This window comes from Podarcis melisellensis (genome assembly GCF_964234715.1).
Source record: "Podarcis melisellensis genome assembly, chromosome: 5".
NCBI lineage: Eukaryota > Metazoa > Chordata > Lepidosauria > Squamata > Lacertidae > Podarcis > Podarcis melisellensis.
In genome coordinates, this window is record NC_138537.1 from 80,595,668 (window position 1) to 81,172,383 (window position 576,716).

Here is a 576,716-nt window from a genome sequence, read left to right on the forward strand (position 1 = left end):
AAGCGGATAACATTCTCCTTTCCCTTCCTCCTCCACAACAAACACTCTGTGAGGTGAGTGGGGCTGAGAGACTTCAAAGAAGTGTGACTGGCCCAAGGTCACCCAGCAGCTGCATGTGGAGGAACGGGTCAGTCACCCCAATTAACAGCATAAAAAATGGCACCACACCCCCAGACTTTGTTGTTGAACTTCAACCAACTTCAGAGGCTGCCCACTGCAGAAGTGACCATAGATGCAAGTCTTTGCTAGGCTAATTTGCCTAATGTAGGACTAGATAGTTTTATACTAGATTACGAGTGGATGGCAGCAGGAAGAGATTATCATGGCAGGACACTTGTTGCCATTGGGCTACTTTACGGGGTTTGCACTGAAACAGCATGTTGCTGTTCATGGAAGGAATATAGCGCACAATTTATGTGAATATGCTGTAATATCGTTGCTGCAATACCACCGCAATCTCCGAGTGGTGTGAGATTTCAGGAGCTCACCTGGGGTTCTTGTTCCCTTTTGGGGATGAGGCACAGCAGAGTCTGTGGGGCCTTTGTGATATATGGTAAATTTATACATATATAGAACCTGGGTCTATGAGGGAGGGGTTTGCAGCATCAACACTCTAAGGGGGTCTTGCTCCTCCCATAGCTGCAGCCTTGGATTCAAACAGAGACCATGCAGTGCTCTGCCTCTCTAGCTTTTGAGCTAGCTGCCTTTCTTCTATTGTGACATCACTCCTAACTTCTCAACTCTAGCTTTATCTGTTGTGGGCAGGGGACCCTACCAATTTTCTGTCTCTCACAAGCCCCTTTGATCCTTTAATGGCCCATTTCCTCAATGGCAATCACTTCACAAGGAAGCTAGCATGGCTCAATTCACTTTTAACACTATCTAGATCCAGGGATTAACCCCTCAAGCCTTTATTAAATTCTAACGCTTGATGAACCTGGGAATTATAGGAGCCTGTGTTGTTGTTTAGTCGTGTCCGACTCTTCGTGACCCCATGGACCAGAGCACGCCAGGCACTCCTGTCTTCCATTGCCTCCCGCAGTTTGGTCAAGCTCATGCTGGTAGCTTCGAGAACACTGTCCAAGCACCTCGTCCTCTGTTGTCCCCTTCTCCTTGTGCCCTCCATCTTTCCCAACATCAGGGTCTTTTCCAGGGAGTCTTCTCTTCTCATGAGGTGGCCAAAATATTGGAGCCTCAGCTTCAGGATCTGTCCTTCCAGTGAGCACTCAGGGCTGATTTCCTTAAGAATGGATAGGTTTGATCTTCTTGCAGTCCACGGGACTCTCAAGAGTCTTCTCCAGCACCATAATTCAAAAGCATAATTCAATAGGAGCCTAGCATCCATAAACTTTTAACACTGTGCATGTGGTGGTGCAAAGTAGCAGCTCATATCTGCATTGTGGGGATGAGCAGAGGAAGCATGTCTTCCCTTGTGGATAATTGCCAAAATATATGCATAATTTTCTAAAGCTTACTTCAGGTCTAATGGGCAGGATCCACTGAACCAGTTTAAGCATGCCCAAGGTTGTCTTGAGTGTGCCTACGGGCACATTTCTTTCTTTCTAGGCATGTCCCATGTCATGCCATAAGCTAGTTTTGAAATTCCTCTGATTGAAAAATGTTTTTCTGTGTTATATGAAGGGCTGCTGTTCAAGAAGTACCAGCCCAAAGATTATTTGGGCACTCAAAACTTTTGCAACTTCTTTGGATCCTGGCCTTACATGATAAACCAAGAAGAACCTTACATTAGCTTAGGTTTACAAGATGCAGCTCAATTCTGGAATAAAAAATGATGTTTACTATTATGTAACTAGTTATATGCCTAATCCAAACTCGGGTGATGTTCAGCATTTTATAGCTTTTGTAAACAGAACAACACAGTATGCTGCATGGTGAAATGTTTTGAGACAATTTCTAAATTATTTTCTCCAAGGAAAACATTTATTTATCCGCTTAGGGCGCCGTGCCAACCCATGGCTGGCAGCAGATGGGACTGATGTAATGGTGCAGTGCATGCTGCATGCGCACAGCCCCAGAGCGTCTGCAGGATGGGATGGAAGGTGTCCCTTTGATGTGCCAGCTCCCAGGCTGTTGCAGCAAAGAGGCCTAGACTGGGCCCACTGCTGTAACGTGATGGCAGCAGAGTCCACACAGGATCCAGTAGAACCGGTGGTGGCTCAGTCCCAATTCTGAAATGCCCTGTTTGAATTGCTTCTGCTAGTGGTAGCTTCTGTCAACTATTGGGCAGGCAGAATGGGGCACTGGCAGTAGCTGGCAGAACCAGGTAGGCTTGGGAGGAGAGACATCTCCAATCCCACAGAAGATCGGGGTGGGGGGTTGGATTGTTCTGCCAAACTACACAAATGAGAAATCTAGCTGTTTCAAAGATAAAGATTTTTGGAATTGTGGCACTATCCCCCAAAGTTGGTGAAGAACTTTCAGCCGTATTCTTTCAAACCATTTTAATATTTATTTCTCTATATAGTGTACCTTGCTTTAAGAACTATTCGGTTTACAAACTCCGCAAAAATAGTGTCCTGGTTTGAGAACTTTACCTCAGTCTAAGAACGGAATCCAAACAGTGGAGGGCACTGGTGGCTGGAGGCTTCATTAGGGAAAGTGCACCTCAGTTTAAGAACGGACTTCCGGAATGGACTAAGTTCGTAAACCGAGGTACCACTGTATGTATAACCATTTAGAACATGCTCCCCACCATGCAGAAACTAAAACGGAGCTCTTGATTCTTTAAAACCAAGTATGCAGTTAAATTTGCTGAATTATTAAGTTAACAATATTAAGTTAACTCTGAAAGTTGCATTTCACATGAGATTAGTACACTTCTGTCTTGCCTCTCAGATGACAAGCCCTAAAATCCCGAAGCTTGGGTCAGCCTCTCTCTATTCAGGATGTTGCTTATTCTGTTCTAAAAAGGTATCGGATTGGCTTCAGCAAATCTCACAAGACACCTTGTATAGATACAGACCGTTCCTAATTTTATAAATTTCATTTCCCACCTTAATGATGTTTCTTGGGCCCAAAACACTTTGGAGTAAGAAACAACTTGTGGTAAAACTGCAGCTGTTCTGGTCTCTTCCAACATCAGCACCACACACAAACAGAGTTTCTGGTCAATTTGCATAACCAGTTATCAATGTGGGAAGAGGAAGTAGTTCCCTTCCTGTGTGAGGTAGGCTGTGAGTGAGTGTGTTTCTTTGAAGCTAGAAACTCTTGCAGCATTTTTGAAAGGGAGTATTGGGAACAATTAGGAATCATTCTTCCTCATCCCTCAGAATTTGATGAATGACTACGAACCTGCTATCTGTTACTGGAAAGTCACTAGAAAATCTAGTACTGCATCATTCCCAACATATTGCACATAAAAGAGCAATAAATTTGAGTGGCACCTATATCTCAGAAGGAACCTTGACTTACATAACTTTGGCTACAATCCTAACACCAATTACTTGAGAGCAAGCCTGATTGAATTCAATAGGACTTACTTCTGCATAGACATGATTAGGATTGTGTTGGAAATGTTGAAAGGCAAGTCCAATAATCTACTCTTCCTCAGCCCTCCAAATTTGGTTGAGGACTATGATCCTTCTACTTGTTACTAAAAAATCACGAGAAAATCTAGGACAGATAACTCCCAACACAAAAAAGTACAAGAAAATATAGTGGCACCTAGGACTGCTCAGAAAGCAGCAGACTTGCATAAGTAAATGTTGAAAGGCAATTCCAATTAGCCCCTCTACATAACAATGTCTGTGGAGAAAATTGCTACTAATTCTTATACTGATTGCACCAAATGCTATTTTTCCAATTGTAGAGGGAATCTTCTCTCACAATAATTTAGGTCCAAATTTAAGGCCTCAAGCTGAGTTTTCAAAAGAGCCATGCCAATATGGAACAAAATGTCCTGAGGAATTAATTCTCATAACAATCACCTGCCGAGTCATGTGGGAAAGCTGTCCTCTCCCATGTGGCTTTTGCACTTCTGTGATTTGTGTTTTGAGTTCAGTCACGTTGGATGTTCTCAGTGTTTTGGAATTCAGGATGCTAACAGCATTATATAATAATGTATGGAAACTCAGAGCTTTTGTGATTGCTGGATCTGGCTGGTTCTAAACTAGCCAAGAGAATTTAAGAAAAGTCCAGGGGCTTAATCATTCAATAGAACTGTGGTATAGAAATCTCTGCATAAATTAAATTAGTATCTACTTGCACATTCATTGGTGCATAAAGAAAGCTGGTATGACTTTTTTCAAGTGCCTTTAACACTTGTGTAACAGACAGAAATTCAACAGGCACGTATTTTCTCAGTATGGAAGACACAGCAATGTCATATCATTTTCTTGTTGAATTTCTATGTCTTATGCAACTATTAAAGACACAGGAAAAGAGAAGATTATAACTAAAATAATTCTTAAAAATATGATCCATAATAGTGATTGCTTTCTTTTTATCTGCTGCTATGCTAATCAATATCATTAACAACTTTCTGGGTTGTGTTTTGCTATCGGTTTGCTGTAATTTAATCTTCCCTTTTGCCGTAACAAAAGATGTTAATTAGATAATCAGTTTTAAGATAGGGCTTTACAGTAACATCTTGGGATCACCTGCTTTTCAGAGGTGAGATAGCCACTTCAGCCAATAGATTTTGAGTACCATGAAAAGTGCCAATTGGATCTGAGCCATGGGGCACAATCTACCAGGAAGAAATGAAGATCTATTCAAGATCTTGTTTCTTAGTGTGGTGGGATGTGCTAGTTCTCCTTTGTGGGTACCAGTCTGGCAAACTTTTATACTGCTTAACAAAGCAAGCCCTTCCTATAGGACATCTTTTGTAGTTGGAACTGTGTGAGAGAATAATTTAATTCGGAACTTGCTCAATCACACATGAAAAACATCAATTAAAAATAGGCCTCAGTTAGACATTTCTGGGGAAAGCAGCACCTAAAATTGTGTGCTTGTCTACTTTCTTCAAGGTAGTTCTGCTTGCATCTCAATGTGCAACCTCTGTTTAACAGAAATGACAATAGCAGAAACCAATGTATGTCTGCTTGCTAATGCCAGCTGTGACATACTCATATACCCTCCCCAACTGTCTCTCAGCAAGCTCCTTTGATCCTTTAATGGTTAAAAGAATAGTAAGCAGTGTATTTCAGATACACAGTAACACCACGACTGCACGTGCTGATTACCTGGTTACCTCATAACCTGTTCTCCAGGTACTGTCTGGTGTGTGTAGGTTAGCACTTGTAATTCAAGAGCGCTCACTGAACCAATTAGCAAGCTGCCTTAGGCATTCACAGGTTATACATCATCATTTCATATACCCAAGAATGAGGTTGCACAAAGGAAACTATAGACTAATAAATAAAAATAAATACTTTTGGAATCCTTTTGTTGGTCCTCTGGTTGTAGGCATAGGAACTTTTAGAACAAGCCAACTTGAAAATTTAAAATGTAGGCAGCACTGGCCTAAGGATGTTTACTTCAAATAAAGTCCCAGTGAGTTCATTGGCACTTCGTTCCTTAAGACTGCAGCCCAGTAATAAGCAGGTATGATGCACTAACTTAAAGTCCATTGAAATAATAGGGATGGTAGCCATAACTGCTTGTGTGAGTTCTAGGCAGTAAGTACTACCAGAATGAAACTAAAGTCGTTTGTGGGTTTCCAGTTTCTCATTGGGAACTCCCTCTAACCAGCTTTGGCTTCCTATTACCAAACTTACTGCCGACATCCTTGAGGTAAATCACAAAAGAGTCTCAAAAGATTCCAAAATGAAGTACCTAAACTGAAGTAAGCAACTTTTTAAATTTCTTTAAAAATGAATGTTCCTTAACACAGAGACGCACGAGACAACCATCACAACTGGGATAAAGGAACTCAAGGAAGGAATGGGAAAAGGGAACAATTCGTGGAGTGGGGCAAAGAAGGGGGTAGGGTAATAAGGCCAGGGCTAATTTATTGAGTGTGGCGTGGTTAGCATGCACTTACTGTGTCAACATTTGTTTAATTCCAGGCGCTGACAAAAATCTCATCGCACCTCTCTTTGCAAAATGTCTCTTCCTGCCTTGCTCAGGGTAAAAGGTAAGTGTCCTGCTTCATCTTTACTTTCTCTCAGAGTGAGAGGGCAAGCATGTTCTTAATCCAGCAATCTAGTTTAAGAGTAGGTACATTTCTTATGTTTAGTCCTTTTCATGGTCCTTTTTGTTTGTTTGTATCTCTAATGCTGCATAGTTTGATATTTTGATTATTTGCTGTAAGCAGCTTTGGGCACAACTCAAGTTGTGGAAAAGTGGCATATAAGTGAATCCATCTTCAGCCTTTCTTCTCCCTCACATGGCTATAAGCCTGGGGTCTCTTGCTCCTCACTCTGCTCGCTGTCATCTCTGTTGCCAGCTTCACCGCCTATCACATTTTCGGGAAGCAAACCTCTGCAGTAGGGTGCTTGCTGTCCTTGTGTAGACTCCCTACTTATTCAGAACCCAGATCTTACACAGGTAGAGGCAGCAGCTTCCTGCTGCACAAGTCCCTTTCCCATCATGTGGCAGTCAGTGAAATGGGTGGAACAGGTGGGGTTCTCCCCCTCATTGTCCTGTGAGGCTTGAATGCCAAGGAGGTCTTTTGCAGAAACCTATTTTAAATATCAACAGGGCAACTTCTCCAGAATTTGAATCCCAAACATACCCCGTATAATGGTGGTGAGGTTAATGAAGCTTCCAAAATCATATGTAATTAACCTCCTGCATACCTCTGTCCAGATTTTGTCCTGAAGAGAATTAGGTCACATGAATTAATATGCCCAGTTCAGAACCACATCTCCAGCAGATGCTAGCTGTTATGGGAAGGGCCGTGGCTCAGTGGGAGTGCACGTTTGCATGCAGAAGATCCTAGATTCAATCCAGGGCATCTCCAGGGAGCCCTGGGAAGGAGTCTTACCTGAAGCCCTGAAGAGCCACTGCCAGTGAAAACATCCAGAACTAGATGGGCCAATGATCTGACTTGATATAGGTCCACCTGGCATGGTATCATATATTAATAGCAGTCTGTTATCTGAGTTACCAGGGATGTGGGTGGCGCTGTGGTCTAAACCACTGAGCCTCTTGGGCTTGCCGATCACAAGGTCAGCGGTTCGAATCCCCGCAATGGGGTGAGCTCCCATTGCTTGGTCCCAGTTCCTGCCAACCTAGCAGTTTGAAAGCACGCCCTCCCAAAGTGCAAGTAGATAAATAGGTACCGCTCCAGCGGGAAGGTAAATGGTGTTTCCGTGCGCTGCTCTGGTGTTGGTGTTCTGTTGCTCCAGAAGCGGCTTAGTCATGCTGGCCACATGATCCGGAAAAACTATCTGCGGACAAACTCCAGCTCCCTCGGCCTGTAAAATGAGCTGAGTGCCACAACCCCAGAGACATCTGTGACTGGATTGTCAGGGGTCCTTTACCTTTTTATCTGAGTTACCAGTTCTTATTTAACCAAAATGGTACCACCCATGGAGAAGAGGGAGGGATCCGTATGCTTGAGAGAACTGAAAGGTTTGCAAGAACTACACAAACTCTTGGGGTTGGGGCAGTTAAGGGGGTACTTAGAAAAACAACAACTCCAAAATAGTATAATGAGGACTGAGCATGTTGAGTGGGCAAAGAATTGACAGTGCTGCTGCCGCAGGGAAGAGGATTGTCAGCAGCTGGATGTGGGGGCAAGAGAAGAGGATTGATAGTGGTGGGGTCCATTGGCCAGACCATGCTGAGGACCCCTTGAAATCTGGCATCAGCCCTGCTTCCTGTAGTGCAATGAATCTTTCCCATAGCCTCCTTTGGTATTCATCAAGTAAATATACAATTGTGTACATAATAGGCATAGAACATGATCTTCATTAGGACCAAGCAGTATTATATATACCAGATAATGAATTCCAATACCTTGCAATGCTTTTTTTTTTTTTTAAAAAAAGAGAAGTAGGAGGAAGTTCAGATTTACAAAACATTTGCCCACTAGTCCATCCATCATTTTCCAAATTTATTTAAGAAAAAAAATAACATGAGCAAAATGAGAGTACTTTCAGTGTTACAAGAAAGTATATAAATGTCTAGCAATAGTCAATCTGATTTTTTTAAATACAAAATAACCACATGAACACCTAATATACAGGTTTCATTTGAATACATATTTATTAGATAAATATTAGGTTGTCACATCATCTAACTACATACAGTTTTTCAAGACTAAAAATCACAATTATTTTTTTCTGACCAGTTTTAAAGTATGAAATGATTGCATTGTACTGTACATACAATGTACAAACAAAGACAATGGCCATTTTTGCATGTTAATTCCGATTGTACTTTTTAAAATTCTCCTCTGATCACAATATCAAAAAATTGTACAAAGTATGAATTTGGTTACAATCTTTTTTATTATTTAATCCCCTTATTTTCTTCATTATTTTTGTAGCACCCTAAAAATACACAGGTGATAAGACTAGTACATTTAAGCTAGTTATTACATGAAGGGAAAAACAAAAAAATGCAACAAAATTCTTTTCACAAAGGATCCAGAGTATATTACAAGAAGTGAAACAAATGTGGAGACTTCACAAACGCTAACAAACAGGATTCATTTTCCACATAAGATGGAGCTTCAAGCTTTATTTTTTTCCTGCGAAATAAAAACAATGCACATTCCAAGGAAAATGAATGCATTTCTGTTAACATGTCTCTATTTGCCATTTACATATGTACAGATGTCCCAGGAGTCTCCACTGCAGACATTAGTGTGTTTTCATAATCCTCTAATAATAATTAATAATAATAACAATAATAATGTCTTGGCAGTAGAAGTATAAATCTCTGTGGGTTCTTTTCCAGGTGGGTGTCTATAGGGAAACAATTTAAAAAAAACAAAACCCCAAAGCAAATGCCCCTGAAACAAGGATTAAAAAAAAACAAAAAAACCTTTGGTGATATAATTTTGCCCTTCAACACAAAAACAACTAATTCACAGAACAATCATATGTATGTCTACTCAGAAGTATTCATCAGGGTTTTTTCTCAGTTAAGTGTGCATAGGATTGTAGATGTCTTAAACAACACTATACCAACTTGGTGGGCCTTGTTTCTGAGAAGACATGCATGGGGTTGCTATTTATTTAACAGGTTTTCTCCACATTATAACATGATGGCAGTGAGCACATAAGAAAAAACCAGCAACCTTTTTTTGTTTTGACTATCCTTAAACAGTCCCAGTAATTTAATAAAGATGCTAATGTGGTTGTGTGAGAGAGAAAGTTGGGGGCATTCTGGGTTGACTTCACAAAGGCTGCCTCTTTGATAAATATGCCCTTTGATAAACTATTACGCAAGTACATGGCTAGATCTCAGCATCTGCTTCCATCCATTCACAAACACAGCTCAGGTAGCCCTTGTGCTTAGTCAGTCTGTCTCTTTCTACTGACCTAATCAGTGTACATGAAATCCACAGCTGCCAAAATGTGCATTTAACTGTTACTAGAGAGAAGATTTCATCAAATGATAGAAAGCCTTATTATACCAAATATGTTTGTCTCAGGTGAGTCTCACCTTATGCCTCCTCAACAGGAACCTTTTTATAACGATGCATTTTGATTGCCATCAGCAAAAGCTAAACAATTTTGACTTTAAAATGGTTCCGTTTCCAGTTACACAGAAACACCCCCCCCCCTCAATTTTCAAGTAACTAGTTTTGATAGATGCATATCTAACAGTGGAGGAGCAATGCTAAAAAATAAAATAAAATTCAGTGCTAGAAGCTGAACAGGCAAACGTACAGTATATGGCTTAACATAGGCCTACACAACTTGTGATCCATCAAACTGAATGCAACCCACCCACCACGTATTGTAGCCTACCAGTTGCTTGACTAAGAACATAACAACTCTGCTGGAGCAGGGCCAAGTCTAGTCTATTGGTCTTTCACTAGTGGGTCTCACCTGATCTGAGGTGTGTCACAACAGGAGCACTATCACATGAAAATATATGGCAAAAGATTAAGAAATGGATCCCCAAATGCATGTTTGAGGTCCTGGGTCTGAAAGGTTGAAGACTACTGATAGTCCATCATTCTGCTTTCACAGTGGCCAATCAGGTGCCTATAGGAAACGCACAAGCAGGACATGAGGACGGCAACACTCTCCTCACCTGTGATTTCCAGCAACTGGTATTCAGAGGTATTTTTACTTATCTATTTTTTTTGCTTTTTCAATAAACAGTAGAACCGGAAGCTTTATTGCACTACTGGTGGGCCACAATACATGGCTACGACAAGGGTGTGGCATTCGGTTTAGAGCTCATAGATTGTGTGTGAGAGGCTTTTTAAACAATTAAGAATAATGCGTCAAATTATTAGCCTTAGCTGCTCATACAAATGATTTCATTGATTATGTAAATGATGCAGCAAAATGGTGCAGGGGGAAAGCTACTAAAATGAAAAAAGAAAATGCATTTTTAATGGAAGGAAGCTCTAGACTTCAGTGTCACAGTGGTGTCCCATCTCAGTTGTGCCACCATATAATAGTTGTGGCATCAGGTGTCCAATAATAAAGATCCTTTGCTATGTATATACAGGATAAGAAACTATATTCTGTACTGCTTTCCCCTCTTCTACGCATAGGCCAGCATCCTTTTCAGAGGGACGTAAGTGAGAGCCTTAGAAATAGCTTCTTTGCCTACAAAGCAGAAGTCTAGGGTGATACAGGTTAGGACAGTCACACTTCCTAGCTCATAACAATTTCTTTGCTGGGCTGCTGAGGACACTGGCCAGATGTAGAATATTTGTTGAAGAAACTGATAGGGCTAATTTATCAGAAGGAAAAATCAATGCTCCCTTAGTCCAAGAACCCTTTACAAAAAGGAAAAGAAAAGAAAAAAGACCCGCTCCCCCTGACTATGTATTTTAAAAACACATGTATATCCAGATCGTGAAAATGTTGAATATAATAATCAAAGACAATACTAAAATATTCACAAAAGGTATTTACAACAGCAATTCTTAAAATAATTGATCTTGCATAATGAACAGCGCTTCTCTTGAAAAAAGGAACAAAATAAAAACCTCAATAATAAGGGTGGGGAGGGGAAAGGTAAATGTAGGAACATCTCTACATAAAATGTTTACAAATTCAACACTCCTAACTGGAAAATAATATAAGAACTAAAACTGCCATTTCCTGTAATATCTACAGCAAGGTGCTGTCGACTAGCATATATATATAACAAGATGCAAATACAGCAGTGGTGGTAGATGCTAAGAACAAATGCTCAAAGAATTTACAAGCATGACTTTGGTGAGGAGAGCAAATTCAGAATGGAATGCACAGGTCATGCCATTCGCAGAGGGCAAGGTGGGTGGAGTTTACACACTGAAACCAACACGCAAGAGTTCCATCTGGCACAAAATCGAAAGCCTACTGCTGAAATCAAAGATGGGACTATTGGATTGGATTCCGAACAGAGGACGAAGCAATCAAGGTGTATTATCCACAAAAAAGCAATATTCTGTACACAGTAGGCAGAAGATGAAATGTTGGCCCGCAAGGGCAAAGTTGGCACACATGCACGTCTTAACACACAGGTACTATACAAAATTTATAAAGAGAGAACGACGGAGAGGACGCAGAAATGGGCCCAGAAGTGACTGGAAGCTCGTGCAGGAGGGAAGCAACCACATGAGAAGCACAAACACCACGGAAGCATTGTGGCACGAGAGCCTGCTGTACGGTGGTACCAAAGGAACTTACTGTTCCCGTGCCCATTATCCTTGGAAATCTATTTTTTGAAAAGAAGAGGGAAAAGGTCCTGGCAGCTAAACGATACAATAAAACTGAAAAAGAGAAACAAAAAGGCAGAGCCACATAACACAATTTGGAAAATGCAAAGCAAACCATCGGAGGGTGGGGGGAGAGATAAGGTGACTCTTATTGCAAACGTCTTCTTCAATTCTAAACAACTGTGAACAGTTTTCCCCTCTATCTCTCTCCCTGCCCCCAAATATCTTGAAGTGAGAGCTCTTTTTCTCCACACTTTTGCCTCATTTTCCTGTTAGAAACTGAGCAGTGATCTAACTTCGCAGGTTACAAAAATCGAAAGCTCTTGGTGATGGATCAACGATTTACAGTTTTTCTCTTCTCCTACTTCATATGTGAATATGGTCTGCCCCTTTTTAATAGCTGGCTGCTTTATTGTCACAAAAGGCAGGAATCTGAAACCAAATACCTTAAGAAGAAGAAAAACAGGGAAAGAGAAGGACAGAAGAAAACAAGGTGTCCACGTATCTGTTTCAGAGCAAGGTAACTACCCTTCCTCTAAGAATAGTAAAATAAAAAAGATTGCTACGATTTAGAAAAGCACGCTTGCCATACCCTGGAGATTCACTGGACTCTTCCACAATGGAGAAACCACTGTCTTAAGAAACAGATGCCTCCCTTGGCTGCATTTTGTATTTTTATCCTACTTGTGACATCTTTATTGGGTTTTTTGTGCTTTTTGGTATTTGTTTTATGTTTCTGAGTTTGTTTGGCTAGTCTAAATGTGCTGCCAAATAAGTTTTGTCCTTATTGTGTCCGACAGAAGTGTACTGGGAGAGGGAGGGAAGGAACATAGTGGAACAGACAATACAGCATTAGGGCAGGAGGGAGAGAGAACTTAATGGAAGAACACAAGTTGGAAGGACTTTCTGAAACTGGTCGCTTAGCATAGTTCTGTTGCCTTTCTTCCCTTGCTGAGACTGGTTTCTACTGGGCTGCTTCTCTCTAGGCATATCCCAAAACTCTTTTATCTCTCTGCATAATTAACAAGTGAGGTTTTCCACAGCTGCACAATTGATCTGTGAAGTAGAGTGGCAGTCTGTGAGGTCACCACCTTATTGTCCTCTTGCTTTTCCCCACCGCAGTTGATGAAGCTTGACTCAAGCAGTTCTGAGATGAAGTTAAGTAGGGAGTGTGCACCATTTGCTTAAGTTGTGAGTTTGTCCTTGTGAAAAAAGGGTGGCTTGGGATTCCTCACCGTGAAGCTACAGACTTGTCAAACAAGTGTGAGGTGTTGGGGACAAAACACAGAAGGCTTCAGTTGTTCTCAAAAAGAGAAAGAAGGTCATCATTGCTATTGCTTGGTAAGTCAGGAGGATCCAAGTATGAAAGTAGCTCATCTGGATTCGTGAGTTCTGGAAGCAGCTGGAAAAGAAAGAGGAAATTTTGAAGGCAGCATCATCACAGGCGTGAAGTAGCCGGCAAATGGCATGTTTTTCGCTCCACATTTGCTGGCAGATAAAGCTCTCAAAATGTATCTGTAAATTTTCTTGATGGGTAGAGAAAAGAGTCCTTTATATATGATAGTCAGCCCAATTACAGGAAGAATTTCCACTCCAGTGCTACATGGCTGTTGGCACTGCGATCCTCTATGGAACTGAAGCATTATATGGGCTCCTGTGCCAAGAAACGCAGGAGTGGCCCCCTCCCTACCATATAAAAAATTCTCTACACCTACAAAAAAATTGCATGTGGTGCGGGGAATCTAGCTCAAATCTCTCTCCCTAGCATGTTGCTTTGTATGCACAGGGGAGCTTTTCATGTGGCAGAGCATTCAAATATTCACTCCCACCTGAAAAGGTGCAGTTCAGTAATACACAGGGCTTCTGCCCATTTGTTTTAGCTCTAGGGCACTCTGACATGCCTTGTAAGTTATTTTGTGCCAAGGTAGTACTCAAGTGTGTGGCAGAAAGCCAAGATGAGGTGGTACAGCAGCCTCACAATATTATGGGCAGTTTTCCACTGTGGTCAGCGTATCTTTGTCAGCCACTCTTGAGAGCCTTTACAGGTGAAAAGCGGGTTAAAAATACTGCAAATAAATAAATATGGCATACAGATAATGCAGCACATTCTGTAAATGGCATCTATGAGCTATCACCGTTTGAAAAGGTTAGCATGTCTATAAGATGGTCTGTAGGGCCTTCTTTAAAAGTCACACACAAATATTCTGCATTTTAGTTTCAGCTATGATACTTCCTAGGAGAAAGTGTAAATACCATGTACAGTTTAATATGCTATGATCTCACAAACAATCCTATTGTTGGAAATTCAGAAATAGTTTGTTTATCCTTTGGGTTCTATTTCTGAAAAGGTTAAATTCCACAATCACTCGCCAACTAGTTAATATAGTTAAAAGTGAATCAATGCTGCCTGGTGTGACTATGTCCAGTTTAGTTAAAATAATGTGTTCCCTTTGAATCATCTGTACTGTACCTTACAGCAGTCCTGAAATACAAGAACAGATGTAAGTCAGATACCTGTTGAATGAAAATATTTCAACTCTGGCTTGACAGTGATTCAAAAAGGCTTGCAATTATAATTCATAGTGTTCTCTTTGGCCAAGGCCACAGAGACTGTAATTGTATAGTTGTCATAGCCTTCACCAACAATCTCATTTGTTTTCAGGGCACCCAAGTGACCAATATCCTTGGACAAGTAGAATGTAAGTTGATATGAAACTGTGTGGGTTTTTGACTGTAATGAAACCTTTGTATGGATGAGAATTCCCCACCCCACCCTGGCACACATTCTGGAGCACTTTTCTACAAAGTCTTTTGCACACATGGCTGCTTTTCTTCTCTTTTCTAAGAAGTCCTTCTTTTTGCAAAACCTGTTCCTTTGTTGCCTATAGCTTATTTTGTCCTAAATAGCAATAGAATGTATGGTTTTCTTGTGGACCAAATGGCATCTCCTCCTCCTAGGAGGGAAATGCATGGTTTCTATTGCTAGGTGCCAAACTACAGCACAACCTGGTAGCAAGCCTTACGATCTTAAAACACTAGTCAAGAAGGGAGAATCATTCAGATGTTCCCTTTCAGAAACAAAACACATTTAAAAATGGAAACTTATACAAGTATGCTCCCAGACTCAGCCACAGATTTCAACATTCTATGTCTGTTGGAAGAAAAATCTCTCTAACACTCAGCCCTTCAGCTTTTTAACAGCTGGATGGCCCAATAAATTATAGAACTATTCCATTCTTTTTGAAAATCAAGCCTGATGACATTTAAGTCTAAATAAATAATTATTTATTAAAGTGTTTTAAATAAATAAAGTAAGTAAGTAAGTAGCTGATTGCTCAGGGTAGTATTCAACTTCTAAACCCCATCCCTTTTTAAAATGTATGTTAGTCAGATAAGTGCTATATAAACATCAATAATAACTAAAATGTTTTGTGGCCTATTTCTCACACAGAAAGCTTGTTTTCCCCAAACCCGGCCCCTGCCTACCCACCCTTGCCAAGGGAAAGACACCACTAGCGTGACATGGAGTCTGAGTTGTCAGCTGTAGTGAAGAAATGCAAGAGACAATGCATAAAATGAGGGCATGTGCTATGAAAGCTGTTCCTTTCTTTTTATTTTTTTATTAATTCCTGCAGAAACTCAAGGCACATTCTAAAGCAAGCAGATGACAGAATGACACAAACTTACATCCAGTGAAGGCTCCGGCATATCAGATGTCCCCTGCCCACCAGCCTGACCTTCTAAGGCTGAGGAGGGGTTAAAGGCCAGGTCATTGTGTGGATGGTTGCTAGGAGCGGCCTGTGGCGGCTGCCGGGACGGCTGGGTAGGAGGACCGCTGTGATGTAATGGCTGCCCTGACTGGCTGCTGGGATGAGGTACGTGCAAACCTTGCTGCATGGAACTATGGGACTGATCAGTGCTGCCGGGATGAGGGATCTGCGGAGGAGGAAAGAAGCAGGAAAGGAAAAGTGAGGCTACATGGTACAAGGCTCAGAAATGGCAGGGGGAGGAAATAAAATCTTTGTCACTCTAAATTACTTTATCATTAATACAAAATGCTAGGCTTGGACAGGCGTTTACCGCCAGGGGGAAAATAATGTGCAGGATCATGAGCCCTCAGAATTTAGGAGGTGTCAGTAAAAATAAATAAATGCATGGGATAAAAGGTAGCTTGGTAGGGGACCAAAATTCTCTATCCAGATCCTGCCCTGAAATTGTTAGGATGGTGGAAAAGATGGAAGTATACATTTACTTTCATAACACAAATCTTAATCATCTGGGAGGAGAATGGCTTTCTGCACATTTCTTTGGAGTGGGCAAACTTAATCAGTTCTGCTGTGGTTTTCATTTAGTCACATCTGGGCAAAAAGGCATCCCCATCAAAGAAACAGCTCTTGACAGATGTTTCCACAGCAAATTCACCTTAAGCCAATTAAGGTACAGAAACTGAAACATGGCATTTCATGTAGTTCTCATAAAAATACCCTCCAGATATTGCTACTGGGCCACACACAGAGATTAATGAGCATGCATGTCTGTATCTAGTGAAACGTGTGTTTGTTTCCTCCTCTTGTCCAGGCCACCTTTTAATGCCAGAGCATGCCTTGCAAACTGACTTTAGCACCATGGAGAAAAATAAGTGCATGAATACTTTTAAAGGATGTCCCCTACTTCAGCTGACATAAAGATGCAAAAAGATAGCATGAGCACAAAAACACAATGCAAATGAACAGAAAGTGCAAGAATTCTAGAACAATAGAATAACTTCTCTAGGAAGAAGTTATTCAGTTGTCTATCAAAGAGATATCACTGGTGGCATTTACTCATTTAAGGGACCCAACCACTTTCAAAGACTAGGCGCTAAGATGGACTACTTGCTTCTTCCAACAAATCAATAAATTGAAAAGTGTTGGAAGTACGATGCTAAAACTGAGATCTGCATCCTTAGAGCAGCACCCATGTGCTTTGATATACCATGCTTGGTGATAAAAAAAGTGATACTAGGAAACAAACTGAAGTAGCAGGGTGGAAGTAGGTTTATATAACGCTGAAACTCAGTGCTTCACCAAATTATTTATTTTTAACAAAAACATAACCATATGAGAGTATTAGCTGCATACAAATACAGGGGGAAGATACATACAAATACATTGGCCAGTTTAGCATCAGTTCTTTTCTTCCTTACAGGTGTATGCTGCAAAAGTGAAGACTTCCATGCTATCAGGTGTGAGAGAAGGCAACGTGTGCTTATGCTTCTCCTTATTCCAAGAAGCCAGCTCCTGGTGAGCCATTTTTTTGCTCTCTACTTTCCAAAGGGATTTAAAAGAGCACAGAGGCAAATAGCCTCATTGTACATGCAGACATCTCTAAGACAGCAACATTTAATTTGCCAGTTTCGTTTGGGGTATATAGAACCGTGGTCTGCAACTAATCCTGTCAAAGGGCCACAACTGCATGGGTGGGAAGATGCAGGGGATCATGCCTTCCCTACAAATGGCCTGCTGTTTTGTTTTTGTTTTAATCTCCCTCTTTCCCCTCAATATGTAAAACAGGAAGTTGAGGGGGAGAGGCTGTGAGAGATGGAAAAGTTAAGTTGTCAGTTTCCATGCTTCCTTCTGCCATCACCTTCCCTTTTGATTTCCTTATGTGGCTGTGCCAAAGGAGCAGGCTCGTAAATTGGCCCTCCCTCTATACTTGGAGGGGGAGTTCAACGGACCTATAGCTTTTCCTTCATGCCTCGCCCTGCCTCTCATACCTGAGGAAGTCAAAAGGGAAGGGTGATAGCAGTGGGACCTCACATCAGTACAGAGAGAGGGAAGAATACAAAAAGTATATGCTATCATTTGAGAAGGCACACATGGGCCAATACCCCATATTACAGTACACTCCAAAATGGCCTGCTACTTAGATCCTTTCCTTCCCAGCCAAGGCTGGAAACTGAGGAATCGGGCTTCTGCACTTGCAGAAGCAGGAAGATAAGACATTTCCTTTACTGGTGACTAATCCACCAGTACAGATGCTAATAGGCTGGGAAGTTTTTTAACTAACTAACACTGGGTAAAGAACATTTTTGGAAGGGCAGAGTAGTAGCACTTCATAGTTTTTTTCCTACTAGACCCCCAAGATATAACAATAAGAGCCAGGTGTAAAAGACATAGTCGGAATTAAGCAGGGTGCCTCTGAGCTCTTTCTGAATCTAAGGTTTTGTTTTCAGGAAATTAACAGAAAGGATAGCTTTCTTCATTTTATTAGCTTGATATAAGTAGAAGAAATGGGCTTGTTCTTGTTGAACGTTTGGGAGTGAGACATTCTTGCTGATCCAGTGCAGATTAGGCCTGGGTGATGTATCGCCCAGGACTGGTTTGAGGGCAGATCGCAATGGTGGCTGAAACTGCCACTGCTTCCGAGTCCCTCTCCCTTGGCGTGCTGGGTGCTGATAGCAGAGGGACGCAGGAGCGGTGGCGGTTTCCCAAAGATATACCACTGAGTGAAGCTGCTATCACAGTCTGCCCTACCGGCACAGAGGGAGAAGCAAGCTGCATCGGTGAGGCGTGATACAGCTTGGCTGAGGAGTGTGCCACTGCCCTTCCTTCAGCCAAGCAGTTTGACGGAGATCCTGACCACCACTGGCTTGCACAAGGGGTGGGGGCTCCATTAAAGTGCTCCTGCTCACCAACTGAGGGAGCCCCATCCTTTTCCTGCTCACAGATGAGCAGGAAAAAGATGGAGCGCCCTCAGCTGGGTAGCGGGTTGCTTCGTGTCCCCCAGCAGCCTAACGGAGCCTCCAGCTTGTGCAAGCTGGAGATGGGGGGGGGGGCTCCCTTAGACTTCTGTGCCAAGGCAGCAGGTCTCCCCTTGCCTCACCCGGGAGGGTGGGCTAGGTCTTTCCTTCTGGGGGAAGGCAGCCAGGCAGTGCAGAGGCTGCTGGGCCCAGCACTTGCTAGCCCTGCTCCACAAGGCGCAGATAGAGTGGCTTGCACCCTGTGCCTTGAGGAGTGGTGGTGATGCTGTGGGCCAGAGCCTGACAGGTGTGCACTTGGCTGCAGCCACCTGGCTGATTCCCTCCATCCCCAGTGCCAGGAGCAAGCTGTACTGGCCTCAGCTCCTGGCCAATGCAGCTTGTTTCTCCCTCCGTTCCAATATTGTGATGTTGAAAAGCTGACATCGCCCAGCCCTGGTGCAGATCACCAACAGATTTACCAGTAGGCAACTATCTACCCACTAGGGCTGGGCGATGTTGAAACAAGGTGCATCGGCCCCAGCTGACGAGGCGCTGGGAGAAACTGCCTCAGCTCTCACGGTGGGAACTGAGGAGCGTCTTGTGGGCTGGGGACAATGCAGCTGGCCCCAGCCTGCTGCTTAGCTGGGGGGCAGAAAGCCCTGGCTTCCCAGCTGAGGGACCCTGACCTGGAAACTGCGCTTCCCTTGACAGGGAAGTTTAGAGGAAGCTCACCTCCGCATCAGAGCCCTGCTCTGCCTGGCTGCCTTCAGGCAGTGCTCCTTTCCCTGTTGAGGGGAGCACAGCCGTGCATCCCTCAGTAGAAGAGTGTGGTGGAGCCTGCACCTCCCTAGCTGAGCAGCCCTGATCCAGCTCCTGTGCAAGCAGGAACTGGGTTGGAGATCTCTCAGCTGGGAAGCAGGAGCACTTTAATGGAGCCCGGCAGCTACAAGCCACCAGCAGGTTGGGGACTCTGTAAAACTGCTTGGCTGAGGCAAGGGCAGCAGCGCACACCTCAGCCAAGCAGTTTAAAGAAGTGGAGGGAGGAACAAGCTATATTGGCACCTCAGCCAGGCAGCTTGTTTCAATCTCTGCTGCTATGAGGGGCAGACCATGGTGATGGTTTCACTCAGCCGTACAGTGGTGCCCCGCAAGACGAATGCCTCGCTAAACGAAAAACCCGCAAGATGAAAGGGTTTTCCGATTTTTAGCAGCTTCGCAAGACGAATTTCCCTATGGGCTTGCTTCGCAAGACGAAAGCCCATAGGGAAATCTCCGGGGACAGCGTGAAGCGCAGCGCGCCTTCTCCTCTGTTCCCGGACCTGTCCTAAGGCTTTCGGTGGGAGGTCCGGGAACAGAGGACAAGGCGCGAAGGTCTTCTCCTCTGTTCCCGGGGCTTTCGGTGGGAGGAGGGTTTTTCCTCCCCACCGCCAACATTCAGAACAGCATTCTGAATGTTGGCGGTGGGGAGGAAAGCCCTCCTCCCACTGCAAGCCTTCAGGACAGGTCCGGGAACCGAGGGGAAGGTGCGCAGCACTTCTCCTCTGTTCCCGGACCTGTCTTGAAGACTTGCGGTGGGAGGAAGGTTTTCCTCCCCACCGCCAACATTCAGAAGGCTGTTCTGAATGTTGGCGGTGGGGAGGAAAAACCCTCCTCCCCCGCCAGCCTTCATTAGAGTTCCCGCCTAGGCTGCGGATAGCAGCCTGCTGCCCCGCGCGCTGTTAAGTAGAGCGCCCCTCGCGCGGGGCAGATATTCGCCGCTTGGGGAGGCCTGCAGGGGAAGTCCTGCAGGGCTCCCCAAACTGCGAATGTCTGCCCCGCGCGAGGGGCGCTCTGCTTAAGAGCGCCCCTCGCGCGGGGCAGCAAGCTGCTATCCGCAGCTTGGAGAGCCCTCTGGACCTCTTCTGAAGGCGGGCGGGGGGCAAAAGTCTTTGTCCCCCCTGCCTGCCTTCCCGGGGGCTTTTAAATCGCCCCGGGCAGCGGAGAAGTCTCCGCTGTCCCGGGAAGGCAGGCGGGGGGAAGCAAAGACTCCCCCCCCCCGCCGGCCTTCAGAAGAGGTCGGGGGACAGACTGTCCCCGGACCTGGTCTGAAGGCGGTTTCCATAGGAACGCATTGATTGATTTTCAATGCATTCCTATGGGAAACCGTGCTTCGCAAGACGAAAAACTCGCAAGCCGAAAAGACTTGCGGAACGAATTAATTTCGTCTTGCGAGGCACCACTGTATATCACTGAGGAAACCACTGCCACTTGAGTCTCTCTGCCTCCAGCACCGGCAGCTTGTTTCTCCCTCAGCTGGGTGCTGGAGGCAGAGGGACTCGGTGGCGGTTTCACCAGTGATATACAGCTGAGTGAAACCGTCATTGCGGTCTGCCCCTCATACCGGTCCTGGGCGATCTATCACCCAGGCCTACTGCCCACTCCTGTTCTAGGCAGTGTAGGGCTCCTTTGTGTGACTCACAATCCCAAAATTTAGGAAGGCCTGATATTTATGCAGAACAGATGCTTAAGCGAAAACAGCTTATTTTTATATTACCTTGTATCTTGACATTACAGTAAACATTTACAGTGCTTGTTACTGGCAGATGTAGTTAAAGTGCAGGTGATTCTCGAAACAAGGTTTCTTCAGAAATCCATGATTGGTTTAATTTATTACTGACTGATTTAACATTTCATGTTTTAAAATTATGCCATTGTTCTTTATGCTAGTGTAGTAGTTTTGCTTTTAATAGCTGTCAGCTACTTTGAAGAAGTAGCTGGGCATAATTTTTTAAAAATAATTCATTATTTCACAAAGAAGAAACTGAGAAATTCTATTACTTACAGGGTCCTGCATGGGGTGACTTAGAGGCTTGTCAAGAGCTGCCATGTTACTGGGCATGTCTGGAGGGTGTGACAACTGAGGAGGCCCATGCATGAAGTCATTCATAGAAGTTCCACCAGGATTCCCGTGTGGAAAATCAAAATTGCTGTGACCTTGGTAACTGTTACCTAGACAGCAGAAAGAGAGGGAGAGTTACTTTAAAAGAGTACTTCAAATCCACACCTTTACCCAAATACACAATGTGATCGTTGTACAAAAATAAGAGATAAGAGCTCTTTATATGGAAGTTAACATGATTGCCTCTTCATAGTCTAATATGTATTCTGACACACACATTATATAAGGAAAATATATAATAAATAAACCGTTGACTTGTAATGTGACTGCTCGCCTAACAAATGATTTCTTTGGAATACATTGTGTTCAAAAAGCGGAACCAGCATGTGTCAGTTAAAAAAAAAAAGTTTCAAAGGCTGCTTGCTCAGGCCATCTAATAAAAATGAAAATATAAGGAAAAATGGGATGGAGAAAGAGATGCAGACAAAAACATAAACCCCACATTTAACACACACTGAGATATATTCAGCAGTGTCTTTATCCCCTCTTCCCCTGTTACTACTCCTGACCTGGCCAACTGTCCCTCAAACCTATGCTAAAGGTCTGGGTCTTTTTTCTTTATTTCATTACTCCTTGAGCATCTCAGTTAAATCTCTTAACTGCAATGGCAGCCCTTGTGGTTTAAATGCTGTGAACTAGGAACAGAACTAAAACTGCTAAGTTATTTCACATAAGCCACTGAACAGGATCATGTTGAGCTTTGAAATAATAGGGCAGCTTTGCAGCTTGCCCAGAGGGGATACAGTTTTGTCAACTGAAGAGCAGCAGCTTTACAACAGACAAGCCAAAACAGAGTTTGATGGGACTTGAAGCATCTGCATCATTTGCTTTCCGGCACAAGCTCAATTTGAGGAGAAATTTAATCTCGGAGGAACAGAAGTCATTAGCTGTGTAAGACTATTTCTTGGGGAAGCGGAGGCTTTGATCTGTCATGTAAATACAGCAGAGCCTTGCTAATTCTCACTTTGCTAATCCGCAAACCGGCTAAGGCTGCCATCCCTTGCATGCTGACTCGGGGGTGCACCCCACTGAACGCAGTGGGGTTGGCTTCTAAGAAATATACATATGATCAGGTTGCATGTCTTGCAGAGCTTAGCAGCCCCCACCCCCTTCCTTTCGCAGCACTGATTTAAGAGCAGGAAGCTCTTGTTACATGTCTCTTATGTACACATCACAATTTTCTACAAGTTGTAACGCAGTATGCTGAAATGTGAAGGTTAATGATTAAGTCTAAATCACCCGTGTGAAACTTGTTGATTAAAACCTTGCTCCATGATGCTTCTCTGTGGGGACCAAAGATCAGCAGGTAGAAAGGAAGGATGGCAATTTTGCTTAAACCCTGTCACTAAGCTTTTTTGCAAAAAAAAAGTATTTGTATTGATTTTTATTAAATATGCAAGAAATCATTACTGGAATTGTAAAGGCACACATTTCCTTAAATCATCTGGAACAATCAGACAACATGAAAGGAAGAAAAATAAACAAAAACACGCTCCCATTTCATACCATCTATTTTGCTGCATATACCTCAACTCTCACCAACCTAGTGCCCTCCTGGCGTTTTGGGCTACAGCACCGATCAGCCCCAACCAGCATGACCAATGGTCAGGAATGACAAGCGCTGTAGTTTGAAACATCTGAAGGGCACCAGGTTAGTATGTATGTGCTTCATAAACCAGCAGATAAGCATCTTCTGCACTTCTCTGCATGCCTGCACCACTGTAGAATCCTTTAAAAAATTGCATCTGATGCTTACTTCTTTTGTGACACATGGAAGTTCTCAAATAGCTCTATCTCCCCTCTCCCCACAGCAACATCAAGCCATTTTTCTCTTCGCTGTGTAATCTCCCTTCCAAACCATAAACAGAACACCTGTGATCCCTGTCACTCAATTTAAGGACTGCCTACTGTTCTACCAATAGGATGCTTCACCAACCTGTTTCAGATCAACTGCCTGGAAGAGGAAGATATGCTCACAACTGCTTCTGAGGTGGGCAGTAGATGGTTAGTGGCAGATACTGTTTGATAGATGCAAACACACATACTCAAAACATTTAAACCCACCTTGGTTACTGTATTCATTGGAATTGTTGCTGCCGGGTGGAGGTGGGATTGAGGGGTAAGGTGATGGGCCTGGACCCAAAGCTGCAATCATCTCCATCACATTAGGCATGATCATCTGGCTGGGACTCATGGTTTTAAACCTCTTGGAAGGCATGCCGTCTGGATCATCTTTGATGTGAATGTCTGACTTGATTGGGACAGGCCTCCAGCTGCACGTTGGGTCAATTGTGACTTCCTCAAACTCTGAGCTATAAAATAAAAGAGGTGCTCCACACTACAGTGTCTCCTTGATAATGTACACACACCCACACACCCCAGTAGAAGTTGCGATTCTTAAATTAGGTCCACAAACCCATTATCTGAAAAGCTCTGCTTGGATGGTTCAGAACCAACAAGCATGTCTGTTTACCCAGACAAATCCACAGCAGCATAAGCTTCTTTGTATAGCCTTGCAAAACTAGCTACGCTTTTCTTGTACTTTCATCTGCAAGCCACTTCTCTCCTTGGCCACTTAATAGGACTGTCATTGATGGGGTGAGGTTGTTAACAGCAAGTTAAATACAAAGTCACTTTACTGGGCCAAGCAGGCAGCAGATGTGCCACAAGTATAACCCACAGTAGACCTGCTTTGGATTTGAAGTGGCCAATGCCTATTTATTATTTCAGTTTGTTGTCTGTCTCCTCCTAGCTCAAAGACCTAAAGCTTAATTGAGTTCTGCACTTAAAATCAGTGCCCAGAAAAAACCTCCAGAGTAGAACAGCATCAAAAGCAAAGGGATTGCACATTTTCCAATGGTAAAGTTGCACTTACTTTTGTATAGCGTTCAAAATGCCCCACATATACTGGTCAACCTCCAGGCCCTCCAGCAGAGCTGTTTTACTGGAAGAGAAGATGGCATATTTATTTACAAACATGGGCACACACATGTTCATGACGCTCTGTAGAACATATCTGAAAGTCCGTCCCCTGCCTTGAAGTACTTACAAGTAATATTTTTTTCTAATTCTCATAATCTGAATTTAGATTGTATTTACATGGAGTTCATTTTGGTGTGGACTGTGAAGGGATTTAATCAGTAATTCTCAAACAACATCACTTGAGGTCTGTAGAGTGTGCGCACTTGTGAAATTCTAAGGAGGGATTGGTGCCTGAGACAGGTGGGGTCTTTTCCCAATCAAAGCAGAAGGAGACTGAATTTTCCTGGTAGTGGACCTTACTAATTCATGTTGGATTTGGAGAAAACTATCAAATCACAGCTTCAGAATTTGCAGAAAGGGACAGTCTTAGGTTAAGACAGAGACTGAAAACATCTTCAGAGAACCTTTCCCATATCGGCATGCTGCTATGGAACCCTTGTACATCATAAAGGGTTCTGCAGAATATGTAATGGCACACAATTCACACAGGAACACTACTGTACATTTTACGTCCTCAATAATTTCGAGCCATTCCCCCCCCACAGGGATATCAAAGGAAAAGCCTTTATGCATTCCAAACCATTTGCTCTTCAAATGTCAAATGGGTCATCTCTCATAAAAAAGAAAACACACACCCTGAATTTTTAAAGTGGCATCTCCTATTTTTCTCTACGTTTTCATGCATCTTATTCAATCATCTCTTATTCTTCCTCCTCTTAAAACATATAATCTCAGTGGTTGCAAAAAAAAGTTTTTTAAAAAATTCTCACTGCAACTTATATTGAATAGCCACACTTACTTGCATACAGGACACCTCCACGTCCCTCGTTCACAGTTCAGCTGCAAGTAGGATTCCAGATCAAAGCACTGTAGAACAAGAAGTCAGTGATATTAGCTACACAACTCTACTTTCAAATTGATTACTACTAATAATAAATTTCAAGTTCCTTGGTAATTAATAACAAATGCACTAAGGGATGAACAAAGAGGACTCATTGGAATTTATGTTCATGCTAAATTTATACTATTCTGAGGATTACTTTGAATTTGTGATCGACCAGGAAAGAGAAGCCCACACCACCCATGTATGGTGCTCCATTAGGGGCTTGATGGTTCTCCAGATTTTGCTGGGGTTTGCTGCGTGCTGTCAAGTGCTTGGCAGGCCACAATGCACGTTCAGCTGTCACAAGATGTGCAGGCCTGCATCAACAGGACAGAAGAAGGCATTCACCTGTACATGTTTGCAGTCGTGGCCTCTTGCCGGAAGCTGGATCCGCCGGAATGTGATCGGACACTTCAGGGACACTTTGATAGCTGTCTGCTCCACTCCGTCCTCACCGTTAAGAGTTGCATTGCCAGAGGAGGCTGCCACGCTGCTAAAATTCCTCTTGACTGTTCAAGAAAGATGGCGTAAGGGGGTGAGAATACAATAAATACGGGGCACCATCTTAACATTGCTGCATGAATTCTGTGCCCCGTATAAAATTCCCGAGACGGAATTGAGTTTCAGCCCTACATTTAGCTCATTCTATGAACATAAGCAGAGAACATACCACTCTACTCACTTTTAGTGATACAGTGCTCGGCTGGAAGGAGGCGTTTCTTTAGTAAGCCCTGAAGTACAGAGCGCACTGATGGCCGGTGTACTAACTGCAATACGAACAAATGTGACTGTGGGGGGAAAGGAAAGAGTCAAAATTAATTCATCTGTGTGGGGTACATCTGCCATTAAACCAATCAGAGATCCTGGCTTTGGGTACTATATTGCATGGTGGAGAGGCAGCTACACAAAAAGACACAGCTCCTACCTTTAGGAATCCTTCCACCCGTTAAGATCATTAGGGAAAGCACAGTAGTTCAAATTCACCCCAAGAGATGCACTCCACTGTCTCTAGAGACAGATGGACGCCAATGCCACCTCCCACCAGCCCCAGTAAATGTGGCCATTGACCAGGGATGATGAGAGTGCAGTTTAGCAACATCTGAAGGGCCTTTCCTACTAGGGATCTGATGGAACACTGCATCATACTAAAAGCAATAGCACATTTCTTTTTATGCAGCCAAACCACAGAGTCAGCAGCCGCAGCAGGCCTGGTGTACTTACACAACAGCATGCTGTGACGGTAATTTGAATGGTGTTTCTTCCTGGCTGACAGACGTGCTTTAGATGCAGCGGTTTATGCGATGTCTTGTTGTCGCCACGTTCAATGGTAAGCGGAGTTGCGTTGACGCTGACCTGGACTGATGCTGGCCAGTTGGTGTTCATCTGTCTGTCTTCATGGTGATAGCACTTGAACTGTAACTCCAAGTCTGACCTGTTATGCAAGGCGTATGTTTCGGTTGGCATAGGCAACTTCTTTTCATACAACTGGGGCAAATGTCCATTTCCCCTTGTTTTTGAAAGCCATGGATACATTTTTCTGCCCCCTTAATTTGTTTTGTGCAACATGATACTGTTTTAAATTATTTGATAAATAAGCACATGATACACATCTTGTATGGGCTGGTTATTTACATAAGGAAGAGTGTGGTGTTACATATTTTGAGAGTAGTAATAATATCGATACTTTACAGTTCAATACGACTTTTCATATGGTTGACCTCAAAGTGCTTTACGCAAAGGTGGGCTTCTAAGCAGCAGAGAGGGGGAAAGGTGCGGTCAGGAAGGTCCTCAAGAATTGGGATTTAGAAATGAGAAAGTAAAATGTGTTACCATAATCAAAGAGTAAATAGACAGTCTCATCCTGCCTAAATCACATTCCCTTCTGTTCACCAGAAAGCAACACTAGAAAGGTGACCAGCAGAAAATAATAGACCCAAAAGTAAACACCATGCAGCAAGCACAAGCAGCAATCCTTTCCTGGTTGCCAGTTCAGTGTTTATTGCGAAGAAACACAGGCATTTAAACATGTGTGGTCCAATCACATTTGATAGTTCCACAGGTGTTTTTATCATTTAAACTTGGGCACATCTTCTGCCTGCTTAAAAAGCTACGTTGTGAATCAGCCCTGAAATGCCACTAAACATGAGTTTGCGTAAGGTACAAGTGCTCATGGCATTCTCTCACTCTGCTTTAGAAACAGGGAAGAAAAACATAGGAAGGTTAAAGATGAACTGAGATTTCATTTTCTCCTAATGTGCTGAAGCATCCAGAAAGAACCGGGATTACCTGTTGAAAGCTGAAAAGGAGAGCTGAAGAATTTGAAAGATGGCAGACCAAGACAGCAGAGTCTAGAGCTCTGCGATTCCCGAATTCTGGCACAGCCAGGAGGCCTTTGGAGGCTTTTGCTTTCTGCTGCTCTTAAATGCAGCTTGGTGCAACCAAACTGGGACTTGTGGTGCTGAAACAAGCCAGCTTAATAACCCGTGGCCTGAAGCTGGTATGAATGATGTTGACTCCAGCCAGGATTTAAAGCAGGAATCCTGGTTTGAACAAAATGATAAGCTGCACTTAAAGGAATCAGAAAGGAGAAGTTTCTGAAGTCCTCCTGGTTACACCTGATGGGATGAGGGAGATTGTGAGCCAAACACCTACTGTGACTTGTGCAGAAGCACAACCGATCAGTGTTGGTTTTGGATCCATGCTAGTGGCTATGAGCCACTATAAAGCCAGTTGCAGCTCTGGCCCATCTGTGCCTTCATCAAGGGTTGTCCTCCTCCCCACTTGGCTGCCACACAGTGGTGACAGTGTGTCCTGCACACATTGCCAGTGGGCCCCATCATACATTTGGCTCCCTAAAGAACATATGTTTGGCAGGCATAACAAATCCATAGTCCCCTGAAAGGGTGGGCTGAAGAGCAAAGGTGTATTGGGTTGGGGGTTTTCCACAAGAGCAAATTCCAATCAGATCTCAGCCATATGGTGCTTGTATAAACATAAGACAAGCAGCTTGAAGTAGAGAGCCAGGAAGTATTGGTTTTTTTATATGTTTATGGAAATACAATGGGTGGAATGTTCTTTAGTTAGCTGGCTAGAATGGGACCTTTGAGTGAAGGGCAGGCTATAAATAACTGAATTAAATATATGTTGTTATTTATTAAACGTTTTAAGAGTATTTGGCATACTTATAAATTATATCTACTAGACTGTTTTTGTCTTACCATTGTGAGCTGCTTTGAGTATTGCTGTGTATGGTAAAGTGACCAAATAAAGCACAACCAACAAAACAATAATAAACATAATAAAGACAGTCTCAGCTACGGTTTCATGTCACTGTATCTCTTGCCACTGACAGCTGGTGTGTAATTATGGAACAGCCTCTCCATGGAGGCTTACCAGGCAACACTTGTGCTGGAAGCTAAGACCACCTTATTTTCCCAGACTTTTTATTTTTGAGAGCCAAATTTTGATAAGACTGGTGTAACGGTGCTGTGCTATATTTTTAGGCTATTATGCCGGGATGGGGTTTTGTTTTTGTTTTTTGTTAAAAGGCTTTGAGGTGTCCCCCCTCCCCAAGGTATGCATGCCATTAATACTTCATGTGTATCCAAAGCAAATCTGGTTGCCACCAAGTGTGGAGCTACTCTAAGACACTCAAAATCCTAACGCTTGGGTTCCTGGTCTGCCAATCTTAGTTATTGTGCTGCTATTATGGTGGCTGTTAATATATGTGCAATATTAAGATTAAAGCAATAAAATTGTTTCCATGGTGTTCTGTGCTGCCTGGATAAGTTGTGCAAGCTAAGAAGATGGATGTGTGTGTGTGCTCTCTCTCTGAACAATAGATGAGTGAACCACCACCGTCAACTTAAATTCTTATTTTTTTATGTCCTCACAAGAGAATTAAACACAATGTTATATTGGCATAAATTATTTCCAAGAGAAAAGTTGCATGATGCATAATAAAATCCTGCTGCTATAGCAGAATCAGCTAGAAGCCAAATACTTCAATTTTAGGAAACATCTCCACCAATCTTCTTTCACCTGTTCTCAGCAAAGGGAGAGAGTCAGGACTTGTCTTAAAGGTTGTATTGTTGTCTGTTAGATTTCTGAAGGAAGTGTGTACATGCTTCCGAACCACTGATTTAATACAGTCTGGATGTCAGAATGTGACCCTACTTCCCAAGGCAAAATAGGTTACAGCCTCCCCACCCAGCCACCAAAGGAAGAGAGCATCTCGCCTGCTATTTTGTTCTCGAGCCTTCAAGGTCTGCCCCGCGCCACTTCACAAACCTACCTCCACATTAGCGTCTGATGCACCGTGGGCCGTAGGTGAAAGACATGGTTGCTGACCGCCAAATTGTGTTCCAGCCGGAAGGGCTCTAATACGACCCCGTCTCTCACAGGGAACGTCAAGCGCAGTTCATCGTTATGGTTGGCTGGGATCGAAGAGGGAGAGAAAGTGTGAACTTTCCCTTTAGCATCTGCAGTGCAATAACAACGCATATATTTATACTGGACAATATGACACGGCTCACTGATCTTTTGCTGGGCTGATCTTACGGCCTATTCTGGCATTACCCTTCCACGCACATGCATGCAGTGAGACTGGGCTCACCCGCACCAGCCTTGCCCCTCTTGACTCCTCTCACCTTGCCTATAATGCAATGCTCAAGTTGGGAGTTCTGTGTTTATTTGAGAATCTGCTATATCTGACTTTACCCATCCTTTGCTAATAACTGCAAACCTCCCCCCCCCCCCCCCGCTTTCATCTTCAGAATAACCCTGTTATATTCCCTCTCTCCACTGCCCAGAGCAACCCTGTGGGGAAGGTTAGACTGGGACACCATGACTGGCCAAAAGTCACCTAGTGAACACTGAGACTCACTGGTTTCCCCAGCCATAGGTCTAATCTGTTACACCATGCAGACTCTCAGTCACTTCCCTGCCTTGAGGTACAGAACTTGCTGTTGTATAGGGCAGCGAAAAAAGTTTACAGGTTTGAGCTCACTGTGCACAGGGATGGGGAAGAAAGAAGTAATGTCCTAGTGACCCTGAGGATGAACAGCCTGTTGCCCCTGGGCCTCAGAGAATTTTATCACAGTCCCACAGGTTTTGGCTTCTAACCCCAAGATCTTCTGCTTTCATGTTAAATGATAAATCTAGTTTTCCAGCCCATATGACTACAGAGGTACCTCTAGTTGCATTCCACTCGTGTTACGGAACAGCACCCCGAAATGGATTAAGTCCGCAACTAGAGGTACCACTGTATAGAGATTTGTAAATATGCAGCAACAGTCAAACTCCTAGGTAACAAATACCCCGAGAATACAAATGAAAACAGTGTTTTAAGAGGCTCTTTGGACGTTACATTCCTTCAGGATTGTCGCTTGGCAGAGTGACTTGCACCTTGCAGCCAAATAGCCAAGATCCTACAGTTACTTGAATACGGGATTCCCCAAGGTCAGGGGAGATCCTGCATTGGCACAACTGTGGGACTGCCTAGCATGGCTGTGTACGTCTTCCTATAGTGGCAGGGGTGAGAGCACCTGAGAACCTGGCCCAGTATCACCCAAGGAGACTTTAAATAAGGCAAATAAAGGAATATATAAGTTGGAGGGGGGAATCCACCCTCCATTTCCCATTGCTGTACACTGCAGATCTCTTCCTCCATTATGACAATTTCAGCCTGATTCTATCTACTTTTATCCAGAAATAAGTTCTACTGATTTTGATTAGGCTTGCTTCCAGACAAGTATGCCAAAAACTGAAGCATTTATGTTTTCTTCTATTTAGTAAACCTTTCGTAAGGCTGCCGGTCACCCCATGTATCAATGGGCAATCAACATTTCTGTCTAGAAGGCAGCAAGCGGGCTGGTATTTACCGAGCAAAGTTTCTGTGACATGCAGTTTGTGGAAAGGAGAAAACGGTTACGGGAAAAACTTTTGAGGAAGCTTCATTTGCTACTTACTTGGAGGTGGTGGTAAAGCATTGATATTTGGTTTAATGTCAGGTGGGAATGGCGGTTTGACATCTTGATTAGGGGACAGGTATGGAGGAATATTGCTCCCTGGAGTCATAGGTGGTGTGGGGTTTCCTGGAACAGGTGAGTGAGGGTAATTCGCCACAGGAACAGGCCTTGATGGCTGCAAAATGGTAATTGCAATTGAAAAGAGAAGAGAAGAAAATTATTGCAAGTGCCCCACAGCAGTGGAATGTGAACTAAAACACCAGGCGATGCGAACATAGAAGTATTAACACAACATGCAATGACACAGGGAAGGTCTGTACAACTCTTGATCCACCATGTCAAATGAAGCCCACCAGCCATATGTGGTAGCCAACCAGGGACTTAATCAACACCCTATTTTGCTGCCTGCCTGGGATACTATAGTGCCTACATTTAAAATAGGAAGAAGCAACAGCTTCTGGCTGGCCACAATACAAAGCTGATGAGCGCACTTTGCTTGGTAGATTAAGCCATGCAAGCCTAACACAGGGAGATCTATAATTTGAGAACATTAGGACTTCCTGGCAGCTCTTGTCAAGCTGAGAAAGCTATTGCTCGAAATGTCACTGTAATCACACAATTACATTTTCTATAAGTAACAACCGCAAAACAGTTAAGAAGCGGGCCTCCAAAACGGTGAAAAACAGGAACACACTGAGGGGAAATAGAAACAGAAGTCTGGTGAGTGGAATTATAACCACAAAGTCCTGATAAGCTGAGGCAAAGTCTTGCAACAAAGAAATGGAAACAGAAAAAAGTCGGCATTTTTAAAATGGAAGGAGATTCCCCTGTTCAAAGAGGGAAGGTGCTCACGAAGAAACTCGCAAGGAGGACTCCGAGGAAAGGATGGCACCACTCAAGGGAATAACACACAAATGAGAACATAGAAGGTGGCGGCTGTTAAAATGGCACACCCCCGCAGTCGAACAGAGGCAAAGGTAATAAACTCATTGTCTCAGAAAGTACGTCCATCAAACCCATCACAGAATCCAACGCAACAAAGCTAATACATTCCAAAGAAGCATACCAACTGGGGAAAATATCCTGAGGAGAGTGGGGAGCCAGCAGACAAAGAATTGCTTCCAAGTGGGCAGGAAAACAAGCTGGTGGATTCCAGGAGAGCCAGCCCTCAGTTAATCTTTCCTGCCTTTGACCACACGGTGGAGCCATACCCCTTGGTGATTACCTTCATTACCCAATGAGAAATTGCAGCCGCTGCCTCTCAAAGTTTAGTTACAAATTACTGAACACTTTGACCTTATTATGCTGTTTCCTCACTCCTGCCACCATCGTCCAGTGATGTGGGTGTGGAAACACATGTACTACACAAAACAAAGCTGGAAGGAAATAACTCAGTATGGAGTGAATGTTTTAGCAACTCCTTGGTCCTTATAACTTGTGGTTCTATGGTCAGTGGTCTCTCAGATTAGTTATTGTTACTTTTTACGCAGAAACTGGCTAAATGACTCATTGGCTCAGCATTGTAAAAAGCTCAACAACTTAAACCCTAAACAAAGTTCAACAACTTCAATCCTAAAAAAAGCTCTACAACTTTGGAGTAAAAATCATAAAAAAAAGCTCAAGAACTTCAATCCTAAAAAAGGTTAACAACTTTGGTTGGCCCTTCACTTCATCACATCTGGCCCTCTTTGATTAAAGTTTGGACAGCACTGGTGTATGCTGACACCAGACAAGTGGTGGAAGGAAAACCAGTCTCCCCTAAGCCACAGTTAGTTGGATGGAAGCAATGCCTCTCGGGAGTCATCCTGGTACTCTTTTGTATGTTTTACACCTCACAAAGGGGAATGCTTTCGGCCAGGGGGTGCTAACCTGAGGCCTTGCAGATGTTGCAAGACAACAATTTGCACCATCCCTGACTAGAGAGGGGGAGAAATTCACTTCAGTTCCCATTTAAAAGTGACATTTCCCAATTCACCCTTTCAGAAACAATGTCAGGACTGGAAGAGCAGCATCAAAATTTCAAAATTTGCATGCCTCTGAATTTTGAAATGCAGTTCTCCAGGCAAGTAACGTGTAGAAAAGTGCATATATCATGAGTGCAACATACATGAATGCATTATATTTGGGGAAATTGTTTTGGGAGTCCAGCAGCATCCAGAGAGAGGAAGGATGGTCAACTCTGCTTTACCCTCCAACATTCTGCATGAAAATAGGGACATTTGAACGGGGTGCTCCTATGTTCATGAGGAATGTTGATAGTAATTCCTGGTGGGGCAGAGACAACCAGTGGAGATGGAGGCCCTTTGGTAGCAAACCTTCTGCTCATAATGGTCAATGAAGCACCAGAAGGAACTTGGAAGAAAAGCATTGCATTGCCCAGGAATTATCTTTGATTCATCATGACTCCCAGACAGCTTTGATGCTCCATCATCCCATATGCAGAACCATGTCATCAAATCCATTCCACACTGTAGTACATGGCAGAGAGAAGTGGCGAAATGGTTCAACATCACTGGGCTGGTGCATTTTACACCAGGGCTACTGTTGTCCTTACTATTTTAGAAGTGTTCTAGGACATGGAAACTTGACAGATAATTGTATGGTATCACTCCATTTCTTAAACTCACAGATATACAAACAATGCTGGCAAATATACAGATAAGCAACAGTTGTTTTATGAAACTTGAGAAAAAGAGATACGAACTTAAGTCAACTGGAACTTACTACATTTCAGGGTGGCCCAGCTTTTCATACCAAGTAGGCCACAAGAGTACGTGGACAGGGAAACCACAGGCCACATGCATGAACGGGGGGGGGGGGGGGGCGCGAGGGCACGAGGCAAAAATATGACCCTCCCCTCCAGCCCTTGTGCTGACTTCCCAAAGCCAGGAAGGCAAGGCACCAGACTTTGGGAAGGAAGCAACAGGCTCTTGCAGGGTCCTAGAGCCTTCTACCTTATTCCCAAAACTGGGAAAGCACTAACTGGGCTTTGGGAAGGAGACGGGAGGACTCTAGGACCTTGTCAGAGCCTCATATCTCCTTCCTAAAACCCAGCACCTTCTTACAAGAAAGGCATCAAGGGCTGCCAAAAAGACATTGAGGGCCCATTTAAATTAATGGCCCTCAGTCGTGTTCATTAATTTCAGTGGGTCTAGTTTTAAGTAAAATCTAGTTGAATATAGCTCCAAATAGTCAACTATACTTATTTACAGAATTCAGAATGGAGCTTGTGAACTCCGATTAATTCCTAAGAGACGGAGATCAATGAAGGATCACTCTCACCTTGTAATACTGTCCCATGTTGACCGTTGGAGGAGGATATTGCCCTGTGTTCTGCTGGTTTGGCATCCTTTGTCCAGGGTAGTTGGGAGATGTCAGGGGTCTGGGAGGGTTGGGAGTTGGGTACTGACCAGGCTGGGATGGAAACTGGCTATTTGGTCCATACTGCTGGTTTCCATAGTTTGGCTATTTTGTAAAAAAGGGAAGGCAAATTAGAAAGTGCACCTCCAGCTGAATGCAACTGATCTCCCTATGTAGTGGAATCGACTTCAAACAAAAAGGATCACAAGCAAATGGTTTGACTTCATTATACCTTGGCTGACACTTTCAAATGTTAGTGTGGTAATTAAAAACCTAAATTGTTTCATTGCCAGGCTCTGCTGAATACTAGCAAGTCCCATCAGCCCAATCGGAGTGCTCAGGCCAAGAAAGTGATGTTTCTGGTGGTTTTAAGTGTAGGGCTTAAAAGAAACATTGATTTATAAAAATGGGATAAAATCCGGTCAAAGCGGAGCACTTTAAAGTAAAATTTATGCCCACAATAATGAAAAACTTCCTCAAATTTCTCTCACTGAATTCAATGGGACTTAAAAGTGCTTAACTCTGATGTGGACTGTTCCTATTATAAATGATGAGGCATAATTTACTCAACATCAATTATATATTTTACAGCACCACAAAAACACTGATTTTCAGGAAAGGCAGTATAAAGCACATATAAATCTTAATAGCAGTGCACAGTCTGGAGACCTAAAATATATAACCATATATATCGCTGTGGAGTTGTATGCCTCACAGAGTAAATGAAATTACCATCAACACACACCCAGCCATGTATTACATTTCAGTGACTGGTGCATAAACCATGTGTGAGTTTTTTTGCAAATTATCTATCATCCATATTATGAAATACTACTACTACTACTACTAATATCTGTACGCTGCCCATCTGACTGGGTGGCTTCCAACATATATATATAAACATAATAAAGCATGACATGTTAAAAGACCTCCCTATATAGGGCTGCCTTCAGATGTCTTCTAAAGGTTATGTGGTTACTCATCTCCTTGACCTCTGACGGGAGGGCGTTCCACAGGGTGGGTGCCACTACCGAGAAGGCCCTCTGCCTGGTTCCCTGTAGCTTCACTTCTCGCAGTGAGGGAACTGCCAGAAGGTCCTCAGTGCTGGATCTCAATGTCCAAGCTGAATGACGGAGGTTGGCCACACTCCTTCACAAACACATCATCTGTACAGCATGCATAAGAGCAGGAGAAGCCTCTGCTGCTACTCACCTCTCCTGGATACGGTCTCTTCATGGCCTGCATAGGCAAAGACTGGGGACGCGGGCCAGGGTAGGCTTGCTGTGGCATCCTTTGCCCGTGGTTGAAGGGATTCATTCCAGGCGGCCTGGGCTGGTTCATGCCCATAGGTGGCCCACTCATACTGGAAGGCGTCATGCCCGCTCCCATATTGGCAGGGTTCATGCTGCCTGGCATGGAAGCCGGGCCACGGGGGCCAGGCTGGTTCATGAACTGGCTGTTGTAAGCCTGAGTTGGACCCATCTGGAAAGAGGAACAAACCTTCAACAGAAGAAGAAAAAAGAATAAAATGCGACATGCATTTAAAATGGGAGGGGGAGCCAAGTTGAAGGGAGTCGGGGATATGTCGCATTTTAAAATCAGCAAATGGGGAGGGCGGTAGCATTCCTCCGCCTCTATTTCTGCTTGCGGCAGGTGTAACTGGAATTCTAAAAGTGACTAAAAAGTATGCAAAAGTTAGTAGGTTTCTCAGAGCCATGGGAACTCCATGTTGTGGCCTGCAATATATGTTATATACTTCTATTTTTTGTTCTGTGGTACTTCAAAATAAACTCATAATAAGTATATGTTGTACACTTACTATGAGTTTATTTTGAAGTACCACAGAACAAAAAGTAAAGGAATGGACCACTACCTACTATAGTTGGGTTTTTCAAAAGGGATAAAGGGATAAAAAGTCATGAGGTAAGTTTTGGGAGCAGAACCTGAGACATTCTGCATGCAAACCATGTTCTCTATCACTGACCTTCCCCCATTCTTGGAGAATTGCCTCCTCTTACTTTCCTCCATTTACTCCTATGCTCTGCATCCTGTGTCATCCCATAAGAGGACCCATACTCTTATTCCAACAATTGTGTTGCCCAAATCTGATTGATAGTCCTCCCTCAAGTCTCTTTCCATCTCCTTCAGAACCTCTTTATGCTTTTGCCTAATAGTCCTTCTGCACCGACAGGTTTTCACAGCTCTTCTGGATGTCATTGGCTTTGCTGCTCTGATGTCACAGAGCAACTCGCCAGCTGAGTGCTTTAAAGGCTACACAATCTAAATTTTGAGGTACATAATCAAAACTCTCTTAAACTGAATTGCTTCATCTAACCACTAACTTCCAAAGACTTCTTTGTCGGTGCGCAACACTTGAATGGTCTCCAAGAAAAGACATTGAACCCTTCTATTCATGTATGTGTTTAGAGATGAAAGGGAAGAAATGCTACTGCTTCTCTTATAGGTCAGGTGGTTGTATTTTAGAATAAAGGGCTCAGGAGCAAAGGTCTAAGACTGGCTTACAGGGTGAAATAGATCTCTAAGGTAAAGAAAACATAGCTCTGGTGCAAAACTTCAGGCCAGCCATCAAATGCATACAAGAGACGTTCTCTCTCTTGCTTAATCATAGAATTATAGAGTTGGAAGGGCCCCAGAGGATCATCTAGTTCAGCCCCCTGCAATGCTGGAATATGCAGGTGTCCCATACAGGGATCAAACCTGCAACCTTGGCATTTTCAGCACCATGCTCTAATCTAGGTATGAACTTTTTATTTCTCAGGCCTCTCTTCCAGGACCCTAAATGAGTCTAACACTTAAGATACAGGTGGTGATACTTTTTTTTCCACTAGAAAGGGGAGCTTCATAGGTTTCCAAGTAAGTAAGTTCCTGGTGGTGAGCTAGAAAGCTGCAAAAAACATTGGGTTCAAAGAGTTGCTGAGCAACCAGAAGCTGGGTGTGTTAGCAGCAAAGATAGGCCAACTATAATAACCAACATATATATTCAGGAACATTTCTGCCCCTTTAATTCTTTGAGATATCTAGAGAGGGCTTTGCTTCAGACTCCTTTCTTTTATGATGCAAAATCTTCAGAACACGGCTCTTTGGGGTAGCCTTATTTATAACTCTAGAACCAACATCCCAGAATGTTCCAATTGTGACTGACAGTATATTTAACTTGTCAACCTTTTTTCCAGAAAGGGTGATTAATGTACCGGTATTTAAGAATTAAAGAAAACGAAGGAGCATTTCCATCCAGCAATCACCTGCTTCTTGCATATGCAGTACATTCCAGAAAACGGGCCAAGTTTTTGTAACTTGAAGTTACCAATTATACCTAAAGCATAATAAAGGGGAAATGACTCTATGCATGATGGGAGTAGGCTGGTTCTCTTACCGGTCCATACTGATTCATTTCCTTGTTCTGTGTTTCCTGAAGGGCTGCAACCGTTGCTGTGGCAGTAGCTGTGGCTGTAGCTGCCGCTGCTGCAACTGCAGCGGCGGCGGCAGCAGCGGCTGGTTGAGTGAAGTCAGCAGGCGGCCTGGTGTGGGGTGGGATCCCCATTCCTGCAGGATTATTAGGGCCTCCTGGGTAGCTAAAGGAGGGAAATGCAATTAAAAGGCATCAGTGTTCGAGCTTACATTTGGGACTAGAACAGACACAATACGGGGGGGGGGGGAGAGAGATGTGCAGAATGAAAGTGAGATGCTACAGATATATACCAATATTTGATCATCCCTGTACAGAGTTTAGGGAATTCTGCAACTGCAGCATAACTCTGGATGCTTTCAAAGAGAATGGTGCCCCCCACAGAATTGAATCACTTTATACTTCTCTGCTGATTTCTTCTGCTACTTTAATTCTCACACCTCATTCTAGGTGGCAAATTCCACTCTTCTCCCCTCCCAAGAGTATCCACTGCAAACGTACTATTTACATTCATACTCAATTCCCAAACCCACCCCAGTCCCAGCTTCCTGATTGTTTTTGTTCCCTTTCATGAATTCTGTAACTCCCGTCCGCTGAGAACTTTTGCAGGGAATTGCTTTGATCCATTTGCATATTTTCTCAGAAATGTGGTGGCTCCAGAAAAATTCACCAGGCACCCCACCAGCCACATCTCCAGGCAACCTGGAGGAAAGGAAGGGCTTCTTCCCCTCCTCAGTGGAGGCAATGACAGCACGATGGGGCACTTGGTAGGTCTAGGTGTGCCAACATGGATTGATAACAACATCAGTCTGCATAAACATAAATCAACGAGGCGTGCCTGAATTGTTTCTGAACGATGCAGATAAATATAACCATCTCAGACCAATGTTTTGTCAGATGAATTTTCTGTGGTGACAATTCGAACACAAGCACAGTATTGTTGGGCCTCGGATTCAGTCACATTCAAAGATCATTCTCTTATGCAAAGCAGCAGTACTTGTATCCATCAATATCCTTCTCCTCCTAGCTTAGCAAAATGTTAATCATGGCTAAACTGTGGTTTGTGTCACAATTTCAGAGTTAATTAAAACTTTATTTTAGGTGTTTATTAGAGTTAATTGATTGACCTAAGTCATTTGCAAATCATTTCCTGCTACTGTGATTAATTTCCCTCTGAGTCTAGACAGCCTTTTTTTTTAAAGCAACTATGTAGCTTTACTAGGCATAGTTAACTGTAACCCCTTCAGACTTTTTGCGTAAGCGGAAAAAAAAAATTGACAGCATGATTATCAATTAACCGTATATTATACTGTTAAGGCTCCAGCTCCTATGTTTATGTCACCCTCTTCTATCACTGTTTATTCCCAAGAATGCCCTAAAGCTGAGACTGTGATTTTTGTCCCCTTATTGCAAAGGTGATGAACAATAAGAAAAGTGAAATTTCAGTAAGCTAACCATCTTATAACTATATATAGTTTAGGTTCAAAGACCCCCATAACTACATAACTTTCAGTAAGACAACCATTTTATAACCATATTAAAGAAGGACTATAATCTCTCTAGCATGTCAGATTTATGATAGTATGGGTCTCTTGGGGTCTGATCAGATTAGGAGACTGGAAGTGGCCCTCAGGTTTGCCTGTTCTTTTCCTCACCTTGGGATGATAAGTGAGCAACCAAACCAGAAATCACCAGACTTTTTATTTCCATATGCAGTCTCCATGTCCTTGTGAAACAGAATTTGATTGTTATTTCATAAGGCCAGGAAGATCCAATATTCAGATTAATGTGGTTGGTCCTCCCCACAGTGAGGAGTAGGCAAGAGAAACATGTGACTCCCAATCTCAACATAGGCACGAATCATCAGCTGAATAGGGTAACTGCCAAGAGTTTCCTCTGTATACATCTATATGAGTATGGCATTCACTACTAAATGTGGGCTTTAAACAGGGCTGGGGAAACCTGTGGCTCTCCATATTCCTGGACTACAACTCCCATCATCCCTGACAACTCTCCATGTCAGCTTGGGCTGATGGGAATCAGAGTCTCATAGTGTCTGGAGGGCCCTGGGTTCCCTATCCCTGACTTTAAGAATGGATCAGGCAAGTTCACAGAGAATCAATCCATTGGTGCCTATTAACTGTGAGAATTAAATGGGTCCTCCATCTACAAAGGCACTGTATCACCCAATTCTGGATGTTAGGGGAAGCAACAAGAAAAGCTCATTACCACCATGTCCTGTTTGTGCCCTTCCCAAAGGCATCCAGCTAACAATTGCTGCGAAAAGAATGCTGGGTTGGATCTAGCAGGTGAGTTTTTATTTGCATGTCTTATCGAGCAGAGCAAGCATGATATGCCTCTTAGACATGTGTATGTGGTCCATGTGTTGTATGACAAAGGACCTTGTCATTTAAGCTGCTCCTGCTTCAAATGCATCAATTCATTGCCTACTTACATGCCTGAGAAGTGCCAAGTTCTAGTCTACACAAACCAGCCTTACCTTCCCCCAAAGCCTCCACTCCCTGGGTAGTTGGGCCGCCCATACATGCCCGGTTGTATGTACGGCTGATTGGAGCCTGCCTTGGCCGAGAACTGCTGTTGTTGCCCAGCAAACTGAGGTGAATTCATGCCAGGATTGCTGGTAGTCATCCCAGAAGCCATGGGATTTCCTCCTGGGTTCATAGGATTGTTAGCATTTGCCATAGGATTTCCCAGCACCTGGTTGAAAGAAGAAGAAAAAATGGAAGTGGCATCTGAACAGTTCTGACAGCTCTGATAGCAGCACTCATTCCGTTACAGGAGGTGTAACTCTGTGTCAGGTTGTATGCTTTTGTGCAGACAGTTGCAACTTCAATCTCCGGCAGATCCAGAGAAAGGATCTTTGGAGGGACCAGGGGTGGGGGTGGGGAGCCTGATATCTTGAAACACTGCTGTGGCTAGATGGACCAATGGCCTGACTCTGTCTAAGGCACCTTCCCATATTGCTCACCCTTATTATCTCAGCTCCCTACCTATCCAGTGATCTTAGAGCATGGGCTATCTGGAGCCACGTAAGAGTCCCCAGAAGAGGGATGGCTAAATTCAGTCTTGGTGATTGCTTATTTTCTCCTCTAGAATCTCCATGGTCCACTAATGTGTTTTACATTTGCAAAGCAAGAATGCAAATTCAGGATCTCTCAAAGGTTAAATATATAATGAATTGGCATTAAGTGATCGCTGTTGCTTCAAACGTAAGGAATGTGTTACAGAATAAGATCAATCTGGCGAACCAGAGCAGCAAACGGAAACGCTGTTTACCTTCCCGCCGGAGCAGTACCTATTTATCCACTTGCACTCTGACGTGCTTTCAGTGCAGCTTTAGTTTATTTTTAAATCCCATCAACCAGCAATTACTAGGTTATCCACTTGAGATCCCCTGGTGGACAGTAGTCTACCCTCTGCCCACACCTGCACTGAAAGATCCTAAGGCTACAGGACTAGTTGCCTTTGAGAGCATGGGTATGCCTCATTTTGCTGCCTGGGGTGAAACGGGAAGGGGCCATCCTGCCCTGCTGCTGCCTCCCCTACTGGGGTCACACAAAGCGATGACGATGGTCATGATCTCACAGAGTACATGAGATCTCACAAGATTTTGGTGGGATACTGCTGGAAGCTGCCTCAGCTTCCCTTACGGGCAGGCAGGCCTTGTTTGAAAGCCAAATTTAGGCCCAGTAGAGATGGATGGATCTGTCAATTTCAGTTTCACACAGTGCCAGTCACTTTGCAGTTTCCCTTTTTCTAATATATGCATCTTTGCAAGCAATTTTCCCATATAATGCATTTTCATTATGTTAAAGATGCACATCTCTGTGTGCCCGTCCTACAACGAATTGGAGCAGTGTGTCACAAGATTTGGAGAAGCAAAAATTTCATAGGATAGCTATGTTTTGTTTGGGACACGTGAACTTGGTAGGTTTAGTGCAAGCCAAACAATCCCCCCCCCCAGCCTCCTAGGGCCCCAGGAATTATTTTTTCCAGCCTCCAGCAGTTCTGCCCTATCTGATCCAAAGAATGGTTACCGAGGAGAGAAGCCACAAAATGAAGCTTACCTGGCTCTGGGAGGTGTTAGTCACACCCCATACTGTAGTGACCACTGAAAGGGAGCCTGGTGGTTGGTTGGTGTTTTGCTGCCAAGGAACAGAATCATACGGGAAAGTCCCATCACTGCAAAAAAGAAAATGGGGAGGGGGGAGAAGAGATACACCTAGTATATAAAGTCATACTTTATAATTTAAAGGAGTGCTTGGGCTGGGTGGGAAGAGCAATCTTTTAATTTTCATTCCCCAGCCAATACACTAGCTTGGTGAACTGCCTGACAGTGATAACATTTACAAAGGTAATAGCTTCTGTTTGGTTGCAAGGAGAGCAATTGCTTTTGCATCAGCGAAGGGAAGAAATACGTTTGGCAGTGAAGCACAAATGCATATGACAATGATTATGGAGGTGAATGGCAATGAAATTAGTTGAAGCATGAAGAGTTTCACTTTTGAAACTATGCTACCTGCAGAAGAGGCAAATGGCAATAAATTTGCGAAAGTGGATTTTTAGCAACTGAAGCAACACATGAAGCAAAGTGGATGCTTGGATACATTTGCTTTGCCAATGTCATTTATTTTTAAGCTCTTGAGCCACCGTGGCTTTAGCTCCCTTGTCCCAGCTCAATCAGGTCTAGACTCCAGCTCTTTCTTCCTGCACTGGCTCACAGCAATCCTTTAAAGGAACGGCAATTGCTACACGAGCTAAAATTAGAATTCAGAGGGCATCCTCTCACACGTTGCATAAGCAGCACACCCAAAAACCCCTATTAAGTGTTCTATGAGAGCTACTGTGGTACACAGACTAAGAATCAGCTGTGAAACAGGAAATCTGCAATGAATTTAAAAAGTAAGGGTCTTCTCTCTTTTGGTCCATCATCCCAAATCATCAATCTGGGGATAACAACACTGACCTGCCTTACAGGGGTTGTTGTACATATGCTGAGATAAAATATATTCAAAGTACTTTGGACATTCGAAAAGCGCTGCATAAAAGCTTTTATTACTATAAAACCCTGATGTAATAAAATTACGTATTTTGTGACACAAGATAGCCAGGATTATCTGCCCACCCCCACAATAAAATAAACTCATGCATACAACTAAATAGATCTACCATCTTTTTCTGTGAGCTTAGGTTGATATAGACATAAAGAACATACTCTAAAAAAATCCCCATGACCTTGCTATGTAGGTGATCAAATATGGTAGAAAACTCTACAAATGTCACAATCCATTTGCACCACAAGCAGGACCTAGATGTATGGTTGATTCCAATGCAGCTCAACAGAGCTTTCTGGAGCACCAAATCTACAGGCATGTGCACAGTCAATCTGATGGGATAATAAGGAGAACAGGAGGCCTGCACATGTCTCTCACCTCCCTCCTCTTGTATCAGGCACAAAAGAGAGTTGGATGGTGGACATAAGAAGCCCAATATTCTCCTAACATCTCATCATGCTGCCTGTTCACACATAAATGGGAAAGGGAATCAGGGCTGTAGGATGCTATCTTGGGACCCTCCATGCACAAGTGCTGCACTTGCAGATGTGAACAGACCATGCCCGCAGGGACTAGATCCACTTGTAAATGTGGATTTATTTACTGTATTCTCATAACCTGCAACTTACAGCTTGGTCTTTGATGTGCGTCTGCTCTGCGTTAATTGGCACACATGCATATCATATTTTTAAACTTAAATAGGTGCAAGCCATTAACACAGGAATGTAAAGTATAAAATTTCAAGCTTTTCAATATGTATAAATTAAATAACCTTTGAAGACAGGTATGAATGTGATGAATAAATACAGGGGTTATGGTACTGGGCAAAGTCAAGCTATCTTTTTTGTTGAAGTACGATTCTGCTAACTTTGGTTGCTATGATTTCCAGTGCTGCAACACTTGAGGCTGTTTATTACAGATAATGGAAGCACTCCTACTCAAAATGTGTGTTACATAAAGCTTGGAAATGAGAGTGTGCGTGTAATAATTAAAAACCAGCAGTTAGGTTTTCTTTGTACACGGCATGGGGATTCAAACATGCCAACAGCTCACAATCAAAATTGACCTAGCAGGTCCTACCTGTTGAAAATGAGCAATGGACAAAAATAAAAGTAACAATACAAATGGAATAAACAAACTGGATCTGAAACATCTTCTTAACCATGATACATAATTAAGAATGCAAATGTTTATTTTGAGGGCATCCCTTTGAAATGGATATTGTGCATGACTGGAGGGGATGCAATGGGAACAGAAACACAATTTAAAGGATGTTCAGCTTCCTCCAAAACTTAAAAACAGGCTGACTTCTCAAGAGTAACAATGGGGGAAGTTTTAACATTAACTTTCATTTGGAGCACAATGCTATTGTGGATAATTTTCTAACCTAAATAAGCATTAATACACTGGCTTTCAACTTGTGTAACCTGAAGTGGATTGTACCAATGGCATCATCACAATCCTCTCTCTCTCTCTCTCTTTTTAAGAAAAAGGAAAGAAAGAGAAAACATAAATGTGGACTCCATGTTACAGATTGGGGCTTGAGATGAACAGAAAGGTTGAAGACAACCACTTTAATGCAACCTGAGACTTATAATAATAGGTGTTGCTATGATGAAGCTGTAACAGGAGACACCAAGGACTGAAAATAATCTGTTAGTCCGTCAACACTTTTATTTAGACCCTCGTTCTCAGACTAATTTTTACCTAGGGAATACTGCACACAACATGGAAATAGGTTGCACTGTGAATACTGAAACTTGCTACCTAGTAAAAGCTATCAAGTAAATGTGCCAAGAATCAGGATACTAGTTTTTGTACCACAGTGTGATTTTATGAAAACATTGTAGCAAAATCCTTCCATCAATAGCACAGTAAAGCACTAAAATCAAACAATTAAAGAAACTGCAAGATCAAGAACAAAGTATTTGCTTGCAGTCAGCTGGGACAATAGTTTTCCTCATCGTCTGGGACCATACGGTACAGCCAATTCACTTTTCAGCCTCCTAGCTGCTTCTCTACTGAAGGGGTGTCTTGGAAGAGGGAATCCTTTCCTTGCCAACTACTTCCCCACTGCAATTCTCCCTGCTATTTTTTTCTCAGCTGGAGTGTCAGCATCATGTTTCAGTCATGTGTCTAGAACAGTGGTTTCCAATTAGCTAAGTTCTGTGCCCCCCCCCCATTTTTCAGAAGCCAAGCCATGGAACCCCTACTTTTGCAAATTTTGATACCTCTGTAGTAGGTTTCGTCATGTGAATGGTGCCACGGACCCCCTGCAGTCTGCGGACCATCAATTGGGAACCACTGGTCTAGAACATTGGCAAGGGGAGAAACAATGGAGCGGGGTGCAAGGGCAATGGAAGAGGGTGTTTGGGGGCATGGAAGCCCCACTTCCACACACAACTTTTGTCTCCCAACTCTGCTTTTTGAAAAGAGGCACCTAGGCTTTGGAAATTTAATTTGGCAGCCTAATGTGTTCTATCAGTCTGAGTCTCTTAAGTGTCACTGCAACTGGTGTTTCCTTGATTCTTTTATAGAACACTCTAGTGTCTATATGCTTCACTGTAGGGTAATGCTTTCACATATTCTGCAGTCCCTCTTCACAATGCCCACATTTACTGTGGTTCTGTTCTTTAATACCCCACTCCTGCAATTACCTGCTAGGCGGTTTGCTGGAGTCTCATGCTAACAAGATGCACTGCAGGTAAGCACAGCTCCTTACACCTCCCAAAATTAGCTAAGAAAACTCCAGTGGTCATGGGCTGGAAGGTGGAATCAGGAGACCTGGGTTCAAATCCCTAGGCAACCCTAGACTCAGTGAATGGCCTTTCCCAGGTTTAGTTCTCTATGTGTATAGCATAAATAATGGTGACCCATCTCATCACAGAACTATTATGTGAAGATAAGTGAAGTAAAAATGTTGTTTCTCCCCCTGGGGCTTAGTGAGTGAGTCTCCATTATTAAACAACTACCCCACCCTATCTGAAATGTCCTTGGGACATTTCTGTCTGACTTTGTGTACAGTCACTGTAACTGTTCCCTATTCACACTGGCACATCTTGTCTATGAAAACACCTTTGATCCGAGAGCACCTTTTTGCTCTGGTGCTGTTTACCCACATGCCCCACTGGTAATGCCAGTGAAGGAGTAAAGGCAACTTTGGGTGAGTTTCCTTAGGGTTGAAACATGAAGCATGGATTTGGTGGTACAAAGGGAGCTATCAAAGGACAGAGCACTGCAGACAACTGTTCCTGCAGCACTAAATGCAGAGAAAGAACCTGGGGATGAATAGCTATGGGTAAATCTATCTAAGTATATGAACTATCCCTTTCTGTGGCTGATCCACAGAGAACAAGGGAGTCTTTTACAGCCTATTTCAGAGCCTGGCTCTTTAGCGCAAGCTGTAGAGACTCACGCTTTCAGCTCTGGAGGTCCCCGTTTCAATCTCTGGGGTCTGTCAAGATGGCAGCCGTCACATATGCACCTATGAATCAGAAGGGAAAGTGTAGGTCCAGAATAAAAATTGAAAGCCCTAACAAAGCACATTGATTACCCTGTTTTGCATGTGGTCCTCACAATGATGTCATCTATGACCTGGGGCTAAGTTATGCTTATAGCTACTCCAGACAATGGGCAGGCAAGCACACACACACACACTCACTCACTCTTGGCTTTCCTCACTTCATCCAACTTATTTTTGCTTTCAAACAGGAAAACTGCAGTATTATCTAATCAGCCTCTGTTACTTTACCACCAAAGAGGAAAAGGAGCACATTAGCAAATCACAAAGCTAGATAAATTGCTAATATTTTGTTACATACTCACTAACACAGAGAGAATAAGCTACAGTCTGATATGTATCTACACAATACAGGGGGCGTGGGGGTGCTGTTCTGAAAATACCATATTCACATTGAGTTTTCCCCTGCAACATATAATATTCCTTGTCCCATGTCATGGCATCATCATGTGCCCCTCCCTGCGTTTGACAGAAGCAGGGGCAGACTTTGGTAATATGGTGTCCTGAGCAAGGGCAAAATTTGATGCCTTCCCCCCCAATATTTATTATTTTCGCAGTAATTACTTTTGGTGCAGTTGCTTTTTAAATTGATCTTCTCAGTAGGTACTCATATAAATTGTTGTTGTCATTTTGCGTGCCCTGTGCAGGGGAACATCCCGCACAACCCTAAATCCTGCGCTGCCAGTAGCAGCAGCCAATAGCATGGACTGGGAGTGAAGACAGACATGGAATGCTGCAACCATGACACAAGGCCATCATTTCTACATGTTACAGGTATAAAGGGAGAATACTTGACATGGGGATACCTATCATCTTGCTCATAATAATACTTTTTTATTTATACCCTGGCCCATCTGGCTGGGTTTCCCCAGCCATTCTGGGCGGCTTCCAGAATATGTAGTTCTGCCCCAAGACACAAGGGAAACACTTTGAAAGAAATATTGAGGTTGCTGTTTTAAACTGCAGACTATGTGAATTGATGCGCGAGGAATCTGACATTCCCAAAGACATCTGTGAAAAACAGTATTAATCTCAGAGTCACAACACTGGACATTAACCACTTAGCAGCTCTGATGGGGAAACAAGTAATGCAGGTAGTAAAACAATTGGAGAGTAGAGTTAATCCGTAACTGTGAGGGCTGGTGCCAGAGGCTGGCTCAGACAGGCATGTGCTGGAGTGCAGAGCATTCTGAAAGGCCCAGTGAAGTGATTGTGCCATCGTTTTCACTCTGCCTGGTGGGCCAAGAAGACTGGAGGCTTTCTCAGAAGCAAAGTGAGAAACAGCACAGAGGACTAGAGTGTATGTGTATGACAGACCAGTTGAGCATATAAGCATGAAAATCTGCCTAATATGGAGCTCATCTTGCCCAGTGTTGACTACTCATTGACAGCAGCTCCCCAGGGTTTCAGTAATGGGTTCCCCACAGCCTTGATACCCGATATCTGTAATTGGAAATGCCAGGGACTGAACCATGTGCAAGGCATAGGCTGCCTCAGTGAGCTACAGCCGCTGTCTCCGAAGTGAGAGCTTGATAGGGGGAAAGCAGGATGGGAGGTTAGGGGAGAGAGACAGAACTAGGAAAGGAGGGCAGGGGAAAGGTGGAGGACAAAGTGAGCACTAGAGTGGGCCTGATCCCCATGCCAGGAGATACCAGGTATAGCTGAAGAAGACCCCAGCCACATCTCTCCCTTATGCGTCATATGCCACTGACTGAAACCAGTGTACTGTGACCAGACCAGATACACTAGACTAGAGTGTTCAACAGGAACTTGACATTAAAAAAAAAAATCATTCTAAAGAATTGAACTATAAGAAACCTGCCAATATAAGATAAAACTAACTAACTTTGAGGCGAGCCAGTGTGGTGTATTGCTTAGTGTGTTGAACTTTAACCCAAGAGACTTGGGTTCAAATCTATGATGAGCTGTGGGTGACTCACCTTTCCTTCGCCTAACTCCTCTCACAAGGTTGTTGTGAGCTTAAATACTGCCCTCATCCCTTTTGTGTCTAAATAAAATTTATATATTACTAGAAACGTCCCTTCCTCACCCTACTCAAATTCACTGAGCTCAGGTGAGGACCTTGGGGTGCTCTGTAATACATCCTGTTGCAAAGGGGTAAATGTAGAGTCCCTTCTGGAACTGGCTCCTTGCACTGCTCCTTTTATGCTGGGAATCCTAATCAATGAGGCAGCTCCTTCTTACAGCTCCCAGTAAGGGCAACATTGCTGTAGGAACTAGCTGAATCCCTGACTCCTCCCAGGTTGCCTTGGGCTCCAGGCATTATTAGGGCAGCATGAAAAGCAGCAGCTTCCTTGCTGCCAGGAGAATGCCAGAACGGGGGCTTAGATGACAAGATGCTACAGAAGACATTTCTCTTGTCTCTGTACCAGTTGTGCAGAAGAGGAAACTTTGGCGCATGCAGCTTGACATGTCATACTACCGCTGCAGGACTGAGAAAAAATTGTACTTGTCAAGATTCCATCTTTTAAAAACCACTGAAAGCTTCAAAAGCTTAGTTCTTTATTGCTGTGTTTTTCAAACTGTGTTCTGGGGACCTCTAGAGTTCTTCAATGAGAAAAATCATGAAATGTGGGCAAGCTGCCCAAGACAACATCTTTATCACAACCAAATCCATCCCTGCCATGCAGAGCCACATGAGATTTTTTGGTAGCATGCTTCATTCAATGGGCCTCCCTAACAAAAATGGGCCTGGCTAATGCCCAGTGTTTCCCATCCTTTTTCTGACTGTGGCCCCCTTTCAACCTTGTTTCCTTCCTGTGCCCCCCATGGGCATAGCCAAGGGGGGCAGGGTAGCTGTCCCCCAGTAAGTAAAAATTGATACAAATCTGATACAAAATTGACAAAAATCCTGGCTGCATCCATGCCCCTGCCCTACTGGTAGAAAAGTAGTGATTTAAATGTTTTGTTTGTAAATAGAACATTTTATATATTTTAAAAAATAATTTATAAAAAATACAATTACATAAAATGATAGGAACATAATGAAATATTGCTGAAGCAGAAAAACATAGAATCACAGCGCTGGAAGGAACCCCAAGGGTCCACTTTCTAGTGCAACCGCCTGCAATATAGGAAACTCAGCGAATGCATCCATGGCAGATGGCCATCCATCCTCTGCTTAGAAAGAAAGGAGAGTCCACAACCTCCCGAGGGAGATCCAACTTCCATGTATTATTAAAAGAAAAGGTATCCCTGACCGTTAGGTCCAGTCACGGACGAATCTGGGGTTGTGCGCTCATCTCGCTCTATAGGCTGAGGGAGCCTGCATTTGTCTGCAGACAGCTTCTGGGTCATGTGACCAGCATGACTAAGCCACTTCTGGTGAACCAGAGCAGCACACGGAAACACTGTTTACCTTCCCGCCAGAGTGGTACCTATTTATCTACTTGCACTTGACGTGCTTTCAAACTGCTAGGTTGGCAGGAGTTGGGAACAAACAACGGGAGCTCACCCTGTCACGGGGATTCGAACTGCTGACCTTTCGATCGGCAAGCCCTAGGCTCTGTGGTTATTTGACACAGAGGTGGAAATCTACAGATACAGTCCAAAAGGCACACAGGGAGTTTTGTATATATGAGAGAATTTTAAAAAACAAGCGCTCCTCACTGACCTGGTGCAAAAAGATATTGTCATCCAGAAGAGCCCTGGCTGCCTAGATAAAACACTATAGTCCTCTACACCCTGACATGGAATAAAGCCCACTCAACTCAGTGTGGCTTTCTTCTGAGTAGACAAAACAAAACAAAAAATTTCCCTTCCAGTAGCACCTTAAAGACCAACTAAGTTAGTTCTTGGTATGAGCTCATACCAAGAACTAACTTAGTTGGTCTTTAAGGTGCTACTGGAAGGGGAAATTTTTTTTTGTTTTGACTATGGCAGACCAACATGGCTACCTATCTGTTTCTGAGTAGACAGTTAGTTATTTACTAGATGCAAGTTAGCAGCACCAGACAACCCTGCTCGGCTAAGTGCTGGGGTCGATTTCACCCCGCACCTTGCAGAACCTGGCCGACGCTGTCAATGGGCCCTGTGCCCCTTGGCAACATCTGCCCAGCACTGGCGGCAGCAACAACCCACCACTTACCTGACTTGGGGGTTCTAGATCGCGGGCTCTACTGGTCAAAACAGGAGCCTCAGCTATCGCCCTCTTCTGCCAGAAACAAACCAGGACAGCTCCAAGAAAACTCACATGGCAAACAGGAGCGCTAGGCCCTGGTGGGCCGCCCCCTTACATGCTTGTGATTGGCCAAGTGGATAGCCAGCCAATCAGGATTTAAATGATCTCCCCCCCTTTCACTTCTCACTTTTGTCTGTGACGCCCTAGTCTTGTGCTCTGCCACCCCTTTACGCATTTTTCACCTGTGGCTCCCTTGGCATATCCTGCCCCCCCCCCTTGAGGGCCATATGGCCCTCGTTTGGGAAACACTGTTTTAAAATATCCTTCAGAACCTTTAGGAAAATGTAGTGGTTCCTTTGTAGACGTATGGGGCTCTTCCGCATTCAAATGGTTAGGCAAAGTGTTATGTAATGCAAGAAAGCCTGAAAACCACTCCTGCTGAATTGGACTGCCAATGGTAGAATTGGATACTCTTCTATCTTTTTTTAAAAAAGTCAGCAGACAAACCTCACAACCTGAGAGAAAAAGTAAGGTAACAGACTATGTTTGGAAGATGCTTTTTTATTATTTATTTGTTATATTACCCTTCAGTTGGAAGAGCCCAATCCTACTAGGAATAGCAATGAAGAAAAGTTTCTCAATATAGATTTAAGGGCACACTGACAGCAGCACTCAATAAACCACCCTCTCCCTTGTGTTCCTCTCACTATTTACATATCTGAAAACTTCAGATTTTAAATGCTGCAGCCTTCAAACATTCTCATCATTTACGGGTCATCTTGCACGTTTATAATAAAGCAACATATACTGACTCTTTTCTGAAAAGCTCTTCATATACACCTCAGAAATGAACTGCAGTGAACTACAACATACCAGAAGCAAGCTAATTTAAATTTTTCTGCACCATTTAACTGTTCCTGCTACTAGTACATCATACATTCATTTTAAGAAATTCCAACTGTGCTCAAAAGTTTCAGAGGAAGAGTAAGCTGACTTCAGGAAAGAAATTGTGGAATTATCTGTACACTGACAGCAACTAAGAAACCAAACCTCTTTAACTGTGATGTGTGGTAACCAGGTCAACAGATTTCTCATGATTGTGAGATTCGAATTGCACTTGACTTGCTCTCACTTACACATGCCTGAAACACGGACTTGACCCAATACGCTGGAAAAGTCACCGGACATTAACCTTCCTGTTCACTAAAGAGAAGCAGGTATATCTTAACCAAAACTGCCAGCATCTTAAGATAGTGTGTGATGAGAACTGTGACTAAGGGCTCGTCCACACTTGGCTTTGTTCTGCATTTCTAGCCACAGGTCTGGGCTTTGCAGGTCTGTGTCTGAGCACTTTTTATTTTTGTTTTGCCCTGGCGCATGGGTCTAGAGAGTGTAGGGTAAAATATATGTGTGGCTGTGGCCTTGTTGTGCCTTTGGGGCCCTGCCTGCTTTCTGAAGCGGAGAGTTCCAGGATGACAATTCCATGAGAATTCCACTGGTGAATTCCTTTTGACTAGAGTCAGACTCTTACACTTAGAGGAGGGCAGTGAAGAATTTTCCTTTAGGCAGTGACTGAGGTGAGGAAGTTGTCTTCTACTGCACTGCAGCACATGGCTTCGTTCATTTGAGCCAATGGTCCTGAGGTATTGGCCTTTTAAGTGCCATTCTGAAAGGCAATGGGACTGGATCTAGCCCACAGTGGGTTACCTGGGCATTTGCAGGGTCAATCCAGGACATTTTGGTGCCCACGCAGAGCATCTTGTGCAAGCCTTAACAAAACAAATGGAAAATGCTGAGGATAACTACTCTGTAGATCAGTGTTTTTCAACCTTTTTTGGGCAAAGGCACACTTGTTTCATGAAAAAAAATCACGAGGCACACCACCATCAGAAAATGTTAAAAGTTTTAACTCTGTGCCTATATTGACTATATATGAAGTAATTCTCTTGAATAGGAATCAAATAAACACAAAGAAAGTATTTTATAATTACTTTATTATGAAATAGTAAGTAAACAGAAATATGAAAAATTATAAAATACTTTATTCAGTGCGCAACCTGGGCCTGTTGACTGAACACAAAGCTGATATTCTGGCTGGAATTGAAGAAAGACACACACGTAGGTCTTCGTCAACAGCTCTCAGTCTCTGTATTTAGTTTTTATAGCAATCATGCTTGAAAAGCTCATCTCAAACAGATATGTAGTGGAAAATGGGAGCAATGTCAAAATAGCTTTGTTTGCCAGAAGGGGGAACTCCTTGGCAGTATCCAACCAAAAACTGTCCAAAGGTAGATAAGCAAATCTTAGCTTGATACCACAATTTTTTCTCAGTTCAGTTAGTTCCTCCTGCTCCTGTAAAGTCATGTCCTTTCCACCAACTGATGCTGAGCTATAAGGGTCCCTAACCCAGTCAAGGCATTCAGTGGAGACTGAAGAGAAATAACATGACAACTTCTCCAGTCCTCCCGGTGACTCGAGTCATGACATCTTCTTCTCTCCGCTGCTGCGCACACTGTGCTGGGGCGGGAAGGAAGTCGGAGGATGATGTCCTACTGTGATAGGTCCAGGCTGGAGTCTGGACCAATCACAGCCCGGACATCAGAAAAGTGGAGGGTGTCCCCCTGAGGAGCGCCAATCAGCGCCCCTGCTGGCCAAGGGTGGGGTCAAAAACCCCACCCCCCATACCCAGGACACAGTCCGGCGCCTGCCTAGTGGGCGAAAATTTGAATTTTTTTTTAATCTTTCAAATTTTTCAATTTTTCCCATGGCACACCAGGCAACATCTCGCAGCACACTAGTGTGCCGCGGAACAGTGGTTGAAAAACACTGCTGTAGATTATACCTTCTGTTGCTCCAAGTCTGGCCCTCAAAATGGTGGCTTCACCTTGCCTCATGGCAAGATTGTATCTTCTGACTGCATTAATATACGGCTCCAAAGAAAAGCAAAAACTTAACAACTCTGGAAGGACCAACCAAAAGTTACAAAGTAATGAGCTAGTAAGATGCTGTTGGTAAAGGGGATGCTAGAGGCACACCTGGCAATTCTTTGCAGATAAATGCAGTGAGTATGTTTAGAATATCTATCAATGAAATGAAAAGAGGAATTTCTTTTTTTTTTTACTATGTGCAGGTGGGAGATATGCAAATAAAACTGTTTCTGTAAAACTCATTCACATGTCTCTTACATGTACTTTGTTTAATCTTCATCTAATAGAGACTTCTGTGTCCCAATCTGAATTATTTATTTCTATAGAGTTCTTTTCCTAAAACTGTTTACAACCCTTATCTCTGTTATTCTCCCAACAACCTTCTGAGGTGAGACTAGGATGTAAGAGAGTGAGTTGTCAAAAGCCACACACTATTCTGATGGACAGCTGGTGTGGTGTCGTGGGTACAATAACAGAGTTAGGCCAGGGAGATCATCACTCAACCATAAATCTCACTAGATGATACCTCTGCCTCTACCTCTACCTGTGAAAATAAATATGTAATCATGTACATCACTCTGAGCTCCTTGGAGGGGGAAGTAGGATAAAAATGTAGTAAGATAATACTTCATGGTTGAGCAAGTATTTGATTCTTGGTTCACCATGTTCAATATTTTATCCACTGCATAAAATGCTCAGAATTTTACACCCCCTTAGCCTCAGATTTGGTGTATTTAGACCTACAAAGCCTAAGCATAGTATTTGATGAAATACTTGCATGTTTATGTGCTAAGGTATGCCACGTTAGCAAATTCTGCATTGCACATCAGACAGTCAAACTATGTGGTTGCTCTCAGTATACAGCCACATTACTCCTCCCTTGGTGTTTTTTTACTCCTACACTATGCTGAGTTGAGGTCTCATTCAAACCTGGGCTTATGCTTAAGCTCTCTCCTCACTAATCACAAGCTGTAGCCAAGAACAAACTCACTGTAACCAATGCAAACATTATGATCCTTAGGTGTAACCTGCAGAGCACCTAGTAGAAACTAAGGCTGCATTCCCATGACAATTTAATCCACCATGATGTTTCCCTAACTGTTAAGTTCTGCACTATATTTGAGATTTCAGTTCTAGAACTATTGTGGAATATAGAACTCCTTTCCATATTATGTGCGCAGTGTTTTATTCTGGAAGCAAATAACACAGAAATAAGCATGAAACTTCCACTATATTCCACTAGAGTTCCAAAAGTGGCTTTTACATCATGTGAAGGTTCAACGATAATGTGGAACTTAACAGTTAGGGGAAAGTCATGAAAACAAAATGAACTGGGTTGTGGATGTGGTCTAAGTCTGCCAACTCTTTCTATTAGATAATGTTTTCAATGATGAAGCAAAAATATGAGCACTGAAGCAAGAGTATACCATTCCATTGGAAATCGGGTTACTAAACATTGTCTAAACACTGTGACCACTGCAGCTTATTTCTCCCCAACCCCATCTGTCTTCCCTCTTTGCTTAACATCCAGCCTGACTTTATGGAGAACTCAAAAGGTTTCTCACCATTTTGTGATACTTTAGTTGACCCTAATAAAGACCTTGACCTAATGAGGTTGTTGGTATATCCATTTGGAGAATAAGATGCTATAAATCATACAAGCAGATGGCAGAACACGGTCCTCTTAGATTAGGGAAAGAGGTTGAAGTTTTATTTAGAAGCTCAGTTTGGATGATTCTGGATTTGGAAGCAAAGCAGTTGGGATCCAAAGAACAGCACAATTAGTTCTACGCACCAAAGGTCTTGTGTTTCTCAAACAGCAGTCTCCACTTTTGAAAGGGGCTTTCAAAAGCAGTTTGTGATATGGCACAGGTGTCTGCTGTTTAAAGCCAAAGAAGTCATCTGCCAGTGGCCATGCCCAAGTTCTTGAGTGTGCCCCAAAGAACTCTTTAGAGCCCAGCCAAGAGTGTATAGCTGAGGCCAACCCCATAAACGCTTGGTGCCCATGTAAACTCTACACAGAAAAACATACACAGCATGCTAGGAAAATGATCAAACTACGTTGGAAAGGAAGAGAGTTGTTACAGAAAATGCACCCCAGATATTGGATTTATTTATTACTATACTTTCAAATTATGGGATAGATCAACTCCCCCCCCCCTTCCAAAAAAAGATTCTAATGCTGCGCTCAATTCCGGCATTCAGGTAGACTATACACATACACACATTGCTACAGCCGCCCTACGACAAATCCCACCTGCAATTAACATCCCACCTGTTACCTGTGTTCCAAAGACACTAAAAATGCCTCACAATCATTTGCAGGTTGACATACACAATTTAATCTTTATTGCATTTCACAGCATCAGCCAGCCCTGTTTCATCCATGATTTATTCAACCCATGTGCCAGCATTCAAAGGAAATTTCTCCGTTTACCCCGTTAAGTAGCAAGGCATTAATTTTACTTGTACTTATCAAAATACCTTAGGATTCTATATCCAGTTGATCCTTCAATAATGAGGATAACAATAATTTTAAAAACCAAACCAAGACACCCACCCAGTATTCTACCATTGCCTGTTGCCTTGGTAATCCAAACGCCCAGGAACTCACTGATTATCGGTGAATGGGAATGGCATTGTTCACACCGCAGTGCCTCTGCTATGTTAATGTGAGATAATGGCAGCCAGAAGAATCCTTTTGTTCCCAGCTTTGCTGTTTATTCATAGTGCCTGGAGGTCAGCAATTGCTACAACAATCAGGAAAGGAGCTACTGAAACAGATTCCACTTCTGGGTTTTGTTTTGTTTTTCTTTTTGCCTCCAAAACCAGAGAGAGAGGAAGAAGAAAGAAGCTCTGCACAGAAACCAGGGAACTGAAGGATGATCTACAGGGAGAGTGAATCAGAGAAGGTATAGCAGGCAGCATGAATGAAGGGTTTGATGGACTTGCGTCTGTAAATCCAGCTAGTATGCTAGTATGCATGCCCAAAGAACAGCAAAAATAGCTTTTGAAAAGAAGAGACAAGACACTATTATTTAGCATTTTTGCCCCCCCTACATAAACCCAGCCATGCCATGCTGATTAATCTATTTTAGATTAATTTTAATAGCTTAATCATTTGCAGTAACTAACTTTTTATTGGAATCAGTTCTTTCCAACATTAATCTATTATCACATTTCTATTTGTATTTGTATTTATTTACATATTCACCAGCTTCATGTGCTGTCCTTTCAATGAGTTCAGTGTGACATATATGGGAGCTATCAATTTTTATCCTTAACAACAAGCCTGTGAGGTGGTATGGGCTCAAAGTGTGTGACTAGTCCAGGGTCACTCAGGAAATTTCCTGGCAGAGTAAGAATCTGATCTCCCAGATCCACATCCACTCAATGTGATGCTGCCCTTGAAAATGGCCTGGAGATCACAGCCAGAGCAAATTGCGACTGCCAGACTGATTTGACCACTCACAGCTACATCACATCAATTATAAAAGGTATGTGCTGGCTTCCTATATGCTACAAAGCTGAATTTAAAGTGTTGACATATGAAGTCCTGAGTGCTGGGAATCCATTATCTGAAGGGGCAATTATCTCTGCATTGCCCAGTCCATTATTTAAGATCTGCCAGGAAAGGCCTTCTTGCTATATGTGGAATCTGGGGACCTGGTACTTGGAACAGGGCCTTCCTGGTGGTGGCAAGCCAATTGTGGAATATTCATCCCTTAAAATCTGGATGATTAGTTTTATGCATCAGCAGAAAACATACTTCTTCCTACAGGCCTTCAGGAATGGTGAGTGTGTCCGTAGCCAAATGCATCCACCTGGTTTATCAGATGAATAAACTGCATTATGCCTGCTGGTTTAAAGATTTTTAATTAACTTTGTGGCGTATTTTATCATATCTTTTTATTGTCATGACCTGCTCTTTTGCTATAAGCACCCCGCACCCACACCCACACACCAGATTCAAACCTGAGTTAGAGTGTACAGCCAGGCGTGGCTCTTGACCCATCAGGTGCTATCCCTACCAGATTCTGGCAAGGTGAAGCCATTTGCCTTGGCAGGCAGATCCAACATCCTCCTTGCCGCTGTCAGCCCCGCGGACCTTCAACCATGCTGCCGCCACAGTGCTGCTGCCCTCACTGCTGTGTCCTTGTTGCTGTGTTGTGGTAGCAGCGCACACACAGCTTAAGGCAAGGGTGCAGTTGCGGTGGTGGGGCTAGAAGCAGGGAGGGGGCTGGCATAGTGGGGAGGGGGACATCTTGCCTACAGTGGCTAAACATCTCGGGCCAGTCCTGCTCTGCACCTTAGCTCCCAACTACATCCCTTTGAATCCCTGAGTTACGAGTCCTCAGGAAATGGGACACTCCCACCTGCACCTGCTTCCTAATCTGATCTGCATCTTAGACACAGGTAGATTCCTCATTCAAGCAAACATGGGTCTTCATGTGTTATATGAGGCGGAGACACAGGGCATGCACAACACATTATTACTCTTGTTGTGTTCCTGTCTGAAAAGGGCCTGGGCATCACTTCATGTGAAGGAAAACCACGAATAGATTCACGTAACCATTTTTCTTGACTGCAAATCACTTACTGTCCTCAAAACTGAATTGGGCCATAAGAGGAAACTATTTAACAATGTTATAACTCATTATTAGAATCCATATTTTAATATTTTCTTTCTCACCCTTTAAAAAAACAACAACAGATGAACAACAGCACCAAAGCAGCCTACCCCTTCGCCAAATAAGTATATTCTTAACATTTATTCACCCAACAAAATTAATCTTCTCAGTTAATGTTCTCTGTGCTTGATTAATCTAGACACTAGAGAATGCTTGATTATTATTTTTTGAGAGGGGGGGGGAGACAAGGATGTAGTGGGACCTTAATGAAAACCACCAAGTCCCACCCCCTGACTTCCCTTCAATTTTAACCAAATTGTGGCCACCCTTTTCTAGAAGCCTTCAAAAAGTAGTAGGTAACTTGGCAATCAAGCACTTGATTTCTGTAGGCTCAAATGTGTTGTGAATCAAGATCTATGCAGCCTCTCAGTTTCACTATCAGTTGAGGAAAAGGGAAGAGCGAAGCAGGTGCTTATCAAATGGTTTTACCAAAATAAATTATGGTTTACGTATTACAGGAATGCAGTAAGTCTAATTTTAGCTTATGAATTGTAAGCACTGATGTCAGCTGTGGATACAGTTCCACTTCCAGGTCATGGTTCTTTCTGTATTTTTTAAAAAGGTTATTATGTTCTAGATATGATTCAACAAACCACATAATCAAAGGGGTTCTTTCTATGATTGGTACAAAAATATTAAAGCAAAAGGGAGTGAAATGGCCAAAATCCATTCCTTGTCCTCAAGCTTGAAAAGAACACCTATATGATATTTCAGATGAACTTCATGGATGCCTAATAATGCTAATAAATAATAAAGCCCCTAACTGAATTAGTAGTTAATTTCATCTTCCATTTAATTTTATCAAACCTCTGGAATCAAATCACTTGTATTTTTTTTTTAATAAAAAAACCTTCATCTCTTTATTTTAATCAATTCTGATTTCTCTACGAAAGCATCCAAATACGATCACTGGTTGTAAGGAAATTGCCATTTAATTAATATTGAAGGCAAATTTGGGGATGATAGGAGATGAAAAAAGGAGCCAAAAAGACTTGCGATAACAGAAAATGCTGCAATGAGCAGCTGTGTGTTTGCAGACATTGTTACTGACACTGCAAAGCATTAACATGTGCTATACAAGCTGCAACAAGCACCTTACTAAGTGTACAAAGCACAACAGGGTAAGGAATGGCTCTGAATGACTACTAAGTAGATGCTCTTGTTGAAACCAGCACAGGGTTTGGTGTGCGCTTGCCTTCTTTAATTTACAATTGTTTTTAAAAGCTTGATTTCAGCAGAAAATTATGCTCTAATTACCTGCTGCCAATTGAGTTCACATTAAGCATGTCTAGGTCTTCACCTGACCATGCAAAGGGTTGAACTACGGGTGGGGCACACAAACCCTGCCCCCAAAGTCTCTGAACTTACAAGTCTTCTCTTCCCTGTCTTATCAGGGTTCCTGATCATGGACTGGTTCAACGGAATGCACTTAGAAATCCCCTTCAGACCTTCATGCTAAATGCACAAAGGTCTGCAGAGAAACCGTGTAGTAGCTGAAGCAGTTGGAGCTGGATATAACATTCACCCATACTCTCTTGCTTTAGACAAGCCTTCTCATGCTCCTCTGCAAACTGACCCGGCTGATGTGGGGCTAATTTAGATAATGCATGGGAATTGTTTTGAACATTTCAAATGTACAACATAAATACAAAATATACATGCTAGACCTTCCTTTTTATCTTTTCATTATTTTTAGGATCAAAAGGAATATACTGGGCACAATTCAGCAATTTTAAATTATTATTTTTTAAATTCTATATTGCCCTTAATTGCAAGTGATCCCAATGTAGTTTACACACAATCCAATGAAATCAATGCATAGCCAGGCCACAATTTGTTTTCAGTTCTGTACCCCTTCTACAGCTCACTCAGTACACATAACCCACAAGCTACTTGAACATTTATTCTGAGTTTAAGACTGCAAATCCTAAAAAACAACAATGCTCCCAGTTCTCTCTTAAGATAACTTACTAGATTTACAGAAAAGCTTTGTCTTCTAAGCAACTCTGCCTCCAGAATTTAAATCTACACTTCAGCTGGGGACCATAAAATACTTCAGATACTGTTTTCTCTGAACAGACTATTTTCTGTTTCAGTTAATCTGGGAATTATAGCAATAATAATTGGTATATTTAATATAAACATCAGCAGCTGTATAACTGAATGCTGTTACCTTAGACCTTAGAAATCACATGCTCATTACACAACGAAGTTTCTGGGGGGGAAATGGTACAAGTGCAAATGTGCTGAATGTTGACATTCTCACGTGAATGCTGATAATCTCAGATGATGTGTGTGAATGTCCAAATGCAGAAATGTCATTACTTTTCAGACATTCACCACTGCATGCTGACAGGTGACTGTCAACATTTGAAGATGTATTCTTGAGCTTTCAAATATTCACAGAATTTGCGTCTGACAATCAATCTGAATGTGTGAATGTCACCAAAAATTGGAAAGTTGCTGTAACATATTGATGGTTTCAGGGCACTAAAAAGTACCGTATTTTTTGCTCTATAAGACTCACTTTTCCCCTCCTAAAAAGTAAGGGGAAATGTGTGTGCGTCTTATGGAGTGAATGCAGGCTGCGCAGCTATCCCAGAAGCCAGAACAGCAAGAGGGATTGCTGCTTTCACTGCGCAGCGATCCCTCTTGCTGTTCTGGCTTCTGAGATTCAGAATATTTTTTTTCTTGTTTTCCTCCTCCAAAAAGTAGGTGCGTCTTGTGGTCTGGTGCGTCTTATAGAGTGAAAAATATGGCACATATTTTTTTCAGAATTGAAAGATCTATTTATAAGATCCTTAGAAAGAGGTACTGTGAACTCTTTAATATAACTGTCAGCTAGAACATGTGGATATCACTTCCTTGCGATCATGGCCCTCAATTCTTCTGCCAGGCACCCATCAACATTTGTGGCATATTTCATATATTTTATATTCATGCAACTGCCTGGCTGCCTGCTTCTAGCCAGTTTGCAAACTTTCTTTGTCCTAGAGCTACCACCACACATACAGGGAGAAAAGGATCACCAAGCTTCCATTCTGTGCAACTGGGTCTCTTTCCTGTAACTTTGGAATATTTAAGAAAACATGCAATAAATATTGCCCCTGGGAGCTTATGTCCTTGCTGATTTTTTTCACTCATCACTCAAATGTGCATGGGAAGGAAAGGGGCAAAAGAGAGGGGAGGGAATCCAGGTAACTTTGACTAGGCAGCAGGAAGAAAAAGGACAACACTCTGATCTTTTGAGTACAATTATAATGAGGGCAGATCACAGAATATCCTCAGTGAGAAGCTTGTAACAAAAGACCACAGAGAGAGGGAAATTTGATGGGTTTGGTTAAGTGACTCTCATGACAAAGTGGGGACCCTTCCTGCCTTGTGGTGTAACCTTGCCACCTTGTGCTGCTGATAGGGTTAAGTGTATGGAGGGATTGTGGATCAGCAAGTAAACAGGAGAGTCGTAGTCCTGCGGAATGCAGGATCCAAAGTGGATGGTGGGGCTAGAGCAGGAAATAAGGGGGAAGCAAGTGATACAAGAGAGAAAGGCAGAGAGAGGTGTGAGTGAGTTGAGTGGCCAAGGACTCTGAGCAGGGCCAAATGAGAGTGGAGGGTGCTGCAGACCCACTTCCTTGCTGACCTCACCTCTGCTTTTTGGGGTACATCACCCAAAAATGATTCAGAAAGTTTCAGGTAGAGCTTACTTTTCTAAATGCTCTCTCGACCTGCTTGTTTGCTCAAAGGATGGAGCAGAGAAAGGGGAAAGAGGGCACCATGTTGAAATAAGCAAGTTCTCCGAATGCCTTGAATTAACAGAAAGAAAACCTGAGATCTTTTTATTTAGGAGGGGAATATCTCAGGTTATTTTTCAAACCCAATCCAAGAGCTTAGGAAAATTATTTGCTCTGCCCACCCCATCCCTATACAAGCTAGTGGAGAAGTTTTCTTCCATTAGCTTAAACTGACAAGGATGGGGGAATCCTACAGGAACAAAACCAGAGGCTGAAAGAGGGGCTCCTTTCCTCCTGGTCCTCAGCATGTGGAGGGAGGCCCCTCTGCCTCCCACATCCTCATATTTCAGCCATGCAAGGTTTCCAAACTCCCCACACAAACAAATGGAACGAAGCCACTCCATTAGCTTGCATAACTTTGTCTGGGTGGGAGGAGGAGAACCACGCAGAGCAAAACTGCCAATTCTTCTCCAGCTTGGATTTCCATCTTAAGTGCCAAAGTGCAAGCATTTGGAGCCACTCACTCCTTTCCATAACCCCCTATACTGATTGGTCTCATTTGCATGCAACGCTGGCCAAAATCCATGGTTAGGGATATTGGCCGATGAATGCAGTTGAAGAAATCTCCACTTGGCTCTTCACTTCCTAGAGCAGGGAAACATAACCTGGGACAGCTGGTTTAGCATTACATATGAACCAGTACTCATGGTTTGTTGGAGAGAAACAAACCATAAGCTCTGGTTCACATGTTAACACTAAACCAGCTGCTCCTGGGCTTGTTTCCCCACTCCAGGAAGAGAGGAGAGGCTTGTGCGTTGGCTCATCTCCCCAAGTATAATTCCTGGCCACCAATACATCTGAACATGGCCATTCCACACAGATCAGAAATATAAGAAATAATTTACTAAATAAGAGGAATTCAGCTATGTGGAATCCAAAGAGGCTGAGGTTCAAGTTTGATCAGAACACATACTCATGCACTTCACATCAGTGCCTGGTGCAAACGTAGCAAAATTATAGCCAAGCTTCCGAAGATGCTTGGATTTCTATCGCTCTTCCCTGCGTATAAAATGCAGCTATTTCCCCTACTTAGCAGCAGGCATTCCAGTTACACCACCGACCACAGTAACTAATGCTGTGTGTGCTCTTGCAGGGCAAAAGCCTGCATGGGACTCACCTGTGTGAAAGGGAGGGTTTCATGGAGCTCATGGGCGGCTGCATGGGGAGTTTCCCAGGAGGGTCGTTTTGCCGACTTTTCTGGTGACGCAGCAGCAAGAGTCGTCCCAGCTCCTCACACCACGACGAGAGCAGCGCTGGAAACAAAATCACAAAAGCGATTGGAAGAATGAATTCTGCATCACCCACACAGATGGATAAGAATATTGTTTAGATATTTACCAATATAATGCTTACAATAAAAAAAAAAAACAAGCAACTCATCACCCCTGACCATTGGCCAGTGGCGTAGCTTGGGTTGTCAGCACCCGGGGCAAGGCAAGTAATTTGTGCCCCCTAACCCGTGGATTTTAGTAGGGGCAGAGAGCTGCACGCTACGCCACTGCCATTGGCTATAGTAGCAGGGGCTGATGGAAGCTGGAATTTAAGATCATCTGGAGTGCCACAGGTTCATCTCTGATATAAACTGTTTTATTAAACTTTATCCCGAAGTATTCTGCTGTAATTTCATTTGCCTTGGTGATTAAAACCGTCTTGGTCCACCAAAATTGTGTACCATAAGCCTTTTCTTCCTTCATTTCTTTCCTTTCTAGCCTTACCACTTTATTTGAAATCAGAATAGTCTCCAGTTAATATTTAAAGCAATTTTAGAAATGCAAGGCCTTATTTTAGTGTTTAGCACCCTGAAAAATGACTACATTTCATGGGCTACGCCAAGTTTTCGAAAGCAAAATATTTTCAGCATGAAAGGAAGGCTTTGGCAACTCCTCAGATACTCCTCCCCCACCCCCATTTTCCACTGTCATGTCTTTCAACATCATTTTCTTGCCAGCTACATGGTCCCAGACCCCCAGAGATCATGTAGTTAGCATGATGATGTCACAAACCCAGACAAACAGATTTGGATATGAGAAAATGCCACCATGCCCACTGATTAAGAAGTTAAGAAACTTTGATCTCAATAGTTGCTGGTCCCTAGTTTAAAAATGGGTAGGTATAACATCTGAAGGGGTTGCTCAGTGAGGAAGCTCACTGTTTTTTCTTTCTTTTAGAATTTCTATATCCCCTCTGCACTTTTAGTGATTAATCCCTTAAAGACAGCATGCACACTATGCTCTGGACTAATGCATTCTAAGCAGAGAGAACTACTGTGAGCTCCTTCTCTCTATTAGCCAAAGAATCTGTCAACAAGCATTTGATCAAATTGTGCTCACCCTTTATCCCTGGCACATTATTACTAATGTGCCAGCAACAAAGGGTACTCGCCCTCCCTCTTTCCCCTCTCTTTTATGTTGCCTGGAGATAACAATCACTATCTAACATTACACTGTGGCCACTTGAGTTCTGAGGGGGAAAGCAGGGGGAGAAATGAACAAAGTGTTCTGGAAAAACTGTAAATGCAGCCAGTGTTGGCATAAAAGCAAATGCAGAGCACCTCCACGCAAGCTGAACGCAATTACGGTGGTGTCGAATGGAAACCATCCATCTTAAGTGTAGCTTTGATGCAAGGGGTGAGTTGTTCCTCAAATGTGAGCATATAATGCTCTCGACAAATAAAGATAAAAGGAGGAAGCAGTCTAATGATTCTGTGACATGAATCTGCAAAGGAGTGCCAGTAAACCTGCTTTGCAGTGGGAGACAGACAAGGGGAGAAGCAGAAGGAGGAGTGGCAACAGCAGAATACCACCTGCTTAGCTGAAAGAAAGTTCCCCCTCACCCAGCGTAATCAAGGTGAGATCAATATCCATGAAAGTAAATATCTGATTCATATATGTTGCAGCTATGAAACATCACAGCATGGCCCTCCTTTAGGTAGATGCGTCATACATCTGTGTTTGTGGTAGGTGGCTGTTTGGGTTTTGTTAAAGGAAGAATTTCAAGGAAGAGAGAGATTGAAATTACTCATTGCCATCTTTTACTTCTGGGATTTCTGGACATTTGTATGAAGGCAGAAATATTATGACACCCATGGTGGGGGGAAATGGCCTCCATGTGTTAGCAAAGGCTCAATCCTGGAGTACAAGTACTTGGGGAAGTTCTCTTGCACAAGCATCACAGAAATCAACAGGAGCTCTGCATGATCTCCCACTCTGCTGTCCTTCAATGCAATATGAAGCACATGCCTCTCAACTTAACTGGTGTTATTTTATTTTTAATACTCATAAATTGCCTCTCCATGTTAGCTATGAGCCCATAGTTATGCCGAGGCATTAAAAGCAGACTGAAAACAGCTGAAACGAACAAATCAGAAGTGCATTTAAATGCAACAACTCCAAAAACTGAGTTTCTCAGTTACACTAATCCTCAGCAAAGACTGAAGGAGGTCAGCCTCTCCACAGAGGGCAACAACCAAGGCAACAGTATCCTGTGCTCTCATTGGCTAGTGTTTCTCGGTTTTTGGCAGGTGTACTAGTTAGAGACAGAAGGGAACCTTGGCCCCCCAGAATCCAACCCACATGTGATTATTCCTCCAAAGCACCTTTATTTCTTGCCTGCTCCCTGGTTATAATTACAATTTTGTTTATCAACAACAAAATGGTCCAAAGCCACAAGTCTCTTTTAAAATGTGTTTTTGTGTGTGTGTGTGTGTGTGTGTGTGTGGATTACACAGCAATAATGAGGGGACATAAAACAGTAAATGCAACAATGCTCTTAAAAAGTCCTGAACGTATCTAACAGTGGGACTGAAAACCCTGCAAAGAATCTTTTCCCCTACTGAAATGTGAAATGGTGTCATTATTGCTCTTTTCCACCTCCTCCAAAGTCTTTGTGACTGAACATTAAATGAGCATAGACCAGAAACAAAAGCATATCCTATCTTCTCCCACTGCCGCAGAAGAATGACAGGGAGGAAACGTAAGAGTTTCCAGACCACTCTCTGCTACAGAAGCCTGCCTCCACTGTACCAGGCTGCATGTGGCCCAGGAAAATTGAATACACACAGGCCACCCACAGACCCATCTGGTGCAGCTGGATTTTGGAGAACATGACCATGCTCTGCCCATTCCAGTAAGATGAAACAAACAGAAAATTAATTTGCAGATTACTCTATTCATCTTTAGCATGCTTTAGCTGCCGCTTTTTAGGCTCCAACTGTATTTAGGCACATCTCATCTCATTGAAACTCAAAGCACGAGAAACTCAGTATCACACTATAATGAACAGATAAAGCAGCAAGCACAAAGGACAGCCGCAGATGGTGCCAACAGTCAGTTTCTCCTTCTCACACAGAGCAGCCAAGCAGCTGCGTTTTCCCCCTCCCCCTCCTTTATAAAACAGGAGAACAGATTTTACAGATGGACCCTCTCAGCTCTACTTTCTGCTGCAGTTTAATGCCTGGATTTCAGCCCATTGCTACGCTGCATTGCTTTCGGCATTGCAGAACTGAACATTAAGAACCATCTCCCTCTTGACTTCCTTCCCTTAAATGAAGAAAGTTGTCCTTTTGGCTGAAGCACTCAAAGACAGCCTGATCTCCACCCCACCCCACTGGTCACCCCAATCCTTCAGCCACCAAGGCTTCCCCTGTACGTCGCAGGACAGGGAAAGGTTGACAGTTTTAAAACAGTCCTACAGTAAATAATCCGCAAGGCTGATGGGCACAAGAGGTGGCCAATTTTTCACTGGATAAAAACTCAAGACATGGTCAAACTTGGGATGCTAACTGATGGTTCTGGATAAGTGTTTCATTTTTGGGGAATTAAGAAAGAAAACAGAGCTTATTTGTGTACAAACATCTACTCTATGCAACATTAAATACTGACAGTTGAGACCTGCTTGTCAAACAGATGAAAAGGGGAGCAATCGGTGGAGAGATTTAATACCCTAATCTATTTTGTGCCTAAACAGGTACAATCTTCAGTCAAGCAAGAAAGAATCTAAAGGTTCATCACCCTGTCTAGAAAAGTGGAAGGATCGGACAGTACAGGTTTTAATGGATTGTGCCACGTATTGCATAATGCTCCTGCATACAGAAAACAAGAAGCCCACAGAGAAGACTAGGCCAGAACCCTCCTCTCTGATAGATGGCAAGAATTATAATTCAAATCTACAATTCCCCACCTCAAGACTGAAGTAGTATTGAACCACAAGAGCTCAGTGCTCGGAATGAACAAAAATTCTAAACTGCACCTGAAAATATTTCCCACAGGATAGTACAGTAGTCAGCTAAGTTTTACTCAGTGCAGATATATTGAAATTAGTGAGCCCAATTTAGTTGATTACCACCCATAATTTTGGGGTGAACTAAAGATGAATTAAATTCATTTTGGGACAAAACTTTGAATGATTTCTAGTTCATCTTCCAGTTCATCCCTCCCACCCTTTATAGTATTATACTTCCAATACTATGTTTATATTAGGGCTATTAACTAATCAAATAATGTTTATCTTATTATTCACCTATCTTTTAACCAAATTAAAATAGTTTAAAAATGTAAATAAATTTGCATATTACCCCAAACCTCAACATATGTGCCCTTTTCATATTAAAAGAAGTGTAAGACAATTGACAATTTAATACACAACTATAACCATTGTAATTTCCAATTACAGTAGGCAAAATAGTTTGGAAAAATAGAAACAAGGGCCTTCTTAAACTCCAATCCCACCAATGAAAACTTGCCCTTCTTGTTAAATTTTTCCTGAGCAATTAATCAAGCTTGACATGATTGATCTACTAACTAAAGCTTGAAACCTTCTTTTTTAGAGATCTTTAAACAAGGGTGTGGTTCCCCAGTGACCATTCCTTCCTTTCAAAATGAATACTTCAAAATGAAGAGCTTACATCTGTTTTCATGCTTATTTTATGAAACAAAACAATGGGGGCAGTTAATGCCTTCAAATCAGGAGATTTAATAATAGATAGGGCCAATAAATTCCCCCTTTTTGGGGGGGGGAGAGGCAGGACCCAGGATGAATGGCAAAGAGGCTCCGTGACCAGAAGTTACTGCTAAATTTGCTAATGTGCGCCAAGCTAACACAACACATGTGACTATTGATTCTGGAACCATCAGGCATAGCTGCTGCGCTGCAAAACGCTGTGGTAAGCATCTATGAGAGACTAAATGAACGAACGGACTCCCTGGAAAGTGAAATACAGAGGCTCATGGTGCTAATCTATTTACCCATTATGATACCCTAGTATTAGTTACAGTTTATCACCTCAGTAAATTACCGCCTCTTGTTAAGAAACGTGCTTCAAGGTGCGACAAACTGTTATTTATAGGCGTACACTATATTTACAGCTAGAAAGGCAGGTGAGGAAGGGGCAGGACAGCAGCTCAGTCATTTCAATGCCTTTTGCTTCCCAGGAGACAGCGGGGAAAGCACAATAGGATTACAGCTTCTTGCTGCGGTTAAGCTGCAGCAAGAGTTCAATAGGCAGCGCAGCACTATTTCCTTCTTGGCTGCTCCAGGAAATCTTTAAAGAAGATGCAAGGTTTGGTTGTGATAAATGCATCTCTGCATTGATTGCTTTTCATTCACAGCAAGTAGAGCCATCCAATTCTAATGGATGCACTGCTATAGGCAAAACAAACCAATAAATGCTTCCACCACCCCCTTTAATGGCACCTTTTACAGATGTGCAATCCTGCATACTGCACAGTGTACTTTATTCCACGGAAGATTGCTGAGCAGTTGCAGAAACGGTTCACACAGTTGCTGCATCACTGCGAAAACTTAAATCCTGTTTACAAAGAGAGAAAACAGAGCAGCTTGGGCAAAAGAGCGCTGTCTTGGTCCCAAAATAGTTGCAACGTTTTAAGTGCGATACTGGAAAATTCAAAAGACACTGTCCGCCAGGCACAAATTTCAAATAGCTATGCAACAAAGCATTATTTATTTAACATTCATCTTTATTATCTACCCCTTCCTCTGAGGATCACAGAGTTATAGGCTTATACCTGGATGTATGGCAGCCCTACAGAATGCCATTTATGAGTTTATATTATATAAACTGGATTGCCATTGTCCAGAGAAGCCAAAGTGGTGCCCTTCAGATACTGTCTGACTCCAACTCCCATCAGCCTCAGCCACTGTGCTCAGCTGTCGTGTAGCATGGGAGCTGTCGTCCAACAACAATGGGTGAGCACTGTGTTACCCCTGCCATACCCTACTGCCAAGAGGTCAGGAAACCTGGCAGACACCTCTGGACCCTAGCCCACTGCCCCACCCCACCCCACCCATCTACTAACACTACTGATGCTCAGCCTGAGTTCTCAGCCACATAGCCGTTTTCTGGCTGTCCCAGACAGAATTTAGAGTCTAATGTTAGACTCTAATCTATATCTAGACCCTTAAGTAAATCACTGTTGGATGTATTTTCAAAAGATACTGAACAGCCAGGACTCCTGCAGTGCTTGAAGTGAATGAAATGGCAGGTGCTCAGCACCTTTAAACTACAAGCCAATTTTCTGTAAGCACCAATGTGGATTTAAGAGCTTAACGGCACACACATGGATTTCAAAATTTGCTCTGTCTTCAGCAGATTACTTATATATATTACAATGGCAGAAGGGAAAGGGAGAAGGGAAAGTCTAATAATGGCCTTTGATATGAATTTTCCAGAGAAGTATTCCATAAACACAACAATTGTATATGGCAACAATTATTAATACACCTCTTCTTTGAAATGTGAAAATACAATGGGGGTGCATTAATTCCTATTAATTCAGAAGCATAAGAGTTCAAACGGGGAAGGGGACAAGTGTTCTATTGCCAAATTCATTTTCTGAAGCATCCAGGCCTCAGCCTCTCTGACCTGAGCAAACCTTTGCCTCAGACTCTCTCAAAAACATAAAATGTTTGCTCTCCCTGTCAATTCATGGACCAACAAGGACAGAATCAGGCAGCTTACTCCCATAGTCTCCAATTCCCATTTCAGTACACAGCTCCTATTTGACACCACCTGGATGGGATGGCCTCAACATGCTCCCACTCCTTCTCTGAAATGGGAGTTTGAGTCGAGGCAGAAAGTAGCCCATATTTGATGGGGAATTTCCCTTGATGCCATATGGCAGGCACAATTAACAGTTTTCTGGCCTGAGGGTAACATGCGCTCAGAGGGATGTATTTGAGCAGTGTGTATATCAAACCAATACACACTCTTTCACACACAAACTTGTCACATGCACATACATAATGGGCACACACACAGGAGCTGATCCATACATATCTTCAGAGGAGGAAGACAATTGCCCACTCAAATGATAAATCTGATGGCTGGGGAGGGGACTCAACCCACTCCTGCACTGTCTACCTTTCCCTTCCTTTTTACAACTGATGCCCAAATGGGGGGAGGGAACCATTCTTATTCCTAACATCTTTTCTTAGAGCACCCTTACCCAACCCAGTGCTCTCTAAATCATGGGCAGGCAAACTAAGGCCCGGATCCAGCCCAATCACCTTCTAAATTCGGCCTGCGGACGGTCTGGGAATCAGCGTGTTTTTACATGAGTAGAATGTGTCTTTTTATTTAAAATGCATCTCTGGGTTATTTGTGGGGCATAGGAATTCATTCATATTCCCCCCAAAAAATATAATCTGGTCCCCCACAAGGTCTGAGGGACAGTGGACCAGCCCCCTGCTGAAAAAGTTTGCTGACCCCTGCTCTAAATGTTCAGACTACAACCCCCATCAGCAGATTAGACAGCAGTGCTGGCTGGGGCTTCTGGAAGCTATACCTGATGGAGTGCACCAGGCTGAGAAAGGCTGCTTTTGAAGCTGCTGACTACAGCATTAACTGGGTATTGTGTAAAATCTCATCATGTGCTGCTTCATACACAGCCAGAACAGAAAAGAAGACAATTGATTTCTTGGGCAGCTCTGTTAACGCCCCCCCCCCACCTCTCTAATTGACATGGCATCTCAATCATTAGGGGAGAAGTGTGTACCTCTGAAAGATACAGATTCAGAGAAAGAGGTGAGATAGGAAGGCAGCATTGAAGAATGCAGAAAGGATTCCACATGCTTTAAACTGCAGGACCCAACATCTTCCTCCTCCTTTAGATTCTGAGGTAGGTGCCGGGTCAGCAAATACAGACATCAAGAGCTTTGAAATTACTTAACAAGGCCAATATTTCAATGGAAGGTGCTGGTGCCTTCTAATTCAGGGATGTGTGGGTAAGAGACTCAGATCCCATTATTAAGAAGGAAAATATGGAGGAGAAACATAATTTTTACCATTAATTGCTGCCACAGTGCTTGACCCAGATGTACTTTTAAAAATATCCCTGGCCTGTTTCAAACCATCAGTGACATCAACATAGTCAAAGCCCCTTCCCTCCGAACTGCACAAAGCAACCCAGTTTATTTTGGTTTTTTAAACATAGGCACACAAAATCTGAAGGAGCTTCTTCACAGCCAATGGTACTATGGGCCTTTGGTAACCTATGAATTTGAGATGTGAATCAGAAGAAGTTGGAACATACATAATCAGTAATTGATTTGTGCTTTTATACATTTATATTCCAACACCCAGTTTCACTTATATTTAGATTGTGAGGCTGCTCAGCGAGGTTCCTGGAATCATGGGAGAGAGGGCAATAAGGTATTAATTCAACCAGCTCAGTATTGTCAATTAGGACTGTTACCAGCTCCCCAATTCTCCAGACATGGGTCTTTTCCTGCCGCACCTGAAAGATGCCAGGAATTGAACATGGAACCTTTTTCACGCAAAGCATGTACTGTATTTTTTGCTCTATAAGACTCACTTTTTCCCTCCTAAAAAGTAAGGGGAAATGTGTGTGCATCTTATGGAGTGAATGAAGGCTGTGCAGCTATCCCAGAAGCCAGAACAGCTGCTTTCACTGCGCAGCAATCCCTCTTGCTGTTCTGGCTTCTGGGATTCCGAATATTTTTTTTCTTGTTTTCCTCCTCTAAAAACTAGGTGAGTCTTGAGGTCTGGTGCATCTTATAGAGCGAAAAATACGGTAATCTATTACTGAGCCGTCCCCCAAACATATAACCCACATGGCAAAGGCCAAGTGACAGAAGATGTACACCAATCATTGCTTTTTAAAAAAAAAAGGCCTGGTGGTAAACAGTGCCATTCTTGTAGGCAGTGTTGCATGGTAACTGGCATTAACAATCTGGCACTCAATAGCAGTTAACATGGCATATACAGTGTCCATATTAGCCAAGCTGAATAATTAGAACCAGACAGGCTGTTGGCAGCAAATGCAGGATGCTTGCCGAAGTTTCAAAGCATCCCTAATTAGGAGGCAGAGCAGATAATGAAAGACACAACTCAGCCAAGTACAGGATCTTAGATAATTATTATACCCAACAAAGGAGATAGCAAATGTAAGAAAGAGACCATATGCACACGTATGTGTTTCTACCAAAATATCACGGAAAGAAATAGTGTGGCAGATAAAACCTGCAAAGTATTACCAGTATGAACAGGGAGTAGACGTCTAGAAGACAAGCCATGCCATTAGGCAAGAAACATAGGATGGTTTGTTTACGTTTGGAGGGCTAGTCCCATACAAATTAGGTATCAATAGTTGAAACAATAAAATATGGGGTGAAACTGGGGCATAAATAATGTAAGTGACTGTCCTGATAGGTTAAAGAATTCATCAAGGGACTTGAACCTGGCATTACCTGGAAGCTGAACCTGTTGTGGGCATTCCAAACAAGGAATGCCTTAGTAGATCACCTAGTCAGCAGAGGAACTAAGATAAGACAGGTCACCTAACCAACAGAGGGTCTAGGAAAAGAAGAAAGCACAGCAGGAGATCCCATGCCCAAATAAATGCCTGCTCTCCTTGTGCCCTCCTGAGGGTGAGAGAGAGAGAGAGAGAGAGCAAGCCCAAAGCCCACACCAAATCTCACATGAGGGGAAAATTCCAGGAATAAAGGAATATCTAGAGACTCAGAAAGAGAATCCTAGGATGGAGTTACAAGTCTGGTGGCAAAGCTGGATTGCTAGTCCCATGTCTACTGGCAAGCAGGCAAAATGGGATCAGACAGGTAAGAGGGTGGTCATTTTCCTCTGCAACCCACCCCTCTCATCCACTGTCCCCCCCCCCCAATTTCCTGGGGTTCCAAATGTGTTTACTGGGCAAATGGGAGGGAACAGCTATGGGGGAGGTTGCAAGAGAAAAGTAGCAGACGAGAAAAGGAAATCCTATATTTGACAGCACGAATCTAGTTTGAACCTAAGGCTTCATTTACATATAACCTGGGATCCTTGGTTGCTCCCACAATGGGGAGAGTCTGTGTAAAAGCTTCCACCCACATGGTTCTGCTAATAAAGAGATTTTATCAAAATGCACACAAGTGACACCTGACCCTTTATACAACACCTGACCAGAGACTGAGCAATTACAGAAGAGGGAACTACAGTGGTACCTCGGGTTACATATGCTTCAGGTTACAGACTCTGCTAACCCAGAAATAGTACCTCGGGTTAAGAACTTTGCTTCAGGATGAGAACAGAAATCGTGCTCCAGCAGCGCGGCGGCAGCAGGAGGCCTCATTAGCTAAAGTGGTGCTTCAGGTTAAGAACAGTTTCAGGTTAAGAACAGACCTCCGGAACGAATTAAGTATTTAACCAGAGGTACCACTGTAGATGATTGGTGGTAACCATAGGATTCTTTTCCCCAGGCTGTTGCTTTTCTTTTGCAATCCAATCTCCACCCCCCCCACACACTCACTGCTTTACAAATATTTTTTTTTAAATCTCTACAGCTTAATTTGTCGAACAAAAAATTTGCTCCCCCTGGAATAAAAATTTTAATTTGAGAACATGGCCTACAAGAGCACAATAGCTTAAGGCACTTGCTGAGGAAAGATTCTTATTTGCTAACATTTAAATAGGCTTAGCTAAGCATGGTAGGAGGAGCTCATTACAAGCACTGCTACAACATTCAGTCTGACAGGATGCTATTGATTAGAATATGAGAGACATAGTAAAGCGATATAACCATTAGAGAAACAGCTCAGATATTTCAGAAGAACGATAGTGCTGCAGCTCTTGGATCTCTTGGTCAGAGACTAATGATTTCAATGACTGTGCTTTCTAAAACAGAATATCGTTAATTTGATCTAGGCAAACATTTAACCACTGCACATGCTTTTTTGGAAGTGTTTTCTTTTAAAATGTTAAATATGAGAAAATGAACATTTAAATGTGAAAATGATTATCTCCTTACCTAGAAATGAGAATTTGGCCACAAGCAAAATATACAAAAAAACTGGAGCTTCGTAAGACATATAACACAATATAATAGAATAGCAGGTGGGATACACTCTATTCCAACTTGTTCACAAAGGACTTTCTAGGGAGAAGCCCCAATCTGGTATAAATCTTGAGTATGTATGCACTCCTACCCCAACCTGACAAAAGCAAGCAGTGAAATGGGTTAACTGGGTTTATTTGAAGGTGGCATGTCCTGATACAAGGTTGATAGTGTCATACATGGCGTAGTGTGCAGACAAAGTAGATAGATGGATGTTACCCTCCTTTCCTCATTAAGACCAGAAAGTGATTGGTGGGAGATTTAGGACAGACAAAAGGAAGTACCTGTTCACACAGCACACAATGAATTAACAATGAATGGTGGCCGGTGCCTTTAAGCATTTGAGGGAATTCAAGGGGAACAATGACCTCTCTCTGCCTAACTGGTTCCTGCCTCTAGGGGGAGTAAAACCTAACCTCAAGACTTCAAAACCAGACCTTTAAATCCTGAACATCCAAAATAAATTTATACTCTACTGGGGAACAGAGTCAAACAAGATATACTGGTCCCTATAATAAATACTTATTCACCCACAAACATTAGCAAGTTATATAGTCCTAACCTTAAACACACGCACATACATGTACCTTAAACACACAACACGATAGGACATTAAGAATGATGCTGGTACATGCCGTCAAAAATATACACATTTAATAAGTTATACTTCTAGACTTCCTTGAGTGATTCAACAGAACATATTAGATGCCTCTCATGAGCATCCTTTATTTCATTTAAGGATGAGAGGGGAATTATAATTGCAGATCAGAAGTTGTAGAACAGTTAGAAAATTAAATAGAAAAGAAAATGACCAGTAATCTTCAAGACAGGCAAAATCACAAAGTGATCATTCTGGAACCTGAATTTTCATTTATCCATCTGCTTTATAAGCCTACCACATCTTAAAGATGGGTAACTACATACTTTACATTATTCTCCCACCTTCTCTTCTTTCTCTCAAATAAAATAGACAAGATACATATAAAAATCCACCCCAATACCACCCAAATATCAATCATGAAAACCCAGCCAAAGGTATTAATATTCTATAAACTATAGATAGGTGAAAGAATAGTCTGCTAGCATGTTCTGGAGACTTATAAAGGGGTTTGAACCGTCTCTTTTCCCCAAGCTGGTCCAGGACACAAATTTCCTTCTAAGTCAGAGCTTTCCAAACCTTTCATGTTGGTAACACACCTTTTCGACATGCATCATTTCCACGACACAGTAGTTCAGTTTTACTACCAAACCAGAGGTGAAACCAACCCCTTTCCAGCCCCGAAAGGAGCATGGGGAGCGTTCGCATAACACACCTACACACTGCAGCCGACATACAGTTTGGAAAGCTCTGTTCTTTTCATTTATTTCTTTTCATTTATTTCTTTATATTTTAACTTATCTTTCAATTACAATATTGGGACACGAAGGGTGCTTAGAAAATTTCCAGTTTATATACAATTTTAAACAAGGTTTAAACAACACAGACTAACTGTGCGAGCCTATACCAGTTTACTCAGAAGTAAGTCCCACCTAATTCAATGGGGCTTACTCCTAAGTAATCTTAACGTTTTAGCATCCTAATACCTCAGCATCCTAACATCATGTTCAAATCCTGGTATTTCTATCTCATTCTGATGCTTGCACCATGTGCTCATTAAACCCCTTTTCAGATTGGTTGTCCACTTCCCATAGCTTCTATATGCATTTCCCCTTTTCATTCATTTAATCTGTGCTAAGTAACAATGTAGAAGATTTATGCATTACTTGACTGAATGCCTGATTGCCCCTCTCCGTCACTTAATTTCCGCCATTGCTATCTTCCACCCCACCACAGACTCTATTTATTTGATTCGTTTGTAAGCTGGTGTAGGTATTACTTTAGGATCCGTATTCTGTTGGAGTAACTGGACATGAGGAGGAGTTAATTTCCTTCATGTACATAAATCACCCCAGGTGCAAGGTGAGCCAAGCCATTGCTTTGGTAACAGCTCAGTGCTCTGACTATATCTGTGGTTAATGCATGCCAGCTCAGCACTGTCTGTTGGTCTGCTGTTTGTCCGTCTCTGTGTTAGTCAGTTACTTTGTATTGTATGCATCTGTATCTGTAAACCCCACAAGCTGTATATATATATATATCTGTCCAGAACTGTTTTACTGAGCCTTATCTTCTGCAGCAGTAAACTATCTGAACTGGTCTTTGCTTCTGTCTGGTGACTGGTACTGGGAGCAACTTACACTGCCTGACTATCTTACTTGAGATTCCCAACACCGTATCCTGTTAAATTTCCACCTCCCACCATATATCATAAAGCAAAACTTGCTGTATATGTTGGACCCATCTGGCAAAGAATTTCCCTGCCAGCAGCAACCATTGATATAGATATGGATGGTAGTGGTTAACAAAATGACTGGATGGCAGAAGAAACCTTTTGGTTTTGGACAAATGTGGTTGTTGTTTTTACCAAATCCCTAGGCTAGAACCCAACACTTTAAAAAACACGCATGCATTAAAAAGTATTATCGAGGACTGCACAATGAACCATTTTAATGGCATTTAAGTATCATTTTTGTCCCAGATTATCTACTACAACCATAAATGCCACAATGAATTGTCAAGTGAAAACATAACTGACCAGTATTACAAGGGGAAGTAGGTAGGTAGGTAGATATTTAGTTTATCTGTTTTTCAAAGAAAGGAAGGTGTGTGTATGTGAGATAATTAGAGGCCTTCAAAGGGGAGAGAATGAAAAGAATGAGTCTATTTAATTCAATGACTGGAAGAATGAGACTATAATGAGGCATAAAATCATTTTATAAAAAGGTAAATTGGCCTTTCATGTTCAAGTAGTCACACAATAGAATGAACTGGCCATTGCTGTGGAAATTAAATAATGTAGCAGAACTAAACAGAGAAACCTAATACTTGAGCAAACAAAATGTTAATATTTCAGGAATGAGCAAACTGCTAATTTTTATGGGACTTTCAAGCACGTGTGAGTGTGTTGCATCTTTTGCAAATGTAGGAGTCTACAGAGCCCCCAAACTCCCTATTCCGTTGTTCTTATTTTCTCTTTTCAAAACATGAAATTAATATTTTTGGGGGGAAAGAGATATGAAAAATAAAAAAATTCACAATTATTAAATAATGAAATAGTTACAAACTTTTTTAAAAACTGGAAAGCCATGAAGGAAACACAAATGCACGAGGAAACTAAATTTGGATGCAACATGCACAGTGCATGTATGGCCTGGGCTCCCAGTGATTAACAAAAAACCTCTAGCAACTGAGAAAGACTTGAAAAGTGTCCTGGAAAACTATGAGAAACTATGAACTGAATTTTGACATGCACAGCAAAATAAACATATAAATAAAATAAATGCCAACCATTACACCAGAGTGGCCTGTAAATCATTTCATTTAGGTCCTTTGAAGTTTCGTGTTCTTTTTTTGGAATATTCACATATGATATATATATATATATAAAAGAAGACTTCACTACTGTAGAGGCCATTGGCTATTAGAACAGTACATTTGATATAGCAAGAGGAATCTGCTTCATCAGCATTTGCCCATAATACTCTGAAACTGCTGCTTTCAACAATACTAGAGAAGCTACTTACTGCCTATTCAGTTGCAGGTAGTTACAGTAGTTACATGTGGGTGCCACCCCTGAGAGCACAACAATCACTGACACAATCTCAGTACAGGGAAAATATCCAATTACATCAGGAGGTTACACAGATATGCAGTTTTTAGGGCCAAATTCAGTTATCCTAAAACAAACAAAGCCCAAAAATAAAAAGTCTATTGAGCCAGAATCCCTCTAGAATGATGATGCCCAGGTCAAGGATGACCTACTGAGCATTTATAAATCTTGCATCGTTATTGAAGATACATTGTGGAAAGAAACCCAGTGCTCCGTAAGTCCCTTTGGTAGGAATACAAGCAAAAATTGTCTGCAACTAAATGGAATAGATTCTTCCTAGGTTGTAAGTAAGGTACTAAACCAAATGTTTAGGAGATAATCAAACATGGTAGCCACAGGAGCAAGCGGTTCCATAGCCAGCTGCCATGTTAGTGATCAAACAATGCAAGGTAAGCACTCTAGGTCTTTGGCAACCGATGACTATGAAAAATCTGTTTGATTTCCTAAGTGAGGTGAAGTGCGAAAACACCCTTTTAAGTGCAGGTTTTCAAGTCACCTGCCCTAACTCTGCTAAGATTTTGACACATCTTGGATGAATTTGGCATGTAATTCCGCAGTAAATCGTAACAATTGTTCTGAGATTTATTGCTGTACTTTTCTTGTCTACATGATTATATCTTTGGCTGAAGCTTCCAGGCTGTAATTGTATGGTAACTCAATGTGTTTATGACTAGTGCTTATAATATCTTTGTTTCCTAAGGCATTCTTGTTTAACAAACAAGTATATAGTTCATTGGTAAAAGAATAAACATACTAACAACAGTGGGTATAATGTTAAGGTATAAGCTTAGGAAAATTAACTGGGCAAGGAGGAAATGCAAAATTCAGTGCTGCAATTTTATCTTGCCTTATGGACAGCATGGTCAGCCTGTCTCTGCTTCGTATGATGTACAAAAGAACACCCCATTTAAGCTCCACAGACTGTTAAACAAAATCAAAGTATAGAATTATTTTGCCTGCATGAATTTTAAATTAAAGCTTTTACTTTTACTTTTTTTTTTTTGGCTCAAGGGTCACACTGAGGGTTCATTGCCCCCCTGGCAACCACAGGCCAGCAAACATGTATGCACACACTCACATGTGTGCATGGAGTTGCACACATCCATTTACGGTACATATGCACACACACATACACAAAGCGAAGGGAGCATACACATACAGACAGGCAGACGTGCATGCACACATACACATTCATACATTCAGGTATGCAAACTAGCACACTCACTCACATATACACAAACAGAAATGAATTAATTGTCTTGGAATGGTTTCTTACAAGCACCAACAATGAATTCCAATTACAGCATAGTTAGAATAATGATCATGATTTTCCTCCCCCTACAAACATACTTTTAAAACGTTAGTTGACACAAATTTGCTTGTGGGCTTACTCACAGGTAAGTGTGGCCTTAGCTGCCTTGGAATGATTTACAACGGTATCCGTGTAAATCATGCTTCTAGGTAAAAGACAACAGGTGGAGTAGGTGCCTAGATCTCTCTTTAGAGTGGTGGGAGAGCAGAACCGGATGGGATGGTACCTTCCTGTTGTCTTTTCTACCTTCTTGTCTCTCTCCACCACCTTCTGTCTTTGCTGGGAGGGGCAATCTTCACCAATAACAACAAAGAGCAGTCAAAAGTTGCAAGCGTTGTGATGCCTTCTGCAACAATTGAAAGTGATTGTTGAGCTTTGGCTGCCAACAGCACCACAGGGTGCTCCTGATTAGTGCTATTAACAGTGCACCTGGAAGCTGCAACACTCAGTTTTGGCGGACACGTTTTGGGGTGCTCCTACAAGCCCCAGTTCACAGAAAATTAGCTCTCTGAGGGTAATCGGAGAAGCCCAATGAAACACCTGACACATTTGGGAGGGAGAGGAAACTCATCCTCCTCTGTGATGAGTTTTGATTCAAAACTGGACCATATCATGAGACCTGCTGTGGGCTGCTGCACCCAATGAGCCACTAACATTTTCTCTTTTTTCCCAATCAAGGATGTTGCTGACTGACGAACGTCTATGTGTACTGGTTTCAGGTGTTAATGTGTATATTTTTGTCATTTTATTTCTTACTCTGTGCTGCTATGAATGTTACTAACATAAGGTGATACGTTTTGTCAGTGAAGGGAGGAATGCAATTGTTTAAACAAACAAATAGATATTGATAATCTGATTCTGATTACAGACAAAGATTAGCAGGATATGTAATATGGACACTTGCCACTACTGAGATTTGGCTTCCCAAAGTCCCTGATGTTGACAGCTTTAGGACATTGAGTTATATGGACAATAAGGTTGCAGGGAGACATTTCACAAACTTCCTCTTTAAGAAAATCTTGTATTTAAAAAAAGAAAAAAGCCCCAACTATTGTAATGCTGTAGGCACAGGGCTATCTTTGAAGACCATTTGGAGGCTACAGTTGGGTCCATGAGATAGTCCATTTCCTAACAGATTCAAATGTTCAGAAAACATACAGCACAATCCTTGAGAGACTGTGACACTTCAGAACACAGGTAGAGGGAATCAAAAGCCTGGGTTTGTTTGTTTATTACAATTTACTATGAAAATGATGACTATTTATTACAAAAGAATGTGACGGAGTTCTCATCCAGATAAAAGCTATCTGTTCTTAAATTGGGCTCTATGCAATAAAGCCAAAACATTCAACAGCTACCCTTATTCAGCAGGATTAACATTTTATAGCTTCACTTTGCTTAATGTATCATCTGTAGGAAACCGTGGCTGGGATTAACGAAGTATTAAATCAGGCAAAACATGAAATTCCGGAAGAGATTATAAAACTCTAGAAGTAGTGAGTGATCAAGCTTAACTGGACTTTGAAAAGAGAGAAAGAGTTCTACTTGATGGATTTTTCATTAGATTAAAACCAGATATTTACTCACCATTAGAAGAGGGGGGAGGGGGGGAGAAACCCATGATTACAGAAGCCAAATAGAGGGACAAAGAGACAAAGAGACTTTAGAGACTTGTTCGTCTCTAAAGAGATATTCCAAATGCTTTTTGAAACATAGTTAAACAACCAGCTGGAGGAAAAGAAGAACTGAATACTGGCTTTATTAATTCATAGCAAAATCATAATGTAGGTTGATGCTTTAAGAAACAACCCCCTTTATATTTGTCAGTTTTCACATAACTGATTTTCCTTCTAGTGTAGGCCTCCACAATCTGCAGGCTGCCAAATGCTATCCACAGGCAACATTTTATAGCCTGCCAGTTGCTTAACAACCTCCCCCATTTTGCAGTTCTAGCTAAGCAACAAACCCTTAATGAGCAGCCACCCATAGCTGGTGGGCTGCATTGGAATAGTGGGCTCAAGAAGGCCTGCTCTAGAGGGGTTTTTTTTGGGGGGGGGCTAAAATAAGTTTATTTTATTTATTTTATTTTAATCTCTCCTGGAGGTTTTCTGATCCCTAAAAACTCGCTCATTAATACAGAACCGGAATTGATCAAATGAAAAGAAAGAAATCTTCACCTCTCAAGTTGGATCTAATGTATTCAAGCCAGTCTACATCTCATGCAGAATGAGGTGGTAGAATTCTAAATAGCATCACTTCAGATGCAACTTCATATAAGGATTGCTTACCCTTTAAAGATGCAATACAAAACATGCTTAATTCTGGGTGGGAAATCACAGGAAAAGGTGCAATATTTAATTCACAATAAAGGGTACCAAGTAAAGCCTGTTTTGAAATAAAAATACATGGGGCAACTAAATACAGACAGGTGCAATGATACCATTGTGTATAATACCTTTTAAGGCTCCCTGATTCTGCAGTAGAAAGGAAGCAAAAGTTCCAAGAATGGATAGCATAAGAGAGAATGGTGGCTCTTGTATTTATATCCTGCTTGTAAGCTCCTTGGGGCACGTTCCTGCCATGCTACACTGCAAATTGTCAAGGGGCTATAAGAATGAATAAATAGTAACACCACCATCACAATCTACACCACAGCCATAGGTCTTCTGTACCCTTCAACAACACTGCCAAAGGAACCTTTTTCTTTCCTCCCAGTAGTCCCCAACAAAACCTTTTAAAGCGGAGTTTGGCTCAGAGGCATTTTGGCGGGTTTTAAAATCAAGTGATCAAACCTATCCAATCTGCAGCTGCTCAAGTGTGCTTAGACCAATCCTTAGACAGCTGTATCAAGACGGCAGCTCCACAGGCAGGGGCGTCACCTTTTGCATGCAAAAATTCTTGCATCCCTGGCTGTGTGCCTCTATATATCTGCAGATTTTGTTTCTTCCTGAAGGCAGGAACTAGCTGGACTAGCTGGTTGTCGACTGAGAGATTAAGCACACTTCTCTTCCAATATTTATCTGGATTCTCTTTGTTTGTTTTGTTAACAATGCATTTTTACCAGGGTATGATACAATCTTGGAATTACTTTTAGAGTGATTTCCCTGGTACAAGTGGATGGTGAAGACAGGAGGAATTAATCTGAAATCTTGGCCCATATCTCTGTATCCACTTATTTTTTCCACTTCCTTTGCATTACAAATGATGCTTATCTCAGCAGCGCAAATCCAGAAGTTTGTACAGAACAGAACAGACAGCGTACCCTTGTAGTAAGTATGTCTGGAAGCTTTTAAACTTCCAAATCTTGTAAGTCTCCTGGAGACCAGGGCAATTAATTCCCTTTTCCCAGATAAGTTAGACTAACAGCAAATACTGTTACCAGGGAACTCGCATATATACAGTCATTCATATTCATTCTCATCTCTCTCTCTCTCCCCCCACCCACCTTTGGAAAAACCCCACCTCACAGAATCACAGAATCATAGAGTTGGAAGAGACCACAAGGGCCATCGAGTCCAACCCCCTGCCAAGCAGGAAAGATCATCAGAGCACTCCTGACATATGGTTGTCAAGCCTCTGCTTAAAGACCTCCAAAGAAGGAGACTCCACCACACTCCTTGGCAACAAATTCCACTGTCGAACAGCTCTTACTGTCAGGAAGTTCTTCCTAATGTTTAGGTGGAATCTTCTTTCTTGTAGTTTGGAACCATTGCTCCGTGTCCGCTTCTCCAGAGCAGCAGAAAACAACCTTTCTCCCTCCTCTATGTGACATCCTTTTATATATTTGAACATGGCTATCATATCACCCCTTAACCTCCTCTTCTCCAGGCTAAACATGCCCAGCGCCCTTAGCTGTTCCTCATAAGGCATCGTTTACAGGCCTTTGACCATTTTGGATGCCCTCCTCTGGACACGTTCCAGTTTGTCAGTGTCCTTCTTGAACTGTGGTGCCCAGAACTGGACACAGTACTCCAGGTGAGGTCTGAACAGAGCAGAATACAGTGGCACTATTACTTCCCTTGATCTAGATGCTATACTCCTATTGATGCAGCCCAGAATTGCATTGGCTTTTTTAGCTGCTGCGTCACACTGTTGTTAAACACCTGATGGTATTTAACAAATACCACCCTGTTGCAAATCTTCCCTTTAGGGACAAGCTACTTGAGAGGTTTGTGGCAATGCAGCTGCAGAGATTCATGGAGAAAACTGATTATCTAGACTCATTACAAAGTTGGGTCTGGGACTGACTCTGCTTTGGTCACCCTGATGGATGACCTCTATTGGGAGGGGACAGCAGAGAGTGTATCTCTTACTAGATTTTTCTCATTGGTTTTTTTTCATTGTATCCTCCTGGTATCAGAGGTATTGTTCTGCAGTGGTTCAAGTCTTATCTCCAGAAGGCAGCATTGGATGAATGCTTTTCAGACCCCTGACTTGAGCTATGGGATGCTGCAGGGCACTACATTGTCTCCAATGTTATCTGACATCCACATGAAGCTGTTTGGAATTGGGTTTTTTGAGCAACATCTGAATCAGGATTGGCTGAGAAGAACCTGGACTAGTGTCTAGATGCTGTGGTAGACTGCTAATAAACTGAGTCTGAATCCTGGCAAGATGGAGGCTCTGTGGGTAGGTGGTTTCTAGGTCTGGGAAGCTGGTAAATTATCTGCCCTGGAAGAGGTCACACTCTCCCTGAAGAAGCAAGTGCTCAGTGTGGGGGTCCTTCTGCATCCAGCTCTGCCACTAGAGGTGCAGGTGGCGAGGAATGCCTTTTACTAGCTTCTGTTGGTAGGACAGCTATGGGCATTCTTGGATCTGGATAGCTTGACCACCACAGTTGTCCATGAATTGCTCACAATTGGATTACTGCAATGTGCTTTAATTGGATGGGACTGGTCTCAAATGTGGCAGCTAGGTTGCTGGGGGGGGGGCAAACTACCACCAACAGGTAACATGTAACACCTTGAGGAATTTGCATTGGTTCCTAATCTGCTTCCGGGCCAGATTCAGCATGTTAGTAACATATAAGGCCCTCTACAGCTTAGAGTCAGGTTACTTGAGAGACCACCTTATCCCTTATTTAATCTCAGATTAATTTGGGGCAAAAAATTTAGTGTGGCTGCCTGTGGTTTTGTGGAGTAACGTTCTTGTTCAAGCAACTGAAGACATTTTTGTTCTGACAGGCTTTCCTAGCTGGCTAAATGGGTCTTTGACAAGAGCATCTATTTTGTATTGTTTTACTTTTGTTTTAAATGTATCAGTTTTGGGGCTTTTAAAAACTGTTCTGATTTTACTTTGCCTTGAATCAATTGTGTAGAAAGCGATTCATAAATACACTAATTAAACTAATTAAACAAAACTGCACCAGGGTTATTCATATTCCGCATCACAAAAAGAAAAATTCTACAACCTACACAAGTTTGTCGTATCAAATAAATGATAAATGAATGGATGAAGGGCAGCAGTCAGCTATGCCACACACTAAATCCCCGCCTTCTGACTGCTGGAATTTCAAAAAGAATTGTCTCAACACTTTAAAGCCTATCCTGACAGTATAAAGGTCTATAAACCTTTAACTTCTTGAAGAAAAAAACACAACATAGTGTGATATCCAGGATACTGACTTGCGTGACTAGCACCAGTTTTACATCCCTGTATTTACGCAGAATTACAAAATACTGTATATGTAGTTGCAGGTTTATATGTGTATAGGAGCTGGATGCATGAAATGCCTTCTTACAAAATGTTTTCTCATGAATGCAGATGTAGAAGCAGCTGGATCTGCAAATCCAAAATGAGAGGAGGCACAACTCTTCCATAGATATTCCTGCAAGCTTTTTGTAAGAGGTATCTGTAACAAGGTAGGTAATATATTCACACATGGGTATGAAATCACTAAATGAACTTATATAGAGATTATACGTTCCATTGACAGGTCTGATTATTTTAAAATTCTAATTCCATTGCTGCAACTGGCAGCCTGCAAGGGCATGCTGTACTAACTGCAGGTCGGGAGGCCATGATACATGTTGACAAAAAGCATTAAAGGTTAAATAGATGCAAGCCTGTAAAACATTTCAAGCTGCGCGATGCCAAGAGCAAGCATTAAACCAGCAAACACAAGGCTATTCAAGACAGGAGAAAGCAACATTCCGATTTATCGTCCTGCACTCTTGATTTCACTGGCATTTCCATCTGGATTTACAGCATATATTGGCACACTGCTAGAACCCTAGGCACCTTTTACATCTACACTAGAAGTTCCCAGTCTTGTAATACAAATAGCAGGGGGCAGGCAGTAGATGGGTTTGGAGGACGGGGAAAAAAATCTGGTAAGATAATAGTTTTGGCACAATCTTAAATGTAGCTGGAATGTACTACGTTGAAACGGTTCCAGTTAAATGTAGTTCTCAGTGGCTCTCCAAAATATTTTACAGACGCCAAAGAAAAATTAGCTTTTTTAAAAGAAAGGGGGGAAAATGATTAGTTGTCACAATTGCCAATAAAGAAATATAGGATACAGTTATATGATTTACTGAGTCAATAATAAAGCATACCAAGAGGAATAGGATGTGTGCACTATAATTACAAAGTGTTCCGTGGTCTAAATCAAAACAATTGCAAAATCTTGTTTCAGAAAAAGAAGATTAAAAAGTAACTTTGAATTGTACTAAAGCCAAACACTTACACAGACCTGTGATACCTGATGCTCCTGAGCCACTGGTGTTAGTGTATAATATAAAATTAGACTCAACGGCAAAGACGCAATCTCAAGCATTGACTCTGGACACTTTTGGCCTACTCCACGGCAGTGAAGGCAACAAACAAAGCATGCTTTGCTGCCTCCATTGCATCCTCACTGTACTGTCTGGCAAAGCTTTCCCCAGTAGTCTAGAGTGCTCCTGTTTAGGGTTCCAGCCAGCCATCCCTACAATCTTCCAATAATAATAATAATAATTTATTTGTACCCTGCCCATCTGGTTGGGTACAAATACATTAAAATGTTACACATTAAAAACTTCCCTAAACAGGACTGCCTTCAGATGTCTTCTAAATGTCAGGTAGTTGTTTATCTCTTTGACATCTGATGGGAGGGCGTTCCACAGGGCGGGCGCCGCCACCGAGCTGGCCCTCGAGCTGGTTCCCTGTAGCTTTGCTTCTCGCAGTGAGGAAACAGCCAGAAGGTCCTCGGTGCTGGACCTCAGTATCCAGGGAGAACGATCGGGGTGGAGACGCTCTTTCGGGTATACTGGACCAAGGCCGTTTAGGGCTTTAAAGGTCAAAACCAACACTTTGAATTGTGCTCGGAAACATACTGGGAGCCAATGTGGGTGTTTCAGGACCAGTGTTATATGGTCTCGGGGGCCGCTCCCAGTCACAGGTCTAGCTGCTGCATTTTGGATTGGTTGTAGTTTCCGGGTCACCTTCAAAGGTAGCCCCACATAGAGCGCATTGCAGTAGTCCAAGCGGGAGATAACTAGAGCATGCACCACTCTGGCGAGACAGTCCGCAGACAGAATCTCAGCCTGCGTACCAGATGGAGCTGGTAGACAGCTGCCCTGGATACAGAATTGACCTGCGCCTCCATGGACAGCTGTGAGTTCAGATTGACTCTCAGGCTGTGAACCTGGTCCTTCAGGGGCACAGTTACCCCATTCAGGTAACAGTTTGCATTATATTACCCCTTCCAACCAACCAACCACAACTGACATTAAAAGGCTGCAGAGCATGTTCATTGCTCATTGAGCCATATTTAGTGTTTTTTGGTTTTTTTGCCAGCTCCCCTCACCCCAAAAAGTTTTAGTACTTCTACATACCTTGGGATTCACCCAGCATGCTGTTCCTGTTCCTGACCATTGGGCATTTTGACTAGGGCATATGGGAGCTGTAACCCAAAAATTCCCTGGAGGTTGGGGAAGGCTACGCTTTATCAGATTGGCTCTATATAGTTCAGCACAACACAGTTGAAAGTAAATGAAGGGTGACCTGAAAACCATATTGATACAACAATTATTTCCCTCCAAAACTGAAATATGGCAGGGATTTTTTTTATGCCCCCCCCCTTTACTGATGAATGGCAATGTAATATTAATTTACCTCACTCAAAACAAATTAGTTTAAAAGACACACCAAATGAATATGCTTAATGGTGGCAGTGCACAAGCAAGTTTGTTAATTTGTCAGTCAGCCCAAGCCAAAAGAATGGGCATGCTATAGATTGTGTCAAAAGCTTGATGAACAGACTGCAAATAAATCACTTTGTTAGCTCTGCCTCACATATTAAATTACACGTCATTTAGCAAGGGGGAGCGGTTTCTCATTTGAAGTGCCATTTTCCAACTGAATGCGATAAGAGCACTTGGGGACAGTTTTTTTAAACAAATTGTACAATGATGAACTGCAGGTTAAAACATTTTAAACAAACTTAAAAAATAAAAATAAAAGCAAAATCAAAAGATCAGATACATTAGCAATGAAGTCATATTCTGTGCTCTGAAATGTCTGTGATTTGGTCGCAAGTTGACCTGTTTTTATGCCTGCCCATCATCATTATGCTTTGCCCCCCACTTTCTAGAGGTGGGGTAAAGAAAGAGCTGCAAAATCCACTTTTTGTTACAAAGGAGTAGAGGGGGTGGAGAATATTCTTTCACATTCTGTGGGCATCTGAGAGAGGATGCTGCACTGCTGATGTGCAAAGGAAAAAACCACCACCGTCTCTCTTCCTCCTGCTTGAAATGCAGTGAAAGAAGAGGACAGTGATCCAGATCCTTTTCATTTTGCAGTAAAAGGGGATGCAAGAAAGGAAACCATGCAGCCTTATCAGGTCCTCTGTCCACAAGCCCATTACAATATAATCATAATTGTTACCTTCCCTTAGTTATTAATTAAATTACTAGAAACTTTACTACTCTACTCTGAGGTCCTCTAATAAAGCAGGAGGTCCACTGTCACTCATAGGCTTGGCACGACCCCCCAAGGTTCAGACCTTGAGATTCAGGAACAGAGCTTGAAGCAAAAGAATGACTGCATTCTGAGATAGGAGTGGCTTTCAGAGGAAACAGATGGGGACAAAGGATCTCACCAGGCTTGTCTGGGGGTGGGGGGAGTTTGTTGGATGTGGGGATGGGGCTAAGCAAACTGCTAAATATTTCAAGCCAAGTAAGAAAAAAGGCTACCCTCCTGGTGCTGTCCCTATATATTTACACCTTCCCCTGGAGACCCAGAGAAATATATCAAAATTGTAGGTCAAAACCTAGGGCATTGCGATCATATGCACCAAAATCCCCTACTCACATGACTGCATAGATCTTTTTATCCTAGCCCTTACAAAAGGCCAGCGGGCACAATGGGAAGACTTGAAGAATACAGGAGGATTTGAGAGAATCCAAGGAGGGAAAGTAGATTTGGAGAGGACAAAACAAGGAGAGACATCCGCTGGAGCTGTTGAGCATGGGATTAAGTTTGGGGTTTGACATGACAAGGCGGCAGCAGCAGCAAGCTCAGAATCGTTGCTTTTTGCCAAAGTAGGCCTTGGGAATCAAAGTCGCAGGCATGCAGGCAAGGAGGAAGAGGAAGAGAATATGGGGGAAGAAGAGAAGAGGATATGAAAACAAAGTTATTGGGAAACCTATAAATACACAGAAAACCCCCCACAAACAAACGGGGCTGGGATAAATAGGAAGAAGGACAGTAACCTTTTTTGTGGAATGAATCCAGGTGGATTGTATTTTCTGGGACTCTCTTTCAAGGGGCTCCCTACAAAGTTGTCCCCTTTTCTGTCAATTCTCTTCTGCACTAGCCTCACAAATCCATGCAACCTCCTTCCCCCTGCTGGTCCTGATGTTCAGTGAGCAACTTCACAGAGCCCATAATAGACACCTTCTGCTGGAGTCTGAAAGTGGCTATTAGTATCTATAGGAGGCCTGCACAAAGCAACAATTGAAGAACAAGTTGCCCAAGCAATGCATTTCAGGAGGTTCCTAAAATACCACTCTTGGATGAACAGCCAGCCTGCTGAGCTGCTGTACTTGGAACTGATAGGCTGACTCCGCTGCAAGAATCCTTGCCTGGGATCAGATATAGACTTTTAAATTGGTCTTCATGAAAAAGAACAATTACTCCTGCCCATTTCCCCTAATGCACTTTCATTAGGACAAAGAGGGCAGAGTGCCTTGCTGTGACTACTTCCCCTTCCAACTAGTCCTCTCTTGTTTTATTAATTATCCACTGAATTGATCAAAAATTCTCACATCCTTTCCAAAAGGTGCTCAGGTTTTTGACATCTGCAAGCCCGTAGCTGGAAGCAGGACTGATGATGTTTTCACCGATAAAGTTGCAGGGAGTCAAGCGATACGAAGCTGCCACTCTTGTTTTCTTTGTTTCCTTGGTTCTATTTGGCATGTGTCGTGTGTTTATTCTGCCAATCAGAATGGAAAGCAGCTAATTCTGTTGTATTTAAAGTTCATTTTAAGGCAGTCTGTTAATAAAATGCAGTTAGATCACATCCTGACGGACACATCCTGGTGCCCAGCCTGCTATTAGCCCCTACTGCTAAGCAGTAGCAGTGGCCCATGTAAACTCCGCAGCTCAGCTGAATCCACTACCGTACTATACTGCGCAAGCAAACAACTCATTTGTTCCCTTCCAGTATTTTCTGTCTTTTGCATCACAAACTAGATGTCATTCGCCCTTAAACACTGATCTAATCTACTGCCTCATCTGGAGTGCATAACAACCATGTCTAAAAACAGATATAGCTTTGAATGGACAATGTGATCACCAAACCATTTGTAGGCAATAAGTCTGCAGATAGCAAGGAGAGTGGCAAAGAGTGCCAACGGACAGCTGCCAATAATCAGAAACACTGTGCTGCCCCAGGAAATTAAAAGTTACAAGCCATGACTGATATTGTGCTATCTTGCCACTAAACACGTGGGAATAAAAAGATTGCATTTTTAAAATTTAATATGATGTTATTATTATTATTATTATTAATAATAATAATAATAATAATAATAATAATAATAATAATATCCTGCAGTAGTTGCTACAGCTATTGTCTGCAATGCAGAGGTGTTATTGAGGGGTCATCCACACTTACGTGGGGCTCTGCGCTTTCTGAGTATTCCCCCCCCCGCTTTCCCCAGGAAAATCTGTGTTTTACTGCTGAATCAGAGCAAATGGCAATCTGCAGAAAACCTAATTGCTGTTTGCTCCGATTCAGAGCTTAAAAACCAGGTTTTCCAAGGGAAATCACAGGGGCAAAGAAACACAACAACCACCCCTGCTCGGAAACAGACCTGGACAGCCCAGACCTGTGCCCAGAAATGCAGAGCAAAGGTAAGAAGGGCAATGAGCCCTGACAGTGCATATTTGCTACAAGCTTTACATGACTGGGTATGATCCAGGGAAGTGCATTGGTGGCTTATGCATTTCCTATGAAGAAAATGTACATGGCAAAGGCTTTAGCACTTACTGAGTGGAGGGGACAGAGAAGAGAAGACAATTTAGCTTGAAATACAGTCAAAACTGGGCCTTTAAACCTTGCTGAAGAACCTTGAATCACTGAATTTTTAAAGTTGGGAGGGACCCTGAGGATCATCTAGTCCAACCCCCTGCAATGCAGGAATATGCAGCTGCCCCATACGGGGATCAAACCTGCAACCTTGGGGTTATCAGCACCATGCTCTGCGCCAACTAATCTATTATAGGCAAGTAACCTCTCCGACAGGGACGCAGGTGGCGCTGTGGGTTAAACCACAGAGCCTAGGACTTGCCGATCAGAAGGTCGGCGGTTTGAATCCCCGTGACGAGGTGAGCTCCCTTTGCTCAGTCCCTGCTCCTGCCAACCTAGCAGTTTCAAAGCACATCAAAGTGCAAGTAGATAAATAGGTACCGCTCCGGTGGGAAGGTAAACGGCGTTTCCGTGCGCTGCTCTGGTTCGCCAGAAGCAGCTTAGTCATGCTGGCCACATGACCCGGAAGCTGTCTGCGAACAAACACTGGCTCTCTCGGCCAATAAAGCGAGATGAGCACCGCAACTCCAGAGTCGTCTGTGACTGGACCTAATGGTCAGGGGTCCCTTTACTCTTTACCTTTAACCTCTCTGACAGAATCTGAAATGGCATCCCTAATCTTCAGTAATTTTATATGATAAAGCAGCATAATATACAGAAAGTAAACTTTCTTTCACTACCCAATCTTTATTCACCAAAGCAATTCCCTATTTTCACGTAATTTAAACCCGCAACACAATAGCCTGTAGACATTTTTATCAAGATTTTCAGATGGTGTAACCTTTTATCTTCATTTCAAGCTTTTAACATCTGTTACTAGAATATATGGGTTTCTTTGAATAGGGCGGTGGGGCAAGGCCACTGAAATACACTCAACAGAGAGTCACAAAGGATCCAGACAGCTGAGTGAATGTATTTATAATACATATGTCTGGACCCGGTTGTCTCAGTGATGCAGCCAATTTGTCCCTATAGGCTGTTCATCCTTACAATATATAAAATGCAATTTGCGAAGAAGCCCTCTACTTAAATATACACATTTCAGTCAAAGCTACTTGCTTCTCCTGATAACCCAAATAATTGTGTGGCATGGAGCAATTTACCCATGCTTTATTGCACTGCAGGTGACACATAGTGAGTCCTATTCTTCACCTTTCCGTATGAAAAATGTGTCACCGTGTTGACAATGGAAGTGATTAGATGGCCTGTGAATGCCCTCAACTGCGATCCAGGCAAAGGTAAAACTCATTCAGTCCCACTGATTCCTACAGGAGACAGTGCTTAACACTGGCTGCATTGTACCCTATGTTACCAGGCCAATCAGCAGACTATTAATTTTTCAAGAGTTCAGTCTGAACACAACTGAGCATCATCTAAAGAACAGATTAAAATAGAAACAGCAAATTTCCATACATGGTCAGACGCTTGACGGCATAGTTTGGACATTTCTCCAAAGATAACCTTTGGGTTTGTTTATTCCTGAAAGAGGATTTTTTTTGGGGGGGGGTGAAATGCAGAAAGAAGTTGTGTAAAGGAAAAGTCAGAAGTAGAGGCACCATTTCAAATTTCAGGGGAGATTTCAAAGTTTCAAAGGTTCCTTTTTGGATATACTCAAGACTAAACTGCAGTGTATTTAAGATAATTTTTATCCTTCAAAATTACTACAGCAATATTCTCAATGCTGATCAAAACAATCACTCCTCCTTTTCAAGCAAAGGGATTTGTGCCTTTGGCAGGCATGCCTATAATACACATCTACGTTATTCAAGACCAGATGTCTGAGCCCATAGCAGCAAGCTGGGCAAGTATATTTGCATGATTTGCTTGATAGGTGTGATCCTATTCTTACCCCAAAGTGGTGAAATGATCACAAAGATGTGGTAAATCACATATATATGTATGCATGCAATTGACTGGATTGCAAAAGAGGCTGTGTGCATGGTTCAAGGAATGCAATGTTCTCATACTTTGTCTCAGCTTCCACTATGCAAATGATATTGTTGCAGACCCAAACATCTGGACTGGGCCTCAGAGTTCAGAATGTGTTAGTTGACCAGAAATATATATGCTCTTAAAGAGTAATGAAACGTGGTCTGAAATACAGGAGAGGGCAGCCCTTCTCTGCCTTCTTTTCCTTGCTCCTGGCAATAAGGAATGAAGAGTCTCAAGCATTCCTGTTTTATTAGACTTCAGAATTGAAAGGCTGTCCAACACTTAAGAGCAAATATCTACTGATAAGAGCAAATTACCATCTTCCTACAGATGTGTGGGTCGGGATACATATGGAGTTTGTCATAAACCTCAGATTGTGGTTTGGATATTTCCTCTAGGGCTTCAAGTTATCTCTCCTGCCCGCCCACCCCTCAATCCTAGCATATCATCTTGTATAGTGAAAGGATCAGAGATAGAACTATTGACAGCAGCAAAATGAGGTAGCAGGAAAATATCAGAAGTGAACTCCATTAACAGGGCCTTGGAGACTGACAGGGTGCTCCAGGCAGTCAAATAGTGTTCCATGATCAATAGAATCAAATTCTGCTGACAGATCAAGCAATATCAAGACTCCATAAACCAGTGGAGTTTGCATGAATAAGTAAATCATTGCAGTCTCTTCCTGGAAGTCCTGGTGATATGCCCTGCTATGAAGACAGATTGAAATTTCTTAAGCTGCCAGATAACAGAAAGCACAACAGTACAGTATTACTAAAACACAACTTAAAAGAGAAGAACCCAAATTTCAACTGATGAATTAGGAAGCACCTGACGTCACTAAGGACATTAGCACCATTCCTGGTGTTAGGACTTGTTCCATATCACAAACTGCTTTTTATATTCTCCTCAGAGCCAAACATAATTTGCCATGCTGCATAGGTTTACACATATGATATTTTGTGTGTAAACCTAAAATACGTAAAGTCTAAATGTGATACTTTACTATTCTGGGTTACAGTTTCCATTTGAGTGTACTCTCAGTGGCAAATCCAGGTAATGACCCTTTGAAAGACATTTCTGGCAGCAGGAAAAATCTCAGAAGTACAGCAAATGGTCAATTATTCATTATAATTTTACCACCAGGAAAGGTGCCATCTCTGTTAAAGAGGTTTGCAGAAATATGGGCACCTGTCATATTTTTTTGGAAGGAGGCAAAGTAAGACACGGAAAAAGTAGAGAAGACTAATTTCTCACACACAAAAATAAGAACAGCCACTGTACCTTCTGTAACATATCTCAGGTTTTACGAATGCTAAAAGTTGGCTCTCTCTTTTTAAAGTGAAAGCTCAGTACCTGGGGACTGTGGGTAATGGGTGAGGGCAGGGTGGAATCCATGATCAGAGCCAAAATACGCGTGTCTGCCTCACAAAAAAGTGTCACACTGTACATGCATCTTTCTGTAGCAGATATATGCACATGATGTCCTCACATATGTCCAAAAAGTGCAAACTTGCCTTTAGTCTGGAAAGAGGCACCTCTCTGTCAACCTATTTAACAGGTGTAAGCTAAGGCAGTGGAAGGAAAGTGACGAGATAACTGGCCTCTAATCACATTTACTTTGAGCTTCAGCAGCAAGCTATGCCAAATGATATTATACATGTGGGATTTTCACTAATGCTCCATATTGCCCTATGATCTCATGGAGCCAATTTCTAAACCAAATGTACCACAATATTATGATGTCAACTATATGAAAGAGGCCTATTAACTTTAATTAGTGCTTCTCAAAGTTTTTTTTTAAAAAACCCTCTTCTGCTTTAAGCACCAACCATCTGTTCCACAGGTGGAGATCCTCGCATGCAGTTGAAGAGCTAAACCAACATTGGCAGTAGGAGAGTAAAAGTGCAAGACACCTTCCTATAATCATGCACAGGGAGACCTCATTAGAACAAAGCAGCTTCTTGCCCTGAGCTGACACTATAAAGTTCGATTCAGCCTTGAGCACCAGCTGTTGGGGAAGAACACGACCACCAGGCCCTGCTTACAAGATTCCAGCAGCATCTGCCTGGCTGCTGTTGGAAAGAGAATGTTGGGTTAGATGGGCTTTAGCCTGATTCAAAAAGGCAAACTTGCATCCTTAATTAAGACTATGAAAAGACAGAGTAGTGGATTTAGTCCTCAAAAGAGCCTAGGTGTGTGCCAGACCAGCTGGCTGCTTTCATATGGATGATGAATGATGTGCTCTCCTCGCCGCAACTTAACAGTAATCACTGTGTTATTTTATGGCACGTTTGTGTGCCTCTTATCATTGCAGAACGCTTTCGTTTCATGAGAGCCCAACCAACTCTTAAGGTTATGTGAATTTCCTGGCTCAGGGGCTTGTTCAGCTAATTCCAACACTTTTGATACCCGGCCAGCTTTCTTCAGACATTTATCTGTCTTGGCAGGTCTCTATTGGCTTGTTCAAGCCCTTTCCAGGGTGACCTATGGAACTATTATGTTTAGAGGTGAGGAAGAGAAACACAGTCCAAGGATCATGAGGCCAGGTGTCAGTGATCATCCTCCAGGCAGACACCCCCACTTTGGACCACATGGATAACAGGGATTTCACAGCCACCAAGCATTATTTAGGTGGTCCCTGGAATCCAAATAAATGGATTAATTTCTAATCTGTTTCTCTAAGAAATCAAATTTTCTACTGCAGCAAGAGATATTGGACAAATGACATCTCTAGTGGCCATTCTCCTAGCCACACAACATCTTATCCCCAACAGTGTTTTGCCTACATCATTGCTTTAGTCACCTTAACTGGGATTTTCTACACAATTGTGCACAAATAATCCTCTACGGTAACTTACTATGCAGCAACTGGAAACCAGCTGTGCTGCGTCGACTAAGGAAAGGAGGACACAGGGATCTCCTAGCAATGGATGGAGGAGGAAGGGGGAAAGGTGCTGGATATAAAAACTATCCATGGAGTTTGCTAAGGAAGAGGGAGAACTTCAGCTAAAGGCCCTGTAGACCATGGCTACAGGGTGGTCAGATGAAACAATCATTGTTCCTTTTCTCCTACACCCCTTTAGGAGGAAGGTGGTCTGTAAAGCAGATGGGGCTCAAAATCCACACACTTCTTCTTACTGGATGGTTTATTGTCAGAACTATCATTGAATCTGCCCCTCTCTCCATGGGATTCATATTTTCCCAAGGGGCACATTGCAACATATCCATGTTTACCACTGAGTGCACACCTGATAGGGAGCCATGGGCCATCTGAGCTCTCCGAGGTACGTAAAAGTCTGCAGACACACATTTGCTGCATTCATGCTCCACCTTCTTAGGCATTACACATTTAGGTGTACACCAAAAAACACTGTGATAGTTGAAATGTGTGGCTGTCCCTGACTTTCCTGGGAGGGGCACTGACCGTCAGGAATTTCCATTGTTTATTTTATAAGATCTAAAAATTGTGTATAAACTTTATATAGGAGGATAGTGCAATGCACCACTTTTCCCATGGAAGATGCGTCTCAGCTAGGTGGTTTTCACAGAGTTCTGTAAAATATGCATATTTACATGGATAAAGACACATGTAAGTATCTTAAGACACAAGTGTTACATTCTCAGTAGCCTCTGAAGGACTCTGAAAACTGACTGATGGATACCTTTTGTGTTTATAAGCTCTTTTGCAGGTCTCCTGTTGGAAGAGCTGGGAAAATCCTTAAATTGCTCTCTGTGGTTCTCTAAAGAACTGCTAAAGTGCAGGAGAAGTGCAAAGGTAAAATGCTTGCTGCTATAAATTTTTTGGGGGGAGGGGAATCAAATTTTAAAATTCCAGTGGGGTGAAAATGTTTCCAAGGATATGCTCCTATAGAATTTGGATCAACAGCATTATGTTGGACAGCCGTCCCAGTATGGGAAATATTCCTGCAGGAAGTCACAATCAAGGTAACAAGTCACAATCACAGGTAACTGTGACTGACAGTATCTCCCTGTCAAAGTGACAATACAGTAAGGGGGGAAATGAGTTTGCTATTGTGGAATGTGTGAAATAGCATTAGCCTTTGAGGTAAAAGGAAGCAAAAGAGAGATAGTTTTATGAAGGCTCAACATTTAACCGTGTGTGTGTGTGTGTGTGTGTGTGTGTGTGTGTGTGTAGAGATAAGATAACTTTTCAGTAAAAAAAAATCAAAATGGTGATGGTATTCTTGGCTTGACCTAGAGCGATTCATTCTAATGCAGTAATGCGAATTGCAATTCATGTCCCTGGCTGCAACATGTAAGGGCTGCCTGTAGGTGTCAGGGACTGGTTGGATGCAGAGGAATGGTGGGAGGAACAAGCTGGTGAATCCCCATGGAAAGAAGGCTCAGAGTCCAGGAAGTGGTGGTGGGACTATGGTGAGTAGTCGGAAGGGGAAGAAGACTAGAAGGACGAGGTGAAAAGGTAGCAGGGAGAGTCTGTGGCAGAGAGGCATTGAAGCAGCAGTGGAGGGAGGCTAAGAAGCAGAGAGGCTTGGGAAGAGGCACGGATGTCTCCCCCGTGATGAGAGAGTAGTCAAGACTCATGGTGTTCTTGTAATATCTATTTTACTTCAAATATAAAAGTAGAGCATGAGGGAGCAGGAAGGCATCCAAGCAACCACTGCTGGTCTAGGTCTTAGTTTGAAGAAGAGATAATAGATTTTTGCAGATGCCCAAATCTGCTGCTTGTCGGCTACCTGGAAAAACTTTTCCTTTCTCAGGCCATGCTCCTAGCTTCAGAACTGTTTGAGCATGGTGCTGACACAGTCAAGATTACAAGTTTGGTCCCCATATGCGACATCTGAATATTCCTGCATTGCAGGGAGTTGGACTAGATGATCCTCAGGATTCCTTCCAACACTACAATTCTAATAAAAAGTGCTTAAGAGAAGCTGAAATATCTGTCATTTTGATACATGAAGCACACCTCTGTCAAATGCCATTGTTTTCTAGGACATGATTATTACTGACCTTGCTATGTGGGAACATTTGGAGGGAGGGAGCTGCACCATGTGAAAGTGAATTAAGGTGAGCCTTTCATTGGTTTCTTACTGGGGGGGGGAGAGTAAATTCTATGATGGCTCCTGCTGCCCCCCCCCCCACTGCAGAAATAGCATAAAATCTAATCCAGACTGTACCACATTTATTTGATCACAGCTTCATCCCTTCCCCCAGTTCATCCCAGTAAAGAGTGAGGGAATGTTTTGGTCGTACCATCAAGAAAATGATATACTGAATGTACTACAGCCTGGATCAGATATTACTCTCTCCTCATGTTTAGTAAGGGGCATGCATGCACCTAGGACTCTTACCAAGGTTAAGATTTCTCCCTGGCAATCGATGTCTGAACAATTCTCCGAGCTGTCATACATTTTATTTCAAAAATGTATAAAGTAAAACAGCTCTGAGGAGCCTAAGATGAACTATAATATGATAAACTGAAATAATGATCAGATCTGAATGGGAAAATGAATATATGTAAATATAGTCATCATTTTTTAAAAAACGCAATAGAGCAAAAACATGTGGATGGCTAGCTCACACTTTCAGGAAGTTCCCAGGGTGAGGCTATGCATGAGGATTAACAATGGTTCTCAATAGCTGGGATCATCAGGGCAAGAGCAGGTGATCTTTAAAAAGGTAAAGGTAAAGGTACCCCTGCCCGTACGGGCCAGTCTTGACAGACTCTGGGGTTGTGCGCCCATCTCACTCAAGAGGCCAGGGGCCAGCGCTGTCCGGAGACACTTCCGGGTCACGTGGCCAGCGTGACAAAGCTGCATCTGGCGAGCCAGAGCCGCACACGGAAACGCCGTTTACCTTCCCGCTGGTAAGCGGTCCCTATTTATCTACTTGCACCCGGAGGTGCTTTCGAACTGCTAGGTTGGCAGGCGCTGGGACCGAGCAGTGGGAGCACACCCCGCCGCAGGGATTCGAACCGCTGACCTTTCGATCGGCAAGTCCTAGGTGCTGAGGCTTTAACCCACAGCGCCACCTGCATCCCACTAAATGAGCAATTGCCTAAGATTCATTTCTATGGGGAAAAGTAAATTAATGTACTTTTGGGAAGCACTTTTCTGGCAAGGGCAAATTTGGCCCTCCCCTTTGAAGGCTGGGTGGCTCAGCCTCTATGGTATACAGTGGTACCTCCGGATGCGAACGGGATCCGTTCCGGAGCCCCGTTCGCATCCTGAAGCGAATGTAAAACACGTGTCACATTTCACCGCTTCCGCGCATGCACGTGACATCATTTTGAGCGTCTGTGCATGCGCGAGCGGTGAAACCCAGAAGTAGCACACTCCATTACTTCCGGGTCGCCGTGGAGCGCAACCTGAAAATATTCATCCTGAAGCTACTTCAACCCGAGGTATGACTGTATGTGTGTGAGAGAGGTTCGATGTACTTTTGTAAGCAGAGTTCATACAGATGCACTGCACCTGAAAGCTTCCTGCCGTCACATACCCATGCCCCACCCATCATATCAATAGACCTTTTGCTGTGATGTACACAAAGTTTCAAAGCTTTGCCTCACAGGGCTCCCACAGACCTAAAGGATGTCCAGTCCAACCCTTTCCCCTTGCAGCAGAGCCTTCCACACAAATCCCTTTTACAACTTGCTCTGCCTCATCTGTGGCATAAACAAGGATGCCTCCTGAAGGAAGTGCTGACAAAATTTAAGGAACGCAGGTGCCTCCAGACAACAAGCCCAGTTCATGCTACAGAGGAAGGCTGAAATGGTAGCAATCAAAATAAAACAAAACCTTCTCGAATACAGTAATTGTATTATATTGCTGGCATGTGTATGTGTGTGTGTTGATACTTCATGACCCTGAATGTAGTAGTGAGACTGATATCAGAGCCTGAAGCCAAGGAGGTCTACTTGGCCCCTGTATCCTCAACCTGACTCTCGTTCCATCACAAAAAAGGGCATGTTTAGTGGGGAGAACCTCCCTCCTCCCAGGGGGTGGGGGAGACAACAAAGTTCTTAATAGTACCTTGATAACTGATTAAGAGCTTTTGAAAGACTGTTTCCCCCTCACACTATTTTGCAAAACATTTCTTGTACTCAGTAAACACCACATTTATATGATTCTTCGGCCTGACACCTGTTAAGACTATGATAGCTCCCCTTAATTTATTACATCGAAAGTTCAGTTAAAGCCACTCTGGGATGACAAGACTTTGCTAACGGCCATTAAAAGGCAAGAGTTTTTGGATCAGGCCCCAACTGGCCTTAGTTCAGCTACGCATCAGTTGCTGCTAATTGCATGACCTGCACGAGAACGCTGGAATGAATCCCACCCCTTCTAAGAATCAGGCCCCAAGCAATAGGAAAAAACAATGCTCTATCCTGCCACAGAAACCCGCCAATCAAGCTGTTTATTGCAAAGCACACCTACTTCACTCAGCAAATTGATGGAGGCTGCCAGTGCTGAAACTCCATCTCAGTTAAACGGTGACGTCACTCAGGTGCACAAACCAAAACATTGGCACAGCTTTCCTTAACATGCTGCAGCCCTTATTTTGCTGCTTGCTAAGCTAAAGCTGAAACTCTGCAGTGCTAGATTTCGGGTCCTATTAAGGACTGATTTCTCTAGCCAGTTGTGAGCAATCACACTTTCCCCCCCAATTCATTCAATACTCAAAACTAAAACAAAACATGTCCCTTGGAACAAGCATGTGGAATTCTAGTATCTCGGTTCTTCCAGTGACTGCAGATTTTAGGCTTGCTTAATAGCCTTTAAATATATTCATTAAATGTCAACAATACAAACTACACTCAACTTTTAGATACCTTCCCAGCTGAAACTAAGAAGCATCCTTGAAAGATTGTTCACGGAGGCATGTTTGCCAAAAGCCTGATACAAAGCAATTAATTTTCAAAATGATGGCAATGATCTTGAAAGAGTTAAAGCACAACGGTGCTGCCTAATATCCCAGCTGCTTGGGATTTAGTAATCTAGTAATTTTGGGCAGCATAGACATGCTGAGGTTGAAGAGAAAGGCCACTGTAGCCTTGCATGCACTCTGTTCACCATGGTTACTAGCTAAATAAATTAAAGTATCAACATCTTGTCAAATACCTGGCTGCACAGGGCAGGATTTCTCCCCTTAAAATAAAATCACCCTCAGACAAAAAACCACACTAATGGGGGGAGAAACCAACAACCGCAAACCACACACACATATCCCAACCGCACTCACACCCTAAAACCCAGATAGACCGTTTCACGAAAAATGGGAATGCAATCTGAACAGAAACTGTATTAGAAACATGCCCTAGTTTGCAAGTGGAGTCCTGTCTTTCATCCCCTTGTGCTGCCTTTGCCATCTGACAACACACTTCTACCCACAATGCTCTCTCTCTCACTCTCTCTCTCTCTGCCTCACGCACGCGCAAGCACGCACCCAGAGACATGCTCTCTCTCTCTTGCACACACACACCTCATCAGAGAAGCTGGAGTGAGCCCACACTCACACACAACACACATGCACACCCCCGCAGATGCCAACTTACCCACAAGTTCTATTTCAGTCAAAACTGGCGTCCTCCACTCCCCAACCTCGAGGGGGGTGGTATTTCTCCCTCTCTTCTGTTGCAAGGAGGGTGGGGTGGGGGGGAAGGCCACATCTATCTGAAAACACTTCTAGGCAGAAAGAAAAGCATGTAGTTGCAGAACAAAGAAAGCCAGGGCTACCTTAATCTCAGCAGCGCAAGGCAGCCAGTAGCTATTTTTCGAGTCTGCTCTCTCTCTCCCCCCTCTCCGAGGGCATCCTGCGCTCTCGTTCTTTTTCTTTGCCTGTCCAGCTCCTGCACAACACACATCAATTATTCATCGCTTGTCTCCCGGTTTCCAGGCAAAACCAATCACAGATGGAGCCTTGCTAATGGGCTCATGCCGTACTTGCCAACAGGCTATTTGTGCTGCCAGCGACAACCCTCCAGAGACAATAAAGGGAGAATCAGGTTCAGCTTTAGAACTTCACACATCTACGCGGACAGACCTGAAACAAGCGAGGGGGCACGCAGTGGCGTCCGCATGACATTGCTGGGAGAGGGTGGGCGGGCGGGTGTCTGTGTGCAGCGCTTGCAAATATGAAAGGAGGCTCCATTAACAAAAAAGAAAAACACCCTTCTCTCTCTCCCCCTCCCCAACGCTGCTTGAAAGGACTGGAAAGAGATGAGGAGGGGGAGAGAAATAAAGGAGAGGGGGGGGGAATCAAACACTAGGAAAATTCTCACCTCAACTGCATGTTACTGGTATTGATGGTTTCCTTTTGCTGTCTCTAGTGGTCCATCCCTTTGCTCTCCCATTATACCCATCTATCACCTACGTGCGCACGCACGCACACTCACACACTCACACAGAGATACACACAAGCAGACACAGCCACTTTGCCAGAAGGGAGAGAGAAAGAGAACGGGAGAGGGAGTGGGGTGGGGGGGGGGAATCCAGGCATCTCACATTTCAAACTTGCAAGGAGGGGTGGTGCTAGGAATATTAGGACAAAGGGCTGCTCTCTGGAACGCCGCCAAAAGGCTAAAATTACCCCCCTCGATCAATTAATCAGAAGCAACACTTGTTTGAGTGTGTCTAGCAAGCCATTAAGGGCGCCTGGTCAAAAAAGGGGCTTCTGTTTGGGAAAGAGCTGGTGTACAGGGTCTCCCCGCATCCCCTATTTAGAAATACTGTTGACTAAATCCATCAAACTAGTCAAGCTAATTAAGCGTCCAGAGGAGGAAGGTTCTGCTTTTTAGGAGACAGCAGCGACGTTGGTGGCTTCCTGCGTGAAGGCAATCAGCCCACAAAAAGGAAGGGGAGGAAGTGGACACACGCCACCTGTACCAGAATACGAAATTCATATTGGCGTAATTCTGGCATGAATCACTGTTTGAAAGGACAAAACAAAGAGGGTTGTTGCCATTTCGTCAGCTAGTACACCTGAAAAGAAGGTTGAGGTGGATGGATTTGGAGCCGAGCTTTCATTTGGCTGTCTTCCTCACATCCAGCAGGTTACTCCCTGGGGAACATCCAGTATTTATGCAAACCTTTATGTGCTCAAAGCTCAGCACAAACTACATGTGAGAAGCAACTGCAGTCTAATTATTTGGCCCTCGTTCACACACGTCTGGAAGCTTAACTCAGGAAAGGAGCAACACACACAATTAGAATGGGAAAAGGCACTTTTACTGCTCAGCCAAATTTACAGTAATTATGGCTTTCTTTGACCTAGTTGTCATCCATTCCACATTATTTGCCTCAACCCATTCCCCAGATCCAGAAGTGACTTGTGGGACCATTCTTGTGGCAGCAGATTATAAAATGGGAAGCAGTCAAAGGGCAGCAGAACGTTTAGGATACTTCAAGGAGAGTTGTGTGTATGCTATAATTCTGTAAGATCACAGGGCAAAGAACCCCAAAGGATGCAATGGGTCAATGGGTCTGTCTGCTAACCAGGGATGGCTGTGGGCAGGATTCCTGCATTTGCAGGGGTTGGGCTAGATGACCCATGGGGTCCCTTCCAACTCCACAATTCTGTGGTGCAGAATAGGGCACAGAATTTAGAATTAAAAAGCAATTTTCTAGCTCTTATGGCTCAAAAATATGCTTGATAATATGTAAACAAACTTTGAAGGAATCTCAGGAGACGTGACTGCGTAGAATTTCAAGTGGTTGAACCACAGCTCCTTGTCCCTTCCCATGACTATCAGAACTATCCAAATTTACTCAGTATATTTTATACAGGTCACAGAACTCAGATCTCTCCCCCCCCCCCCGCCCCAGAATGAAATATGGATTGCTTGGCAACAGTTCTAAATTTATTTATTTAATTTACTAAATCTGGGATATGTGGAGCTGTGACGTGTTGTTTAATCCTCCAAGCGGTAGATCAGGACCCAATATAAGGCATGTCAGTGCAATTACTACTACAGTATAAACAAATCTGATATCTAGGAAGGGATGCCTAAGATGAGAATCTGATGTTTCTTACAATGGCACATGATCCTGAGCTTGTAGATGTCTCACCCAGATACTCAGGATCATAGCAAAGGGAGAATAAAGAATCAGGGTTCTGATGTTCTGAACAAGTGAGGAAGGTGAAGAATCATAATGGAGGTAAAGGAGTCCCAAACCAATTTCACTGCCCCACAAAGGGGTAGTACTTAAGAGAATAATTTATGGGCTAGGAAATCCCAGTGCCAGATATATATACCCTGTGGAGCCCCCTAGGCAGCTGAAATCTTGGGGGGCCCCTCGTAAAACTATGAAAGCTTGATTATAAAAAGGTACAATCTGCCTACAGTGGTACCTCGGGTTACATATGCTTCAGGTTACAGACTCTGCTAACCCAGAAATAGTACCTCGGGTTAAGAACTTTGCTTCAGGATGAGAACAGAAATCGGGCTCCGGTGGCGCGGCAGCAGCGGGAGGCCCCATTAGCTAAAGTGGTGCTTCAGGTTAAGAACATTTTCAGGTTAAGAACAGACCTCCGGAACGAATTAAGTTCTTAACCTGAGTTACCACTGTATTTGTCAATCCAATCCCCAGTTCAGATTAAAGCTGAGCCAAATTTCCAGGAGTTTCAAGGTTTAGCACAAAGGTATTGGGGAGGGTCAACACTCCAGCTGAAAGGGAGGCCACTTCTGCCCCACTGCTGGTTGTTCTGGAACTTCTTCCCTTGACATATTACTTCCAAGATAATGTGACTTTCAACAGGAAAAAAAAAATCCCAGCCATAATTTACACTCTGAACAGCAGCCACATCCAGACTAACCCTCAACACCCAGATTACTAATATGAGGATAAAGTTGGCCTACAATGCAGGGCTGTAGCAAAGGTTACTGAGATCATTCATAAGAAACACTTTGAGCACTTTAGCAAGAGTACTATATTCCTCTTATAGCAGCTGCTTTCAGGATCAAGATAGGAATATACTGAATTTTTTTTGAGAGAACGAATTTTGGATATTTTAACATTGCTCCAACTGTACAAATTATTTACAACGCCACATACCATACCTTTTAACAAGACTTTCAATAATAGTTTTAATGAATTCCTTATACAAGGTTTAAATTTCAAAATGGGAATTGAATCCCCGACCTTTTAAAGAACAACTACTTGGCTTTCATTTCAAGAGATTTTCAAGTTAAAAGAAGTTTTCTGTATGGAGTGAATGATTGCAAAGTACATAAACAGGAAGACAATGAGAACTTTCCCCTTCTTGGAGGGAAAAGTGGCAGTTTAAGTTGTGGCCAACCAAGAACCAGTCTTTCCTTGACACAGCATCCTGTGGTAAAAAACCCACTTCCTATCCAAGCGCAACCTTCAAAAAATCTATCAAGCCTCACCACAGATGTGCTTGCCTGGGCTATCTTGCCGATTTCAATTAGAAGAACAGAAAATTGCCAAGAATGTGTTTTGCCTTTTTTCTCTCAGACTAAAAAAGCAAAGAAAGAATCTCGTAGCACCTTAAAGACTAACCAATTTTATTATGGTGTGAGTTATTGTGAACTGTAACCCACTTCATTTTGGTGAAGTGGGCTCTAGTCCATGAAAGATCATAGCATAATAAAATGTTTTAGTCTTTAAAGTGCCACAAGACCCTTTAGTTTTATTCCATGTTTCTCCAGCTAACGCACCTACTCATCTGGAAATTGTTACAATAGAAAGGACCAGCGTTCTTTTGCAAGCATCTGCTGTACATCACAGAAATTGTTGTTCTCAATTTAAAAAATAAAATAAAACCCACAGTATGACATTATAGCGGGGTATTTGGAATGTCACTCTTTTTTATTAAAACAGAACTCATGCTCTTTTAAAAACTATAATTATGTAGACAGCAGAGTTGCTCAAGAGTGTATGCGGGAGGAAGTGAGAAAATGGGTGTGTGGGGTGGCCCTCCAAGACTGAAGTCTAAAATTAGGAGTTGAGCCTTAGCCAGGTCTGTGGATAAGCATATGTTTCAGGAGCTTATATACAGAGCCCTACTGATTGTTAGATCTTTCTGCAGTTGATAAATGGAGTCATGACAGCACTAATCACACAGGTGTTTACAGGGCTGCTCCTACATGGTTCTACTCATTGTGACAGGTTTGGGTCCAACATACATTAGGATTGAATCTTAATGTATGTATGACTAAGCATTCCCCATCTAGGTGCTGGGTTTGGATAGTAAGCACGTGAGGGAGGTGCACTCACCAGAGTCTAAGCCACAGCATCGTTAGGAAGAATTGCGTAACTCTATGACCCTAATTCTGCGCTACCCATGGGCAACTACAACTGGGTGCAACAAGTAACAGTCCCAGATGCAGAAGAGCATCCCACAACCCCATCTGCCTCAAAGGACTCACGCAACTGGTCAGTGGAGCCGGGTAAGCATCATAATGCTGCTGGGTCTGCATGCGCAAGTGGCAGCTTTATCCACACATAGGTGCTTTTTCGGAAGAAGAGCTGGTGCTACCACTAGGCAGAGTGATAGAGCTGCATGAAGCAGCAGATGCTGTCCTGGAAGACACTATCCCATCAGTTTCCTCAATGTTAAGAGACTCAACTGTCAATCTGGTTGAGTTCTGTATCTGGAATTGGGGGTGAGAGGTTGCCATCTGGTCAGCCTCTAAGCACAGAGTGTCTTGAGTAAGCCTTGGTTAGCTTAGCCAGTGGATGACTCAGGAGTGTTATCTTAAAGGTAAAGGGTAAAGGGACCCCTGACCATTAGGCCTAGTCATGGACGACTCTGGGGTTGCGGTGCTTATCTCCCTTTACTGGCCGAGGGAGCCGGCGTACAGCTTCTGGGTCATGTGCCCAGCATGACTAAGCCGCTTCTGGCGAACCAGAGCAGCGCACGGAAACACCATTTACCTTCCCGCCGGAGTGGTACTTATTTATCTACTTGCACTGCATGCTTTCGAACTGCTAGGTTGGCAGGAGCTGAGACCGAACAACGGGAGCTCCCTAGGCTCTGTGGTTTATTTTACTTTACTCATTTTTAAATGGTACTTTCACTAAGCCTTTGAAATGACTCCAACTGCCTCATAGCGCTTCTCTCCCATATCAACATTTATTCAGGTGGCATTGTACAATCAAGATTTATCTATGCAATCCAGAAGGCACAAGACTGCAATTCGCTTAAGGCCTGGGCCTCACCCACGGAGCTATGCAACATAAATGGGTTGATGGAATAAAGAAGCATTTCCCTATATTTTTCATACCATGGGCAATGAGGACGTGTTTGGGAGTCCCCTGCACCTTTCAATTACAGCATAAAATGCCTCGTGCGATTCAGTACATCCTAACTCTCTCCCTTGCAATATCACCTCTACCAATTTCTCAGTCAATATTGAAATGAGACTCCTGTGCTCTGAAGGGCAGAGACCACTGGATGCATGGCGGCTAGAGTTTTTCAAGGCGTTGCTTCACCCCTTCATATAGCACACTACTTTGACTTAGCATACAGTTTGGGAATCCATTAATTCAGATGCAGAAACCACAGAGCTGAATACTCATTCCTGCCTCACACTTACCAGTCTCTTTTCAAAAACACACATACCCTTCCAAGATTGGACAATATCCTATGTCAAAAGTCAAACTGAGCTGAGACTTCTAAGGAGAAAAATTAAACGCATGATCCACCAGGACTTCTACTCAAGCCCCTGCTCTTGCATCCCATTCATTTCCACCAGCAAAGTATGTTTTTAATAAATTTATACCCAATACATACAATTTCCACTTTAGATTTTAAAATCTCTCTCTCCCCCCCCCCCAACTTCCTATGCAGTTATATCCATGGTCAAGTGCAAAAGTTCAGGGACGCTTCATTTTAAAAACTACTTTCCGGTCCCTCCCTCCCCAACTCTCCTTCTGTCTCTCTCTCTCTTTTAGTTGAAGCAGTTCACAGTAGACAAATCACTTATCTAGAAATTATGTACTTACTTTTCCTTTGACAAATCTTCAGCAGGTTTCTAATCCCACCATGCCACTTGAAATATCACTTTCTGTGATGACATTTGAGTCACAGTTGTCACAGGCACCAGGCACTGTAGTTAAATGGATTAAATCATACTTCATAGCACATTGCATTTTGGACAAGGAGTGGTTTATCATTGGTAGAAATTAATCATAACAGGTCTTCCCCCCTCCAGGGCAAATTCCCAATCATTTTCAAAGATTACTATGTTTAAGCTCCAATGACGACTGTGTGTCAAATTACATCATGGGAAATGTTGTCTCACAGGGATAACTATTTAAAAGCTCCCACTGAAGTTTTTTTATACCAGGGAGGAGTAAATGTCTGTATTGGGGCGGAATATTGCCATAGAGAAGAACCGGGCCAAGAGTGATGCTTAGCTCCAGAACCTACAAAACATGGCTTCTATTTTGTAATGGTAGATTTTGCCTAGTTTTTGCCTTTGGATAACATACACAAGTACACACACACACACATATATACCCTGAACAAATATTTCATATTATTTTAAAGCAGTCATATCCAAAATGTATACATGTAGGCTTGAGTTCAATAAAAAGGTTTATTGAACTATGCATGGCTGGCAGGCTGTGTTGGCTTGGTGGGTCACAAGCTGTATGCAGGTGCTGTGCAAATTCTTGCACAGTACTTCATGATGACAGCACTTGGCCCTTTTATCTGTATACTAAAAAGAGAAAGGAAAGAGCAACCACATACGAAGCAGCCGAACCAAATGAGTATGGTTTTGAGAGATGAGACACACATTCACTCCAGAAGTAGCATGAGAATGAGAGAAAAGCAGGTATATTAACTCTGTGGGGTAGCAATGAGAAACTAAGTTTGTTCAGCAGTGAGTAGAGCTCCAAGAAACAGTTCCAGGAAATAAGTGATATTTATGTTTCCCCACTGCTCTCTTAAATATAGACTGTTCTAGGGAAATAAAATACCCCTATAATCATAATTTAAAGGCCACATATAAAAATGTCTTGGCTTTTTCATGTCTAAGTATGTTTGTTTTGAAGTGTAGGATTGTAATGGTAAAAACTCCTATGGAAGGTGTCATAAGACACCTGGCACATTAAGCGAATGTGGTTAATGCACACTTTTCCCTGAAGTCGACTACAATATGGCATGTGAAGAAACTATATGCCTGCACTGAAGTCTGACTCATATCCTCTAAGCAGCCACTCTGATTTCTGGGATATCTCAGTCATTAAAGCTTGGAATCTCAGGGTTGTGGGTTCGAACCCCATGCTGGGCAAAAAATTCCAGCATGGGGGGTGGTGTGGACTAGATGATCCCTTCCAACTCTACAATTCTGTGAAGACTCTATGAAGACAAGCTATGTTGACCAAATGCCAACTTTTGAAGCAATTCTAGTAGGGATGACACACATGTGGAAATGATGTGAGAAATCTAAGAAGCTTAGAAGTGAAGCAAGATTTCCCCAAGGGTTTCCCCTCCCCCCCCAGGGGGGGCATATTGGTCCAACGTCATTCAAATCCCCACTCAGCCATTAGGTGACTTTAGCTAAGTGCCTGTGTGTCAAACTGTGCACAATGCTAAAACATCTTGGAACCCCATGACTGGGGTTTAAATTCTCCTCTATGACGAGAGAAACGATATAACCTGAGGTCTATCTGAGCTTACTTAACGGAAGGGTGGGATATACATGTCCTACAAAAATAAACAAAATTGATAGGACTTTCATGTACAGTGAAGGTATTATGTAAAATGATGATAGGAAAAATAAATAATAAATCACTGGGGAAAAGAAAACACTTACTGGAGCTTTTTTGAATGCTCCCCCCTGGAAAAAAAATTATCTAAGAATTTATGAGAACAAGATTAAAAACTGCAATTAACCCAGGCTTCTCTCTTTAGTAATTATTCATATACCTGTTTAGCCGATAATAACTCCTAGCTCCAGGCTGTCTGCCTGCAGTGCTAGGACACAGACAGGAACCTCTGCGAAATTGACTTCCCTGGCTACACTCGTGCTTGCAAGAGCTATTTTCAAGGGCAGATGTACAATGTTATATGGGTAAAGGGACAAGCAAATTAAAGATGGGTGTTCTGTCAGAAAAGTAATGAAGACCTTGCGTCAGCATTTACCTCCATTTATAAGACTTCAGGGCTTTAACTCTTTGCTTTCTATTAGGCAAGTTGCAACAAGCAAGTTACAAAAACAAAGACACAGTATCTACAATATTTTAAACAGAAACCAACAGGGTGTTTTTTTTAAATGTAGTGCTTTTATTGATTTTATTCTTTTCTGGTTCCATGAAGATGCTTCCATTTCAAATGCTAATTCAGCCTAGTCCCAAAGAACTAGCAGACCTGCTCATGCTCATCTTTGATGATGGTAAATGAAGAAATGGGTTTTCTTTTATTTATCTCCTTTTGGAAACATCTCCTTAGGACTCTTCCCCCACCTCCAGTTGTTCTGGTCTACATCACAAAGAGATGCCCACAAACCCACTCACCACCAGCTGGTCAAAAGGTTAATGCCCTCAACCCTCTGGCATCAAGATATCCAGTGCCACGCAAAACCCCCAGCCCTGAAGTCTCCAAGTAAATAAGGAATGGGAAGAGTCCTTTCCAGGCACTGGGAAAGATTCTTGCTCTTACACATTCTACATCAGAAGTTTCCAAACTTATTTGGCCTATCTCCCCCATTTCAGCAAAAAAAAACCATTACTCAGTGCCCCTCTGGAAATTGACCTTCTTTAAGCGAAGAAGCAGGGCTGTGTCACAGCCTGCTTGCCATTGGTCAAATAGGTGGGCAAGCTGTGATCCACTTCCTGAGCCTGAGTGAAGCTGAAATGGGTTCACCCAAGGTCAGGAAAACCTGTTGCCTTCAGCACAACTGCCGGATCTAGGGAAGGTTACCGACATGGTAGTAAGCGTCATTACACAATAAATGAAACATATATGAATGGGTTTGGTTCTTCTCCCATGCCCTTGTTTTTATTCAATGCGCCCCCCCCCCAACTGCACCCGAGGATACTTCTCCCCTGGATCATTCCAGCAGCCCCCACTGGGTGGTATCGCCCACTTTTGGAAACACTGTACAGTACTATATAAATGAAATAAGACCATGCACCAATCAATGAGCAATCACACCGGTGTAGAAATCAACCATGTCATTCAGCCAGTCCACTTCCTTCAAAGGCTATTGGATTGGCATGGGAAGCAAGCATACAGCAGGGTCTTTCAGGCTGTTTAGGTATGGTTCCCATCAGGCAAAAAGTGTCTTACAGAATTCTCCCACACATTTGCTGATGAGCCTCATATTGCATTGGTACAGCTGTTCACATTTAGTACTCCCTCGTACTTGTGAAAGAAATGATAGGATACGCTATTAATAGCTTTACTACATCTGCATTTGGATGTAAATACTGAAATACATTATATAGACATATTAGATATTACAAAAATTCTGTACAGTACAAGGGTCAAGGAGGTTTTCAAAGTTTTCAATATCAGCAGATGCTAAACAAACTTCCCCCCAAACAAAAGCTTGGAAATTCTGCTCCTAAAAAAGAGCCCCCTGGATCAGACCATAGGCCTATCCAGGCTAGCACCTTGTTTCTCAAAGTGGCCAACCAGATAGAAATCCACTAGCAGAACATTAGGGTAATGGCCTTCCGCAATTGGTTCCTCATCAATTGGCATTTACTGCCTTGGATATTGAAGATAACCTATAGCTATCATGACTAGTAGCCATTTATAGCCCTATCTTCCATAGATTTCTCTAACCACTTTTCAGCGCTGTCTAAATTGGCAGCCATTACCACATCTTGTTCAATTGTTTTTTGAAGTAACGTATAGTGGCTAAGGGTGTGAACTATGAGTCAAGATATCTAAACAGTGCAGATTACATGTTGAACACAAACTCATTATGTCACCGAAGGTACACCAATATTCTCATTCTCTCTCTCTCTCTCTCTCTCTCTCTCTCTCTCTCTCTCTCTCTCTCTCTCTCCCCCCCCCCACCCACCCACCCACATCTTACATCTGTGGTATGTTAATAATACTGACCTGCCTCACTGGGCTACAGTAAAAAAGAATATGGAATGGAGGTATGGGAAAAGTCATCAAATGCTCTAATGCTTTAGCATTATATTGATGCTAGAAATGATTACTATTGTTCCCTTTTGATTGATACAGCATCCACAATATGACAAGTTTTCCTGTGTGAACCAAACTAAAATGAGGAGGAGGAGTGTTAATTTCAAGTATGGGGCTTGTGCAGGAGACCTTCTTGGTTTGTGCCTGTGGTCTGCTAAAAACTATTGCTTTTGACACATACCGTTGCATAGCCATATCAAACCACTTCATGACATAGATTCCAGACAAATCATCTATTCCTTGACAAGTCTTGATGTTGTTATCTTATGGGTTTAAGAGAGGGAAAACGAGGAAGCTTCTTAAGAGCTAATCTACCAAAAACGTAGTGGCTATACAGAGAAATAAGCATCAAGCTTCCTGCATTTTGAAGCCCTGGCACTCGTGCATTAAATCATTAATGCCCGACATGAATACACGTTAATCGCCAAGTGATGGCAATATACATTGCTGTTTGATATAGGAACTGTCAGACAATTTTAAAAAAAAGGATTGTGTTTTTTTCCAATCACGTAGGAGAGATGGCACAGGAGCAAACTCAGATGGTCGGCAGCCACTAAAAAAAAGACTCCTGCCAATATTCTCTTGTCCAACTGGGGCAAGCAAGCCAAAAGTTCCTGCTCCAGGGTGCAACTGGAGTAAATAGTCAGGTTACTATCTTCCAGCTTTTGCTTTGAAAAAACAAATTCTTGCTATCCATTCTTTCCAAAAATATGAGCACAGTAATGCTGGGTGGGAATGAGGCAATACAAACCACAGATTTGGAGACCAAATACTTGGAAAGGGAACAGTGAATGAATTACAAATGCATCAGAACAGTGAAACTTTAATGAATGCCATCCTCTCACATAAGATGCTTTCTTCAGGCACTTTGACGGCCTTTCCACGTGTGCATCAATTGCAGAGGGAGGGATACGTTCCAATGGAATGTGTACAAATGCTCACATATTCAGCATTTTGTGAAAACTATTATTTCTATGATAAGCCATGATTACAGGCTTGAATGTCTCTTCACCTTTGTTAATTGCTGCTGCCGCCCCTACCTTTTATTAATTTTCTTATTGTTTTGCTTTATTGTTTGTTTTACTGCTTTGTTTTCACTTTAAATTGCAGTGGTGGTATTTGGCTTGTTCTGAATAGAATTCCCTCTATAAAATCTGTTTTGGCCTTATATTCAGAAACCCAAGTGGCATGAAGTAACTTCCACAACCTGGGGCTAGTGTGCAAGTTGCAAATCCCTCCCAGTCAGAAATATCCTGGCCACAGTTACACATGCTCTGGTAATGTTGCTTTTGGACTAATGCAATGCATTGCATGTGGGGATGTTCAGAAACTGCAGTTAGCTCAAAATAGAGCTGCTAGGTTGCTAACTAGAAATGGCTGCATTAAACATATCTTCTCAGTTTTAAAACAGCTGCAGTGGTTGCTGATCCATTTCCAAACACAATTCCAAGTGCTGGCTCTAAATGTTAAAATGTTTCATATTAAATGTACCTAAAATTAAGCAGTTCGTGAGCAGGCGGTTGTGGACCAGATCTAGGCTCTCTTGGAAGAAACTGATTTTCTAGATTCATTTCAGTTGGGATTTAGGCCCAGTTTTGATACAGAAACTGCTTTGGTCGCTGAGTACAATGACCTCTGTCAGGAGAGAGACAGGGGTAATGTGCCCCTGTTATTTCTCCTCTACCTCTCCATGGCCTTTTGATATCATTGACCGTTATATCCTTCTAGAGCGGCTGTCTGAGTTGCGGGTGGGTGGCAACACTTTTCAGTGGTCCCAGTGCTACTTGGAGGGTTGTTTCCAGAGGGTGATACTTGGAGAGTGATAGTCAGCACTGTGAAACCTTCAATGTGGAGTTCCTCAGGGCTCAATTTTATCCCCTTTGCTGTTTAACATCTATATCATGGGTAGTCAAACTAAGGTCCAGGGGGCCGGTTCTGGCCCAATCACCTTCTCAGTCCGGCCCACGGACGGTCCAGGAATCAGCATGTTTTTACATGAGTAGAATGTGTCCTTTTATTTAAAATGCATCTCTGGGTTATTTGTGGGGCATAGGAATTTGTCCGGCCCCCCACAAGGTCTGAGGGACAGTGGACCGGCCCCCTGCTGGAAAGGTTTGCTGACCCCTGATCTATATGAAACCACTAAGTGCAGTCATCTGGAGTTTTGGAGTACGCTGTCAGCAATCTGCTGATGACACACAGCTCTACTTCTCCTTTAAATCTACAGGTGTGGCAGTGGATGTGCTGGATTGTTGTCTTGCCTCAGTAATGGACTGAATGAGATCCAAAAAACTGAAGCTCTACCCAGATAACACTGAGGCGCTGTTAGTGGGTGGTTCCCTAGGCTTGATGGATGGGAGGTGGCCTGCTCTTAATGGGGTTACACTCCCTCGGAAGGAGGTGGTGCGTAAACTGGGGGTACTTCTGGATACTTTGCTGTCGCTTGAGGCTCAGGAGGCCTCAGGGGTGCAGAGTGCTTTCCATCAGTTTCATCTGGTAGCCCAGCTGCACCCCTCTGGACAGAGATAGCCTAACCTCTGTTGTCTATGCTCTGGTAACCTCTAGGTTAGAGTACTGCAGTGTGTTATAAGTAGGACTGCCTCTGAAGGAAGTTTGGGAACTTCAGCTGGTACAGAATTTGGTGGCCAGGTTGCTCACTCTGGCAAGACAGTTTGAGCATATTACATCAGGGGTCCCCAAACTAAGGTCCGCGGGCTGGATAAGACCCAAGGAACTCATTTATCTGGCCCCCAGCGACCTGTGTTCTTACCGGCACTGCGCTGCACGGCTGCCCACTTCTGGGTTAGAGGAGCACAGGAAACAGCTTGTGCGCATGAGCAAGCATTATTTCTGGTGCACATCCGGGTCAGAGGAGGCCTGTGCACATGCACACAAGCTATTTCCAGTGCACCTCCAAGCTGGAAGTGCGCAGGAAAAAGCGTGTGCGCACGCGTATGGGCATGCGCTCCCCCGCCCAATCGGTGCTGGAGACACCGGCCTGAGGCGCAGTAAGTTTGCTGACCCCTGTATTACACCAATCCTGGCCCAACAACAATGGCTGCCAATTAGCTTCCAGGTCCAATTCAAAGTGTTGGTTTTGACCTATAAAGCCTTAAACAGCTCAGAACCGCAATACCTCACGGACTGCCTCTTCCCAAGTGAACCAACCCAGACACTGAAAACGAGCAAGAAAGAATATTTTTAAATAGTCACTCCATATATTCTCCCCACACAGAGCCAAATAAATTGGAGCCACTTGTGCATTTAGTCACATGGCAGAGCTTCCATTTTAGCTGCTTCCATTTTTTCTTGAGAGAGTCCCTAAAGGAAAAAAGGCATGCACATATAATTGGTCCTTTAAACATACGCAACCCAACACTTGGACATTTTCCACCAGATGTTTAACTGGTAGGAAGCAATTTTGAACATCTGCCACCAACATACAAGGAAGTTGTTTGAAGACCACATGGAACTGAGAAAAATTAAAGCACTTCCAATTATGTCACATCGTACGCTGTGTGTTTAGGAGAAAAAGGAAAATAAAAACCAGAATATTAATGCTGAGTCACCCGCTTCGCCCCCCCCCCCATTTTTTAAAGCTAAAATAATAATAATAATCATCATCATGGTGATTTCAAATATGATTGAACTACAATTGAATATGAGGGCAGTATCCATTTTCAACTGGATTTAATAATGGAGAGTTATCCTGAGCAACCAAAGTTATCAAGCATAACACAGACTTTCAAACAGGGCTCAGATAGACAATGAAAATGTGAATATGAGTTCTAATAAGTATACATTAATAGAAACTCGAGGATTTTGGGGGCCTTCAAGTCATGTACCCACAGTAGACCTGAAAGAGGCACAGTTTGCAGAAAGGAAGTAATCCTTCAATTTTCATATATGCCGCCCCCTACACACACACACACACACACACACACACACACACACACACAATGACCCACATTTCCTATTTCATTTCTACTTCCTTAAGGAGTCTTAAATATTTAACTTGCAGGCTGTCAGGTAAAGATTAGAAGATGTGTGTAAATGATCAGAATGTTAAACACATTATTTTAACATAAAAGTGATGATTTATTTAGCTCTCTTACCTGCTTTCCCCTTTTGAATTAATTGCTGTTGATAACTTTATTAACTTCACTAGCAGCCCATCAATCCCTCTGGCATGAATTTTACAAAGTGGAAGAAATCTGATATTTTGCAGAGCTCCCTCTCTGGTTAATCCCTTGGCTAGTACATCAGGGCAAATTTACAATGTTATTTAAGCAGAGAACAATGCTTAAAAGCTTAACAATCAGCCCTAGCTAATTTAGGAGGCTTTACAGAAGGTCCCATGAGTAGACTGCTTGTGTAAGGAGAAGATCATAGTGTCCTTTGCATCTTCCCCTTGGGTAGGGGGAAAAAAACTAACTACCAGTTCGTTAATGAGATAAAGCTGGGGAGTGTGTTACTTATTTATTTATGTGGTATTAAAATCTGAATCACAAAAAGCCAAATTAATATAAATGCTTGTTTAAGATAGCCAGGCGTCTTTAAATCAATTCTCTCCTACATTTCCCCATTCTCTCTAGTTTTTTGTGAGGTTTATGGCTGCACAATGTAGCTTTCAAGGTACCAGCTAACCTCACAGGGGGCCCCATAGCTTACATACTTTCCTATAACGAGGTATCTATCTAGAATTGCGCCCAGACTGCCAGAAAAAGAGCACTGAAACCATTTAAACCACCGTGGAAACATGTGTGATGAAAATTTTACACACACAAATATCCTTTTCTTTACACAGCATTTACAAATGCTAAATACATTTCATGTACTGTACATGAGCTGCAAGTGCTCCCTATGCTGATTATTGCAATTATTATTTTTTGCTCGGATGAGCCAGTACATATTCATTATTAAACATGTATGAACAAACATTCCTGTTTTTCAAAATTTCTAGCTCCAACCCCCCCCCCCCGGATCTGCCAGTGTGGTGTAGTGGTTAAGAGCAGTAGTCTTGTAATCTGGGGAACTGGGTTCGAGTCTCCGCTCCTCCACATGCATCTGCTGGGTGACCTTGGGCCAGTCACTCTTCTTTGAAGTCTCTCAGCCCCACTCACCTCACAGAGTGTTTGTTGTGGGGGAGGAAGGGAAAGGAGAATGTTAGCCGCTTTGAGACTCCTTAAAGGGAGTGAAAGGCGGGATATCAAATCCAAACTCTTCTTCTTCTTCTTCTTCTTCATCTTTTCCTTCCTTGCCATGAAAGGATTATAACTAGTCAGTGTAAGCTCAGCATTTTGAGTCTAAAAGCATCACTTTGGTTATGTCCATTCTGGCTTATCCGCAACACTAACTTACATATTCTTTCTGATGTTTGAGCCCTAGCTAAATAAAATAGCACATTTCCAGACCCACCGCCACCCCAAAAACCCCTCATTCAGGACTTGATAATTTGAAAAGATTCCAAAACCATGTTGCTCTAGTCCTCGAGTGAGTGCACACTGGAAATGGGAGGTATGTCAGAAAAGTTAGGGATCTATCATAACAGGTTAGGATAATAAGTGAAAGACAACCATCCGTTTAACAAAGAAAAACTGGAAGTTCTTCCATAATCCAGTGCCCCCCCCCAATTTTTTTAGTGGTGCTCTCATTTTCCTACTCATATTGAAATACTGCCCCTCAGTGAGGCCAAACTTAGATTCACAACATGTTTAAGGGTATGTGTACCCCTGTGTCTCCCTCCCCCCCGCAAAGAAAAGCACTGCCATAATCTATCAGAGCTCCTTCTCTAGGTTCCCCTGACCAAGAGTGTGTGGTGGCAAGGAAGAGGGACTTTTTGGTGGTGACATCTGTTGTATAGAATGCCCTCCCCAAAATGGTGCCCATAATATGATCTTTTGGGTAGCATTTTTAAATCTTCTGGTTTAAAAATTATTTTATCCTTCTGCATTTTGGCTGGCTTTTAGAAACATTTATCCGCATTGTTTAAAAAGAACAAAAGTGGGGTTTTTTTAATATAAAAACAATTACACACAATATGTGCAGCAATAAAACTGCTAGAACATTTGCAAGCAAAGCAGGGTTTCACATTGGATGGGGGGGCTGTGTGTTGAGATTCCTGTATTGCAGGCGGTTGGACTAGATGACCCTCACAATCCCTTCCAACTCTTCGACTCTATTAATAGGTGGTATATAAATGTAATAAAAAAAATGTAAACAATGATGATAAAGTTATCAGGTCAGTGAAGGAGCCTCTGCTACTTCACAGTCACACAGGAGACCCTAGATCAGCCTTTCTCAACCTGTGGGTCCCCAGATGTTGTTGGACTACAACTCCCATCACCCCTAGCTAGCAAGGCCAGAGCTCAGGGATGATGGGAGTTGTAGTCCAACAACATCTGGGGACCCACAGGTTGAGAAGTGCTGCCCCAGATAGTAGATGGCTTTCAGCAATAGGGCAAGGCCCTATATAACTCCCACCAACTCAGCAAAAAACTGGATTTGACAGGATGATACATAGCAGTCGAGTTTTCATGAGTGCTTACTGTTTGGAGAAAGTTACATTTTGGATTGCAGTATTACAGAGAACACCCAGTTGTCTTTTTAAAATATCCTTTTCACATTGCGGTCTTGTATTTCAAGGCCATGAGGACGGTTCAATATTTTCCAGCGGGAGACAACGACCATTACAAATTCCTAACAATTTGCATCTACAGATCTCATTTTAGACCAGCAGCAAATCATTTTTTCACACTGGGATCCTAGAAGCTGCTATATTTTTTTGTCTTAATGAAATTGCTTCTGCAGTAAGCACATCAAATAATATGATTTGTTAGGGTTCCCCCTCCATGATGGGAAAGCCATGATGTTTGAAGCGAAGAAGACAAATTTGATTTAGGAGAGCTCATCATACAGGAAACCAACTGTCCCACTTTTTACTCAGATATTCAATATTCAGAATAACATCCCCAGGGAAGAACCTGGTATGCTGAAGCCTCTCCAAAATGAAGTCTGAAATGAATGAAAATGGGTTCTTATACATTTCCATTGCACAAGGACTGGTGTGGCTTGTGTTAGATCAATTGGTTCTTTTACAAAGGGTCTTAGATTAACTGATGGAAATTCATGAAGATGACTTGAAAATATGTTCTTTCCGACTTTGGAAAAAATTCCCCAAGAAACATGTCTTCCCTTATGTGAAATTATTATTCTTCCTTTCCTTTCATCACAGCTACCAGTAAAGAGACCAAGTGATTTTTGTGTGTGCAAAAACATTGGACTGGTATTTTGTATTTCTTTGTCCCATTTAAGAGATATAGTGGGCTTATTTGTCAGTGGTGTTGAGAAGTGCCTTCAAAGTTTTATTAAAATAGTTACCAGTTTTTTCCACGCTAGTATTGCTATTTTAACTTTTGGATGCATGTGCATTAACTCCATGACCTATTCAATCAATCTAGGCTCAATCTATTCCTCGTAATTTTTTTGTTGAAGTCAAAGTTCCTTCCACAGACCACCATTCTCTTCATCCTATTTCTCCTTCCTAGGCTTTCTAAGGAGAATTAGCACTCATTTTCACATCATGCATGAGAGAATATGGAAGATGCAGCTCATTATAACGGGACAGAGGGAGTTACACGGAATCTCCCTTCCACCAAATTCTTGCAGGCAAAGATTTAGCAGCTGATCATTTCAATCCACCTCCTTGACCTGTCCACGTTCTCTCTCCAATAAAGTGCCCTCACTCAGTCTTCCTTCTCGGAACCTTCCTCATTTCACATCTCCTCCTCTAGCCTTCTGCCTGCCCCAACCCTCACTAGCTTCTTAGCCTCACAGAGTCATTGCAGGGATTAACTGAGGAGGGGTATGGACAATCTACCACTCCTTGGAGAAAAAGGTGGGATCTCAATGCAATAAATAAGTTCTTCTGCTTACCTGCTTGAGAAAAGTAGAGGGGCAAACCAGATGGAAATGTCAGTCACCAACCTAGCATCCTGTGATCACCATGTGGGTCACAAAAAGCCTGGCAAATTTTGAACACTGCTCATAGATGTTATAACTCTGCTGATATGAATACCCTCACAATAATTAGAGCCATCAAATCTCTCTAGGCATAATTAGTGGCTGACCAGGGAAATATTACCAATTTACAGAAATGAAAGAAATCCCCTTACCCCTGCCCCAGTGGTGATTAGTCTCCATAATACCTCACACCTGGTTGTGTAAAAACAAACGATTGCTTGCATGAGGTAATTTCCTATAAGCAGAAAGTAAGAGGGGCAAGCAGGTTAAGTGACCTAGCCAAGGAGACACGTTGTAGGTTAAAAGGAAAAAAGAGGAAAGGAACTCGATACTTATTGGCTTATCATACATTAGGACTCTATGCTTCTGACCACAATCATTCTTCCAAAAGACATTTATCCTGTTTAAAGCCAATGACAAAACTGAAATTGACTCTTTTAGCTTGAAGTGATTCCACACACAGCACTGACCCAGGATTTCAAACATGGAAAATTTCAACAAAGAGGCAAGCTCATACTATGGAATTCAGATCTTGAATCAGACAAAGCCAGAGAACCTTAGTTTTAAATCAATCTGTGTCACATTTGGCATTTCTGTTAGGAAACTGTTGTTTCTTTCATCTCATCCTCTGTCTGAATCCCGCCTTCAGGGTGTATATACCCTCCCTTTTTACTGCCAGCATGTCATTCTCAGCATATTAAATTGAGACTTCTTAGAAAATTAACACACAAAACCAAAACAGAAAACCCACAGAGACTTAGTCCACCACAAACATAAGATTCATCTTTCTTTAAGCCACGTCCCCAGACACACTCAAAATAACTTAGGAAACAAACAGACTGAACAAACAGAGCAACCAAGTTGTGTTAGTTTTTTAAAAAGTTTACTTCCACTAAATATTACAGAAACCCTATTCAAAACTCTGAAGGGCAAGGAGCAATCTTGACAAATTACAGAACAATGGCCAAATTGAACACTGCCCCTTCCTGGATTCTCCCACTGAAGACTGCAGGTAGAGCTTCATACATTTGAACAAAACCAAAAACACTGCAGATGGAAAGTTAGCATACTGAAGAGGCAGCTAAAATTCTTTTTTCCTGACATGGTTGCAGCACGGTGAACCAGTCAAAGATGCAATACGTTCCACCTAAAGTGATACAGGCATGATATGACTCTTGTGACTGTACCACAAGACACATCCTTTGTAACACTACCTAATCATATACATTCAAAACTACTAAATAGTATCTTTTTTAAGAAAGCTGACAATCACAATGATGATTTAGCGGCACTCCCCTCTCACTATATTAAAAAATTAATAAAGTCACTGACTCTATCAAGGTTGAAATTTGGCTGACATCTGAAGTGAGCTGAAGGAAAGAACAGAACTGCTATTTCTGCTATCAAACATCTCACATTGAGCCTCCTATCCAGGTGGTCTAAGATTAATTTGCTTCAGTATCTGCAAAGGTACTTTCTCCTGCACATTCCTGCCCTGGAGCTGCTCCTCCCACCTCCCCTCTCCCTTTCATCTGCCTGCAGAGATATCAAACAGTGTCTCTCACTGACAAAGCTTTCGTGTGTGATCTCATCCTGCACTCAGTCCCCTTGCCTGGCCCCTGCTTGCCCTTCTGCCAAGAGCAAAGCAGCACCAGGAGGAATGAACAAACGGACCACAGCACACCATTCAATTATTCTGTAAAACATTTAAGTATAGCAGGTTTATTTCCTTCTTTTAGCCCCCACCCCATCCCAAATAAGTGCCAAAAGGAATATATCTATTTTTGCTGAGACAGATCCTTTGAAAGCAATGTATCACCTTCTGTTGTTTAAATATAGAGGAGGCGGACAATGCTCCTCTTGCTTCAACCTCTAGCAAAAGGGTGGCCAATACTGTGTACTCCAGATGTTTTAGACTACATTCCTGACCACTAGCTATGCTGTGGTCCACCTGATGAGAGCTGGAGTCCAATAACATCTGGAGGGTACCATGACTCTCCTCTAGCAATCTGAATAAGCATCTCTGGATGGAAAGAGTAACAAAGGAAACCTACTTTGGGGAGAATGCATGAACTTCATATTACAACCTTACACAGGAAATATAATACAATACAAAGGATATGCATGTGACTTTTGCTTTTATTGTCATTATCTCTGAATATGTACTCTCAGCACTGGGCTTTGGCACCTGAACATGCAGAGAGCTGAAGTGTAAGTACTAGAAGCCTTGATCTGGTAGCTACATGAAGAATGGGAATTTCCTGAAGGAAGAGCCAATTCAAAGGCATAGTCAATTGGAGGCCAAGGTCTGATGCAAGGAAACTGTTAAGAGGGAGGGCAGGAAGACTGATAAGGAAACTGACATCCTTCCAGCTTTCAAAGGAAGTTGGTATACTTGGATATACAGAGGGTCTAGCAGGCTGGCAGGCAGAAATCAAGGAGCAATAATGGATATTGCCTAGACAGAGATACATGTCTGACCTGGAGGAATTTGTAGCATTGTGCAAAGGCACCAATGAGCTATGGAGTGGTGGGGAATGGAGTCATGCCAGGACCCAGAAAGACAATACTGTTCCTACTTCTTCCATTATGCAGTCTCAATGTGGCTCAATGAAAGAGGGAGGCAGCGTAGAGTCAAACAGTGTAGAGGTCTGCAGTGTGGAAGCAAACAAGCTCATGACCTACCTGCTGTGCGGTAACAAGCCAATGCCACTCGCTAACAATTGTTTCAGGACCAAATGTCATGTGTATTTAGAAGAAGCTGTGTTTCATTTACCTTCAAGGTAGGAAATGTTGCATCTGACCTCCTGCCAAGAGAGAGGAGCAAGTCGAGTGCAGAACTTGCAGGGACTAAGAGGCCGGCATTGAAATGGGAAATCAACAAATGCATTAAGTGGCCTTTGGCACATAATAGTCTTTCAGTCTCACTTTGTTCCCCCATCTGCAATATGGAGGGTGATCATAATACAATTCCACCTTAAATGCACTATATGATGTGCTTCATAGGTGCTGAGTGTGTGGGGCTGTGGATGCTCCAGCCCCCACAACATTCCCCATGAAGGGGCAGGGCACCCACATTTTTTTGCATGCCACGGGATCGTTTGTGCCTGGCATCAGCACGGGCTCCTGCTGAGCATGCCCCTGAGGGAGCCCACTGCGCCCAGCCTGGCACACTGCCCAGCTTCGGAGAGGGGTGGCCAACTCCAGAGGACCCAACGGAAAGGCCCGGCAATGTGCTTTGAATACTCCAAAACACTAAGCACTATTCTTGTTAATAAAGGAGGAAATGCCAAGGCTACATTGACAAAGTAGCAGATCATAGGGCGTAACACAGGCACAACTTTATTATATCCTTCTTTCAGGATTGCACTCTAATTTTCGAATGCTTGTTCACACCACTTGACTCCTGCCCTTAGCGTTCTTAAAAACAATTCAAATTAACCACAGGGATAACTGGGGATTAGCTAGGCTAAACAAATAAGACTTAAAATCATCACTTCAAAATCCTGGTTAGCAACACAGATGACCCCAAAAGGAATTATTTCTTTACCAAAATAAGAAGAGCAAAGAGCTCTAAAATGTGAAGACCATTAAGCTAAAATGTGGCAGAATGTCCCCTTCTAAAAAAAGACCATAACTACACTAACATGTGTTTTCTCTTTGAAATCTGAGATAAAACACTTTTCAACATGGCACTCATAGGAGTTGATCATACAGGAACCGAAGTCTGTAAAGACTTGCAGATGAAAAGCAAACACTGCGATATTGATAACTATCTTGGGCAGAAGATAAGAGAGCACTGGTCAAAATATAGTACCTGGATGGGTTACTTTGGACGGGCACCTGGGAATGCCCCCAAACACAAAGATATTTGTCCCAGATGAAAAGGGCAGATTTTGATTAATAGCAAGTAACTTTAATCGTAAGAGTAGCTGACTTCCTAGGATCCCTTAAATGTCAGAAAAGATCCAAAGTAGTTCAGGAGAATCACTTCAGGTGTAGTGTAGTGGCTGAGACGTTGAGCAGAGAATTTGCCAGTTCAAATCTTACCTCTATCCTGAACTTGCTGGGTGGCTGTACCCATCCCATCATCTGCAATACAGGCATCATAATAATAACCTGCCTTACAGAGTTGCAAGGATCATGAACGCAAATTGTTCAAGGATTGCAAATGACTTCTTAAGAACACATTCTACGGTTAAAGCCTGACATGACTAAAATTAAAAACGGCAAGTTAAGCAACTACCAAGTCATTAACTTATAGAAAGTTGCAAAATGGAAATTGAATGAACAGGCACACTTCCCCACCAATTCTGTTGAATTAATTTCACTCCAATAAACATGGAGATTAATTCAAATCCAGCTCCATTATTGTACAAACACTTGGAAGCCATTTGTTGCCAATGGCAAATTAATTTTTGTCATGACTGTGACATTTTCCTCATGCCAGTTACATTTAAAACATTACTCTATTAGAAAAGCTGGATATGATCTATTAAGAAGATAAGGAAGTTGATCTCCCTTGTGCAATGATGTTCTCTGAAGGCCCATCATGCTAAATACAGAGCTATTTGTAACAGTTCACACAACAAGCTCCCTGTGGAGGAAATGTTTTCCGAACTGGCAGCATAGAAGTAGCACAAAATGTCAACTCTTAAAAGTGACTGGTTCAAATAACAAGATTTCAGCTCACAAAAACAAGCACACTGCTGCTGCTGTATCAGTGACAAAGTATAAATGTCTGAGGTCTTGTCTTCTTAGAAAGGCGGGTATTGGGAAGTGCAGCTGGAAGCTTGCTGTCAAAATTTATCCTGATTTTTCTCTATTTAGCCTTGACTGTATCCACGTGAAAGTATCTCTCTTTACAACCACAGAGCCATAAATCTAGCTAATGTATCTATATTTCTTTCTGGCGACCAAGATGCTAACTGAACTCACAACCATTTCATAAGCACCAGAAAAAAGGCAGAGAAAAGCCATACACCCTAGTTCATTTTCCCTTATTGGTCTGAGAAATAGTGGAAAAAAGACACGACGGGGCAGGGTCTTAAATACTAAAACATTAGTCTTTTAACTGATGGTTGGGCTCCACAAATGGGTCACAGCTATTTTTTAAAATGCAGTTCTTGTAACTTTCCTGTATGATCCACGGTGCAAAAACTTGATACCATCACTCCATAGAATAGCTCACTAGGAAATTTGTTAACAGCCAGATTTAAAGGAAATCCAATCATCTGTGAAGATTCTGTCCAGAGAGCTTAGTGCAGCCTTTCTCAACCTTGAGTCCTCGGATGTTCTACAACTCCCATCATCCCTGATCACTGCCACAGGATTAATAATAATAATAATAATAATAATAATAATAATAATAATTTATACCCCACCCATCTGGCTGGGTTTCACCAGCCACTCTGGGCAGCTTCCAACAACATATTAAAATACTGTAGTCCATCAAACATTAAAAGCTTACCTAAACAGGGCTGCCTTCAGATGTCTTCGAAAAGTCTGGTAGTTGTTGTTCTCTGACATCTGGTGGGAGGGCGTTCCACAGGGCAGGTGCCACTACTGAGAAGGCCTTGTGCCTGGTTCCCTGTAACTTGGCTTCTCACAGTGAGGGAACCGTCAGAAGGCCCTCGGCGCTGGACCTCAGTGTCAGGCAGAAGGATGGGGGTGGAGACGCTCTTTCAGGTATACTGGACCAAGGCCATTTAGAGCTTTAAAGGTCAGCACCAACACTTTGAATTGTGCTCGGAAACATTGTTGCAGTCCAACAACATTTAGGGACCCAAGCAGGCCTGTGCAGAGCTTGTCTGAGGCCCAGGGTAGGGGTCTTGTTCTTGGCATGACAGCGTAAATCCAGCAGGCCCCTGGCAGGGACCCCGGGCTATCTGAGCCCTTTGAGGCCCAGGAAAAGTGGACCTGGCTGCCCGCTCTCTCTACACAGGCCTGGACCCAAAGTTGAGAAAGGCTGGCTTAGTGACTAATGGAGAAGGATTAAGGCAGACATCTCTTTCTCCAATAACCCAAGCTTGTAAATAGTCATTTGTGTGATCTTAGTAAGAATCTCATATAGGTGATTATGCTGGGAAGTTTATAAAATCTTCACTACCACCCCTTTTAGACTTCTTCTCCTTCTCCTCCTCCTTTTCTAGGGCACCTTTCATTTGATGATCACATCAAGCCAGGGAAACAAGCCAGGGTGATTAACCACAATCTGAAGTTTCCTTGCTTCTCTAAACCATAGCTGTGTATCCACAGTTTATCTGGGTTTTACCTTTATTTATTCATAAACTTTAGGAAACACCTGGCATCCTGCAAATATTTTGGTCGACATCACGCATCAGCTCCAGCCAGCTGAAACATCCCCAAACACCTGGAGGACACCAGGTTGTCAAAGGCTGTTCTAAACAACAGCTAATACTAGCTGCCATTTTTCTGGGTCCAGAAATAATGCTAAATTTCAATCAGAAGTCTACTCTGCTCCCCGTGATCACGTTGGAAGGGGTGAGTGCATGAACCCAAGGCCCGTTCTTATAATGTTGAACTAAAATTTAGCACTGTGCCCAAACTCAGTCATTTCTTTACTATTAACCAGCAAACATGCATTTGGAAAACATGTTTGCCATCAAAACATGTAGCTCTGTCCAGAAATTAGAATCATAGAACTTTACAGTTGGAAGGGATCCAAGGACCATCTAGTCCAACCTCCCTGCAATGCAGATCACAGCTGATAAAGCATGTGACGTGTTTGTAAGTAAGCCATTTTTAACTCTCCAAATGCACAGCCTCTTTCTATGCTAAGGGAAGCGGGAGACTTTGGAAGTAACTTAGAAGGGGGTATTTTAAAGGTCCAACAGCCTATATTTCCATGCTTTGCTTTCCTGCCTGTTTGGGGATTGTAAATTTCTGCTGGGGTTCTCTCACCAAATAGAACTTGCCTCAAACCTGGATCTAGGCATCCAGGGAATTCTCCTTTTATTCTTTCACCCAATTTTACTAAGACGTCAACATCAGAGACTCCTCCTTTTAGAAGTGTAGAGTTGGAAGGGACCTCAAGGGTCATTAGCCCAAGCCCCTGCTAGATAGGAATCACAGGTATAGAAGAACAGAATGGAATGGGAGAGTTGGAAGGGAAATTATTATGTATAAAGTTGCTGTAAGAATCCTGTGCACAACCCTTAATATATCGAAGTTCTTAGAACCAAAACATATTAAGAAACAACACAAAGTCCAGAGATAACCACACGTACACCTCAAAGCTTAACTGACATTCCTCATCACCACAACAGCCACACACATTGCTGAAGTTTTTCCATTTTTATTTGTCTCTCCAGTCACAATGAAACCTGTTCCTTAACTGCCATAGATATTACCACTTTCCCACACATAAACATCATGTTTAAGACACTCATCTGCAAAAAATGATATGCAACGTTCACAACACATGCATGTTAACTGCAATAGGTTTAACAGTGCATCATGTTCCCCATTCCATTTGTATTGTTGTGCAATACAAAGTAGCATTGTTGCAAATCATCTCAGTGGTTGGCTTAACTGATAATCATATCATGTATCCACTTGTAGCAGCTTTTTTATGGATTGGATGATAATGTTTTTAAACTTTCAGTGGATACTTATTTGGAGCAGGAAATCATATTTGCAACATCCCTCCTCTGGAAATGTCAAAGAACTACAAAAAATGTCTGTCTGTCCAGTACACACATGCACACCCAGGCAGCACTTCTCTGCAGCTGGTGTGGCAAATAAATGATATAGCCTGAGGAATACAGAAAGGGAATGAATGTCAGGGATCCTGTTTCAGTACTTCATACTAGTAATGCTAAACTATATGGCAGAAGCCTATCCATTTCCTACAGCAGAGCAAAGTGTGTCAAGATTCTCTCTGTCAACAGGCAACTGCTAGAAAGAAAAATGGAATTTTCTTACCAGCTGATTTTGGCGTGAACTTGTCTCTGTTGGCTGCACAAACGGCCAGCAGCCTGTATCCAAGGTCCAGGTCAAAGCCCTGCTGTGCTGCCACTCTGCTAACAACCTGGGAAGAAGGAAGAAAGGGAATCATTCACTGAGAGTTACTGCACAGTTGTAGCAAGCTAGCCAACGTGTTTGCAGCATCACCCGCAATATAAAGAACAGTACCAAGGAGGTTTGTTGCTCTGTCTTTTTTAAAAGTCACTGTGGTTTTCATAGAGCTTTTGTGAAGCAAGATGTGCATTAATTTCTTTCTCATTTAGTCACATTGCAACAACCCTGTAAAATAGGCCACTACAATTCCTATTTACATTCTGCAGGATTGAAGTGGATTGTGTGAAAGCTGGCACAGCGTCATCCAGATTGCCCAGAAATGAACACGGACTTAAACCTGGCTCCAAGCCGATAACACATCTATCCACTGGAACACACCATCTCCCACAGCTTTACCAACAGAGCATACACGGAATCTGAGAGCCATCATTTTGACTTTTTGCCATGAGAGAAAGACTCTTTAAACATAAAAATAAACTACCAAGATTTAAATGTAAGCAAGTTCTTAAAGGGAATTTTAATGGAGACAGCTGTTTCATGTTTCACTGTATTTGAGACTTGGCTTGAGATCTTGACTACCAGACTGCACCTTAACTACCAGAATTGCCCTGCTTATACACACACATTTGTCTCATCATTATCAGGATGGGAAGGAAGCTGAGGGGAAGACGCAGCAGATTCAGGAAGATCTTAGGTACAGGTAAGCTTGGCAGTATGTCAGGTCACATGCTACTTTCTATCCAGGGAGAAGAATGGGCCTCTGATGCTGCACAGAGATATGCTTGTACAGGGTGAGAACTTTAAAAGCAGCCCCATAGATAGAGTACACATGTTCCACGGGGTCTCTTTTGAAGGACTCACCCTGTACAAGCAGGGACTATTATTCACATGGCATTGGACCCTATAAAAATGATCAAATGTGCTCTTCAGAAACTCAGTTATTGTATTTAGAACAAAACATGCCAATGCAGCACAATGAAAATAAGGGAAACACATTTGATTTATTTTAACCACTTATCAAAATAATGGCTTTACAATGAAGACTACAGCTTTTATGTGACCTTTGGCCATGTCCTCCAACTCACAGCTGTGATCAGATCAGCAGAACCTCCAGAATACAAAAGTAGCCTCAGTTCATACACACTATATCATATGTGTATTATTTCTGAGTTGCCCCAACATTCCTTTAAAACAGAAGTTAAAGACGATCAGCAAGACATTTAGTGGCATTATTTTTCTTTTCTTTTATACCAACCTTTATTTCCAGCTACACCCTATTCAAAAGAGCTTACAATTCAAGAAATAAATTGTTTTTGTCACCTCTGCTTCAATACGAAAGACCTTTGATGAATTAAAGAGGGCACTCATTAGTGTGCAATTATCTGTGTCCAACACTAGCTTGCCATAAAACAATGATAGAAAAGAGAATGGGAAACCAAGATATGTGATAACCTATAAATGGTAATGAAATTTTCCTATTCTACGTTAACTAGTCAGCACAATTGCATGACTCTTATTAATCTGAACTGCCCTCCAGTACCCACTTTTCCTAATTAACAATAAAGATTCACAACATGAATAACACTGAGATTGATGGATGGCTAGTTCATTGCTGTTGCAATTTGAAAACTAAAAGCTAAACATCTGCAGGGGAAGCTGACGTGTAGAAATAATTCCACTTTTGAATTAATACTCCCCCCCCCCCCACTTAGACTGCATCTACTGCTATAACATGCATACTTTCTGTGTCAGATTTGGTTTGCCAATATATAAGGTGCCACAAAACTCTTGGTTAAAAACATCTGATTTAGTTTTCATGTTCATATTATCTTAGTGGAAGCAGTGTTTTCTTCTTAGTTTCAACCTAACCTCTGTCTTCCTGGACAAAAACAGTTGAGAAAACATCACTTTTTCAAGTGCTGCATTCTTTATACCATCATTCTTAACTTACATGGCAAGCAGACTAGAGGAGAAAGAGTGTTAGTTGAATTTCAGTGTGAGTTGCGTAGCATTATAGAAGTGACATATTTAAGCTTGTCTATAAATCAGTTCTGCAAAGTACTCAACAAAAGTTACCAGCTCACAAGTCCTACTGTCCAGTCCGCTTATATATAATTCTTAGGTCACTTGGGGTCTAACAGAACCAACATTTGCAAAGCTTGCTATTTTGTCTGCTTAACAGAAGTCAATTCTTAATTCTTAATAGCAAGTGGCTATGTATAAGCCTGCTATAAATTCAGGTAACACAATGCAAAAGGTTTAACATCTTAATCTCTCCTATTTAATCAACAGATTAAACTTTATTTATGATAAGGAAATCACTCTGGATAACATTTCTGTGGTGGTCTCTTTGAGAAATCAGGACAAACGTATTTTCAGTTCTGTGCAGGATTGCCAACTTGACTAAAATACTGAGGGGGGGGGGAGGTAAGTCTGCCCAGCATAATCAATCACATGATATGGTGCATGCATGCCATCTGAATCGCAATGCCCATCAACTAGGAGGGGTAGCCCCCTCAAATATTTTATTGGGGAGGGGGCTAAGACCCCCTTGGCCCCTAGGTGTTGGCTCCTATGGTTTTGTGTGCTAGCCTTCAAATTGCTCTCTCTTCTTCAGTGATGAAGCAGTACAGTGGTACCTTGGTTTAAGAACAGTTTAGTTTATGAACAACTTGGATTAAGAACGCTGCAAACCTGGAGGTAGGTTTTTTGATTTGTAAACTTTGCCTTGGAATAAGAACATGTTTCGCTTCCTGCTGAGTGTGTTCCATTTGTAAATTGAGTCCCCCGCTGCTATGGGAAAAGCACGTCTTGGTTTAAGAATGCTTTGGTTTAAGAACGGACTTCCAGAACGGATTAAGTTCGTAAACCAAGGTACCACTGTAATGCTGAATTCAGCCTTCCTAGTTACATTCACAGAAACGTTTCTAGGAAGATTTTTCAAAGACATAGGGGGGAAAGGGAGAAGTTTAAGTCTCTCCACTCTTCCCCCAACTCCTTTCCGCAGCTCTGACATTCTAGAGGAATTAGCAATTCCTCGGCTGCTTCATTAAAAATAAAGCAGAGTTGAACACCAGGAGGTGAGCAGAAAAACATTCATGCCTGAGTTTTCTAAATCAAGAGAATCCTTAAACATCCTCACTAAAGCACAAACAAGGGTCTTTCCCCTGCCCCTATTCTAGCTTGCTGTTTTACAAGCTTGGGCTTCTTTTAGGGGTGCAGAAAACATTGTAGTATCACCATCAGTTTCATATATATATATATATATATATATATATATATATATATATATATAAATAAAATCTTTAGTTGTGCTTCTGGGATATGTTACAAAAAAGGATAAAATACAGAAATATAAATGAACTATGCTAAAACAACATTAAAAAGCCAGAGGAGGGGGTGCTTTGCCCAGCAACAAAAGGTAGAACAGGCAAACTTCTCTGGGCCACTCTGGAGACAGAGGTACATGGTGGAGAACCACCGAGGACAACTTCAATACGTAGGCAAGTTGATAGCGAAGCAAAGCTTCCTTCAGGCAAAAAGGTGGGGTATAAGTATAATGATGATGGTGGTGATGGTGCCAGACTATAAAAAGGCTTTAAAGGTAGACACTAGTGCTATAAATTGCACCCAGAAGCAGATTTGTAGCCAGTGAAGTTCTTTATTTAGTGGTGTAATAGGTTCAAAATGATCACTTGGAAGTGGAAAAATAGAAGCTGCTTTCTGAATTGAATGCAGCTTTCAAATAGTCTTCAAGGGCAGCCCCATGGGCAGCCCATTATAGTAGTCAATCTGAGATGTTTTAAGGGCATGGATAACTGTGGTCAGGTTGTCATGACGATCAACCCAACTCCTCTCCACACAAAGCACTATGATGTCACAATGTACATAATACATTGTGCCATAACATAATACATTCCAGCCATCATCCCTTCCCTTCTCTGTACATGCTTTCTCACCTTCTCCAACCAACAACGCTAGAAGCAGTGCTTACTCCCCTCTCCTACAGCCCTAGTAAGTATGTGTATTTATATGATTTTAAATTTTCAGATCGTGAAGCTGAGGCTCCAATACTTTGGCCACCTCATGAGAAGAGAAGACTCCCTGGAAAAGACCCTGATGTTAGGAAAGATGGAGGGCACAAGGAGAAAGGGACGACAGAGGATGAGATGGTTGGATAGTGTTCTCGAAGCTACCAGCATGAGTTTGACCAAACTGCGGGAGGCAGTGGAAGACAGAAGTGTCTGGCGTGCTCTGGTCCATGGGGTCACGAAGAGTCGTACACGACTAAACGACTAAACAACAACAAATTTCCCACTCAAAGGGAGACCCACTTTATGACTGTCTGCTCTTAGTACTCATCATTTTAAGTGACTCTGGAAACTTTTTTAGGCTGAGGAGTGGGGTAAAATGTTTCATTTTTGGTCAGTTTTATAGCATGCAGAATAAAAAAAATATTCATGCTTCAGAACAGCAGAGTTTGCTAAAATTCTTGAAGCACTGTGTTGTGTTCACAGGCTAGCAAAAATAAAAATAGCCTGGATTCTAATAAACCAAAGAGAAAAACAATTTCCTTCAAAGGGGGCAAGCAATAATAATAATAATAATAATAATAATTATTATTATTATTTATTATTTATATCCCGCCCTCCCCAGCTGAAGCCGGGCTCAGAGCGGCTAACAACAATAAAAGTAACACAGCATTCTAAAATCAATTCATTTTAAAATCAGTTCAGAATCAAATTAATGGCAACCTTTGGGCTAGAGTTCTGTGAGGATTACCAAAGGAGGGGGTCAGACTCTGCCTTGGCCAAAGGCCTGCTGGAACAGCTCTGTCTTGCAGGCCCTGCCTAAAGATGTCAAGTCCCGCAGGGCCCTGGTCTTTTGTGACAGAACGTTCCACCAGATCGGAGCCACAGCCGAAAAAGCCCTGGCTCTAGTTGAGGCCAGCCTCACCTCCCTGTGGCCTGGGACCTCCAAGATGTTTTTGTTTGAAGACCGTAAGGTCCTCCATGGGACATACCAGGAGAGGTGATCCCGTAGGTATAAGGGTCCTGGGCCTTATAGGGCTTTAAAGGTTAAAACCAGCACCTTAAACCTGATCCTGTACTTCACTGGGAGCCAGTGCAGCTGGTATAGCACCGGGTGAATGTGATCTCGCAGTGAAGACCCCATAGGGAGTCTCGCTGCAGCATTCTGCACCTGCTGGAGTTTCTGGGTCAGTCTCAAGGGCAGCCCCACGTAGAGCGAGTTACAATAATCCAGTCTGGAGGTGACCATCGTGTGGATCACAGTGGCTAGGTCAGGGCGAGAGAGGTAAGGAGCCAACTGCTTAGCTTGGCGGAGATGAAAAAATGCCACCTTTGTTATAGCTGCAATGTGCACCTCCATGGAAAGGGAGGTATCGAAGATTACACCCAAACTCTTAACGGATGGTGCTGGCACTAATTGCACCCCTGCAAGAGATGGGAGTCCCTTGAATGTAAGGAACAGCTGTGCTGGATCATAGTGAGAAGCAGGATGCTGGGGCAAGATGGATCAGTCAAAGATTAATCTTACCCAGCATCCTGCTTCTCCCTATGGCACCCAGTGAATACTGAAGCCCACAAGCAAGGTCTGAAGTCAATAGTGCTTTTCTGTCGTTTGCCTCCTTCAGAATATTCAGAGTTAGACTGCCTCTGAACCTGGAGAAGTAAAGATATCTGTCACTGGAGTGCTACATGGAATCTCCAGGCTCGGGGCAGTCTACCTCTTAATACGTTGAAGTTTGGGAGATTCACAAGAGAAAAGGGTTTAATAAATCCCCCCCTCTCTCCAAGCAGCCCTCAAGTTTCAACATAATTCTCTCGTCCCCTCCACACGTCACATTATCAACGCACGTATATACTGGCATAAGTGATATTCACTGACAGCCCTACTCAAAGTAGACCTAGCAAACTTAATTTCAATGGGTTTACTCTGAGTAGTTTAATGCAACCCAGAGAGTATAGGATTGCTAGCCTCCTTGGCCACAAATGATTTCCCATGTAGTTCAACAGAAGCCTCCAGAATTCTCTATCCTCTCCCAGCTCCCCTAACATGTATTTCTCTCCCACTGCCGACTGGGAAAAAGACAGGTTCTCAAGAGGCCCCTTTTTCTCACAATCCACCTTGGCAAAAGGAGAAAAGATGTGCTGTTGAGGCATTCTGCTCAAAGGAAACCTGTAGCTACTGTCAACTGCCTTGTGGTCAAAAAATGAAATAAAAATTAAAAGGACATGCAATGAAATTCAACCAAGGGGAAGCGAGGAAGTCACTTAACAAAGTTAATACCTGTAAATTTTAATAAGGCTATGATTTATGTTTGTTTTGTTTGTTTTGTGTGTTTGTTTGTTTATATTATTGTGAAAACAAATAATTTTTTGGGGGGTGGGGAATGAAATAAAAATGGCTCTCACACTCACAAACTTGCTGAGAAAAACAACAACAACCAGGACAAAAAGACATTTAAACACATGGGTTCCAGGTGACTGAATTATTGGTTAAAAAATATGGGGGGCACAGAAAATTAAATGGCAGCCCCCTCTAGCCTCTAACCGCCCCAGCTACAGGCCTAGCTGCATTATGGATTCTTCCCATGTGACCTAGAACCACTGATGTCACAAGACAAGTGCATGGAAGACAAGATATGGCAGAGCAGCAGCTGCCTCCTTCCCTTGGTCCACCTCTCTAAGTGTTGTCTATGCTAACTGGCAGTGGCTCTCCAGGGTGACAGACAGGTGCCTTTCCAGCCTAACCTGGAAAGAGGTTTGAACTCTATGCAAGGTATGTACTCTGCCAGTGAGCTACAGCCCTTCTGTCTTCTAAAGTTAATTAAATGCACCAGCTTTGCAACTATGGCGCTGCATTCTAACTCAATTAAACTAGTGGGAAAGTTGGCAGCAGTTGCCGAACGAATGCTCCATTTGCTGCTTTATGAGATCAGAACCCTTAAAGTGCACTTATAAAATAGTCTGCTCTCATTATTCTACACTTAGAAGAGAGGCGGCCTTACAAATTAAGGCTGGGAGAGACAACTGGCAGCTCAGGAGCCAAGTCTGGCCCCGAGCACGGTCCCTGAACCCCAAACCCTGTTCCTTATGCATCTTAGCCACTTCCTTCCAAGCCAAGGTAAAGGGCAAGGGGCTTTTTAATCTTCTCCACCAGTGTGGACAGCAGCAGATGTTCTGGCAAAGTTGTCTCTTTATTATCCATCCCACCTGCTGGCTCCGGTGCTGGATGATCCAAGGCATCAGGCAAATGAGAGCAGCTGCAGAGAGGGTTAATGGGCCCTTTGCCCTTAGCTTGGATGGGGGTAAGTCAGTGGCCAAAACCAATGCTGTTGGTCCTTGCTTGATCCAAATACGGAACCTGTTAAACATGAGTTGCCAACTAAGGCAGTGTTTCTCGGACTTGGATCTCTAGCTCGACTACAACTCCCATCATTCCTAGCTAGCACAATCAGTGGTCAGGGATGATGAGAGTTGTAGTCCAACAACAGCTGGAGACCCAAGTTTGAGAAACACAGAACTAAGATTAAAAACTCAACATATATATTTACTGTATTTTTCACAAGAGGGTGAAATCTAGTGAGAATCTAGTATGGACAAGCAGAACGTGAAAAAGAAAAGGGCAATGGGAGTAGCATGATAAGGGAAGCTGAAGAGAGGTTTTCAGGGCTGAAAAAAGAAGGGGGAAGGATGAGCAGACTCTGCAAGCTGAAATTCCAACTCCATTCCCAGAAAGTTCAGAATTCAATTTCTCCCTAGTGCTGATCCCATCATAATGAAAGAATAGCTTGCAAATGAAGATGCAAGAAGTGGGTCTGATGCAAGCTGACAACAGGAAACTACACAAAGCAAATCAGCCCACCATTTTTTCCTCATTTCTGCAGGAAAAAAGTGCTTTTCCACACTGCAGCCTGCAAGGGTTCCCTTTATATTTTCAAATAGAAAACTGATTACTTGGCTGCAGCTTTCTCTGGTTCCCTCATCACATCATCATATTGCTAGGAAAATGTCTCTTAACCTAACTCTCCTGCTAATCAAGAGTTTAATAACCGCTAATTACAAAACTCTCAGTGAATCTCATAACTGGTAGAAAGAGACAAGTGCATACCCCCCCTGCTGGTGTCAGAACGAATTTTTCCTCATTTAATTTTGCAAGCTTTTCAGTTACTGAAAAAAATGGCAACCAGCTGCTAACTCATATTGTTCTGTTTTAAGGCACTTGAGAGTGTGCTTGAAATTATCTGAATATTTATTGTCTTCTCACGTTTCTACAATATCTCAAAGCAACATGCAATCAAATTATACACATGTAAAAAGAACAAAAACACACGTAAAAAGGAAACAAAAAATACCAGTACTAAACCAGAATAAATGAAAGGTGGCAACAGAAATATCTGCAAATAAAGTTTGCAGGCTGGATGGTAATTTCAGTTTTACTTTTGGCAACAAATAAAAATTTAAATGTTGATTAAGAAATAAATCAGAAACTTTTACCTAATAATAATTTGAGGTAAAGGTAAAGGTACCCCTGCCCGTACGGGCCAGTCGTGTCCGACTCTAGGGTTGTGCGCCCATCTCACTTAAGAGGCCGGGGGCCAGCGCTGTCCAGAGACACTTCCGGGTCACGTGGCCAGCATGACGAAGCTGCTCTGGCGAGCCTGCACCAGCGCAGCACACGGAAATGCCGTTTACCTTCCCGCTATAAAGCGGTACCTATTTATCTACTTTCACTTAAGGGTGCTTTCGAACTGCTAGGTGGGCAGGAACTGGGACCGAAAGACGGGAGCTCACCCCGCTGCGGGGATTCGAACTGCTGACCATGCGATCGGCAAGCCCTAGGCACTGAGGTTTTACCCACAGCGCCACCCGCGTCCCCCTATAACTTGAGGTATAATCATTAAATAACCCAATGTATAAAAAACACTCTAGAGCATTGAACACATAACAAAGATTTAAGTAGATAAGAGAATTATGTTACATACATTCCATTTTGAATAAGGTTTCTAAAGAGAAGTCCTAGATATGGTTCCTTAGAGTCAGAGTTTTCTAACATATCCTTGCCCCACTATTCAGAGGCAAATGTGGCCATTCATTAAAAAAACCAACAAGACCTGGTAACGATGTGTCTTTAGCTATAAGACACATTGTTAAGGTTTTTTTGTTTTGTTTTTTTGTTTCCATATTTTGTTACAAAAAGAATGTGTTTCCAAAAAAACGCTTTTATGCCTATAAATGGTATTAGTAACACTCAAGAGGCAGGGATACTGTAAATGGAGGTGAGGCTTGAGAATCCAGGTTGCTTCTACACTAAAACTTTTTTCTTTGCACATTATGCCCTTTTTGTTTCTGCTTTGTTCTCAGAGCAGCTGGGGAATTAGTGATGAATTGTTCTTTAATTAGTCAGCTTTTGTTGGTGGGGGAGTGCCTTACTAGTTTCCATTTATATTTATTTTTCTTTGAAACCAAACTAGCATTAACAACAATAACACCAACAATATTATTTCGTTTATGAATCACTTCTCACGAGGCACCCCAAAATGATTTACAATATAATTTAAACATGCATAAAACTGTGTAAGACACACACACACATATAATAATGCAAGAATATCAGGAACTAAAGCCAACAGTCCTTCCTATACCTCCTGGAAGGAACGGAAGTTGATGAATTAAGGGGCAATTAAGGGGGAATCCCCAAGTTACAATGAACAGGAAGAAATAACAGAAGTGGAAGCTACAAGAAGAAAATGTTCAATTAAAGGCTCAGTAGGCCTTACTAGTACTCTGCCTCTTCCCACTAGACAGGCTAGTGCTTAAATAGTGATTTATATTATATTATATTATTTATTTTTTAAACAGATCTGAAAAACCATGGATAAACAACACATCAAACACTGAACTGCAGTGATTTGGCAACAGCAGCTTACAAGGCCAGAACAAATGTAGCTTCAGCAGTAAAGATGTGTAATGTACGCACCATTTCTGTGTGGAGATATTACAGTTGGGTTTGAGAGAATAGTGGCTTTCCTGTGGCCATTCAGTGAGTCTGTGGCTATAGTAGCTTTGAACCGGAGACTTCCTGGTTCACACCACACATTCTCAGTCACCTTACCGCAGCAGCTCACTTGTTGAATATGTTTGTGTGTACACTACTATGCAGTATGTAGTATTTAATATAATGGCACCGTCCCAAACACAGCTGGATTGGGTAGGAAAGGGGAGAGGGGAGACATAGGTGGAAGGCAGAACTAAGGCTAATATATGCATGGTCTAAGACAGGATTGTAAATAGCCACTCAACAAGTCCTCTGAGACAAGTCAGAAGCCCAAGCAATGAAGACCAGAAACTTCACAAAAGCAATTTCCTTTTATTTCGTTTAGGCCATATGAATAACATGGATATATATATATAAGCAATGGGCTTGTAAACTTTTTCATGGACTGGTAGTTTTTCTTGACTGATTTGCAAAGCCAGCCAAAATCCCCGAGTTTAGTCCTAAAGCCCTGAGGAGGAACAAATCCACCTCTCAAATCCAACATCTTCTAACCTTTAATGATCTCTTACCCCACAACTTACAGGATGAGAAAACTCAGGTGCTCTGTTAGAAAAGAGATGGAGAGGTAAAGGAAGAGGAATAAGAGGGTAATGAATCAGTGTATTTAGCTGCACAGCCTCCACCTCCTCCTCCCCAAACCAGCCGTCCTTAGGGATGCAGGCAGCAATTTAAAATGCCAGTGGAAAAATATTCTGCTGCACCAGAGTTGACATACCGTCAAACAGCCCATCAGGCTCTGTTCAAAGGGCCTCTGGAACGCTCTCGGATCGCCACACCAGTCCAGGAGTTCTGTAGCTGCATTGTGGAAGTTGGCAGGATTCTGTAAGTGCTGGGAGAGAAGGGAAATTAAATATAATTAGGTAAATAGATGCTCTCCAACTAAATGTGTTTTAGATTAGGTATTTTATAGGTACAGCTGGCACAGGTTATATACACAGTATCTAATTTTCTCTCTCACGGATATGTACCAAAATCCGTAACCAATCCTGGCACATAACGTCCAACTGTAGTTATTTGACCTGGCTGAATGCCACCATCTTTGCTTTGGCAACTGGACCCAACAGTGTTGCTAATAGACACATAGCCTCAAAGTTCTGAAATTCACAATATTTGTCTGCATATTCTCACTAGAATCCTGACAATCCTTTCACACCAAGTCTAAAATCAGAGACATAGGCTATGCTTACCAATTACTCCTTTGTCTATATATAAAGTAATAGAATGAGTTCACGTCCATCTGCTCTCTTTCCTCTTCCTTCTTGGTTACAACATTGATATGCAAAATATGCTAACAGTACAAAGCTGCGGCATACAAATTGGACTCTCTCGCTCATATGCCATATATCCATTGTGGTCTTTCACAGTACTGAGCACTTTTTAAAAACCATTTCTTAGCCAGTGAGATCTGGCTTTACTGGGTCTGCCTCAGTGTCCCAGGCTAACTAACCTACCCATGCCAGGTGCGAGCCCTCCTGAGCTACTCGAAGGAAGGGCAAGGTACAATAGTAATAAAGTGGGAAAAATAATAAATGGAGGGAAACTACTGCATCTAAGTATTTCAGTGACGACGACATAAGTGAACATATTGAAGATTACAGAAGAAAGATCACACTGCTTCTCCACCCTAGCAGAAAAAAGAATTTATCTCCTATTATGCCTAGGAGGAAGAAGTGAATTTGTGCCTGATGGACACCTGCTGAGTTAATGCATTCTTCACTATCTCATTCTCTGTGGGACTGACCAAATCACAGCCATGTTCTACGGAGTTCAGTTTCTGCCCTTTTACATCAAAGTACTCTAACCATGAAAATTATTAAGAAATTTAGAAGATGGAAAGGATTTTGCCCTTAAATCTCTACATAATTTGCTTTCAAACCCCTTGAGAAGAGACCACTGTGATGGATGTTTATATATTCCATCTCTTTCCTTATCTTAAGTAATTTCTACAAGGACTTGGTATTCACTTCAGTAACTAAAGTTCTATATATTCCTTTGGTGCTTATACAGTAAATGCAAACATAATATAATATGTACCACAACAGAGGACTAAACTGCATATATATCATACAATACATAAGGGCCTACCAACATAGTACCGTATTTTTCGCCCCATAGGACGCACCGGCCCATAGGACGCACCTAGTTGTTTTTTTTTTGGGGGGGGGGGGAATAAAGAAAAAAATATTTTTATCCCCCCCTCATGTGCGGGGCTGGGGCGGGGGAAGCGCCCCACGGCTAGCGGAGTGCTGCGCGAAGCCCGAAGCTTGGGGCGTGCTGAGCTCAGAGCGCCCCAAGCTTCTGGGTGCAGGCAAGCTCTTCATTAGTTGTGGGAGAGCTGCGTCTCCCATGGCTAGCGGATAGCTTCCTGAAGCCTGGAGAGCGAGAGGGGTCGGTGCACACCGACCCCCCTCTGGCTCTCCAGGCTTCAGCGAAAGCCTGCATTCGCCCCCTAGGATGCACACACATTTCCCCTTCATTTTTGGAGGGGGAAAAGTGCATCCTATAGGGCGAAAAATACAGTAACTTCAACTGGAAAGGTGGGAGCGGCAGTTCTGTGGGCTTCTTAACAGTCCGTTGTCAGTATGCTCACTTAACAATGATTCAGAACAATTTTGGGGGGTAAAGCCAATGCAGTTAAACTAGTGTAGCACTAAAATACATTTCTAGAATAGAAAAGCAGTAGCTAGCTATATAAAAGACACATTCTCACCCCTACCATCTACTGAGTTGTTCTCCTGAGAAAGGAAACACTGCTATAGTTAGTAGTAGTAAGAGAAACATCCACCTCTCCTTTTTGTTCAAATTCTGCATCAGGAAAATTATTATTCAGTAAAACTAAAATAAAGAACTATTCTTTTGCATCCTGGGGTGCAATTTGCATACTGTATCCTTACTCTTCCCTCATCATTTTGACAGAACCTGACTTTTTAGAAGGAACAAAGAGTGTGGACAGTAGGCATATATAAGGAGATATAACTCAGCTAACTTGAGTGGCATAATTGTCAAATCAGAGCTGCGATCAGGAAGTCCCTTGGTTAAATTTCACTTCGTGCCCTAAGTTGCTGTTCCCTCAGCCCACCATCTAAATAAAACATAATACTGTTAACTGATATGTCATAATGATTACCAAGGTAATGTAAGGTAAATGCTTTGAACATCTGCAATGCCTTACATAAATACTATTACTACAGAGGTGGGTTTAGGGCAGCATGACTGGTTCTGCCACACTGGGTGCTGAGCCTAGGGGGTGCGCAGGGCACCACAACTATGACATAGTGAAGGCAGGAGGCGGGCACTGAATGTTGGCCTCGCATAGGGCATCGCTGAAATTTGAAAGACCCAAGTCTGCCTCGATTATTATGCTTATTGATGTTATATTTTGGCAGGAGAATTTGCCTCTCTTCAAGGCAATGCAACTTGCCCAATGAATATAAACAGAGCCTGCAGGTGCCAGTACCCAAATATTTCAGTATAGATGTTGAAAAGGGATCTTTTGATTGAATCAGCTTAAACTCAGTGCTTTCCCACAGTAAATCCATACTGTAGACTCTCCTCAATTTCAACTTAGCTGCAATTTCTATGCTGAGCATGTGAAGCCCATTTGGTATTAAGGCTTGTCCGAACTATGTGGGGTTCTGTGTGTACAGAATACCTGGTGCTTGGTAGGTCTGATGAGCATTTCCCAGACAACATTACCCTAGCAAGAGCTTCTACTGTTTAGGAGTTTTGTGTTAGGAGTTAGTATTATGGTTCTGGGCATTCAAACCCCTATACTGAATTGCTGAAATTGCACTTTGCATTTCTTTGTGCACAGTTCAATATATGTGAAAGCGCTAGATGGGATAGGAGTAATTCTGCAGCAATCCTGGGGGAAGCTGGGAAATTGTCCATGGAATTCACCCCCACCTCCCATATTTTTCCATGTGAATTGTGAATGAACGCAAAATTGAACAAGTGGAATGACTACAATGGGCCTGTTCATATTTAACAAGCCATGGCTAAATGATTTACTGGGATTATGCCTGATTACTCTTACTTTGCTCCTTCCCAGGTGCAACTGGGAGCAGCCATAAGCCATGTTTTGTTGTTATATCTGAACTGTGATCATAGTTTCTCCCTAACAAATCATTATCATCATAAAGTCAGCAACAAATCATGGCTTCATGTTGAGTAGTGAGCATGGTTTGTTCAGGAGACATAAACCACAATCCTGGGTCTGAACATAACAACAAGCCAAGGCTTAATGGCTTGGTGCTCCTGTTTGCAGCAGCATAGGAACAAAGCACAAGTGATCCTGACAAGCCATTAACTGTGGTTTATCATTATGTGCAAACAAGGTCAATGTTAGCCAAAGTTCTAATTAACTTTTTTTCAGGTGACTACCCCAAGGAAGCACACAAATTTATGTGCACAGCTCTTGAGGCTTGCTAAAATAGTATGTTAACAATTCTCAGTTTCTTAATGTCTTTTTTTCAGAAATCTAAACGTAACAGTTGTCATGCCTTAAAACGCTTTACATGATTTTCCAAGTGGAAAACTGAACATTTAAACCACACTAACTATACTTTATTGATTCTTTTTTTCCTAATCAAGTATTTCTGTTCAAATACTTCTGGGAAATCCTTTCAGGTGTTTTTAGTTGCGCTTACTAAATGTAAATCGAATAAACATGCTAAATCAAATCTCCATCAATTTAGGGTAGGAGAATACTTTCTGGAAAACTTTCTGATTCATTTTTTTCTGCAAACCATACTTCGCTGAAAGTGAGGCTATTGCCTGCGACACCCCACAAGACTAGCAGCGCTACAGCTCCTTTAACCACCCTAATGCCATTTATTTGTATAGTACTTTAAAAAAAAAATCAGTCAAGGGGACGACTTCTCTCTTACTGCACTGTAGTTGGAAAACCTTCATTAATATCCCTACCCCAAGGTGGACTCCTTGGCAGCGCAAGCTTCAACACGCAGAGTCTTTAGCTGTTGTGCATAGTTGGGGCTGGGGGTAGGAAGCCAGCATGTAGATGACTTGGCTGGATCAGGAGAAAGGCAAAGGCAAAGAGCCAGGGAGCAGGCAAACAGACCAGACAGTATTCAGGGAGACATGGGGCTGAGCAACAAGACAAAGGAAAACAAATGACTCAGCAAGGCACAGACACGAAGCTTGAAGCAGGAGCCCAACAGGAGCTGCTGAGAGACTAGAGCCAAAGAAAGCAAAGAAATTACAGTGGCCTCATATGAGCTTACATTCCAAGGCAGAGCAGATCTGATGGCAAACGGGGCACAGAGAATGGGGGCACGCTGCAGGAGTGTGTTGAAATGTCTTAGAATCATAGAATTGTAGAGTTGGAAGGGACCCTGAGGATCATCTAGTCCAACCCCAGGAAAATGTAGCTGCCCAATGTGGGAATTGAACCTGCAACCTTGGTATTATCAGCACCATGCTGTAACCAACTGAGCTATCCAGGCTAACATCCAGACTGGAAAGGGCAGGGGAAGAGAAGAACGAACACAATGGCACAACACTTTCAACAGACCAAGGCCCTAAAACACTGAATTCCAATGTATGTATGCACTGAGTTTTAAGAAGCCAATAAAAATAGAACTTTTGCAGATTGAAACCTGATTGAAAGCTGAAGGGCATCACAGAGGTAGGTAGAGAACCTACCTATAGTGCAGAATGAAGTTTGAGATGTGTGACAAGAGACACTTCTTTAAGCAGAGAAGACAAAACAGATGGTATCACATGCCAATATGTTTTAGATTCTGCACAAGAGCAGTAATAGTTCAAATGAAGAGCACTCAGGGCTCAAGTTATCTTATCAAGGCACAAAAGAATGACAGCAACAATATGGAACAAAATAATCACACTGCAAGCACTCTGCTTAGCTTGATTTGCTGCTGAAGGAAATAAGTGCAGAATCTTAATATAGGATAATGCATATTTGGGGGCAGGGTATTTTTCTTTTCTTTGAAACATGTCAGACTCTGAAGACATGGAGCTAATTTGCCACATCTTAACTGCTCCTCAAAAGGAATGTCATGCAAATATGGCCTGTTTGAGTAGCAAACTACTTAACTATGCTAAACAAGTTACTGCATTTATTTATGGGATGCCGTGCCAAATTATGAAGGCTGACTCAAGCTGCCTGTTTGTTTTGCCCAGTTACATCTGCTCTGCTTCTTGCTTTAATTGAACTGCTAAACAGCAACACAACTAATGATGTGGGTGCTGAATGAGTGCGTTTGCATTTACGTCAATCAAGGGTCGCCTAGGGCCCCTTCATATATTGCTGCAGTGGCATGGAAGCTGCTTTCTGAGGGTTTTTTCCTCTGCTGCCACGGTACTACTTAGGAATCCCAAAACACATGGGTGGGGCCAATCATGTGGGCTGATGATCTGGTAGAAAGGACCTGTGAGGCTGGAGACACACGAATGCTTGCAATATTACTGAGGTGTTCATAAGAAGATGCCACAGGGAAGCAGCCCCAACACTGCCATGGAATGCCCTCCCATCAGATGTCAAGGAGATAAAGAACTACACAATTTTTAGAAGACATCTGAAGGCAGCCTTCTACCGGGAAATTGTTAATGTTTGATGTTTTGTTATGTTTTATATGTGTTGGAAGCCGCCCCCAGTGGTTGGGGCAACCCAGCTAAATGGGTGGGGTATAAATAAAATAAAATAAAATGAATAATAATTGTAATGTATGATGGAACAGGTCGAGTAATAAAATTACATACACAGTCAGCCATTAGGAAAGCAGTGGGTGCCAGGCTCTCCCCAAAACTACTTGAATAACACCTCAAATTCACCCATACAAACCACACAGATAGAAAAAAGCAATTGCTACCAATCAGCGTCAACCTTTTAAAAAATCCTGGCATTGAGTCTCGGTGTCTAAAAGTCACCCGCCCCCCAAACGGAGGGAAGTACCGGTAGTTTTTTTTCTTTCTTTCAAGCTGTATTTTTGCCATTGCCTGGCAGCAACACTAACAAAACTCTTCTGAGTGTCTGATGACTGGTGTCTGCCATTCCCATTCTCTATTACTTTACATCACAATGTAGCCTCTTTCCAAAGGATTTTTTTGGTTGTGGGGATTGATAAAAGTGTAACCGTGCTATGAATATGATCTGTCCCTCTAAGCTGCAATCCTATGCAAACTTCCTTGAGAGTAAGCAATGGAGCTTACTTCCAAATAATGCGCATCTAGGATTTGGCTGAAAATAATGTTAAAGCAGCTGCCATTCAAGCCACCATTGATAGTGAGCATCTGATCATGAATTTGGTGTGTGTGAGAGAGACGAAGTGTGGGTCTGAGAGTCAAATAAAATGTTAGATGTGAATATAATGCTTTTCTCTGGACCAAAATAAATCCATAAAGGGCTTGTAAATCACTCACTGTAATTCTTAATGTAGCTTTTTATTAGTCCAAAGCCGTAGACATTAAGAAGCTGCGTTAGCAATCAGACTACTGTGATCTCAACCCCCTTCCATTGTATGCACAGGAAATAGTTCATTCACAAAGTCTTTCCCTTCCTCACTCCCTGACATTAATTTCCCTGGCTACCACGGAACTAAAATGGGACAGCAGGCTGAGATACTGGAAAGCATTTTTGATATGGATGTACAGGACACAATTCTTTGTATTATGTTTGAACAACAGTTTGACCCCTAGACCCCTTTTAAAGGAAGAGAGGAAAGATGTAAGATACCGTACTTTTCGCACCATAACACGCAGTTTTTCCCCCTTAAAAAGTAAAGGGAAATGTGTGTGCGTGTTATGGAGCGAATGCAGGCAGGAGGAGCCATTCTTGCTGGCTGTTCGGCAGCCTCTTTTCCTCCGCTTGGCTCCCTGAGAAGCCGGCAACAGCTGAGCAACAGCTGAGTGTCGGGAGACAGCCTCTCTCCTGTCTGCCTGCTCTATGGCTTTTTAGCGAGGTGGGAGAAGGGAGGCAGCTTGGAAGCCGGCAAGAGCTGCCTGCAGCTGTAAAAGCCAAGGTGGGAGAAGGGAGACAGCCTCTCTCTCTCCTGTCTGCCTGCTCTATGGCTTTTTAGCGAGGTGGGAGAAGGGAGGCAGCTTGGAAGCCGGCAAGAGCTGCCTGCAGCTGTAAAAGCCAAGGTGGGAGAAGGGAGACAGCCTCTTTTTCTCAGTGTCTGCCTGCTCTATGGCTCTCCCTTACACACATGTAAGTGGTTCTTACTCTGCTTTCTTTACAATGAGCTGGAAGGAGGGACAAAGAGGGCATCCCCTTCCGTCCCTCCCCCAGCACCTCACCGGTAAATTCAAACAAAGCAGCTTACAAGGCTCGTGTCCCTGCATCTCCTCTTTTTGCTTCGGTTCGAGGCAAGGCAGCTGCACAAATGTGAGTTCCCCCTCTCTCTTCCTTCCCTCCCTCCCTCCCTCCCTCCCTCTTCCATCTTCAAAAATATTGGGGAGACAGCCAGGTAAGCCCCACTCACATACCACAATGGGGGATGACTCCCTCAAATATTTAATGGGGGGGTGGGGTGAAGGCACCTAGGCCCATAGGAGTTAGCTGCTTTGCCTAGGACAAATGTGAGCTCTCCATCTCTCTTCCCTCTCTCCCTCCCTCTTCCAATTTCAATAAAATATTGGGGGGGGCAGGTACAGGTAAGCCCCATCTCACAGACTGCAATGATGTCAAGACAAAGTGCATGCACACTGGTACCTTATATGAATGGCAATGCCCATCAGCATGGGGGGAGGATGACTCCCTCAAATATTTAATGGAGGGGGGGGGGTGAAGGCACCTAGGCCCATAGGAGCTAGCTGCTTTGCCTAGGACAAATGTGAGCTCTCAATCTCTCTTCCCTCCCTCCCTCCCTCCCTCTTCCAATTTCAATAAAATATTGGGGGGGCAGGTACAGGTAAGCCCCATCTCACAGACTGCAATGATCTCAAGACAAAGTGCATGCACACTGGTACCTTATATGAATGGCAATGCCCATCAGCATGGGGGGAGGATGGCTCCCTCAAATATTTAATGGAGGGGGTGAAGGCACCTAGGCCTATAGGAGTTGGCTGCTTTGCCTAGGACAAGTGCGAGCTCCCCCCCTCTTCCTTCATCACTGTATTGGAGATACCATACATTACTGACAGTTCCTTCATTCACGTGGTTACAAAGCACGGATCCACATGGATCCTCAGGATTTTTGCATTGGGCTACCCCAAACTCATCGTTAGATCACATGTCTGTGGCCACAGCATGAACCACAAAAATCATACATCCACTGTTTTGTTTAGAATATTTTTTTTCTTGTTTTCCTCCTCTAAAAACTATGTGCGTGTTATGGTTGGGAGCGTGTTATAGAGCGAAAAATACGGTACCCTGTAATGCAACTTATCTGTCTTAACTATTGAGATACCACCACAAAACATATTACACACATTAATGACACAATCCTCTATGAAGCTTGTTGCAAACAAAAGATCAAGCATGGCCTACAATGCGATACCTTAAGCAAGCCTTCTCAAAACATTGTATCTTGCTAGTTTATTTCAAGTTAAACCCATGCAGACCCTGAATATTTCCTCTATAAGTGTGAGAGTATGCGTGATCAAATCGAAGTTTATCTGGATCAAATAGAGGTTGGCAGAAGAATGGGTATGGGTTTTGAAAGGGGCATGATACCCAGCATTTGATACATTTAGCTCAATCCTATAAAAGGGAAGCACACTCAATTTAATGGGGCTTACGCCTAAGAAAAATAGTCCATAAGGGCTGCAGCCTATATACTCAAATCAGGCTGCCCAGGCATTGAATAAATGAATACCTTGGGCTCAGTCTTTCTACTTTTGCTCAGGAGATGGTAGAAGCTCTGCATGAATAGAGCCTTCCATTAAACATGGAAATGACAACACTATCCTGGGATGTGCAGTTGTAGAGAAATGTTGGATTTGTTCTAGGCTGCACTCTCAGTTTATGCAGTGCAACTGTGAAGCCCAGGAGAAACCATAATGAACAGTGCACCTAGAAGTTGGCTCTACACAGGAGCATGTGAAATGTGTAAGGTGGGGGTTGGCAGAGAAGACTGCTGGCCAGGTTCACACATCACTGGTATGGCACAGTGTAAATGTGCAGTGACCCAGTGAGAAGCTCACATTCACTTTGCTCCTTTGCAGGCTTTTTATCTCACTGTGGGACAGCAGCTAAGCCAAGATGTTTTGGCTTAGCATGCCATCCGAACCCAGAACACGTGGTTAAAGTTTCTCATCCTTAACCTCAATCTGTAGCACAAACCTTGGATACAGATCATGGTTAAAAAGTCCTGGGAGGAGCAAAGTGGATGCAATTTCCTCCTCAGGAGCCAGCACATTTGTGCCAAGACCCTTTGGCTTACCATGATGTGCAAATGCAACCAAAGAGGGGGATATTCAGTGAAGTTAAAAGTCTGAAAGCCTCTCCCACAGATGATACTGAGCTGAGCAAGAGCAAATTTAATTAGGTACTATGTGAGATCCCAAAAGTGTTGAAGAAGTCAAGCAGCTCCGCTGCCATAGTCTAGTTATGAAGTTGAAGCAAATTTAGATTCTGGAGACCTGTGACAGTTCCTCTTCAGCAGCAGAATGCACAGCTCCTTACAGAAAAAAGATGCATTGCAAGAAGGTTTCATCAGTCACAGAACATGTACAAGTCTGAGGACACAGTAAGAATAGCAAAAATTAGAGAGTGGTTACAATTCAATTCAATTCAATTACAGGAGGAGGGGAAACCAATCCTGAGCAGACAAAATGGTCACTACTGCATTACGACATTATTACAGTGAAGCAAGGAAGAATTATATGACAAACTGCCACCATGATTCTAACAACAGATATTTGGAAATATATGAATGAGGCTGAGAGTCACTTGTCACTACTCATCAACGTTTTTCTTCCGTACCACATACCAACCTGAACTGCCCAAGGTTGACAAATACCTTCTTTAGGCAAGTGGATTCTATATGGTTCAAAAAAGAAGCTGATACTAGAAACCCCGCCCCCAACTCCACATGTTAAAAAAAGACAGTGCTGCATCATGGCTGAGAACAGCAGCTGTGGCTCACAATAATCCTTGGTTCAAATCCCAATTTTCTCTCATTTCCCCCTCCCCAGCAATTTGAGAACAATACTTACAGACCACTGGTCTAGATTTGTGTGTCCTTCTACATTGGACTACAGTTTTAGCAGAGCTGGGTCCCTGGGATAGGGTATGATATAATCTGAACAAAGACACAACTAAATAAGGTCTCTACCACACAGACAGATTGAATCACATTGAAACCTAACATGTTAACAATCTAAGCACACACAAAGCTGAGAAAAATTGGTCTGAATGGTCCTTCTTTGGGGCAGTGGAAAACGGGCTCATTTACGGTCACTTTGGCTTGAACCATGAACTCTTTTTTGAGGGGAACCAGGGGAGTTATCAAACCAGGACATCTTGCTTGCTGTGAATGTGACCACCCTACACTTTAGTGTGCACACAGCCCCCTCCTCAGTTGATCTACACAGAGTCATTGAGGAGGAGGGATCATTACCCCTCTGAGTTCATCAAATGATCAATCAGAGAACTAGGGAGGGATGGTTTGCATTTCATCAGGGCTACCCCAGCACTACAGCTACTTTATATTTCTTTTTGCCACCACTGTCAAAATTTGGTGGGTTCTTGATGGGCTGGATAAAGGCTATCCGCTCCTGTTCTGTGTGCAGCTACTTCAAGATAGGGACGCGGGTGGCGCTGTGGGTTAAAGCCTCAGCGCCTAGGACTTGCCGATCGAAAGGTCGGCGGTTCGAATCCCCGCGGCGGGGTGCGCTCCCGTTGCTCGGTCCCAGCGCCTGCCAACCTAGCAGTTCGAAAGCACCCTCGGGTGCAAGTAGATAAATAGGGACCGCTTTCTAGCGGGAAGGTAAACGGCGTTTCCATGTGGAGCTCTGGCTCGCCAGAGCAGCGATGTCACGCTGGCCACATGACCTGGAAGTGTCTTCGGACAGCGCTGGCCCCTGGCCTCTTGAGTGAGATGGGCGCACAACCCCAGAGTCTGTCAAGACTGGCCCGTACGGGCAGGGGTACCTTTACCTTACTTCAAGATAATTTATTTGCATTAAAAAAGAAAAAGAAAAAGAAACTTAGAGAATTCAACAAGTGCAGAAATTGAAAGGAAGATCTAGAATGTAATGAAATAAGAATTCAGTTAGGGAAGCTATGGATGACATATACTCGTTTCCCTCCTTGCCTCTGGGGTCAACCCTCTGTGCTTGTTAGATAAAGGTACACAAGACATGTTAGAACACAAGACATTTTTACCCCTCCTGCAGAAAGCACTTCAAATTGCCTGTGACTATTTTTCAACTGAATATATTTTGTTATTGTTAAGCATAAACAGTATTCCAGCAAACACAGAGTACAACAGGAGGCATTTGAAATTTATTTAGTTCTATTGACTTAACTGTACACCACCTTGCTGCATTATGCATGCAATACAACTTAACCAGAGGTAAAACATCAAAAAATGTAACAGCAACCAAGACAAGATGAAGTATGGATAGTGTCATTATTTGGCTTAGTCACTAGATGGCACTGGGCTGGGTAGAGTCTGAAGTTTCATGTGATTGTTCTGTTCTTGACTGAGACAGCAAAATTCTCATCTAGCTTCCTATCATGTGCGTCTTTGAAAGCTTTCCTGACAAATGCCAAGTTAAAAGGCAGAGCCATAAAACAACCAAAATGTTTTATTGTCAGTGCCAATGCACATACAAAATCAAATAAAAGACTAGATGAAATTAAACACCAAAGACCAGCTGGAAAAGGACAGTTCTTGTAGTGAATCTTCTCTCCAACCAGTACCACTGGTGTCTTTGCCACTTTACTCTACCTCTCCTCCAAACCTGAAGTAACACACCCAGTTAAATCTTTTAAATCTCTAACAATATCTCCACATCACCGGTGAAGCTACCCACCAATTCCATTCTTCCACATAGGAAACCTGGATAATTACTGAATACAGACTCTTTCTAACATAGCTCCATATCCTCCTCTCTTCAGTCTAGATTTTTTAAAGAAAAACAAAAAACCACGCAGCACAGCCTACCTGCCCAAGGCTCTCCTCCAAAACGTAGATTGCATGCAGACTCTCCTGTTCCTCGTTGCCTGCTTGCGCTAGGGAGCCCATGGATAGATAGTCAGTTGCCAACAGAGGCCTGGTCCTGGGTGCATTTTCCACCTGCTCTCGCAGTTGGGGGAACAACTTTGGACTCGAAGGAACTTTCAAAGTTCCATATGGTTCATGATGCTGATAAGCCCTACCATCTCTCTTCTTGGGAGCCATACCTTTTCTTACTGACAGCTTGCAAATAAAAACAGAGATGGTCCGTTCAGAGGGAAAACCAAACTCAAATTTCCAGGAAAAGGAGCAAAAGGCCACAGCCAGCAACGTAATCAACCATCAAGTCAGAGAGGAGGGAGAAATATTGTTGACTAGCAGCAGAACCTCTCCTTTACGGTTTTTTTCTGTAAGTAGTTTATCCAAACAGGAAGTACCCAACCCCCTGCCTGCCCCTGTGAAATAGCGCTTGTTAATTCTTCGGGTTTCTGTGTATTTCAGTGGGGGGAGGGGGCCATGCCATATCAGCTTCTCTGTCAGTTAGAAACCAATATCCCAGAGCAGCAAGCATGAGGCAAGGTTTCTGGCAGCTAAGCTCTAACCTGCTCAAGAGGAAACGCTCTATTATGTCACACAGACTAAGTTTTTCCTATAAAGACCACCATGCATTGTTCAAAAACAACATGGGTGTTCCACCCACCAACTTGAAAAGGGCCTGATAGAAACAGCTTGAATTCTGTACCACAGTTAATAAAAACTCTTCTGACTTTTAATAATAGATTCTTTTTTTCTCTAGAATGCAATGCTAAAAATGCTTTTTGCATATTCTGATCACTAAAAAGAAAAGGAAGTAACTTAACAACTTAAAAGTTGCAGAGATATAATAAATGAGATACACCAACAAACAGGCTTATGAACCATTCTTAATCACTAAAAGGCTTCTTTCTTGTCTCCCTTTAAATTAGCAAACTTTGAACGTGTCAGAGGGCATCAAAGCATATTAAATACTTTTTTTGAGGACTGTTCAGGACAGGTTTGCATGACTTTAGACTAGCAATGTATTCTGGGCATCCAAGTGCTTGCCAACCCTGTGCCCGGTCACATTTTTGCAATTCAAGACAGGCAGGAAAAAGGAAAAGCGGGTACGGCGGGGGAGAGAGATATGAGCTGGCATATGCAATGGAGAGCTGAGTTTGGCTTAGATCAGGTATGGCTAAACTTGGCCCTCCAGCTGTTTTGGGACTACAATTCCCATAATCCCTGACCACTGGTCCTGTTAAGTTAGGGGTGATGGGAGTTGTAGTCCCAAGACAGCTGGAGGGCCAAGTTTGGCCTTGCCTGGCTTAGATGATTATGAATTGCAAAGGCCTAGAGTTAAGAAAGAAGCTTTTTAATAAAGAAATTTTCAGGCTTCCAGGTCAAAGAATGCTAGGGTGTCATGAACTGGCAAGAGAACTGGGAGGCGGAAGAGGAGCCTGGCAAGAGGTACAGCTGGGACTGGGACAAACCGGGGCAAGCTGAGAATGGAGAAGGAGAGGTTGGAGCGGGAAGTACTCACAGGGTGCACAGGAACCAGAGCAGCAGGACTCATCATCAGAGCCAGAGGGGCCCCTGGCTCCACGAACACGGCAGGCTCTGATGCATAGGAAGCAGCCGAAGGGACACTTTAGGAGGCTGAGGAAAACAAGGGCCCACAGCCAAGCTCACTAGCTGGACAGGTGGGGTTCATTAACTCTGGGAGGAGGTGTGTGACTCCTCAGTTGGAGTAGGCTTAGAACAGGTGAGAGTCACATGCCTCATCAAGCCCAGGTGCTGCAATCAGTGTGCAAAGTATAAAAGGGCAGCAGAGCTGAGGTGCTGTGCCTACTCAACTGCCCATGTTGAGGGCTTTTGGCCTTGATGCTCCTGGATCGCTATGGAACTGGGCTCCGGTTTGACTCTGGACTGTATCCTGACTGCTGGACTTTGGCCTTGACTACTTGGATTGACCCTGAACCTCGTTTCCTGACCTTTGGACTTCACTTGTGTGGACTGAACTTTGGACGTGGCACGCTGACTTGCTGCCAGGTAGGCCAGGGGTTCAGGACATAGGGTGAGCCAATGGCCATCAGCCTGCCTCAGAAGTCGTAGCTTACTGATGCTAAACCTCATAGTACTGAGCTTAGAAGCAGATTCAAATTAGCCAGAAACAAGACAAAACACAAAATATGGCACTAAGCTGTCATTTCCAAGGGCAGCTAAATCCTCAGTCATTGTTTGTTCTAACTCCCTGGTCTGTCTTCTCTCTTGCCTCTGAGCAAGATGGTTTTTTATTACCTGATATATGGTTTTTAAAAAAGTAATCTATACACTATCCAGAAGGCAGAAATATCACCTTAAATAAACAGCTCATATATGGGTGGGTGCATAGGCTGAGACTCAACATATTGTTCAGAAGACCACCCAACTCTATCTAGCAAATGTGAATACTAAAGAAGTTTTCTTCCTGACTTGAAGTCATTATCTTCACACTGCTCATCAACTTCTGGAGCCAAAGAGGGCAGCCTACCAGGATGGGAGATTCAACCATGGTTGGAATGTCAGTCGGATGCCTGCGATTTGCCCGAGAAGCCAAGAATGGCTGGCTGTTATCAGCACAGCTTTCCCCTGAACATACTCTTTCTGTTGGAGAAGCACATTCCAACAGTCAGCCAGACGGGGAAAGGAGACAAAGAATTTGTTAAAGAGGTCGCACAAAGCTAGACAGACGCTAGGATATTTTAGAAGCAACCGAAACAACGTATAAGACATCTGACTGCCTCAGCTTTAAAGCGTGGGTGGATATTGACACTGAGATTAGTGACACCACTCCATGCCTAAAAGCACCAGTGAAACGGAATCAGATTTGACTGCGTCTAAAGCTGACTGTACACTTCAGACTGAAACAATACACGTGAAACAGTCTGTCATTAAGGGCAGGGATAAGTGCCATGTTCCATAACATAGGCAGCATCTGTGGCAACACATATGCCAGAGGGCTGCAGCAACAGCCCTTAATTTAATTATGTACAATTTGCATGTTTTATATTACTCCTAGTTTTACATAGTGAACATGTAACAACAGTCTAACTCAAACATTTTTACAGTCGGATGTGGGGGGCGGGGGCAGAAATGGAAATGCTCAACAGTCATGGAAAAATATTGATATACAGACTACAAATTCAGGAAAGCAGGACATAATGAAATCTAGATCCTTGTTGCTTTCATTGTTTCTAAATATTTCACATTTTTCCAAACACATTTTTAAATGTAACTTTGCAACAAAAGAGATAAATTATGCATATGGTCTGGTCAAAGTGAAGCACATTTTAAAATCCCCTTGATCTAAATTTCCCACTGAAATCAACAGGACATAAATGTGTCTGTTTGAATGGACTGAGTCCCTATTTTTTTTCTTGATTAATACTGTGATTTGTGATATTTTAAGACAATCCTGTAGACTGCAGCCAAGTACAGGATGGAATGGGAGTGTGAAACTGCACAGGTTGTATATTGTTCAATTCAAGACTTGATATATGCTTGGTAAATTTAAAAGAGTGAAAGGTCAAACTACTTGCTAGAACTAGCAGAGTTTCATAATGTAAGGGAAACTGAACGAATCTTTAGGTTTGAGTGCTCCCACTCGCCCTTTCCATATGAACAAAGATCAGTTTCATTTTCAAAGATTCTTGGTTTGTTGTGACATGCAAACCAGGGATCCTGGTTTAAAACAAATTCTGCTTTGTTTTGTCTTTTTGCATTGTCAGTTACAAAGATCTTAAGTCAGAAATCAAGCTCTTTTCTTTCTAAGTTGGTATAATATATGCCTCCAAAAAGACCTCTGAGCCTCTCCTTACTGCCCATTTATATATGTGAAAAATGGAAACCAACTCTCCAGAAATATATCTTCTTTCCCCTGAGGCCTTGCCCATCGAACTTGATGTATCAATCCTTCAGGCAAAGCAACCTCCCAGATCTGTGTGAACCAAACTTTCAGAGTACAGCCTCCTGGCTGTTTCCAACATTAGTCATAGAACTGTATTGTTGTGCCACCTCCAAATGTGCTCCCAACAGCGAGTGCATAACTCCCTCTCTGTAGTACAACAGGCCCATGATTATAACCCCTGGTTTTTATGTAGCTTGTTTTGTACTTAAGCAGAATTTATGTTAAATCACAATTCCTAATTTTCTTGTAACAACAAGCCATGATTCACTGAAAGCAAAAGTGAATCATAGTTTATTCCTTCTCCCGGATTTGTGGAAGGAGGTAGGAGGACATGAGCCCAGCACTTTGCCTGGGCTCCTTTCTGCTTGCACATGTAACACTAAACTACGGTTTAAGGTTACGTGTGAACACATTCACTAAGTTGGATCAACTGAGTGACACAGTATGGATTGCTGAGATGTTGCCTAACACCTCCTAATATAACATGAAACAAGAGTCTAGGCTCTCACTCAGAAAAAGACTCCTGGTAACCGAGAACTTCTAGTTATTTCTTTCAGCTGAAGCCGCATGACCATGTCATGCAGCTTCAATATTCAGCAGGGAGGCAGCCAACTGTAATCATGCATCACACTGACATTTGAAATAGGGTAATATGTTGTTGTTATAAAGTGTGTGTATAATTTTAATAACAACATATCATCCTATTTCAAATGTCAACGCGATACACACACACACACACACTTTTCCTAAGTGTTGAACATGCTGCACTCAGTAATCCTTATACCTTCCTGTAAATTTTTATTATCATCAGAATTACTATTCTTGAATAAGAGATGAAGGGGTGGAGGCTGCGAGAGCATACAGTTGCCTAGTATGGCTGACATGAAATTTAAGCCAGAGGTTTGTTTGGCTTACATACCATTCTTGGAACCTCAAAACACCCTACAATGTCTAGAAATATGGGGAGAAGCAGCCTCAAAACACCCTAGAAAGCTTAGCATAAAGAAGAAACTCAAGTAGTACTTTCTCTCAGGTAGCAAGAGCAAAAATGCCACAGACTGAGTACAGGACAACCTTGTTTTCATAGAGCAGTCCCATGTGTCCCTACAGGCAGACAATGCAAGGTAACTGCCTCAGGTTTTCTATAAGATTTTTATAGGGGCAAATAATGTCATATTTCTAATTGTTGTGTTTTCTGTTCTGAACCTACCCTTATATTCTGTCTGAGTAATTGGGGTTCTTTCTCTCTTGAATTGAAAGGGAGAGAAGTTACACAGTTATAAAGGGAGTCTAAAAACATTACAGCAAATGTGCTGTCTGTGTGCGCCAGAACCTAGTCTGAGCTAAAAAGAAAGAAACCTGCCTTGACCCTCTGCTGTAACCTGACTCACTTCAAGCAGAACACAGAACATCATTTATACTGTTCTTGCAGGGTGGGGGTGAGGGGGGCATGGAGGGCTGTCTGCCTCCTTGGAGCAGTAACTGCTGCCAACAAGTCTACAAAATGTGTAGCAACTGGAAGCAAAAGCAAAATTTTCCTCTTCTTAGCTTCTACCCATGGAACTAAGCATATTTCATGGCAAAATTTCACACATCTTTTTAGGAAAATACTTTTAAACATGTTTAAGTAAAGGGGAGAAGTAGACTTGCGCACAGAGGACAATGAATACAAACTTTCAAGACGAAAGAGAGGAACATGAGAACGCAAGGCTCAATTTCACAGAATGACCCCATATCCTAGGATTAGGACACGGGGAGAAAACCTCTGTGTGTTCCATTTTTCTACACCAAGCATAGATTTAGGAACCTCTATCATGCTTCCAGGCACCTTCTTTCTAAATTAAACTCCCTCTAAACATTTTCCCTTAGGGAGTGCATCCTAACAATTTGGCCATTGAATCCCCCCTTTTCCAGATCAATATTGTCTTTTTGAAATGAGTAAATCAAAACTCTAAGATATTTCAAATGTGGCTGCAACATAGATAAAGGCATTCTGATAAGTTAGTTTTCCATTATATTTCCATTCCCTTTCTAACAATCCACATGGAACTCAGTTATTTTCAGTGAGCTATCCACCTCCAATCTTAAGATCTCTTTCCTGCTTAGTTATGCCACCAATTTACACCTCACCAGTACATATACGATATTAGAAATTTTTGCTCCAGAGCGCCTCACTTTAAACACATTTAAATTGAACCATATTTACCATTTTGATTCCCATTCCCCAGTCTGAAGGTATCTTAACAGCTGCTCTTAACCCCTTTTGGTTTTGACCACACTCAGGAACATGTGGTGCACATTTGTTGGGGCACCATGACTAGTTGCAGTAACACTGGTGCATGTCCATTGCTCATTTGGAAACATTTTTTATGCTTACAATAGTCCAACACTGGCATGGTGTGGTAGACAGATACAGCATCTGACACCACTGAAGCCAGAGTTCAAATCACCACTCAGCTCACTTAAAGTGACCTCACACCAGTCACCATTTCTTAGTTTACAGAGCTGTTGTGAGTGGTGGAGACACCCACCATGCCCCAAGGCCCTTGGAGGAATAGCAGAATGTGAAATGAATACTATTTATATATAAAAAAGCCTGTAATAAAATATAAAGAGGCCCGTTGTCTGTGTCAGCAAATGGCAAGACAATATATATTAACATTTCCATCCCCCACTTGAGAAATAACTTAAATGATTAGAAAATGTTCACAAGGGATGAGGTTGTGTTCAGCTTTAATGGAGTTCCAAGATCAAGAAGCAGTGCAGTAGTTAAATAAGGTCTGTTACAACACAAACGCCATGAAGAGCACAGGCTGACATGCAATGCTATGGGTGCTTTCAACCGTCAGGTTTGTCTAATGACATGTCTTTGGCTTACCTGTTTTATGCACTGCAGCCGATCGTTGGTCTGCTGTATGTGCCTGTCCATAGAATTCATTTTGATTGTCTCCACTTGGATTCTACCTGAAAGCCATTAAAATTCCTCAAGCTGCAAGATATAAAAAGAACAAGAAAGATCATTAAGATGACAAAAAGTAAAATACAGTCCTGCCAACACTAAAACGAACGAGATGCTGGATACTACACAGCAGATGTTTACCCTTTGTGGTAGTTTTTTCTGTTTAAAGGGAGGATGGATGCCCTCTTGAAAGCAATGCCTTTTCATTCCAATAAGTAACAATGAAATCCCAAAGTCACATAATTCAGGGGTGGCTAGCTACAAACCTAGAGACATTCTATACTAGATCTCTTCCACCAGTATTCCCATCATGTCAGTGTGCAAACTACCCCACCCACACACACAGAGGAATCTGCCATTGGCCTGTCAGTATTGCCACTACACTGACTGGCAACAGCTCCCAGGGGTTTCTCTTGAACTTGAACTTGAGAGGTTTTCTGTATGCAAAACAGATGCTCCACCACTTAGCCATGACCCTTCCCCACCCTCCACAAAATGCCAGGTTCCTATACCAAAGGTTGCCGAAGCAAAGTTTCAGCATAACACACTAGGAAAGAGATGTGTTAAATGGCTAGGAACCAAATGACATATTAGAGCTAGCACAAATATACCTGGGTGGGATACTTGTTGCGGCCTACAGGTAAACACAGTCTCTCGCAACAGACCTATAGATAAATAGTCCCAAATGTGGTGAATATGGACAATCCCGGATGAATTTCAGCAGTGCTAAAAATAGCAATTTCTCCTATTTGTGTATGTTTTGATTGCCAATGTTACCAGTGTATATTTTCAGACATTCTCAGAAACTGTCCATGACGTCCCCCAAATTTCAGACATTCATTGTAAAGCACAACTTGGCTTAAAGAATATTGAAGGACTGTTTGCTATTAGAAGTAGATTGAGCCAATGGATTTTCTCTTTATTCTGCATCTTCTAGTATTTAAAGGGCTATCACATGAAAGATGGAGCAGTTTTCTCTTACTGCTGAAGGTAGGGCACAAACCAATGGCTTAAAGTTACAAGAAAGAAGATTCCCACTAAATACTAGGAAGAACTTTGACAGTAAGAACTTTTCGACAGTGAAGCAGACTTCTTCAGGAGGTTGTGGACTCTCCGTCACTGGAGGTTTTTAAGCAGAGGCTGGATGGCCATCTGTCATGCTTTAGTTGAGATTCCTGCATTGAAGGCGGTGAACTGGATAACCCTCAGGATCCCTTCCAACTCAATTCTATTAGTCTATGGCCTACACGTGCTCCTATTCATTTGCAGAACCCTCAAAGCACCTCAAAAATTTAAGTATTTACTTACACGATAAATTAACCCAGACACAACACTATTTCAGCAATGATCCATTTTAAATACTACAATTTGTTCATAGGGGATAGGAGATATATAAATAAAAATAGAGCCCATGCTGTTAAAAACAACAACAACGTCCCCTAAAATATATATCATTTACAAATGGCATCAATTGGTTCATGTAGGAGTTTTTAAATTGTGTAACTGAAAGGGGAGCAGCATCAAAGGTCCCTCAAGCTCTGCCAAACACTGTAGCAGTGATTCTCTCATACTTCCAACCAATCCCTCCATCCAAAATGCAGTTGGAATCAAAGCTCAGTGAGTCTATTCCAGGGGTAGGCAACCTAAGGCCCGTGGGCCGGATGCAGCCCATTCGCCTTCTCAAGCTGGCCCATGGATGATGTGGGAATCAGCGTGTTTTTACATGAGTAGAATGTGCCCTTTTATTTAAAATGCATCTCTGGGTTACTTGTGGGGCATAGGAATTTGTTCATCCCCCCCCCAAAAAAAAAATATAGTCCGGCCCGCCACATGGTCTGAGGGGCGGTGGACTGGCCCACAGCTGAAAAAGGTTGCTGACCCCCTGGTCTATTCTGTCACTGTCAGATCTCAGCCCAACTAACATTATCTATACAGATCGTCCCACCTTAAAAAGCTTTTCTTTCCCTCCTAGTCTACTGCAGGAGTGAGAGTCAAAGAGGAGGTCTTGATCAGGCAATGGGACATTAGGGAGCAAAATGGCTTCAACCCTGATTTTGTGAGAAATGTCTCTGTCTCTCTCCACTTCCACCCAACTCTTCTTTCTGTGACTATTTGGTTTAACCATCTTGCTACATTATTCAGTGATTAGCTTAAAATTATTTAAAAGCTCTGGTCAAGACATAGAAATCACTTGGCGAAAGCCTTGTTTTCTCCAGCAGTGAGATATACCCCCCTTCCATGCTGTCAGCCAATATTATCAAGCAACTCCTGCTGGCAGATTAGGGGGCCCACAAAGCAGCAGGGAGATCTAGCATACGTGAGGAAAATGGCTTGCACTTAGTAGTAATAGGCAAATAGAAAGACTGGGAACAAAAATTACAGAGTGGTTTGATCTTGCTGGTATAGTGGGAAGCAATTTGGAGAGGGCAACACTTGAAACCCAATTCCATGGTTAGTAAGAGCAGCCACTGCAACAGCAGTGTGAATAAATAGCTAAACCTCAATGAAATGTCTGGTATAACAAATCATTACAGTAGTACCTTGGGTTAAGAACTTAATTCCTTCTAGAGGTCCGTTCTTAACCTGAAACTGTTCTTAACCAGAGGTACCACTTTAGCTAATGAGGCCTCCTGCTGCCGCTACGCCATCACCGCCCAATTTCTGTTCTTATCCTGAAGCAAAGTTCTTAACCCGAGGTATTATTTCTGGGTTAGCGGAGTCTGTAACCTGAAGCATATGTAACCTGAAGCGTCTGTAACCTGAGGTACCACTGTATTACTAAAGTTGGTTCTCTTCCACCCAGCCCCAAGGACTTGGGACAGGTAACAATTTAAATAAGTACGTAATATAATAATGAATGCAAAATAAAGCAGAGCTGGGGAGCCTGCAGCTCTCCAGAAGCTGCTGGACTCCAACTCCCATAATTCCTTGCCAGGCTGGCTGGGGCTGATGGGAGTTGGAGTCTAGCAACATCTGAGAGGGCTGCAGGTTCCCCACTCCTGACTTTAAGGTATTTTAAAAGTGCATTATGTAAATTGTCCTAGCACAAGCATAAACAAGCTGGTCTTCTAGCACTAGGAGAGAGGAATTCCTAGACTCTTATTTGGACAAGGCTCCAGGGAATTTTTTCTCAAACTTCTGACGGAGGATTACTTCTTTCTGAGATGGCGATGGGGGCATGTCTCATCCCAGTGCGATTCTTTCCAAATGTCTGCATTTGAAGTGTGCAGGAATAAGACCCGCCCATCCCATTTTCTTAATGTGTGAATGACTGATAGGAAGGAGTTAAGGGGGAAATTAAGCAACTTGCCAAGGTCTGCATCTTTCTTTCCAGAATACTCTGCAACAGAATACTCTTCAGTGGTTCTGTGGCAGCCGCAAAGATGCTGTTAAGTAGGCAGGTTGAGGTGGAAAGTCCTCCCTGAGAAATGCGAGCTCTGAAAAGCTGAGTCAGACACCTTTGTATGCAGGTCTAGAATTTGTTCTAAATGCCATGGCAGTCTGAAGAGTTATTACAGTGTATTCCCTACCAAAGAACCATACCATGTACATTACACCCAACAACATCCTCTAGATGATAAATGTTAACATGTAGCCTAGTTCTTTGCTGGTAAGGGCTACAATGAAAACTCATTTTTTTTAAAGGCAGATGTGCAGAAAGAAGAGGAGAATGGAAAGGTTCTCCCTGATTTAATGATGGATTAGGGGCTATATCTTAAATATTGTTAATATCTGTACAAATGCAATGCAACATCATGATCAGACTCAGTGGGTGTGAGAAAAGTGTACAAATCAGTGGCAAGCATTATATCTGAAGTAGCCCCAGGAAGGGTCACAAGGTAAAGAACTGAGAGCTGTTCTCCCCACCCACCCCACCCCCAGCGCACGTAGCTTTGCAATATCTGCTCCCTCTTCTTGCTACCTGGCAGTGAGTAAAAGGAAACAATAAACAGCACAAAAATCTATGCCTACAGACAGATGGTGAAGTTTCATCCGTCAGACAAAAATGAATAATTTGCTCTATTTCTCTATATGCTGAGAGGTATTCGCAAAGGCAGATGATTGCCATCTATTGAGTAGCTTTGATTAAGCACTGAGCTAGGCTACAAACAGGATGGGAGGGGACTACCTTAACTAATTGATCAGTTACATAATCAGATAAGAGCTGGTTCAAGTTAGGGGGTGGAGTTTACTACAGACATGTATATGAGTGGGTTAAGAACAACTAATACATTTGAAGTGCCATTCCTCCAAGGCCCGCAAGACTTGCATCTTATGTGTACGTAAGATACAGCAGGATTTTCACTACATTAAATATGTCTTTGCTTTTTAAATGTGCAGATTTGAACAACTGAATTTAAGTGGTGGGTTTGGGCAACAAGGTCTTTAATTAAAAAATTAATGGGGTGGAGTTAAATAACAAGCCCCACCAGTGGAAGCCTGCACAAGAACATCTGCTAATACAACAGGGCTGCCCCCCACCGTGTCCTCCAATTTGGCTCAAGGGGTCAGGATAACTCCTGGAACAGCATGCGAGGGGAGGAAAAGGCAGAAAGGTAGATATGCTGCCAGGGTGATCTGCCTAGTGCTATGTTGAATTCCTCCTTAAGTATTTCTCTTCCTCAGCACAATATAGAGCTCACGACAATACACAGTGTACTTTCTTGGAGCAGCTTGCTTTTAATAGCAAATAAATGTTACATTTCAATTACTTGTGTTTTTTGTTGAAACTTCAACCTTGCCACAACTTGTGCACCTAAGGTCAAAAAGTAAAGGCTTACTCATGAGCTTAATGCACAAATATCAAGTATGAAAATCTTAATTAAGAAAGTAAATTTTGAAAGGAAGTCATATGTTTCTTCCTGTGCGCATTCTATTCTGCTCCCAAGTTAATTTAATATTGTATAAATGAATACCTATCAGGGGCTTATAAAAATTCTACTCTGAGCAACCATGAATCATCCCCACTGATACACACATCACAGATGATTTGTTTTGATCGGCTTCCAAAAGCTTTAATTGGAAAGAAAATGCATGCATTATTTTGGTTTCATAGTGAAAGACACACACACACACACACACACACACTACATACAAATATGTGTGTGTGTGTGTGTGTGTAAATATAATACAGGTATATACCAATAGTATAATACAGGTATGTAGCATTTGTGAAAAGAGACATATTAATTTATATATAAAAAGTGCACGAAAAGCTTGTTGACATTTAGAGGGCTTTAGGGGTTTACACCTTTGCTTACCATGTCCCCTGGGCAGGAAAGAGTTTCTTTCCCAAGTAAGCCGGCAGAGGTCTCCCTTCTCTACTGAAGACGAGCGAGTTTCCATTCTCCTTTCACATAGCACTGCCTTGTGTTTCTTTTAAGCCTTTACAAGTCCCTACAAATCCTCTGCCTCTGCTTCCTAACAGGGAGCACTAAAACTGACACTGTCTGTCTGACCTTGTGGTTATTGATTAACTATCTCCCCATTCGCTGCCATCTTTCACACCTCTGGCGCTAGCAAATAGAGAGCTAAGGAGTAGCAGTCATACTCCATGACAGCTATGCTCAAAAAAGCCTGCCTTTGGAGATGTGGCAGGAAGTGCCGTTTGATCAAATGCTGTTCTAATGTCAAGACTAAATACCACGCAGATCCCAACAACTTGTACAGTTTAATATACATTTGCTGGGCCAATGCAGCACAAATAGCAACAAGGAGGGAGGTGGAATAATTCAGGGGTAACAGCAAATATTAAAATCTGGACCAAAAGCAAAAGACAGGGAAAGATGACAGGTTACGACTATTTAATGTCACTGATTTTAGCCATGATTGATATCACAGTATCTTTTAATATTGCGTTCAAACACTATCAATATACCTGTCTGCCCTAGAAACTGGGGGTTAAATCTGCTGCAATATTAAAACTGCTTTCCATAGGCACAAGCAATAACAGTGGAAGACAAAGAGTATGCAATTGAGTAAAATGTGGATCTAGGGAAGCAACTTATTTCCACGCAAGCACAAAACACAGAGGGCATTAAAAATTATTCATGCTTTGCATGTTAAATTTACAGTTTGGCTTGATTTTTCTTAACGGAAAAGGTTTTTAAAAGCTGTTGGGTAAAAAATGTCAAAAATATGTTTAGCCACTTGTACACAATAAAAAATATTTGTCATAATTGGACACCTGCCTGTACCTCTTAAGTACTTCGATCAAAAGGGTAGTGTGTTTTGGGCTTTCACAGGCCAACCCATACCAGGAGGGGCTTCAACTGTACCAAGTGCCTAGTAAGAAGAGGTTCCTAGGTGAGTTATCAGAGAAAAGCCAAGTAATGGAGGCAGATTTCCACAGCTGCAGTTCAGAGAAAATGAACTGGAGGACACGACCACCCTGCTTGGACTCAGGTGAAAAAATGGGAAGAGCTGCTGTATGTTAAGGGGTGGGAGGCTAAGTTCTTGTAGTGTGTGGTTTAGGATATAAAAAGTCATGGGAAAGGATCAAGCATGGGTAGGCAAACTAAGGCCCGGGGGCCAAATCCGGCCCAATTCTAAATCCAGCCCACGAACGGTCCAGGAGTCAGCGTGTTTTTACATGATTAGAATGTATCCTTTTATTTAAAATGAATCTCTGGGTTATTTGTGGGGTATAGGAATTCCTTCATTATTATAATTTTCTAAATATAGTCTGCCCCCCCCCAAGGTCTGAGGGACAGTGGACCGGCCACCTGCTGAAAAAGTTTGCTGACCCCTGGTTCAGACCAAAGTTACCACAACCCTTAAGAACTGCTAGGCTGTAACTCTCTGGGCATTCAGGTAAACCACCTGGAGCCAAGTGAGTTTTGTAAAGCCATTTTGTACCCCGCCTGGTCTGAGGAATGGGTAAGGATAAAATGTGTCATCTCTCTTCCGTAAACTCTGGGAGTACTTCCACACAATGTCTGCTCCCTAGTTCAGAAACTCTTCATGCCTATGAGAGGTTTACCTAAGCATCAAATTAAAGACAAAACAAATCTCTTTAAATCTGGACAAACATGAACTGGTTAAAAATAAACTGGGCTTCATTTTCACCTTTAAATTTACCAGTATGTATTACCGCTTTGTTTCAATTGTCTTGCTTTACAAAAACCATGTGCTATGATCTCAGGGTATATGGGAAGATCATAAGTAAAACATAAAACAGGCACACACACAAGTTGTTCCAAAACTGAACATCGCCACACCTATGTGTGCACTGTGCATGTCTGAGTGTGTCAAGAAGGTGATTGGATGACATGAATAGTTAATACATCAAAAAACACTTCTTTTAAGTTAAGATTCCCCCCCCCCCCGGATGCACTTGGAATACCATTTCACTTCAAAAGTTGAGGGGCTGCCAGAAATTTAAACATCCACCCACAACAACTGGTTTATTCCCTTAGTAGAAATGGTACTTCAGAAACAAAATAAGCAGCATGAAAATGTCAGGTGAAAGGTCATTTTAATCATTAAACACTTGAGGGGGAGAGGAAGTCGGTTTTAATAAAGCTTTATTTACCACAAGCAACTAAATAGCTACCGTGGCTGGCTTGGGGCTATTAAAAAGAGACCAGATGCAAGGCAAAGGAAGGACTTGTCATGCCAGGAGCCGGAGAATAGATATTTGTGCGATGCGGCTTTCCATTGTCACTCTACAAATGGGCAATAATCCCCAGAAGACTTTCTATCATCTTTGGTCTCCGAGAGCAAGCGAGCGGGTTTGTGTGTGTGTGTGTGTGTCTGTGTGTGTGTCTGCCCGCACGCAGTCTCAGCGAGGGGTGGGAATGGATTTATTTAATTTATGGTGGCTTGAGCTGTGAGTGAGGGCGGTCATGCTGGGCTGTGAAAAGCCTTTCTGCAGCCCTGTGCTTTCTAATTCTTTTCCTCCCCCATACATGTCTATTAGATACGAACTCTTCCCCCCCCCCCAGCCTCCGCCACAACGGTGGCACAACCCCATAAGCTTTGAAAAAAAGAAGAGATGACAGCTTGCATAAGCGAGCCTGCTGGACTCCGCTGGGAGCAGGAGCGGCGGTGCGCAGAAATTGTTCAATCATCAAGCACATCTGCAGTCTGATTACAAAAGCAAAAAGGTGGCGAGGTTGGCTGTGCGGAGCAGGCAGGCCTGTGATGTGACCTATGCTAGGAAGAAGGAATGAAAATATTACACACACACACACACACACACACACGGATTTTTCACAGGGCCAGAGCAATGCTGCATCTCCAACCAAGTGTATCGTGGCTTTCAGTCCTTGCATGCTGGTCATTTGCTGGTGCAATAAAGCTTTGACTCCTGTCTTATGCCAGTGTTTCTCACCTCTGCCCTGCCGAATTAAAATGGATGGCTTTCATATGTACTAAAAGCAAAAGATCCTCATTTCAAGAAATTGCCCTGCGTAGATGGATGGGTTTTTCGAGTTTACCTCTAACCTCTCAACATGCAAAAAAGAAAGGAAAAAATATAGGTCCATTTGTTATTGATAATGGAGAGCAGACAGGGTATCGGAACCCAGTATCTTGTAACAGCGAGAGAGACTGACATAAAATTAAAGGTGGAAGTGAGGTGTAAAAAATAAAAATAAACCCCAGCAACTTATGTGGGTACTGCCTGCAGGCTCACAGCTCAGATGTATGGACGGCCACCTCCCTGTGAGGCTTACCCAAGAACTGCCACAATGGCTGTTTTTCAAGCTTTCATTGGGGCTGCCAGGTATTAGAATTTGTAATATTGCAATTTGGGAGCAGGAGAAGTGAACATGGCTGATTTCTAACTCCCCTGAGTTTATATTCCACCTTTCTTGTGACAAATCCAGACAGCTTACAACGTAATGAACATCTGTAATACAATTTTTAAAAAACATTTCCCCAAAGCATGATAAAATGCATGTTTCAAGAGGAACAACCTTCTTTGATAGGGGCACTGCATAATTGTTGGGGCAACCACAGAAATGTCCAAGTCCACACGCACGTAGGTATAGTCAGAGTAAGTCTAACCATTCCCTCTTTTGTTGTTTTTGCCTGGCAACCTTATCTTTCCCTTAACCATGTTTTCCAATAACACAGCAGATGGGGAAGAGGGTGGGAGACTAAAAGCAGTGTCTCTCAATGAGCTCAGGTAGAAGACTTTCCCACTCTTGCTAACATGGGGTGGTATTCAACTAAGTTTTACTCAGGATAGACCCATTAAAATCAACAACTGCCACCACAGGGGCATCTGAGGAACCATTTTTTCCTGAGGAGAGGGAAGAAGCAGAAACAGGCTTTCAAAAAGGGGTCTCTTTCCCTTGCTTGCCTTTTTAAAAATTGTATAATTGTCATTGATACTCATTGTTTCAATAGTTTTTTTTTCATAAACTGAGGGCCACCTGAAAAGCAGTATATAAATAGATAAATGGCACGTTGATTTGAAGCTTCAACAGAAAATGAAGGGAAACCATTTCTCTGCTCTAAGCAGAAGAAAATAAGCAAATTAGTGCAGGAAGTGATTTGTGTCAGGTTTTGTAAGATGAGATTGTAACAGCTGAGAAAAATGCAAATATTTGACAGTACCTCATTTACACCCAGCCACACATTTTTCTGTTTACACATAAAACATTAAACTGAAATTGCCCAACATATTTTCCCCCAACAAATTATAAGAAGGGCATTGATACTGCAGATTAAATACCTGTAAACATACAATTTACCACATACATTCTACAGCTGCAACCCTGAAACTGTCCAATAGGTCAAAAATAAGTAAGCCATTTGGCCCCTTGGAATAGAAACCAAGAAGAGTTGTTATCCTTTCGTTCTTCTGAGGGCCATGTGTGTTCCTATTAGTGCCAAAGGTTCTGTGAAAGTACTATTTCTTTTACAAAGGAGGAGCCTCCATCACTCCTCTGTCCCAGCATGCTTTTGTGTAATCACAAGTTCTTTTTCACAAGGTACAGTTTTAGTCTGCAAGGAACTGTCTCCATCACCCGCTTAGAATAGGCCTACCACCATGCGCCTTAAAATACTCCCATCTACAAAATTTCCTCCTTTGCTTAATATCCTAAGGAAGAATTCAGTAAACTCTGAATACACAATACATGTAAATCATTCTAATAAAAGTAGTACTCGTTTTTGTTTTTTCCTGCTTGGGTTTTTCAACACATACATACTCTCTTCTTCACTATGGTTTAATCTGTTTTGAGATTGAATTTAAAACATTACTCAAGGATGCTTATCCAGACAACCTAGTTGAATTGTCCAGACTGAAACAGCCTGCTTTTCTATTCTCAGGGCCCCTCTATTCTCACTGCAGCGTATTTTCCCACACAAGCCAACTCCATCTAACGTGGCCAGGCTCTATAGTAAAGCTTATGCAACCAAGCAGTAAGAGCCTCACACCTATCAATCACATGAACATGAGCACATAGAAAATATTATACACAAAAAAGCTGCAAAAGAAATCATGGAATCAGAGTTGGAATCAGATGACTGAGGGTCATCTAGTCCAACCCCCTGCAATGCAGGAATATGCAGTTGGCCCATATGGAAATCAAACTAATGACCTTGGCATTATTCGCATCTCGCTCTAACCAACTGAGCTACCTGTGCAGCTCAAAGAAGTGTTCCCTGACCTGGAATCATACCCAGGCCTCGGCAGTGAGAGCGCTGAAACCTTACTGAATGGTTCAAATGTGAAATCTCCGTCTCTCACCATTTATGAAACTGTACAAGTGAAACTGTGACTTCAGATTTTATAAAGGTAAAGGTAAAGGGACCCCTGATCATTAGGTCCAGTCGTGGCCGACTCTGGGGTTGCGGCGCTCATCTTGCTCTACTGGCCGAGGGAGCCGGCGTACAGTTTCTGGGTCATGTGGCCAGCATGACTAAGCCGCTTCTGGCAAACCAGAGCAGCGCACAGAAACGCCATTTACCTTCCCGCCGGAGTGGTACCTATTTATCTACTTACACTTTGACGTGCTTTCAAACTGCTAGGTTGGCAAGACCAAGGACCAAGCAACGGGAGCTTACCCCGTTGCGGGGATTCGAGCCGCTGACCTTCTGATCGACAAGTCCTAGGCTCTGTGGTTTAACCCACAGCGCCACCTTGCCTTGCTGGCCTGTGTTCTGGTTGCCTGACATCACTGCTCCCCCTCCCCGAGTAAATGACCACGTAAGTATCATGCAGAACAGTAAACTTACTGGCATGGTCCAATTACACAAGCTGTTGCTATTCCTTCCTTCCTGTTCTGCAGCCCTTATATAGCATCATCCAGATATACTGCCTCAGCTCTTTCCTCACTATGCAGGAGAGCCCAGCCGTCCACTCCCAGCCAACTCATATTTCCCTTTTAGGGGTGTTTACCAACCACTTTATTCCTTCTCCTTGCCTCCCACCTTTCAGCCTATTTAGCTGCTTCTGGATTGGCTCGTGGCCACCCAGCAGGCCATGACATCATTTCCAGGTGCCAGCTGCTGCTCCTGAAGCAAGCAGTCCCTCATTAGATCAAAGCCAGGATGTGGGATTGTAGAATATCTGCTCATGGCCACATGATCAGTTTTGGTTAACCAGCTGCCATGCAGAATCTAAAACAATACAAATGCACAGGACGAGAGGCATGGTCATGCCTGGCTGTGTCAGTGCACAAAGCACATTCTGGTGACATCTCAAGTGGGTTAAGACTGGCATTGAGGTAAGCTAGTCCAAGTGAATCTGGATACAAAAGTTATATATCAAGAGCAGAAACTAGTGGTAGGAGAAACTATTAGCTTCATGATCTGATCTGCTATCGATTAAAGCTTGTGTCAATTAATTATAATTATATAGGCATTCATTCAACAAGCTGCTGTCTAAAACCTAAGCAAGGTTCAAAAGAGAAATCCAACACCCTTTTATTAATATTTTACCAAGCAACATAATAATAATAATAATAATAATAATAATAATAATAATAATAATAATAATAATTTTATTATTTGTACCCCGCCAATCTGGCTGTGTTTCCCCAGCCACTCTGGGCGGCTTCCATAGAAACCAAAAATACACTAAAATATCACAGATTAAAAACTTCCCTGAACAGGGCTGCCTTAAGATGTCTTCTGAATGTCAGGTAGTTATTTATCGCTTTAATATTTTACCAGCAACACCGACCTACTTTACAAGATTGTTGTAAGAATTACTCAGTTTATAATGTATGTGACACTCCTTGAACATTCCAAAAACTGCTTTATAAATTACTATTACTATAAAATGGCTAATACCACTTTTCTTGTTACTCTGCTCACAGCAAGCCACAGACCTACCTTTTCAGCAATACAAAGACACAAGAGATTCCAATGCTTAATCTTTGCTTCCTATTCACTTCAATATCATCAACTCCCCCCTCCCCCCCTCTCTCTCACACACCAAACCCTTCTATTACAAAAAAATCCTTAGGAAATAATCAGGAAAAGCTCCATACCATTAAGGTCTACCCACTAATACATTCTGCTCTTTCCACAGCATTCTCCTATTAGTAATGATTACTTTCCATGTTGTAAATCAGCAACAAACAGAACTGCAGATCTTTAACACAAATATTCCTTATCAGCTTGCTTGGGAAATGCAGCAATGCAATGAATTCCTAGGAACAGACAAGCCACCACCCTGCCTCACCTTCAATATTCTAACATTTGTGCTTCTTAATTCGCCATCAGGTTATTGGCTGCCATGTTTACGTTGTCCTTGTATGACGGCTGCTCTTAAGTAGCCTACAATTCATACCAAGGCAGCCCAAGATATATTGGCTGTTAGCTTTGCGCTAATTACTAACCACTGAGCAATCAAAGCCATTGTTTCTTTTACTTAATTATCCACCCCCTAGAAAAGCAATACCATTAACCAAACTTAGCAGAGTTCACTGAACACAAGAGGTTGATTCCTAACAGCCATTCCGTAGAATCACAGAATTGTACATGGCACAAAGGCCACATAGACCCAAAGCACACCCAAAGGGACATGGTTATCCACCCAAAATCAACCTTACAATTCATGCTATGCAATCCGGCATGCCACATTGTATCACAACTAGAGACAGCAGATACTTTGCTGAAAGTTTGTTTGTTTTCATCAAACTGCTTGAAATGACTTGCATATGCAAGGGAGGTCTGGGGCAGTTCATACATTTCTGCAAAGCCAATTTCTAAAATGTACAAAGCTAGCATTTCCAAGTCCGTCCCCCACACTACATGGGGGATATGTGAAACAAAGCAACACTTAAAATGGTACAGTACAGGATTAACATTACCACCGAATGCATACTATAAACTAAGCATCACAGACAGCACAGGTAGGTAAACCCCTCTCCTCTACCCTCAGTTATCACCACCAATTTGGTATGGGGTTAAAATTATTTCCTGGCCCTGAACAGAATGCAAACAATGAACATAAGCAAAATCCCACTCACAAAATATTAATAAGGGAAATCTAGCAAAGGGTACCTCCACACCATTCAAACTCCTGTCCTATCACTTTTAAAGTGGAAAGGCAAGATCTTAAAGTTGGTAAACATAAACCCCTGACCTCCCTGGGCATCTGAGGACAACTGAGGCATCAAAAAGCCCCGAGTAGCCTTCATAAATGCATTCAATGATTCTTGAATCCAATGATGAGCACTGCTCTCACAAAACAGAGGTTACTCCATAATTTTACATATTGGATACTTAGAGACCTTCTTCAGACTTCTAGTTTTCTGGTCAAGTTGTAAATATTGGATTTTAACAAACTTGAAAGTTTCAGTCTAGATGTGCTGTGCTCTCATCAGATGGCTATGATGGTAGAGCATGGGATTCTTTGGAAAGAAGTCTCAGTATCAACCAATCAGGAGTGACAGACTAAACTAATGGGTTATGCTGAAATAGCAAATTTTATGGGAGCAATAAGGAACCAAATTGGGGGGGGGGAGAGACTTTATCAAAGACTTGGAAAAAAATGTGGATTATTTGAATTGTTATTGTACACATATAAATTCATTAGCAGGATTAACTTAAACCAAACAGTTAAAATTAATGCTAGAGGAAAACTAGGGAGTAATTTGTAATTGAAATACTGAAGGAAATGCCGTATTACAAATTAAAAATATAAGGGGGTGTGTGTCAAAATGAACATATTTGTTGGAAAATATTGGATTGTATTTTTGTCAACATATTTTTGAAACTAAAAAATAAAATTTATATAAAATATACCATGAGATTCTAAATCCCAGGGTCCTGGGGTGGAGCCCCATTTTGGGAAAAGGGATTCCTGCATTGCAAGGTGTTGGACTAGATGGCTCTCATGGGCTTTTCCAAATCTACAATTTTATTATTCTAATTCTGGTTATACAAAAAAGGTCACTACCTCAGACAGCATTTTAAAGGGTTTATGCAAACTCATGGGGGGCAACTCTATAAACATCTACTAGTTATAACAGCTGAATTTCTATGCTCAAAGACAATATAGCAGGTGATAAGGCTATGAGGGCTGCGGCCTTCATGCTCTGCTCATGGTCTTCTCATAGACATTTGGCTAGATACTGCCAGAAACAGGATACGTACTGAGCTAGATGGGCTCATGATCTGATCCGGTAAAGCTCTTCTAACATAGGTATTAAGCAATTTGCTCTGAAAGTACCTTTCCGCAGGGGCTGTGACCATAAGAATCCCTGGGGTTTCATCTAGCCTCACACATTTGTGGCTACTGTCATGTTGTACAGCTGACATGCAGTGATGTGCCATTGATCATGCTGTCTTTGCAAGGCAAGGAGATGGATTAATGCACCTATTAGATGAAAGAGGGCGAGCCGATAAAGGAAGTCAGGACAGGTCACTGCATATAATGGGAAATTGTTTTTAGACAACGGGTTTTAATATCCCATTTAGTTTCCACATTTCAAAGCTCATTGTGGATTAAAAATGACAGGGAAATTGTTGTAGGCCCATCCACTGTTAGATCATAACATTATGTGAATCAGAGTAAAAAGCCATCAAAACTACATGGATAGCAAATTTGGTTAGAATTTTCTCATCCTCAACAGCAACTTTAAAGGCCTCTGGCTTGCCCCAAAATACAGATGAAGGTTATTGCCTGGGCATCACGTTTGTGATATATTAAGTATGCTATTAGAAGAATGATGTGTCTGGAAGCCTTTACATGGATCACAACTAGCATGGGAAAGTATGGAGGCAGCAGAGACCACACAGTTCAGAGAATGAAAATGGGAATCAGTCATTTTTAAATTTTGTTAATTCCCTCTTTCTGAAGTGTAATATGGTGAGCAGTGCTCATCTATGGGAAAATACTGACTTTTAGGTCCTGAATGAACAGTTTTCTGACAAAAATGCATAATACATAATGTCATAAGGATATAATGTATATATAATGCTACTGTGAATATAGGAAGTTGCCTTCTACTGAGACAGACTATTGGGACAGCAGAGCCCAATAATGTCTATTTTAACTGGCAACAGCTTTCCAAGATCTCACAGACAAAGGTCTTTGCCATACCTGTAACCTGAGAACCTCTAAGGGACATGCCACATTGACAGACATCCTTCTCTCTCCCATTTTCTTTCAGCTTCTACTACATCTATGCCTAAATGCTCTAGAAAATACACTACCCTTTTAAAGAAAATAAAAACATTCTAAGAATCAGGTGTTGTAGCTGCCCCCCTAATTGAGTGTTTTTCTCCTCACTTTTGCTCCTAATGAAGTATCACATCCTATATACTCACTTGGTTCTCTACTTAAGAGATGTATGTCTCCACCAGTTTGTCTTGGTAGCCACGACTGCAGCATTTCTCTCAATATTGCTATTATATTGCAATATTGCTATTAATTGAAATGTGGTTAAACATTAGATCGCTGTTTATGCCAGAAAGCAAAAACGGACCCGTGGCTGTCCACTAATTATTATCCCCACCCACCCACTTGCTCTCAGATACATGCAGGCTGTATCTGTATGAAATATGGTAGGCAAACTAATTAAAATCTGACAGATTCCATCTTTGAGACAAGCCTCCCAAGATAACAATTTGCCTATCATTATGGAGGAGCTTGATCTCCTCACAAAGGCACCTTGTCTCCAACTCCCCAACTGTCACAGTAAGTGGTTTATATTATCACACTGACTGATTTACCTAGGCTAGGCAGTACCAAGTGAAGAGCCTTGTGCTCACCCCATCCCCTCTTTTTTTTTAAAAAAACCACACACTCATAATAACTACCTAAAGTCAAAAGAATTGCTCAGATATGTTCCAGAGTGGGATGCAGGGGTCTGGTTTAGTTCTCTAGATAACCTCTTGTCAAGAGCGGGCACATTAGATAAGAGATGACACAGGCCTCAAGCATAATGTTTCTCTCTGTCTCTCTCCAGCTACTAATGACTGATATGCTGGCCTGCTTCTGAACCCTCCGGATCTCTTTGACCAATTGCTGGGCAAGTTAGAACTATTAGTGCATACACGCAACAGTAAGGAGCAATTACTGAATTCCATTATTCCCAGACTAGAAAATAAGCATTTACATTTTGATCACTACATAAAGCATGATTCACAAACCAAGAAGCATTCTACTTGTAGTATCCAAATCATGGAAGTAGATGTACATAGGAGGGTGAAGAAACTGCTTTAACGGTCAAGATGCTCTGCAACCTCTTGATGTCCATCCTTCTCTGACCTAGTTGCACAGGTTTGTCCTTTAAGGGTATGACCACAGAAACACCCCTGTGCCATCAAATCAAACAATGGGAAATGAGTCTAAGAAGTCCTCCTGCTTTCTACCACAGATATACACTGGTACCTCGGGTTAAGTACTTAATTCGTTCTGGAGGTCCGTACTTAACCTGGAACTGTTCTTAATCTGAAGCACCACTTTAGCTAGTGGGGCCTCCTGCTGCTGCCGTGCCGCAGGAGCACGATTTCTGTTCTCATCCTGAAGCAAAGTTCTTAACCTGAAGCATTATTTCTGGTTTAGCGGAGTCTGTACACTGAAGCGTATGTAACCTGAAGCATATGTAACCTGAGGTACCACTCACTGTACACAGCTTGCCAAATTTTGTTTTTAGGCATTCAGCTAACAATTATGTCATCGGGAATTCAGACAGATTATAGGTAGATGTGTATGTATATAGGAGAGGGGGTCATCCCAAACAGACTTGTCTAATTTCATAATTTTCTTTTAATTCATTCCCCACTTTCTGTGCAATCTTAATGTCAGGTGTGCTGTGACTACAGCAAATGAACTGGTAAAAAGGTCTCTGTGGGGTCTACTGTGTGCCCAGTTAATTTGTACACTGTGTGCCCAGTTAAAGTGGTTCTTTCTTACCAGAGCACATCACTTACCAACTCCAACAGCTGGTCCTAGGACTTGTAGCCAAAGTAAAGTCTGTTAATTAGCTCTTGTACATAAATGGTTGGGGGACCTGGGTATGTTTCACCTGGAGAAGAGAAGACTGAAAGGTGATATGATAGCCATATTCAAGTATCTGAAGGGCTGTCACATGGAAGATGAAGCAAGCTTGTTTTCTGCTGCTCCAGAGGGTAGGAACCAAACCAATGGATCCATTATTTTTTTTAAAAGGAGATTCCAACCAACCATTAGGAAGAACTTTATGACAGTAAGAGCTGCTTGACAGTGGAATGGACTACTTCAGAAAGTGATGGACTCTTCTCCTTTGGAAGTTTTTAAACAGAGGTTGGATGGCCATCTATCAGGGATGGAGGTAGATAAATGCTCCTTGTTACTAATTCTGGTCCAGAATGACTAATTCTAGAATGGAAGAGAGTGGCTTAGCTCAGAACATAACTCGGTTGAGGACACTCTTCTCATGTTAGTGAAACAGGTGTACCACACCCCTCCAGATAACATCAGTGTGATGTGGACACCACACAAATACCAAACTGCACAGGCCCTTGACTTCCACAATTATTCTTCTCAGAAAATGAATGGTGGTATACTAACTGGATATATGTGTGGAGTGTCCACATAATGAATTAGTTTATTTACATGATGCTCACCTCCCTCCATTCCTTTACAATGCAAAGCCTGGTGCCATCTCACAGTATTGTATCTGAACTGGGCTAATGATGTCAGCAACTGACATGCTTGTCGCTGAAAATCAGGTTGTCATATTTCATGGGGAGGCAGATGGAAAAATGGGTCTGGTGACTAGAATATTATTCTAAAGACTACCCCAAAATTCCAACTGCTGGAAACAATTAATTTGATATGCCCTTAACATATAAAAAGTGGGTACATAAAAAAATACACTACAATCTAGTAAATAAATCGAAGTGCTAATTTATTAGGATTTTCAGATTTCCAAACTTTACCACATACTGTTTACTACAGCTAAAAAGCTGGTATTTCTACCAGTCAAATTTGGGAGGGGGGATTAGGACATATTCTCCAGAATTAATCACAATCAAATGGAACAGAGGAGAAAATAGCTACAGTTAGAAAAGTAGGGCACTTCAGTGCCCCTGGCTTATCCCCTCTTCCTTCATAACACATTCTTTTGGGAGGAGGGAAGGGGAAGTGCTACTACAGAACGATTCTCCAGTTGGCATTAATAAGTGCCAGGCCAGCTAGTAATCATGCCTTCTTAAATTTAAAATGTTCACAATGTTTCATGATTGCTGAGGTTAGAAGGAAGTTCCAATGTAATTGCACATCCTCACAACTGCTTTCCAAGCTTGTGTAGACGAAGCCTTGTTGTCCATTTCAGCACTTTAAAAATGTTACACTTTAAAAAAAAAGGATTCCTAATGCTACACAACCAGGATGAAAACTTTCGAGATTATGATAATTTTCTGTTATTATTCCGCGGTCATGTCTGATACCTCCTTATCTGCCTCTCTCTTGCTAAAAGACATTTGCTGATCTTAAACCTGGCTTGAATGAATAGCAATTGTTCCCATTTGGTTTTCAAGGTACTTTTTTTTTGTTTGTCTACCCCATTCACTGGCCTGAAATCAGCAAGGCCTCAGATGGCTGTTGCTATGGCAACCCTGTTCATTCAACACTGGAGTATAATGAAGACAATGTGTTTTCCATTTAGATGAGTTTTGGAGCAAAAAAAGAGAGAAGACTTCTGCTTAACAGCTCCACAGAATGCAGGGTAATATAATCAGGTTTTCTGTAGTACCAGTTACATCATGGTGTGATCCTAAGAGAGAGAATGTTGCACCCACATTTAACCATAATTATAGCAGTGGTCAGTGTGAGATTGTATTTCCTATGTTTTAAAGACTTTGCCAAAGAAAACAGAAGGGAAATATATTCACACCATATTTTATGTAAAAACGGCAAATAGTCCGTTAATACTTGTTTCTATTGTTGATACTTTTTTGCCTTTGTGGACTTGATAACAGACACTTCAGATATTCCTTTTAATGTGCCTCTTTTCTCAATTCTTAAGCAGGAGTGGCATTTAAACAAAAATAAATGAGTGGTTCAGAACAAATGTATGTGAATAATTATTGATTTTAAATGGGCAGGAAACACTTTCCCCTCATTCTAGCATTCATTTGTTTTTCTTTGAACTAGTTAAATCCATATAGCTGCTAAGCAGAATAATATGTGATGGCAGAAAATACCAAGAAACCCAAAAACAATTCTGCATCACTGAAATTTGTGTAAAATCATTTACAAAAATTGTTTCCTAAAGAGCTTCAGAAGTGGGTTCACTCCTGTCACTTCCACTTTAAGGTCACTCTTGTCTAGTTTCCTTACATTTTATAGCTACTCAGAGCCTTTCAGGTGGCACAAAATAATATAAATATAAATAGTTCAGTTTTATCTCCAACTTTTAGAAGCTACTTCTATTTATCTATTTACATTTCTTTCACAATGCCATCCCAAGGACTTTGGACAGCCAACACCATCTGATTAAAACCAATGGAGCATTCATTGACAGTCTTTCTATACATGCCTTTGTTGACACACATATCTGAGTTTCATACAGATGCAAATCATGCTTGAGATAGAAACTTCATTAAACTGTTAAAACAGCTGGACCATGTCTTTATTTAATGTAACAATAAAAACCCAAATCCAGATGTTTCGAGGATACCTGTGCACATGCAAAAGTTCCAAGAAAGTGTCCATATCTGGATGCAAGTGAGTATCACCTGCAGTTAGCAGGTCTCAAAGTTCCCTTTCATACATTACCATAGTGGTTAGGTTGCGCCTTCCCTATGGCTTGATCCTACATTGATCTAGTAATGTTTGAAAGGTAGAACCTCACAACAAAACATAAGGTACTACCTACAGCAGAATCAGTGGCTCAGATGGAGATGATAGTGTCATATGCCACATCCTATCCCCCAAAAGCTGGCCACAGAAGAAATGCAACCAGCGCATAACATGTTAACTGCCTCAAAGTCAACATCACCCAGGGTTTATTGATTTGATTTAGTTTTGAGGATATCTAGTATCTGAAGGAAATGGGCAGAGGCTAGGACTAGAGGAGGCAATATTCTTCAGAGGGCCCTGCCTAGACCCTCCAGTGGGATGAGTCATCAAGTTAACCAAATGCCCTCCAGTCCACTCTTGAAAACATATTATTATTAATTACTACTACTATTTATCTGCACTTCACCCTAATCCAAAGATAAATTACAAAAAATACACTGGGTCCTGAACATATACATCTCAGGTGTTAAAGGCCAGGGTAAAGAGATGCATAATAAAGTTGCCTGATACACCTCCGTGGGAAGAGAGTTCCACAATTTAGGGGCTGCCACAAAGAATGTCCTCTCTATGATTTTATTATTCCTGGGCCAACACCCTGAGTTTCTGAGGGTGCTGGAACTATCAAGAAGAGCCACCTCAGCTGATATTAACACTCTAGGGAAGTCTCTAGGGATGGATACAGTCTTTCAGATATTTGGGCCCTGAGTGGCTGAGGGCTTTAAACACTTGAACTGGGCCCAGAAACAAACTGCCAACCCATGCAGCTGTTTCAAAACAGGGGTTGTTTGTGAACTAAATGGAACACGTGATCTTGCCACTGCATTTTGGATCAATTGTGGTTTCCAAGTCATCTTCAAGAGCAGCCCTATGTACAACATAATGCAATAATTCAATCTAGAGGCTACCAAAGCATGGGATACAGTGGCCAAGTTATTGCTGTCTAAAAAGGCTATAGACAGTGAGCCAACTGTAACTGAAAAGGGGCACTCCTAGCCACAGAGGCCACCTGAGCCTCAAGTGACAGTGCTGAATATAGGACCATTGGGAAAGAACAACTTGAAAGAGGTATCACTTTTTTGCATTGTTTTTGCAAAACAAGAGGCAGCCAACTGTTACCTGCTGAAAGTAGGGGCTGGTTCACATGTGGCATGTTTGCACAAGAGGTCCATTTAGTGCAGCATCCTGATCTCAAAGCAGCCAACCAGATGCCTATGGGAAGCCCACAAGCAGCGCATAAGCACAACAGCTTATGCTCCCTGCAACTGGTATCCAGAGGCATACTGCCCTCTGATACTGGAACTGATGGTGCTAGAACAATTCCCCTATGAGGAAAGGGCTCCTGTTACATTCTTATGATGAATACAACTTCCAATGGTGACACACGTTTGAATAAGACATCTGTCACCTTCCTTCCCACACAAAATTTTCTAGCGCAGTCAAGTTCACACATTCAGTTGCCATTGATATACAGTTTTTAGAAAAAAGGAACAATCATGCTTTCTCTTTATAGTTCACATATTCAATTAAGTGCAGCTACAGTTATTACATTTCATAGACACACTCATTAATGTAAGAAGGGCTGATTTTTATTTCCCTTGGAAAATGTATTCAGGCCATTTAGTGTTCCAAATAAAATGGGTACTGAACAGAAAAAAATGTGTAAAGCACAATTTCTCCCATTCAAAGAGCAATCAAGCCATATTTTTTTGTACAAATGATCAGCTTCAAGTTACCAACCTTTTTAAGCCAGAGGACAACTGCAGAAGTAGGCTGTGTTTTATTGATGGTATAGAAGCTAAGAAGTTTTTCATACGGCTACCTTTTTCCAGTATGGAATATTATTGCAAACAGTTGGGGAGGGGAACACAAAAATCTGTTTGGAGTGAATTTGTAAGGCATGTAACACAGCAGCAATCCTAGGTTTGCTACCAAGCTCAATAGGAAACCACAGCCAATCCTGGCTCTCGAATGAGAATACCTGTATGATTTCAATTACCTTATTTTCACCTTCACCTTTCACATATTTTTAGGTGTACACTTGTGAAATCTTACATGACATACTGTGTGAGGAGGCCCTTAACTTCACTATAGCTGACTGTTACCTTAGAGTATGTTTGCTAGAAATAGCAGAACACCACAAATCGTTTCTTTACCTTGGAACACATGTGGAGAATTGTCCCCACACTAAAATTTCAGCAATTTTAACACTGACTCACGTTATAGGATTGTAGTAGAGCCGAAAATTACAGTAAATTTGAAAGCTGACACATTTTCTGCACCATAGTTTGACTCTGAATATATGTAAATGGCTGGGAATCCCATAAGACTTACTACTCAAGCATAAAACTTGTGCATCTCACTGTGATCACCAAAAGGCTTATTCACAACAAAATGCTTGCAAAACTTGATATTATGCAAGTCAGGTTTGACACACCATGAGAGATTTGGTATTCAATGTCATCCATATGTTTGCTTTTTCATCTCATTCTAAGGAAATCATGGAAATTCCGGTGCCTGAAACCAGTAATGGAGTTATGGGAGAGATATTATTGGTTTGTTGTTGTTGTTATTTTTATTATGTATTCTGTAGTTTTTATGTTGTAATTTTAAGTTGTGAAACACCCTGAGGGTGGTATACAAATTTAATAAATAATAAGAATAAATAATAATTTTAAAATGTCGATCCAGTGTGCAGCAGCAGTGAAAAAGGAAAATTCCATGTTAGGGATGGGATCAAGAATAAAATTCATACCTGAAATATCTGATGCAACAACATCTGGAATACTGTATACAGTCCTTGTTGCCACATCTCAAAAATGACAGTTGCTTTGGGGCAAGGTGCAGAAGGAGTCAATTGAAATGATCAGGAGATTGCAGGAACTCACTTATGAGAATTTTTTTTTTTGAGGGGCAGGGGTTTATTTTAGGAGGGGAAATCAAGAAAGTGGTGCTAGAATAGAACAAGGCTACTCCTATGGTGTGGAAATGGTGGAAAGAGTCCTATCCACATCCCATGCACAATATTAGATCCCAGGGTCATTTAACGAAAGTCAAGGGAAGAGGATACAGGACAGAGAAAAGGAGGCACTTCTTCACACAACCAACTATGGATGTTGTTGACACAAGCTGTGCTGATAGCCACCAACTTAGATGGTTTTAAAGGGGGTTTAGACCCATTCAGTGGGAATAAGGAAACTAAATGGTTACTAGTCAAGTTAAGTCAGGCACCGCCAAACTTGGCCCTCCAGCTGTTTTGGGACTACAACTCCCATCATCCCTAGTTGACAGGACCAGTGGTCAGGGATGATGGGAATTGTAGTCCCAAAACAGCTGGAGGCTTAACTCAAGCATGGCCAGAAGAGTTAAGTATATACGGTCTCCTCTGAATGCCATAGCACAAAATAGGAACAAGAACAGAAAAATTCTTAAGAGACCAGGCAAAGGAGGAGAAAACAGTGTCTGTATCTTATACCCTAACCATAACTGTACCTTAAGAGAATATACAAACTATATATATCCTTAGTTAGGTATATATATATACATTACTAATGTTACTTGAGCAAACGTAAGTTGAAATTTAGAGACATACATCTGTTGGAGGTGTGGTGAATTTGGTGTCAATTTATTATTTTGAAAATGAGATTCAGTTAGAAGTTGTGGGAAGCAATACTGAGGTATATTGATCAAATTACAGGATATAATTTACTGGAGGACCCATTGTTATACTGATAAACTGAATGGAGAAAGATGATGTTGAAATTGTAACTAGCCTGGTAAATGCAGCAAGGAAGTCTATATCATACTGTGGGGAGAGAAGATTGTTTCACTCATCAATTTTTTTTAAAGAATCTGGGACATCACTACAATGACAAAATCGACACATTGTATATAAACTCAGCTCTCCTTTGATTTAACCAAATATATCTCCAGTTGGTCAATACTTATTTTATTTTGGAGCAATATATATCTCCTTATTCATATTTTTTCTCTAACAAAATGTGTTTTTTGTAATAGTGTGTATGGACTGGAGTATTAAGATGCTGTTATTTGATAAGATTTTTTATTTTTGTATTCTATTTCAAACAAACAAACAAAAGTCCAAGTTTATCTGAGAGAATACTAAAAGTTAAAGGCATTAATCACAGTAACCTTGGTTATATGCCAGAGCCTGAGATTTTCTGAACCACAACGTTTTTCAACAAAACCTTCCATATTTTGCACACTATTTTACTTGTGCCACCCTTATGACCGCTAAACACCCAACCCAGTCTAAATACCTAATGTAAACTCTTGTTAAATGGGTGTGACATTGCTTTCATTTGTGCAGTGTGTGTGCAGGTGGGGTACAATGTTTATAGTAGTGCACAGCATCAGAGATGGTTTAATTTCATATTGCAACACCCTAATGACTTTATTGTTTCAACTCACATTGTGATTTCAGCTGCTATTACCATTTAAACACCTGTATTATCAGAATACTGTGCATGAATGGTTTCTGGATAATTTACTTACATTACAATGGATTAATTCAATGAAAGGATGTGTTATTTCTCTAAGTGTTGCACAATTTCAGTCTCCCAGTATAACCTGAAATTTACCACCAAGAACAGCATATAAAGTTATACTGGAAGATATATGGTGTGGTTTTTATAAAGTAGGTTTCAATTAATAAAAATAATGCCAAACATGTAAACATAAGGAGTGTGTGTGTGTGTGTGTGTGTGTGTGTATGTATGTGTATATATGTGTATATATATATATATATATATATATATATATATATATGTGTGTGTGTGTGTGTGTGTGTGTGCGCGTGTGTGTGTGTGTGTGTGTATATATATATATAATCCGCAAGGCCAACAAAATTTTGATTCCAGTGAATCTTATCAATAGTATACAGAACTGAGTTCCAATGAGAAACACATAATTGATTACTATATAATGGGTTTTGTTATTATTTAAAAACCTTTTAAAATGTTTCACCACATTTATTTATTGTTCCGTTTTGTGAAGTTAAGGATGTAGCTGGCTTGGCTGAAGCAAAGCTGGTCTGGGCTCGGTCATTGTTGGAACTGTGGCTGCTTGGGGACTCATGTATGGGGAAAAGTGGCATATATACTAAAGAAATAAGATTTGGGTTTTAGTGGGGTGTGTTTTTTTCTGGTGAAACACATGGGGGGGGGAGAATTAAAATATCCCTCAATTGGTGAGCCAAAGAAGTTATTATGCAATATATTTGTTTGGCTAACCAATACTTTGCATGAAAGGCTATCTACAAGTTCAGCTGCAAGACAAATGATGAGATAAACTGATGAATAGGCATGTGTGAAACAGACTTAAGAACATTAGAAAAGCCTTGACAGATCAGATCATTCCCTTTCCAAAAGTGGCCAGTGCAATACCTCCATTAAACCCACAAAGAAGGCAAGGAGCCTTCCCAGGTTAGTTGCCCCCAGTATCTAGCACTCTGGAGACTATTACCTCTAGCAATGCATGCAGTTCCATTTAGCTATCATGACTGACAGCTGCTGATAGACCTCTCTTCTGTTTATCTTCTAGACAAGGACTCATTGGGAAGAGGAAAAGTTTGAGGGTGCGGCATCTGCTAAAGAGCATTTTGCATCCAGTTTCTGCCAGAATTATTGTTGATGGCTGCATATAAATTAACCACACACGTTAGCAATATTGTGAGTTAATGCGCACATACAAAAAAAAAACAACCCTCATTAAGATTTAGGTCCATTATAAGCCTTAATTAAGAATGACACTGTATTTCCCTCCCCTCTTTGAAGGAGAACACAGATACTTGTATCCCTGGTGTATTATAAATGTAAATATCTTTGCCTTGATAGAATATTCTTCTGCTGATGGGAATCGTAATGAAGTGTTGCTTCTGTGATCTCCACATATAATGCATTATTTTCACTTCAGTATCAAGAGACACTTTCAACGTTTTTAAAGTTAAATACCGAAGAAGCTACATTTCTAGGTTGCCTTGTGTCATGTTCAGAACGGGTCACAACGAGGGCTGGATTAATCAGTACGCTCTAGGCTAGGGCCTCCACCAAACAGAGGGTCAGGTTCTAATGTAACTATTTGAGAGAGTTTCTACAAGAATAGAGGCTTATGCTTCTCTACAGTATTTATTTGCCAGGCTTGTTTAAAATTCTATACAGTGCAAAAAAGAAAGAACGGGGGGTGGGGGAGGTTTTTCATTAAGCACAAACCAGGAGCAAGAAGATAGCTTCTAGTGGTGAGGAAATTTCAAATTTCAATATGAGGAAGAAAATATTCATGCTACATTTCATCATTCACCTTATGGGTCATCCAGCATGAGTCTCAATTTGCCAATAGCGTTCGAAGGGTGAGAAAATATGTTAATTAGAGTTATACTTTCTTTCAAAGAGGAAATGCAGACTTTCTAAAACGAAAGAGCTAAAGAATGCCTTGAAGACAAGCTGGCAAATAAATTCATGAATGTTGCTACCCCCACTCCCAAATTATTACCCCCAGCTCCTGTGCACACATACTTATATTAGTCATCTGTGGCACGCTGATAGCCTGGCCGACTTCCTGCCTGGTCACCCATGGCAAATTCTAAGTTACCACAGATAAGTAGACAAGTGGCTACTTCTAAGCCTTCTAAAAAGACCCAGTGCTACTTCAACACAATTTAAATAATTTGCTGTTCCTCTGAAATATTCACCAAAATGTCCAGACGAAACAAAATATGATGATGGGGACTTGACAAAGTCACAAAGAAGGATTTCTCTCTCCAAAATGCTACTCTACTATGCAGCAAGCAAAAGCATAGAAGAACCAACATGAAAGAAAAGGAAAAGTATCGCTGTGTTGGCTCCTGCTCCATGCCATTAAGACATTTATGGTGCTTATCAGTAAGATATCTAGCTTTCTTGAAGGACAGCCCTGTCTGTCTCCTTTATCTCCAGCATTACATATAATTGCAAGGACTTTTCTCTTTCATGCTGATCTTCTGTAAATAACTTAAGGTTATTAGAGCTGATGAAGCAATAAAAAAAATTTCTATTCCGTATTCTCCTTTATTATGGTCTCAGGAACCATTTGAATATGCACTGAAGTCCACTGGAGGTCCCCAGACCACAGTTTAAGAACCACCAACAGGGAATGCAAATACTTGCAGATCACTTGGCCAGCATTGCCCCCTTCTCATCCTTTATCCACAAGAACGCTACTCTTCCCCCTTAGCCGTAATGCTGGTGTTGATATCCAGAAGTCCCTTTGATTACTGTATATCCTCAGACCAGAATGAGCCCATTTAATCATCTGCTGTATTGTTCCAGACACTCGCTATTAACTGACAAAACTGAATTTGAGAAAGGCTTCCTTTATTATTGCTTTTCCCGACATCACTTCTAATTATTTTTTTTAGCACCATGGGGTTAAGGAAACACATACACACACTGAAAAGCCTACTGGAAGTAAAACCAGAGTCAAATTCCAAGCAATGAAATCCAGCCAGATCTGCTGCTGTCACCTTGTTTTCTATCAGCCCCTATAAATGACTGTATCTTGAGGTGCATTTGCATGCTACCTTGGCACACTGCTGCACATAAATACATTACAGTAGCTAGAAAGTATGGGAGGGAGGACTGGCGGTAAAATGCATTGTAAACACAGCACTACATAACTGGGTTGTTTCAATGCAATCCCACTGAATCTTTACAGGGAATTAAATGGATAAAATAATTAATGTTGATATGGATTAGATCTCTGATTTGGGGTACATTTTCTCTCACTCTTACTCCCTCTCTCATTGACAGCTAAGATTCACACCACACCTCAAGCTAGGGATTGTTCTCAGTTTGTTAAATGAGTAAGGTATTGCAACAAAAGGCATTTTAACCATCCCACACACTTCCATGGAAAATTTGTATTCTGTTAAACCAGAGCCCCAAAATAATATTCTAGAATCATAGAGTTAGAAGGGACCTCAAAGGTTTGTCCAGGACAGCTAAACCATGAGCCCAGGTTTAGAAGACATGCCAAGTAAAAACATGGTTTAACACAGTGCAGCATAGTAGCAGAACCTGTGGAGAAGCAAAGTAGCCACAATCTCCACTCCGAGATCCTGGACACTTGCTGGCTTGTGATATGCAAAAAGGGGCAGAGATTTAAATAGACATTCTCTCACCACTCTTCTATATTGCAACTCACTAGCTTAAATGCTTCGGAAAAGAAAGAAATGTGATTTAAATTTGGATTTCAGAGATGAAATTATTCACAAGACTTGAGGAAATTAATTCTGATTGCTAAGGCCTGGTAAAGTAAATGAGCTTACCAGAAGCCAGTTAAGGCTCACAAAGGAGGAGGTCACATCCAAGTTGAGTATTCTCACATCTACAGAGACTCCTGAGAATCACACACATCTTCAATCATGACACCATAAAACAGACAATCATGTCATCTCATGCTAAGCTGAAGTTCCAACGTAGCTAAGATATATGACATAAAATGGCTTTTAACTTGGTTTCTAAAGGCATCGCTAACATACCCTGCCCCACCATACATAGTTCGGTCCTGCATCATTTCATGCAGTTTGGCAGGAGGGCTTGGTCCTCAACAAACTTGAAGTGTGTGGTGACACAATCACCTTTGAAGAGGACACAGGCCAGCTGGTACATAATATAATGCTTCATAAGCACAAAACACCTCAGGTTTGATATTTAACAAAGACTTTGGAGAGCTGAATTCAAGATGATAGAAAAATTACAGACTTTATTGGGCTAGAATGGACCATTGCTGAAGTACTTACTGTCAAAGCTGTATATGTAAGCACACAGATTCTGAGGGAAAGCAGAATCTTTTGGGAATCTTTTATCTTCTACTACTTATTTTGGAAAGTGATCTAATCATCCATCTGTTCACCTTAGGTTCAACCACCTCTCAAGTGATCAGTGAAAAATTTGCTGTTAGGGTTCCCAATCCCAGGGTGGTGATCACTGTCAACATTTAGACTCAGCCACTATTTTGAATCAAGATGGCAGACACAACATGATTTTGGCATGACTTTGCCCCCTTTTTTGGCAAAGTCCAGCCACCTCTTGAGATATGATCACAAAACACAACAGAACAGTTCCTAAGGTGGAGGCAGCGGACTTCATCACAATGTGGATACCAGGCACCATTTTGATTGAAGATGAAGGATGAAAACACAACTTTAGTGCGCATTTTCTGGCACAAGTTTGGCCACCTCTTGAGATATCATCACCAAAATCAGCATTAGGGTTCCCAAGGTGGGGACAGCAGGCTTCACTGACTTTTGGATGCTGGGTGCCATTTTGATTCAATATGGCAGACCAAAACATGACTTTGGCATGACTTTGCCATTTTTTTGGCATAGGTTTGCCAGTGAAACTGGGCTCAAGGGTTCATGTGGTGGGGCTGCCATCTTCACTGATGTTTAGATGCCAGGCTCCATTTTGAATCAAAAAGGCAGACCTGAATGTGGCTTTAGTGTGACCTCATCTGATTTTGGGTATGATGGGTCCAAACTCACAAATTGTACTGCTCATTTTACAATCCCAACATTTGTGGGTTTCTCCAAATTCCAATGCAGTGCCAGGCACTCCCAGCTAATATCACTTTAAAAGGGAAGGGAAACAAATTCCTAACCTTTATGGCTGTGAATATAAGCTTTAAAATACATGGGCAAGGCTTGCTGAAATTTCAGAAACAAGTGGGGGGGCTTAATAAAATTTCCAGTGGTTGGAAAGAAATGCTTCAATGCCCTGCAAAGTGCCTTCCCCTCCTCCCAACTGCCAAAAAGCAGAATTACACAAAATAAATTACGCAGATTAAAATATGCAGAAAATAAATTATGCCATTTGTGAAATTTGCATAATTCCAACAAGTCAACTAATTCAAGCTTTCTTGGTGCACAATTTGGATTTCTTGGGCTTGGAATCTTAATTTTTTTCATGAAGCCTGTTTATAAACTGAGAAAGGGACAAAGTTCACAATATCAGACATCATTTTGCAGCCTTTGGGTTAAACAATTGTAATGTTCTTGGTACTACACAACTATAATTTGAGAGAGAGAAAGAGGAATATCTCCCCGGTGTTTTATTCTAAGTCTTACACAGCATACAAAATGTCTTCTGTTCTTATCTTTATTAATTTTTAAAGAGTGTGACTTTTTTGAGACATATCTATTACTTATGTCTATTACTTTCAACCAATCAAAAATGTTTAGAAACCAAAAGTTTATGGGACATTTTACAGAATAATTAAACAGGCAAAGAATTATAATGTACAAGAAATCTTACCATGAAAAATATTCTTGGGGCTATCTGAAACATGACTGAACTATATCATAGCAACAGACTCCTTTAATTTTTTAAAAAACAAGAACACTAATAGCAGCTATTTATATAGCGTTATTTTAAAGCCTCCCACATTCATTATCTCAGTAAGCCTTACAACAACCTTATAAATGTATGTCAATATTAGTACTGTCTCTTATTACAGGTATGGGGCTGAGGTTGTGAAAGTAGCTTACGTAAAGTTACCTTTAAAGTAGAAGTGCAATTTGAACCAAGAACTTTGGCAGCTCACAGTTAGCCATACATACACAAACACAAACCCCCCCCCCTTGTTCCACTTAATTCCACATTCAAAATTTGCCCCAACTGAGGGGGAAGGCAACTGATCTGCCTTTCATGCTATACTAGATATCAGTATTTAAAATTTCCTCACAACTGAGAATATGGCCATTGTTTCCATTGGCCACTGGCATAAGGGATGAGAGATGTGTTCAACAGGCTCTCTGGAGCATAGGGAGCCTTGATTTATCCAGAACCTTACTCTAAGGAGTACTGAGTGTAATAGTTAATCCAGCCCTCTTAACAAAGTACCAATTACAATTAATGTGGTAGTTCTCTCCTACTGAGCAAAAAGGGTCCTCCTACATATTAAGCTAGATAATATATTTGCACTTTACTGCGGCAAAGGTCAGAATTCATTCATTGTCAGCAAACTACCAGCAGTCATTTACCATGCAGAGTGTCTGCCTCTCCACTTTCCTTACTGGAGTTTACCAAAGCCAATATCTGATCTGTCCCCTTAGCCTTCAGTTAACCTTGTAACAATGCCAGTGCCCTGAAAGCAATCAGAATTGCTATTCATTGATTTAGTGAGAAGTCGGGTTTTTGTACCAGGATGTATTATCGTCTCAGCATTTTTTAAAAGGTCTGTATAAAATGAAACTGATAAAAATCAACTCCTAAGAGGTGGCTTGGGGAAATTTTAAAGGATCAGATTCTGTAAAAAGCAATAAATGGACTCCAAATCAGGGCTGAGTCCATGCAGTAGAGAGCAAACCATGTATAGCTTGACGGCCATGCTGGATGATGTCTCTGTTGCACTGGATCTTTTATCCAAGTCAAGCTGTAGCTTTTTCAGTTGTCCAGGCAAGTGTCAGGACCAGAAGGCTGAGCTATAGAGAATGCTGTGTCTCTCTTCCCCATCTTTATTGGCACTTATTTCAAGCTCCTGCCTGGAGTGGGGGGGAGGGGGATTACCCTCCTCGAGGTAGTCAGGCAGTGAAGATTTAAAGGAGCTGGCTCTTTCCTCATTTAGTTAACAAATTACTAACACTGGTATATGCATGGGTAGATGAGCTAGTAGGAGAAGGGAAGCTTTGGACTAGCAATGTTTTGTAATTATTTGCAAGGCTACTTGATCTCTCATCTTCCGAAAAAGAAAACTCCAGCACAAACATTATTCTGCTACTCAGAACCCTTTCTTCATTCCTGAAACCCTTTATGAAGGCCAACATTTGCATACCTTCCAGCCTTCGTATACTTGTGGCCCACATATCCCAGATGAAAATAGGAACATCCCAGTGCATGACTATGTTGTCAGACCCTCCAAGTGTCCCTATTTTCCAGGGACAGTCCTGGATTTACAGAAGCCATCCCAGTTTCTCATTTGATCCTGGAATGTCCCACTTTTCCTGAGGAGGTTCCTATGTTCACCGGAGAAATGTTGGAGAGAATCGACTGACCACCGAGCCATCTAAAGGCAGCCCTTGTATGTTTTGTATGCTTTTATATGTGTTTGAAGCTGTCAAGAGTGGCTGGGGCAACCCAGTCAGATGGGCGGGGTAGATATTTTATTATTATTATTATTATTATTATTATTATTATTATTATTATTATGCAATAGGTTGTCCCTATTTTCATTGGAGAAATGTTGGAGGGTATGAGTTATTTATTGCTGCCATACATACAGATTTTTCCAGACATTACCAGGATTTCAAAGGCAGAGGAAGGTGGCAAGAGAGAAACTTTCTCATGAAATTTAGCCTCTTGAAAACACAAAACCAACTTCCAGTGAAATTAGTCTCTGAAATATTCCTTAACTAACAAAAGCCAGGGATGAGTCCATTGCGCGTGGTCCATAGATACAGTTTCATTTAATTCTATTAAGAGGCATTTTATTTCCTAACAGATAATTACATGGATTTGAAGAGAACATCCCTTTCTCAGAAACGGCCAGGCAAGCTCAAATCTGGAGGCTGAGAAACGTCTGATGGCCAACACTGTAATGGATTATCACTCAGCCCTGCCATGTGGACGAAGAGGACCTCTGCAAAACTCAGGGAACACTATTCTCCTCTCCCAGCCAACCACTGGAGCAGCTACATACAACTGGCATTCACATAGCACTCTCAGTTTCCATATGGTCTTCAAAAGCAGCACGAACGAGGAAAGTCAGATAATCAATAGTTCCAACAGAGTAAAGTGAAAAAGTTCCCTAGGGATCCTCAACCAAGTGTGATTTTGCGACAAAGTATCTTTCCATTTTCCTTGGTCGCTAACAGTTTGAGCCACACAGTATCCCCATTAAAAAAAAAAAAGGGCCCAGAGAATAGAAACTCGAGGATAACTAATAGGAAACACCTACTCTCTCAGTGAATTAAACATATAATTCCTGAGTCAGTTCTGTAAGAAACAGTCCTATCAATGGAAGCCCACATACACCTGCCCACCAAACCTTGTTGATTTAGTACTTCATTGTCACTGGTCTGCAGTGAGGCTCTCAAATGGCCACTCTGAGCTTAACAGATTTATGGAAGAGTGGTCCTCCTCCAGTTTCCCCTACAGAAACTGGTGAAGAACTTGCTTGACATCTTAATTTTGTGGACATTAATGTGGTGCCCCCTCCTTATCACAGACAGAATGCAAAGAAGAGGGAGGAATGAGAGACAGGAATGCATCTATAAAAAAGTAAGGCTTCGCATCAAAGGTGCAATGGCAGAAAAGAAGAAGAAAGTCTGCTTATAGGCCAGAGTTATCTGAGGAAAACCTGGCACACCTGCATTTGTGCAAGGCTAGGATTCAGAAAATATGTATTGAAATTGCTAAGGGAGCATTGAAGCTTGAGAACCATTATTGTAGTTGCATATATTTCCTGAATATTTTTACTACTTATATTTTACTAACCATAGCTTTTCTCTATAACCCCATAGGTAACACCATTCTTCTCCTCTGCCTGGTTTTATTTACCATTTAAAATTGCCACCCACACACTTCCCGTATAATCACAATGGGTGGTATTCAGTAACACAGACATTCAGCAAATGCATCTCCGATCCTCAGCAGGAGTCAGGATGTGTCTGGTATTCTCAGCTCTTCTGGTTGTATTATTCTCCTCCCCCAATGAAGAACAGGACAGAATGGCCTCATAAAAGCCATTTTGCTAATCCTGCTCTAATGACTTTGCTTGCTTTGGGAGAATGATGTCTTGAGGATAGGAACCACATAAAAAGAATTAGCTGAATTTGTATTTGGCAGATTCTTTCTTTATGTTTTGATATATGTAAAGGTATGTCTATAATTGTATACTGCAATATTTTATGCAAAGTAAACAGTCTTACATGCAGACACAGCCAGGTGTATTGTGGACCCTTCTTTCGCTTGGGCACCAGGGATCCTACACTAATCTGGATTTTGATTTGTAAAGACTGATGGCTTGTCGCTACTTTATGCCATATACAGCTCTAGACATGGGACAAAAATCTTATCTAGACTAAGAAGGTTCGCAATATATTTGCTAGTATATAGCAACTTCAGTTTTCAAAACAGATTTACAAAAATTCATCTCCATCCATTTTATTTTATCTCCACTTTTTAAAAGAGATAAATAATAATAAATGCAACCAACATGCAGGAAGTATGAAAAGGAACGCTGAATTAAAAAGCTTCAGTCCACATTGTCCCAAGCAATGGTTTAAAGTTCTCCAAGAACATGCACATGTCCTGACCGCATCTGTTAGTTTCATTTGGCCTCCCAATTTTTGCAAAAGACAAGACATGTCTCCTTAGTAAAAGCATTGAAACCCTGTACTGCCTGCCTATCAGGGGCGCCGACTTATAAAAAATATTGGGGGGGGGGCGGGGGCCCATACCGACTTATAAAAAATATTGGGGGGGCCCAAGACCTCCAAACCGCTGCTGCTGGGGGAGCGAAAGGGGCGAGCCCCGGGCTGCCCTGACCTTAAGTGAACCTGTGAGGGCCCGCCCTTTGCGGCAGCCGGTTGGCTGCCGCCGTGGGCGGTGAATATTAATGAGCTAGGGGGAATCCCCGCTTCTCGCGGGGCTGACGCCAGCCCCGCAAGATTGTTGATGGGTCGAGAGCCCACAACCCCACCCCCTCTCTAGATCGGGAGTGGCTTTGTTTTAACTCATTACTGAATGTATTTTAAAAGGTAACTATCGTCAAACAAGGAAAATAAAAAATACCAACATAATTTTGTGATTTTACAAAGCATAATATAACTAATAATTTTCTTAAATTATTGGGGGGGCAGAGCCCCCCCAAACGAATTTTTGAGGGGGCTCGAGCCCCCTCAGGCCCCATGGAGTCGGCGCCTATGCTGCCTATAATAATTGTATAATGGCTTCTTCTTCTTTTTATTATTGTCCTACTGAAAATATGTCAGTAGCACAGGAAAGAAATGTGAAGCAGTTTGATTGGAGCTTCAGCTCAAAGCATTTCCTGGTATCACCAGCCTAGGTGCCACCATAGTCCCTCCAAAGGGCAGTCACATTCCCCTCCCTTTAAATTAAATTAGCTCCCCCTACCATTCACTTTGGGGTTTTCCTTTGTTTTAAGAACTCTTTTGCTAGATACCAAAGAAGAGGATTAGGTATTATTACAATTAATAGAGGAATACACTGAAAAGATGCTCGTGCCATCAAACAAAGCAAGACACTGACAATAGTTTTCTCCACTATGGACCCAATACTGGATTATTGCAAGAGACCGATTTTGAGTGAAAGATTATCCTCTGGCTCTTGATCTGGTGTTGTATTTACTAGGCACTAACAGGAATGACATGATCTAAACTGACAAGCCTAGCGTGCTTCTAACTTATTTTTCTTATTCTGGCTTTGCACTTTTCACTCTCCGTGCCCCCAGCCGCTTAGAAACACTATCTTTCTTTGGGGAATTTTTTTTTTCTAAAAGGAGGCTTGGTTATTCATCAAAGCATTATTTTCATACCGTTGAAATAAGGATTTCATTATCCTGAGTGCAGAGTTTCCCAAACGAGAGACCGCTCTCTCCAGAGACAGAAGGAGCCTGGCACAAAGTGGAGGGTGGTTGGGTGGTACTGGAAGTATTTGTGTTTGGGGCAGGACAGAAGAAATTACAGCTGTCTGCATCTCTCGGTGCACCGCATATCTGGTTGGAGGTATACTGTATAAGTGTAGGATGCAACTGTAAGGTGAATCACTCTAAATCCAAAGGTTATACATTCTGTATGCAAATCCACTATGTTCAATATGCAGAAGCAGGGTATGGTGAATTGATTCCTGTTTCCTTTAAAGAGAGAAGCTTTTGCAGCAAAATAGACCAGAAACTATAGATTATTGTCAACTAAGACATTTAGGTATAAGTACCCACTAGGACCCTGGAATATATTAATTTTGCTGTCTGAAAAGGGACAGTCTTACCATTTTCTGCAACAGTTTAGAAACCATATATTTTCACTCCCAAGAGTGACTATGGTCAGTCAATATTTTAACCAATATTGCCTTTTAATATAACCACTCTTTTTTGTATAAAGTGATTGATTGTTAACTTTCGTGACCCATTTACTAATTTTCTGATTGTCAATTGATCTCAATGAATGGATCTCAATTTCAAATAATGTATTTTGTGTATGAATGCAAAAGGAGGCTCATGCAATCAATTCACTGCCCAATATAACTCTTCAAGTTATTCACTTCCAGGATCCACTCAATATACCAATTTGATACTCATGAGGCATGACTGGTGGACAAACACACGGTGCATTGCTCGTGAACTCTAACACAATAACTTGTTAATGAAGAATAGTAGCAAGCCAGTATCTGCCTTTTCAAGAGAAAAAAATCTATTTCTGTGGCATCAGTGCTAGAACTATCATCGCTCACCAACAATAAATTTTATGAGAAAAGCAAGAAAAGCATTTTGGTTAAATGCTTGCACAAAACCTAATGTTCCCAGAAAGAAACTCAGAATCAACCAGCCGTGTTTCTTCACAGATCAATCTTTTTTTATTAATATTATCTAACAACATCATTTCACATAAAACACATTCAGAAATGTACAAGTGTGAATTTAGTTTTATCCATTTCAAAGAACATTCTTGCTTGAGCTAGCACATGGGTAGGGAAACTGCGGCCCAGGGGCCGGATCCGGCCCAATCGCCTTCTAAATCCGGCCCACAGATGGTCCAGGAATCAGCGTGTTTTTGAATGTAGAATGTGTCCTTTTATTTAAAATGCATCTCTGGGTTATTTGTGGGGCATAGGAATTCATTCATTCCCCCCCCCCAAAAAAAATATAGTCCGGCCCCCAACAAGGTCTGAGGGACAGTGGAGCAGCCCCCTGCTGAAAAAGTTTGCTGACCCCTGAGCTAGCATGTTGGCAGATAAAAGGTATTGAAATAAAAGTCATCCATAGGAGCAAATGTTGTGTGTTCTAGATTCTCTGAGCTGTTGAACTGTAGCGGTTAAGAAACTGGCCATGAGTTACGAAATTCTTGGCTCAAATCTCATCTCAGACATGAACTTTCTAGATGTCATTAGGGAATCCACTAGTCTCTCAAACATTGCTAAGAAACGAGGCCTATCTTACAGCTTGTCATAATAATGTATGTGAAGTGCTTTGAATACTCAGGAAAAGCTCTGGATAAATAATTATTAGGGCTTTAATCAGTTGATCTACTAGATTAATCAATTAAAAGGGTTAGCTGAGTAAACAGAGGGAGTATTAATCAATGTGAATTAAAAGCACATTAGTTTATTTGAGGCTATTTTGTTTCTGATGAGTTCAGTGAAACAGGGCATGCAAAAAGGAAAGATATCCTCTCTAATAATGAGAGGAACCTTTTTATTTCTTTCTTTTTTTTACTAGTTTACCTTGCACTTCCTTCAGCATGTTAAGGATTTACTTATACTGAAAGTCCAGAAACATGTGGTTTTTGTTTAACCGCATTGAATTAGTTGGTTAAAGGCAGATATTGAATCAATTGAAAATCTTTAATACAAAAATAATGCTAGTAACAAAAATACAGTAATTTGCATGTCCATTCTTTCTATGCTACAGTGACACTGATGGATCACTGCTGAAAAAAGTCTGCCTTTCCTATTACAATCTAGTTTCCCGTAACTGAGAGAGGTAGAGGGTTGGTAAGAACAGAGCCCACCGTGCAGAAAGGTGAGATGAGAACTTGTGGGGGTCTTTTTAAAGACGGAAACAAACCATCTTACTTACAGCAGAACACCTGAGTTGGTCTTTACTCTTCCTCAAGTTCTATGAAACCTTTCTCAGTCCTTCCAAAACTGTAGAAACAACTCATAGAAAGCAGTTGTGATCAGGATCATTGAGGCAACTTCCACCTCTGTCCTTTTACACAGGGATCATTTCTTTGTTTGTAGGCTCAGTGCATATACAACTCTGACCAGCAACAGGTTTTACAGAAGGGGCAGTTTCAAGAAAGGATAGCGGAAGGTAGTAAGTGCTATTCCCACAATTGCCCCTCCCTTTGTCCCTCTCTACCACCACTGCGCTAGCAACTGAGGCGGGGGTGGGAAGAGCTGGTTACACCCAGTGGGTCAGATTCAGCTCCAGGACATGAAGTTGCTGATCCCTAACATACAAAAGGGCACTGGGATTATGCCCAAGCCACAGAGGTTTTGAATGAACTAGGGGAAAAATGCCTGCCTCCAGAAGAGGCAAAGCCTACGCCTTTCCTTTGACTTCTTATCTTTTAATTGCACCTTCACATTTTAAGGCAGCCCGGCTGGCCACTTAATAAAAGTGAAATCCTCTTTGAATAAACCTTTATACGTACAAATAAAACCCAAATGATACTTAAGGCACAAGAAACCACACTCAGTTCAAAATGGATTTATATTCCTCGCTCGCTGTTCTTCTCCTGCCTCCGCCCCCTCCCTCTGTGCAGCAGTGTCAGGTGTCAAAATCCCCTTTCAGATAAAGCCATGAACCCTGTCTACTAAACAGGGTCCATTCTAAAGCAGATCTGGGGGCCCCTCGCCATGCTCCAACTGAGCACTCATTTTGAGCAAGCTTAAGCCCAATGATTGCTATCTAAAGAAACAGCTTTTGAACTACCATCAATTTCCTGAAGAATGTATCAGTTTATTGAGCAGAGCTTTTTCAGATTTCTTCTATCTTGTTCGATAGGATTACACCACACAATTTTTATGAGCTACAGTTAAAATACTGTTGTGCCTTCAAAAGCGGTTATTCCACCCACCCCCGGCCAAAAAACACCGTTATTTGTTGTTAAGGCTGCCAGGGACTCACTATTACAAAGCTTTTTTCTTTCTTTTTTTAAGGACAGGTACAACAAAACCCATGACTTGGTAATGTATTAGATAGAAACACTTGATTGTGCAGTATTTTATTTTATTTTTTGAGGGGTTGGAGCATAATTCTCACCTTGCCATCTCATTGAACATGGAAGGTAATACCTAAACTGGGAAATCTGCATATTTATGTGACTGCAAGACACTGAGACCACTAGGGCCTGGATCAAAATGTACTTTCTTATTTATGCAATGTAGTCATGTAAGTAAAATAATATGTTGCTTCTTGTGGTGTATTGCCCTCTGTTAATGTGAAAATCCTACATTAAATACTGGTGGATATTGATGCCTTCTACACACACACACACACACACTTTCTTAATGAGCTTCTGCTTATGAGTTGGGAGAACAAGATGGTTCCTTCCTGCCTGCGCCACCAAGTGCGCATCCCCTTCCATGCAAATAATGTCTGAGCAGGTGGGACATTTGAATAAGGCAAATATATGAAAAATGGGTGGCAAGCTTATAGCCATTTACAAATGGTTGATTCCTGGATTGTACAAGGGAAAGCAGTCAAGCTTTTTGGGCCTACTTATGTTAGATTTCACGTATACAGTGCACACCACATTCACATGCAGATCTCTGTGAGGCACACGTGTTTGGTTGGAAGGCGCAATCTACCCCTTCACATCCTACATACACAGGAAGAAGACTGCCTGACCCACACTGGAGAAAATGGATTTTTAATATTCGGGATCAAAAGAGTCAAATAAATGAGGAGTGTGGGCAAACCCAAGGCATGTCTCTCATCCTATTGCATGTGGGCAGAGAAACATACAGACGACCCCTATGTTTCTGAAAATTAATATTTTTAAAATTGATTTTACATAAATAAAAAGCAAACTAAATAAAATATACAACTGGATTCACCAAAAACAAAGAGAAACTGCAATTTACGAATATTAAACAATGTTCATGTATTTATTCATTTGTGCCTTCATATTATTTTTGTTCCATTACAAAGACCTCCAGTTATCCACAATCCTTGCTCCAAAGTCTTCTGAAGTGTGAAACTTCTATTCTTAAAGTCTGCCAAACCCCTATGTTGTCTTCCTAGTAGTAGATGATACCACTGCCCATAAACAAGCACTCCCTAGTATCCTCAGATACAAAAACCTAACACATATATCTTAAAAAGTCAATAACTAAAAATTGCAATTTTCATTATTCAGAGACATAGCAAAAATAACGAAGAGTCCTGTAGCACCTTAAAAACTAGTATATGCCATAATAAAATTGTTAGCCTCTGGGGTGCTGAAGGACTTCATATTCTCACATACTATTCAGGTTCAATGCTGGGTATTCCAAATAGCGAGTGTTAAAACACATGCACACATAATCAACAACAACAAAATCTGCACGCTCTCAAGTTGGCAAGATCCCCTGCAGGGTGGGTGTTAATCCAAGAGAAAACATGACAGAAGTTCCACTCTGCAGTTTGCAATGGTATTGAGCTGGAACAGGGGATATGCTTTTCAGACTGCATGTTAAGCTAGCATGTACTTAATACAAAAGTCTATCAGGTTATAGCAAAGCATGCTGGGACAAGTGGCTCATTGCAAATATAAAAAACAGAGGTTATTTGACACTAGCCAAAGAGCAGAAGTAGACCTAAATGTGGGAGTCCTTATATGAAGCAAACCAGATTTAAGTTGAATAGACATAATTCTGAAAATAAATGCCGAGTGTGACAAATGTCCAAAGGAACTGCTGACACCTCCTCCAGGTCACAGCAGGAAGATAGGATCTTAATTACAGCCAGAGCAAAACAAACTACTAGGATTTGTCAGACAAAAGAGACAGCCAAGGATCAACCAGCACTACTGTTACCATAGCCTCTGGATTGTGCCGGGTTTTAAGTGTGTCCTGAGCTATACATATGAACCCCTCAATAGGTGATGGAGGGGACCGTTCCATGATCTAGCTGTGAGACAGTTACACTGCTGTGAGGCCATCACAGAAAATGCTACTTCTTGTCAATATCAGTCTAACCTCCAAAACGAGGCAGTACATGGAGGAAAGCCTCTCCTGGTGCCTCAGATGTAGGAGGATTTGTATGGAAGCAGCCATGCCCTAAATCAGGGGTCACCAACCCATTATGTATGATGGTGTTCACTTGAGTTTCTGCGCAGGTGCCCCAGACTCTGAGCTTTCATTTTTTTTTTAAAAAAAGACCAAGCTTCTAGCCCTCCTAGAATGAAAATTATGGCGCAAAATGTGCAGGTACCTTTGAAGTGGCTTCTGTGAAATGGGAGTCAGAACTTGTCCACACTTCCGCTTTTCCTGTGCCTAGAAAGCATGACTATAAATGGTTTCCCACTTTTCCTTCCATTTCTAGGCATGGGTCCAAGCCGTTTCTTTATTTTATAATTTTGGCATAGGAACCAAAGGTTTTGTGTCTCTTTTGTAGGAAATGTATAGTTTTGTGCATTCTGCAATTTCCGTTTTTCATCCCAACTTCCATTCTGCACAAAAACTGTTTGCCTGAGTGCTAAAGAGCAATTTTCCGGGGGGGGGGGCGCAGTGGGACAAGAGGAAGTGTGGCCAAGCCCTGAGTGTAGTACAGTGTGTGTGTGTGTGTGTGTGTGTGTGTGTGTGTGTGTGTATGGTGTGGGTGTCTAAAATCAATGTTGTGGGATTTCCACACTCAGGACCAGGAGGCATAGCTAACCTCTCACAAAAAGCATAAGGTTCTCATTTTGTGTTATGCCACATTTGCTAAAGCAGCCATTTTGTTCTCTGTCATAACTGCCCCCATTGCAGTTATTCTGTGACTACCTCAGAATTCGAAATGTGCCCACTGGTCCAAAAAAGATTGGCGACCCCTTCCCTAAAGTATTGGTTTGTGTGATTAAGTGCTCCATTCACTGAAACATATACAGATGCTTCTTATGCTGGAACTACAATAGAATTTCACTTGTCAGTTATATTGCAACGCTAGAACAGGGTAACTTAGTACCAGATGACCGCTGGAAATAAAAACACATATTAAGTGGGTTATATAACAAGTACATTTTTGGGTCAAAGCACATTCCAACACACTGGCATGCTTTCTGCAAATATCAAACAGCTCAGCACAGTAACATTAATTTGGTTTAAAAGCTTCATTGAGTCCTGTGGTGACCTTCATGTGCTCATGAAGCCAGTGGAATTAAAACCAGACTGGTTACTGATTAGCCCTTGTATTTAATGAACCATAAATTGGCACTCCTGTTACCACTACAATAGTGTGGACAAAAATTAATTGCATAGTGTGCTTAACCCTTCAAGGCTCTTTGAGGAAAGTCCATTAGTCAATATCCTCATTGGAAGACGGTTTTTGCAAGAGTTGTGTTTTTTGCTTGCTTGCTTGCTTGCTTGCTTGTTTGCAGGGAAGGTTGCAATCTCTACACAGTGGATATGGGTCACATGGCACACTCAAAGTGTTGACTTAGCATTCAGTTAGCTGCAGATGTAACAGATATCCATTATGTGACCCAGTTCCTCACAGATCCCACTGCACAGTAATTACAGAAAAATCACCCAGGCAGAAAGAAAAATAGGCATCTCAATCTACCTACCCAAAGATAACCACTGTTCTGGAGGTTTAGCACTAATTCTAGTATATAAAAAAGGTAAAGGTAAAGGACCCCTGGACAGTTAAGCCCAGTGAAGGCAACTATGGGGTGTGGTGCTCATGTTGCTTTTCAGGCCAAGGGAGCCAGCATCTATCCACAGACTGCTTTCTGGGTCATGTAGCCAGCATGACTAAACTGCTTCTGGAGCAACGTGACACTGTGACAAGTGCCAGAGCTCACAGAAACATCGTTTACCTTCCCATCACATTGGTACCTATTTATCTACTTGCACTGGTGTGCTTTCAAACTCCTGGGTTGGCAGGAGCCTCTTGGGCTTGCTGACTGAAAGGCTGGCGCTTCGAATCTGCGCAATGCTAGTGAGCTCCCATTGCTCCGTCCCAGCTGCTCCCAACCTAGCAGTTCAAAAGCACACCTGTGCAAGTAGATAAATCCAAATTAAATTGGGGGAAGGGGAGGCACAAATATATAACTGTCATTATAAAGCCAGTAATAGTGTGTAAACACAAAAAAATAGAAAGTCCTTTCATGCAACAGTACCTGTTTCACACTTCTGGGAGCATCTGAAAAAACCTTTCAGTTTGCAGTGGCAATAAAACTACTTCTACTGACACCAGTAGCTGTGAAAACACCTCTGCTTCCACAAATGTTGAAGATAAAGGATAACTTTGCCATAGGATGTATTACACTGCTAGATTCTTATGCGAACTGGGAAAATCCACCCTTTATAAACCATCCTTTATCAAAAGATCCCAGGGCAGTGTAAAACATTAAGAACACATTTTACAAAGCACATTAATAAAAAGCATAGTAAGAGAGCATGATAATAACATAATCAGAATTTACACACCTGTGTAAATTCTACAAATCTGCACAATTACAGAGAGTTGGGGAGGCAGGAAGAAGGATGTTGAAGCAACCTTCAGTATTGGGTACAGCACCCTAAGAATCCTAGCCTTAAAAGAAAAAAAGCAAGTTTTAGCCCTTTGGTAGTGCGGTGGCAATTAGATGAGGACCATACCCCATAGCCGCCGTTGACTGGACTTAACCGTCCAGTGGTCATTTACCTTTAACCTTGGTACTCAATAGGACTTAGTGATCACAGGAGAAGATGGACATAATCTGCATAGCATCTTGGCCCTCTGTCATAACTAACAGAAGTAGAATAAATGATGCAAATTAAGCGGATAACTGCATTTTATATATATAAAAGAATTTGCCTTCTTTTAGTACAAAAATTGGGTTGTCTTGGTACAGAATGGCAATTACTCATTTTTAAACAGCAGATAACATATTTTTGTAGCTCAGCAATGTAAGAAATAAACCCCAAACTCTTAGATCTACTCCAAACATGCCACATCAAAAGTAAGTCCCACTGAACCATGCTCTTCCTGCAGCATCTCTGTGCAAAATCTCAGCTACCTAGCAGTGTGGATGCAACAATTTGTTTGCTTAGTATAGAGTTCTGCAACAATTCATTCTGATCTTAATAATGTTCTAGAACAGCAATCTCATGGTTCAGGTTCTCCTGGCAATTTTCTTAAAAGTCCAATAGCATGTTATTTTATGGAGCGTACATGTTTGTTTGCTTTTGGGAAGATGAGAAGCACTTTGTCAAAGCATAAATTTGTGGTGCAAAGCACTAATTAACATGCTAAATAAAATGGGTTGTTTTGAAAAATGCCCGTGTGCAGATACCCCCAAATATAGGACTCATGCAGTTGGCCATGTAGTCAGCCCAGGAGTGTACCCTCAAACGGGAATGTATGATGGGAAAGAAATATGGGGATACAATGGCAGCATGGCCAGGTATTAACATTCTGCCCCCTGAAATTAAATTTCAGGGAGTGCCTGCCTGACTGGTCGCCACTGACAATCCCATACATTCAACAGTATTTCTCTGTCATAGCTTCATGTTTGGCGACAGATGCAAATTCAGCTGATGATAGCATCATCTCTATGCTTTCTTACCTAAACATCTCTCTTATATTTTGTCCTGGGGGGAAACAAACATAAATTATATAAACCCATGATCATAACTTATTTAGGGAGTTCATTTTGTGAAACACTTTCCCCCCCTTCCCTCGGCACCTTACACATAAGACAGAAGAACTCCCTCTGATACCAGCCAAGCAAATGTGCTGTCCACTGATCCGAGAGTGAAGATAAAATGAACTGACAGTGTAGTCAACAAATTTCATCCAGGCAGCATTGGCCACGTGCAAACTCCACATCCATAGCTTTAACTAAGTAGCTTCCAATTAAATCCCTAGACAGAGTAGCAATGCCTATTAAATATTTCTTTCCATTTTATTTAAGAAATATATTAGCCTTTCTTCAGCTGAAGTGCTGGGAATAGCTTATCCACAGTTTGAATGAACAATATAGAAAGTACACTAAAACTGGTAACAGCAGCAATCAAATTCCCGCATTAAAAAAAAAAAGTCAAATTAAAGCCTAGCAACTTTCCCCCTGACGTTAAAAAGAGTACAGGGATGGTACCTGATGAACGTCCCTTGGGAGGAAATTTCAAAGATGGAATACATGACTGAGTAGGCTCAGTCACAGCATCCTCGTCTGATGATGATGGAAAAGACACTTGTAGAAGATTACTTCGGCTGAATATTGGGACAGATTCCTGAAAGAGCCAGCAATCTTTTCGGTTCCCACTTCCCAAGCAGTTTAGGACTTTAAAGGGTTAGAAGCAACAGTATGGATTGTGTTCTGAGATGGCCTGGGAGCTGTGTAGCTACTTCCGAACTGTTAATATACACTTCCTACTTCACCCAGTCCAAGCTGGTAACCAGATGCTGTCTTTTGCACATGCTTCAATTTCTGAACAGCTGTCCAAGGAAGCTCTGGGTATGGTGTGCTGCAATAGCCTAGGGGAGGTGCTACCGGAATATGGAGAGCTTGCCAAGGGGGATTCACAGTTAGCATATCAGCCTTAGTTGGTGAAAGGTGCTCCATGTTAGAGAGACCACTTGGGCCACCGCAGGAAAACTGGATCTGAAAGGACTAAAAAAGTGCACATCTGATCTTTCCAGGGGAAATGCCACCACACCCAGAACAGCTTGAACACCACCTACCTATAAGCGGCTTTTACAAGACAAGAAAGATCACATAAAAGGTGGAAATAATAAGGAAATGTCGAGGAAATGGAATAAAGTATTGTCTGAATGCAGCCTGCATGTACTCTGTGAAGAAACATACATAGGCAAACAATTCACCATAAAATTCTGCATCCTGCATACATTTATGCAAATCTGCACTCATCATCTCTGACACAATTTTTCCCACCCCTACAAACAAAATTACAGAATCACAGGGCAACTGTCCTTAAGGTATGGATCCTAAAAAAAATTCAAATCCAGCAATTTCTCCTACACCACACAATATTTCTGTTTCCTTTTTCTCCTGAGTGTTTATTTAGATACATGTTAACAGTGAATTTGGCCACAGATGATATACACGATGGTCTGAAGCAGAGGAAATAGTGCTGCAACCCAAGGTGTAATTGTTATTGTAAAACCTCTAATCTGTGTATTTGGAGAGGAAAAAGTAAAGGCACATTATAAAATTCACCCCTGACTTTCTGCCAAATAACCTCAATCCTATAAAATGCCTCCTAATGATCCAAATGTGATGAAGTCATTTAAATAACATAGAGAGCTCTTCTAGCGGCAGATACTGGCTGCAGATAATGTGCAGCGAATAGGATTATGTTGCTGCTGCTAAAATATTTTTTTCAGGGTTGCTGCAGTTTTATATTTAATTCCTGAGCACAGTTGATTACTCTGTTCTGTCCTGATCACAGATGTGATCATCAAGCTGGTTTAATAAGGCTGAGAGAGAGAGAGAGAGAGAGAGAGAGAGAGAGAGAGAGAGAGAGAAGGCTGACAGTGCTATTTGGGAGGATATTTGCCCAGCTGTAGACATATTAGGTGGGCTTCGTTAGCTACTGCTAGGAATGCTTCAGGATGCTTTACAAATTCCAGTATGAACTAATATGCCGATATGAAATTAGTTACGCAAAAGCTTTCCAGTTCCCAAATGTTCCAACACTGTTCTAATATATATATAAATATATATTTCTAAAATGTGTTGAGAGGAAAATACTTTGAACATACTTTTGATGACAACCTTCTTGAACTTCAGAGAAGTGACCATGCAGAAAAGCTCTTGACAGGTTTTGCTATTTCATGAAGATCTTACAGCCTTTCACCTGGAAGATGGTTTCCTCTCCCCTTGGGACAAGGGCTGGGAACCTTTTTCAGCCAGAAGGTCGTACTCCCTTCTACATGCCAGCAGTGAACAGGGCCAAAGGCAAAAGAAGTCAAGGCAACAAATGTGAATTTTGCCTCTGTATTCCTCACCATCCTAGCAACCAAGAGGCATTAACAAAGGTTCAAGGACACATTCCAGACTGACAAAAACACTCAAGGAAGGTGAAAAGCAGAGCTGGTAAGGCATGTAGCCTGGACAGAAGGAGTGACTGGGAAGAGTCCATGAATGGGAAGATTAGCTAGGCAGCCTACATTCCCAAGAAGGCAAAGCATATTCTCCTTGCCAAACCATAAATAATTATCTGGAGGACAAGGGATTCCTCTCTTCCCTCTTGCCAAAACACTGCATTCAGTTTGACTGAACAATAACCGCCTTTTTATTTAGTACATTTACATCCTGCCTAGGCCTGGGCAATACATCAATATATCGCCCAGGACCGGTACGAGGAGCAGACCGCAATGTTGGTTTCACTCAGCGGTATATCGCTGATAAAACCACCACACTGCTAAGACCCTCTTATAATAGCGCAACTTCAACCAGGGGGTGCTGCTAGCAGAGGGACTCAGAAGTGTGGCAGTTTCACCAGCAATATACCTCTAAGTGAAACTGACATCACAGTCTGCCCTCATACAGTGTAGAGGGAGAAGCAAGCTGCCTTGGAGAAGTGCCGATATAGCTTATTCCTCCCTCCGCATCTTCAAATTGCTCGGCTGAGGGGCACCGAGTTGCCACTCCCTTCAGCATTTAAAGGAACCCCCAGTCTGGCACTGGCTTGCCCAAGCCAGCAGTGGGGTGGCGGTTCCATGAAAGTGCTCCCTCATCTGAGTGACCGTGATGCCTCAGCAGCACCGGATCCCTCAGCTGGGGTCTATGCCCCAATGCTGCTGAGGCATCGGATCACTCAGATGTGTGTGTGTGTGTGTGTGTGTGTGTGTGTAAGAAACCTCCCCACCATCCCATCGCTCAGATTTAAAAAGGGTACATTTCTGCTCTATGTGCCCCTACTTAATGAAGTAAGGCAGGCAACCACCAGGGAGAGGGTCTTTTCAGCACCTAGTCAAGACCTGTTTACCCAGGCCTCCTAAACAATTGATAGAGCCTGGACCTTTCTGTTTCTAAATCTGTTTTTGTTGTATTAATCTAGCATTGAGTTTATGCTTTTATGTTTCATTTTGCATTGTTTTCATTGAATGCTCGAGAGAGGAATTTCTGTTACAGTGCAGCACACAAATGCCAAAATATAAATAAACGGATAGACCCTAAGGATACAAAGAAATGCTTGGAAGTGTGTGGACAACTCTGGGTTAAATCTTAGAAATCGGAGAGGTGGCTGAGGAAGATTTACAGTGGCTGCGAGCTGGATTTTAATATCCTACAGAGATCCTTGCTCCTTGCCAGGTACAAAATAGCAACCAAAAGCACACACACCATCAACAACAAAAACACAAAATAAATTATGAAAAGTGGCTTTATGTAAATATTTGTGAATTGCATGTAAATTATGCAATTTTTAACCAGTTGCAAAACACAGGAAGCAGTCTTATACTAGCCGACTCTTCGTCAACCCCACAGAATCATAGAATTGTAGACTTGGAAGGCTCATCTAGTCCAAATCCCTGCAAAGCATGAATCTAATCCACCTCAGTCCTGTCTACACGGACTGGCAGCCACTCTCCAGGATTCTAGGCAGGGTCTCCACTTTCTTCCCTGGGGGTGCCAGCAATTGAACCCGGGGCCTTGTTCATGAGAAACAGATGCTTTCCCACTGAGCTACAGCCTTTCTCCACTAAAGACTAATTTCATTTGCTGCAAAATTACATTAGTACCCACAACTCTCAATATGGAACCTGCTCTCCTTCCTCTATATGTCAATCAATGCTTCCTAGGCAAATATTTCTTTCCCATTCGGGATTATGTGGCGTGAGATGCGTCTGCAATGTGAGAGGCAATATATCAGTGTTGTATTGGTACAACTGTCGGCGGGTCTTACCAACTGAAGGTGCAGCCAAGCCTTAAGATCAGTCAGGCCATTCATGTAGCAAGCATTTCCAATACTTTTTTTTAAAAAAAACCTGAAGTAATGAACGAAGCGCACCGTTCATTCTGCACACCACTCTAAATTTCTACACCTGCCAGCTCCCCTCCCCTTCCCAACTTCATATTCATATTTATATAACCCACCACACTGGCAGTAGATTCTCTCACTTCCCCCCAGCCTTTCATACTTCTGTAATCACCAGAGAGGAAATTTAACACCACAGAACTAGATTAAAGGAAGGCAAAGAAACAGATCTAAATCAACGCAGAGAAAAGGAGCCTGAACTAAGATCCAGCCTGCATTGTGAGTGTGCACTGGAGCTCGTATGAGAGGCAAGGAAAAGAAATTTATCCATGTGTTGGGACTGCCATACAAAAAGCTGTATCATTTGCAATATCAAGGCCCAGTGAAGTGTGTAAAAAACAAGCTGGACTTAAACAACTCAGGCAAGAAAGCAATACTTGCCGAAGAACCCTCTCTCAGCAGAGATTGGCAGAAGAACAAGGAAACAGCATGTGGTACAGTTCTTTTGGGGAGATCATATAATTTGAATGAAGCCTCACATTTAAAAACAAAGCAAACAAACCCACCAACTTTCCTGCATGTGTAAACTACCTTTTCAGGAAGAAAGCTCAGCTAAAGTACCACTCTTTGACATGAGAAACTACAGGCCCATCTTACAATTATTTTACCACAAGGCTGCAATCCTATGGACACTTACACGGGAAAAGCTCTACTTGATAGAGTGGAATTTATTTGCAAATAAGTATGTGCAGGTCAGGCTGCCAATGAAGTGTGTTTTGCAGTGTATCAATGTGTTAGTTCTTCCAGACAAAAATTTACACCCAACATTTAGTCAATTGTATATTCTGTGTTGGTCTGTTATTGTGAATTACGTCTTCTCTTTCTCTTGGGAATTTGTGGCGCAACTACATAAAGCCAAACAAAATAACCAAATATATTTTCTCAGAACAGTAAGAGTTACCATCAAAGGAAAAGCATTTCTAAAGTAGTAGGCGGAGGGCCAAAAAATATCTCCATTTTGAAACCCCTAAGTAGGCCAGAGTTCAAGCCCCACACTTAGCTACTTCACCCAGCTCATAAATTCTCCTTTTCAAGGGTGGAAAAGTTCCAGCCTCATCCTGTCTAAGAATATCAGCCTATAATGACTACACTCAGCAAAGTTGAAAAGCAGCACAACTGCTTCCTGATGCAACCAATTTTGGGTATATTGGCATCCAGCAGTGTAGTGAACCTTATGCACAGAACCAGTTTGCCATGCCAGAAAAAAAGGACAACACGTTTTGAAAATAAGCCTCTCAGTTACGTGAATCAGACCTCAGTTGGTGTTTAGAGGGAGTCTCCAAAGAACTGTGTTTCCAAGTGGAAATGAGAGAGAGTTTGTCTGAATCTTAACTGCAGATTCCCAGGAGCTAAAGGAACGAATGCCACACTCTAATTTGACTTGGGGATTCCACATGGCAACAGCAAGACTTGGGGAACAGCTCTTCACTCTAACCTCGTTTGAGTTATCATCTTTTGTTTGCATTACTGCAGCTCTCAAGATGACAGCTATCAAATCAGATTAGCGGATGTTGCTTATGGTGACACTCTCCAAAAATGAACCGTTGAAGGATCGAACACACAGGAGGTTTGGTTTGCACGCTCAGCTCCCCATATTTCTGATGCCCTTCTCTTACCTTTGGTTAAATGTTTTTTGCAGGTTTTTGAAGCAACACGAAATCTAGCTAAACAAGAGGTAAAAGAGGGGGATGTGTGCACACACCACGAGCTGTGGTCCTTCTTCTAAACCGCCTTGAACTTTCGGAGGGAGGGGAAGGGAAATTGCCTGTCTCCAACACGAGACTGCTTAAGAACACATTTCATCAACACAGAAAGAAACACTGCCCAATGCCACTTTGTTTTCAGTCTCTGAAATAAATATAAATACCTTACTGGCAGGTGCAGGGATAAAATGAGGAGGGGGAGAGCCTTGAATGCCACCTTGAGCACCTTAGAGGGAAGGTGGGATATAAATATAAAGAGGAATTAAATAAATTGCTTCAAATCCATGACTTAGCTTGAACACACAAACATGTGGGTACCAGGAGAGATGGCGGCCACTGTATTCCCCCTATATAATATTTGAAATATATCAACACAAAAAAGCTTGTTCTATCTTTTCCTGGGCATAAAGATGTGTCAGCTAACTACTTAGGGCACTGAAGGAAATAACCTAAGCTGAAGCAGGCCCAAGTATATCATTCTAGCATCTGATAATGTATGATGATGTAGGTGAGCATCTAGAGCAGGGCTGTCAGTCATAAGATCAAAGAATGTTAACAGGCCCACTCGGATTGCAAATGTGGCCTGTGACACCACAGCTGCTCTCCATGAGAGACTACCAAGTTGATCAAGGGTCTGGAAACCTTATGAGGAACGGTTGAAGAAGCTGGGTATGTTTAGCCTGGAAAAGAGGAGCCTAAGAAGAGATATGATAGCCATCTTCAAATATCTAAAGGGTGGTTTCATGCAAGATTGAGCAAGTCTTGTTTTCCCCTGCTCTGCGTGGTAAGACTTCAACCAATGGCTTCAAGATACAAGAAAGGAGTTTCCGACTAAACTCCAGTAAGAACTTTCTGATGGTAAGATGTGTTAGTGGAATGGACTCCCAAAAGCAGTGTTAGAAACTTAGATATGAAAGCTAGGAGCTAAACGGCACCTTAAACCTAGGTTATGGGCGCAACAATGGAATGTCTAGGCACGCTTTTTTATAACAAGAATACAAAGCTGAAAATGAACTGCAGCTAAAATATTGTGTTCATTTTTCACATTGTCTAGTCCTTCCCCTGCCCACCTCCACCCCCAATTTTCTTAAGAGGGTCTCTTCTCCAGTCTTCAGAGAGTAGCTGGAAGTGGGGAGGCAGAAAAAGGTCCTCCTTTCCTTCTACTCTGTAGTTTTATTCTGAAATCTTAGGTGCAATACTGCACCAAGAGTTCAGAAACTGCTTGCGCTATTGAAATTCCCTGTCGCAAAATGCATCTAGAACAATGGGAGTTTCGAACACTGTCCAAGAAAGGAGGTGGCCTCCCCTTCCTTGGAGGTTTTTAAGCAGAGGTTGGATGGCCATTTGTCATGGATGCTTTAGCTGAGATTCCTATATTGCAGGAGGTCCCTTCCAATTCTACCGATCTATGATTCAATTATCTCCAAGGCCAGGAATGAAGCCAATGCTCCTAGGAGGGCAACCTGGCTCACCAATAGTTGCAACAGCTACTATTGATAGTGTGAACTGGAGGCAAGTGGGGTTCCCACTGGTGTCAGCCTGCGGAAGGCCCTGAAACAGGTGGGGAGGAACTGAGCTAGCCTGCGATCTACTGGATACTGAGCTGGGGTCAACTGTTATGCAAGCTCCAGGCTCCATAAAGCCTTGCGTGGGGTGGGGGAGATGGAACAGCTCTGCCAGTAAATGTATGGTTTATTCCATCTGTGTAAGTGACTGGTACTGCCAGAAGGAATGTCTAATGATTGCAGATGGATGTGGAGGCAGAAAACAGTCTTGAGTGGGAGAGAAGTCAGTTTGGTTAATAAGGGGAACAGAGGCTATACAACTTTCCTTTGCAGTAATTGCACCTATTACATTCTGAGCCGGCTGCAGTCTTTCACCTTAGAAATCAACAGTTTTTAATAAAGTAAAAACAAACAAACTAAATCTCTTATTTCTTAAAGTTCAATCCCTGCCTAGAGAGCAGCAGGTAAAAACAAAAACAAAAAACCAGGCCAGGACATAAACAAACAAGAGTACAAATTGTCTGGACAAGCAAGAACCAGCCACAGATTGCAATCTCTTTCCTTATCCACAGCAACCACTACTGCCTGTCTCTCAAAAAGCTCTGAGACTGACCAACCAATTTGCATCCAATGAGAGAGAAGCCACAAACTCACTGACAGAGCACATATTTGCATGCTAAAGGTGTCAGATTCAATTCTTGGCGTTTCCAATTTAAAGGATCAGGTAGCAAGTGATGCAATAGACCACTGTCCCATATCTTAAAGATCTGTTGCCAGTCAGAGTAAGTAATATTAGGATAATTGGGACAAAGAGTCTGACCTGGATGCTTCTCATGTTTCCAGGTACTCCTTTTTTACTGGCTGTAATAATAGTTTTGTGCTTTAATTTTACATAGGTTACATGCAGATCCAAAGGGTTGTGACCCCCCCCCCCCCAGCCAGCCTCATGTGATGCTAAAGAACCTGAGCAGATGGCAGGCAGGACCAAGGCACATCTGCTTGCTAGGATTACTGTCATATTAGACTAGATCAGCCACTCACATCGGCACAAAACAAGCAGACATTCTTATAGAAAAGGAGCCTAAGGAGAGAAAATAGGGCTGTGCAGAACCTCAGGAATGTTTGACAGCACTCAAGGCCCAGCATAGGCCTGGCTAATATGCAACTATGCAGTGTTACGCTGCAGAGGTATACCAAGCCTCAGGCATGTGCACTCCCTCATCCCCTTCCCCCTCTTATGCTCACAAGATGAGACATTTCTATTCATGGTTTTTTAACAGACCACAGTTTCCCATTTTGTCTCAACACGAGAAACTGTGGTTCATCAAACAGCTTCTCATCTCACATGGGGAAGAGGCAGAACATGAACACAAGGCTCCTCGTGCATGGTGTCGTTACACCTGAAATTAATCATACCAATAGCTCTTTAACTAGTGCATTTTCTGCCATAGGCTTTCTGGGCCATCCTCCCAGGGCCACAACTGCTATTATTTTTACTTTTGTATAGTACAGTAGTGTCTACACGTCTCCACCTTCTCTGTCCTCCATTCAGACAAGCAAGAGCCATTGTCATAGTTCAAGGACACATTTCAGACAGGCAAAAACACTCAAGGAGAATGCAGAGCATGGTGGTGATGGTGTGGCATAGGGAGGGAAGGAGGAGTGACCTGGAGTGAGTTCTGGTGGTCAGGGATGCCTTTGGCACCTGGGCCTGCAGTTCCCCATTCCTGAACTATCATGGGTATGCATGTGCATGGTGTCAGCCCAAGGCATTATGCAAAAGGCATACCCCCCAACCACCCCCCAGCTAGGGCCAACATGCCAAAAGGTCTTGCTGCATCATTCAGACACCAATTTCTGCCTTTTAGCTATGATGCCTCCAGGACTAGGTTGCTTCGCTCTGCTGCATGGCAGGGCCAGCTGTGCAGTGCGCAAGATATACTTATCCTTACCCTAATTTCTTATAGTGGAGCAAGAATGAACAAATAACTTGTATGCATACAACTGGTCAAAAGAGAAATATCTTACCAGAGTGTTCCACGAGCACTTCCTATCTAGCGGCAGCTAATGACTAGGCCCTTTGAAGCTTCACATAACAAGATCCAATTTCCTACAATAAAAAGGAACATTATTACCAAAGGTACCAAGCATCTGCATGCTCACAATTTGATTGCAGGACAGAATATACAATATCAAGTACCAAAAGCTCAATAGGCTGCTGTTGTTTGTCCCTGACACATCCACTTTCCCTCAATGGCACTAGGATAGATTGCCTGCTACCCACAATGGGTCTCCCAATTTTCCTTCATCCTGTGCTCCCAAGTAGCAGTTTAATGGCACCCATGCCATGTTGGGGAGAGCTATGGCCACTCTCTTGAAGCCAGGATGTCCTCTACAAAGCTGCCCCATAGGGGTGTTTCATAAATCTTCCCTGCATACAGGTTGTACTTGTAGAACATTTGGGGGGGGGGGAGAAAGCCTCATGCTCTTGTGCCAAACCCCATGTAGCGAGAACAGGCACCTACGTATGTGAATCCCTACACAAGCATGAGTATAGCCTCTCGTTTTGCAGTGGGCAGATCACATGTGTGGGGCTGCCTGAAAAGGAATTTCTCCATAGGCTCCTAATCTCATTCAAGGCAAAAGTTCTTACAGGCAATAGGGGAGCGTGGGTATTTAGTTCCACAGAAGCAGGTTAAAAAAGTAAAAAAACAGTGAAGGAATGAAGGAACTCCAGGTGCTACAAATTAACATTTATTTGAGCTCACAGCAAATGCCATTTGTAGCACGTGGAATTTCCACTTCCTTTTTTCGGGCCTGCTAGTTGTGCCACTCCATTTCTGTGGCCATTCCACTGTAGCGCTGCATGTACAGTCTATGTAGCAGGGCTTTGAGCAACTCTACCATTAGCCCATACTGCAGGGGCGGCCAATGTAGCTCTTCTCCATCAGCTCCAGCCAGCATAGCTAGTAGTTAGGGATGATGCCAGCCATGGGCAGGGGGGTGGTACCAGGTTGGCTAGCCCTGCCACAGTCAATATGCTGCTCTTTCTTTTAGAGCCTCCTTTCCCAACCTGGTACCCTCCATACATTTTCCCATCAAGACGAAGACAAAGTTTACAAATTACCCTGGCAAATCGCAGAGTTTTCTGGGGAAAGCTATTTTGTCAATGGGTTGCTTATAGGCAATGTACCTTCTATGTGCTGTTTTAGCAGCCAAGCATGGTCTCCTGGCAGGCTGTCCTCCATAGGTCTGAAGAGCCACAGTGGGAGAATGCCACAGAAATATTTATGAATTTTCAAACGACCATCGATCTTGACTAGATTAATGCCAAAAAGCACTATCCTTGTCCGGTCTTCTAGGTAACACTCCCCTATCTCAAAAACAGCCTAATTAAAGGATCACCTACTGGATGGCTTCGATCTGTAGGACTTGCACTTCTACCAGGGCCATATAATAGTCATTCTTCATTATATGCTAGGAGGCAATCTTTCAGTTCTGCAGTGCGATTCTTTGAAACTCCCTGCCTCTTAATATTACATGGATACTCACTATACTGATTTAGATGACAGCTACAAACATTTTGTTTTCAATTTGGTTATATATAACTAAATAATATAATTTAGTTTTTTATATATATATTTGCTTGAAATTTGCTAATATTGTTTGAAATGGCCCTGTCATTTACAACTAATACCTTATCAGTGCATTTTTTTAAAATTTGGAAGCAATTATTTTCACTCAAGAGCAATGCTGACATGCTGTATCTCTGTATTCTCTTCCTTACCTACCATTACTGCTGATTAACTGAAACAACCCTAAATCTGAAGGTTTATTTGAAGCTGTCTACATAAACAGCCTGAGATATTTACTTTCTGTAAGCAAACTGTTTCGCTTGCCACCCCTTTCAGGTAAACTGCACATCTTAATGTGCAATAATATTGTTTGTATGTCAGTATGAATATGTAACAGCCCCTGTGCTTTATACAGCTTCAGCACTACTGCAATCTTTGGGGTTTTCTGGGGGCAGCGTGTGCTTCCTGATCCAGCAGAGGGAGCACAGAAACAGCCAGTGGAGGCAAAGCAAAATTACGTATAATTTGTGTTCCTTATTTGTAGGCGATGCTGAGTATTTATTACAGGGAAGAGCTCTGTGTTGCAATAAAGCAGAGGGTGTGTTGTTCCTTGATCACAGAACCAGGCTCACTGTTAACATAAGACAAGGAAAGGTTTTGACGTATGTTTACTTTACTGGCCTGAGTGTCCAGCAAAACAAAGTGAATTGTTGCAGTTTCTGTCATCAGGGAAGTATAGATTTCTGAGCTACAGATTCTTCAGGAGAGTAATTAGACAGCCCTAACACAGTGAAGATGACAGCTACCAGGAACACCACAGTCAGGCAATGTATTGGGAGTAATTTTGTTGAGAGGAGATCAGAATCAACTGGGAACAGTGAAGAGAGCTCAGACAAGCCCTGGGTCAAATCATACCAATGAATACAAAGTCAACTTTTTTAAAAAAAGAGGAAGTATATATTTCAAAGGTTAGATTGGAAGGGATATTTTAAGCACAAAACAAACCACAGGTTTCCAGGAAAGCAGATGTGGAGAAAATGGACTAGTGAAGAGCTAGCAAGTAGAAGGCAAGAGTGGAAATGTTTCAAGCCCAAAAGGGGCCATGGAAAGATATTAACACAAAAGAAGCAGCACCAGGGCCTGGAAAGCAAGACGTTCTGCAGCTGTGAAAAGACATGAAGCCAACAGTTGGGAAACATTTAGATTTTGTTCAGAGAAATTATAAAGGTGCAAGGGGCGGGGACAGATACTCCCAGCCTCAACCTCTCTGGCACACTTTCCTCTTTCTCCAGTAGCAGCACTATATCTTGATTTTATTGCTTTCTTGGTGTGTTTTATTATGTGCATTGATCCTTGCTCCTGCCCTTGGATGGTTATTTTTAAGGGTGAGAAATAAATGCATTAAATAAATAAATGCCACTCCTTCACCTCATGAAAGGGCCCAAGAGAAGCATGGCCAGGATGCTCCCCAGAGGTTATTTCATCTCACCTCAGGTGGCAGCAAGAGGGAGCCCTATCATCTGCCCTTCACTTCCAATACAGTTTAAAGGTGCGATTCTTCCTGAGTAGTGAGGACAGGAAATGCACCAGGAAAACACTCCACTGTACGGTTTCCAACTTCCTATGACTAAGAAAACTGGTCAACCATCTTCAGCAGGTGCCCAGGCAAAGTGGGCCAAAGGATGGCAAAACACATATCCACATTTGGAAAAGTGACACTTTCCCTGCACACTGTGTCTCCAGACAGGCTTCTATAGCACAGGGCAGGATTGGTGGGTGCTGAACACCCTTAATCCAGCCCCACAAGACACTTTGCAGGGACACAATGTTGTGCTTGACACAGGGTAACTGCCAACAAATAAGTTCAGAAAGTTGTGGGTGTTTTCTGCAATTCCAACTACTCAGAAAAAAACGCCCACAAGCTAAGCCCCCTCAAAATGAGAGACATTCATTTGAGGGACAGCCTAGCCAAAGAGCAAAAGTGTGAAGGATCCGGGACACAGATTGAAGGAGCATCATCTTTGTATTGCAAGAGTAAATATCAACTCTCTCCTAAGACAGCCTCATATAATGGCTGGGAAAGATGTAGCTAATTCTTTCAGCAACCTGCATGTCCTCAGAGAGGCCCTGCTAGGATATTGCAGGATCTGGTTCTCGGGTGCTTACCCAGAGAGAGGCAATCAGGCAAGCAGTTCATAAGGGCCTGTTAGCACATGTTAGACTTGGCACCAAGAGAACAGGTGGTGTTCCAGAAGAGTGGAGCTTCAGAGGCCTTCCAAAAAATCTGCCCTGAATACCTAGAGGCTTACAAGGATATATTTCTAGATGCACAAATCATTGCTCCAAGCAGGGTTGCCAGTTTGCTACCCAGAAATTTGCTCAGACCCTTTACAATTCCTCATGAAGCATTTGCAGCTTCTCCTGTCTCTGTCCCTCTCCCTGTTCCTTTCATTCCCTGCCCAGAGACGCCCCTCTTCCCGCATTTGCCTTACTGGCTTTGTGGCAGGCCTGCAGCGAAAGCAGTGGGGACGAGGGAGGAGGGAGAGAGGAGGACAAAAAGACCAGGGGAAGAACTCTGCAGGAGAAGCCACACATGCTTTGTCTCATCCTTCATCAGTTTTGGGTTTCTTTTTAAAGGTACAGACTGAAGCCCAGGATTGTAACCCGGCAATCGTGGTTTAAAGCAATTCTTTCCCTGCACCCCTACTTCTAAGTCGTCGTCATCATCATCTTAAGGGTAGACAAGACAAAGGAGAGGAAGGGGCAGCTTGTGTGCTACAAAGAAAGGGCTGGGAAAGTGGTCTGTACTAGCATATAAAACTTTAAGTGACCGTTAAAGGGGAGGGGGCTGCCAGCCAACCACTCCTCTTAGATGCTGTCCCACAGTGATTGATGGTGAGGGAATTAGAAAGGGGCCTAGAGACTGTGAGGAGCCTGGTATGTCTCTGGGTGTAGCACATGGCCTGGGGACCCTTTACAGGGCTTTGATCCTATAAGCCTACGGTGGGTAACCGTTCCCCTCATCCCAGAGCATTCCCCTCATCCCAGAGCAGACACTTTGGTGCCCCGTCCACCTTGCCTCCTGATGGTCCCCATGACTCTCAAATGCAACTTCTGAAACTTTTAACCTTCTCCTTCCCAAAACAAATTCTGAAAAGAGGCTCAGAGCTGAAAGGGAAATGATTCCCAGTGGACAAAAGTCTACATTATTTTCTTCTGGTTATTTAGCTCATCCTATATAGTGTTTCATTTAGAAGATCTATCTTGGCGGAATATGCTCAAATAGTCATCTTCAGATCTGCATATCAATATTCAGGGTAAGCAGCATGCGGAAAACACGTTTTTCTGAATAGGCGGTTGGTGTTGGCTAAACTGGGTAGCCAAGTTATTAAGTTTCAGAAGGTACAGAGCAGCAGAACAGTGAATCAATCTAGTACTAAACCTTTTGTGCACTCCTGCCTCTTAGCACACCTATCACCCACACATTTCTACCACTACAGAAAGCTTTCGTGTCCTTGTCTGACAGAGGAGAAAGTTCATACTAAGCTGGTGGAACAGGTTTTTAATGCCCTCTTGGCAAGGTGCTAATAGATGCAATGCTAACATGAACATTTTCCTCCTGTCGTAGGCTGAATAATATTTACTTATAATGCACTGGCTCATGGCAGAAGACTTTAAAAAAAATATTTTTTGTATTTTAGTTTACATAGGTATATGATTATATATAAACATACTGGAAAATACAAAAACATATTTCCCCCCTAGCATCCTCCACTGGGTATAATGTGCCTACGCTAATCACTGGTGGCACATTTATGTTTTTGACAGAAAAAAGAAACAGGTTTCTTTCAATATTCAAAAATCTGCAATAATTTTTTATTCAATACAGGTGATCAGACAAATGGCTGTCTACATGAATGAACTGAAAAATACATGAAGATTGAACAGCAATCATTATACATATCCGGGGAACCTATGGAACTACAGGTGGGGTTGAAATCCAATTCCAACAGACCCAGATCATGTGGTCATCATCTGAGGCCCTTCTTCACGTGCCTTCTCCACAAGAGGTCTGGAGGGTGGCAACATGAGAATGGGCATTTTCTACAATGGCTTCCCACTTGTGGAATGCTCTCCCCAAAGAGGCTCGCCTGGCACCTTCATTACATATCTTTAGGTGCCAAGCAAAAACGTTTCTCTTGAACCAGGCCTTTGGCTGATTAACTATGGCCTTTTAAAATCAGATGGAATGTTTTTAGTGTATTTCTCTCTCTCTCTTTTTTGGTTTGATATATCTATGCAGGGTTTTGTGTCTGTCTGGTTGCTTGGCTGTAAGTTGTGTTGAGTTGCCCTGGGCTACTAACTAACTATCTAACTAACTAACTAACTAACTAACTAACTACTCTAATTAGCCACATCCTGCATGACCAAAGGTCAGTGAGGACTGGAGATTTAGTCCATTAAAACAAACATCTTAGGCCACTGGTCATATTGGTAGTATGGCACACAGAAGGGGATTTGAATGCAGTGCAACATTGGCCTGTACATCATGTTTTTGTTTTTTTTAAAAAAAAGGATTTCACAGGGAGAGGGTGACTAGCTGCAAATGCAGACAAGTCTTCTGTAGCTTTAATGCTAAAGCAGAATAAGAAATTTCAGCAGGTGCACCTTTGCTCACCTTGATGTGGTAAGCAATTCTCCCTTCTTATCGTTAAGATACAAGAGCCCCACTTTCCCCTTCATCTTATAAACCTAGAGGGGAAAAGGTAGATGATGGTGCTGATTTATTATTTGTATCCCACCCACCTGAACGGATTACCTAATCATATGGGCATATATCCTTTCTTTCTTTCTTTCTTTCTTTTTTTTTAAAAAGGCCTCTTCTTGCAGGTCATAATAAACGATGGATTCTGTGATTGAAAGTGCTGTAGATCAGTCCTAAAAGGAACCAAATCTGGGTTTGAATGACCCCCCCCCCCAAGAGAAATTACAGAGCTGGGGAGCTGCCACCAAGAATGCCATACCAGGAAAAAATAAATATGCAATATTTCACTTCATGGTTTGGGGTATTTGAAATTCAGATTTTGTGTACGTCTCTATTTTGAGTGCATTTATATTCCCTTTCTCCCCAAAATGTTTCTGCTCTAATTAAAAGACAAAAATGCCTAGCAAATCACACCTAAATCCCCCCTCACGCTGGCATGGATTAAAATGCAACAAATCCTGAATACAAATAATGTAAGATTTTCTTAAATTCTACTCAAAATTTGTACTTTTTGCACTATAAGGAGGCTGATATTGAACAACAATAAACATTGAAATTGGGTGAAAGAGATGCTGTCATTTATTTGTGGAGCACAACAGTGTATTAATAGTATTACTCCCTTGTCAGGCAGTGTACAGCTCAAATAAGCAGCGCTGGGAGTAAGGCATTAGAGCTTTACGGAAAGTGCTACAAGGTTAACACAAGGGAATATTTACAAGGGAATAAAGACAGGAAGAAACCTTTGGGAGAGAATGCCCCTAGCCTGGGAGTTCGGGGATTGGGAGGAACCAACTATGCCCCCATTTCTCCCTAAGCAGTGCAGCTCCTCTTCAGACTGAGTAGCAGACAGATCACAGAAGAAAGATATTTAGCTGTCCCTTAGCTGCCTGCCACTTAAATATGCTCACTTAATTGCTACCCATTTCCCTGCCTTTCTGGGTCCCACAAAGACTATGGCATTAAGTACCTGGCACTCATTTGGTTTCCAAGCTTAGCAGCAATGAGGTGCTTTCTGCATCAAAAAAAGAAGTAGTACAGGTCCCTGAAGTCCAGTCCCAGCAACCCAGAGAGGGAAAGAAGTGAGATTGGTTTGTTATGAAAGAGGGAGTTATCAAAGAATCCTTTGGAGTCACATAGCCTGTGTACCTCCCTATCCTCTAGGCAGCAGAGAAGGTTCAGGAAATTAATTTTACTGAAGTGTTGACACTCTAGCCGGTTTGTGACTCAAAAGAATGCCCAAACATTTAATAAGCAGCTGCATTTAATCAAATTTCCTACAACTCCTAGGTGTGGGCTAACTATGAAGCCCCTTGACTCAAATTCTTGGATGGTCCACAGATTGGCATGGTGCTACATCTAAATCTGTACTGTGTTCCCCAAGAATGTTTGAGCAAGTTTCCTTTCTATTTGCCTACTCAATTTTAGAAAGTCCTGTCTTACAGTACTAGTTAAAATACTGATGATCAGACACTAGCCTTTTAAAATTCAGGGATCATAGGTGCTGTTCTGTTTTCTAATAAAGGGAAAGGGGATTTGACATACATATTGGAGGATCTCACCAACTCTCTCTCTTGCCTGAGAGAATTTCACATTTAAAATTGAAATAAACCCTCCCTACACTAACAGTGCTTTAGCAGTGTGATGAAAGTAAAAAGAGAGGGGAGGATAGAGTTTTTCTTTCCTCATAAGTTTGGGATTCATCCATTGAAAGTGATGGTCATAAGATGAAGGACAGACAAAGGGAAGAGTTTTTACAGTGCACAATGAATTCTGAAATTCACTGCCAAAAGATGTGGCGATGGCCACTAACTTGGATGGCTGTAAAAGTGGATCCAGGGAGGATGGATTTATCCATGGCTGTTAATTATGATAGCTATATGCTATCTCCCAATTGAAAGGTAGCATGCCAGTGAATATCAGTTGTTGATGGACAGCAACAAAAGAAGTTCATTGCCCTCACGCCCTATTTGTGAACTTCCAATAGGCATCTGGTTGGCCATTGTGGGAAACAGGATGTGGAACTCCATAGACCTTTGGTCTGATCCAGCAGGGCTATTCCTAGTGTATAGACAGCAGGCACAAGGACCCAGTGGAAGCCAAGGAGGGTACCAGCCAAAGCAATGCAAAATGCTCCATGGCCATGCCACCATCTTGCCCGTTCCTTATGGGTTGAAACAGGAATGAGTAATGTGGGGTTATAAAACAGTGCAAATCCTGTGAACTTGTCCTTTTCAGCAAAACTGTGCAAGATGCTATTCTGTGATACTCCTATATGACCACTGAACTGGATTGTCTTCTGGTAATGGGAAAGACCACAAGACTAAGGAACCTAGTGCCTCATTTTGAATCAAGAATCTAGCCTAGATTGTACTAGGCCTGTGGATACACAGATCCTTTGAGTCTACTTCAAACATGGAAGGAAATAGTTTTGTGCAGCAATAACCCTTGCAATTAGCAGGCAGTGTCAAGCCTTTGGATTGACCAAGCCTACTACATATATTCTAGCAGGATCCTGTGCTTTTGTATCATCAACAAAGCAAAGTTTTCTGTTGGACTTGGGGATCCCGAACCATATTTAGGCCTGGCCATGACACAGATTCCTAACTAAATACCTACAGAAGCTCTTTTTCCTTCAATTCATGTAAATGTAGCCACAGTTGCCCAGTTCAGCTTAGTTGGCACAAATACTTGGTGGGCATGAACATTCTGCTTGTGTCACATCAGGCTTCTCTTAGGCAGGGGTGACTGAATGCCCCAAAGGCTTGTTTGTTGAGAGCAGAAGTCGCCTTAGATGAAATAAGAAACTGTAGGCAGGAGGAGTCCTTCAGAATTAACACTTAAAAGCAAAAAAACTGCTAGTGCAGGTGACTCATCTGCTAGTCTGGCAACTTTTGTTGCTTTGAGAATCAGTGATGGGTGGATGACCAAGAAAGAAAGCCCAAATCTGCATGAACAAGGTTGATATGAAAGTCTAACAAGGGGAAGGGCAAGAGTGTTTCAGTGTCTTCTTAAACAGATTATTGCTACATAACAGCACTTAACCACCCACCTAAGTGCGAGCCTCAGTTTTAATTTTCAAATGAAAGTATCACTCATAGGTGCATAAATGCTGGGGCAAGATTAGACTTGCTTGTTTTTAACCATTCAGTTTCTCTCTTTCTCTCTGGTGAAATGCAATAAGCGTAACTTTGACACCAAAATTATTACCCTTCAAAACACAGAGGGTGCTTTTAACTTTGCACATAGCAATTATAGGCAATTGTTATTTTAAAGTGTGAAGGAGGACAAAAATATCCAAAAGACAAACTTGTTTGATTGAAGGATTCCAGTCTGGGAGAGTTTTACCTGCAGACAAGCCAAGCACCGTCTCCCCCCCCCCCCCCAAAAAAAAACCACACTTGCTAAATCTATCCCAATTTCAACCCAACTAAAAAAGTAGAATCCAGAATCAGTAATGCCAAAAACCTTTAAATACTAAATACTAAGACCTCAATACAACAATGCCAACATAGGGGAAAGATAATGAGTGGAAGGAAGAGAGAAGTACGGTATATACTTGACTGGACATTAGGAATATGCAACTTGTTAATTCTCTCTGAAAGGTTCCATGTCACTGTTATAAAACATATATTACTTATTATTTCTTTCTCCTGTTATTGTTTTAAGTGCACATACCTCTCTGCTTGGACTGCTGTGCCAAATAGGTATACCAAAATGTGTGGTAACAATATGCACCCTTCAGGTATATGAATGCCATCCCCAAAGCTACAATCACACAAACTCACACACCCAGATGGCTGTCATGGAGTCCTTTGTATATAGCAAAAACATTCAAGACAGCTGGTACCTGAAAAAGCAGGTCCTTGTAAACACAAAGACCAATAACACAATTTCCATAAGGCACATGTATGTAATGCATTCAAAAATATCATATGAGTATTCTAATTCTCCTGTGTCAGCCTGCTAAATAAACAACTTTGCAGTGATGAGCAGGAGGTCTGGCAACTTCCAAACAGTCCAGACTCCCTGGAAATGATTAATTCTACACATCAATTCCTAAGTTTCGTCACTAACTCAAGTGATGAAGCGCTTGATGTGGGCTGAGTGTCCAAAAGAAACCCACCACTCAACACAAAACTGATTGCCCCAAGATCATGGCTACAAGAATACATGTGGGAAATAGGAATTGAGCTTCATAACCAGGGGGTGAGTGGCTAGATGCAGACATTCCATCCCCAGGACCCCAACATGCAATTTGTTCAATTATAACAGATGATATTCAGAACTCTCTTCAAGTGATTTATCAAAGGAGAAGTTACGCAACTTGTCCCTTGACTGGTAGCCCTGCATATACATTCCAAGACAGGAAGGGAAAGCTTTAGGATACAATCCTGGGGCTTCCCTTCCTAATGAAATGCTGTCAGCTTGAAGAAATAGAATTTATGAAGAACTGACAATCCAATGAGACAGCTAGAAAGCACAGAAAATACTATAGGGTTGTTGTATGCCAATTTCCGTCCTCAGTCATGAAAATAATGGCTTGGGCCTCAAATACTGCAGTATAGCTAGAAGTAAAGCAGACCAAGAAAGAACGGAAAGAGTAGGGCTTAATTAGCCCACAAAATGCCAAGGTGCCTTGGAAAATCATGAAAATCACCAAAATAGGTGCACTCCTATACTAGCATTCTACCTTATAGTCCATCTAAGTTACTAATGGGGTGGGCTCTGCTAACTGACCAGTATTTCTCTGCAAAGCCCATCCTATATCTCAAAAAGATCTGCTATTTATTACAGGTTGTCAATTCCCGATAGATTCTACTGCAGAAAGAGTGTGAAAACAAAGCTCATTCACCAGCTATGCCTCCGGGGTTTTAACTGAGGTTTCAAGATTTTAGCCCTCTTCTCAGGATTTTCAGGAGAGGCAGTTATATATCAAGAGCAAGAAGCCAGAAGCAATGGAAGCAATCTTCCTCTTCCAGCTACATTCTTCTGGTCTTTTCCCCACTTTCTGCCAAAGAGGAAGGTGTAAATACCAATGAAATGAATGAAAGCAACTGAAAAAATATTGCAGAGGTAACAATGATCCTGCCCTGAGCATCATTAAGAAAGCTACCAGGCTCTGATGTTACTTGTACTCTCAGGATCTGAGCTTAAATGGCCTGCAAACCCTACAATTTACCCATTCTAATATTCCATAGTCCCCTGGTTAACTGGAGGTTTTTGTTTCATTTTTGTTAGTACTAAAATATAATATTAGCATTTTATGCTTCTAACTGGTTTTGGGGGGACATTAATTTGTAAATGTTTAGCAAACTCTACAAAATTGGTTATTGAATGTTCAGAATTCTTATTTCTAAAATAAATTATTTAAAGACATCCCACCTTGCTGCAGTTTTTTTTAAAGAAGTTATGGGGACTCTGAAAACAAAACAGAGATTTTCGGTGAGAGAACAGAGTAGAGTGCCTCTTTCACTGTGGCTGTCTCACCTACCGAAAAACTCATGTCAATGACAATTTGCCACACGAAAGCAAGATGCTGAGCCTGACAGTAAAAATCAGTTGTGAAAACCTGTGGCGCTAGCTTCACCCTGCTATCATTCTCTCTATACACAAGCGTAGAGTTACATTGCCGTTTTCAACAAGGAACCTGAACAGATGGCAAGCCGGGTATTACATGCATGCTCCAGAGCAAGGCTTCTCAAAGAGTCACAGCAGGCCCCTCTAAACCGGAGAAACAGTGCAGAAAAAAGTAAAGATAATTAAGGCCAATTCACGTGACCATTTGTGGGGGGACGGCTTATTTTCCACCGAGGCTGTTTTTTAGCCAGCTTAGCTAAACATAAAGATGGCAAAGAAATCCTTTGAGCTCTACAACAGAGTGATTTAGCAGGCTTCTGCCATGGCATCCAGATGCTTGGGCACTTCCCAAGGTGTTTCTGTCCACTCCAGCAAATATGGCTAGGGCTGCATTAGATCAAAAATCTTCACTAATACCTCAAAATAAGGCTTAAAAAAAGAAGAAGCTGGATTCCATGGCTTGCATAAGTTATGTACATTTAACATAAGTACTTGATTTCTCTCGTTTTACATAATTTATTCTGTTCTTGGTAGGCATAGGGTGGGGGTCAAAGGGCTCTGCGAAATAGCAGACCCTCAACTTATGACCTTTGGAAATCTTATTCAGCAATGTCTCTGCCTTCTGAGATGTCCATTTACTTCCAAGCATTTCCTTGCAGTCCTAAGATTGTATGCAGTGCTGCACTAGTGGGGTTGCGCTGGCACAATGGGACTTCCATTTTCCCTCCTCCCCCAGCACTGAATCCACCTGCCCCAATCCTGGTGAGCTGATTTTGAGGGTGACCCAGGGGGCTGCAGGGGACAGGAAATGACTTTCCATTGCATGCATGGAAGAAGTACCGTATTTTTTGCTCTATAAGACTCACTTTTTCCCTCCTAAAAAGTAAGGGGAAATGTGTGTGCGTCTTATGGAGCGAATGCAGGCTGCGCAGCTATCCCAGAAGCCAGAACAGAAAGAGGGATTGCTGCTTTCACTGCGCAGCGATCCCTCTTGCTGCTCTGGCTTCTGAGATTCAGAATTTTTTTTCTCTTGTTTTCCTCCTCCAAAAACTAGGTGCGTCTTGTGGTCTGGTGCGTCTTATAGAGCGAAAAATACGGTGCCTTGCACTGGTGGAGCTACAGCACTGGATACAGCCCATAGTCTAGGTTTGAAAAAATAAAATAAATAACAACAACTCAGATTTTCAAGAATAGAGGCCCCATGGCAGAGGTGTGGCCCCCAGTGCAGTTGCCGTCACAGTGCACACCCCCAGCTCACTGTCATGACATGACGTCACAGCATGTTGCATGCACACCGGGCAGAGAAGCAAGGCAGAGTAAGGTCTTTGAGCCTGAAGGCCCTGGAGAACCACATTCAAACACTAGGTCAGCCTACATAATCAGATGTTAAGATGACAACTCTGTGGGGAGTTATTCATCCTTTGAAAAAAAAATCAGGGATAGAAACCTGTGGCCCTCTAGATGTCCATTTATCAAGGATTATGGGAATTGAAGTCCAGCAAGATCTGGAGGGTCACAGGTTCCCCACCCCTATTTTAAATTATTTTAATTGATTGTCTTTATTTTTAGTACATTTATATATTGCCTTTTTAATCAAAAAGATCCATGTGTCTGGGAGTTCCAGGTGGTCTCCCATCTTACTACTGACTAGACTTGCTTGGTTTCAGCAAAGTGGCTGCAATCTGCCCCCTCAAACTTACTCCATGGACAATTCTGTCTCAACATTGGAGTCCTGTAAGCAAGCCCTATTTTTTCATAGAAGTAATTTTGCATGCCCAAGAGAGAGACTGCCCTATATTCATGAAATGCACAGGAAATCAGAAGGGATGTATGTCCTATGTTTTATGGGAAGAGAAAAGCAACAACAAAACCGTCACACATCAAGTATTTATATAAGAATGATAGTTTCATTAATTACACAGAGAGACATTTGCAGTGATTTTCCTTCAAATTCTCAGTCAAATGTGCAGATTTGCAGCACTTTGAACTGTGCTGCACCAGTAATTGAGGATGAATATTTTAAATCAGTCTTGAATCACCGTACTCCATATAGACCAAATGAACTAATAAGTTGTTCATGTGTAGACTACTAATGTACTTCCCCCTCCCCTCCCCTCACCCTGACAGATGGAGTGCAGTCTTGAAAATTAGATACATTTGCTATTGGGAATTTTCAGAAGAGAGACTTAAAGGATAAAAAAAACCCCTTCCTATTTATAAGAGAGCCAAAATGCCACAACAGCCTGTGTGTGCTTAAAATAAAAGAAAATGTATACAAACTAAAGATGATGCTTATCCAAACATTAAAAGATTGTTATGTGCAAATCACAGGAAACAAGTCCCGATATTCAAATGGTACATTCTAGAGACCTTAGTAAGGGTGAATTTATTCCAAAATCTTTCTGCTGTCACAGCTAAGCAAGAGGACGTCATCACAGTATTTTCATCCGATAGGCACATGTCAAGTGATAGAAGTGCACAGCTGTTTGCATCATCAGACTATTAACTTGGTGGGGAATGGGAGTTTTTGCAGGGAAGACAAACACTTGCCTGTAAATTATTTCTTCCCTAATTAGACAAAAAAGCTCCCTGTTCTGGAAACCCCTACTGGAGGTCTGCCAAAATCTCAGCTTGAGCATTTGCTAGAGGCAACCCAAGGTGTTCGCAGCCAGGTAGGTGTGATAGCTCAGGATTAGCAGAGTCTCTCTCTCTACTATAGGTCAGAATGAACTACAAGATGAGGACAAAAATAGGCTTATAGATAATCATAGTTTATATATGCCGCCCTTTTCAGCGGGAGTTGCAAGTAAGTCGCATTCAGAGGTCTCATTGTGAATGTGATACCCTCTGATCTTTAGGCATAAAAAAGTAGAAGATAACTCAGAACACATTAACTTTCATGAATGAAACTTCCCTCTAAAAAACAAAAAAGGGCCTTTGAGAAAGCTCTTCAGTGAGATATTGATCACAATTTTTCTAAAGGGCTTTTATAAAATAGGATGCATAGTCAAATCAACTCTATTTTATTCTGGAGTCATTAAGCTAGAAGAAAAAATATTCTGCCAATTCACACTAGTGTGTGGGTGTGGATGTAGGAGCTCTGCTTTGCACGCAACAACTCCAGTTGCATTCAGAAGTCTACATAAGCAGGTCCTTTACTATTCCTGTAAAACGTAGCAGCAAATTCTACAATGCAAGACAATGATGTGTGCTGGACGTTTAAGAGAATGAGACATTCACCTCATATGCACTTATTCTACATATCCACATTTTGCCATATTGACTATGAGGACTAAGAGCTGACTTGCATATATTTCATAGTAACTAATCTCCCTTTCATGCTTTTGAGTGGGCTCTATTAAGAGGGCCTTAGAACTCCCTGTCACTGCTCATACACCTCATGCTGCCTGTTCTCGTCTCTTCTCCAGGAAAGGGAGTGAACAGCAAGAGGAAAATCTGCAAGCTCCGCATCCCTTGCCCTCTCCCCCTGGAAGATGGTGAGGACTGGGCCCCAAAGGGAGAGGTAAGCAAATGGGCAGCTGCAAGAATAGTGATGAGGTCAGTACTGTACTTTGAGAAGTAGGGACCTGCAGACAGCATCTTGCTGAAGGGCAACACCAAACCCTGGAAGTAGCCCACAAATGAACTTCAGAACCTGCCCACTGAGTGTGGCTGATTGAAGATTTTGTTGTCATCTAGGACACCACCTGGCCATTTATTTCACACTGTGGTCTCTAAACTCTAAACCACAGACACACACCAATGCCCTGTTCCTTAACAAGCCCTTTTGAAGGGCTGGGACACCTGCTTTTTTGTTTAAGAAGGGGTATGCATGTTTTGCCGATTTGCGTGGGGACTGTTGCCAGCTTTCATTCTGTGAAATGGCCATCTGTGGTGTCCGCAACAGTTTCCTAGATTTCCAAATGTGCCAAAAGGTGGGGCAGCCCCGATGTGACACATAATACAGCATTCAGTCCCTAGTTTTAGTTTCTCTATTGCATGCCATATCAATCCAATGATTTGATTTCATTAAACAAATAATCATGAAGCTCTTCTTAACTTGATAGCTAAATACTATTTATTACAGATAGCAAGCCTCTGTCTTTTGTTTTGTCTATAAAGCCTGAACAAAGAGCTCCACTTAGTTGCCTCAACAAGAACATTATTCTTTAGTGCTGAGGAAAGATCAAAAACAGCAAGCAAAAAAGTTGGGACACATTTTTTTTTATCATAGCTGAGCAGAAAAGTTGCTCCATGTTTTAAGCCTTACTGCCTATTTTCCCCCAACACTGAATTAAACTAAGACTGCTGTCTCCGTTGCCTTAAATTATTAGCTAATTAGCCCTGACTAAGGGACAACAGTGTGTTTGTGCTGGCAAGCTGTGAAAAGAACACTTCAGCTGGGAAGATCAATGCCATTTTTTGTCCGACTTACAATAAGAAAGCTGCTGGTCTGGGTTATGAGTTTAAACCATCTTTCATTTGGCAGACAAGACGGTGATATTGACAGATCAATAGAGTAACTTTATGACAGGCTGCTGCTTCTGGAGATGGTTGAATCATATTAAAGAGGCATCATTCTTAAAACCGGGAAAGTACATTTGGACAAAAGCTACCTGACCTTTGAAAATACTAACACGGTCCTTATATAAAAATAAAGCCATCAAAAGCATGCAGCCGAGCCTCATCAAGAGAGACTCATCCTTCAGCGACAGAGAGTGGGAGGAGAAGCATTATCTGTGCTCTGGTAGGAATAAACCAGGATTCCCCTAGTAGTATAAATACATATATTCATTTTGCAGACGACATCAAACTTAGGCACAGGCAAAGGAAGTTTGGGCCAATGAATGAGGTGAGTAATCTCTGAGCAAAGTTGTCATGAGATCACCTGCAACTGTAATTCTTTGTTTCCTACCCCTTAACATCTTATCATTCCACAATTTTACAGTAGTTTTTTAGGTATGTTTTAAATTTCCCCCAGTCCTCTTCCACTGTCTCTTTCCTCTGGTCACGGATTCTGCCAGTCATCTCTGCCAGTCCCATATATTCCATCACCTTCGATTGCCATTCTTCCAGAGTAGGTAATTCTTGCATCTTCCAATACTTTGCCAACAGGATTCTTGCTGCTGTGGTTGCATACATAAAAAATGTCTTATTCTTCTTTGGTACCAATTGGCCGACCATGCCCAAGAGAAAAGCCTCCGGTTTCTTTACAAATGTCCACTTAAGGACTTTCTTAATTTCATTATAGATCATTTCCCAGTAGGCTTTAATCTTTGGGCAAGTCCACCAAAGATGATAAAAAGTACCTTCAGCCTCCTTACATTTCCAACATTTGTTATTGGGCAGATGATAGATCTTTGCAAGTTTGACTGGGGTCATGTACCACCTATAAATCATTTTCATTATGTTCTCTTTCAAGGCATTACATGCCGTAAATTTAACACCGGTGGTCCATAACTGTTCCCAGTCATCAAACATAATATCATGACCGATATCCTGTGCCCATTTAATCATAGCTGATTTCACCGTTTCATCCTGTGTATTCCATTTCAGCAGCAAATTATACATTTTAGATAAATTCTTGGTATTGGATTCTAACAATTCTGTTTCTAACTTTGACCTCTCCTTCTGAAAACCAAGTTTCCTGTCTTGCTTAAACATCTCATTTATCTGACGGTAGTGTAACCAATCTCGAACTTTATGCTTTAGCTTCTCAAAATTTTGTAGCTTCAATTTTTCACCTTCATATTCTAAAATTTCACAATACTTAGGCCAATTAGAGTCCATGTTGATTTTTTTCACTGCTTTCGCTTCCATTGGTGACAACCACCTAGGGGTTTTACTTTCCAATAAATCCTTATATCTATTCCACACATTATACAGTGCTTTCCTTACAATATGGTTTTTAAAACTTTTGTAAACCTTTACCTTGTCATACCACAGATATGCATGCCAACCAAAACTATTGTCATATCCTTCCAGATCAAGAATGTCTGTGTCTTCAAGAAGTAGCCATTGCTTCAACCAGCAAAAAGCTGCTGATTCATAATAAAGTCTTAAGTCTGGCAGGGCGAAGCCCCCTCTATCTTTTGCATCAGTTAAAATCTTAAATTTTATTCTGGGCTTTTTGCCCTGCCAGACAAATTTAGATATGTCTTTCTGCCACTTCTTGAAACAGTCCATTTTGTCTAGAATCTGCAACGTCTGAAATAAAAACAACATTCTTGGCAATACATTCATCTTGATAACAGCAATTCGGCCTAACAAGGAAAGTTTCAGCCTAGACCATATGTCTAGATCTTTTTTAACTTCTGTCCAGCATTTTTCATAGTTGTCTTTAAATAGATTCACATTTTTTGATGTCAGATTTACCCCCAGGTACTTAACCTTTTTTTCTATTTCCAACCCAGTTTCACTTTGAAACCTATCTTTCTCCTCTTTTGTTAGATTTTTTTCCAGCACCTTTGTTTTCTGTTTGTTTAGTTTGAATCCTGCGACCTGGCCGAATATCTCCATTAATTCTAAAACTCTTTTGGTACTAGCTTCTGGCTGTTGCAAAGTTAGCACTAAGTCATCTGCAAATGCCCTTAACTTATATTGTTTAGATCCGACCTGTATTCCTTTTACCAGCTGGTCCTTTCTAATCATGTTTAATAAAACCTCCAGGACAGATATAAACAGTAAAGGGGATATAGGGCATCCCTGTCGTGTACCTTTCTCTATTGGTATTTCATCCATTACCACATTGTTCACAATTAGTTTCGCTCTTTGTTCAGAATATATTGCACCTATACCGTTTTCAAACCCTTGGCCTACCCCCATCCCGTGGAGATTCTTCTTCATAAATTTCCAAGAAATGTTGTCAAAGGCCTTCTCCGCGTCCACAAAGATCAAAACTGCCTTCCTATTAATGTCCACCTCTAGCATCTCCAAAATGTCTATAATGTTCCTCACATTTTCTGACATGTGTCTCCCTGGGAGAAAGCCTGTTTGGTTCTTATGAATCTCCTCCACCAAAACTCTCTTAAATCTTTTCGCCAAAACGTCTGCAAAGATTTTATAATCCACATTCAAGAGTGATATAGGGCGGTAGTTTTTAACTTGATATTTCTCAGTCTCTGTCTTCGGTATAAGTGAGATGAATGCTTCTCTCCACGATTCGGGAGCCTTTTTCCCCTCTAATATCTGATTGCATCTTAAACTTTAAGAAAACTCAAAAGGGACTTGATTAAAGACTGATTGATGAGTTGCTCGAAAAAATGGTAAAACAAGGATGTGGCGAAGGGAAGGCATGGGGAAGTCAATTTTTGTTGTTTGTTTTTAATGTTTGTGTTTGTTTTGTTTGTTCTTATTACGTGTAAAAACCAATAAAAAATATTATAAAAAAAGAGATCACCTGCAACAGCTAGACCCTAAGTGCCCCTATTTCCTTGATTTAGAGAAGCCATGCCAGTTTTTGATTTGATCCCGAATGTCCTACTTTTCCTTGAGGATGTCCCTATTTTCATCGGAGAAATGTTGGAGGGTATCGAGGGTATCGAGCCGTCTGAAGGCAATCCTGTATAGGGAAGTTTTTTAAAAGTTTAATTGTGTTTTTATATATGTTGGAAGCTGCCTAGAGTGGCTGGGGCCACCCACAAAGTTGTGTGGGGTACAAATAGTAAAATTACCATTATGGAACCAGACATCCCTCTTTTCATTGGAGAAATGTTGGAGGGTATGCAACAGCTAGCTTGGAGGATCCAGTTTTGTCTTTTGCAGGACTGAGAATTCGGGCCCTGGGAGATCTATGGGTCCTGGAAGCCAAGGATAGCACTGCCACAGGATGGGATAAAGCTTTGCAAGAGACTGAAAAGCAGTTTAAAGGCAAGTTCTTGACATTTCACAAAATGTCAACAAATGTACAGTGTAGCAATGATATCATACATGCTTGTGCATTGCATTCAGGGTCCTAGACTAGTCTCATGTATCCAAGGTCTACCTGAAAAACAGCTGCTTCGGTATAGCAGCTATACATGCATGCAACTGCAGCCACCAGTTCTAATCCTCTTGGTGGTGGTGATTTTTTAAAAAAACACTCAACTCCTTCCCTTTTGTCTACCTTCTATTAGGATGAGTAAACACCACCAGCCAAACTTTCAGGTTGTGCTTCATTGTAATTATACTTGCTGAGAAATTTTTCCCAATTTGCAATGGGTGGCTATGCTAAAAATTGAGGCTCCACCTTCATAAACACTTGTCACATGAGGCTACAAAGAGGTCAATTTCAAATAAAAATGCATTTAATAACTAAATCTACTTTGGTGAAATGAAAGATTTGAACCTGTGTTCACCATTTTTTCCACTTTTTCATCCTCTACATTTTTTTCATTGCACTGCATAGAGATGAACTTTTTATTTCCCAACTGCCTTTTGACATGCAGACTTCCAAGGATTCCAACCCCCCACACTTGGTTTCCACCCAGTGATTCTGTTCATCTGCCACAAAATCTCTGACACAGCATGGAAACCCTCCAGAGCCAAGCCCAAGAGACGATTTCAGAGGACATGAAGTACGCATGCAGATAATGCCTCTGGTGTCTGTGGTAGGCATTTTCAACAGGCTGTTTAGTCCTAGGAGCAAATATCCTGGGTTAGGTTTGGTAAAATGTAGGTTTCCACTTTAAACATTAAGGGCTGCTTTCTTTCCGCAGAAAGTGAAACTGCTGGCACAAAATGTTCATAGTAAGTGATGAGGGTTCTCCCCCCTCCCCGCCGCTTTCTAAGACTCCTTCAGTGTGGCTTATTTTGCAGTAGTACTAATAGTGGTACTACTAACAGGCATTATTTTGCTGCATTCAGGTCAGCGATGGCGAACCTACAGCCTTCCAGAGGCTGTTAGACTCAAATTTTCATCAGAAACAGCCAGCATGGCCACTGGTGAAAGATGATAGGAGTCCAACATAGATTCCCCATGCTTGTTTATAACATTAAAGATGTTTTGATATATAATCTTGGTAAATGTTACAACAGCCCTGTAAAATAGTATTGTCATTCACAAATTGCAGATGAAGAGCTGAAGCATAGATAGCATTTTACCTAAGGCTACATGGCTAGTTCATGTCATAAGAAAGATGTGAAACAGACACTTAGTGGTTCTCAAATCTCTGTGTCCCAGTTTGCATGTAATGCAAAGCCAAACCATGACTTACTGCAAATCAGTAAGATAATCACTTTTCACTCCTCCCGTAGTCCCACTGCTGTCAGCCTGTCAAGTGCTACACCATCGTTTGCCTTAGCTTGGCATTTGAACAAGGATTTGTGGTTTGTCTTGCTCCTGACAAGCTGTAACCAAGGTTTGCTTTTGGTTTACCACTTGTGGTTTGTCTAGGATAGACAAATCATGAGCCCGGGTTCAGAGGAAATGGTAATCCAAAACTATGGTAGCACAGCAGCAGCAAGACTAGGGGAAGGAGTGAAGCAGCTGCACTATTGCCTCATTCTCTCCCTAACCCGCAACCCTCAGCTAAACCATGGTTTGGGTTTACTGTTACATGTGAACTGGCTCAGTCTCTTAATAATTACATTACCACAGGGATGGAAAGTAGATTGAAATCTACTGATAGAGTTCAGAATAATTTGCAGTAGATCAGAAAGAATTCTGATTCTCAGTTTAACCACAGTAACAACAAAAGGGCTCCCCCCCTTCATTTTATGTGAGGCTTCTAAGATGAAGAAAGCTGGGGGTGAGTTGAACATGGGCTCCACTGAGTCAGTGGGACATATTATTCATGATTTAAGTTAATTCTTATTGATTTCAATGGAAACTAAGTTCAAATAAATTAGACTGGATCCAACCCTTCCTTCCTTCCTTCCTTCCTTCCTTCCTTCCTTCCTTCCTTCCTTCCTTCCTTCCTTCCTTCCTTCCTTCCTCCCTCCCTCCCTCCCTCCCTCCCTCCCTCCCTCCCTCCCTTTATGGTTTCCTAATAACAAAAGTTCTGTGAGCAGTTTGTAATGGCCTAGATTCAAAGTTCTCTGACTGCCAGTCCAAACCCTGAAGAACCCCACATTGAAGGTTCCACACAGCTGAAGACCACTCCCCAAGCATCGCACTCTGGAGACGACCATCCAAGTATGACTGGAACTACTGCAAAGCTGCTCCAGAAGTATATCATGGTCAATGGTATCGAAAGCCGCTGAGAGGTCAAAGAGAATCGACAGGGCCACATTTTCCCTGTCTCTCTCCCAATAGAGGTTATGATACAGGGTGACGAAAGCAGTTTCTGTGCCAAAACCATGCCTGAACCCCAATTGAAATGGAACTTGAAAAGCAATTTCCTGATTTCCCATCACTCACTCTGATGGATAATAGTCCTCTCAATGGCTACTAAATGAAATTTCCCAGTCCAAACAGAATACCTGTTTCTGGGGGCTATTAACAAGGGAAGGACATTTCCTTCCTGCCCTGCTTTTGAGCTTCTTGAAAGCACCTGGCTGTTATTGCTGGATGCTGGACTAGAACTGTAGAATTGCAGAGTTGGAAGAGACCAAGAGCGTCATCTAGTCCAACCCCCTGCAATGCAGGAATATTTTTGCCCAATGTGGGGATCGAACCCACGTCCCTGAGATGAAGAATCTCATGCTCAACCGACTGAGCTATCTCAGCTAATAGGCCTTTGGTTCAGCCTGGTTCTCTCTCATGCTCTTAAGCAGCTAGGTGCCCAGTGTTCTTTCAGTACTGATGAGGAACACGTCAGAGAGCTGTTGTTTTTATTAAGATAATCCACAAACCCTGTGAAATATATCTGAGAGCCACTAGCCCAAGCAGGAAGCAGCTATTCAGGTTTGCTACAAATGCCAGCATATCACTGCTGATAGAAATTCCCATGAGAGTTTGTTAAGGGAAAATCTACCCTTACCCCCCTGGGATACTGACTCTTGATAGGAACATAAAAGTGTCTGTAAAATTGATCCCCTTGTTATGCTACCATGTCAAGCAAACATTTAAAAAATGAGAATCAGATTTAAGATTTTTATGAAGATTTCTCTCCCCCCCTTATTTGCACAGCTACAGAAATATTATTATTTAATATTATAAAACAAATTAAATGCACGAAGCAAATGGCAGGCTAAACAGTTTAATCCTAGCAAGATAGATAAAGGTCATAAATCACATCTTTCAGATGGATGAGATTGTGGGCATATTCTTTATTAAGTGGAGATAAATGTTCTCTTTCTCATTCCCTAATAGGTTATTCTTACGTAACTACAGGAAATGTTTCCAGGTCAATCTGGGGAGGATTTGGAAACACAATGCTAATCCTGGTACTGAAAACTTAAACGATGAAAGCACATTTCCTAAGTGTTGCACAACCGTTTAGCCACAAGCTGAAAAACTCCTGTTAAAATAGGACAGTGCCTAGATCAAAATCATGTACTGCCCAGCAATACATTCTGCTGTGTACAATGCCACAGTAAACTCTAACAATCAGAAGAAAAGAAACAAACAAACCCAAACCAAACAAGAAAATGCATTACGCTAAGCACAGATGGTGCTGAGCTTCAGGGCACCCTGCAAGGGGGAGGAGGGGGTGGCACTCGGCTTTATCCCTCTCCCCCACTCTTCTAGGAAGCAACTTCCTCCACTGCTTCTGAGCTCTACCTCTTTCTCTAACCTTCTCTAGCCATTGATGCTTCAGGCCAGACAGTTCCCATAGCAGCCAGTCAACAGAGCTGTGTGTACTCCTCACTTAAAAAAAAATAATAATAGGGAAAAAACCCCACCACCCGTACAATTCTGCATCTAGGCTGGCCAAATCACATGACGAGAGGCTAGATCTGTGACCTGTTTAACTGATGCAAATCTGCAGAGTTTCTTTTGTTTTGCATAATTTATTCTACGATACAAAATATATTTTGGTTTTGCTAGTTATGGGGAGGAGCAAGCACGTCCTTCCCAAACACCGGAAGCCTTATTTAATCCTCTAAAATGCTTCTGAAATGCATGCAAGCATTGCCCACACATCCTTTGATGCAAAGTTTTGCAGCCACAAGGGCTAGCTTCTAAAAGATCCACAGTGTGGATTGCCACATTAATTGATTTTAACTTTCAATTTGACACTTTCTCCTGGGATTATTATTATTTTTGTTTAAATTATTTTAATGGATATTATTTGTATAAGGACCAAGTTTAACCATTTTTATCCAATTTGAAATTTGATTTATTTGACCAGAATTTACATCATTTAGATACTGTAACTATTTTAATTTCACGATGTTACAAACTTACAGTTGCACAATATAATTCTGCTGCTGCTACTACTACTATTATGTTTACAACAACATAATCAGGAGGACAAGAAGTCTGGTTTTAAAAACATGAACAGTGACAGCTCAGGAAACCAGATTCTCCACCAGAACCACCGTCTGCAAGTTTTCTACACTAAGGCTACCAGACATCCCCATTTCCCAGGGACAGTCCCCAGATTTACAAATCAGTCCCCTGACAAAATCCATCTATTTAGTAGGAAGTTGAAAAGTGTCCCCAGATTCATTGAAGAAAAAATCTGGTAACCTTATTCTACACTCTCAAGGAAAGTGTCATACATGCTCCAATGGCTCTTTGTTCTAAAACAGGGTGGTCCAACATACAGTCCAAGGGCCACATGTGGCTCTCAATGCCTTTTTTGATGGCTGCCCTCCTCAGTCCTCACGCTGGTTTAGCCAGTTAAGTGAGACACCAGGCTTTGGGAAGGAGGCATGAGGGCTCTGACAGAGTCTTAGTGTCCCCTCTTCTCCTTCGGGGAAGCCTAGTTAGATCTTTCTCAGCTTTGGGAAGGAAGTGAAAGGGCTCTAGGACCCTGCTTGCACCTTTTCTCCAAAGCCCAGCACCTCACTAAGCCAGGGTAGGGCCATTAAATTTTGGACTTGCACTCTCTGCACCAGCATGCACACACAACAAGGCAGTGTGTGGCCCATGGGTTGCATGGAGAAGTACCCCTGCAGCCCACTCAGTATGAAAAGTTGGGCTGCCTTGTTCTTGAGACGTGAGAGGGCCCTACGGTTATCCAACAAAATAGCCAGGCAAGGACAGCATTAAGCATTGGCAATAGCAATAGCAGGGAGGAATGGAGATTAGCAAGATGTTGGCTGCTCAGCATAACCGGCAGAGCTGGTATGCGGCACAAATAATCCATTGCCCAAGCTAATATATGTATTAGGCTAGACAAGAACAGATCACAAGGCTTCAAGATACATTCACAGAGTGGAGGGGAACCTGGAAGAAAGAGAAGGTTGACCATTGGCATACCTCTTATATCCAGTCTGTGAAAATACACTGTTATGACCAGTTTTAAGTCCCATTTTCCTTCAAGCAAAGTATTAAAATAACTATTATTAATACCATTTACCAACAATTAACTTCACAAGAAAACATTTTGCTCTATCTTGATTAAATTCTTGTTAATAGACCTTTAACTGAAAAACCAGTCAATCCCCATTAATATACCCATTAATGTTTGCAAGCATTCCAACTTTGCTCCCAAAGCATATACTAAACACGGATAAGGGAACTGTGACTATCTCACAGCATTTGCTTTCAGTTTGAGTCTGTTAGGCACACCCCCATTCCAATTATTTAATTTCTCCTGTAATAATCTTTCAACGATTTCTGTACATACACATTTCTAAGTTCTAACACCTGGAATTGTATTATTATTATTATTATCATTATTATTTTGGAAAAAAGCAACTGCTGTTGGTTATAAGTTGGCAAATTTGCTCAGCACTGTATCAAAATATATAATAAATATAATAATAAATATAATAAATAAGTATAATAAATAAATAAAAATATGTAAGTAGAATAATGTTCCGGGGAATTCTGGTTACCTGGACACATGCTGCATTTTTACCTTCAGAATTTATGAAATCTCAAGCGCTGAAAACCTTTAATAGATAAGGCAATACCTCCCAATCAAATCATTGTTATTATTGTTTGATTTAGCACTAATGGCACACCTGGCATAGGGGAATCTGATTAAATATGATTAGGAATCTCTGCTTTTTGACAGAATTAACTGATTAATTGCACCGCTCTCAGCACCAATTAATATTAAATGCTATTAACGTATTTTTATGCAGTATAAAAAGAGAGTCTTTTGGTGGAAGAAGATTATGTGAACAAAAGGCAGTGTGATTACATTTACTCACATTCATCTCAATATGGTCCTCTCCATCTATTACTTAGTTATCTCTTCTCTCTCTCTCTCTCTCTCTCTCTCTCTCTCTCTCTCTCTCTCTCTCTCTCACACACACACACACACACACACACACGAAGGTATTTCAAGGTCTCAAGTACTGTAGCATTTTCCCCCTATTACTTGAAATCCCTTTAATGTGGAGATGCCAAAGAAATTGGGAGGTGGACCTTGGCGAGGAAACCATATCCTCTGCAATTGAGCAGTATCACTTCTCTTCTATATTCAGCTTGCGAGTTCATATAAAGTTGGACCCAGACTTAATTGTACTTAGACTCACTGAAATCAATGGGACATGATTTAGCGATGCCTAACCTAAGTCCCACAGGGCCCCTTTCTGTGGGTCTAATCTATGCATGACTAAGCCTGGAACCAACTGACTGGACTTATTTTTTCATTATATTATTCTATAAAACAGGGGTGCTGACTGGTCGCTTGCGGGCCATGTATGGCCCACCAAGAGGTTTGGGGTAGCCCATGTAGTTTTTGACATTTCGTTGGCAAGTTGGCAGCTTTTTTTTTTTTTAATAGCAATCTTGTTCAAATCCATAGGAGAAGGTGGTGGCAACTCAGCTTAAAAGCTCATGCCGCTGTCATGGTCACCTGTGTGTTCTGCTGAACCCAGTTCCCCAATAACTGCAAAGGCTGATTCACCGCCCTAAGCAGTGAAAGGGAACTCCCTGCTCCCTGCATCCAGATCCCTTTCCTTCCCACCCTGTTTGCCCAGACTTCCAAATTACTATACAGGAGAGTGCCTCTGAGTGACACAGTCATGACAGGACTGTCAATAATGCCACCACTATTTTTTTCCATTAGCAACATTCCAAAAGCACTGATTATACTGAGAGTGAGGAAGATAAGACAGAGGGGGGAGAAAAGTGAGCAAAAAGGATCCACCCTCTCATCCTCTGCTATGTGTGTGAAATCTGAATCTGTGTGTATCTATATATCTATACAAGGGACACGGGTGGCGCTGTGGTCTAAAACCACAGAGCCTAGGGGTTGCCGATCAGAAGGTTGGTGGTTTGAATCCCCATGATAGGGTGAGCTCCTGTTGCTCGGTCCCTGCTCCTGCCAACCTAGCAATTCGAAAGCACGTCAAAGTTCAAGTAGATAAATAGGTCAAAGGCCTGGAAACGATGCCTTATGAGGAACGGCTAAGGGAGCTGGGCATGTTTAGCCTTGAGAAGAGGAGGTTAAGGGGTGATATGATAGCCATGTTCAAATATATAAAAGGATGTCACATAGAGGAGGGAGAAAGGTTGTTTTCTGCTGCTCCAGAGAAGCGGACACGGAGCAATGGATCCAAACTACAAGAAAGAAGATTCCACCTAAACATTAGGAAGAACTTCCTGACAGTAAGAGCTGTTCGACAGTGGAATTTGCTGCCAAGGAGTGTGGTGGAGTCTCCTTCTTTGGAGGTCTTTAAGCAGAGGCTTGACAACCATATGTCAGGAGTGCTCTGATGGTGTTTCCTGCTTGGCAGGGGGTTGGACTCGATGGCCCTTGTGGTCTCTTCCAACTCTATGATTCTATGATTCTATGATTCTAGGTACCGCTCCAGCGGGAAGGTAAATGGTGTTTCAGTGAGCTGCTCTGGTTTCACCAGAAGCGGCTTAGTCATGCTGGCTACATGACCCAGAAGCTGTCTGCAGACAAATGCCGGCTCCCTTGGCCAGTAAAGTGAGATGAGCGCCGCAACCCCAGAGTCGTCCGCGATCAGGGGTCAGGGGTACCTTTACCTTTATATATCTGTACAGATATGTATGCTGTGGGAATGGGTACACAAACATGCAACACATGACCCTCAAAGGGGTGGCCAACTCTCAGTTATAAAGTATCATGTTATACAAACCTTTGCAACGCCACCTTTGCGGCCTAACATGAGAAATTACAGGTTCATGATTAAGATAACGGTGCTGAAATGGGTCAGGGAAGCCTGTCATTATGGGAATCAGTCATTTAACAAGCATCTTTGAGAGGGCCAGGTTCAAAATACCTTCAGCAGTAATGGGGCATGCAAGCAGGAGCTAGATTGAATTCCAACCGCAAAATAAAACCTTACTTTGTAACACAGCGTTTAGTTCCTATGCATATATTGATTCTCTTTCATTTGGATGGATTTTACTTTGGAAGCCTCTGAACCAGCTGTTGAATTCATCATAGTTTTGTATTAACCTACAGGCATCCTCTTCTAAAGACAGTATTGGCGCAGGTCACTCTTTTGATTTGCAAATAGTGTTACATTAAAGAGATACTCTTGTTATAAGACTCCCTTGCTTAATCTGAGTATTAGAAAAGAAAAATAAAGGTCAGTTGGAAAGCAGGTTCACGCCAGGATTTTCCCCTGCTAGTTAAAACCACATGGTACTAATAACTGTTTACATAATCCCCAAGAAACTTGCAGCAAATTGTGTGAGCTGAAACATGAAAAGGGGAGTAAGCACCAGATTATGTTTAATGCAAGATATGAGCCTCCATATGTATCTTTTTTTTTAAGCTGTCAAACTGACTTTCTTTTTCTTTAGATCCTTCAAATGATTCTGTAAATTTCATGAAAACTGCTAACTTCTGAATGTCAGTCACCATGTTTGGTAAACAATCTAGATTCATGATTTAATAAGAGCAATTTTCTTTAATTGTTTGTGCTGTTTTTAAAACTATTTTAACTGTTTTATGGTACGTTTGTAAATTGTCTTGAGACACTAATAATAGGAGGTGATGATGATGATTTTTGTGAAGTGGAGCGTTCCTAGTCAATTATTTGTGATTTCCAGGCTTCTTCTCCTTTACCACTGACTCCGAAGCTATCTGCCATGAAAGGGGCAGAAATGTACTATTAAAGATTAAAATGTGCATGTCGGATGCATCCTCTGGGCAGCATGGATTCCTCCCTCCACCCACCCAAATATGGGTGATTGCATCAACCTAAGGGATGCAGGTCGGCAGTTCAAATCCCCACAACAGGGTGAGCTCCCGTTGCTCGGTCCCAGCTCCTGCCAACCTAGCAGTTCAAAAGCACGTCAAGTGCAAGTAGATAAATAGGTACCGCTCCAGCGGGAAGGTAAACAGTGTTTCCATGTGCTGCTCTGGTTCACCAGAAGCGGATTAGTCATGCTGGCCACATGACCCGGAAGCTGTCTGTGGACAAACACCGGCTCCCCCACCCTATAGAGCGAGATGAGCGTGCAACCCCAGAATCGTCCACGACTGGACCTAACGGTCGGGGTACCTTTACTTTATTTTAAGGGAAGTCATAGCAACACATCAGACTGCAGTCCGGACTACAACTAACAGAAACAGGGATCCAGAATAACACAGTCTCATCCTTGAACCCTTACTGAGCAAAGGAGAGGATGGGGCCTTGGAAGACAGCATAAACTGAGTTGTTTGACAGTTGCATAGAGAATGCCTGATCATTGTTCTGATGTATTGGATTTTTAAAAATGTTTAAATTTTGAACATTTTTTTAAATTTGGTTTTTAAAAGAGATTTTCTTGTGTTATAAAACAAACAAAAAAGGAAAAGTACGAATCGAAAAAGGAGACACTATATGTAAAGTCTTTTTCACAGTTCGTTTGCATTTGGTATGGGACACTATTGTGATAGACATCTGGAGAGGGGAGAGGGAGAGAGATGAGGAGTACAGTGGTACCTCGGGGTAAGTACTTAATTCGTTCCGGAGGTCCGTTCTTAACTTGAAACTGTTCTTAACCTGAAGCACCACTTTAGCTAATGGGGCCTCCCGCTGCCAAAGCACCGCCGGAGCATGATTTCTGTTCTCATCCTGAAGCAAAGTTCTTAACCCGAGGTACTATTTCTGGGTTAGCGGAGTCTGTAACCTGAAGCGTCTGTAACCTGAAGCGTATCTAACCCGAGGTACTGCTCTTTCATTCTATGGCATAGGGTTGGTGCTAGCATCACATGGGTGAGTCATTTATTTATTTATTTAGGCATTGTGAGAGATTAGAGGGTCCAGAACTTGGTTGCTTGCATTCAGTTGGTTGCAACGTGGTTTGTTTGTGTGTGTGAGAGGACTGGAAGAGAGAGAAGTCTCCAATTTTAACCCAGCACCATGTTCTAAGTTCAGTTCTCAATAACAGCATGTATTGTATGTCAACCAAGTAGACATCAGTAATGACATTCCTATGAAATCTCTTGACAAGGAGAGGGTTATGAGGCACAATTTACGATTAATCTCTGGCTTTTGATATACCGCTTGAGATGAATAATCATATATGCATGTGATTCAAAGAGAAATGCAATCCAGAGCCGAGAAAAACTGGTGGACAGATATTGCTGTATGGCTTCCAAAGGAAACAGATTCAACACTCCTTCTATGTTCAGTCTTTATAGTGGTGAAGGTCACCACTATAAAGAACTTTGGGGAGGGACATGAAGTCTATAAAAGCTAAAGGGACACATTTGGAAATGATTAATTGTTGTCATCTATGAGGTGAAGATGAACAACTTGTGGGAGGGGGCCTTCAAAGTTAAGTTATAGGAGTCTCATGTTGGGTTCAGACATTGCTACAATAAATAAGGAATCTTGACATTGAGCGAGGGCACCTAGGTGGTTCTATAGTAATAATAAAGTCACAAGGCTGAAAGTATACGTGTTTGAGACAGAAGAATTTAGCCAAAACTGCCTTTACACATGTTAAATTTATATTTTGCATTATGTAATATGAGAGGAGCCCAGAAAGTGGCTGACAAATCCCACCAGTGTCAACTGCTAGTACCCAAAGGAAACAAAACATTTAGTTTTCCAGCCATTGTCTGCAGAACTGCATTTAAAAGAGATATACAGGCTGAAAATATAAATAGCCAGTAGCCATAAAAAATAATTCCAAATGGCTGGATTATGGCTGACAGAAGTGTAAACACATCTGGCTTTTGAAATACTAAACAAAAACCAGAATAAAATAAAATCAGGTCTCCTCATCATAGGTACTATAATATTACTATTAAAAAAAATGAAAACAGATATTAAGATAGTCGCGAAGTATGCATACAATATAAGAAAAACGGCAAATTTTGGTACTACGTAGATTGACTTTTATTTAGGTTTCATGTCTATCACCTTATTTAAGAAATGTATGAAATGCCTTTCCAAAGAACTGCTCAAGGACAATGTGAAAAAAATGCAACAAGCCAAAGGTTCATATTGCACAACCCATTGTATTATAAGCATGAGAGACAGTGAGTATCAGAGGCAAAATCGAATGTTTGTGGCACAGTGTGAAGCCCATTTATCTTTTCCATGAATCTGAAAGTCAAAACAGGGTTTCAGCTCTCATGGCTCTGGACACAGCAAAATGAAACCCAGGTATTCTCATTATGGCCCCTCCTCTGTACATACATTTGCAAACTATTTCCTCCACCCACCACTCCTACAGACCTGGTCTTAGCCTTTTTGCTGCAAGAGGCAAAAAGGTCCAATTGCCACCCTTAGACTGATGCTTTATATTTTCACTCTTGAAGCAGGACCATAGACCACTTCACGACTAGGTTGGCTTTCATTCTAGCTTTTGTGGAAAATAAAGTAGTCGCAAAAGAAAAAAGAAAAATAAGCAAAGGTAAGCCCAACTGATTATCTTTTCCAATCTAATCACTGAAAAAATGACTAGATTTTTCTTCTACTTGAGGACAACTGAATCAACATAGGGTAATATTATACCACAATTGTGTGAGCATATGTAAGTGGGAAAAAGTTTACTTGCAATGGATTAGCTGGTAGATTTGCCCGTTCTCCAGAGCCTCAGATCTCACAATCAGGGGAAGGAGCCCAGAATACATCAGGGTGAGTCATGCTGGGGGTGGGACAGAGATAATGTCTAGTGGCATCTCATATGCCATGGGGCAAACATGGGTGTGGAGCTAATAGCAGAAACTTACAAGCCAGGCAAAGCAAATTGTCCCTTTCCTTTTCATGTATCACTCTGAGACAAGGTAAGTAAAACCATTTGAGGTTCAGGTCAGTCTCCAAGACCTGGAAATGCCAAGCCCTTTCCAAAAACAATCCTATGAATAGACTCAACAACAAAAAGGCAGGATCTCAGTTACAGTTTTTTTCCGAGGACAAGTGGGTGTGAGAACCTAACCCGTCTGGTTTAACTTTTGTAAAACACAGTATATTTGCTCAGAGGAGTTTTATGAATGTTATTCTTCTAACTGCCAAATGTTCAATCAGATTTAGGAAAAACGTTTCTCAAATTAACTGGCCATTTATTCAGCACTCTTTGGATGTTCAGAGCATTTCAAACCCAAGAAGACCGTAATTCCTACAAACAGCTTTGTAAAGCGTTATTATTTCAGAGTAAGCGGAGAGACAGTGACTGGCCCAGGTTCACCTATAGCCAAGGTGAGATTTGAAGTGGGAGCTTCTCCTCCGCCACCTCCTGCTCCTATATTTATTTATACCCTCCCTTTTTCCCTGATGCGACTGAAGGAGGCTTACAGATAAAAACAAGAACTACAATAAAAATAGCATGGCACCAGCCCTTTCATTAAAAGCAGGCAATTCCCTAAGACCTGTTTTTCTCCTTCACCTGCCAGCAGAAGGACAGCAAGGAGGGAGCCATTCTCTAGGGAGGGAGTTCCAAAGCTATAGTCTCACTACACATTTAATCACCTAGGGTGAGACTCGCCTAACAAGCCCCATCATCTGATGTCTTGCACAAAGGCTTCCACATATGCAATGGAGCTTTCCCACCTCTCCTCTTCCTCGCAAATTGAGTCAGGGGGGTCAGGAGAAGCCTCAAGCAGCACTGGGGAGGGGAAGGTATTTCATCTGGCAAGCTGCAATGCTTGTGTAAATGGAAGGACTGGGATACTGCAATGTTGAATTTCATCCCCAATCTGTAACTCCTAGTGGGTTTTGTTGTGATGGGACTCACCACTATGAAGTACCGCCCATATTTTATCAAACACATACACAAAGCACTGACAACTCCCATCATCCCTGACCATGCTGGCTAATGCTGACGGGGAGTGGCAGTCCAATAACACTTGGAGGGCTACAGGTTAGTTACTTCATATGCATAAATGACATTTCATCTAACCAAAAAAAAGGGGAGAAATGGGGAGAGAGTGAAATTAGAACTAGCCCCCAGTTCCTGGTATTATTCCTAGCTTGTCTATCTATTTGTGAAGAAGTTGTTTACTGTCTCAGGACCAGCTGCAGGAGTAGACATCTACAGTGGTACCTTGGTTGTCGAACTTAACCCGTTCTGGGAGTCTGTTCGACTCCTGGAACTGTTCGAAAACCAAGGCGTGGCTTCCGATTGGCTGCAGAAGCTTCTGCATTGGACATTCAGCTTCCAAAAAATGTTCGCAAACAGGAACACCTACTACTGGGATTGCGGCTTTCGGGAGCCGATTTCTTCAGGAGCCAAACCATTCGACAACCAAGGTACCAGTGCACAGCACTACAGTATTTTAAAATGCTTACTCGGAGAACAAGAGCATCGTTCACTAATCACACTCCATATACAATACTCAGAGTCTCACATGCATACAGGGCTGCCACCAGAGAGCTATGGCAGAAGACATTCTGTAAGTGTTTGGTGCTGTTTCCTCTTCCACAGGCACACAGCGGAGAGTCTGCATGAATGAGTAGGGCTCTGAATTTTTTCAAAGGCTTCGTAGACCCAAACATAGCAGGGTAACATGCCACCAAAGATCAGTCTGATTTTGCATTCAGTCTGGCAGTGTACCAGTGAAAGGCCCCATCTACTCCCCAGCTTTAGGCACAGAATAGATTGAGGCAGAGGGCCTCCTCGGTAGAGGCACCCACCCTGTGGAACGCCCTCCCATCAGATGTTAAGGAGATGAGTAATTATATAACATTTAGGAAACCTCTGAAGGCAGCCCTGTATAGGGAAGCTTTCTAAGGTTTAAGGTTTTTATATGTTTTTATATATGCTGGAAGCCACCCAGAGAGGCTGGGGCAACCCTGTCAGATGGGCAGGGTACAAATAAGTTGTTGTTGTTGTTGTTGTTTCTAATATTTCTAATGCTGCGCAGATCTATCTATCTTGCTCAAACGTATTGCCCTCCCATGGCACACCCCACATTCATCTTTGAAGAAAACTCATCCACCACTGCCCCTCCCGATCCCAATAACCAGATACTACCACTTGTACCAAAGAGACAAAAATAGCAATGTGACAAACGGCCAAATGCACACTGTGACACGTGCAGGTTTCTAAATAGCATCGGTCATGGTATCCATGTGTGCTAATGACATTCCTCCTGCTTGACCCCCCCCCCTTAAAAAAAAAAACCCACAGCTTCCCTCTTAAGGGAGGGGAGTGGCAGAAAAGGAAGGGGGAAGTAACTTCACTTGCTTGGAAAAGATTCAGCAAAGAAAATATTGGTTCTGTTTCAGAACTTAGCCAACCTCTCTTTTTCTTGAGGCATAAAGAACTGCCCCAAGAATGTGACAAGGTTTGTTCTTTCCTTAGGAAGAGAAATTTTCTGTTGCAGCCAAAGAACCTTAAAAACGTGGCAGTAGGTGCAAGAGCAAGAGGGCTTTTTGCAGGTGTCTTTTTAAAAGTTTGCCTATGAAGCCAGCTTGTAAATCGCCACTTGTACTTGATTGCCTGTGGCAACAATGAATGGCCTTTAGGTAACCAGTCAAGGAAGCTTTACAATAATTGGTTCCTTTTTTCCTTTTAGGCCACAAATTACAAACATACAGATGCTCCAGTAGGCAGGATAATACATTTTTTGCAGGTTCATAAATGTTGCAGAGATTTATTTGCAAGGCTACTGTGAAGTGTTGGCTACTGCGCCTTTCTTCTTGTTTGCACTGTAATAAATGCCGTTGTATTTTGCCCATTTCTCCACCACATGGAATGGTATTTTTTTTAAAAAAAAAAACTCTTAATGGCTTAAAAGAAGCTTTTGGTTGCAGAACTCCAATAATGGTTCATTTTATCCCATATTTCCTTTCCTGGTTAATTATGTTTATTGGCCAGTGCTGGTGCAGACATACTGCAGCCAAATCTGTTAACCATGGTTAAGAACAGTGCTATTTTTATAGAAAGATAGCTTCCGGAACTCACCATGAACATCTCTCTTGTTCTCTTACAATGGCAATGGCGCCCACCTGAGAAGAGCCGGAACTGAGTTCTGGAAAGTTCTAGCCCGGGGAAAAAGCCCTGGTTAAGAGATTGAAAAGCAGGCTGCACGCTCACACAGCCCTTCTCCCAAGACCCTACCTCACACATGAGCTCCCACTTTCAGCCCTAATCGTGGTTAGGGCTGCCCTACGTCCAGACTTAGCTGGGATTCGACCCTTGCTGAAACGTCTGGGAAAATTGAGACGTATGGCAACCATAATCCTGGTTAATGATTATGCTGGCACCAATTTTCTAGTAACTCTAGAGTTACTAGAAATTAGAATTTGAAACCCCCTTCAGACATGAAACCTGGCGTGACTCCTTCTCCTCTCCTCTTCTTCCTGGTTAAGAGTTAAATCCATCTTCCCAACCCCACCCCTCATATTTAAACTGCAAGCTCTTTGAAGCTACAACTTGTCCTTTGCTTATGTGACTTTGAAAAACACTGCCTATGTTGGTGATGTTGTATTAATCACAGACAGTCATATGTGCATTTATTCTATGTATGTGCATAAAGGTCTTTACAGAGCAGTGGCATGGCAGGAAAAAAGAAAAGGACAGGTCCCTCTCAGGTCACTGGATATGTTCTCCAGCCTGAGCTGCCTAGAGAAAAAAACAAACCTGAAGCAACAGTCCAGAATTCCTCTTGCTTACTGTAACATCAAGCGCAAGTTCTCAGCATCTAAAAATATCTGCCAGAAGGACTTTTGTTCTCCAACAGCTTAAGGGAAAATCCAGCTGACAAAGCTAACGATCCGAATAACACACCATTTATTTTAGGGTGTATGCACAAGATCACACCCTTTTTATTCTGTATTAATTAATATCGAACTATGAGTACACCCCCTGCTTCTGTACAGATGATCAGCGATGGAGATTAAAAGACACCAGTCCACATGTAAGCATAAAAGAAAGGCTGGAAGAATCCCACTGTTTTAAAGGCTTCAATTAAGTCTTAAAAAGAAGAATTCAGCTGAGTTGTGGATTACCTAATTTGTGTGAACTCTAAAATAATTACAAGTTTAGACAACAGGTTTTGCCTGATAATAGATAGGCTAGATAACGGGGTTTTTTTACCAACCAGTTACATGTTCTCAGCCAGCAGGAAAGAAACCATGCAATGCAAGGAACTGTGTTGGACATTTCCCTGTATCTCCCCATTTCAAGTATTTTTGCAGTAAATTAAATAGCAGCTCACTTACGACCAAGGACATTCATGTACCATTTCACTGTAGTGACATTTGGTATTGGACTATGATCAAACCTAGCCATTGCAAACAAGAGCACATGACTAGTCCTTGTGGCTGTCTTTTTTGCAAACCGTTCAGTACACCGTCACAAGATCTCAGCTCCCTTGATCCTTCATTACAGCTATTACGTACTTTCACAACAGCACAGTTTGTCCTTTTGCTTTATTATTAGACTCTTTTAGAATTTAGCCATGTAACAATCACAAACAAATAATCATTTATACGGATGTGGAAATGAGGTCTTTGTCCAATAGATGGCAGTTAGGATATGGTTACCAGATTTTTTTTAGTGAATCTCAAGCCATCTGCTCATCCAGCTCCTCAGCAATTATGACTCCTGATCCTGCAGTTATTCACATCTGCCTGCCACCCAGTGTCAACTATCCACTCTTAAAATGATGGTCCTGTAGTCATCCGTTCCTTTTCTTATGCATTTATACATGTCTTCCTTGAACTTTTACAAAAGCTCCTTTTCAATTTCTTGTTGAGGTTTACAGATCAGTTTTTTCCCCTATAACTGGGTGCAGCTCACATTCCCAGATTGTTCAGCCTTTGCCACCTACTCTGTTCTGGACCTCTCCAGTTCAGCTTTTGGGGCACTCCTTCTCTTTCCTTTACTTCTTAATAAAACTTCATAGATCTCTGTTGGCTTGTATCAAGTTTCAGTGGAGTCCAGCAGTCTAAAGAGTCTAAAGGTTTTGAGCTACAGAATATTGTCAGGCCTCCCAGCTTTAGTCAGCCATGAGTAGGGCTAGTCCTAGAGAAAATTATGTCCCAGGCATGGAGTTGCCAATTCGATCATCCTTTCTAATGCTGTATTTTGCATTGCATTGGTAGACCATTTCACAATTTTGATGCACCATTGACATGTGTGGGTGATCCCTAGCATATAATAAATTTGCACACAGGACAATCTCTTACACCCACTCACCATTTGTTGAATGGGCACTGATGCCGTAAATTTTCCTAACAATAATAATGGTGATGGTGATGATGAAGTAGCAGTAGTAGGAATCTTAACACAATGCTGGCCTTGCAGGCCAGTGCTGCCAGCTTAGCGAGTAAAGATGAAGTGTTTGTATATTTTTGCTCATCTATCAAACGGAACTTGAGCAGGTAGCCTGTGACAGACACTTCAGTGCCTGGAGCCCCACATCCAGTATCCTCAGTTGGTAACTTGCCGCTAAATCCAGGTTTGCCCATAAGATAGTGGCCAAGGCTACCATTTTATCACCTGCATGCATCCTCCTGATTAAAGACTGCCATCAACAAAACTAACTAACATCAGACTAAAAGACTAACATCAACAAAACTAAAAATACAGTGCGAAGTTCCGTATCAAATGTGTTTCTTCCATTATTTTTATTTATTTCTTGCTCATTATTGTCATAGGAATAATGATTCCAAATTACATTTTGTGCAATTCATCATTATTAAAGCAAACCTTGCTTGAATGAAAATCAAATTAATTCATTCCTAATAGGAGTGCCTCCAATTTCAGGTGAAGCCAATCAGATGAGCGGGGTAAAAAAAATCACCCAGCAAAGGCTTAAATACCTAATAGGAGATGAGAAATCAAACGGGAATTAATGTGGAGAAAACATAATTAAAAGAAAAACCTTGATTGAATTTAGACAGAATTGACATAACAGTGCAAATTAACTTTGTACAAAAAAGTATTCACTGAGAAAGCAATAAAAAGGCATTTCATTATTAATCTATATTCAAACAATAGAGCTGGCTTAATGTGAAACATAGGGTTTAATAGCCACAGTTTACAATGGCTGTCAGGAGTTGATGTTAACATTAGGATACCTAAATATCAGGAAATGAATCGTTAGAAATTGTATCATTAGAGGATTCTAGCAATGACAAACATATTTAAGAAGGATGTTGACGAGCTAGAACGTGTGCAGAGGAGGGCAACCAAGATGATCAAGGGTCTGGAAACCAAGCCTTATGAGGAATGGTTGAAGGAGCTGGGTATGTTTAGTCTGGAAAAGAGGAGACAGAGCGGAGATATCATAGCCATCTTGAAATATCTAAAGGGCTGTTGCATGGAAGATGGAGAAAGCTTGTTTTCTCCTGCTCTGTAGGGCTGCTGCAACAAACAGCTGTACAAGTCTTTGGGAGGCAGAGATACAAGAGGGCATCAGAGGAGGGAAGGAAGGAAAGAGGGACAGAGGCCAGTGTTGCCCACAGCACCCCTGACCATCATTCAAGCCCCCCCCACCCCCAGGGTACTATAGAACACTGGTTGAAAACCACTGGCGTAAGCTGGCGCTCCTAAGGTAAAGTAAAGGTAAAAGTACCCCTGCCCGTACGGGCCAGTCTTGACAGACTCTGGGGTTGTGCGCCCATCTCACTTAAGAGGCCAGGGGCCAGCGCTGTCCGGAGACACTTCCGGGTCACATGGCCAGCGTGACATCACTGCTCTGGCGAGCCAGAGCCACACACGGAAACGCCGTTTACCTTCCCGCTGGTAAGCAGTCCCTATTTATCTACTTGCACCCAGAGGTGCTTTCGAACTGCTAGGTTGGCAGGCGCTGGGACCGAGCAGCGGGAGCGCACCCCGCTGCAGGGATTTGAACCACCGACCTTTCGATCGGCAAGTCCTAGGCGCTGAGGCTTTAACCCACAGCGCCACCTGCGTCCCTAAGGTGGCGCTCCTAGCCTTCCCCAAACTGTTACAGTAGATATTGTGTACTTAAGAAACCCCCATCAGCCCCAGCCAGTGGGTCTATTTTAACTGGCAGTGGCTCTCCAACATCTTAGGCAGAGGACCTTCCCAGTTCAAGATCCCTTAACTGGAGATGCTAACAAAAGTTCAAGCATTAAAGGTTTGCACTACTTAAAAATAAATACCCAGAGTTTAATAATGCTTCAGGGAAACTAGTGCAGAGAGTGCTGTGTTGTTGTTTTTAAAATGCAAAATGCATAACAGTTTCTACTTTAAACTGTTCATAGCATTGGGACTACACTGGGGTTTCCCCAAGTTAAATATGCAAATCCTGAAGGGAAGACACACATCCTTAAACACTCAGAAGGAACATGAGCTCACGCTAACACACCCACCCCTCACTGCTTTTCACTTAATGTGGTTTCTACAGGAAACACTAGAACACCAATGATGGGACCTGTATACTGTCAAAAATGTGAAGTGGCCCTTTTGGGGGCTGTAAAAGCAAAATATTTAGAGCCAGCCTCACATCTACACAGCTTCCTCCAGGTCCATTTTGTGGGAGACTGTCCTGCTGCTGGTGGAACAGACTTCCCCATCTTATTGTCACCTTGATGCTTCTGCTCAAGGCCAGGAGGGAGAAAGGATTTGATGCTGCAGAAGTAGGAAATTACTTGCCATGTGGAGTGTGAAGCAATTGTTTTGCAGCTGATAGAAAGGGCTGTTCTCAGATAATCAGTGTAATTGTAATGGGAGGCAAGGAAGATGGGAAGGACAACATCCTGCCTCAAGACACAGGTAAACTGCAATCTGTGCATAATTCCATATCTATATCACATTGCATGCACATATCTACACCACATTTGGTTTAAGAATAAATCCTCAACCCAGGTATAAACTGACAGAGGGTGCTCCAGTTATGTGAAAAGTAAGTTTTTCTCTGTTCACTGCTTTACAGATCACACAAACAGAATGGTTTCTTTTGAGGAATGAGGCTCAGCATTACAAACCAAGAAAGAGACAGATAAGAAGTACAATCAACAGGCCTGGACACCACCCTGAGAGCAGGGAATCCCATAGGGTTCATTTGCACCTCCTCTAGTGTGGTTTTCCACAACCCGGGCTCTCGGAACTGATGTTGTCCTTAGAATCACTCTAGAGAGATGATCTCAGGAGAAGGGAATCATCGCTAGCAGTTCCAGGAAGAAGATCAACACGCCAGAGAGCATGTTGCTCTCAGTCATCTTCCTTTTATAACATGATGTATTTATACCCAAGAGAGCTCTGCTCACATGCGGCAACACTCTGGGTCAGGCAGCAGCCTCTGTCTCCAGTCAGTTTAAATGCTAAGGCAGAGCGAAATTATACAAAGCCAAGATCCTCCTGACACATATGGCAGCTCTCTTTTATAAGCAGAAAGGTCATGCAAGAACACAGAATGATTTGAGGTTCACATACAGGAAAGATGACTGACTGCTTTTTAAAAGTGTTCCTCAAGTCAGCTAACACATTTATATGCTAATTCGAAAGTGGGCTGTCCTCTCCTGGGCTTCTTTGGAATAAAGGGTGGGATAAACATTTACCATAATAAATAATGAAAAGGACAATAGCTGCACTGGTAAAGGAGCCGTACAAGTAGCTGCTACGTTCACTAATAATAAGGCCAACTAGGGCTGCCAACAGGTGGGTACACAGACTCTTTGCTTTCAAAAAAAAAGGGAAGTCACACATTTCTAATGAAAGTTATGAAACAAAATGTGGAGACAACTCTCAGGCTTCAACGAGCAGCACCATTGCTAAGGAACTTGACCACTGCTGCTAAGCAATCTGAGAAAGGAATGTTGAGAGGAAGGCCCTTCCAGAGCAGGAGAAAAAAACACTGGAAACTGCTTGTTGCTGCTAGCTGAACAGTGGATGGTGGAAGATACTGGGGCGTGTTTGTTTAAGCACTTTCCTCATTCCTACGTTATTTCATTCACACACACCTCAAATGCCCTGCCTTTACAGAAGAAAACACAACTGGCTGGCTTTGTACGTTTTACTTGGAAGTAACTCCCTTGAAATAAATGAGGTTTCCTTCCGACCAAGAAAAAATATTGATATTGCAGCACTCGCCCCCTGACTTTCCATGTCTCTCACATAGCCACCACCAGTCTGTCATCAAAGGGCTGCTATTTGTTAATATGCAGTCACCACAAAATAAAAATATGTACAACCTTTAAAAGATATCTGAAGGCAGCCTTGTATAGGGAAGTTTTAAATGTTTAATTATGTTTTATTATGTTTTTGTATATGCTGGAACCCGCCCAGAGTGGCTGGGGCTACCCAGTCAGATTGGTGGGCTACATTTTTTAAACAGCACGAGTTTGTGTGCATGGGACCCGATCCACATAATGTGTGCTGATCCCTGGAAATCCTGTTAGACTAGAGGTCAGCAACTGGCAATCTTTGAGCCATATCTGGCTCCCTAAGATACTGCCTAGACTACCTGTTGCCAATCCAAAGAGGAAAACAGGATGTGGAAGCAGTACAGATGTGGCAAGCCCCTTTGAGAGTTGGAATCTAGCCTCTTTGCCCTTCACTATTCATATCCTTCCAAAAGTGTCCCTGCATCTCTCTCCCTGGAGTCTTTCAAATAAAACATTTGAAAGGGATGTAGTGCATCCCGTCCAATTACTCAACTTGTCAAAGCATCTCCTAACATGTCCAGCTTGCTGTTCCACAAGTTGATGTTATTGCTTTTGCTCTCTCATGCATCCTGGTAAAAGCCCTAGCCCCCTTCTTCACGGCAGCTCCTTACAGAACTCAAGATTCTTTGTACTGTCCTTAAAATACAGTATTTTTTTATTCTATTTAGAAATGTGCACATTTACTCCGAATGGCTAAGCACAGTTCCTTCCTCCTGCAAAAAAAATATGATCTTTATCTTCCTTAAAGCACAGATTCTGCGTGGAAATTATGTGAGCTCAAGAGTCCTGAGAGTGTAATTGCTCACAACAAATGAACAGCTAAAAATCCAGGCAACCTAAACAAATAACATGAAATATTTGCTTTGCTAAATATCAACATATTAATAAGCAAGCACACAATCTGTTATGGGCTGTGAAGAATTTCTCCTCTTTGCTGAGGCTGAGAGAGAAAGACAAACTACCCGGCAATATTATGTTCGGGAAATTCTTATCTAGAAAAAATATACATGTCCAGATTATACTGCTAGAAGGATAGTCACCTGTGGCCATTCCTGAGGTGGCCTTTAAAAAACTGCATCTTTGTGGGGGGAAAGGTTGTCAAAACGAAAACATTAAAGGGATGGTAACTGTTGATAACGTGCAAGTACTGTCTTATATCCAGGGGGTGCTGACAATGTAATCCCAAGATATATCCCAAGATGAAATAGACAGTTAAGGACCCTTAATAGTTCTGAACCTTTTCATTTGGTTAAATAAGATTCTGGTGCTACTTTGATTAATTGTTGTATGAATCAGCAAAAAAAGTTTCAAGCATTAATTGGTAGTTCAAAAAAACAAAGTTTCAGTTGATTAATCAGTGGGGGTCATTTTTAATCTGTGGGACTGAAAGTTAAGGGCATTATTTTACAACTATTTTACTTCTACTATTACAGGAAATTAAACGGAAAATGCTAGGGGCCTTTCCACCTAACCATTTGTGGTTGCTTTTTTGTTTAAACTGCAGGCTCATATCTTCTGTTTCTAATACAGTGGTGCCCCGCAAGACGAACGCCTCGCAAGACGAAAAACCCGCTAGACGAAAGGGTTTTCCGTTTTGGAGGCGCTTCGCAAAACGAATTTCCCTATGGGCTTCCTTCGCAAGACGAAAGCCCATAGGGAAATCTCCAGGGACAGCGGGGAAGTGCAGCGCGTCTTCCCCACTGTCCTCGGACCTCCTCCGAAGCCTGGCGATGGGGCGGAGAGCTCTCCGCCCCATCGCCAGCCTCCTCCGAAGGCTTGCGGTGGGAGGAGGGCTTTCCTCCCTACCGCCAACATTCAGAATGCTGTTCTGAATGTTGGCGGTGGGGAGGAAAAACCCTCCTCCCACCGCAAGTCCCGAGAACAGAGGAGAAGCGCTGCGCGCCTTCCCCTCTGTTCCCGGACCTGTCCTGAAGGCTTGCGGTGGGAGGAGGGCTTTCCTCCCCACCGCCAACATTCAGAATGCTGTTCTGAATGTTGGCGGTGGGGAGGAAAAACCCTCCTCCCACCGCAAGTCCCGGGAACAGAGGAGAAGCGCTGCGCGCCTTCCCCTCTGTTCCCGGACCTGTCCTGAAGGCTTGCGGTGGGAGGAGGGCTTTCCTCCCCACCGCCAACATTCAGAATGCTGTTCTGAATGTTGGCGGTGGGGAGGAAAAACCCTCCTCCCACCGCAAGTCCCGGGAACAGAGGAGAAGCGCTGCGCGCCTTCCCCTCTGTTCTCGGACCTGTCCTGAAGGCTTGCGTTGGGAGGAGGGCTTTCCTCCCCACCGCCAACATTCAGAATGCTGTTCTGAATGTTGGCGGTGGGGAGGAAAAACCCTCCTCCCACCGCAAGTCCCGGGAACAGAGGAGAAGCGCTGCGCGCCTTCCCCTCTGTTCTCGGACCTGTGCTGAAGGCTTGCGGTGGGGAGAAAAGCCCTTCTCCGCACCGCCAGCCTGGCAAGCGGTCTCCATAGGAACGCATTAATTGATTTTTAATGCATTCCTATGGGAAACCGTGCTTCGCAAGACGAAAAACTCGCAAGACGAAAAAACTTGCGGAACGAATTAATTTCGTCTTGCGAGGCACCACTGTATATATATATATATATATGCTTTCGTAGATTTTCACGGGTACAGGAATGCAGGTTTTGGTGTCCTCGGGTGTCTTCCCGTGTAAAAGTTGGGGTGTCTAGGCGACGTTTCGACGAGGTCTCACTCGTCATCTTCAGGCTGGTGCTTTCGGCTTCTTGTTACTGGAACAGAGCAGGATCTCAGTGTTTGAGTTCCTATAAATACTGTTGAGGGGGGTGTGGTGTATAGCCTCATTGGGGGGTGTGGTGTATAGCCTCATTGGAGGCTATACACCACACCCCCCTCAACAGTATTTATAGGAACTCAAACACTGAGATCCTGCTCTGTTCCAGTAACAAGAAGCCGAAAGCACCAGCCTGAAGATGACGAGTGAGACCTCGTCGAAACGTCGCCTAGACACCCCAACTTTTACACGGGAAGACACCCGAGGACACCAAAACCTGCATATATATATATATATATATATATATATATATATATATATATATATATATATGCAAATATCTGTAAATTTAAATCTGATTTTAATCAGATAAAGAGGAAACAATTATTCAACTAAAATTGTTTAATTGGATGACTGCCCTAATAAATGCACAGAAGATTGTGGCAAATATAGGGTTATGTAAGAGTTACCAACCTTTTAACCAGAGCACCATTTCAGCCACACAGAATACCCTGTGCTGTAGCATAACTTTTGTTCATCTTACAAATTGTTAGAAATTCTAAAAAAACCAACTTTTATGTCATGTGGATTCTGTATCAGCATAAAGCTGGTACAAAGCTCCTATTGCAACAGATGGACCTGTCACATCAGCTGATTCTTAATTCCAACAGATCCATGTTTTAAACTCATTTGTGGGTGCTTTAAGGACACCTATCTTCATAATTAATATAAAAAAGTACACAAAATGTGCTATACAAGCTACTCTTGGGATTAGAAATTTCACCGCAACATGGCTTTGCTGAAATATGGGGGACTATGTTTAAGTACTGGTACATCAATTGTTGTGCTACAAATCAGTAACTACAAGGGCAAAGCATCACTACCACAAGGGCATGCATCAGGTGAACACACTTGGAAATGCAGTGACAACCTATATAAAAGAAACAAAATATTGCAAATAACTAATTTAAATTGTGAGTGGGGGAAGGAAGAAGGGAATTTTAAAAACTCGGTGGATTTCACAAGATGAAGACTCAGGATTTTCGGCAAGGGAATGATTTTGTGGCTCACCCCCTCCACCAGTGTACCCCCTCACATTTGGGGGGGGTGGACCAGCACCTTCCCCCTAGAGACATCTGACCTAATGATTACTCCAGGAGACAAGAAGCTAGATAGAATATGTGGGCAATTGCTTAGCAGCCATCCTCTTTTGCTTCAAGGTAACCTAGGCCATCTATTTATCTCCCTACAGCCTCTAACAACCATCTGTGTGCTGCTATCCAGTCCTCTCCACCCAAGCATGAAGATGACTTAATACTAAACCACAGGAGCCAGCATTTCCTTACCCTTCAGTGGCTCATTCCTGAAAGTTATCGCACAGCTCCAAACAAAGGAGTGATGACAACATCAAGAAGTCAGCTTCCACAGAAGTTGATATTGAAAATGAGTGTTCTGTTCCTAGCTAAATTAGCCCTTTTAAGATTCTTCACCAATGAACTTCATTCTATTGACTCCCTTTTTCTATCCCCTCTTTTGCACTAAGGCTACAAATCCATCCTTTGTCTTCATTAGGAAGCAGACAGATGTTCAACTACACTAGCCATGTTGAAGAAAGACACGGGATAAAGAGATAGAATTGCCTTTCATAGTTAGACCAAGGTTCACTTCCAGTTTGTGACAAACCACTGTTTGCCATTTTGCCTCAACACAGCAAACTGTTTTGATATCAAAGCAGGATCTCAAAGCATGTTTTGGACCCTGACTTATAAAAAAAATCCTTCATACATGAAGCAAGGGGAGGAACGTGCAGAGAGTGAACAAGCACCAGGGCTCTAGTTCTCATGGTGATTTTTATTCCAAACATCCAACACTCAAACATGCAAGTTGCATTCAGCTGTCATAGTTAATAACCATAGCTGGCTCCAGATGACAGTGAGATCAGGCTTTTCCTGAGATTCTAAGACCAGTAAAGGGCCCTCTGTCCTATTTTTTCTTTGCATGGTGCAACCAAGCGGGTTGGAAGCAAAAGAAAGAATTCAACTCATGTCCCCTGCTTCTTACCAGTTAAGGAACCCCACTGAGGGTGCCTTGTCTTAAGACCACCAAAGTCCTAGCACTGCCTAAAAGCTGCAGATAGACCTACTCTCCATGAATCTGCCTAATTCTTATACAGCAGATACTTTCAAACAAAATTCGGAAGGTCAAAAAGTTAATCAAACAACACCAACAGTTGCTGCAACCATATTTCTGTAAAATAGACCCTACCTGTCATAATGAAAATAAACTCTCATAATCCACAAGGGACAACATAATACAGACACCTCCAAATTATGAATTGTCGGTTTTTCATAGTGCAAGTGGAAGTTTTACCTTTAGGTGGTTCAGCATTTAGGAACAAAAACCGCTGGTCTGATTAATCTCTCACTCAATACCAGTGGTAAGATGGCAAACTCCCCAGGCTTGTTCTGCGAGGAGAAAAGTAGAACAAAATTTCTGATAAATTATCACATTTGTACCATGCTCTCCCACTCAAGGAGATGAGAAGAGCGTTTTAGCCTCCCAACAGACTTGGGAGGTAGCTTAGGCAGAGACAGTGATTTGCCCAAACCCAAGAGGGAGTGATTCATTCAGTGAACCTTGCAGCCAAGTAGAGCTTTGAACCTCCCGGAAACATTGAAACAGAGCCCTCTAGCTATAACACACTGGCTGAAAGTTCTTCTTTGCTCAGTGGCATTAGTATAGAATGTTTCTCAGACGGATTTGGCAGAGACTGTCCTCTCCCCATGTGCGCAATCTAAACCTGCTCCAAAGAGTTGGAGGAACCCCCATAATAGATTTAAGGGGTGTGCAGGAAGACGAAATTTCTTTGTGTGGCCAAAAGTCCTTGCACTAGCAGAAGCACATTGCTGAACACCGCTCAGGGCTTTTGCACCTCCATCAACTCTGATGGTTTCTAAGCATCACATGAGCAGTAAAGCAGCTCACCAATGCAGAACCACTGCGCTACCTTCTTATTTAACTGATCTAGTATTTGATTTAAATAAAAAAACTCCAGTGTCTGACAGAAGGCCTAAATCAAACTGACAACGCACAAATGGAATTTCTCATCTTTGGGCATATGTCTAGATTTGCTTTAAGAAAAAACATTCTGGAGGAAACAAAACTATTAGAAGCTAGTTGAGAATACCCAAGTTCCTTCCATTCAAGGTGATGAAATTCTCAGAACTGCAAACTTTAACCAGTAGGTTAATTGGTTAATTGGTTAAACGGCAGCGAACAGGTAGGTGGCTATATCAGTATGGCACAATTTGTTGCTGATTTTACACTATGTTGCTGCTGGGGGTATACTGTAACTGTAATATAGAATGAAAAAAGAAATGCTAAATCTAACCCTTCTTTAGAGGAAAGGGTAAGTGGCAGATTTTATTCACTTGCAACTATGTTAACACTTCCTTCAGCGTCTCAAAAAGACAGCCGCATCAAAGATTTGGGTTAGAGGCTCATTTAAATTTAATCAATCAGTTCAGAAGGTCATGATTACTCAACTAAAATTCATAAATTGGTTGACTATATCTTAGTTTGGCGTGTTCATCTGCACAATGAAAATGCTAAGGCTCAAGAATTTGTAGGCATCTGCATTTTGAAAGAATTAAATACAGAAGAATCTAGGAGGTATGAATGTCGCTCCTAATACAATTCTGCCACTTCCGTACTTCTCTTGCCTTGGAATGCTAAAACATTCTCTTGCCAACTCTCAGCATAGCTGCCTTTCCATCAAACAGTCAGAAATATTCAGGGGCTGCTGATCTGTTGCCAATACCTAGGGCCAAGGAATTATGAGAAGGTGCCTTTTTAGTCAATTATCATGTTGTTATTTATATTACAGAGCAATGCAGGAGGCTCTTGCACGCTAACACTTTCACTTACATTTATGGATAGATTTTGGCAGCATTGTGGCTTTACAAACTTTCGAAGAAAATCCCTTTAATTTCAAATTGAATTAACTTCAGATCAGGCTGCTTGTGCCCCTGAAGGTACGTATTTTCTACCTTTTGTTATACACATGGGAAGAGCTGGGTGATGGGAGTACAGTGGTACCTCAGGCTAAGTACTTAATTCGTTCCAGAGGTCCATACTTAACCTGAAACTGTTCTTAACCTGAAGCACCACTTTAGCTAATGGGGCCTCCTGCTGCTGCCGCCGCGCCGCCGGAGCACAATATCTGTTCTCATCCTGAAGCAAAGTTCTTAACCCGAGGTACTATTTCTGGGTTAGCAGAGTCTGTAACCTGAAGCGTATGTAACCTGAGGTACCACTGTAAAGCTTCTACTAGATAGATATGTTGCAACACACCAGAGCTTTCTATTCCTTTGCTGCTCTTGCAGCCATTCAGCACATTGAGCATGTTCAGAGGGCCAAATACTAGCTTAATTAGTGAGGCTACCAATAAATCTATATATTCACATGCTGCTCTTTCATTCCTGCTTCACTGCTATTTTTGTGCAAGCAGGAAAACAAAGAAGCCATTAACCACAGTTCCCAGTTTACAGGTAATTGAAAGCTATGGTTAACTGTGACTTCTTGTTTTGTTGCCCTACTTGCATGAAGGGGCTGTATGGATATGAAGTTTGCCCTGGCTTATTAAGCCAGGATTTTATTGTGTAAACCACATCACTATGCAGCAGCAAAGAGATTTGCCAATGAGTGTGCACTTGAAGGGGAGCTATAGCCAATTCCTGGCTCTCATATGAATGAACATCCAAATAGTTGGCAGGGACTGCTGCAGCAAAAATGAGTGTTGAGGCATCTTAAGTACTAATAATGAGCTCTCATGGGCTCATTATGAAATACTTTATCAGATGCATGATGCACACATTTTCAAAAACAGACTAGTTTCATATACATATTACATTTTCAGATTTACATGTAAAAAAAATAATCAAAAATCAACAACACTTAGTTACACCAAAAGGCAATCTACGGTAGTTCTTAGGTGTGCCATTCCAAGTTAAAGATTGTTTTCAGAGCTGAAGAAGTGAAAGTAGAGTATTAGAGAAGTCGAAGAAGAAGAAGAAGAAGAAGAAGAAGAAGAAGAAGAAGAAGAAGAAGAAGAAGAAGAAGAAGAAGAAGAAGAAGAAGAAGAAGAGTAGTAGTAGTAGTAGTAGTAGTAGTAGTTTGGATTTGATATCCCGCTTTATCACTACCCAAAGGAGTTTCAAAGCAGCTAACATTCTCCTTTCCTTCCTCCCCCACAACAAACACTCTGTGAGGTGAGTGAGGCCGAGAGACTTCAGAGAAGTGTGACTAGCCCAAGGTCTCCCAGCAGCTGCATGTGGAGGAGCAGAGACGCGAACCCGGTTCACCAGATTAGGAGTCTACTGCTCTTAACCACTACACCACACTGGACCCAGACTTAGGAAGGCATGCATGCTTTTAGCATGGAACTAAGAGACGGGGAGAAAGCCAAGGGACTGGGAACTGAATTTCATATATGAATAAGCAATAACTGATAAAAGCCTTTGGCTCCTGGTAGTAGTGGTAGTTACAGTGTTTGAAAAATCAACACTTCATTTATAAGGTTGGAACCAGTTAACTGTAGCAAGGTAGATCTCTAACTCGATCACATGATTTAAATTGTTTTTCTTGAATTTGGTTTCCTTTTTTGCTTTCCTAATTTTTCCAAGCCACTTAGTTTCTCTTCAAATAATAACAATACTACTACTACTACTACTAATAATAATAATCCACATTATTCCATTACATGGGACACAAAAGCTTGCATTTGATGGAAATGGTTCCCTTCAAGTGAAGCCTCAACAAAGCTTCCTTGTATATTAAAAAACCAATCACTTCTCTTCTAAAGTTCTTTTTCTTTTCTTTTTCCTTTCAGAAAGCATGGAAGGGAGATAGCCTGCAACAAAGGCGACTACATTTTTGCAGGACTAGATTGACTTTCCAACAGTGTGATTAGACCAGGAGAGCACAGCTGCAACTTATAAATGCCCAGGCAGGCACACATGAGTGGCGTCTCATCTAGTCTGCCAAAATTCCAAGCAATTAGAACAAATAACACTTTCAGCTCTTCTGCAAGTTACTGAGATGGAGAATAAACACCAGCAGTGGAGGAGAACGGTCGGGTGGGAAAAAGACTTCTTGTTTCATAAGGGTTACCTTAAAAAAAAGTTATTTATTTTTAAATTTTCCATCAGAACAACCAACCACTTGCTTGCTCACTCCAAAGCATGGGAGTCCCCATGTCTCCAGGAAAAAAATGGAGCTTGTTTCCTCTTCCCTCTTATTCCCAATTGGCCAGAATCTTACTTTCTTTCTGATATTGCTACTCCCGGGAAGAGGTAACTAAAATGTGGGTTTTGAACTGGAGTACAGTACTATATAGCAACCAAAAATCCTTAACAGAGAGTCTATGTCCTTAACAGACACTTGGATATTGCTTTCTTGTCCAACACTGGCCCAATTGGACGTGAAGGCAGGGAAGGGGCAAGTTTTTAATCTTCCTCTCTTCCCTTCTAGCAAGCCTAATGGCATTCTGCAGACACCCTGCCCAATTTCTTCAGCAGGCGCTACCCAATTTATGTGAAGTGTTGCCACCACAAGGTCAAATGGAATAGGCTGGGTTGGGTCCCCCCCCATTGCTCTTACAGTTCAATGCTATCCTTCCCTCCCAAAGTTGCATTTCCATTTGCAGTATGAAAAAAAGTGGGGGAGGGGGAGTTTGCACGTGGATTGTAACTCAATGTGTATCATTATGAAAAGGTTAAAGCCGGAGTTGAGTCTCTAAGACGGTTGGGTGATGCCTTGCACTCCTCCTCCTGGCAACTCTGCAGCCAAGCATCACACACATCCAAATTCTTATCTGGCTCAGATGAAAATCTGATCCACTCATTCAATACCACCCCCCAATAAACAACCTTTCCCCTTCCCTTCCTTTAAATATCCCACATACCACAAGAGCTGGGGCAGCATTCCAGCACCAGGGGAGTGAGAGGGAGGGGGTCTTTAGTTTCCTCCCTGTGCTAGGACATAGGACCCCCCCCCACGACCCTTAAGGAGAAGGGAGGGAAGGAATGGTGTCTTTCCCCTCTTACTGCAGCTGCTGTCACTGGCTCAGTAAGGCAGTCTTTTAAAGAAATAGAATGGGGGGGGTATCCATTTTTGTAGGCTGCACAGCTAGGATGGTGGATCTGATTGTCTCGGAAATAAGCCAAGCCATATTCTGCTTCATTGTTTTTAAGTACCTGAATTTATTTTCAAGCTAACATCGTATTGGCATGGCAGGGACTTGCCCTTCTCTAAGAAACAGTCATCTTTAGGTCCAGAGGCACTGCAAGTTCTGAACAAGAAGAAAACAGGATTAGCATAGTCAGTATGGCTAGAGATTAGCAGTCACATCCTAGCCATGTTCTCCCACTGATTCCAATGGGGCTCAACTCTCAAATGAGTATGCATAGGACTTCAGCCTAATCCTATGCATGTTTGCCCAGTGTATCCTGTTGAGTTGAGTGGGACTCCATTCAACAGCAAATAGTACAGTGGTACCTCTGGTTACATACTTAATTCGTTCCGGAGGTCTGTTCTTAACCTGAAACTGTTCTTAACCTGAGGCACCACTTTAGCCAATGGGGTCTCCCGCTGCTGCTGCTGTGCCACCACTGTGCGATTTCTGTTCTCATCCTGAAGCAAAGTTCTTAACCCGAGGTACTATTTATGGGTTAGCAGCGTCTGTAACCTGAAGCATATGTAACCTGAAGCGTATGTAACCCGAGGTACCACTGTACTGGTAAATATGGGAAGAGAAAGGGTAAAACAGCCAGCTGAACTGTTCAATACACTGTTACATGTGACTCTTAGGCTAACTGCAAAGTTAGAAGGAAGCCAGGATTATGGGTGAAGTTCACCCTTCAGTGGCTTGCACAGCCCTCTTGGCACCAAAGTAACCAACTGTCATCTTCGTGTTAGATCATGCAGTTACTGGGAATGAAGCCCCTCTCTAACAGTGTTGGGAAGATCCACTCCAACACACACACCCCAGAAAGGATTTTTATACTGCAGCCTTCTCAAAATGAGCAAGTGCCAATTTCTACTCTGTTAGGACTAGTAAATTTTTATGTTTGTAATGTGTGGTTGTCAGAAAGAAAATAGCAGGCTTCTTGATGAAAAGCCCAAGGTTGGAAGTACAAAATAGCAAGGCAAGGAGTTGCTTATGGCAAAAGCTGGGTCTGTTGATTTGGTTTTAGATTATACCTCTTCAAAACCTGAAAAGATGTCTCAATAGGGAAATATCCATCATTCAGACAACAGCCTCAGACAGACCACAATCTGATAGCTGTCAGTGCCCCCCCCCCACTTCTGCCAACCTATTTCCCCATATTTTATTGTTTTATACACACACACACACAGAGGGCCTTTCCTCAAACAACTGACAGTTGAAAGTCACTTTTCCTGAATTAAAATTGGTATCCCACTTCTCTTTTGCAATTTGAGGTCAACAAAATCAGAATTATAACCATCCTCAGAGGTACTCACTTTCTATGTTTTCCTACATGCCACACAGACATGCACTGGGGCTGCACACCTACCAACTAAAGCTATTTTTCCCCAATATTATCTAGATATGTTTACAGCTATGAATCCCAACTTTAAAAATGGGGTGGGGACATATCAGGTGGCCAACCCAGTAGGTAGGTATATCCTGCATCCTATATAAACATTTTAGAATGCTGACTTCAAGTTGCTGTGCTTGAAGTCTATCTGCCACTGTTACTTCATCTGTAACTTTGTTTTATAAATAAACCATATAAATAGGTTCCCTTTGATTGCTCAGAGCATGCAGCATTAAGTGCTGGGGCATAGCTTTAGGCATAATTGTACAACTGAATTCATCAGCTGCCTAATTATCATGCATTTTGCATTTATTTCTGCCAATTAAAAAAGGAAGAAACTATTAACAACTTTTACATAAATACCGTATTTGTTCTCTGCAAAAGACATGAGGCTAATTTGCCAGCGATTAACCGATTATGTAATTTTATAGCTGTCACTCTATAAGATGCCACTTACCCCACACCCAGTGGCAAACAATAAAAAAACCCAGAAGTTCTCTTTCCCCACAAACCCCTCTGGTTTCTGACTTCACCATGTCCTGATGAAGTTGCATGGCTGCTGATCTCTTATTTCCTCCCTCCTACCCTCCGTAGGGTGATTTGATCCATTCTTCGCACCATTAGTGGTGCACAAACCAAGGTTGACTTGTAAAACCAGGAACTGAAACCATGGTTTGAAATGTGTTTGTAAACCACAGTTTTGAGGTAATCTGGTTTGTGTAGCTGCATGTTACAGGAACCTATGGTTAGCTAGAAGAACAGTGAGGAAAATCTGGAGAAAGAGGGAAGGCATGCTCCCAATTTAAAAACTATGGTTTGCAGGGGGTCACTTTGGGAAGCAGCACTAAGATCTGGTGCAAGCGTAACAAAGTGGCTTCATTTCATCCAGTATAGTGGAACATAAGCATGGAAGAGACATGTGTGTCATAAAATCACTACGAATTGGGGTTCCAAGAAACATGGGATTCCCTTCCCTTCATGCTCTTAAAGTTTACAGCTGCAAACATCAGTGGAATTTCGCTAACACTGGAAGCGTGAAGTGGACTTTACTTGTTTCGTTCTAATGAGATTTTAGAGTTAAACTGGGCATAGTGTTAAGCACAGGTTTGCAGCCAAAATGAGCAGTCTTGCATCCAGTTCCCCTGTCCCTCTCCAAAACACGTGGAAAGAAAGAAAAAAGGGATGTCATCAAACCATATGCTCTCCCTTTCTCTCAACACCCAATAATGTGAAGCTGGAGAGAAGCTGGAGAATGTGTAAGTCACCTGCCATGGTGTCACATGTTTTTCTAACTACCCATTATGGGGTGTGATGCAGAAATCATATTTTTTTTAGCAGCAACTCTGTGACTACCAGTAAGTCAAGTGGTTCTATTGTGCCATAACTGTAGCTGCTGTTAGACCACCAGTTGTCCCCCTCCAAAGTACCACCTTGATGTTTCTGTTCAGGAAGTATTCTTTAAAATATAAAATATAAAAGAATATGAAAAAGGAATAGTAGGGAGGTGAGCCTGAGGTGGATGGCCATCTGTCATAGATGCTTTAGTTGAGATTCCTACAATGCGGGGGGCGGGTCTTGAACCAGGTGACCCTTGGAGGCCCTTCCAACTATACAATTCTATTATTCTGTGAAGGAAGTGATGAAAGCCAGGGGTTGCAGGGCGGCACAAAAAGTCAAAATACAAAACCAAACCAAAGACACCCAAGTTGTTATTTCTAAAAGAATGCTTTAGGTCCTCATAGTTGCAGAGATCCACAAAGAAAAAGACAGTCTGGTGCATTATGATTTCAAACTCTCAGGGTTTCTTTTCCCAAGTCTTCCTGAAATTCTTTTGAGAGCATGTGCTGGACATCTTTTCCCCATGTCTGAGAGCACCATTTTTGGAACACGCACACACCCTGATGCATTGAGTGCAGCACTCCCAGCCAGAGCCAAACAATAATTACCCAAATTAAAATGGTAGCTAGAACATGCAGATTAGCTGCAGTCTTCCTATTCATATTTTTTTTAAAAAAAAAACAGGTCCTCAATGTAGAATATGCTACATATTATGCATGTTTACATCTTTTTTTCAGGAAAAAAAATTAATGCCACGAAAGAGGCAATTTAGATCACAGATTTTAATGGGTTCAGTGAGGGAAATTAAAAAGGAGAATAGTATTATTTCTTCATTCCTCCTGGGTAACAGGAGGGCAAGAATAAAAGAAGCCAAGGCCTGCTTACCAATGGATACAAAGGACTTTACAAGCAGTAAAGCAAATAATTACTATGTTTATCTAAAAGTGTTCTAAAAGAGTAGGTATAAATCCCGCCACTTGGAATGATTTCCTGTCAATTGTAAACGAAGCAATTAAGTTTATTTCACTAAAACAAATTAATGCATATGAGGCCAAGTAAAGGGCAATCTCTACTTTTGTAAATTATAAATTTGTTTAAAATTACTTAAGAATATAGGGGGGGGGGCATTAATGTTACATCCTTCTCTCCTCGTCCAGTGGTCTCATCACTCTTGAAGCCACTTCTCCACCTCTGCTTGCCTCACCTCTCTTGATTCCTGGTATGTTGTCACAGCAGGGCAGAAAGTTTTTGGCATGTCTAATTTTGGGGGGTGTGGTGGGTAGTGGTGGTGGTGCCCTTAGGATTTATAAGAATTTGAAATTAATCTGAACTTAGGTATGTGTGTGTGTGCTTCTTTGTTTGAAAGAGAGATAGATATATTTTACAACTTGTACTTTATAAAGTATACGTTACCCCCTACTGATATAGCTTGGGACAGTCTAAGAAATAGTAGGTTTGTTCATATATGGTGCGGAGGGTGGGGGTGGAGGACAGGGTTTTAAATAAGATTGAAAACCAGTAAAGCTTCCTAGCAAATTGTTTGTTTGGAGTCAATGCACCAAAGCCATGTTCAAAATAATGCTTTCCTAATTGCCATTTACAAATCAATTGTTTTTAGGTTCAGAAACCACCTTTAAGCACTGCTGAAATACCAGCCCTCCTCTCCCCTTGCCTTCTACCCACTGAGCACTTTCCGCCTTTGATTGCCTGGTTGCTGGTATCACTCTTTTGCGCCAGGGCAGGCCTGGGAAGCATAATCACAGGTCCGGTATCTAACACTCCCATTGATAGCTGGGTTCACTGCCAAATCTAATTTGTATGGAGCACGATATGGAGCAGATGGAGAGAAAAGGCCACCATGTGAGGCTGCCTTTTATTCTGCTCACTAGCCTCAGCAAGAAGCAGTTCACTGCCTCTTTACAAGCTAATGACACTGAGGTTCTTGAGCATGGCCAATAATCCTCCATCAAGCATGCTTTGCCAGCATTATAGTTTTCCTCGGGGTGTGGGGTGGGGAATGTATCTTGAACACTGATCTGGTGGCTAAATATTATGTTTTAGGGTTGGGTGCAGGGGGGGGGGAAGCAATATGTTATATACCTGGGGTATGCAACCTCAGGCCCGGGGCCTGGATACGGCCCAATCGCCTTCCCAATCCAGCCTGCGGATGGTCTGGGAATCAGCGTGTTTTTACATGGGTAGAATGTGTCCTCTTGTTTAAAATGCATCTCTGGGTTATTTGTGGGGCCTGCCTGGTGTTTTTACATGAGTAGAATGTGTGCTTTTATTTAAAATGCATCTCTGGGTCATTTGTGGGGCATAGGAATTCATTCATTATTATGTTTTTCAAAATATAGTCCGTGAGATAGAGAGGGGGGGTAGATAGATGATGAGATGATGATAGATGATAGATGATAGATGATAGATAGATAGATAGATAGATAGATAGATAGATAGATAGATTAGATAGATAGATATAGATAGATAGATAGATATAGATAGATAGATAGATAGATAGATAGATAGATAGATAGATAGATAGATAGATAGATAGATAGATATAGATAGATGATAGATAAGTGCAACGGGTGCAACTAGGATAGGTGGTTATTGCATAAGAACATAAGAAGATAAGCCAAAACCCCACTCAGTCTAGCATCCTGTTCTCACAGTGGGCAACCAGATGCTGTGGGCATCTGCTGTAAGCAGGATCTCTCCCCACTTGTCATTCCCAGCAACTGGTATTCAGACACATGCTGCCTCCAACAGTGGATGTAGAATACAGTGGTGCCCCGCAAGACGAATGCCTCGCAAGACGGAAAACTCGCTAGACGAAAGGGTTTTCCGTTTATTGAGCTGCTTCACAAGACAAATTTCCCTATGGGCTTGCTTTGCAAGACGAAAACGTCTTGCAAGTTTGTTTCCTTTTTCTTAACACCGTTAATACAGTTGCGACTTGACTTCGAGGAGCAACTCACAGAACGCAGTGTACATAGTAGCCTTTTTTGAGGTTTTTAAAGACTTTGGTGATTTTTGAAGCTTTTCCAAAACTTCTTTTGCAGCCATTTGGTAAGTTAAGCTTTTAAAACTTTTTTTGGGGTGGTTGGATTTTGGGTTGGGATGTTTGGAATTCAATGACTTGGTGTTGGGGAGGGGTTTGCAAGGATCTGGAAGCTTGTGTTTTTTTTCTGCATTTTTATGATTTTTGTGACCATTGGGGCACTCTGCTGTTTAAAAAAAAAAAATTCTGAATTTGAATTTCTGTGTGCTGGGTGGCTGGGGGAACAGTTGGGGAGGGGTTTGCAAGAATCTGGAAGCTTGTGTTTTCCCCCCTGCATTTTTATGATTTTCTGTGACCATTGGGCCACTCTGCTGTTTTTTTTAAAATATTCTGGATTTGAATTTCTGTGTGCTGGGTGGCTGGGGGAACAGTTGGGGAGGGATTTGCAAGAATCTGGAAGCTTGTCCCCCCCCCCTGCATTTTTATGATTTCCTATGACCATTGGGCCACTCTGCTGTTTTTTTAAAAAAATTCTGGGTTTGAATTTTGAAATGCTCTTTACAGTATGTGTGACTTTAAAGAGCACTTAATAAACTCTTGTTGTACCAAATTTGGCTTTGTTTGGACTTTTTTTGACCATAGGAATGCATTAATTGATTTTCAATGCATTCCTATGGGAATCCGTGCTTCGCAAGACGAAAGATTCGCTAAATGAAAAAATTCACGGAACGAATTAATTTCGTCTTGCGAGGCACCACTGTACAGCAATAATGACTAGCAGCAATTGGTCACCCTTCGAAATCCTGCTTCTTTTGCCAGCCCTTCCAAACTCTGAGATCAATGCCAAGTCGGTAGAATTATCTTGTCACAATGCAGTCCCCTTCTATATCCCAGCCTCACTTATTTCCGTCTCAGTTTATATCCCGATGTATCCAATTGGTTTCAGGAAAACAAAAACTGTTAATTAATGATAGTGCTAAAGACTGAGTGACAACAAATATAAACATATACTTCGAAATAACTCCGTGCGTATTTTCCCAGAGCTTAAAAGCCCCCAGAAGATGCTTGGCTCAGAAAGAATTCCATCCTAAACAAAATTCTAGATGTGAGACAAGCCACCAAGAACTCACATTTGGATCATTTGTATTCAGTACATGGAGTGTATTATCAAGAAGGAGATGTAATTTTTATGGCATGGTAAGGCCAGAGCCTAAAAGTATCTGGAGGGTTATAAATCACAACCAGCACCTAAACCCAGGGGGTTTTTTTCTGGGGGAATTCAAGGATATGCAATACTGGCACCTTTTTTTCTAGAAGAAAAGCCTATCTAAATCTTTCCCAGATTATAATCCACGGCTCTATTTCAGGCATAGGCAAACTCAGCCCTCCAGATGTTTTGAGACTACAATTCCCATCATCCCTGACCACTGGTCCTGTTAGCTAGGGATGATGGGAGTTGTAGTCCCAAAACATCTGGAGGGCAGAGTTTGCCTATGCTTGCTCTATTTGGACATCACACCAAAGCATGGTGAAGAAAGGTTAACAATGATTTGGCAAACTATTTCCTCCATTTCCAGAGGATGCTCCATTATGGAGATGGTGTTGAATTTAGGAAGCTGAGGGTTGGGAGAATGTAAAACAAAAGCAGGCAAGTCTCCCTAAATCATGGTTTGTCAGTAAGATCTTCTAATAATATTATTGGCCAAGAAACAATGTGAACTTAAGTCTCCATAGACTCCAACACTCTGTCGGTTATACTGGATTAGCTCTCATGAGTCGATAGTCCTTTGTTGGTTCTTGTGAACACCATTATGTAACTATTGCAGTGCAATTGGTGCCAAATACCAAGAAACATTAAACAGATATTGCTGGGGACACACAAACAAAAAACACTTTAAAACCCTCAAAATTTTAGCATTTTTTTTAAAAAAAAGTCTTTTAGGCGTTTTTCTTGGCTAATCAAAACCCACACTTGTGTCAAAAAGCACCCTCTCATCAGTGACTTAATTCTGCAAGGTGAGTTTTATGCTTTACTCTCTGCTCCAATACACACAGCACATTGCAAGTATGGAGCTGTGCTGTCAGTTTCCAGAGCCAGGATACCAGAGACCATGCCTTTTTGTGAATGAGAGACTGGCCTTCTAGTTTTGATACTTTGCAATGGTGCTATAATCCAGGTATCAGCAGCACAATGCTCCATCATAGTGTAAAAAATGGTTACTGCAGATTATTATTGTCCACCATGCATTTAACACACATACACACAGCTGGAAGCTAAGGACCATGTGGTGAGGATGATTGATGGCATGCAGCAAACAACAGCCAACAGCAGCATAGCACTCCTGTCAGGCTCTATAATGCAGCCCCCACAGCTGCTGCACTAAATTCTGAGTTGTTTGGACAAGGAGGGAGGAAAAGGGAGAGTTGCAAAGGCAGGATGTTTACTACAATGAGATTTACCTCCAAAGCAAACTTAACTGGTCCACGATGGGCAGAAAAATTGTTTGGAACGAGAATAAAAACAAAAGAGTGGGAGAATGTTGCAACTAAAACTATTCTGGGTCAATTTAAAATGTTTTAAACGAGCTGTTGGAAATCAAAATAGAGCAGCATGCAAATGAAAGTGTTACCTTCTCCGCACTGGGAACTAACCCTTCACCTTGTTTTTAGTTTTGAGTACATTAACCAAATAGCAGTTTTGGAAATCTCTCTTGCAGATAAGATGCTCCCTCAGGACTGTATGGGGAGAACAGCAGCAGCAGCAGTCCTTAGTCTCACTCTCTTTTCTCAGCCAAACAATGGAGTCAGTATTTCCCATATTTAAATGAGAAGTCTTGGAACAACTGAACTCTCAGTTTACGCTAATAACAACAACAACAACCAATCTCCCAGGGTAAGAGAGCATCTTACTTTTAAGGAAATAAGGTCTCCTGGTTATTAATTCTCACAGTGAGGGCAACTAAAAATGGAAGGAGGAGTCAAAAGTCTGAGGGCCATTCCTGATGTATGTACTTCCTGGACAAAATCCAGGACCAAGGGGGCCAGTGGAAGAGGAGGGAGACCATTTGAACAGTACCACTGTATGACCATCTGACTATCCTGTAAAGCAGGGGTCAGCAAAATTTTTCAGCAGGGGGCCAGTCCACTGTCCCTCAGACCTTGTGGGGGGGGCAGACTATATTTTTTTGGGGGGGGATATGAATGAATTCCAATGCCCCACAAATAACCCAGAGATGCATTTTAAATAAATGGACACATTCTACTCATGTAAAAACACATTGATTCCCGGACCGTCCGTGGGCTGGATTTAGAAGGCGACTGGCCAGATCTGGCCCCCAGGACTTAGTTTTTGCCTCCCTATGCTGTAAAGCCTTGAGAAGCCTGTGAAGTTGTGTGAGTTGGGATTGTTTGGGTTCAGTATTTTAAAGCTACAGTCCTAGACATGCTTATGAAAATGTAAGTCCTATTGAATCAGATGGACTTATGCTTGAGAAGGCAAGCTTCAAGTTGCATGGTTAAGTCTACATTCTGTGGCTATTTTACCTTTTAGTGAGGGGGGGCAACTCAAGCCCAGGGGCCAAATGCAACCCACCCCTCTCGTTGGGACTCTTCTAGGCTATGGCACCTCCTCAGTCAATACCTCCTTTCCCCAGGCCTCACACTTAACCACGCCTACTTTGCACCCTGTCTTGACAGGAATGCACCCTTGAACTGTTGCTTGTCAGTGTGTGTGGAACACTAACCTTCCCCACAAAAGGTCAAAAATACATTTGTTAGTTTCATCCACTCCTCTGACACACACCCCACTGGCACCCCTAGGAGGGAATATGGCCCTCTGTATGAAAAATAAAATTAAATAAAATAAAAATTTATTATTTATACCCCCAGCCACTCTGGGTGGCTCCCAACGGAATATAAAAAACACAATAAAAGATCAAACATTAAAAACTTCCCTAAAGAAGGCTGCTTTCAGATGTCTTCTAAATAAATAAAAAAAAGGTTGCCCACCCCTATTTTAGGGGATAAAAACTAAAAGCGGGTAAATTTATTTGCTTAGCATAGACAGCAAGTTAAAAATGAAGTCTTGGTAATAGAGATTGCTTTTTTAAGAGGGGGGGGGATTTGTGAAAAAATAGTCAAGCAATTATATTAGCAGGTAAACTGACCACATACACCCCCCCCCCCCGACTGAGGCATCCCCTTCCACTTAGCTGTTTCTGCGATCAGAAGAAGAAAAAGAAAAAGGTGGCGTTGGGAAAGAACAGTTGAAAACCGTGAAGGAAAAATCAAAGTCAGCATGTAGCACACCAATTATTCTGCCTTCAAGTCCACAGAATGTAAACATTAAGGGCACACTGTCAGGGCGGTCAGGGGAGGGCTTCATACTGACTGCCATTACTACTGAGAATTGGGTTCTCTTTGGTAAAAAGGTTGGGGTCTGACCAAGTTCACGGCCTGCCTGACAAGCCATTGCTGACCTCAGCTGGAATATTCTTTCAACCCTGCAGCCCTCGCCTCTCTTGTGCTTAGGCTTTCTCTCTATCAGTCTCTATGATAGCTCACGTTCCCGTGTGTGTACCATTTTACTTCCATCAGGAGCGCAGGCTTGTTCCAGCAAGAGGAAGAGAGGAATGGAAAGCGGCCAGGAGCTGGATTCTTCCAAGAAGCCACAAAATTAGTCTCTCCAGAGATCTTGATGCAATTCATCAACTGGTTTCTCTTCTCTCCACCCCCCCTTCCCTTTTCCTTCAGGGCTGTGGGGCGGGGAAAATCAATGGTATTTGTGCTGTAAAAGTGATCATCATGACAGAGGAAAACTCTGCAACAAAATTGATTTGTTTAAATATAACACCACAATTGAGCAGCATGTGTCAGTAGAGGAAAATGAAGGGGGGAGAAGATGAGGGGAAGCTCTCATGATTTGCCACAAAAAGCGCGATAAGTAATACACTTCTAAGCTATGCCAACAAAACTGATTTTCCTTGAAGCAAACAGAACAGGTTTCCAACTTGTTACAAAAAGAAGGAAGAACCCACTTTTTTAATGCACCAAAGAGAAAAAAGTACAGCTGCCAATTTCTGTGGAGAAGAACTGAAGGACCAGTGTAGTGAAGAGTGAGTGAGGTTTCTGATGTTTCTCCTTGCCTCTGTATTTTGCCACAGTGGACTGTAGCCCATTAAAGCTTATGTTTCACCACCCCATGCAATTGTACACAGCTTAACAATCGAGTTGGTTTTAGATTATCTTTGCCATCGTTGCTGTGAGTACCCTAACAACAAGGTCAGAATCAGATATATCCTCCACAGAAAACCATATAACAAGAGCCAATTAGGAAGCTATACTCACTATACATTCCTTTGCTAACCTCCTACCCCATCCTGCAAATAAGCAAAAAGATTATAGAAGAGCCCCAAAGACTTTTCCAGCTATGAAATCTGGCTTAGTTCCCACATATAATTGAAGAAGGTACTCAGAGCAACGTGATGGGACTGTGTTGCCTTGCACTGATTGCAACAGGATGAGCTGAGGCTCTCATTTCAAAGATCCTTTGCACCACTGTCTTCTCTGCATTGCTCTTTTAAATAGAAAACATACGCATGTGGCGTCCATTGGGAAGGTTTCTGACAGCAGTTGTCAATATAGCCTGTTAGAGTTGTTGTGAAACTTTTTATATTAACTCTTTTTATATTAAGGAGGAACGTGCACTTAATGGAGAGAGAGAAGTTTTAAAAGTAGAGGAATACATTTTCAAGGGTAGAATAACTGAAGTATTGGCTGGTGCTTCTCAGAGTCTCTAGGAGCAACGTGAAGGCTGTAATAGTCTTAATTGTGAAAAATGTTGGACAGATACCCATGCTTGAACTCTTTTCAGAGGGAGCATCTGAAGAACTACCGGTAGGTTGATCATGGAGTGAGCACAACAAAATTCTGAGGCTAATTAAAAGCCACTAAGTCACTGGATCTAGATGGCATATATTCAAGACTTCATTAAGAAGTCAGATGTGAGGTTTTTGTTCTTTGTTCCAGACTCCTTGAAAGCAAAATAATGTTGATCTTAAAAGGGGGAATCAAAGGGAAGACATGATATTCCAGGTGAGTGAGGAAAAGAAGTGTATTCAGCATAAATTGGCAGAAAGTATCTCTAAAGCCAAGACTGTTATATCAAAAGATTGAAGAACAAGTCTGACCAAGGAAGAATTAGCATGGCCTTTTCTTGTTAAGGGAAGTCCTGACTCATTAAGCTTTTAGAATTCTGTCAGAATGCTGGCAAACATCTGGATAGGGGTGAGCAGATGTGGACTTCTGTTTTTAAAAAAACAAAGTTCCCCTCCAAAAGCTCTTGGAGTTAATTCAGTGGTTTTAAGATAAGAGGAGCAAAACAAAGCAAAAAAAGGAAGCAGTACAGTGTTAGAAACTGAGATATGAAAGCTAGGAGCTAAATGGCACCTTAAACCTGGGTTATGGTCGCAACAATGGAATGTCCAGGCACACTTTTTTAATAACAAGAATACAAAGCTGAAAATGAATGAATGGCAGCTAAAATATTATGTTCATTTTTCACATGGTCACTCTAGTCCTTCCCCTGCCCAGCCCCCTAATATTCTTAAATGGGTCTCTTCTCCAGTCTTCAGAGAGTAACTGGAAGTGGGGAGGCATAAAAAAGGTCCTCTTTTCCTTCCACTCTGCAGTTTTAATCCGAAATCTTAAGTGCAGTACTGCACCGAGAGCTCAGAAACAGCTTGCGCTAATGAAATTCCCTGTCACAAAATGCGCCTAGAACAATGGGAGTTTCGAATACTGAAGCAGTGGGTAGAAGAACAAACTATTCTCACAACAGAGAGAAGACAATGGTGGTGTTCCCTTGCCCCAAAGAATCTATATCGGAAGTGGTGCTATTTAATTTGTTCACAAATGATATGGAGTCATATGGTAAGCAGTGAGGTGGCCAAATTTGTCGATGATACCCAATTATTCAGGAGGGACTGAACTGTCCCAAACCAGCTGTGAAGAGCTCCGAAATGATCTCTGAATCCTGTGCAAAAGGGCTATAAAATGGCATATGAGATTCCCTGAAAGAAGTGCAAAGTGATGCGTACTGAGGCAAACAATCCTGATTTCACATATGGCATTAGAACTGGCAGTGATCAACCCAGAAAAGAGGTATTGAGATTGAATTAATAGGCCAAGAAAGCATCAACATGGTGTGCATTAACTTCAATGATGGGTTTATTAGAAGAGAGATTTAGAATGATCAATATAATTTATGCCTAAATTATTCATATTCACACACACACTGCAGCTGCATTTCAAATACTCTGAATAGTTCTGGTTGCCCTCAGTTGGAACATGTAACACCTTTACTGCACTAGTTTCTGCTGCACGTCCAAGCTCAATTCAAAGCGATGGGATTTGCCTTCCAGCCCTTAGCGGTTTGGAGCCAAGTTATCTGAAAGTACTGATTTCATCCATATTAACATGCCTGCACTTTGAGAATATCCCGGAGGCCCTCCTCTGGTGCCTACCTGTGAAATCAATTAGATTGATGAGTACAACAGATAGGGCTGCCTTCTCTGTGATGGCCCCATGCCTGGGGAACTCCTTTCCAAAGGAAGTCTAACTGGCCCCATCAGGCTTTCAGGATCCATTTGTTTAAACCTGCGTTTGCATAAGTTTGATTGTGCCACTCTTTGGTTTGGTGCTATATGATCATTTGCTTTGCTTTCTGTATCATTATGCTAAGATTATATTATATTGTTGGTGTTGGTTTGCTGGCATTGCATTGCATTGTATTCTTAATTTTTATGGCGGCTTGCATGCTGGAAACAACCTTGAGAGGGTTTGACCCGGAAAGGCGGCCTATAAATATTTTAAATAACTAACTAAATAAAACATTCAAATGTAGCGCAGGAAGCCCTGGAGCCTTGGCACCGGCACAGAGTTTTCTGGAACAGCTTTGTTCTTGAGCTTCAGCACGTTTGATAGTTGCCAAACCATTGCAAAGTGCAGGATATTTTACTGGGTGAAGACTTTTAACAGCCCAGTTATGACCAGGAGGCTGCTGCTCTTCTTGATGACAACATGTCTTGATACACACCAGACTAAAGGGGGGGGGGATAAATTATCCTTCCAAGTGTTATAAATAAACCTTACGATGGAATTTATTTCGCAACACCAGTAGTCCGGCCTCTATTTCACGGGATTCAGCCTACGGCAGCAGCAAAACAAAGTAGTAGGAAAACAAGAGCTCTCAGCCTGTCCAAATATTTCCAGAGCAGCGCTTATGCAATCTGCAGAACATTAAGTACTCAAGAATTGTGCTCTGTTGATAGGTGAAAGAACACGTTTGAAAAGCGACTCCATTTGCCAACCAGCTTTCAACAAATATGTACACAAGCTGTGCCTGCAGACTCTTCCTTGCAAGTCGCCACCGCCTCCTCCGCCTCCGCTGGCTGGAAATATTTCATAATGGATTATCCTTTTTACATCCAAGTTAGTCAATGAGAAACAAGCAACAGAAAAGATAGCACTTTTCAGGCAGGCTGAAATTTCTATTTCCATTTTATTTAGTTTTTTAAGTAGGTGCTGGGTTTTACCAAGACATTGCACACAGCAGCCCCCTAGATCTGAAACCTGTGGGTGCTGGTTACTGAAACAGCGTCTGCTCGTGTTCAGAGGCTGGGAGAGGCAGCTGCAGGAACCAAGCACGGGAAGGGTTTTACACACCCTTCCATGCCCCTTTGCTGCAAATCACACTTTCTTCCTGCGGCTTTCCAAGTGATCATCCTTCAAATCTCAGGGCTGTCAACAGATTCCGGAGCTGAGCACTGGCATAAATTAAGCTCTGGGTTTAGGTTTCATAAAAATCTAAGGATGGATTCTGAGGACTTCAATGGACCCATTCACACACAACCTCCTGTGATAGAGCCAGTTGTCTTTGGTACAATCAATATTACACACACACACACACTGCACAATCAAGTGGGTGCCTTATGTCCAATCCTCATCCCACTAGAACAGAAGATTGTGACTGAGTAGGGGTTGCCTATTATAACAGATACACCTGTGCCTGAGAGGTCTGGCCTAACTATGGTAACAGAGGAGAAAGGATCACAATACCTCAAGGACTGCCTCTACCCATATGAACCGACTTGGACCATCATTTGAGGCCGTTTTTCGTGTGCCTCCTTCATTAGAGGTTCAGAGGATGGCAACACAGGAGCGAGTCTTTTCTGCAGTGCACCTCCAGGTAAGTTCAGGAAATAACACTGAACTAGACAGATACTGAATCAACTCGATTGTCTGTCTTGGTAGAAGGAAGCTTTCTATGTTCCATTTGGAACTGACTCTAGGGTTGCTGGAGGTGTTTCTCAAGTAGGACATTAATATGTCTGAACCAGAAAGGTCTATGGGCATGCAGGACAAAATTATCTATCCCTCCTGTAAGTGACCACCCAAGAAAGCATACAAGATTCCAACTAGATAAATATAACCAGGTCCCTTTCATAGGAAAGCCTGTATAGTTTCAGAGGAGGCTTGGTCATGTGATGCCTTTGAATTCTTATCAAAATCCAAGGTTGTGCTTTGCATTTATTTAGGGTGTTTATATCCTGCCTTTCTTCCAATATGATACTCAAGGCCACATGTACTGGATCCCCAGGCAGTCCCTCTTCCAGACATAGTCCAGATCCATACACTGGTGCCCTTTGGAGATCAAGCACCATTTCAGGCAAAATTACCTTTGTGGAGAATACAGTTTTCCTGCCCTTAGGTAAAGGTAAAGGGACCCCTGACCATTAGGTCCAGTCGTGACCGACTCTAGGGTTGTGGCGCTCATCTCATTTTATTGGCCGAGGGAGTTGGCTTACAGCTTCCGGGTCATGTGGCCAGCATGACTAAGCTGCTTCTGGCAAACCAGAGCAGCGCATGGAAATGCCATTTACCTTCCCGCCGGAGTGGTACCTATTTATCTACTTGCACTTTGACATGCTTTTGAACTGCTAGGTTGGCAGAAGCTGGGACCGAGCAACAGGAGCTCACCCCGTTGCGGGGATTCAAACCACCGACCTTCTGATCAGCAAGTCCTAGGCTCTGGGGTTTAACCCACAGCACCACCCGCGTCCTTTATGTGCTTCTTAAGGGGGTTTACCCTATTTTGTCTATGGCTTGAACAAAGTCAACTGTCCTTTCCTCCATGCTGGAAAATTTCAAATCCAATACATCAAACAGGTGAAGGGGGCAGGGTGAGTGAAACCCAGCCTATGTATGCAAGGAAGTCCACACACAAAAGAAACATTTAAGCTCTTAAAGGCTGTGTCAAAGCTTTACAAACCTTGCATTACTCTAGCAAATCTTTAAACAGCCAGGAATGGTGACAGTGAGTAAACAAAGGATTTTTCTAGTAATTCATTAGCAGGGTTATGTGCCTGAGGGACAGATTACCAACACAATTTACCTCAAACAATCTCCTGCCAGGCTTCAACCAAGAGTGGGAAAGAAAGAAAAAAACCCCCACATTTTACAAATGCTACAAACCAGAGCATACCTTCAAGTGATGTGAAATTGGTTACTGGACCAATTTTGAGTTCTGATCGGAGTATGTAAACTTTCAAGTTAGCACAGAGTTCTGTCTCAAAAAGAATGAAAAGTGCTATGTAGCATAAAAACATGCACATTCCTAACAAAATGGATTGGCTCTTCAATGGCTGGCCCTTTAACTCTTCTAAGGATAGCCACATTAGTCTGCTGCAGCAAGAACTACCAGGTCTTGTTGCACTTCAAAGATTTACAGATTTCTTGTGGTAGATTTATTCCCTACTTGGATTGGAGTCCACTTTGCCTGATGCATGAAGTAGTCCCCTCAGTTGGCTGACAAAAAGAAACAGTTTGTAAATAGTGGGATCCAAAGACCATGAAATGCAAGAGTTATAAAAGTTCAATTGTTTGTGTATTTTTTTTTAACAAAACATTTTTGATGAAGCTGGCTCTGGTCTATGGAAGCTTATGCCATAATGAATATATTGGTCCTTATAACAAGCCATTGTAATGGCGTAACACTAAAAGTTTTGATTGTAGGTTTGTGTGGGTTTTATATTTTTAAACTGTTATATGTTGCCTCAGCAGAAACACAACATATTTATTGTATTACGTTAATATGAGGACATCACCTTATCCATTTTTGATCTTCTCCTTTCTGGGATCAATATGCTACTACATTGCACACAGTTCATGCTTAGGAGCATGAATGCTCTCTTAAACATATATACAAATGCAACATCTGCACACAGAATAAATGATGCAAATAAATGTATATATAGTTAGCTACTTTGAAAACTATAGGTTAAAATTAGTTATGAAGATATCTGAGGAAATAAAAAGGTCTGGGCAAGAGCTGCAGCATCAGAAAGCAAGAAAGGAGAGGGAAGGCTACAGAGCTTATGTTTCAGTGAACAGTAAGGACAAAAGGGAGTATTAGTCATGAGATAAGCATGACCACTAGAATCCCTAAGTAGCCTCCTTCTGGCCTTAAGCTAGACTAGTTTGGCCCTCACCCTGCATGGATAAACATACCTTTCTTATCCCTGTCAACGCTGTCTTTAATATTGTACAAAAAACATTTTTTTGTGATGTGTTTTAAAACCAACCCTTTAAAAATAGAAGACATTAAAAGACAAGGAAAGCTTGGACCAATTTAAAAGCTAAATAAAAATGATGTGTTGGCTTTTCTAAACTTGTACTGAAACCAAGCATTTAATCAATATTATGGATTAGCCATTGGCCTCAACTCGTAGTATTTCTGCAATCGTGTTTAATGCCTATTATCACGCTCTTTATCAGGACATTGATCTGCTAGCTTTCAAAAATGTTCTACCATATTCCAGATTATTTTTGGGCATGAGTGTGTGTGCGCGCATGCCCCTTCCTCCCACTGCAGCATCCAGACTTGGTCCAGAGAAGAACGGTGACAGCCATCACCACTGGCAAGCAAAACAAAGCTTATGGCAAGAGCCATTATTCCTGGGTTATTATTATGGAAGGAAGAATGCATACGAAACCTAATCCACCGCACACAATGGCAAAGGTTTGCATGAAACTCTTTCAAAGCACTCTTAGATAAAGAGACCTCACCCTGAAAAATGTATCTGAAACACATATGCAAGGCTTTCTTAACTATACATTCATTTCCTCCCTCTCTAAAAACAGATATTTCTGAAAATAACCAAGAACCCATCCAGGTACTATTTTGATCCAAGGATTCTACCAAGAGCAAGATTGTGAAATTCTAACCTTTGATAAGCAGGAAATTACGAGAAGTGCTCAAAAACTATTTAGTGAGTGGGATCCCTGCTTCATGAGAGTTCTCCTGCTTCATATGATACATTCTACTCATGCAGTAAGCAGAGGAAGGTGGGAGAGGCGAGTCTGAGGCTGTTCCCAACCGTTCCCAACCTCCCAACAGAATCTCAGAGGGAAATATGTGACTGAAGAAGCCCAGAGTCCACCTACAGATGAAAGATGTGCCAGCATGAGCTTTTCAGGCAGGACACTATGTTATCAGATGCATAATGGGTTAAGCTAAGGTCTTCTAGTGCCAAAGAGAGATTGGATTCAGTGGTAGGAAAGTATCTCAAAGTTGGGGAACCACAACTGTGAAGACCGTATCCTGAACCACCATCTCATTTCTGAGGCACTCTCAGGTGGTTGCTTCCTGATGTTCTAATAATTCAAGGAGTTCTTAAATATGGCCTCCACATCAATCTTATCCATTCCTACTAAATTTAAATCATGGCACATAGATAAACATTTAGCCATTGTTCCACTCCAAGAGAAGAGATTTCCAAACTCTTGTGTAGGCAACTGAGGTACCCATTTCTTGGAATCTGTAAGCACTCCATCACTGTGAGGGTCTTTGTGGCTAGCTGGTGCCAACTTCATTATGGAAGACACTAATGAGTATTCATTGCAGCCAACATGCAACGCTCTCAAGCTTAGGGATTGAACACATGCTCTACATTCAGAAGGTCCTACAACTGCTTCAGTCTTCAGCAATTCCAGTTCAACTATTGAGCTATTGGGATCCTGGAGAGCAGCCGTCAGTCATACTGAACTGCTAAGGGTGAAACTTATTACAGTGGTACCTCGGGTTAAGAACTTAATTCATTCTGGAGGTCCGTTCTTAACCTGAAACTGTTCTTAACCTGAAGCACCACTTTAGCTAATGGGGCCTCCTGCTGCCACTGCTGCATGATTTCTGTTCTCATCCTGAAACAAAGTTCTTAACCTGAGGTACTATTTCTGGGTTAGCTGAGTCTAACCTGAAGCGTCTGTAACCCGAGGTACCACTGTATTAGGCAGTTTCACATGTCATACAGATACCATGCCAACTATAAAATGCCCCACTGTCTGCCATGGGGGTTTAGGCCTGTGAAGAACTGGCAGAAGCCCTTGTTTTTCCAAATGTTTTCTTGTGTCCTGTGGCTGCTGTCATTCAGAAACATGTACACTGCTTTCAGGTAATATACAGACAGTCCTTGTCTCTTAAGTGTAAGATCTTAAAGACATGAGGGAAATAGGCATGAGGAAGCTGACTTTCAAAAGTGTAAATGAAGTGTATTAGGAACTGTACTGAGGGTTAGCAGCATGCACTTCCATTCATTGAAGGCTTTCAGACACAGTTCATTCACACATGGATTTTCATCATTAAGTGAACACCTGCATGTATGAAGAGGTCAGGAATCTTTTTCTATGGGATCAGTTCACACATTCTACTACTGGACATCAAATGTACAGTAATCAAGTGGCGAAAAACCAAGGGATGCATGTGTGAATGTGAACGTAGCTTTTGTAAACAGGGGAGCACCGGTAGAATGAAAGATAGGCATCAGTATCTTTATGACAGCAGTAGCTCCTAAAACCCTGAGCTGCTTGAGGACTTGGGCTTTCTTTGTTCCTGGGAATTTAATACTTTAAATAGCTACAGGCAACTTGGCATTTGGAGGTGGGGGTAAGAAAAAGGGGACCCCACTCATTGCCACAACTTGCACCATACTGCCAAATCATGATTGGATATATTTCTACAGTTCACAGACGTGCATTAACTTTATCCCTACAGGGCTTTAAAGGACCTTGCATACCAAGGGATTGTTATGAGCAAATTAATAGTTAAGAGTCATGCATTTAAAAGCCTTGTTTTAAATCAAGTCATAAGTAAATTTTAAATGTCTCTATTCCAGACTGGCATTAAAGCATGACAATTCAGTAATAACTCAGTAATTATTTCAGAGTTCCACAAAGAATATAATTTGCCTCTCATAAGAGGGTACAAGTTCCAATTGGCTGGACTGTATGGTGTACTCCCCACCCCAAGGCCGCCCAATTATTTCCATAGCAAACCATTAATATCAGAGACTGCTGAGGGAATTACCACAGCCCTCAGAGACTCTGCATTCTGCCCAGTTTAATGCTGCAACTGATGTTCGGAGGGATCACATGAAGGGGACTGGTTCATTTTAAAGGCTTGGGGGAGTTAATGACCTTCTGGAATAAGGACTCACTCAATGCTTCACGGTGGACTTCTCCACTGTCAAATGCTGCCTGAGTATACGACGCAATACCACACTGCCCACAGTCCAAGAAATAAAAAAAGGAGAAGCTTAGACATTACTGTGTTCACATACAATAATCAGGCCACCAGGACTTGCTCCCCCTGAAGCCAAATGCAGCCCATCACCATGGAATGTGGCCCACCAGCAGCTCTCAAAATCTCCTGCTTTTGATGGCTGCAAAGGACTGCTCACCAGGCACCATCCTTGTGATTTCAGCTTGCTGGTTTATAAGTTGTGCAGGCTTCCTGTCATGAGTCCTGTGGAGTAGCTTTAGAAACTCAGATATATATGCTAGGCACCAAATTGTTCCTTAAACAAAGGTGACAGTTGCCAAAACGGAATGTCTAATTTGGGGGCAAGACGGCTCTAAAGTCTTATTTTTCAAATGATGGACTGACTGATTCTCAGTTAAACATCTGGCTAGTTCAGATGACAACCATGAGCTAGGTTAAGAACATTGAGAACTTAAAGAAGAAATGTTCCTTGATCCAGGGACAGTCCACATATATACTGGCCTATTCAGACCTCTTTTTCTTAATGGTGACTGCTCCTGCTCAGGCTACACAGAAAAGACAATTTGGTTCCAGAGATAACTGATAGAATTCTACAGGATGGGGCATCAGTGTGTGAAAACAGCTCAGTTTCAGTGATCCCCAGAGGGTGGAGAAGTCAGGTGCCATCCTGGCACCCAGGGATCTTCACTTGGTCGCAAATGGCCAAAAGCCAGTGCCTGGCTAATTTTGAACACTGTCATGGAGATGTCATGGAAGAAATGGCCCAATCCACAGGAAGCATGGGAAGAGTGTGTCAGAGCTTGATGAGCCCAGGTGGTGAAGTTGGGAACTCTGACAGAGATGTCAGAACCAGAGGGAGGCCACAAAGAAAGGGTCTGTTTCAAATGCTTAAGTTTTAGAAAAATACAACGTAGTTTTGTAATGTGTAGCCACTAAACCCATTTTTTAAAAATTGTAACGTGTGAAGCAGCCTGGCCGCTTTTGAGTGTTTCATCATACAAAGAGCAGTAGGTTTGCTTGTGGAGCTGGGGTAGCCTAATAGCATTACAAACTGCCCTTGCCAGTAGGATCAAGTTAAGGCTGCACCAAGGGCCCAAAAGGTTTTAATAAATGGTAGGAAACATTTCAGGGAAACACAATGCAGCTAAAATGCAGGGCATATTTTCCTCTCCACTACTATACAGTAGTTTCAAGAGAATTTTGCCTTATGCCAGGGTGTGAGTGACACACACAAAATAACGAAACTATCATTTACCGTACATCTCCAGATGCAGAGATAAATCTGGAATGCATTCTGGGTAATGTAGGCCAACTTCCACAGCATTACCTAGCAGTGTAGAAAAGAAATTGCAGCCAGACAAGGAAAAACAAAGAAACCATGGCACCTTTCCAGTACCCAGCCATCAGTCCTTGTAAGGCAGAGTGTGGATAATGCAAAACAAAAGTCATTATATTTCTAGAGCTAGAGAGTTGCTCTACTTTGATTACTATGGGCTGGTTTGCATGTCACAGTAAGTAAAAGATAAAATATGGCTTACTGGGAATGAGCAGAATGATGGTGCACACCACTTAACATCATTCCCGCTTCACTCCAGCCTACCTGAAGGTGGGAGAAGCAAACCACAATGCTCCGCACTGCCAAGGCAGAGGGTAGGTTTGCATGGCTACACCATTTGGGCCTTCGCGTGTTGAACGCAGTCCACCACCTAGCATGCGGTTGAAGCTAGAGAGATATATTACCTCCCAGCTTGGCCCCCACAGCTGGCTAATGGTTTGAGAAGCTTAGGGACTGATTGATAAAGAGCCATCCTCCATTCTCCTCCAGATGGACAAGGGGGATCACGCCCTACACACAGAGGCACATAAGACATGGATACGTTGGATTTAAGAACCATTCACACACAAGAGAAAGAATATTTGCATATACGCAGGGCTATCTGAAGAGGTGTGCATTCTGAAAACAAAGCCGGTCAAAAGCTTCCTCTCTCCTTTCCACACAAATGGCACACCTCCCTGAGCAAGACACATGTTGCTTCCAAAAGACACCATCACTTCTTTCCAGTGCCGATGGCAAACTGCTGGTCCACTCCAAGCCGCAAGTGCCTCAGATGAATGTAGCCTGCATTTTGCTTACTGCTAATAATGCTGCTTCACTTCATTAAAAGCTGCTTATAATTTTATGCACTCTTGTTTGATTAATTAACCTCTGGTTAAAATGAATGAGCTCTTGATTTAGGGATGCTACTAATGTGACGCTGGTGAGCCATGGATCACACACTGGTGAGCCATGGATCACACGCTTCCAATCATCCCTTTTTATTATTACCAATGTGGTGTTCAAGCTTCCACCATCCAGCTTCCCCCTCTTTCTTCTCAAACCAAGCGACGGCGGCATGCAAATGCTATTAGGGCGATGAGGGGGAAGATGCCATAATCCACAGCTGACCTAAAAATGTACAAGCCCTTTGCAGTCAAGAGTCTGTGCCATCAGTGCATTAACACAGATCACAAGCGCAATGTGGGAGAGGCGGGGGGAGGCAGAGAGAAGAAAGGGACCCAATGTGTGCAGAGCTGAATGATTTGCATGTCTGAACTCCGAAGCCTGGGATTTGTTTTCAAAATAGGAAAAGCAACAGAAGTGAAAAGGAGGCATATTTCTATAAAAAGAGAATATCCATTATATGTGCTGTCCATAAAAACAGAGGCCCCCATTTTGCTTACGTTGGGGATCAGCAACTGGGGGCGCCAGGGCCCAATCAGGCCCCTTGAGTCCCAGCACTCTATGCCCTATTTGCCAGACTAGTGGGAGTGATGGCTGTGACAATGGGACTTGCAAGCAGTCTATTTTGGGAAATGTTGGGAGGGGGAGTGCTATGCTTGACTTCCTCAAAGTGACCTTGCTGGTGGAGGGGAGGGAACTAGTTGTTAAGGGGGAGTCTACAGCCTACTTTTCTGGCTATGCTATTCTTCTTCCAACCTGCAGAGGAAGATTGGGGTGGCAAAAACTAGCATAAAGTGTCAGTAAATGATGACTCCCAAGGTGTAAGTGAGCATGTGCTACCTCACATGGTAGAACATGTTTACTGTTTATATGCCATGGGTGTTAAGTCTGGGTGCCTTTCTAGAAAATCTGTAAGCACCTTAATTCTTCTCTGAAAAGTGGGAAATTAAGAAATCTGGAACTTTAAATTGTTGATACATATAATATAGGGCAATTATGTTTTTTGTGAGCACTAAAGAAACATTCTCAGCTTTTTGATCAGTGCAGCAGGCTGGGGAAACTTAAAACAAAATATAATGGTGATGCTTTGCAGGGCAAGGGGTACTCAGGCAATGGAGTGATAATGCAGGTGTCAAGAAGAACATAAGGGTGGCAAGTTCATTTAGGCAGAGTCTCCACACTTCAATGTTACATCAATTTAAGCACACCCTCCAATATTTTACAAAGAAAACAGTGTAAAAAATTGAGAGAGATACATCAGATAACTTCAATTGAAGAGAGTCTGCATATTTTACTACCGCAGACAGTTGTGTGACAAATCCATAGCAGCAAAGCTTAATGACTGCTTGCTTCTTCCTACTTTATATGAGAGGCATATGGTCCAGCCTACTAGCCAAAAAGTAAGGAATTCAAATATTTCCATGGCAGTCAAATTCATGGAGCAATAAAGGTTCATATCATTTTAAGCTATGGAATATCTGTTCATTGCTGAAAATAGTGAGTGACTCATCAGAATCTGATCCTAAGCATGAATGAAAACCTATCTTTCAAATTCTCTCCAAGAATGTAATTTCCTAACCTTCTAGCAAACATCCAGTCTCCTCCACAAATCCTGGGGACAGTTGCACCAATTACAGTATCACCATCAATTCTAAAGTGCCCATAATAAATAGATATGTGCTGTATATTTGAAAAACAAAACTCAAAGTAATTGATTTCTGTTTAGCATACTGACAATGCTTATGTTTTCCTTAAGTATTTTGCCAGTTACAGGTTAAGGGTACTTGTAATATACACTCTATTAAAGCCAAGAGGTGATTTGACTTGAACTCCTATCTAAACAGTGTACGTATGGGTGTGTGATATATACCGTATTTTTCGCCCTATAGGGTGCACCGGCCCATAGGGCGCACCTAGGGTTTTTTTTGGGGGGGGGGAATAATGGAAAAAAATTATCCCCCCCCCAGGCGTGGGGCTGGGGCAGGGAAAGCCCGAGCTTTCCCCAACCCCAGCCCCCAGAACAGGCTGCTATCCGCAAGCCTTGGGAGCCCCGCAGGAAGTTCCCGCCGGGCTCCCCAGGCTTGCAGGTATCTGCCCGAAGCCTGGGGCACACTCCTCAGCCCGCCCCAGGCTTTGGGATGCAGGCTGCTATCTGCAAGCCTGGGAAGCCCAGCGGGAACTCTCGCCGGGCTCCCAAGGCTTGCGGAGAGCTGCCCAAAGCCTGGGGTGTGCTCCGCTGCGCTCCCCGGGTTTCGGGCTGCAGGCTGCTGTCTGCAAACCTTGGGAGCCCGGCAGGAACTCCCGCAGGCTCCCAAGGCTTGCGGATAGCTTCCTGAAGCCTGGAGAGCGAGAGGGGTCGGTGCGCACCGACCCCTCTTGCTCTCTAGGCTTTAGCAAAAGCCTGCATTCACCCCATAGGACGCACACACATTTCCCCTTCATTTGTGGAGAGGAAAAAGTGCGTCCTATAGGGCGAAAAATATGGTATATCTATATAGACAGCAGATGACTGTTTTTTTTCTAGGCTACCCCAGCAGTGGTCAGCATTGCACCTTCCCAACATGACACAAGGGAGAATTGGTCGCTGGGACCCCTCATAGACAAAGAAAGGAAGACAGAATTCTATGCTTCAAGGTATTGTGGCTTCAAAAGTCTCCTATATCTCTTTTCCCCGACACTACAATGTGCAAAAAGTGTGGCAAACATGCTGAATGGGTATTGCACACAGGTGTGCTATCCCTGGCATGAGTGAAACAATCAAACAGCTGGGATATCTGTTTTCCACAATGGAGACCAAGGGTGGGGATGCACTCTCACTGGTATGTAAGCAAACTGTGGCTGAATGCCAGGCACCCTGTCCCAACCACTGCTTCAACTTGCCATACCCTTACATGTACTTTCACTTGGAGAAGAACAGCTTGGCCTCAGATCTGCGTGTCAAAAGAGGTCATGCAGGTGTTGTGCTTTGCTTTCAGTCACTGAGTTCATGCTGCCTGTGCCATGGCAGTTTCTGTTATGCAGGGCACTGCGATTTTGCTGTGCCTAGTGGGATATGTGTTACGTGTGAAATGGGACTGGGATAAATCCTATCCCTGTGAGTATATTGGCTCCTACATTAGCTGCCTCATACAGGGCCAACATTGTCATGCCAGCCCATGACTGGGGGGCACCAGGAATGTTGCCATGGAGGCAGCAGTTGTTTCAGCCTGCTGCTGTTCCAGCAGTGTTGCCACAGGGTGTGGCCTTTGTTGTTTGAGTCTGTGCTTTTTGTAGCAGCAGTTTTCTCTCGGCTTTTGCGGTGAGCATGTGTAGGATGATGACTAGGTTACGCCAGTGTTGCATCAGTGTAAGGACAACAGTGTTGTTTTGGCATGGCTGCAGACTTAACACTTTCTAAGGTAATATGCTCTACAATGGGACATTCTGATGAGACACGCATGGTACTGCACTTGAAAGTCTTTATAGTGCAGTATCACACTTGTCTCAGAAGACTTTATATAGTGCAGTACCATGGGAATATTCCCAAGCAGATGCAACCTTATCCTGTTCCTCTAGAGACAGCCTAGGCCAGCTTCTCCCAAACAGCAAGTTAGACAATTTTAAGGCCACAACAAGTGTTAGCAGTGGCCCCTTCTTAACTGTGGTTACAGGATACATTGGTATCAACATTAGCTCCTGGGATAACCAGGAGTCCCATTGAACTAGGATTCAAAACTAGTATTAAACCATGCCTTTGAATCCTACTTAAATGGAAGCCCAATCTGGTCTTAGCCTTGGCAAATATAAATACTGATGTGTCCTTTACTTGTGTTTGCGAGGGAAGGGGAAGAAAGAGAAGGAGCTCATACTCCTGCGGCTCATTCCCAACCTCATAGCTGCAGTTAAAAAGAAACTAGCATTGGCTCTGCACCAGCACATCTATGAATCCAGAAAAAAACATCAGAAGCTCTCACTATCAGTTGCATTTGTATCCCACCCATCTTTCCTAACAGTTTATCCCAACATACCGCAAGTTATAAAAATATTTCACGCAGACATTTTTTCTGATCATTGTTTCCCCATTTGTTGTTTCACTGTATATCTTTGGAGTTTTTAATGTGATGTACACACAGAGATACTTACATGAAAGGTGGTATATATTTCTAGTGAAGAGATAATGCTTAAGGTATACGGGTAAATGCTTTTCAATGTTAAAAAAACTTCACATACAGTATTGCGTTGTAATCCTTCGCATAACGCTGTAAGGTAGGTAAAGTTTGTTACTGTCATATTTCAGACAGGAAGTGGAGACGGGAGGCGGCTGTCTTCCATGGCAGAGGAATATGTGAACTTCCCGATTCAGTTTTGTTTCTTAGACCAGAGGTACCCAATCTATGGTCATCTAGATCAGGCTTCCTCAAACTCGGCCCTCCAGATATTTTTGGGCTACAACTCCCATGATCCCTACCTAGCAGGACCAGTGGTCAGGGGTGATGGCAATTGTAGTTTCAAAACATTTGGAGGGCCAAGTTTGAGGAAGCCTGATCTAGATGTTGGACTCCATCAGTCCCAGCCAGCATAACCAGAGTTCAAGGATGATGGGAGTTTTAATCCAACATCTGGAGGGCAACAGGTTAGCTATACCCCTGCCTGAAACAGTATCCCACACCAGGTCTTATCCCATGTTATGCTAGCAACTGGCAATAAAGAATAATCAAGACAGACCTCTATAAGTGATAAAAGAAAAGAAACTTGCCCATTTAATCTCCACAGTTCTGTTTTCCCTAGTCATGGATTCGGGGTAGACACTGTTTGTAGTGGTGTGATCTATATCCACACACACCACAGGACACTTATACAGATCTACACTTCTAATTCATTAACAAAAAATCATATGATACATTGCAATTGCAAAAGCTACAAACATTATCTTAGTAATCAATAGACTTCTAAGCAAAGTGCTGCAAATTATGGCTGGCTTTGGGAGCTGACCAAGGCCTGTGTTCGCCACTCACGCTGCCTCCAGTATTCAAGGTGGGCAGATCACATCACACTGAGCTTTGGAGGCATTCCAACATGGCCAGGGCCCAGTACAACCACAAGGGAAAGTCTATCCCTACTTTACTCTTCAGCTGAAAGGGGAATGGGCTCACCCCCTACTGTACTGAGCCCCAGAGGTATTCAGAAAGCAGTGAAATGCCTTGCTGAGGCTCAGTGCAACCTCAGGAAAACAGACCCCTCTGTGTCTGGAGGGAAGCCATGGTATATAGATTAGCAACTAATAGTTTGTCTCTCCATAACAAACCAGGAGATATGAACAAAGAATAAACTTTGGCTTCCTGCTCATGATATGTATGTCTGGAATGAGACAAAACACAAGATTGGGTTAGCGCATAAGTCTAAGACTAACCATAGCTTAGCCTTGGATAACATAGCTGCAGCAGGAGGGGGAAAGGGTGCAGTGGTCACAACCTTCATTTTGGGAGCCTACACATTTGCTATTTCTTGCTAAGGCATGATTTACCTTAGCATTGTGTGGGTCAACTGGGTCAACAGCTGCTTTTATCCAAGGCCACCTGGTACATTTGCATCCAAGTAAGGTTTTGACCAGGGACTTCCCAGCTCAGAGCTCATCTTCTTGTTAACCACAGTTACACTTATACCTGTTAGTACAGGGGTCAGCAAACTTACTGCGCCTTGGGCTGGTGTCTCCAGTGCTGGTCCGGTGGACCGGAGGGCAGGGGAGCGCGTGCCCATACGCGTGCGCACACACTATTTCCGGTGTACTTCCGGGTCGGAGGAGCACCGGAAATAGCTTGTGTGCATGTGCATGGGCCTCTTCCGACCCAGATGTGCACCGGAAATAATGCTTGTGCATGTGCACAAGCTATTTCCGGTGCTCCTCTGACCCAGAAGTGGACAGTCGCGCAGCGCAGCACCGGTAAGATCAGGCAGCGGCAGTCGCCGTGGGCCAGATAAACGAGTCCCTCGGGCCTTATCCGGCCCGCGGGCCTTAGTTTGGGGACCCCTGTGTTAGTAGGTGCAAGAGAATGGCAGTCTAGTGATCTGTGGATCACTCTCAATAGAAAATGCCACCAGCTTTAGCTAAAGTGTTTTTGAGCCAAATTTGGAGACTCCTGCTTAGATGAAACCTTTTAGGAATTTAAAAGGTAAGCAAAAAAAGAAAACCAAGAAGACTAGTGAAATATTTGGCTTGTGGGGGTGGTGCCATACATCCCTAATTTTAAAGATGAGCAGCAAAGGAAAAATACATAGCACATTCTTAGCAATGGAAAGCAACGAAATAACTAGGTCACGGCAGGGGACTGAAATTTGCCAAGGATCTTAGCAAAGCTTATATGGTACTTCCCATATGCAGCAAGGCTAATCTTATGGTGATGCTTATGGAATTTCTATCAGGCTTGAATTCTGAATTTTACAAGTTTTTACAAGTTTCACTTTGTAGAGAAAACACAATGCAAATGCTAGCTGTCTATACATAATGGTGACCTTAAACCGCACACCCAACTCACGCATAAATATTTGTTCTTATCGGCAAATGATCACTGAGAAGACAGCCCTACATTGCTGCAAGTGCCCTCATAAATGGTTTGTGCTTGCCCAAATAGGAATTTCAACTTCAAACGTATCTCAAAGGTTTGGTTTAAAATAAAATCCAAACAGTAAGTAAATATCCTGCTGAAAGACTGCTCTAAGCTTTTGGAACGCTGCACTTGATTTATGTAACAGCACAGAAAAACACAAACAAAGCAGGCTTACCACACCAAAAGATAAGTTATTAGAGACACTGCTTAACATACCAGAGTGTCACACACCTAAAATATGTTAGCTAGAAGCAGTATCACCTTTCAGTTTGGAGATTGCAGAGATATAAACGAAGGTTAAGAAGAAGAAAATACTTCATTTGTGTTTTAAAAAAGTGAAAGATAGTGATTTTTTAAAATTCTGAACAAAGTACTTATGATGGTAAAAATGGTAAATGTCCCTCCTAATAGTGTACGGATACATTTAAGTCCCTTGCATATGCCATCTGTTTCCTAGATCATCCTGTGACAGGGACTGGCACCCTTGTCTTCATCAAGGGCCATATTTTTTCAGGGGGTAATCTGTCAGTTGGTAGAGTGCTACATACAAGCACTGGGCAGGATCAGCCCTTTTCACACTCTGCCACTTCTCTCTTCATCTCTGCCACCTCTCTCACCCACAGCCACCATTTTTCAGATTACGCTGAGGGAAGATGTGGCCATAGGGCTGCTGCTTGCTCACATGTGCACTATGGAAGCGCAGCAGCTCAGCCAAATGTCTCAAGAGGTTTCTGCTGCCTGCTCCTTCAGATTCTCCACACACACACACACACGCCACCGCCACAATACAATACAATGCTGACATACAGCTCTGCTTCTCCATAACATCTGGGTCAGGAGAGACTGTCCATGATGTGGACCATAGTCTGCAAACAGTGGTGAACTGGATGAGGGCTGGAAAACTGAGATTGAACCCTGGGGAAATGGAGGCACTGTGGATTGGTGGATCCTGTGTCTGGGAGACTGGACAGTTCATATTCTAGATGGGCAGTTTAGGCATCCCCCTTGAGCCATCTTTGTCGCTGGAGGCTCAGGTAGACTTGGTGACTAGAAGTGCTGTTTTGGCATGCCAATTATGGCCACTCTTGAACAGGGATAGCCTGGCCATGGTGATTCCTGCATTGGTAGCCTCAAGGCTTTTTGCAATGTGCTGGGGGGGGGGAGCTGATGCAAAACGTTGGGGCTAGATATGAAGAGTCTATTGCAGGCATAGGCAAACTCCGGCCCTCCAGATGTTTTGGGACTACAATTTCTACCATCCCTAGCTAACAGGACTAGTGGTCAGGGATGATGGGAGTTGTAGTCCCAAACATCTGGAGGGCCGGAGTTTGCCTATGCCTGGTCTACTGCCAGCACACAACACTGGTGCCCAAAAGCTTGCACAGGCTGCCCCTATGCTACCAGGCCAGGCTCATGGTTCTTGCATTTATTTAGAAGGCCCTTAACAACTTGGATCCAGGGTATCTCACGGACCACCTTACTTATAAAGGTAAAGGTAAAGGTACCCCTGCCCATATGGGCCAGTCGTGTCCGACTCTGGGGTTGCGTGCTCATCTCGCTTAAGAGGCCGGGAGCCAGCGCTGTCCAAAGACACTTCCGGGTCACGTGGCTAGCGTGACGAAGCTGCTCTGGCGAGCCAGCACCAGCACAGCGCACGGAAACGCCGTTACCTTCCTGCTATAAAGCGGTACCTATTTATCTACTTGCACTTGGGGGTGCTTTCGAACTGCTAGGTGGGCAGGAGCTGGGACCGAACGACGGGAGCTCACCCCGCCACGGGGATTTGAACCGCCGACCATGCGATCGGCAAGTCCTAGGCACTGAGGTTTTACCCACAGCGCCACCCGCGTCCCCCACCTTACTTATATCCCTGCTCAATCAATCAGTCTGCAATTGTTTTGTTTAAAAAGCTGACCTGAAAATGCACCAGCCTTTTAGGCTATATTTCTCCCTCTATACACACTTCCCCATAATCTATTGAACTCTGTATGTGCAATACATGAATTTTTATGTGCACTTTCCCCTAATACATGATTTCTAGCAAACACTTTTTGATTGGAGAACTGCACTGCAAAATTTGGAAAAGCGCAAATTTTGAAAGATCTCAGGTTGTATATTGTTTTGTGAACTGCTAATTCCTCTCTGCATCCCTAGCCACTTTGGCTACATAAGAATCCTCACTTGAACAATGAACTTGCTAGTTGTATATAGGATTTCAAATAAGTGGTATTGTCAGAATGCCAGAGAACTGGAGGGACCCTGGTTAGAAAAACTAGTAAACCAGGCACCAGAAGCTCAAAAGCGTGGATAGTCTGCATGATTTTTGCGGCAGCTTCAAAGGACCCAAGAACTAGAAATGAACTCTCCTGGTGATGCTAGATTTTTGCAAGAGCTGCCACCCAGGTACGCAGATCAGCCCAGACATGCACACTCACTCATCTAGTTACCAATTCCAGACACAGCTCCAGTCTGAATGAATTTCAGTCTTACAAATTTGCTCCTTCAGATCAGCATTTTTCCTCCCTTTCCTCCCAAACCTTTTCAGCTCCTTCCAGTCTCTGTGGTTCATGGACTACCTGACTAAAGCAGAAAGAACCTTGTATTTTCAGTCAAGACTTTGGGGATCAGTTGGGTGGTGGGTGCTTTTTTTGGTTTTGTTTTAAGAGTGTGAGAAAGGGAGGGACATATTTCCCTTCTCTCTCTCTCTCTCTCTCTCTCTCTCTCTCTCTCTCTCTCTCTCTGTGTGTGTGCAGATTAAGTCCTCTGCAAATTTGGCACACATTCTTGCATAAGGAAGTAAGAGACAAAGCAACAGACAGGTAATTACATGGCATGAGCTTCAGGGAAATCCAGTTGGCTCTGGAAGAAGCCTTCAATTGGCCAGCTGGTTCCCAAATGCTTCTCAAAGAAGGGCTAGTCCTATAAAGCCTGGTGCTCTGTTCTAGTACACAAATGACCAGCTATAAGAGGCTGAATAATATTTTTCCTCACTTCCCATCTTCTTCACTGTGAACCAAGCAGGAAAGACCTGCTTCTATGCAACTTGACACCCAAAGTGTGTTGGGGTGGTAATAATATTTATTCCTTATGGTACTTAATATATATATATCCTACCAAAAGTACACAATTACAAATTACTTCCCTTATTACCAGAAGTGTTGCTCTTTCCTTCCCAACATTGCAAACGGTTAAAAGGAATGCTTCTTAATGCTTGGAAAGGATTATGGACAGGATTTTCAGAAGGACCCTTGTGGAAAACCAAGTGTCAAATCCAGGATTCCCCTCTGGTACCCTTGAGAACATCCCTCACAAAAAACACCTGCCCAGTATAATCAGGCATAAAATACACATCTTGCCTACAAAATGGGAACGCCACACACTTGAAGACAGAAGCACATCTGCAGCTAAGAGCCTGCAAAGGCTTCAGAGGGGCAAAGTGGAGAAGGACGGCAATGATAAATGGGTGGGTTGGCTACGGAAATTAAGTGCACCAAAGTTAAATAGCCAACAAAAATAATTATTAGCTCACTTTACATGCATTCACAATTCATGTCAGCGGCTAGTAGAGGAAACAGTCTGTGACTGTTGAGAGTGTGCATTGTATGTAAGAGAATGCTAAGGATGTGTTTGGGATATGTTACTCTGGGGCAGGAGTAGGTTGTAGTTTCTGCTCAGTTATTTTGTCTAGTTGCCAATTATACTTTATATCTGAATTTCTTTTTCGTATTTTTGTGTTTAACTTATACTTGTAAAGTTGTTCTTTCGTTTCAGATAATATTTGCTTTGCTGCTAATTATTCTGCTTGTCTTTTTGTAACTGCATTTTGTTTGTTATGTTTTATTTTGCTGGTTGCTTTTTGCATTTTAACTTCTATAAATTGTGGTTCTATAAATTGTGGTTACATCTATGAAGATGTAAGTATCAGCAGAAGATCCCACTACTAAGCAGATTGCTCATAATTCAAAATTTGATTTGCTGACCTTGCAAGGTATTAAAGGGAAAATAAGTTGCCCTGTCACATGTCTAAAGAAAAACACGACTTTTTCTTTACAAATCCTGAAGCAAATATTTTTAAAGGAATTTGCCACCAATGAGAAAATGGCTTGTATAAAAAGAGAAATTCGGAATAAATTTAAAGATATTTAGTGGGCCTTCCTTGACTTTCAAATATATGTGAAGGGGCATATAGTTTTATGAGAAAAAGTTTGATGAGTTTATTCTGGACCAAATATTTTGGAAGGCAGTATTATTTTGTTATATGATTCTGTTTCTAATCAATAAAAATGAACTGTATATTTGGATGTTATATGTTTTGAAGTGAGTTGGTATAAGACTATTCACTATAATATTGTATTCGTTTTGTTGTTGTATGGCTGCTGATGTGTTGTGAGTCACTTTGGGAAGATTTGCGTGGAAAAGTAGCATGCAAACTGAAGTAATAACTACCACTACTCACCACTCTGCTTAAGATATTGGGAACAGGCTTTGGTAAGATGCAGCCCGTTCCACTAAGTGCCTCTCTTCCACTTAAGATTTACATCAGCATCTCAGCTAACCATGAAAAATGTTCACCAGGGTCCCCCTTAGATAGGATTGGAAGCTAGTTAAGGACATCTAGTTAGAACCACCAGAGAAAATATTTTGCTGGAGAGGAGAAGAGGAGAGCAGGAACCACATGATTCTGAATGATCTCCCAGCATTATGTCTATCCTAGCCCTTGAAAGGAATGCTGTCCATGCAAGGAATACAAACTGGAATGTGTGTACAAAATGTATCAAGAGCACTGCCTCCTAATACATAAAAAACATTAAATATTGTAAAGGGAGGGGCAGCAATTAATGTAAGCTCAGAAGTGACGTATGAATAAAAATTTCTGCACAGACAAACTAATCTAGACCTCATCCATTGCTCTTCCCTGCCCCATGAGAAAACTTAACAGGAAGAAACTTAACAGGCAGAACACCTAAACGGGCAAATAATTACCTTTTAACTCTCTGAAGAGGTCACCATCAATTAGCTTACAGGAGCTCTTAACAAACAGGGAGAAAAGGTGGAAGGGAGCTGGAATCCACAATGCACAAGGTTTTTCCTAATAGAAACATAAGGGGAAAAACAAAGTAGTTAGTTATCCCTTTTCAGGTCTTTTGATGGAGCATATGATAACCACTAAAAATGGAAACAATGATAACACAACATAGGCTGGGACTCAATACTGCAAAGATCCTATCTTATTACTATATCGATAACACACATTTGAACGCATTTTAGATTGAACTATTTAAAGTTGTATGTATCTTCAAGACCTAATTTCAGTTAGCTAATTGTTGTAGAAGTACCTTAACAAATGTCTTACCTCTGTGTACACACACACACACACAGAGAGAGAGAGAGAGAGAGAGAGAGAGAGAGAGAACCCTCAACACGTGCATTTAACTTGTGAACATTTAACTTTACGCAATAGATAGATAGATAGATAGAGCGTGTGGAAAGGGGGTAGGGGTCCAGGAGGAAAAAGACTTTGGCAATCAAACCTGCCATTGCACCCATTGTGTTTTGACTATATGCAATTCTGGCTTTAGGCACAACCCCCAGAATGTAATCCCTATGTGAGCTGAGGACTTGCTTCGTGAGTTGAGGGATTGCACATATATGCAAAGTGCTTTATGACCATTCTCTTAGTCATCCCTGCCAAAACCTTAAGAGGTAAGTGATTAATATTCTGATTTTACAGATGGGGAACTGACGCTGAGTAATGGTGGCTTCTTCCCTAAGGCCACCCAGGGAGAGTCTCACCAATATCTGACCAGTCCAAACGCAGCACCCCAACCAATGAACAAAATGGCAACTCAACTTTCCTAACTTGACCAGTGTTGACATAATAAAAACGCAAGTAAAAGAGCCGAGACAGACAGTGTAATCAGTGATACATCCCTCTCAATTAAACTGTTATAACACTAAGATGCTTTAGGCGATATTATGATGAAGTCTCCCATGACCTTAAACAGAAAAATTACAGAGATACCTAGGTGGCAGAGCCAGTTTATAATTGCTGTGCTAGTTAAATCTAAAGTGCCTCAACATTTGTAGGTTTTACAGCACAATCCTAACCTTGTCTACTTAGAAATGTGTCCCATGGAATTTGGTGGGGCTTACTCCCAGGTAAATAGGGCTAGGATTGCAGTGTTGGTCTCCCATCTATCAGAGAACAAAAAGAGAGGAAAGATACAACCTACTAAGCATCCTTACAACACATCACAAATATTCTCATCACTTCACAAATATGGTTCCAGTAATCCATAGAACCAGTGTCCACTACAGGCATTTGGGAATCCCTCAGTGGGCTTCCCTCAGAATGGGGCCTCCTTCTGCCACAGTCACTGCTGCCCATACATTTGGTCTTTGTCCCTGGAACTAATCTGCACAACCATTCAGGGCAATGACCCCTCCCATATACAGGCAATCATCATCTCCTTGGTTTAAACAGCTGCCTCCATCCCCTACTCAATTTTATCAGTTATGAGGATCAAGAATACAAGTAGTCACCCATATTCATCCAAGCCCCTCGTCCACAACCTCGAGCTGCACCGAATGTAACTCATCCAACAAAACTGGATCAAACGGTGTTCTGGATACCTTTCAAGGTACATCAACAGAATCACCGTTGGGGCATATTTAAGCAACCTGAAATGCTTCACACACAAAAAACACAGTGGGTCGCTGTCAGTTCCACAGGTGCCTTTGGGCCAGCATGTAAAAGGCTCGGCACCACCAGAGATAACTCTGCTGCATGGCACAAGGAGGATGCAATGGAGTCAGCACAAAGTAATTGTTCTTCCAGAGTTAAAACCATGCTAGAGGTGGCTTATGACACGAAAAAAACTGCATAATTCAAACCTAACAAAAGTAGTCATAAACAAGAAATAAAATGCCTCAAAGTACCCAACCAAATAAAACAATTTCCACATCAATCATAATAAGATCTAAAACAAAGAAACACAAACTTAATATCAATAACAGCAACAACCCTCACCCACGGCAACACCCCAACCACCCGCCCAAGATTCTCTTCAGTGGCCTCAGCTTTTGCACTTGGAGTCAGACAGACAGACCCCTGGTACATTGGGGAAAATAGCTGGTAGTCCATCACAACAGATAACATAGAAGAAGGTTAGATTATTGCAATGTGTTATATGTAGGGCTGTCTTTGAAGACGGTTCTTCTCTGCAGTGGCTCCCAGTCTGTGGAATGCTCTCCCTAGGGAAGTTCGCCTGGTGCCTTCATTATACACCTCTAGGCACCAGGCAAAAACATTCCTTTTTAACCAGGCCTTTGGTTGATCTGACTGACGTTCTATGCCATTTTAAAATGTGGCTCTTTGGGGAGGGGGTTGTTGTTTTTATTTTGATTCTATATATTGGGGATTTTATGTCGATCTTTTCTGTGAACCGCCCTGAGACCTCAGGGTATAGGGTGGTAAAGTTAAAGGTAAAGGGACCCCTGACCATTAGGTCCAGTCGTGGCTGACCCTGGCGTTGCGGCGCTCATCTCGCTTTATTGGCCGAGGGAGCCGGCTTACAGCTTCCAGATGTGGCCAGCATGACTAAGCCCTTCTGGCGAACCAGAGCAGCGCATGGAAACACCGTTTACCTTCCCACTGGAGCGGTAACTATTTATCTACTTGCACTTTGACGTGCTTTCAAACTGCTAACAGGAGCAGGGACCAAGCAACAGGAGCTCACCCCATTGTGGGGATTTGAACCGCCGACCTTCTGATCGGCAAGTCCTAGGCTCTTTGAGAAGCACTGGGCTAGAAAATCCCAGAGAGATACAGTGGTACCTCAGTTTACAAACAGCCCTGTTTATGAACTATTCAGTTTACGAACTCCACAAAACTGGAAATAGTGTTCTGGTTTGCAAACTTTACCTCGGTCTACAAACGGAAACTGAATGGTGGAAGGGAACTGGCGGCGTGAGGCCTCATTAGGGAAAGCGCGGCTCGGTTTAAGAATGGATCTGGTTTAAGAATGGACTTCAGGAACGGATTAAGTTCATAAACTGAGGTACCACTATATCTGCAAACCAATCAGAACTATCAGGCTCTGGGTCCCCCATCTCTATGGAGAAAAAAAAGCCTCTGAAAGCCTAAATCTCAATAGGAAGTGATCCAGCCATGATAAGGGATTATTAAACTAGGTTAAGTTTGTCATGCAGATATGCCTTGACAACCTGGGTTGAAAACCTGGGTCAGAATAAAGATGATTCTGTTAAACAACACCCACAATTTAGATCCAAGCAACATAAACTATAAATGGTAAAATCAAATGTGATGTGAATTAAAGGGCTGGCCACACACCATCATATATACATAAAGTGACCTCAATTCTCCAAGTGTCAGTTACTTTGCAGCCAAAATGCCATCACCCACCTATACATGAGACTGTGGTGCATAGCTGTCAACTTTTCCCTTTTCTTGCAAGGAATCCTATTCGGAATATGGGAATTTCCCTTTAAAAAAGGGAAACGTTGAGAGCTATGCTGTGGTGTCTCTTGTGAAGTGAAGTCCAGGCATGTGCAATAGCAATATAATGCTTATTGGCTTGGTTGGGTGGGAATGACAAACTGGGAGAGGGTGATGGAATTCAGTGTTTGGGGCCGTGCACACTGAATTACACTATGCTGAGACATTTTACATTGTGCCATAGTGCAAACTCTGTTCTCTGATGCAGTCTTTATGAAGCCAAAACAGCACCACCCACACCCAAAACCTTTAGGGGAGAAACCCCTCCCTCAATTGGAAACAGTCCAATGAGAACTGAGCATGCTTAGTGAGCATGAAATGCTGACTGACTGTTGGAGAAGATGGAAAATAGAGGGCCGGGGAGAAGCAGAGAATAATGGAACGGACTGGCAGGAGTCCTGAACAGCACTGCATAATTTTGTTGAAGGTTCTGCTTGATGTACCCTACAAACCAACCCATTTTCCACCAACTTGCAAGACTATGGAAGTTCAGTTTGTTAAGCTACACACCTATATGCACGGACACCCAGCGTACCACAAGCAAGCAAACAAAAATTAGAGAACAGCGTGTTAAGCATGACAAGAGAACCCAAAGGTTCAATCTAATCAAATTTAAGCGATAATTGAAGAGAAGACAGCTGTGTTCACAATCCTCCTACAAAGATCCGCAACTGTAAATTTTTCTAATGGGTTTAGTCCAATCATTTTCCTAAGCCATACCATTAGCAAAAATGAGCTTGCAGCCAAACCAGCATGAGCCAGGATTTCATTAGAGCTCATGCTGAGCAGGGTAATTTCTGGTCAGAGCTTGGACCCAGAGAACCAAAATTAAATCAGGTGCTTTTTGAATGTGGGTTTGGCAGCACTTAAGATTCCCTTATTCAGATTTATAGCCCACCATCACCCCTGTAGGCTCACAACAGCTCACAAAACATTTCAGCTTTTATGTGTCACTAAAAATATACCAAATATGTGTATTCCACTAAAATCAACCCTTACACCTACACTGTAGCACTAAAAACCCTCCCCAAATAAACACACAGCTCAGAAGAAAAGCTGAAGCATAACCTCTTGCAATAATGAACTCCACAATCACTGAGGACACCATTCAAAGTATCCTCAGCTTCACACCAGATGCACTGACAGGCTTGGTGCTGTTACGAATTACGCCAAGGCAGGCAACCAATGTTACACGTCCCTGCCACCCCTCGCTCACTGCAAGAGACAAACACTATGATGAATTCAGGTCACTCATGGCCCTTCGAGGGGACTGCTGCTAAATCCAATTGCACTGAAGAGTCGTCACTTTTATAATAAAAAAAATTCTTCCTCACCAGCAATATCCAATGCAACATCCTATACAGTATATTAGGCTATGGGTTCTGGGTCAGTTAAAAACAGCAACAGTGTCACTCTGCCTGGCCAGCTGCCCTCACTAAGCCTCTGAGAATCTGATTTCTACCTTTTATCTACATTTTTGTTAATATTATTTTAGTATGTTCAATTGAGTAAAACAGGTGCCCTCCGAATGGACAGACTTCCCATGGGGAGGGGGAAGAGAGAGAAATGGTGTGTGTATCTGATAAATGGAGTAAAGAGACTGTGGATTCTTAAGAGTACAAAATGGTGTTCACATACACATACTGCAGAAACATGGCTAGAAGAAATGTTTTAGATTTCGGTTTAGTTACCCGGAACTAATAATAATCCAAGAAAGACTGACAGAAGATGGGGGGGGGGCTTTAAAAAAAAGATAGACTGTGTTTTGGAAATATATCAAAAGAGTGAGGGGGGAGGTGGGAAAAACAATGTAGGAGATTCATACAATAGAGTGAAGGGAAGCAGAAGAGAGCATTGTATAAATATACTATTAAGGAGATGTGGGAGAAATTTATATAGTACAACGAAGCATATGCAAATTTGTTCTCAAATCAAAAACAAGCTGGGAATGTAGAGACAGCAATAAGGAAAAATAAATAAAAAAATGGCCCATTCAATTCTGCTTTAAGACATCAGACATTAATAACAGTCCACAGCAGTGACATAAAAGGTGTATATAAAAAATAAAATTAATCTAGGGATGCCAGGCTGCATATAAAACAGAAGACAAAATTGATCCTATGTTGCCATACAGGCAATAATGATAAATAAGCTTACAGTAACATTGTACAATAGTATAAACATTGAAGATAACTGCAGGAATTAAAGCGGCTTGTATCCAGAAAACAGAATTACAAAAAGGCGGGAAAATGCCAGAAGCAGAAAGAGGAGAGGCCGTCCAAGGCGTGTATGTGAGTGTACAGATTAGCAAACAGTAGATCTGAGGAAGAATTCTAAAAGAAATCAGTTATTAAGGAGAAGAAAAGAAAAAAGCTGAACAAAATGAACGTTCAGCAAGAGCAGGGAGATGTAGAAAACAGCTGTGTGACAAAATTTATTGAGAATAGCAGGACACACTGAGTGCTGTTGTGTGTCAAAAACAAAAACACGACCCTTCAGAGTGGCACACATATCAATTCTGCTATAGGCAGTATGATACATATGTCAATCTTACTCAGCCAAAACATTTCAATTCTGAGGAAAAGTGATGACAATTACATCAGCCCGAGTGCTGTTTGAACTGAAAGGTCGCAGTACCTTTAGTACAGTACTCAAGTTGGGGGGGGGGTCACAAAAGGAGCTTCCGAAAATGGCCATTTTCACTCACATCCTGACAAATTCACAACTGCACCATTATAGCTGATTAGGAGGTCTTGTGCAAAAAAAACCCACTCCCCCCAAACATCAGACCTTTTGCAATAAAGTGGCAGGAAAATGCACTGCGAATTGTGGGATAACCCTGACTTGACACAAGATCCTCTAACCCGGGAAACAAACCAAAATGAATGCACAATCAACGAAACTGGTAAAATACTTCTTTCATAGCATGTACTATATAATATTTACCAGCAGAAAGAACTCATTTATTCTGTATTCAGGAGCCAATTTTAATATTCCACCTAGAAATGGTCTTTTGGGGCAGGGTGGGGTGGGGGGGTTGACACACAGGTAACAGTGTCTTAGTTTGTAACAAACGTGTATCCTAAAGATGTGTCTTTGTCAGCCAGAATGCAGTTATAAATGCTACATACATCAGAAGCAAGCACAAATAAAGTCAAAAGAAAATATTTGCTATACAGCGTAGCCTTACTAATCCAGTAATAATCATATACGCTGAAACATTACAGGCACGGGGAGAAGAAAATACTGCAGCTACACAGTTTGTAAATGCACAAGGGTGGGGGGAGAAAATCCAGATATTTCATGAAGTTTTATTGTGAACTTAAATGAAGCCTACTATTAGTAAAAGTATAAAAAAAAGGTTGTAACAAAGACACCAGAGCAATACATACAAGGCAGTGGCACTTTTCCCTGAGTCTCTACTAGCTCCATAAGAAAAAGCAAGCATTGCATTATTTAACACTATTTTAAATAACTGTCAATATGTATTCTATTTGCCTGTTTTGTGCCTCAGGTAGCACCCTGGGGAGATGTCTTTTATCACCGCATCATAAAGTTGCCCCACTAAAGCTGCCACTTTTCAGGTAAAACTCTTGCCTCTGATTCAGTGCTGAGCTTTTACTGTCAGAAGAACTTGGGCGGAACATTCCTCGCCAGGCTCCACCTCCATCTATAACATCTTTTATTTTGATGGTATTACAAACAATGTCCGCAACTTACAGAACAATACCCCTGGCAGAAAAAAAAGGAGCTTCCATCTATAACAGAGAAACGTATTTTGCGGTGGTGTCTTTTTCGTTGCTCTACTGTCGACTCCTTTCACGAGTGTCAGAATATCTGACATTTCTATGCATCTCAATTCCTTACGTTGCAATTACGGCAGGTCTTCTTTAAACTGCCCATCACAAAAGGTGAGGGGATTTACAATTACTTCAAAAGTCAGATGCACATACTTAAGAGGTTTAAAGCAAACTGAGGCAACTTTGACCAAAGTCCATATTTTTTAATAAAGCAGACAACGGAGAAAGTTTGCTTTATTATTGCGATCTGCCGAAAACCACATTTCCTTCCCATATGCATCCTTTTCAGAAGTAGCAGTTATGTTTCCCACACAGCTGTATTTCCTGCTACTATCAGCCCATAATGACTGCCAGCTGTTTCTCACAGAGCCAGTGGACAAAAGTCTGACCATAGAGCACTCCAAGCATAAACCAATTTTGCAATCAGGTAGTCATTGGCTGCCAGCGAAATTAATTTCCTCTTACTATCATGAGCTGCTTGACATGATTGCAGGTATATTCTTGGTGGGGGGAAACTTCACAGTGCGATGCTGCCTTCTCAACTAACCTAAGGAGAGAGAGATCCTGCTGCACCATGCAGTAATTATTCCACCTGCTTTCATCTCCCTGCTCACCATCCTCAAGGCAAGAGCTGCCACTGGATTTCATCTATAACAACATTTTGGGAGTGGGGAGGGAAGAATGGCAATTTCCTGCCTGGGCAAAAACGACCAAAGAATTTTGAGAAGAGCAAGATGAGGTTTGGAAATTATCAAATGCCAATTTAGGAGCACATTAATGGAGGTTTTCGGTCAAGCTGTGTTGCGGGCATGCTTGTAAATAAATACCATCTGCCTCTCGCTAAAACTGGATGTCCACTTGGGAGTCCAGGGCAGGCCAAGCTGATAAGATTGGAGCTGCCGCTAATTTCTGCCTGTGGTTAAATTCAGAGTCAAATACGGAGGTAGCAACATTTTTTAGGGAAATGACTCTGAATTAATGCAGATGGAATATATCTCATGTAGGGATAGATGACTGAAGGAGGTTTCACTAGCCCAAAGCCTTCACTTAGTAAGGTTTTAGGAGATGAGTTGGACTTCTGTAGGAACATAGTACTGAGGAAATCAGATGCTAACTAACCATGGCGTTTACATACCCACTTCTTTAACCAGTCAAGTGTTTCCCACAACTACTGTGGGAAATGTTGCCCCTGGCCCCTTTGTCCAGATTTCTGATCAAGTGATAAGTGTTATAATATTTCCTCCATTACCTGGCAGGTTCATACAGACAACCACTTTTACTGAGAGCCAGTGTGGTGTGGTGGTTAAGAGCGGTAGTCTCGTAATCTGGGGAACCGGGTTCGTGTCTCCGCTCCTCCACATGCAGCTGCTGGGTGACCTTGGGCCAGTCACACTTCTTTGAAGTCTCTCAGCCCCACTCACCTCACAGAGTGTTTGTTGTGGGGGAGGAAGGGAAAGGAGAATGTTAGCCGCTTTGAGACTCCTTAAAGGAAGTGAAAGGCAGGGTATGAAATCCAAACTCCTCTTCTTCTTACTGTGTGGTAATATTCACACAGTGAAGGAGGCTGTGGCTCAATAGCAGAGCATTTTCCTTGCAAGCAGAAGGTCACAGGTTTCTCACAGAAACTTCAGGTTGGACTGCAATGACCTCTGTCTGAAAGGCTGGAGAGCTGGTGTCAGTCAATGTAGGGGACACTGTGCTGCACAATTCTTATGTACTATTTGGTAAACGGTAGCCCAAATTTCTTCATTAAAATGATTAGTTCTAATTTCCCCCCTCTGTTTCTCTACCTGCTCCCCTACTCTGGACTTGGGAGAATTTACTCCTATGTCACTTGCAAATGCTTACAATCATTTTCAACTATTACTTTTGAGTGTTTTCAGTGGGGGTTTGGAACTGGACACCTTCCTATTTTCCAACACCCCTTTACAGTATTTGTATCCTGTCCAGTGTGGTTGCTATAATGTCTGCAGTTGTTCCCAGGCCAAACCAGATATGTGAAAGGCCATGTGATTTGGCTTCCTGGCATGTTAGCAAACCATGCCAGCTATGGTCCTCTCAAAAAGGCCAGGCATTGCTTGCATGGTTTATAAAGATGTCAGGAAGTCAAAGCACTTCGAGCAGTCTTGACATGTACCTAGCCCAGCATGGAGGCAGTCATTTATACTGTAAGCAGCCCTGTGATCCTCAGATGAAGGGTGGTATATGCATTTAATAAATACAGTGGTACCTCGCAAGACGAATGCCTCGTAAGATGAAAAACTCGCAAGACGAAAGAGTTTTTCATTTTTTGAGTTGCTTCGCAAGACAAATTTCCCTATGGGCTTGCTTTGCAAGACGAAAACGTCTTGCGAGTTTGTTTCCTTTTTCTTAAAACCGTTAATACTATGGGAATCTGTGCTTCGCAAGATGAAAAATTCACAAGACGAAAAAACTCGCAGAACGAATTAATTTCGTCTTGCGAGGTACCACTGTAATATAATTATAACCAGTGCTTTTTCTCTTAAAAACCGTTTAGGGGTACTCTCATTTTCTTACTCATACCAGTCATACCTCGGGTTACAGACGCTTCAGGTTGTGCGTTTTCGGGTTGCGCACGGCGCTGAGCCCAGAAGTACCGAAACGGGTTCCTTCCAGGTTTTGAAGCTCGTGCATGCGCAGAAGCACAAAATGACTTCACGCGCATGCGCAGAAGTGTAACCCACGCATGCGCAGAGGCAGCACTGTGGGTTGCGAATGTGCCTCCCGCACAGATCATGTTAGCAACCCGAGCATCCACTGTATTGAAATACTGCCCCTCAATGAGGCCAAACTTAGATTCACAAAATGTTTAGGGGTATGCATACCCCTGCGTACCCCCAGAAAAAAAGTGCTGATTATAATAATTATTGGGGGAATGGTATCTATAACAGTAAAGGAACGGTACATATGAATGGGGTCCAAGAGCATTTCCTTTGAAGGAAAGGGGAAAGGAAAAAACACAGCAGGCATTATGGTTCAAACTACCAAAGAACGAAACGAAACAAAGTGATTGCAAAACATTAGGCCTCTAAGAGAATACATGGCAGAGCAGGGTAGACCAGAAAAGAAATGTCATCCATGGAATGGTATTTTATTGGGGATTCCTGCTGTTAGGCTTATGACAACACTTTCCATTATAAAGCTAGAAGTTATAGCTAGCACAGACCTTTGTTTACCTCTATAACTGTTTTTGTTTTTTTCGCAATTCAGAACATTATTTTGCAAGGTCGTGGAACTGGGGGGGGGGGTGTGCATTATTTTTTGGTTAAAATATTTCTATTAAATGTTTTAGATTTAGTGTTCACAAAGAGGGACAGTGGTTGGTCCCTCAAGTTCCTCCCAAAGAGCATTTTAATCATTAAATCTCTGAGCCTGTTTAAATCCAGGCCAGGTTTTTGTGTGTGTGTTTTTTTAAGTGTGGGTACCATTTCTTAAAAAACTCACAGTAAGTGCATTAAATTATTGATAGCCATTAAACAGGGGAGGGGGAGAGAATTAAACCAGCTCTCAGGTTTTATCAATCATTAATGCAGTTTCCACTGAAGCATCTCACTGGGTAGATATTGCATAGCGCAGTACACAGAACACAAACCCAGGAGGCATGAATTTATTTTTGGCAGGAAGGGAAAGGGAAGGAAAAAAAAAACACTTGTGGGCTCAAGATACAAGAGGTGGAATGGAAATTTTTGTTTGACGCAATTAACCCAGCCAAGAGCATATACACATGAACCTTTCAATGCAGGGCTAACAAGAGCTGAATACTCAACCACACTGAAAGTCATTTTATACGTTATGTGACAGCAAACTTCGGTCTGTCAAGATGTGCACACTCTGTATGGAGCTGCACCCAACTTTGGCTGTCTGATGAGTTTACCTGTATGACACATGTATTTGCAAACACAAGTTTTCCATATTTGGAAACAGACTTTTGGCTACCAAAAGTGGCAGAACAAATAACAAATTCACACACTTAACTGAATGAGACTTAATTTTGATAACAGTAAATTGTCAAGCTCTTTCCTTCCACCTTTCTCTCCCCCATCTCCGTAGGATAATTCATTAAGACAATGCATCCCAGACTCCATACACTTTCTGAGTTACACTAGTTAAAACTTAACTTTTGCCGTAATAATTACTCCAAACATTAACTGGTAATAGACTTTCGCTTCCACACTTGCCGAGGTAGCAATGCCAATCTCGGTAGAGCTTTCTCGTTTATGTTTACAGGTAATGAGAAAATGGGAGCAGTAGGAAGAAGCTGCAAGAGAAAGGGGGAGGGGGGAAGTAGTAGTTTGTAGTGCAGCAATAAAACTGCGAGCACATTTGCAAAGCTAAGCAGGCCAACCAGATATTCTCGGGAGGCCCACTAGTAGGACAAACCCAAACCCAGGGCTCTTCAGAACTCTGCAGGCAGCATTCTAGACAACCTCACATTGGAAGGCCCATAAAGAGGCCTAGAAGGTCTTTTGCAGACCCTCCAAGTGTCCCTGTTTTCCAGGGACAGTCCCAGATTTACAGAAGCCATTCCAGTTTCTGTCCCGCTTTTCCTTAGGACATCCCTATTTTCATCAGAAAAATGTTGGAGGGTATGGAGCCAAGGAGATAAGTATCTATGTAACCTTTAGAAAACATCTGAAGACAAGCTTGAATAAGGACTTTTTAAAATGTTTAATGTTTTCTTGTGTTTTTATATATGTTGGAAGCATATATAAATGCTTCCAATGCTTTTATATATGTTGGCTGGGGCAACCTTGTCAGATGGATGAGGTAATAATAATAATAATAATAATAATAATAATGGAGGAGGGGGAGGAGGAAGAAGAAATTTCTATTTTTATTGGAGAAATGTCAGAGGATATTCTATTGGAGGACACAAACAAGCATCAAAAGGGCAGTGTAAGGCTGCAAAGTTGTTTTTTAATGCACAACTCACAATACACACCACTCGGACACCTTGTAATTATTAAAGTAAGGAAGAATAAGATACAAACTCCCACGAATACAGATTTTTTAGGGGTTGTGTTTGGTTTTTTTAGTTGGCCTTAAAAAGATATTGTCCTAACAAGGGTGATGGAGGAAAATGAGGTCATTTTCTATTCTCTCCACAACAAAAAACTGGACCTATTTGTTTGGCAGACTTAACCCACTCCAGGGGGACTCCTGAATCTGTGGGTGTCATCCACTTTAGCAAAATGGGAGAAGTTACAGCCACTTTTAGGTTCCCCAATATAGAGAATGGGGAGCACAAAGCTACATTTTATACAGTGGCTCAGAATCAGAAGCGCAGATGGAAGCAAGGGGAAACACAGAGTGCATCAGAAACAGATTGGATTAAACAAAACGAAACAAAAACCACAAGTATGGATAAAATGCAAATCTTGGAGCCCATGCACTCTCTTAGCATATAGCTGTATCCCCCTAACTAGAAACATTCTGTAGAAACAATTTCAATTGCTCCCCTCAAATCTATATTTCTTACTTCTACCTGCATTCCACCCTCCTGCTGAGTGGTTCAGAGCAGTGGTTAGCCTCTCGCCAACCCTGTGAGGTAGGCTAACAGATAACAACCACTTGCCCAAGGCCTCCATGTAAACTTCACAGTCAGGTAGGCATTTAAACACAGTCGTCTCAAAAGGAAAGCTAGATCTGAGGGTCACTACAACATTGTGCATCTGTAAATCCACATCTCTCATGGCTTCTGCATTTTCATCGGAGTTTTGTGGTTGTGGGATACTTTATTATGTAATCTGCCGTATGTTGTAAAATATAATGCTTCCTCTATCTTTCTCTGGATGCATGATGAATCGTGTTCTAAAACCTCACCAATCATCCTTCTGAACACACACCTGCCTTGTATCCAGATTGCCACAACAGCGGTGCCAGGAAGACTGGGCCTTGACAGACACTGTTGGCTATTGTTTCTCAGCCAACTGCACTTTGAACCTTTCACTGCACCTCACCATGCTATTTCATAAAGAGTATTTCTGCTACAGACTACTAGTCAGGAAGTGTGAAAATACAGAGAAACAAACGCAACATGAACACGTTACCATAACATTTGGCTGCCGTGCTCATTTTTCAACATTATGTCATTTAGGTAGTTGCAATACAAACCTGATTCCAAGATCAGAAAAATTGCCTTGCGATATCAGGCCAAGGTCCATCCATCAAGCCCAACATTCTGCCTCCAAGAGGAGCCAAGCAGATGTCTTTAGAAGAGCAGAAGCTGGGCAAGGCACCCATAGATCACCCCTCTTTATTCCCCAGTGAATTGAATTAAGAGGTAAACTGCCCCTGCAACTGGAAGTTCCACTGTGCTATCATGTTAATAACCATTTAATTCACACTGTATGAAGACACAGAGACAGATCTGAGCTTGCCACTGAATATAAATTCAACACAGATTACAGCTCCAATCATAGCTCCCTAACAAGTATACCTGTACATTATGCGGTTACAAAAATATGCTTTTCTCATGTACATTGCTTTAATGTAAATTGCTAAGCAATGTAATGTGTGAAGGGGTCTCCAGTGCCAAATAGTTTAAAGAGGTAATTCACAACAGACAAATGACAATCAGCAAGCCAAAATTTGCACTCAACTAGTATATAGGATGAGTCTACTTCTGGTCTCTGTCACTCTCAAATGTGTTCACGTCTAAATCCTGTTCCATTTCTTATACTATTCTGAATATGTTTCCTTTTTCGCATTTTGCTGAATTTGTACCCTGCCCTTCTTCCTTCAAGGAGGTCAAACATAGCACAAGTGGTGTTACTCCATTTGTATCTTCCCAACATCCCTGGCAGGAAAGCAAAGATGAGATGAGAGTGTGACTTGTCTGAGGCCACCAACTGCGATTCATCATTGCACAAAGATCTGAAATCTCAGCTCAACATATAATAGTAATATGAGTTTCACTTACATTATCACTGTCATCTTAACAATAGCCCTTCAAAACATGCCAATTTATCCCTATGTTGCAGGCTGAAGGGAGGACAGGTGGAGGCTCAGAGTCAGTGGCTTGTCTAAGGCCACCTATTGAGTTTGTGCTTGGGGTAAGATTTGAATGAGCCGCTTCCTGCTTTACAACCTACACATGGCACTATGCTGTTCCAGTTCTCATCCAGACCCTGCCCTCTAGCCACTACATGACTCTGTCCTAGAACGACTGCAGCTCAGACTGCCAGATTCAAGAAGAGACAAGAAGGAAAGGATCCAGCTGTGGAGAATCTCCTTCCAGCCCAGCCGCTGAAAGCACAGGAGCCTTGTCCTCTGGGGAATCCAGCTATCTTAACTGCAATTTTCAATTTTTCCCTTGCAAAGCAGTATTCCACATTATCGTGGGACAAATTTAATGAAGCTTGCAGTCGTAGCAAGTCATAACAAGGACACAAGCTTTCCCCCCACCACTACAAATAGATAAGTCCATGACACCTACTAAAAGGAAGCTCTGTTCTTGATTTCTTTTCTGAATAGAGGATCATAGAATCACAGAATTGTAATGTTGGGAGGGAACCCTGAGGGTCATCCAGTCCAGCCCCCTGCAGTGGAGGGAAAAGATGCAGTGGCAGTTCTTGTAGCTGGACTCCATCACTCCCTTATTAGTTAAGCAGGGTGCCCTGCATGGATGCACCTAGTGCCAAAATAACCAGTGTGGTGTTGTAGTTAGAGTGCTGCACTAAGTCTTGGGAGACCAGGATTCAATCCCCACTCAACCACGAAGCCCACCTTGGGTGACCTTGGGTCACTCACTCTCAGCCGAGCCTACCTCACAGGGCTGGTGTGAGGAGAAAACGGGGAAGAGAACTATGTATGCCAACTTGAGCTTGGAGGAAAGCCGGGATAGAAGAGAAATAGATAAAGAAATAATAAATAATGACAATAAAGCGTGTTTCGGGAGGAGGCAGGTGCTGGGCAGGGGGAGAGAAGGTTCATATTTAAAAGAACCTAAATGAGAGAGGAATAGTTTAGCTGTGTGCATGCCCAGCTGTAAGATGCTGGGGACAAATGATGGCAATTAAAGGCAGCATGCAGGCGCGAGCAGAGGACACCTAGCCTGAGAGGAAAGGGTGTGACACCAAGCAGGGCCTCCAGATGCATTGTGGGGAGACAAAGAATGCCTGAGTGGAATGTCTGCCTCGCTCGCATTCCACTCAGTCAATGCCACAAGAGACAAAACTGTTATTTAATGACTACCAGTTCAAGATAGCGCATATTTTTTTTAAAAAAAGGGGGGAGAAAGAGATAGTGCTGTTTTCTGAAACTGTGGACTGTGCAGTTCCACATTTCTGAACATGTGCAGAGGAACAAACGAGGTTGGCAGTGTTTCAGAATAGATGGGGAACATGGAGGATCTATGGGGGGTAATGCATTGCTTGAGAAAAATTAGACCACGGGGAGGCCAGCAGTTGTTTTGACAGCTCAATAAATCTCGAAACATGCACCTACCCATTCACAACTGCTGCAGACTTTGTGAAAGAAAGAACAGCCATAGGACTGAAGAAGACAGAATTGGGGGAAACTAACGGTGATGTAAGATAGCCTAGATGAGAGCATATAGGGCAGAAGGAATAAAGTAAAGCCATCAGAGAAAGAGAGTGAAAAATTAAAAGAGGAAGCAAGATGGAAATATTGTGAATAGGGAAGAGGAAGGTGAAAAACAAGGCACTGACAGATAGGTAAGGAATGTAAGACAGTAACCAGTATTTTTAATTTTGGGGGGCGGGGATAGAAACCAGTAATATAAAATTGTTGATATGCAATAGATTAAGCATTAACAACACAAACTAAGTTGTAGAAATTTTAGCAGAGAGTCATTAACAATTCTATATGGTTCTCTATGAGTGTGTGTGCACACAATCATGTATTTAAAAAATAATTTTAAAAATATTATAAAGAGTAATCGAATCAGCAAAGCAAATATACATAATGAATAGGAAAAGGGTGGGTGGGGGTTCCGGCAAAATACACAAAACATTTATTTCATTCACTGGGCTTCATTTATTTTTACCTAGTTCCTTTCCCACTTAAAAAAAACCCTGCATGTTTCATAGGAAAGCAGATCAACTAAAGTAGTGTTTCCAAAAGTCTGATACTTATGGCACACTTTTTTCATTTATATCCCAATATGCAGTACAAACAGAATTCCCAGATGGCTTACAATTAAGATAAAACCATAAAATGACCTGCAACCCAATAACTAAAGAAAACTCTTTAACTAATAACTAAAGAAAAAGACTGGTCACCCAGTATGCCTCTATAGTAGAGTTCCACAAGTGAATTGCCACCACCCAAACTGGAGATATCCTTCACACATACACTTGCAAACCTTTAGGGCAAAAGTAATCTGCTCACAGAAGTGTCTGCCCATTGCAAATTTCTGCACAGTTTTCTAAACCAGCTGCATCATTCTAACTAGAAAGTGGAAAGATCAGGGCAGTGATTAGTGCACAACAACAACAACCGGCAGCTCCCTCTGTGGACAAGCCATTACAGTGATACCTCAGGTTACATACGCTTCAGGTTACATACGCTTCAGGTTACAGACTCCGCTAACCCAGGATGAGAACAGAAATTGTGCTCCGGCGGCGCGGCAGCAGCAGGAGGCCTCATTAGCTAAAGTGGTGCTTTAGGTTAAGAACAGTTTCAGGTTAAGAACGGACCTCCGGAACGAATAATTAAGTACTTAACCCGAGGTACCACTGTATCTGTATTTGGAGTGATTGAATAATCCAATGCCATGCAGTGTAGAGGCTAACCAGGAGGTAATACAACCAGAATAGGGGGTCATGCAGAGACAGTCGAAAGCCTCAGACTCATGGAATTTTCCTGCTTTCTTGTAGTAAGCTAGCAGTCCTTTTGTGGAATGTAATTTGGGAGTTAAAGGAACAGTCTCCGGGGTCAATCAAATTTCTTGTGAGCTTCAAAAATGCAGCTTGTCAAAAAGTGTGACAGCCTTGGAGCCAATCAAACGTTCAGCCCTTTCAGCAGCCTTGCCAAATGCGAACACCACTGTGCAGTTATTGTGACAAGCCACAGCAAGGTGAGCAAGTCGATCATCTGGATTCACTCAGCGTGTGGGGACAGGCAGGAACCCCTTCAAGTTCTCACAAACAGTACACTTGGCATTATTTTATCTGCAAACCTATTGCTCAGCAGGCAGTTTGCATCCATTCCTGCTGGGGGAGACCTGGGGGAACACCAGGGCAGGAAAGATCCACCTCATGAAGCTCTGTGAAAGACTTTGCAGAACAATATAGTGAGTCTGGAATAAATTAAGGAAACAGAAGTCCTGTAAAGAGAATTCGATAGATTGTCTCTAATATCCAATGAAGTATTATGAACTTCCCTAAACTGGGCTTCCTGACAGCCCTTAACGGAACATAGGGAATTTCTGCATGGATAGCACACGCTCTATCAGAGCACTAAAGTCAAGGTGTACCTGCCTTTCCCTCCACAATTAAACAGCTACAGACCTGAAAAAAGTAGTGAAACTTGGAAGAACTCTGCTGAGATCTGTTCCTGTGTAAATTCAAGGCATTTGTGGCATAGAACGTTATGCTGAAATTTTAAAACTAGCAAATTATTATATAACAAATAAGCAAGAATATGAGAGTTAACAAATACCCTACAATACCGACACTATTGTTTGTCAACATTGCACTGTCAACATTGCATGGTTTTGCTACTAAAAATGTCAACTAACAAATGGGAAGCACACCAAATTGTTCACAAATTTCCCTGAACACACATCTAAAAGAGTACAGTGGTATCTTGGGATGCGAATGGGATCCGTTCCGGAGCCCCGTTCAGATCCTGAATGCAACGTAAGATACGACGGCGCGTCTGCACATGCGCGGGTCACGTGTTGCCGCTTCTGCGCATGATGTCATTTTGAGCGTCTGCGCATGTGCGAGTGGCGAAACCTGGAAGTAACGTGCTCTGTTACTTCCAGGTTGCCGCGGAGTGCAACCTGAATGCGCTCAACCCGAAGCACATTCAACCCGAGGTATGACTGTAGATTGTTGGACTAACCGCAGCTTCCAAACCAATCCTAAGGGAGCCCCCCCCCCAATTGCCATAATCAAATATTTAGATTTCCAATGAATGGACCACTGTGGCCACATTATCCCTGTCCAAAAATGGCTGCAGCTAGCGTACCAAATGAAGCAGGTAGTAGGCACTCTTAGCCACTGATGGCACTATAGCCTCCAGTGACAAAGATGCCGTAAATCAATGAATACTGCTAGGCTAGGAATCTGCTCCTTCAGAGGGAGTGCGACCCCATACACAACAGGCAAATGGCCAGTTTCTTGTCAGGATTTAGTCTCTGTTTATTGGTCCTCATCCAGCCCACCACTGCATCCAGACACAGGCACGTCCATTCTACATTCAGATGTGACAGAGCTGAGTTTCATCAGCATACTGAAGAAATCATGCTCCAGATCTCCCAATGGCTGCTACCAATGGCTCCATAGAGATGTTAAATAGCACTGGAACAAATTCTTGCCCTGTGCCACCCCAAATGACACTGCCAGACGGCCAGTGTTACTCTCTCAAATTGGCCCTGCAGGAAGGAGCAGAACAACTGAAGAACTTATTTGGAAATAATTTTTTTAATAACGCAATGTTGAAAAAATCAACTTCTGTAAAATCTTACACCTGCTTTCTAAGTACAAGGCTGGATATTAACCACCTGAACTAGAATGATCAGTTTCTGAACGAGCAAGGCCAATGCACCCACCTATCACACAAAACCTTCTTGAGGCATGTTTTTGTTTTAAAAATTTATCCAGCTTACTAGGGAATGAGGGGTGATTAGCAGTTTACAGCTTCAAAAAACAACCCCCATAAGCCACCAAGATTAAGTGTTTGCAAAGTGGGTTCAGTGGGGCAGACAGACACTTTAGAATAAAAGAATAGAGGTGTCTCTGAGCACATGCCCAGACCAGGAATTTGTTCTCATTATCAAAACTGAGCTCTCAGCCTTTCCACACACAAAAAACACCTGAGTTTCTTTCTTCATTTCAGCTGCCAGAGAAACAGGCAAACTTATAGTTGTTGCTCTTCTCAAACAGTGAGAAGTCAGAAACCTTCACTGATCTGCTAGTCACCCAGAGATCTACTAGGAGAACTTGGATCTGCCTTATGTCCACACCTTATGCCCTAAAACCCCCACAAATCATAGTTAAAAGGGCTTTAGTACTGGACTAAATTCTCTGGTGGCAAAAACGTTATAAAACAGAAATGAGGTGTACAGGCTCACTGGACTTCATCTTACTCCACCAAGTTCTTCAGTAAAGTGTATTGATGCCCTAAAGGTAAAGGTACCCCTGACCATTAGGTCCAGTCACAGACGACTCTGGGGTTGCACTCATCTCTCTCTATAGGCCGAGGGAGCCGACGTTTGTCCGCAAACAGCTTCTAGGTCATGTGGCCAGCAGGTTCTGGCCAACCAGAGCAACGCACGGAAATGCCGTTTACCTTCCCACCGGAGCAGTACCTATTTATCAACTTGCACTTTGATGTGCTTTCGAACTGCTAGGTTGGCAGGAGCTGGAAAAGAGCAACAGGAGCTCACTCCATTGCGGGGATTCAAACCGCCGACCTTCTGATCAGCAAGCACTAGACTCTGTGGTTTAGACCACAGCGCTGCCTGCGTCCCACCCATTGATGCCCTAAATTATGTCAAATGCATTCTGGTATACACACCGCACTTCAAAGATCAGGACTTCGTCTATGTACACACGTGTTGTATATGGAAAATGTATCCCAGTTCATCTGATTTAACTGAATGTTCTTCCTGTAATCGTCTAAGCAGAATTACTGGTATATATGTGGGGAACAATTCTTCTCCACCAACTTTCCAAACCATGCCTTTTTCTCTACTGCTTGCAGTGATTATTTTCCCTTTTGCTGCTTCACTGGCACTTAAAAAGCAAAACACCTTTCTGGTGTGATTATGGCCGGTTGCTATTATGGATAAATCTATTTCCAGTCTGAATCACTTTTGCATGTCTTCACTCATAAATTACTTCTATCCTGTTTCAACAGAAATCCGAGTTTTTTTATTTTAAAAAAGCTATATGAAAATCCCTATTTTAATATGTATTGACACACATATTACAACACACAATAGCATTTATATAACTATATAATCTAAATACACAAATTTCCAAAAATGTATTTTATCCTTAAAAATGTGGATTTTTAATTTTTAGGTGGGAATTGTATCACAAAATCTGGAGATGTGCAAAAGCTGATGGATAATTTTGTTCCAATCCGCATGCTAGTTCAGGAGGTGTGTGAGAGGGTGCTTTGCTTCGGAATGAACAGAAACTGAATTTCTCAAACACCCAAACATTCCCAGGTCCCAACCCACCATTTTGCAATGGCACCGCAACAGAGATTCTCTATCCTTGTAGCCAGCCTGATTAATCTTTCATGAGACTGAACAGCAAGCTCCATAAAAGAAAGAAACAAAGCAAATCTTATTCTCATCTTCCTCCTCCCCCCCACCTCCTTTTCCCCTACAGGAAAAACTTGACCTTAAAAAGCCTGGTCTGCTCAGTTATTATACTATTCCTTTGTCTTCCATCTCAAACAGATGAAATCAGATGCAATTCAAGGCTAATTCAATCTCTAATTACCTTAGGATCTTAATGGTCCTGATCTTATATGTTAACATTAATTTTATTATGTTAGATACTTCACGGATGTGCCGTTCCTTCCTAATCTGGATCAGCTCTTTGCTGTAATTTTTAATAAGAGAAAAAGCATCGGGGGGTGGGAGAAACAGAAGAAGAAAAATGTCACATTAACTCATGACAACTTCTACAGACAGGCCATGGATGAAAAATAAGTGGCCCCATTTCTCTACGGAAGACAGGCTTGCTGTTCCTTGAACAAAATAATAGAGCAATAACTTAATACAACATTAGCTGTTTGGCTGTGTTCCAATTTAACACACAAGGAAGAACAAGATAATTAAATAAAACAAACAGTGAGGATTTAAGCCAAGTGTCACTCCCCCTAATTCCAAAATCAGACTTTGGGGTAGGGGGAAGAGGTGAACATACACATAAGCACATAGAGAACGAAACATTCATTATCTTGACACAAGAGATACCCTTTTCATTCTGAATTTTGAAAGAAACTTTCAAACTTTCTTTCCCCAGAAAAATAACAAATGAAGGAATTGAAAAATGTATGCAAACTAAGGAAGATTCTGATGAATTTGTGTACATTTTAAATCCTTTGTGCTGCAGATTTTCCACTGATCGGAAAAGTAAGGCTCCCTCACATTTCCAGGACTTTTGGTAATTAAGAGAGGGAAGGCACACTCAATCCCACTCTTATCTCCAAGTCCTAAATTTTGAGGTTCCATAATGTAGTAGCTTTATTATTTATTACATTTTTGCTGTGCTCTTCCTCCAAGGAGTTCTGGACAAGGCAAACTCATTTTATCCTTTAAATAACTGCTGTTTCCATTTTGGCAAAGGAGCACGGACCTCACTGCAACTTGTTTTAACTTGAAAAGCTTGTCGCTGCTAACTTCCAAAGGAAGCTATGTAGCTCTTTCAAACACAGGGATAGAGTGTATCTAGAGAACCATTCCCTATGGAACCTACAAATGTAATGTCAGAAATTTAGATCATGGAAATCTCTGGATACCAGGTTGGCGACATCTCCATCTGACTGGCCCCTCCAGCTTTCTTAAGCAGGTAAGCAGAAAAATGTATTTATTGCTTTTATAAACCCACCTTTTTCTCCAAGGAGTACATGGTTCACCCCCTCCTCAGTTAACCTGTGAGGTAGGCTACAAGGCTGTGACCAGCCCAAGGTCACATAGTGAGCTTTGTGACTGAGTGGGCATTTCAACCCTGATCTCCCAGATCCTAGTCCGACACTCTCCAGCCTTTCTCATCCTGTGGGTCCCCAGATGTTGTTGGACTACAAAAAACTCCCATCAGCCCTAGCTAGCAAGGCCAGAGCTCAGGGATGATGGGAGTTGTAGTCCAACAACATTTGGGGACCCACAGGTTGAGAACTGCTGCAACCACTATACCACACTGGCTTCCTAGAGTACTTCTGCTATGGGGCATAGATTAAGTAGGCAAATAAATACGAGGGAAGCAAAATGTCACTTAGAGAAAGATCTGAAAAAAAATTCCTTGAAGCTTGAATTTGTTTTATTCTGGATTGTTTTATTGGATGTTTTAATGTACTGTAAACCGTTTTGAGATTTTTTTTCTGTATAAAACAGTATAGAAATGAAATGATTGATAATGATGATAATGATAAATTCAACTGCAAAAAGGCACCTGGACATTCTTTTGTGGCAGCCATAACCTTGGTTTAAGGAGCCATTTGGCAATTAGCTTATATATTCGATTTTCTAACATTGGTGGTAGGGCAGAGGGCGTGAATGCCAAAAGCAGCAGAGCCAGAGTCACTGTTATGCAGAGCCAACTAATTCTGGTTTTGCTCCCATCCTCCTCGCTGCTGAATTCTAGAAAGGCAACACCAAGAAGGAGGAAGCTGTGTCGCCTTTTGGATGGATGGATTGTAACTAAGGAGGCCGGCGAGTGAAGGCTGGCTGATGGCAGTGCCTGGTTTGACCCAAATTCAGATTGAAATGTATACGGCAACAAATCTGATCCCAGAAAGGTTTAAACTAATTAGGTTTCCCCTGATAGTGATGGTTATTCAACTCAGCGAGTAGAATTACAATAGTCAACTTTTTCCCTGGAAGCCAAAAGGTGTTATGTTTGGGAGCTGGAACCGGTCAGTGGAAATATATTTCTTCAGCCACAATGTAATCGACCAGTTATACAAACCCACGGCATGGTTTGGCACAGCTGGCAGACACAATGAAGACAGGAGCCAGAAACATAACAACATGGCTATTACGGGCCAAAAGAAGAAGAGGGGGAAGCATTGGCCGAATACTTGAGGAAACTTGCCCAGCATCTGCCTTGGCTTAAGGCAGTGCTATTAGCTCCTCATTTTGGTGAGAATTAAAGTCACTCTAAATGGGTGGCAGTTGGATCAAGCAATTATTGGCTGGGGCTAAAGAGGCAATCAGTACTCATTGCTTTCCAGGCTCCTTCACCCTATGACTCATCTCTCAAAATATATGGAATATCCATGAAGCTTGAGGAAATAGGAGTGGGGAGAAGTGTGACGTTTCCTACTGCAGGAGACTCATTCTTTTAGAAACAAATCAGATTTTAAAAACTCAACCACCAGACTTGTAACGCAAATCTGCTCTGCAATGTGCCCTTGGCAAAAATCAGCCCTGACATATTCCACTACAGACTGAGAGCAAAAAATATAAAAATATTTTATCTCACTGCTAGAACACAGTTCGTTACCTAGAAACTCGAGTTAGAATCCACAATTTTCCTATTCTGATCACCTGAAAATAAAAATGTTCATGACCACCCATTATACAAGCATGTGTCAAATACTTGTATTCGGTGCTTTTTTTCTGAAAAAAAGGTGGGGGAAACTCACAACAAAGTTTGCTTGTTTTTTGTATTGCGGGACCAGTCGCAGTGCCACCCACCCACCCTTGACAGTGTGGAAAGGTAAGATGTGACTCAAGCATTGATTTGGGTTAGAAATGCCCACAACTTCATTGTTTACAGATAGAGGTATATTTTTGCCTCAGGCATTGGGTGTATATTAGTTTGAACACCCTCAGACAAAAAAATAAAAATTAATTTTTTTTAAGGTAAGGGAACTCAGTTCCCCCAGAGTTCTTGCCCAAAAAAGCTGCTTCTTTTATTTCAACACAATGGAAGCACCAATGGCTCACCTCATGCCACTCATCTCTACTATTCTGAGCCTCCTGGATATCTCCTGTTCACTCAGAAGCTTGCTTCCCATTCTCCCTTGCTGTCCCTCCCCACTTGTGCCTGAAACATCATGCTTCAAATGTCACCTCTCTCCCCAGCTTCCATCAAATCCCTGAAATTTACAAATAAATGTTTCTTTGTGTTCATCTTCATCTCTTGCTACCCCCTTTATATGCCTCTCTTCCCCCTCTGACCACCATCACAGTCCTTTTTTTTTGTCAGGCAGGGGGGAGCTCCCTTGTCATGTTTTGTTCCTGATATGCTTTAAAACACACCATAAACACAGCATAAAATGATATTTTTAAATATATATACATACTCTTGGATTTAAGGAATCCTCATGAATGCCAACATTTGTTAGGGGCAAAATTCAGCTCCTTTAGCAGAAAACACAAAAAATATAGAAAAGTTGTGCATTTGTGCCCCACTCACCCAACTTTGTAACTCAAATCCACTTTAGCATTCTCTTTCTCTCACTTGCAAACACACATACTTTCTGAACTGTAGCTTGAGGAATGCATTTCTTTTATCTCAAACTCATCACTTCCAAAGTATTTAAATGACAGCTTGCTTCACGTTTGTACAGTCAACTAAGGGGGCTGTCAAGTTTGATGACATATTAGTTTGTCGCTTCTAACAGACATAGCTGTATGAACAGATTAGCCGAGACTACATAATTTAATAAAAGTTATCACCTATTCTTCCTGACACCGACAGATATTCCTCATCAGATCTTTCTGTCTATAGTAGAGACAGTCAGTGACAGATAGGGAGTCCATTTAATTCCAGCTCAAACACATTTCCCCAGTAAATACATTAGAAGGACATTCAGAGACCTTTTCAACTTTGTACAGGATGAGAATTTAAGTGCATATTTGGTAGTTCAACTACAGCCAACTCATATCCAGTAGATCCAAATAATTAGTACACCAATTTTACAGGGTCACCTGAACAGTCTGATAGACCTTCCTGCACCATTAAGCATACCAATACAGTGGTACCTCGGGTTAGATACGCTTCAGGTTAGATACGCTTCAGGTTACAGACTCCGCTAACCCAGAAATAGTACCTCAGGTTAAGAACTTTGCTTCAGGATGAGAACAGATATCGTGCTCCGGCGGCACGGCGGCAGCAGGAGGCCCCTTTAGCTAAAGTGGTGCTTCAGGTTAAGAACAGTTTCAGGTTAAGAACAGACCTCTGGAACGAATTAAGTACATAACCAGAGGTACCAATGTAGTCTAGGATGGATGAGGCAACTGCTGCAAAATAGCTAGAAGGCATCTGACGCAGTTCTACCTTTGAAGCTAACCAAATGTGGGAATCCTACAAAGCTACAATCTCTTGGGAGTAAAGGGCATGGTAGCATCGTAACACAACAGGAGTTCACCAATGACCATTCGTTGTTGTCACCGGGATCTTCTCTAGCATCCAGCCCCCCATGACACATCTCTCAGCTGCCCACCTGTAATATGGGTATAAGAATAAATATCCACCTACTGTCCAGGACAGGTCATCCAAACACCCAGAAAAATGGTTATATAAAAGCTAAGACTTGTGACAATACTAGCAGAGCCACGTGAGGGGGAGGGGGGAGGGGGGAGAGAGCCAGGGAAAGCCGTAAGCCAAGCACTTAGTACGGCATTCTTTTATTTGCTTTATAATTTTCTTCCACGTACACACAGTTGCTGATTCTACAGTTCCAAAGGAAAACGAGAACAGATGAGAGGTGAATGATTTATTTTAGGACTGCAGAAGGAGCCAAAATTAATTTGCTTAAGACTAATTAGGGAACAGAATTAGCCTGTTCTCTTTTCTACCGAATCTAAAGTTTTCAGCAGGGCAATCTTATTTATTTATTGCACAGCTAAATTTATTGGATAATGGTGGCACTCTCCCCTTCTGCTTTCTTGTTACATATTTACCAGTTATTTTTTATAATGCAGATCAACTATGGATTTCCATTTTTGAATACGCTTGAGCATAATATTTGAAATGTGAATGAAAAATATGTATGATTTTAACCTTCAACAGTCAAAGCAAGAAATCGTCCAGAGATAGTTAACTGTGTGTTATAACTGATGGCACAGATGTATTTAAATTCTTAGCTAATATCCAGACTTCAGCTTATATAGCTCAATGTAGATGTTGACCCAGTGTGTGGCAGCTGGGAAGAAGGCAAATTCCATGCTTGAGACCATTAGAAAAGGAATTGAAAATAAAACTGCCAGTATCATAATGTCATTATACAAATCTATGGTGTGACCACATGTGGAATACTATGTACAGCTCTGATTGCCTCACTTCAAAGAAGATATTATAGGAGTTAGGGGGGGAAATCAAAAAAGGGCAACCAAAATGATAAATGAGATGGAGCGACTCCACTGTGAAGAAAAGTTGCAACATTTGGGACTTTTTAGAGAAACTGTGAGTAAGAGGTGACATATCCTGTGTGAGTGCCTGGAGGCGGTTGGAGGATGGATGGCGGCTAACAGATTGAGGTTGAATCCTGACAAGACAGAAGTACTGTTTTGGGGGGACAGGAGGCGGGCAGGTGTGGGGGATTCCCTGGTCCTGAATGGGGTAACTGTGCCCCTGAAGGACCAGGTGCGCAGCCTGGGAGTCATTTTGGACTCACAGCTGTCCATGGAGGCACAGGTCAAATCTGTGTCCAGGGCAGCTGTTTACCAGCTCCATCTTGTACGAAGGCTAAGACCCTACCTGCCCGCGGACTGTCTCACCATAGTAGTGCGTGCTCTGGTTATCTCCCGCTTGGACTACTGCAGTGCGCTCTACGTGGGGCTACCTTTGAAGGTGACCCGGAAACTGCAATTAATCCAGAATGCAGCAGCTAGACTGGTGACTGGGAGTGGCTGCCGGGACCACATAACACCGGTTCTGAGAGATCTGCAGTGGCTCCCAGTACGTTTCTGAGCACAATTCAAAGTGTTGGTGCTGACCTTTAAAGCCCTAAATGACCTCGGTCCTGTATACCTGAAGGAGCGTCTCCACCCCCATCGTTCAGCCCAGACACTGAGGTCCATCGCCAAGGGCCTTCTGGCGGTTCCCTCATTGTGAGAAGTGAGGCTACAGGGAACCAGACAGAGGGCCTTCTCGGTAGTGGCGCCTGCCCTGTGGAACGCCCTCCCAGCAGATGTCAAGGCAATAAACAACTATTTTACTTTTAAAAGACAACTGAAGGCAGCCCTCTTTAGGGAAGTTTTTAATGTCTAATGCTGTAATTTTTTTAATATTCAGTTGGAAGCCGCCCAGAGTGGCTGGGGAATCCCAGCCAGATGGGCGGGGTATAAATAATAAATAATAAATAATAAAAATAATTAGAAGTTTATAAAATTATGCATGGCATGGGAATAGTGGACAAAGAAAAGCTTTTCTCCGTCTCTCACAACACTAGAACTCATGGACATCCAATGAAGCTGAGAGTTGGAAGGAAGATTCAGGATGGGTAAAAGAAAGTATTTTTCGCTCTATAAGATGCACTAGATCATAAGACGCACCTAGTTTTTGGAGGAGGAAAACAAGAAAAAAACTATTCAGAATCTCAGAAGCCAGAACAACGAGAGGGATCCCTTTGCAGCGAAAGCAGCAATCCCCCTTGCTGTTCTGGCTTCTGGGATAGCTGCGCAGCCTGCATTCGCTCCATAAGATGCACACACATTTCCCCTTACTTTTTAGGAGGGAAAGTGCATCTTATGGAGTGAAAAATACGGTACTTCTTCACACAACACATAGTTGAACTACAGATTCAAAAGAGAATTGGACAACTCACAGAGCAGACTGCTATCAATGGCATGATGATCATGCTCTGCCTCCACAGTTAAGAGGTAGCAACGCTTCTGGATACAAGTCACTGGAAACCATAGTAGGGGAGAGGGTCTTGTGAAGCCACAAATACTTAGCCCAAATTCTTTTCACCACTATATCAAGAACAAGCATGAGTATTGGTAGAAATGCAAGCGCATCTCTGTAACGAAGTATCACTATTCTTCAGGCACACCACAGTTCAAGCGATTTTGAACTGGTTCCCACTTGGACAAAGTAAACCGGAAGGGAAAGAGTAGTGTTGTTTACTTATTTGCCTTGAAGGGCAGTATTTACACAGCACTGTTGATCTGTGAATGGGAGGGAAGTTAAGACATACTCAGTTGCATCACCTTCTGATATATAATGATTGCAGAGCTGGAGAGAGAGAGAGAAAGAGAGAGAGAGAGAGAGAGAGAGAGAGAGAGAGAGAGAGAGAGAGAGAGAGTGTTTTCCAGTAGAAGACTACAGAGTTCAGCTAGTAGCTCTGAAGCAACAAATTTGAAGCAACTTCTGTTCCCTCATATTGTGGCTGTTGCCCTTTGCACCCATGGGACCTCAGTAACTCTGTTTCTTATTGAAAAATTGAGGAGGCAACAACCTAGTTTTTCAAAATGAGCATGTGACTAAGCAGCCGGGATGCCAACCATATTGAAGGGTATGGAAAGTTCAGCCAGTTTGACACTCTACCATGTGCAAAGAAAGAGAGCACAAATATATTCACAGCTCTCTACTGATGTCATAAGTTATACTGCTCACAGACACTGAAAAACTTTCCTCTCTGGTCCCTAAAAAAAGAAAAAAGAAAAGAAAAAGAGCTCAGCTTAGGAACTTATTTCTAGTTTTGTAGCCATCACTTTTTAGTGGCAACTGATCATACCAATCACTCAACTGGGTTTGCTTGGCAGCTTGGGCAAATATTCTGTGAAACCTTCAGAAGGCTGTCCTCCAAACCGTCAAGCACCTTCATCTCAAACTTTTACAAGCTGATTAGGTTTTTAAAAACGTCAAAGCACTGCCTCACAAAGTAGAAAATTCTCAACCCATTTCAATCCAGACTGGAAGTGCCCAATACAAGCAAATCTTGTCTAGAAACAGGAGTAGAGGCTTCAGGAGGAAGCAGAAAACCAAGGTGTAAGAAGTCATGCAGTTGGCAGAAGACAATGCTACCACCAAGTCCATTGCATTTTCTGCTGCAAGAAGGGGCACCCATATTTTCTGGCACTGTATACTGTAAAGCTTCAGGAAAGGGATTGGAGACCCCTAGAAAACAGTTACTTTTGGAATCAGCTTGCTTGTCTCTGTTCTTTACTACTCTGACATATTGTTACTTTTAGTGCTCTTTTATAATGGGTTAATTAACATTTTTTAAAGTAGAGGTTACTTGTCAAATGCCTTATTTGTTATTAAATTATAGAGCGAATGGACAGAACAACAGCTCAACCAAAAGACTAGACCAGGGCAATCCCACAGACCATAGCTACCTGGCTATGTATTCCATCCAGCCGGTAAATGAGCTGTGTTCCAACACAACCTGCCTTATCAGTATTTGCTCTTAGCAAACCGGCTCTATTTATTTTTCCTTAAACCTCCAGATAGTTGTCCCACTTTCCATCCATTTATGCCCTCCTGACCTAACCTTGCAAAAAAGGCTGTCATTTGATCTTTACAATAACTAACAAGCAAGTGCTAAACTTGGCCACAGGAAACATATATTCCCCATCTGATTTCAACCGGTGGTACTTGTGTTCTTCTGTGACACAGTCATCTCTAAATTGGGTTAGGTGGTGCACACTTGGATGGGACCCTCCACTGTATCACTAACATGGCTATCAGTGCTGTGCAATTGCATCCTGATGCACACTCTTCTGCTGCAATTGTAGAATTTGACAGGCACCCAAAATTTGCCAGTTTACTCTGATTTTTGTTTTGGTCTCCTCATTGAGTTCACCCTTCATCCCAGCCAACTCCACAGAAAGGTGCCATACCATCAGCTGACTTCTTGGTGGAAAAGAGTAAATGTTATAAATGAAATACCTTTCTGTCTTTCCACAGATGCTGGAATCAAATTATGAAAAGGAATAGTCAATTTGGAAGAAGAAGAAAATATTTTACTAAAAATAGAAACTAAACTTGATGATGATGATGATGATGATAAAGCTGAAAAGAAGTTAAGCAAAACAATGTAAAAAAAAGCAACCAATTAAATGGTTTTAGAAAACAAGTTTGCACCATCTAGTGAAAGGTAAGCAATTATGAGACCTACTTGTCTTTTTTACTGAGGCAGCTCTAAAAAGCAGAATATTCTCCTCTGTACACTGTTAGATCTTGTATCTACACACATGCTTGCTATTAAACTATACTGCAAATAATCAGTGATGTCAGTTTTCTGGGGGAAATAATTGCAAAACTTATCATGCAGATTACAGTAATTTGCATCAGAAAAACTCCACATTGCACTGGAAAATTTTCTGGAGTGTGGGGCTAGCCAATGTGGTACATCAAACAGGTAGATCATATGTGGTAGATCCCTGGTAGATCACAGGCTTCCCCCAAAGAAGCTCAAGAACAGGGGTCAGCAACCTTTTAAAGCCGTGGGCCGGTCCACCGTCCCTCAGACCTTGGGGGGGGGGCAGACTATATTTGGGGGGGGTGGATGAATTCCTATGCCCCACAAATAGCCCAGAGATGCATTTTGAATAAAAGGACACATTCCACTCTTGTAAAAACACACTGATTCCCGGACTGTCCGTGGGCCGGATCGAGAAGGCGATTGTGCCGCATCTGGCCCACGGGCCTTAGGTTGCCTACCCCTGCTCAAGAACTTTGGCTCCCCTAAAAAAAGCTCAGTATTTTTGCCCCGCACCCCCACAAGGGGGTAGATCACTGCCAGTTTTGAACTCTGAGAGTAGATTGCAGTCTCTTGGGAATGGGCTACCCCTCTTCCAATTCCCAGCAATGTAGGAATCTTTTGGCCCAATGTGGGGCTTGAACCTGTTATGAGAATTGTAAGGTCTAAGATATAAAATAAATGTTCATAAATGTACCAGGCAAACATATACATAAGTATATAAACTATGTGTCTGAAATAGTACAGGAGAACAGTCATCACCATCCTGCCTTAAGGGTACATTTGTGTATGAATAGGGTGAGCCTGTAGGAATTAAGTATTTATCATCACAAAAGGCTGTCCAGCTAAACCCATTAACAGCCAGGAAACCAGGTTTCCTGCCAGACAAGATTCTGCTGTAGACCGCCCCTTCTGTGATATATGTATGATGTACTTAATTCGTTCTGGAGGTCCATTCTTAACCTGAAACTGTTCTTAACCTGAAGGACCACTTTAGCTAATGGGGCCTCCTGCTGCTGCTGCGCTGCCGGAGCAGGATTTCTTTTCTCATCCTGAAGCAAAGTTCTTAACCCGAGGTACTATTTCTGGGTTAGTGGAATCTGTAACCTGAAGCGTATGTAACCTGAAGCGTATGTAACCCGAGGTCAAATGTATAAGGGCTTGCACACCATTGTTCTGGGTTCCTCCTCCCTCCTGCGTGGGGTGGGGGTGAGTTCCCTGTTGCAACAGTTTAATAAAGATCAGGAATATTAGCTGCTTTGCTTCTCAATATTCTCTGCTTGGCCTCTGTTATTTTCTCCTACCAATAGGGAACCTACATAGTAACTCTATACGGGCTCTTGGGTACCCCATAAAGAGAAAAGGAGCAGTATTTTCTTATAACAAACCCAAGACCCTGAGATTAACAGTCTCATGCTCTACCGACTGGGCTCTCCTACGGGCTTGTATATAGCAAACCTAGCCAAAAACTTTGGAACTGCCAAGCTTGCCCAATACTGTATTTGCAATTGGCATCCATTCATTGTCACTACTTATGGAAGGGGGGGGGGGAATCCATGGAAAAAGTAAGTGGTTCACCGACGTCACTGCAACTTACTGAGAAAAACTACCCTTTGCTATACTTTTATCACAAGGAGTTCAAAGCACAGCAGTGTTTACACTGTACACAAAAGCTTATACAAATTCTGTGCCAAGGTAATTCAGACAAATTCTGAAGTTCAAGACTGTATGCATGCTATCTTACCAGGTTATTGTTTTATTTAATTTCCTAGTTACTGGAGGAGGCAGGGCGCTGTGCTCTACTCCCTGAAGCTCTGCTCCCAATTGCTAGAAGTTTTGTTCAGCCACCTGTTTGGCTTCTGAGATCACCTGAACAGTGTGGTGTAGTGGTTAAAAGCGGTAGTCTCCTAATCTGGTGAACCAGGTTCGCGTCTCCGTTCCTAAACATGCAGCTGCTGGGTCACCTTGGGCCAGTCACACTTCTCTGAAGTCTCTCAGCCCCACTCACCTCACAGAGCGTTTGTTGTGGGGGAGGAAGGGAAAGGAGATTGTTGGCCGCTTTGAGACGCCTTCAGGTAGTGATAAAGCGGGATATCAAATCCAAACTCTTTTTCTTCTTCTTAAACACCTACCTGAAGTCATAAGGACCAAAAGCTTGCTTTGAAAGAAAAGGAAAACAGTTTCAAGAAACCGATTCCTCTGCCCATATGGTGTTCTTTTCTCCCTCATTTTTGGGCACACCTGTGGTACATTCACATCCCTGCTAAAGGCTTTGAACAGTGCAGGTGATAGATAACGCTACCTCCAACTCAGTTTATGAGGGCTGCCTTTCCTAAACACGGATACACAACAACCTCTGCTAATTTTGAAATGAAAAAACTCTCGTGTGGGGGAACATTTGAGCAGCCCATTGGAAACACAAACAGCAGCTCTTCTTTTTAAAATCATATTCCCAGTGCTAAGCATTTAAAAAGCTCAGTTAGCACTGCAGCCACCCAGAGAAAACGGCAAGGAAGGCCACAAGTGTAGTGAGCACAAGACACAGAAGCGACAGAAATTGATAAAACCTTCATCACATGCCTGACACCCCATATATCAAAGCCCTAAATCTCATTCTCTGCTTGCCTCCAATTTCCATCAAAGCCTGCCAGCTGCACATTTATTGAGAAGTTTGTGGTCTGACAGCCACTGTATTACCAACATTAATGATGCATCAGTCTCTAGAATTACTGGGGAAACAGTCCAATTGATTTTATTATTATACACAGTTCCTCGCATTTCATTTTCTGGCGGCTTCCTACCACAATTTTTAGCAATAACCAAAACAGTTAAATAGCCAACATGCAATACATCAGGGCTCAAATTTGGTTACATTGTATTATTTCACTCCCTCATTTCTCAGCATGAAATCACAGGCCCATCCAGGCACCCCTGGGTTGGCGATGAGTTATTGGCCTACCACTGATTTACTTACATACTGCAGTGCAATAAAACAGAGCATGCTGATAGTTACTCTGCCAGTCTGGAGGTCCAAAATGGAACCTGTAGCTGTGAAACAGAGTTTCACAGAGTACTTGAAAACAGAGGTGGCCAAATATTTTGGGTCAAGACCCCTCAAACATTCAGAGGCCCCACAGAGGTCATCCAATCTCCTACAACAATACCATAGTCCACTGATATTAGTAGCCCACAACTAATTTTAATAGCCTGCCCTACAAGTTTTTTATTGGCTCATATAACCTGCTAGAGGAGTAACAGAATTAGTGGCATACAGAGAGGGAGGGAGGGAGCAATAGGTGCCTAGCTAAGGGATTCAAACCGAAGCCATTTTAGTGCCAGTTGGCTAACAAATCCTGGATAAGAAAGGACTTGGTTAGTGTTAACCACAAGGTCATTGCCAACATATATTTTAAACAAAATTAAAGGTGAGAGGGAGAATTTTATGAGAAGTGTGTGAACTTGTGGTCCACTTCTTAGCTGCAGTTCAAAGGTTAAAGCCATCAGATGTACACTATTCAGAGTCAGTTGACTATGCAATTCTCAAAAACTGTTTTAGAGTACAGATTGATGCAAATTATATGATTCAACTAGGTCAGACAATTTAGTTTTTTATTATTGCTGTAGATCTGAACAGCAGTTTCAGTAAAACCAAGTTAATAGAATTAGTGCGAGGGGTATTATTTTTAAAGAAAAATGTGGCGAGTGGTTTTAGAAGCTGAATCATATGCAAATACAACATTTCCCTACAGATTTTTCTCCCCCAGTCACAGAAGTGCTAATCATGGCCTCTAGAAGGTAATGTGGGATGAGGGGATCTGTTTCATCTCTTGTTTGTTCGATTTAACGGATGTGCTCTTAACTTCTTGGTTGTAAACTGCATCGTTATCGGTCAAGCAGGAAGTACAGATCTTGTTTCTTGTAAAAGCAAGCCAGTATAAATTACAAATGGTAAGAGGTTGCTCTGTGTGGCTTGAAATAAGAACTCGCTCTGTAGCATGTATATGGGAATGGAAGGAAGAGGGACAATAAGGCAGTAGTTGTCTTTAATAATAATGCTTCAGAGGTATGGTGGGATCCTGAAAGATTTGCCCTCCTCCCACAATTAAGCTTTCTCTTCTACAAATCACCAAAGTATAACTCAGGAGTATCAAGTCCCCGTTTTAAATTGAGTTTCATTTGGTACCTCTTGAGATCTTTTTTAAAAGTGGTATTGCCTAGACAACAATTAGGCCTGTGTGTGATTTGAACTGATGCGAGTCTATGAGTGTTAGCAGCAAGTTGGATACAGTAGTATCTAATCTCACTTTTGCCACTCAAACAGAGCACTCCCACATCTGCAGTAAAGGATGATAGTTCTAGTCTCCCTTACATGGTTGTTGTACAGACTGGGATAATGTATGTGATATGCTTTGAACACTTTAGAGTGCTATACACAATCCATATAAAATACTACACCGTCCTCTGTAAAATCCTACATAGTCCTTAAAAACTGTGCAGGAACCCAATGCTCACTCTAGGGATACTCAGAGAAATTTCTGTCGTATTTGGCCTTCACTCCTGCCCCACGAGATCAAGGCTGCACATGCAATTATTCAATTTTATCCTCAAAATAGTATGGAGAGAAACAGCCTCACATCACATTGATGGGAACACTGGACTCCCCAGTCCAACACTTCTAGTTACTGAACCATCACTTGCTTTGAGTGTGGTCAAAGGAAAAGAAGCGTGGAAATGTGCGATGTGATGCTGGCAATTCATACTACAGTTAGAAGCAAGTAAAAAGATCAGGTGAATTATTATCCACACTTTCATTTGTCTCATGGTTTCAAAGTCATGGGTCCAAGAGGGGTTTTTTATGGTCCTGCCACTTGATCAAACTACAATCCATAGAAAACTTGAATGATGTTTGTTACAATTCAGCAGGAAAAAGTGGATTTTCCCAGTGAAAGTGGCGGAACAAAAAAAAAATAATCCTCTTGGACCCATGACTTAAAATCACTTGGAATTACGGGACCAATGAAAGTATGCATGGGCCCTAAATTTATATTCCGTCTCCCAGAGGATCTTGGGAAAGGAGCTGTTTTCAGGAGAATGCCCCCCAAAAACATAACATGCATTTCCATTCTGGAATCTACACTCGCCACCCTCCTCCAGCAGCTGTGCATATTTTTGAACAATATTCGCTACTCTTAACAAATAAACATTATTATGAGTATGGCAGGGTCATTTAGGATAAATATTCAGTTCAGGACAATGTAATCTCACATCCCAAATCACGATGAGACAATTTCAATATGAAATTTGCAATAAATACCTGACAAACCAGTCAATTGTCCCAGTCCATCTTGGACATTTGCAACATCTAACAGCTGCCCACTGTCCAATGTAGAGGTACCAATTCTTAGGCACTACAAATCCTTCTGATGGAAGGTCTTCTCCTGTCGATCAAACACTAGCTGGAGCAAATTGATAAAAATCACCCTAAGTCAAATATTTTATCTCTCCTGTACAGCTGGAGTGGTGTTAGCCAGTCACATTATTGTTTTGGATTTTTCTTAAACGGGGAAAAAAACATAGAATGAGGCAGCCTAACTGCAAATGTACTTAATATTCATGAGATCCTGCTAAGCATCTGATGAGTTTCTCTCTTCCCCCTATGTTTGATTTATTGGATCTTTACCTAGTTCAAGAAGCAGCTGTATGGTGCCTTCTGTTATATGTTTAGCACACCGAGTACTATAGACAAAGGAATTTGAAACAACTGTGTAGAAACATAGCAGTGAAAGGCACCTGAAGGTTATCTCATCCAATCTGTGTCTTTAATTCTGGGTCCCTCCAAACAGTGAGCCCCCTGAAGCCCACAGAAATGGGGAAGAGGACAGTGTGCCATGGGAGTGCCCCAGCGACAGGACAGGTCACTTGTAAAAATCAAGCAAATGAACCTAGCAGGGAGGGACAATGCTGCAGACCACATCTCTAGTTTATTACAAAGGTGTGTTTAATCATATTAACCACACCAAAATGTTGTTGTTAATAATGATGATGATGATGATGATGATGATGATTTAATTTATATCCCACCCATTTGGCTGGGTTTCCCCAGCCACACTGGGAGGCTTACAACGTATATAAACACAACAAAACATCAAACATTAAAAAAACAAAATATCCTACACAAACCAAGAAATCAATAGAAACCAATATTAACAACAACAATAACAAACAGTTTACAATTATACCAAATTAAAATAACTTGGTGTCATTCCTCTTCTATGTTAAAATCTACTGCCTGAAATCTACTGCCTAGAGCAAAATATACATCAGAAGGCTTAGTTTGGTCAGAATTGAGTATACACTTCCAAAGTTAACACTAAATAATTACTTCTGGTAAATGAGCCACCATAGCTACTAGAGGGCCGTGGAAATTTGCGTCCCAGGCTTTTTGGATTCGTCTACCCATGTACTAGCTGAAACCAAATTATTGGTTGCCAGATGTGAAATATATTGGCATTTTTTCAGCTCTCTTACTCCACAACCTTTGAAAAATAAAAACTGTCTTGTGGGATCAGAATGTTTTGTCTCTAATTCAGCATCCCATTTCCAATTATGACCAGCTAGATGGAAACCTGCAAGCCCACCATGAAAACAACAGCTATGTTTTATGACCCCACACCTAGCATTCTGGGAAATAATGCCTCTGCTCTATTGGTTAATCATTATAACTATTTATTTGTACAATCCCCATTTAAAGTTCAGCCAATGGTTGTCACAACAACTTGCAGCAGCCAGTGTTAGAAAGCAACCAGGAGCTAGGAGCATTTTGCAACTGGTGTGGATCCAACTGCGATCACACGGAGGGCTCTGGATTCCAAGTTGGCGACTGGGGAAAGCAAAATGTCACTTAGAGAAGGATCTGAAAAAAATTCCTTGAAGCTTGAATTTTATTTTGGATTGTTTTATTTGATGTTTTAATGTGTTGTAAACTGCTCTGAGATTTGTTCTTTAAAATATAAAGCAGCAGAGAAATGATAACAATGAAAATAACAACAATAGATTCCACTGCAAAAAGACAAACAAAAAAACAGCACCTAGACATTGCACCGTAGCGACCACAACCTATGTTTAAGGTGCCATTTGGCAATTAGATTACATATCTGAGTTTCTAACACTGGTGGCAGTGAATTCTATACGTGAATTGTGCTTTGTGTGAAGAAGTATTTTCTTTTGGCTGACTGTTCGAAGTTTCCTGTCAATCGATTTCATTGAACAACCTCAAATTCAAGTATTGTGAGTGAAAGAGAGAATATTGTCCCTAAATCCCTATCGTGTCAATCCTTGATGACAATAATTCTTCAACCTTTTATCCAATTCAGCTCTTTGATAAAGATTAAAAGTTTGAAAAAGTTAACCCTGATCCAGAGTGAGTGACCAAGATGAGAGATTCCCCCAACCCCTTTCATTCTGCTTCAACCCTCAAAACAACTTTACAATTTACTACGCATTCAAGAAAGTTTGCACAGCCTTAATCTGGTCTGATAATCCGTTATTACTTATAATGGCAATAACAATTAGACTCCAGGGAATGGACAGGAAATAAGACCTAGGGGACGTATCATAAGCCAGTAAGAGCCCAAGACCCACATCCTCAAAGTTTGCAAGTGCAGAATGCTGTCATGACAACCACATGTGGAAGACACCATGTCAGACAGAAGACATCTTATTAATGACAGCTTATGTCAAACAAACGGCTTCTTAAGAAAAGCAGCTAATTATCTGAAGACATGAATTCTACAAGGACGTAAGAAATGTGCTCAGCACTACTTCCCATCAGTAGATTAATTTAAATCCATGTGACACTCCTATTTGCCATTTAAGTCATGCAGTGCTATAAACACATTATAGCAAACTTGGAAAGCAGGTCTACATTTTTTTAAAAAGGGGCAAGAAAAGAAGTTGCCACTTGCTGGAAGGTTATTGCTGAACATGAACTTGCCATCATGGTGCATTGGGGAAAGTGTGGGGCACACAGGGGAAGGATGGAGGAAGCCCCACTGAGCTAGCAGACAGCCCTTGTACTGGCTTCCGCTAGTGCACCAAATTGCTTGGATCCGGGTCTAAATCTTAGACCACAGGAAGCTGCCTTTATACCAGCTGAGGGCTCTTCCCTGAGGCCTTTCATCTCACTATCTTTTCTCCTTTATTTTCCAGTATTCTCCTGTGTATGATCTCCACACTTCAACTTGGCCCTCCTCAGCTACCCAAAAGTCTCATGCTCTTTTAATTGGAGCCATCCATTCTCCCTTGCTGCCTAAAACTCCCTCCTAGGTACACATTTCACATTTGCCAGCTCTTTTCCCCCCATCAGATATCTGAAAACTCATAAATGCTGCCAACTTTTTGGCTTCATACCAATAAAACCTAGGGGGCATGATTGGGCTGTTTTTATTATGTAAACTACCCTGAGATCTACAGGTATAGGGTGATACATAAATTTAATAAATAGTAGTAGCAGCAGCAGCAGTCAAATGCACCTAAATTAAAAGCAGCATCTGATCACCTTCAGGGCATGCAAGCCTGTACAGTGGTGCCTCAGGTTCAGGTTACAGACGCTTCAGGTTACAGACTCCGCTAACCCAGAAATAGTACCTCGGGTTAAGAACTTTGCTTCAGGATGAGAACAGAAATCGCACAGTGGTGGCACAGCGGCAGCAGGAGGCCCCATTAGCTAAAGTGGTGCTTCAGGTTAAGAACGGACCTCCAGAACGAATTAAGTTCTTAACCCGAGGTACCACTGTATTTCCCTCCTTCATGATCTCCACTCTCAAACATTCAGATTGTAGCTCCTTGGGGCAGGGGTTTATCTTTTTGCTTATATTAATTATCAGGACATAACTGGTGCAATACAAATAAAACAAAACTTCACCTTGGAAGTTTGGTGTCTCTTAACAAATTGATGGTTTAGTTTGCCAAAACATGTCTAACTGGCTTGATTCAGACACACAATAATATTGAGCAGATAAACTGTAGTGTGCCATCGACCTCTGCGACTCCTCTTTGCTCCTTGCCCTTTCCTACTGCTCTTAGGCACCTGAGTTTTGCTTAAGAAACCAAGGTATCACTGTGTATCTGAAGAAGTGTGCATGCACACGAAAGCTCATACCAAGAACTAACTTAGTTGGTCTTTAAGGTGCTACTGGAAGGAATTTTTTTTGTTTTGAGTATGGCAGACCAACACGGCTACCTATCTGTAACAAGGTATCATTGTCAGTCTCCTGTGATGTCTGTACTTACAAATTAATTTAAAGAGCCCTTCCAAACCAAACTATGAAACCAGAAGTGGACCCTGCTTTGGAGGGGGCCATAAACCACAATTTTCTGGTTCAGACATCACAGTTTAAGAAACCAAGATAACTTTGCTGAATCTGGGCCTTTGAGGGGAGATGCCAGAGGAATGGGGCAAGTGGACACATGGCTGGTTCCTGGGCCAGAAAATTGTGTGTTATCAAAGGGAGACGACCACATCTGAACCAGGCAATTATTTCCTGTAAATTTCAACATCAGAAAGGTGCCAGTGGAAAGCCAGTGCTGCTACCTTTCTCCAAATTTAATCACCCTCTCATAAACCTCAGCAGTATCTTGAATAGATTTCAATAACAGATAACTTAACATAACAGGAGACCATTACGCACTTTCTTAACCCTGGTACCAGTCTGATCTCAAAAACATGTCCTAAAAGGAATTCAGGAGATAACTTGAGTTCCTTGCAACTTATATAAGGATCAGCTAACTTAAATCTACTCAACGCCTGAATGGACGCCATCAAGATAATGGTGGGATAACTTTGAGACAGAAGGCAAAAAAGGATGGCCAATTTAGTCGCCTTCACTAGTATCACATTCTTCAATTGTTAATGAGCAAATGGACAAAGTGGGAAATAGATAGTAAACTTTGAAATAAACTCAATAGAACAGTGAAACTATCCTTCTCCTCCCTATTGCACTGGCTGAATTTAGGATTAAAAAGATTCTAAATGTTTTGTTAATTCTCAAAGCTCCAACAAGAATTTTACCCAGTGCCCTCAAGAAACCAATACCCACTCCACCTTAAAGACAGGTATCCCCTTCTGGATTGGCTATTAGTTTGGATTGGCTATTAGTTTGAGTTCTGTGGAAAAATTGCCATGCTCACATCCTATAGGCTTTCGAGAATAGTTAGGCATTCTTTCACTCTTTAGATCAAGCTGCATGTTATAGGATTTGCTGCCTATTTAAATTGTAATTTGGCTGTCTGAAGCCGCATTTATATATTCCATCACTTTCATTTCATATAATAAACCTATTTCTCTATTCCTTTTGTGTCAGAACTTCTTGTTAAGGCAAACATATACACATAATGGATGCACATCATACTCTAGCAAAAGATCCCAAATCTCTGAGTGCTGGACATGCATGTGGATTCAGACCAGTGATATTTTTCTAGAAAAATGGTGTTGGAACTCTCCATGAACACCTCCCTTGTTCTCTTAGAATGGCAATGGCGCCCACCTGAGAGGTGCCAGAACTGAGTTCCAGCAAGTTCCGGCTGGGAAAAAAAGCCCTGGTTCAGACACATACTTTGTAACAACTTTGTGCTGGTTTTCTACACCTGAATGTAGGCATTCACTTTCACTGCTGTTTGGTACAGAGGGCAAAAGAGAGAGTGAGCAAGCTGCACTTTCAAAACTTGAACTCCTGAGTGGTGATAAATAAGGTTTGTTGGCAAAGTTAACTGCAGTCCTGGGACGCGAGCCAAATCTCCCTTAACAATAGGAAAAACACTACAACTCTAACATTCAAAATATTATTTAACTTGTAAAGCCTCCTTTGTTGCAGTCTCTGCTCCTGAATGTCAGCCGCATTCTGAAGACAAACTATTTCCTCTTAAGCACGTACAATATTGTCAGAGTTGTAAAGGAGCAGTAATAGGAGAACCAGGCACTTGAACCAGGCTTGGGGGTGGGGTGGGGAGGTGCTTAAAATGATTGCAGAATTCTTAAAAGCTGGTAAAAGGCTTAATCCTGTATAATGATTTACAAAGTGACAAGTAAAATAGATTTACAGTGACAGCTTGAAATGAGACCAACATAAATAAAATTACCGCTCACCCTTTTTATGGCTGGAAACATACACCAATAGGAAGGGCGCTACAGAACCAATGTAACCATGTCTACCCGCACTCCCCACAAGCTGAATCAACATGGGGCAAGGGAAGTGGGGCCAGAGGTGGGGGGAGAAGCAGAGGGAGAGAGGAGAAATCTGCCAGCCCATGAAAACACACAGCCGTATGCCTGTAGAAAACAAAAATCTGGAATTTAGCAATCTCTGCACAGCCCATTTAGATAAAAATGCATACTACGGCGTACTTACAATTAACCTGCTGCAGTGATTTGGGTTTACTGATCTGGTAACACTGCATACCTTGTATACAAGAGCAGCCCTCCTGGATCAGAGCAGCTGGTCCCTGCATCCTTTTCCTGGCAGAGACCAGTCACATGCCTCTGCCATGATTTCAAGGAGGACATGACAGCAACCTTCCTTCCCCATCCTTTCTCCCCGGCTTCTGGTATGCTGTCTCCGAACATGCAAATGCTCTTCAGCTACCTTGACTAATAGCCATTTACACAGTGGCTATTGTATAAATGGAGCAGAAAAGCAGAGCACCAATAAGATCACTAATTATTACTTGGGCTGCAAGCTGTAATTAATACAGCAATCAATCAACTCAAGCGCTAATTGCAGATTTAAGTTTCCCCCACTTAAATCAGTGGGGATGACAACAAAACACCCAGAACTCTTGAAATGCCCACCATTTTGCAAACCAGATATGCATGCCAGCTGCCTACTCTCCAGGACAGTTGTTGTTGTTGTTGTTGCTTGGCAGAGGGGAGGGAAGTGCCCTGGAGAGAATGGACCCTACTTTCCCTTCCTTTTATTATGTACCCAAAGCCAGCAGCTAAACATTTTTTAAATGAGGTGTTTTAAGGTGCAAGAAAGGCGGCTCAGAATTGACAGTATTTTATCCTCCAGGCCCCATAAGCTCAGGGCCCCTTTCCATAACATTCAGAACATGCAATTGGCATGCGTGAGGCAGCCCAGTTGGGGCTCCCAGGCATAGGTATATGTTTATTTTATGATTAAGCAGAGGGCAACTTCACTGTAGCCAAACATGGTGCAGTGGTGCACAAATCACTTTAAACCACAGCTAAGCTCAAAAATAGATTAAAAGTGAATGAGCAGCATGCAAGTGCATTGGGCTAAAATGGTGACTGTTTTGGTCCTCTACCACTCATCCACTACCAGGAGCTTAGCCATGGTTTGGCATCCAAATCTGGGTTTATGGATTGTTTCCCCTAAAGAAGCCATGAACAGTAAGCCAAGAACAAACCTTGATTACAGATCGTGGTTTGTTTAGAGAGACATAGACCATGAATGCTGCAAGTTCAGACATAACACCAAGCTAGAATATGGCATGTTTCCCTGCAGGAGGTGTGAGGCAATTGCAATTTAAGCCCCATGAACCATCAAGCTGCATGCTTCCCTTCAAACTATAGCTATGCTTAGCTATGGTTTAAATATATGCAAAACTGGCAACTGTGAAGCAGCACACATTTTGAGAAGTCTAGCAAGTGACTGAGGTTCTTCTGTCATGATCCATCATCTTCATCTAAAAGACCCAAGCCGAGAACTGAGACAAGAGTCAAGTGCCCATTTTTTTTACCCCGGTTCTACTCCAGGGTGATGGCCAACATCTGTAAAAAGAAAACCTGGCAACCCAACTTGTGTATATCAGGCCTCCTGCGCTCCATGTTCTTGCCTTGCAAGATACATTTGCAGCTCCTTTGTTGAGGTCGCTGTCTCTCAAACTGTGTTTACACAAGTGCCAAGGGTGAGTTTTCTTCCATTGAAGCAAACTCAATTCAGCTTCCAGCTGTGCGGCAAAAAGCATTTAAAGGCACACTGGCTAAGAACCAGCTGCTCTTCTTTGCCTGCATTGAATTTCTGTCAGATGCACTGTGTGCACAACCAACCTCTCTGCATCGCTCTGAACTCCTTCCTCTGGAGCCCTGGTCCTTCTGGGGAAGCTGACTAGAGAGAAGATGCTGCACTTTGGCAAGAAGACCATTTCTCCAGATTAATCCCCCCACTTTTACCCAGCGCAGAACAAACAGATTTTCTCCCTCTTGCTCCCTACACAATCTCTACCCTCCCAAGAACCTCTCCTACCCTCTCATTTCTGTTTTGGGTTGCTACACTGTTAAGGTACATTGAACCCACTCACTGGCGGAGGAAGAGGAGTGCGGGGAGATCACACCGCCCCCGGCAGCATGATCCCGGTGGGGTGCCATCGCGGCTGTCCCCCTGCCCGCGCTGGGTGCCACGCCCCCGGGACACACGCCAGCCCCACCCCCACCTGCTCTCTGCACCCCCAGTGCCGGAGCATGAAGCTCTGCCACTGAACCCACTATTGCTAGAAAAGAGCAAGAGGCCAGTTATCACTGTTCAACAGGCTCTCTTTCCACATACATGCCCCCAACCCTGGAAAACAAATGTGGAGGGTAAGAAATGAATGAGAAAGCATATACACACAAACACCTCTCTCTCTCTCTCTCTCTCTCTCTCTCTCTCTCTCTCTCTCTCTCTCTCGTGTCAGGAGCTCCAAATCCATGCATGCTTAGAACTATGGATCAGACCAAGTGTATATCTAGTCTAGGGTTGTGTAGTTTTGAAGAGCATTTGGCTGGGACCAAAGAGGTCCCAAGTTCAAATCCCACTCAGCCACTCAAAGGGTTGTTGTGAGGATAGATTTTGGCAGGGTGGGCGAGAACCATGTATTATTATTTACTACCAATAATAACAAGAACAATTTTTCAATTTATTGCTTACTCTTCACCATAAGGTCACCCTGAGAATCTCAGAGGAAGGTCAGGCTATAAATGTAATAAATAAATGCATAAATAGTTCAGCAGTTTTCAGCTAAACAGATGGAAAGCTCACAAGGAGAATAAGGCAAGAGAAAGCCATTCCTTCTTGCTTGTGCTCAGCATCTGATAAAAGTATAGCACCTCCAAACATGGAGGCTGCAGTAAGCAGTCGTTACTAATAGCTGTGGTTCAATCTATCCTCCACAAATTTGCCTAATCCTTGTTTAAAGCAATCTCAGCTAGGAGGTCATCACCATCTCTTGTGGCAATAAACTTAATATTTAAAATATGCATTATGTGATAACCAGCTGCCTCCTCCTCCTAAGCACCCTTTAATTTCCTTCCACCTCTCCCAGATTTATAGTCCAGTGAAGAGTGTGGGAGGACTGAGGCTGCAGAAAAAATGAAGGATAAGAGCCCCTGAATAATCAGTCGCTTTGACCCATTTACGTTACAGGTTAGGAGACAGACCTATTCAAGCAATTATATTACTCAATATCCAAAAGCGCTTTTAAAAAATCACAATAACTAACAATGACCAAGCAGTTTGAACAAAAATACATGTTTGTTAATTGAGAAAAGCTTCAACTTGAGGTATTTTATCATCAGTACTGTATCTGACACACTAATGTGCCTTACGTTTTGAGTGTGATGTTATTAGTATGCTTGTGCCTATGAATGGAAAACTGAGGCTTCGGAAATGGTGATGTGCCCCCCTGAGATAGCTCGCTGGAAGCGAATGGTAGAATTTGAATCCAGGGGTACCTGATCTAATGCACTGTCTACTAAACCTCATTCGACCACAGAAAAACCACCACCACCATGGGTAATCCTGTTCATGTCAAACACTCCACCCTTTGATTCAAATGTGCATGTACATCCATAATGACTGTGTGAAGCAGCTCCATGAGACAATATGGAAATTCTGTGGTATTTGAGCTATGATGACTCATTCACACATGGAAGCTGTTGAGTGATGATCAGGGATATGCCAACAGACCCCCTAACAGGACCACTACTGCAGACATTCGAAACCATAGTGAGTACCTCCAGGCAGTCAGCACTGCTTGCAGACCTTCAGGCAGAGACTGGGCAGCCATCGATCTCTTGGGGATGCTCTAGCTCTGAATCTCCTGCATCAAAGCTTCCTGATTATGCTTATTTGAGGAAAAAGAAACCACCACCCCCATTTTGGACATAAACACTAAGCTGGAGAACATGGTTCATTGCTCCTTTGCTGTCGCCATCACCTTGTTCGTGACCATTTAAAAAAATGGACACCAACGTAATACTAAGTGTTTGCACGCATCTATATTATACAGATACACTTCTCCAGAAGTCATAGTGGGCTGCAGCTCCTTGATGTATGGAAGTATACATAGGGAGAAATCCAGGTTTGCCTCTGTGGGATCTATGAAATGGACCTCTGCTGTATAATATTTCAAAATTCCCAGCACCTACAGATTTTCAGTATTTGCTTACTCCACAAACCAAGTGTTGTTGCAGCAATTACATTACAGCAGATGTTAGTAGCAACTCCCCTGGTTAAAAAACCCAAAAAACCCAAACTTTGATATATAAAAAGGTTTTAATCACACATTGTGAGAACAAAAATAACACCCTCATTTTAAACAACAGTGAGATTTGACTTCATTCAATCCACGTTTTCAATTCAAGAATTTCTGAAACATCTTAAATGAAATATTTGCCAAGAGCAAGTTCTTTCTATTTCTTCAGCCAAGGCAGGTGCATCTGAAAGTTAGGTGCTTATCTATAAAGCATTCTTTGTCTTTTAAGAATATATCTGAAGCCACTTAACAATCCCTGTTGCGGAGGGGGGACCAGAGTCTTTAACTGGGGGGCGGGGACCAAACATGTACTTCCAAAAGTGAACAACGTTTAAACGTAAGCAATAAAGTTGTGCATCTGAAAAATTGCATCCCACACTCATCCCCAAAAGGTGCTCTCAATTTCTCACAATGTATCACAAAAGAATAATTAAGATGTGCAGCAAAAATTCAGCAATAGATGCAGCAAGCTTTCTGACCATACTTATAAGAACGTCAATCACATCCATCTCTCTCTCTCTCTCTCTCTCTCTCTCTCTCTCTCTCTCTCTCTCTCTCTCTCTCTCTCACACACACACACACACACACACACACAGTGGAGAAGTATAAAAGCTGGGGAACAAAGTGTTAGAAACAGGATATATAAGCTAGGCACCAAATGGCTCCTTAAACCAAGATTACAATCACCAAAACAGAATGTCTAGTTGCCATTTTGGGGCAAGACAGCTCTAAAGACTTGTTTTTCAAATGATGGACTGGCTGTGGTTGATTCTCAGTCAAACATCTGTCTAGTTCAGATGTCAACACTGAGCTAGGTTAAGAACTATGAGAACTTAAAGAAGAAAGTTCACTTTACCCAGGGACAGTTCACCTATAGACTGGCCTATTCCTACAGGATGTGATACGAGTGTGTGAAAACAGTCCAGATCCAATGATCCTCAGGCATGCACCTTCAAATGGTGGAGATGTCGGGCACCATCCTGACACCCAGGCATCTTCACTTGGTTGCAAGTGGCCAATAGCCAAGTACAAAATGCGCCTGGCAAATTTCAAACACTGGGAACAAAACACTGCACTGTGTTCACCACTCCACTCCATAGGTGGCTCTCTTGCTTCCTTGCTCACTCCCCGCTGCCTAAGCTCCAGAGCATCACAGTCATGAGCCCCAATGTGGTAAGTCGAGGGACAGAAAAGGAGGCTGGGCATAGTGGGGGAAAGCAATTCCCTAATCAACTTTGTCATGTCCTGATTTTGATGCCTTGATCTTCAGCTCCCATGCTGTCTGACAGAAGGAAGTGATTAAGTCTGCTGCCTTGTACAATGGCCCTTTACTCACCCTTCAGAGCAACTAGGGTGAACCCAATACCCATCCTTATCTACTTGTATCACTTCCCCTAAGTCTGACCCTCTAGCAGCCCCTCCCTCAAAAATTAGCTCACAAAGATCCGGGCTATGTGCAGGTTGCATTTCTGGAGTAGTGCAGAAGCTGGCAGACAGCGCAACACTAAACATAGTTTTCAGCTTCCTGGGAATCTTAGCTGTCATTTCTTTTCACAAAAAGAGCCAAGTTTCTGGACTTTGTGGTAGTTAAGTCATGCGTCTTTTGAAAATTTGTGTGAGTAGTGCCTGCTGAAATCTCAGAAGCCTGAATAATGGCTATTCCCCCCCCCCCGTGGTTGGGAGAGGGCTTTCAGGGTCCTTGATGTTCCCCCCACGACTGGCAAAATCAGAACTAACCTGGATGCAAAACAGCAGAAATGGAGGAATGCATTATGCAAAGTTAAGAGACATTATACAAAATGTGCTTGATTTGTATAATTTATACAGGGCACAGAGTTCAGGTTAAGTTTATATTGCCTGGAATTAGAATTTTAAATTTATAGCGCAGACTACACACAGCCCATGACTAAGATGGAGCCAGGAATGCAGAGCCCTCTCCATCTGGAGCAGGAGGGCTGCCCCAGGCATGTACCTAGGCAATGTCAAGGCCATGTTCATTCCCTGCTTAGCATTTAAGCACTGACATTTCTTCTTTACTCTTGACGTTTCTGTTTCAGAAGCAATAAGGGGAGGGCACCAATATTATTTGCTCTTTCCCAGCCACAACTGCACCCTAACCAAATAATTGAAATGCTGGGACAGGTGGACCTGTGGCCTTCGAGATGCTGTTAGGCTTCTTCACCCATCATTCTTTGCTCATTGGCTATGCTGGCTGGGGCTGATGCAAGCTGAAGTCCAGCAACATCTCAAGGGCCGCAGGTTTCCCACCCCTACAATGGAGCTTGCTAAGATGTTCCTGGTCGTTTGTGCCCAGACAGCACAACAAATCACACACACACACAGACAGAGAGAGGAGAGAGAGGAGAGAGAGGAGAGAGAGGAGAGAGAGAGAGAGAGAGAGAGAGAGAGAGAGAGAGAGAGAGAGAGAAGCTGTTTTAGAGACAGCTGAAAACAATCTATAATTGCCCCAACTACTGAGAACTGTTTTCTACCAGCTTCCTAGACAATCTTCTGAAATAAGTTTTCAAATGAAAAAGAGTCTCGATTTAGTCAATGCACCTAATAGAAAGGAAATGCCACCATTAAATGCACCACGAGTAAAAATGAAAGTCCATAATCCTGTAGGCACACCACATCGAGCCCCAAAGCGACTGCACTTCTCTTAATTGCCTAGCCGTGCCTGGCTGTGCGATGGGGAAAGTCACCTACATGCGCAGGGAAAGGTGGTTTCTGAACAGATCAGAAGCTAGAGCAATAATTCTTACCTGGAAAGTGCTGTTTGCAGCTGCTCCGCGATTTGTCAGCACACACACCGCTCTCTCCTCATGATTTATGATGTTCTATCCAGCACTGAACCTTCTATTACTATTCTCATTTATTGCCTGCAGCTGTCACTCTTATCGGCAATTCCACAGTTGGTTTTGTAGGTGAAAAATCAAAAAGGTATTTAGAGCACACACCCAGAGACACCGTTTTAATCAAACCAAATCGGCAGGCTGCATTAAGTGGTGTGAAGGACTTGCAGAGTGCAGCCACAAATTTGGGCAGACATTAAACGCAAGCGCAGCAGCCAGGACTGTGCAGCCTCAGCCTGGAAGTGCCCAATTCAAAACTTGTTAGGCAGCCTTAGGCAAGCCACAACAACCACTCCACCAAGGGATCCGTCAGAAAGGAAGCAATGGTGGTCTCCCTTACAGGGATGTTTTAATGATTACTGGGGAGATGCTATATAAATACAGCTAAGTATCTCCATCAAAGAACACTGTACACACTTCAATGTGCAAAAAGAGCAAGAACATTTCCTGTGTCACGTAGATCGAAAAGGAAGTGCTCTACCCATCTGAAGTCTATTAATATTGATAATAAAATTTCAATAGCATGTTTAGAGGGTGCTTCACCTGTAACCATCATTTCACTGAGATTCTCTCTAGCTATAAAAAAGGACAGTGCATTTGCAACTGTTTCCACATCCCTAAAACAGCTACAGAAAAGCAGGTTGCTAAGATCTGCCATTTCCTCAAGCCTAACAGCGGCATCAAAAAGCAACTCAAACAAGCCCACCCGGGGAACAGGCCACCCAAGGAAATCACAGCAGCCAATAAGGATTTGAGCCTATGATTCTCCGGCTTTGGTGTTGTGGGTGGGCAAGCAGCAACCGTGCCACAAGGAATGCATGCAAAGAGATATTGTGGCACACCTGGGGAGGAGGAGGAGGAGGAGCCCATGACTGCCCTCAGCATGGAGTCAGGCCTAGGGCTGCCATACATCCGGATTTTCTGGTGCTTAGCCCAAGCCTCCTTGCTTCTTCTGTGGGACATCAATCCTTGCTCCCTGGAGGCAAACACCTTATACTGCATTACTTTAATGGCCTCACAAGCTTATTCAAGATATATTAAGTGCTGTAATCAGTGGCCTGGTCCATGCATAAGGTTTAACCATTGCTTAGCATTGTGCACATGAGCTGAAAGGAGTCACCACAAAACTGGTCACGCAGAAGGAGGAGAGGGGAATGGGGAACATGTGAGGAGAGCTTCGGCAAAGTTTAGTTTCATTTCCCCGGAAACCCAGTTTGTTATTTGGTTTCGAACAAAGTCTGGTTACTTAAACAAGCCCACTTCATAAACCATGGTTTGACGATGGCTTGCTGAGAAGCAGAACAGAGTGCCTTTTAAACCAGAATTTCTGGTTTGTATGCACCAACAAGCCAAGTTTCATGGAAAGTGAAATTTAACTCTGCTGAAGTTATCCTTCCAGCTGTGTGAGGAGAAGGGAAGGGGGAGCATGTGAGCCCAAGACTCACAGTGGCTCCTTTGCACATGAAACACTAAACCATGGTTTAGCTTTACATGCTAACACAGTCAGTGTGTCTTCATTTCCTCTTAATTACTAATCTTTGCTATACCATCATGTGCATACCTCCCATTTGTTGTCTGATAAGCATCTTCATTTCAAAAATAACATTTTGTGATAAACATTTTGCCACAGTCCTAAGCATGAAATCCTAAGAAATCCTAAGCATGTTCACTCAGAAATCAGTCTTGCTGTGTTCAGTGCATCTTGCTCTCAAGTAAACAAGCATGGGATTACATAGCCATCTGCTTAAATGCTTACCAAAAGTTGTTTTAAATAATGTAAATTAACACAGCGCTAGAATGTGCTTGCCGCGTTTCTTGTGCTCCCTATTCTAGTTACTTAAAAACAACAAAAAGAGAATCGCAAACACCTGCCAATCATTACATTAAACTAATATGGGCGTAGGAGGACTTCAATATTGCCAATCTGATGGCAGGGGAAAAAATCGTATTTCAAACTAGACTCAGATAGAAATACAATTTAACCCATGAGTAGAACAAAATCTAACTTTATTCCCTACTTTGCAGCCTATTGCATTTACAGTTTAAAGTGACACAATTTTGCTATACTTCTTGAGTGTGTGCGTGGAAAAAGACCAGGCTACTAGCCACATTCATTATGAATCCCATGCACTCTATTCATTTTTTAAAGGCATTTAATCTAATATTCCATATTAAATTTAAAATATTACAAATTGTTACATCACTAAGGGTGAACCAGAGAGGTGAGGGGACAGAAAAATCCAGGCTGGTGTGGGTGTTCCCCAGCAACAACACCATCTGCCACCAAGCCCTCACGTCTCTGCAACTAAACAAAACTGAAATGCGCCACATTCATGAATGCACTGCTAAGCAAAATGGGCTTCTGAAGGCAGGTTCACCCCACTTGCTCCACAGCCAAATGCACAAACTGAAGCCAAGTAAAATCCCTGTATTTGAGGCCACGTGAAAATTCTGCTTGTGGTAACTCATTAATTCAGGATGGCCATCTCCGGAATATAATGTACATTTGTGAAATAGCCCTTAGTTTCATACTGAGGGGTTTCAGGGTTAACTTAGCGAATGATACGGTTTCCAAACACTGGAACATGACAGAGGGGACCCTTGAGGTGGGAGCAAGCGAGTTCTGAGTATTTTGGCTTCTGGGGTGAGAGCAAATAAGGCTGCTTTAGCCAGTTGCATAAACAAAGAGACAGGTCCTTGCCCCAAGAAGCTCACAATCTCTCAAGCCGAAGCAAGACAGGGCTGAGGCCTCAAAATGAAGGGCACCCATTCATTCTAGCCCAACCGTCTTGCAGCAAACTTCACACAAGACAACCTTTTAGTCTCAAAACAAGCACTAAACATGGAGATTTCATTAGAGCATCATGGGGAATTCATTTAGAATGTGTCACATCACAGTAAAGATCAATCTTCATTAGACAATTAACACACTTATTAGGTTGCAAGTGGAGTGATGATATCGTCACAAGCTAGACAAGGAAGTGCAGAGCAGTCAAAAGACAAAATGGAAAGCAGCTGCCGCCACAGCCAAAGTTACCAACGGCTAATTCGGAGTTCAAGGGAAGTGGTCACAAAATGGCTGGAGAGACATAACTCGGAAATTTTATTTTTATTTATCACATAGGCCTATGTGTGAACTTCAAGCCCATTTTTTGCAGGAACTGCTTTCCATCAAAATGATGTCACAACTGAAATGGCCTTCAGCAGCTTATCACTGACTTTTTGAACCATACCCATGCTTTGCTGTTCTGCTTCTTAGGCAATATAAGCTATCTGTCGTTGTTGTTGTTTTTACCTTTATTTATTATTTTATTTAGTTCTGATGTCATATACATAAGAATTAAGGTTACCCAAGCAATAAAAACCATCTTTCTATGAGAAACTATCCTCCCTCATTCTGAAGGATAGCACATTTGACAGTGGCACAGTTGACAGCAAAGCAAGATTGTGGCAGTGCATCTTAAACTCAGCAAGTTCACAGGCCTGTCTGAAATGTGGTACAGTATTGTGTATACTAACGCTAAACATGTATGTGGTCAGGAACTGTGCTTTCACAGAATGGGCTGCTTCAGATACAGTGCCAAACCATATTTTAGCAGTACAGGAATGGGCCTGCTATATACTCAGTGTTTCCCCTCTGCCTGCAGCACACACTAGGAGGAAGAGAAGACCAAAAGAATCATTCCAAGGTTCAAACTAAACCGGGTTTGTTGCTATATCCAGCAAGTACAAAATGTATTCAGTTTAAGCTACTGTTCACTCAAACCAGCCAAGATCAACCTGTGGTTTCTAATACTGGTTTGTTCTTATTTTAATAAGCCACCATAAACCAGTCACAGCTCCCAGTTAATGGGCAAGGACCTGCAGGTGCTTCCAGTCTCCTCCTCTAGCACATGCCATAGTTTAGCATTACATCTGAACAGGGTCATGCAAGCCTGTCCATGTAGATACAGTGGTAAAAAGGTAAAGGTAAAGGTACCCCTGCTCGTACGGGCCAGTCTTGACAGACTCTGGGGTTGTGAGCCCATCTCACTTAAGAGGCCAGGGGCCAGCGCTGTCCGCAGACACTTCCGGGTCACATGGCCAGCGTGACATCGCTGCTCTGGCGAGCCAGAGCCGCACACGGAAACGCCGTTTACCTTCCCGCTGATAAGCGGTCCCTATTTATCTACTTGCACCCAGAGGTGCTTTCGAACTGCTAGGTTGGCAGGCGCTGGGACCGAGCAGCGGGAGCGCACCCCGCAGCAGGGATTCGAACCGCCGACCTTTCGATCGGCAAGTCCTAGGCGCTGAGGCTTTAACCCACAGCGCCACCTGTGTCCCTAGATACAGTGGTACCTCGGGTTAAGTACTTAATTCGTTCCGGAGGTCCATTCTTAACCTGAAACTGTTCTTAACCTGAAGCACCACTTTAGCTAATGGGGCCTCCTGCTGCCGCCGCGCCGCCGGAGCACGATTTCTGTTCTCATCCTGAAGTGAAGTTCTTAACCCGAGGTACTATTTCTGGGTTAGTGGAGTCTGTAACCTGAAGCGTATGTAACCTGAAGCGTATGTAACCCGAGGTACCACTGTATTATGCAGGTGTGCATATGGCAGGTCTTGCCACCGTGATCCTATGAGCACTGGATTGTGTGAAAAGATGGTCAATAAATCTAGGAACATGCATGTTCAATCATCATTAATTAATTCAGTATATCACTCACCTCAAAGTTAAAAAAAAAACAGGGAACAATAAATGTGCATATTTCCTCCTCCCCACATCAGCAGCTCATTTGTGCCACTTAACTGAGCTCAGTTGGCATATCTGACTTTTATTTTTTTAATGAGCCAGGATATACATGAGAAATGGGAAATCAGAAAACAATAGAAGAGCCGAGTGTCCTGGTGGTTAAGCAAGTATACCAGCAGCCAGGTATACAGTCAAAGCACTCTTTAAAAAAATCAATTCCAATTTTTATTCTCACATTATTTCTCATCACAGCAGGGAATGCAACCTCTGTTGCCCCTTTCTGTTTCATGAACTGTTGAGTAATATTAAAACCAGGCTCAGTGTAGGATACAGAATAGGCCTGTTTTTCACAGAACACACATTGGCAATGCATTACTAAGCTATGGTTTAGTGTTGTGGGCCTGAACAGAGCCTTGGACTCACATACTGCTCACATACTCTCTGCTCCCCCAGTACTGAAGAGGACTTTGCCAGAGTTTAGTTTCACATCCCACTAATCCTGTCTTGGCATATCAGAGGAACCGATCTCCAGGTTTAAGACCAACTACCGTTTCAAAGCATGCCAAATTTAAACTATGGTTTATGAAGTCATTTTCCTCAGCTGTTCTGTATCAGTAAAAAAAAGGTAAAGGTTAAGGACCCCTGACAGTTAAGTCCAGTCGCAAACAACTCTGGGGTTGCAGTGCTCATCTTCTTTTACTGGCTGAGGGAGCCGGCGTACAGCTTCCAGGTCATGTGGCCAGCATGACTAAGCTACTTCTGGCGAACCAGAGCAGTGCACGAAACGCCGTTTACCTTTCAACCGGAGCGGTACCTATTTATCTACTTGTACTTTGACGTGCTTTTGAACTGCTTGGTTGGCAGGAGCAGGGACCAAGCAACGAGAGCTCACCCCGTTGTGGGGATTTGAACCGCCGACCTTCCGATCGGCAAGCCCTAGGCTCAGTGGCTTAGAGTCTAGACCACAGAGCCACCTGCGTCCCACTCTGTATTAGTACATGAGGCCAAATGTGAGGAGGAACAGGGGTGTGCGAGTAGAAACATAAGCTCCACCCACAACCTTCCCATCTTACACAAGATGAGACTCTAAATCCTAGGTTCGTGAGTTCAATCCCCACGCTGGGCAAAAGAACCTGTGGTTGGACTAGATGGTCCTTGGGGACTCTACCATTCTATGATTCTAAGGTGGCATTTGGGCATGTTAAAAACTTTACCACAACCGGAAAATGACTAAAAGTAGTCAACAAGCCCACTTTTCACAAATGTGTCTACCCCATTCCCTTTTAAAGCAGTCTAGATTAGTTGCCTTGTCTGCCATGAATTTGTCTAATCCTATTTTAAAGCCAACCAAATTGGTGGCCATCATTGCATCACCTGGGAGTGAACTCCGTCGTTTCCCTATGTGTTGAGTGAACAAGCACCTTCTTTTCTCTTTCCTGAATCTTCCGACATTCAGCTTCATTAATGTCCCCAAGTTCTGCTATTATGAGAGAGTGAAACCTCTCCCTAACCAGTTTTTCCACACTGTATATAATTTGATACACCTCTGTCAGCTCCCTCCTTATTCACCTTTCTCTACACCGAAAAGCCTCAAATGTTGCAACCTTTCCACAAAGGGAAGTTGTTCCAACTCCTTGTCATTTTGGTTGCCTTTTTCTGAATCTTTTCTGACTCTGCAACAACGCAAAGCAACTAGAACAGCACACAATATTTGAAGTGCACTTGCACCATCAATTAGTATAATGGCACAACAAAGTTTTATTTTCAACTCCTTTCCTAAGAGGGCCTCCATTACAGCACAGCTCTATAATGTCTCTCTCTATTTTTCTCTGAAATCTCTCCTCCATTCTAGCCCAAGGAAAGCAGAGGTGCTGCTATGTTGGCTCATAAACGATAAATTTACACGTCGTTTCTGAACCAGCTAGGCAGGATTCTCAGCCTTCCCTGGGCTGTGGAGAGATGCCACTGGAGCTGTGCAGTGGTGCAAAGGCTTAGCAGCATCCCAGCAATGACGCGGCTGAAGATAGCCTGCAGATAGTTGTTGGGCCAAAAGCACCATTTCCCCACACAAGCTCTCAGGAAGGAGCACTGCGAGTCAGTAGTCAAGATATCCTGGCCTGTCTTTTTCTAGGAGCTTTTCAACAAGGGTAAGCCACATGTCCCTACCTTCGTAAAGCTGAAAGCAAGGAGATTATTTTAACTAGCTGCTTGAACTTACAACCAGCATCCACTCACAAGGCTGCGAAGGAAGTTTCAGACAGGTGGGACAGACAGATCAAAGCCAATATCAGAGGCAACATTGCAATGGAATCTGTACAATGTGCATTGGGTTATCCCTATCCTTGGAGCTTAACTTAAAAGTCACAGAAGCCTTCAGAAAGAAGTAAGCAGCAATCAATGTGCACCAGAATAGAGAGATTATATTTTAAGAGGCCGCAACAAATGGAGGAACATTAAGGGACCTATCACTCAGGCATTATCTGAAAAGAGCTCCTTTGTCAAACCTTGCATAGACCCATCACATGACCAAGACCTTATAACTTATGACACCTGTCATAAATTATTGCAACAGTGTTAGCAACTGGTATCCTTGGGCAGCTGCCAGCACCTTGGTACATTGGCAGAGTCCACTGCTAATTCCTGCCCTGGTTTCCCTTTATTTTTTTCTTCGGGGGGGGGGCAGAATGGACAGTGCTAGGCAACCACAGCTAGCCCCCATTTACTTTTCTCAATGTGGCATTAACTCTGGGGTATTGTGGGAGATTTAACTGGGGCATTGTGGGTCATTTAAATGGCAGCTCGAATTGGCTGCCTGGTGCACTGATGTCAAGTAAACACACAAGGCCCACTAAAAAGGGGAACGACTAGGAAGTACTTTGCACAGAGTTCTCCAGGACCTAGGGCTACCAGCCAATTAAGTAATTTCTATTGAGTGCCTGCATTTTAACCAATTAAGCTTTAACTCTAAGTGTATTGGCTTATATCTCGCATTTTGTTCAGTACGTTAGCTATCTTCAGTACAACAGTACATGTCAGTAACAAAGTCAACCTCAAAAAACAAGTATACCTTTAATGCAGTGCCCCACCTGTTCAAAATGTATTTTCAGAGATTAAAGCTGGCCCCCACTGATTATGATAATCTAAAGCTAATTAATCTATAACTTCAGCCCAAGCTAAATATCAATAAATTCCACTCTAAAACTACCTTACAATATAAAAATAAAATAAAGAGAAATTTATACACCAGGGATTGGGTTGCCAACCTTTTTGGGGGGACCATGGGCATGTTTGCAACCTGGAGAATTGGCAGTCAAGAACACATTGCAACCCATACTCTATTGGCTGCAATGCAATGCTTTGTACAGGCTGAGCTACACTTGCCTACCCAACTTTCACCCCCACAGCTTCACATGTGGTTCAAGTGTTAACCCAAGCATTAACCCTTGCTTTGTGATGTCATTGTTGCTAGGGTGCCAGTGTAGGTCACAAATGGCCTATAAGCCAATGTGACATCAGCCAAGATCAGCTAGAAGCCACTACTCCTTAGGTGGGTGAAGAGAAAGGCAGAGACTTAAAAATGAGAGAAAGGAGTTAACAGGTCAAGAAGGAAGGGATTGTTCAGCTTGCTCTGGAAGGAAGCAGAGAAGGCAGCCTAGTTCTCACTTAAGGTAGTTAACCTGTTCTTAACTTTTCCCATTTGGGACTGTAGGGGGGTCTCATGTAGCTGAATACTCTTATCCTTCGCATATAAAACTAGTGTGATGGTGAGAAGACTTAGGTTGCAACCCTTTCTCCTGAGAAATTAATCCTCTGTGTTTATGGTTCCACATGGGTTTCCATGTGTAAGAGGCTCCATTTACAGTGGTACAGCTTAGACTAAATTTACCCCTCAGTAAGAACTTGGTGGAGCAAGGAGGCAGAACAGCAGGTTGGACTGCAGAACGAATTAGGGGGAGGAAATTGGGAGCATTGCTTGATCTTAAGAGCCCTGGCTGGCAACTGGTTTTTAAAAATAGGAGATATATTTTCAATTGTGCATTCAGTCAATTGAGCATGAGAGATAAGGGGACAGCGATATTGGCTACATTTACACTTCACTGCATGCCAAACACAGGCAAACTTCTCTTTGGACCACCCACCCTGCAGCAAGCAGTGACGCAACATCAAATTCTGAAATGCAGCCGCTCTTCATGGCAATTCCTATAGCCACATCCCTTCTTATACAACAAAAAAGGGAAGTTTTGAGCAATGTAAAGTTTGAGCAATAAGGAAGAGCAACAGGATTGCTGGGAAGAACTACTAGTCACGAAGACACAGGGGAACAGCTGCAAACTAGAGGCTATCCTTACCCGACATAGCACTTTTAAGAATTTTTCTTCAGAAATCTTGTGAACCGGTGAGATAAAGGATTTTTCACCCATTCTCCCCACCGTGTTTGTGGATACGTCATAAGAAAGATTGTAAGAACTGCTTCCATGGGGATTAATTTAGACCATTTCTGCTCTGCTAAGCGTCAGCTGATCTGCTCAGCTTCTTTGGTGGGTTTCTCTCCAAGAAACATTGGCAAATCCTGCTCAGGGACATGACATCATAAACCACACTGTGAAATTAAGTGGTGACACTCAGTCCCTGCTCTCCCACACCATGGAGTGTGAGCTGCAGCAGAGTCATTCCACCTCTCAAGTACTCATTATCTGGCATTGCCCAAGGCTTGGCTCATACAGGAGAGAGAATAGCTGAGGGATGCTAAAGAGACATTGACAATGCTTCTTCCCACTCATGCCCAGCCCTTGATTTGGGTCTTGGAGGCCCTTCGAGGCTCTACCAAATAGTCTGTTCACTGGGGGTGGGGGAGATAAGTCAAATTGTTTTTAGCCTGTGTCATGACTTTCAGAGCTTCTTGGACTTGGAAGGTACCAGTTGCCTATTCCCCTCCCAATCAGGTTCTTTTGCTGGGAACACATAGTCCTGCCACATTTCTGCATCAAGTATAATAAGATAATTCAATTACTCCCAGTGCCTCATATGAGATGACCATAGATTCTCTGCATACGTCACTCCTCTGGGCGTGCCTCCTCCCAGATGGGCAACACATCTTGAACAGTGACCGAGGAAGAAGAAGAGGAGGAGGAGGAGGAGGAGGAGGAGTTTGGATTTGATATCCCACTTTATCACTACCCTAAGGAGTCTCAAAGCGGCTAACAATCTCCTTTCCCTTCCTCCCCCACAACAAACACTCTGTGAGGTGAGTGAGGCTGAGAGATTTCAGAGAAGTGTGACCAACCCAAGGTCACCCAGCAGCTGCATGTGGAGGAGCAGGGAATCGAACCTGGTTCACCAGATTATGAGTCCACTGCTCTTAACCACTACACCACACTGACTCTCTTTTCATGCAGAAACTCCATGGGGCAGGTTCTTCTGAAAGCGTGCAAAATCCATACCGTTACACACTCTAAATACAAACATTTTTTTCAGGTATTAAGATAAAGTGTGCCTCCTGTATTAATTAACATTCCCCATGGGAAAAGCTATCTGCATCAGTGTTCGTGGCTAAAATTTTTAATAGATTCAAGCATCTACATCAAAAGAACAATGTCAAAGAGGTTACAATGGCTATAATAACTAATGACACTAATGACAAAATAAAAACAAATAAGTCACCAAAGCCAGATGGCATTCACTCCCAAAGCTTTTCCGAAGGAACTCAAATACTAAAGTGTAGCTATTGTAACAACACAACAAAAATCATTTGTCTCTTTAAAAAAAATACCTTTGACCTTTCTCATAAGGAGCCCAAGTATGTTTGTTGTGTCCAAAGTAATATATTTTGTAGGGATCCTGGAAATAGCATGAAACAAAGTGCAAAAGGATACAACCTAGGATACAGAAAGTTGCTGGTGGGGCTTATACTAGCTTTCATTACCCCGGGGAGGAGATTTTGCGTTGGGCTCAGATAGGAGAAACCAGGTACAAATATCTACTCAGTTATGAAACTTAAGGGTAGACAGGAACAAACCACAATCACAATGGAGTTCAAGACATTGCTTCTCAGAATTAAGTCCCCCTGGTATCAATGGAGCTTGCACCCAGCTTAAGTGAGTACAGAATTGCAGCCTTAATCCACCTGTCACGTGTGTTGAGTAGATGAAAAGATGTAGCTTCATACAAACGGCCCCAAATTCCATGGACAATGAATGTATAAAAATATAAGAAAGTGTAAAGCTCACAGGAAATAAAAACCAAGAACTGCATGGCCTGCCACAGTGAAAAGGGCAAATTCAGTGTCAGGAATTATTAGGTAACAAGCATCATAATGAATTCAATGAGGTAAGTGGGTATAGTGTTACAACCTAAAAAACCACAGCAATTTTATTTATTTTTAAGACTACCTTGCTATGTTTTTAACTATATAATTTTTTTCATATTGTCAGCTGCCTTGAGCATTGTTTTAATTGTGGAAAAGCGGCATACAAATAAAATGATGGTGATGATAACTGTAAACATGAAAAGAGACAAAATATTCTCTAGTTCCTTTTCCTTGGATAGATGCATTTTTTCTCTTTTGTATTTTCTTTCGTTGTGAATATGTATGTGTTTTAACTTGTACTGAATAAAATTTATTAAAATTAATTTTTTTAAAAAAATGATGGTGATGATGATGATTTACTTTCAGTTTAGAGATTCAGTCCACTCCCTGCCCCTAACCCTGCAAGGTGACTAAGCAGGACATGATAAGAGTTTAGAAAGGTATAAACAGTGGGTGCAAAAAGGCTTTTCACTCTCACAGCACTAGAACATGGACTGGAGTCATTCAGTGTAACTGACTGACAGTACAGGGGTCAGGAAAGACAGAAGAAAGTGCTTCTTTGCACAATGCACAATTACTGTTTTTTTGCTCTATAAGACTCACTTTTTCCCTCCTAAAAAGTAAGGGGAAATGTGTGTGCGTCTTATGGAGCGAATGCAGGCTGCGCAGCTATCCCAGAAGCCAGAACAGCAAGAGGGACTGCTGCTTTCACTGTGCAGCGATCCCTCTTGCTGTTCTGGCTTCTGAGATTCAGAATACTTTTTTTCTTGTTTTCCTCCTCCAAAAACTAGGTGCGTCTTGTGGTCTGGTGTGTCTTAAAGAGCGAAAAATACGGTAACTTACAGAGTTCACTACCACAAGATGCAGCAATGGCCACTAGCTTAGATGGCTTTCAAAAAGTATTAGACAAATTCGTGGAAGATAGGCCTGGCAATGCTCATTAGCCAAGATAATTAAATGCAACTTCTGTGTTCAGAGAGAAGTGTATATTTGAATAGTTGCTGCTGCAGAACTAACAGAAGGTGGCTGTTGTCTTTATGGAAGGTCTTGACCCTTTTAGACCACAAACCTATAACTTGTGTACCTTGGAGTAAAGCCTCATTTTGGGCTCCCTCAAAACATCTGACTGGCGAATGCTGAAAACATTATGGTGGACCTTTGGTCTGATCCAGTAAAGCAATCAGAAGGATGAATGCCAGATTTAAACAGCTTTCCAGATTAATATATTTAGGGCTTAGTTTTAGATGTTATACCAAACCATGGTGTTTACTAACCATAATTTATTTTTCCCTACTCAACAATCCAGCTTCTAGGTTCAGATACCTCTAAAAGCAGAGGTATGTAACTATGGTTTGTCAATTCAGACAGCATAACAAACCATAGTTAGCACAAACCCTAGTTTACTATTCTGGTTTGTCCACTGAATGAAATCGAATCATCATGCTAAACTATTAAGCTCCCTTAACCCTAGCTTGACATGTTTTCTCAACGGAGCTGTTGGGATTCCTAAAATAGGCTGAAATTTCTTGAAAGACTGACACCCTCTCCTGCTTTGGAGCAAGGGGATTCCTTGGCTGCTGTGCTGATGGGGCTTTCAGAAAAAAGGAAGAGCAGGGAAGGTGCTCTCCAGACAGTGGAGAAGCAGGGTCTTGGTAACTACCAATTTTAGATTGGCTTCTAAGGCCAACCAAAAGTTGTGGAGTCCTCATTTTAGCAATAAAGGTGGACAAAACGTAGCAGTAGAAAACCTGAATGTGACTGGAAAAGTGGAAGAAGAGGCAGCTAGTTATGTAGAGAACAAAATGAACAGCAATTCCTTCCCCTAAACCTGCTGTTTAAGAAAAAAACCTCCCAGGTTCATGTGCATCTCATAATATAAGATTGGAATGACGGGGCAGTCGTGATATAGCCAATACCACAAGTCTTGGGGCATTTAACCTACTCAGGCTGTAACTGGTAGGGAGGGAAAAGTGTCCACCTGTCCCAAGATCCTATCCTGCTCTGGAATTTCCTCCACCACCTCCCAATTTAAGGTACCTGCATCTTCAAAGGGGAGCCCTCCCCATAGATTAAGAACCATTAGATGAAGACACACACACAAAAAGTAAGTGTTACGTGTAAGGAAGAATAATGAAACATGCAACCTTGATTTTGTTACTTTCTGGGCAAGAGGTATTATATTAAAAATCCTTGCAAACAAAAAACGCAGCAGCAGCTTTGAGAGTCAAATACTTTTATCAAAATGAGAAGCCATACAAATCTTTGAACACTCATTCTTATCAGCAGAAACCAACTGTCATAACTTTCACAACCAGCAAGCAACTCTTCATCTTTAAACGTTTCTGAAATCAAGTGTCTGTTTCTGACCAAAAGCAAACTGCACTCGTCTTACATAAGTCATTAACAACATGGTAACATTATCTTTGTCATACATAAATTATAGTGCATCTTCAAGGTAAGACAAGCTCCTTTAATTTGATTGCGCTTATTCCATCTTTACACACATGCTAAACGTTTCCTAAAATTATCACAAGATAAAAATGTCTGCCAACATCCATCTTTCTGAGCTTAAAAGAAACAAACAAACTTTCACAATTCATTATGTTTGGCAGAACTACCACACACCCAACCAAAATCATGTTGTCAGACCTATTTCCCAAGCAGCAGATGACAGGGGTAAAAACAGGAAACAGGAGCATATATTGGTTTCAGAGCCCAAATACCAAGCCTGACTTGGAAATATTCCTGACCTGGTTTATTGGAGGAAGGAGAGTTCCTTAGCAGTTCTCATCTTTTGGCCAGAGCAGAATTGGGACACAGGCTCAATCTCTGCTCAGGTCACCAGTTCAAGTCCACGTTGGAAAATCTGTGCAAACTGAGAACATGTGCAGAGGTTACTGCACATTGCCTGGTCTCCAGGTGATGTCCAAGAATTAGCATAAGAGTATCAGGTAGCATACTTGTAACCCATAGGAGACATGAATTTTGCCCAGCCAGTATGGAATCTATGCATATCATTTAGGCCAAGGGAAGCTAAGCTGTGATGCTGTTGTACTCCCATGAGCCCTGACAGCATAATCAATGGTCAAGAACAATGGGAGTGGTTGTCCATCCACAGGTCAAGACACTCCCAATCTGGGGAATGTACAAAATACATCTGATTTGTGTACATTCTCCACCATCCACTAGTTCATTTAACTTCAACATTTTCAGACCCAAGACCTACTTATAACCCAAACATGCATGTGGGAACCTATTAATCTTTTACCATATATTTGCATGGTGGTAGTGCTCCTGTTAGGGACGCGGGTGGCGCTGTGGGTAAAACCTCAGCATCTAGGACTTGCCGATCGTATGGTCGGTGGTTCAAATTGCCGCGGCGGGGTGAGCTCCCGTCGTTCGGTCCCAGCTCCTGCCCACCTAGCAGTTCGAAAGCACCCTTAAGTGCAAGTAGATATATAGGTACTGCTTTATAGCGGGAAGGTAAACGGCGTTTTCGTGTGCTGCACTGGTGCAGGCAGCTTCGTCACGCTGGCCACGTGACCCGGAAGTGTCTCCGGACAGCACTGGCCCCCGGCCTCTTAAGCGAGATGGGCGCGCAACCCCAGAGTCGGTCACGACTGGCCCATACGGGCAGGGGTACCTTTACCTTTACCTTTAGTGCTCCTGTTGCGACCCACCAACTGAAGACCAGTGCATTAGTGGCTTTCTATACAGTCTGGACAATTTGGAACATTTCTTGTTTGCATTTCAGTCTATATATTAATATTCCTTAATATGTCTATGTGTATTTCATTACTAAAATACTAATCAAAAAGACAAATGTATAACATTCTAGGCCTAGAATGTTATTCCTATTTCAGACCTTACAGATTTTGGACAAGATGGACTGTTTCAAGAAGTGGCAGAAAGACATATCTAAATTTGTCTGGCAGGGCAAAAAGCCCAGAATAAAATTTAAGATTTTAACTGATGCAAAAGATAGAGGGGGCTTTGCCCTGCCGGACTTAAGACTCTATTATGAATCAGCAGCTTTTTGCTGGTTGAAACACTGGTTACTTCGTGAAGACACAGACATTTTGGATTTGGAGGGGTATGATAATAACTTTGGCTGGCATGCATATTTATGGTATGACAAGGTAAAGGTGTATAAAAGTTTTAAAAACCATATTGTCAGGAAAGCATTATACAATGTTTGGACTAGATATAAAGACTTGTTGGAAAGTAAGACTCCCAGGTGGTTGTCACCAATGGAAGCTAAGGCGGTGAAAAAACTTAATATGGATTCTAATTGGCCAAAATACTGTGAAATCCTAGAACAAGATGGTGAGAAGCTTAAACTTCAAAGTTATGAGAAATTAAAGTTCAAAGTTCGAGATTGGTTACATTACCATCAGATAAATGAGACATTTAAGCAGGACAGGAAAGTAGGATTTCAGAAGGAGAGGTCAAAATTAGAAACAGAACTGTTAGAACCAAATACTAAGAATTTGTCAAGAATGTATAACTTGCTGTTGAAATGGAATACACAGGATGAAACAGTGAAATCAGCTATGATTAAATGGGCACAAGATATCGGTCATGATATTATGTTTGCTGACTGGGAACAGTTATGGACCACTGGTGTTAAATTTACGGCATGTAATGCCTTAAAAGAAAACATAATGAAAATGATCTACAGGTGGTACATGACCCCAGTCAAGCTTGCAAAAATTTACCATTTGGCCAATAATAAATGCTGGAAATGTAATGAGACTGAAGGTACCTTTTACCACCTTTGGTGGACCTGCCCAAAGATTAAAGCCTTTTGGGAAATGATCTATAATGAAATTAAGAAGGTCCTTAAGTGGACTTTTCCTAAGAAACCTGAGGCTTTTCTCCTGGGCATGGTTGGCCAATTGGTGCCAAAGAAGGATAGGACTTTTTTTATGTACGCTACCACAGCAGCAAGAATTCTTCTGGCAAAGTATTGGAAGATGCAGGAACTACCTACTCTGGAAGAATGGCAGACAAAGGTGACAGACTTCATGGGACTGGCAGAGATGACCGGCAGAATCCGAGACCAGGGGAAAGAGACAGTGGAAGAGGACTGGAAGAAATTTAAAATATATCTTAAAAACTGTTGTAAAATTGAGGAGTGTTAAGATGTCAAGGGGTAAGAAGTAGAGAATTACAGCTGTAACTAGTAAGTTTAAGGAAATTTAATGAAAGGGAACTAACAGACAAATTGACTAAAGGGTTGCTAAAGAATTGCAGAATAAGGATGCAGCGAAAGGGAGGTATGGGGAAGTCGGAGGAAAGAAGGTGTATGAAATTAAGGTTATGAAATTATATATGTTTAATGTTTTGTATGTTTTTGTTTAGTGTTGTGTTTGTTTTTTATTATGTGTTTGAAAAATGAATAAAAATTATTTTTTAGAAAAAGACAAATGTATAAGGATAAATTAGACTAAAGATTGTTGCCTGTCTCATGCTACACATTATTGCCTGATTCATGGGAAACATTGTTTTATGCCCAGGAGGAGAAGAGAAGTATCTGCTTCTGATTTTAAACTAACCACAGTGTGTTAGTGAAAACAAGACAGAATCTGAATATCAGGATGCCCTCTTGGTGCCTCTATACCATAGGTCTGTGGAGTGGATGGCCACCAGAGACGGGGCCTTCTCTGTGGTGATCCCATGGTTTTGGAACTTCCAATAGTTCAGATCTATAACACGTGAGGGTTTGGGGAAGGTCCTAAAGACTTGCAATTTTTCTATGTTTTTAAAGGTTCGTGTTTTTATCTATAAGCTGTCTTGAGTCCCATCAAGGAAAAAGGCATCGGATAAAGTTGTTGTTGCTGTTATTGTTGTTTGAACAGCATGAAACCATGATTTCCTGCAACAACAGAACTGAGTCCCTGTGTTTGTGCTTAACCAGTATTTTGCTACTTTTAACAATATTAATGGGATACTTCATTAAGGTGCAATTACATGATGTTGTTTTGCAGCCGGCTTGTTTCCAAACTATGATTTGCTAAGAAATAGTTATGGTAGAGTCCGTTTTAGGACTGGGGGAAAAAATCAGTGTAGGATCACCTCTCAGTCCCTACTTTATGTTAGCCTTTCAGGGAGCAATGAGTGTCATGGACAATGGAAAGACAAAACATATACCCTTCCCATTTCAAAACAAATACAGTGTCTGAAAGATTGGTTGTGATTCCCACAAGGTGGCTAGGCTGGCAAGAGCAAGTACTACCTGAATGTTTTCCTACTCCAGCAAAGCAGGCTTGGAGCAAACAGTAATGTCTCTGACCTTGTAACAGATATCAAGTGGGGAGGAACTGAATGCTGCCTCTGAAAGGGAGATAAGATTCCAGTGCCAAGCAGGGAGCAAATCACAGAATGGGTGGTGTGTGATTTCAGCAAGCCAGGCTATAAAGGACTGCAGAAAAGATGTCCTCGTATGAGGACATCTGTTTTATAAATCAGCTTTCCACCAACCCCTGACATAAGTGTTTAGCTGGAGGAAAATAAAATTCCTTATGCAGACAAACTGTCAGGATTGTCAGCCATGATCAAGCATCAACCACAAGCCCTCCTCACAAAGACTGCATATCTGCAGAAAACCATACAGGTCTTCTAAAGCCCAAGAACCTTTGCCCCATGTACCGTCACCACCCTTTCTGGTCCCAGTATAAACTTCTCCTTCCCGTGGGCAGACTTTAGCCTGATCTATGCATACAGTGGAAGTGAGGAACTATAAACCTAAGGTGATAGAGTGGACTGTGCCACTTCAGACTGCAGTGTTTTTTCTCTTTTTTATTGCAGCATTTTTTTATATTATTACTATTATTGCCTGTCCAGAAGAATTCCCTGAAAGCAAAATTAACAAGCCCAAATCTCCCAAGACAGCAAGGAGTACTCTAACACAGCCATCCCTCTGCTATGCTAGTCCCGCCCCGCCCCCCGGCACTTTAAAATCTTTCATTCTTAAAGTCAGCAGAGGTAGCAAACATTTAAAAGTAACAAAATCATTCTGATTCTTACTACAAAAAAAGCCCAAGCAGGCCAGCACTGTGTCCATGGATTACAGCTCCTGAGGGTATCGCTGATCCTCTTCAAGGAAACCATGGAGAAAGAAAGTGAGAACTCTCTATTGTTCGTGTGTGTGTGTGTGCTGCGCTAGTTTCCTCCTTGGAAGAAGATACTGGAGTATTGAATAGCAACGTTGCAATTATTATTTCATTTACGGCATCCACTTCCAATCTAAAGTGGCATAGTCTGTCCTACCCTGCATTCTGCTACTTGTGTAACGGAGCACGGCCATTGTCAGCACAACTACACACCTATTTGCAGGCCTGCAGGCCACCAAGCTGACCACAACACCATAGTCTTGCTTGGCCTGATCATGAAAACCTACCCCCAGTCACCCACCCAGTCCCCCCCCCCGTTCTATGAAATAGCAAAATCAGATTCATTAAGGTGTTCTGTGGGGAAGCATGCAGCTTAGTGGGACACAAGATGTGCAGGCATGACCTCCAATCTTTAATTTGCACATTCCTACAATATCTATGCAAATTTAGGTTATGCCCATTTTATGAACTGCAAACCAAGGCAGATATACAGGAGGTTTTCAAATGGACCAAGCCTTCCTAGTGGTGCAGCAGCAAAACCAATAGCACATATGGTTCAAATTGGATGGGGGACCCCGTGTTGAGATTGCTGCACTGCAGGGCGTTGAACTAGATGACCCTTGAGATCCCTTACAATTCTATGTGGACCTCATTCATATACAGTGGTACCTTGGGTTACATACGCTTCAGGTTATATACGCTTCAGGTTACAGACTCCGCTAACCCAGAAATATTACCTCAGGTTAAGAACTTTGCTTCAGGATGAGAACAGAAATTGTGCTCCGGTGGCGCGGCGGCAGCAGGAGGCCCCATTAGCTAAAGAGGTATCACTCGAGTTAAGTACTTAATTCGTTCCAGAGGTCCGTTCTTAACCTGAAACTGTTCTTAATCTGAAGCACCACTTTAGCTAATGGGGACTCCTGCTGCGGCTGTGCTGCCTCTGTGCAATTTCTGTTCTCATCCTGAAGCAAAGTTCTTAACCCGAGGTACCACTGTATTAACCATGAGTGTCAAGATGCATGCCAGCACCTTCACAGAGAAGACATTCTACACATATAATTCTTGCACAAGGTAGCCAATAAGATGCCCTCCTGATGCTGGAAAGCAATTCCCATCAGCTGAAGGATAATGGGAGATGCAGCTCTAGACATCTGGAAGATACCACAGTGGCTATCCCTGTCCTAGGGTTTAAGAACATCAGAAGAGGCTGTGCACCGAATTTCTCCTGTTGGGGAAAGGGCAAATTCTACTGTTTGGAGCAGGATCATTCTAGCAGTGGCACTTCAGCTGTGGAATTTCCTCCCCAGGGAAACCCGCCAGGCTTTCACTCACTGTACAGTTTAGGCAGCTTGGAAAAATATTTTTGTTCACTTAGATCTTTAGTGCATGAATGCTTTTATTAGGCTATGTTTTTGCTATTTGGGCACCTGCATTTGTTGATTTTATGTTCATCTTCATGTTTAACCAGTTATTGGTTTAATCTGCATACCCTCTTAAAAAGGCACATGTAAAAAAAAAAAAGGATTGTGAGAAAATTAAGAGCTGATTAGTGTTCCGTACTGCTCTTGCAATTACTTGGAAACATGTTTTATTTCTTCTGTGCTATAAAACACTTATTTGCTTGTTGGGGCTTTTTTTGGAGGGGTGTATGAGACCAAATTTCAGAACCCACCCCTCCTACAACCAGTGTTCCTTGAGGAAAGCATTGCCTAAAGTTGTATTCGCAGTTAGGAAGCATTTTTACCATACAACCTAACTCTGATCTGAAACCATTTCCCCCCACTGCTTTTTTCTCCTTCACTTGATGACAGTACAGTAGTAAACAAATCTGCAGACTGAACAGTGGTCTGGTGAGCTTCCTGAAGCCCAAACAGGAGGAACTCTCTCATTCAAAGGAGTACAGTACTGCAGCAAACTTCAAAGATTTCTCTCTGCATTCTTGGCCACTCACCTGAGGACCCCTTCGTGTAACTAGAGCAGCTAAAGGAAGCTGTAGGATGCTCATGCTAACTTCTAGCCATGTCAATCCCAATGCCAGGCCCTTTCACATACAAGAACGGCCATGGCTTGATTTCCCCTTTTTGGCATGTCACTGGAAGTCTAGCTGTAGGTTCACAATGCCATGCCAAAAAGCTGATCCAGGCTGTATTCAATGGCGGTTGTGTGCACACAATTGCCTCACCACAAGCTGATGCCACTGGGAGTCAGTGTGAGTAGATGGGAAATTGTTGCTGCCAGAGGATGAACCCATCATGTGAACACCATGCAGTTGTTAAGAACATAAAATCCCAAACCCCAACAAGCTTTGGATAACCAGTGCTGGCTGCATTTTTGTCCCACTATAGATGGTGCTGGAGTAGACACTTGAGAGACCTGTGGACTGAAAGATCAAACCAATCCATTCTGAAGGAAATCAGCCCTGAGTGCTCACTGGAAGGACAGATCCTGAAGCTGAGGCTCCAATACTTTGGCCACCTCATGAGAAGAGAAGACTCCCTGGAAAAGACCCTGATGTTGGGAAAGATGGAGGGCACAAGGAGAAGGGGACGACAGAGGACGGGATGGTTGGACAGTGTTCTCGAAGCTACCAGCATGAATTTGACCAAACTGCGGGAGGCAGTGGAAGACAGGAGTGCCTGGCATGCTCTGGTCTATGGGGTCACGAAGAGTCGGACACGACTAAACGACTAAATAACAAGCACCTCTACAGATGTGACTAGATGCAAAGGAGACGAGAGCTTCTGTACCATTAACAACTAAGTAGAAGAGCATTTAATCAGGTGCATCTCTCTGCCCACACCTGGGCATTACAAGGCACACCTTCCCACCCCAACTTCTTTTTCATCAACTATTTCTCCATGCTCCTGGCAGCATATATGATGTGACCCACAAATGATCCTGCAAGGTATGTCAAGCTGAGCAATAGCAATTGACACAAGGTGAGCTGCATGGCTGAGAAAGGAATCTGAGCCCAGGTCTCCTTGGGCTGACACTAAAGTCACATCCACACCATACATTTAAAGCACTGTTATACCACTTTTAGCAGTCACAAAGAATACTGGGCACTGTAGTTTGTTTAGGGTGCTACCCTCACAAAGCTACAATTCCCAGCACCTTTAACAAACTACAGTTCCTAGGATTCTCCATGAAAGTTAAAAGTGGTATAATAGCATTTTAAATGTAAGGTGTGACATAACTCTTAAAAGGGACAATAGCCCCACTGTCCTTTGCATCTGATCACCCAATATGGGGAGATTGGGGAGACAGGGCATTTCCCTCCCTTCTTAGCCAGAGCTGTGACCAAATCCCATTTTAATAATCTAAAGCGAAACTCACCTCTACAGATTTTCCCCAATGAAATTATCTTTGACAGTCCCAGGGAAACCATAGATTCATATTCACAGAGTGCAGAATATATAAGAACATTCACTTGGTCAATACATTAATACCAAGAAGTCATTTTCTGCTGTCCTCTGACCCATATATTTTCACCTAAACTGAAAACAAAGCCAATCAAATTAGCTCAAGTACTTTTTTAGTCATTGCACTCACCCAATTCATTAATTGTATATGTGCATCAAAGTGCATACATTTCTTTATGTGGGTAAAGTTACGTCTTGCACCTCTGACTCCCAAGAGTTCCTAGGGTGCCACTCAAAACAAATGCAATGCAATCTTCCACTGGTGGGCCTTTAGCAGAGATGGCAACATGTTTTATAATGGTGGTTGTTCTGCCTCTGCTTGCAGATTCTAATTAACTAAACTGTTGCAAACTTATTTATCTTAATGAACCATTTAAGATGCCAAAAATGTATGTGGGGTGGCGGGTCCATTGAAAAACAGCTTGGGCGTAGCAGCTACCACTACATCTAAAGAGACTTTTCAAAACCTCCTGACAACAGAGACCCAAGCTTAGGAATAATAAAATCCAAAGAACCCATTTTTGAGACCTATGATACCTCCATCTTTCTGGTCATCAAATGTCAGGGCTCAAAACCCCACAGGATTACAAAATTTGACCGTGGAGAATCATTCAGTACAAATAAAGCAGGTGTGGTAAGACTAGTAGTGCCTCATCCCATTATTGTACTGAGAGAGTGAAAAGTATATATGGTCCCAGGTTTGCCTCAATGTAGCTACAGTATCCTATTATTTGAAACACATAGTAAAACTGCACAAGACCTTACAGTCTCGCTCCCCAGGGCTTTCACTGATGCAATCCCCCTCCTCCCCTCTCAAACACTTGAAGAAGGGGAGGTGCAAGTAGTATCACAAAAATCTTTGAGAACTCTGGCAGTGGAAGAAGCAATTACATCAAGAGCAAATGTAACACACCGGAAAAAAATTCTGAGTAGAAACATATGTAGCAGAATTTTACTACTTAGTATTCCATAGTAACCCCTCTTGGTTGGGGGGGGGGAGATGATCCACAGAAGACACTTGTGTCTTGCCTTTCAGCAAGATACACAGCATTATTCATTTTGGTTTGCCCAGCGTGACCTTAAAAGTGTGCCCAGGCTTAAATCTTGCACAGCAACAAACTTAACACACTTTTGTTGCTTATGCAGCAACAAACTCCTTTTGGAGAAAAATTTCTTTCACGGATGCATATTTGACACACTAAGCGATACTCAGTTAATACCAAGCTCAGTAATATTATTAAACTTGTTTTTTTTGCTTTTTTTTACAAATGTCAAGTGTTAGGGACCACAAGCACTGCAAATCAATGGGATTCTCTCCTAAGTTTCCTCATCAAGTAAGACATTAAAGTCAATTGCCCTTTTACAAGGAAAGCAAAATCTTCTCTTCAAGTTGAAATCATTTAAAAGACTGTCTTTGTTTATGACAGATATCCAGATCTGGTAACTAAACCCTGTTTTCCACAGAATGTTGGTTTTCTGGCGTTGCTTTCTGCCTTTTTTTTTTTATTTCTTTTGCTAGTTGGGGGACAGGGAAGAAAACCTGAACAAAGAAGATTTGAAAGAACCCAAGCTAATTTCTAGGTTTGAAATCACCAAATGAGCCAGTAAAGCAAATGAAAACAGCTTGTGGTGGCTGGAAATTGTTTTTAAAAGTTTTGGGCCCAATCTAGTAATTATTACACTCATGATCGCCCATTCTTGTTTAAGATCCCTCCCCTCAAGAAGATTCAAACCTTACACAGCTTTTTAAAAAGTGTCCTGCACCCCCTCCCCCAATTGCCTCCCTACTCTGAAAAAAACGATCAACCAAATGCTTGCAACCAGTTTGAAAGTCACACGTGCTCCATTGCAAGACCTTGCTTTCAATGTGTCTTTTGTTTGATGGCTGGTGTTTCAACATCCTTGATCTGAACAGAAAAAGGTCAGCCCTAGTCTTCTGGCATTCATAAACCTGAATCAGGCCCTGCCAAAGGAAGATTGATGTTGTAGTAAATTTGCCTTGATCAAAAGCAGGGACAGTTGGAGGCAGAAACCAACTTTGCAAGATGAATCTCAATTCTCTCCTAAAGGGAGAGACAATAATGCTTAGAAGCATGTGGTTTAGCTAGACCCTTCAACAAAACCTTTCCCTCAGTGATATGTGCATATGTAGATTTGGGGGGGGGGGCATCTACAGCAGATTTGCAAATAGGTCTACACTTTTCTTTATAAGCCAAACACACAGACCTGTGTCAATCACTTATAGCTTAAAAGGAAAGTAGCGAGGAGATCTTTCTCAAAACTTTCCTGGATGGTCACAGCCACATTTTTTAAATAATATAAATAAGAAGTTTCTCCTGTAGAACTTTAATTTTTTTAAAGATGCAGTAACAAATACTTCACAGCAGCCTTGCAAACATTCACTGAAGTTACCAGCCTGTCTAAAAACATTCCTGCCTTAGACGTTTGTGGCCATAGAAGAATGAGAGCCAATCTTTAAAAAGCTTCCCTGTCTGATCGCTTGGAGGCATTTTTTACTCACCAGAGGCATTTAGGCAAGTAGCTATTTACAAGCCTTGAATAAACTAACTGGGGAAGTAATATAACTTAAACCACCCATACGTCAAGCCGCTAGTCCTCATTGTTGATGGTTTGTTTGTTGCTTTATTCCCAAGGCAGGCCACATTTCCTTTTATGATATACATCCTCACAAGTACTCTTGGAGAAAAGGTAAGGCTTTGAGGGAAAAGCAGCTGAAGCCAAGAGACAGCAACCTAATCCAGCAAGTCCACGGCTGAGCTTCCACTTGAACCTTGGTCCAACTCTAACCCTTTTAAGGCTAGCACCAGGCTGGGCTTCCATTATCCCAATAATCCTCCCTTGTAAACTCCCCCCCCCGCCCCCCAAATATCTAAAAAGTAATCATTACAACTTGGTGGAGGTGACTCCATCATTAACCTTTCCAATTCCAAAGGCCAAGTCCCATAATGCAGTTTAAAGGCGAAGTATGAGTTGCTAAACATGCTTAAAAGAAAAAAAAACTGGCAGCTGGAAGCCCCACTTATCTAGAACTTGGGGCGCCAGAGCTTTGAACAGACTTTTTGCCCTTTCAAATTTGATAAGCCCATTGCCTCACTGAGGCACACACTTGTATTCACGGTGCCTAAATAGCCATTTCATATTTGAAAGAAAGCACAGCTAGGTAGCACCCCAAGACTATGCCCAGGCATTCATCTCTTCCCCCACCCCTCTACTCCTATTCCTGCTCTCTTACTGTCTCCTGGAAACCTTTGAGAGGGCATTTGTTCAAGCTGCCAAGTTAAATCCTCCACTCTCATGTCAGTCTGGGTGGGGGGAGCAGTCAGAACACCCAGCGTCTCTTAGGCCTGTTGAAGTCAATGCACAGATACACACTATTACTTTGGCCCTGGAGAATCATTAAGCCCTTTCAGATCAGTAACTAAAGACCAACATGTATATACAGTGCAGAAAAGCAGACTGTGGCGATGACAGGGGGCTGAGACTTTAAAAACTGGCTACCGTCTCAATTCCCTCTGTGACTGCAGGCTTACACATTTCCCAGCTGCACAGGCTGTAGAACCACAATCAGGCAAAGAAAAGAAAATATTGTGTGTGGTTGTTCTCCTCCTCCTCACCATTCCTCAGTTATTTAATGATGCTCATAATTATTAAGACAGAAGAAGGCAACAGGCATCTCAGAAGGTCTCCCTCCTACAACCAAAGTTAGCAACCAGATTAGAACCTTCACACGTGCGCCCAACACACACCTATATCCAAAAAAGTTTTCAGGGCAGGTGAAGATACCCGACCAAGGAACTTTTAGGTCCTCTCCCATTATCTTCCTTTGGAAGCCGGCCTAGGAGACCTGCCCAAAAAGTTCGTGGCCAGGAATCCAAGGCTCAACTCAGATGGCTCCTATTTTTAATGTTTACATTCCTCAAGTGCCTTTTAACTGCCATGTTGCTTTTCGGGTTTGTTTTTTTCCTTCCTTGCAGCCAGCTATAGCCCAAACTGCTCTCCCCTGAAAACGATTCCCTCGTTCCCTCTCCGCGCGCCCACCCTCGGTTCACAGTACCAAGAAAGCAGGGGCTAGACGCTTCTCTCTCCCCCCCCCCGCGCCCGCCACCTTCCTCCACTGGCTTCCTGGACAGATGAACGCGAGAGGGAGGGAGAGACGGGGGAGGCAGAGAGAGAGAGAGAGAGAGAGGTGGGGGGAGACCCTCCCCGCGCGCCCCTCCTGCCCGGCGAGAGAGGCCCCAAGTCCCAACTGGCTTTCAGAATCCAGACACAAGGAATTTGCACTCGCTCCGGCTTCCCACCGCCCGGAAAAGAAGCTCGGCGCCCCCTCCTCCCCCTCCCACCCACCTTTCTTACATCTTCCCCTGCAAACCCTCCTCCGGATCGATCGATTAGGCTCTCGCCGGGGAGGATCTTAAAGGAATCGCCTTTTCTCAAAACCAGTTAGCAAAAGTAAAAAAATAAAATAAAAGCCGGCCAGGAGGGGAGGAGGGAGGCAAGGAGGGAGGGCAGGGAGAAAGGACAACAAAACAAAACCCCGAACCAGAAGCTCCCCGGATTATTTGAAACCTTCCTTTGTTTTTAGGGCGCAAGATCGCGGCTCCGACCCCTGCCAGTCAAGGGGGCCGAAATTAGGAACGTTGCTTGGGCTCTTCAAACTTGAGACGCGCGCACATAAAAAACACCTTTTCCCGATCTAGATGTATATAATTGTGTAGGTCTCCTTTCTTTTGCACTCATTCCGACCCACCCACGCTCTAACGTGCGCACCGCTTTTCGATTCTTTTTTTTTAATAAAAGCGACCCCCGGTAAACGTCTGGCTTCTTCACGCCTCCCCCCCCCCCATGTTCCCTTCGCAATCGTAAAATAAAGCAAGATTATTAATACAGCGAACTAAGATTCAAGTCCATCCGCCTTTCCCCCAGGATCTCCCGGGTTTTGCCTCTGTCTCGCGAACCCCCCACATTGCCAAACGTAGAAACACAAGCTGCCCCTTTAAGAAGTCTTCACACTGTTTTCCTGGATTTATTCTTCTCTGCCCCCCCCCGCACCCGCGCCGCCGCCGCTTCCAATCTTCACACCAAACATAAAACATATCTATGGATCTCGGTGTATTTCCTTATCTCGCATTTACTTCCATTGTTTCTACAAACCTTGGCCGGAGTAACCCCCACTCCCCTCCCAAAAAAGCACAAGGAGATGTAAATGAACTGAGAGACGAAACTTACCTACAGACTGGGGGGAACGAGCAAGGCTTGCAAGGAGGAGGAAAAAAATCACACGGAAGAAAGCAGGCAAAGCAAAATATTCCCTCTTTCCAGTGGATCTGCTGCAGGTCTGGTTCAGGTGGCTTTTCAAATTTTACTTTTAAAAAATCTCTTATTTCTTGCCTTCAATATATGTATATATATATATAATCTAAATTTTAAAAAAACCTCTCACAGACAGTGAAAAGGAGCTCAGTGTTAGTGGGAGAATAAGTGAATCAACTAGCAGAGAGCAGAGCAAGTTGAAGTGTCAAATTACATTGGCTATTTTATTACCAAAGGGCCCTGCTTCTGGCTGTTGGCAAAATCTGTCCCAGATTCCTATCTGAAAGGGAGCTGTCTCTCCTGGAAGGAAGCTTTTTCTCCCTGCATGTGCCCGTCTCCTCTTCCCCCCTCCCCGCCACCTCGCTTCCCACCGCACCTTCTGACCACCTAAAGTTAAAATCTTTAAGAGCCAAGTTGAACAACGCAAATAATTGTCTTTCGAGATTTCCCCCTCCCCTCCCCGCCACCCTCATCAAAGGGAAGAACTTCCTGTCGAGAGAAACGGAGCGCGGCGCGCACACCATTGCCCGACTGTTTATAAAAATTAATGAAGGGGGGGGGGAGGTGGAGGGACACACACACACCCTTTTGCAATTTCCACCCCCCCCCCATAGAAAGACGTCCATAATCCAGTGCACTTTTAAACTGGCAACGCTTCCCAGTCTACACGGCCATTTAAGACCATTGTTTTACTCTCTGCGTGTGAATGGAAACCAGTGCGCCCTAAACATTTTGTGTTTTGACACGGTTCTTGCACGCGGGGGGGGGCGTGTGTGCTTTATAGATACATTATAGGGGGGAGTTTTGTAGGGTTGTTTTTTTAAAATTACTAGAAAACCAACAGCTTTATCCACGAGCCCCGCACGGTGTGTGCAGCCTGGACCTACTTACTAGGAGGTAAATCTCATTTAGGTGTAATAGGGCTTCCTCACAGGTAAGACGAGCAACCCGCCCCCCCCCCACCTTTCTATCCAGGAATTTAACCCACTTGAACCCAGCTGTGATTTACTTCTGAGTAAGCGCCAATAAAATCGGAAGGGGGGGTAGCCAATGGCAGGAAACGCGTTGACTTTAAATATATTTTTTTCCTCTTTAGGAAAAGTCCGGTCTTTTAAGCGGGATTTGCAAGACGCCCAGCACAGAGAGGCGGAAGGAGGAGGCGAGGATGTCCCTAAATCTGCACAACACCCGGATCTTCCTCTGAGAAGAACCGGGAGCGGGGAGAAGAGGGGAGTGGAAACCAGATCCCGGGGGAGGAGCTGCGTGTGTGTGTGTTTTAATAGCAGAGCCCTGGTAGCGAGGAGGCTGCTGGGTCTCGATGTTAATTGAAAGAGAGGTTTGTGGATGTGCGCCTTTTTTTGTGAAAATCTCCCGACTACACAGGGCTCTCGCTGGGGCTCCCTCGTCCTCTCTGCCTTTAAATTCGCAACCCGATCCAATGCCCCGTTAGGCGGCGGGGGAGCAGGCACACCGACTCTTCTCTTCCTCTCGCCCTCCACCCCCGATTTTTAAAAGTATTTTTGGCGCGAGTCCCCTTTTTTGCAGCAGCAGCCCGATCCCAGCGCACGTTTTCCTCGAAAGTCAGCGCCGGGTTTTTTTTTTAAAGTGGGGCTTGCTCTCTGCCCCCCGCCCCTTACGCGTTTCACACACAGGGCTTGGATACAAGCTTAGGCGCACAATACCACCATCAGGCTGCCCTGAAAAGCTGGCGGATTCAGATCAGCGGAAGAAGCGAGGAGTTAATGAGCTCCAAATGGGGGGATTCCAGCTGGGTCTCCAATAGATAGATTGATTTAGATGACCACGCCAAATCGTCCTTGTCTTCTAAGAGCCCCGACCCTCCTTACCAGCCCTTCTCTCCCTGACAAAATATTTGCAGGCCTAGCAATGTTTTACGACGAGCTATTAAGAAGTCGAATATATATTCCACGCCCGTCGAGTCCAACGGGGCTTGTTAGATTATGCAATTGAAGAGAAGCGATTTAAAGAGCGCCCAGGCCCCGCCCCGTTTCTCTTGGGGGAAGGAGGGAGGAATTGATTTTGAAGCAAGTGGGGGGGGGTGGAATTATACACCCAGCTATCCCGGTTAGCAGACCCAGGGCCCGATGCATCCTTTACTCGAAAGTAACAGAGCTCAGGGCCAAATCCTATTGAACGCAAGGAGCCTTACTCCCGGGTACCGGATCCCAGACGTGGGTCTCACGGTGGGTGGTCTTACTCCGAGGTTCAGATTCGTAGCGTTCACACTTGGAAGGAAGTCCAGAGCTGCGGAGCTTTATAGTGCTCTTTATATGATCCGTCGGGACTTCTGCATTTAGGGTACATCTTGGCAGCGCTGCGCTTTAATTTCCGCAGATGGATCAAAGAAATCTCGAGGCGTCTCTTTGCAGGGGGTCCTTTAGAGCTGCCGTCGCAAACCAGCGCCCCCCCCCCTCTGCCCGCTGCCGCGGACGGAAGTTGTCGTCCCCAACATTTGGAGGGCGCCAGGTTGCCGACGGCCGGATTTCCCCGTGCTCTCTGACACCGCATCCCTTTCCCCTCAATTAAAGACGCCTTTAACCGATACAATCTGACTCCTCTTCCTTGGCAACCCCCTCCCCCCCCCCAACCTAAGTCCTCTGCACCCCTCCAAAATAATGCCCATTTAAAGAGTTGGATGCCACCCGAACCGAAGGAGAGCGCCTGTTGATTTTATTTTTGTAAGAGTTACCTACCCACGCAACAATCTGATGTGCAGCCCGATCCGGTGTTTATTCGGAAGGAGGTCCCACTGAGTTAAAAGAGATTTCCAAGTGAAAAGGCGTAGCGTTATCTTTACTTGGCAGTAAAATTCACGTCACTCGGTGGAACCTCCGGGCAAACAGCAGGCTGCATATTGTGCTCTGAAAGGCTTGAATCTAAGTCCTGAGTAACACCGAGATCCTTACTATTGTTAGCTAGAAGTTGAGCCCCATTGAGTAGATTAATACTTATGATCAGGCTAGAAATCTACTTAAATTCAAATATTGAGATCTATGGAGGAAGGGCGGTATACAAATTTAAACAACAACATTTCAGGAAAACTGGGTAGTGGTTCTTTATTTTCTCTTCGCCTCCCTACTATTCATTCACCCCAACTGCCCTACAGTGCAGATTGCTATGTTTCTAATTAACCCTAATCCCGAATTCCCAAGACCAACGCCAGTATTTCTGCCTCCCCTTTGCTTTTGTGAAGGGGTGTCTGAAAAGCCATACACCAGAAAAGAGGGCTGTGTGTCTCTGTGTGTTAAGCTGTGAGCTCTTGCAGGACCAGTGGCAGAGTTAGGACTACGCAGGTCTCCTGGCCTACACAAATAAAGAATACTGCCAGCAACTCAACAGCTCCCATCATGTGTGAGTGATACAGGAGGGCCTTGGCTCCGTGGAAGAACATCTGCTATGCATGCAGAAGGCAGTCCCAGGTTCAGTCCTCAGCATCTCCAGGGAGAGACCCTATCTGAAACCCTAAAGACCCACTGAAAAAAATCTAGAAAAAAAATCTAGATGGAGCAGTGGCCTGACACTGAGGAAGACAGATTGCTAGGTTCCTATCCTGTGTCTATTTACTCCACAGCAAGTTTTGTGGACCTCAGTGGGGCTTAAAAGGTAAAGGGACCCCTGACCATTAGGTCCAGTCATGGCCGACTCTGGGGTTGCAGCGCTCATCTCGCTTTACTGGCCGAGGGAGCCGGCGTACAGCTTCCGGGTCATGTGGCCTGCATGACTAATGCTGGTGAACCAGAGCAGTGCACAGAAACGCTGTTTACCTTCCCGCCAGAGTGGTACCTATTTATCTACTTACACTTTGACGTGCTTTCTGACTGCTAGGTTGGCAGGAGCAGGGACCCAACAATGGGAGCTCACCCCGTTGTGGAGATTCAAACCACCGACCTTCTGATCGGCACGTCCTAGGCTCTGTGGTTTAACCCACAGTGCCACCCACGTCCCTATTCAGTGGGGCTTACTCATCACTAAATAGGCATTGACTTGCGTGCACTCAGGAGTGCCATCTTGAATAAAATACTGGGGGGGGGGGCAAGGAAGCCCTGCCCCGCATAATTAATCATACGATGAGGTGCACACACACTATTTGGATGGCAATGTCCATTAATGGGGAGGGGGGAGCTCAAAGATTTCATTGGGGGTGCCGAAGGGGCCTCTGCCCCTAGGACTTGGCTCCTATGGCAGTCCCAATGGTGCCAGGGGTTCTTGCCTCCAAGTAAGCACGCAAGGAGCTGGGCTGCAATCCTACAAATTTACTTAAGGGCAAACCCCCATTGCTCTTACTTTCAGGCAAACATGAACAGGATCGCTTTCTGGGGGGTTGTTTGGGGTGGACAGGCTTGCCCCGTTCGCTAGTAACGCGTTAAGGGTGTGCGCGTGTGTCCTTTCCACCCACGAGGAAGGCTAAGTGTCTTTCCCTTGCCCTGATCCATCCCTTAAAGCGAGGGAAAGTTCCCCGAGACTAACTGCAGCCTGCTACTGCTCCGATCCTGAGCTTGTGGCGCTGTCCCGGGCTCCGCGTTTTGCAGGCAACCGCCGTGTCAGATGGAGAGCTCTGAATAACAAAGACAAGTTTGAGAGCAGCCGCAGCCGCAGCAGCAGCGGAGCTGGCTGAGTGACGTCAGGGAACAATGCCTGTGCCAACAGCTTTCCCTCTTCGCCACACACGCACACACTCACACAGCAGCTCCTCCTCGGTCACACAAACAGGGCTCTGCTCTCGGAGATGCAGATCCTTAAAGGGACACTGGCCCTTTATGCCCCTCGGCTCTCCAAAGAGGAGCTTTTTTTTTTTTTTTTTTTTTTTTTGCAAGCTCTTCCCACCTCCTTCCCCTTTATTTAGTCAGCCAGTTCAGCCTGGCTGCTGCTCTTGCTTTTAATCTTTTGAATCGCCACCTCGCTTGCCACTAATAATGCAGGCGAAGTTGTGTGTTAAGTGGGGACATGTCCCCCACCCCCAAAGGAAAATACAGTGCGATATTGTTTTCGTCTGTGTGTGTGTGTGTGTGTGTAGACAGCTGCTTTTTCATATGCCTAGTTAAGATGCTGTATTAAGGCATAATTACAGATTGGCTGTTTTCACCATTAAATAGATATTTAAAAGTTCTCAGTCCTGCAACTTTCCCCAGACGTGATGGCTGAGCTTTAGAGAGTAAACTCTTTCCAAAGAACTTGGTGAGCATAAAGGTAATTCTTAAGTAATTGATTTCCAGAGGGCCAGCCCTGTCAGTCTCTCTCAACAAAAGCAACAAAGAGTCTTGTGAGACCTTAAAAGACTTAGCAAATGTTATTCTGACATAAAGCTTTCAGGGACTGGAGTCCACTAGTCCACAAGAATTTAGGCAATAATAACATTTGCTACTCTTTAAGGTGCCACAGAACTCTTGCCTTTGCCAACTAATTAAGTAATTAATTGTTTGATTAAAAAGTAGCCTGAAACCAAATAATTAGCTGGGTACTTCAAATTAATATGTGACATCTGCCCCCACTGCTCATTTTGATGAACTGCCTTTGAGGTTTTATTGCAATTGTAGAGTCACAAAATTGTAGAGTTGGAAGGGCCCCAGAGGGTCATCTAGACCAACCCCCTGCAATAGGAATCTAAATATATTTTGTCAAATAAATAAAATTAAATAAAGTTTGGACCTCATCACCCCTTTACAGCTGGCAGTGTACAAAGATAACGGAAGCCACAATGGGCAGAATCCATTATTATTATTATTATTATTATTATTATTATTATTATTATTATTATTATTTATTTACTGTGATGTCCTTTTGATGATTAAGTGAAAAGGTGGGATCTAAATGTATTAAATAAATAAATGAAACCTCCCTGTTAGGGTCCGAACTCTAGAGCAGCCTCCCCCAACATGAATGACCTCCAGCTGTTTTCCTACTCACTTCCTGCCAGCAATGCAAAACCTCTCCTGGCCCCTAGACCTTGTGTTGCATTTTTTGACCGAGTCCTGCTTTCAACTGGGCGCCACCTTTCCTCAGCACCATGCTTCCACCACCCATTGTCCTCAGAGCCACCCTGTCTCTGAAGCAGCCCATCCAGACTTTCCTTTCCCTCCACACATAACATAGACTCAGGGGTAGACTTTGGACTTTCAAATTTCAGCGGCTCCCTGTGCGACTTTTTGGTGCCCCCTGCCTCTTGCACTTCATTCTGCATCACTGTTGTGACGTCAGCACCCAGTGATGCCAAACTAGTTGTGCTGACAATTTTCACTATGTGGCTGTTTTAAATTGTTCTTAATGTTTTGCTTTGTTGTTGTTTTTTTTTAAAAAAATATTTTTACTTATTTTATTTTTACTTGTATTGTTTTGCTGTTGTTTGTCTGCCTGGGCTTCCTGCAAAGGGTGGGATGGAAATTTAATAAGTAAAGAATAAAGCCCCATCCTGGTCTCAAGGACCATGAGAATTCTTCATTCATTCATTCATTCATTCATTCATTCATTCATTAGCATCCATTCTCTTCCTGCCTCAGTTTCCTCCTTTTGCCCTCTATTGGCTCCTTCTTTTAAGGCACTCTCAGCAAAACACCTTCCGGAGTCCTCTTCATAGGTGCTGCCACCTGTGGAGAGGAGGTGCCTCCTTCTTCTCCTCCTTGCTCTTTGGTTGCTCGCCCAGAAAGGTGGTGGGTGAACAAAGCCAGTGGACTGCAATGAGGAGGAGAAGCAGCCACCATCGCTGCCTTCCAAACATGTTCGAGGAAACTTTTGCCCAATGTAAGCAGTGTGCAGAAAACCAGTGTCTAAATATAAGCAATGCACGGTTGGTAACCCTTTTACCATCTACGGAAGACCTATTCTTTTCCTCAGATATAATCAGTTTTTAATGGTAAATGCAAATGGCATTGTGTGCCATATTACCATTTTCAAAGCATTTGCGCGCAGTGCCGCAAGTTTACAAGGTGATTATTTAATGAGCATAGTGCTTAGCAACAAGTTCCAATCTAAGAACAAAACTGATACGGTTAAGTGCCTATTTCCCCCTACCCATCATGTTTCACCTCCAGCATGAAGCACTCTTGTTGATTAGCGTGGCAGACTATGCGCCCTGCTGCTGGGGTACACAGATCTCTTATGGCACAGATAGATGTAACTCTTATTCTGGGTTAATCTGGAATAACTATCTTGATTATTTTTCCTCACCTTACTCATATGACCTAGCACAGTGGTTTTCAAACTGTGCTCCTGGCAGCCCTTGGGTTTCTCAGAAGTTAATCAGGGGTTCCTCAAAGAGAAGATCAGGGATGGTGGTGATTGGATTGACTGACTGATTACTAGTTCCATCCAGCTTGAATTACCTACAATTCTTAGTAGGATTCTGGGCACGGTATGTTCTATGTTGGTCCCTATCTAACTGTGCATGCTATATACCATTTAATGATTATAATAATAAGGATTGATTTGAATAAATCAGGCCAGTCATTTTAGTGAAATGGCCTATTGGTACATTCAAAAAAATTTAAGCACTAGTTAAATGAGCAAGTTTTGATCATTTTCCTCCCTAGTATAGTTCTTTATAACACTGTTACAGAAATCTAGTTAGTTGGAGGTGTCAATCTCTAATTTTAGGTGATTTGTCACCTGTCTTCTTATCCATTTAATAAATTAACTGATTTAATTTAAATAAATCTGCATATTAAGAAAACTTCAACATAAATGCCCTATTGAGATATTTGAGGAAGTGTGAAACAATGTACAATTAGGCTAATTAATGCTGCTACTCATTGTTAAAAGGAATTTTCAAAGTATTTTGTTCCCTATTGAAAAAACACACCAGAATCACAACAGCCTCCAAAATGACTATTAATCTCAGCTCCATTAGTTCATACTGAAAGAATTGCACTGGCTGCCAGGTGCTGTTTTTGCGGATAAAGCTTTATACATTTTTGGACCAGGATATCTGAAATATCATCTCATCTCTTCTATGCCCAAATTGATCACTGCACTTCAGGTGTGGGCCTTCTGCATATACCATCTTATCAGGAAGGCTGTTCCACACAAGGGAGGAATTGGGCCTTTAGTGGTGGCACCTATCCTTCCATTAAACCTCTCACAGAAGGGGCAACAAGAGAAGGGCTTCAGATGATGAATCCAGGGTCCAGATATATTCAGTCTGCAAAAGGTGTTCCATTAGATGCTGGGGTCCTGAGCCCAGGTTAAAACCAACATTTATACGTAAATAGGTTCGGAAACATGGGCAGCCAGCACAATTACGCTAGAACTGGTGTTAGTCAAGCCATTAATTGATCAGAACTTTAGAGGTACAATCTTGCTGGGCTCACACACTGAATGGAGTGTATGATGCTGTCCTACATAAATCAGTCAAGACCTGTACTGTGGGGGCATTGTACTGGCAGGGCCATCTCCTCACTGCTAAGTGGAGAAATACCCACCAAAGTACTGTACTCATTATGTGGCAGGCTTTGCTGTGCCTCCCTTACAGATACAGTGGTATCTTGGTTCTTCCTGCACTCAACTGGAAGCCGTGTCGGACATTTGGCTTCCAAAAAACGTTCTCAAAACGGAACACTCACTTCTGGGTTTGTGGCATTCGGGAGCCAATTTGTTCAGGAGCCAAGCCGTTTGACTACCAAGGTACCACTGTACTCCTAGGTTCATTCTCACAAAGGAGAAATCTACTCTCCGGCAGAGAAGGTGTACACCCACGTTCAGAAGTATGAGGGAGCATGAGCTTGCAGAGGTTTGTAGGTGAAGTGTGCAACCTCAACCTTGGAATGAAGAGCCAAATGCTCCATGCCTGCTTCACAGCTGTGAACTGGGAGGGGAGGACTATGGGGTAGTTCCACACTATACAAGATTTCACTTCATCTGCTAATAAGGATGCTCAGGTTCAAGACGAGAGGGTTCTTGTACCTTTAACAGTTGTGTAGGAGAAAGAGGATGATAGGAAAGGAGGGAAGCAAAACTTTGCTCACTGCCAAGAGCTCAGAAATAAATCCTATGCTTACTTAAAGGTTTTTTCCTCCCTGGATTCAAACATGAATATACAAGTACTGTATTTTTCGCTGTATAGGACGCACCGGACAATAAGACGCAACTAGTTTGGGGGGGGGACGAAACAAGAAAAAAAAAATTCTGAACCCCAGAAGCCAGAACAGCAAGAGGGATCTGGCTTCTGGCATAGCCTCTTGCTGTTCTGGCTTTGGGGACAGCCTGTGAAGCCTCCGCAGGGCAGCAGGGTGCCTTCACCCTGCTGCCCTGCAGAGGCTTTACACAGCCATCCCCAAGCTAGAACAGCGAGACGGAGCGCTGCGCAGTGCTCCGTCTCCCTGTTCTGGCTTTGGGCTTAGCCGCGCAGCCTGCATTCGCTCCATAAGACGCACACATACTTTCCCTTACTTTTTAGAAGGGAAAAAAGTGTGTCCTATAGAGCAAAAAATACAGTATATGGATGGCCAGGCACAAAGGAGGGCAGGGCTCCTGCACCTTCCACAGTTGTCAAGAAGATGGGAAGTCAGCTGAAATTCCTTCTTTGCTGCAATTATTAAAAGTGCAGGAGCCCTGTCGTCTTTTGAATTCAACCACCTTACTACTGGTTAAAGTTTGCAATCCTACTCCTATGCTGGATGGTTCTGCAAAGTTTGTAACCTAGTGACAGCATGCCAGTAATTTATGGATAGACCATATCTGATTCAGGTTCTCCATCAATGTTTTCAAGAGGCCCCGGGAGTGCTGGGATAACACTATCACAGCAGCCAGATCTTACTGAAGTATAGTGGCTCCTTCCCTTTTATTTTTACGCTTCATTGCCCTTCCTTTGAGATGAATATAAACCCCAATAATTTTACCCAGCAGTCCAGAGATTAAAAAGATGGATACTGTTTAGTCAACGTGAGCTATAAATCACTGCCTTTGGTGCCCATTATTAAAGCGTGGGATGAATAAACCCAGCCTTCTTAAGTAAGTGATGATGACATTGTACCCATGCAGTCATTTCATTATAATAACACAGATGATATGCCATTAGCATCTCACCTTAATAGCATATTAATTTGCAATTAATTTTCTTTTCTTATTGAACAATCAACTTGCTAACGAGTCACAACTTTAAGGGAATGGCTCAACAATTCTGCAAAGACTTCAACTGGGGAACTTGTAGGTCTGGTAAGTAAATGGTCGTTTCTTAGATGTGTTTATAAGACTAGATGGCACACTTTCACTTGGTATTTAGTAGGGATGGGTGACTCTGTCCATTTTGGTATCTTTCTGTTTCTCATTTTTCCAGGCCTAGGTTCAGTTTGCCACATTTCCACATCATTTATGATTTTTTCTTTTTGAGATCCTTATGAAAATTCAACTGCATTTTAGTATACCGTAAGTATCTTCTAATTTACACATTTTATATGCAATTTTGCCTAGTAAGCATTAGGAGAAATTGCTTTGCGCAAATATGTGTAACATTCTGGAATGTTAGTTTGTTAATATATACATTGTTATGAACACGTTGCCTCAGTAATCACATTTTTCTATACTCTACGTGGCTGGAAAACAGCTCTGCAAAATTTGGAGAAGTGCAGATTTTGATGGATGGATATGGGGTTGCTGTTGTTCCCCTCATATTCTTTTGGAAAGTACAAATTAGGTAGTTTGCTTTTAAATGCGCACTGCATCGAATTACTCCCCTATCCCCAGTACATAGTCTAGGAAAAGTTAATCATGAATGGCTGCAATCATTTGTACACTTACTCAGGCTCAAGTCCCAATGAAAGTGTAAGAATTGCCATGCTGAATCACACCAAGGAATCATCCAGTCCTTCATTCTGTATCTGACAGTAGCTAGCAAGGTGTGTCTTGGTGTTCATAAGCAGATCATGAAGCTGGTGGTCTTTGTGCCTGGAGGTTCCATTTAGCTGTCCTGGCTAGCAGCTATTGACTCCATACCCAATCCTTTGAAAAACAAAAACAAAAAACCTATGTAGGTTATTGGTTATCCTCATATCTTGTGGCAGTACATTCTGTAAGTTAGGAATCCCATGTTAATTAAATCTCATTCCACAGTCTTCAATGGGAGACACAACACAAACTTAAGCATATCTACTCAGAAGTGAGTTGCCCTCAGCTGAACTGTGCCTAGAATTTAAAGATGATGATAAGGGCAATGAAGCTGAATGTTGGAAAACGCAGGACAGAAAAAAGGAGGCATTTCCTCTCTCAGTACAATGGGATTTCATATGTCGTGATGACCACCAATTTGGAAAGCTTTAAAAGAGGATTTGACAAATTCATCAATAACTACTAGGCATGATGGCTCTGCTCTGCTTCCATGGTCAGTGGCAGTCTCTTTCTGACTACCAGTTTCTCTTTATCTGATACAGCATGGCTCTTATCTTCTCAAGGCAAAGCAAACATTTTATTGTTTATTTTATTGCCTGTCTTGATTCTCATTCTGAGTAGTATGAAGCAGCTGAATCTACCCACCATTTTAATATTCCATAATGCATGTGATACAGTATTGCTTTGGTGCATTGTGGGAAATTAAAATGGTGGCTCAAAGCAGCCACGTGGTGCTGCTGCAAGCGCTGTTGACGCCTGCTGCTGTCCAATGTTGGCAAGTTAACCCGCCAGGGCAAGTTAACCCGCCAGGGCTCAGTGATGGAGAAGACAGCTCCCTAGAAGACCCCTTACCCCTGACTACCCCCTTCCCTTCCCCTCAAACCTAGATCCAGCCTTGTTTATATTGGAGCAGCAGATGATAGCCACAAGGGATAATAAAACCTGTAACCAGGGACAGACACATCAGAACAGCTTTCCTGAAACAACACTTTTAGGGAAAGGGGCAATTTAGGAGTCAATGTAGTTGCAAAGGCAAATCAAAGGTTTTCCCTTGCTAGGAGAATCCTTGCTAGGCCAGATCAACTGGCTTTTACAAGGATCAGAGGTCATCTCCGCAAACCAATCCTGTCTGAAAGATTGTAACCGATAGCAGTGTCTGCAGCCAGCCTTTCGCCAGTGTGCAGGCTTCAAATGCACCGCACTACTAGTGGTTCAGTAGTGTTCTGTCGGTGTGGTACGACTGAGGCCCTCTTGAGTAAGCAGAGACAGACAACAGTGCCAAATCAAGCTGCACTCTGCGGTGGGTCTAGCCACAAGGGGACCCGGCTGATTCTGCTAAACTCATTTCTCTCATATAACAGAAGACAGATTGGAATCCTTCTCCCTAGAGAACGGTGCGTTAAACCAGAGCTTCCCTTTAACCTCTCCCCCCCCCCGCCAGCCACCCCCTCTAACCAGCTGCAGTCTTAAGTTATTTGTTTGGCTGTGCACACTCTCATTATAATGAATTCTGGGCTTGTAGTTACAGTGAATAAAGTCAACTGCACAATATTCTAGCTTTGGCGCAATGGCTATTGCTGCAAGCCGACAAACGTTTGCTAGGAAGGGAGTCTCACTGCATTCAGTAGTGGAACTTATGGAAGAGTAGCCATGCTCAGGATCACATGTCAACCATTCCTGAGGACACCCTCACCAAGACTTGAGGAGGATACTAATTTCTTGGCACTCATGTCCATAGATGCTAATTTTCCATGCATGCTTGACTGCATTACAAGTATACTTGGGTAGGGATGGGGGAGAAAGTTGATTCAGTTCACATTTAAGGGTGTAGTTCATGCTTTTCAAAATAATATGTGCACTGAAACACAGCCATCCTTTGAAATGTGCACATCTCTAAATTCTGTAGTTCTTTGGTCAAGTAATGTGCATAAAAATGCATATACAAGGGTAAAGAGTGCACAACAATGTACATATTAATGACAATAACCTGCATTACATTATGGGAAATTGCTTTGCAAAAATTATGTATAATGGGCAAAATTAATTGCATACAAAAATGTGTATTTTAGGAGATATTGGCACTATAATGCTGATGAATTTTTATGAGGATTTTATAATAATGATATAATGATAACTTAAAATTCACAGGGGGCAGGTGAAGATCTCAAGGGCACTGCTGCACCCATGACTGCCAGTTATGGTTACACACACACACACACACACACACACACACACCCATCTGACTGGGTGAGCCCTGCCCTAATATCTGGTATCTGACCCTGGAAAATCATTGTTTTTATTTTTGGGGTGCCTTTTTAAAGCTTCAGCTCATCATCATTTGGGTGTAATCTTCGACACCTCCCTTTCCATGGAGGCGCAGACTGCAGCTATAACAAAGGCAGCATTTTTTCATCTCCGCCAAGCTAAGCAGTTGGCTCCTTACCTCTCTCGCCCTGACCTAGCCACTGTGATCCACGCGACGGTCACCTCCAGACTGGATTATTGTAACTCGCTCTACGTGGGGCTGCCCTTGAGACTGACCCAGAAACTCCAGCGGGTGCAGAATGCCGCAGCGAGACTCCTTACTGGGTCCTCGCTGCGAGATCACATTCACCCGGTGCTATACCAGCTGCACCGGCTCCCGGTGGAGTACAGTATCAGGTTTAAGTTACTGGTTTTAACCTTTAAAGCCCTCTACGGCCTAGGACCCTCGTACCTACTGGACCAGCTCTCCTGGTATGTCGCACAGAGGAACTTACGATCTTCAAACAAAAACATCTTGGAGGTCCCAGGCCACAGAGAGGTTAGGCTGGCCTCAACCAGAGCCAGGGCTTTTTCGGCTGTGGCTCCGATCTGGTGGGATGCTCTGCCACAAGAGACTAGGGCCCTGCGGGACTTGACATCTTTCTGCAGGGCCTGCAAGACAGAGCTGTTCCACCAGGCCTTTGGCCAAGGCACAGCCTGACTCCCTCCTTTGGCAATCTTCACAGAACTCTAGCCCAATGGTTGCCATCAATTTGATTTGAATTAATTTTATAATGAAATGATTTTAGAATGTTGTATTATTTTATTGTTGTTAGCCGCCCTGAGCCCGGCTTCGGCTGGGGAGGACGGGATATAAATAAAAAAAATATTATTATTATTATTATCACCATCATTTCAGATTTCAGTCTTCTCCCTCTTCCTCTCCTGCATGTGTATGGCTGTAAAGGTATACATGCGATACAAAATGCTGGGGCACGGCTTCCTTTCCTCCAATTTCCCCCACCCCCAATAAGTGCTGATCCAGTCAGTAAACATTGCAGTAAATGAACATGAACAGCAGGCAGAAAAGCTTCAGCAACGTGTAACAGTGGGAGGAAGGGAGCTCAGCCTGTGATCCTTGGTGTAAGAATACAGTACAGGCACATCCCTATTCCCATCTGTTAAATGTGGGAGGGCATGTATGTAACAACATTAAGCAACAGTTCAGGACAAAAAGAACAGGCAAGTATCTGTTACATTTACAGGAGAACTTTCAGAGCCTGATTAACCTAATCTGAAAATACGCTTTGTTAACAAGCCTGTTCTTGTGCACACACCAAAGTGTCAGGTGAGCTTTAGTGACCTCAAGAGTCAGAATTTTCCTTTTAATCTCTCCCAAATTATGCAATCCAACCCTACATGTGACACCAAACCAAGCAGGCCCAGCCCAATCTGGCATGTGATTATTAAGAGGACAGACAGTGGAAGTGAATTACAGCTAAAGAGGCCTTGTGGTAAAGATCATCTCATTCCAGATAACCACACACACACATACACACATCATGATTCAGCAGCAGCAAGAAAGCCAAGGAAAATATTAGAACAATTTGACATGTTTCTTTTTATTGAACTACAGATTTAGTTCACAATGAAGGTGTCTGTGGCCATGTTTTCAAATACATGCCATAATAAGCATCATGATTCAATTACTTTTTAGATTAAATAACGGTCTAAAATATGAATAAACTAAGGTTGCCATTTTTTTCCTGAGAATACCCCTGTGTATTTTAATAGATATAGAGCGGTCAGAAGCTCCACAGGTGAAGCACTTCTTATCCCTGAATCTCTCTTATGGAGGAAAGACATATCTGTTTAATTTCTGCCGATCATGCGGCTTTTAAAAGCACAAGGTCCCTGCCAGGAGTAACGTGAGACAGTGTGGTATATTACTTAGAACAGGAGTCTCTAACATTTTCAGAACCAGCACCCACATTTAACCCAAACATGTATTTGGGGACCCATTTATTAATCCTTTAACATAGATTTGCATGGAGAGAGCGGTGGAATAAATGAAATATGGATGCGCCCCAGACTGAGGTCTTGCCTTCCTCCATGTTCCTCCTTACTTGCCTTCTTTCTATCTAAAACCCTTCAAATATTGCAGTATTTCCTTATAAGGCAGTTGCTCCATCTCCTCAACCATGTTGGTTAACCTTTTCTGGACCTGTTCAGCCCCACAATATCCTTTCTCAGGTGAGGCAACCAGACCTGAACACAGTATTCAAAGTGTGGTCTCACCATTGATTTGTATAATGGGATTATGTTATTGGCAGTTTTCTTTTCAAACCCTTTCTTGCTGCTCCCTAACAGGAAATTAGTTTTTGTCCTAGCATCTGCACACTGCGTTGACATTTTCATCGAGCTATCCACCATGACCCCAAGATCTTTGTCCTGGTCAGTTCATAACCTATGAAGTGAGGAATCGTTTTTGCCTCAATGCCCATCACTTTGCACTTGCTCACCCTGAATTTCATTTGCCATTTTGCTACCCATTCTCCCACTTTGGAGAGGTTCTTCTGGAGTTCCTTGCAATCCCACACCTTCAATTCAGAGTAATTTTTGATATACTAACATGGGGGCAACCATTTGGCTTGATAAAGTTGATTACAATTATTCTAATCGGGTGAGGTTTTTAAATAAAAGATAAGCACTTTGATTCCCTCCCCCAACCAATTCATATTATTCTAAATTATTATGATTATCATGGGTTGCTGCTTCTGATTTCTCCACTGTCTGCCAACAACAACAAAAATCCAGCTATTTTAAATAATGTTGCTTTATTTTTGGGAATATTTTTGCATTACATATGTATATGCCAAAAACCCCATGTCCGTGACCACTGAATAAGACCTTTTGATCAAGACACATTTTGTTTTTTTAAAAATAATCTATGTTTGGGGGTTTTATGTTTATATTTGTATTATAAATCTTCGTTTCCATATTGGCAGCACAGCATTTCATTTTTTTCTGATCCCAGTTTGCTTCTTATCGCTATGGTTTGCTTAACCAGTTTTGCTTAATTCATGGTTATTGGGCATAAATTCATCCCAGCAAATCAGCTGTGGGTGAAGCCAGGCACAAAGGACCATTGTACCAATGTATTTGATACCCAACTCATGATGAGGGTTGATTTTTCTTATTATCTGCGAGGCCAATCTATGTTAGCAAATTGCCAACGGGGTGAGTGCTTTAAATATTATTTATGAAAGGACATGTTCAATACCCTCCCTGCCATAAAGTTTACTAAAGGATTATTAGGACTCTATTGTAGCTGGTAATTGTGTAGGCACACATGATAATTGCATGTATTTGCACTAATTATGTAAATGCACAATAATTACTTAAGGGCTTTCCATGGTAGATTTCTGGAATATGTATGGATTTGTCACTGGAGCGGAGGGGATTGTCATGGAACGCTGGCAAAAAAAATAAACCAAAAAAATGGGGTGAGGGATGGGTGGACATTTAAGATGTTAAAACAGTTTTAAAGAGATAGCGCTGTACTAATGAAACATTTTGCTCTGTAGTAGATACAGACTACCCAGTTCTGTTACTCTAGAAAGTTGACTACAGTTTTCCACTAAGGCTAATTCACATGTCTGCCACTATTGAATCTTATCAGGCTCCATGTGGTTTGATTTCATTCTGGCCTGTTTCATCCCAGCTACTGACAATGATTTATTTTTTTCACTGCCACTTTAAAAATCATAATTATTGCTTACTACATGGCATTGCTGAGGCTCTGCTACACAGCCATAGCTGAGTTAGAGTTGGTGCAGTGCCGGGGCTAAGAGAGGTCTGTGGTGCAAACCTTGCCACGCACTAGCTGCTGATGGTACAGTGGTACCTCGGGTTACATATGCTTCAGGTTACATACTCTTCAGGTTACAGACTACCCTAACCCAGAAATAGTGTTTCAGGTTAAGAAATTTGCTTCAGGATAAGAACAGAAATTGGGCTCTGGTGGCACGGCAGCAGCAGGAGGCCCCATTAGCTAAAATGGTGCTTCAGGTTGAGAACAGTTTCAGGTTAAGTACGGACCTCTGGAATGAATTAAGTACTTAACCTGAGGTACCACTGTATATCTTAGATATGGGGACAGTAATGCTGACCTACTTTACAAGGTTGTTGTGAAGATGGCTGAGATAATGTGTGCGAAGTGCTTTGAACACTAAAAATGCTATGTAAACAACAGTGTCATTGAGATCAGGCGCTAGAAGGGAAATTTCCTGGAAGATGGTGCTTCTCCTTACGCTGGGGCCACTGTTCTTTTAGCACCCAGACAACACCCCTATATTGTATGGAAGAAAAGTGCAAAAGATGGGGATGGGGCAGAGCGCACATACAAGTTCATTTGTCTCATCTGCGCATTATATTTCAGTGTACACCTATGTCTGAATGTGCACATCTTAGGCATACCTTAAATTAATGTATTGTGTGAAATTTCTTCCGCATTGGCCCTATATAAGAGAAAAGAACGAGCGAGTTTGCACACCTGTCGTTTACAGATGCTACAATATTCTATTTTTAGGTAAAAAACAATATTTTAATGCGGAAAATGTCAAAGTCATTTTACGCTGAGCGTATCTGTTCTTCAAATGAGTTATGTAAGTAAATGCTTAATGGCCAGAATTCATTGGAAGTGTGGTTTGCGGTTAAGCCTAAAACTGGGAGTTAAGTGATGTGGGCACTGGGCTTTTCTCTGTAACATGCTTTTTTTAAGACCGTGGGCAAGACCCTTCAGATAACCACATATGTACCACATATGAGCCTAGTAGTTTTTACTGGGGTGATAAACATATGATTATTAGGTTCCACCTTTCACCACAGTCTGAGTGCTGCAAGGGTAGAAGACCTATTTGGATGGCCTACCCCTCAAAGCTTATAGATTCAGATGACATCTTTGGGGCATTTTTCTTCTGACATGTCTGCTGGTTCTGTTGATGCCAAGGTCAAATTCGGGAATAGGGAATTAGCCTTGGTGGTAGTTACAATGAAGTTTTACTCAGAGTAGACCTGTTGAAATTAATGGACCTAACTTCATCATGTTCATTAATTTCAATGGATCTTCTCTGAGAAAAATTTAGATGGATACCACTCAGTAACTCCTAGATGTCCTCTCCCAAATTCTAGGCCAAGTTTTCCATCATGGTAGTCCTGGATAGCAGCTCACACCCACTTTGCTCCTCTACAGGCTTTTTAGTTCAGCATGAGACAGCAGCTAATCCAAGGTTGTCCGGACCTGGGATTGTGGTTGTCTCTCAACCACAACCTGTAACCATAGGAAAAACAGATTAAGGAGGAGAGACCGTGGCCATAATCCTGGCTACGACAACATGCTAAGTTAAGCCTTAGTTTAGTAGCCACACTACACTGACCTAAAAAGACCAGGGGGGGGGGGTGCAAAGTGGCTGTCATCTCCACCTTCAGAACCAGTATGTTTCCGTGTTTGCACTTAGCCATGGCTTGGTTTAGTGGGATGTGCCAACACAGCCACAGAGTTCAGTCAGTTCTCTAGTTTTCTAAGGATAGTGACTAGAGTGCAAGTGACAAAAAAGTATTTCGCTACCAACCTTTTGCTACTCAGTTGGGCCCATCCAGACTTCGGCTTGAGCCCTATGCCCCACCACTTTCCCTAGGAAAACCCGCTCTTTAGCAATAAATCGGGAGCAAACGTCAGTCCAGAGAAAACCCAATTGATGTTTGCTCTGAATCAGTGGTTACGATTGGGTTTCCCCAGGGGAAAGTGGCAGGGCAAGGTCAAGTATGGAAGAGGCCAAGTACCAGCGAGCATGTACAGTGGACCCTTGAGTTACATACGGTTCTGGATACGTACCGGTAACTTTCGGGTTGCGAACGTGGCAAACCCAGAAGTGTATACCAGTGGCGTAGCGTGGGGGTGCAGGGGGGGCCGGCCGCACCGGGCGCAACATCTGGGGGGGCGCACTCGCAGCTCTCTGCCCCTACCGGGTTAGGGGGCGCAAATTACTTGCCTTGCCCCGGGTGCTGACAACCCACGCTACGCCACTGGTGTATACTTCTGGGTTTCACCCTGCACGCATGCGCAGAACGCTCTATCATGCCACGCATGTGCACAGAAGTGACGCCTCCAGTTACGGACTTTTCAGGTTAAGTACAGACCCCTGGAACAAATTTAATTCATATCCGGAGGGTTCACTGTATAGCTTTTCTAGGCAGTAAAAGTCTTATTATGCTCTGGCCTGCAGAGGGAGTTGGTGGAACCTCCAGAACAGGCTTCCTCAACCTCAACCTCAGCCCTCCAGATGTTTTGAGACTACAATTCCCATTATCCCTACCCACTGATCCTGCTAGCTAGGGATCATGGGAGTTGTAGGCCAAAAACACCCAGAGGGCCGAGTTTGAGGGAGCCTGCCCCAGAAGCTTGCACTGATCAATTTGCAAAATATTGTGCATAGATGGTTGTATTTCCCTGCTGCCTTCTTAGGGAAAGGTGGTGCTTCCCCTCAACCTTTGCAGAAAGAGAATTGGAGCAGAAAGGCCAAGGAGAAATTTTACATTTCGTTTTCTTCCTTAAGAACTGCCATAACACATAAATAAGTGAAATCAAATCATAATAACTCTTTCACTGAATTTTTTTTTAGTTACGCTGAAACAAGGTAACAAAACAAAACAAGCATTATTTTGGGAGCTGCATTGTAACATGGGAAACCATTTTATTTCTTGCTATTTTTGATGCTATTGCTTCTTGCAATAGCAAGAATAAAAAGAAAGAAAACCAGGCAGCTCCCTTGAGGGTAATTGATGACTTCCTGAGTTTTTGCACCACTTCTCCACTCCGCCTTCTCTAAAATTCTTTTGAGAGCGCTTTCTTTTTTAAAGCTGTCACATATGTTGGATATGTGGAACAACATATCCAACAAACATGGATGAGGCTATTAAATGAATACTGTAGATATTTTTTTAAAAATAAAATAAAATAAAAATATTTTAATCCTCTTCTGAAATAAGAGGCAAGGGTCATATTCCAACAACATAGTGGAGATGGATGTAACATTTGTAGAGCATTTGGGGTGGTTTGAAAATGTTCTCATTGGCAAATGTACGTGCTACTTATATTATTAGTAGTAGCAATACAATGGAGCAGGCAAACCTGTCTAAAACATTGGGTGAGGAAGGATAATAGCCAACATAGCATTCAACTTGTTAAAATGGAAGTGTGAAGACAGCTATATATTCCGAGTGTGTCAAGAGTGGTTTGTACACTGCATTCTGAGGAATTTGTTTCCTGGGCAAAGAAAGTGTGTTCAAGCCATTTCCATCCTATTTAGAAATGTGTATCTGTCTTCAACCGAAGCTTGTAATGAAAACTGTAGAGCCAGACGGAAACCAGGCTCACACCATGGGTGAAGAATCTGCAGAGAGTTTTCTTTAAATATCACATCAGGCCTCACCCCATGGAGCTAAGCATGGTTAAGGAGTCAATTGAAATCAATGGGTTTAACCATGCACAAACCTTTCCTGGATGTGGCCATGGTATGTTTATGTATTGCATATACATTTAGTTTCTGCCTTTTGTGCCTCTTGAAGTCTGTAATGATTTTATTGCTGGCTGTTATTTTGTGTGTTTTCTTCCATGTAGTTCGCAAAACCAAGGTGCACACTTCATGCTATCTAATCCAATTTGACCTTTGTCCTCTACTCTCAGAGGAGGAACAACCAACCTAAGCAAGCTTTAATATGCTTGCTTTTTGTTTGCAAGAAAGAAAGAAAGGTGCTGAAGAAAAGAAAAGCTCTTTGATATTATGAGATGGAACTTCATTACTGTGGATTCTTTGAAATCAGCCAATGAAAAGGCTAGGTGTACATGATCTTCAGCTTAGAATGTGAAGTCTGAAGGAGCTACACTTACTTTGTCTGGTCCTGCCAGACAAGTACTGGGGTTGGTATAAGTACACCTAGGTTTGGCGCAAATCCTTGCTCAATCTGGAGCTCATTGGTTCAAGTCTCCTTCAATTCTCTTTCCCATCTGCAAGTGGAAATAACAGCTACAAAACTCAAATAGTTCCAGTGGGAAGCCAGCAAGTTAGGGGTGGCCACATGAGTTCCTGCAAAGAATATAGGGAACTGTAGTTTAAGGGTGCTTGGGACTGTGAGGGCTAAACTACAATTCCCAGGGCGGGGGAGGAGGAGTCATGTGCACTAAATATATGGCGAGTACACAGCCCGCGTCTCCTTGTTTTCCAGGCATGGTCTGTGCTTTAAGGTTCTGTGTCCAAGCGCTTTGGAGCTTTCCCTGTGAAAGCCCACTCTTTAAAGCTGACTTGGAGCAAACAGCAATCCGCAGAAAACCTGAATTGACCTTTGATCCAATTCAGCTTTAAAGAGCAGGTTTTTGCAGGGGAAGCTCTGGAGCAAAAGAAAAAGGGGGCACTTGGGCCCAGAACTTTAAAGTGTGGACCTGTGCCTGGAAAGAGTGAGGCAAAAGGTAAGTGTGGATAAGCCCTCATATCACCATGTTTGCTGTTCAACTCAGACTTGAGAGAAACTAGCCCCATTGTATATCAGGGGTGTGTGTGTGTGGAGAGATAGTCTCTTCCTTTAAATTCCTGGGAGTTTACCTCAGTGAAGACCTCACTTGGAAAATCAATACAACCCAGGTGGTTAGGAAGGCCCAACAGAGACTCCATTTCCTCAGGGTCTTGCGAAAGAACAATGTCAAACAAAAATTCATGATCTCCTTCTACTGGGCCACAATAGAAAGTGTCCTTTCATACTGTATAACAGTGTGATATGCTGGTTTGACAGCCACGGACAGGAAGTCCCTACAGAGGGTGGCAAATACAGCACATGACATCATGGGCTGTCCTCGGAGTACACTAGATGACATTGCAGGAGACCACTGCCTCAGGAAAGCGAGGAAAATTCTTAGGGACGACTCACACCCTGGCTGGCACTTCTTTAATCTCCTACCTTCAGGCAGGAGATACAGAAGTATAGTCAGCCGCACCAACAGGTTAAAGAACAGTTTTTATCCGTGGGCTGTTGGGCTGCTGAATGGAAAAAAATGGTGTAATTGACTTCCGAGCGTGAACAAGACTGAGTGTATGGAGGGGGGGGTCGTTTAATTTCACTGCACACAAGTGGTGTAGTGACAATAAAGGTTTATTATAATTATTATTTATTATTACTTGGCTGCCAGGTCACATGACCAAGATGAATGGGCTTAGGATCCAGCCTAAGCAGTGGCGTAGCGTGGGTTGTCAGCACCCGGGGCAAGGCAAGTAATTTGCGCCCCCTAACCCTAACCCCCAGATGTTGCGCCCGGTGCGGCCGCCCCCCCCCTGCACCCCCACGCTACGCCACTGAGCCTAAGCACCCCCTGCCCAGTCCCACCCCCCACCCCTTGGAGCACTCATTTTCTAGGGCTTATGCCAGCAAGATCTGCCTACCTTTGTTCAGCTGGCTGTCTTGGCTGAGCTAGGATGAAGGAGTTACATCATAGTATCTCTGGCCAACCAGGGAGATGGGGCCTTGTGCTCAGCTGCACCAGGAGTCGGCCAGATCCTAACTTGCTCATGCTGACAGATATTGAGTCTGGATGTCCAGAGGCTTATATGTGGAGTGGTGGCAGTACTACCCAAATTTTGGAGCTGAGGTTGACACTTTACCCCCTTGCAGGCTGGAAGCACACAGCAGGCTCTGTGACATGGACCTTTTAAACGAGTTGCCGACATCAATCTCCTCAAGAATGTTGTTTTAAAGCTTGTGCTCTGTTTTTATCGTTGTAGTGTTTTATTGTTACTGTGTTAATTTTATTGATACTTTGTTTTGTTGAAAAAAGTGTTGAAAACCAGACTATAAATTCTCCAAGTAAACACAATTAAAAACTGCTATCTACTCCATAGCTAAGAGATATTGTGCATCTACCGGTACTTTTTATCCTTGCAGTAATACTATCAGGTTAATTATCAGCAACATGAAACCACTGAATTATACTACAGCAAGAGTTTAAACCCTATCACTTTAAACATTATCCGAGACACAGGATTTCAAGCACATTACATGTGTGAATTGCCTTGCCAATGCCAGGATGGCAGCATCATCAAGAATTGTTCTCTGAATTATCACTGTTAATTATATAATTACCACTGTCCATATGATTCTGAATTTCAAACCAAGTGTACATATACCTATAACTCTGGATTACACATCACACATTTGATTACTATGGTCTACAAAAGCTTATGCCATAATGAATTCGTGAGTCTTTAGGGTGCCACAAGACTCTGTTGTTTTTTGTATCAGATTAGTCACCTTTATTCCCATTTTACAAAAACAGAGATCAAGAGAGATTGATTTGCCTAAGGTCAGTAGGAAAGTCTATGACTGTTGAGATATGTATGTTTCTTCCCAAGTTCTACACTCCAGCCACTGATTACATCCCACCTTTCAGATCCAGGAGATATCTCCTGTTTCACTTATAGATGTGTGATCACTGCTGGTATGGAAGCTGACCTCTGGAGCTGGCCTCTTGAAGCAGCAATTTCTCAAATGACTTCTACAAAACCACAAATTAAGAAACACAAAATAGCTCTTGTTATAGAAAAGCTAAGGCATGATCATATAGGTACTACTGGCTGGGGAAGGCGGGAAAAAAATAAAATTTGTTATTATTATTACATAGAGGGCATTGCAACATTTTAATTGGTAGCACAAAGAATAGAATTTTAAACCCTGTCTCTAATGATGTCATGTTCTTTTTCTGTGGCTACTGATGCTGCCTTTCTTTAGAAGCATCTAGAATGCAGAAAAATAATGATTTAAATGATACTTTTTAAAATTATCATCATCACCAAAACCAGAACCCCAAGTCATGATTCTTAAACTGTACTGAAATATCCAGTCTAAATATAGCAGACGTTTTATGACCATGCCCCCCCCACCAGTGGCGTAGCGTGGGGGGTGCAGGGGGGGCCCGGCCGCACCGGGCGCAACATCTGGGGGTTATGGTTAGGGGGCGCAAATCCACGGGTTAGGGGGCACAAATTACTTGCCTTGCCCCGGGTGCTGACAACCCACGCTACGCCACTGCCCCCCACGGAAATTCTTAAGTGAAATATCTACTGCTATAACAATACATCCCCCTTTGCAAAATGCACATAACTTACACTGCTTGATTTCTGTCATTTTCCTACATGGATGGATTATTCCACACCCCAACGATTGTACCATACCACCCAAAAAACTCCTCCAAGGAAGTCTACCAATTCTTGAGCAGGACTCAAGACCATGTAGTATGATCAGACGCTGTTCATTTTCTGCCACATCCCCCCACAAATTTATATGACGCACTGAGCAGCTTGGAGCAAGCTGATACCTCCATGTTATGACTGACCACACTTAAAGTGAATACACTTTGGCTGGAAATGGTGCAGAGTGTTAGTACCAGGCCTAAATCTGAGGAAGGAGCAACAGAGAAGAGGTGGTCTGGCCACCACAGACCAGCCAAAGCACCTCTTCCTATAGGTAGAAATCCCATGCCCAATTTTAGAAGATACCCTTGTCCTACCTTCCCATGGGCCTGGATTTCTTGCTGCGCTGCAACCAAAAAAAGCAATGGACTGATGTAACCTTGCTCTCAGTGAGTCATCTGGGGTAGATTTATAGCCAGCCATTACAGAGCAACTTTCCACCTGTGATTGCACAGATGAAAATTCTTTTGTGCTTGTTCCAACCTAATTTCACCCCACCCCCCTGCACATACTATCAAATATTGCTGAAGGCTCACGGTTGTATTTATTTATCTTGCAAAACCCTGTTCTGCACTGATTTAAAAGCAAACACAGCAATTATAAGATCAAGCAGCAGCATAAATAGTGATGTTCCCAGCAACCCACTTCCTTATTCTTCCTTAACCTGAATTTCTTGCCCTATATTTGATTTCACCCTCTCTCACCTGCAGTACAAACTCACCTTTCCCCACCCAAATCCGAGTTTTAGGTTAGCACAATCAGTGGTTCTTAAGCTCCCCACCCCACCACTTGAAAATCGCTAGGGATCCTGGTGGGCCACTTAATTAATATGTTTTGTTCTACAGTAATTCGTTCCAGAGGTCTGTTTTTAACCTGAAACTGTTCTTAACCTGAAGCACCACTTTAGCTAATGGGGCCTCCTGCTGCTGCCACGCCACCGGAGCACGATTTCTGTTCTCATCCTGAAGCAAAGTTCTTAACCCGAGGTACTATTTCTGGGTTAGCGGAGTCTGTAACCTGAAGTGTATGTAACCTGAAGCGTATGTAACCCGAGGTACCACTGTACAAATCAAGTCACATACATAGCTCGCATTTTAATGAACATATGACCAGGTACAAATATCCTTTTCAGTTCCACTATGTGTCTCTAGACCACTTGAGCAAAGCTTGCAAACGCCCTGTGGTTTGCAGACTGCAGTTTGAGAATATTCTAGTTAGAGGTTAAGTTGTTATAAAGAAGTCCATATTATTTGGGAAGCTGAGAATATATGCATGAGAAGATATATATTTTAAGTATGCATTGTTAAAAATTATAACCCCAGTAAAATATTTAGAAAGACAGAGGGTGTTTAACCCAAAGAACAGAAATATGGCTGAAATCTGAGACACTCCTATTTTTTTCTACAGTTCAAAATGCGCCTTCCCTGCTGCAGCATGTGAAATAGCAGACTGGGTTCTGAATGGTGAGCTAGTTGTGTTCAAGAAGGTGCAGTTCCATGTATGTGAACAAGCAATAAATGTATACCCAGCACTCAACTTGGTGAATTATTCTAGATTCCACAGGGAAGGGGCTGAAATTAGGAGAAAGGCAACACTAGAAGCTCTTAATTGCACAGAGAGAGAGAGAGAGAGAGAGAGAGAGAGAGAGAGAGAGATGAGGAATAGTATTTTACCAAAGAGAGGTAATAATAATAATAATAATAGCAATAGTAATAAATTTTAATTATACCCCGCCCTCCCCAGCCAGAGCCGGGCTCAGGGCAGCTAACACCAATAAAATCACAGTAAAAACATATTGGGGGTGGGGAACAATTTAAAATACAGGTTAAAATGCAATTTAAAATGCAGCATCATTTTAAAAGTAGCCTATAAATCAAGACCATAAGGGGGGGGGAACATAAGGGTCGGACTGAGTCCAAACCAAAGGCCAGGCGGAACATCTCTGTCTTGCAGGCCCCGCAGGACCCTAGTCTCTTGTGACAGAGCATTCCACAAAGTTGGGGCCAGTACTGAAAAGGCCCTGGCCCTAGTTGAGACCAATCTAACCACCTTGCGACATGAGACCTCCAAAATGTTGTCATTTGTGGACCTTAAGGTCCTCCACGGGGCATACCAGGGGAAGCGATCCCGTAGGTACCAGGAAGCAGTGGTGGAGTTTCATGCTCTGGCACCGGGGGAGGGAGGAGAGCAGGTGGGGCGGGGCTGCCACACGTCCTGGGGGCATCGCGCTCAGCACAGGGGGGAGGGAGCCATGATGGCACCCCACCGGGATCGTGCTGGCGGGGGCGGTGCGCTCCCTCTGCACTCCTCTTCCTCTGCCAGTGCCAGGAAGTTCCTGATTATGGGCCCACTTGGAACAGGTCTTAGAGGTGACAACAAAACGGAATTGCAGCTGAATATGGCCACCAAGTACTGGGTTTCCCCTCCTCTCCATGTAATATTACATGGACTGTTTCATGAGATTGCCAGCCCCACAGCAGCTGTTGGGAAATACAGTCCATGAAGATACCACTTCACATATTTCCATAACTACATGTTATGGTAAGAAGATGGGAAAACATGATCTGGGAGACGTGCTTTTCACACCAACCCTGTGTTCCCTCTGAGGCGCATGGAAAGCTGTGGTTCAAACACGGAGACACTGGATTTCACAGCTCTTTCCAGACAAATTTGCTCCCTCTTAAAGATGCAATTAGGGAAAACAATGGAACCAGCCCTAATGTGACCACTCTTTCACCTTCCTCACTGTTTATCATATAATATCTTTAAGCAAAATTAAATTCATTCATGCAGGGAGTATGAATATACTTGCTCTCTCTCTCTCTCTCTCTCTCTCTCTCTCTCTCTCTCTCTCTCTCTCTCTCTCTCTCTCTCTCTCTCTTTCTGCTCCTGTATTTAAATGAGGCCACACCTACCCCAGCTATGCAGGCAATTAGTAAGAAATTCACACATTATCCTGGCATTTCCTTGGAAAAAATCATGTACCATGAATATTTTCACTATGACTCAGAGACATACCCTAAAATATTCGGTAGTATTTGTAACAATTAGCTATTGCTTTTCCCTTCTAGGAAACGAGAAGATATACAATAGATAGCACTGAAGTCCCTTTGCCTTTTTAATTCTAGATTTTTCTCTCAGCTTTTGTTTCAAGAAAGGGGAAAAGCCAATTCTGCGAAAGAGAAATGAAGGCAGAAAAATAAATGGATTTTGCTTTTTATCGTTGGAAAATTAAACATTTACAAAAGAACACCCCAGGTTTCAATAATGAAAACAAAAGATGTATAACTATGGGCTGAACTGTATGTGATACTAAATGTGTTGCTTGAAAATCAGGTGACCCGATACTAAGGAGGACATAGGTACCATGAGCATCTACAAAGTAAGATGCAATTGCCCAAATACCTAAACAGATATTAAATATAAGAAACCTCTTATACTTTAAAAAACCAACCAACCAACAAACCTATTTTCATTAATCAGAAACAGTGACAAAAGCCGCAATCTTATACAAATATAGTTGGGACATATGCCCCATTAAATTGAATTGAGTTTGCCTCTGCGTAGACATGTATAGGATTGCACTGTAAGACAACCTAGTGATGTAGAAAAAATTGGCTCCTTTTCCCTTATGGGGCATCCAAGAGCCCTCATAGAGTCCTTAAGTGGGTTCCCTATCAGTAGGAGAAAATAACAGGCCAACCAGAGAATATCGAGAAGCAAAGCAGCTAGTAAGCCTGATCTTTATTAAACTGTTACAACAGGGTCCTCACTCACCACGTGCAGGAGGGAGGAGGAACCCAGAACCATGGTGTGCAAGCCGTTATATAGACTATTGAAATTGCCCACCCTGTAGCTCAAGACCAAACATCATACATACATCACAGAAGGAAGTGGTCTACAACAGAAATCCTGCCTGCCAGAATACCTGACAATGGCCAGTGATTGCTTACTTGGGCAGCCTGGTCATTCTTTTGTGATGGTAAATACTCCTGAGTCCAGGTCACAGGCTCACCCTATTAATACACAAAGATGCCCTAAAGACAGGTAAGCAAAAGACAATGGAGAGGCCATTTCCTTCTTCCTTGCAGAGAAAAAATTGAGGTCAATTTGGGAGAGTCAAAATGGTTTCAGGATTGCTCTCCCATACTGTTTATGAATATTTATTTTATATACAGTGGTACCTTGGGTTACATATGGTTCAGGTTACATACGCTTCAGGTTACAGACTCCGCTAACCCAGAAATAGTCCCTCGGGTTAAGAACTTTGCTTCAGGATGAGAACAGAAATCGTGCTCCGGCGGCGCGGCAGCAGCAGCAGGAGGCCCCATTAGCTAAAGTGGTGCTTCAGGTTAAGAACACTTTCAGGTTAAGAACGGACCTCCAGATCGAATTAAGTACTTAACCCGAGGTACCACTGTATATGAGACCTTAAGTTCTTATAACACTAGTAATGAAGAAGGCATGGCTGTTAAGAGAGCTATAGAGAGAGGGCTTCAAAGTCTCATTCAACCACTGACTCTCTCTTTGTGACACCCAAAGAATCTTCTGCTTTTATTGCTATGGCGATGGAGGGGCAAATCATTTCTGACTACACTGGGAACCTAAGATCTGTTTCGACAGAACCAAGGAATTAACAGGCCAGCTTCTGACTAAGCACACTGGTTTTCTAATCCACCGTTAATTCCTGTGAGTATTTGTGTACCAAGATCTGTGAGAGTTCATGTGTGTAGAAATAGGCAGCACCGCAGGATTCTTTCGTTATTTGGATACTCCCTCTTAAGTCAATAAGAAAATCTTCCCTGCAGTTTCACCCAAGTACATTTTTTGGGGATTGGTTGTTAGTGGGAAACACTCATTTTGAAAGAGGAAATATTAAGCAGACTTGGATCGTTTTGACCATACAGCATTATGGCTGTCAGTCATTTAAAAGTTTTTTATCTGATTAATTATCTGTCTAACCAATCAATTAAGTGTAAACAAATGAGCACATTACCACATTTTAATATTAATTCTGGTTTGAGCTATTGAAAGAAATGCAAGGTAACTTATAATTTAACAAAACAGAAGCTACATTTTATTACTTCCTCATTTATTTTCTATTACAATAGCACATGAAGAAAATGGCTTCCAAAAATAATAGTCTTTAAATCATAACCGCACTGATTAAAAATTGCCCTTGATGATTAAAACTACCTCAACCAATTAATCAACTAAAACTTTGGTTGCTTAATCTACCAATTAACTGTACTAATCTTATCCATTAATTTTATCTACTAAGGTTCACACCTTGTAAATAACACCTTTGATTTTAGAACTGATAGATGAATCAGGTGGTTACTGTGCTTTCCCAGAAAGGATAATGTAAATGTAAGTTGAATGGCAGCCAGTACTTTGAGTTCATTACCCTTTCACATTTTTTTCACAATGGCAGGAACATTCAGTGGGGTCTTGGACTTGGGGGGACGCTGGGCAGAGTTTCAGCTTGATAACCACCACTATCTTGTTCTACTAAAGGAAGGGCGGGGGACTGCAGGGAGACCAGCCGCACAATGAAATCAGACAAAAGTGGGCTAAGTAACCCCCACCCCTACTCCTCTAATTCAGATTTGCTTACTTAGCTGAACAGAGATCTATTCTTGGTGGCTAAAGATGGTCCTGGCTCCCAATTATGGCGGAGCTAGGACTGACACAGTCATAAGCTCCCATCCAATTATCTTGTACAGAACTCATATTCTTTTCAGATAAACATTTTGGCTGTGTACACATCACCCATTTCCCCAAAGAATCCTAAGAACTGTACTTTGTTAATATTTCTAGTCAGATATAGGTTGTACCGGGACCTGCCGTTTCAGGAATGTAGTGAGCTGAGACAAGTTCAAACAACCGATGCCCAGTTAAGTTCAGTAAATGTTCAGTATGTGCATTTAGCTTGTGTGCATTCAGCTTTACATATGTGCCCCTCACCAAAAAAGGTGGAGTGAAAAGTGGTGAGGTTTTGGAGAAATGACTTTGGCTATTCCACCAACCATTGAACCTAGTGTGTTTTGAGTATACAGTGGTACCTCAGGTTAAGTACTTAATTCGTCCTGGAGGTCTGTTCTTAACCTGAAACTGTTCTTAACCCGAAGCACCACTTTAGCTAATGGGGCCTCCCACTGCTGTCATGCCGCTGCAGCACGATTTCTGTTCTCATCCTGAAGCAAAGTTCTTAACCTGAAGCACTATTTCTGGGTTAGTGGAGTCTGTAACCTGAAGTGTATGTAACCTGAAGCGTATGTAACCTGAGGTACCACTGTACACGATTTTTGCTTTCAGCGCAATCCCCGGGACATAATCACCACGTAAGTTGGGCACTTACTGTATACATAAGACCAGCCCAACAACAAGGCGCGCTTGTCAGTCATGTGCCAAAGCAATCTAGAGGACAGTGTGTGTTTGAGGTTCCCTGGTGACAACTTATTTTGAATTCCAGCCTCAGCATTTGCAGGTAGCCTGGTTGCACAGCCGCCTTTTCTTGCTGTAGGATGACATAATAGCAGATTTAATGAGAGGACACTTTCTCTCTAATGACCTTCACAACACTTCACCCCTTCTGTAATGTCAGTGGAACTATGTCGGTCTTCAAATATTACACAATGCCAACAGTTTGGTAACATTTAGCTAATGGTCAGAAAGGAGGGATTCACAGATATTCCCCACAGTTTTTGACAAGGAGTGTAAGGCACTCACAGAGCATTTAGTTTGCCTATTTTAGCACACTGGTATAAATAATACATATACATATGGACGTTTTCAAAGAAGCAAAACACACAACTGCATGAGGTGAATTGAGGCCCTCGCCGAATGCAGAAGGCTAAAATCTAAGCAAAACCCTTCTGTTCTTTCAGAGGTAATGGGATGTAACAAGTTTTTTTACAGCTGGAACTTGCTGGAACTCAGTTCTGGCACCTATCAGGTGGGCACCATTACCATTCAAAGAGAATGAGGGAGGTGTTCACAGTGAGTGCCGGCATTTATTCTTCTAGAAAAATAGCACTGGATGTCACAGTTCTGAGGAAAAGGACTAAAGGCATATTCGGAGATGATTCAAGAAGTGAAACAAGTCACAGATCAAAAAGTTAAAGTTGTGAAGTGACCATCTGAAGCGAACACTTGGTTCAAGCTTGAGGATTTTTGAAAGTCCCTTCTATTCTTTAAAAATTTAAACCCATCTTATTTCTTGTTTGCCTTGTCTTTCTGTTTCAGTGATGGGGAACCTATAGCTCTCCAGATGTTGTTGGACTACAACTCTCATCATCTCTGACCACAGGCCCTGCTGGCTGGGGTTGATGGGAGTTAGAGCCCAATATCTGGAGAGCTATGGATTCCCCAACCCAGAAATTTAACAAATAATGTTATTGTTATATTTGTTATATTTATTTGTTATGTAACAATAAATGTTCTGCCTTTTAATGGTCTCCTAAAATCTGCTCCTTGAGGTGAATTATCTCACTCTGCCGGATGTTACAGCTGGCTATGTTTTGCATTTTAGCTTTGTTAAGTTTTTTTTCTGAGTAAAAACTTCTATAGACAGGAATTATAGACATCCATATGGCGCAGAGAGTCTTCTGTGGCATGAAGTGTGGACATAACCCTCTGGGGATGAGGGGAAATATTTTGGAGTTATACAAGATAGCATTGTCACGTGGATACAGCTGGGCTCTGAGTTTTATTGGATTAATAATGCTTATGGATTGTGGTAAAATATATAAGCTCAAATTCTGAGCACAAATCAACAAATAGTGTGACTCAGAAATCAACCAAAATCAAAATCAACAGAATACCTTCCCAAATAGCCATTCCAAATAAGGCAAAGCTACAACCTCAGGTTATTTCCCCCTTAGATACCAACCTGGGCTGCGTACATATCGTACATTTAAAGCACATTGAAAACAAACACATCCTAAAATAATCATGGGAACTGTTGTTTATCCCTCACAGAGCTACATTTCCCAGCAGCCGTAAAAAAAACTACTGTTTCCCAGATTCTTTGGGGGATGTGCTTTAAAGGCATGATGTGTATGCAGCCTTTTTTTTCCCTGGCACATACTAAAGACTCCTGCCATCTTTGAATTCTTTATTTAATAAATTTATACCCCATCCCACCCCTCCTCCCAAAGAAGCATAGGGTTTTGTGGGTGGGTTCCTACAAGGTATTCTATTTATCTGACATTATAATAAATTTGCATTCCTATGGAAGGGACCCCGAGGGTGATCTAGTCCAACCCGCTGCAATGCAGGAACTCAGCTAGATCATACGGAACAGATGGCCATCCAATTTCTGCTTAAAAACCAGCAGTTGATGCTAGTAAATAAATGAACAGCTGCACACATGTACACACACACATATACAGTGGTATCTTGGTTTACAAACTCAATCCGTTCCAGAAGTCTGTTCTTAAACCAAAGTGTTCTTAAACCAAGGCGTGCTTTCCCATAGCAGCGGGGGACTCAATTTACACTCAACAGGTAGCCAAACTTGTTCTTATTCCAAGGCAAAGTTCACAAACCAAAACACCTACTTCCAGGTTTGCAGCATTCTTAATCCAAGTTGTTCATAAACTAAGCTGTTCTTAAACCAAGGTACCACTGTATATAGATATTCTAAAGACAACACAAGTCCCCAGTGCTCTCTCATCCAAAGGAAACTAAAACCTATGGTACGCTTGGTCTTCTTGCTATTCAGGGAAGTAAAGACTCAATAACAATATTCACACCAAGAATATTGGGTCATATAGTATTCGTTGCTGGAATTCTAACAACTTGACATTTCTACTTGATACATATGATGATGCTCAAAAGGAAGGTTCTAGAAATACTGTCAGCAGCCCTAGGCTCTCTCCATCACAGCTTTTCAATGCATGCAGATAGTAACCACCTCTGGGTGAAAAGATGTCCTTTCCACATTTGAAATAAAGTATGAAATAACAAATTTACTGTGTTGCAAAACACAGACAACCTGTTTCAAGTTTTCTACATTTCATTCTTTTTACAGTGCAGTCTGATGCATGTTTACATGGCAGTAAATCTCACTGCATTTAAAGGGGTCTACTAAACAACAACAACATTCCCAGTCCAGTATCCCTAGGACTAAAGCTTTCAATGTCTAATTGAACAAACCACTGCTTTGATTTGGGCAGGCTCCTTTTTCAGAATTCATCCTATTCTAATCTTTGTTCTTCCCTGCTTTCCTGTGAGGCCACCTTTCCAGTTTTCCAATTTCCAATTCTGTCTGTACAATGACCTGGCTGCTAGCATTTCTGATTGCTGGTATATAGATGAAAAATGCAGGCTAATGGATATAGTTATTGTGGTGAAAGCATCCCACTTAGCTTGAGCCTGTCGTGGTGTTTCACAGTTGATGTTTTATTTGTTGTGTCCTCTGCTGTCTCCCACACAATGGACACCAAGAATGATACTATCTCTCTATATAGTTTGTTTGCCTGATAGTATAGTGATTTTGTTCTGCAGTGCAATCTCTGAAAATCTAACAGACTACGGCCAAGGTAGGAGTTCTTCTGCTCTCACAATTCTGAAAAGCAGGATGTCTATATTTAAGTTGCAAGTTAACTCTGTACAATGGCCTGCAAAATGTGCAAGAACCCTGAAGTAAGGCCACATCAGTGCTTTTTGCATTGTGGAGTGGTTTGGAATCACCTGAGTTTTATTACAATCCTTTTGTATGCAACATGTGTTACTTTGGTTGCAGCTCAGGGTAAGGAGCAGACACTGGCCTTCATTGCATGCTAAGAAAATGATTTATGGTTAACTGAGAATCCTGTAGAGCTGATTTGTTGCCCCCTTGAAGCATTCCTGAAAAATTAAAGGACTCGTGTTTCACAGTTTAAGAAAATTTCAAATTCACTGAGCCCCAAATCTCTGGTGAGTTTCTGCTCTTCATAGAAAAAGCCACACACAATGGCCTCTTTTCATCTGCCTTCTCTGGAAGACTCTCTTGGAAACTCTTGCTGCTGCTAAGGAAAGCTGTATGACTAGCCTCAGCTGAGATCTTGCCCTCTCTTTCTGGTGAAAGTTTATCCTCCTTGACCGGCTGGCTGGCAATTCTAGTAACCTTAAATTGAAGTGCAGAGGAGGTAAGCTGCATAAAGAACAGCCATAGGCATGGTGGAAGGATCCTTCCTGCTAAGGATATACCAAAGCAGCCCGGCCAATTCTGATTTTACTCCATAGTCAGCTGTTTTCTTTCAACTTTTCCTGATAGGGAATGAAAACCAAGCTCTGCAGAGCAGGCTGGGGCTACAGGTCTGACTTGGCCTCTGTCTGCTTCCACTGCTGCTCCCTTTCCTGCCCAATTTAAAACCGGCTTCGCATTTCACACAGGGTGATGACACTACTCTGGCTTGCACTATTCCCGATACCTCTCTCATGCTGTGCGCCTCTAAAATCAGGAACAGAAGTCCTCTACATAGAGTTAGGGACAAAATGTCTTCAAATGTTTTCCATAAACAAAAGAAGGAAATGATTAGCTTTAAGGGATTAACCAGTCTTTCTGCAATATGTATGTATTCAGAAGATCTGGAGTTTACTTGTGCCATGGAACCAGGATGAACCCAGAAGCAGACAAGCTCTGAAATCATTTCCTAAGATTCCTGCATTTTCTATTTTGCAGGAGAGCCATTATGCTCCTTCCTGCTCGCAGGCTTCTGGTTGGCCACTATGTGAGCAGGATGCTACGTGATCCAACAAGGCCTTTCTTGCTTTTGAAAGTTTATGCAATGGGTTTCAGTTGAAGAATTAGAAGAGGAGGTGTCTGTTTGAAAGATTTGGGGAGTTGAGGGCCCGATTCTCGACTGAACCTCCCTAAACCACACAAGCCTCCATTCTTCATTTCAGCTCCCTTTCCCACACTTTCCATGCTGTTTCTGATTTTCTTTATGGACCAAATAAATGATTCAGCAGCTGGGGTAGGGCTGAAATGGAAGCGTACAGGGGTACCAACTTGAATAAAATATTGTGGGTGCCCAGGTCAGCCTCGCCCCACATAATCAATCACATGATGCAGTGCACAAACACTATTAGAATGGGAATGCCCATCAACTTTGTGGGGGCCCGGCTCACTCAAATATTTTATTGTGGGGGCCAAAGCCCCTATCGCCCCTAGTACAGTCATATCTCTTGTTACATTTGCTTCAGGTTATATCTTTTCAGGTTGCGTCCCGCGGCAACCCGGAAGTACCGGAAAGGGTTACTTCCGGGTTTCATCACTTGTGCATGCGCAGACGCTCAAAATGACATCACACGCATGCGCAGAAGCAGCGAGTCGCGACCCGCACAGACGCAGGTTGCGTTCTGCTCATGTTGCGAATGGGGCCCCAGAATGGATCCCATTCGCAACCAGAGGTACCACTGTAGTTGACTCCTGTGGAAGGCTATGTCCTATTCTCTGCACTTTACAAATTTGTCCAACTGGCCCTGGAGTCATTGTACGGAAGTGGAATGAGCAACAGTATCAGAATCCTACAAGTGATGACCAGTCAGATCATTTCACACCCTTAGAAATGTTTTTTGTAGCCTTTGTAGCAAATATTTTCTTTTCTCATGGTTTACTATTCTGCTCAGTGCATGTGCCCTTTGAGTGCTCATGAAACAATTTAGCAAGCACATGAAAGCAAGGAACCTTCTCTTGCATAACCACCACCAAGATAAGTTAGAGCTGCATCATGAAACAATCTGATTCATTTCTGAATTTTCCAACAGTTTTTGCCCAAGGGGACTGTTAAACTTGGGACACAGGAACAATTTATACGATCTGAAGAGAAACCAGAGTAACCACAATTTAGTCTTTTAAAATATTGTTCTGAACTATTCCAGAAGGTTAGTATAGGGACATCTAGGGATGTGCCCTTCTTCCTGCCTCTCCAGCTAAAAATTCTAAGGGGCCCTTGAAAGTTGTTCTTTCTCTCTCTCTCTCTTCCAGACAACCAGCAGCTAGCTGTTCTGAATATTGTTTCTTGCGTTGTTGTATCACTTCTGAGTGGCTCCAGCAAATCTTACAAGTTCTTCCAAGATCTGAGGCTCCTTCAGATGACCTGTTTATTGAGCATTCATCCTGATTTGCTTGCACAGAGCTTATACGGAGGGTAAACTATATCTCATCTTCACTGAGAATTCATTCAGATTTGTTTGCGGAGATGTTATATGGCGATGAGCATTCATCCTGCATTAATTCTGATTTGCCTGCATGGCATTTATATGTCTCCCTATTAAACATTCATTCATTCCACATTTTTCAGAGCATTTTGCCAGCACTTTCCCAATCATAAAAAGTTTATTTTAAAAAGAAGTAAAAAGTAGATTTGTTGCCCAAGGGAGACAGACCACTTTCATCCACTATAATTGTGCAAATCTAAATTCCCAGGATAGTGCTCGAATATTTCCTGCAAGATTCTGTCTGGTAGTGACCCTAGACAGCTTGTGCATGTGGGGAAATAAGATAATATAAACAACTTTCATCACAGTTCAGCCTCCATATTTCCATCATGGTGAAGGGGCTTGCAACTAAGGATCTGCCCAGAGAGAAAGATAAGCTATCTAATGCTTGGGTCCTAGTGTTGATGGTGAATCTGTTTCTTCTTGCTAAATCTTTTGTTCAAATCCTGCTTCTGGAAAAAAGGTTCTCCATGTCTTCCAAGTTCTAACATCTGGTGCAGGCAGTACCAGGCACTTACGTCATCAAGATAAATAATTGTGAAGAGCCCTCAGAAGGAAGTTGCAGCATTCATGCTATGCTGGTTGTTGACAGGTTCTGTGACAAATTGGGAGAAAGATAAGTAGAATGATTTATGATGAACAGGTGATGACTGCTTAAGAAATGAACGGACCATTTCTATGGCATGGACCACTTTTCTGCATGAGAGGCACAGGTAACTGAAGAGGTGAGTTATGTAGCACTAAATCAGACTCAGTTGTGCAAGAGATTCAGTACTGTGATTGCAGTGGGTCTTCTAGGTGCCTGTGGTCTCTGAGTCTTTTCACATTCAAAATCCACATTCCATCAGTAAGATATATAACATTCCTTCCTTAAGAAGACCCCAAGCTTGTAGAGTAAGATGTGTGATATATTATTTGAAAAGCTGCTAGTGATGGCTTATTATCTGTTTCTTTAAGAAATGGTATACCCTGCCTGAGCAATTACAAATTCCCTAAGCTGCTTACATTTATTTTAATGACCACAATTTCTAACTAGAAAAAAAATCCTGCTAATACTAAACATCAGAAAACAAAACAACAGCAAGTAACGCTGGAACGGTAAAATCAGAGGCAAAGTCTCAAACTGGTGCTCAAGAAATTAAAATGTATTATGATGGAGGTTATGCCCGGGGGAGAGCAGAATGCACTCTTTTCTTCTAATGACATAAACTGTGGAAGTTCATGTATATAGCATGTCTGTTCAAAGGTTGTGTTCTTCAAACCCATGTGTTCCAATCAGTACAAGAGGCAAATCCAAACTGCTCCTGTTTTTTTTTAATATTGTTATGAGTTTGTGGGGTGCCTGGACTCCCCTTCTAATTCCTGGACCCTGCTTCACATTTCTGGGTTCCAGACACTGGATTTAGCATGTTAAACTATAAGCAAGGAGCCAGCCTGGTAATGGCCCGCAAGGATGTGTGGCTCTATGCCCGAGGGCAAATGGAAGGAGTCCCTCTTTCAACTCAGAATTAGTTACAAAGACAAAAGCCTTTGAATGAGTTTTAGGGTTGGAAGGAGGGCAGTTGTTTTTAGGATTGCAATTGAGGATGCTGTAAGCTAGAGAGGAAAAATGGTAGTCTGTTAAATGCAGCAAGCTGAGCAAGGAGACAGAGGGCCATGGCTGATTTCCCCAAGATTGAGGCCATGGGAAAAGCAAGAACCTCCTGGAGTGTAATGCTGTGAGTCCCTCCATCATAGGCTCAGGTTGAATATATATCTATATCTATGGATATATGTATGATATTTGATATAAACCATATATCATAAAGACACCACAGTCTCCTCTGTGCCTTGTTTCCAAAGGAAACACAAACCCTGGGTAAGCGCCTTGGTTCCTTTGGATCCTCACACCACTTGGAGACTGGGGTGGCATGTAACGATATTTTCAAAGAACAGCCATTGTATTCCACTCCCAATAATCCTGGGTGCAACCTAAAATCTGTTTTGCACCCAGCACCTGAGGTTAGCCATGTGGCAATAAAGGACCTCCTCTGTCATGGCATCCCAACTCTGGGACACTTTCCTAGTGCCTAGTTTCATCAAATGTAGGGGCCTGGAAAAGACTTTTTTCAAAAGAAACAATCCCCAGGCTTTTGATGGCTACTTTATATCGGCAACATCTGAGCTTTGTTAAATTGTATTAACTTTTTGGTGTTTGCCACACTTTGGGCTTCTTTGGGAGGAAGGAGGGATAACTCAGACTCCTATTCATCTCAGAGTCAATGCTTCAAGCCCTACTTTGGGTAAAATATTCCTGCATTGCAGGGGGTTGAACTAGAAGATCCTTATGGTTCCTTCCAATTCTACAGTTCTTTGAGTCTGTGAAAGTCAATAAGTAACAAATACATAAATGTCCACATCTGAGCAGGCGTCTGTTACGGTACCTTGCAAGAGTATTGAGTTGAACATGGACACATTCCTATACACCAGGGAGTAAGTCCTATGGTAATCACCCAATGAGCTGACATGTGCAGAATCACACTGAAGTCAGTTGAGGCTTGTGCTAATAAATCTGTGTAGTTTGTGTAAAATTCATCAAGGAACCCATTCACCTTTAACAGCACATTTTGAGCCCGATTTCCCTTCTTCCATTTCTGTCACCCACGCTTCACATCCAGTCAGCTCCACTCCATATGTATGGTTTAATAAATAAATATTTATACATGCTAAATAGGCTAGAGAGAGAGAGAGATGATAGGGTTTTGTTTCCCCCAGAGGAAGGGTGTTCTGAAAGTGGGACTGTTGTTTTCCCTGTTCCCCTGGTTGCTCCTCCATGCTGCGGGCTGCTCAACTAACTGTGGCTGCAATTCTGTGCACACTTATCTGAGGATAAAACTCACTGAATGCTGTAGACAGACTTACAAGCTGACAGGCATATAGGATTGTGTTGAAGAGTGAGCTGGCAGGCTGGCTGCTGGGGCCTCTTTCCAAATGCTGGAAAGGGAAAAGGAGAGGCTTTGAGCTAAGAGGAAGTGGAATCTGGCCCCGCCCCTTCCCAGAGCCTGGGAAATGATATCAGGAGGCTGGGAAATGATATCCAGGCTGATGGGGGGGGGGGGCTAGATAGGCTAGATAGACTTTGCAACTTTTAGCATGCTGTAATTATGGCTCAGCTGGGAGAGCATAAGACTCGTAATCTCAGGGTTGTGGGTTCAAGTCCCACATTGGCTGAAAGATTCCTGCATTGCAGGAGGTTGTGTCCAAGGAAGGTCCTAGAACAGATAATTAAACAGTCAGTCTGTGAGCATGTAGAAAAGGATGCCGCAATTACTAAGACCCAGCATGGGTTTCTCAAAAATAAGTCATGCCAGACCAATCTGATTTCTTTTTTTGATAGAATTGCAAAGTTGGTGGATCAGGGAAATGCTGTGGACATAGTGTATCTTGATTTCTGTAAGGCTTTCAGCAAAGTCCCCCATGATATTCTCGCGAGGAAGCTGGTAAAATGTGTGTTGAAAGAGGTAAACGTTTGGCGAAAGAAGAATGGCAGACAAAATTAATGGACTACGCAGAATTAGATAAAATGACAGGAAGGATTTGAAACCTGCGGGACCAGAGATTCACAGAAGATTGGAAGAAATATACGAACTATTTGAAGAGCAACTGTAATCAACAAATTACACTAGTAGAGACTACAAGAAGTTTTGTAAGGAGAAATGTATGAAGTATTGCAAAGTAGAGAAAGAACAGAGATATTAGTTATGAGATTTAAATGTAATAGTAGAAGTAAGAAATGTATATTAAGTGAATAGAGTGGAAAATTTTCAGATGTGATTGACGGAAGTCAAAAAATGGTATAAGATATGAAAGTATGTTTAATTATTGTTGAAAATGATATGTTGAAAAACTAATTAAAAAATATAAGAAAAAGAAAGAAAGAAAGAAAGAAAGAAAGAAAGAGGTAAGCATTAGGTAGATTTGTAGCTGGTTAACTGACCAAATCCATTAATGATTCCTAGTCATCCTGGAAAAAAGTGAGAAGTGGGGTGGCCATCTGTCAAGCATGCTTTAGCTGAGATTCCTGCATTGCAGAGGGTTGGATTAGATGACCCTTAGGGTCCCTTCCAACTCTATGATTCTAGATGACCCTCTAGTCCTTTCCAGGCCTACAATTCTATGATTCTATGCTAATGTGATTGTTCTCTCTCCATCTCTCTCTCTCTCTCTCTCTCTCTCTCTCTCTCTCTCTCTCTCTCTCACACACACACACACACACACACACGATTTTAGTTTGCATTTTTTTGCTGTCTTTATATTGAGCTATTCTGCCCCTTGTAAACAGGTTTTCATGTTATTTCAGAGACCCATAAAAAAAAATTGACCAGAGGTGAAATGGAACAAAGGAAATATGGAGAAGAGGCCCTTTGACAGTTTAAATAGAGGAAACTTGTTTCCTTGCTTTCAGAATTTTCATCCTTTTTCTCCCTTCATATGATTCACTTACATGGCCTTGGTCTTTATTTAGTTTGAGGCCATAGACATTAATCATCCAAACTGAATCTTCCTCACCATCAGCCATTACTTCAATATCATCTGTAAAGATCAACTGAACAGCCATTATCATTTGGTACTTGTAAAATCTACCACAGTTATGAAATAATAAGGGAATAAATGCTTGCCTTTGGGTGGAATCCAACTTTTATCTAAAGCGATCTGCTACACAAGAGGGAATCTGCAATTTTGTCAAAGTCCTTCAAGTGGATTAGGTCTACCAGTAGTTTCTGATAAGGTTACTGTCAGGGACTCTGGGGCTTGAAGTGTCTAAGGCTGTGAGTTACTATGAAAAGTCTGTACTAAGAACCCACTTTGAATGCAGAAAAGACTAGGGGTGTACAATAGTGCCCCTCCTCGAAGTGATTGGCAGGAAGTATGAACCCTCTGGATTGGACTATAATATAAACACTAGGAGCCTAATGTTCTGCCTTTGCCTGCACACACATCATACATTTAAAGCACATGATTTCCCCCAAAGAATCCTGGGAACTGTAGTTCACCCAGAAAGAGCTACAAATCCTAGTACCCTTAAAAATTATAGTTCCCATGATTCTTTGGGGGGAAACTGTATGCTTTAAATATATGATGTTTATGCAGCCCTAGTCTGAATGAGATAACAGTGCTTTCTGTTTGCTGCACATTAAATTCTAGCAACTAGCTCAAGACACCTCACGGACCCTGAGTTGGAGACCCCCCCCCCCACATGGTTAACAGGCCATACATAGCCAGTCATCTATTATTATTGATGCTATTTTTTTATTATTATGTTATTAGTAAATGTAATAGCTATAGTAATGATATATAGTACATTATGTAGAGTAACTTCAGCAAATGCTAGCTCTAAGGAACTTACAATCTAAATTCAAATGGCTGGAAAGGACGATAGGATGGGGCAACTTGGCGTCCTTTTAGACAAGACTTTTAATGTGCATTCGGGGCAATTTATGCTCTTGAAGATATTGAGATGGTCATACACGCTTCCGCTTTTAGATTTGTCCCCTCAAATCTTTCTCCATGGTCAAACGGCATCTCTTGCAATCTCTGTGTGGTCTGTAGTCCCCCCTCAACCACAGCCAAATGTTCCATTTAAAAAAAATCTCACTTTTGTTGCGCTACAGTGCTAGGGTGTCACAGCAATGTGATGACTTTTTGGTACTGTTGCCACTCCCACATTCGTCCAGTAGATGACGTTTCAGTGGAAATGAATGAAGGCTTAGCACAGCAATGACATATTTGTGCTTTTTTTAAAAAGCGGGGTGGGGAGAGGTTGCTCTTTGCCACATTGCTGCTATCAGAGCTGCCCCGCTCTCTTTGCTGCTGGGTCAGCTGGTGTTTACAGAGCTGGCTTGCAGGTAGAAAAGAGGAGGAGTGAGGGATGTCATTGGAGCAAGGTGGCAAGCTAATAGTGAAGGCCATGTTGCATTCCCCTCCTCCCATCTTTGTTCCATCCTTTGCTCTTGGGGCTATGATTGCACCTTTGCCCGTCTGTGGGGTACATGGAGAGAGGAGGAAGAAGACTAGCAATAATGAGGAGTGGCAGCAAGAGTGGAAGGATTTTTAATCTTTGTTGGAAGCCGCCCAGAGTGACTGGGGAAACCCAGCCAGATGGGCGGGGTACAAATAATAAATTATTATTATTATTATATTATTATTATTATTTTAAAAAATCATTACAGTTTTTAAAGTGGAGTGTGCGGTCCAATTCCTGACTGCATTTCCTGCCCCATCCCTAAAGTGAGGATCCCTCCGCAGCCTCCACTTGGTTTATTCCACCTGGAATAACAGCTATTTTCCTTGATAGAAGGGGGAAGTAAGGAGACAGTTATGGGCAGTTCAGGAAAGCAAAATGCATAGGTGCTACGGCTGCTGTTTAACATCTGTTAAGCCTCCGTGATGTGCTAAGCACCATTAGGTAACTAAATTTTGCCCATGAAATTAGGGGTTCAGCTGCAGACTGTAGAAAACCCCCAATTACAGAATCAATGATAGAATAACACTCCAGGATCATGGCTGGGCCAGCTATCTTCATGAATACATTCATGGCATTTCTGGTTGGGATTACAGCAAGCTGGTAGTAGCAGTGGGCTTAGGAGGACAGTGGCTTTAATGTAACCACCACAGAGCACACCAAAGATGTTCTTCTGACTTTTCACCCTGGCTAAGCTGTACACTATGATTCAATTAGATCTCTTACATTGTTCACTGACTTTTGGTAAATTACACCTTTGATTTCTGGTCCAATGAAAAGGTGCTAATTACCTTTTTAAGTGCTCGTTTAATGTTCTGCAGTGACATAAAGCATTAGTGCAGCAGACTTGCGTGCAGGAACCTTCCAGAGTGTTCTCCCCCACTGCTTTGTTTAATCAGCCTTTTCCCATTTCTGCTTTCCTTTTCTCCACCCCTTCAAGGCCCCTACGCGGCTAGCTCTTCTGCAGATGAATAAATCTACTATATTGTTTGCTGAAATTGGCTGTCTTTTAGCGTAATGAAAACAGAAACAGATCAGGGTAGCCTGGAAGATTCTCTCCCATTGTCACATTCGGTATTTTACTTCCTGCATTCCCAATTGCCAGTATTTCTGCATCCACCAACTCCACACAAACAGAGTATTCTTCAGCAAATCTTGCTGAAGTCACAACTTGCAGAGTCTGGATAACATCCACTAGATGATAATGTAGGTTGCATTGTGTTTCCCCTGCTATATTACTCACAGGCATGTCAATAGAATTTGGAAGGCTGCATTTTTCAAAGCTACTAGATAAATAGGCACTCCTAAACTTATTTCCTTTTAAATATCCCGTTTCAACCAACAGGATTTGCTGCCAAGGAAATATGCTTAGAATGGTGCTGGGGCACTTCTATGTAGATTACTTTGTAAAGTGTCTGATTAAGACTGGTCCAGATTTTCTAGCAGGATCTGCAAGTATGGTACAGTGATGTTATGTGCCTTACCAGATAAATCCTTGTTGCAGGAAATACTTATCCTGCGGCCTCATCTGCAAACATATATTTTATTAGCTGGCAGATCTTCCTGCAAAGAATCCTGGGCCTTGTAGTTTGGCAAGGAAATGGGAATTCTGTTAGTAATCTCTAGCTCCCTGTCACACAAATTTGCTACTAACCTCAGCATTACGTATGAAGAATGACCATTGTACTAGCTTATGTTTGTAGTATCAACATGCCTAGAGGTACTTTGTGTTGGCACTCCTATTTGTTGGAGAAGCTTACATCTGGAATTACACTGGGGCTACATGTAACATTGACCTCATCAGAGAGTTTAAAGCCATGCCACCTTTTTTGTAGGTGTACACAGCACAACAATTGTAGGTGCAATTGTTCAGGAGTGTCTAACCCCTGAGCAAGGAAAGGATTCTTACTAAGGCTGTGTACACTGAATTACTGGCTTAAAACACAGCTAAAGGTAAAGGTACCCCTGCCTGTACGGGCCAGTCTTGACAGACTCTAGGGTTGTGCGCTCATCTCACTCTAGAGGCCGGGAGCCAGTGCTGTCCACAGACACTTCCGGGTCACGTGGCCAGCGTCACAAGCTGCATCTGGTGAGCCAGCACAGCACACGGAATGCCGTTTACCCTCCCGCTGGTAAGCGGTCCCTATTTATCTACTTGCACCCGGAGGTGCTTTCGAACTGCTAGGTTGGCAGGCGCTGGGACCGAACGACGGGAGCGCACCCTGCCATGGGGATTCGAACCGCCGACCATGCGATCGGCAAGTCCTAGGCACTGAGGTTTTACCCACAGCGCCACCCGCGTCCCACAAAACACAGCTAGGTGGCTCTTTTACTCAATTTGGATCAAAGCACTGGTGGGGGGGAATGCATCAATATGCAGTATTTCACAAAAAACAACAGGACAAATATTGATTGTGGCTAATGGCACGTGTAGGCCACTTCCGAAACCAGCAATGGGAGTGCACTGGATGAGGAGCAAATGGGTCTGCATGCAAAGCCTAACTACCACTCTGCCTCCACCACATCCTGAATTCTCTCCCGTTTCACCCTTGAGCTGGTGGAGCCCCAGCGGTATTGTTAGGTTGCTGTATCTCACCTCCGCTCACTACAGGTGTACGTTGAGGACAGAATCACTGTGTTACCAACTGACAACATTTGATAAATGACATGCAATTGTGTTTTGGCAGCTGACAGTTTACAAGATTTCAAAGTTGACGCTTGCCAAAATCAAAGCCTTCAAGAGGTTCCAGTGGAAAGCTTTTGAATTTCAGGCTGTCAGGCAAAATGTCACATGCAAAGCCTGGCCACCTTCCAAATTTTGCCATTCCCATTTTAAGTAAATTTTCATTATTTTGGAATACTCATTTCAGATTCAGTATCGTGCACTAATGGCATTTTCTCCTTTTTTGCAAATGTCTGACGGCCAGTTTCCCAAAAGCAGTGATCTGACAAAAGATGAGGTGAGAGAACAGAAGCCAGAATCCTGTTGGAATCATGGTGGTACATAAAGCAGCCTGTAGAAACTCCAGGGCTCCCTTCACTCCACAGACATTCACAGCACATGACATGGATGTAGTTTAAACACTGGTTTTTTTAATGCTTTTAAGCACAATAGCCACTTTTATTCAGTTCTATGCCATTTAGGACCTGTCTGTTTAAGAAATCATCTTCCTCCATACAAATCTCACAGGCCTTCCACAGGTCTGCCTTCCAACAGGGCAAAATTTCAGATAGCTGCAACACACTCCCTCCCCCCCCCCAAAAAAAAAATTAAAATTGGAGCTGTACTTCACTCTTCCTGCACCTAAGCCAGCATTCCCAAATCTGGTGCCCTCCAGATGTTTTGGACTACAACTCCCATCAGCCCCAGTAAACACATGCTGGCTAACTGGAGAACAGCAGGTTGGCAAAGGCTGCCCTAAAGTGTTCTTTTAATATGCAAGAGCAAGAATTAACTGCCTGTGGAGGGAGTTGCTCTGGTGCTCCTGTATGAGAATTACCGGTAGTTTCTGGTTCCATATCCTGGCTTTTAAGTGTGAAGAGCCTTGGGAATAATAGTACCTTTTCCTTTAAAATCTTCTACTTTTAACTTAATGACTTCCTCTCTTGTCACATACAAAGCATTCCAGGGTGGAGTTTCCCTCACTAGCCTGATCTGTCAACAGAAGAGGATAATCTTTTCCATTCACACCTCTTAATTCTACTTACCTGGGCTGCTGGAAGTAACTAATTGTTCAGTTCTTCTATGTAGGTGATGAAACTCATGTGACTGGAGTGTAATGAAAGATCCCCCTGGTGATACTGGTCACTTTTGCCTGGTTGATTCTCAACCCTGTCTCTTCACTCGCAGGGCATAAACATGGGGCAGAGTAAGGAGGCAGTTCAGGAATCAGTAGTAGGCCCTGTACTGTGTTTTTATTCATCCGGGGTGTGTGTGTTATGGGGTGGACAGGCAGGGGGACAAGTGGTATAACAATGAAATAAATAGCATTTTGACTCGCACTGTTAAAGCTGAGCATATGTTCCATTTAGTAACTTGGGAAGGGACCATTCTTCTGCCAACAGTTCTGTGAAGAAAGGCATCTATAAATCTATGACCGGACAAGAGTTCAGTAGAGCTTGTGTATCTACACATATGCATGCTGATGTTCTTTCCATTAGATTTCTTTTTAAAATTTACTCCAGCTTATTTTATTATTGCTTCTAAAGAAGATTACATTTGTCCTAGTTTGAACTTGGAATAAAATTTTACTTTAATTTTTAACTGAGCCACAGCCCTCTGCTTTTTTTTTTTTAAAAAAAGAACTGTCAGATTGTTACACAAGAACTGGAATGGCTCCCTTCAAACTTCCTTCGCTTTCATGCCTCCCTTTCCTTTCCATAAATTTCCACTGTGACTTGACACAAGGTTTATTCTGCTGGTGAAGCGGGGGGAATTCCACTGAACTGCGGTGGAATCTTTGAAATATTTTGGTCTTTGGGGCACTTTTTTTCTGGATAAAAATTGGAAGCACACACTACACTACCCCATACTTAAAAAATAAAATAAAGTACACACATATTGTCTTGATTAGCTCTCAAAACTATAGGCAGGATACATCCTTCTTGCAACTGTCCAGATAGCACTGCCTGCTGGTGTTTCACTGTCCTTTTGTCCTGCCGCAGCTCAGGGATATTAATTTGCTTTCTGAGCAATGGTGAGGCTTCAGGGACACTTCTGTGCCTGTCAGCTGAAGTATTGGCTGCATCAAGGAATCCTGTGTGTCCTTACTATATTTCTCAGGATGATGTCAATGCTCATATGCTGGCAGAGAAAGAGTAATCAATATGGTATTGGGCTTCCTTGCATCAGCAGTTAAGAGTAGTTGTGCACCCAGCATAGTGGCTTCCGATGCAATCCTATACGTATCCACACAGAAATAAATCCCACTGAGTTCCATGGGACTTACTCCTAGGTAGGTGTGTATAACATTGTGGCCTTCATTTTTCAAGGCAGCCTAGTTCCCCTCTCTTGGTACACTAGTATGTCCTAGCACATAGTTTGGGAATCAATGCTTTAAAACACAAGGGGGAAGAAAGAGGGAACCATGAATTATATAATTGTAGAGTTGGAAGGGACCCGGAGGGTGCTCTCATTCAGCCCCCTGCAATGAAGAATATTTTAAATTATGATGTATTTTAAATTATGATGTAGCTAAGTTAGTTGAATGTTAGTCCCATTGAAATCAACAGAACTTAGTCATTTCTGTGAGAACTAATTTCAACTAACTTAGCCTGGATCTATCCTAAAGTACTTGGGTCATTTCATTTCCCTCTTTCTTTCCCACTTCCTTTCTTTACTATCCCTCTTCTTGACTTCAGGTGAGTGGGAGGAAAAGCTGTTTGGCTGTTTGTTTGTGTGTGTGTGAGAGAGAGGTGTAAAACAGAGAAGCATCTTAAGGAAGTGTTAGGGCATGATTGAGGAACTTGCTGCCCTCCAGATACTGGTGGACTACCAACTCTCAGCATCGCTGACCATTGGCCATGCTTGGTCAATGAGAAAAGATCATCAGATCATCAGTCATCAGTCAAGTACAGATATAAAGTTAGTGACTTATCTTAAGAGTACTGATTTATGCAGAATGACCTGCTTTTTAATTCTGTACTGGCTAGTTTCACGAGCTAGAGAGAAGACACCAGGGAGGTGACAAAGGGCCAGGGGGAAGTGCCATAGCTCAGTGACTTAGCATCTGCCTTATATTTAGAAAGTCCCAGGTTCAGTTCCTGGTGTCTCCAGGTATGGTGAGGAAAAATGCTTGTCTGAAATTCTGGACAGCAGCTGCCACCTAGAGTAAACAATATTGAGCTAGATGGAATGATGGTCTGACTCAAAGTATAAAACAAAAAAATTCCTTCCAGTAGCACCTTAAAGACCAACTAAGTTAGTTCTTGGTGTGAGCTTTCGTGTGCATGCACACTTCTTCAGATACCTTCAGATACAGGTATCTGAAGAAGTGTGCATGCACACGAAAGCTCATACCAAGAACTAACTTAGTTGGTCTTTAAGGTGCTACTGGAAGGAATTTTTTTGTTTTGACTATGGCAGACCAACACGGCTACCTATCTGTAACTGACTCAAAGTATGACAGTTTCTTATGCCCCTGTGTCAAGCCTGTTAAGAAGGGATCTTGAATGGCTCTGATAGACCTGGAGGAAATTGCCCCTGAACAGAACAGAACCAGCAGCCTTTCAAAAACTGTTGGGACTCTACATGCTCCTTCTGTTATAGTACTTGGATCACTTTTGAACCAGCTTCTTCAATACCATAATTTGGCCATCAAGGATGAGGACATTCTAGCTTAGCAGAAACCAAGCCAAGCATTCTCTTGACTTGCAAGCTGCCATGGTAGTGACAGGAGGAGGAGGTGAAGGTAGTTATGATTAGATGGGCTCAGGACATTGGACATACCATCTTGATGAGTGAGTGGGAAACACTCTGGAAAATAAACATGAACTTTGCAGCATGCTACCATTAAAGAAAACATGTTAAAGATGCAATATAGTTGGTATCAAAACTTTCAAATATATATAAAAACATAGCAAACAACTGTTGGCTGTGCAGGGAAGGTGAAGGAGATACGTATCACATGTGGTGGACATGCAGAAAGATTAGAAAGTTTTGGAATCTCATTTATGATGAGCTGAAAAAGATCTTTAAGTTACCGGTAACCTTCTTAAAAAAGCCAGAAGCCTTTCTGCTTGGAATTTCAGGTAAAGACATTCCAAAAATCTAAGAGAAAATTGTCTATATGCAACGGCTGCAGCCCGAATACTGATCGCAATGAATTGGAAAGGGGGGGAAGTTCCAACCTTATCAGATTGGCAGTGCAAATTACTGGAATATGCGGAAATGGCGCAATTGACTAACAGGCTAAGAGGTAATACAAGACAATCATTTATTAAAAATTGGGATATGTATAAGAGATATCTACAGAATAACAGCGGTACAATATCTGTGGCAGCATTTGAATGACCCTTGTCTAAACGAACTGTTAAGAAACAAGAAAAAAGGTACGAATTGTTGTAAGAAAGTATTAGAAATTAAAGAAAGAGTAAGGTAATAATAAGGTAGAGGGACGCAGGTGGCGCTGTGGGTTAAAGCCTCAGCGCCTAGGACTTGCCGATCGAAAGGTCGGCGGTTCGAATCCCTGCGGCGGGGTGCGCTCCCGCTGCTCGGTCCCAGCGCCTGCCAACCTAGCAGTTCGAAAGCACCTCCGGGTGCAAGTAGATAAATAGGGACCGCTTACCAGCGGGAAGGTAAACGGCGTTTCCGTGTGCGGCTCTGGCTCGCCAGAGCAGCGATGTCACGCTGGCCACGTGACCCGGAAGTGTCTCCGGACAGCGCTGGCCCCGGCCTCTTAAGTGAGATGGGCGCACAACCCCAGAGTCTGTCAAGACTGGCCCGTACGGGCAGGGGTACCTTTACCTTTACCTTTACCTAAGGTAATAATCATAAGTACAGTACATTCATCACCAGAAAGGTTATATGCATCGGGAAATGATAAGAAGTCTATTCTATGTTAGCAAAAAGATAGGAAAAAAGAGATTGCATAAATTTAATTTAAATTTAATTTTTGTAAACATATATGAGATTATTAGTACATGATTGTTTCCATCTTGGTATATTGTGTATATTAACTACGAATTTCAATAAAGTATTTAAACTGGGGGGGGGGGGAGGAGAGACGTCTGGGCTTGGCAGCCAGTCTCCAAGTCAACACCTCCAGCCTTACAGGCCCCAAGGAGATGTACTTTGCCATGGAGAGCTTATGCTGATTTACGGACCATCCCTGCTTGCCTGGGTGCCTCTCTGCTTCTTTATGCTCAGCATGTCTCTTTATAAATAAACAGTTATCGTAAAAACAGCACACGTCTCCAGTGCTCTCTCCTCACAAGGAACCTAAATTCTGTGTAGCACTGCTTCTGAAACTTCTCACTGCTTGGGGAAGGAGGGATTGTGTAACACCATTATTGCAAGAGACAATGTGGCCTGTTAGATTTCATTCAATTATTAGTTGAAAGGGGAAGCCTTTTCTTAGTTTAGGGTGTGCATTTGCCACAGAAAAGAAGAGATGAATGCTGTTTAGACCCTGCAGGAACCAGCAAATATTCCTTTTAATAGCCTATATGAGGCCCCACAAGTGGAGCTTCCTTTTGCCTATATTTAGAAATTGCCAGTGCACAGAAAGAGCATAAATGCTTGTCCATTGTCTGTTTCGTTAACATAGTTATTTGGATGGATGCTGGATCCATCTGTTGTGCTGCCCGCTGTCTTACTGTTTAAAAGGCTGATACACCACACATGGCTCATAGGAAAGGAGCCCTGAGAGCCGACAAGGCTTCAGTGCTTACGTCCCATTCGATTATCTTCATATGAATTAAACCATTTCCAGAAGGGAATGCATTTTGCTTTATTTATTTATAGTTTGATTCTGTGCAACAATGAAATCTGTAGCTTGTTGGAGCAAGGGAAGAATAAATTCCACCAGCAAGATCTCCGCCACTCATTTTACATGCAGGACAAATTGATTTTGAGGATGTTGATGCTTGTCAGTGTTACTGTTTTAGATTTGTGGCTATGTGTCCTGCTTTCGAATGCCATCTATCTGTGACTTCTATTGTGTGTTTTCAAAGGTGTCTAGTACAGTAGAGAAAATGAGCTGCTATGAAAATAAGAATGCTCTGTGAACTCCTGGTTCAAATCTTGCTTCATCCCTAATTCACTGGGAAGCCTCAGACGAACCGCCATCTCAGCCTTAGAGATAATAAAACTAGTCTATTTTACAGGGCTGTTGTAAGGATTATTGAGGGCTTGTGAAGTGATTTGTGTGTGATTTGGTCCCTGTGAGTGATGTGTGTGTGAGGGGGGGAGAGCGGGAATTACCACAGGGACCCTCCTTGCTTTCTGTCACCAGCAGTCATAACCCAGATAAAATAGATTATTAGCCTGGTGAGCTTCCCTTGTGAGGAAGTTGCACAGAATGAGTGCTGCTACAGAGATGACTACTCAGAGCTGCCAGCCTAAATTTAGGTGGTCAAGCAGGGCTTTCTACAATGATTTATGGATTGCAGGGGCACTTTATGGGTCAAGAGATTCCTTCTAGCACCCTGGCGGTGGTCCATTTAGGGCTTTAAATTTAAGAACCAGCACCTTAAATTGTTTTTGGAAGCAAACTGATAAGCAGTGTCGATTTTATATAGGGTTAAAGGTAAAGGTAAAGGTAAAGGGACCCCTGACTGTTAGGTCCAGTCGCAGATGACTCTGGAGTTGCGGTGCTCATCTCGCTTTACTGGCCAAGGGAGCTGGTGTACAGCTTCCGGGTCGCGTGGCCAGCATGACTAAGCTGCTTTTGGTGAACCAGAGTAGTGCACGGAAATGCCGTTTACCTTCCCGCCAGAGCGGTACCTATTTATCTACTTGCACTTTGACCTGCTTTTGAACTGCTAGGTTGGCAGGAGTAGGGACTGAGCAACAGGAGCTCACCCCGTCATGGGGATTTGAACCACTGACCTTCTGATCGGCAAGCCCTAGGCTCTGTGGTTTAGACCACAGCGCCACCTGCACTATGGGCTAATATATTCCAAACATGTTCCAGATCATATAGACAAGACAATGCACACAAGACCTGCTCTGACAGTTTACCAAGCATAAGTAAGTCAGGGTCAGAACCTCCTTCCATTAACCTCCCCCCTCCATGCATTCAGTAAACACAGATGGTCTTATGCACAGGGTTATTCTTGGTCTACCTTGTTCCAGGATGCTGCCTTCAAGCAGCTCATCAAGCTTTGTCCAGACCTTCAACAGATGTAAAACCTCTATAGCACCACTGACTCTCAGGAGCTGTGCCAATTTGCAAGAGCTATAAGCTAGGGTTTGACCCAGGATCAGAGAGCAAACGTGCCTGGCCTGCTGGTTTCAATGATCCTCAAACTGAAGCCACTCCTAAAAATCAATTAGACAGCACTTTGTTTCTTATCGCAGTAGCAGCAACCACAGCACTCTCCTGGAAATGGGAAGAAAGGGCAGAGGGAAATAACCACAGAACAAAAAGACGGAAAAAAATATATAATCTGGGATAATCAGTGGACTTTCTGGGATCCCAACCGCAAATCCTCTGACAAAATACAAGGAGACAGAAGGGACTTGGTTTCAGATGGAAAGTCAGCTAAATAGGTGAATGAGTCCCCTTTAAACTGTCATCATTAATTTGAGCCAAACTTAATTTTAAAAAGCTAAACCAAAACAGCTGGATCTAGGAAGTGATGCTGACCTCTGCACTGGCTGTTTTCCTGTTCTCCACTCAGTTGATCATCAGCTTCCACTTAAAGCAGACTAGAGAAGCCGACACGCTTGCTAGAATCTGTTATTTTCTGAATATTATTTTTTGACATTATCAGCTTGAAGCTAACTCCATTTCCTGAAAAGGAAGCTCTCTTGAAGTATCCTCTTTATTGGTTCAGCTGAAATATTAAGGTGCCAATCCAAGAAGCATTATGCCAAAACCAATGGGATGCCATTTCACCAAATGGCTGGAATGAATATGGAAATGTAGTCATAGTTGGAGAAGAAGCAGTACCTTTATGACATCAGCCACCCTTCGCCCAATCCCCGCTCTTTTCTCAGATATCTTTTCCAGGCATGCAATTTGGCTCTGAGTTGAGGGTGGAGATCCATTAAGGTGGAAACCACCATCTACACAATGTAACACTTACACTGTGGGTTGTTTACATTTAGCAGAACATATTTTGTAAAGCTGGGCCTGGTTGCAAGGAAGATGCAGAACACAAAACTGCTAGGCAGGAGACATACAGGCATCTGCTAAAAACTTGCCAATAACAACAACAACAACAACAACAACAACAACAACAACAGCTCTGCCGGAACAGCCTACTACCTCTCCTGCAGAGGTGGAGACTAACCGTTAGGCTACCACATCCTTTCCTTTGTGATTTGTTTAATACATGGTAACATCCATTTAGGGCTACTAATGTCGCATGGAGCTCCAGCTCTCATTCTTGTCATGCTAGCATGCTGCTGCTTTAGCACAGCCTGAATTTGGAGAGGTATTACAACTTGCATACCTCAACTACTCCATCTTTGAAGCTCAGTACATGCCATCAGGTGAAATTAGGGCGCAATTCAGCCTGGTACCTAGCTCACATACAGCTTATAAACATCTATTTTACTATAAATATAATTTTAAATAAACAAGATATAAATAAACAGTTCAAAAAAGAACACCTCCTATTGACTACTCAGTTCATGTGGTAAGACCCAATCAGTCTTACCCCATTGTGTTAGCACTCAATAAAAGAACTGCTAATTATTTTAGTAAGTGCAAGGGCCAGCATTTTTTAATTGCTTTCTTGATTATAAAGAGAAGCATGACGGCCTATCATTAGAGCAGAGGCATTGACTATATCAACACCGAATTTTTATTACATCGCAAGTATATAAAACAAGAGCTTTCTGTTTTGGTACTGTACACTTTGCACCATATCGACTTACTTTTATTGATCTTTAATAAAAAATGTATAAGTTGAAAGTGTTTTCCCAAACGGCATAAATTAATCGTTATTGCTCCACAGAAAACAAGAAATTGCACTGCAGTAATTAACATTTCCTGGCACCTAATCTGAAAGAGCGCATTGCAAGAAACAGGCCTCAAGGTGTTGTGGAAGTTTAAGAATGCTGCCAACACTAGTGTATGCCTGTTCACCATTCTTATCCCTTGATGCCAATATCTTTTTATATAAGTGGGCATTTTTGTTTTTGTTTTTAAATGCTAGTACCCTTCTCAGCACAAGCTCATTGTCAGTGTTCAACTCAGCTCAGGTCTGGGAAGCTCACCCCATTGTCCTTAGCCCTGAGGAGTTAGCTAAAGAGCAACAAAGCATTTGACTCAGGAAGCCAAGTTGGCTTTCATAATCAGTTAGGCAGCAATAGAAATGTCAATAAGAGTGAGACATACTGTACAAAGCAGAAGGCCATAGGAGTGTTGATTTGAAGACATCTCATACTGCAGGTTTTCATCTCATCTAGGGATACTGATATAGGGAGCTGGCTGGAAGCCAGCTGGAGCCTGACAAGGGTCTAGCTGGATGGTCAGCAAGACTATATTTCTTCACCCTAGGCTACCAGCTTCTAAAATCTAGGCTTTCATAGCAACCTGAAGGTCAATAACTACTGGTTGCAATGTTGTTGTTGTTATTCTTTAGTCATTTAGTCATGTCCGACTCTTCATGACCCCATGGACCAGAGCACGCCAGGCACTCCTGTCTTCCACTGCCTCCCACAGCTTGGTCAAACTCATGTTAGTAGCTGTGAGAACACTGTCCAACCATCTTGTCCTCTGTCCCTTCTCCTTGTGCCCTCCATCTTTCCCAACACCAGGGTCTTTTCCAGAGAGTCTTCTCTTCTCATGAGGTGGCCAAAATATTGGAGTCTCAGCTTCAGGACCTGTCCTTCCAGTGAGCACTCAGGGCTGATTTCCTTCAGAATGGATAGGTTTGATCTTCTTGCAGTCCATGGGACTCTCAAGAGTCTCCTCCAGCACCATAATTCCAAAGCATTAATTCTTCGGCTATCAGCCTTCTTTATGGTCCAGCTCTCACTTCCATACATCACTACTGGGAAAACCATAGCTTTAACTATATGGACCTTTGTTGGCAAGATGATGACTGGTTGCAATAGGAACCAACTAATAGTCCTTTAATTATCACCACAAAAACAAATCATATACATTTCCCCCTCTTTTCCAGTGGTGACCTTGAGTATGAAATCATTGAGGATGTATCTCTAGCTTTGATACTTTGCTGCCATCCAGGCTGTTTCTCTGATAAGATGCTATGCATCCTTTCCTTATTTCTTTTCTACCTCACCTCTCTGGGTTAGTGTGTGTGTGTGTGTGTGTGTGTGTTTTCTTTGCTTCAAGCCTTGCTACTCTGCCTGGCTGGGAGGCAGAGCATTTTTTTTGTTTTTGTTTCCATTAGCAATATGCAAGCTCTACTCCACTCTACTTCTATCTGGGCTACTAATTATGAGCGTTCTCTGAGAACATTTTTTTTAAAAGATCTTTTCTGAGAATTCTAAATTAGCTCATAATTTTCTGTCACATGCATATTCTTGAAGCGTTGTTAGTAACATCAAATGGTCTTCTGGCAACTTAGACCAACAGCTTTATTCTGGCATGTTCTTTCAGGGTATACATATGTATAAACCAGAGAAAAGGAACCTTCTAGATGCTGGACCAGAGCTCCCATCATTCCTGACCTTTGGCCATGCTGACTGGGGTTGATGGGAATTGGAGTGCAGAACATCTGAAAGGCCACAGGTTCCTCATCCCTATCTAAACTAAATATAATAAACATTGTGGCCCAACTGCACTATGCATTGCATGGGCAATGGTCAGTCTGATGGGACTTGTAGACCACAAAATATAGAGGGTACCAGGTTGGGGAAGTGTGCAAATAGCTCAAGAGGTATCAGTGCTAAAGCTGACATCTGTATGACATTCAGTCCTGTCCCAAATATGTTTACTTGGGTATCAGCCCCACAAATTTCACTGCAGCTCACTTCAGCATATGTGATTTCAGCATCAGAGTAACCATCTATCTTTTCAAAGACAAATTAAAGGCTGTGTATACTTTTAAAGCATATTCAAAACACATTCTTTCTCTCAAAGAATTCTGGGCACTGTAGTTTGTTATGGGTTGCTGGGAGTTATAGCTCTGACAGGTAAAATACATTGCCCAGAATTATTTCAGGGAAAGAATGTGCATTACAGGTCTAATGTGAATGTGGCCCCATTCACAACATGTCTTTTAAAAAGCCCATAGATTCCTCTATAGGGATATGGCATAACCATTCTTAGTATGAGCTGTAGGAAAGGAGAAACTGGCACAAACAAGGTTTAGTTACATCAGGATTAGATCACAGTATGTTGTAGGAATGCAAGTGTGTCCATTTAAAGCCCTAAACGGCCTCCGTCCTTTATACCTGAAGGAGTGACTCCACCCCCATGATTCAGCCTGGACACTGAGATCCAGCACCGAGGGCCTTCTGGCGATTCCCTCATTGCAAGAAGTGAGGTTACAGGGAACCAGACAGAGGGCCTTCTTGGTAGTGGAGCCCACCCGGTGGAACTCCCTCCCTTCAGATGTGAAGGAAATAAGCAGCTATCCTATCTTTAAAGGACATCTGAAGGCAGCCCTGTTTAGGGAAGTTTTTAAATATTTAATGCTGTATCGTTTTTAATGCTTGATTGGGAGCCTCCCAGAGTGGCTGGGGAAACTCAGCCAGATGGGCGGGGTATAAACAATAAATTATTATTATTATTATTATTATTATTATTATTATTATTATTAAACAGCTGAAAATGGATGTTTGGGGTCCTAGAAATGAGGGTTGTATCTACACAAAACCCATGATGTTGTGGGTGGGTGTATTCCCTGATCACAACAACCACCATTCATTCACCTTGGGTGAATGTGCAAGGAAGAAAAGGCGCAGATAACCTGATCAAGTAGAGAGTCCAAACAGGTATGGAGTAAACACAACACCCACTCCTGTGGACAGAAGGATCTGGAATCAATCTAAATTGAATGCTGAGGACGAGAACAAACAATTCTGGATGGAGGAAAAATGACATTTTTGTGCTACAAATGGGTTAGTGTGAGTACCACCCTTGCCATCAATTTCATGAAGAATTCTGCCCAAGATTCAGATTTAGGATTTGAATTGGAGCAATTAGCCAGAGGGTCAAAATCCAACCATACTGTGGTACAGTATGTGCGTCTCTCACTACCCTTCCCCTGCCATATTTTAGTGGATGCACAGCTGTAGAATGACTTACATTATTTCTCACTTCTCTTGTGTCATTAACCAAGAGGAGAGTATAAGCAGAGGGTAGGTGGGGTGGGGAGATTTCTGTCCCCACAGAAATCTTATTCATATGTTTTATTATATGCTGTAGCACGGGCACCACTTTAGTTTAATGGCGTGTTGGATGATGGTACAAATTTATAGCTAAAGGTTTACATCACAGACAGCTGGAATGAATAACAATAAATTAATTTAAAGTGCTAGAAAAGTGCTCCCCATAGTATATGGTGCCTATGTGCTCCAGGCCAATAATTTATAAATGTGTGTCTTTTATAATCCTGATCTAAAGTCTTGAAAGCAGCTAGTTAAAAAGCAGTCACATGACATAAATTATTTTTTATTAATATTTCAGTTGATAAGGGTGGGCACTGTGGCCATTAGCATGAGGTGGCTTTCATTTATGGCCCGAGCACTTGGAAGCTTGTAACCAAAACTCAAAGATATCAGCAATTGCCATGCTTCAACCACCATTTGTCAATGAGGGATGTAGGTAACATACTAGGCACCCAACCCAGCACAAATCAGTTGTGCTTAAGTCTCCTTGAAATGAATGGGAGCTGCATAAGAGCAAAGGGGAATTTTCCTACAGGGTTCTCCCTCACAAAATATATGCGAGTTCAGATGCTGCCAACAGCATCCTGTTCTTACTGTGGCCAACCAGTTGCCTCTGGGAAACCAGGAAGCAGGATTTGAGGACAAGAGCCCTGTGGTTTCCAGCAACTGGTATTCAGAAACATTTCTGCCTCCAACAGTAGACGACGATTGCAGATTGCTGGCTCCCACTTCCCGCATGGTTACACACATTCTTCAAATGCCTGTCTATCCTATTGTCAATGAGCTATCCATTGTCAATTCTGAATTCAGTGAACTGGTTTGCAGAAGATGAGCAGCTGATAATGGAATTGAAATGACAATTCAGATGGCTTTGCCCAGGAAAGAACTGTAGCTCAAGACAGGCTGAGATCCTAAGTCCAATTCCATCCTTATACTCTTACCAATGTTTACTCCTTAGTAAATACTGTTGATTTCACTGGGACTAATTTCCAAGTAAATATGCTAAGGCTTGCAATGTTACCCAGTCACGGGCTTAATTAAAATCAATGGATCTCTTCTTTCCACCTAAATATTTTTGGGGTTGCAATAAAAAATTGAACATACAGGCACAGCAAGTAAGCTGAGGAAGATAGATCTGAAGGTGATTTTGACTTCCTTTAAGAGGAGAGCATCATCTCTCGAATGATGTCACAGGATTAGAGAAAAGTCTTGCCTGCAGGCAAACAAATGTGTGTGGAAAAGAGTGGCAGGAATAGAGGCAAGCCAGAAATTGGCAGCTTTTAGAAAGAGGCTGAATTGTTGTTGTTGCTCTTGTTATCATACTAGCAACCAAATGCTTTCAGTTAAAATTTTAGCGAAAGGATGACTCTCCTAATGCTTGCCGTTCACAATGACAGACAATGTGATGTGGTGGTTAGAGCATCAGACTGGGCCTGGGAAGACCTGGCCAGGGCCAGCTTCAGGGTTGAGGGGCCCAAGGCAAGATGTTGTCTGGTGGTTGTTTTACTACAGTGGGTTTAAGGGAGGCCCAGTGATGGGGATTTACTTTGGTGGACACAGAAACTCCAGGTAGTCATATTTTTTCGTGACAGTATTCAACTAAATAGTTCCACTAGTGCAAGGATTAGCACTAATGTGATGGGGACCCCCCCTCTTCCTATTGTGCATGACGCATCTGTCCCTAAATTTGCTCCAGAAGGTTTGGGGAACACCTAGAATCAAATTAGGGGGTGCATGGGGGGAGGAGAGGGGAAGAAAGTTTCATTGCACAAGGAGAGATTCTTGCACTGACAGAAGGTTTTGCTTAGTGTTGCACTGAACGCAACCCATAGTTGTTGTCTGGAACAGAAGGGGGACATGGGGGTGGGGACTGGCTTCACAATGTCCTGGAAGCTGGAAACAAAGGTGGTGGCTGCCAGGACCTGGTAATGATAGGGCTAGGGACAAGCATTAAGGGTTGGCTCTACCTGGGTTCTGGTGTGACAGCTGCTGCCCAAGAATGCCTGGTGCTGATGCCGACTCTGGCCTGAGTTCAAATCAGACAAGGGATGTGCATTTGTTTCTTAAGAAATGAAAACGTGAAACAAATGGGGTCCATTTGTTATTAATTAAGAAAGAAATGCCAGAGTCATGAATGAATTCAGAATATCTTCTATACATTCATTATCCTTTTGGAACACATTCTTTTCTCCTTTGCTTTCCTCTAGAAGCTGGGATAGGTCAGTTGAAGGTTACAGGAAGGAGGGAGAGATGGAATGGGGAAAGAGGGGATTGGCACTGTAAACTGTTGAGCCTTAAACTCATATATGTTCCCTTGCGATTAGTTGTTAGTTACTTATAGTTTGTAGCTTACCAATTCAGATACTAGTTATTCTAATTAATGTCTGTGTGCTTTTTTGACTGCAGATAAAATGTGGACTCCTTTACCTCTCTGTCTGAAATTTGACAGGTCTGATCCTTTTGCAAGTCAGCAAAATGCCTAAAAATATAATACCAGTTGGATGGAAAACACAGCACTTAAAAGCAGCAGAGGAGCAGCCCGGTCTCCCGTTAAAAGCAAATGAAGAATGGGAATGATGAAAATGAGTGTAGTTTTTATGGACCGAATGAGGTTTCCAGTAAATGGACAAATAGAATAATGGAATAGTTCCCTCTCAATCGTGATTCCTATAAAATCCTCACTTGCTATCTCTCAGCCTAATCTACCTTCAAGGGTTGTTGTAAGGATTAAATTAACAGGGGAATAAACTGCCCTGAACTACGTGCGGGGAAGATGGGCCAGAAATACAGTATAATACATAGAGGTAGGGGAAAGAAAGATTTACAGTGGTACCTCTAGATATGAACGGGATCCGTTCCGGAGCCCCATTCGCATCTAGAAGCAAACATAACTAGAGACAGCACGTCTGCACACACGCGCGTCACTTTACACTGCTTCTGCGCAAGCGATGAAACCCAGAAGTAATGTGCTAAGTTACTTCCGGGTTGCCACGGAGCGCAACTAGAACGCGCTCAACTCGAAGCGTATTCAACCCAAGGTATGACTGTAGTAATGTTTCAGTGCACATGCCAGGAGAGTGTGCATGGCCGGACAGGACTGATTCACATATGCATGACTTTCATATCACCTTAGATACAATGCTTTTCAATGGAGTTCATGCATTTGGCTTCCAGGATTTTTTTTTATTTTAATGGTATTTCTTTGAATAATATGCAGACCACCTTTCATTCATTTCAGATCACAGGCCGTTCACAATACAGTAGTGGCAATAAAAATAGTACATATAAACCCTTAACCACTGAACATTAGATAAGAAAGAAAAATGCAATACAGATGGCCCATCAATATCACTCAAAGGCCTGGTAAACAGGTGAGTCTTGAGTTGGTGATACAAACCCAATAATGAAGGTGATTGATACATCTCCAAAGGGAGGATCCATAGCAGGGTGCCCTCACAGAGATGCCCCTGCCTGGAGTCACTGCGTAATAGGTTGCTCCCCTTGGCAGAACCACAATAAAGATTTTGAACTGAGACACTAGTCAAGTGAAGAGAAAGCAAGTGAATATATGAATCAGGCTTATGTCTGTTTCAGATTTTGATCTTAATTATTACTTTAGACATATCTTTGTTTTTCTAAGCATTTTTTCCTACCCCAACCATTTTACACATCTAACAAATGCATAAAGAATTAAGCAAGCAATAACCCATCAAGAGTACTCCCTAGGCAATTTTATTCCCTTTAGTAAAAAATTGGCCTAGTTAGGATAAGTACTGCACGCTCAGTGCTTACTGTGTGATGCTATTGCTTTGATGGGTTCGTAAGACCCATAAAATCTAGAATTCAAAAACACTTTGTTTTGGAATTTCATAGACTTATCTGGAAGTCCAACTGTCCTTTCTTTTTGCACATCTTTGTACTCCTACATGCAGGTGTGGGAATGACAGCTAAATCAAAATATTCAAACTCACCATATTATTAGTGTTTCTCAAAATGTGGCATTCAGGTGATCCTTCCAAAATGTAATGAGGGAGAGTGGGAACAAGCACATTAGCTTTACCCCACCCACACCCACCTCCAACAAGTTGGAGGGACAACTTCTGAAGAAGAAAACCAGGGTTCTGAATTGCATGGGAAGCCTCCCCAAGTAGACCAAGTGGAAGGGGATGAGGATTACCTAGGCTAAGGTTACCAGATGTCCCCGTTTCCCGGGGACAGCCGCCGGATTTACAAATCGGTCCCCTGACAAAATCCATCTATTTAGTAGGAAGTTGAAAAGTGTCCCAGGATTCATTGGGAAAAAAAATCTGGTAACCTTAAGGCTGAGCCAGCACCCTCATCCTCCCTCTTTTTAAAATGTCTCTACGCCTTTTTAATTTCAAAGACTATTCAGTACAGCTGATAGTAATCATCACAAAACAATCACTAAATAATGAACCTGCATTGAAATTACCAACACAGATAGAAAACTGAAACAGCAAAAAAACCTGTTCTCTGTTCAATACAGCAAATGATCAATACCATGTCCACAAAGGCCTTCCTAAACTGCCATGTTTTGACTACTTATCAGGAAGCCAATTGTGACGGAGCGCAGTGGACTCAGGAAAGCCATTCCACCTCTGGTGTGCAGCAGCCAAAAGGATAGAAAACTACCAATCAGAAATGCTAAAGTAATGGAATGCCTGCATTGGCAAGGGTTTGGACTATATGACCTATGGGCCTCTTCCAATCCTATGCTTCTATAAAGGCCCCTTTTGCATCCTTGCTTGCCAAATATCAGATGATGGGAGCGACAGAGAACGAGGCCTCTGATGTAGACCTAATTATACAGGTGTGACTATATAGGCAAGATAAGTTGGCCTCAGGCTATTTAGGGTGTTACAGATAGGCAAGAGTGCTTCAAAACAAGCTGTCTGCCAAGAAAGAAGATACAAGTTGAGGCAATATATGCCACAACTAGTGGCGTAGCGTGGGGGCCCCTCAGAGGGGTGGTTGCCCTCGACACAAAATTGTTAGGGGCGCAAAATTTCAACACCCGGTGCTGCCTCAATACAGCTGAACGCTTCCATTACTGGGCTCTGCTGAAAACAGTTTCTCCATGCGAACCAGGAAGTGACCTCTCCAGACAATGGAATAACTCTTCTTATCTCTGTGGCATTAGGCAGTCAAATGCACATGCATGCTCTGTACATTTTTCTCCCTCTTTGCGGCCCCGGGCACTGGCAACCCATGCTATACCACTGGTACCAACTAGTCTGCTCCTGTTCATATTTTGACAGTGAGTTTTGAACCAACTGACATTTCTGAATACCCTACAGCTCTATGGAGTCCAATCTGGATGTTTCTGAAACATGAATGACCAAAGTTAGACTGGCATTGGTAAAAAGCCACTTTTGGCCACCACTGCCACTTAGCCATGCAAGAACATGTATGTCATTCTGAACTCCTTGGAGGCTGCTTATAATATAACCCCTTCCCCTTGAGTCGGGAGATGGTGTACCTTTGAATAGCGGATAGCGGGGACCAGAAATGTTGCCTTCTGGCCCTGCTTGTGAGTTTTCCAGTGGGCCCTGCTGGGAGCAGAATATTGACCTTTGGCCTGATCCAGCGGGCCAGTTTTTATGCAAACTTGTGTTTGTGACTGTGGAGCGAGGGAAAGGAGAAGCGCGGGAAAAGGAGAAACAGCATATGAATGGGAATGTGAAAGTAAGGGAATCTGAGCATGTTTGTAACAGTGTCAGAGGAAACAGCCAGGAGAGGCCAGGAGGGAGGGAGAGGATGTAGGAATGATGGGCTAATAGAATGACTGCAGTGACAGTCATGCCACACAAGAATAGTCGGCATCAGGGAAATCAGTTAAAGCTGTATTGATTCCCTTTAGAGGTGAGAGAAAACAGACACAGTCAGCTGCCAGGGAACGGTTTTGCACAGGAGCTGCGCAGCCTCTCGGCTGGTTTTCTTTTATTAATGATTTTCCTTTCCCCAAAAAGACCACCGACTTAAAAATAAAATGAAAAAGAAGCAGGCCCCACCACCTGCCCCCCTCTCGTTGCCCCTCTCCTTTTAGTAATAGGAGATGCAATCAAAGCAGGCCCAGGGAAAAGGAAGTAGTGCATTCAGAAAGCCAACTGTACCCTCCGGCAACAGAGGAGGAAAGGAAAGACGGATAAAAAGAGCCAGAGTTAAAGGGGGAGAGAGGGAGGGAGGCGAAAACCCAGCCCTGGTGCTTTCTTCTTCTTCCAAGCAGCGTTCACCTAATCAGCTCCAGAGCGCTCAGCTCACAGTACTAGGAAACAGAACACATCAAATCCATATCACTTCCCTCTTAATGGGGAATGCTCATCTCGCCAGTCCTCATCGGAAAGCATGTGATTTCTTTCTCTTTTTCCTTTCTCATCTTGAATATGCACATGGAAAAGAAATTAGGCCAGCCCTTTTTATTTCACAGCACAGTGTGCATGCGTATGTGTGTGTGTGTGTACATACATACACACCTCAACATTTTACAGATGAAAACAGGGATACGCTTAGGTACTTGTATCATCCGTATTCTGCTATACTAATGATCTCCCTCTGAGCCCTTCAGCACCACACTTAGTCAGACATTGTTGTCGGTTCTCCTCTGACTACTGTATGCAAAGCAAACCTGCCAACATCTCACAAAGGAAAGCGGGGCAACTATTGAGTAATTCACACAGGTCTAGTCCCACACCGCAGATCTGAGCCCCCACTCCCACCTGCTACACACATTACTAAAAGCCTTTTTTTTTTAATGTCTGTATGTTGTAATTGTTTACTCTGCAACAGCCTATCCTGCTGTGATAGTAAACTGGCTGTAATAATTTCCTTTTTTTATTAAAAAAAAATACAGTTTATGAATGCCTAATAGAGTGTTCAATATCCCAGTAGAGCTGACTGCACTTACCTCAGAATAGCTGCAACTCGAACACATCCAGTTTGTTCTCCAGCCTGGTATGTTAATATTGGTCTCTCCTGACTGCTGTTTTTAGGAGTGTTGTTTGTTATATGCTAATTTTTAGTTTTTGGATTTTGGATTTTTATGGACAGCATGTATTTTCATTTTATTTGTATTCTAGCTTTGTGATTGTTATGGGTTTGTTTTTGTATTTTTACATTTGTATACAACTTACAGATTATTATTATTATTTCAATATTGTGGTCTATAAATGGATTAAATAGATAAATATTTGAAAATATTGTATAATGTATTGTTTTGTAAGCCAGCTTGAATTCATTATTTGGAAAATGAAAGGCTTTTAGATTTTGAAAATGAAAGGCTTTTAGATTTTGAATTTTTAAAAAATAAAAAGGCATCTTTCTATCTTCCACATTTAAGCACTTCCTTTGTGATCTGGATTTTGTGATCTTTGAAATTTCTGAGTTTGGGTAAGGTTGTGATAGTTACATAGATAATCTTATTAATGTAAAAATAAGTGTTTTACATAATTTTAGTTTATAAAAAAATGCTGTGTCAAGTTTTACAGTTGTATTTTTGATACTGTGGTACCTCGGATTTCTAACATCTCTTTTGAGGAACACTTCAGTTTTCGAACGCCGTAAACCTGGAAGTAAATGCTTCTGTTTTCAAACACGCCTCGGAAGTCAAACATGCCACGCGGCTTCCTCTGAGTGCAAGATCCTGAGACCTACATGTCGGTTATTGAGTTTTCGGTTTTTGAATGTTTCAGCACTTGAATGGTCTTCCAGAAGGGATTATGTTCAAAAACCAAGGTACCACTGTATTTGTTTCCATGATAATTCTGATCTCATCAGTTATTGCTCTTATTTATTGACACTTTACTTATCCAGTTTTGTTATGATTTGTGTTCATTCCATGTTTTGCCTAGATGAAATATTGTTTATGTAAGGGGTTTCTTTTTAAAGAAGAAAAAATATTTCACTGATGGTATTTATAGTTATTAATATTTTATAGTGATATAATATAGTACCATGATGAAAAACCCTCTGCTCAAAATATGTTGAATTCCTGCAAATTCCGGCTGAAACAAAGCCCTGAGTGTAGCTGATGGGTCTTAAACCCTTGGTGACTTAGGGACTTCCCCTGCATGTGAAGACATGCTCTGGCAAATTGAGCAGTTAAGACCAATAGCGGGTCCATCAGTCAGGAAGGCGGTTTCTGCATGTGCTATTGAGGGAAATGAGGGGCAGATGGGGCTCATCAAGCTGGGATGGAAGTCCACCTAGAAGATGGAAAACTGATCCTAAATGTCTGCTGCCTTGCAGTTATACCCATTCATGAGGAAGACTTCAGAAGTAAACCCTGAGGAACAATCTGTAGCTGCTGCCTGGTCCCTTGGGCAGCCCAAGACCTCCATGCATACTGCCCAGGCATGCACCCCAGAGATGTTTTTGCTCTGTTTTGTGCAGCAGCCCTTTTGGTGTGTATGGCAGCTGGCTGGCATCACTGCTCAGGGCAAGCGGGTGGAGGTCAAGCTACCTCTGCCATTGCACCACAGGATGGCTGCCGTGTCCCATCCCTGCTGCAACTTCATCAGGCTGCTCATAGGCTGCCACAGCCCCTTTAACCATTCTTCATTGACTGACTAGTACGTGGCTGAAGCTCAGTCCCTTATGGTGGCTGCAGCACTGACCAGTTCATTTGCAATATGTCGCACACAGCATAATGTTGACTTGTGTTTTAATGTAGAATGCTGGCAAGTGTTTTAATCTCTTTTCAGGTTACGTTGATTTTAGTTATCTTTTGAATATTTTAAAATATCTGTCTTGACTGTCTTTTATTGATAATGTTGTGTGGTTGCTTTTTTTTTTTTTTTAGATCACTTGGATGCTTTATTACAACCAACCGATATGGACATTTTGTTAAATAAATAAGTACAATGCTTCCTGATCCAGGGCTTGCAATTGCCCACTATGGATGGCTGCATGTTCAGATCCTAAAAAGGAGCAAATTAAAGGGAGAAAGCCAGAGCCTCATTCAGCAACTAACCATGAACTTGAAACACACACACACAAAAACAGGTTAAGCTGCTCCCTGGTCTCCACTTGTTATGCATCTCAGCTGCTTATGAGCCAAGACAGTGACAAATGAGAATCAGCAGTTGAGGTGGGGTCTAGCCACATGGGATCAGAGCGGGTTAAATAGCACTTGGCCTATACTTTAGCTCTTGCAGAAGAAAGTTGCTAATACAAAGTTCCTTAGGGCCAGATGGGAAGACCCTAGAGCCCCATAGCTACTAGATATCTGCTCTGAATTTAGAATGGCCCCACTGACTTCAAGAGAGATTGATGTGGTTTGATCCAATCCTGTCTATTTGCCACTGTCCTACTTTCACTTTACATGTACAAACATGAGAAGGAATTCTTATCAGCTCCTAAACATTTTTAATTTGGGTGCCAGTTTTTAGAACCAATACCTAATTGTTGGCAATTCTAGTTTCCAAGGCAACTAAATAATCCCTGCAAACACTGGGAGGGCAATCCTGCTCTTATGGCAGAATTCCCACTCCCTTTGGCGGCTTTAGGAATTTATCCCAGGAAACCAAATGTACATGTGCTGGAATGCTGTTAATTTTAATAGCATCGAACCCTAAATGCTGATGCATTTAGGAAATGATTGTACATACAGGTAGGTTCCTAACTTCAATCTCATATGAGGAAAACGTCTTTAGACAAACACTTCTCAAAGATTTGCTGCAGGAAGAAAATTTCTGCAATCCTCTCATTCACTCACAAGCATTTACTGATTTCAACACTTATCCCACTTCAAATCAGTTGAAACCCATAGCTGATGTAGAGTTATGGCATTCCTCAATTTAGGAAAAGTATTCTCTGATTTGATGCAAATTATTATTTTTTATTATTTTTATAATATGATCAGTGTACACAACACTTTATGAGGTAACATAAGCAAAAATTAAATCCCCAAGAAGCTTACTTTCTCAGTTTGGGGTTTGTGTGAGGTTTTTTGGGGTGTGTGTGTTTGATATAACAGAACTCCTTCACTAGGGCAAAACAACAACAACTACCACCCTTGGAGCTCTCCTTCAAAACATTTACTTATCTCAATAAATGCTCTGCCAGAATTGATACTGTGGGACTTGAAATGCAATCATTTTAGATTTATAACTATTTATGGCCACATATTTCATTAATAAATGCAACACTCCAGTTCATTGTTAATTGAAAAATGAGCCCATTACTTATTCTCATTTGCAAAGCCAGACCGAAATGGCAACAACCGGAACTTTGTTTATACCCTGTGCTTCAAACAATTATATTTAAAATCTTAGAATATTAGTCCAGATATACAGGAGAACTATCATTTTCGGAGCCTCTGTGTTTACCTTGACTATAATCCAGGCAAAGAAAACACTTTTGATTTCAGTGTGTTAAAGATGTGCTTACCTATTTTTAACTGAAACCAAGGAGACTTGCAGCACAAACCTATGTATGTTTAGGCAGATGTGAGCCCCTCACTGAGGTTAAGTGCTGCCTATGGGTTTGCAGCCTTAAATGTGCTTCATTCTAGTTGCATAGTGTCCTCTGCTCCTGACATGTAGAAAATTGTATTGATTGCTGCACTTTGGTCTCACCCTTACCCATCCTTTGCTATAATGTAGATTATTACCGGCAATTAGGGTTGTGTGGGTATGGCTTGGTTTCCATCAGTCTGTTAAGTCTTTCCTTCCTTTTGTGTTATTATTTTTAAAATATATTGTTAAGAACAATGCAATTGGGTATCTGTGGGCTGGAATCACACCTAATTTGTAAGTAAGCATGTTTTGCATTTCCCCTACTATTTCTCAATGTGCAAATTACTGCAGCTCACCTAGTGAATTTCCACAATTACTTAGTACTGAATGGGAACAAAAAGTCTGCAGACTTCTTCATCTTTGAACAAGTGGATAAGAAAGCATTTAAGTTTTAAGGATGCTCCCAAGAACAAGCATATCAACTATGCAGGGGGACTGCAAGCCATCTTTCAGGGTTTTACAATTTCATTTCAGCAGGCATTGCTCATCTCTTTGCAGCCATGATTGCTAGAAATGTGCTTTTAAAAATCTATTGCTTATAGAAGATTTGTAAATGCAGAATTGTTCCAATCCCAGCCAGGTTCCTGCCATGGAAGTGCAAGGGTTTATGTTTCCTTGGGAATATACCGAATAGCTGAAAATGCTTACTGCATAATCAGTGAATCAGGATGCTTAACTCAGTCAGAGGGAAGGTATTTTGGCCCAAGATGTGACTCAAGGGAAGAAACGTTTCTTAGATCATCCAAATGGTGAGTGAATTACACCCAGGTCCTGCTTTTAGGGTTCCCATAGCCACTTTGGTGGTCGCTGTAAGAATAGGATGCTGGACTAGATGGGTCTTTGGTCTGATCCTGCATGATTCTTCTCATGCTCTTAGAGCAGAACTCCTAACAAGTCACTTAAATAGCACAGAGGGATGCCAAAGAAAAAAGACCTGATGACACTTCCTGAGCAAACTGAATGAAAACTGTGTATAATTTGAAGAGAAAGAAACTGAGAAGCTTTTGTCTTTCTTGGATCAGGCTTTGTACATAGGAGGGAGACATTCATCTAAACATCATGTTATGAATTGGTGGGTGCTAGACACCCTAAATTCCTGGGCCTAGTAGTTGTTTAATAAAGGCTAGGAGTTAATACTGGGTGCCAGACGAGTATATATTGAGCCAGTGTGTATTAAGCTAGCCCTCTATGCATTAAACTGTACCTAATCCCCCAGAATTGGCAAATTTTAAGAGCTAATTAAGCTAGTCTAAGCTTCCTGTGTCCAGGAAATTGCAGTTGGAGTCCAATAACATTTGGAGGGCCACATTCCCCAGCTCTTTCCTAGGCCATAGGTTGTTTTCCTTAGACTTATGTAACTAATTACCAGCTTACCCATCTTGTTGCTGTCCTGACAAATCTTACAACACCAAGTAGATCCACCATTTCAACATATTATAGTGTTCATTTTCTGCCTTTGAAAACACAATCTTTGGCTGGGATTGGAGCAGAGGATAAGATGGTTCATAACACATTGAATTTTTGTTTCCCCTTTGTTATGAAGTAACAAAGCTATTTCCGCAGAAGCTAGCTCTTTGTCTGTAGGCAACATTACAATGGTCAAGGTGATAAAGTGCCTTCCTGAGGAACCACTGTTTGAGCATAGTGCTAAAGATTTGTGGAAGGACAGCACATCCTTCTCAAATAATGAGTTGTCCAAGGCTGCAGCAGAGATGAGTCCTCATTTATGGAACTCCAGGCATTTCATCTCATACTAAATGGCATTTCCCTCCGTTCATAATATACCTATTTATTGTTGCCTGGAAGGAACAGCAACACTTGTACAATAATAACCTCTTTTCTGTTTCTGTTGATTTTTCTAGGTTCCTCATACCCTAACCATGCCAGGTCAAAAGTGGAAGGACAATTACTCCCTCTTCCTAAAACTGATTGGTGCCCTCCCAATGTTGCCAAAGGCTGTCCTAGAGTATAATTAAGTGCTATACAGTGGTACCTTGGTTTACGAACTTAATCTGTTCCGGACGTCCGTTCTTAAACTGAAACCGTTCTTAAACCGAGGCGTGCCTTCCCTAATGAGGCCTCCCACTGCCAGTGCCCTTCCACCGTTCGAATTCTGTTCTTAGACTGAGGTAAGGTTCTCAAACCGGGACACTATTTCTGGTTTTGCAGAGTTCATAAGCCAAATCATTCTTAAACCAGACTGTTCTTAAACTGAGGTACCACTGTACAGTGGAACCTCGGGTTACAGACGTTTCAGGTTACGCAGTTTCGGGTTGCGAACCGCGCCGAGCCCTGAAGTACCGGAACGGGTTACTTCCGGGTTTCGGCACTTGCACAGAAGCACTAAATCACACTTTGAGCATGCGCAGAAGCGCTGAATCGTGACCCGCGCGTGCACAGACGCGGCGCTGTGGGTTGTGAATGTGCCTCCTGCACAGATCACATTCACAACCCGAGGTTCCACTGTATAATTAAAGGTTGTTCTGCACATTACACAGCAGCAAACCTTGGTTTTCAACAGTGTGTGTGTTTGACAGGGTGTGGTAGTTAGTCCTAACTCTTTGATGAGTGCATTTAACTTTCTCCTTCACACTAAACAGCTTTAAGTGTACACCTAAAAAATCCTCAGTGAATCAGTCCTTAGTTAGACCAGTGTTTTTCAACCACTGTTCCGCGGCACACTGGTGTGCCGCGAGATGTTGCCTGGTGTGCCGTGGGAAAAATTGAAAATTTTGAAATATTTAAAAATAAAGTATTTTATAATTTTTCATATTTCTGTTTACTTACTATTTCATAATAAAGTAATTATAAAATACTTTCTTTGTGTTTATTTGATTCCTATTCAAGAGAATTACTTTACATATAGTCAATATAGGCACAGAGTTAATATTTTTAACATTTTCTAATGGTGGTGTGCCTCGTGATTTTTTTCATGAAACAAGTGTGCCTTTGCCCAAAAAAGGTTGAAAAACACTGAGTTAGACCAACGGCCCACTACATTTTCAGGGATGATGGTAGTTGTAGCTGGGCACAATTTTCTCACCTCTGGTTTAGCTCCACACAAGTGTGCTACTCACTATGTTTTCAGTTCCCCATATTGCCTGGTAGGTGTGTTCAGTAGCTTGCAGCCACTGTCCATGGTTTAAACTCATTTAAGTAGCTATCTTCAAGCTATCTTCAAGTGTTTTCTTTCCCTATTAGCAAAGCAAAGACTAGAGAAACCATTACTTCCTGAATTAATGACCATGATACAACACAGTTTACAGCAAACATATAGCTTACTTTATCCCTACATTACATACAGGCAACTCCCAATTTATGCGGTGGTTATGTTCCAAGGCACCACGTATTTAAGTGAATTTGCATATATTTGAAACACCACTGAAAAAGTCTGCAGACACCTTGTTCCGCCTCCGCCCTGTCCCCCCCCCTTTTGTGACCTTTTTGGGTCACTTCCAGGTTTTGCCTGATGCATGCATGTGCAGCTGCACACATATCGAACTTGCCTAAAACAGTCACTGCCTGTATGTACATTTTATTTTAAAAACAAAACACAAATAGCTAGTTTTGTGATACAGTCGTTGTGGTTTAGTCTGTTTGCCCCTTTCTTTGGGCGGGTAGCTTTGCAGGTAGGCCCCGGGCCTCCCTGGCAACCAGCCTATCGCAGGCCAGATTGTATTCCTGCCGCCAAACGGGTCAACGGCGGCAGGAGTAAGGGGGCGTTCCCCTGGGCATGGAACCAACCGACCAATTGCAATCAGACGCGCGCTCTGAAACATATGCTGGTCAAAATATGTGATTGGCGGATAGGCATTGGGTAAGCATAGTCTTGGTTGGAGGGGAGGTTGTAGCCTCTGCCTGCCCCTCCACAGGTATGGGGATCTTATTAAAAGGATTCAGGAGGAGTAGCTTCTGTCCGATGCCCAGATGGGGGCTAGGGCCATACCACTCCACCAATGGGAACTGCTTGGGGAAGACCCTGATTTGATGTAGGTCATAGGGTGTCCCCCCCCCCACCGGGTTCACCCTTCAAAACACTCCTAAACCAAGTATCTTGTGTGATGTCAAGTTATTTACATCTTGGGGAAGAGGGTGGTCACGGGGCCTCGATACGCAATATGATTACAAATGTTTCCTGCTAATTATAAATGCAATTGATGCTGGTGCTGTTACTGTTGAGACTTCTTCCTAGATAACACATGGCTCAGAATTGAATAAGCAAGGTGCTGCTCTGCATTAGTGTTCTGGTGCTGGTCAAAATCCATAAATCCAGCAATATGTCCTCCTGCCAACGAAAACAAGGCCTCTGAAATCTGAACAATGCTGAGGGCAAAATGCTATTGTGCAGAATAGAGTTAGAGATCTGACAACTTTGTTTTAAAAAGAGGTATGTCTAGCATTGAGGATCTGACAGCAGTTTCTAGTCCTCCTGCATAAAATTACTCACCAGTGGTACAGGAACAAAGTGTGTGGGAAATGAGTGGAGGAATGCACAACCACTAATTGCCAAAGGTGTCGACATCCTGATCATCTGTGAGAATAATACACCTCCAAGACTTGGTCAGATGTTGGTTCCCAATAATACAGAGGTTTGTCATTCCTGATATACAAGGGGTGGTGTTGGTTCTCGTAACTCATAGTGTGTGTACATCATGTTGGTATCCAGTCTCCTGCTCCCTTTTCTCTCTAGTTATAGGCATCCTGTGTCAGGTGAGTTAGATGCCAAGAGGTCCTGTCTCAATGCAGTTGCATCATCAGTTCCTGCTTTCAATTAAGCACAGCTATTTGGTTAGTAACCAGCCAGATAAACAGGACATTATCCACTGATATGCAAGCCAGGAAAGCTCTTCTCTCTGCACCCTGGGAATAGGAAGTACTCTGCCCCATGGGAATAGGTACAGTGATACCGTGGTTTACAACCATAATTTGTTCCAGAGGTCTGGTTGTAAACCAAAACAGGTTGTAACCCAAGGCGTGCTTTCGCCAATGGGGCCTCCAAAAAAAAAAAATTGTTGTAATAAAAAAGGGGTTGTAATCCAAAAAAAGGGACACACACTTCAGGGATTGACATGGTTGTAATCCAAAACGGTTGTAATCCAAAATGGTTGCAAACCAAGGTACCACTGTACAATTTATATGTTATTACCGTATTTTTTGCCCTATGGGACGCACCTTTTCCCCTCCAAAAAGGAAGGGGAAATGTGTGTGCGTCCTATGGGGTGAATGCAGGCTTTCGCTGAAGCCTAGAGAGCGAGAGGGGGCACACCGACCCCTCTCGCTCTCCAGGCTTCAGGAGAGCCCCACTGCCAGCCCCCAAGCTCGGGGGGCAGCGCACCATCCCACTGTCTCCCGACGTGGTTTGGAGGCTGGAGGCATGGAGAAGCCCGCTTCTCCCTGCAGCCAGCCCCGCAAGCTCGGGGGACAGCGGGGAAGCGCAGCGCGACATCCCACTGTCTCCCCCCTGATGTGGTTTGGAGGCTGGCGGCAGGGAGAAGCATGCTTCTCCCCGCCACCAGCCCCGCAAGCTCGGGGGACAGCGGGGAGGTGCAGCGCACCATCCCGCTGTCTCCTGACCTGGTTTGTAGGCAGGCGGCGGGCTTCCCCCTTCTCCCAGCCCCACATGCTCCCAGAGTGGGCTTCGCGCAGCTCTCCACTAGCTGTGGGAGCCCTGCAGGACTTCGCGGCTTGCGGAGAGCTGCCTGTTCTGGGGGCTGGGGTCAGGGGAAGCTCGGGCTTCCCCCGCCCCAGCCCCGTGCCGGGGGGGGGGGAATGAAATTTTTCCCTTATCCCCCCCCCCAAATCTAGGTGTGTCCTATGGGCCGGTGCGTCCTATAGGGCGAAAAATACGGTAGTTTAGACAATGTAGTATGGACAGCCCAATCACCTTGCAATAATAATGTAAAGATATGAAAGATGTAGTTTAGTATCTATTTTCCTTCTAGAACTCTCCCCCGCAACCCCCCGAGTAATTTGCATAGCAGCATTTTTAAACGAAGCCATTATTACTATTTTTCTATGGTTTTGAGGCCAAATCAACAATGACATCAAAAGTTGAGACACACAGTTGTAAACATGTACCTAGATTCTGTGCAGAATGGCTCTTTCTAATGTAGCTTGGCACTTGATAGTCATGATGAATAGTCATTGACAACCAGTGGCTACTACCCTGAGCTCTAATAACATGTGTCACGTCTTACCTGCTGTTTGGCTGGGGGCTGCAAGAAACAGTTTTTGCATTTTGAATGTAAACAAGAGAAAACCCAGCATGAGATTGCAACTTGCTTGAAAAATGTTGCTCAAAGCTTTGTGGCTCGCAAAAGCAGCCTGCCTGGGATATTGTGGCACTGGACTGATGCTGCTTTGGGATTAAAACTGCCTATAGGTGTACTTGCTTCCCATCTGCTACACCTGTATATTTGTAAATAAGGTTAACTACAAAAGTCACAATTCATATTTTCTCCCCACAAGAAGATGATTTGATACAAAGCTGCCCTGGTATATCCTTCTAACAAGGAGAACTGCAAAACAAAACTAGAACAGCAAACCTCACACTTTGATTAAGAAAGAATGGACAAGGGTTATCCATCATAATGTCAACTTGTGGAACTGCTACTCACAATCACATACACTTTGGAAGCAGAGGGAGACTGTATGGGGCCATTTATCCAGACAAAAGAATTCACATAGATTGCAGCACATGGTGACACCTGGCCTCCCACATGCCATTAGCCCTACTTGTGAAGGGCAGATATGGAGCAAGAAAGGGCAGCCCCAAGCCCCTACAATAATAATTTAATACCGGTTCTCATAGTACCTGATTAGGGCTTTTGTAGCCAAGGGAACTCGGTCCTAAAACATACTGATTGGCATTCCCAGTATCAAATGAACTGAGATTATATTGAAATGTGACCATTGGCAGGTGCTAAATGCCTTTTGCCAGAGATGCAGGGGTAGAATCACGGCTGTGTCACAACCAGGGCAACTTTCAATCTGGTATTGGATGTCAAGTCTGCATGTCATTCTTGCTCCCCCCCCCCCCAGCTTTGTGCCTGTGTTAGAAGTAGGACAGGCAAGATGTGCATCATACTGTACAGAGGTCAGATCTGAGATGCCTTAAACTAGCACCAGACCTGCCGCAAAGATACAGGGCAGACATGACCTGTTTCATTAAAAAGGCCGTTTTACATGAATAATGTAGGATTAGTGGTTGTCTCAGCTGGTTGTCTCTGCGACTGCTTCAGAGACGAAAGAACCCGAACCCCAAATCAGGTATGGGAAGATTACGCTTTGTGGTGAGGGAGTGACAGGGTTCCTTAGGAACAAGCACTTCAGTGTTTTCATCCTCACTGAATCATGTTTTCTGGTTTCTGACACCACAAACTGTTTCCTAATAGCCTGGCTACATCCCTCGTAGCTTGACAGGTTTAGGAGATTAAGGTAAAGGTAAAGGTACCCCTGCCCGTACGGGCCAGTCTTGACAGACTCTGGGGTTGTGCGCCCATCTCACTTAAGAGGCCAGGGGCCAGCGCTGTCCGGAGACACTTCCGGGTCACGTGGCCAGCATGACATCGCTGCTCTGGCGAGCCAGAGCCGCACACGGAAACGCTGTTTACCTTCCCGCTGGTAAGCGGTCCCTATTTATCTACTTGCACCCGGAGATGGTTTTGAACTGCTAGGTTGGCAGGCGCTGGGACCAAGCAGCGGGAGCGCACCCCGCCGCAGGGATTCGAACCGCTGACCTTTTGATCGGCAAGTCCTAGGCGCTGAGGCTTTAACCCACAGCACCACCTGCATCAGAAGTGAATAAAAGCTTTACTTAGAGAACTGCTCCAATGGTGGTGATGTCACTAGTTTAGAGAAGAGAATGCTACCAGGTACTATCATTTGCTTTTTCCTAGTGCTCCTTGTAAATGGAAAGGGCAGGGTCAACATGGACAATTAAATACTGATTCAAAAACAAAGCACCGAGAAAAAGCGTAAAGCCTACTCAGAATTCTACACGGTGTCCACATTTTGAAGAAGGAACGGGAAAAAGGGAGGCAGAAACCTGTTTAAAAGGGAACTTTTAAAAAAGAAAAGAAAAGAAGAGAGCAAATGGTCCAAATGGCTTGTTGAGGCAACTTAAATGACGACAGTGGACTTCTGCCAGGAGATAACATTGGAGCAAAGTTTAATTTTCAATTCCAAGGCATACTTCAGGACAAAATACATTAAGATGATGTTACTGCAAGAACATAATCACTACCATAAAAGCTTCTTCTTTTTTTAAAGTGTCTGTAAGAAACCTCAAGGACACAAAAAAATTGAGGTTGTGGGAAGAGAGAATGAAACTGAAAATTAAACCATTATTCTAAGCTTATGAGAAACCAGGGATGCACTTATTTTTCATACTGGAATTTCCTTTTGATGTGCTGCAGCGCCAGCTCTAGGAATGAGCATGATAAATAAAATAAACTTACAATTATGCACCATAGCAAGCCACATTCTGCAAAAGGAAAAATTTAATTCTGCGACTTCTGTAAATTATGAAAATTCAAACCAAATGTTCACAATTTCTTGTACTTTGTGCAGTTTATTTTCCTGCTAGTCAGGCAGAGAGGCAAGTAACCACTATACAAAATACTAATGCCTCAGCCTCTGACCCCTGGAAATCCTTCTCTCTCTACTTTTTTACTATGCATTGCCCACGTGAACTGTAGTCATAAAAGCACTAGAAACTTCCTTTTAAAAAGAGCTAAATTCCTAAGGAAACTGAACTATGTAGACGATGTCATGTTCTGTGGCTTTTCTTTGCTCTTGCAGAATTTCAGTGCTGTATATGCACAATTCTGAATAGATCCTACTTAGAGGTAGCTTTCAGGGTGCTATATGGGTGGCACTAAATTCCGGAGCCCTAAACAAATCATTTAGTTTACATGCCACAGTTGTGCCTCTGGAACTACCATAAGCTGTTTTTTTAAGGGAGTGAGAATCAAATCATGTCTAATTCATGTAATTCATATTGTATTCAAAAGGATTTGAATACTTGAGAAAAAGGTGACCTTTCCTGCCCTGCCAATGAGTGGTAACCGATATTGAAATAAACAAAGCAACTATCTCATACCTTAATCTAAAAATCCCCATACACATTGAAGTTCTGCCAATATATACATTCAATAATTTGGTTTAAGGAGAGATCACTAAGCAACTAAACATTCTTTCACTGGTTGGGAACCCTAAAAAGTAGCTACTTCCTGTGGCTTTGCTCTCAGGCTTGGGTGCTGCTTTGTTCATCAGTGGATAGTGAGTGTTACCCAGGAGAGAAAAGGCAACTATCTTTTCAGTGTTCAAAACGTTGGCAGGTATGTGGATGTTCTCCAAAATGCAGGATCAACAGCAGATGCCTGAACATATGGCAATGCTCACCACATGTAGCCTGTCTCCCATGCCACAAATAGTAGAAAGAGAGACTCTGAAGAGGCAGCACTTTGGAGTTGCACAAGCTCCAGGGATCCCTGTTTAAGTAGGGACAGTCCCTATATATTGCTACCTGTCCCAGGTAAATCACAGTCTGCTTGAGAAAGGACATCCTTTTCAACATTTTGTTAGAATGGAATGCTAGAGCTGCCATTCTTGGGGCTTTAGATACTTCTCCCAGATTTCTAGATGTGAATCTGAGTGAGTGATGGATGCATCTTACATCTTATTTTGTGATAAGAATGCATGTGTAAAAAAGGGAGAAACATTTCATCATCTGCTTCTTCTATGACCCATCTCCTGTGTCCTGATCAAAAAGACTTTCTGCTGCAGCCCTGCTACCCATTCAAAATGTCTAAACAGTGGATTGGTAGCAGTTGTGTAAAAATGGATGCAGCCCCAGCCTTTGAATCAAAAGGGGATCTATGATGTGCACAGGACTGCAATGCAGTTTCCAATCCACCCAGTTGGGAATTTGCAAGTGTAGTGCCTCTGTTGAAATCAAGGTGCTAGTGCAGGGGTGTGGAATCTCAGGCCTTCCAGGCCTCTTGACTTTGCCCTCAGGGCTCTCCCCAGATCACCCCCCCCCCCCGCAGGCCACAGCACTTTCAGCATCAGCTCCTTGAGTGCTTTTCCCTGGTAGTAGGAATGTGTCATTGAACTCTTGCTTGCTTGGAAGGAGGATAGAGATGTGAATGTGTAGAAACCTCCCATTTCTGCAGTGCTGTAATGTTATCTGTACCAAGGTACATCACATTCATTGCTGCGCTCATTTTTGCCTTTGGCCTCTCCTAAAACAGGTATGTGGCCCCTGGAAGGTTGCCTATGAGGGAATGTGGCCCTTGCTTCACCACCATGGTGCTCGTGTTTAAATAAATAATATTACAATATTTCATTTTATTGTATTCGGATATGGAATAAATAGCTTTCATCTTTCCAGTAATGCAATAGTGCTCTCTCTCCTTGTCCAGAATTGTTTAACTGTTGTAGCATCCCCCACCACCAGGCCTGCTGAATCTACAAAGGTTTTTCTGCTTTCTCTTTCCCCCCTTTTTGATCAACTATTATATTTGCAGTGATCAATATGGGGTAAACGTATCTGCATCTTTTGTACGACATCTCATTTGCATGACGTTTAAAATCATACTACGAAACATTTTCTTTATGCTTGCTGGGGTGCAATGTCACTGAAATAAGGTCTCCTTTTACAACTTTAACTCCACTGAACTTCTCTGTGTAAAATATACATGATGAAATGTATTTTGTCTAGAGCACACACATGCTAGCTACCATTTCACACACTGACATGAGCATGGTTCAGTTTGTTGATTACATATTACAAGCTGCTCTTTTTAAAAAGCTTTCTTTTTAACCCAAGGAACAAATTCCCTCTGCTTTATATTGCTGCAGGAAGAGGCAGGTGAAAAACAGATTTCAGCTACAAGGCCCAGGCAGTAATCTCTGATTTGAGCAAGGGATGCTACAAGTACACTACTAGTGTGTACCTTTTTTCATCTGTGAAATATTAAGCACTTAAAGCATTCTGCACCTTGGGAAACAGTTCCTCCTGCTTGTAAAATTAGGCAGTAAAGGGAGACCATGAGGACTCAGGACCAGATAGTGCTGTGCACACACAGACACACTCACACCCATCTAAGAATCAAATGATTAGGAACTAAAATATCTGCCAATCTTAAGAATTACAAGTTGTGCACAGAAAAAAGGTTCTATTACACCTCAAATACATATCCAGTTATTCAGCTAAAGCTAGGTCACAGATGTCCAGCACTAGACTAGAGTCTGCTTTTGCTAATCCAGTATTAATCTGCCAGTAGAGCTATGTTGGCTTTATTATTGGTAGGGCCCTAACGGAGAGACTTGGTTGCTCAGGAAAGGCAGAGCCAAACACATATTTGCTTTCTGATCAATCTCAGTTCTCCTGATGGGCTGTGTTGGGGGTATTCTCAGCATTCAAAGACCCTCAGCTCAACTACCACTGCAGTGCTCTGCCAGGAGAGGGAGCTGGGACTCTGATATTCAATAGCCTTTGATGTTTTCTATGCCCATAATATGATGGTGCTTGTTATGATCATTGAGTGTTCACAGATGTGCCAGGGAAGATTGCCAGATTTTCAGAAGACCAGTTCCTGAATGCACAAAGCTACAGGGAGGAACATTTCCTGAATATTTTGTTTGCCAGCTGGGTTGCCACCCATAACCTTTTGGCCGTTGTATTTTAGACAGTCCACCCAGCACTATCTGGTTGATCTTGGATTCAGGTTTTTTTTTATTATTACTGTGATAAACTTCATTGTATTGTTATCTTTTGTAAGCTGCTTTGAGAATCTTGTGGGCTGAAAATGAAGGGCACCTTTTTAAAGAAACAGATTAGTAAATAAATTAATGTTTTTCTTTCCAATATTTTTCCTTTTGCAACAACAAGTCATGATCATATTTCTCAAGATAATAAATAGAAAACACATGATTGTGATGCAGTCTGCCTATATTGTGCAGGCACAAATTTCAATTCATTCTGCCATTTCTGTTTTGGTTTTTTAATGTGTATGAGGTAGAAATACAAAAAATTGTAAGGGCAGCAAAGATGCTTGAACAGCAAGCATGCTTGAAAAATAAGGATAATTTGTAGAAATTATTTTAATGCAATTGCTTTGAAGATGAAAATTGCTCTTCAGGATAATAGGCCGCAATGATCACTAGGTATTAGTGACCTGTTTTCCAACTCCTTATTTAATAATTAAAACTAAAACAATGTAATCCATGGTTATACTCTCATCATAATAAGCCCCTTGATTTTGCCCCTTGACATGGTGAATAGCTAGACTGTCCATAATTTGTCAGGATAAATGCTGGCAACCTTGACACCAACCGGGAAGAGGAGATATTTGAACAGCTACTAAAATAAGCAAATAAGGAATTAAAACTAGCTGGGGCTTTGTGACATTATAGATATATCCAAACCTAGTTCAGCTTAGTCTAACTAAGAGGTTTGGGTGCATACTAGCAACTCCTGATTCATCTCTTGCCTCACTCAGGTAACCTTAACAGGTAGCCTTAGGCCAAGCACTTTTGACCTATAAAAACCAGAATGGTCTGGACACAGCATACCTAACAGACTGCTTTCCTGCCCTTTGTCCCATTAGGGGAGGGGCCATATCTCAGCTGAAAAGCATCTCTGTTGCCTGCAGGAAGATCCAGGTTCATTCCCTGGCATTCCAGGTAGGAAAACTCCAGAGATCCGCTGCTAGTCAGTGCAGACAGCCCTGAGTAAGATGGACCAATGGTCTCATTCCGTATAAAGGAGTTTCCTATATTCCACTGCAGCCCCTAAAGTGAAACAAGAGCATTCCATACATTCACTGTGTTACGAGAATATTCTATGAACATAGGTTCCCCACCCCCAAGAAGTCGCATGTTTATGCAGATCTTTCACACATTCAGGTAGATGCTGGTATATACTCTTGTGCAATAAGACAGCAGCTTCATAACCCACACAAAGGAAGTGGGCACATTAGGATAAGCTTTGTTCTGGGCCATATCTGAGTGGCATGTCTTTGCCTGGTGGCGTGTGGCTCAACTGAGCTGGAAATGGGGAAGATTTGCCCACACCTTGGATTCTGCAGGAACCTATGAGAGAAAGTTCTCCTGTGGACTGCCACAGGGGGGAGAGGGGGAAGAAGTCTTCTGCCTTGGGTCTAGTTACAGGTAGGTAGCCGTGTTGGTCTCCCTTGGGTGTTTCATGTCATTTTGTCCTGTGAGCTTCTCGCCCACCTGCCTTCAGATCAAGGCCTTGACAGAGTTGGCACTTGGTTGGGGTTTATTTGCCTTTCCCTCAGCAAAACTTTTTGCTTTCTTTTGTTAGGCAGAATAACATTGTCTTTGTATAAAGGCAGAAATGGCATTGGGGAGGATCAACATAGTAAAGGTGGACCCCCATAAGTGGTCTGAGGGGAGGATTGGCCATGGCACCCCAAAAGCTTGGGCTGGGCTCTGACTGGCTGGAATCCTCACCCTGGTTGCCCAGTGAGACCCTGAAAGCTTGCCTTGTACCACGACAGGGTTCAGCACTGGCTGTATCCCATGGAATGCATTTGGTGGTGTCCATCCTCAGCAGATCCCATTCCACCAGCTTGGGGTGAGTTTAATGAGGAACTGATCCTGACCCTACTGCTATGGCAACCCTTATCCCGCCTACTGCGTTCCATAATAGATTTGGCCTGATTTCATCCCAGCACCTGGTGTACTGCCTGATCATATGCTGCTCTTCTGGATCACGTAATGCGCCTGCCAGGGCTAGCGAATAGCAACAGCTACATTGCACTTGTGCACTCAAATGCACATCAAAAAAGAGAAGGCATTTTGCAATAAGAAAAGTAATAGAAAACTACAGTGGAAAATGCCGGATAACAGCCATTTCATGTCAACATCATTTAACTCCACTTAATTTTGTGTGAAAATAAATTGGGATGATTGTTCAAAATGTGATTTGTTTGGAAGTGACCAAAGAGAAGCATTATCGCTGGCTGCTCCAAAACTGTAGAATTGCTTTCCTTGAGAGATCTACAAAAGTCTAGGCTTAAGTATTTTTCATAAGTGCTCCAAATCCTTTAAGCTGCCAATTTGTGACTGGGGTAGAGTATTTTAAGTTCTGTTTTTAAGGTTTATATTCACAGACACCGACAGGGAAGCAGTGGCCCTCCGGATGTTGTTGGACTCCAGTTTCCATCAGCCCCATCCAATGTGGTCAGTGGCCAGAGATTATGGGAGTTGTAGTCTAACAACATCCAGAGGGGCACAGGTTCTCCATACCCATGTAAAAATGAAGTACTACCCAACCTGAGGCTTCCTGCAGAGGCAGATTTAGGGGAGCAGGACTGGTTCAGTTGCACTGGGCATAGAGCCTTGGGGATGCCGCAATTATGATGTAGAATGCGGGGGTGAGAGGGGGGTGCAGAATTTTAGTGTTGCACAGGGCGCCACTGAAATTTGAGACTCCAAGGTCTGCCACTGCTTCCTGCATTCCAGGGGGTGTAGGTGTGGCTACTGATCTAAATAAATGAAATGAAGGAAGGACTAGGGAATGGTTTAGAAATAATCAATTTTATCTTGAGTTGAAGGTGGAAGTAGATCTCTGCCCTCCTCTCCACCCAGCTTCAGTAGAAAAGAATGATGTGAAATGTGTACTCACTATCCCTGGAGCTTTCCTTACAAAGAGGCTTAGGATAAAGAATGAAGAACCACAATTTCCCATGCTAGAGTTATGATTGCATATGCTTATACTAACAATTTATTACATAAGTACGCTGTCAGGAGATATATTGGCCCCAGAGGCCTTTTCCAATCCCAGAATCACCTCTCTTCCTGATGCAGAGTTCCTGCCAAATCCCAGTGCAGCCAGAGGGAGTCTATGTAGGATCTTATGAGACAAGAGGAAACATGTACTCACTAGCAAAAATATTAGTGCTAAATCATGCTAGTGAAACCATGTTACTTAACGTAATTCCTAATGCAACAGTTTTTCCTGGTTTCAGTCTGATCCCTGTGAGAGAAGACAACAGGTTTCAGTCTTCTTCCTTTCTGCTATTTTAGGAGGAAAAGGAGATAGCCCTAGAATAGCTTAGGTAGGGTTACAGGGACACCTGCCCCAGACCCCATCTAGAAAGGAGTATCACATATTTTATGGCATATATGTTGACAGTTATTAAAATAATACTTTTTGCATAAAACAGATTAACGCACAAAACAAAGAATGGCAGCAGTCTGCTTCATCAATCGAAAATTTGAATTTCAGCAGCAATATCTTAAAAGAGCAGAACTATTCCTAAGAGGCTCAGTGCCAAATTTTGCTACAGGGAGTTGGTTGAAGCATGGAATTAGAAGCCTTCCATTTTTAGCCTGGTTGTATGTTAAAGGAGGCAGCTAGCCCCACTGACAACCTTGATAATTTTTGGTGAAAATGTCTGTATATGAATATTTTGCATAGTCTTATCCATATTGTGTTTGTGGCAGGGGAGCTCCTTCCATTGATTGACTGGGCTGGGGTGGTGGTGTTGCTCAGGGGATTCAATAGCTTTCAGTCCTGTGACGGAAAGGAAATTTGTTGGTTAGACTGGGATTGAAACCTTACACAGGGCAGGTTAAAGATGGGGAATAGTTCCTGGGACACAAGAGACCCAGAAGAAATGAGACATGCGGTGATGGAAATTAACTGAGCAAGAGTGATCTGAAGGAAAGACAGATGGTTTTAACAAAAAGGGCAGAGGTGGCCGTTCAAGGACCACAGGCCAGTGGTGGGTGGGACCAGAGGCAAAAGTGGGCAGAACAACGAATGCAGATTTAGCCCTTGTACAATGGGCTAGTTTCTACATGCACTCACGCACCTTTATTGATCCTTCATCCAGGCAATAAAGAGGCATTATCAGAGTTCCAGGATCCATTCCAGACAGGTAAAAGAATACTCAAAGAGGGTGCAAAGTAGGGACAGTGAAGAGAGAGGCTGTGGCTTGAGGAGGGCCTAATAGAAAGGCCTGGAGAATCACATTCAGTCCTTAGACAAGAGGTTTCTCACTCTTGGACTGCACTAAGAAGGAATTTTGGAATGACTTCACAAAGATTAAGGTCAGAAAGGGTGATCAGCAAAGAGAACAAGTCTGATTTAACGTGGTTAAAAGCCTAAACCAGAAAGAGAAATTTTGTTAGCTGGAACTTCCACCATCAGTACAGCACTGTGACTTGGTAACCCCACAAGGCAATGCCTTCTGAAGATGTTTATTTAGTTTGAAAATAGAATGCCACCTTTTTGCCATAACTGGTATTCCTGGGTTCATAAAAACACTGGGGGGAGGGGAGAAGCTCTACATAAATAACAATCAAAAGAGCAGTTAAAATGTTAAAAAAGCATAAACAAAAGCCAATCCTTAGCAATGTATTTAACATATTGACTTGAATCTTAGTAACCAGACAGTTATTGGCTGCGGGGTTTTAGGTATATTTGCTACTGTGCCCTGAGCAGATCAGGAAAGGAAGGGCAATAAACAGGACTGTGCTCCACAATTAAGGGGATATCAGGTGGAGGCATGGCACCTACTTAGAACCATGGCTCCTTCTACACAAGCTTTTAGTGCTTATGGAGATATTCAGTGGATGGGAGTTGCAATACTGAAGAGTCTAGTTCAAGCAGAGCTCATCCCACAGAAGAAGAAAAAACATAACTATTTCTTTGTTGCAGCCACATCTGTACACACCTTTATCTTTCATCGGTTGGAAGATCAGTGTGGTATAGTAGTTAGCTCAAAGAAACCTAGGCTGAAATCTCTTCTCAGCCAAGTGTGAGTGACTTCGGACCAGTCACCTTCTCTCAGTCTAATCTTCCTCACTGGGTTGTTGTGAGGGCACACTTGGGTGAGTGAAAACTATATGTGCTGCCTTGAGATCCTGGGAGGAAAGGTAGGTAAAGGTAAAGGGATCTCTGACCATTAGGTCCAGTCGTGGCCGACTCTGGGGTTGCGGAGCTCATCTTGCTTTACTGGCCAAGGGAGCCGGTGTACAGCTTTCGGGTCATGTGGCCAGCATGACTAAGCCGCTTCTGGCAAAACCAGAGCAGCCCACGGAAACGCCGTTTACCTTCCCACTGGAGCAGTACCTATTTATCTACTTGCACTTTGACGTGCTTGGATATAAATAAAACAACAAACTGTAAAATATCTGATTTGTGTTAGTTTACTTTTAGGTAAGTGCTTCAATCCAGTTCATCATTTTGGTTGCCCTTTCCGTATTTTTCCCAGTTTTGTTATATCCATCCTGAGATGGGCCAGCCAGAACTGTGTGCTTCATTCTAAACATAGTTGTAGCTGAAATGCAGCAGTATTATGCACATGTGTTACATATCACGAGCATGATTTAAGAGCACTTTAAGAAAAAGGAGCCAAGTCAAGTATGTCTGTGAGTCTGTGCAAGTTTAGGCCTCTGACAAGATTTACTGCTAGAACCCTGTTGGCTTTGGGTGGGTCTTGGCTATTAATACCTCTGATTATTAACCACAGTAAACAATATAGCCAATTGTACCGAAAGGAAAGGATACTTGATAAGAGGACTCTTCTGTTGGGACAGGAGACTCTGTGTCTGCCCCTCCCCTTCCCCTTACATGGGAAACAAGCAGCAGAAGAAAGCAAACACAATGTGCTTAATGTACTTTAAAGAGAGTGCTGTGTTGTAGGAGAATCCTCTTTACATAAAATCAAAGGTGTGTAACAGGAGGGAGAGGGAGAGAGAGAGAGAGAGAGAGAGAGAGAGAGAGAGAGAGAGAGAGAAGGGCTTTGGATTTTCTCTGTCAGTGACAGCTTCATGTTTATTTATTTGAGCAAAAGGAGCGGATACCAAAGCAAAGACGTGCTAATTTTATTCCCAGATCAAATAAAGGAACACCGAGCATGTTCTCATCAAAGTCAGTGATTACTTTAGGGGGAGCTAATACAATGAATGTTATTAAATGAAGCAACCTCTTTAAAAGGGCATCTCACATTAAGGATTTTAGCATAAGTACTATTTTGTTGTGAAAGCTTATGCAAGATGAAGCCTTCAACTGGAGGGATGGACAACCCTGTCAGCTTTGAGAGACTCTGGGTGCTTGCCTGGAGCGCTCTGATCCTAGCCAGTGTTTTTCCACTGTTTACCAAGCACATGTTAATACATCTTTGCAGATGGATTTTCCACAGCCAAGCCAATCAATCCTTTTACAAATGGACAGGACTTAGCAGTCCTTCTTCCTGTGCAACACACATAAACATTGCAAATAATGCTTAGAGAAACAAACTATTTTTTAACAGCACATAGACAACCCCCCAGGCTGAGACAACTCTACTACAGTGTACAGTTTGGGTCACCACACCTCAAGAAGTATACTGTAGGTCCTGGAAAAAGGCAACCAGAATGATCAAGGTGCCAGAGCAACTTTCCTATGAGGGAAGGTTGCAACATTTGAAACTTTAAAAACATCAATTCTAATGTGAAGATGAAAGCTGAGATGGTAGGCTGAGACTGCGTTCAAACTTTTCACTGTGTTAAACAGATGTTAAAAAGGGGGAGATTATGGGATCTTATGTTTTTCAGCACTGTTTCAAACATTTCACATTATTCCCTATGCTACGTGTTGTATAGGGTTATTCTCCCTTTAAAAAGTCAGAATGTTGACAGCCAACATTCTGCTAACTCCATTGCATTGCTGCACTTGAAGAAGTAGGTTATAACCTATCAAAACTTAGGATGTATTAAAATATCTTTAATTCACTACTGAATTAATTTACATTTACACAAAAAGGCTTTTAATTGTCATACCAAATCTTTTATTGATATGTTTAGGTACTAAATGCTGCCAGATATGAAAAAATGAAGGAAATGATTAGTAAAGGCAGACGACAGACACAAGCTGTATATAACAGACCACTATCCTGCGTGGAGCTCCAAGAACACTCTGTGATTTCATCAGTGACTTGGATCAGGACAAGCTGTGTATATGTGTTTTTGTGCTTCCCTTGTGTGCCAGAAGTATCCTTAGAGCACATCCATATTGTTCTTTGTCTTCCAGAGTCTTCCAGACCTTGCATTTTACTCCAGTATTCATAAGCTTGGTAACTATTGTTTTGTTGAGGTGACATTTTGGAAAGAATGCATGGATCCATGAGTGAATGCGTGTGTGGAGATGATGCCCATTTCTGACTTCCATTTGCTGATAGCTCTTCTGCACAGCGGGCTAGATCTTAGGGGCTAGTGAAGGCAATTTCAGCAATGTAGAAAGGTTTGCTCTTAAATATGTTACAGAAATAACAGGGGGGCACATCTTTAAAGATATTACAATGTTATAAATATTATGCCTGAATGTATCCTTTCAACTCGACAGCTCAGGGAAGATACCGTGCTGTATAAATTCATATAAAATCAGTAGTTTGACCGATTCTCTTCATTCCAACACCATTTTAGCCTTAGAGAAAAGGACTCTTTTACCTTTCTCTCCCACCATAATCCATCCACAACACCCCACCCAGGGAGTGCCCAAGGGTGGCAATCTCCGAGCTGATCGCTGACCATAAAATCCCAAGAGATCATCCCGGGATTTGCCACAGGACAAGGATATGTAAAGAGTTCTATTGTTCTTTGGTGATAGGTACTTGAGAGGTGTTAAGAGACTTGTCTGGACATGTAACCCCTGTCTACCCCCCCCCTTTTGTGACATGTCAGTGATGCAAAGATGATGTATCAATGATGCTGCACTAACTGTATTCTGGGTGATTGTGGGAAGTTTAAAAAGCCAATGTCACCCCATGCTTGGGGTTCTTACTCCTGTGGGGACCTGTTGCGCAACAATAAAGATAATGGTCTACTGACCGCTGTTTTGCTCCAAATTGCTTGGATGGATTAAAAACAATATTAGCTGGCAGAATGATTGCTTTTCAGTCTCTTACTAGTATGTATTGTATGAGGAGAGAACTCACACTGGCAAACTACAAGACAAAAAGCTGTTGTGTTGATTATGAGAAGAAAAACTGGGTCATCAGCTGACACAGTCAGGTGATGCAACTGGAAGAAGGGCTCAGAAATCCCATTCTTTTAATGCCAACACTTTGTATAAAAGTAAACTGTATTTTCAGCCTCAAAGAAATACGGTACATCTGCCATTCTAACCCTCTCTCCTTGCACTACACCCTAGAAGCAAAACTTTAAATAAATTAAACAGCAGCAGAGTCTTTATGACACCATTTCTCCAGCAGATCCAAGTGTTGTCCAAAGAAGGATTACTCTGATTAATCTGGTATTGCAAATAAGGAGCCAAGGAAGGAGTGAAGGTGATACAATGGAAGCAAAGATTCCAAACCAAGATTTACAAGAATGTGTTCAGTAGTTTTACCACCAAGCTAAGCTTCAACTTAGTTTGGAAGGCTGCTATCTTCTCTGCTGTGTCCTTTGATGGAAGTCAAGACAGAAGTGATTTCTTATATTGTAAAATCCCCTATCATCTTACGGTAAAGGGCAGGCAAGAAATCCAAATCATAATCATAATGTAAGTGAGTCCAACCTCATCTCCCCCTTGCCATAATGTTATTCCTGGAAGGGAAGACCACTCTGTGGCCCTTGGCTCCCTTGTCAGTCAGTGGTCCTGATGCTCTTCCTGGGAAGGAGGGAGGAAATGAATGGAAGGAAGGAAAACTATATTGTGGCAGGAAATGGAAAGAAAATGGAGGGAAAACTTCTAGTATTGATGCAGTATATCGGATATGAATCCTGTTTTAATTTAGCTAGCAGCACAATATGCAGCAGTGTCTGCATTTTTGTACGGTCTGCTATAATTTGGAATGGGGGAAAGCCTTCTGAGTGTGTGCCAGGCATATACAAGAGCCGAACTTCACTTCTCAAGGAAACCTCCAATAAACTTGGGAGTTCATTAAGAAGCTCCAGAATGGACTTTTTTGTGCCAAATTCTTTTTGAACTCTGGGAGGTCACATTTCCCTGCCATTCAGGAATTTGCTACCATAGAAAACATAATAACCATTCTATTGTAGCTGCTTTGTGCGGATCCTTTTGCACATTGTACTAAAGAGCTGTGCCAGTGGGTGTTATTGTAATATGTTTATTTACAAACATGCAAGTTGAACTGAAGGAGCAGGCAGACACCTAACTTGACAATGCTAGTCTTTAAAACAGCATCAGCCCTCCAAAAGCAAACAGCATGCACTAGGAATCCTGCCGTCAGCTGAAATAATTTTGGCTTCTGTCTCCTTTGGTGACTGCCTTCCAGTGCCCAAACCCCCATGGAGGTGGAGCGAGTTACAGTTTTCTCTAGCTAGTAGCCATTAGCCCCCATAGCTATTAATGCACATTTAAGCAACTTACTTCTAGCCATCAGTGTCCATTAATAAAGCATATTTAGCTATTAGCCAGACAACAGCCTAAGCATATCTCTGCACTTGACAATAGACAACAGCATTTTCATTACAGTATTATTTCATGTTCTCATATAACTGGTGTGAAATCCCGGGATCTGCTTTCCCTGCAAGGAGAGATTACTGGAAACTTGAGACATTTTTACTATATCTGTTTGTTTATACATATCTGAGATGACCAGGGATGCACCCATTCAGGTAAAACTAGTCTTGCAACACAATTAGTCTCCCTGGGAAGCAATCAGACTCTGGTTTCTTCTCTCTTCTCCAGTCTGATTAGAACTGGACAACTCTTTCCATTAGCCTCCATCTGCAGCCCCTACCCAAGCAATTCGCACTGTAGCCACTGACTGTCAAAGGCCAATTAAAACTAGCATCTTCAGCTACCAAGCTACACTGAAGCCTACAAAGAAGGTAATCTGGTTGCTTTGCAGGTTCCACATCCATTTTATTCCTGAAATACACCTGGGTGAAAACGAAAACCACCTCTTTCTCAATCTCATTCCTTCTCTTTCTCTTTACACACACACACACACACACACTTCCAAATATGAGTGAGTCCTAAGAAAAATGCTTTTCATACACATCCTTGGTGAAAGGCAACAGAGGAAGTTATACATTTCTCTTATTTTTGGCACCATACCATAGTTTTATAACCCAGATGACTTTTTCAATCAAGAGGTTTGACATATGATTTTAATGTAATCATGAAAAAGTCCAGTGATTCGGCAACCTGGGAAAGAAAAGAAGGGAGGGAGAAAGAGGATGGATACAGTGGGAAAACATCCAAGTGAGGCCTCAGAGGGGTAGAAGTTATAATAGAATATGCATGATTAAAGACCAAGAGATGTCCCAATTTTTAATTTTATTAAATTTAGACACTGTGAAATTATGAACTGGAGAGGGAAGCCTCTAGCAAATTACAAGAGATAAAATTTATTAGCTCTGATTTATAGTCCATCCTGTCTCTTAAGACTGCCTTTACATGTTACATGGTTGATGCTCCTCCTTTGGCTGCTCCCAAGAGGCTCATGGTAACATATATTCTTCTGCCCATGTGGTCACAGTGGGTTCCATGGTGATTGATGACATATTGTGCTGATGATACCAGGCTGAGTTGATGGCAAATCACCAGTGTGCTTCATGACCTGGCAATCAGCTCTAACTACACAGGTAGAACAATGCAGTTTCCAGGGAACAGTTTGAAGGCATGAACAAGTCCAAGGGCTTCCTAGGTGTGGGAAAAGGGAAGTGTGGACGAGCACTAAGGATGGTCATCAGTGCCTGGACTAAAGATTACCGTGGTAACCCTATGCAGAGTACCTTGAGTTTCATGGAAGAAAGGTTAGGATATAAATATATTCAATCAATATTTGTTACCAGGAGCGGCACAGGAGTAGCTATGGAGGCAACAATCATGTCATGTGTAGACCTACAAAGGTGTAGTGAATATTTCATAATCGTTATGGCAATCCTCTCCAATAATCATCTTCAGGTTGTTATTCCTCATATGTTGTGGTTATTCCTATTTTACAAAACTAAGGCTGAACAGCCCCATTTTTCTGCACAGCTACTCAAATGCCCATAATTGTGATGGGAGATGCACATGTGTGTGGAGGGTCTATATGTTGTGGGGACTGTTGCAATGCGTATAGAGACACGGTTGGCAGAGTCTGGGCCACTTCTCAGGGGTGAAGGGCAGATATGACTTTCAAGTACTCTCTTACATCCATTCACTTAGACTAGAGAAAATAAGTTCACGTGGTGGCCATAATAACCTGTCTGAGGAGCAGAGTTTCACCCCCCACATCCCATAATTCAGCTCACCTTCTTTCTTCCATAGAACTTCTTGGAAACCAGTCTAGCCCAGGCTTATTTACCTCCACTGTCAATTTTGTTTCTTGGTCATGAAGTGAATATGACTCCTTGGGGAGCTGGCTTTTCTACAAATTGTTTTGGGTTTGCATTCCTTATGGAGCATCTCTCTTGTGTCATCCACATTCCTTTCTGTGCTTCCATGTCTAACACACATTTTGTTTTCCTCATGTTTCTGCATCAAATTATGCCATGGCAACTGCATTATCCCCTTGGGAGGAGGTTTGGAGTTAGGTTTGTTTGTCTGTCATTCTCCCAAAGGGAATTCCTCCCCTAAAAATTCACACAATAGCTGCACTTTTGTACCCCCCCCCCACTTTGGCTAGTCTAGTATTGTTGTTGATTTGTCTACAACCAGTAGTGTGACTATCTCTGAAATTTGTATTTATTAGGTTTTTATATTTTGCTTTATGTAATATAATATCTCTTTTTTGTAAGCCAGTTCAATATCTTGCTGCCTAGGTGCCTAAAAAGATGTGAAATAAATAAGTAAATTGTCCTCCTGTATGGATGCCAACAGTGTTGCTTGTGAAAAGAGCAAAATGTGTCCCTTAGTATAATGTCTTAGTGTTGTAACAGCACGCCAAAGCAGAGTTCCTGGGATTTGTTCCTTATTGGGCAGAGACATGGCTTGAAACAATGCAAATCATGGATATGATGTCCCAGATGGGCACTGATCCATGCTAAGCAACTAAAGCAGGCAAGGGCTAAGCCTATGAAATGACATTCCAGTGGGGCTGATTAAAATGTAATACACACACACATCCCAAACACACAAAGGACATTGGCATAGACTTCTGGGTAGCAGTACGCTTCAGCTCCTACTGTTAGGGTCTCACTGAGAAGTGGCTAACCATGGCCGAGGGGACTGATATAACCCCCGCCTCCACTACAATTTCCCCCCTGAACCCCAAAGATCCTAGTATTTGGTCTGCAGCAGGAAAATGTACTTTTAAAAAAATTAGACACAGCCCTGAGGCGCTTAGAGAAACCTCTCAACCCAAGCCAGGACTCTAATAGAGATGCAAATTATCCCCTCCTAATTTGTATGGATCAGAGGAAGAATGAGCACATGCTAATGTGGGGTGGCCATGTGCATTTTTGGTAACACCCACTGGTGGCAAGTAGCTCAAAGAGTGAATGTAGCCCTTGGTCCAAAGTAATGGTTGCCCCCACCTGCCCCAGCCAGGATCTAACTGATATCATAATATAGAGTATTTCCTTGCCGTCCCATGTGGCAACAGGTGATTTGGAGTGATGGCTAGGGAATTGCTCAGTGTCCTGATGTCAGGGCCCAAAGTAAGCTAAGTTCAGAGGGGGAGAGGAACTTGACATGGGAGTGTCATTTTGGGAAATTGCTCTGTATTTCTGATAATACGTTTCTCCACTCATGTTTAGCAATGAGACCAGAGAGATTAATGGCTGATTCAGGATGACACGTCTTAAGTTCATAAATTGGTATAAATATGTTAACTTGACTGGGCATGTGTTAAGTGGTTCCTGTGTTTCTTGTACACTTTGGGTGTTCCCTTGCCTCTGTCTTTGCTCTGAAGCCTGCTCTTCTCTCCACCTTGCCTAAATGACAGCTTGCGTGCCACGTGAGGTGTTTCCCCCTCTTTATGAATGGAGCTTTTGCTTTGTGACTCATAGGTAACAGCAGCGGGTGGGGGAAGACTACCCCTTTACCCAAGAATGTGCTAAAACCTTTGCAGGGCAGTAGCAATGGAATAATGTGTTCAATTTAATAGCTTCGCATCACAATCTGCTACGGTTAATCTGGCACATTTGCAACACCACCAAAATTTCTGCCCAGACCAGATTGATATTTGGGGTAGCCTTTCTATAATACTTGTCTTTTACCCTCATTAAGGTCTTTCCTTCTTTGGTTTTGCATCAATTCTCCTCATATCTCCCCCACTCCAAAACAAAAAATCACCCAAGCATTCATCCAAGAAAGATATTGGTTGCTCCAGGATCTTTGAGGAAGTGTTGTCAAGTTATCTGTATGGAATCCTAGGTAAAGGTAAAGGTACCCCTGCCCGTACGGGCCAGTCTTGACAGACTCTGGGGTTGTGCGCCCATCTCACTTAAGAGGCCGGGGGCCAGCGCTGTCCGCAGACACTTCCGGGTCACATGGCCAGCGTGACATCGCTGCTCTGGCGAGCCAGAGCTGCACACGGAAACGCCGTTTACCTTCCCGCTGGTAAGCGGTCCCTATTTATCTACTTGCACCCGGAGGTGCTTTCGAACTGCTAGGTTGGCAGGCGCTGGGACCGAGCAGCGGGAGCGCACCCCGCAGCAGGGATTCGAACCGCCGACCTTTAGATCGGCAAGTCCTAGGCGCTGAGGCTTTAACCCACAGCGCCACCTGTGTCCCGTATGGAATCCTAGAGCCTCAGAATTCTCAGGCTTGGCTCTGCCCTCTTGTGGGGAAGCAGAGAGCAAGTGGACTTTGGAAATGTCCATCATAGCCGCCTTCTGCAGGATCCTTCTCTTTCACTCACAACAGCAGCACCCTAAGTCACCACAGAAAAGTTCCTTGGAGGAGTGCAACTTAGTGCTTTGTCAAAACCTGACCTCCAGTTTCTCAAAAGTTTTGTTCTTCTGAGAAAAAGGCTTCCATTTCCTCCTCATTCTACTTGAGAAGTTCTTTAGAATTCCAGTTTTGAGTTTATCTTTTTGCTGGGAAGTGACTGTGGGTAGTATGTGTGCATTTTCCTTTTTCTGTAAACATTATCTAGCACTTTGCAACCTTTCCAAGTGTCTGCATTCCTGATCTGAAAAAGATTTCCCAAAAACTTACCTCTCTTTCTGTCTCTCTTGTACACACTCTTGCCCCCCAACAATCAGGAGAAACTAATTTACAGGGTGAAGCATGAGACTGGGGGAAACACTGTGATCTCAGAATTACTGACAAAGAAGGGAGGTCTTTGGGTGCTGGGCAGTGTGCCCCACCTTCACCAAGATGTGGGTCTGTGTCCAATAATCCTTGCCAGGAGAAAGCAAGAGCTAGGTTTTGTCAGAAACACTCCTAACTTGGTCAGTGGGATATTTGAAAAGAATTTGTAGGTTTTAGCATTGAAACTTTCCCCCTGCAGGATGCTGAACCAAATGGGTCATTGGCCTGATCCAACAGGTTCTTTTGCTGTTACTAAAATATCTGTCAGGGAACTGACATCGGAGCCAGAAGTGGAGGCAGGGCTCCCAAGCGATGCCGGAGAAGGGCCAAGCAGGGAGAGAGGGAACTCATCGGCTGGGGAAGGAAATCAGCGTAACACCAGGGATAAAGGGGGGCGGATGGGGGAATCGGAGAGAGGGCTCCAGGACTCTTTGCTGGAGACCAGCGGGGAGAGCACAGGTCCTCCGCTACCTACACCCACCCTGCGCAGAAGACTTCCACGCAGGGAAAGTAGGCGTAGACTTGGCATCAAAGAACTTCTTTGCTGGAAGAAGTTCAAGAAACGCCCACTGACGAATTCTGCTAGCGACTGAACAGCCACGAAGTGAAGGGCTGTCCAGCCAGGAAAGGTTTAACCAGGCTACTTAGCCAGGAGTGGCGACAACTTACGCACGAGCAACCCCATATAACCATTACAATATCTTTCTCTTCTTCAGCCACCCCCTGCCCTTTCTGGACTATTTGAGGTTCACTGTCCTCAGGGAGCTCCTTCCAGTTTTTAGCCTGCTCCATACATACCCCCATCTATAAGCCCATGGAATGATTTAATTGCCGCCAAACAGACAATTTAGCCTCCCCACAGAAGGCCAAATGTTTTTGAATATTGAATATTTTTTGTGGTCAGCTTTGGACATTCCAAAGCACCACATCAGCTGAACCAGTTGGTGACAGAGGCTTCACAACCATAAGTACAATTTCCCTATAGTTATAGGTAGTTATATGTATTCCCTACATACTTTTTCTCGGGCCTCAAAAGAAAACCTTCTTTCCCTCTTTACAATTATGGAGTAGTACTGTTCTTTAGCTGAAGCTTTTGTTCATTTCAGAAAAAGATTTATTTTTTCCCCTCCTGGATTGAGAGGGATGTAAAAAGAGCAGATCTTGAAATGTAACTAGGAGGGCAGGGCTTCTTAAAAGTATTCAATTGTCTAGGGAAAGGAGGAGGGAAGATACTTTCCTGACCCTGACCACCCATGCATTTACATTCACAAAGAATTTTAAACCGCTCTGTGGAAGATTTACAGCAGCAAAAGGATCATTGGAAAGACATGCTCATTACACACACACACACCGAGTATAACATTCCTCCCCTTTCTTCCCACTACAGCAAACACTTGTGTCTGTCAGTGTTTCATTTCAGGCAATTTGTACATCACTTTTTAAAAGCAACAACAACGTTTTTGCTTCTGCTGGAATCCAAAGAACTTCTGATTTCAGAAAGGCAAACTTCCCCCTTAACATTAGTTTATTTGAAAATGAGTCATGTTTATCTGTGCGTTAATCTTTTTGCAGTGACGATAGCTCAAATGTTCAGAAATTACTTGAGTAAAGAGGAAATACTAAAATCAAAATAAGCTCATTTAAAGATTAAGCTTGTTTAAAACCATTGTGTTAAAAACAATAGCCTTTTTTAAAGCTTTGAGCAATGCTTAAAAACACACAATCTTTTTTTACAAGATACAACTTACCTTCAATTCCCACTGCAGAGCTCCTGCTGCCACCTCAAGTGAAGGCTGATTCACACTGTCCAGTTTCGAGAGGGTAGTAGCACAGTGAAGCCATGAACAAGATCCTCCGTCTGCCATGAATGAAGCTATCCTCTACCTCTGGAAACTATTTTATGATGACAAGTGTTTGGCAGGTTCCATTCACAGTGAAGTTTGAAGAAGATGTTTGGGCTCTGGGTCATGGCATGTGATGTTGATGATGCCATTGTGCCACAGCTGTGCCACTCTCCTGCATCCCAGCTGGTCCTCCATTTTCTCCGGGAGGAAGGATCACGTTCCTCATATGCACACTTTGGAAAGGTTGCTGTCTAACCCACATCTCCTTGCCATTGCCGTTTTGAGGGGAGTCTGTCAGTAATACGCTGGTTTCCTCAGCCTCACTCATATAAACACAAATTTGTGTATTTACTGTTTCATTTTCTGCAGCCACCAATTCACTAAGAACGTTGTCAAAACCTCCCAATGGCTGGTACATTAGGTTTAGGTGCGAGATGGACACCAGCACTAGAGACAGGATGAAATTTTAACTAAGTTTGGTGGGGCTTTTTTTTTTAAAGGAGTATTATACACATAAGGGAATATCACAAGGGTCTTCAAGGTGCTTGTTGACAGATTTTGAAGACTCAAGATACACTGTTGCTGGCACCAGCCTCTAAGTGGCTTTTACTTTGGGCAAATTCCCTAATCCTTCACCCCAACAAAATACAGCACAATCCAGTCCAGATACCAGGGACAATCTTCTTCTGAAGCCCAAAGTTTTTCTCCTTGTACTTTGGACAGTTTAGTCAATTTAGGATTTCCACTTGTGTAACCTTCCTCTCTGAAGACTTTTACACAGGGCAGCCTCTCAGATTAACTCAACTACCGGCTCCCTTCTGATATTCACCAGTCATGTATTCTGGGTATTCATCTATAGGCCTGAGTTTTCCCCTCAGCTATTCCTAATAAACCCCCTTATTCCCTCCGTCTCACTTGATTTCGCAACATGGAAGTCACTGCTGGTAACTGAAAAGGGGAGTAGGGAGGGGGGTTGGTGCAGTGCAGGAACTGTGGCAGAGTCAAATCATTAGGGCGTACATATTTGTTCAAAACGTGGACACGGTTGCATCTTTTATCATTAAGATGCTGTCCGTCTGAAGTGACAATACTTGCATTGTACACCAAATTATGATAACCATTCCTGCCCCCCATTATGCCCATTCACAAGTTGTGTCAGAAATGTGTGTCACAAAAAAATAAAAATAAAGAATAAGGGTGTGTAATATGCACAACTGGATCAAAACGATGCTAAAAAATAAATAAAGGAGTATGTCAGTTTACTGAGTCTTCACGAAGGTCAGGATGCCTAGGTTTCTGAGCAGCTTTGAAAACAGAAACGAGTACAACTGATGTTCCTTATTTTGCTGAGGGGAAAGCTTTATAAATATGTTTTTAGAAAGTCAGAAGCTTCTCCGCTTCGGAGACTGTTGAAAATTAGTCTTGCATTATTTCATGGTTTGGTATAATGGTTTCTGCATTCGCCAACAACACGGCAAGATCTACCCTTGAGTAAATCCAAGCAAGTGCTCAAACAAAACAAAACCTCAAGCTTGGCTGTGATTCTATAATCACTTACAAGGAAGTAAGCCTCAATGAAATCAACAGGACTTAATTCTGCTTGTACCATCATAATAGTATCTTTTTGTGTGCCTGCCAAACAGCCATGTCATGCTTATGACGATATTTTATTCTCTTGTTAATTATGCTGTTTTAAATGTGCATTTTATATTTGACTTCACTTAGCAATGTTGGGCTTGGTTTGTTTTTTTAAATGTTAACTTTGTGTTAAATATGTATTCTGTACTTGACCTCCTTTGTAATGTTTTACTTTGAAATCTTTAAGATAATATTTTAGTTTTCTGTTAATTATGTTGCTTTGACTGTATACTTTATATCTGACTTTCTTCAGAAATGTTTGATTCTGGATTGTTTCATTGACGTTTTAATCTGCTGTAAACAGCTTTGAGATTTTTCTTTAAAATGTGAAGCGGTATAGAAATGAAATAAATAATAATAATCTCCTCAGCTGACAAAACCCCAACCATCAAGTTCCAGGCAATCAGAGCCTGCTGTCACCCTGACCAATCAGAATGCAGTTAGCTGATCCAGCCCTGCCTAATAAATTCTGAAAACAATCTCTCTCTCCTGTCAGAACATGTCACTGAGAACTACTACTAAGCAGGCTTGCATTATCACAACAGCACAAGGCCTTAAACTGTGACAGTCCCAGAGTTCCAAGAATATTTATTTGTTCCATGCACAGCCATAATCAGACATACATGCAGCATTTCTCCACAGAGTCCAGAGTCTTTTAAGGGCCCAATCACAGAATTGTAAGTTGGAAGGGATCCAGACCATCATCTCTTCCAACACCTGCAATGCAGGAATCCTCACAGCCATTCCTGCGGGGGCTTGAACCACCAACCTACTGATTAACAGCAAGATGCACTGACACACTGCACCACCTTTGAACCACCCCTAGTCTTTGTATGGTCTAGAGTAGGCCAAAAATGGTTGTGTGATTGATAAGATTCCTCAAATCTGGCAGAGAAGTCTGGGTTTTGTACAAATTTGATGGAGAGGAATGGGAGCTCAGCAAATGTTGCTCTCATTTATTTCAGTAGGATCTTGCCATTTTGGAGGGCTGCATCCTAAGTTATTAAATGGAATCAGACGAAGCAAATGTACATAGGATGGCCATATTTCAACAGTGAAAATCTGGACAGAAAAGTTGTTGAGATTTTTTTGGGGGGCAGGGCAAAGTTGAGCTATTTTTTATGGAAAATCGGCAAAAAGGGCATTGCCAACATGGGCTAACATATGTCCGAAATTTACCAGACATTTAGCAGATTTCCTCTCAGGCACTGCTAGAGATAGCTGTATTCCTAATATGTCCAAGAAATTCCAAACGTATGGCAACCCTAAAAGTACGGGAGAAAAAGCGTGGGAAAGTGTAAACAGTTCTTGTGAAAGGTTATAGGAAATCATGGCAAAACGAAGTGGGGCTAAAGTGAAAGCAATGCTCATTTTGCAGCTTTTGAAAGGATGTGGCAAAGCCCCCCAAATTAAATATTGATGGATAAATACAGTTAAGTTTTTAAAAATGTCGGTGGCAATCATTTCAATGACAATTTTGTAGTCAATTGCTGTGTGTCCTTCTCAGATTACTGTAGGAGTATTGCTGCATTTAAGGGTTTAATGGCCATGGAACAGAAACTTTCACAGGAAGGCGATGTCCTGCTGCTACATAAATACGCTTGATTAATGATGCAGACTCTCTCCTCTTCTGCAGCTGATGGAGGGGTCTGTAGCGCCAGTCATTCACAGGACAGTAGATGTCACCTAAAAGTGGAGTGTGCTCATGGTAAATTTACCATGAGATGGCAAACAAGGCTCATGGAGTGGCATTAGCTGCCCCATGACTTCATAGTACTTTTATTGCTTGGTTATTATTGATTGCTGGTTACCTCAGAAAACCTTCCACACTTAGCCCTTGTACTGGCGTCCTGCTGAGGGCGAAGACAGATGGAACATTGTAAGAGTGACAGTGGTGGTTTAATAGTGACTTTACAGCTCTCAAAGAACACTTTTCTTCCCCTCTCTTGGTGTGAGCTCTGAAAAACACATTGATTTTTTCCCAGGTTTTCAGCATGGTTTCAGCAAGCTCTGCAAACATGGCCTTCCCCTTTACGTACTTTTAACAATACTTTGATCTGGTGAGGTGGATTCCCAGTGGTAGACAAGAACACATCTATGCTTTTTTTCAATAGAGAATCTTTGCCACCAGTGGTTGGCTTCAAAATAATGGAATATGCCAAATCTACTGACCAAAAGAGATTGATTGGTCTGAAAGGACCCAGAATTTATATGTGCAAAATTAAGTCGGGATGTGTGCACAATGACCAGAATGGTCAAAGTTTGCAAAATCTTTTACATTACAAATAGATTACAAAATCTATTAAATTATAATGTCCATCCTGCCTTAAGGCCTGGTTCTATAGGAACCCATGGCGTTGCTACAGATTCTGGGCACCCAGAAAGACTAGTACTTTTCCTGCAACGTATTTGTTGTACCTACTACATTTGTAAACCAAGAACTATTCCAAGAAGATCAAAAGTAGCTTACACATGTTTCTTTGATCTCCCATCCAGGCAACATCCAGGGTCAGTCCCTCTGAGCTTCATATGCCTTCAGACCACTGTCTGGGAGCAGTGAGTGCTATGGTAGCGCTCAATATCGTGGGTAATTCTTCTAGCAGTTATTGCTGGGAAACAGCTCCTTTGACTAAATCTGCGAACGGTTGAGACCTTTATATAGCGTCGCGATCCTCCCCGGAAGACTGGCTTTTTCTTTTTGTAAACAGTGTTGAGGCTTTTTACAATCAAGTGGGGTATAAATTTTTATGAAAATAAATATAAATAAATGAATACATAAATTTAAAATCCCAGTGGCATTTGGGATGCAGCTCACCCAGCCTCGGGTGACAGTTTTGGATGAGACTTGTTCCACCAATTGCAACTCTGGCGTCCATCTCTTCTGGGTGCCCTTCCTTCTCCTGGCTTAATGTCCTTGTTACTCCTTACTGGAGACAGGAGATATGCACTGGGGCTGCTGCACACTAACAGCAATGCACCCTTGAATTCCAGCAGTGTTTCCATCCAGCTGGGGTTCTTGTGCTGAGGGGTGTCCACAGTGGTGGAACACCAACCAACAGTATATAATTTGTTGATATTACTAACTTCCTTTTGCTGAAGGCTCATCCTAGAATGCAAATGAAAAATACCCAGAGGCTCTTGCTAGTGATCCATATTTCTCTTAAGATCAACAATCATTTACGCTGAATGCGTCCTGTTACTTGACGCAGGATATTTTGTTAGTTTAGGGAAGCAATAACAAAAAAGCTAGCCAGTGCTTTCTTGAGTTGCTGGGGAGATTTCCCCCATTTAATAAACAAAGACTATACATTCTCCTTAGAAATAATCAAATGAATTTCTCTAAAAGCTAAACTTAATGGATATTGTTATGTTGAAAATTTGTGTTCTTCTGTCAGGTGCTTAAGGCTGCAGTTCTACTATGCATGTGTTCCTGTAAAGGTAAAGGGACCCCTGACCATTAGGTCCAGTCATGACTGACTCTGGGGTTGTGGCGCTCATCTTGCTTTATTGGCCGAGGGAGCCAGCGTACAGCTTCCAGGTCATGTGACCAGCATGACTAAGCTGCTTCTGATGAACCAGAGCAGTGCATGGAAACGCCGTTTACCTTCCCGCCGGTACCTATTTATCTACTTGCACTTTGACGTGCTTTCAGACTGCTAGGTTGGCAGGAGATGTGTTCCTGTGCGTAAGTCCTATTGAACAAAATGGTACTTACTTCTGCTTAACCATGGCTAGCAAGTGTGGTTAATCTCTGGACATACTGACTGGGACTGATGGAAATTGGAATGCAACAACATCTGGAGAGCCAAAGATTTGCCACCTCTGTTATATAGGTTTGTGCTGTGTGTTACTTTCTTGATCAATGCAGGTATGCCTGTAAATCAATGTCTCTTACTGGAGGCAAAAATTCTAGAAGTGACCCTCAGCCTCAGACATGGGAGCAGAGAATGCCGATGACTTTCATGACAGATGCAATGAAGGATCTGAGGATATCTCACGGGCATGGCAGTTTTTGTCCTTCTAGAGTGTCCTATTAGCTTACTTGCTGGGGGCACTGAGAAGCACCTGCCTTTTCGCAGAGGTTCTGCTCTTTGATTGCAGCTCGTTATGTTCTGGATTCAGTGGGTTGACTTGTGAAAGTACTGATGGGTGGATGGATGTCTTCTGGCAAATATTTTTTTTTCTCTATTTCAGCACTCTGCAGAAGACAGATTCCAGAGCAATTGGATTGTCCCAGTTGAGTTAAAAAAAAAATCCTTCTCCCATTCAGAAGCTGCCTAATGGAGACATTCATGACTTGTCAAAGAATTAACATGAGGGAAGATTCTTTGCACACACTCCAGACAGGCTATTTTTAATACTAGGTATATAATAAACCTTTATTAGCAATTAGAGGTCAGTGAGGTAATGACATGTTCAAGGCAGAAGCTGAAATTGCCATTCACCTTGAATTTATGCCAGCTTTATAAATGTCTTCCATGCTTCAAGCTGTTTTCCCCCCTCAACCTTCTGTTCTGCCAGTGAAATATAGAAGCAGCGTATGGCAATAATGGTGTTGTCCCTTCAAACAGAGTTTAGAGCTTATTTATTATGTATCCCAAAAAGAGCTCCCTTCCATTTATCTTCCCAACAGCCTGTGAGTTAAGTTAAGGTGAGAGGTGGTGACCAGCCATATGAGCTTCTGATATGGCTACTTTGCCAAACAGGTAGTGTGTGTCTTGTTAGTACCCACCAGCCATCAACGTACATTAAATATCTTCTAAGTCATTAATGTTCTCTGGGGAAGCTTCTTTAGCTATTAAAGACGAGAGAATAATTTCATTTGATGGCCACAAGAATACCCCCCTCTCTCTCTCTCTCTCTCTCTCTCTCTCTCTCTCTCTCTCTCTCTCTCTCTCTCACACACACACACACACACACACACCTCCCACCCCTCCTTCCTCACCTCTCTCTCTGCATCCATTTCCCTCTTTCCCTCTTTTTCCACTCTGCAAAACACGGCCACAAAGCTGCTAGTATGATCCACTGTAGATCAAGTCACAGCCCACTAGCTGTAGACCAGTGTAGCAGATTGCATTCTAATATGAACAACATCCCTATTCCTTCTTTTTAATGGCAGACCAGTACCTGCTGAGCATCAGCCATCCACTTGGAAAAGCAAAACAACTCCCCCCCCCACATGCAGCATTATTATGTGGATGCAGCCACTGTGCTGGAAATCTTCTGCTGCTTATCTCCCTTTTGCCTTGGAGACCAGCTCTCACACAAACCCATTTGAATAAAATATCTTGTTTATCTCCAGGAAGATTCTGCCTCTAGGAATAAAAATTAATGGAAGGCATCAATAATCAGAAGGGGGGGGGAATGTATGTGTGTGGAAACTGTTCACATTTCCCTATCCCTTTCAATTGATAATGGGGATGTTATTCCAGCATCTTTCCATCTGCAGATAATTGAAAGGAAATAGCCGCAATAATGAAATCACCACTGATAGGTGACAAATCAATTCATTTATGACACTTTCGTTGTCACGCTGAGCCATTTTATTGCTCAATGGAAGCCTCTTAAATTAATAAAAACTGTTAAATTCATAAAATGCCATGTACCAAATAAGGGGATTGGGGTGGAGGGAAGTTTGAATCATTAAAGGAATATAAAACTAATAAATGCTGGCTTCAGATTGTCTGGGGGGGGGGGGGAAGCCTGGCTTTTAAGGAAGATACAGAGTTATTGTAATATGCTGCAATATATCTTCACTATATATAGCAGGCTAGTTGGTAAGAGGCCCCGATTTGCATGTTACATACACAGAATGGGAGCAGGGCAAATTCAAAGCATTCACACCACATGTCATGTTAGTGATGTTTTGTGGTGTGTTTGCTGTTTAAATAAAATGTGATTTAATAGCAAGAAATTAAGCTTTTACTACACCTTCTCTAACACCATTTAACTCAACTGTGAATTTTCTAACACAGTGATGTGTTTGTACTAAGAAAGGAAATCAGGGAGACTTCCCAATTACATAACAATTAATCCTTCTCTCTGCCACACCTCCTTAGATAATTTGTGCACAGTTTATCCATTCATGTTGCTCAGTATATGTGAGTAAGCCATCAATAAAGCTATGGTATAGATATCTTGTCAATGCCACACAGGCAAGGGACAAAGTGGGAGGTGTCCAAAATGGTGACATTTTATTTGAAAACGTCTTTTCCATCCAATGCTAAAATCCAGCAAATTATAGGAGGTTGAAATATCTTTTTGGTTTGCATTACAGCAGCCCCAAATGTATTTCGTCATGTTGGAAGAAAAAGCAAATTGATTCCAATAGAAACAGCCAGGAAGACTTTCCAACACATTTAGTGGAAAGAGCTCATATTAGGAAGTTTAGCCTGAAGACAGTAGAGTATAGCCAATTTTTAAATGTGATTTAGTTTATCATATAGCTCAAGTTCCTTGCATAGTCTGGACTGAAGCAGCAAAAGTTACTCGAAACGTTCAGCTGGGAATGAACCTGAAAATGGCTTGCAACATGGAACAAATTAAAAATGTCCACTCCCAAACATGGCCCTCTGATGCTGCAATTACATTCCAGATTGCTGCAGTGCCAGTCTTGTCCCTTGCCAACTTTCCCCCTCTTCTTCTTTCATTTATCTCCTGCTCCATTCTGTGTTTTTGCCTTGATAGCTGCCCTATCTTATATCTTTAGGTGCCAGGCAAAAACATTCCTATTTTACCAGGCTTCTGGCCTCTAATCATCTGTGGCCTCTTGGAGTGGGTGGGGAATTTAAAATGCTTCTCTCTTAAAAACAGTTTGTATTATTATTAGTTTATTTTATAATGTATATAAAACAGAGAGAACAATTAGAGCAACAGGAAAAAATTGAAAATATAATAAGAAAACTATATAACAAGCACACGAGTTGCACGCGAGTCAAAATAGCAAAATCCCAATGTAAATACAGTCATACCTTGGGTTAAAGATGCTTCAGCTTGAGCGTTTTCAAGTTACGCTCCGCGGTGACCCGGAAGTAATGGAACGTGTTACTTCCAGGTTTCGCTGCTCACGCATGCACAGATGCTCAAAATGACGTCACACGCATGCGCGGAAGCGGCGAATCGCAACTTGCGCATACGCAGACCCAGGTTGCATTCGCTTCAGGATGCGAACGGGGCTTCGGAACAGATCCCGTTCGCAACCAGAGGTACCACTGTACATTGGTAGGATTTTAAGAACACTTGTAATTTTAGAAATAGTATAGGAAATCTGAGGTTAGAAAAAAATGGAGTAGAAATGATATGCAGTTGATAAGAAATTTAGGGAACCAGGAATGCAAGTGGGGGAGGGAAGTCATGGGATTCAGAGAATCCCACTTTATGGAAGTGATATGGTTTTATGTATATTTTTCTTTGTTTATGGATGTTATTGCATTTGTTACTTTTGTTGAAAACTTAATGAAAATACTATAAAAATAAAAAATAAAGGTCTCGTGTGCACGTCCCTCCCATATCCCCCTCCCAAAAAAAATAATAAAACAACAAAATCCAAGTAAAGATGATCAAGGTTATCAGATCATTGTCTTTAAAATGACGGCACCTCTGTATATGTCAAAAGGAATGCCAAATCATATAAAAGGTACCAAGAGATTCATGATTTTCTTCATTATAGGGTTTAAATGTATTTTAAATGTATTACTTTAATGTACTGGGGGGAATGTAATGTATCTATGTGGGTTGTTGTTTGTTTATTTGGTTGTAAGGTGCTTTGAGTTGCCTTTGGCAAAAAAAAAAAGGCAAGCATTAAATTTAATAAATAAAAATAATTCACACACGATGAAATCAGGGTCCCACTGGAAGTGTGCATGGGGGAGAAAGTTGCTTCTCCTTCAACCCCCTCTTCAATGCAGCTTCCAGCAAAATTGGTTTTGAACAGTTTTATAAGGTACTCTGTAAGGTGTCACAGATTGGCTGGATACAGAAGAATAGTAGGAGGAACCAGTTGGGGAACCCTGAAGGGATGAAGGCTCAGAGCCTGGGGATTGGTGGTGGGACAATGATGAGTGGTCTGAGGGAGAAGAGGAAGAAGACTGGGAGGAGGATGTGTCAGAAGCTGAAGAGGTAACAGGGCTTAGTGAGCTGGGAGAGTCTATGGCAGAGGGAAGTCCAGAATCAGAGGCAGGAGAGGAGGGAGACCAAGAGGCAGCAATGAGTCTGGCTGGTGAAGAGTTACAAGTGTCTCCCCCTCCTACTGCGACAAGCTCCCCTTCCCCCATTCTCCCAGAACCAGGAGAGGCATGAAGAGGGTGAAGGAGAAGTTAGCGTTATGCAGGCACAGTCTCAGATTGCTTGGAGAAAACTCTGGAGAGGAGGGGACTTAGGCAGCTGTGGGGAGGCAGGGACCTTCAATCTCAGCAAGGGGGCCAGACCTACCGGAGATAAGTTGCTGTGCTCATTAGGCCTGACACTCCTGTGCAGATCCTGTTTTTGCTAATAAAGAGTTGACTCCAAGTTGCTCGGTGTGATTTCCTGCTGGCTTGCTCCTGCTGGAAGGGAAATGAGTAACGGTATTGGTTTTAGCGTCTCATGTAAATCATCTAGGAATTATGTATATTTAGCAAAATAAAAATATAATAATAACAATAAATAAATAAATAAAATTCTCATACTGCAAACAAGGCGTTGAGGCTGGGATAGATTGGCTTACTTAAGGCTCAAGGTAAAGGTAAAGGACCCTTGACAGTTGAGTCCAGTCACAGACGACTCTGGGGTTGCAGCGCTCATCTAACTTTACAGGCCAAGGGAACCAGCGTTTGTCTGCAGACAGTTTTTCCGGGTCATGTGGCCAGCATGACTAAGCCGCTTCTGGCGCAACAGAACACTGAAACCAGAGCAGCACACGGAAACACCATTTACCTTCCTGCCGGAGTGGTACCTGTTTATCTACTTGCACCTTTTGGTGTGCTTTCGAACTGCTAGGTTGGCAGGAGCTGGCACCAAGCGGTGGGAGCTCACCCAGTCGCGGGGATTCGAACCGCCAACCTTCTGATCAGCAAGCCCAAGAGGCTCAGTGGTTTAGATCACAGTGCCACCCATACTTAAGGCTACTCATGAGTTAATGACTGGCCATGTCCTGTCTAACATTCCTCACCACTAGAATGTGCCAGTTCTATATTAGGGAATCCTGCTATTGCAAAAACACTACATGACTTGCGAGATCGCTTTGGAGCAGGGATGAGGAACCTGTTGTGCTCTGAATGTTGTTGGACTCCCATCAGCCCCAGCTAGCATTGCCAGTGGGTGTGGACAATGGAAGATATAGTCCAGCAGCATCCACTGGGCACTCTGTTGCCTATCCCTGCCTGACATTTGCATCCCCTACCCCTCAAAGTGTTAAAAGAAATAGGAACGTCATTTGCAACAGCAATCTGAAGAGGAGGAGGCCAATCAGCATATAATGAGACAAGTGGCTCCATACTTGACAATCCAGCACATAAAACAAGTGTCAAAAGTATTTGACAGCACGAAATGAGACTAAAATGTTAGCATTAATTGCTAGTCAGTGCTGTATTACCAGCCCCATAATCCAAATCAATTACGAGGATTTGCACCAGTTGTGAGACCTTAAAGAAAGGGGGGGATTTTGGAAGCCTGTCAGCTTGAGGGTGTCATTACTTAGTGGTGATATGACTGCACGAGGTTCTGATTGGAGCATAGAGGGTGTCACAGCCGCCCACTTTCAGGGCTGGAAAGGAAAATCGGCACAATCAGAATATTGTAAAGGGAAGCTGACAGGTGTAGTGCTAAACAAGGTTGGTTTGAATAAAAGATGCACTTCCCACATAAGGATCTCAGTTTGCTCCGTTTAAAAAAGCAACATGGTTAAATGAAAGCTACCTATGGGTTCTGTCAAAACAGTTATCAAAAATTAGAGAGACTAATTTTTCCAAAAAAAGTTGTATAATACATATTTTTGACACATTTCTTTTCAGCAAGTGTAATAATGATCATTCGTGCAATTTTCTGCCTTGATTAATTTAGTCAAAGTGGTGACGTACTGTGCCGACGGCAATGAGAAAAACTTCCCAATTGATGCTAGGCACGTTTATTTAGAACGAGAAAATCCCATTGAAATCAGTGGGACTGAACTCTGCGTACTCATGCCTAAGAGTAGCCTGACACTGACTTTGACACACTAAACAGCCACCAGGACTAAATTAACAGAGTCGGGTGGGAATTTCTTTCTAGTAAGGACTACAGCTTCTCTGAGGAAACTTAGAATGGGTCTCTATCCCGTTTCACTAAATTGATAGGTCAGGATCGGTGTGATGGCCTGGGAATCCGATTCAGAGGCTGAACCGGAGGAATCCCAGCCTGCACAGGAGTCCCCGCCTCCAGGGCCGGCTGAACTGGGGCAGGGCCTTGATTCTGAAGCGCCTGCACCTGTGCCGGATCCTCAGGAGCAGGCACCAGGTGAATCCACTCTGGCTCCGGAGGTGGTTGAGGACTCAGTGCCTACGGGTGAGTCTCCCCCTGGGTCCAGTAACCCTTCAGCCTCTCCTGAACTGCAGAGGCTCAGGGCAGAGAGGCGAAGGAAACTGGTTTCTCCCAGGAGGAGTGCTCGCCTTAAGGCCAGGAGAGGCGGGTCTCCTGGGGGCCGGGACCGCCCCTGGCCTCAGAGAAGATAAAGGCCAGTCAGCCCGGTCGTTGATGAGCTGTTTCGGCAAGCATCCAGTCCTGTTTCCCCCAGAGTTCCTGTCCTTGCCCGGCTTCCCACTGTGGACCCTGCTTCGCCCGAGGAGGACTGTCTGCCGACCCTCAACTCAGGTCCTGGACCTCGCCCCACGGTAACCTCCCCCCTGGACCAGCACAATCAACTTCATTGATAAGAACCCTCACCCACTTTCCCCCGGGCCCTGCTCACGACTGGAATTTGTGCTCTTGGAAGGTTGACTGCATTCTGTTGTGGGTGAAGATTGCCCACAACAGAATGCAGACAACCTTCTAAGAGCACAAATTCCAGTGGTGGGCAGGGCCCAAGGGAAAGTGGATGTCAGGGACTGGACTGAGGAGGAATGGTGGAGACTGCCGCCCCCCCCCCCGCACTTCACAGAGAAGAAGGAGACGGTATAGATTTACAGTGGTTTGTAGAAGGTCACAGTTCAGAGGCTGTAGAGAGGAGAAGCTGGGAAATATTGGGAGAGGAGCAGGAAGAAGAAGAAGGGGAGAGACAACTGACAGACCCAATGTCTTTAGAAAGCATTCCAGACCCCCCCCCTTTTCCCAGGACTTGGCGGGCATTGAAAGTAGGAGAACAGAAAGCTGAGAGGCAGAAAGTACAGATCAGCCAATGTAGGGGTGACATAGAATAGGAGAGACGGAGGGGGTGGGGCTTTACTCAGAGTAATGCCATTATCCAAGAGAGCTGGCATTTCTACGTGTCTGTGAATATTGAATCAAAGACATTGGTAAGAGCTTCTTGTCTTTCCATTACTGGCAGACTGCTGTGAGGGAGGGGGATCAGATTCCCTGAAGCCTGACTGTGGATAGACCAATGTATATGGCTCATACCTTTGTACAATATTAGGCTAGATTTAAAATATGTAAGTTTTTGAGCTGGTTTTTGGGAAATTTCCGACATGGGTTGCCATATGTCCAGATATTCCTGGACATTTACACAATTTCCGCCCAGTCACTGTTTCGGATGGACGTATGGCAACCCTAGGCTACGTTCCAGCCACACAAAAGCCATACGTTTCTATGGACCCTCCAACCTCATTCCATCATACATTCAGACTAGCAAGAGGTATTATCACACTTCAATGACACATCATCATCATCATCATCATCATTATTATTATTATTATTGTTTACTGCCTTTCACAGGGCAGTTTGCAATGTAAAAATACAAAATGAAAACATAAAAGCAAAAGCAAAACACGTACACCCCTCCCACAGATTTAAAAGTTCATAGAATGTTATTCAGCCCAAGGCCCGGTTGAAGAGAAATTTTTTTGCCTGGCGGCGAAAGATATGTAATGTAGGGGCCAGGTGAGTCTCCCCAGGGAAAGCATTCCACAAATGGGGAGCCACCGCAGGTAAGGCCTGTTCCTGTGTTGCCACCATCTGGACCTCTCATGAAGTAAGCACCTGAAGAAGGATCTCAGATGATGATGGCAGGGTCCGGCTCAGTTCCTCAGGGCCCGGCAAAAGCACTGGAGGATAGTGCGCAGCAGGGTCAGTCTGGAGTGTGGTCTGGGAGGGACATGGCCTGAGGAGATAGTTGCATTTCTTCTGCAGGTCTGAGGCACAATGTATGCACTGCTTTACACTGTGGTCCATATGACTAGCTAATGAAATGTCCATCATTATGAAGAGTCAGGAAAGTGTTCGATTGGATATAACAGGGACCCATTGATAGCAGTGGGTGGGGCACGACTCAAGTTCTCCATCCCAGGGGCATACGAAGGGGGGGAAGGGGGGCGGTTCACCCCGTGTGCCACCCTGACGGGGGGTGACAAAATGGCTAGCAGCACTCGTCACTGCGGGGCCCGCAGCATGCACAAGCCATGCGTCTCAGCGCTCGCAGGCTCTGCGCTGTCCGCCCACCTCCCCCCCAGTTGTAGGGAGGTTGAGGCCCCACTGCGCACCCCGTTCCCATGGGTGCCGCACGCCCCGTCTCGTCCCTAGGGGCACAGTCTTGTCCCTATGAGCGCCTAGCACCCTGCCCCTATGTGCGCCACATGCCCCATCCCTATGGGTGGATCGCCCCACCCCTGGTGCCTGAAAGGCTTGCTCCACTGCTGCTCCACCTCAACATTTCCCCAGATTCCACTTATTTCCTCCACATCCCGAGATCTATGTGAGAACTGCCCCTCTGCCCCATATGATAGCTGCACCCATTGAACGGCATATCCTCACCCCTCTTTCTGTTGCTCTGCATAGCTCACACCGTGTTCTTGGTCCTGTTTGAGTGTGACAAAGATAGCTCATGCAGATGATGTAGGTGCAATAGATATTAGGGGTGTTCATCTCTGCACTTTTGTGTGTCCTGAATAATGAGGCGAATCAGAGTTATTTTGGGGGTTTCTTTCACATCGCTGAGTTGGTTCACATTGTTACCAAGCCAGATCAGAGGGTGTTCAACCTTCTGGAAAGTCCCTTGTCTTGGTTTTTCCACGTTAAAAGGGAAGAAAAATATTCATTCTTAGATTCCTCAGGAATCTAATAGGGGCAAAACAGACCTTCAGATTTAACGGATCAGGTTTGGACCGATCCCTGGGACGGCACAGGGTAGATCCGAAGCAGATAGGACTGCTTCTAAATGCTCTAGATACAGATGCATCTTGAGGGCATGGCAACCCCCTAATACATATAAAGAGATAATCTATGAAAATATGTTGGGTGGTCAGATCTCTACCTGAGATCCATCTTGCAGCTACATGGAGTAGTAGGGCCTTTTGTGTGGTGGCACCTGCCAAGCAGAACACTTTCACTTTGGAAATAAGGCATGTTTTTGGATTAAACTAAAACTGTTTTCTGTTCACTCGAGCATTGTCAGAGTATTGACGCTCGTCATTTATATTACTGGCCACTGTGAAGCAGTAGAACTGCATTTCATGCTGTTTTTATATTGTTTTATTAAGTGTGGCGTGCTTTTTATTCCTTTGTATACCGTTTTAGGTTAGTTTAAAATATTAAAGCAGTTTATATGCATTTCCAGTAGTAGTTAATAAATAATATGAATGCTATAATTGTTGCTAACATTTGGGTACAATGTTGGGCGGGTGGGGGGCATCAGCCCCAATCCACAGTGGAACTAACAATGTTTATGTTCTCACAAGTGGCTTTGCCTTCTGTTTGAGGCCTGTACAGTGATTAGACCCACAAGACTTGATTTCTGCCCTTAGAAGCTTCTAAATAGACTAGCAGAACAAAATATTGATTGCTGAGCCCTTGTGACAGCTGGGCTCAGATTCAACGACAAACCTTGAGCCCTACTGAAAATTGTTTTTATCGAGCTACATAAAAACCTGATTTAGCAGAGTTCTCGAGTCCTGCTGTTTTGAACCCATTTTTCTTTCTTCTAAACGCATCTCTCTGAGGAAATTAATCTCTCAGGAAAGAACAGGCAGCTCACCCTGAGCCAGGAATTCTGTGTAAAGAAAAGGAAGCTGGGGGGGAAAAAAAGATCAGAGAAAGTGTGAAAGCTTAAGAGCCTTTCTAATGCAAGAATTACAGGAAGGAAATGTACAAATGAGGCCTGGAGAGCAAACTCCTGTTTGTGCTTTTACAACTCTGAGATAAGAGTGGTCCGTCCACTGACAACCTAACGTAGGCAACAGAGACAGCTGAAGTCCAGTGAGTTCCTGATGTGTCTGCATAGCCAATATTGTTATTTCCATTATACTTTTTTCTTTCCTGTGCACGATTACATTAAGTAGTTAGATTATATTAAGCAAGCAGTGCTGAAAGCAGTCTCCTTCAGACATTTGTCCTAAGCCTTCTTAAATTAAAAGCAGCCCACATGCAGGTCTATGGCCGAGGATGCCAGACCTTTCTCTTTGCGCTTCAGAACCAGTACTCTTGAGGTACTCTTAAGGTTTCAGTACTCTTGAGGATTCAAAAGAAAAGGTGTGTGTGTGTGTGTGTGTGTGTGTGTGAGAGAGAGAGAGAGAGAGAGAGAGAGAGAGAGAGAAAGAGAAAGAGAGACGTAATCACAGATATATAATGGTGTGGGTTTTTTTAACAAAAGAGCATGAGTTGTAAGCATAACCTGCTTTTCAACCCTGTATTTACTAGTTAAAACCATGTGACTAGATAGATACACATCCTTTCGCTGTAGTGACAATAGGTCCCTTGACGGCCCATTTGTTTTTTGCCCTGCTGGCAGAATGACTGGGTTGATTGTCCATAACTTGCTCGGTTAAAAAGTGGCAATGATATTTGGATGACCTGTCAATATTCTTCCTCATCTCTCCATTACCATTCATTGTCTCTCCTGGTTTACTGAGGGCAAATCTACACTGGTCAGTTATAATGTTAAAAATGCGTTATAAAAATGTGACACCAGAGTGCGCTGTAGAGCAGCGATCCATCGTCAATGGGAAATTGCATTGGGAGCTATATTACGTTCTTTTTGTAACGTTCTTACAGATCAGTGTAGATCCAGCCCTAGTTTGTTCTTTCTTAATAGAGACAGTTGTGCCTCAGACCTCTGTAAGATATACAGACCTTTAACCCCATCATGCTTCTTGCGGCCTGGACCAGCCTAGAAGCCACCCAATGCCCCAGAATACATAAATTACCAAGAAGGCTCCTGGTGGGTTGGGTTTCTCCTGCTTGGAGCAGGGTGCAAGAACATAACCCCACTACCCTGCCCCAAAACACATCCACAACTCCTCCTTGCTTCCCCAGACTAGAGATTATTTTGGCTTAGATGAAGAGTCCTACAATTTAGGATACATCGAGCAGGGGAAATCACCTCAGAAGGATGGTGGCTTTTCTACTGAGGGAACAGTTTTAAAGTGTGTAATGTAAGGTGGAGGTCAACCGAAGACCCTCTCTCTTAAAAACGTGAGTGATTTAGCCAAGAGGATTAAATCTAAGACATCGGCATAAAGTTGATGAAGATCTCTCCATTCAAAATGCTTACTGCACGTGCTGCGAGAAGGCCAAAAGGGTTCCGTATTTTAGGTGAGAGGGCTTTCAAGATGGCAAACACACGTTAATGAAAAGCCGCAATGTTTCACAAACTGGCTACCTTGCAAACGGCTGGGAAGATATCTGGCTTTAAAATAAAATAAAATCTGCAGAGTTTACCAAGAGAACAAGGAAAACACTGTCAGGGTTCTTCTGTACTGCTCATTTTTTTGAGTAGTGGAAACCGGATGCAAAAAAAAAACCAACAACCTAGGCTTGCTGCCTACTTAGAATTTTAGAGACCCAACAAGAATTTAACCCTCTTGGAACCTGCTGGAACAGGAGGATGCAATGCCAGAGAAAATGTGTGCATTCATTGTTTTTGTTATTTCCTAACTTTCTACAATATGAACTTTGGAAAGAGAATAGAAGGTAACCTTTGTGTCGGGAGGGGTTGCTCTCTTTGGCACGCTATCCTCATATTCATAAAAATAAAAATAAAAAAATGCTTCCTGTCAGCAGTTAAAGTAACTATCACATGCCCAGAAACATTTCCTCCTTAGAGCCTTCAAAATGTATTTCAATAAAATTAACCTTCCACATATTCAGAGGCATCTATTTCATTTTCATTATTTCATTTTCTAGCTCACTTTTCTTCAAATCCAGGTTCCCAGGGTGTTTTACAACATAGAACACAAATACATGTTACCTCAGGTTAAGAACTTAATTCGTTCTGGAGGTCTGTTCTTAACCTGAAACTGTTCTTAACCTGAAACTTTAGCTAGTGGGGCCACCTGCTGCCGCTGCACTGCCGCTGCACGATTTCTGGGTTAGCGGAGTCTGTAATATTTCTGGGTTAGCGGAGTCTGTAACCTGAAGCGTATGTAACCTGAAGCATATGTAACCTGAGGTATCACTGTACTATTAAAATGTAAAGTCATTACAAAAAGAACAAAGAGTCTTGTGGCACCTTCAGGACTAACATATTTATCATGGGACAACGTAATATGTCACAATAAATGTGTTACTCTTTAAGGTGCCACAAGACTCTTCGTTGGGGGTTTTTTCTGTGGAAGACTAGCATGACAACCATTCCAGAAATAAAGCAATTAAAACATTGAATGGAAAAAGACAATATCACAGTACATCAAATGCACAACTAACCACTTTACAGCCGATCACATCAGATCAACCCCATACAAAAGCCCGGGTGAGTAGGCATGGCTGTAACCAAAATGTAAACAGCAATTTTTTACTTTTGTAAAGAGAGTGCCTTTTTTTTCCTTTAAAAAAATGTTTAGGGGTACTCTCATTTTGACTCAAGAAAATCACCGTTTTATAGTTCACATCAGGAAAAATAAATGCAGTAAATGGACAAAAGTACAAAGATTCACAAAATGTTTAGGGGTATACGTACCCCTGCACCCCCCCGAAAAAAGCACTGTAAAGAGGTACCAGACTTTTTGAACACAAGAAAGTGGAAGCCCTAATTTAGAAGGTGGCACTTTGTTTGACATGGTACGACGTCCCAATTGAGGCCATATATGGCATCAGGGGTCGGGCAGGTGGGAATTGTTTTTGGGATATAGCCTCATTGGCCAAATTAGCATCCCTTCTGGGCCTAATGTGGTCCATGGATTGGGGGCTACCAACTCCCGCATATACAGTTGCACTGGCTGTTGTGTTTCTAGGCATATTTCCAAGTGCTTCTGTAAGGCCTTAAGTGTCTCGCAGAAACGATGCCTTTTTCTGCATGTGCCTTGCCAAACCCTTGCTTCTCTCAGTGTCTGTTGTTTGGTGAGCAGTGACCACCTATTGAAAGACATGACATCTCATATTTGAAGGGAAGCTTGCCTGGGACCAACTTTGATATCGTTTTAGAACAAGGCAAACACTTTTTAAAATATATGAGTCGCCCTGGCCTTTCAGAGTGTTTTATAACTGGGTTTAATATTGTCTTGATAACAACCCTGGATTTTTATTTTACTTTATGGCTTTTGCTGCAGTTCTGCTTTATTCGGAGCTTTGACTGTATTTGTTGATCTTTTAAATGGCATGCCATCCCATAAGCCTTGCACTTACAGGGTGGCCTATAAATTGATTAACTCTCTGCCTATCTGTCTAGGCCAAGCTACCACCCAAAGTGCTTTCTAACACACATAAGGCACCCTGGCCACCTGGCCCACATTACCAACATCATCTCGAATACTTTTCTCTGAATCCAAGAGCCACACACAGAGACCAACTGGCCTGAAACCTGCTTTCGTACTGAGCACACATCCCTTCATTTGCATGCTAAATTGTCTACTCATGTTCTAAAAATACATGTCAGCTGAGACCACAGCTAATATTCCTCTGTTAGTTTGATGAGGTAACAGCAGCTATTTACGGGCATTCTTATACTTCGTTGTATTGAAGGCCACTGTCCCTCTGTTTGCTCATTCTTTGCAAACCACCACATTCAGAGCCTTCGTCTAAGAGAGTACCGTATTTGAAAGGCTTCCAAATGAAGCTGGTACATTTTGCCCTTTGTGACTGCAATCTAATGAAGCGAGGAGCACAAAAAACAAAGAACCAGGCAGAGTGCACAAGATTTCCATCACAGCTTCTTGCACAGCTGAAGAAGGAAGCTGCTTTTCCCATTTAAATGTGAAACGAACAAGGGGTTTGCCTCTTCAGCTTGTGCTCAAACTTTTGGCATTTCACCTCATTATTTTCCTTATGCATATTGGGGGATTGGTAAACTCCAGGCCGCAGCTGAAAAGCCTACTTTTAAAATATAGCAATTTTCATGGTGCATCTTTAAGGGAGTTGGATGAGCAGACATAGGGCGAGAAGCCCATCTAATTTCATCATAGTTGGTCCCTACTCTGTTGCAGGCCCAGGTCATGTTTGCCAACATCTGATAATTCAAAGAATTCAAAGTATGCTTCTCATCCTGACTTAGTTCCAGTTCTAGATCTAAAGGTCTGTACCACTCACAGTCTTCTGACTCAGAAGTGTTCCTCATTGAAACACATGTTCCTCACTGAAAGTAATTCCAGTAGAACCAGATCAAGTATTTGTATTTATTTAGACAAATCTGCTACATATGCATTTCAAGGTCAAACCATTTATTTAGGTTGGCATTAATAATAATAATAATAATAATAATAATAATAATAATAATAATAATTTATTTATACCCCGTCCATCTGGCTGAGTTTCCCCAGCCACTCTGGGCAGCTCTCAATGAAGTGTTAAAAACAGTACAGCGTTAAATATTAAAAACTTCCCTGAACAGGGCTGTCTTCACATGTTAAGTCCAATCAAAGGTGACTACGGGGTGCGGCACTCATCTCGCTTTTCAGGCCAAGGGAGCCGGCGTTTGTCTTCAGACAGCTTTCTGGGTCATGTGGCCAGCATGACTAAACCGCTTCTGGCATGACGGAAACCGGAGTGCACGGAAACACTGCTTATCATCCTGCTGCAGTGGCACCTGTTTATCTACTTGCACTGGCATGCTTTTGAACTGCTAGGTTGGCAGGGAGCTGGGACAGAGAAATGGGAGCTCACCCCGTCACGGGGATTCAAACCGCCAACCTTCTGATCGGCAAACCCAAGAGGCTCAGTGGTTTAGACCACAGCGCCATCCGCGTCCCTAGGCTTGTGTGTACATAGCTTGTACATGGCTTTTGCTGAATTTGTGTACAAGGTGGAGTAGGTCCAGCAGCCACAGCCCTACGTCCTCCTTGAATGCACCTTTAGATGAACATTTGAACACTACTTCACTCTCTCAGCCTCTCATGGTTGTTGTGAAGATAGAATGGGATAACCTCACAAGAACTGCTCTGAGCTTTTTGGGGAATGAGTGGGCAGCAAATGCAACCGATAAATAAGTCAGCCCCAACGATGTCAACATTGGCTAACGTTGCCTGGATGACAACCAGCAACCTCAGCTGCCTGCTCCTCATGTCAAGGGAGGGTGCTCCTTTCAGAGACACTCCCTCTCTAACCTCCTTTTCAGTTTGATCATCGCAAATGAGTCTTCGCAGCAAAGCTTAAAGGTGTTTTGCCTCCTGAGTCCTATCAAGACATCATTAACTGGGTGCAAAAACATCTGAAATGAAAAGGCAGCTACAGATATTTTGTGGGGCTTAGCATATGAGCCTACAGAAACCACCATTACTGCAGACCAGATGCATCCACCCCACTAAAAACCACACTTGCTTCCGCCAAACAGTCTTTTATAGCTTTTGGCTACTTCTCCTTTCCCGGGAATGACCTCAACCAGCTGTAGCTGCTTGGCTTCTTTGGGTTTGGGGCTCGCAAGAACAGTGGAGGCAACTCAAGTGGTTTTTTGTGTGTGTTTCTGTTGTCTTCCAGCCATCTCATGTGGTTTTAACTGTCCCCCGAGCAAGTTCTCTTTTTTAAAATTAGAGCAAATAACAAGGAATAGGAAGCAGCCCTGTTCGGAATCAGAACACAGATGCATCTAACTGGCAGGAGGTCTCCAGGGTTTCAGACAGGGATAGCTTCCTGCCCTACCTGAAGGTGTCAGGTAATGAACCTGGGACCTTATGCATACAAAACTCCACTGCTCTACCACTGAGCTAAGTAGCATATCTCACTTGAGATTTGCAAACTTATTTACTGTATAGTTGCCAGACGTCCCCGTTTCCCGGGGACAGTCCCTGGATTTACAAATCTGTCCCCGGACAAAATCCATCCCTGGAATGCCCCCGGATTTCATGTAATGTCCGCAGATTTATATTTTAAGTGTTGTAGATTTATTAGTAGGGAATGAATGTTGCGTGATTGATTTGACGGCACAAGACACATCATATGGGGACTTCCGGCGAGGCAAAATGGTGGAAACCACGACAGCGAGCAGCTCCTGAAGCCAGCCAGAGTCAAGTGCACTACCAGGCTGGCTCCGGGCTGCTGAGACTACCGCCACTGCTGAGGGGGAACCGGGGATGCCTGGCGCGTCAACTGGGGGAACCGCTGACACACACACCCTGCGACCCAAATTGAGTTGGAATCGAGAGTGCCCGGCTACCCAGCCGACTGCCCAGTGGTGCTCCAGGGCCAGGAAAACCCTGGAGCTGACACAGGGAGGAGAGGAGAAGGAAGAGAGAGAAAGAGGAAGGAGAAAAAAAGAGGGGAGCCCTGACCTTGCTGCGTCGCCGCTGAGAAGGAGAGGTAGGAGAGCACCGAGAGGGCAAGGACATGTGGCTGAACCCAGGCCCAGCCCAAGCCTACTCCATGGTGACTAGTGCTCCAGGAGAGCAGGCCAGGGCCCAGAGGAAGGCCACATGACAGAGGAGACCACAGAAGAGAAGATATTACTTCTTTTCTTTTATTAAAATAAACTTAAAAAAAAATAGTTTCCCCCCTCTTTTTTTTAAAAAAAGTCTCCCCAGATACTTTGAAAAAAATCTGGTAACCTTAATTTACTGTCCCCACCCCCTTGCACCTTTAGCAGCAGCCTGGGAGTCAAACTTAATACGGCGATAGCAAATCTAGAAAGCAAATGCAAGCCACAGTTTTTCAGCTTGAATTTTCAGTGGTTGGAGAGAGCCAAAAGGAAGCGGGGCCGCACCAGTTGCATGAAATTCCCTCCCAAGGCAAGCAGCAGCTTGGGGAGAGGGTTCATCAGCACAGGAGGGGAAGGGTTAAACTCTCCCTTCAAATCTATTGCTCTCTGAAGTTGCTCACCCTCTTAAATGCATTTATGCATTTAATGTCAGGTCTAGTTTGGCCATGTCAGAGCCCTCCCCTCAAAGAACTTAGGTTATTAGCATTTCCTGAGGCGACAGAATGCACAAATGTTTCCCACATTTCTATACATATGGGATTTTTTTTTAAAAAAGTAATGTAAATTCACCAGCATTTTAGTGTGACTTTCTTTAATGTACACATTTCTGCCTAATATGCACAATTTTGCAAAGCATTTTTTTCCCTGATGGAAAGCAGTTTTGTAAGTTATTTCCTCAAATATATGCATTTTAATGCACACATTGCTGTAGTGTTTGCATTTTGTGCATGTGATTAGCTAGAGAACTGCAATTCAAAACCTGGAGAAGCGTGAATTTCAAAGGATGATTGTGTTTCAGTTTGTGTGTTGTGCATTGTGTATGTGATCCGCACTGTGCAGAATAGGTGAGTTTGCCTTTAAGTGCAAACGGAATCAGATTTCTCCCCCTCCCGTAGCGCCAAGTGCATAAACTCACTTTGCTAATTTTTGTTTGTGAAATGTAGAAGCAGATTCTATACAGGAGGTGCAATAAAGCTTTTTCTTTATGGGGAGGGTGGTAGTTAAGTTACGAGGAGTCTCAATATGATGCCTTTAAAAAGCTTTTATGAAAATTAAATGTTGATATTTATGTTCTTAATATGTTGAAGAATCGTTGGGATATTTGGCATAGATGGGGCCATTAAGAAAATATATTGAGAGGGCAAAATCCATCAATGTTCTGCAATATGAGTGTCAATAGTAACTAATCATACATTCCCCTCATTTCTGGCCCTGCATGTGCCATACAGCTAATGTGTCAAGAGTGGTCTTTCTTGGCGTTTGGTTCAGGAAATCACGGGGCAGCTTTTGTTCCCAGCTCCCTAGAGCGCAAGCCTAAAGTAATTCTGCCAACTTCAGTGGAATTGTATCAGTGGGACTCAGATCAATATCTGTCCCCAGAAGGGTAGCAAGAGGTGATTTTCCTTTGCTTGACGTGCGAAGCAAAAGGGGTCAGGCCAGGGGCAATAGTCTCCCGAGAGGAGGCGGCAGTGAAAATAAAAGAAGAGAAGTGCTCAATCAATGTTGGAGCATTTAAGGTGGCATATCAATTTGCACGGCGCAGGCGCCAAAGGAAGCTGGCAGCAGTGCCACCGTTTATCCAAATAGGTGCTGTTCGCGCACCGTGAACAGCAAGGACTCCTCTTGTGGCATATTAGATCCCTTCGCCCATTTAATTGTTTGGGCAGCTGTTTGCATTCTCTGACGAAAGGCATGCCTGACTCTAACTAAGCTTAAGCAACTGAAATAGCTTTTGTGTGCTTTTTCTGTTTGTACGCCTTCATTTTCTCTGTTGCAGGCCACCTGTAACATTAGACACAGTGAGACAGCTTAGCGGGGGACTGCTTTGGGACAGGGTGTGGTGGCAAGGTGGCAAGAGGACAGAACTGTCCCCTGTGCCCCTAAGCAAACCTGTCCCAGGTGTGCCACCCCATTGCTAGTGCTTCCATACCCTCCAATATTTCTCCGATGAAAACAGGGATGTCCTATTTAATAATAATAATAATAATAATAATAATAATAATAATAATAATACTCTGCCCATCTGACGGGGTTGCTCCAGCCACTCTGGGTGACATTATAAAACATAATACAACGTAAAACATAAAAACTTCCCTGTACACGGCTGCCTTCAGATGTTCTTCTAAAGTTTGTATAGTTACTTATCTCATTGGCTCAGAGGGGTCCCATAACTCCATATCCTCCAGCATACTCTCCAACAATTCTCTGATGAAAATAGGGACGTCCTAAGGAAAAGCAGCACATTCTGGGATCAAATCAGAAACTGGGATGGCTTCTGTAAAGCCGGGACTGTCCCTGGAAAATAGGGACATTTGGAGGGTCTGTTCTACTGCTGCCAGAAAGCTGTTGCCGTAACAAGTCTGAATACAAGATCCACCTTTGATAAGCTTCATCTACTTCTCTTCAAAAGCCGTGTCATCCGGAGTAAAAAGAAGAACCTTGGCAAATGCCACTTTCACACTATGACATCACTTTAAAGCCCTAGGACGCCTCTTTAAGCAGTGATGACTTCTCCCAAAGGATTCTGGGAGCTTTAGTAGGTGAAGGGTGCTGAGAGCTGTTAGGTGACCTCTGTTCCTTGCCCATAGCTACGGTTTCCAGAAGCCTCTGTGATTGATTGTTACATCACACTGGCAACTGTAGCTCTGGGAGGGGAACTAACAAGGCCAGAGAGAGTGAGAGTGAGTTGGAGGATCACATTTGCACCCCACTCCCGCCACAGCCCGAGGTTCTCCACTTCTGATATAACCATTGTGCTATATCCTCCTCAGTGAAATCCATATGGTACCCTGGCTGACATAGTTTCGGTACCAGGTACCAGAGACAAAAGGGAGAAACGTGCTAAGAGGAAAGAATGCTTGGCAAACCCTCACGGTGATCAACCCCCACCTGGAAACCAATCTCCCCACTGTGGAAGGACGCGTGGATCCAGAATTGGCCTCCGCAATCACTTACGGACTCACTGTTAAATCTGTGTTCATGGAAGACAATCTTACTCAGCTACGAGTGATTGCCAAAGAAAGAAGACCAGGTAAACATCTTCACCAAAACTTTTCAACTCAAGTGAGCCTGTTTTATTATTGGTGTGCTGCCCAAGCTTTCTATTATTTATGGAAAGGCCTTGTTTGCCATTTTTTATGTAATTTATGAAATATTAATATGATTTTCTCTCTCTCCCTTGCCAATGGTATAATGTATATGTATATGTTTTTAAAAGTAAGTCATTTAGAGACCTTATAGGTAATAAGGTATTAAGTTTAACTAATAAAAAATAAAATATAATAATAATAATAACAACAACAACAACAACAACAACAACAACAACAACAACAACACCAACAACAACAACGAACCCTGCTGGCTGGGGCTGATAGGGTCCAGAAACATCTGCAGGGCTACAGGTTCCTCAGCCGTATTCCAAAGGGATCGACGAAAGATTAGACTGTGAAATGAAAAAGGCCAAGAAAAGGGAATAAGCAGAAGGCAATGTTTCTGTGAAGACTTTTCCAGATGGTATTGTCAGTTTAATTTATTTCCTTGCTTGCAGTCTGACACTGTCCTTCGTTTTACCTAAGCATTGTGGCACATATGGTTTGATGATCACCCGCTGTTCAGAGATGCCCCACCGTACAGGCCCAACGGGGGAAACAAAGGACAGAATGTCGGAGCGTTTCTTTAGTTTCCAAAGCTTTGAAAACACACTCTTCAGGCGTAATGTTGAAAAATCCATTTCCCCCTCCAGACCATCTGCAGCGTACCTTGATGAATCCCAGGAGCCTTTTGATGGCGGTGACAGTGGTCAAGAGTTGTGTGTGTTTAGCAATCCCTTCTCCCACATGTGTTCAGGAACCCTGAAGGCATTTGTGAAATCAACCATCTGACTGTATTTGGACTCTGGAGTTTCTGCTCTTCTGTTTTTTGCAACTTCGAGCCACGTTCGTTCAAAGCAAGGTTAGTATGGTGGTTATTTTAGCATCATGGTTAGAAATTTGATGTGGAGCAGCAGGAAAAAAATGGAGAGTAGCAAGGAACACGGCAAAGAGCTTCCACCCTTTTCTCTCCCTCTTCCCTCTCACCACTACTTCCTGGCTCTGTATTTGGGAACAGCCACCGTAGTTGCATCTCTGCTTCATCAAGAAAGCATCTCATTCCAGCAGAGGGTCTGTAGGAGCTTGCTGTGAATGCAGGGTGAGGGGAGAGACTCCATCAGGCAAGGCCTCCTTCCACCTGCCTTGCCCCACCCTCCAGCCCTAGGAGTCTTCATAAGGAAGCTGTGCCTGGAGGAAGAACTTGAGGGGAGAGACCTCCTTCCACCTGCCTTGCTCTACCCTCTGCTTCTCAATGTGTATTGTATTGTTTTATGTACTGTGGCTTGCTGTTGTTTTATTGATTATAGTTTAGATATTATTGTAACTGTTGAGTGGATTTCTGTTTAACTTTTATATGTTGATTTTTTTTATACTATTCTAATGATTGTTGAACGCTACTTTTTTGATGGAGGTTGCCTATTTTAATGTTTTATTATCACATTTTTGTATTGCATTCGATTGTTATAAGATGTACATTTTTTGTTTCTTCAGCTTGTAAACCGCCTTGAGTATTGTAAGATAGAAAGGCGGTATACAAATTAAAAATGATGATGATGATGATGGTTGCTGCTCAAACAAGCTCTCTGCTCAGCCTGCCAAGGTCCTGGTTTGAGCGGATGGGTGATTGAGGTGCTGTGTCCAGGGAGACCTGCTCAAGCAGAGAGGCTACAAGAGTTCTCCTCCGAGTCAGCTTCATCAAACTGGGAAGCAAGCAGAGAGCAGTGGCGTAGTGTGGGGGGTGCAGGGGGGGCTGGCCGCACCGGGCGCAACATCTGGGGGTTAGGGTTAGGGGGCGCAAATCCATGGGTTAGGGGGCACAAATTACTTGCCTTGCCCCGGGTGCTGACAACCCACGCTACGCCACTGGCAGAGAGGAGTACAGAGACCAGATGGGCTGACTTCCAGTTTGCAGGATCTACTTTAGGTTGTTGTTTTACTAGATCTCTGAGGTCCACCAGCCTATTTTGTGAGGTGCAAAGCGTCTGGAGCGCCATGGGAGACATGAATGGGGGATTTCCTCCCAAGGCAAATGGCACCTTCAAAGGAACATTTTTCTTCAAGACAACAGCAGGGAGGAAATTGTTAATTGTCTTCTGATCCTGAGAATTAGCATCCCTCCATAATTGCACTTACTTCCCTGGTTGTGATATTTCAAAAGGTGCAAGGTATAGGAATATTATTGCAAACTATGATGTTTTGATGATATAGTGGTATATAAATATTTCTATAAATAAGTATATTTGTATGCTGCTTTTCAGGGCTAAACTCAGCAAGGCAACTCTCCTCATACAAAAATATCAGCCAGACTCCCCACCGCCACCCCTTATTTCTACTCCAAATGGTCTTCAATGTAGGTGATTTTATGAATTCAGGCAAGAGCGACACTGAGCATTGAGGAAACACTTCTCAAATCCACATATTATAGGAAATGATCTAGATTCTAACCAGTGTTATTTCAATTTTTGCTTAAGTATTTATAAGGCATCTATCACATGTGTTGTTTAGACGTTTGGAGTCAGCCTTATTTACAGACATTACATCTGCAATTTTGCTGAATGCAAGCATTCTGGCACGGTGCCTCATAGATATTCTGCATCTGGGATAATTTTCATGACCTTGCAAGAACACTTACTGGAAAAAGGCAGGTTTATATCCCACCACACAATTTTTTAAAATCCCAAGAAGGGAGGTGGAAGAAAGTGGAATAATAAAAATTAGACCACTAATAATTAGGTAAGCAACAGTCATCTTGTTTGTTTGCTTGCTTTTTGAAAGAAAAGGTTATACAGCTTAAGGTCTTTATTAGGTCCATAATGGGTTTGTCTAGCTTCTTGTTTTATAAATTGGGCACATCTATCCTATAAACTGGGCGCGTCTATCCTATAAATGGATGCGGGTGATGCTGTGGTCTAAACCACTGAGCCTAGGGCTTGCCGATCAGAAGGTCGGTGGTTCGAATCCCCACGATGGGGTTGTTTGGTCCCTGCTCCTGCCAACCTAGCAGTTCTAAAGCATGCTGTGCAAGTAGATAAATAGGTACCACTCCGGCAGGAAGGTAAACGGTGTTTCCGTGCGCTGCTCTGGTTCGCCAGAACTGGCTTAGTCATGCTGGCCACATGACCTGTACACCGGCTCCCTCAGCCAGTAAAGCGAGATGAGCACTGCAACTCCAGAGTCATCCACGACTGGACCCAATGGTCAGGGGTCCCTTTACCTTTGCCCTCTAAATAGACTGGTCACTTATGCTGGTTCCTCCCACCATTCCTCTGCATCCAACCAGTCCTTGACTTTACCTGGGCAATAAGGGTCTTTGGGTGGTAGATGACTGGGTCTGATCCCTCCTTTCTACCATCCAGATAATACCATGTGTGATTAGGAGGGCTTGTTTGAGTTGGTATCTTTAACAGGGCACATGGTTGCCCAGTTCATGCCTTTCTTCTCCTTTATACAAAGGGGAAGGGTAGTACAAATTGGGGAAACATGTGATTGGGCACCTCCATGATGGGGATTGGGAACCTGTGGTCCCTCTGCTGCCGATGGACTCCAACTCCCATCAACCCCTACCCAGCATGACCAAAGGTCCCAATGGTGATGGTCCAGCAATATCTGCAGAGCCACACCCCCAGTGTAGAGGAAGTGGGCATGCCTCTCCGCTGGCAGAACAGGGAGAAGTACTTTGGGCCAGGCCTACCTTGACTACGGGACGCGGGTGGCACTGTGGGTTAAACCACAGAGCCCAGGACTTGCCAATCAGAAGGTCGGCAGTTCAAATCCCTGCAACGGGGTGAGCTCCCGTTGCTTGGTCCCTGCTCCTGCCAACCTAGCAATTCGAAAGCAACTCAAAATGCAAGTAGATAAATAGGCACTGCTCCAGCAGGAAGGTAAATGGCATTTCCGTGCGCTGCTCTGGTTTGCCAGAAGCGGCTTAGTCATGCTGGCCACATGACCAGGAAGCTGTACGCCGGCTTCCTCGGCCAATAAAGCGAGATGAGCGCCGCAACCCTAGAGTCAGTCACAACTGGACCTAATGGTCAGGGGTCCCTTTACCTTTACCTTGACTACAGATCCTGAAGCTGAGGCTCCAATACTTTGGTCACCTCATGAGAAGAGAAGACTCCCTGGAAAAGACCCTGGTGTTGGGAAAGATTGAAGACACAAGGAAAAGCGGATGACAGAGGACGAGATGGTTGGACAGTGTTTTCGAAGCTACCAGCATATGTTTGACCAAACTGCGAGAGGCAGTGGAAGACAGGAGTGCCTGGCGTGCTCTGGTCCATGGGGTCACGAAGAGTCGGACATGACTAAATGACTAAACAACAACAACCACGACTACTCAGCTGGAATTTGTATCTATAAAGTTAGAAGCTATTCTGGGATGAGAAATGTGATATTAAGTCTGGCTAGAAGAAGACAGATTTCATGCTTATACCTCTCCCCGTATATAAAAACACTGGAAATTCCACCTAGTTTGCTGATATACTTTTATGATTCAGGTGCAGAGTTACTTTTGCTGACTTACGGTGATGCCGAGACCACAACAGTCATATTATTTATAATGTCATTCTAAAATTCATTGATACAAAAGTTGGTGGACACCCTTAGTGATCACAGTCTTTGTTGAATCAGCTCTATTCCCATGCTGTAATCCAATTATTTCCCATACAATAAGAGAGGATAAGGATGGAGCAAACACTTCCATTCCTTGGATTGGGGCAGCCAATATGGTGTCCTCCAGATGTTTCTGACTCCCAGCCAGCATGGCCAATAGGCAAGGAAGATGGAAGTGCTAATTGAAAAACCTAGTTTTTGAAGAAAAGCAGAATCCTAACGTGATTTAGTTGTATAACTGCACCATATTTGTTACAGTTATTAATCCCTTCCCAGTCAGCTTTGCCCAGTTTCTGTTTTTGTCTGCTGCCTTGTCCACATCCTTTCCTGAGGAACCTGCCTTGCTCCCCCTCTTCTCTTCAGCCAATCAGCTGTAACTATGTTAATGGGATATCCACTGTGGTTGCTAGGAAAGCAGCAGCTGACAAAAACAGTGATTTGTGACATCAGCATTGTGACATCAGGCCAAAGATCTACCAAGTCCAGCATTCTGTTCTCACAGTGTCCATCTAGATGCCTCTGGGAAGCCCGCAAACAACAGCAACTTGATTCCCAGCAACTGGTGTTCAGAGACATATTGCCTTCAACAATTCAGGCAGAACATAGCCATCAGAACCAGTAGCCACTGGTAGCCTTGTCATTCTAAACTTTCCCTTTTAATGGTATTCAGGTTAGTGGCCATCAATATATCTTGTGGCAGCAAATTCCATAGTTTGTCTGTGTGCTGTGTGACAAAGTACTTTGTTTGTTCTGACCTGACTCTTCCCTTTTTTTTTAATTGATACAGCAATAAAAAGAAAAGAAAAATAAACACAGATACAGAAACACCCACAGGAATAACAATAAACACAAAATTTTTATTAACTAACAATAAAACATAAGTTGGTCTTAACACTATAGACCCGACCTCCCATCTATTCCTTATTTCAATTTCATATTACTTCTTGCCAATACACACTTTTATCATAATTTAACTTTTTCTTAATATATCTTAACTCTTATGTCTAACTTGCAACTGTTACTGAAGTTCCTCGAATGCTGCAACAGAGTTTAAACTACTATATTTATATTTCAAATATTCTTTGAAAACCTCCCATTTTGAGACAAATTCCTATTTTGATTTATTCTTTATTTTTTCTGATAGACCATCTAATTCGGCATATTCTGTCAGCTTTTGGATCCATTCATGTACAGAGGGAATTTCAATACTCTTCCATTTTGCCACGATAAGAACTCTTGCTGCCGCCGTGGCGTATAAAAAGATACCCTTCATTTTTTGCGGAATATCCATTCTCCTGATTCTTCCAACATTCAGCTTATATGAAAGAGGGAGAAGAAACCCACATTATCAAATCAGACCTTCTTGCTCCTTGCCTTGGGCGAATTGTGGGTCATGAGAAGCTCTTAACATCCTTTTCTCTTGATCCATCCCACATATATTTGCTGGCTGGTGCTCGGGAAACTATAGAGATAAGGAATCAAGCAAACAAAGATGGTAGCAATGGGTGCATGGTTCCAGACTGCATTCCTATTTAGGAATGCCTATGCTGAAGAATATAGCATTTGTCATGCCCTGAGCTTGATTCTGAATGAAGTAAGAACAGGGAAAGAGAGATCCTTCCCTCTCTCCAAAAAGCACTAGGAACTGCCAAGGAAAAATGGGTTTTTATTTGTTATATGGTGTGATGATAACTTTCCAGCCTGATCAATAAAGGCATTAACAGAGCCATGGTACATTTGGCAAAAGCCTCTGCTGCTCAGATTCAGAGAGATATATGCCTGTATGAAGTTCCATCTGACATCACACTGCTACTCTGAATGAATGTGAAGGGCCCATCTGTGTAGGCTGGAGCCTTAATTCAACACAACAAGTGACATTCAGCGTCTAGACTGAAAAGGAAGGACAAGGGTTATGCTGATGTCATACTCTGACATGGAAAATCTAGAGGAAAATGCCTAACGGTTTCATTCCATTAGACCTGCTCCCCTCCTCTCCTGTCTCCCTGGTAGTGGGACTATTAAAGAAAATCAAGCTGCAAATTAGCATAAGATTAAAACACTTATGTGCAAGAATCCTTTCCCTAAGCCCATGTATTCAGGGCTAGCAAAATGCAACCCATTATGATGGGGTTTGTGTGTGTGTGTGTGTGTGTCTAGGGAGATTTTGTGCATTTGGAGGTTCCATGGTTTGTGCAATTTGTGCTCAGAAGCCCACTGCATGCGATTTCTAGGAATTAGGCTCCAGTGTTTGTGGTGCAATGCAGATTTTATCCTCATTGCTGTCATTACCCTGATTGGAAATTGAACCATTGGGCTTCATCTGCCCTGGTCATGTTAGCCGTTTGGAATGAACCTTATGCTTAGATACATAGTTCTCCATTTTACCTACCTGTTGGTCACACTGCAGTGTGACGGAGCATGCTGGAACGTTGGAACGGGCTTCTTGTATATGTTTGCTGTCACAGCAGCCCAGCTGAGAGATGGAAAGGGCTCTGCGTTATGTTCCTGAAAAACCACAGGGTTTGTGACAGGAGATCAGGAATAGGACCAAGTGACAATTATGGTGACATGCTAGATAATTTGGGTCAAGAGACAGACTTAAAACACAGGACTGCAATATCCAAGAGTAATTTGTGTGGCCGATAGGAAGAGGAAGGGGGCTGGCTAGGTTAGTCTGAGACTGAAGAAGGCCAGCCCACATACACGAATGCTCCTGCAGAAATAAAAATAAATTAATCCCCAAACACAGAAAACCAGCACGACAGGAAGAAGCCTGCCCTAGAATCTTTCTTTCTGAAATGCCTAGCTTCTTGATGTGGAGATGGAGCACCCCACATAAGAACAAAACAAGTTGGAAGAGCAAGAGACTCTTCATCTCAGGGTGGTGGATTTGAGTCCCATGTTGGGCAGAAGATTCCTGCATTGCAGGGGGTTGAACTAGGGGGTTGGGCCCCTTCCAACTCTACAGTTCTGTGATTTCATGCTGGAGCACATCAAAAGTCCTTCTAGTCCAGCATCCTTCTTCCCACAGTGGCCAGCCAGCTATTTCCACCAGGAATCCCACATGCTGTCTGCCCAGACTGCAGTCTGACGAAGAATAGGCCATACAGACCATAGGCGCCATGCATTTCTGAAATTTGGTGACTTTGCATAGGATGCTCTGATAGTGCCTGTTGTGGTTGCAAAGTCTGTGAGATTGGTTAACCCCAGTGATTTCTGTGCAACTTGACTGCCTTTACTGGAAAACTGGAAGACATGGCTTGCGTTTGCTTGTGTTTTTATTTTTTTTACCAACCAATTGTGTCGTCCTTAATAGCTACCAGTATATGTTTTGATTGTATGGTTTCCTTGGGGTGCCTTTGACTCCAATATCTGATTGGAGTGATTATTTAGTTGTGTTTTTTTTTTAAAAAAAATGTACCAACCAATATTGAAAAATACTGTCAAGAAGGGGGGAAAAGCAAAATACAAAATGCAGGTTAAAGCAGTAAAATGCATTAAGCAATGCTACCTGGAAAAGACGGTGGAGCGGGGGGAGTAAGGAGCTGCTTAAAAGAATAAGTTGTTGGTGCCATTCTAATTTCCAGGGAGAGTCCGTTCCATACAACGGATATCACCATACTAAAAGCTCTGCCTTGCAAATTCCCTAAACAGACTCCTGGGGCATGTGGTACCCACATTAGGGCTTCGCTTGATGATCTAAAGGTTCAAGTAGGATTGTATTATGACATATTTCCTCCTCTCTCTCTAACTTCTCTCTCTCTTTTACACTATCTTCTTATAAATGAAATTATTCTAAGAAAAGAAAAGAAAAGAAAAGGGTTGAGCAGGATAAAAAGGCAGCCTCCAGGCAAACAGATCCTAAGTTGTTTACAGCTTTGTATACCAACAACTCCCAAGGAAGGAAGGAAGGAAGGAAGGAAGGAAGGAAGGAAGGAAGGAAGGAAGGAAGGAATTTAATAAATAAACAGCAAAACATTAAACTTGGCCCGGTAGCTAATTGGTAGTTAGTGCAGATCCCTTAGCACAGGCTTCAACCCTGGCCCTCCAGATGTTTTGATACTACAATTCCCATCATCCCTGACCACTGGTTCTGCTAGCTAGGGATCATGGGAGTTGTAGGCCAAAAAACATCTGGAGGGCCGAGGCTGAGGAAGCCTGCCTTAGCAGCTATATTACATATTGATGGTAAATTGCCCCTAACAGCATCCAAGCTACACCAGCTGCAGTTCCCAGGGCAGCCTTAAGGGCAGCCCCACATGGAGCGTGTCGCAGTAATGTGGTCGAACAGTCAGTTTTTCTATTGAAAAAAGGTTAAACTGATGGAAGTTGTCCTTGGTAGTACATCAGCCCTAGAAGGGTGGATAGGAATTTCTCTAGAAGTACAATATGCATTTTCTATACAAGTATGTTACAAAAAGGTGGAAGGCTGCATTGTGGGCTTTTTTGTTGTTGGGGGCGGATAAGAAATTTTAATAACTGGCGCTAACAGTGGCGCTCCTAACTAGGCCCAGTGGCTGCCAGCTCCCATCTCAAGGTTGACTCTGAAATGATGCTGTATAGATAGAGCATAATTCTAGGGGCATTGTGGGAGGAAATAGTGGCCCCTCATTGGCCGGTATGTGAGAGAACGTATGTCAAGTGCTTTGAATGCTCTAAAATGCAACTTTATTACCGCAGCAAATTTGGAATTCCCATAGCGTAACATGAGATTTAAAAATCACTTTAATAGATGGTGATGTTTCTACTCCAGCAACTCCTAGCAGAGACTGGTGAATAAGTGAGATTTTGGTAGCTCCCAAACTGCACTGGTTTCCCAAAGTCATTGGTTTTCAGTCATCCACTTGTGAGCTGCAAAGAAGGATCATGAATAGGATTTCATGTTGTCTTTTTTTTTGCACCCCCCCAACAGATGCCACAATTTCCTTGAGCGCCTTTGTAGACAGCAAAAATTAAAAATTAAATTGGGTTGTTGTTGTTTTTCATTTGGAATGGATTTAGCTGATTGCAATTTATAGCACAATAAGCAACCTCCCTGAAGCCTTATATGGCAAATGCACTATAACCTTTGTAGATTTACTACCTATGTGATAAATGTTACTGAGCTCATAATAAGGTGAAGGGAAAGCAAGGCCACGTTTACCTGATTTTTCTGCTTTAGAGGGAAATTGCTAGATGGCAGATTTCGTGGTCTAGCTGGCTTTATTGCTCATTTTCAGTTTTGCAGCTTTCTTTGTTTGTTCTCATGGGTCATAATGACTTCTGCAAGAAAAAGAAATTGCCTTTTCCTGGGCGCACTGAGCCAGGGTGTTAGGCAAATGTGAAAGGTGATGATGGAATTTGGATTGGCTTCCAAACCAAGCTCAGGTCACTGAGGTTTAAAAATATTCCTTTCGAAACCAGTTCATATGTAAAATCCTTATAGGCTAGTAAAAGTAAATTAGAGACAGAGCTAAACCTACTGCATTGGGGAGGGGGAGATTTTCTGCAGTGTTTGAAAAGTGCCTCCCCTTTACAAAAAATATTCATTTATTTCATTATATTTCCTTCATTTGTCTCCACTCACCATTGCCCTCACTTGTCCTCCACGACAGCTTTCTGTAGGCAAACTAACATTTTTATTTCACTCCTTTCAAACCATGGTACCTAATGTTGAATTTTGTGGGTGGGGGGAATCATACTTATGATTAATCTAGAAGTGGTGGCAAAGCACCCACTGAGAAAAAATGGTACAAAATCCAAAGAAAACCATGGCTTTAAAGAGGACTGAGGAAAGTTGAATATAGATGCAATCTAGGTGCTTTTTGGTTGAAACTTTCTATCCCTTCAACATGGCTGGTTTTAGTTTCTACATTAAAATCAAAACTAAGGAAGAATTAGTGCACCTCTAAATGAAATAACAGACAATGTTATTTTAGGGTTGATGTTTTACATTTCTAGCCTATTGGAAAACTTTGCTATATATGGAGCTCACCAAGACCAGTTCTTCTGTTTTCTGTTTTCTTTAGGGGGGGGGGGAAGAGAGAGGAAGAAACAAGCTCCATTTTCAGATGTAAAAGATTCTGGCCTCTTGCCAGCTGCTAGACATTCAAGAGGTATAGTGTAATTCATCCAGCAGTAACGTAAAGTTTTGTTAGCAGACTCTGTGCTGGCTGCATTACTAATGTTCCATTAAATTGGCCAGCTCCATATTAAAAGAAAGATCTATGTGCTCTGTACACCCTTGCAACAATAATGCTTGACAATAATTACAGTGACACCCAAGTGGAGGTGGTCTGGTTGGCACCAACAGCACAATATTTCTCTTTAACAGGCGCTTGATCAAACATGTTAGCAAACATTTTGCTGCAACGGGAAAGATTAAGATTATAGCAACAAGGTGGGGGGGAAACCCCAGAGATGTTAGGCTGTCTTTTTCTTATTACTCATGCTGAAGAGAATATTTTCAACATGAATGAAAAACCTACACGGGACAAACGCCCTGCATAATTAGAACTCCCAACCTGCACTCACCTGCACAAAAGGAACTGTGTGTCATGGTAGGAAAGCTGTTTTTGTTGTGGTCCTTTGGGAAACAGAAAACATGAGCTAGCCGTGCTTGTTAGTTATACAATATAGTGGTACCTCAGGTTAAGTACTTAATTCATTCTGGAGGTCTGTTCTAAACCTGAAACTGTTCTTAACCTAAAGCACCACTTTAGGTAATGGGGCCTGCCGCTGCCGCCACGCTGCCGGAGCACAATTTCTGTTCTCATACTGAAGCAAAATTCTTAACCTGAAGCACTATTTCTGGGTTAGCGGAGTCTGTAACCTGAAGCGTATGTAACCTGAAGCGTATGTAACCCGAGGTACCACTGTATATCACAGGAGAGACCTCTTTAGATGGGGGAAGCGATGGGTCATCCAATCAGCACATAGGAACATAGGAAACCAGGCCCACTGAGGGTCCGTATTTTCCAGGGACAGCCCCGGATTCACAGAAGCTGTCCCAATTTCTGATTTGACCCTGGAACTTTCTGCTTTTCCTTAGGATTTTCCCATATTTACATCAGAGAAATGTTGGAGGGGACGTATCTATTTTCATTGGAGAAACATTGGAGGGTATTGATAAGGCTGTCCCTATTTTCATCGGAGAAATGTGGGGGGGGGGGCTATGGAGCTCTGCGACTCCTGAGCTAAGGAGATAAGTAACTATACAACCTTTAGAAGACATGTGAAGGGAAGTTTTTAATGTCTAATGTTTTATTATGTTGGAAGCTGACCAAAAAAGCTCAACAACTTTGGTCTCTAAAAAAAAGCTGTGCCCCAGGCACCGGTGGTGTTGCTACACCGCTGCTTTCCTTAGACATTATGATAGTTTGGCATTCTGGGCTTCTAGATCACCCATGGGACCCATTGAACACATCTCCCAAGTCTTCCTCTTATTCCCTGCCCCCAACTTTCTCTCCTCCTCATGGTTCCTTCCATGGCATGGGGGCTAGCCTGGAAACCTCTGTTTGGCTGCTGCAGTATCAGACATGTCCCAAATTCTGTGCCTCTTTTTTCATTCCCTCAGAATTGTCGCATACAAAGTGTAGCCCCCCGATGGCACGCTAGTATATGGAATTGATCATTGCTGCTTTCCATGTAGGGTTGCCAATTGATGAGGGGAAAAATAGCTGGCCTGCTCCTGTGCTTTTCAGATCACGTTGAGGTCCAGAAATCAGCAGCTGAAGGCAGCACATCAGGGCATGACGATAGGCACCTTCACCTGCCAAGGCCTGCTAAGACCCGAAACAGAAGCTGGTAAAGAAGAATTGGCAACCTCACCTCAGTTTGAGAGCTGAATGCTTGAAGCCACCCTTGTCCAATGCTGTCCAAAATTGTGTCAGATTTTCCTGCTGCTTTCCCCTCCTTGACTTTGAGGAGGTGATGTGCATCCTTTTGTCTGCTCTGGACTTATTAACTCGCGCTCCAAGTTCACAGCCCAGGAGTGAATGTGGAGAAACCTAATTTAAATCAGTTGGCAATTTCTATTACAGAGGGAGGAATAGGAACTGTCGGCAGGCCACTTCCAGATGCTCTCTCTCCTCTGGAAATCAATCCCTCAATTGAAATGGGCTGTGTTGTTTGCTTAATGAAATCCTGTATTCCATAGTCAATAATGCAGACATGCTGCTTTTAGCATAAAAAAATAAAAAAATCCAAAACAGCTGAGTTATTAATGTTAGGAAAACAGTGGCAAGGCCAGACTCAGCAACTAATACTCTTCATGATGTTTATTGGCACTAAACATATATTATGTAGTCATTAAGCAGGATGGTTGTGTGCAGTCTCCGTAATATTTTTTCATGCTTTCATTGTGTTAGAATGGTAGGTTCTGTGTCGTGTAGAAACACAGACAAGCCCTTGATGTTAATGATCTCTTAAAACCACACAAGATAAAGCGCACTATAATATGCCGTTTTACTAATGACTTGATAATATATCTGCCCCCTCTCAACATTGCCTCCTCTGTTCATTCATAATCTTACTAAAATCCGCTTTCCCTCGCTTTATCTGATGAGCTGTCTCTATTTCCCTGTGTTTCAAGCCAAACCTTCCCACTAACTCAGCCATATTAATGAGCACAAAAATTATAAGCCGTATTTTTACTCACCCACATATCACTTTGTTAAGTTTTGTGTTTTTTTAGTCACCTTGATTGTCTGAAAGGAACAAATTTTACAGAAGCTTTCCTGCCTGGTCGTCTTGAGGCAACTCCTGTTCACCACAGGAGACTAGCCAAGGCTCTATATAGCTCTGCCAACCATCTCTAACTGGTGCAGTCATTTTTGGCAACACTATACTATTTATTGTTACAAGGGGTTGTAGCCAACCACAGTATTATGATAGCAGACACCACTTACGCCTACGCAGTGGGGCATCCAGTTTTGTAGGTCCCAATGTGGATTGCCCATTCCCCAAAAGGTTTCTTCAAAGGATCCAGGATGGGGGTGACAGCCCTGCAGAACAGTATAAGATATGATATGGAACACTCTTGTAGGTGCCCTGCCTTGCATGAGTGGAAGGCTTTCTGCTACTGCGAGACCAATAGTGCCAAAGTCAATCCAGTGGAACATCCCTATTTTTGTCAGAGAAACGTGGGTTAATGTGAAATGTCCTATACAGGTTTATCAAGACAACAGGTCCTGTTTGGCTTTGCTAGCTTCAGAGAGTTGCAAGCAAAGAACCAAGTACTTGCAGATCAAATTACATCGTGCAAGGGAGTGTGTTTAGAAAGGGCTCATTCAGGTGTCCTATATGCCAGGAAACAAAATTCCTGCAGATCTGTTGTCTAAGGTTGTTAACAGAGAACAACTTCAGGTATATGTACAGCAGTTGCAGTTGGGTTGAAATACTGCGCCATAGGTTCCATGGAAAGGGGGAGGATGTTGGAAAATTCCATTCCACCTTTAGTTGCAGACATGGAACTGTTGCATGTCACATGTCTGTTTACATATCAGCACAGCTTGCTGGGAACTTCCGTTGTGTATATAGCTTTTGCTTTCCCTTGTCTCTTGGAGAAGACAAAAAGAGAGATGACATGTTTCTTTGTCCTGATTTATGATTAATAAATCCGTAGTTGTAGTATGCTTCCACAAGCCCCATGCCTATTCTGTGTGTGCAGTTCGCTCTGCTGACATAGTGTGCCCTGGCTTTGAAGCCCGGGTCGCTGAATTACATCAGAGCAGAGGCTGATGGGTCTTCGCAGCGGGATGGCTGGAAGGAGACAGCTCAGCTGGGGGCTAGTCAGCTGGCCTTTCAACCCTCTGCATGCCGACAGTTCTGTGATCCCCAAGCCAAGGAGATGAATAACTATATAACCTATAGAAGACATGAAGGCAGCTTTTTTTAAAAAAAAATAAAAAATAATGTTTCACGTTTTATTATGTTTTTATATATGTTGGAAGCTGCCCAGAGTGTTTGGGGCAACCCAGTCAGATGGGCAGGGCATAAATAATATTATTATTGAATAGGATATCCCTGTATAGCAATACCTCAAGGACTGCCTCTTTCCATATGAACCTACCTGGACCATGAGATCATCTTCTGAGGCCCTTCTTCATGTGCCCCCTCCTCGAGAGGTCTGGAGGGTGGCAACATGAGAACAGGCCTTCTCTGCAGTGGCTCCTCGTCTGTGGAATGCTCTCCCCAGGGAAGTTCGCCTGGTGCCTTCATTATGCACCTTTAGGTGCCAGGTGAAAACATTCTTTTTTAAGAAGGCCTTTGGTTGATCTGTTTGACGTTCTATACCCTTTTAAAATGTGGCTCTTTTCAAGGTGTGTGTGTGTTATTAGGTTGTTGTTTTTATTCTGATTATATATGTTGTGATATTTTCTGTGAATCGCCCTGGGTATAGGGCGGTGTATAAACTCAATTAATAATAATTAATAATAATAATTTTCATTGGAGAAATGTTGGAGTGTGTGGGGATGCCTTTGAATAGCAGACATAAGAATTATAAGGCTGCAGTCCTATGGATACTAATGAAATAATCTTTGCAATGAGGGTCCAAGAAAACTGGTGGGAGAATGACTAGCTTGCACGCAAACCCCTTTTCCAAGTGAAAGGGGCTTATGGAGGGCGTTTTGTCTAGACTCTCCCCCAAATGCAGCTGGCTCTGCATTCACTGAAAGCTGCATGCTGTCCCGTGCAGGACGGCTGCAGTACTCTTCACTCTGAGTCTGGGTTGAACAGATGAGAATCACGGGCACCCTCTCATCCATGAATTGACCTGGGCTGACCCTTCTTAACTTATGAGAGCTGACAAGATCGCAGCCTGAGGTGATATGACCAGTGGCACTTCTTCTGCCTGCCTGTTCTCTTCCTTCCTTCCGCTTTACATTTATGTGAGTGTGTGTCTTAGTCTTCCCTAAATATTGTAACTCAAGCTGACAAAATCCAGGAACTTGCAGATCGAGTCTCTTGGTTTGTCCTGAGCTCACCCTGCTGTGCCGAAGCTCTTGGCTAATATCTGTGATATTGCCTTCAGTGGGGCAGTGGTAGATGAATTAAACACAAGTTTTTACTCCTTCCTCCTTTCTCTCTTCTCCCCCTCTCCCCCCTCTGTATTTATTAGTAGTGAATTGAGGTTAACAACCACAATTCAGCCCTAGAAGTGATAACAAGAATAGGTTACGGAGCATCTTCCTTTCTCGCAATCTGGGCAGAGGCACCAAAAGTGGGCATCTAAGATCTTGCAGCATGTCCCCAGATATTAAAATACAGTGGTACCTTGGGTTACATATGCTTCAGGTTACATACGCTTCAGGTTACATACTCCGCTAACCCAGAAATAGTACATTGGGTTAAGAACTTTGCTTCAGGATGAGAACAGAAATCGTGCAGTGGCAGCGCAGCGGCAGCGGGAGGCCCCATTAGCTAAAGTGGTGCTTCAGGTTAAGAACAGTTTCAAGTTAAGAACGGACCTCCAGAACGAATTAAGTACTTAACCTGAGGTACCACTGTAATGCTAAATGATGTGGCAGGCATTTCAGTATGGAACAGTCAGGTGAGTTTTTTAAATGGAATAGTGAAAAGCTGGTATCAGCTTACTCAGAATCTGATTGAGGGCAGCAGGCCTGGTATATCGGGTGCCAGGTTTCAGGGTATCAGCTTCCTCCCCCATGGTAGTAGATAAGCAGAACAAAGGAAAATAAGTTTTCTTACCAGCTAGAAACTTTAATAATCACAGCAAACACATCTCCCAGAATGGCAGTGCTCCCAATTAGAGACCCCACCCCCTTCTGTCCCTATTAATCTACATCACTTCTGTGTTTTAGAATCTGAGCTTGTACCCTCTGTGCTTTCTGTTCTGCCACTTTCTGAGCTCTCTGTGACTTTGGAGAAAGGAGGGGAATGCTGTCCAGAGACTATGAATCTGTTAACCCTCTCTCTTCCTGTTTTTTTTCCTCCTAGCTGTTCCCCATCCAGTATTTCGCAGCTTCTGCCTTCTGAACTATGTCCCTCTGCAAACCACTGTTCCAAATATATACTGTCCTCCTGCTCCTGGGAAGATTCAGGGGGAGGGGGAGGCTCCCACCATTCCTCTTCAGTGCAGTCCTCCTCAGAATGGTCCCTGACACAGGGGCACACTTGCTGTTTCTCATTGGCCCTGTGTCTGCAGCAGCCTAACACAGGAAAGCACATTCAGCAATGGAATACAATGGTACCTCATGTTAAGTTCTTAATTCGTTCTGGAGATCCGTACTTAACCTGAAGCTGTTCTTAACCTGAAGCACCACTTTAGCTAATGGGGCCTCCTGCTGCCGCTGCACTGCCAGAGCACGATTTCTGTTCTCATCCTGAAGCAAAGTTCTTAAGCTGAAGCACTATTTCTGGGTTAGCGGAGTCTGTAACCTGAAGCGTATGTAACCTGAAGCGTATGTAACCTGAGGTACCACTGTGCTGTTGGTGGGAAAGGAGTCAAAAACAACAACAACAACAACAACAACAACAACAACAACAACAACAACAACCAGATATAGGTGGCACTGGGCAGCAGCAGTTGCCTATGCTTTGGCCAATAGCTTTGAGCAATAACTGTCTCATCAGCGTGAACTTTGGATTTCGGTAGCTGTTCTTGAAGACAGGATATTGTCTGGAGGCAATAACAGGCTGGAGGTGGGGCCCAAAATGGGAAACTGGATCAGAACAAGATGTTAGATGTTCTGGGAAAGGGTGGGGAAGGAACAGTTGTGTAATTTGGGGTACTCATGGATCACATGTAACTTTGGTGGTCTATTTCCAGCTACAGCTGGTTTGGCAACTATGGTCCATCCTAGTCCCAGGTAACTTGACTGCTGTACTTCATGCTTTGGTAGCCTCCACAATGGATCATTGCACATATGTGGAACCTCAGATAGGGTTCTAGACACCTCTATCTGCCTTTCAGGACTCCTCCTAGGCTCCTAGGTTTCATCCCTTACTAGTCCTGTTCTGCACCCTCCTCAAATGTTTGTTTGTTTGTTTTTTTGGCCTGGCTGGAAATTTTTACCTTGAACTGACATGGGCTTCAAAAGCCCCACACATGAGACTCTCTTTTGGCTGTTCTCATAGTTTGGTATCACCTTTCAGAGTGAGTGATCTGGGTCCTAGTCCTCTATCTTCATCTCAGGTTATTATTGACCTCAGTTACACCCACAAGGTAGGCTTTGCTTTTATTGGGACTACAGTATTTCTATCATCCAGAGATGGGATCCAACTCTCATTCTCATCTGTTGTGTGCCTCATTGTACTACTCTTTTCAACTATACCAGGACCCACAGGATTGGTCTGCCTGTCGCTAAAGTCCACTGGTCTTCCCTTGTAAGTGCCTTTGGTGCTTTAAAAGCAACTAGGACCTTTTCAGTCCTAGCTCTTTGAAACGCCTTGCTCAGAGAAGACTGCCAAGTTACCTTTTTCCTAGCTTTTAGGAGGCTGGTTGAACACATTTATTTTGTAAAGCTTTCAGGATTAAATGCTGCTATTTTAACCCTGACATTTCTGCGCTCTCTAATATGGACATTTTTTAAAAAAAAATATTGGGGTTTTATTTTTATTGTTTTTTTTTAAGTACAGCGGTACCTCGGGTTAAGAACTTCATTCATCCTGGAGGTCCATTCTTATCCTGAAACTGTTCTTAACCTGAGGTACCACTTTAGCTAATGGGGCCCCCTGCTGCTTCTATGTGGCCGCCGCATGATTTCTGTTCTCATCCTGAAACAAAGTTCTTAATCCGAGGTACTATTTATGGGTTAGCAAAGTCTGTAACCTGAAGCGTCTGTAACCTGAATTAAATAAAGTCCATCACACCAAACTTTTCTAGTGGGAACATCTAGGTTTGCAAAAGCATTTAGTCCCAAAGCAGTAAAAAGGGTGGTGGGTGGGAAGTAGGTGAGATAATTTGCATATGAAAACCAATATTTCATCTTATGCATCTTCCTCTGATAATAGGAAATTATCTCCAAGGAGGTACAGCTCTGTAGAAATCTAATTGGACTTCTAACAACTTGCAGAAAGAAAACTCTTAATGCCACATTTTAACACATGCAAATGTTGGATATTGTTTAAAAACAACCACCTCCCAGCATACGAGCTCAATACGGTGTGCATCAAGGGAGTGTAGCGTAAATGGCCCCATTCTCCACGCAATTCATGCATGTAACTCCCATTGACATGAAAGGATGCTGTGAGCAACTCTGGCTGAGCTAACTATAGCGTTAACAAGAAGCTCACAATTAGAGACAATTACCTTGGGCTTTTTGCACCTGGTGCTTACAAGGTGCCTTTGTTGGCAGGATTCCTTGCAGGAGAGAATCTTTTTCCAGCCTGTGCTTCCCCAGAGTCTGAAAAATCTCGTTGAAAAGTCCTTTAGTCTAAGGCCTAGATCTTACTGAAGTGGTAAACTTGTGTCGGGGCCGTTCCACTTTGGACTGTAGGTCATGGGATGGAACTGTCACCTCCCTCCTAGCCACTACAAGGGGGGAGGGGAGATTCCAACACATAGAAAACCAGCATGTCAGAACGAAGGCTAGGCCAAGAGTCTTGTCCTTCACATATGTGCTTTGTTTTTTTTAAGTAACAGAGCACTCAGTAGTGTCAGTCCCTGCAAAAAAAAGTGGTACAGCTCTCACACAAGATGACTACCTTGGTTCCCCCTTACTGATTCCCAAATATGATCCTGGGAACTAAACTAATAGTGTGGGCTGGGACAATTGTCAAGGGTGCTGGGTAGATAATCCATTGAACTCAGATGTCTGTTGCTGGTGGGGGGAATATTATTGTTCTTCAGTAGTCACTCCCCTAGTTTAGTGGTTCTCAAAGTGCTCAGGAGAATGTTAGGGTTCTTTGAAAGCTTATTAGGGATTTCTCCACGAGCAGATCAGTAATGGGAAACAAGCTTCTCTGAAAGGCAAGCTTGCTTACCACTATCAGTCCCCTCCCCCATAATGTGCAGCTGCCAGAGAATGCTGGGTGTGTTCCGGGTTGCACTGAATTTAAGTGCAATAACAATGAATGCTTGATGCACGTGGCTGGTTCTGCAGGTAAATTACAGCTGCGCTCCAGAATTCTCAGCAACGTGCCTGTCCTGGTGAAGATGCTGATCACACAGGAAAGGTGATGGCCCAGGCAAGAGGGAGGTCAGTGGCTCCAGGGAGGCAAGGTGAGGATCAGCACCCTGGACAGGGACTAGGGTGTTGGTCACAGGACCAGAGTTAGTTATCCTGCCCCATGAGGCAGAACATACCAGTTATCTCAGCAGCGTCCTGGAGCAACTAGCAGATCTTTATAGCCCGGGGTAGGAATTCATAGACCAGAGGCCCCACCTCCTAAATATTGAATCTGGTCAGTGACTTCCTCTGCAGCTGTTGGCTTCTTCAAGGCCCTGGGGTTTCAAGCAGTGGGGATACATCCTTAAGGGCTCACTTGGTTCTCTGAGAAATCTGTGGACCATTCATCAGAGTTCAGCAGCAGAGGTGTATCCGTGGGGTTCAGGGGAAGAGATTCAGGCTCTGGTGCTCATGGCTCCTCGTGGGACAGATCATGGAATTGATGCATCTCCTCAGAGCTGCTTTCATGGAAGGATTCAGTCCCCAAGAATTAGTGGTCTGAGGTCAACACAGTGCCAAGTCTCTGTGGCAAATGTGGCATGGGCAGATCTCCCAGGAGCCAAACATTGTAAAGGTCACTACACCAGTTGGTAGAAAGGTCAAGAACTGCAGAAATGAAGACCTTTAGGTTCTGGATAAAAATTAAATTAAATTCCAGGAGTGCTGGAATCTGTGGGGAAGAGGAGGGAAAAACAGTGGGGTGGAAGAAGAACAAAACCAGGAAGATATTTTCTTTGGCCAATGGAAATGTTCCTAAAGAAACAGAAATGACACAGCTGTTCCTCCAACATTCAAAATCTTGCTTCGCCCAGCATTTCCCCAAAGTATTCCCCCCTCCACTCAGCCCTGTTGCGGCCACAGTGAAATTGATATCAACCTGCCCCTTATAGGTTGTTTGCAAAATCAACAAGAAGAATTTCACACTTGCTTAAAAACAAACATTCAGACTAATTGAATTCAGGAACAAGAACAATCTCTCCTGTCCTCTGTCTGTACATGATATATGCTCTCTCTTATCAGGAGTGCCTGACGTTAGAAGGGACTCACGACCTAACAACAGTGTTTGCTTTCTTTTGCTAGGAATTTCTCCATTCTCTTCACATTGCAATTTAATTTTCTTCACTGGTTGGATATCTGGAGCAGGGTTCAGTCCAATGAAGCGAGCTTCAGGCTCTGTTTATCTATCTACATACACATACCCCTTTGGATCGGCAAGGAATATTTGGGCATTTAAATTTAAACACACCATCTATGAGATATGAATGTTATAGCCAGTTCAAAGGAACAACTGCCATGCTCCTTCACTGCCTTGCATGGTAATGTGATATTCCAATTTTGCAAGTACAATGACCTTGGAGCATTTATACAAATGTGCAGTGAGGACACCTCATTCACAGTGTCCACAGAAACTGGATGACCTCTCAGATGAGGCTGCTGTTACAGCTGGCTTTGTTGACATACTGTCAAGGTCAACCCTAACATTAGGTAGATTGAGATAGCTGCCTCAGGCTGTGGAAGTTCAGAAGTGTCTCTGTCCCCCAAGCTGTTTCCTCTGAGTCCTGCACATGTTCCTGTCCTCCTGAACTGGTGCCCAAGCGTCAGTGATGCTTGTTCATGTGTTGTTCTACTCACATGACATACACTGGTGCCACAGATATTGCACTGTAGCCATGCAGAGTAGTGAGCAAGTTGCAGTGAGGTGTTGGAGCACAGCCATGTCTGCCACATGGCCTGCCCTGTACCCTATGAGCTAGTTTGCAGACCTCAGATGCAGTGGAGGAGATTGTCCCATTGCCAGCAATGAAATAAAATTCAGCTACCAGTCCAGCTTCTATATGGTCACAATAGAACTTGCTTCTGAATCATAGAATTGTAAGAGTTGGAATGAACCCTGTGGCCCATCTTGTCCAACCCCCTGCAGTGCAGGAATATGCAGCTGTCCCATACAGGGATGAAACCTGCAACCATGCTCTAACCAACGGAGCATTTTTCATGCTACAATATGTCCTTGAGCAGTTAAGGATTTACAGTGGTACCTTGTTTTGAGTCTGGGATCTGTTCCGGAGCCCCGGACGCTCAACGAAAAGGACGCTCGACAAAGCACTACTCTGTGAGCTCGGAGTGGTTTGCGCTTCTGCGCATGCGCGAGCGGCAAACCCAAAAGTAACCTTTCTGCTACTTCCGGGTTTGCTGTGGACATCCGCGGAAATGGACGTTGGACGGGGCAGACTTATACAGAGGTACCACTGTAGTGCCATTTGTACTAAACTGTGTGGATAACGTCAACTAAGACAGAGGGATTATACACTCAGGACATATTATTCCTGTGCTCTTCTGATTACCTCTTCATAACCACAAGCCTACTTCTAAGTGATGTCTATAGATAATTAACTAGTGAACACTGACCTGCAACTGGTGGCCTGCAACCTTAGTTCAGGTGGCTTGTCCTATCAGCATCGGGATCTTTCTGGGGGCAGAAAGGGCTAAGGTGAAGTAGAGTTCATAAGAGAGAGGAATAAAGATATAGATGGGGAAAAGAGGAAGAAAACATGAAACAGGAATCCCATATGCGAGTTTGGGGTAAAAGGTGGCCTAAAAGGCTGAAGATCCCTGTGCTTGAGCAATGCCAAATGACAACTATTGGGTCTTAAAATTAAATTACCGCGTGATGAATGCTATAGAATGTCGCTATATGATCCCTGAGTGAATGTAGCTATATGATCACATGGTCTGGTGGCAATCCACTCCATAGAAGCAAGTAACAATTATGAATGAACCCCAAGCCAAACTAGTCTTTTGTATATGATAAATCAATACTTCCCCTAAACCATTTGGCAAATTCTACTTCCACTAAATCAAAGTGAATGTTCGTAGTATGGCTCTTCTGAAAACCCTCTTTTCCCCCTTTTCTTTGTATCTACTGATAAGTTTTAGTTTTTAGTCTGCGGCCCATGCAATCTACAATGAATAATTTTTATTATACATTTAATTATTGGGTTGTTGTTTTTTACTGTTTTTTTAATCTCTTGTATTTTTCAATTTCCTTGTTCTCCAGTTAGATATTTTCCTTTAAGCAGTTTATAAGTTCTTTAAATAAACAATATTTTGGCTAGTGTAGCCCTAAGAAACTGCGCCACCTCTGGCTGAAATCTCACTTTGTTCACAACAAGTTTACCTTAGGGGAGTTCCTGTTGCTCAGTGTCTGTGACCCCGCTCTTTAATATGGGAAAAGCATCTTATAAGAATTACCGTATAAGATTAGCAACGTAATAGTTGCCAAGTGCTTTGGGCACTGTGTACATGCTAAAAACTATGATGATTTACCTTTTAAGTATAACTGAGTCAAGACTGTTCTCCTTCTCTTTAGTGTTCACATGTGTGTCCTATAAAAGGGATATGTAAAATTGTGCTGTCTAAGACTGCTGCTGCAGTTTCTTTATATATTTTCACTTTCTCAGAATGAAACAAAACTCCTTTGTGGACCGAGATGCTCTGTGTACAGAAATGAATGGAAGGTTTCCTGGAAAAAAGGAGAGGAAGAGTGGCGTCTTGGATGATTGACAAGATAATTTTTTTAATTAGTCCAGACCGTACCCTTAGTCAAAATGTGCAGTAGATGCACAACCTTCGTTTAAATTTAAAGCACAGATTAGAACTTTTGAATAGTCTATTGCGGTGGTCCCCAAACTGTGATCCACCAGCCTCATGGTGGTCTGCATTTGCATATGGACTTGTGGTTAAAGATGGGAGATGGCAGATCCATTGTATTAAATATTCATATACCGTATATTTCTGTATTTTCTTGCTTTTATTTCTCATATTGCGTTTTATTATATTATGCTGTGAATTCTAGAACTGCAGTATCATGTTCAGGGGGAAGATGCTACCGACTTCAAAATTTTGTCTATAATGCTTCAGTTAATTCTCAGGAAGGAAGTTCTCAGATTAGGGTTGATCCACGTTTTCAATCTTTACATAATTATTTCAGCCCAAGAAAATTGCACTTCTGCTAAGTGCTCCGCAAAGATGAAAGATGAAGACATAGTCTGCACATGAATGAGCCCACACACATCTTAGATATTCCTCTTGACTGTGCTTCGAAGCGATTCTGCTTCCTTATATGTGACTGCTTTTAAAAGATTTGCTTTCAACTGCGTCTATCTAATTTTTTTCTCAGCAACCTCTGTTTTCCTTGCAGGCACAGAGAAATGGCCAGCCATCATTTAATTGTTTATTTCCCTCTGAGCTATGTGGCACTTTAAACAGGTAATTAGGTAAGAGACAATAGAGCATGCTCATCTGTCTAATGTTTGAAAGCATATTTACATTCAGGCAGACCTGAATTAGCTCATTGAATGACAGCTGAAGGAGCTTAGAAGAAGCACAAAATCCCTCCCTCTTTCCTCTTGACAGACGCAGTTGCTTTCATACTGTGCTTTTGGGGGATCCCAGGATTCCTTGGAAGTTTCTCAGAGATTTCTCCGAAGTTTCTCAGAGATCTTCCTTTGCAATGAAGGACTGCAGGGGGTTGTTCTTGGGCAATGTAAGGGAGGTGGCTCAAAGGAACACTCTCATTTCTCACAGGTTGTTGAGAGTCTTGGCCAGTGCCATCCAGAAACTGAGCGTGTGCCTTAATATGTGTCCTGATCTGTGGTCCATATGACATTTCATCTAGCTGATGGCCTGTCAATCCACTCCCACCACCTCGAATAAGACTTCACAATAGCTCAGAACACATCCTCAAACCTTTGTAATGGGCTGGGGCTCCATAGTAAACCCTTCAGTGTGCAGTGGAGCAGTAAGATAGGAAGTCTGATAACCACAGCTCTACTCTACAAGACCATCATGGGATAGAAGACCTAGTAACAAAACATTTTCCCCAAGGCACACCCAAAATACAATTTGCCAGGTCAATACAGGACAACCAGCCAAATGTCTACCATAGTGGCCTTCATCTTTTTTTTTTTTAAAATGCATTATTTCAAATTATTATTTCAAAACAGGAACAGAGAACATATTTAACCCTCCTGGCTACTGACTGCCTTGTGAGTGACTGGGCAATGTCACCTGTCAATCAAGACCCACCTCGGCCAAGAATCTTAAAAGTGAACTTCTGCCACATAGCCGTTTGTCCTTCAACCTTTCTCAACAGACCATAAAGTTCAGGATATGTGAGGAACCTTTTAGTAAGCCGCTGCAATTGGACCTGATTCCCTCCCCTCCTCACATTTTAAAGTACCATTATACTTTTACCTTTTTCCTCCTGTCATAAAATTGGTGTTGGGGGGTCTTATGTGCATTTCTTCCAGACTCTCAGGGACTTTTCTTCTCATGTGGCTAGACCATTTTGGTTTCATACTGCTTGTGTGCCTATGCTGGGGTCTAGCATAGAAAAACAACTGCTTGGGTCTCCAAGGACAGGTAAGCTGGATGCTGCCAGTTGTAGGCAAGAGCAAAACATTCTTTGCCCTCTTCCATTACACTATTCATAGAGGATCTTTGAGATCTCTACTGTATTTAGAGAGTGATGCACACTTGATTTGTCTGTGTGTCCCTCCGGTTTCAAACGGAACTGCACAGAAGTGATGGAACGTTCATAAATATTCTAACTGCACAGGGCGAGCTGCTGTTAGCATGTTGCCTAATGTTGACAAATGACATACTGTATACCCTCCTGTGAGAAGGTTCTTTTGGAGAGGAGAAAAATGTCACCCAAACAGGGCAGCATGAGACAGAGACAAAGGAAACGGAGGGAAGGGAAAGAGTCCTTCATTATCCGGGGACTCTTTTATGCACTTTGAGCTATTACTACCTCTCTAAGGAGTACTGAAGATTTATTGACTGTACTATGGTTATTGACTGTAGCAAGAGCTGGTCTGAGCAGAGAAGCAACACTTTTCGTCTCCAGGAGGCTTTCAAGCCAAATGAGAGATAATAGAACTGAAGGAATAGGCGATATCTGAGAAAAGAAGTAATGAAGAGAACATATGGAAGATTTAGTTCACTTCAGGCTTGGACTGAATTCTTTGTGTACAGAAACCGAGAACCAGAGAAGTTCAAGAAAACGAGTTAACAGGCTGTTCAAATAGGGAAGCGTTGTATTAAAAAAAAAAATGACACAAGGGGAAAATGTGTGCCCTGAAACCGAAAACATTCGTTGCAAATGTTTTTTTGGAAGCAAGGCAGCTAGTCAGCTGATAAATACTCAGAAATCTTTCAAGTGCAGTTCTGTGTTTATTTGATTGCCTCTTGGAGAGGATGGCAGGGTGGAATTTGTGCAGCTAATCCGGTGCAATCCATCCTGCCCTTTGCCTGCCTTTCATCTCCCTTCCCCACCCAAAATATTGTTGCATGCCACCCCAATCTCTGAGCAGTGTGAGATTCCAGTGGTTCCAGGCGCTTACACAGGGTTCAGTTTCCTCAGAATGGGCGACAGCAGATACTGTGATGTCTTCACCAGGTATGGTTTATTTACACACACGCATATATAACCTGAGCCTATGATGGAGGGTCCCACAGCATTAACACGCCAAGAGGGTTTTGGATTCAATCAGAAATCAAGGATCTCTCTCTGTCTCTGGCTTCTGCCTGCTTGTAGGTCCCCATATTTGTGTGCCATAACAGATTGGTGGGATGACTCTGGCTTCATAAATTTTGAGGGCTGGAGGAATCTGCCTACCACATTTACTCCAGCAAAACCTCAATAGAGAGTTCACAGCATTAGTAGCCAATTTAATTGTATTCACAAAGTGCTTCTTACAATTCCCAGCTGAAGAAAAGCATAAACCCAGATATTTAAAGGATTTCACCTACTCAACGGGGTACCCATCAATTTGCCGCTTGTGTTTTTTAAAAACCTATTAGCAAAAACAAAAACTTTTGTCTTTTCCTAATTAATGTTTAGTTTTTCTTGCTCTACCAATTGATGAAGAGATTTCAAAAGTCTTCTTAACCCTTGTTGGGTTTCCGAAAATAAAATAGTGTCATTGACATACATAAGTACTGCAACTTTCCTGGATTCCCATTTTTTATGGTGTAGTGGTTAAGAGCGGTGGACCCGTAATCTGGTGAACCGGGTTCGCGTCCCCACTCCTCCACATGCAGCTGCAGGGTGACCTTGGGCTTGTCACACTTCTCTGAAGTCTCTCAGCCCCACTCACCTCACAGAGTGTTTGTTGTGGGGGAGGAAGGGAAAGGAGAATGTTAGCCGCTTTGAGACTCCTTTGGGTAGTGATAAAGTGGGATATCAAATCCAAGCTCTTCTTCTTCTTCTTCTATTATTGTTACTTAAACCAGTTATTAAAGGATTGGCATAAATGTTTTGCTGTTTTTGTTTTAACTATTTACTTGTACTTTTACCTTGTATTTTTATCCTGTGAAACACCCCTAGATCTTGTGATGAAGAGCAGTATATAAAATAAAATAAAATAAAAATGAATTAAACAATGCTGGAGCTAGTAATCATCTCTGATGGATGCCCTGTGGTGGAATGGATCGGATCTGAGAGTGAACCTCAAAGGTTTATCCTAATCTGAATCTTAGTATCATAATCTTTTCATATGGTTAAAAGCAAATGAGTGAACTGAGGGATATTGTTGGTGGGAGTCTTAATGCCACTCCCTGCTTTATATCCCTTTCTTCAACATTCGTCAGAGGGAAATGCTTATTTTATATCAAGTGAACACGGCTTACGCAGTATGAGAGTGTGAGTAAGCCAAATGTGTGGGCCGCTCCCATGGGCCCCTGCCAAAGAATTTTTGAATGATGAACTTCCAAATAACACACATAGCCTTATCGGCCAAGGGAAGCATGCTCACATGAAACAGGAACATTTCTCTTGTCTCTACGGGCGATGCTATGCCAGCCAGACAAGAAGTACGCTTGGCAAGTAAGCAGCAGGATTAGGCACACATTGCATGAATGCCAGCATCTGGTACACAGTGTGTGTGAGAGAAAAGGGCTGCAACTATTGAGCAGGTACAATTGGAGAGTATACACCCATATGTGCACATGGCAAGATTTCTGGCTGACCTCCCTGGTTGGGGCACCGTTCCTCTCAGGGGACCAGGTTGTTCCGCCTTTATCTGTGGCTTCTTGCTATCTGGAGAGGCGGGGAGGCAGCTCCACCTATAAAAATCTTACCTCACTTACACTTACAGCTTAATCCATACCTCTTCCACTGTCTTTCTCAAAAGCGAAGGGAGGGAATGAGTTTGCCTTGCAAGCCCAGGCTTCTCCATGCAGGTTTAAGCAATAGTTTTCGCACGTTTTGTCTTTGCCTTCTCTGTCAAGGAAATCCCTGCGCGTTTGCACAGGGAAAGTCTTGAAGGAGCACATTCAGTTCCCAGAATCTCTGACCAGGCCTCTTGTGCTTCACTGTCACTCTGTGTGAACAGGGAGCAGAGCCTTGAGCTAGCAATGAGCAGACCGACCCCTTCACAATCCGTAATGTGCTCATAGAGTCAGGAATCCAATGTTATATAAACATGGATGGAAGTTCTCTGTTGCTACAAGGTTTTTGGAAATTTAATTTGTGTGCATTTGCATCCTCCATATTATGTACAACTTCTTCTTCTTCTTCTTCTTCTTCTTCTTCTTCTTCTTCTTCTTCTTCTTCTTCTTCTTCTTCTTCTTCTTCTTCGGTGAAGCTGCGTAAGATTGTCTTCCATAAACACAGTTTTAACAGTGAGTCCGTAAGTGAATGTGGAGGCCAATTTTGGATCCACACGTCCTTTCACAGTGGGGACATTGGTTTCCAGGTGGGAGTTGATCATGGTGAGGGTTTGCCAAGCGTTCCTTCCTCTTAGCATGTTTCTCCCTTTCATCCTGAGTCTTCAAAGCCCTGTCTCATTACATATGCTAATCATCTGCATACTACCCCTTGCTTTTCCTGTAGGACTAATTGCAGTTGTTAACAGTCGTCAACAGGTTTACCATACCCATTGAGTCAATCACCCATCTCCTACTACCCTCCTGAGAAAACCCCCACCCTCCCACTATATATAAGGGTCTGATGACTTCTGTTTCAGTGTATCTGAAGAAGTGTGCATGCACACGAAAGCTTATATCAAGAACAAACTTAGTTGGTCCCTAAGGTGCTACTGGACATATATATATATATATATATATATATATATATATATATATATATATGCAGGTTTTGGTGTCCTCGGGTGTCTTCCCGTGTAAAAGTTGGGGTGTCTAGGCGACGTTTCGATGAGGTCTCACTCGTCATCTTCGTGAAGATGACGAGTGAGACCTCGTCGAAACGTCGCCTAGACACCCCAACTTTTACACGGGAAGACACCCGAGGACACCAAAACCTGCATTCCTGTACCCGTGAAAATCTACGAAAGCAAATATCTCACCTCTACGGGGAGGACAAGAACCTACGAGAAACTAGAAGTCCGAAATGAAGATGACGAGTGAGACCTCGTCGAAACGTCGCCTAGACACCCCAACTTTTACACGGGAAGACACCCGAGGACACCAAAACCTGCATTCCTGTACCCGTGAAAATCTACGAAAGCAAATATAATATATATATATATATATATATATATATATATATATATATATATATATATATATATATATATTGCTTTCGTAGATTTTCACGGGTACAGGAATGCAGGTTTTGGTGTCCTCGGGTGTCTTCCCGTGTAAAAGTTGGGGTGTCTAGGCGACGTTTCGACGAGGTCTCACTCGTCATCTTCATTTCGGACTTCTAGTTTCTCGTAGGTTCTTGTCAGCTGGAAGGTTTCCTCCCCGTAGAGGTGAGATATTTGCTTTCGTAGATTTTCACGGGTACAGGAATGCAGGTTTTGGTGTCCTCGGGTGTCTTCCCGTGTAAAAGTTGGGGTGTCTAGGCGACGTTTCGACAAGGTCTCACTCGTCATCTTCAGGCTGTTGCTTTCGGCTTCTTGTTACTGGAACAGAGCAGGATATCAGTGTTTGAGGGTCTGGGTTTGGGTCTGGTGTGGTTGATTGGTGATGGCGTTCTGTGTGCCTCTGGATCTGGTGTCAGTGAACAAGCGTGACGACACATCCCGCTTGCCAGACATCTGGAAATTAGCCCTCCCCACAAAAACTGACACCAGATCCAGAGGCACACAGAACGCCATCACCAATCAACCACACCAGACCCAAACCCAGACCCTCTCCACAGATAAATTACAGACACCATCCAGTAGCCAAACCATGGTGGCACCTCCGGATGCTGCACCCCCCTGCAATCCCTACACAGATCTGGCTGACACAGGCCACAAAACCACAGCTCGCCCCTATACACGAAGCCAAGCCAGAGCACAACTAAGTGCAGTACAGCCATCTTCTCAGAAAAACTCTTCACAAAGTTCAAGAGGTCAAGACACAAAGACTTTAGCAACTAATCCACACCTAATGACCCACCTAAGTGGTACTCAGGATATCACTCAAGAAATCACTCAAGATATCCCTCAAGTAATTAAGGAACAAAAGAAGAAAAGGCACACTAGCCTGGGAACTTCCTCTCTGCCCAGAACATTGGAGGCTATACACCACACCCCCTCAACAGTATTTATAGGAACTCAAACACTGAGATCCTGCTCTGTTCCAGTAACAAGAAGCCGAAAGCACCAGCCTGAAGATGACGAGTGAGACCTCGTCGAAACGTCGCCTAGACACCCCAACTTTTACACGGGAAGACACCCGAGGACACCAAAACCTGCATATATATATATATATATATATATTTCAAAGCCCATGACACTTTTGCTAAAGGCTGTTCTCCAATTGGAGCACTTGCAGGCCAGTGTTTCCCAATTGTTGGTGTTTATACTACATTTTTTAAGATTTGCCTTGAGAGAGTTTTTAAACCTCTTTTGTTGAGCACTAGCATTACGCTTTCCATTTTTAAGTTCGGAATAGAGTAGTTGCTTTGGAGGACAATAATCAGGCATCCGAACAACATGACCAGTCCAACAAAGTTGATGTTGAAGAGTCATTGCTTTGACAATGGTGATCTTTGCTTCTTCCAGTACACTGGCAGTACACTGGCCTGTCTTCCCAAGTGATGTGTAAAAAAAATTCAGATACACCATTGATGGAATCTTTCGAGGAGTTGGAGATGGTGTTTATAAGTGGTTCATGTTTCACAAGCATACAGTAAGGTTGGTACTACAATAGCTTTGTAAACAACATGGTGGTCCATGTATCTTAACATTGTGTGTCATGATGCATGTTTCTCTGATTGGCTGTTATCACATGTTCTCTGCTATATAAAGAAAGAGCAACATGGAGCAAGAGCTACAGTGGCTGCCGAAGCAGAGAATTGGCAACTAAAACACCCATTTTGTAGTAGAACTGGGCATTTTGCTGGCCAGGTAGAGACCAAAGGGTTAAAATAAGACCATTCCATGCACATGCACATTTCAAACTGGACACAACAAATAACTGGGCATGTGCAAAAATGGTACAGCTCGGCTGCTCAGTCACACCAGTCCTGCAGACCCGGCCGTTGAATTTAGTTCCGCCTTCTGTTTTTGAAGGAAACAATAAAAATTTACAATGCAAAGAACTATTAACATTTTTAGTGGCGGGGGCAGCACACCTCATCACAGCAAGAAACCGTAAAAACCAAGACTGAACCATCTATTGAACGATGGCATCAACAAATCTATAGCCTTATTGGAAAAACTGACTAAACAAATACAGGCGCCCAAAAGACAAGCAGAGACAGACAGTTTTTATGCAACATGCTTTGGTTTTATTGATTATGCAAATAAAAGTGTTGATCTGATTGGCCTCCTTGGACTCTGGGATAATTCTTGTATTATTTTCATTTGATTAACCAGTGTAAGTTCTCCAGTATGGCAATATGACAGGGTCCTCAAAAATATATAGGGCTCGGTGTTCCTCTTATATTTATATATAGATGCTGTAGGGTGGTGTTTTGTTGTTGTTTTAAGTACACCTCCAGCTGAGGGCTGCCTCCAACACTACACTTTAAATGTACATCTAAGATGATTTATGTGACCATGTTAAATATAATGTGTGCTTGTGAGAAATACATGTGCAGACATTTAACATAAATATACCATCATCAGTGAACAGAGTTTATCCTTCTCAAGGAGTTAGGATCAGACACAGGTTTGCTTCGCATGAAGTGTGAAGGAGCCCTCTGTCTCCTCAAATGTTGACTAATCAAGGAGAAAGAACCCAAATGTGGTGGTGGACATGCCCACATGGTTCAACTTTATGGCTCAAACATCACAATCCTATGCATGTCTACTCAGAAGTAAAGTCAATGGGGTTTACTCCCAGGTAAGCATAGGAGCCAACTCCGAGGTGCTGAAGTCCCTTCGCCCCCCCAATAAAATATTTGAGGGGGTAGTCCCCCAAATTGATGGGTATTGCCATTAAAATGGTATATGTGGGCCACATCTTGTGATTATGTGGGGTGGGGTTTACCTGCCCTCCCAATATTTTATTCAAGTTGGCCCCCCCTGTAGGTAAGTGTGTATAGGACTCCACTCTTAGGCCGCAGAAAATAATGTGAAAATAATGCCAACCAGATGTGTTGGGACTATGACTCCCTTCACAAAGGCAGATCTATGGGAGTGTGGACACAGAGCTTCTGGTGTGCTGCAAGATGCACCATAAATATGGTGTCAAATGGAAGGCAAGAGGTGGGGAAGGACGCAGGATTTTGGTGCCACTGAAATTTGAGGTGCCAAAGTCCATCACTGCCCTTCAGTTCCCATATAAAGGGCACCAGGTTGTTGAAGTCCAATCTAAACTTATCCCACCACCCGCTGAGCCTTGGGTTCTCAGATATTGTTGGACTACAAGCCCTATCACAGAGGGCTTGCAGTGTGGTATAATGGTTAGAGTGTTGGACTATGATCTGGGAGACCAAAGTTCAAGTCCCCACTCAGGCATGAAGCTCTCTGGGTGGCATTGGGCCAGTCACTGTCTCTCAGCCTAACCTATCTCAAAAGGTTGTGAGGATGAAATGGGAAGGAGGAGAACCAAGGAGGAGAACCATGTCCACCTTGTGAGATCCTTGGAACATAAAGGTGGTATATAGAATGAATGAATGATCTCCAGCCAGCCTTGCTAATGGAAAGAGGTGACTGGAATTGTATTCCAAGCACATCTGAGGAACCTAAGTTTGGTTTAAATCTTTTCTCCATCCCCTTTCTTTCTGTAATGCAAAGGTCCACATCATGGCATCAGGGAATTTCTAGCACCCATTCCTCACCAGTAGCTGGGGCCCAAAGGGGTGAAGCCGCAGTATGGGTAGGTGTGATTATGCTTTAAGGGAGAAATATGGAGAGAACCTGAGATGGTTTGGGTGGTAGCCCTGCACTGTCTAATGTATAGTTCTACCCAGAGAAAGCCCATGAATTCAGGCTAGATTTTACATTCATTACTCCACTAATTGGGCTGCCCTACGTCTCCTCTCCCCCTCGAGCAAAAAAGGGGATCAACATCACAGGCGCTGGCAGCGTCCTCATTTGTTTATTAAATGTTCAGAATCCTGCATTAACCAGCTGTCATTTATTTCACAAGGAAAGTGTGACAAATGGGAGCATTAAGTAACTCGCATCATTTTACCGCACTCATGATTGATATCAGGTTATTCTGAAACAGGGCCCGTAAATAACATTACCCAATATTGTATTTGTGTCCAACGCTGTATTTATTCTGGAAGCCTGGCTCCATAGTTGTTGGAAAATTGCTCCTCTTCCCCTCGAAAGGAAGAAAACAAATCTGAAAGGGAGGGGAAAAGGCATATGGCAAGATTTTCTCTTTCCATCTTGGCTTGTTTTAGTGAACGTTACAGTGAGTCGTTTGTATTCTGAGGAGTGGGTGGATGGGGAACCCTGAACACTCACCAGTGGTGAGCTCACTGTTGTTTGTGTACTTAAAAGAATGAATCAGATACTGGTGAGTTGGAAATCGGCATCGCCTCGCTTGTGTAAACAGAACTGGGACAATTTATATCTATCAGCTGTCACAGGATAGCCCTGACTGCTCCCACCCTCAGATTTAGCTCTGAGGGTGAAACTTGGTTGTGAAACTTGGTTGTGAGGGTAAGAAACGGTTCAGGTTCCCAGGAATAAACTCTAGGGAATTTCATCTATGCAGAAAGAATGCAGCTCTAGCTTAAATAAAGAGAACCTTGTATTCAAGGGCTTTTCGATTGGCTTAATGTAATACTTATTAAAGGTGTGTGTGTGTGTTTTAAACAAAGGCATTGGAGTATGTTAAGAAATGCAGTAACATCTCATTCTTGCATCCATGAAAGGATCCTTTTCATATACATCAATACATGTACATAGAAATCCATTAGCTTAAGACCCATTCCACATTCTATGACAAAAAAGGATGAACATACTCTGATATATCAAGCCTACAATACTACTCAATGAACTAAAAGCATTTTTCTGTTACTGTATAAAATCATTATATAAATAATTTTCAGTACAGCTGTATACAGCTATCTCTTAACGTGTTTCTTTTCCTCTCTCAGGGTAACTGCTTACAAAAGAAATACTGCAAGAAGAATCCAAATTATGACATATTTAACTTGGCCCTTAGCTGATGGAATAATTTCCAAAATCCCCCAAATCTCCCTTGACTTGTAGTCAACTAAGATTTACTCAGAGTAGACCAATTGAAGTTAATGGCCCTGAGTTAGTCCTGCATTGGGTTTGCCCTGGGTAGGACTGACAGAATACAACCTAATATTCCTCGCTTTACTGTTGTAATTGCTTTTTACTTCCATAAGCTGGAAGGTATCTTTTTTAAAAAGTGTAATAAAAAAAGTATATAGCCCCCATGGTTGTGAAATATAAGATTTTACACTTAGGCAGGAATAACCAGCTGCACAAATATAAGATGGCTTGCCAGTAGTACATGAAAAAAGGGATCTAGGAGTCTTAGGAGACCACAGGCTTAACATGAGTCAACAGTGTGATGCAGCAGCAAAAAAAGCTAATGCTATTCTAGGCTGCATCAGCAGAAGTATAGTGTCCAGATCAAGGGAAGTAATAGTACCACTCTGTTCTGCCTTGGTCAGACCTCACCTGGAATACTGTGTCCAGTTCTAGGCGCCACAATTTAAGAAGGATATTGACGAGCTGGAACGTGTGCAGATGTGCTGGGCCCAGGGGTAACCTGTGAAATGCAGTCCAGGACCAGTCCAGAATCCAAAGGCTCCACTGGGAGTCAGTCCGACAGGGCCAAGGCAGGAGACCAGGTAAGGACAGGTGCAGGATCTCAGGCAGGATCTAGCATACAGCAATGTTGCTCCCGCAACCTGGGGTGGGGTCCAACAGCCTTTTATCTTTGTCGGGGTAGCGGCCAGTCCTGATCCCCCGGCGACTCACCTCCATGTTTTGCCCGAAGGTGAGCGCTCCTCCTGCGATTACTCGGGTCTCTCCTTCTCTCAAACCTTAGTCTCTGCAGCTCAGCAGACGTCTGCGGGTTACTAGACCCAGGGGCCACCTCAGCCTCCCCTGACTAAACCAGTAGTGGAGCAGCTGTAAGTGATGGCCTAGCTGAAGGCAACGAGGTAATCCCCGCATCTGGAGCCAGGGCAGGCTCAGGCCCCTGACTCGGCCCAGCTGGTGTTTGTTGCAGGGGAACCTGTGCGGACTGGGACTCTTCAGGATCAGGCCCCAGACTTGGTTCAGATGATGCCAGAGGCAAAGGATCTGGTGCAGACTGAGTCTCCTCTGAGTCTGAGTCTGAGTCCCAGGCCATCACAGCAGAGGAGGGTGACTGAGATGATCAAGGGTCAGGAAACCAAGCCGTATGAGGAATGGTAGAGAGAGTTGGGTGTGTTTAACTTGGTAAAGAGCAGACTGAGAGGAGATATGGTAGCCATCTTCAAAGATCTAAACGACCATCACATGGAAGATGGAGCAACCTTGATTTCTCCTGCTGTGGAGGCTAGAACCCAAACCAACAGATTCAAGTTATAAGAGAGGAAATTCAGATTAAACATCAGGAAGAACTTTCTGAAAGTAAGAGCTGTTTGAAAGTGGAACAGACTCCCTGAGAAGGTTGTGGACTCTCTTTCCTTAGATGTTTTAAAGCAGTGGTTGGGTGGCCATCTGTCCTGGATGCTTGAGTTGAGATTGCTGCATCACAAGGGGAGCGATGACCCTTGAGAACCTTTCCAGCTCTACAATTCCATGATTCTAAGATACACAAGAAGGACTGAAAGTGGCTGCTGGAAAACACTCAGAGGTCGGAGCAAGGTCTAAATAAGATATTTAACGGTAGGGCTTCATTTAGGTGTATAGTTCCTTGCCCTTCCCCAAGAGTGGCAAAACCAGAATAAATTATGTAAAATAGTAAAAACTGGAGAGCAAATTATGCAGATTAAGAAATACTAAACAAAATTCAGCCTTGGTTTGTGTATCTATCAAATAAAGCCAGCTTTTCTTGTTCAGGAATTTAGCACAACATTATTTTTATGACGCAGAGCCCTCCCCACAAGCATTGAGTTTTGTGTTTTGTTGCAGAACGTGGAGTACAGGAATCTTTGTGTGAAAGGCACAGAATCTTTGGTTAAAATCCTACCCCAATTATCCCCTTTCCCCCAAATCTAGTTATGAACCCCACTTCCTGACCTTCTACTTTCTAAATTGAACTCCAGTGTCCACTGAGCTGGGCAGATATAAAATGGCAGCCATCTGTCTGATAGCAGACTGGACAAATAATAATTTCTATTATGAGAAGAGTTTTAAAGCGAAGCTTTCTCTGAACACAACTAAGCTCCACCAGATTGCTGACGTATATAGTGACTGCGAAAGTTGACGCATGTTGAGATGGGGTGGAGAAGGAAGGCAAACCTGTTCGTCTGTGGACTGTCTGGTGTGGTTTATACTGAATCTGTCTTCATATATAATCTTTGCAGCTTGCTTACAGAAGCTGAGAACATTGGCACTTTACAGCTAAAATGCACCCCCTGGTTGGGATTAATCCCTTGCGGGAATGCAGGCTGTAGTGATTTCTCCACACACGGAAGGCCTCTCCGCCTGGAGAATGTTCTGGCTGTTTGTCATTCTCAGCACCCCTGAACAACACCACACCTTCTGCCCAGAGATCACCTGTTAGATATTTCTGTATGGAAGAAATACAAAGAAGAGGATTTGATTACTATTTAACACACCAGCAAAATGCTAGTTGTTCTAAAGAGCTCTCTCTCTCTCTCTCTCTCTCTCTCTCTCTCTCTCTCTCTCTCTCTCTGTGTGTGTGTGTGTCAGGATACTGTCAGCGGCTCTTGGCTGGTTGCCTAGGAAAGTATAAAGACAAGGAAAAGTTTCTTACGGTCTTTTTGTATTTCAAACTTTACAGAGAGAATCTCCACCCCCTGTCTCTCCCCCTTCCTCATTCATCATCATCATCATCACCTCCTCTATGGGTGCTGCTATGTGCCTTCTGTCTTTGAGCTCTTTGCTCTCCTACTTTTAAGGCCCACCGGGTTCTGGGAGATGGTGGGTCTGGGATGCTTCCTAATGCCAACGTGTCAGCCAGCTGCTCTTGCTCTCCCAACTTTCACCCTCACCTGCCCCTGAGCTGTGACCTCCCTCAAACCCCTGTTGTAAGTCTATATTGTCTTCCCCCTCCCCCTCCCTGGAAGGGTCAGGATGGGGAGGCAGTCTCCACCATTCCTCCTCTGCCCACTCCTTGACAGTATAGAGGGAGAGCTTGCGTACTATGAAAATCTCCAGGGCTATTGATTAGGGGCACAGCTGAACTGAGAATAGGGCCAACTTTCCCATAGGCGCTAGGGGTGTGGGGCACAGGCTGGCCAGGGAGGCCAGGCTGAGAGCAGAATTGAGCAATTCTATTTGTTTAACTTAATAATAATAATAATAATAATTATTATTATTATTATTATTATTATTATTTATAACCCGTCCATCTTGCTGGGTCTCCCCAGCCACCCTGGGTGGGTTCCAACAAAGTATTAAAATACAGTGGTCTGTTAAACATTAAAAACTTCCCTAAACAGGGCTGCCTTCAGATGTCTTCTAAAAGTCTGGTGGTTGTTCTTCTCTTTGACGTCTGGTGGGAGGACGTTCCACAGAGTGGGTGCCACTACTGAGAAGGCCCTCTGCCTGGTTCCCTGCATCTTGGCTTCTCGCAGGGAGGGAACCACCAGAAGGCCCTCGGCACTGGACCTCAGTGTCTGGGCAGAAAGATGGGGGTGGAGATGCTCCTTCAGGTATACTGGACTGAGGCGATTTAGGGCTTTACAGGTCAGCACCAACACTTTGAATTGTGCTCGGAAACGTACTGGGAGTCAATGTAGATCTTTCAAGACTGGCATTATGTGGTCTTGGCAGCCGCTCCCAGTCACCAGTCTAGCTGCTGCATTCTGGATTAGTTGTAGTTTCCTGGTCACCTTCAAAGGTAGCCCCACGTTGAGTGCATTGCAGTAATCTAAGTGAGAGATAACTACAGCATGCACCACTCTGGCGAAACAGTCTGCGAGCAGATAGGGTCTCAACCTGCGTACCAGATGGAGCTGGTAGACAGCTGCCCTGGACACAGAATTAACCTGCGCCTCCATGGACAGCTGTGAGTCCAAAATGACTCCCAGGCTGCGCACCCGGTCCTTCAGGGGCACAGTTACCCCATTCAGGACCAGGGAGTCCTTCACACCTGCCCGCCTCCTGTCCCCCCTCCTGTACTTCTGTCTTGTCAGGATTCAACCTCAATCTGTTAGCCGCCACCCATCCTCCAACCGCCTCCAGACACTCCCTTGTAAATCCCTTGTATTTGCATCAGCAGCCATTTCGCAATGGCGATGCACAATTTGCTTGCATGATGAAAATGAGGCCATCAATGTGCACACAACGAACAGATCTCAATCGCTCTCTCACACACCATTTGGTGAATGGCCACTGATGCATTGGGGTTCAATACGCTCCCACAAATAGTCTATGAATGTTGAAACAATGCTAGCCACGCAGCTCGGTCCTATCGGCTTTACAAGTGAGGACGAACTGTTTGTACTGTTTGCTTCAGCTGCTAAGTGGATATGTGAGTAAACAGCTGCCCTCAAAGTTCAGCATCCTTCACATTCAGTACCCCCAAAAATCTCCTAGGTCACCAGCCTCTGTTTACATATTTATTTAATATATTTCCGCCCATCTTCTAGGTCAAGTACTATACACAGAGACTATCTCTCCCCCCCACTCTTTATATATAATCAATACAATGGCCAAAATACATTATAAAAGCAGCAACAGATAACATCATGAACAGGCAGGCAGCCAAACGTTAATTGAAAAAAAAGAAGGAATAATTTTAAGTCTTTAGTATGTACTTAAAAGCTTCATGGCAGTTGTGTCCTTCAAGAAGGGAATTCCATGAATGTGTGGCTACCACTGAAAAGGCCCAGAAAAACAAACAAAAAACCAGACTCCTTTCTGTTGGTGATAATTCAGACTGAAATTCCTAGGTGTCAAAAAAGGTTATTTATGTATGCTACTACTGCGGCCCATGTTTTGTTAGCCCCCAAATGGAAAACGAGTGAGGTCCCAAGAAGAATGGCAACTTAAGTTGACAGAATATGTGCAGCTTGCAGAGTTAACATATAGAATAAGAGAACAAGAAGAACATATGTCTAGGGAAGACTGGAAAACATTTATTGAATATATGGGAAATAACTGTGTACAGCTGAAAATGCTGGCAACATTAAGTTAAATTCAACAGCGTAAATAAGTTTTGATGGACATAATAATGGAATACTGAATGATATAGTTTTGTTAAATAGGCAGGGATTTATGATATGTAAAATGAACCATGGAAAGAGAAGTCATAGATATCTCAAGGATGTAAAAATGAGTACTTTAAATTGTAAAACAGAAAATTTAATAAAAATTATATATAGAGAGAAAAGGCCCAGTCCCTTTACCTTCCAATCTGATTGACAATGGTGTTTTGTTTGTTTGCATCCATCTGTCTCAGGAGACAGTGGGAAATTGCACCTTTGGGGGTGACGTCAAATGGTTGGAGAGTTACAGTGCCTGCTGTGGTGGTAGAGACCAATAAGGGAGAGACATGTTTTGTTGCAGCTGGGGCACGTGAAGGTGTCCAGTTGTGCTGCTGCAGATACACCGTGACTTTTCTTCTTTTTGCGCTCCTCCCAGCAGTCATTCCTCCTCTGATCAATGCAGTGGATACATGACCTGACTGATTGTCTCCAGGCACAGTGGCGGACTTTGGACATCACACAGTACCCTGTGCGATGCCAAAATTCGGTTCCCTTCCCCGCCTCTTGCCTTCCGTTGTTTGGCATGGTTGCAGCACCTCCTGCAGCACTGGCTCGGCTCAGCGCCTAGTGTGGGTGAACCAGTGGTACCTCCCTAAATTTGCCTCTGCCACACACTGTGGTTGCATGCAAGGGATTTCCACATGGGGGAGAATAATGTTGCCAGCCTTCATGTCATGTTAGCAGACATTGTTGTAACACAGAGTTGCCTGGTGTCTCAAACCAGCTCCCTGGAGAGCACATGGTGATTTGTAAATATCTGTTTGCGTGGCGAGTTCCGCCTCCCCCCGGTGGAAAATAAAGACACAGGACACCAATGCATAAGGTTAATGGGCTTAAATTGGCCACAACCTTATTGGTTACAGGTAAGAGTGCTATTGGCTTAGGCATTGGTCCTATCCACTATCTGGCTTCAGCTTGATTGCTTGAAGACCGGGATGGGTTAACTCCAGCAGGGGGAGCCCTGCTGATGCACGTCAACTAGGAACTTCCCCGGGGTCACCGTTCGGGGGCGCGCTTTAGGTCCTGGCTTCCATAGGCTTCGGATGAGGCCACGCCCCCCGGAATCCTTTAACAGAACACCCTTCAATATTTGGGGGGAGGTGATGGCGCTCCTCCCCCCAACACATCTAAATAACAACACCCCTACCAATGTCTAACTGCCACTCGAGCAAAACAAACAGCTGCGCCAGTCAAAGAGGGAGATCCCGGGGCCACACTCGCCTTAAATGGTGCAAGCCACACACCCCGAGCAAGCCGATTGGCTGGCTCGGAGGTTTATGTGGCCCGAGGATTCCCCTGATCACATGGGGCTGGAAGCCAGCCCCCGTGCTTGGGTTGGGGTGTGAAGCCCGCAACCCCACCTCCTCCTGATAGTCGGAAGTGGCTTTATGACTAAGATGCATGTCTGCAATATCTTAAAACACACACACAAAAAGACATGTATATTTTTGCATCAGTGGGCTACGAAATGGAAGAGAGACTCGTACAAAATAAAAAAGTTGCAGTGGAATGGAGAGGAAAATGTGAATGAACGTCAGAGTGGACTGGGGCACACACATGCATTTGGCTGCAAGACCCATGTCTCTGTGTAAATCAGGTGGTACCTAATCTATGAGTAGGTTTCTGAGAATGCTTTCCCTCTTTCTTTTCTTAAGTGTCTTCCTGGAAAGGGCAGGCTGTCATCTGACATATATGCGATGGCTATTTGAGCAGCCAGGAGATTTTTGATACAGCAGCTCTATGAAAACCATATGTTATTTGCAGACACCCAAAGGTTTTCCCTGAACTGTTGACTTGCAGGGTAGATATACTCAGCCAGAAAAAAGGAGCCAGCATCCCTCCATCAAGCCACCACTGTCTCTATCGGGGGGAAAGGTAACCAAAGGGAAACTCTCAGGTTGGACAAGTCTTTTTCAGGCAGTGAAATTCTAACAAGCAGGGAATGGTGCTATTTAGGGAGGGCAGGTATGGGGAAGCCTCTCCTCCTTACAGAGGGGAGGAGTTGTGAGCAGGAGCCATTCCCACATTGGCAGGGGGCGTTCCAGCCCCTGCCCAGCTGGCCTAGCTGCTGTGCCATGCCCCCAGGTAGCCAACCAATCAGGTGGAGGCTTGGGGGCGGGGTTTTGCCACTCACATGTTGCCGCGGCAGCACTTCCCTTCCGCTGCCGGACAATGTTGTTTTGGTCCAACCTTCTGAAAAGAAGGGTTTGGTGAGGCTCCCATAGCCCTGTGGCCATTGAAAAATCCAGGAAACTCTTAAACCTTGTGGTGGCGCACAAATTGTGCTATATGTATGGCCATGTGATTCTGCATGCTGACATCCGGTTCAGCGAGTTGTTTTTGTTTTGTGATGACGGTGTTCACTTTTCGGATCACAGCAATGATATTTGGCTGGCCAACACCATCAGAAGCCTTAGGGATTGGTTGCAGCTGTGAGGGTATTGGCGGCAAGCCTCTTTTGGCTCAGGTGGCACTTAGGCATTGGAATATGTTTGTGTATTGGAGGGCAGGGTGTGGCCATCGCCTACCCCTCCACTTTATGGGTATTCCAGTAAAGGAATCCTATGGAAGCTGTCTGATGCCCTTGCTGGTGGCTAGGGCCATGGCATGACCCCCGGTGACATCAGGGGGAGCTTTCAGTTGTATTTGCATCAACAGGTACCTCCCACTGGTGGTTAACCCTTGTTAGACTCACCCCTCCCTGAGGGGGTGGAGTCACGCTCTGTTGTTTTATCCAATGCCTAAGCCAATACCTCTCACATGCTGTAATCAATAAAGTTGTGGCCTTTTATAGCCCATTAACCTAATATACTGTGTCCATGTGTCTTTCTTATCCCCAAGCAGGTGGCAGGTCCTTGAATCACAACAGTTCTCTTCCATTTCCATTTCTCTTGCAGGCCACAGATGGATATCTTCCAGGACCACTGATATTGCTTAGTGAGTTCATTGGGCCTATATGCTGAGAGACCATAGAAATGAGCCTGTGTACTCACAATACCTGTCAAAGGCAGAAAACCTTTCTCCATGGAAAAGGATGAGTATTTCACTTGTGTTGATAAAATTGCCATAATTATTATGAGGAAGATATCAAAAAATGCAAACTTAAAATACATTGGTTCTTGAAAGCTAATATTGAATAATTCAGAGCAGCCAGAAAACATGATCTTACTAAAAATGACAAAAGTGATTCAGGTAGTTATAGCCAAGGCTTAATTGAATTCATAAAATCCTGATGCATTTGGCGGCAGGTGGGAATCCTTTACCACACATGATATTAGAAGCAAATCTTACTGTCTCCTCATTTAATAAATTAGATTTTGCCTGCTCCCCAAACCTCAAGTTCCTAAATTCTAATATCCCTTGAGGAGGAACAGTTTCATTCAAAACTGACTGGATTTGATACATTTGATTAAATCTTTTGATGCCCCTTATTAGGATCACTGTTGTAATTTCTTTTTTGCTTGGATCAAAATGAAAAAATGTGTTAAGTGTTGCCGCTGAAATGTCTTCTAACTGAAGTTCAAAGCAAATTGGACAGGTTCCTCCCTAGGCAAATACCTGAGAAATTTCAAAGGGGTTCAGAAGAGTTTAAGTTAGTGCTGGGCTAAACTTGGGGAGGGAGCCTGATTTGTGGAGGAAAGCGCAAGCCTTGTTGGTGTCCTTTGTTTTGGGGGAAACCTCCTGCAGTAGATATTGTGAGTCACTCCTTCTCCAACAACAAGTGAGACAGAAAGAAATTATATAGAGAGAGAAATAGAGAGAACATTGCTTCTACCATCAGTCACCAGTAAGCCCTCTTTGAATTATGCACCTAAACTGCCAATGTATACCCTCTGACATTTCTCTGCTGAAAATAGGGATAGCCTTAATAATAATAATAATAATAATAATAATAATAATAATAATAATAACAATAATAATACCCCACCCATCTGACTGGGGTGCCCCAGCCACTCTACGTGGCTTCCAACATATATATAGAAACATAATAAAACTTCCCTATACAGGGCTGCCTTCAGATGTCTTTTAAAGGTTGTATGGTTACTTAACTCCTTGGCTCGGGAGTTGAATAACTCCATAGCCTTCAACATTTCTCCAACAGAGAGCCAGTGTTGTGTAGTGGTTAAGAGCGGTAGACTCCTAATCTGGGGGACCGGGTTCGCGTCTCCGTTCCTCCACATGCAGCTTCTGGGTGACCTTGGGCTCGTCACACTTCTCTGAAGTCTCTCAGCCTCACTCACCTCACAGAGTGTTTGTTGCGGGGGAGGAAGGGAAAGGAGATTGTGAGCCGCTTTGAGACTCCTTTGGGTAGTGATAAAGTGGGATATCAAATCCAAACTCTTCCAAACTCTTCAATAAAAACAGGGACGTCCAACTATACCCTTCAGCATTTCTCAGATGAAAAAAGGGATGTCCTAAGTAAAAGCGGAACATTCCGGGATCAAATCAGAAATCTGCAAATCCGGGACTGTCCCTGGAAAATAGGGACACTTGGAAGGTCTGCCACTGCTACCATAATTATGTTGGGTTTCACCCACCTTTTAGATTGTGGCTCATGCAAATTTTGAGCCAAATGTTGAAGAAGAGGAGTTTGGATTTGATATCCCTCTTTATCACTACCCAAAGGAGTCTCAAAGTGACTAACATTCTCCTTTCCCTTCCTCCCCCACCACAAACACTCTGTGAGGTGAGTGAGGCTGAGAGACTTCAGAGAAGTGTGACTAGCCCAAGGTCACCCAGCAGCTGCATGTGGAGGAGCGGAGACGCGAACCCGGTTCACCAGATTACGAGTCTACCGCTCTTAATCACTATACCACACTGGCTCTCAACTGGCTCTGAACCTCTGGTTTGGACACAATCTCATTAAGACTAGTGAAGCTCCCCAGAGTGATGTGGTCCACAAATTACTTGGTTGTCACCAGATTCTGCCTAAAGTAAAATTCAGAGTAAATTTGGAGGTTCCTCTGGTGAAACATCTGAAGAATTGCAGGAGAACCAAAATAATTTCAACAGCGTTTCGCTGCTGGCATTCTAGCCAAAGCTGGTGGAAGGAACTACAAGTGGTTACAGTCACCATCTGAGCCTCCAGCAGTAACTCTGGGTTCAAAAATACCCCATGATGGGAACTTGCTCTGGAGGTTGATTGAAACCCCCACCAGAACAGGCTGAATACCATTTCCCTAGACCAGGGATGGGAAACCTGTGGCCTTCAGGTATTACCGGTACTCATTTCATTTATATTCATAGAAATATTTATATACTGCTGTATTGTAAAAAATATCAAAGTAGTTTGCAACAATGATATTTATATACAATTAAAACCACACACAAAAATAAAAATAAAATAAAACCAGTGATCCTAACTATGTTGCTGCGTTTCATTTTCCATCAGCCCCAGCCAGAAGTTTGGGAGTTGCAGTTCAACAACATCTGGAAGGTTTCAGGTTCCCCAACCCTGCCCTAGATAGATAGCATATTATAAAACAGCACAAGAAGCACTTTGGTTGTGTCTGGACTGAGCTTTCCTCTGCCAGCCTTCATCCCATCTGCTACTGACTCCAAGCACCTATTCTGGGCATCCTCACCTGGATCTGATGAAGAAAGAAAAATGGAAATTGCGGCCATCCATGTACTGATAGGACCTGACTCCAAAACTCTGGACAACCTCTCTTATGGGCTTCACTTTGTCAAGCTTGACAACAGTGATGCCACCGGATGGCCAATATGCTGAGAGTAGAGGTTGCTGACTTCCAAAGTATCTGTGCATAAGCACCACGCAGCGAGGAAAAATGTATAATGTCATCCCTGTGATGAATGAATACTATTATAATAGATAGTGGCACTATCAGAGAGATCTGGCAACAGCAGAGGCAAGTCTAATTGGTCATTAGAAAATGTTTTCCAGCTATCCAGTGATGAAACAAATCCTCGCAACATATTTGGTTTTGTTTCCCATTTTATGGATGGAATTGTCTCCTAGCCCGGCATCCCTGACCCCACTGGCTCTCGCAGCAGGCAAGAAATATGCTTCTTCACATTCTCTCCCTTAATGAGGTGCACTTTTGAGGCTGCCTTTCTTTCTGGCCTTTTGCGAGATAGCCGTACTGCAGACAGACAATGAAAACTCCCCAGCTTTTAAGCTCTCACTGCGAGCTTTATCGCTTCTCCGTGGCGGCCCTGTGCAAGCTGAGGGAGAAACACGAGGTCAACATCAATTCCTCAGAGGCAAGGCTTTGCATGGCAGCACACACAATGTCTCCCTGTTGGTTCAGAAGCTGGAGAAAGAAAGAGAACTAGAATGCAATTTAGGAAGGGAACAGAATGTGGCGGTTTTTTCCTCTGGACTAAGAGCAATAACAGAGGCCAATCAAGTGAAGAATTTGGGTGGGTCATTGTTAATGCCTGACTAACGGCTAAGCATGGCTGTGTGTGGCATTGGGAGTGCGGCATGAGTGAAGGCCAGAGCTTGGTGGTAGAGTACATGCTTTGAATCTGGGAGGTCCCAAGTTCATTCAGTCAGCCCAGATGATGAACCATGCACTCAGTTGGTATAAGACAGCTTCCCATGCTCCATTTTCAAGGATACCTGAGTCTGAACCAGCAGAAACACCATTTTCTGAGGATCCTCAAGGTCTGAGATGAGGTGTGCAACACCGGTCTCCGTGATTGGCTGGCTGCACGAGGCCTCTGGAATGCTCATGTTTATAATTCCATACAGGAGATTCCATTCTGCTTTCTGCACCTCCAGCTCCTCACTCCAGCCCTCCAAATGTAGACATGGGTGTGGCCACCCAAGGCTCTGATCTACTAGATTATATCTGTAATCTTTAACTTTTTCAGACTGGGGACTCACCTTTATTGCTCTCTCTCCCATCTCACTCCTTTGCCACAGCCATTGCCTTCCCTTTTGCTCACCTGACTTCATGCAGTGATTGTGATGTGGCACTACATCTTCCAATGGGGGCTGCATGATGACACTCTTGCATTTTTACTATATAGAAAGAAAGATATTGTTATGACTTTCTCCCCCTGCCCAAATTTGTTTCTCCTCCTCTCTCGCCTTTGCTTTTCTCTCTCTTTTCTCCGCTGTTAGACAACACAAAACAAAAAGTCCCGGTGACGTCAGGGGTGCTACCCACCCTAGATGTCTTAACCTATCAATTGAAGATCAGTAACACACACTCTGGAAAATATATCTCACAATGCACTTTGGAAAATACTTCCTAACTAGCTGTGAATAAAATCTCTTTTATCCACTTGTCTGTTTCAGCTGAGCTTCAAGACAGAGACGTGTTTCTTCCCCTGTAGGGAACACTTCCACTTTGGAACACTTTTGGCTTCCAGTGAAGACCCTGGAAAGAGTTGCTCATTCAGATCACATCTCACAATTAAGGCTCTTGCTAGCAGAATTGAATAGATCCCTAAGGGTTGTGTAAATTTCCATAGAAATTGAGGGGTGGGTTCCAATCAAACACGGAAATGCTACCGAGGGAATCCATTAGGAAAACATTTGAAAACTACAGTTATAATGTCCCTCTCACATAGAAAGCAAGGCTCTTGCATACTGATGGAAGTGGTTCCCCATTCCAGGAGAATGAGGCTGTCCCTGAACTGGACATGGTAACTGTTGGGCAAGGCGCAGTTAACACTGGGCAGCTGTTTAAGACCGGAAGTCCATATGATGTGATGCTGGGACCTTCCAGTTTGCGAGAATTGCCTCCTTCAGTGCCACAACAACGCCTGCATTTGATAGTACAACTGATTCCACAGATGTCAACAGCAAAGCCAAATCTATGGCGTCAGTTCTGTCTGGAAGAGCACCAAGTGAAATAATGACTAACCTAACATTGCAAGATAAAATAGGCAAATATCAGGTTATTCATTGCCTCCCCTGGTGGGCTTTTTTATGTGTGTGCTTCTCCTACTGTTGGCATAGTTTTAGGAACTTGGACGTACATTAAGTGCGTTCATACATTCTAGGACCGGCTTCCCAAGTTCGTGATTGATAGAAACTGCTTTCCCCATGTTGTGTGCCCCAATAAAGTGCAAACGGGTGTTTCTCTCACCCATGAGGTAATTTTGAGACCAAAATGCCATTGCAATAAAACTAGGGTGTCACTCAACTTTTAAAAGGGTGGGTTTGCATGGTCTGTGTTAAATGTGGTGTCTCTTATCATCATGCTATGGTGATCAGTTATGGCAGGACTGGGCAACATACAGCTTGGGGTGCTGCATATAGCCCTCAGCCGAAATTTATAGAGGTGGGCCCAGAAGAGGAGGAGGAGGAGGGTGAAAGCAGAACAGGGAACCTGAAATGGAAGGTGTGCTGGAAGGAAGCAGGAAGGAACCCTGTACAAGTGACTAAGTCAGACCTCTGGCAAGAGTGATCTGTCCCTCCCTGGTATTTCGTTAGCAGCACGAAAGTGACTTCTCTGGCGCATGAACCTGCATAGTGTGTATGGAGGTCTTGCCCAGACAACAAGAACCCCCTCTTAGCCTCACTGATGTGGTCCAAAGGAAAGCAGAGCAATATGTTTGGTACCAGCTTGGCTGCAGGAGTTGCCAGAAGGAGGTGTACAAGATGCCACCCAACCTTCTTAGGGACTCCACTCTAGATTTGTGTAGGGCTTGCTCCTTTGCCCTTTCTTCTCCTGAAGATGCCTTGCAAGGCAGCAGGTACAGGTTTTTGCGGTTTACAGTGGTACCTCTGGTTACTTACTTAATTCGTTCCGGAGGTCCATTCTTAACCTGAAACTGTTCTTAACCTGAAGCACCACTTTAGCTAATGGGGCCTCCTGCTGCTGCTGCGCCGCCACTGCACTGCAGAGTCTGTAACCTGAAACGTATGTAACCTGAAGCGTATGTAACCCGAGGTACCACTGTACTCCCAAAGCCTTTCTCATGAATAAGTATAGCTGCAGGGCAGCAGAGGTTTAGGACCAGAGTTTTCCTTCTCCTAGATGGGCTACCTTTCCAGGTTGATGAGCCCCATCTGCCCCAGATTTCAAGTAGGTATAGCTTTTCTCTCCCCCTACAAGACAAGCTTCACCATCCAAAATGCAAATGTTCAAGGGACTGCAGCTTTGCTTCTGGTCACCTAGATGTAAATCAGTTCCTTCTGTCTGGGAACTGAGACAAACTTTCCAGGATTCACAACCGCTGCCAATTCTGTTGTTTCTTCTTAAGCCTTTTCTTTCCACAAGCAGACCTCAGAGACGTATTATTTCCCAGAAGAGCACAGAAGGCAAAGAAGCCTTTATTCGGTTTCACAATATTTCTGCGTTGGAGACGACGAGCCTCTTTAAGGGCGAGGGAGGGGGCAAGCATATGAATTGCAGGGCTGGGGAGGGGAGCTGCCTGAAAAGTCGCAACCCGTTTCAAGTCAGCCGAGACTCATGCAGGTCAGGATCAATTGCTGGAAAGGTGCTTGACAATTTAGATACCCCTTGTCTGAGGGAATGCGGTGGGGGTCTCATCCTAACACTGGATGCTCCCAATTTACAAAATGTATGTTTTCCTTTGCTGGGGTGGAGGCAGGGGAGGAATGGTGCAAGGGTCTGCTGCAGGAGTAGGGAACCTATGGTCCCCCATACGTTATGGAACTCCAACTTCCATCAGCTCCATACAGCATAGCCAAAACCCCCTTTGTCCTCTGCCTTTCTTATCTCGCTCTCCAGCTTCACCTGTCTCCTGCTTCCCTGTCAGGGGCTGGGCTGAGGAGGAATGGTGGGAGCCACCCCCCCTTTCTGCTGAACATTCCTAAGGGCAGGAAGACAGTGTTGAGTTAGAACAGTGGTTTGTAGAGGGGCATGGCCCAGAGGGGAAAAGCTGGGAAATACTGGGTGAGGAACAGCTAGAAGAGGAAACACCAGGAGAGAAATAACTGGCAGATTCAGTGTCCTTGGACTGCATTCCTGACCGCCCCCTCTTCGCCTAAGACTAGATGTGATAGAACAGAGAGCACAGCAGCAACAAGCTCAGATTACCCAATGTAGGAGTAGAGATGGGAAGGCTGGGGGGGGGGGCTCCCAAAGCTGTTTTTTCCTGGAAAAATAAAAAAAAACAGTTTGATATAGTTTGAATATTCCACCCCCCCAATTTTTCCAGGAAAAATAAAAAAAGGAAAAAACCTGCCCCCCAATTTTTCCGCCCCCCCAGTCCTTCCCATCTCTACGTAGGAGTGATATAGATTAATGGGGACAGAAGGGGTGAACCTTCACTGGGAGTAACGCCATTTCTAGAGAGATATGCATTCCTTTGTCTCTCGCTGTGATTATTAAAGAAACTAACTGGTAAGAACGCTCCTTTCATTTGATCTGCTTATTTACTGCCACCGGGGACGGATCCGATTCCCCGAAGCCTGACATTCATTTGCCTTCCTTATGCTTAGATACTAGAGGCCTTGACTTGTGACCAGGCTATCACTAATTTGGTTGTCTGACTCAGGGCCAAGGGAATTGGCCACCGGGGGAAGCCAGCAGCTTGCCACCTCCGCAACAGGGCTGCTTCTTCTCCTGTGGCTCTCCTTTCCATGCTGCCCATTGCTTCTATCCATTGCCCTACTATGGATCCTGCTCTTGCACCAAAGAGGCTCAGACAAAGCGGAGAGGTCCTCTAAACCCCACCCACCCACTCTAGACCTTTGGACAGCCTTTTTGTCTGGTAGCTACTGGCTATGCAACACAGCTCTGCTCCGTGGATGTAGACCGATCAGCCAGCAAAGGAGAATCAAGCCGAAGTTTTGCTGCTAGCTTGCAAGAAGGCGCCCTGGGTAAGGTGGAGTCCCTCTTCACTTCTCCGGGTTGGGGAAAATTTCTGCTGCTTTGAAGACTTGCATATATCTGCAAATAAACAGACATTATAAAAACAGCATTAATTGCCACTATGCTTGTGAAAAGGCTGCCTCTATAGCCTAGGAGCATGAAACAGCCCTTTCAGCCATTCAAAACAACCTCCAGCAGTTTACCCTGCTGAACCCAGGCTTCAGACTGACACATCGGGGGTCACTTTTAAACAAATTAAGTTGTTTCTGGCAATACTGGAAACAACCCAGCTCAGCTGCAGTCAAGAGGGAAAAAACAGGATGACGAGTCTAGGGAGCTGCTGTATATATATATATATATATCCAAATGGCTGAAAGTACCCTTAGAAATTTCCACTTGAGATGCTTAAGACATGCTGAAAAGCAGCCATCTTAGAGACTTAATGCTTATTAAAACCAGAAAGCATGTAAAACAATGAGATTACCCCTTAACTAACGCTTTATCTTGCATGAAGAAAAATACCATCATTGCAGCCTTGATTAAACAGTATTATGAAGCTGGTAGTGATTGTATTTAACTGTTTTGTGCTCCAGGAGTTGCCCTTTTTAAAGAAGGAAATTCTCACGTGCATTAATCAACCTATACTAGTATTTTCACGGTGCTAGAGCTGATGAAGTAAAAAGTTTTTTTAAAAAAAGTATTAGAGAGTGAAAACCTACAGGAGCCATCTTTTTTTAAAAAAATGTAAAATAAGATTTCTGTTCTCCAAGCTTCCAAATGCTAAGGCAAAATGCAAAACACTCTCTGTGCTTGTAAGCCAAGCAAATTATGCCTAATGACTTAAAAGGAATAGTGCTCTATATACACAACAGTTTTTGGGTTGCAAATTACCCTATAAGTGCTTTGTTTCTGAATCAAATTAATTGGAGAACAAGTTGGTGCACCAGTTGTTCACTTTGGGGGTGCTCTTATTTCTCAGGACAGTAGAACTGAGTCAGGTGAAACAGTCCCCCAAGAAGTAGCTAACTCCCACCTCTGCCCCCATTGCTTAACACCTGTGGGTAGTTGTAGAAATTACATTCATAGTGTGCTTCTCTTTCTTATTATCAATCAATATACTGTTACACGCCTCCTCAAACTCCAAGTGGTGCAAGATCGCAGGAGTTCCAGGCACTTACCCAGGGTTCATGTTTCCTTTGGAAATGAGGCACAGTGGAAACTGTAGTGCCTTTATGGTATATGGTTTATTCACACACACATATATAACCTGAGCCTACACTCCAAGAGGGTCCTGTTTCTCCCATTGCTACAGCTGTTGCTACAAAAAGAAACCAAACACAGCTTTCTGTCCTTTTGCTTAGCTTGCTGCATTTAACAGACGGATGAACCTTTCCCCCCTAGAACAAGCCACAGCTAACTGAAAGGCCAAAAGTTCCAAACTTTAACTCAGAGCTGAAGGAAGTGTCCCTCTCTCTGGTGGGATTCCTAATGGCCCATCACTTTCCTTTTGTTTTCCTAAATGGCTCATCCCAGGTGATACCCAGAACACGGGAAGCAAGCCTGGCTTGATTTTAACATGCTAAATCCATTTTCTGGCACCTGGTGTCTTTTCAGGTTGTTGGTGACACCAATGACTTACATTGCCAAGTATGCACAAATGGGTAAGTAAAACCAACGGCTAGTAATTTTGTGGATTTATTTGCAAGGCTACTTCACAGGGACCTTTGCTTCTCAAATGTAATATATGAATCAGCTCTTCATTCCTATTTTTCTCATTCATCTGACCAATGCTCCCCCCCCCCTAAAAATGTTTAGGGGTACTCTCATTTTGACTCAAGAAAACCACCATTTTATAGTTCAAATCGGGGGAAATGAATACAGTAAATGGACAAAAGTACAAAGTTTCACAAAATGTTTAGGGGGTATGCATACCCCTGCATACCCCCAGAAAAAACACACATTCCCCCAGCCTTGCCCATCTTCTCTGCCTGTATTTTCCTAACTTTTGTGCCCTAGGTAGCTTTCCTGCTTGCAACCTTTTCCTTCTTTCTACTTTTTCCCATCAGTTGTCCTCTTTGAACTGGACCTGACTTCTTCATCAACAGTTCCAACCTGTCTACTCTTTCCTTGGGCTTTTTGCTGGTTCAGTTCCCATATCCACACCCTGGAAAATGCAACCATACTTGGGAGGGGAGCACATGGCTAGAATTCTGCAACACCAAGAAGTCAAGAAGTCAACTGGGTTTCTCTCCTGCACTGAAGTTCCAATAATGCAGAAAGCAAGAAGCATAAAAAGCTGAGATTCTCAGGATTCAGGCAGAAGTCGTTCAGGTAAAACTGCCCAAGGCAACCACAAGACTGGATCGTTTGGCTTGGGTCCCACCAACCTCATCTTCAAGGTTCTCACCTTAATGTTCAGTTCATGATGAAACAGAAACAGAAATTAAGGGTCAGAGTCAGTTCAGTATATTTTATGATGCTGGCAACGCACAAAGATATTTGGCACACAGAACACCTGCTAGCTGGTCTAGAGACACTTATAAAAAGCACATTTTGATATCCTGCCAAAATTCGACTCCACTGACCTTCCAGCAATGTAATAATAACAATAACACTAAAATGTCTGGGTAAATGGAAGTGAAGCGAAGCAACCGTGAGGTTGGCTACAGCTGAAGGCCGGACTGGCGGATATCCTTAAGATGTGGATTCTCTGACTGCTAGCTCACATGACCGATGGCAACGGAGAGAATTGTCTATGTCTGGCTCCCTCTGACAATGCGCTACAATCCCAGAAAGCTACAAGAATACAAACCTGGCACATGGCTGAAGGTGCCTCTGGAGTCCTTCCTGTGGCTGCTCCCATAAAAGCCGCTTTTCAGTTCAGCTTCAGCTTGTCTGTTGAACCATGCAAGGAGCGCAAGACTCAGCCAAATGCATTACTGAAAAATGAATCACTTTGCTGAATATTCAGTGTTCCATTGCTGTTCAGTGCTCCCCCCCCTCTCTCCCCCACCCCTCAGGCTGCTGCTTTCTTTGTCTTTGACCTTACAGCCCCTTTGGTCTCAATGACGTCACAGTGGTATACCTGTGATGGTGCCAAGGACACTCATAAACATCATCACATGGGTCACCACAGCCAATCAGACTGTCCTTGGTGCCGTCACAAATATACACTGTGAAGTCATTGAGAGACATCATACGCGTCACCTAGTTGCACCCTGAGGCCCTCAAGCCCTTCCCATGAAAATAACTTCACACTGACACGTAATTTTAGTTTAAGTTATTGTACAAAATTTAGGCCACAACTTTATTGATTACAGCAAAGTGAGCGGTGTTGGCTTAGGCATTGGCAACAGACTATAACTGACTCCTGCCTCTCTGTCTGGAAGTCTGAAAGAGTAAACACCAAACGAGGGAGCAACATTGATGAAGACCAGCGAAGCTCACCCCAGGGTTCCTGTGGTCCTGGCATTGCCTTAGCCCCTTAAGCGGACTTTGGACAAGATCCAGGACCCCCGGATTCCTTTACCAGAATACCCTTATTCATGGAGGGACAGGTGATGGCTGCACCTCCCCTCCCACACTTCAATAAGCCAATGCCTAACCACCAAACCTTACAAAGTTGTGACGATTGCTAAAGGGGTAGGCGAAAACCAAGTGGCTACATCAAATCTGCCAAATGGAAAAATTCCTACCCAGCCCCTGCTCCAAAGCAGGCGACCCAATCCAAAGCAAGGCCAAAGCAGCAGCACCTAAAATTAGGGAGGGAGGGCAGGTGTTCGGCAGCGTGATGCAAGTCCCCCCAGTTACATCGCGCAGCCGCTTTTATAGGCCCCGGGAATTGCGCCAACTGGCCCGATTGGCCCAAACAGCCTGGCACGATCCTGGGGCCCAACGGTTAAGGCTTGGTCCATGCCTGCCAACAACCCTCCCAGTGGGGGTGGCTTAGGGGCCCGTGCGCAACCAGGACCCTCATTAAGGAGGATCCCATCTCACAGGATCAAATGACAAGGAAGTCAAATGTGGCGAAGAACAGGGGGGACACTGGAGAAAGAAAATGCCACAAGGAGCAGCATTGAAACAACAGGGTTTCCCTTGTAATGAAAGCACTGAGAATTTTTGAAAAGGGAACATACTTTCTGAAACTCACTAAAAGCAACAGCACACATATTAACCCTCGTGATTCCCAGTGAGACTTCATCTTGTGCTGTAGCAGAAGAGTGGATCATAGAAACTTCCTTGATGTTTTATTTGTATTTGCACTTAATCCTGAAAAAAGAACATTGTCCTTGTGCTGGGTATGATGGGAATTGCAGTCCAAAACATTTGGAGGCCACCAGGTTAGCAAAGGTTGCTTTAGCCTCTCATCCATACGCGAAAGCGTAAGCATGGGTCTGCCACATATTCCACTTGCAGATGGTCTTAGGGACTGCAAGGGACTAGAATTCGGCCATTGGATCCTCTCCACAGAACTGGGATGTAAACTCCGTTCGCTCAGAACACTTCAATGTGTATTATTCAGAAGTGCCTACCAGCAGCTGCTAAGGACATCCCTTTGAGGAACAAAACTTTCCTCAAACTTAAAAACCCTGGTGTAGAAAGGGAATTTTGTGCCAGTATTAAACAACTTGTCAGCCAAAAATGAGAGACTGGGTGCGTAAAATGAGCACTTGCATGTTGGCATGACAAGGTCAAAGTGATTAATTAATTAATTAATGTATGCATTTAGAGCCCTCCTTACCAACAAGCATGTGAGCAGGAGTGCCAACTCCTGGGGGGCCGAGCCTTTCTGCCCCCCACCAATATTTTTTGGGAGGGGGCCGGGCCCTCCAATGTCCAAGAAAATTAGGGAGCCTGGACTATGTCCTCTGAGTATAATCTATGAAATGCAATGAGCAGCAGGAGTTTGTGCTACTCCTGAACAGTGGAGGAAGGCTTACTTTCCTGCTTGCTCTCTCACCACTTCATTCTTGTCCATTCCCTTGGCTTAGGAGGGAGAGTTTAAACAAAAATCTGTGTTTTCGGCAGGGTCCCTGCACTAGAATGGCAGCATCGCTTGGTCTGGATTTGACCTGAGGCACACACAGCTTTAATCCAAGCCCCTGTAGTATGGATCATCTCCAGCTGCAAGCACAGACACTCGAGTACAGGAGAAGAGAAGGAAAATGTATTTCATGGGCGTTCAGAAAATCACATCCTACGCAAGAAACACATAAAGCTTCTGAGGTTAGACGTGAAACCACTCTGTTGCCTCATTCATTTAGATTTATTTCACTGTTGCCTCTTTCTTGTGTGTTCCAGTTTAATACTATAAAACTCGGAACATTATCTCACTGGAAGAATAGCTGTCCTCCAACAAAATATCAGGAAAGAAGTGGTTTTTCAAATGTTTCCCCTTCTGTGAGCAAAAATAGAAAATGGATATGCTTTTTTAAAGGAAGAAGGGAAGAGAAGAACTTACATTTTCCAGGCAGTTCCACTTGTTGTTTTTATAACATCCTGTGTGAGTAGTAAATTTTATAACAACAGATGTCTGTTATTCCACATTAAATCTGTTTAAGGGAGGAAAACAAGATTGCACATTCTGAGGGCTCAGAGGATAAGAAATACTTCAACAAAGTAAGTATTCTCCCTCTTTAAGATCATATAATGGGGAAAACACTAGCAGAAATTCCATGAAGAGCTGTGTTCCTTGTGAAGTCTGAGTCATCTAAAGTATGCTTTTAAACAGTCTGGCTCTCGGGTTCTTTGTTGTATGGATAGAGTTGTAAGCATTGGCCATGCCCTTCACAATGCACTGATGCCTACAAATCCCAGAAGTGCAGCCTTGGAGCCAAATTGGTATTTCTAGAATGATGGAGAGGAAGCAACTAGGCCTGGTCTACACAAGGAACAGGTGAGGTGGTACAGTCCCTGTGACAGTACTCACCAGCATGGACTACTATTGCTTCGTGTTTTGCTGCCCATGGCAGCCATTTTGTGCTGGCACCCATGGCATTTTTATCAATATATGAGTATGGGAACCTCATGGGTTTTTTTACAAAACAAAACCAAATCAAAAGGACCAGGTACAGCTATTCTTGGAGTGCACCATTTCACAGTGCAGATGAGAGTTGCAGGTTCCAACAATCCTCCATGACAAAAACATAAACAAAGCTTGATATGTAGAAAGCCAGAAAGTCAGGGAGAGGACTGTACCAGAACTGTATTCTCTGTCAGTAACCAATCTCCTACATACACAGACATTTTGATAAAGCAAAGCAGAAGAGCAGTTTTCAAGTAGCCCTTAATTTTCAGATGAGATGAATGGGTTTAAGCTTCAGCAATACCAGTTTAGGCTGAATACCGGCAAATGTTTCTCAAGGGGTCATTTCAACACAGGTTTGGAGCTGGATGTGCATACAATGTACACCAGATAATCACTGCCCATTCAGGTCAGGTGTTTCAGACCTGTTTGCTCCATATCTACCTGCATATATGGAGACTTGGAGAACATAAGTGGCTTCATGGCATCACTGTGAGGACAACACAGGAGAAAGGCTACACCGGGGATTCTTTGTAGACTTGGGGTTTAAATTCAAAAACATTCAGCTATGAAGCAAATCTTGGAGGAGGGGATAAACTGAGGAGTGGCTTGATGTCCTAAGTGGATTAGTCAACTTCATGGAGGTCAGTGGGCGTTGGCTCTGATTGCAAAATTCAGCCTCCACATTCAAAGGCACTCTATCTCTGATTGCTAGTTACAGGGTAGGTAAACATGGCTATCTCATGCTTTGCTTGTGAGCTTCCTAGGATTACCTGGTTGGTCTGTTCTAGCAGAGGCAGTGCCTAAGTTGGCATGTTCTTAAGAGGGAGAAAATTCAAGGGGAAAGATTTTGAATATTCATATAGTACATCCACTTTACTTCCTAAATGAAGAATCCAAGAAAAGTCTGTTAAATGATAGAGGGATTATATAAAATGGAATGAGCATACTGTTTTTCTGTGATACATTATCATGAAACCTACTGAGAAAAATGTTTCCACCTAGCAAGCAGAACTGCAAACTATAATTGCAAACAGATTCTTCTGAAAGAACAAGGGAACATGGAGGGAACATATGAAAGTACCTGCTCATCACAGCAGGATCACACTTCACCATCTTCCAACCACCATATTCCGGGAATGTCAAATCAATTCAAGTCTCCTCTAATACAAACAATGCACATCATCAAGCTGTACTTATCTCGTTCTACCACTCTAATTAATTATCTTAAAACTATGCTTCCTGTGCCAGGCATCTGCTCCTCAAATAAAATAGGGTGATCAAAGCCTGAGTCATGTTTTTGCAGCGGTACAGGCTTTGTAAGCTGGTGCCCACGTGGTGACTTTGAATTGCGCGGTGGGCAGGCATGCTTTAGGGAACATCAGTTCACTCTCTGGAGGCAGGGTCTGCCAACAACGCCATCCATTGCCAGTCCCTTACATCCATCCCTATCCATCTGCACAATGTGGGGCGGGGGGGGGGGGAGCAGTGTGGACAGCATCAGAAGTATCCCCCCTTGCCAAAAACTGCAGTGTCATCAAAGAAAAAGAAAGCCCTGCTTTTTGAAGGCATCTCATTTGATTATTTCTGGTGCTGCTGACTCCAGGAGGGAAGACGTATGGTCACATTTGAAATGATCTTCAACCCTCATTACTGATGGGTGGGACACGGGTGGCACGGTGGTCTAAACCACTGAGCCTCTTGGGCTTGCTAGTCAGAAGGTTGGCGGTTCGAATCTCCAAGACAGGGTGAGCTCCCATTGCTCTGTCCCAGCTCCTGCCAACCTAGCAATTTGAAAGCACACCACTGGAAGTAGATACAGTCATACCTCGGGATAAATATACTTCAGATTGAGTGGTTTTGGGTTGTGCTCCGCGGCGACCCAGAAGTAACAGAGCACGGAGCACGTTTCTTCTGGGTTTTGCTGCTCGTGCATGCGCAGACAGTCAAAATGATCCCATTCACATCCCGAGGTACCACTGTAAATAGGTACTGCTGCAGCGGGAAGGTAAACAGCATTTCTGTGCGCTCTGGTTTCCATCACAGTGTGCTGTTGCACCAGAAGCAGTTTAGTCCTGCTGACCACATTACCCGGAAAGCTGTCTGTGGACAAACGCCGGCTCCCTTGGCAAGATGAGCGTCGCATGCCTTTGACTGGACTTAACCTTTACCATTACTGATGCTGAAAGTATTTTAAAATGTAAACTTTCCCATTTCCTTAAAGGAAGCATTTCCTGAGGTGTTTCAAACCTAGACCTCCTTCGTGCTTGTGTCCATATTTTAGAATTTGAGGTCCCCCCCCCCAATTCTTTGAGGTCAGTTAAGCCTCACTGAAGGTGGTGGCATGGACTGTTGCATGCCCATGGCATTGGGGTTCTGAATGATTCCAGCATAGCAAAAACATATTTAAGAACAAAGAAGGCAATAGCTAATTTGAAGAAGTAACATCTGTTGAGAAGGTACTAACTGGTCAGCATTTTTTAACACATCTTCAGGAAAGGAAAAAGGGTATAAATCTGAGTGGTGTGTGAAAACCAATAGGAAAGAACACTGAGGGTCATTGCATTTCCTAGATACCTTCCACATGCCATTGTACATCTCTGCTATAAGCTATAACCCCAATACAATTTCAAATAGCCTCCAACGTTTCTCCGATGAAAATAGGGATGCCCTGTTCCATCACCATCAACATCATTCCCCATTTGACTGGGCTGCCCCAGCAACTCTGGGTGGCTTCCACCATATATAAAAACATAATCAAACATTAGCCGTTAAAAAATTTCCTTACACAAGGCTTCCTTCAGAAGCCTTCTCAAGGTTATATAATTACTTATCTCCTTGGCTTGGGGGCTGCATAACTCCACACCCTCCAAAATTTATCTGTTGAAAATAGGGATGTCCTAAGGAAAAGAGGGACATTCCAGGATCAAATCAGAAACACACCTAATTGTGAAACACAGCTAATCTGTAAACTATTATTTAACTGGGATCAATCTGACACTGTTGTCAGATAAGTTACTTGTTTATTGTTTTTGCTGTTTACAGATGTATGAGAATTGAAAATATATATGCAGAGCGGCTGCTCTTATTAGACACCCCCCCCCAGCTTATTCTGTGGTTTTCCCCACTCATCTAGAGGGATCACCAGAGTAGGGCGTGATATGAAGGTAGGTGGTATATGTAGCTAATGGTTTCCAGCTAAACCTTTTATTAACACATGGATGTTTTGGCCTTCACAGGCCTTTTAGCACATCTCAGCTGGATTGATGATCCATGCTCCAATTTTTGCTTGTGGTGAAGTTGTACAGTGAGTGCCTCACAATGACATCAGCTAATAGGCAAATTCCCGTTGAGCTGAGTGCCAAAACCCACTGAAGTCCATGTTGGCACATGAAAAGGACTGTGCGAATTAAGGATCCTTCTTGCTCTGGGTTTGCATCCAGCATGATGCAATGTTCTTCCAGTGCCTGTGAGGTCATGTGCATAGCTTACTAATTTGAAGAGAAGGCAGGATACCCCACAAGCAAAGCAGCAATCAAGGAAGGGAAGCCATGAAACTAGATCCAACCACTCCGTTCAAGATAATTATTGGATTTTAACTCCGCTCAGAGAACTCGTAAAGGAATCATATGCCCACTTGACTGGTAAGAGCTCTGCCCCATCTAGGCCTCTAGCATCAACTACAGCCTCGTGGATTGGTTTACAGAGAGAATATAAAGGAATTCTGCTTGAACTTCACTTTATCCTAGTTGAGGAGCTTCACTTCGCTTAAGCTGCACGGCTCTCTTGTTCTCAAGACCTGGGTGCTTTCCTGAGCTATGCCTTCTGCCAGTAATACAAAAACTGCACCATTCTCCAAAGCCTTAAAAAAATCACCCTTTGGAAGGGTTTACACAGCTCTGCCTAAACTGCGATCAGTGACCAGAACTTGGATTAACAAGTAAATGAAATTCGGAGTGGCTATTGAAAGCTAACTGATCATGCATGCGCAGGAACTTGTTCTATATTCTGAGCCAGAAAACAAACTGTTGGTGACATGATGCCCGATTAGTGATACATCCAGACATGACACGTTGAACAAGGTCATAGTTTGAACCGAGCAATTACGAATTTAAGTGATTTCACAACTTAGAAGTCCCACATTTGCAGTGGTGGTAAGATGCTCTGAAGCATGTACATACTATTTTTTATTAATTAAGTGAGAGCAGTAAATAAATGAACATTCTCCATGTTGGGATGAAACAAAGAAGCATCTTCTAACTTTAAAGTGTTGGGTCTGCTCTGGCTAGAAATCTGAATGCTGTAATGTTATTACTGAGAAGTAAAGAACTTCTTTCAGTCAGGTATGAGAAAAACAACAATATTGCCTATCCGGAAACTTTAATCCACCCCTTTCAAGCATTGCTTGGCCCCAGGCTCCCATCCAAGGATGGAGGAGAATTTCATTTGGTCCACATCTTAAGTAAAGGAAACCCGTCCTAATTTGCAGTGCCCAGACTCCTATGATGATTGGAGCACAGTTAACAGCTTGTGCCCTTCTCCAAATTTTGCATGTAAACACATTAAAAATGCACATATTGTGGGGGAAATGCATCTCTCTCTTTTTGGAGGGGGTGTTTTTTAGTGGGAAATGTATGCAACTCTATTTTCCGGAAAATGCATACAAAAATGCATAAAATTTAAATGGAATCTTAAAGAAAAACACTCCAATCTTCAGAAAACAGGACAGAATGGACTCACAACTGAATGCATGCAAAATTAACAGCGAATGAAAGCAGGGTGTCCATCTCTAACCTCAGCAATCACTTCATTTATCCGTATCTCTCAAATATGACTCCTAAATCAGTAACTTTGGTGTGAAGTTTCAGAATTTCTTAAAAGAAATCCCACCCTTTCTTCACTTCCTACGAACCACAGTACAGACGGGCTACCTGTATGTGAACCCAATCTGTCCCAAGGGTACTCATTTATTTGTGTATTAGGCTCATAGAGCTCTAGGTCTCATAGGCTCAGAGCTGATTACAGGAACTTTCTGGATGTGCACATTTCTGTCCCACAAGGGCTCACGGTGTAAGCAATGTAATAATTAGAGGGCTTGGGGGATAAAGAGGCCAGCAGAATTAAAATTACATTTTATTCACATATCATTTTAAAAAAGTGATTAAGGAAGTTAGGCCCAATCCCCTGTTCAGGTGTGCTCTGTGCATTGGCTCTTCTTCAAGTGTGTTTGTTTTGTAAGGGAAGAATATCACCTGTGAGGAATGGGGTGCACTGAGGCTCTTCTGAGTGGGCTGTCACATTGTGAGATACACTGACTAGCTATGCAGGGAAGGGCCTTATCTGTGTGGTCCCCGTCTCTGGAACTTGCTCTCTTCAGAGCTCCACACGGCGCCAATGCTCCGTTCCTTTTCAGCGCCAACTGAAAACCCATTTGTTTGTCCATGTAGCTTTTGCCGGTTTGGTTTAGTAACTCTAGTCAGCTTTATGTAGATCATTTTAGATTTGGGTGTAAAAAGTTGCGTTGTCATTATTTTATTGCTTTTGTGGGATCATTCATACATTTCTATGCTGTTTTGTTTTGGGGGCTGCACCCAATCCTGAGATCGTTTGATGGAGGATGTGCTGAAAACGTTTTCAGTAAAACAAATTAATACAGACATAAAACAAGCTATTTTTGTTTGTTTTTGCAATTGAGATTTTTTTAAATAAAAAAATAATCCAATGGTTTTTGGTTTTGTTGGTTTTCTTGTTGAATCATTGGGTTATAACTATTCTGTTTTTATGTTAACCCCTTTGAGCCTGACAAAGGGAGGATAAAAATGTTTGAAATGAATAAAAAACAAGAACAAAGATGAATAAGAAAATTAAACCCATACCCATATTCTTGCAGACAATCATCCAGAACATGCCCACACTCTTCCTTAGTCTTATAAATGCTAACACACAACCTCACTTGACTTTGTCTTCTCTACTCCCAGCTGCATACCTCATACAACCTTTCAAAATATAGAAGCATCCCATCCTTCACCTTTCACAGCCTTCCAAATAGCTACCTAATGGACTTTGCTTTCTACAGCTAGACAGGGGCCCAATGACTGCCTGTTGAAAATATATGGCAGAGAGGGCTGGCCTGTGTAGGGCCAGGAACCAGTCCTGAATGTGGTAAGGGGAATGCCACTTGAGCTCTGCCCAGATGGACTATGATATTCTCCATCAAATCCCGGTGGGATGCTCCTCTTTTCCATGAGCAGCAGCCCTCAGTGGCATCTCTTGAAAAGCTCCCAGATGGTTTTTCATTTCTTGGACAATTACCATAATAAAATTGTAGGTGTGCAGGAATCATTTTTAATCAGCCTTATACTAGAGCAGTGTTTCCCAACCTTGGGCCTCCAGCTGTTTCTGAACTACAATTCCCATCATCCCTAACCACTGGTCTTGCTAGCTAGGGATGATGGGAGTTGTAGGCCAAAAACATCTGGAGGCCCAAGGTTGGGAAACACTGTCCTAGAGACAGTGCCACACCACAAACCCAATCTTTAACACAGAGAGACCCAATTGTACACACACCTCATTTTCCTTTGAAATGTGTGATCTTCCTCTTCAGAATTGGAGTGTATATACCCTATAGGCTTCATATATATATATATATATATATATATATATATATATATATATATATGCTTTCGTAGATTTTCACGGGTACAGGAATGCAGGTTTTGGTGTCCTCGGGTGTCTTCCCGTGTAAAAGTTGGGGTGTCTAGGCGACGTTTCGACGAGGTCTCACTCGTCATCTTCAGGCTGGTGCTTTCGGCTTCTTGTTACTGGAACAGAGCAGGATCTCAGTGTTTGAGTTCCTATAAATACTGTTGAGGGGGTGTGGTGTATAGCCTCCAATGTTCTGGGCAGAGAGGAAGTTCCCAGGCTAGTGTGCCTTTTCTTCTTTTGTTCCTTAATTACTTGAGGGATATCCTGAGTGATTTCTTGAGTGATATCCTGAGTACCACTTAGGTGGGTCATTAGGTGTGGATTAGTTGCTAAAGTCTTTGTGTCTTGACCTCTTGAACTTTGTGAAGAGTTTTTCTGAGAAGATGGCTGTACTGCACTTAGTTGTGCTCTGGCTTGGCTTCGTGTATAGGGGCGAGCTGTGGTTTTGTGGCTTGTGTCAGCCAGATCTGTGTAGGGATTGCAGGGGGGTGCAGCATCCGGAGGTGCCTCCATGGTTTGGCTACTGGATGGTGTCTGTAATTTATCTGTGGAGAGGGTCTGGGTTTGGGTCTGGTGTGGTTGATTGGTGATGGCGTTCTGTGTGCCTCTGGATCTGGTGTCAGTTTTTGTGGGGAGGGCTAATTTCCAGATGTCTGGCAAGCGGGATGTGTCGTCACGCTTGTTCATGTTGTGAGGGTGTTTCTCTATCTCGATGGCTTCCATGATTATTCTCTTGTGGTGATGTTCCATGTTAAAGAGCAATTTGGAATCTGCAAAATTAATTTCGTGTCCTGTTTCTTTCATGTGTTGGAAAAGAGAGGAAGTTTTTTCTTCTTTTTTGACGGCATTCTTGTGTTCTGCGATACGTGCATTTATTCGTCTGTTTGTTTGTCCAATGTACGTGGCTGGGCAGACTTTGCAGGGTATTTCATAGACCCCTTGGTTTTCCAACTGGATTTTATCCTTGGGGTTTCTGAGGATATTGGCTATTTTTTGGTTGGTGCAAAAGGCTGTTTTGATATTGTGTTTATGGAGGATTTTGCTAATTTTATCTGTATGTTGACGACACCTTTGTAATTTGGCCACACGGGAAGGAAAAACTGGATAGCTTCCTCACACATCTCAACAGCCTACACCCCAAAATACAATTCACTATGGAAATAGAAGCCAACAACCAACTTCCCTTCCTTGACGTCCTAATCTACAAAAAACCGGATGGCTCCCTAGGACACACTATCTACCGGAAAAAAACACACACCAACCGCTACTTACATGCACAATCACACCACCACCCTGCACAAATAAACTCCGTAGCCAAGACTCTCATCTCCAGAACCAAACGCCTGGCTGACAAAGACCACTTGACAACTGAGTTACAGAATCTCTCAAATGTGTTAATTGCCAATGGATACCAGCAAAACAGGGTTACGAAGCTAATCCAAAAAGAAACACCCCCCAAAAACCAAGACACAGAAGAAAACAATGGCATGGCCCTCCTTCCTTATATCAAGGGCACTACAGATAAAATTAGCAAAATCCTCCATAAACACAATATCAAAACAGCCTTTTGCACCAACCAAAAAATAGCCAATATCCTCAGAAACCCCAAGGATAAAATCCAGTTGGAAAACCAAGGGGTCTATGAAATACCCTGCAAAGTCTGCCCAGCCACGTACATTGGACAAACAAACAGACGAATAAATGCACGTATCGCAGAACACAAGAATGCCGTCAAAAAAGAAGAAAAAACTTCCTCTCTTTTCCAACACATGAAAGAAACAGGACACGAAATTAATTTTGCAGATTCCAAATTGCTCTTTAACATGGAACATCACCACAAGAGAATAATCATGGAAGCCATCGAGATAGAGAAACACCCTCACAACATGAACAAGCGTGACGACACATCCCGCTTGCCAGACATCTGGAAATTAGCCCTCCCCACAAAAACTGACACCAGATCCAGAGGCACACAGAACGCCATCACCAATCAACCACACCAGACCCAAACCCAGACCCTCTCCACAGATAAATTACAGACACCATCCAGTAGCCAAACCATGGAGGCACCTCCGGATGCTGCACCCCCCTGCAATCCCTACACAGATCTGGCTGACACAAGCCACAAAACCACAGCTCGCCCCTATACACGAAGCCAAGCCAGAGCACAACTAAGTGCAGTACAGCCATCTTCTCAGAAAAACTCTTCACAAAGTTCAAGAGGTCAAGACACAAAGACTTTAGCAACTAATCCACACCTAATGACCCACCTAAGTGGTACTCAGGATATCACTCAAGAAATCACTCAGGATATCCCTCAAGTAATTAAGGAACAAAAGAAGAAAAGGCACACTAGCCTGGGAACTTCCTCTCTGCCCAGAACATTGGAGGCTATACACCACACCCCCTCAACAGTATTTATAGGAACTCAAACACTGAGATCCTGCTCTGTTCCAGTAACAAGAAGCCGAAAGCACCAGCCTGAAGATGACGAGTGAGACCTCGTCGAAACGTCGCCTAGACACCCCAACTTTTACACGGGAAGACACCCGAGGACACCAAAACCTGCATTCCTGTACCCGTGAAAATCTACGAAAGCAAATATATATATATATATATATATATGAATGAATGTGGTTTCCCATGCAACAGTGTCCTGACATCAAATGTCATTCGTACAGTTCTAGGAAAAAACAAGCACCATAGGGCAGGTTTGGGGAACCTACGGCCTATCAGATGTTGTTGTATCCAATTTCCTATCATCCCCAGCTAGCATGGCTGGTGGTCAGGAATGATGGCAGTTGTAGTTCAGTGACATTTGGAAGGCTACTGTTTGCCTATCCCAGCTCTAGGAGACAATGTTCTCCAGCAAAAGGATTCTCTGACTGCAGTAGATTAACAGGGATGTACCCTATGCAACCAGTAGTGATGTATGGAAGTGAGAGCTGGACCATAAAGGAGGCTGATCGCCAAAGAATTGATGCTTTTGAATTATGGTGCTGGAGGAGACTCTTGAGAGTCCGATGGACTGCAAGAAGATCAAACCTATCCATTCTGAAGGAAATCAGCCCTGAGTGCTCACTGGAAGGACAGATCCTGAAGCTGAGGCTCCAATACTTTGGCCACCTCATGAGAAGAGAAGACTCCCTGGAAAAGACCCTGATGTTGGGAAAGATGGAGGGCACAAGGAGAAGGGGACGACAGAGGATGAGATGGCTGGACAGTGTTCTCGAAGCTACCAACATGAGTCTGACCAAACTGCGGGAGGCAGGGGAAGGCAGGAGTGCCTGGCGTGCTCTGGTCCATGGGGTCACGATGAGTCGGACACGACTAAATGACTAAACAACAACATATATATATATATATATATATATATATATATATATATATATATATATGCTTTCGTAGATTTTCACGGGTACAGGAATGCAGGTTTTGGTGTCCTCGGGTGTCTTCCCGTGTAAAAGTTGGGGTGTCTAGGCGACGTTTCGACGAGGTCTCACTCGTCATCTTCAGGGATGTACCCTATGTAAAAACAAATGCCTACCAAGAACCATCATACTGCAGTCATCTTTTTTTAAAAAAAAGAAGCAGCAGAAGCAGCAGCAGCAGAAAGCCTCTTTATACTATGGCAATAAATCCCAGCCTTTGGAAGATTTAGTCTCCTTCCCGCATTGGCACAATTTTAGATGAAAACATCTAAAAGCTCTCAGACATTTCAGCTGTCCATATCCCCACCTAAGAAATAAATCTCCATGTAGCGATTCTGGGCCAAATTTCCAAGGAATGTGGATTTTAAAAAGAACCAGCCATTTCAGAAGATGTGGTTAAAGTGAAGTACATATCTACAAGGAAATGTCTGGGCGTTTTTATTTGGAAACACAGTGGTTTATAATCTTCCTTTGCACCATCCACAACAGAACTTGGGTGTCTTACAGAAGAGTCTGGTGAGCACCCTAAGGTGCCCTCACTCTTCACAACGATGACCCTAAATAACTGTAAAAAAACAAAAACAAGTCTATTGAATTTGCTGCAGCTATGAAGGTTTTTATTTTTCAAGTTTCTTGCCGCATCTAAGGAATAAATGATAAATATTTGGAGAAGAGAGGGTAATATTTCTCCTCCCCCCCCCAAAAAAAAATATTTATTGAAATGCCTTCAGAATAAAAGAGCAATCCATTTAGTTGTTTGGAGGGTTCTAAACTGTACGATGAGGCTTCATGAATGAAGCAGGCTCCCTCCTGTAGAGCTTCTCCTCCAAAGAGCGGAAGGCAATGGGACTTGGTGGTGGGGATGTGATGGAGGTGCAGGAGCCAGGAAGGATGTTCCCACTCTTCCCATCACATGACAGTAATCATGTGAAGGCAAACCACCTGCATCTGAAATAAGCCATAGATCTTGCAGTGATCAATGCAAGATCGCCTGCATGACCAACAGCTTTGTCATCATTGGCTAGAGGCCAGCCATCTCTTAGGAGCAGAGTCTTCCTTTTTTCTTATAGATAACGAGCTTCTGCAGACCCCTAGGGTTCAGTAGAAGGCAGTCTGAAAGCCATCACCATAGCAAATCAACGATACCATTTTATTTTGTAGTATTAGCGTTTGCATGACTGACGTACACCTGAGCTAGCTGCACTCCCCCGCCAAATCACACATTATTATGAGAGTAGCATCCTATTTTCTAGCGAATGTACACCTGAAGGTAAGCTTGACTCGTTCATACTGTGAGCAGGGAGATTTATTTGCTCAAATTGTACGCATATTACAAGTGAGTGGATTAAATGTTTTATTGTATCCCCCACATCTCCAAAGATTCAAAATTAGCACATGAGGGAGTAAGTTCTAATATATGAGCTTTCTAAGTGTAGTGAGTTGTTTTGGGGGAGGAGGTGGGGAAGGGTAACATACAGGTGCCTTCAAATATAGTCTCCCACTTGGAGCCCCCATTGGTATAATACAGCAGGGGGGGATGAAAATGAGATGGCTAAATGTCCACCTTTAAAAAGTGAGATGGTTATAAGTCTGTCCGGTTGCATCCCATCTCATGCAGTCCTAGTCTGAGCAGTCTGCAATGTGAGTGATATGCAGATTTTAATTCCAGGGTTAAATTTGTGAGGATCCATTCTTACACACAAGTCACCAAACGATGAGCATGCATGTGTGAATCAGCTCAACCTCAAGGCTAATACTTACAATTGCAACCCCTCTGGAGCTCACTTCTAACCCCTGTAATTCTCTGTCATGTGAACGTCTCAAAAAAGGCATATAGTTTTAGGGAGTTCAAGTAAAAGATCTCAGAGACTAGCCCTCCTTTTGGGGGGAAGAGTTAAGCAAATTTATGCTAATATTATCTGGCATAAAAGACAGGAAAAATATATTTGGTGTTGGAATTTACCTCCCAGCATTCCCTTTTCCTTCCCATTTTGTACAGATAAAGGTATTTTTGAGGCAGATTAAATATGCTGTGCAAGTATCTGGGTTTTCCCCAAGGCTCTTTTATTATCAGGCATTCTATAACTACGTAAGTAATCGTGGGATGAATATTGTGCATAATTTTGCCTAACCAAAATACAGGTTTTCATGTACCGGTGAAAGTGGATGTGTTCTGTAGTAAACAAGCTGTTGGGAAGAACATGTTTGGTGCACAATAATTACATTCTGATGGCTGACCTCAGGAAAATCAAATTATCTTTAAAGAGAAATGTAATAATGGGAGAGGGGGAATCGGGCTAGCTCTGTAGTCCCATCTCCTTCGAGACTGTATACATGCCAGTTTAAACATTCTTCCTGGTGTAATTAATGGATCTATATAATTTCTCCCCTAATAAAGGCAATTTTGTCCTCCTGTTATACATACATACCTACATATAAAATTATTTGAACTCTTTCTTTGTAGATAGTTACAGAACATGGGAAGGGGGGTCCAGGAGTATCTTGGAAACCTATGAAATGCATTTTTGCATTTTGGACTCACAGCTGTCCATGAAAGTCCTCGGAGCTAGAGCCTAGTGTCCGGGCTGAATGCTGGGGGTGGAGAAGCTCCTTCAGGTATACATGGCTGAGTCCATTTAGAGCCTTAAAAGTCAGACCAACACTTTGAATTGTGATCAGAAACATACTGGGAGCCAATGTAGGTCTTTCAGGACTGGTATTATATGGTCTCGGTCTCCAGAATTGCAGGCATAGATTTTTACAATCCAGTTTGTGTCAACTGCAGACTGTTCTATATTTCACAGAGTTCAAACCAATACTGAGGTGAGGTTCATAAAACTTTGACATTTAACTAATTCAAGTGACCCAGTTCTGTAGTTTTATCTGATGGTGGCAAGAGCCATACCTGTGATTTCAAAAATCTGGAAGCTGCACGTAACCCTTCTTCTGCCCATCATTTCTGGCACTATTGCACTTTCAAATTGTGATATGAGACACATCTCCTTAGACAAGGCATATCAAGGAGAATTTCTCAAAGGGGCAAATTACAGCTTGTTTTAATACAGGAAAACAATATGCATAATTTGCGAGAACTGAAAAGACACATACGCCTTTATGCTCCGATTGAAGTTGATTCACAACCTTTTTGTACAATCAAATGATGTTCTTATGTTCATCTTTGGGGGGAAAGAAAGATCAGCAGTCATTCATGTCTCCTCTTGAAGGGGCCATCAAAGAAACTGGAAACCCTTATTCTAAATTGCTAATATAAAACATCACAAAAGTAGACCTGTGGGAAGTGCGGTCATATGAGGAAGATACATTTGGGCATGTAAGTTTGGTGAGCGTTGTCATAAATATTAATTCCTTTGTTAGCAAAAAGTTAAACACCGTCATGAGTTTTATGTTGCATGAGGACAGCTTTGTCAATGTAGGCTTGAAAAAATGAGTGAGTAAAGGGATTCAAGATCCATTGTGGATATATCGAGGCAGAATTGCTAAATATAATTCTACAGGTACTAATGAGCATGCCTTTCAATAAATCACCTCATACATGAGGGAGAATAAATATGCATTTCAATCTGCACCTGCAAAGTTCAAATGCTAGGCTGGAATTAGTTCTAAAGTTTGAGATGACACTATGCTGAAAAGAGGAGGCCTAGCTTTCAATAAGAACTCACATCTACGCAGCCCACAGAGAGAGAAGCGGTAGAAATAGCTCAAGATTTTTATGCAATATGGAGAAGTAAGTCACAGTCCTCGCAGAGGAACCATCTGAATCAACACACCAGTTGTTCAAGACTGTTTGCTCTCATGTAGACCCTCCACTGAGACCACAGAAGGTCAACTCAAGGCCTTTCATTGATGCTCCAATGTAAGACTCAAAACAAAATGTGATGCTTTCAAGTTCTGCAGATCCTACTGTTTAAAGCCACAGTGAGCTTTGTCTCAGTTTGACCAAGTCAGCAGCTTCACACACAATTGGATGCTTCCAATCTCTGGAGAAAGAACTGTTTGTGACCCCATGGACCAGAGCACGCCAGGCACTCCTGTCTTCCACTGCCTCCCGCAGTTTGGTCAAACTCATGCTGGTAGCTTCGAGAACACTGTCCAACCATCTCATCCTCTGTCGTCCCCTTCTCCTTGTGCCCTCCATCTTTCCCAACATCAGGGTCTTTTCCAGGAAGTCTTCTTTTCTCATGAGGTGGCCAAAGGATTGGAGCCTCAGCTTCACGATCTGTCCTTCCAGTGAGCACTCAGGGCTGATTTCCTTCATAATGGATAGGTTCCTGGAGCAGGAACCGGCAAGCCACTCCAGTATCCCTGCCAAGAAAACTCCACGAACAAAGATTCACTCAGGTATGCCTCAAAATGGGTGCTGGGTAGGCAGACGATTTGGTCAAAATGCTTTGAATGAGTTAAACGAACAAATATGGTGCTCAAACGCCCCTGAGGAGATTAGCAGCTCTGTTTGGGAACAACCTCCGTAGCAAGCACTTGATATGCAGAGTACTAACCTGCCTGTAATTAGCTTTCCCTGCACAGCTGAAGGAAATGTGGCGGGTTTGGTTTTTTTTTTTGCTCAGAGTTTCCTGCAGATGCTTTCATTGTGATTTGACAGTCACTTTACAATGCACTCTTTTTTTAAAAAAGGGAAAAAAGCAGCTGACTTTAATTGGATCCACGCTGAAACACTCCGGTCAGGGTGTTTCTCTGCAGTGCTTGTATTCATAGGCCGGCTTTCAATTTGCAAGTACAGGGGTTTCCTGTTCTGAGATGCCAGGTGCAGTTGTTTTGTATGCAGCTGGTTACCTGGTAACCTTCCCCAACTGTGCCGAAGTGCTGACAGAGCACTGGAGGTTTAGCACACAGAGATCAACATTAAAAGGGCCCTGTTTGTAGAAAACAGGACCGATCTGGCATGCACATCGGATGGGTGCTGGGGCATCAGGGTTTGGCATTGCCAGGCACCTCCTGAGGCCCACAACTCGGAAGTGGGGAGGGGGCATTGCCAATCCTGAAAGCAACCTGACACTGGTGGTTCTTCCTCAGAACTGTTTGTACTTCTTCACTTCTCCTCTCTCCAAGGAAGCAATGAAAGGAGCATCAGTTGTTCTGCTTGCTCTGAGCTGGACTGCTCTATTATGTAGACTTAATGCCTGCTGTTTTTACTGTCAGATGTAGGGATATCCCATTTTCAGACTTGTTGACTAACGAGTGTGCATTGTCATGTCAGTGTGTGTTTGTGTGACACGACGGCTACATAACTTGAAACGTGAATATGGGACACACTTGACGGAACTGGTTTTGAGGGGCAGAGGTACAAATGCCCCCTTTTAGACTTTTCTAATAATTGAGGCATATTCTGCACCAAAATGTAGCTATTTAACCTATACTAAGTGGTATAACGTGTTTCCGTGTGCTGCTCTGGTTTGCCAGAAGCGGCTTAGTCATGCTGGCCACATGACCTGGAAGCTGTATGCCGGCTCCCTCAGCCAATAAAGCGACTGGACCTAATGGCCAGGGGTCCCTTTATCTTTACCTAAGTGGCATAACTGTTTATGGGTATGTGCAGGGCTTTTTTCCAGCTGGAACTCACCAGAACTCACCGGCGCCATTGCCATTATAAGAGAACAAGGGAGGCGTTCATGGTGAGTTCTGGCACCTCTTTTTGTAGAAAAATAGCACTGTGTATATGTACAGTGGTACCTCGGGTTAAGAACTTAATTCGTTCCGGAGGTCCATTCTTAACCTGAAACTGTTCTTAACCTGAGGTAGCGCTTTAGCTAATGGGGCCTCCCGCTGCCACCGCCGTGCAATTTCTGTTCTCATCCTGAAGCAAAGTTCTTAACCCAAGGTGCTATTTCTGGGTTAGCGGAGTCTGTAACCTAAAGCATCTGTAACCCAAGGTACCACTGTACTGCCATATCTTTCGAAGCGGCAATCTAAAATCCCATTTCAGACATTTCACGCAACCATTGTTTTTTGGTGAGAGCCAGCTCTCGGAGCTCTGCATTGTCAAAGGACAGGTTCAGTCCTTGGCATCTCCATCTTGGGTTGGGAAAGATGCCTGCCTAAAATCCCAGAGTCCTGATGCCAGCAAACAATACTGAGCTAGATGAACTGTATAAGGGCATTTCCTGTGTTAAATTACGTGTGTGTCAAGCAAATTATGTGTGTTTCAACCAAATTATTCTAATGCCCACGGCAAATCAGGACACCCTCAGTATTTGAAGTAATATTTCATGCAGCTTAAGAAGTTTCTGAATGCTTATGCCACAATTAAATGTTTAGGGTTGGATCCAGACTAAGTTAGTTCAGCTTTATTCCCACTGAAATCCATGCTATTTAAGATTAACCCATTGTACTAATTTCAATGAGACCTACGTTCAACTGTCTATGTCTAGATCAAAACTCTTTGTCTTTATGGCAGAGGTAGCCAGCATTGTGCCCCCACCCCAGACATTGTTGCACTACAGTTCCCATCATCCTCAGCCAGCAAGGGCAGGGACCATGGATGATGGGGACTGTAGTCCAGCAATATTTGGAGGGCTACACAGCTTTAAGATGCCACAGCAACCTGTTGCTTGTGTGTGGTTCTTGGGTGGCTTGCAGGACCAGATCTGCTTGGCTTTTGCTGGAGAGCTACTTCAGATCATTCTCTGGGCCCATATACTCGCCTCCCATTGTTTTCTCGGCAATGGCTCTGTTTTTAGATTTGGTGGCAGCTGCTGCTATAAATATAGAGGCAGCCAAAGAGCCAATCTCTGCTTCTTTGGTTCCAGACAAAGCTCCCACTGCCCTCAGAAGGATTGCAAACGGGACCCAAGTTAGCAAGTGTAGGATAAGAGCAGCTTCCCTTGGGCTGTGAAACACACATTTATGTGCAAACAAAAGTCCCATTAGAGTCACTGGGGCTTCATAACCTGGAGGTGCAGCTGCACCTGCTCCATCAACCATTTTTTTTAGAGCTCTAAATATGTTTTTGAGCCTTTGGGAATGCTCCCTGTTGAATGTGCTGCCTCTTGCAGCTTCCTAGGAAAGAAATAGTCCAAAGGGAGGGGGACAGTAGTATGTGTGTGTTTGACTCATATTCCTCTTTTCCTGTTGCTTATCCCAGTCATTTGAGCAAAATTGTATACCAACGAACTACACTGATTATTCTCCACCATACTGTAATTAAATTGTGTCATCATTCCCCCTTTTCCAGTCCTACTTTGCACCATCAGCAGTCTGGCCTACTGCTGATCCTGGGACCCTTTGTTCTTTTGGCTGTTGCTTCTTGTCCATCAAAGGATTGGCCACATGGATGGATTGCACCCTATCAGCGATCACTGAGTGAAAATGATGACATCACAATGCTGCATTGCTGCTCATATTGGACCGTGTGTTCCGTCACTGCAGGCAACTGTAAACCATATAGATTATTATGTGAACATTCTTTACAAGGAAGGCTGAAGAAATGCGGAAAAGGGGAGTTGCTTTTTGGCACTGCTGAGAGCATTCGTGAAAGGCTGTCGTTTTGTTTCAGCTCAATCTTTGTTCCCCTGGGTTTTCCACTGGTCAGCATTTTACTGGTGCAACCAGTAATCCTCTCAGGGAGCTGGGTTAGGACAGAGGCTCCTGAAAGGTCAGTAAATGCCAGAATCTGCAGGGATTGACTCAGAATCAACCAGTGTCCTTTCTGCCTCCATCCACACCTATCAAAATATCTTGGGCTTAGGTCCTTACCTGCCACATTTAAACCTGATTCACCCTTTGCCTCTAACATTCCTCTAGGTCCCACCATTCTCCTTAGTCCTATCCTGATTCATTCTCTTTTGCCCCACCAACAAAGGACCAACCTTCCAGTGCAAAAATAAAAATAAAAGAGAATTATCCTCATTTCTTATCTTTTCCTCCATCAATTTTTATTGATTTTCATACAATTTCACAAATTCAAACAATTCAACAAATTTGATTCAGTTTCAGTTCAGTGTTCCCTTATTTTGACTTCCCATCTTTATTTCCATGATGTTCAAATCCTTTATCTACTGCCTTAAATGTAATACTTATTTCTATAATATACAGTGATACCTCGGGTTACATACGCTACAGGTTACATACGCTTCAGGTTACAGACTCTGCTAACCCAGAAATATTACCTCAGGTTAAGAACTTTGCTTCAGGATGAGAACAGAAATCATGCTCTGGTGGCGTGGCAGCAGCAGGAGGCCCCATTAGCTAAAGTGGTGCTTCAGGTTAAGAACAGTTTCAGGTTAAGTATGGACCTCCGGAACGAATTAAGTACTTAACCTGAGGTACCACTGTATATATCCTACATTCCATTCCTTTTTCATTCTCATTCCTTTGCTTATATTCCCGTCCTGACCATGATTTCATTTGATTGTAAGAGAGCTTATCTTGATGCCCGTTCTTCAAGTGAATTCCATTATTCCCTATATTTTGTCTCAGTGATGCCCCCCACCCAGTCCATTTTCAGACTAAAAGCTGGTGGGTTGATAGCAAGATCCTGGGCATAGTCCCACTTAGACACTATTTGGTCCATTTCAATTTCTTTGATGCAGCCCAGGATCCCCTTACAAGTGCATAAAAACCAAAAACAAAAAACGCCAATTTCACTCAGTGGGAAAAATAATACCAAGTATGGTCTTGGCGAGAGAGTTGAGAAATGAGATGATCCTGAACACTCAGAAGCAAGCATAACTCTGACAAAAGGTGTGGGAGCCACAAAGTGGAGACTGGCGAGGCTGAGTTTTTAGAAACATCTGGCCATTAATCTGAGCATTGGGGACTTCTGAAACATTGGCAAGGCTGCTCCAGCTGGCCCTGGGACCGCTGCTTCTGCATTAACAGGTAAATCGGCCAGATGGCCTCCAGTTTTACTACTGTTTCTGATATGGATGATGAGTTCCGATCCCCAATGAGCAATACGCCTTCCAAAAACCGAACATTTGTATTCACCTTTTGACCACACCAAAACAATGTAATCATTGAAGAAGCCCCCTATCGTGATTAGAGTGGAGGACAAAATAGAAGCTTGTTTGCTACTCGGAGAGGAAGCAGCCAGAAGCCTGTCTATGTGTGTGGGGAGACATTGGAATTAATTTTAGACAGCTGTGGCTACATGCATTTTTGCCATCAGGCAAAAGCAGCGTTTTCAGTACGAAGCAGGGTTTGGTTTGTTTCCCATCTGTATGTTTTAAGAAAAGGCAGAGCCCTACACAATATGAATATAAGGCTGGACGTATCAAATACGACTGCCTGAAATGCGATGCCTGAAATTTCTGACCCCGGTAATATGCAACAAATAATTTCATCATCTCGAGGGAGATGTTGGATGCTTTTATGTTCGTTTGTTTCTGGGACACTCAGAAGGCCACATGACGAGAAAGTATCTTGCTCTGGGTTGTGTCGGCTCCTTTACACGCTGGGGAGCTTAATCACATTGCTCTATCAATTTATGGATTTATGCAATTTTATGAATTGCTTTTCCTGCTGCTCTGATATCAGAGTGCTCAAAGCTAAGCACAACTGGGAGAAAGACAAGAGCAATCCACAAACTTGAACAGATTTGTTGGCAGCAAAGGTTGTAATTGCTAAGTTCTGAAAAGGAGCAACTATCCCAACATGCAATTTGTGGAGGGACGAAGTATGGACAAAATCTCATAGTAAATAAAAGCAGCAACGGTATAGGGAAAGCCAGGAGATTTTCTTTTAATATAGCATAGTTTATAAACTTTCCTGAAATTAACTCATGAAATGAAAGTAAGTCAAATAAAAATACAGCTATTTTATTTATAGTAATATTACAGTGATATTCCATATATCAGCTGGAGATACTGGAAACCAGAGTTGTTAATGTGTAATGATAAGGGGCTAAGAAGAAGGCTTGCTGGCTTTCTTTCTAATTTTTCTTCAGATGATTCTTTTCATGCAGAGTCTTTCACATACGTTCATATAGAATATTTAAATAGTTGGCTTGAATTGATATTTCCTTTGCGGGAAGAAAACAAAACGTAATTACAGTAATGATCACATAATGAAAAGAAAACAAAATAATGGTTGCACCACTCATTATGTGTGTTGGTCCAATACGGAATAAATATTATCTGGTTTTCAATGAATGTATCATCTTGTAGCCCATCGCTTATTCTTATGTAATTAGTGAGCTTTTCCATTTCTGCTAACAGCCAGATTTATTTTTTTTGAAGAAAGAACAATGACTGCAAATAGATTCTTTGTTGTCCTGCTTTACTGGTTCTTCAAGCAGTGTTGCCAGCCCAGAATCCAAAATACTTGAGTGATTCCCTGGTCCAGACTGTTTCCCTTTTGCATCAGGTTGCAAGAGGCAGACATTTCATTTCTTTTGTCTGGGACTGAATCTGGGGCTTTGTGCATGTAATGTGTTAAGTTGTGGGTGAACATATCAGACAACACAGCGATTCTTCAAACAGCTCTTGTTTATTCACAGGCCAGAACGGAACTGAACTGAAGGGTTCAGCCAGCCTGCTTATATAGAGCTCCACTAGAACGCAACAGTAACCATTTCCTGTAACTATCCAATCGCTGAACGTCACTTTCGATCCCTTATTTGCATATGTGGACCTGAGTGAAAACTATCTACAGTGTCCCCCTGCTGGACCAGGGTGAGAACTTCAGTACATAACATAATGGATGTGTGCCCCATTGAGCTATGGGCTCTTCCATGCTTTGAGTTCTTTGCAAAGCTATTTGTAAGCTTGACTGAGTGGTGCCCTTCTTATGTGCTGAGGAACTTGCATCTCTAGTCAACATGTGAATCATCCAGTTTGCAGAGGGGTTTAAATCACTATAAAGAGCCATTGGATTGTCGAAATCCTTGCAGTCAATTCTTAATTGGTAGTGCATTTAATTTAGCAACCTCATATGCATCAAGCCATCTCTTGCACATCAGACCAGGGAAGCCATCTCTGCAATTTGAACATTTCAAGAAGCACTACTTTCCATGAGGCTGACAGTGCTCCTTCAATAGTGTTTGAAGCTGCTCTGAGGATGCATATCAGGTTGCTAAATTAATACGTGACCAATTGAGAATTGAATGAAAGCTCTTGGGCAATTCAGCACCACTTCATACCTGTGCTTTTAAGTTCCTATGTGAACGCAATGGCATTTAGCGAGCATGTTCATAAATTCATTAATAACTATTAATGCACGCTCTCGCCAGCACTGGAAAAAAGATCTCTGAACCTTTGATGGAACAAATGTATTATTAAAGATGGCACTGGCTGCAAAACACTGGGTGATATTTTGAATGTCTAAAGATAGAAGCAAATTATGGTTTCTCTTTATGTTTTTATTGTTTATTATCTCACGGAATTCTTTGAAGAGAACAGACAAACAGAAATCAAAATAGAAAAACCTGACTACACAGATAAGATTTTGGAATCAAAATAATTTGTAATATTCCTTCACGCTGCAGGTTGGACTCCTGGAATTCCTGATAGGGCTGAACAAAATGCAGACACCACAATGAGTTATCCTATAACTGTAGCAGGAGATAAGAACATTGGCTGCAGAAGGAAGTGGAGAAGTTAGGGGCATCTTATCCAAACTGGCAAACTCTCAGAAATTGTGGTATTTCTTTTCCTCAATCCTTTATCTCTCTGCCAGGAAAATATTCACTCTCTTAATTTATTTGTTTCTGGCTGCTGTTAAAGGCACAGGAACAAACAAATGCAGCTGGCAACTTGACTGTCCCACAACTCACTAAACACAAAGTAGATTTTTCTGATGCTAAGAGCCATTTGACAGTGATGGACTCTCCTTTTTTTGGATTTTTAAAAGCAGAGGTTGGATGGTCATCTGTCATACTGTAGATGCTTTTGGTTGGACTAGATGACCCTCTGCAATATAGGAATCTCAGTTCTCAATTCTACGATTCCCTACCTGTAGTGTTATCACTTATTTGCCATCGTAGTGAAATGGAGCCTTTGTGAACTAAGGTAATATGTTTGGTTGGCATGCGTCTGTCTCGGGAAACAATGGAGGAGTGCATTTTGTGGGGTAAAGTCAAACTGTTGGAAGGTTACAGCGCTTGTAGTGGCTGTAGAGACCGATACGGGAGAGACATGTTTTGTTGCAGCTGGGGCAGAGGACGGCGTCTGGTTGTGCTAGCTGCCAGTATTATGGGTCAGAAATAATAAACAAGAGGTGATGGTTATCATTATGATGTTCTCTTTGTAGGCTGTGAAAGACATTCATATGGCTACTGTTGGAAACATAATACTGCACTGGAAGGACCACTCTGGAAATATTTATACTAAAGAGTAGTGCATAAATCTACAAGGTAAATAAATAAAACATATATTTTCTGGTCTGGCAAGTCAGTTCTGTTCAATAGTGTACCCATGAAGTAAGGGACTAAATTGCCGTGTAGTTTGACACGGCGAGATGATATGAATGAACGTTTGCATTAAAGCAGGGAGAGAAAGGCCAGAGTACATTATGGCTTCTGAAGCTGACAATGTGCCATCATTAAGACTGATAGTCAAATCTTTATGCCTGCCTGCTTTATTCAATAGTGTCCCATTACAGATTGACCTCACATTATTGGCTAAAAGATATTCTATTAAAATTAAAAAAGGCTTTTATATTCGTGTCTCTCTCCCACATTTCTTGTTAGTGAAAGCGTACCCTCTTAGAGCAGTTTTAAATTGCCTCTTGGTGGGTTATACCATAACAGGCTGCAAATACAGGAGTTTGTGTTTGAATGTTCCCTATATAGAGAAAAATATTCTATATTAAAAAAAAAACAGTATATCAGGGGAAAGCCTCCTAGCCAGCCTTATCCCTGTCAAACTATTTATGAATGGGAGGTCTGTGTGTTTTTAAATAAAGGGATGCATTCACTGTTGCATGTGCATAGCTCAGTTTCGTTACGACACTCTGGCTGTTATCCTATGGCCATTCTGGGTCCATGAATTAGTTAGTCAGCCTGTCCTGGATGGGATGGGATGGCATTCGCCTGGAAGAATGAGGTTTGCAGGCTGGACAGGCTTCTTGCGTCTACTCTGTCCCTAGAAGCCCAAGTGCCACCAATTGCACAGAGCAACTATTTTCAACTCCCGCTGCATCACCAGCTATGGCTATTCTTGGATAGCGATAACCCGGCCACAGTAATCCATCATTTAGTCATCTCCCAATTATCCTGCTGCAATGCATTTTGCATAGGGCTACCCTTGACTACAGCTGAGATATGGCAGCTAGAACAAAATATTGCTGCCAGGGTACATAGACTGTCTTGGCTGTAGGAGACCACATGATTTCCGCTGGCTGCCTGTTTGCTACCAAGCCCAATTCAAGGTTTCGATTTTGGCATATAAAGCCCTGGATGACTTGGAACCCAGGTATCAGAAGGGTCCTTTTGGGGGGGGTGTTAATTAACAGCAAAATTAAGAGAATGGGTGTTTTAAGAGAATGAGTGTTTTATGGAAGAATGGATGCCTATAGTATGATGAACTCGCAGGCAGGATTTGAGCTATAAGCAACAGAAGTAATCAGATTATAATATTGTTACGATTGGGTAGTTAGAAGACAGGGTGCATCAGAAGAGGAGGAACAACAGCTCCATGGGAAAAGGGGTGGGAAGTCGACAAAAATAAGAGAAAAGACGAAATTGTGTTTTTTGACTATATATGGTATTAATGTTGAAACTGAATAAAATATCACTGGGGAAAAAGAAGGAACCTATTTCTGTAATCTCCTACCCATGCTCTTCTTAAGGGTCTTTTCGTCATCTCCAGTCCTGCTCCTTGCTTCTATTGTACGGTACAGACAGAGACAAAGAGCTGTTTTCTGGAGAGCAAAGAGATTAAATACTCAGCCAATGTGATGGCAAACATAGACAGGATTGAAGCGTGGAAATTGGAAAGAGATCTGTGGCTGACAACATGGTTCTGTGCAGGGGAATGATCTCCAAGCATCCCATAGGTGCCTCTTCCTAACTCCCCACCACCACACACTCCCAAAAAGAGAAAAGAGAAATCCCAGATCAGATGATGGCTCATAGGTTCTTATACATTGCCAAGAACACTTAGTAAGTTTAAACCCCCTTGGATTAGCATTACACAAATCATTCCAGATCTCAAATAATGTGACCCATTTCCAATATAGCAACCACTGTTTGTGAAGGAACACATCCCAGTCTCAAAAGTTCCATGGTAATAAAAAGCGGAATACATCACTGAAAAACATTAGCATGCACCCACTTTCCCTCTGCTTCAGATTGTTCCAGATGTTCATAGCCCTTAGGTGGTCGTAGGGATAGTGGGCAAGTATGTTTTCAGCTGTTCCTGCCACTTTCCCTGGTTTAGTACCCCCCTTTTTTTCTAAAGTCAAAGTAAAAGCAGTGAGTTACAGCTAGTCATTAAAAAGATACACCGGGGTCTCTCCAAGCACATTTATGTTTGTGAAACATCCTTTGCTGATGGTTTTCCACTTTCCTTACACAGGCTCGTGTTTTGCTCCATTCTCTTCAGAAAAGCAGAAGTTGCTGCAGGAATTTGAGTAGGTCGGCAGATGGAACACTGTTTGTATTATGACCAATATGATGTCAGCCTGCTTACCTATAGCTGCTTTACAT

General features: G+C 42.7%; 1 protein-coding gene and 8 long non-coding RNA genes across 24 annotated transcripts; 8 read left to right on the forward strand and 1 right to left on the reverse strand.

The window, feature by feature from the left end:
* Positions 1-10,113: 10,113 nt before the first annotated feature.
* On the forward strand, positions 10,114-38,023 carry LOC309371190. Of its 2 annotated transcripts, XR_014168862.1 has the most exons (7): positions 10,114-10,208; positions 14,469-14,505; positions 15,442-15,681; positions 16,994-17,088; positions 23,277-23,455; positions 36,851-36,951; positions 37,854-38,023. It is a non-coding gene; the product is annotated as an uncharacterized lncRNA (long non-coding RNA). The 2 variants fall into 2 exon arrangements; XR_014168863.1 differs by lacking the exons at positions 23,277-23,455; positions 36,851-36,951; positions 37,854-38,023 and adding an exon at positions 21,351-21,450.
* ZMIZ1 (zinc finger MIZ-type containing 1) lies at positions 10,212-374,185 on the reverse strand. 14 transcript variants are annotated; one of them, XM_081913512.1, is made up of 26 exons: positions 373,791-374,179; positions 298,201-298,306; positions 259,206-259,300; positions 212,705-212,786; positions 175,705-175,799; positions 158,275-158,385; positions 139,042-139,155; positions 128,148-128,253; positions 63,349-63,484; positions 46,577-46,645; positions 42,175-42,289; positions 40,587-40,804; positions 38,054-38,252; positions 35,872-36,159; positions 34,582-34,764; positions 31,300-31,474; positions 29,625-29,811; positions 26,552-26,762; positions 26,013-26,118; positions 25,679-25,839; positions 25,247-25,314; positions 24,341-24,409; positions 23,530-23,777; positions 21,349-21,515; positions 15,494-15,742; positions 10,212-13,208 (listed from the first exon to the last, which is right to left on the reverse strand). In XM_081913512.1, exons 6-26 carry the CDS (start codon positions 158,332-158,334, stop codon positions 13,101-13,103), a joined length of 3,237 nt encoding a protein of 1,078 aa, XP_081769638.1. In that variant the 5' UTR covers positions 158,335-158,385; positions 175,705-175,799; positions 212,705-212,786; positions 259,206-259,300; positions 298,201-298,306; positions 373,791-374,179; the 3' UTR covers positions 10,212-13,100. The 14 variants fall into 14 exon arrangements, with proteins under 14 accessions (XP_081769638.1, XP_081769641.1, XP_081769632.1 ...); XM_081913515.1 differs by lacking the exon at positions 175,705-175,799 and having other exon boundaries at positions 35,872-36,141; XM_081913506.1 differs by lacking the exon at positions 175,705-175,799.
* Positions 134,782-138,250, forward strand: LOC309371291. Its single transcript, XR_014169019.1, has 2 exons — positions 134,782-135,047; positions 138,131-138,250. It is a non-coding gene; the product is annotated as an uncharacterized lncRNA (long non-coding RNA).
* LOC309371327 lies at positions 354,539-356,122 on the forward strand. Its single transcript, XR_014169053.1, has 2 exons — positions 354,539-355,367; positions 355,814-356,122. It is a non-coding gene; the product is annotated as an uncharacterized lncRNA (long non-coding RNA).
* Positions 374,186-402,841: 28,656 nt separating the features above from the next.
* Positions 402,842-423,450, forward strand: LOC309371236. The gene is made up of 4 exons (XR_014168951.1): positions 402,842-402,934; positions 410,226-410,388; positions 411,051-411,183; positions 423,210-423,450. It is a non-coding gene; the product is annotated as an uncharacterized lncRNA (long non-coding RNA).
* Positions 423,451-437,634: 14,184 nt separating this feature from the next.
* On the forward strand, positions 437,635-439,192 carry LOC309370980. 2 transcript variants are annotated; one of them, XR_014168771.1, is made up of 3 exons: positions 437,635-437,804; positions 438,308-438,408; positions 439,002-439,192. It is a non-coding gene; the product is annotated as an uncharacterized lncRNA (long non-coding RNA). The 2 variants fall into 2 exon arrangements; XR_014168772.1 differs by lacking the exon at positions 437,635-437,804 and adding an exon at positions 437,849-437,967.
* A 56,049-nt stretch (positions 439,193-495,241) lies between these two features.
* LOC309371273 lies at positions 495,242-519,815 on the forward strand. Its single transcript, XR_014168998.1, has 3 exons — positions 495,242-495,604; positions 496,316-496,524; positions 518,842-519,815. It is a non-coding gene; the product is annotated as an uncharacterized lncRNA (long non-coding RNA).
* Positions 519,816-549,091: 29,276 nt separating this feature from the next.
* On the forward strand, positions 549,092-555,123 carry LOC309371270. The gene is made up of 3 exons (XR_014168994.1): positions 549,092-549,196; positions 551,494-551,551; positions 555,003-555,123. It is a non-coding gene; the product is annotated as an uncharacterized lncRNA (long non-coding RNA).
* Positions 555,124-572,111: 16,988 nt separating this feature from the next.
* On the forward strand, positions 572,112-574,446 carry LOC309371326. Its single transcript, XR_014169052.1, has 2 exons — positions 572,112-572,434; positions 574,319-574,446. It is a non-coding gene; the product is annotated as an uncharacterized lncRNA (long non-coding RNA).
* Positions 574,447-576,716: the final 2,270 nt, after the last annotated feature.

What these genes read in the sequence shown, in the direction of transcription:
- ZMIZ1 (XM_081913513.1), bottom strand. Translation starts at nt 158,334, where the DNA reads ATGAATTCTATGGACAGGCACATACAGCAGACCAACGATCGGCTGCAG. An exon ending in TGCTTTACCACCACCTCCAA is followed by an intron (nt 29,812 to 31,299) that starts GTAAGTAGCAAA and finishes ATTGCACTGCAG; the next exon opens with ATGCTAAAGGGAAAGTTCAC. An exon ending in TGCCGGAGCCTTCACTGGAT is followed by an intron (nt 13,209 to 15,493) that starts GTAAGTTTGTGT and finishes TTTCTTTTCCAG; the next exon opens with CTGCTTCCAGAACTCACGAA.